Source organism: Sminthopsis crassicaudata, chromosome 5 (assembly GCF_048593235.1).
Source record: "Sminthopsis crassicaudata isolate SCR6 chromosome 5, ASM4859323v1, whole genome shotgun sequence".
NCBI classification, from domain to species: domain Eukaryota; kingdom Metazoa; phylum Chordata; class Mammalia; order Dasyuromorphia; family Dasyuridae; genus Sminthopsis; species Sminthopsis crassicaudata.
Window position 1 is genome coordinate 102,585,671 of NC_133621.1, and position 514,458 is coordinate 103,100,128.

The window sequence follows — 514,458 nt, forward strand, 5'->3', positions numbered from 1 at the left end:
CCCTCCCCCTTCCCTCTTTCCCCCCCCCCAACGCGGACCCACCTCGGGGGGGCCCCCGTGGCCGCCAGCCTCCCGTGGGCCTGCCCGTCGCCGCCGCCCGCCCGGCCGCCCCGGGCCTTTATTTATTGATTATTTATTCTGCTTTTCAAAGAGGGAGAGGAGAGGACGAGACTCCCCCACCCCCAGTCCAGCCCGACCCCCCTCCAGCTCCCGCCCCCCCCCTCCGGCCCGCGCCGCTTTGCATGGCCAGGATCAAGGGGGCGGCCGGCCTGCCCCCCGCCCCTCCCCCCCTCCCCGGAGAAGCAAGGCGGTGATGCGGGAGCGGGCGGCCCCGGCGGCGGCGGCGGCGGCGCGGAGAGCCCGAGCGGACAAGACCCAGGCTCAAGATGGCAGATTCCGACTGAGTTTGGGGGGGCCGACGTCTCGCTTCGCTTTCTCCTTTCCGTTGCCATGAATAACGGACATCCTGGCCCCGATGGCCCCCATGTACGAAGGTAAGCTGGCGCCCGCTCCGACCTCTCTCCCACCCCCTCACCATCCTTCCCTCACCATCCTTCCCTCCCCCTCCACTGGCCACCGGTCCTCAGACTCCTTCTCTCCTTCCTCAGCTCCCCCATCCCGGTCCTGGGATCACGCCCCCTCCCCCACCATGTTCTGTCCGAGCCCCCCCTTCAGTCCACTCCCCCTCTCTGTCCGAGAGTCCCCTTGATCTACTCACGTTCTCCATCTGTCCGAGCGCCCCCCTAATCTGCTCACGCGTCCCCATCTGTCCGAGCGCCCCCTGATCTGCCTACGCGCCCCCATCTGTCCGAGCGCCCCCCAATCTCACGAACCCCCATCTGTCCTAGCGCCCCCTTATCTGCCCACGCGCCCCCATCTACCCGCACGCCCCCCTTTACATCTCATTCAACTGCTCTACACCCCCGCTCCCCCAACACACGCCTCTTCACCTCCTTCGGTCCCTTTAATAGCTCTTCAACCCCTAACCCCAACGCACCGCCCCCCATCCCATCTCCCTCCCCCATCCCTTACCCAGATATGGACCAAAACCTGAAATTCAACCTGCTTTTATTTCCAAGGTGGTGGTGGTAGTGGGGGTGTTATGCTTCAAGGAAAAAGAGATACAGGGCTGTGTTTTTATTTATTATTTATAATAAATAAAGGTGATGTGGTTTGGCCCTCATCCCCCTAAATTTCCGTGAGAATCTTTTCACTTAATTCTTCTCTTACCCCCCCCCCCATTCAGTTCCCAACTACGCTTCGTCACCTCCTTCTGTCCCATTCCCCCCCCCCCCCCATTTTCCCCCTGCTCGCTGGAGTTTCACATTTTAGGCCGGGCTTGGGGGGGGGGGATTTGCTTACAGAGCTGGGTGGTGAAAGGGGGAGATAGGTGGAAAAAGTCCTGTTTCAGTTCCAGGCAGAACAATGAAATAGACCAGAATCTCCCTGCATTAGCGTGTGTAAGAGAAAATGTAGTTAGCATTTTCCAGCGGGGTGGGTGGTGAAGACCTATGTCTTAATCAGGTCTAAGTAAAACTGCATTGTGCACCTTCTCCAGCGCTGGGTCATTCACTGATTAACTGTTCGGAAGGGAAGAGAGGAGGTGGGGAAATGTAAATCGAAAAAAATATGTACCTTTTTTCCCATCCCTTTCTCTCCCCCCACCCCCCATCTTCAGTCCTGTCACCTTCCAGCCAGAAATTAGAGGAGAATCAACTTAGTTTTTCCCCACTTTCGAGTTGTATGTGTCTGTTTTAAAATATGTATAGAATGAATTAAATAAAACTAAAACTATGCTAGGTTCTAAACCATTTTATGGTGTTAATATTTTTTTTTTTCGTATGAAATTCTTGTGAAATTACAGCATTACAGATTTGGCAAAAATCCATTATGCTCTATTTCTCTTTCTTAAGATATAGTGGCAAATGAGGGGGTTAAATGGGTATTCGGGAGCCCGAGGAAAGACTAGAAAAGAAATTTTAATCCTTTATGTAAATCTAGGGAATAGTCATCGTGAGGGTAACTGGGAGAGCATTAATACTTTTATCTCTACTCTAAGAGGCTGATTAAAAAAAAAACAAACTTATCTGAAAAGAAAATCTGTTATTAGTTCTAGGACTCTAAATGAACTAGATTTCTGGATGGAATAAAGTTGCCAGTCAGGCTCTGGATAACAAGGCTGTAAATAACCTATGGACTGTAAATATTTTTTTTCAGACTCTCTTAGAAACAAAGGGGCTGTTTAGAAGGCAACACACAGAGAGATGTTATTCCAGGGGCTTTCCTCTTTGATTCTGAAGAACACAAGGTCCATTTAGTCCTTTGAAAAATAAAACAAAATTTCTGATCATGCTGTAAAACAGAATTGAATATCCTACGAGGATATGTGGACAATCTATGAAGATGCCACGTAGATTATTTATTGTTAATCTGTATTTATGGAAAAAGGGCCACAGTCAATGCTAGAACTGTCTGGAGTGTTAAAATGAAACAATTTTCTCTTTATTAAGTATCTCCTTGAGACTCCCTCTGCTGGACAGTCAGGGTGAACATTACAGAAGGGACTTGTCATTAAATTAAAATCCTAGAAAACAGATTGTGTATGTATGTTAGGATATGTTTAGTCAACTTCTCATTAAAAATAATTTTTGTGACAAAGGTGCTCAGGAAGTGGAGAAACTTTTAAGTTTTAAGTACAGTGGAAAGCTGGCTTCCTCATTTTTGCTAATGTACATATGAACCAACCCATATCTCTCTGCTATTCTCATGATATAGTTATATTCCTAGGACATTTGCCCCAGGATAAGAATCCCTCCTATATTACCTTTTCATGAGCCTCAAAGTGAGTCTGACTTTTTAATTTGGAGGGAAAGGTAGCTAGGTAGGAGAGAATTCCTTTACTCTCCCATGTGCCTACTTTCCCTTGTCCTGACTTAATGTCATCTTTTGTTTCAACCTAGTTTCCTAAAATCATATCTTTGCTCTACCTTCATTGTTAAGGTAATTCAGGTCTCCAATTGTAACTATTTAATTTTCATTCAAACCTCTTTTTTTCCCCCTCCTTTAACCTTCTATTAGTTTATCCTACTTCAGGATCCTTCTGCTAGAAAGTGCAGGGTTTGGTCTTTGTGAAAGAGGGTGTCAGTTGTGCTGGATTATGCAATGATTCTTTAATGGGGACAGATGTCCACTATAGTCAGGGATTATGTATCAATAGTACTTATATTTACTTAAGGCCTACTGCTTCCAGGTCTCCAAAGATGAATTGTAGCCTCCTCCTTTTTCCTCTGGATATATTGATTGGGGTCGTAACTTGATTATTATTCCTTCATAAAAAATATTACTTATGTCTGGGTCTTTAAAAGAAGTGTTTTTAAAATTTCTTTGTGTGTGTGTCTGTGTGGTATATGTATAATGAAAAGTGATTTCTAATGCTCTTGGATTGCATTAGGGATTGAGAGTTTGAATGAAGTATTCTGAGAAACAGTGAATTGGCATACATAGGCTTTTTAAGTAAGTATTCAACAGTGACTAACTTCTACTGGTTGGTCTTTTCATGTTTAAAATACAGTGAAGCTTGGTTTGAAAACAATGGGAAGGAAGGCTAGTTTGAATTAGTGAAAAGTCTGAGATGGTGAATGTTTAGAAAGAAATGAAATTATATTACTTTCTGTTATTTTCAATAATAGGAGCTAATAATGGCTAAAAAAGTGCTCCAAGTAGAAGTCTTATTGGATTTACTTTAAAGATAGATAAGATGCCTATAAATAGCACTATTTTGTGAATTAATGATGATAAAATGGTTAAAATATTTGAAAGCAGATTATATTCTTAAACTTTTTTCATCCTCTTTCTCCTTATTCATTCTCACCTACCTACCCCCATTTTGTTTACATATTTAATTTATTTATTCAACCTTTTGAAAACTATATGTAGTTCAAGTTGGGTAAACATCAGTAGAGCCCAGATCTGAATTATCATGAGTTCTGAATCGATGGGGTCCAAATTCCAAATTAATTAGGATTTAGTGTACTCTAAATATGACTTGCTTGCAAGCACAGACTTTTATGTTAAGGGAAATCTCTGAACAAAACTTCATGCTGAAATCTATTTGAAATTGAAGAAGTCTCAAGAATTAGTTTTAGATCCATTTTGCATTAAAGGAAACAGATAAGATATTTTTTCTATGTTTCAATTTTTTTTTTGTATTTGTATCAATTGTATCAATTATATTTTCTTGTATTACTAATATGCAAATATAAAAATGTTTTCCTTTTTAGCACTTTCCCTTTCATTTCATTCTCCTTAGGCAGTGAAATTATGTGTAAAAAATTCTGATTAGAAACCTGATCTAATTTTACTTTTGTTCTAAAACTTTTATATTCCACAAAATAAACATTTCTAAGTATTTTGAAATTAATAATACTTAAGTTATGAGTTATCTCTGAAAACTGCACCCACATAAAAGGCAAATACTTTTTTTGTATTACCTTTCCAGGTTCTCTTATTTGCATTGAGCTTATGCTGATCAGTATTTTTCAGAGAATCATTCCCCTATAGCAGCTGGCTTCAATAAAGTTTGGTGTTTTTTTTAGTGTTTTTTTTTTTTTTTTTTAAATGCCACCTTCAGAGTAGATTAGAACACATCAGGGTAGGAGTAGCATAATAAATAGCCAGGCTTCAAGTCAGAAGGGGCTAAGTCCTGACCAATTCGGTGTGATTCTGGACGAGTCACTTAACCCTTTAGTGTCCCAAACAATTTTCTTTCTTACATTTCTTCCTTTTTTTTTTTTTTTTTTTAATTAAAGGAGTTGAGGTTAAGGGACTTGTCCGGGTCACACAACTAGGAAGTGTCTGAGGCTGGATTCAAACTAAGGGCCTCCTGACTCCAGGGCCAGTGCTTTATCCATTGAATCAGCTAGCTGCTTTCGGATATTCCTTATCCCAATAAATCACACATCTGGTTATAATAAAAGGAAGAAAATCAATGAGCAGAATTTGGAAGTCTTAGAATCATCTGATTCTAGGACCTTGGAATTGAAGAGGACCCCAGAGGTCATCCAGTTTCCAGTTCCTCACAGCATGAAACTTGGCCTTCACATCTCCTTTAAATGATTATCTAATGACTTTTAGGAACATTACTACTTCTTTAGGCAGAGTTCATTTTTTAGGAAATTTTTCTTTTAATTAAATACTACCCATAGATGAAATCTGCTTCTCTTGGGAAAATACCTCTAATCATTACTTATGTTCAGGGCCTTTCACTTAAGCATGGCAGTAGGACCTACAAATGGTGACCAGTCATCATTGTTCCATCCTCCCTAGCACCAGTTCTTAGAGGACATCTGTATTTAGATTTAGACACATTTTCTCCCCGAACCATAGTCTAGAGAATCAGGTTTATTATATCTTAAATCTGAACTTTTCTACAGCACTAAGATTTAGTACTATATCTTGTTGCTTCTGAAGTCCTTTAATATATTGCTGGTTGTTGTTGTTGTTTTTTAATCTTTGCTCCAATAACAAAAATAAACATTATTTCATTTGATAGAATAACTTTACAATATAGGTATTGTTGTTATTTCCAGTTTACAGGTTAATAAACTGAGGCTTAGAAAGATTGTGACTGGCCTAGGGTCCAATAGCTATGAAATACCTAAAAGAGGATTTGAACTTGTCTGCTTAATTTTAAGTCCTGAATTCTATATATTATTCCATAATACTGCTTTCTCTTACTTTAGAAAGCTTGTTTTGTGTGAACATGAATAGGAATGATGGTAAAGAAGATTATATACATACAGTATTAGCTTTTCTAGACTAATATATAGATTTCAAATTTATTTTTCTTAGGTTAATATAAACCTTGCCTGTGGTGTTGGTATAGTTTTGCAATGAAATTTCAATATGTGTAGCTTATTGATTACTAGAGCAGGATGAATCTTAAAGCTAGCAGAGTGTTTCTGAATCCTTAAATAGTTCTGGAGCTAAAATTCTTTCATTTATTCACAAATCAACAATTTATTAAATGCCTCCTTTGTTCAAAACATTGCTAGATTCTGGAGTTTAAGAAATGCTTTAGAGATAATACCTTCCCTCACTGAGTTTGTCATCTAGCAGACCTCTCATCTGTGACATCAAATTTGTTCTGATAGGTGATTCCATAATGAAAACAAGAATCTAACACCTGTAGCATAAAGGATGAGGGACCAGGAGAATCTAGCCTCAAATACATAATTGGCAGGCAGAGTGACCGTGGAACTCTTCTGTAGTCCAGGAAACTCTCTAAGACTTTAAGTGGTAGAACAAGTGCCAGTTGGAATCGATAGATGTAATTTCCTTTACTGATGAAATCACGAGTCTAGACCAAAAAATTTTTTTTAAAAATTAAACCTAGGACTATTTTTATGCAAAAAAACCTAGAGTTATAGAATCTTTGAGTTGGAAATAGTACTATACTTTTATATAATTAATTAAGTTTTAAAAAAAAACATTTTTCTCACCATAAAAAAAATATTGTGTCTAGTATATGTAAAACACTTTGCTGGAGATAAGTTTAAGCTCCCAGGGAGTAAGGCAGGTAAGACACCCATGCCAGTGTATAATATTTCATGTTATAGTTAAGTGTGTTGAAGAATGCTGAGGAAAGTTCTTTTGAGGTTTGAAGGTCAGATTGATACCAATTGAGGAATGTGTAATGGATGAGTTGAGTTTTAAAGGATGAGTAGGAAAGGAAGGAAGGAGGTCATTCCCTCTGGGTTGTATAACTAGTACAAGTTTACCTTCATTAGGTGGTTGGTGTTTTGTTGTCTATCATAAACCTTTGATGTTTATGTCAAGAAAAGCCAGTTTTTGCAAAACATGCCCTTTGTAATTCTGATAGATGACTTTGGTCTGGCTAAAACTTGAATGTAATCTCGGTATAGTATATATGTGAATATGCTTCACATCATTTAAAATCAAAACATTTGTGTTATCTATATATTGCCAATGAGAATCTTTATCTTGTTTTCAGAACATAAACATCATGGTCTTAAATATAAATATCTCTTGGTAGAATGATCAATATGTTCAACTATGTAAATGTTTTAGAATAAGTTACATTGTCTTTAGACCATGCTGCTTGAGTATAAGCTTCAGGTGATTTTCTGCTATTTGTAGTGGTATAATTTAACGTTATCCAATAATATTAATTGGATATCTATTTACTGTATTCAGACCACTATTAGAATTTAAAAAGGACATTCAAAAGTCAATCCCTATCCCTAAATAGCATAGAAAATTACGGCTGGAAAAGGACTTCTGCCTGTCCTCTGCCTAATTAGGCAGGGACAATTCAATTAGCAATTTTTTTTTCTTTCTTGCTTTCTCTACCCCTCTTCCCCCCCCCCCCAGCATTTGGGGTTAAGTGACTTGCCCAGGGTCACACAGCTAAGAAGTGTTAAGTGCCTGAAATCAGATTTAACTCAGGTCCTCCTGACTTTAGGACTGGTGTTCTACCCACTATGCCACCTAGCTGCCCCCTAGCAGACAGTTTTTATGAATATTTAGATGGGCTATGACAGATCAGTTAGCGTTATCTTTTTTGGGGAAGATCTCCAGGAATGGAGATTCTTTAGACAGCCTAGGTCATCCATTTCAGTATTTTATTACATAGAAAAGAAATTCTTAGAGCCACCTGAAATATCACCTGCTAGATTTCAAACACATTTCTTCTTATTTAATCCCTTCTTTTAAAACCCCTAATAAGCCTTTTATCTTTGACTTCAGACTAAGCAACCCCATTTTCCTCAACCTTTTCTGACAGAATCTGTTTTCTAGCGTTTTAATCATTATTCACTATTTTTTGAATACTCTCTTTAGTTTCTCCATCTCCAATTTGAAATGGTGGTAGCCCAAACTGCAACAATTATACAATAATCTTTGCAGGACAGTTTACTCGGGAAGAATTATTTCCCAATGCTTGCACTTCAATTAAGGAGAGCATTTACTGTCTGATAATTCAGTTTGTGATGCTTATAACTCTGAGCCTTTTCCCTCCTACATCTAATTCTCTCATATTTTAGTTGTCTTATTGACTTATTTTCCTTAAGTGAGCTACTTTGTACTTAACCTTGTTGGTCATTTTGAATTTTAATTTTCCCTTTTCAAATATTAGTGATGTGGTTATTAGTAGTAATAGTAAGCCTGATTGGAGTTCAGTGACATGCCCAAGATCACACAGCTAGTAAATGTCAAGTGACCAAGGCTGGATTTGTGTCAGGTCTTCCTGATTCCAAGGTTGGTGCTCTATCCATTGCACCACCTAGAAATGTTATTAATATAGTACAATCAATCAATCTGATCAGTGTTACCCTGATAGCATCATCTCAGTTATCAGTACAACGATTTTATAGAATAAGCCCCCAAAATGTCTCCCTGTGTGATTTTTCTGTTTATGATAGCAATAATAACAATAATTTATGTGATTTTTTTTCACTTTAATATTTTTAGAGCACTTTCTTTACAAGGAAGGTTGTGTAAGGATCATTCACCTTTTACAGATAAGAAAACTGAATTCAAGATACTTGCCTAGGGTTACCCAACTAGAAAGTATCAGAACTAGGACTGGACTCCAGGTTTTCTGAATCTAAGATCAGTGCCCTTCCACCACACTGTGAAACTTTTCATGATTCTAAATTATTATAATGGGGCAGACGAGACAGAAAGGTATATATATAATAATAATAACAATGCCTCATAGATTATATTCCCTACATCCCTAATCTTCTGGAAAATGCTTAATAAAGAATTTTTTTAAATTGTGAGTTTTAAATGGGATAAAAATAGTTGAAGAACTGTGGTTTATTTATCAGAAGGAGAGGAAATCATATTAACTGGTGATAACTATAAAATCCAAGCTTCATTGTTTTAAAACCTGAGAACCATAGTAAGCAGCAATGAAAAAAGGTATGAAAGCTTTAACATAGAAGGAAAAAGAAAAGTGAAAAGAAAGCACAAGAGTGACAAACTGTAGAAACAGTGATGGATATTACAGTAAATAACAACTAACATTTTTGTAGTGCTTTAAGGTTTACAAAATGCTTTGCTTACATTTCCTTATTTCATTTTCACAATGATCCTGTGAAATAGTATCTAAGAATTTTATTTACATTTTACAAATGAGGAAATTTAGACCCAAGAGAGCTGAAATCATTTGCCCATAGATATATCTAGTAAGGAAAAGACCTGGGACTCAGAATATCTCATTAGACTCCAAATCTAGCAATCTCTTTTTTTTTCCCCCCATGCCACAATATCTTCAACATAGGACTTCCTTGCTATGTTATTACCTATTACTCAATTCTATCATTATTACTATTTCTGATCTAAGGGGTAGAAAGGGACCTTGGAACTCATCTAGTTAATTTCTCTAGATTAGAAATAATTATGATAGTATTGAATGACAACGATGGTGGTCAGGAAAGTCAATAGGGAAAACCTTTGGCCTCAAGACTATAACACCTCTCCAGCCTCAGAGGGCATCATTTCTGATATTTTGGTAAACTACATTGTGCTACCAACTGGTATATATAGTCCATATTTACTATAGAACAATGGGAAGCTATTTGATGTAGTAGCTTACAGTAATTTGTATAGTAGTGTTTAAAGAAGGAATGTAATTAAGCTAAATGTACTACAAAACTCATAGATTTCAAAAGGTTCAAGTCAGAAGCAAATTTTGTTAATTTTGAAAGAGCTGTATGTGACTTGAAAAGATGAGCATAGGAAAATGTGATGGCTTAATAAAGAGTTCATTTATATTCTATAAAAATTAAGCCTCAGGAGAGTTGGTAAACTTTTTGCAGATTTGAAATCAAGTAAAATTGATGAATAGTTCTGTGTATAATTAGTTCTAAAGAGATGATTTTGAGTAAAAGATTACAGAATTTCCATATTTCTGCCCAATACTAACTAAAAAGGCAAAAGATGTTTATAGTAAATGCCCATAGAGTCTTACAGATCTTTTGATTGCAGACTTTTGTATTTCCAAATAAGACCTTTAAAACTTAGAACCAGAAAAAACTACAGAACAGGAAAATGAGACCAGAGTCTACAAGTTAATTGTTGAAGACAGGGCAATAGAAAACTTAGGCAGAACTAGTGGAAGAAAAAAAAAAGCCAGACTACAGAGAGGTTTGTGACTTTTAATATTTCAGAAGGTAATCTATCCTTTGAATAGTTTTACAATGCAGATGAAACAGATCTACTGATGATAGTTGTTAAACTCTATCCTAGCAAGTGCTACTGAATCAAGTGTTGCCATATTTAAATAGGATAAAGACAGCTTGCCAGTTCCAATGCCCCAGGTTCCCGGAAAACAAAAGTCTTTAGGACCTGAACATTTAATCATTCTAGAGTGTTAAAAGTATTACACATTTACCTGTTATTTAAAATGTGAACTAATATATATATGGAAAATCTTTTTTTCCCCTAAACTAGCTTTTTCTTTCTTTAGAGAAGAATATTCTCAGCCATAGAAATAAATGTTGAAGGACAATAAAGCTATTTTGTTTCTAGAGAGATGTAGAGCTTATCCTGTGGAAGTTACTACCTGGTAACATTTTTACAATCTTCCTGATTTCCATTGTTACCTTGTTGATTTGATTTATAGCTAATTATCAGAATTTCAATGATTATTAGGGAAGAGACTTCAAGAAGAAACCGATGCCTTCTTAAACTTTTTCCCCTGGTGACGCCTATTCGCCCAAAAAATGTTTACACAACTCTGGGTAAGTGAATATATAAAATAAGTATAAAAATCAAAGATTTACTGATAATAAATCATAATTTTGTGAACTCCACATTCAGTTACAAGATCCCATGTAGGGTTTTAAAATACGGTTTAAAAAGCTGGGTCATAAAGTAGCATATGCAATTTTTTTTTTTTTAGCATTATAATATAAATGGAATTTGTAAATGTATTTGTGGCCTGAATTATATTCAAACACTGAGGAAGAGGACTTGGAAAAATTGTGGCCTATGGTGTGTAGATGTATTATCCTTTAATTTGTAGGTTTTTGAGAAAACTCTTCCTAAAATACCAGAACATAATTATTGAAATATACCATCCACAAACCATGAAAATGCCAAGAAGAATGAATTGGAGCTGATAAAGGAATGCATTGTGTTAATGATATAGAAGTAGTATTCTTAACAATTAATGTTTTGAATGTTGCTGAGAAGTTAAAAGAAGCTGTAAATAGAAATGAAGAATAAATAGAAAATCATTTCACATAAAAAGGTGAGAAACCTATTTGAAAAAAATTGTTTCAGACATTGATTTATAGAAAAAGTCGTATTTTGCTACCTAGAGGTCATATTCTCTTCACCTTTTTTGAGAGGGTGCAAAATCCCCAGAAGCAAAATGTAATCAAGAACTTTTTTTGAGAAAGTTCTAGACATGGGATGGTTCTTAGGAACTCATTCTTTGCCTCTATACCATCTACATTTAGGTATAGTCACATTAAACATGTTATGTCCATTTTATTCTTTACTGAGGTAAGATAGTATTTAATACATATTAGAAAAATTGTCATTAACTAAAACAACCAGCTATTTAAAAACCACCAAAGCATAAAGAATTAAACTTCAGGTCTCAGAAAAATTCATGTATATGGATGCTCAAAAAATGGGTTGTTAATGTGTATAGAAGTACAAATGATAGAAGTGAGCAGCTTAATTCTCTTGCTCTGGCTTGAAGGTGAGGGAAAGCCATATATACACACACATATATATATATATATAAAATAGTAAGTAGATTTACTTGAAAGTATAAACTAGAATGGAATTAGGAGATAAGAATAATTAAGTTACTTGAATCTCTTAGTAGAATGATCAAGAATTTTAATTTAAATCAAGAGGAATTTGTGTTTTAATTTTTTTTTTAAAGGAGACTGGCAAGATCAAAATGATATTTGAAGGTGATTGTGCTGCAGTATTCATCTGGGATAATGAGGTCAGAGATTTGAGAACCTAACAAAGCTTTAAGTAATATTAAGGAGTTTGGAACCTAAACATTGCCTCCATCAGGGTAATCTAGTTGTGTAGAAAATGCCATCATAGCAATTAATTTATAAAGACTTTTAAAAAAATGTATTTAAAAAGAATTAGAAAATTTTACATAAAGACAGTATGTGTGTCTGTGTGTTTGTATGCACTATGTTCTCCTAAATACAGTAAAAGCAGTAACTACCAGATGGAGCCACAGGCTAATGATTAACATGGGGCTTTCTTAAATAGCTCATTTTCCCCCTTTAACAATATGGAAAATGTATAGAAAAGACAGACAATAAAATTGAAACTAATCTCTAAAGTTCTGCATCCAAACAAGACACCACCTAACTTAATCTCCTGAATATTTTAAGGAAAGAGCCTACAAACCACCTCATTTCCAGTGTTTCAGAGTCTGTTAGGAAACTTACGGTTCATATTGTCAAAGTGCAATAGAGATCAGTTGTTAAGCACAGGAGAAGTATTTAGTTATTAAGTGAATGTTTTGAGAGGCTAATATTCCATAATCTACTTTTTATTCATAATTTTACTATTCATGTGAATGAGAAGAGCCACCATGATTCCCAGACTTAGCATGTTCTCTCTAAATATTTATAATATCATATTTGTGCAGTGCTTTTCTAAAGTCTCTTTGGAATAATCATATTAGGGATGACTGACCTTTTCTTTTAAAAGTACTGAAGTAATAGATAAAAACACAAGCTTTCAAATCGGTAAAGCAAAAATAAACAAGACAGTGGAGAAACTGGTGCAATGATGATTTGATCTCACTTCCTGTTATAAAATAACTAGCATCCTGTGGTTGTTTCACTGATCTCGATTCCTTTCCCTGTCCTCTGACCTTGTTTATATGACTATATAACATATGGATGAAACTGACTTATTTCCTACAGTTTGCTAGAATAGCTCAGTAAGCAGTAAGAATACCTTTTTCCATAAATTGACATAGATGGATTACAAGGAATCAAATTAGCTGATTAAAATTTTGTGGTACGACTCTCATAGGCACAATCTCTTTCTCTCTCTCCCTCTTCCCACACATACACACACACACACACGGAATAAGAATTATTTTTCTAGTAAATATATTTTTAATACACATTCCTTTAAGAATCATGTTGGGAGAGAAAAATGAGAGCAAAAGGAAAAACCAGAGGAGAGATAAAAAAGCAGAAAAAAAGAAGTGAACATAATATGTGTTAATTTACATTCAGTCTCCTTAATTCTTTCTCTGGATGCAGATGACATTTTTTGCCCAAAGCCTGTTGGAATTGTTTTGGATCACCGAACCACTGAGAAGAACCAAGTCTTCCACAGTTGATCATCGCACATTCTTGCTGTTACTGTGTACAAATGTATTCCTGGTTCTACTTGTTTTGCTCAGCTTCAGTTCATGTAAATCTTTCCAGGCCTTTCTATAATCAGTTTGTTCATCACGATGGACATTTTCCCTCCTTTCTGATTTCCTTGGAATACAGACCCAGTAATGGCACTAATGAGAATTTTTAAAAACAACTATCTCATTGGATCCTCACAAATCCTGGCAAATAGGTGCTATTATCCACACTTTACAATTGAGGAAAGTGAGGCAGAGATTAAGTGATCTGTGCTAATAAGCTAGTAAGATACTGGTAAGTACCTGAAACTGAATTTGTATTAAGATCTTCCTTATTCCAGGCCCAGCACTGTATCTTCTGTACCACTGGGTAGCTGCCTTCTTCCTGCCAATGCATTCAGAATGATTTCATTCCCTTAAAACTTACTAATCTTCTGACCTTTTCCACTCCTTTGTGCTTGTGTGCTGGCCTTCTGTATGCTGCTTATATGTATGTGAGAGTGTGGATGTGATGAAATTGATAGTGTTATCAATATCATTATATACACATTTGTAGGTTAAAAATACAAAATATTTTTATTTCTTTACAGAATGCTAATGCCTTTTAACAAGTTAGATTAAAACTAAGCCAATTTTTTGTTGTCAAAAATCCTACCTAAATCTAACTTACATTTTTGTGGTAGAAAAACTTAAGAAAACCACCACAAATTATATACATTTATAATATGTGTATGAATATCTGAATAAAGATATCATGAAATAGGAATGGCAGCTCCTAATCTAGGGCTTTTTAATCCAGGGTATGTAAACTACATTGATATAATTCTTTTTCCTTATAATATTGCATATTTTATTCAATTAAAAATATCATTCTGAGAAGAGGGCCATAGGCTTCACTGGCAAAGGGAAATAAAAAAAAATGTGACAGCCTCCAAAAAGGTCCAAGTTCCTGTTCATTTTAGTATTTGAGACAAAACTGAAAAAATCTTTACAATAAATGGGTCTAAACAAATCATGAATTTTATTTTGAGGGTTAATATTATTGAGTTTCCAGAGATTTATAGATTGTTCAGAAATATTAAGGACAGTGTCAGCTAATTAGAGAAGCAGAAGGAAATAGGGGAAAAGGGTTAGATCAGGGGTCAGAAAACTTGATTTCAAGTCCTGATTCTGCTCCTTATTATCTATATAACTTTGGGCAAATCATTTAACCTCTTTAAAATTCAGTTTCCTCATCTCTAAAATGAACTATATGATACTTAAGATCTTTTAAATGATACTATGTCTAAAAGAACACTAAATTTCAATAATAAACTTTGTTGAACTACTGATCATCTCCCAGTGATGTCAGAAAGTGTCTGGTTTAAATGACTTTAGTAAACTATTCAATTTTTAAAATGCAGCTACAAAAGTAATTTTTGAGAAGTTTTTCTGTAATGTTTCAGAATTTTAGTACCACCTAAAAATAAAAAATATATATTTTTGAATTGTGAAGTGTTTTAAGATTTGATCAAAAAAGATAATTTTCTTTGTAGAAAAATTGATTAAATTGAATTTTTATTTTAGTGATTTAAATATAATTCATCTCATATATATTCAGTTTTAACTATTTGTTGAGTATTTATTGTATAAAAGACACTGTGCTTTGGCATTTGAGATACAGACATGGGGGGGGGGGGTGAACAGTGGAGTACCTAGCCTTAGAGAACTTTAAACCCTAATGGAGGAATGGAACATGTCTTCATATAATTAAATTTTAGCTAAAGTGTAAAATTCTCTCTTATAAGTATATGAGAGATTAAATAGAGAAACATGAGACTTTAGACAGGGATGATTCAAGAATGGGGCAGTTTTATTGGGTTGGAGATGTGGAGGGAGTCTATTTTAGCTACGGGGGATAATGTGTGCATATATATTAAAACAAAAGAGGACAGAATGTGAGAGGGCAGAATGTTCTCTATAAGTTACAGTGCAGAAGTTAGTGGACTTGTCCAGGGTCATGGAACCTGTCTAAGCTCAGATTTTAAAAGTTTTTCTTTGGCTCACTACCTCTTCTAGCTTGGCATGAAGGGAATTTACATGTGGTAAGTTTGGAGCCAGATTACAGAAAAAGCTTGTATTTTACCTTATGAGGAGGAGGGAATAAATGAAGTTTTTTGAAAAGGAAAATGACATCGTCAGACATCTGCAGTAGGAAGATTTCTTTGGCAAGAGTGTAAGAGAAGCATTGGAGAAAGAATAGACTAGAAGCAGAGAGACTATTAAAACAATGTAGGCAGGATGTAATGGCCCAAAGTGGTGACTGGAAAGGAAGGGATGCTTGCAAGAGGTGTTATGGAAGAAGAAGGGATAATCTAAGGAGCTGATTGGATATGGGAAGTGAAGAAGAGGAAAGGTTCAAAGATGGAAGTATAAGAGATGGAGTAAATCAGTTTCATCCACAGAAAGGAAAGGAGTTGTTGGGAGTAGAATATAAGTTTAGTTTTGAACACACCAAGGTTGTCATACTAAGTATTATGTATAGGTAAAGTTGTTATGGAACTAAGAGGAGATAACAGTGCTATAGTTATAAATTCAGAAATCACCTGTAATGATGGTTCATGGTGAATGATGCCAAGGAAAGAAAGTAGCTTGGTAAAAAGGAAGAAGATAGATTGTAGAGGGAAGTCCAGCCTATGCCACGATTAGACACTTCAGCTTGACTATATGCAATCAGCTTCACCCTATTTGGAATTTTCTGCAAATTTCAACTTCAGATCATCGGTATCAAAATAATTTATATTTATCCACCAGAAGAATTGATCAAACTCCCAGAAATCCCATTCCCTTGAGAGAAAAGAATGAACAAAAATTTATTTTCTTGAAGAGAAACAAGATTGAGAGAGTACAATAGGAAAAGGTAGGTAATGTCCAGCATTGTGGAAACTCTGAGAGAAAGAGAGTATTAAATAGGAGATCAACCATCTCAGGCACTGCAGCAAGAACATGAATGAGTATTGAGAAGAAATCATTGAATTTATGGAAGGGGGAAGATTCGTTGATGTCCTGGGAGTAAATGACTTCAGTAGGATGGTGGGAAAAAAAAATAAAAAAGCTAGATTTCAGGTTTTTGATGAGCAAGTGAATAGTAAGGGACTGGAAACAGTGACTATAGACTACTTTCTTCAGGAATTTCACAGTGGGGAAGAAAAAGAATGATATATTGAAGGAGTAGCTGGATCAGGGAAGTTTTTTTTTTTTTTTTTTAAATGTGTCTTAAGACACTTTTAAATGAGTATTTTATATTTTTAGGCAAAGGTTAAGAAGCCAATAGAATGAAAAAGAAACCTTGAAGATAAAAGAGAGAAAGGAAAGGTGGTCCTAGGTGGGGAAAAAGAAATGGCATAGAGCACGGATGGAAGGTTTGAGGAATGAGGAAAGCAAGATAGCCTAACTGAAGCAGTAAGCCATCCTGAGGAAGAAAGCAAGAAGCAGTTAGAATCATCATTCAGATTTTAAAAATCACTCTCTGACCATATTCAAGAACTCTCACAATAATGATGCCTCCAAGACTGCTGACCCTGCAGCTGTCATTTGCAGAGGGATAGTTCCATTTGGGAAAGGGGCCAGGCATCTTCACCATCGACACAAGCTGCTGACCAGATGCCACTAAAGGGCAGGTAAGCGAAACAGTCTCAGAACTACATACACTTCTGGCCCTATTTCTAGCCCAGCTTCTGAAACCATCATGCAGGAAAAGAACTTATGGAAAAGGGAACAGCCATCCCTAGAAATACCCCAGTGGGGCAGACATATTAGCCTATTTGAAGTGCAAGGCATCCTAAAGCAGGGTCAGGAAGCAATACAATCCAGGAAAGTCAAACCACTGCCACCATCTTTCCCACTACCTCAATTACTGACCCACTTCCATCAACAAGCAGATATTCCAGCTCCTGCCTGCTTAGCAGCCACAGTTAATGAAAAACCTGGAAAAGAACATTCTTGAGGCCAGTCTTTGGTACTGTCAAATGGTTCTGTTTCCAAAACAGATGCGTTACCAACTGCTTTGCTGCTGTATCCTTAAGACCACAGGACCTTTCTATACAACTTGCAGCTGAATCCTTTAAAGTGTATGAGGTTTTCAAGGAGGACTAGCACTTCTGATGTGAGAATTTGCCAACTCAAAACACTTTTCAGGGCTGCTTGTCCACCTGTTCATCCACCTTTGGCATGTACCTGTCACCCAACTCTTATTTGTTTCTCCAAAAACTACCCCAGTAAAACTATCTTGGGAGACTGGCTAAACCAGGCTGAGTGTAAGTGACAGACCTCAAACTTGTTGGTGAGTTAGAAGAATAGCTGCTTCCAGTATGTGAAGACTTCTGGTGGAATAGGCAGATGAGAACAATTTGTTCCAACAGCCATGAAGACAGTTGAAGTAGGTGATGTGGAGCACTTAGAACTTGGTCAGACATTGATGATTTTAAGATCATCCACTGCACCCCAGGCCACTACCAGTTGTTCTGACTTGTCTTGCCACTGGACTTTGATAACTTTGGAAGAGAGAGTGAGGCTGAGGACTCTTCTTGACTTAAATCCAATTCACAAGCAAGTCTACATCCCCCTATGATGTCATTAACCTCTTCAAAAATGAAAGATCACAACAGCTGAATCCTCCTATATGTTGTTTCCTCTTTTAGAGTCATCTCTGGGATGATTTGGGAGCAAAGATTATCTCCACTTTATATTTTAATGCCCTGTTGTTAGTAATTTGCACACAGTAGGTACTTAATAAATGCCTTTCACTTATCGTTCATTAAATCATCTGTAAAATTGAGGGAGCTGAACCAGATGCATTCAATTATCCAACAAACATTTATTAAGTTTGTACAAGTTATTTGTTAGGTGCTAAGACAAAATGAAAACTAGTTACTGCCCTTAAAAAATAAAACTACCAAATTTTTTCTAAGGGGTATTCGAGCTCTATGAAAATTGATTTTGGTTTTGGTTTTGATTTATCTATATTGTTTGTATTCAAGGAAAAGAAAGTTTAGAAACAAATGACAGAACTTTCTGTAATGAAAGAGATTTATGGGAAGCATTAAATAAATACTGTATGTTAGGTACTGCACAAGGTGCTAGGGATACAAAAAAAATCATCTCAACTCCTGCTCTCAAGGACCTTTACAAGAGAGAGTTCAACATATATACAGTGGGGTGACAAGAGATCTGCAGTCCCTGATGCACCCAAAAGAATACAGAACGGTTTTAAAAGTTGTCAACAGACACAGATATAACAGTGTTGACATAGTTTCAAGGCAACACAAAAACATACAGAGATACCCACACAGATTTCCATTCTGCCAGAGAGATCTCACCTGGCTCTCTGATTTTTCCACTCTTCCAAAACACATAGTTCAACTACCATACTATTATTGGGTACTAACATTGGCCTAGAAGTCTAGGATCTTCTCCTTACTCTCTGCTGCCTATATGCAATCTTAGAGTGCTAGTGAGGACTTTTTGCTAGAGCAGCTGCCTCTTTGTCCACAGGCCAACTGCATTGTCCTGATTGGCATCAGTAAATAAGGTAGAATGGAATTAGGGCAAATGACAGAATCATGTAAGATGCTTTAACAACATCTAAAGAGAAAGTGATCACTTTCAGTCAGAAAAATCTGCAAAGGCTTTATGGAGGTAGAGCTGTTTCTTGATGAGAAGGATTTCATCAGGTGGAGTGGAGGAGATTATGTGTTACAGCCTGTGTGAATACATGAAAGTGGGAGTTTAGGATGATATCAGGGAAAAAGAATATGATAAATAGATATGCATGGACCAAAGCTCCATGTAACTGTGCAACATAAAATGTTAGATGTGTAGTTAAGGATAAAGGGAAATACTACTAAGGTTAGGTTGCCAGATTGCTGAGGTTCTTTTTAAAATTTATTTTTAATAAACATTGTTCTATGACTCATGTTGGGAGAGAAAAATCAAAGCAAAAAGGAAAAACCATGGGAGAGAAATGAACATAGTGTGTGTTGATTTATATTCATTTTCTATAGCTTTTTTTTCTGGATGCAGATGGCATTTTCTGTCCAAAGTTTATTGGGATTACTTTCAGTGACTGAAATACTAAGAAAAAGAACTAAGTCTTTCATAGTTGATCATCGCACATTCTTGCTGTTATTGTGTACAATGTATTCCTGATTCTGCTTGTTTCATTCAGCATCAATTCATGTAAATCTTTCCAGACCTTTCTAAAATCACCCTGTTCATCATTTTGTAGAACAATAATATCCCATTACCTTCATATACTACAACTTATTCATCCATTCCCCAATTGATGGGCATCTACTCATTTTCCAATTCTTTGTTCCCACAAAAAGAGTTGCTATAAACATTTTGCACATGTGGGTCCTATTCCCTCTTTTACGATTTCCTTGGGATACAGACACAGTGATGGCATTGCTGAATCAAAGGGTATGCAATTATAGCCCTTTGGAGGCTGAGAGTCTTAAATGCAAGGATATTATAATTATTAAGAACCTGAAATAAAGTGGTAGTAGTGTGAATAGAAATGAGAGAAATTATATATAGGCTATCTTGTGGAAGTGAAATTAATTGATAGAATTTGGTAACTGGCTGTGGTAATAAGATAATGGCTAGAGTTAATGTGACTATGATTTTAGTTTGACGGAGGGAAGTTATGGTATAAATAAAAATGGCCAAGTTTTTAGGAGTACATTTTGGGAGAATATGGCCTATATTTTGAACATTTAGAATTTGAGTTGCAAGTGGTCTTTTAAATGGCCAATTAGTATTTGAAAATTGGAGTTGCTGCTCCTAAGAGATGGGATGTATAGATTTGGGTGTTCTGTGTTTAAAGGTGATATCTGAAACATAGGAGTGGATGAGATAGCCAAGAGGGAATCAGAGAGGGAATAAACTTGATATATAGGTGAAAGATGATGAAAGAATTGGTAGGAAAACCAGGAATGAATAGTGTCATGCAAACCAGAGAAGGAAGGATTATTTGAAAATAGGGATAATCAGCAGTATGTGTTTTAGAACACTTTAAGAGGATGAGGGACTAAGACTTGTTGAATTTGGCTATTACGTGAGTATAAATAGCCACAAGCATTCAATTGCCTCTATTCTCAAGCTCATTAGCTACAATTATTAAACTTTTGGGGTTTTTTTTTGGGGGGAGAGGAAGTCATACATCTTAAGACAGAAAAAGGGGAGTAAAAGAGAAGAGCAATTGGGGGGGGCAAGAGATGTGAGAATGGGATTCATGATGTTAAAGAAGATGAATTTCTTTGTGGGAGGAAGAGATTGCTTGAGTTAGAGTTAATTGACTCGTAAGCAATGAAAATGGATATTACATATAGTTTTCTTGAAAGGGAAAAAAATGAGCTATACAGTTTCCACTATTAGTGACAAGGTGATCACATCAACCCAAGATATTGGAGAAGAGTCACTGCATAACTGCCATTTGTAGTTATGGGGTATTTATAAATTTAGAAGATTACCTCCATCAGGTTAGTTATTATTCCTTCATTCAATTTTTTGGTTGGATCTTTTAAATTTCATTCTAATGAAATAATAGATCTACTCTATCTTTTTAAGATTTAATCAGGAAACACAGATCTTTTATGTGGATACAAAAATGTTTCAGTAGGTATAAGGAACAGGAAAACCAAGCTTTAGAACCTAGTCTTGCTGCTTTTGTTTTGTGAATCTGAGAATTTTATCTCCTTGTATCTTAGTTTCTCACTCCTTAAAAAGGTAACCTTAAGGTCATAAAAGATTAATTCAGCAGTAGTGGTAAAATTTGTGTTAAGTTTTTTTAAAAGGCCCAGAAATGAACAATGTTATTTAGCTAGAAGTTTGTTCATTCTTCCTTCAGGATTGCTTATATCAACACTTTGTGCATATTTTAAAAAGAGAAGTTCCCACTATGGTTATTTTCTCTTAAAAATTTTTTTGTTCAGATCTTTGTTTCTCAACAATATACTTAATTTCCAAGCGTGAATAACACAAAATATGACTTGTTCTCCTCCCTCTTCTCCCTCAGCCCCTACCATTGGCCACTATGCAATAATAGAAGTTAGCAGTGAAGACTTCTTTGATGGAAATAATTGTGTCACCCAATTTCCTTCTTTTTAATGTTAATAATGTTTACTATTTACTCTGCTGAATTGATTTCTCCAAATTTCTGGAAAATCACCTTCTAATTGAAGAGACCTAATTTTGGTTAGTATACCACCTAGAATCATTCTGTGTGTTAATGGAATGATATTGTTCTGCCTACATGTAGCATTGTTTTTCTTGTTTGTCTTGGTTTTGACTTTTAATTATGTCTGAAATGTTTTACTTCATTACTGGGAGTTCTTCCCTGCGACCCTTACTAAAAAATAATGGGATACAAAATGTATGCAGTCTTATAGAACTCCAGCCCTACTACTATTCAACAAGCATTTATTAAATGCTTACTAAGTGCACTGTGCTAGGAACTAGAGAGACAAAGAAGAAAAAATAACAGCATCCTGTTCTCCTGGAGATTACAGGAGGAGATTAATAGAACTGAGCTGTACACAAATATGTATGATGCAAGGTAAATAAGGACAAAGGAGACAGGCAGAGTAATATGAGAAATTTGATGATTCAGAAATAACTCTCAGCTGGAGTGGTATGGGATAGAAATATCAGAGAAAACTTCATGAAAGAGATGACATCTGAGCTAAATCTTGAAGAAGAAGATCCATTAAATAGATGAATACCTAGAAAAGTTTTTTCCCAACTATGGGGCAAAGCCATGAAAATAGGAGAAAATGGGATGTGAACTAGTGGTGCACTGCTGTGCAGCTTGTCTAAAGATTGCATGTATTAAAGGAAATAGCATGAAATAAGACTGGAAAGGTAGTTTAGAGTCAGATTGCAGAATATCTTGATTGCAGAATCAGCAGGTTATAATGTATTTGGTAGGTAATGGAGAGTCACTGAAGATTTTTGAATAGAGGGAAAATAGGATCAGGGTGAAAGGTTAGGGGCAAAATTTGGAATAGGATTAAACTCTGGTTGGAAGATCAATTAGGAGGCTATTACAAAAGTCTAGATGAGAAGAAATAAGGGCCTTAAAGTAATAGAAGTATACAAGACTGGATGAGAAGATAGTACAAATTCAGAAATTGGAGGATAACTCATTGATAAGGTACATAGAATTGAAAGGAGGCTAATTAAGAAGTGTGTTGTGATTTAAGAATGAAAAAAGGAAGTGAAAGGGATTGGCACAATAGTCAATGTTGAAGACTATAGGAGAGGGTCAGTTTAAGTTTTGCTTATTGTTGCCTTTTGAAGACCAAGAAGCAGGGGAGAACAATTGATTTAGAATTCAGTGGTCCTCAAACTTTTTAAATAGGGGGCCAGTTCACTGTCCCTCAGACTGTGGGAGAGCTGGACTATAGTAAAAACAAAAGCTCACACTCTGTCTCCGCCCCTCAGCCCATTTGCCATAACTCTGCTGGCAGCGTAAACGTCCTCAGCCCGTCGCATATGGCCCACTGGCCATATGTTTGAGAACCTCTGATTTAAGATAGTACCTGAGAATGGGATATATGAATACTTGGACCATGCCTTAAAAAATATATATATATATATAATGAAATTAAACAAAAAGGACTGTGTCTTTTTAAAAAGACTTTTGGGGAAAAAAAATGATAAAAGGAGAAACTGCCTATGTATATCCACCAAGCTAGACAATTAAGGAAGAACAGTTGGAACATTCAGAAGTTTGTAGGAAACAAAATCCAAGAAAGAATTAAATAAGAAAGACTAGTTTCAAACATTTATATACAAGTGCCCAGATTTTAAGCAATAAGGAAGAGGAAGTAGAAATTCTAACACAATAAGGTAAATTTGACTTCATGAATGTCACTAAGCCATTACAGGATGAAACTTATCACTGGAATATATCTGTGGATAAATACCCCTTATTCAAAAGTAACAGGTTAAATAAGGGAGATGGGCAGAAGGGGTAAGTAGTATTGTGTATTAAGAAGTTATAATCATATAAAGAAATTGATGAAGCATAGTGGATAACATTAGATTAAAAATCAATGGAGATAAAAATAGAAATGATTTTATATCAGAATATACCGCAGATTCCTTGAAAAGAAAACAGTTCATAAGACTGGCACAAAGAGACATCATAGGAGACTTCAGTTATATAGACACCTGCTTGGGCTATCTCTGCCAGAAGCAGAGCAACTAATAAATAACTTTTTGACTTGCCTTAATGATTACTTTGTCCTTCAGAAGGAACCAATCGGGAGAAGTGCTATGCTTGATCTGATTTTTACTAACAGAACGGAACTGGTTGTTGGGTAGAAAATGATGGGAGTCTTAGGCGTGTAAGTGTTCATTCCCATTTAGAATTGTGATAGGGAAGGAAAGACATACCAGGAATAATCTAACATGGACCTTACATTTTGGGAAAGCAGATTTAAAGTGGTTTTGGAGGAAGACTAGGTATGTACTAAATGTGCTAAAAATCTTATACTATGTGAAAGATGACAAAATTCTTGAGAAATTCTCAAAAATAAAATTCTTGAGAAATTCTCAAAAATAAAATTCTTAAGACTTAGAGAAACAATTTCAATGATGTACATGCACATCAAACAGAAATAATTTCAAAGATGTATATGCACATCAATCAACTTAGATTTTTTTTAAAGCTACTTATTGTCCAAGCATGGTGCACATGTCTCTAGTCCTTTGCTGGCAAGGCTGAGGCTGGTGGATCCCGAGTTCAGGAGTTCTAAGCTGCAATAAGGCTAAAGTAAAATTAAAGGCTAGTGTCATCACTAAGTCTAGCACCAATGTATTGTCCCTGGAGAAGACCAGAGGTGAAGATCATCGGGGCTCAGGTTAATTTGTACTTTTTGTTGCCTAAAGAAGACTTAAGAAGCAGGTGAGCTACTGAGCAACCTAAGGAGAGGCTAGCTGGTCCAGCTGTAAAAATGTAGACCCTTAAAAGCTTCTATACCAATTAGCATTGAGATCAGACACATGAGTGGCTAGTATAGTTCCAGCCTGGAAGTGAGATAAAGAAACCTAATCTTAGAGAAAATGTGTGGAAGGTTAGGTCAGGTAACAGAGGAAGAACATAAGCACATGGATAACACAGCCTGGCAAACATAGTTCTAGGAGTGCTAAAGCACAGAATTAGATGAGTCTATGAGGGAAATTAAGGTTAACAAAAAGGGTTTGTGTTTTTTTTTAAAGCTATGTTGGTGGAAAAAGGAAGATCAAAGAAGGGATAAGACTGCCGCTTGGTGTGGATGGGATGATGACAACAGAGAGAAGGCAGAGCTACCACATTCTTATTTTGCTTTTGTCTGCCAAGGAGAATGACCTTTGCATTGGAAATGACAGAACAAAAATGATTAAGTGAGTTGAAACTCAAAGATAAGTAAGGAGAGAGTAAGAATGCACTTCATTGTCTTCTACAAATTCAGCTTGCTTGGCTCGATTGAACTACATCTTTGGGTACTGAAAGAAATGAGCCACAATCAGTGATACTTGAAAGATCATGTGTCAATTTTCATAAGAAGGGAAGAGAATATAGTCTGCAAACCCTAGGCCAGTAGTGTAACTTTGATTCAGTTTGTCAGCAAGCAATTAAGCACCTACTATGTCCTAGGCACTGTGCTAAGTTCTGAGGATAGTCTGCTTTCAAGGAGCTCACAATCTAATGGGGGTGGAGGTCAGAGACCCCATGGAAACAACCGTGTACAAATATATATGCATGATAGACTGGAGCAAATAGCCCGTGGGAAGGCACTAGCATTAAGAGGACTCGGAAAGACTTTTTGTAGATGGTTGGGGGATTTTGTCTGGGACTTGGAAGGAAGTAAGGGAAGCCAAGAAGTAGAGATGAGGAGGGAGAGCATTCTAGGCTTGGAGGACAGTCAGGAGAAATGGTGTTTTGTGCAAGGAAAAGCAAGGAGGCCAATATCACTGGATTACAGAATACAAGAGGGTGAGGGAAGAGAAGAATAAGGCATAAGAAAGCTGAAAAGGAAGGAAAGAGTATTAGGGATGTGAGATTAGAGATTTTTAAATGGGGGAGTAGAACATGGTAGATCCATACTTTAAGTATATCATTTTGACAACTGAGTGGAGAATGCATTATAGTGGGGAGAGACTTGAGGCAGACAGACTAACCAGCAAGCTATTGTGATAGTCCAGGTGTGAGGTGATAAAGGCCTACACCAATTTGCTGGCAGTGTCAGAGGCAAGAAAGGAATTTGTAAAAGAGATGTTACTAAAGTAAAACTGTCAGGATTTGGCAATAGATTGAATTTAGGGAGTGAGAGTAGAGTAGAGGATGACATTTCGATTGCAAGCCTGAGAAGTATCCTTGACAGTGATATGGAAGTTTCAAAGAGAGAAAGGTTTGGGAGATCATGAGTTCAGTTTAGGATATGCTGACTTTATTTTTGTTATTATTATTATTATTATAGCTTTTTATTTACAAAACATATGCATGGGTAATTTCTCAACATTGACCCTCACAAAATCTTTTGTTCCAAATTTTCCCCTCCTTCCCCCAACCCTTCCCCTAGATGGCAGGTAATCCAATACATGTTAAATATGTTAAAGGATATGTTAAATCCAATATCTATATCTATATATATATCTATATCTATATCTATATCTATATCTATATCTATATCTATATCTATCTATCTATCTATATACATACATATATATATATGCATATTTATATATATATATGCATATTTATATATATATATATATATATATATATATATATATATATACATATTTATACACTTACTTTGCTGCACAAGAAAAATTGGATCTAGAAAGAAAGAAAAAAACCCAAGAAGGAAAACAAAAATGCAAAGCAAACAATAACAGAGTAAAAATCTTATGTTGTGATCCACACTCAGTTCCATAGTTCTCTCTGCGGGTGTAGCTGGTTCTCTTCATTACTAAACAATTGGAACTGAATTGGATCTTCTCATTGTTGAAGAGAGCCACGTCCATCAGAATTGATCATTTCACTCAGCATCAGTTCACGTAAGTCTCTCCAGGCCTCCCTGAAATCATCCTGCTGGTTAGTTCTTACAGAACAATAATATTCCATAACATTCATATAACACAATTTACTCAGCCATTTTCCAACTGAGGGGCCTCTACTCAGTTTCCAGTTTCCTGCCACTACAAAAAGGGCTGCCACAAACATTTTGGTACATACAGGTCCCTTTCCCTTCTTTAGTATTTCTTTGGGACATAAGCCCAGTAGTAGCACTGCTGGATCAAAGGGTATGCACAGTTTGATAACTTTTTGAGTATAATTCCAGATTGCTCTCCAGAATGGTTGGATTCTTTCACAACTCCACCAACAATAAATCATTGTCCCAGTGTTCCTGCATCCCCTCCAACATTTGTCATTATCTTTTCCTGTCATCTTAGCCAATCTGACAGGAGTGTAGTGGTATTTCAGAGTTGTCTTAATTTGCATTTCTCTGATCAATAATGATTTTTGGAGCATGTTTTCATATGACTAGAAATAGTTTCAATTTCTTTGTCTGAGAATTGTCTGTTCATATCCTTTGACCATTTATCAATTGGAGAATGGCTTGAACTATTATAAATTAGAGTCAATTCTCTATATTTTGGAAATGAGGCCTTTATCAAAACCTTTAATTGTAAAAATGTTTTCCCAGTTTATTACTTTCCTTCTAATCTTGCCTGCATTAGTTTTGTTTGTACAAAAGCTTTTTAATTTGATATAATAAAAGTTTTCTATTTTTTGATCAATAATGATCTCTAGTTCTTCTTTGGTCACAAATTCCTTCCTCCTCCACAAATCTGAGAGGTAAACTATCCTATGTTCTTCTAATTTATTTATAATCTCATTCTTTATGCCTAAATCATGGACCCATTTTGATCTTATCTTGGTTATGATATTAAGTGTGGATCAATGCCTAGTTTCTGCCATACTAATTTCCAATTTTCCCAGCAGTTTTTGTTAAATAGTGAATTCTTAAGAAACTTGGGTGAGAGCAGTTTCAATTGAATAAGATTTGACTGCAGACTACAGAAAGTTAAAAGAGTAAGTGGAAAGGAAGTAGGGATAGGGACATTTGTGGTAGGTGGCCTTTTCAAGGAATGTAGTAAAAAAAAGGAAGAAGAGATCTAGGAAAAAGGTAATCAGCTCAAGTAAGGGGTTTTTTGAAATTGGGGGAAAATAAGTTGGAAGGCAGTAGGAAGCAGCCAGTAGATTAGACAGAGAAGATTGAAGATCTCTTGATTGAAGAAGATTGAAGATAAGTGAGAGTGGGTATGATAGTGAAGGGAATATGATGGAAGAGTTTGCCTGGGCAAGGTAAAAGGACCACTTCTTCATGTGAAATGGGTGAGAGGAGATCTAGGATTCAGATACAGACACCTGGGTGATGGAAGAGGAAAAGGAAAGAGGGGATTCTCAGTGAATGATCTCAGATTTTTTTGTTCAGTGAATGATCTGAGGGTCTTCCTTCCTTCCTTCATTCCTTCCTTCCTCCCTCCCTCCCTCCCTCCCTCCCTCCCTCCCTCCCTCCCTCTCTCCCTCCCTTTCTTTCTTTCTTTCTTTCTTCCTTCCTTCCTTCCTTCCTTCCTTCCTTCCTTCCTTCCTTCCTTCCTTCCTTCCTTCCTTCCTTCCTTCCTTCCTTCCTTCCTTCCTTCCTTCCTTCCTTCCTTCCTTCTTTCCTTCCTTCCTTCCTTCCTTCCTTCCTTCCTTCCTTCCTTCCTTCCTTCCATTTATGAAATACTTTGCAAACTTTAAAACACTATGTAAATGCTGACTATTATTATCATTTAATTTACTCAAAACACTTTATAATTATTATTATTTCCATTCTATTAGATATTCTTGTAACAAAGTTAACAATTAAGCAAACCTAATAATATTTCAATCTCATCTAATAGTGGATAAAATATTCTACATGTATAGTAACTTTTTTTTTTTTTTTGAGAGGCAATTGGGATTAAGTGATTTGTCCAGGGTCATTCAGCTAGTTAGTAGTAAGTGTTAAATGTCTGAGATCAGATTTGAACTCAGGTCCTCCTGACTCCAGGGCTGGTGCTTTATCCATTGTGCCATCTAGCCTCCTCTAACTTCCTATTTTTAAAAAAATTTTCTTTTAATTAATAGAAATCTATTTTCTCTTCTTCCTACCCTAACCCCATTGGAAAAACAAAAGAAAAAAGAAAAACAAATTCCTTGTAATAGATATTATGGTCAAGCAAAGCAAAATCACTCATTGGCTGTATATAAAAATAGACATCTCATTCTGACACCTCTTTGTTTGATATGTATCCCCTCTTTGTTAACAAACGTGTCATTGTATAAATTGTTCTCTTGGTTGTTTACTTCACTGTATCAGTTCATATAAATTTTTCCATATCTCATTGAAGGTAATTTAATTTCTTATTTCTTGGCATTTATATGCCATAATTCATCCAACTCTTCCTTATTTAGTAGGCATCTCTGTAGTCTCTCTCTCTCTCTCTATTTTTGCCACCACAAAAAGAGCTACTATGAGTAGTTTTATACAGAGAACCTTTTATTCAGAGAAACTTGCTGCTAAGATTTTCTCCTATTTTTGTTTCCTTTTTCATCTTAGCTTTATTGTATTTGTTTATTTTTAAAAATTGGATTTTATGAAATCAGTTATTTTGCTTTCTATGACTCTTTATTTTCCTTGTTTGGCCATGATCTTTTCTTGTATCTATAGATCTGGTAGGTAATTTTACCATTTTTTTAAAAATTGTTTCTCATTTGACTTTTAAAAAAATTAAATCATATATCTATTTGGAGCTTATCTTGGTATATATTTTTAACATGTTGGAAAATTTTAATTTCTTCCATATTGCTGTACAATTTTCCCAGCAGTTTTTATCAAATAGTAAGTTCTTATCCCCAAACCTGGGATGGTTATATTTATTAGATACATTATCTTCTGTATATTGTATACCTAATCAGTTCCACTGATTAATGCCTTTTTTGCTAAATCAGTACCAAATTGTTTTGAGGATTACTACTTTTTAATACAGTTTGGGATCAAGCACTATTAGGCCCCCTTTGTTCTCACTTTTTTTTTTTTTTTTCATTTTTCCCTTGAGATACTTGATTTTTTTTTTTTGTTTGTTTGTTTCCATGTTAATTTCAGTATTATTTATTTCTGATTTGCTAAGGTAATCATTTGGTAGCTTGATTGGTATGGCATTGAATAAATCATTCCTGTTGCATTTAATATTTTTATCAGTAATTCTGATAAAGGCACAGATGATGTGGTCATGAAATTTGTAGGTACATAATTTCCACAAAGATCTTGATAATCTAGTGAGTTCTGGCCTCATCAAAGAAAAATGCAATGGGTATAAATGCAGCTTTACACTTTTGCTTAAGAAACTAACTTTACAAATACAGTATCAAGATGGTATGATAAGAAGCAATTTGGAAAAAAATCTGAGGATTTTAGTGAACTGTGTGTTCAATGACTCTTCGTATGATGTGCAGCTAAAAAAGCTAATGGTGATATTGAGCTTCAGTAAGAGAGTCATAGTTTTCAGGAACAAGAACATCACCATGTCTGTACTCTGCTGTGGTTATGCCACTTTTGTTAGTACGATGTTCACTTCTATCACTACGACATTTTGAGGACATTAATGAGCTGAAGTTTATCCAGAGCAGAGCAACCCAAGTAGTGATGGACTTGGAGTCCATATCAGCAGGATAGTTTGAAATGACCTGGAGAAGAGAAAATTCAGGAAGGGATGATACATGTATTCAAGTATTTGAAAGGTCATCTTATGGAAGAGATTCATTCTGTCTGATTCCAGAAAGTAGAATTAAGAACAGTGAATGGAAGTTGAAAAAAAATATAAATTTAGATTTGATTTTAGAGGGGGAAAAATTTCTAACTTAGAGCTATGAAAAAATGGAATGGACCATGTAGAGAGGTGATGGGTTTCCTCTAATTGATAGTATCCAAAATGATCACTTTTCTGGACATGTTAAAATTAGGAATTCTTTTAGGATATGAATTGGACAAGATGACTACTAAGATCTGTTGCCAATTATAAAATTCTATGATTCCAAGTCAAATATGATTCCAGGGTTATAAATCTCAGTTACTATGAGATTGATGGTGGCATGGAGAAGAATAGCTAGGGCAGGTTTTTCCAGGAGAAGATAATATGCTTAATTTTGGAAATGCTGAATTTAAGATATTGTTGGGCCATTTAATCTATCTTCAAAGAGCTCACAGATTGGGAGGCAATGGGGGAAGACACTGTTTTAAAAAAAGCTGAAAGGTATGTAGGGTGGGGGGAATGGGGATGGGGAGATGTACCCAAGGCAAAGGCATGATGAAGTCCAAAAGAATGTGGCCCAAGTAGGAATGTAGGATGGCTGGCTTGGAGTATCTGGAGGAGTTCTCTGAGGTTCATCTTGTACTCATTCCAGTAAGTAGGAGGGAAGGGCTGCAGGTGCCAGGGATACCTGAGAAGGCATGGGGGTTAAGGCCGATTTGACAAATTTTGGAGACCTTAATGAAGTCCAAAATAAAGCAGTGGGACTAAATTCCAGAGCAAGGGGTTAACATGAGAATCTATTGCTTTCTAGTCTTACAGTTTAGATTTGAGAGTAGGTGGTACCATGATGCAGTAGGTAAAGCATTCTGGCACTCTAGGCACAGGACTTGGGCTCAAATTAGGCCTCTGATATTTACTACCTCTGTGACCATAGGCAAGTTATTTAACTTTCTTATCATTTATAAAATGAAAGGCTAAACTATATGACCTCTCAGGTCATTTCCAGCCCTCAGTTTCGGATTCTGTGATCCTAAATAGCTTTTGTTTCAGTTTTCAAAGAGAGCCTCTTAAAAGGATTTAGTTCTGAGGTAACTAAGACCTTATTCTTAATTTAGACATAGCAGATTTTGGTTCTTGAGATCTTTCCTTATATATTTCTACATGCCTGTGATATATCTAGCTGTACTTTGACATCTGTCTTTGAAGCAAGATAGGGAACACTAGAGACTGGATTGGCAACCCACATACTCCTGAATAGCCCTGCAGCTATTCAGTTCAACCTTTAATACAGGAAAGCAGCCAACCTTGTTTTCCCAGAATATTATCTCCCTGAATGGGGTAATCTGCTTTAAACACCTTCTCAGCTGGCATATTCATAATCTCACTGTTTGGGTATTTAAAGAGACAGGCTCCACTTACTCCTGGTCCTCAGCTTGGATCAGACCATTAGAGGACTGACTGAGATCCAAAGAACTTTTAAATTGATTTTAATGTATTAAACAGGTGCTGTCTCATTTATTGAGGACCTCCAAAGCTTCACAGTGACAATCTCCAAGAGTCTGAGTCTTGAAACACAAATAATTTTGAAATTTTGAAATTGTTAATCCTTCACCTTATAAAAATATTAACATCTCGTTTATCATAATTGATTACTGTAAATCTAAAAGCCTTTTCCCTCCAGATAAATTGATATTTGGTCTGGGAATTTTTTTTTCCTCCTAATATGTCAAAAAAATCAGAATTTATTTTAGAAAGCATTGAAATTTGATGTCTTTCTCTATATCATTCCCTTACCACAACTCTTTTGTATCTTTCCTTTTAGTTTCAAATGTAATATATAGTGTTTACATCTCTGAAGAATACTTTCTGGCTACATCCAGTAGCAGAATGTGACAGAAATCATATGAAATGGATTCCTTGCTTCATTATCAGGCTGTCCCATACATAGATAAAGCTCATTTAGGCCTGACTCAATTAGATACCTGCGATTTTCTTGCTGGTTTCTGGTCACAACGAAATTTATTCTACAGAGCATCCAATTATAACAGAACTGTTTATTTTTATTTAAAAAACTTTTATTGATATCTTTTGTTTTTACATCATTCTCATCTCCAAATAGATTTCTCCTTCTACCCTACTCAGAGAATCATCCCTTAAAGCAATTCAGCAAAATTGACTAAATGCATCAACCAAACCTGACATTATAGGTAATGTTCCACACCTAAAGTCTCTAAAAAGAAAAAAGAAAAATACATGTTCTATTTTCTTCTTTGGGAATAAGATTGTTCATAATTTTACATTGTGCATTTTCCTTTTGATTATTGTTTTTTCCATTATTCTCATTGTGTAGGTTGTATTTTTCTGTTTCTGCATCAGTTCACAGATGTCTTCCCTTGTTTCTTTAAATTCTTCATATTCATTGTTTCTCTTGACACAGTACTTACTATCTTACTGCAGTCATGTATGGCAATTTGTTCAGCCAGTCCCCAGCTGATGGGTGTCTACTTTTGCTTCCAGTTTCTTGCTACTATAATAAGTGCTGCTGTGAAATGAGGAGAATAAGGTTTGGGAGTCTGAGTACGGAGTTAGAAGCTCTCTAGACATAAAGGATCTATAAAAGTGAGAGGTAGTGCCAAAGGCACAGGAGTTAAGAAGCTGTGGTGGAGGAAAAGGAAATGATTAGGTGGAAACTGTAAATTCTAGCCAGCTCCAATTCCCTGCTGTGCTAAGGGCCTGCCTCCATGGGGATGTCACTCCCTTATATCTTTCTAGGCTTTCAACAGTCTTTAATGGATTTTTTTTCCCCATAAAAACATGTCTCAAAGCATTCCCTAGCTAAAAAACCATTCATGTTTTCTCATTGCTTACCAAATCATACTGAAACTCTGCAGTTAGACATTTAAAGTCTTCACAATGTAACCCCAGCATATTTTGCTCTATTCAGTCCATCCCTTCTTCAAACTTTCCTGTTTCTGGCAAAGGTACGAGTTCATGCCCTCGGCGTTTCTTTGACTTTTCATTCTCCTTTACCACATAAATCCACTCATTTGCCAAATCTTTCTACTTTTACAAGATCTCTCACTTGCCATTCCTCCTTTCTGCTCACACAGCTCTTGTCATATGCTCTTTCCTGGATTATTTCAGTGGTTTTGCCTCAAATATTTCCCCACACCAGTCCATTCTACATATTGCTGCCAAAGTGATTTTCCTTAAGCACAGTTCTGACTATTATAACATTATCCTACTCAGTAAACTCCAAGGGCTTCTTCTTGTACCTCAAATAAAATAAAAACTTCTCTGTTTCATTTTTAAAAACCTTCACAAGCTGATAGCAATCTCTCTTTCCAGTTCAGCGTATGTTATTTCTCTGATGTTCTCTACTATAGCCAAACTGTCCCTATCTTGGGTCCTCACATAAAACATTTCTTCCCTTTCTCCAAGATATGTATTCCCTTCGTGCCTTCAATGCACTCTCCTCATGTCCATCTTATAGAACCCCTTTCTTCCTTTAAGACTCAACTCAAACATCACTTTACATTTGCCTTTTGTAATACCCCTACCACTGCATCCAGGCCCATTTCCAGTCATCCTGATCTATATCTGGCATTGGAACCAGATGACTCTGGAGGGGAAAGTGAGGCAGGTGACCTTGTGCCATCCCCTTACTTTAATCCAATTCACTTGCATATTATGGCATCCCCTCTCTGATGTCATGGTCTCCTTTGAGAATGAAGCTTCACTTTCCTAACTAATTTGTGTACATTTGTATTTCTCTTTGTACTTAGAGACTGTGTGATATAGTGACTGGAGAGGTGGTATGGTAGGTAGACAGAAAGACCTAGGCAGGCCCCTTTTCTGAAAAATACTGGCTGAGGGAGCCTGGCAAGTACTTGACATCTAGATTGTCAGGCGGTAAGTTGCCAAGAATATGTTGATCCATATTGACAGAAGGAATTTCTTCCCTGTGGAGCTCCTTGTACCAATGAAATCACAGATTCAGTCCCTTTTCCCATCTCCTTTCTTTGTATTCATGCTGTCTGTTCTTCTACAGGGTGGGATGTTTCCTATATAGAATGGAAGTTTCTTGACTATAGGTGTTTTTTCCTTCTTTACATTTTTATCCTCAGTGTCTAGCACAGTGCTTGTCACATGGCAAGTGTTTAATAAATTAGTTGATTGATTATTTTTAACCCAATTTTTCTAATATAGCTTAATATTCTTGTATTTCAGACCAATTGAATTATTTCAATTTCCTAAACACACTTTGAACTTTTTTGTATCCTTATCTTTGTTCTTGCTTTTCTCTTTTGCTGAAAAAACAAAACAAAACAAAAAAACAAAAAAAACCAACCCAAAACTTTCATTCTGTCACAATCTTATCCATCCTTCGAGATATCGTTACCCTCAGAGTGAGGGCTCCAAACTTTTGCTCTTGTCAGTGTGCACTACTAGCTCTAGTGCCATTGTTTTCATGAAGCTTTTCCCAATTCTCCTCAAGTGCTCTTATGACATCATCATATTCTTTTTATTATAGTTACTTGTGTACTAGACTTGTTCTACCTGCTAGACTGTAAACTTTTTAAGGATAAAGATTATGTCTGCTTCATCATTTCTTCAATTGTGTATTATTACACACAGTAAGTATTTAGTGAATATTTGTTGAATTACATTGAATTGAATTATCATGTAGTCAATAAGCATTTATAAATTCCATTCAGCTAGGGTTTACAGGTGTAACTTGTTAGTACAAGTATAACATAGGAATCACAAAGAAAGTTTAAAAAAAAGTTCTTATTTTAAAAAGCTTACATTTTACTGGGAAGTAAAAAACATAAGCCAATCAATATAATAATTTCAGGAGGAAGAAATCACTAACAACCAGAGAAGTCAGGAAAGGCTACCTTTTGGAGGTAATGCCTAAGTTAAGCCTTGAAGCAAACACTTCTAAGAGAAAATGGTGATGGAGTGCATTATATAGGGGACATCTTGTACAAGGACATGAGGACAGGTCATGAAGTATGGTTTGTGAGGAACAGCAAGAAGACTAGTTTGGCTAGACATGAGGGCAGGAGAGTAACATAATAATGTTGGAAAAGTAAATTAGAGCTAGATTGTGAAGGACTTTAAACTCCAGACAGAAATTTGTACTTGATCTTAGAAGTAATAGGAAGTTATTGGAATTTATTGAGTGGAGTATCATGGTCAGACCTATACATTTAGGAATCTGACCAGCTACTGTGTAGAAGATAGACATTGGAGGAGGAAGAGACATGAGGCTGGGAGACTACTTAAGAAGATAGTACAGTAATCTAGCCATGAGAGGATAAAGGCTTGAATTAAGTTAGTATTTATGGAAAGATAGGGAAGGATTCAAGAGAAGATGTGGGGAAAGAATCTGTAAGACTTGGCATTTGGTTGAATATGTAAAGTGAGGGAGAGAAGTCCTGGAACCTGGGTGACTAGAAGGGTGACAGTGCCTTCCGAAGAAAAAGGGAAGTTTGTTTTCCTGAATATAGTTCTATTTCATTAGGTTGTTTGGATATCTGAATGTTTAGTGAGCTTGAGATTGTGGTAAGAGGGCTGACACTGGAAGGGACCCCTCTTACCCCCCATCCAGTTAGTTCAACATCCTCATTTTACAGTTAAGGAACTTGAGGCCTAAGAAGGGAAATAACTTGCCCAGGCTCATGTAGCTAATAAATGATGGGTGTGGGATCTGCTCCAAGGTTCTTTGCTTTGGGAGTTTGTTGCTTTTCACTGTGGAAGTAACTAATCCACACCTTTGCCTTGGAGGGAATTTCCAGGGCACCTGGGAAAGAGTAAGTGGAGGGTTCCCAGGAACTGGCACTATTGGAAGATGGAGAGCAAGGGCTGGAGTTGGCTGCTGAGGGCCACTGTTGACCTCAGAGCTGCTTCCATAGAGCAGGAGTGATGGAACGGTCATTTTTTTAAAACTTAGGATAAAGGACATATAAGATACAGTTATGGAACAGGCTAGTGTGCTTTTTTTGTTAATTTCTTTGTGTTTTTAAGGAATAGTAAGGACTTATGATATATAAGAAGAACATTATATTCTTCAGAGATGAACACATTTGGGCTCTACACTGTTCCAAAGAGGAACTTGGTATTATTGAGAAGTGGCCTAATGTGGTGGTGGTTGGTGATATTCCAAAGAGTTGCCCTGTCTATCAATCTGCTTGGTGTCCTGGGTATGTTTATTTACACAATCTGCTTCCCTGTATTTAGATATTTGGATATTCTGCTTCCTTGAATGTTCTACTTCCAGATGTTTTTGTCTAGAGAGCAGAAGGGATGAAACTTGAGATTCATGATGATTTGCACCAGTTAAGTATTTATTGAGTAGCTACTATGTGAGAGACCAGGTTCCTTCATTAGACTGATTATAATTTGTGCTATTTCTCTATTTATGCCACATGTGAACAGCCTTTACAAGTGGGAGTATTTCAGGACCTCTTTTTCTCTACTGCATTTCCATTCCCTCTAATATTACCTGTTTTCTAGTAGTGAGGAATTGTCACACAGGGAAATCAGTGCCTGTCATTTCCAGTTATAAATTTAAAATTTGTGAAATTCTTGGCTGCCAAGAGTTAGGATAGGGAAAGTAGAGAGGAATCATTTTGGTTTGCTTTTTTAGTAATTCTTTTTAGCCATTGAATGGTTCAGGAATTTTCTAAAGAAAAAAAAGAAGAAAACTTCCATTTCTGATAAGGCAGATTAAGTAAGGCCCTAATGTAGAACAGTGTTATTTATTTAGAGAATGCCATGTAGATAGATGACTTTGATAGTAGTCTTTAGTATCTAAAACAGGAATAAAATATCAGAAAAATTCAGTTCTTCAGGGCCTGATATTTGAATCGTAGAGGACTAAAAAAAATGCTCCCAGAAGTATTGAATGGCAGAACTAGAAAGGACCTTAAAAATTGTCTCATCTACCTCCTTTATTTTACAGATGAGGAAACTGAGTCCCAGAAAGGGGATGTGATCTGCCCAACATCACATAGTAGACTAGGAGAAGAGGCAAAACTGGGCTTGCCAGCTCCGCAGTCCCACGTTCTGTCCTCTGCACCATGATGTGGCTCGGATGGCTGCAGCGAGGCTAGCCACCACTGTGGAAGATGGAGGCCCTCCCTGCAATTCCCTTGACTCCTCTCAGCACATTCACACACTCCCCATGTGAATGGGACCCCAGAGAGCCATCTAAGGAGTTATTTAAAACCCTCTGTTCACTTTTTCAGTGTCCATTTCTTCTCAGCAAGAGTGATCTCAGCACTGAATCAGTATCTTCTGATTAAGAGAAGCTTTATGCATTCCTTGTGGAAGATCAGAAATGGAATTTGTGTGTGTGTAGGTCTGAGCCCCTAGCGAAGGACTTGAGTGGAATATCGTAGATGAAACAGGAGCGGAGGGAAAGTCTAAAGATCCGGGTTTGAATCTGGTCAGTCTTTATTTCATCATGTGACTTTGGGCAAGTCACTTAATATTTCTGAACCTCAGTTTCTTGTCTCTGAAATGGGGATATTAAAATTTTGCTGCCTGCTTCACAGGGAGGGAAATACTTTTTAAATTACAGAGCACTATGTAAATGCAAGCAGTTGCTAACCATATCTAACCAAAACAGACATTCAGGGGCAGTCGAGTAGTTACTTTCTCCAAGATCTTTTTTTTTTTTTTTTTTTTAATTATCATTGTCCCTCTTTCCATATGTTTCTTTCTTTCTGCTTTTCCCTAGAAGTCCTTTTCTTATAAGTATCTATTTTCCTTACACAGATTTTTTTGAGGCAAAGATTTAGCAAGTAAATATATGACCTGAATGCAGCAATTAAGAAAACGTTCATAATAATGGGAATCAAGAGGAATATAGCTATTTGTATTGACCTCTACAGTGTTGCTTTTTCTTTTCCCCATTGCCTGTCAAATAAAATTAAAAACTACTTCCTTGGCATTCAGTGCTCTTCATAATTCTATATCTGTGTAGCCCAGCAATCATATCTCATACCACTTTTTTTCTCTTCATTAGCTGAATTGGACTTCTTGCTATTCCATAAACATATTTTGCAGTTTACTGCTCTTGTTCCCTACATGTTTATATTCACTACAGCACTTAGCTCAGTCCCTGCACATAGTGGGTGCTTAGTGGATATTTAAGTTGAATTGAACAAAGCCAATTAGTCCATACAGAAATGAATGTTCTTATTAACACTAAAATCTAAGTAATTGAAAATGATACATATACCCAGAATGATGAGAAATAGATAAATGATAATCATGATTAAAAATAAAAATAGTACACTTTACATCTCTGTTTTAAAACTTTTTAAGATACTGTGTTCTAAAATGGTTAATGCTAGAAGAGCTTACTAGCCTTTTGGAAAGGAATGTAAGCTGAGATTTTATATTTCTAAATTATGTATCAGAGGCAGACTGTAAAAGGCAGGTATGCCCAAGCTCTACTTTTATCATTGTCTGCAAAATATCATATTATTAGTAAGAGAGGGAGAAGAAATGAGATCTTTTAAAAAATAGATAAAACAACTAAGAAATATCTTGACTAGAGAGTTAAAATGTTTATATTGGTTATGTACAGAAATAATATATGAGTTGTCTTTTTCCTTTCTACTTTGTTCAGTGGAAGGTAGAAAAGACAGAACAAGTTTGAGTTTCTTCGAAAAGGAACATTGTGTCTTCCTGAAACAGAAGAGAATATAAAGTTAGAAATTGGGATTTCTGAGCTCTAGTTCTCATGAGAGTTAAAAGATTGTTACTAAGAAACTGACAGCTAACAGCTATAAGAAATTATTGGGAAGAATCTTTGATGTCAAACTGGCTTAAATTTCTGAAATTTGTAAGTAATCCTTGAGAAACATCTGAAACAGATAATTCAGGAGAATTAGAAAGATACTTTTCAATAAATAACATAATATATTAATGATTGACAAAAGTTAGAAAGAATGAGAAAAAAATCCAAATTATATAGAGGTAGCATGGTTTGGTGGGCGGAGACCAGAACTTGAAGTCAAGTCTTGGCTCCTGCTGTGAAACTCTGTGTAATTCCCTTTACTTCTAAGTATTCTGGGCTAGCTCGCTTCTTAAAGTTGTTTCACTTTGACCCCTTTTTACCTGAGAAATCTTTACTCAAACTTGGGTATATAGTTATATAAAATAGGTATACAAATCAAATATTTGCTGATAATGAATTATAAAGAAATTTATTTTAAAACAATTCTTTGGTATATAGATAATTTTACTATTAAAAAAGCAAATTTGCCTACTTCTAAGATAAGTGTGCTTGTTTATTTTTACATAAAGAATTAAATTTTGATGGAATATTTTGATACCTTTTACTGCTGGCAAATTTTTCAGCATCCCTACATGGAGGTTGTGACCCACAGTTTAAGAAGTTTTGCTCTAGGCAACTCACTAAGACTAGAATATGTAGAGCTGGTATAAAGGGAATTGTTGATGTCAGTGAAATCTTAGGTTCAGTCTTTAGCCTTTTAAATGTGTTATTTAGAAAAATATTCCGTATTTTTGTTATGTAAACATATTTTTTAGGGAAAATTAAATGAGAAGGTAATGCTAATTTTTAAATTGAGTTAAACTCAGCAAACTTTTATTAAATATCTGCTGCATACAGACTACTTGTACTAGTTGCTAATGTAGACATGACACAGTTCCTTGCCTGTATGGAACATAAAAATTTTAACCAGAACATGACAGTTCATCTGGAGATAGGATGACTTATTTATAGGTAAATAACTTAAATCAGTGCCAAACAAATACAAAGAAGCTGCTGTAATATTACAGGCGGGTGCATTTTATGATAATGTGGGGAGGTAAGTGGGTGAGAGGTATGTAAGAAAGAGGGTTGAATGATCAATAAAGCAATTACAACCAAAAGTAGTGTGGGGATCTATTATGATGACAGTATGGGATGTCATTAGGAAATGGTGTGTGAACAGAGGTATTCTTTCTTATAACCAAAGAAATTTTATTTTTCCCTCCTCAAGCTTTTTAAATGGTAAACCATAACATAACGTATTTGTATTGCAATCTATGTACATATTTGGTTATTGGGTAAGGAGAAAGATTATACTAAATGAATCATGTAATCTTTTTTTTTTTATTATATATTTATATATATATATATATATATATATATATATATATATATATTTATAATATTATCCCTTGTATTCATTTTTCCAAATTATCCCCCTTCCTCCCTCTATTCCCTCCCCCCGATGACAGGCAATCCCATACATTTTACATGTATTAGAATATAACCTAGATACAATATATGTGTGTGAATATCATTTTCTTGTTGCACAATAAGCATTAGATTCCGAAGGTTCATGTATCCTGGGCAGACAGATATTAGTGCTAACAATTTACAATCACTTCCTAGTGTTTCTTCTCTGGGTGTAGCTACCTCTGTCCATCATTGATCAACTGGAAGTGAGTTGGATCTTCTTTATGTTGAAGATTTCCACTTCCATCAGAATACATCCTCATACAGTATTGTTGTTGAAGTGTATAGTGATCTTCTGGTTCTGTTCATTTCACTCAGCATCAGTTGATGTAAGTCTCTCCAGGCCTTTCTGTATTCCTCCTGCTGCTCATTTCTTACAGAACAATAATTGAATCATGTAATCTTAGGATATAAACTATGAGCAGTGATATATTGCTTGCTCATGACCCAAGTCAGGTTTTTATTAGAATATGCAATCTTTTGCTAGGATATTTTAGAGATTATCTTTTCTTTTTTCTCTCAAAGTTCTAAGTTTTTGCTGTTTTTGTGGGGTTTGGATTTTGTTTGTTTGTTTGTTTTTTTGGTTCCTTGGTCTGAAATGATTTGACTTGAAATGGAGACACATTTGTGGTGTAAGCATCTGTTTGTGGTCACCATCTGGTTACCACAAAGCCATGTAACATATAATTTTTAACATCCTTTTTCATTATTGATGGAATAATGAAATAGCTTACAGTGCCAAGACGAATTCTTTTCTCCTTGAGCCTTGGGTGAGGAAAAATAATAACTTTTGAACTGGGGCAGGAAAGTAGTATTGAGGGAGGAGACAGATAGCTCCATCTGCTAAGGACCTTTGCTGAGGAAGCAGGAGTCTTAAGGAAGTGAGGTATATCAGCTTTGTATAAGAAGAGGAAGATATTTCAGGCAGGTGTACCAATTGCCTGAAGAATGCAACTATTTGCAGAGCGACAGAAACGGTTCTGCTTTTTAGTAGAGATACCTTTCTGTGGCTAACATTTTGGCTTATTACGTATATTTTTAGGAGACCAACATAAATGATCACATTCAATAGAATGAAATTTTCTTGACCAAAGGATAGCACTTTAAGCAGAAAACAACACTATAACTTTTTTTCCTTATTGCAACTAAAATTAATTGTGGGGCAAAAAGATGATTGAAATTATTTAGATTTGTTGGAAAATAGGCTAAAACCAATAAAATTTAACAGGATTGATGTAAAGTCATAAAATCATAGGTTTAGAAGTTTTCAAGTCCAACTCCCTCAACCTATTAAATAAGGGAGGGGTTAAGTGGATTGGCCCAGCATTGACTATTTAGGAAATGTCCAAGGCAAGATTTGAATCAGGTTTTTATGTTGATGCTACTACTATTTACACTGTACAACTCTGGATCATAAGCCTTGAATTTAGGGTCAAAAATTCAAATTAAGCAATTAAAAGATAGGGGAAACTTTACCTTCTATCTGCTATTTTCTGTGTCTTGTATCTATGTACCCATTGCCTTGGACCTCTGGAGTTTGCTGTCCTTGAGGGCAAAAACTGTTTTTGTATTTTCTCTGTATCTCAGTACAGTTTTTGAAACATATATTAGGGCATTCTAGTATCTTTGTCAAGTAAACTTCATTAACACTATGATACATAGGGTTTTAAAGAGTCGAATATGACAGAATGACTGAACAACAATGCATTTAATAAATGCTGATTGATAGATAGTTCATTTGAAAAACTGTTTGGGGTTTTAGTTAACCACAAACTCAGTATAAGATAGCTGTATGACTGATGCAAAAATTAAAATGCAATTTTTGGGTTCTTTCACAGAAATTTAGTGTTCATATCAAGAGAAATAATAACCCCAGTGTGCTCTGCTCAGGTCATATTTGGAGAATTTTGTTCAGCTCTGAGCATCACATTTCTTTTTATTTATTTATTTACTCATTTATTTATTTATTTCATAATAATAACTTTTTTATTTTTTAAAAATACTTGCAAAGATAGTTTTTAAGATTCACCCTTGCAAAATCTTATGTTTCAGATTTTTGTCCCTTCCCACCTTTCCCCTCCCCTAGACAGCAAGTAATCCAGTGTACATTAAACATGTGTACTTAGTTCTTCCAAACATATTTCTACATTTACCATGAGCATCACATTTTAAGTGGACTGTCCAGAGTATATTCTGAAGTGTGTAACCAATATAGTGAGAGCTTTAGAGAAGTCCAAGTAGGTGGTCATGACAATGGTTTTCAAATATTTAAAAAGCTATTGTGTTAAAGAAGAATTAGATCTATTCCATGTAGATCTAGAAGGCAGCTCTTCTCAGCCATGAAAGAAGGGTATAGGCTTTAGCTCACTATAAAGAACATAAATTAGAATTTTCAACTTCTGGGTCACATGATGAAGTTCTCAAAGTTTTTCAAGCTTTTATAAAACAGAAATTATGTGACAAATATAAAGCAACTTCATCTATGTTCATGGTCTAGGATACCTACAAATCTAAAAAAAGTTATTTAAAAACAAGGAAAAAAGGCCTACTCGAATTCACTTAGCATCCCTTTCCAACTTCCCACACTACTTAGCCAGGCTGCATAACAGACACACAAGTTTATAATAAAACCTAACCCCACACTCCAGTCTCCCTTCCCTCTTTCCATTACTGTAGCTTCAGGCTGTACAAGCTATGATGGCACAGCAATAACCCTTCAAGAGCAGCAGCCTGGGAAGGGTAGGAATAGGAAGAATATGAAAGGCAACCAGTCCCTTAGCACCAGAAAACCCTCCAATACTAGCTCGTGCTCAACTGAGGAACAAGGGAGTGAGATGGGACACTGTGTATGCAGGAGGACTATGCCACACTCGGCACTGAGTCTGAAGAAAAAAAGGTCAGCATCCAGCTGGCATCAGTTCTACCTACCCAAGTCACTTGGGACAGACCTAGACAGGTGAATTGCCCAGTTGGGAAGAGACTGAGCTGCTTGGAGATACAGTCCCCAAGGAAATCGCCATCAAAGTGGGGACAGTGCTAGAAAGAGCAATAAAAGGAAATTAGGGGGAGAAAAACTGAAATGATCAAAGACCTCAGGAATGTGAACAAAAGATTGTGGACCTAAGCAGATAAATCAACAGGGAAAAGAGTAATAGCTGAAGGAAATATAGCTTCCAGATCTGAAAGAGAGGAAAAGTAATCCAAACATTTGATGAAACAGAGAACTCTGGAATGTGAAGAGAACATGGGACCAACTGTTATTTCTAATGGTTCAAAAGAGAAATGAGAATTATGAGAACAGAATTTATGATATGCATAGTAAAAAATAATGGTGAAAAGAAAAAAAAAAAACCTGATATCTGTAATGGTAAGTCTCACCAAAGAAACAAACAAACAAAAAAGAATAGCTTGGGAATACAAGTATCCAGAAATGAAGGAAAAACCAGAAGAAAAACAGTAACATTTAAAAATATACTTGCTAAGTAAATAGAACATGTTGATCTTAAAGACAGGATGCCTTAAGACAACCAAAGGATTATAAATCTCTCAGAAGAACACAACAGGACAAAATAACCTTAACATCACGATGCAGAAAATAAAAGAACTTCCCAGAACTTTTGAATAAAGAAATGAAATGGCTTGAAAGAATTTGTAGATTCCCTCCAGTTTGTAAGTCTGCAAACTCTTGAGATACATGGTGACTAATTTTAACAAGACAATTCAGAAACAATAAATTCTGTAAGCAATCAAGAGAAAGACTTTTAAATACACAGAAAAAAAATTTAAGTAACATAAGACTATTCTGTATCCACTAGAAAATGTAGGAGGAAATGGAATAATGTGTGAGCAATGTAGCCCAGGATTCAGTGAGCTAGTCTGCAAATCTGAATTTAATCATCAATGAAAAAAAAATAACTTTAATAATAATAATAAAAAAAATAGAACTGAATAGATTGTTTGCTTTTCAAATACCCCAAACAACAGAAATACAAGACAAATGAATAAATGTAGTCAAAGATAGCAAAAGCAACAGCGACAGCAGAAAGACCCATAAGACTTCTTTCTAAATATATAAGTGGAGTTAGGAGTGAAGGTGGAAGTCTGGTAAAGATAAATGAAGAAGCAGGCCTGAGGCATTATAGACAAAATCTGGAGAGACTTTGCCTATGGGTAAATCAGTTTTATTTATTTTTTTTTTGGTGCGACTACATTACAGAATGGAAGTGTAGATGAAAGGGAAGAAGGGGAGCATAGGGATAGAAAGGAATGGGTAATGTGCCAAATAAAACCAAGGGTAATGTCTGATCAAATAAAATGAAAAGGTAAACAACCCTTATGGCCTTACTAAAATAAACCTATAGGAGAGTGGATAAGGAGAGGTGAAGGATTAAAAAGGAGAGTGAAGAACAGAAGTCTTGTTTCAGTGATGGTGGGGGTTCCACTGATAAATGTGTTTGTGGCTGCAAAGAGACAGTCTGTGAAGGAGAAGAAGCATCTTGTGCTAAGTGTGGTCCGGCAGAGTTAATGCTTGAAAGATCCATTCATCCAACTTGAGGAGTGAGGGAATTAGAAGTCCTAGGGACAAGTGGCACCTGGGAAGCAGTAAGTTGGATATGGGCCCAGGAGATGATTTTTGAAGCAAATGGAGGAAGAAAAGATAACTAGGGGAGGATATAGATCAATGGTGGGTTGAATAACTGGGGACATGGTGTGGGAGGGGCTCTACCGTGGGGCAATGACCTAACATTTACAATAATTAACATTGTTTTGAAAGGGGGTACAATAGAAAAAGGGAAATTTGAAGACAAAAACTGCTTAGAGGGAGAGCCTAGAACGTATGCCTTGGAAATTTTGAATGTATGAGGAATACAGAGAATAAAGAGACACTATACAATTTCAGTGATCATGAATAAAAAGATGATGGTCCAGAATAGACAGAAAGAGAGGATGGATAGATAACAAAGAGCGAGACAAATCCTTTTTGGAAAGAGGAGCCAAAAGAAAGGACATTTTAAAAACAAATGAGCAGGACTAGTTAAGAGTGAGGGTGAGACATATAAAAGGGGAAAGGATTATATAACCAGATAAAAGCAAGTCAGAAAAAAGGAACTAATAAGCAAAATCCCAAAGGGAAAGGGGTAATGAATGAGAAGAGATTAGGGAGAGGGGAAAAAAATGAAAATAAAGTAGAAATAGATATTTTTTAAAAGATTAGGGTAAAATAACTGAAAGAACATAGTACTGTATTTACAGCAGAAGAAAGGAAGAATCATTTTTAAAAAAACTATTAGAGGAAGATTGAGGAAAATATAAGACTAATTCATAACTTTATTTTATTTGCTAAAGCAGAAAAATTTATATTCTTAAATCCTAAAATTCACTGTGAAAATTCAGGCATCTAGGTGAAACTGACTAATTCAGAAGTCAATAAATTCTATAGCATATAATGGATTTTATTTGGAAATCCTTTATAATTTTTAATTCCTTTGAAAGAAGAAAACAGTTCACAATACTCTATTGGCTTTTTTAAAAAATGATACTTCATATATCACTCAATGTTTTATTGAAACTGATACAGTTTCTTAAGTTGATACTATTTTCTTTAACTTCATTCAATAAATATTTCACATATGTGACTACACATGCATATAATGAACTTATATTCATATATTTGCATCCATGTTTAACACGGTCATGAACATATAAAAAACAAACCAAAAAAAAAACAAAACAATTAAAAAACTTGCCTTCAGAAATGTTAAATCATTACTTTTATTTCTTCTCTCCTATACATCCTGATGTTCTCTAGCTAGAAATTAGTCATCCACAAGGCGAGGAAAAACAAATAAGGGATATAACATAACTAGATTAGAGAAAGAGAGCATGTGATAACGAAAAGAGTGTTAGACATAGTAACTCAACTTTAAATGTGAATGGATTAAACAATCCAATAAAACAAAAAAAGTGACAGATTGGATAAAAAAAACAAAACCTTACAATCTGTTGCTTACAAGAAACACACTGAAAAAAATTAAGGCACATACAAAATAAAATTGAGGGAATAGAAAAAGGAAATTTACTACGTAGCAAGTGAATCCAAAAAAGTGTGAATTGTGCTATCTGACAAAACAAAAGCAAACATTAAAAAAATAATAAAAACAGATAAACACGAAAACTACATCATACAGGAGCAGCTAGATGGCACAGGGGATCAAATACTGGCCCTGAAGTCAGGAGGACCTAAGTTCAAATGTGGCCTCAGACACTTAATACTTGCTAGTTGTGTGACTCTGGGCAAGTCACTTAATCCTAATTGCCTCTGCAAACAAAACAAAACAAAACCAAAAAAAAAAACTACATCATACTGAAAGAAATTGTAAGATAGCAAAGCAACATCAGTAACAAACTTATATGTACTTAATGCCTTAGCATCCAAATTCATAAAAGAAAATAAATTGGAGCTTCAAGAAAATATGGACGGTAACACAATAGTGACAGGAGATTACTATATCCCTTTCTTAATATTGGCTAAATCTAACAAAGATACAAGGAGAACTATGGAACTAAACACGGTTTTGAAGAACCTTGGAGTTAAAACACTTATTAGAATCTTCTAGATGAAACAGCAAAAGAATATATATGTTTCTCAGAACTACATGGAACTTTTACAAAAATTGACCAAATAATAGGACAATGAAGTATTTCAAACAAAAGCAAAAATAGCTAATGCAACCTTTATAGACCAGTGAAGTAAAAATAGCAATTGGTTCATCGGCCACACATAAAATCTCAGACTGGAGATTTAATAATGAAATTACAAGTAATGAGTAGGTCAAACAACTAACCATAGAAACAATAATTATGTGTAAGAAAATAATGATGCAATACCATATGAGAGTTCCTGGAATTCAACTAAAACAGTTCAGGAGAAAAATCACATCCCTTCAAACATATAATAGAAAATGAGAGGACTAATAAACTGAACATGCATTTTAAATATTAGCCAAAAAATAAAACTAAAGTAAAGAAGGGAAATTAGAGGGGAAATATAAATTGGAAACAAAACAACATAGACATGATAAAAACTAAAAGCTGAAAGACCCACATGTGCAAAAATGTTTATAATGGCAAGGAAATGGAAATTGAGTGAATGTCCATCAGTTGGAGAATGGCTGAATAAGTTATGGTATGTGATGAATGTAATGGAATATTATTGTTCTATAAGAAATGATTAGCAGGATGATTTTAGAAAGGCTTGGAGAAACTTAGATGAACTGATGCTAAGTGAACTGAGTAGAACCAAGAGAACATTGTATTCAGCAACAATAAGATTGGGTGATGATCAATTCTGATGGATGTGGCTTTTTTCAATAATGAGGTGATTCACGCCAGTTTCATTGGTCTTGTGATAAAGAGAGCCAGCCATCTGCATGCAGAGAGAGGACTGTGGGGACTAAGTGTGGATCACAAAATAGTATTTTCCCTTTTTTTGTTGTTATTTTCTTGCTTTTTGTTTTCTTTTTTATTTTCCTTTTTGATTTTTCTTGAGCAGCATGATAATTGTGGAAACATGTATAGAAGAATTATATATGTTTAACATATATGTCTAGGGGATGGAGTGGGGAGAAAAGGAGGGAGAAAAGAAATTTGAAACAAGGTTTTGCAAGGGTGAATTTTGAAAACTATATATGTTTTGAAAACAAAAAGCTTTTAAAAAGATAAAACAAAACAAAAACTAAAAGCTAGTTAAAAACAAACCCAATACTGGCTAAGAATTTATCAACTTTACTAATCTAATTTTTTATAATGCAGATAATCACCTTTTTTTACTTTAATTTTATTTTTTGGCTAATATTTAAAGTGTATGTTCAATTTAAAATAGCACATGAAAGGAGGGGGAAATTACACTAGAAAAACTATAAGAAACAAAAAAAAATACATGTAAAGATGTTTTTCACCATTCATTTTTATAAGGTTTTGTGTTCTGATTTTTTTTCCTCCCTCTCTCCCTTACCTCCTCCCTTCCCAAAACATCAAATAATCCAATATAGGTTAAACACATAATCCATTTAAGAATATTTCCACATGTCATTTTATGCAAGAAAAATCAAAACAAAAGGGAGGAAAACAAGAAAGGAAAAGCAAATAAATAACAAAAAGTGAAAATCCTATTCTTCAATCCCATTAAGTCTCCTTAGTTCTTTCTCTGGATAGGGTTGGCACTTTCTATTCCAAGTCTCTTGGAATTATTTTGAATCACTGCATTGGTGAGAAGAGCCAAGTCCACCACAGTTGACCATCCCATGACCTTTGCCAACATTCACTTTTTTAAGATTTTGAGTTCCAATTTTTTTCTCTCTCCTTTACCTCCCTTCTCCCCAAGACAACAATCTGATATAAGTTGTATAATCTCTTAAACCTTTTCACATTGCTCATGTTATGAATGAAAAAATCAGAACTGAAGGGAAAAACCATGAGAAAAAAAATTAAGGGTGAAAATAGTGTGCTTCAATCCACATTCAGTCTTTTATAGTTCTCTTTGGATAGGGATGGCATTTTCTATCCTGGGTTCATGGAATTGTTTTGAATCACTATATTGCTGAGAAAAGCTATCATAGTTGATCATAACATAATCTTGCTGTTACTGCGTATAATGTTCTCCTGGTTCTGCTAAATTCACTCAAAATCATTTTTGAGACTTTTCTAAAATCAGCCTGAAATAGTCTTATTTTGGAAAAGGAAATAGATTTAGCTGTAAAGAACCTGCAAAAGAGGGAAAAGGAGAAATTCCTACTTTTGATGGATTCACAAGGGAATACTATTAAATAAAGAACAATTGGTATCAGTACTTAACAAATTATTCTCAAGAAGTGAGAAAAATATCATCCATTAGAATTCTTTAAAGAGACAGTCTCATAAAAGTCTCTCCTAAATGTTTGTTTGATATAGTTCTAGAAATGCTAGCACCAGCAATAAGACAAGAGGGAAAAAAAATTCACAAATATTGGTAAAGAGAATTTTTTTTAAAAAATACCTTTTTTTGCTGATGATATAAAATATACACTTGGAAAATACACAAAGATAATGATTGAGAACTTTTTCAGGCTAGAAAATAAATTTTTAAATATCAACAGTATACCTACATATTAGTTTAAAACAAAAACAAGCAGCAATAATAAGGAAAAATTATTCTAAATGACCACAAAATGCAGCAATCTCTAAGGATTGACATATCAAAGTACACAAAAGACTTAACTGATTTAATTACAAAGTGCTCTTCAAAGAAATAAAAGACAACTTAAATTTATCAGTGCTCATATACCATGCCAACATAATAAAAATGAAAATTCTACCCAAGTTAATTTATACTTTTAATACAATACCAATCAAATTATTGTTCTCAACCTCCCCCCTTCTCACACTCTTCTCTCCCAGTGTTTCTGCCTTCCCTTCTATCCAGTCACTCCCTTTTCTTTCCTCATTCTTCTCCTATTTCTTTATTAGGGTAAGACAAATTTCTGTTCCCAACTGAATGATTAAGTTATTCCCTTTTTGAGCCAAAACTGATGAGATCAAGCAGGGCTTCTCAAACCACAGCCTGCTGTGGGTTATGACAAATGGGCTGAGGGGCAGAGACAGAGTGTGAGGTTTTGTTTTTACTATAGTCCGGCCCTCCAACAGTCTGAGGGACAGTGAGCTGGCCCCTATTTAAAAAGTTTGAGGACCACTGAAGCTTCAGACAATGCTCATTCCCCTTCCTTCTTTCCCTGTATTGTAATAGGTCTTTTGTTCCTCTTCATGTGAAATAATTTGTCCCATTATAACTCCCCTTTTCTCTTATCCCAGCATGTCCATTTTCTACCCCTTAAGGTCTTTTTCTTTGACCTCATTACATCAGTCTATTCAGAATCACACCCTCCGTCTTTGATGTTCCCCTCTAATTGCCTCAGTCATAGATATAGATATCATTTTCCCATCTAGAGTTGTAAATAGTTAAATCTTTAAATAATATATATTTCCCCTGTGTACCTTTCTATAAATAGTTCTTCAGTGCTGTTTGAAAATCAAATTTTCTGTTTAGTTTTATTTTTTTTTCAAAAGAAATGATTGAAAGTCTCTTATTTCATTAAAGATCATCCCCTGAAAGATGATGCTCAGTCTATAAATTAACTATCCAGTTAATTCTTGGTTGTAACCCCAAGTCTTTTGCCTTCTGGAATATGGTGTTCCAGGCTATTTTCCCCTCTGTTTCTAGTATATCAGGGCAGTTTTTCTTGATAATCTTTTGAAGAATGCTATCTAGGCTCTTTTATTTGATTTTCCAAGATTTTTCAGTTGTTATCTCCTGGATCTATTTTCCAATGAGGTATTTTACATTTTCTTCCATTTTTTCATTCTTTTTAGTTTATTTGTTTGAATGATTCTTTGTCTCATTGTGGAAATATGTATTAGAAGAATTACACATGTTTAACATATATGTCTGGGGCAGGGAGGGGAGAAAGGAAAGGTAAAAAGAAATTTGGAACATAAAAGAGTGTTATTATTAGCTTCCATTTGCCCTGTTCTTGTTTTTAATGTGTGATTTTCTTCAGTTAGCTTTTATATCTCTTGTTCCATTTGACTAATTCTATTTTTCAAAGTGGATTTTCCTCAGTGGATTTTTTTGCACTGGGCCAATTGTGTTTTTTTAAGGAATTGCTTTCTTTTTCCAAGCTGTTGATTCTCTTGCATACTTATTATATATTTTCTCATTTTTTCCTTCTTTTTTAATTTGCCATTTAAAGTTTTTTATGAACACTTCCAAGAAGCCCCTTTGGGCTTGAGACCAATTCATATCACTCTGAGATTTTCTCTCTGGACGTTTTGTTCTTGTCTGAGTTGGTGTTGGTCTTCCCTGTTGCCATAGTAGCTTTCTATGTCAATATTCTTTTCTGTTTCTTGCACATTTTTTCCCTTTTCTTTTTGTATTTACTTTTTTTTTTTTTTTTTTTTTTTTTTTACTTTTATAGTCGAGCTCTGCTCCTGGGCACTATTCCAAGCTTTCTATGCAGCTCTGAACCTTGGCTGGCTTTGAGCACATGGGCTCCTTGTATTTGTTAAGGGAGCTTTGCCTGCTTTCTAAGAATTTGCCTTCAGATCTGGGACTGGAGACAGCCCCATTGATCTGCTCTTCTACTTAGCAGGACCAAGGGTCTCAGTTGTTGATCTACTGTGATTAAGACCTTATTATTGGCTTTCCCAGATTTTGTTTGAACTGTGCTGAATACTGTAAGATTAACCTTTTTTTTGAAGTTTTTTCAGTCTGTCTTGAGCTGGAGTGAGGTTTCATTCCATCAGATTCTGTCCAGAGGCTTGGTTTCATGTGGTTTTTGAGGGAAACTGGAAGAGCTTGAGCAACTTCCTGGCTTCACTCCACCATCTTGGCTTCCCCTACCAATTAAATTATTAATGAAATGCTTTATAAGACATAATAAAACAATAACATTTTATTTAGGAAAAAAAGATCTAGAATATCAAGGGAAATTATGAAAAGAAGTAGGGGTCAAGGGGGAATAACTCTTCCAGACCTCAAACTATAGCATAAAGCAGCAGTCATCAAAACCATCTGAGAGAAAGAGAGAAGTAAGGGGAGAGGGGAGAGGGTGTGGAGACAGAGAAAGAATTGGAGCTCAAGAGAGCAGTGAAATAAACTACAATAATTTATTATTTGATAAAGTGGAAAATTACCTAGGTAAAATCTCCTTGTTGGATAAAAACTACTGGGAAAACTAGAAAGTAATTGGTAGAAATTAGGCTTAAACCAACATCTTATGTCACATTCCATAATACTATGTGACCATAATACTAAAGATCATATTGTTAAAAAATTAGAAGAGAAACAGTTAATATGGTCTCATAGTAATGAGTAGATATATTCTTTGTCAAAGAAGAGATAGAGGCAATTTCAAAAGATAAATTTGATTTGATTACATGAAACTGAAAAGCTTTTTCACAAAATTAATGTCAGATTTCTCTGATAAGAGTTTGATATCTAAGATATATAAACAATAAATAAATATAAGATTAACAGCCATTCCTCAATAGGTAAATGGTCAAAGAATATGAACAAACAGTTCTCAAAAGAAGAACCACAAAGTATTCACAACCACATAAAAGAATGCTCCGAATCACTAATAATAAGAAACCACAAATCAAAAGAACACCAAAGTTTCATCTTATTCCTTGGCAAAAATGACAAAAAATGGCAAGTCAGTTGAAGAAGGATAGACACACTAATATATTGCTGGTGAAGCTGTGAAGTGGTACAATTATTTTGGAAAGCAATCTAAAATTATTTAAAGTAATTAAAATATCCATAACTGGATCTGAGACTCCATTATTGGTTTTATGCCCCAAGAAAGATAAGAAAAAAGTTCCCATATGCAGCAAAATATAACAAGATTGTTTGTGATAACAAAGAACAAAATAGATGTCCATTGGGATGTAGAATGAGTAAACAAATTGTGGTATATGAATGTAATGAAGTAGAAATGTACTATAAGAAATTATATGTGTAATGAATACAGAGAAGCATAGAAAAATCTGTTATTGACTGAGTTAGAGTAAAATAAGCAAAACTCCAAAAATGTATATACAAAATAACTTCAACAGGGAATCAATACCAAATAAGCAAAAGTAAATGTAACAACTTATCAAGCAAGACATAAATGAAGAGATGTCACAACATTCTTAACCCCTCCCTTTTATCAAAGTGTAAGGTCCATGGGTGTTAATACAATACATACGTTTTTGGACTTAAAAAAAAAAAATGTATCAGTTGTGTTTTGTTTTGTTTTTTCTCTCAAAAAATTGTTTTAAGAGAGAACTTTCTTAGAAGGCTAGAAAGAAAAATACTTGTGCTAACTAAAACCATGTTAAACAGAAGACTTCAATTAAAACTAATTTAAAAAGAAAACAAAAATACAATGAAAATAAGGTAAAAAATTAGAGCTTTCCAACAAGGGAATGAGCTCCTTCATGAAATCATAAATACTTCATTGTTAGAAGTATTGTAGTAGAGCCTGGATGACTGTTAGAAATGTTGTAGAGAGGAGTCTTGCTTTTGGATTGAATCTTGGGCTAGAAACAATGAAGGGAATTCCAGTCTGATGATTTTTCTGAGTGTTAACTGTGAGTTGGAAGATGGGAGAAGTGGGTTACCCTATTTAACATTTGCAGTGGGGTGGCTATTTGAATAAGCACTGGAGCAGAGAAATAATAGTAAATGACTTTTGTGCTCCTGAAAATTGGTTTATGCCTTGTGCTTAACATTAATTAATTAATTAATTCAGCTAAGTGTTTATTGAGGATCTTGTGTTTTTCACACTGTGCTAGGCACTCAGGAAAGGAAATCTCAGCTGTCTTATTCTTTAGTAATTAACAATATAATTGGTGAGATGGGACACAAGAGACAAAGAAGCAGAATAGAGTGCCAGAATAATTGATACAGTCAGTTAAATGTTATGGAAGTTTAGACAAAGGGATGATTTTTGTGAGCTAGAGTGGTAAAGTAAGATCCCATGGAAGAAGTAGGATTTTCGTTTCAAGGAATGTTTTTTTGTTTGTTTTGCTTTTAAAGAAAATACCTTTGAGACTAATGAATAGTCTAGTGATCCCACTCAAAATGAACTTGTTAGAAATTTGAGAGTTATTGCCAGCAATGATTACTCAGTATTTTCCCACTGAGAGGCAGTTGATCTATAACCGAGTAGGTGCCTTGATGAGGTATCCTTCCTTTTCATCCAATATCTAAATCACAGGCATTTTTGCTTTTTAGCCTTTGATAAAAATTAAATCCCATATAATAGTACTCCAAAGTGGTGGTGATAGAGAGGCAGAGAGAAAGAATATGCAGTCAAATAAACCCTTTATTGTAGGTAGGAAGGGTAATAAAAGTATCTAGATGTGCCAAGACTCAGTGTTGTATGGGATGGAAAACTCATTGTCATCATTGTAGAGGGGACTCTTTAGGTCCTGCATGAATTAGCTTGAATTGAGTATACCACAGACACAGCTTGTGACTTTGAAGCCAGGGATAGCAAATCTTTTGGGAAGATAGATTTTGCCAGTTGGTGCTGTAATAGATTCTGGTACCTCAGACATAAAACTAAGTGGCCAAACAGATATGTCTATAAAAGTAAGGGTTGGCCAGTGCTAGCAAGCCATCAAAGACTTCTTAGAGGTTCAGATTATGTTGGTTTGGTTACAGAGTTCAAAAGTTTGGGATAGGGAGGAAGGAGGAGTCTAATGGGAACAGCAAGTTTTGGAGTTTTAGAGGAATCAACACTGGCTGCTGGATATTAGTCACCCTGAACTTAGAGGTAATGTGGTTAAGATAAGCAGATGAAAATAAAATAATAAAATAATAAAAATTTTAAAATAAATCATATAATGGGAACTAGAGACTCAGGTACAACAGAACTGGGCAATGAGTTAGTTTATCAGTCAAGAAGCATTTATATTTTAATTATGTGTTAAATGCTGGGGAATAAGAGGGGAAGTGGAGGGGTTGAGCACATGGCTAAGTCCAGAGATGGCAGGTTTGGGATCCTATACCCAAAATGGAGGCCCAGGAAGAACTCAACAATAGGAGAGGGGCCCATGGAAGTAGTGTCAGGAATCACTGGAGGTAATAAATATTGGAAACCCTCGTCACAAAGAAGCCATAAGTATAAATTTAAAGTAGTAAGCAAAGGTGAGCAATAGGGATCAGAACCCAGATTCCAGAAAACTATGGCATAACACAGAAGTGCTGGATAATGGATTAGAACCTGGACATTGAAAGATTAGATAATTAGGAACACAAATAAAGAGCTAGGGGATGTAAGTTTAGGGACCTGGAGAGGAAGCATGCAATAAAGATTAAAAAAAAAAATCAAGTCTGACACTGTGAGACCCAGGGCAATGGAATAACAAGGGTTAGAGCCTAGTCACTGAGAAATAGTATAGCATGCAGTGGGCACTAGCAGCTGGACCAACTTGATGCTAAACTACAATTTATTAAAGAGCAAAAATTGAGATTTGGTCCCACTTTAGCCCAAAGTCAGGAATAATGCAAGTCTATAACTGGCTACAAAAGGATGAAGGGCAGGGAACAAGAATGTTTCCCCAGATTCTGGAGATTGAACTTTTCTCCTTTGTACAGAAGGGAACAGTTTATCACATACATACATGGACTGAAGCAGAGTGAGGCTTATTTGATAGAGAACTCCACTGGAAGTATCTTTCATACACATGCAATTCTGAGTGCAAAATACATTTCTCCAAGATCCAGACTTAGAATCTCTAGCACATCAGGAATTTCTTTTTGACCTTTACATAGGTAAATTCAGAGAGATGATTACAGTCATGGAGCTACACCTACGTTTATTCCTTCTACATCAAGACTTTCCCCATCATGGTTTCGATGTAACATGGGTCAGCATAAGAAATTAAATGGGAATTTTGGAGCACTTTTGCAATTAAAATGTGAAGGCCAGAAGCCAAAACAGGAAAAGTTAGAAACTCAAAAATGTATAAAATATGTGTATGATACTATAAATTCTTGATAAAAGAAAAAAAATTAAGATTTCTCTGCTATGAAGGGAGGACAAAAAACTGTTATGTAGATTTCTAGATCCTGGGAATGCTGTTCCCCTAACTTCTGAGAAGTAGAAAGTTGCAGAAGGGACCTCTCTTTAGGAAGGAAGTATGGTACAGAAGAAAGAGTTCTGGTGTTAATCCCCCTTCTCTTAATGGTTTTTGTGACTATGAGAAAGCCACTACAACTCTTTCAGTCTTAGTTTCCTTACCTGGAAAATGAAGGTAATAGAAGTTGTAGTACTTGCTTCATATAGTAGTAGTAGTAAGATATCATTAAGATCAATTGCTTTACAAATTTCAAGGTATGAATGACAGGTGGCATAGTAGATTGAATGCTTTGGCTAAATAAGATCTGAATTCAAATTCAGCCTCAACTACTTTATTGATGTGTGATCCTGTTCAAGCCATTTAACCCCCTCTTATCTACCCTCGGATTCTTTTTTTATAAAATAAGGATTAGTAGCCTCTGATTTTCAGAGTTATGAGATCAAATGAGAAAAAATTTAAAGCATTTTGCAAACTGTACAAATGCTGTCATTATTGTTAAATAAATGTTATATTTAATTGTTTTCAGAAATTCAGATTTAGAAGGGGCCTCAAAGGCGCCCATCCAACTTAATATTTGAACAAGAATCTCCTCTCCAGTAAATGTGACAGATGGTCATCCATTTAGATACACATAAATCACATGTTATGTTACACATATATATATGACATAAGTATTTATATTTGTATTTAAAACATAAATAATGAGGGATTGTAGTTTCTCTAGTACAAGGAATGATGAAAGCAGGAATTCTTATCCCTTCTTGTATCCTTTGATTTTTTTTTTTTGCACTCTTTTCTTTGATGATCAGATGAAGCCTATAGAGCTATTCTCAAAATAAAGGTTTAAAATGCATAAAATAAAAAACAAGATTACAAAAGAAACCAAATATACTGAAATAAAGATATCAAAATATTAAATAAAAAAATTCATGGATCCCAGGTTAAGAACTCCTGGATCTTATAAGAAATTTTATGTCACTGCAGATTTACAAAAATTCTCCATCTATGGATGAGTTAGAGATGGGACTAGAACCCAGAACCATCTGACTCCATGGTTACTGCTCTGTCCATCACACTGTTTCCATCCAGCCTTACAGAGCTCCACAGCCAGAGAAATTCACAAATTAACACAAGTTAAACATTTAAACAAAAATTTTCTCTATCATTGTAGATTTTAAAATCATTAAAATGGTAGGTGATCCAGTTTCTTCATTGAAAAAGAGCTTTAATTTCTAAATCTAATACAATTTTCCCACCCTCCAAAAATAGGGTCAGTCTCACTAATGAATTAGGTGACTTTTAGCAACCTCTACGCCCCTGTCTTTGTTGATGAAGGAGCATACATTTTCCCCTATTTTTCTTTCTTTCCTGCCTTAGCATCGCTAAAGTTGAAGGCCCCTTGAACTCTTTGGTCATAACATTTACTACATGGACAGTCAGTTTGTGGTTAAATGCAACATTTGTCTTAGTTGGGTAATAAAGAACAGCTTTCTTTGGAAATTGTGGAGCAGGTTTCATTTTGGTTGATAGAGTAAAGTTAGATTAGGTTATTACTTCACAGCCGTCCCTTTGGATACTAAGGCTTAAGAGCCGTGGGTAGCATCTTTACCTATGCTTAGCATTCAGTCTAATCCTTTTGTCACCAAACTAGTATATTTTTTTCCTACTGGCTTTGAAAGCCTGCGCCTGCGAGTGAACCCATCTTTAACCTACCAGTTTTTCCCTTTTGTTGCTCTGCTATGAGTTAGCAGGCATGTAGTCCTAAAGAACACACTTACTCCCCTGTTTATCTTCCTGGTTAGTTTCTGTGTCCTCTTCTTGTTCCGCCCCAGCTGTCTGCAGGCATTTTGGGGGATGTAAACTGTGGCTAATAGTAACTACTGTAGAATTCACCATTGTGACTAACAGCTTGCAGTTGCAGAGGGATAATTTGAGAGTGAGTGCCAGTTTGTGTACTTTCTGCAGCTGTCCTTTACACAGAGATTCTCTTTATCTAGTAGTGATGCCCGTTTTACCAGGCCTCCCTTGCCTGTGATGTTGCAAGGCTAAGCTTGTTGCTGACATATGCCCTTTCAGCTTCTCATTTATTTACTTAGCATCTGACAAAACTTAACTATGCTCTGACTTTTTGTTTTTTACAGAATGACACAGGTTAGTCACTTAACAGACTCTCAAGTCTTTAGAAGGCTTTAGAAGGGCCTCAGAGGTTGTGTAGTTCAATCTTTACCTGACAAAAATCCCCTCTGTAGCATAACTGGTAGGTGAAATAGGAATGGATATGGAATAAGACCTACCACTTCCTCAGGCAGGGCTAAAATGGGCTAACTGTTTAACACCATTTTATATGAATTTCACTTGACACTCTTATATTTAGTTATTTTAAATAGAGATCTAACAATCCAAGATAAACCCCAAGTTTCTTAGACACTTCTGTTGCATTTCCTTTTCTTTATAAATTCATAACTTGAGTCCTCCTGACTTCAAGGCTGGTGCTGTATCTATTGCACCATCTAGCTGCCCCATAAATTACTTTTAAATATCTATTTAAAGTTTTAAATAATGCCTTCCAGTTCAGTACATATGTGAATAAGGTCCTGTTTGGCATTCTATGCTTTCACAAATGAATCCTTTTAATCCTGTCACTTTGTGGGTAATAGGTCTTAATTTCTGTCTTCTCTATGAATGTGGAACATCATCTGAAGGGAAACCATATAAAGTTCCATCTTCAAATCCTTTCTTCATTTGAAAGCAGAATGTGAAATAAAGAATCTCAAGATTGTTTTTCCACAAACTTGAAATTTTGATACTTTCAGATACCCTCTTGTCACCTCTCATTTATAGTCTCTAGTTAGATCATGCTACTGTTATTTCTAGTAAAGTTAAACTGTTCCTAAATTACTTAGGAAAATTTCCATTTAGTCAAATGAAATTAAGTCTTTCCAGCAAAGAACCACTTTGAAAGTGAATAGGGCAGAAAGTGAGAAGAAGGTTCTTCTTAAATTTCTAATAAATATTAAAACGTAAACATGAGCTGATTTTTCTGCTTTGTTGATGAATTCTGATCACATAGTTTATGATTGTCTCACATGGCACAGTGCCAAAAAGAAGGGCAAGTAGGAACTTCCTCCCCTGAATGCTCAAAGATCAGAATCTAGGTGTGCATACACTATATTCTGAATTTGTGAGAACTGTTCAGTTTGACCTTTGATAGTTTGATTTCCTTTGGGATAAGAATTTTAACCATTTTCAAACATTACACATTTTGAGAGTAAAGGAAAAGCAAGTACAAAACAGAGTCATGCCTACTTTGTGAACAGGTTTTTTTTTTTTTTTTTTAATTTCAGTCTTTCAGTGAGGGCATGTGGGTGTTTAAATAAATAAGCATCTGTAACCTTATAGCATAAAAAGAAGTGAACAATTGATCCAGGGTTCATTTTTGTAGCAAAATAATAGTTTTCTTTCCGTTGCTGTTGTTTTTAAATAATCCTCAGAACTTTAAACAAAACTGTTAAGAAGTCAATTGATTTTATCTTTTTCAAAAAAAATTCCTGGTTAGCTTAGTTTGATTCTGATATTTTCTTTCACTTTTATCATGACTGGATAATATTTCTTAGAAGGAAGGAGATCCAGGATGATAGAGTTAATGAAGTACTCAGTGGACATTCAATCTAAGCCATATGTTTAACTCAGGAAGACACATGAACTTTGCAGAGAGTGGAAGCAGAATTTATATTTTGATAAATGGGAACAAAAAAGACTTCACTGGAGGGAAGTTCAGGTAGATAACAGGGACCTGTTTGGTGAAAGACAGGCAGTGCCATTTTTGTAGTTCAGAACATAAAAAATTTTTAGTTGGTCGTACATAAGACTTGAGTTCCTCTTAGCCTAAAAGGATAAGGGGTGGTTAGAGGGTTGGGTCAGGTCGACTTAAAATCACCTTAGGGAGTAAGCTGAATATATTGGATGTGGATGGAAGTGACAGATTAAGAGTGTTGACTGACTTTGGTAAACAGTAAAAAGACAAATTCTGATCTCTGCTTGTACTTGATAAAAAAAATCTAATTGTCCCAGTTGTCTATAATGAGCTAAAAACCTTTAGCACTACTGGTCTGTGCAGTTCAGTGTCTTTGTGCTGCAAATTTGAAAATGGTGTTCAATGTTCAATTATAACAGGTTTAGTTGGAAGGTAATGAACAGAGGAACTCCTGGTGCCCTGACTTCTTTTTTTTTCCAATGCTATCTAATTTCATCTTTATCTTAGTAATGGAAATGAATAGGAGGCCTAAAATAATTTTGAGAGTGATCTTCTCTCTCTCTCTCTCTCAGAATGAATCCTCTCTGTCTATTTCTTCTGTGTTCTTCTCCCTAGAGAATTACTCTCTACCAGGAATTCTTCCCTGGGAATCCACAGATCCCTGGGTAGATTTCAGGGTACCATAAACTTGAATGGGGGAAAAAATCTTTTATTTTCACTGTCCTAACAAAAATTTAGGTTTGCCTTTAGTTATTTAAATATGCTAAAGGTCTATAGTCTTCAACAAATTGCAACAAAGGTTGCCAAAGGCAATAAATTGCCCCCCAAAACTTAAGAACCTCTACTGTTCCTACTAATCACCTAAACAGTAGCCTTTAGGAGTAAGTATTATCAGAGCTCCTTCTATTGCTGTGCACAAATTTTTGTTGCTGGCAGTTAATTCTGCGTCCAGTATGCCTACTACTTCATGTGGCGGTAGCATGTGAGTGCTGTGGTATCATAGCCTAGGGACGGACCTCCACATTCCTCATTGAATAGACAGACTTGGGCTCAGCATGTGTTATTTGTAACCATTTGTGGAACTGGTGCTCTGAGCACATAAGAAATGGTGGACAGAGTAAAATGCAGCATTTATGAGTTCAGTACTGCATATTCTTGTGATTAAAAATAATGAATTTAATTCTCTAGCCAAGGGAAATTCTGAGCATGTTAGTGCAATGAGTGAAAAAAGTTAGGAAATGAATGAATGTCTTTTCCATTCCACTCCCCCCCCCCACCCCTCAGAATTTAGGAAGGCAAAGACTATTCACATCTCCAAGGGACTCTGCACTACAGAATAATGAATGATCTTCAAATGTTCACTGCCTCCTTTATACTTATGAAATATCAGAAGTGCCTATGAATTCATCATTTTTCTAGTTAAAAGAATCTCACAGACTGGAAAGGAAAGAGTTTTCCTCTCCCCAATATCTATTTCCTGGTGGTTGGGGAAGGGACAAAGAGGTCTATTAGATTGATGATTTTATTGACTTAGAACAAAAATTTCATGGGTGAGAAAACTTGAAAAGTAAAGATATTCTTGTTGCCAAAACTTAGATTCATAATTATGTCTGACAGACAGTAATTGTGTATTTTGATCTTGAAAGAAAAGTACTTAGGTTCAGGATTGAATAATCATAAAACTTGAAGGAACCTCAAAGGTCATAGAATCACTCTTCATTTTACATACAAGGAAACTGAGGCTCAAAGAAAGTGAAGGAATTTATACAAGGTCACATAGTTAAAAAGCAACAAATGCAGGATTCAAGCCTGACGTTCTCTCTCCAACAGCAGTGTTCTTTCCATTAAACTATACTAAAATAACCAGATATTGTTAAATCCAGTAATTATGTTTATTCAGGAGATTCCCGTGGAATACATTTTTTGTATTTCTCCTTAGTCATACCGAGATGATATGTCCTAAACTTTATTCTCAGAAAGAAGAAACCCCTTCTGCTATGCCTTTCTCTCTTTGGTTGTAGCAAATACTGCTACAATACTAATTGGAAAAATGAAAGGGGCAAATAATAAAGAATATTATTCCTGGCTTCCCCAAACCTTTCCTATTGTTTTTGATGAAAGGGCAAAGGTGACATCTTTTTTTTTTTTTTTTAATTGCACAGTGCAAAAATTAAAAACAAAAAACAAAAAACAACACAATCTTGCTTCTTGTTTGTTTAAAAAATAAACCTATCCCTCAAAACTTATCTCAAAGGATACCCTCTCTATGGAGACTTTTTTTTTTTTTTCTGATATAGTACTTTTCCCAACCTTAAAAGAAATTTACATTTTATACAAATTCTTATAGTGTTTTGTGTCTCTCATTCACTTACCATACTTATTTATATTTATTTGCTTATGTTTTGTTTTCTTTGACTGAACAGTTCTTAAGAACAGTGACTATCTTAAACTTTTCCTGCTACTATTTCCTCATATATAAAATAAGGGATCTCAGTCAGATTAGATTGTCTCTAAAGTCCCTTCCCAACCTAAGAAGCCATGATTTAGCAAAGTCTCCTCTTTGGAGAACAACCAAGCACCTGGTTTTACAGGTTAGTCAGCACGGGAAACTCTCTGGCCCAAGCCTGTTGCTGCTCACACCTTAGCCAGTGTTTTTTGGTTTGTTTTTTCCCCTTCTCATACACATACACATGTTTTCTTTAGTTCTTAAAGCTTTTGGTTCAGGAAGATCTCTCACTTTTTTACTCCTCTTTCACTTTTTATGAAACTGATTGGATTCATGGTATATCTTGTATTATGTTCTTGTTTTTCTCACACCAGCAAGTCTCTGGAAGTAATTTGATCAGGCTATCTACACTGTTTTTGCTGCCACTGCCTCTTGGAAAGCTTAGATTTCTGTCATTTCTGAAATAGGAATGAGCCCTCTAACTAGTCTTCGACTCTCTTATTGAAGAAACTTGTGCTTCAAACATGTTTCTACTAGCTCCTATTTCAGCTTCCCCAACTGGGTCATGTCTTGCCATCTTTCTGATAACCAACTAGTCTTCTGTTGCCTGGAATTTCATTCTTCTCTAATAGTGTTTCCTTTTTCTTGTGTTAGGTCTTTAGAGCAAGGGTGTCTAAATAGTTTGGCTCTTCTATTCTATCTTATATGTCCAGCTAGTAGGATTACAATAGGGTCTGGCAGTATAGCAGAATAGCTATGCCCCATTTGATTTTTTGCAATCAAATATGAGTAGTGCTTGTGCAATACAAGGGAAAGTCAATGATTTTCAAAGTGAAAATTGACATAATAAAGAATTACTGTTATTACACTCTACTGTGTCCTGAAGTTTCCTTTCCATAGAAGATCCTTTCATCTCCTTAAACCACTCTGAGTTCTACTTTTCCACAGCTTCCTGGTTTTTCGATGAATAAGAAATTTTTAAAAATACAATTTGTTTTAAAGAAAGCTTTAAAAAATGGCAGAAATCTCTTTTATAGTGATTTGTTGATACTTTTGTTAATTATAAGTGTAGAATAGTAGATTTGTTAAAACTGGAAGAACTCTCTTGAAGTTTTCATTAATATTACATTGTCCTGTTTTTCATTTGTAGATATATAGCATTTCAGGTTCATCAAATCATAAAATTTAGAGCTAGAAGGGTCTTAGAAGGTATCTAGTTTTGCAGATCAGATGAGAAAGCTACAGCTCATAGAGGTTGTAATATACACAAGGAATAAATGGAACACCTAGATCTAACCCAGGTAAACTGATTCCAAATCTAGTGTTCTTTCTACTACAACAAAGGATTATTCATAAACTCATTGAATGCCTCCTCTGTACAGTCCAAAGTACTGGACTTTTTGGAGAGATTCAGAACAATAAGATGCAGTCCCTGCCTCGTGGAGCTTAAAGTTTGGTAGAGGTTAAATAAGCTTTGATGGATTAGCCTTGGATCTTAATTTCAACTGCAGTCCTTGTTATAACATGAATAAATTCTGCTCTGTATTCTAAGACAATTAACATACATGTTAATCTTTGTAACCCATTTATAGTTAGGGAGGGATCATCTAAATCACAAAAGTAACATCTAGTATATACAGATAGGTTAATGTCAATTTTTCCTTAAAAGGACAGCACTTAAAGTTAAATGAGTTCTCAACAGCATCTGTGGAGAAGTAAACTTGACTTAGAAATATTATGATGAGGGAATAGGTGGCTTCCTTGCATGTTTTGAAAAAGACAACCATCTACATGTAAGCACTGTTGAGCAATATTCTTAGGTGTGATAAGATTGATTTAGAAATTCAAAATATCTTTTCAATAGACCAGAGAACAGACTACAATGGCACAACTTAGAAAAGACCATTGACCACAAGTTTATCTTCTCTAGAACATCCATACATGCTGATCATAATCTTCATCAAAATACAGCATACTAAAATTCATTTATTGCTCTGATGAAGGAATGTATAATTTTTCTTTCCTTTTTAATTTTTTTGGATTTTATTCTTTTTTCCTTTGCTTTTTGTCTTCTGCTTTCCTGCTATGTTGTCATTCCAAACCTTCTATCTTTTTTCATTTCTAAATTTTAGAAGCATAGTAGTTTTGTTTAGAAACAAAACAGTCACATTGCTTTTAGCTGTTCTTTACTCTCTTTAGTTATTTTTCCTTTTTTTTTAACCAAAGTTATAGGATTTTTAAGGTGTTTTAGGGCAAAACAGAATGAATCTTTTTTTAGGGAAGAAAAATGAAAAAAGAAAACTTTTCTTGGAATGTAACAGTTAACATTTATTAACTGTTTTGTGCCAAGTGGTATTCTAGATGTTGAAGTTGAAGACAAAAAAAAAAAGTCCCTACTATCAAATGGTTTACATTCTATTGGAAGGAAACAACACAAACACACACAAAAAATTTCTTTATTCCCTCTCTCCCTTCCCACCCCATATTAGAGAAGACCAAAATTTGACATGTATAAATGTATATAAGACCATAATGTCTATCTCTATGACTTCTTTCTCTGGCAGTGGATAGCATCTTCCTTCATAGGTCTTTTGTAGTTGATTTGTGTACTTATAGTACTCAGAATAACTTGGTTATTCGTAATTATTCTTTGAACAATATTGTTGTTACTATATACAATGTTCCCTTGGTTCTACCCACTTCAGTTTTCATTATTTCATGCATTTCTTTCCTTGTTTTTCTAAAATCAACCAGCTCATTTTATAGCACAATAGTATTTCATCACATGATTGTTTAGCTATTCCCCAAATGATAGGCATCCCTTAGATTTCTAATTCTTTGCCACCACAAAGAACACTATAAATATTTTAGAACATAGAACATATATTTCTTTTTTCTGATCACTTTGGAAAATAAGCCTATTACTGGGTCAAAAGATAAATACAATTCTATAATTCTTTAAGCAAAATTTCAAATTGCTATCCAGAATGGGCGGATCAGTTCACAAACCCTTCTAGTAATGTATTAGTACCCCAATTTTTCTACAGCTCTTTTAACATTTGTCATTTTCCTCCTCTATCAATCATTTTTAACTAATCTGATAGTTATGAGTTGATCTCAAAATTGTTTTTCACACTCAAGTAATGATAACTTTCTTAAGAGTTACAGATAATGTTTTCCAGTATAAGAAGATTTTGACCTTAGTAAGGTCTTTATAATTGTTCTTTAATGTTTACCTTCTTTTGTTCTTCTGAGTCTAGTAGGTCAAATTTTCTGATATTCTGTTTCCATAAATACTTGAAAATCCTTAGTTAACTAAATGTGCTTTTTTTTTTTTTTCTTTTTTCCTTTCAGGATAACACTCAACTTTGTTGGTTAAATTATTCTTCCCCCCCCCCTGAAACTGGGGTTAAGTGACTTACCCAGGATCACACAGCTAGGAAGTGTTAAGTGTCTGAGACCAGATTTGAACTCTGGTTCTTTCTCCTGAATTCAGGGCTGGTGATCTATCCACTGCACCACCTGGCTGCCCCTGGTTAAGTTATTCTTGATGGCAGATCTAGCTCCTTTGCTCTTCAGAATCTATTGTTCCATAGCCTTTGGTCTTTTAATGTAGGAGCTACTTACTAAGTCTTGTATCACTTCAGCTCTACTGTGTTTAAATTGTTTTTTCCCTAGTTGTTTGTAGTGTGTTCTCAACTTGGGAGCTTTGCAACTTTAGCTTTGATGTTTCTGTGAGTTTTTATCTTGGGATCTCTTTCAGATCATGATTGGTAAATGTTTTTCTACTTCTCTTTTATGCTCTTGTTCTAAAACTTCAAAGCAGTTTTCCTCAATAATCTCTTAAAAGTTAATATCTTAGTTCTTTTTTTTTTTAAATCATAATTTCCAGGTTGTCCAAAAATTCTTTATTTGTCTCTCCTAGATTTGTTCTGTAGGGCAATTTTTCTAATAAGATATTTCACATTCCCTTCTATTTTTTCATTCTTTTGATTTTGTTTTTATCGTTTCTTGGTGTCTTATAAAGTCATTAGCTTCCCCTTGCCCAATTCTAATTTTTAAGGGGTTATTTTCTTCTATAAATTGTTGGATCTCTTTTTCTAATTGGTTGACTTTGTTTTCATAATTTTCTTGATTTGATTGTATTACTTTTAATTTTTAAAAATTTTTCTCAATTTCTCTTTGATTTTTAAAGTCCTTTTTAAGTTCTTCCAAAAAATTTTTGGGCTTGTGATTTTTTTTTTTTTTCAGATAAAAGTAACTCTTTTAAGTTCATTATCTTATTCTGAGTTTGAACTTGGATTTTCTCTGTCACAATAGTAGTTATGTATGATTGGGTTCTTTGTCTTTTGCTTATTCATCATCATCATAATTTTTTTTTTTTTTTGCAGCTTATTTCTTATTGTTAAACTTTGTGTTGAAGTTGGGCTTTAATCCAATCCAAGGTGTGAGGAATAATATCTCAGGCTTCAAGTTTTTTGTGCTATTGTTTTCTGAGCTCTCATTGAAAGTGTTCTTGTTCTTGGCAATTCCTCCTGTAGCTGCAAGCTTCAGTTCATTCCTCTGCTTTGGAACCAAAAGCAAGGACTCTTTGAGTGCCCAGAGCCAGCAGGGTCCCTGCCCTCCCAAACTCACTAGCACGTGCAAACTCACCCCCAACTACATCTGGTCAGCATACCTGGACCCAGCATCCAGAGCCCCTTCAATCTTCCCCGATAAACTATTCTACCCACACGTTGTCAGTGAAGAGAAAGTTCCTGAAGCTAAGGCAGCAGTTGACATAGCTGTCCCTAAGGATTGTTGTTTATTGATTCAGCACTATCTGCCCACAGACATTTGCACTTTAGTCAGGTCAAACTACAACCTCTAGAGGTCAGGTCTTTCCTAAAATCCAGCCTTATCCCGATTTTTAATTATTTCTAACACTCAAGGTTCATTTTAAAGCTTGATTTTATATTGTTAGGAAATTTAGGAGAGCCAAGTAAGTTCCTGCCTTATTTAGTCATCTTCCCAGAATCTTCTCCTTGTCACTACTCTGGAAGAGGAAAAAAAAAAAGAAAAGAAAAGGAACTAACTGGGGGGGAAAGTAACATAAAGGAGATAAATGAATGGATCTCCAGTGACAACAATTTTTTAAAAAATACAGGAAAAAGGGAATATTATCCTGGATGCAAAAATGTGTATATTTAAATTTTCAGAGTTCAAGAAAGATGAAATAACATTATCTCCCAGTTATCTTTTTTCCTGCTTCTCCAAATCCCTGAGAGAAATGGGAATCACAGGCCTGTTTCTGGCCAGGCTTTGATAAATACTTTTCTGTTTTCATCTTCCTAGATGAAATCATTTATGTCTACTCTCTCTTCTTATCTCTGACTCCTTGTCTTTTTGAATTCTGGCTCATAATTTTTGATAACTATCTCTTTTGCTTCCTTCTCTTTCTGGAGCTAAGCTTCAAAAATTGATCTAATACTTTTGGTAGAAGTTTCTGTTTTCTTTTACTTGAAAAATACTTGTGTCTCAGGACTCCAACTTCCATCTTTGTCTATGACTACTAGAGCTCTATCTTTGGCCTTGACCTCTTACCCACTCTCTAGCCTATATTTCTATCTATATGGTGCCTCCAATTTAACTAAAATTAAACTTCTCAAAAATAGAGCTTGTTATCTTAAAGTAGGCTTTGGCCTCCTCCTATCACCATTGGCAACACCAGAATGTTACCTTGTAGCTATCTTTATTTCCTTCTCTCTCTCTCCTGTCATTTGATATTTCATTAAGTTGTGCAGATATTTAAATATTAGATCATTCCCTTTTTCTTCATCCTTATGTTTGAATCATTGCAGATTAGTTACTACTAGTCAGTCAATATCTATTGCCATAAAATCTCTGACCTTTTCAACTAATATTTTATAGATCTATTCCCTACCTTCCCCCCCCCATTGACCTTCATTCCCATTTCCAAAAAAATTTCAGTCTTCATCTCTAATTAGTTTTCAAATAATTTCTAGTTTCAAGTTCAAGTTAGTTTCAAGATGGCAGTGATTCTCTGCCAATCACTTTTTTATTTTGTCACTCTGATTTACTGGATATCTCCATTTATACAAATCAACAAACCCTGAAGTTTAAGAAGTTTTTAAAACTAAGATGATCCATTTTGTTCCCCAATTTACACTGTCACTTCCAAAGTAATCATCTTATTCCTGTTCCTTCAGATTAATAGCCTTAGACTAATATTCAGTTCACTTACTTTCTCTTCATTTTCCCTTTTCAATCTCCTTATCAACTGTTCCATCACCCATACCTGAGACCATGTCTTGGAGGAACCCCCCCCCCCCCACTCCCAGGAAATTTATTTATTTTTAATACATATTACTTTATGATTCATGTTGGGAGAAAATCAGATCAAAAGGGAAAAGCCATGGGCAAGAGGAAAAAAAAAACCAGAAAAAAGATGTGAATGATAGCATGTTGATTTATATTTAATCTCTAAAGTTCTTTTTCTGGATGCAGACGGCATTTTCTATCCATAGTTTATTGGTATTGCTTTGGTTCACTAAACTACTGAGAAGAACCAAGTCTTTCTTAGTTGATTATCCCTGCAGGAATTTTTGACCGGAAACCTATTTACCCCTCTTATAGAACACTTCATCTTTAGTCTTTTCTTCTGCCTTCTAGTTTTGGTACTATTAACCATGATCAAATTAACTGCCACTATTCCTGGGTGGGATATATCAATGCACTTTCCTCTAGTCCCACTCACAATTCCTATAAATTTGCAGACTAAAGTGACTCTCCTTGAGAACTATTCCCCTTTATGCTGTTTTCGCCATGTAAGCCACCAGGATAAGGACTGTTTTTTGTTTTGTTTTGTTTTTGTTTTCTCTTTTCTGTTTATATTCCCAGTGCTTGACATATGCCAAACACTATTAATAAGTGCTTGATTTATCCCATTTCTCTTTCTCCTTTTTTTCCTGTATCTCACCTGTTGATACATTTTCTATTTTCTTCCTTTCAAAAGTATTATGTATCTGACCCTTCTCAGTTCATTTCAATGAGTACTATTAAGCACCTGTGTGAGTAGGGAATGCCTTCATTACCTCCTTCCTGGGCTGCTAGAATAATCTCTTGTAAGGTTTCTTTTACTCTGTCAGCATGATGTGATGAGAGGCTATAAGTGTAAAAAGCATTGGTCTTGGTGTCAGAGTTTAGTTCTAGGCTTGAATGTGAAGCTGTGATTTATTTCCTTTGTGACCTTGAGCAAGTTATGTTCATTGGGCTTCAGGGTCCTTATCTGTCAAATGAGAGATTAGATGGATCAAATGGTTTAAATTCTATTATCTTCTTAAATCCATGTTACTCTACTAGAATAATTTTCTAATACTGTTATGAAAATCCACTATTATCCTAGATTGTCCTGTCTCTTGTCTTCTCTTCTTCTGCTACCATTTTTCTTGATTTCTACTCTGCTATAAACAGAAAAATCAGATAACTACATGTATTAAGAATTATATCAAAAGGCTCAAAATACATAGCTTTAGTACAAGGGTTTTATTGTACTTATTTTGGGTGTTCCAGATATCCATATCTTTAGGTAAAATAAGGACTATGACCATTGAGAGTTAAGACTGACTTGATTAGCCAAGTATTATTCTGTTATATTTATTTACACACATGTGTGCATGTACATGCATACATATATATCCAAATGCAGACTGGGGATTTGTTTTTAATAAGTAATTCATTATGACTTCAATTTTAAATATCTCAGGAGCTTAGATTTTTAGCTGGAAGGGATAGTAGTACCAATTAAACTCATATTAAAATTTTCACTAGCTAAAATGGCCTTTATTATACAGATAGCTAATAACACTCTTTGAACTTTATTTACCATGGTCTGTCCAATTCCTACTGTAGCAGTCTGATTTCCTTTTATGTGGTATGAGTCAATGTGTATACTGATCTTCTAGTTCTCTTTTCATTTCACATTATATTTATTTTTCTAGAATTTGCTTTTCCATAATTTATCATATGCTTTGTATTGAAAAACATAAGATTATAGATTTAGACCTGGAAGGGAACTCAGAAGTCAACTAATCTTAACTCTCTTGTCTTATAAATGAGATAGGTGCCTAAGACTTACAGAAGTTCACTTACTTTTCCAAACGAGGTAACAGCAGAATTGAGTTTAATTACCAACCCTGTGTCTCAAAATTCATTGCTCATTGCACAGTGCTTTAGTCTCTAATTAAACATCTATACAGCCAATTAAATTCACTTTGCAACTATTTACAAAGTAATTTTTGCATTTTATTTTTCATATATACTCTCCTAAGTCTTCTTTGAGAGGTTTTTTTCCCCTTTATTCCCGTTTCTTTTCATGTCATTTGTACCATATATGTTCCTTGTTCTGATCCTTTTTGTTGTTTTTTGCTTTTTACTTTGCAGTATTTCATCACGATTTATATTTCTTAATATTTATACTTTTAGATCCCACTTGTAATATAGTATTCCACTATATTATTTTACCATAATTTATTTAACCATTTCCCTACTGCTATACATTTAAATAGCTTCCACTTTTATACTTTTACAAATAATGTTATAAAAATCTTAGACTCTCCCCCTCCCATACACATACACTTCTTTTTGAGAATGTAGGTCTGAAAGATGGAAGTAGAGTCAAAGCAGACGAGTGTTTTAGTAACTTTTACTATATACTGCACAATTTTTCCAAGATTCCCTAGTTTGTAAGTCTTATCTTCAATGGATGACTACTTATTTCTTCATTCATTTACTATAATATTTAGTTTATCATGCCCACAAAAAGCTTACATTCTAACAAGGGAAGAAACACATTAAAGAAAGCTGAAAAATGAGTAAGAAGACAAAGGTACATGATGGGAAATCAGGCTTGGTAGAGAAAGATTGGGGAAGAAATGAAATATGGCTTGACTTGGTGACCTATTTAAATGGAAATTCTGGGAGAAGCAATTCAGTCCTTTCCTATTACAGATGTTTTTGTCCATGAGTCCTTTTCTCTTTCCTTTGATTTCTGGGATATAGTAGTAATATATCTGTATCAAAGGATATATAGTTTGGCAACTTTTTTCATCCTTTTCAATTGATACAGGTGTGAAATGAAACCTTAAGAGTTGCTCTAATTCCTATTTCTCTAATTACATGGAGTATTTTTATATGTCTATTGATAACTTAGATTTCTTCCTTTGAAAAATGTCTACTTATATTTTTGACCATTTATCAGTTGGGGAATGAATCTTATTCTTATAAGTTTGAATCAGATACTTATATATCTTGGAAATAAGATCTTTATCAGAAACATTTGCTGCAAAGATTTTTTCCACAATTAAGTTACATTTCTAATTTTAATCATCTTCAGTGTACATATTTTTAAAAACAATTTTATTTTTCTGTTAATGAATATTCATTTTCTGTTTCTTCCAACTCCCTTCCTCCCACTGAGGGGAAAAAAAAAAACCCTTGTTAATAAATATACATAGTTTGAGCTAAATGGTTTTCTGCACTGCTTATAGCCAAGCAGCGTCCTGAATTTGTCATTTCTCTTTTAGGAGGTAGATAGCATGTTTCATCATGAGTCTTTCAGAACTTTGTCATTGAGTTGATTAAGAGTTTCCCACACCCTTTTTATAAAGAAGAGGGTGGTAAGAGAGGAGCCTCCTAAATGTTCAGATGGTTAGTAATAATAATATATATTATTATAATAATAATCTATATATTATGCAAAAGAACTTTGTCATGAAATCCAAGTTTTTGATATTAACAGGAAGGAGATGATGTGCCAGCTAATTGGCAGAGATCCTTAACTGTAAAGGGTATAACATATAGTTTTATGAAGATCCAAGGGGTTCTTTTTTTTTTCTTTTTTTTTTTTCCCTCAAGAACCCTCAGTGGATACTGCTAACAAAACAGAGTGGTAAAAAGCAAGTGGTAGCAAAGACTTATGCTGATGGAAGCTATGGACAAGGTTTAGAAGATCTTTATGCCTGAAGTAGCCTAAGGATGGAAAAATGAGGTTTTCCTTAAAAGAGAAAAATGAATACCAAATTACTATAGGTAATACTTTAATATAGTTAAAATGTAGTGGTTGAAAAAGGCATTTCATTTGTACTTTCTATTTGATTTCTTTATATTTTACTCCAAATTGTATGTAAATAGAAAATAAAGACTAATCTTTATTTATGCTATTTTAATAGTTATGTTAAATTTTAACAAAAAAGAATAACCTAGATTATGTACTTTGATACATATCTGTGGGAAAAAAATAGCTTGTTAATTCATCTAGCTAAACCCAAGGGCTTCACCTAGTGACAGCAACCTAAATTCTTAGTCTGTAAGGAAGTCATTTTGTAAAATTTGTGAAACCAGTTTTCAAAATATTTAAATTATCAGAAAGGAAGGAAGTAGCTTTGAAACTGTTATTGTAAGAAGGTAGGTATCATAAAATGAAAAGTATGGAAATGTAAACTTTTCACTCTATGATACCTACCATCTTACAATTGTAGTTTCTTGGTTACACAAAAGAGATAAATTTACTGAGGGAAATTAATGTCTGTGGTTAAGGAAAACATCTGCTATGAAGCATAACATTTGACACATGATTACATTTTTTCATACTTCAAAAAAAGTGAGATTTTATTTGTGTAAATCCAACCAGCAATGCACATTGTACCTTCTTCATACTTAATTGACTCTTTCATTAGTTGTTGTAGTCCCTTCCCACTTCCACTCTATCCCCTCAAAAAAAAAAAATCACCTTAGGGCCAACTTTTTGATGGTAAACTTCTCTAGATGTAGCTAAACTAATTCTCAAATGATGTAGCCATTAGGGGGGTCTATACTCAGCATCTCTCATTTTGGTAGTATCTGTTAGAACTTGTGCCCTGTTGTCATAGTCTCAGAGAACTTAGGACCGCCTCCATATCATGGGTAGACATAAATTGGTGGGAAATGCAGAATTTAAATTTTTTCATTGTGAATCAGTTATTCATTAGAAGGGAAGAAGGCTTCTTAAAGATTAAGAAGCTGAGAAACTATAGAGAGCCTCCCATACCAGTAACATAGTCACCCAGGTAACCAAATCCTGATTGGAAGGTGAGGTCATGGGGAGAAACATAGCCTGCATTGGTTCCATGTTCTTTGGGGTCTTTCAGTTCTGACTGTAGAAGGTACAGGAACTGAGAGAAAGAAGCAGTTAGTAAAGAAAACGTGTGCAGTGAGCTAAGGTGCTGGATAGGTAATTAGAGAGCATCATCTCAATTAACACAGCAGGGAGAAAGCTGCTGGAAAGGCATTTGATTCCTTATTTTGATAAGATGAGCAGCTTGTTGATGTCTGTGGGCAGGCTCAGGTAGCTAAAGACAGACCATAGCTAGGACTTTTTGAAAGTTTTAAATGTTTCCAGAGAAGATAAAGAGGGAAATCAGAAGTAAGTTAACTATTTATGGCTTGACCTTCTAGTTATTAACAAAATTTAAGTTAGGCACTCCTACATAATTAGGGAATTTCAACAGAAGTACCCTTTTAATTGTCTTATTAATAATAATTATCAGTGTGATCTATCAGCCCTAATAAGTTATTCCACATTTACTTTGAAATATGCATATGCATTTTTAGATGGCATTTGGTTATTGTATTTATGTTGTGTGACTTGATTGTTATATATCCATGTTATTTGATTACATAAAATCTTATATTCTTTTTTGTTAGGAATACATCATTTGATGTACATGATGGATCAAAAAAAATCAGTTCTTTCATTTACACCAAGTAAAACTATATTCCTTGAATGTGGCTTAGATTCAGCTTTGTGAGAGGCACTACAGTGCACACGTGGTTAAATACTCCCTCTTGATTTTTAGCTTAACCTTGATCCTGATACAAGATCCTTCTATCTTCCTCATTATAAGTGAAAGAATTGTTAGAATCTTAATATTTTTCCCTTTATATTTTTGCAAAGCATTTTGCCTTCTCAATAAATCTTATATATTTTTATTTCAAATTTAGGAATGGAACTTTGCTTTAAGTTTTGAATAGATGTCATACATATGAAAAAGAGCTGAACACATTTATGGTTATAAAACTCAAGGCCATATCCCTGCCCCTCATCTCCGCCCCTCATCCCCCAAAAAAGAGCCTATAAATTAATATAATACTAAAAAAGAAATTTAAAAATATTTATGTATATAATAATAATAATAATAATAATAATAATAATAACAATAATAATCTTATATTTAGACATTTACTATGTATAGTGTTGGTTTAGTGGGGTGATTTTTCCTTTGTCTTTAGTGGCAGCCTTGTTGCTGAGGTTTGCGTTTGTCATTTGATAGGGTGGTAAGGAATCAGTTGTCATTAGGGATAAGTGAAGAGTGATTAAAAGAGAAGGAGTCAAACAAAACCAAACCTTGAAATTGAGGTGGGTGTGGTCAAGAAAAAATAGAAATTAATAGGTAACTGGTCTAAAAAAGTTAGAAATCTATGAGAAAATACAGCTGGAAAATGTGGCCTGAGGTTGGGAGCCAGATCAGAGAAGCTACAAGTCAAAAAGAACAAGGTACAATGAATGAGAAAGAGCCAAAGGAGAAGCAAAGGGAAAAAGGGTGACTAAAAGATGGAAAGAGAAAACTTTCTGGGCTCCAGTCTGGTTGTATGACTCCTAGCAAGTCACCTCACCTCTCTTTGCTGAAGTTATCTCATTTCCTTTCATGATAGTTATAAGGATAAAATGAGATAACATGTAAAGTACTTTGCAACTTTTAAAATACTATATACATGGTACGTAGGTTGAAGATAGATAAATAGATAGACACAAACATTTAATAAGCATTTATGTGCCAGTCACTAAGTCTTGGAGGTACAAATATCCACAAGCAAATTAGATCTTGTTCACAAGGAACTAGCATTCTTAGAAAGGAGCTGGAAGTGGGAGGGATAGCAGGAGTTCTAGGGACATGGTTTGGAAATGGTGGCCTTTGGAGGCCTCATTCTGGGTAAGATTATCATCAGTAAGTTATCCTTCACTTTTAAGAGAAGTTTGGAAAGTATTAGAGAGAACTTGATTTTCCTAAAAGCAGTCCAACCTTGTTCCTGTCCTCTTGTTCAATCCTTTTAAAAAAAAGCCTTTTTTATTCCATTTAATTTGGGAGGGAGAATTTGATTTGATTCATTCATTTGGGAGCTCTTGATGAGGAATTCAGATCAGCACCTGCTGCTCTGCAACTTAGAGGTTGATTTTTTTGTTTGTTTTTAGTTTCATTGCTATATTTTGTTTTCATTTTACAAACATTTACATATTGCCCTACTCCATGAGAGGTTTTTTGTAACAAAACCAACAAATTTGAAAGTTCATGTAACATTCTACATTTGTAAAGCTCCTATCACCCACTATTTTTTTTTTTTTAAATTAATAGCAAGCTGTTTTCTCTTCTTCTCCCTTCCTACTACATTGGGAGAAAAAAAGACAAAAGAAAAAAAGTTTCTTAGAACAAATAATATTGATATTATAAATTCTTGTGAGTTTGCTTTATTTACTCTATATCATTTCTTATCATTCTTTCAGTGTCTCTTTGAAATAATTTTATTCCCTCATTTCTTCAAGCACAACAATATTCCATCACATTCATAATTTATTCAGCCATTCCTCAATTGATGGGCATCTGTTTAGTTTTTCAGGTTTTTGCCATCACAAAAAGAACTACTAAAAATGTTTTTGTGCATATATAAGACCTTTCCTCTTTCTTTGTTCTTTTTTGAGTGTAGGACCTGCAGCATTTGTATAGCTGGGTTAAAGAATATGCACTTTTATTAACTTTTTAATGAATAATTATAAATTATTGTATGACTGATTATGCATTCATAGGCCCACCAATGGTGCATTAATGCACCTATTTTCCCCATGACTCTTCCAACATTTGTCATTTTCTCTTTTTGTCATCTTTGCATTTCCCTAATTAGTAGTGATTTAGAAAATATAGCTAAATAATTAAATATATATTTTAAAATATAGCTATTAGTAACCTGAGTTTTTTGCCTAGACAACCGACTGTTCATAGATCTTGATCATTTGTCAATAGAGCAATGGTTCTTATTCTTATAAATCTGAATTGTTCTTTGGAAATAAGACCCTTATTAGAGAAACCTGCTGCAAAGAATGTTTTCCCCAGTTAATTATAATCTTTTTATTCTTAACTTAACAATTAATTCTTAAAACTAAGTGGTACATTGAGTAGTGTTGAATCAAGAGTCAGGATTAATCAGTTCAAATGTGACCCCAGACTGTCTCAGTTTTCTTATTTTCAAAATGGGAATAATAATGTCTACATTCTAGAATTGTTGTGAGAATAAAATGAGGTTAAATACTTTGCAAACCTTAAAGCACTCTATAAATGTCACCTATTATTATTATTATTTGCTTTTGTAAAAACTTTTGTTTTGTGGAGTCACATTTTATTTTCCATTCATTATCTTCTGTATTTCTTGTTTGGTCATAATTTTTTCTTCTCAACAGATCAATTAGATGATTTTCCCATATTTCTCTAATTTGTTATGCAACCTTTTTCTATTTAAGTCATATATTCTTTTGGAGTTTATTTTGGTGTAAGTATAACTTTTCTTTCCTGCTGCCATCCAGTTGTTCCTATGACTGTTTTAACCAATACTGAGCTACTTGTGGTCCTAAAAGATTATGTGATTCCTACAGTCTGCCTCTCTCAGATTTAAGACTTGAACTTGGGTCTTCCTGCCTCTAAGACCAATTTTTTGTCCATGAGATTTCTTAGTTGCCAAACCCAATGGCCTTTTCTCCATCCTCCCCTTCTTTACCTCTCTACAGTGTTTGGTACCATTGATCAGCTTCTTCTTGGTACTCTTCCTTTTTCTAGGTTTTCTCTTAGTTTTCCTTCTACCTGTCTGACTCTTCCTTCTTTTCCTCCTTAGCTAAATCTTCATTTTCATCATGCCTGCTAATAGTGGATATTCCCTAAGATTCTGTCCTGAGCCCTTCTTTCTCTCTATCATTGGGTCCCATATGTTCATTAAAATCTCTATGCAGATTTACTTGTTCAGTCCTCATTTTTCACCTGAACAATAATCTCACATCTTTGATTGTCTTTCAGAGATTTAAAATTCAACATGTACAAAAGTGAATTTGTTATCTTTATTCCCCACATTTTTCCCTCTTCCTAACTTCTCTATTACTATGAAGGTAGCACTATTCTCCACTCACCAAGGCTCACAAATTAAGACTCATCCTTGACTCCTCACTCTCCTATACATCTATCTTCTGACAGTGCAACTTGGTTGCAATAGCCTGATAGTTGGTCTCTCTGCCTCAGGTCTCCCTCCATTTCAGTCCATCTTCTATCCAGCTATCAAACTGATCTTAAAGAAATGCAAGTCAGACCCTATCAATCCCTTTTTCAGTAAACTCTAGTGGTTTCCTAGTATCTCTGAAACCAAAGATACAATCTTCTCTTTGGCATCCAAAGATCTTCATAAGCTGGCCTTTTCTAACCATTCCTGTTTTTCTACACCTTTCTTCCCTTTGCACACTTGGTGATGCAATGACACTGTCCTCCTTGCAAAGGACATTCCATCTGCCAACTTTTCTCCATACTTGGAATGCTCTTTTTCTTCATCTCAGCCTCCAAGTTATGCAGTCTTTCATTGGTCTCTGATAGGTTTCTTATATTATGTGAAACTTTATTTTAAGTCTCCTTATTTTTAATGCCATTCCTCTGAGATTATTCCCAATTTATCCTGAATTTATCTTGTTTGTACACAATTGTTTACATCTTGCCTCCCCTGGTTTTTGTCTTTCTTTATATCTCCATTGCTTAGTACAGTGACTGGCAAACACCCAGTAGGCACTTCATAAAATGTTAGTTGATTGATTGGCACTATACCATGCTGCCTCTTTCCCATCTAGTATCTTTATTTGAAATGTTCTCAGTTATGAACTTTGTAGACTAATTTCATAAGAGATTTATATATATATATATATATATATATATATATATATATATATATATATATATGAAAATTTAGGTTGGTAGTTGATATTTTCTTGTTAGTCCTTTTTGGGTAAAAATTTATTAGTATGTTAATAACAGTTTTATGATGACGAAAAGTTAGTCAGCAGAGGTCAGGATTGTATTCTTGAAATACAAGGAAGAAGGAAGAAAGGAGTTAATCTAGTTATTTGTGGCAACCTTAATTACTAAATCAGATCTACTATACAGCTGACCTCACTGACCATAGAATTCTCTTAAATTCTATATAGAAGAGAAAAAATATGCAATTAAAAAGTATTAATTTGGGGGTTGTATATTAACGTGGCCTAATCAGAGCCATTTTTTCTAAAAACAATTTAACCTGTTAGTTATAACCCCACATTCCTAATCTCACTTTGCAACTGTGAGACTGACTTAATGATGAGGGTTTTCATTTGTGACAAACTGAAGAGACACTCTATTAGCACATTTTAAAACATGTACTTTATTGGAAAAGTCTTGGAGAACCTAAGGGTTACTTTCATGATATCATGAAGCATTGGAGTAAAACTTTAGTGGAAGAAAATTAAACACTGATTTATTCACTTTCTTCTATATTCATGTCCTGGCAGCTCCCTTTATGATTTAGCCCCTCTTACGATTTCTTAGTTCTTTTGGTGAGAGCAGATAAAAGCCATAAGTTCCTTATTTTTATCAGTGGTGAAAGATGTTTCATATGATTCAAACCACTAAAAGTAAGGTGGTTTACTTAAAATTACTTGTGGTACAGCAGATATAAATAGCTTTCATAATTTCTTCTCATGTTTCTTTTAGGTATGGCCTCACATGTGCAAGTTTTCTCCCCTCACACCCTTCAATCAAGTGCCTTCTGTAGTGTGAAGAAACTTAAAGTGGAACCAAGTTCCAACTGGGATATGACCGGGTACGGCACACACAGTAAAGTCTACAGCCAGAGCAAAAACGTTCAACCCTCACAACCAGCCGCCACTACCGTCAGCACCTCCCTGCAAATCCCCAATCCCAGCCTACCTTACGAACAGACCATCATTTTTCCAGGAAGCACTGGGCACATCGTAGTAACATCTGCAAATAGCACTTCTGTCTCTGGGCAAGCCCTTGGTGGACCACATAACCTGATGCGTCGAAGCACTGTGAGCCTTCTTGACACCTACCAAAAATGTGGACTCAAGCGTAAGAGTGAGGAGATTGAAAATACAAGTAGTGTGCAAATCATTGAAGAACACCCACCCATGATTCAGAATAATGCAAGTGGGGCCACTGTAGCCACTGCCACCACATCTACTGCCACCTCCAAAAATAGTGGCTCCAACAGTGAAGGTGATTATCAGCTAGTCCAGCATGAGGTTCTCTGCTCCATGACTAACACATATGAGGTCTTAGAGTTCCTTGGACGAGGGACATTTGGACAAGTGGTCAAGTGCTGGAAACGTGGCACCAATGAAATTGTTGCTATCAAAATCCTGAAGAACCATCCATCTTACGCTCGGCAAGGTCAGATTGAAGTGAGTATTCTGGCCCGGTTGAGTACTGAAAGTGCAGATGACTACAACTTTGTCCGAGCTTATGAGTGCTTCCAACATAAAAACCATACCTGCTTGGTCTTTGAAATGTTAGAACAGAACCTCTATGACTTCCTGAAGCAGAACAAGTTTAGTCCCTTGCCCCTCAAATACATCCGCCCTGTCCTCCAGCAGGTAGCCACAGCCCTAATGAAATTAAAGAGCTTGGGTCTCATCCATGCAGACCTCAAGCCAGAGAACATTATGCTGGTTGATCCATCCAGACAGCCATACAGGGTTAAGGTCATCGATTTTGGTTCAGCTAGCCACGTGTCAAAGGCTGTGTGTTCTACCTACCTTCAGTCCAGATATTACAGGTAAGAAAAAAACAAATAGCCAAGGAAAGTTTGTTTATTGAAGTACCTGTAATGATCAGGTCACAATCTAGATGCACTTAAAAGTCCATTTATTGTGAATGTCAAATAAATGTATAGACACCAAGTGTTACAGGCTTTCAGAGGAAAGAGAGATCTTTGTGGATGAAGAGTTTTGTCTTACATTGGCTCCTCAGAGTCAGTTAGCATTAAAAAAGGTAGACAGTGAGGGCTGTACTGTAATTGGAGGCAGTGGAGAGGCAGAATCACAAAGATGGCAAGTATACTTAGGAGATAATGAATAGATCAGTTTAAGATGGAAAGGGAAAGTTTGGGTTGGTGAATAATGGGAAATGAGTGGAAAGGAGAGTCTGGAATAGCCTAAGCCATTTTTACAGAAGAAAATGACATGATGAAAGTGATGTATTTCAGGAATAAATAAATTTGATAGTAATGTACAAAATGGATTAGAGCAGGGAGAGCTAAAGTCAGGGATTCCAATCAGGTAGCTAATAATAATAGCTAACATCTATCTAGTACCTCCTGTGCAGGAGGCACTGGGCCAAGAGCTTACCAGATATAATCTCAACCACTCTGAGAGAGAGGTGCTATTATTATGCTATATGAGGAAATTGAGGCAAATAGAAATTAAGCATCTTGTCTAAGGTCATACAGCTAATAAGTGTTGTTATAGTAATCGAAGAGTGAGCTAAAGAGAGCCTGGATTATAAGTAGTGGCAGAGGGAATGGAAAAGAAGGAATATGGCAGAGGTACTATTTGAAACCAAAAAAGAATTGAGTAGTTATATTAAGAAGGGGAAGGTATCAGCTACTTCTTAAAGTTTCATCTTAGGTAACTGGGAGAATGGCCATATTATTAATAGAAACAAAATCAGAACAGACTAGTTGTTTTATCAAGGAATATATTTAATCTTTTACATTTGAAATGTCTAGTAGACATCTGGTGATACTAGAGCTCAGGTCAGAGGATAATACTGGAGCTATAAATTTCCACATAAAGATAAGAGTTGAAAATATAAAAGTGAATAAGTGGAGAAAATAAAGAGAAGCTTTGAGAGAACTCTGTAAAAGAAAGAGTAGGAATAGTCAAAAAGAAGGACTAGAATAATAGTATGTTGTAGGAAGATAGATGGATAGTTAATTATGAAAAAGTCAAGAAAAATGAGATTCACCAAGGGGAAAAAAAAAATTCTGGTATGTTGATTACCATGACATTGGTGACTTTTGAAAGTATAATTTTGATAGAATTGTAGGGATGGAATGAAATTTCAGAGAGCTGGTGGGAAAGAAAATAGAGGGAAAGATACAGATCAGGAATCAGAAATAAGACAGTGGCTAGCAGGGGATGAACATATAGAGAGTATGTATGTGTTTTAAGATGATCTAGATCTGGGTACACTTGAAGGAAGCTGAAAAGATGCCCATGGACAGTGAAATATTGAAAATGCTAGAAAGAGGATAATTAAGGAAACAAAAATCTGGATGGAATGGGAAAGAAGAAAACAAAACTTTAAGCAAAGAATTTAATTTTGGAAAGGAGGAAAACAGATCTCTTCATCAAATGAGAGAAGCTGAAGAATAGACCCTAGCTAACATTTTCAAGCAAAAAGGAAGCTAGATAAGGAGGCTCACACTATCTTGACGTATAGAGAGTACAGCTACTGAGGTCCAAAGGAACTGGCAAGCCAGTCCTCAAAGACATATTTTACATTATTAACAAAATGGTTACATAAACCAAATACATTAGAGATGCTTTGTTTTCACTAACAGAAGAAACAGATCTTATATCTAGTACTTTTAAGTAGAAAGCAAAATAAATGGAGGGAGATCATATCAGATAGATTTAAACTCAGTAAAAAAAAGATGGGATCCTCTGTTGAGATTAGCCTGGGAAATGGAAGAAGGTTGAGGAAGTATAACCAAACCATCTTGGAAGGACAGGTATAAATAAATAGTATGAATTTGTAATGGGTTTTATTAATGTAGTTCATGAAATTCTTCAACAAAATTCTGAAGTCTTCAGAACAGGTATTGTGTAGATATATCCTTAATTGAGGTCTGGGCACAGAGGAAGGGCTAGGTTTTGAGGAATTTTATCAACCAAAATTAAAGGGATTGACTGTGAAGTCCGTAATGAATGGGAGCTCAAGCTTATTTAATTTTAGTATAGTCTGGGTAATATGGAAATAGTTGAGTTAGTAACTTAACAAATGAAAAGACTACATTTATTTGATAAATGTTAACAAATAAAGGAAATGTCACTAATTGGGAGATAAAATGGAAAAGATGTGGACTGGGATCATTGAGAACAATAATGTGTTTGGTTCTGTAATTGAGAGCCTCAAAAGTGTTTCTGTTCAGTCAGTTGATAAACATTTTTAAGCACCTACTATATTCCACAACTATGCTCAGCACAGAAGATACAAAGAAAGACAAAGAGCTCTCTGCTCTCTTGGAGCTCATGGATAAAAAGGAGAAACAACATACAAATAGCCATGGACAAATAAGTTCTATCCAGCATAAATGGGAAGTATTCAGCAGAGGGAAGGCATTAGCATGAAGTGATATTAATGAGGAAGGAAGGGGGGTGGATTTTGGCTGGAAGCCAAGGAACCCCAGAGATGCAGAGGAGGCAGGAGAGCACTGTAGGTGGAAGTGGGGAGACAGTAAATACCCAAAGCCGGGAGATGAGAGTGTTTTGATGAAGAATAGAAGTGAAGTCAATGGGATTGGATCTTAGTGTACAAGAGGATAGGGGTATAAAGGGGCATAAAGTGTAAGAAGGAACCAGGTTATGAAAGGCTTTGCATGCCAGAGAATTTCTTGGATACATAGTCAGACCTACTTTGATAAAGTGGAAGATGGACTAGCATGGGATGAGACTTTGTGGCAAGAGAACCTACTAGTAGGCTACTTTGATCTTGCAGATGTGAGAGGGTGAGGGCCTGTACCAAGGTGGTAGCAGTGTCAGAAAAGCAAAAGGGAAATATGGGAGAGATGTTACAAAGATAAAATCAACAGATTGGGTCATTATTTTGGCTATGGAGTGGGATGGAGTGTTGAGAGCAGGAAATTGAGGATGATTGTATCCTCAAAAATAATAGAGAAGTTAGAAAAAGGGAAGGATTTGATTAAAAAAATTTATTTCCATTTTGAGTATGTTGAAGTGAAGATGTCTACTTTTAACGTCTAGGGGGGAAAATTACCTGGTAGACGGTTGGAGTTTCTGTGTTATTTCAGATGAAGGAGGAGTAGAAGGGTGGTGGTTTCTCAGTGGCCTGACAGGGACATCAGGGCCTAGAAAGAGGCCAGTTTCCCTTTAGGGAGTAAGGAAATAAGAAACAGCGAGGCTAAACTAAGAAGAAGGCAATGAAGAAATGCAGTGTTTAGAAGACACCAAGTTTCCCAATAACAGGGAAATGTGAGAGAAAAGAAGTGACAAAAACATGGAAGGATAAAGAGGGGGCTCCCTCAGTGAAAGGAGCTAGGGAAGTGAAAGACAAAAATAGAAATGATGTTACAGTACATTGGAATAGACTGAAAGGAGAGAACATTGTGTAGGATATGTGCTGGGAAGAGTAGGAATAGAGAACAGTATGACTTAGGATATCTAGGAAATAGTCACTACAGTACAAATATATGGCTTCCATTTTGAAGCTATCTTGACACTTGCTTGAAAATAAGATGTACTATGTATTATCAGTGGGTTAGCACTCTTAAGAGAGTGAAAGCCTGAGGCTCACGTTAGCTACAAGTATGTTCTTAATGTTATTGTTTTATTTTTAGATTGTAAATTCAGCACTCAAAAAGCTGTTAATTCCTTTTGATTGTTTTGCTTGTAATCAAGGTACACTGTCAGAAGGTGAACAGTAATAGTAATGTCTTGGTTATGACCATTTTTGTTCATATAGTCAAACTTTATTTATATAGTCAAATATTATTAATTGAAAAAGAAATTAATGCTCTTTTCCATTCAGTTATCCTTTTAAACAAAACAAAGCAAAAATCAGTAAGCTTTAAAGAGTGGCAGCAAAACTAAAGAATACCATATTTAAGGGATGATACAACTTAGAATAAAATTTAAAGACATGAATACCTAAATATAATTTGGTACCTTAATCTACTTGATCCATGGTTTAGCATCATAGTTTCACCAGGAATTAAAGTCTATGTTTCCATAGTTTCTTTCGTAGCTACAATTATAACAGTTTCAGAACCTCTCTCTTATAAGCAGAAGAGTGGTGGTTGGGAGTTGAGCAGGCCTGGCAAAGAGGGGAGCCAGCCTGAATCTCTCCATAAATAAAACAAGAGATAAGATAAAACATGGGAGGGATTTGAGAAATGGAGAAAAAGACAAATTCATTTTTTTCTTTGACATATTCTTTTTAAAGACCTTCTAGTTTTTCTCTATACCAGTAGTCTTAGACCTTTTTGGTCATTCACTTAATTAGTAAAAAAATAAACAAACAAAACCATGTCTTCATCCCCAGTATACATTTATTTATTTATAAAAATATCTTGTACTATTATATTAGAAATTATGTACATTATAAAACTTACACACACACACACACACACACACACACACAGACACACACACAGACACAAAAGAATGAAGCAAATAAGTAAATATTTGGTCCTACAGTCAATTAGGAGCCACTAGAGTTTACTGTATAGGGAAGGAACATGGTTGACATGTGAGTCAGAAAAGTCCCTTTAGAAGCTCTATGGAGGATGGATTAAAATGATGAGAGGCTTGAAGTAGGAAGATCAAATAGGTAATTCAGGTAAGAAATAGCTATGTTTTCCCCTTCTGATTGATTGAACACCCTCCCTTTTGAGGTCAAGCCAGAACTCCCATTTTGAAGTCTACTATTCTTTGCCACAAGAAACAAAGAAAGAATATTATACTCAATCAAACATTTATTAAGTGCTTTCTATGTGTAGGTGATACAAAGATGAAAAATAAATTGCTACCCTCAAAGAATGTGGAAATTTAATCCATTCCAAATTGAGTGGCAACTAAGTATTCAAACTTAATACTTAATTAAAACTTGTCATGTTCTGGGTTGGAAGCAGCCTACCTCTGCACCCATTCCCTTAGCAGCTGGATTATAGGTTTATATCAAAGTTTATATTATATATTGTGCTGAAACATCACAAGATAGATTATTAGAGATGAAAATAAACATTCTTATCTAGCTCTGTGAAACATTCTTTATAAATCCTCATTAAACAACCCAGAAAAAAAAGTTTTGGGGGAGGCCTAAAAGCAGCCATCCATGGAGTAGCCACTGTTATGACAGCAGAAAATATAATGGCCTGATTCCTAGACTTTTATAAATAAAGTAAGAGGGTGTTTTTTGGAGTTATCACTTTTTTCTTGCTTGATCTCACTTTGGACTTGCTAGTATTTTAATTGGTGAGGAGACTAGGTGTTATCTAATGTTCCATTACCTAATTATACTTTTAAATTCTTGAGCCTTACAATTGATTGAGGAAATAAAGAAGGAAGAGTGGAAAAGGATGAGAATTGGGGATCTGGCATGTGCTGTGGGATGACTTTGCAAGTTTAACATTTCAGTGGGAACTGTTAATTACTTTGGGTTAAGATCTCAGAGACCTCTTTCTGTATATTTCCAGAGATAACAAACCTTTCTAAATTATGTGTCATTGTCCAATAAGTCATTGTTTCTTGAGATCCTAGCTTAGGCCTCACAATTTAAGAATGCAAGGTAGCAGAGATGAAAAAAACTAATTTGAGTTTAAACCAAAAAGGCGTTATGATAATATGGTGCAAAAGAATATGTATTCTTCATATGCATACATGTGTATGTGTTTTCATATAGGATTTTCCTTCTATTTGAATCATCTCATACAAAGGCATACAGGAGTTTGATTATGTAGTTGCTTCCAGGGAATTCTTTACTTATCTTAGCAGCTTTAAGACGAACACCTTCAGCCAAGCAGAGAAGTTAAGGGTTCTTGTTCAGTATTTCATTGCATTTGTGAGGAATGCCCCTGCAGACATAAGGCAAAGAATCAGAGAAAGCATCCATTCTACACATCATTGTAAAATCCTCTTGATAACATTTCCCCAAAAGTGACCCACCTCTGATTGAATTATCTCCATTGAAGGAGGAAAATAATTATCTCTCCCCCTACTCCCTCCAAATAGCTGATTCAGTTTTTTGAATGTTTTAATGTTCTTCCTTAATATAAAGCTGAAATCTGGCTCACTGCTTTCTGAAATGTTATTCTTTAAGCATGTAGAATAAATCTGATTGTTCATTTGGAAGACAGCTATCATGCTATATCATAATATGGTATACCATATCATATATCATATCAGCTATCATGGTATACCATAGAGTCATAGAATCACTGAATTTATGAATTGTACCAGTCTTTAGAGGATTTATTCCAATACTTCCATTCTATAGAATTATCACTACATGTTCATTCAGCCTCCAAAGAATTAGATGGCTCTAATTGTGAGGAAGTTTTTCCTTGTATCAAGCCTGTTGCCTTTTACTTATGTTTCTATTTTTGCCATCTAGGATCAAGCAAAGTACATTACTTTGCTTTAATTTGTCCATAAATTTTTCTATCCCATATCTATGCTTTCAGCACAGGCTATCTTCCAAGCATGGAATGCTGTCTCCTTCCTGCCCTCTCTTGGAACTTCTGGTTCATTTCAAGGCTGGGAAGTAAAATTTAACTCAGGCTTTTACATGTTACTGTTTCCAGTGCTTAACTCTTCATTTGGATCTAAGGACAGTTCCTGGTTTTTCCTATTAAGCTGCCATTTCCCCAGCTTAGACTGTCCCACCTCCCTTTTGCCCCAAATGATGGGGGTGGGAGGAAGGATAAGAAATAGGATTCCATACTCATAGGGGCATAGCAAGTATGGTTTAAAAAAAAAAAACAAAGAACAAAGCATACTAGGTAGTCTGTATTGACTTAATTTTGTGAAATGAGGGCCAGTATAAAATGGCCTTATTGAAATCTCTTCAGCACCTACTTTTATCCCAAAAGTTAAATCAAGCTTGGAGTAATAATGATGGCAAACATGTGACTATATAGTTTACAACAGCCAGTAGTTACTAGTACCACCTGTATATTACAGTATAACAGTATATTATAACAAGCTAAGTTCCCAACAATGGTGTACTCGAAGGCCAAAGCTGTCTTGTTTGATAAGTACTTGTCATGGCAGGCATACATCCTGCAATAATATCTAAGTTGGGGAAGCATAAGACCACACATAAAATTGTCACATTAGGAACCCAGGCCACAGATACCATAGCCTTTATTCTACTAATGAAGTAAATTGCTTCTGATAAAATAGGAAAGATTCAATCTATTCCCCTTCTCCGAATATTGAATTTCATGCATCATATAATATTCTGGAATTGTTCTCTTTCTTTGAGAGATTCCTTACTCTAGAGAAAATTCAGATATTGAATTGGCCCAAGAGATCACACTGATACTCAGGTTCCTGTTATACACATTCTACAGCTTTCTGGAACACACATCTTAGATATTTTATTTTTAGCTTAAAAGATGATAGACAATATTCAAGCTCTGCTCTTAGTCTCAGTGACAATGGGTATTTCCAGTCACTTCACAAATCTATAAATTTTACATTTTCATTTGGCTTAGGATAGAGGACACTCATTTAACTGACATTAGTGCCTGTAGAAATCTAGCCATAGTTATTCTTTAGAATTTCAATACTACATCATGCACTGCTTATTGGATCTCTCAATTTGGATGTTCTATAAACATGTCAAACTCAACAGATCTAAATCAGAACTTAATATCTTTCTTCCTAAACTCTTCTCTGTTTCTGTAGGGAGCACTAATATTCTTCCAGGAATCTAGTTTCTTCTTGGGTTTCATGTTATCCTCAAGCTCTCATTCCTCCTTACCTCATTTATTAGTTGTCCAATATTGCTATTTCTCTAGCATCTATCTATCCCTTTACTCCATCCCTTAGTTGAAAGTCTCATCATCTTTCTCACCTGACCTACTTGCTCCTTCCAGTACAGCCTTCTTATTTTGCTCAAGCTTAAATCTGACACACACTCTCCTACTCAATAAATTCCAGGGACTCCCTATTGCCTCTTAAGACAAAATATAAACTCCTTTTTGTCTTTGCAATTTGGTTCCAACCTATCATTCTAACTTTATTTTACTTCACTCTTACATCCTTCCTGCATGTTGTAGTCTAAACAAGTTGGCTTTCTCTCTGTACCTCAGTTTGGAAAACTGAGACTACTTGTTTGGAGCTGGCTTGAAAGGCCCTAAATATTTATGGCTCTCCCATCATCTCCCATGCCTGGAATGAACTCTTTCTTCATCTGTACTTTGTAGAATTCTTGTTGACCTTGGATAACCCACTTAATTTCCCTGGGCCTCAGTTTCCTTTACTGTAAAATGGCTTTGTGGAAATGATCCCACCATCTATGCAAACACTGGGCCTATAGTGGCTCCTATCAACTGGTATCTGGGACTAGCACATTTGTACCTCCTGTTTCCCCAATTCCAGAAATTTATTTACCTTCTCCTGGTGTGAAAACATTCTTATTCAGTATACCTGGATACATACTCTCTTTCCCGGTTACCTCAATCCTACTACTACTCTTCTTTCATCTCCTTTTTTTTCCTTTCCTTTTCATTGAGTTCTCTGAATTTAAGAGCATGAAATTATAAGACTACTGGCCTCAGAATAGTTTTATTTTATATAAGTTGAGCTTCATTTCATTAGCACCAAATTCTAACCAATTAAAGTGACCAACCCAGACTAGAATTCTATAGAGTTCTTATGCTAGAGCAGAAGCATCTTAGATAAAAAAGACTGCTAAAAGGCTAAAAATACAAATAGAGTCATGAAGGATTTTAGATATTCATGGATTAAAGATCTGTAAATGGTTATTAAGGGGTAATTAGGTATGGCTTTGAAGGGAGCTTTGACAGTCGTAGCATTGTAAGAGTTGGTTTTTACTCCTGATGGAGGCAGAAAAAGAGTGGCTGGTTTACCCTTCAGAAAAGGCTTATTAAATGAAATATTCCACCCACTGACAGCTTCAGACTCCTGGGGAGATGGCAGAAGTTATAAATATGTGAGAGCTTTTAGGCTTGCAATTACTTTGCTGGGTAGAAGCAATAAATAAATAAATATAAATAAGTAAATAAAAGTGTAATCTGGGCATTATGTTGTTAGGTTATCTGAGATTCTGCATTACATGTCTCCAGGGCCCAGAGCTACAAGATGAAAGAAGTCTAAATGAAAAATTTCATAGGAAAAAGTAATCAAAGCGGAAAGCTGTCAGTGTGGGTCTTTGAGTATGTGTATCTTTATAAATATATTCAAGTACACTCCCACAAAAAAATCTCACTGATCCTAGCAAATGAAAGCATGTATAAACAGAAACATATATAGATTCATACATTGTTCTATCTACTTACACATAGAAACAAATATATACATTACCTCATAGAAATATACCCCTATACAGTTATACAAACTTAAGTACACAGATACATATGTATACGCTTACATTTGTACTGAATATATGTATATCTACAAAACTTTATTGTAGCTTTAGAAGCATACCCACAGATTCTGTGAACTAATCAGAAAGCACCTAATTAGTAACAGGAGAGACATGTACCAGGAGATGCCTTGATATTCTCTTTCAAGTAGAATGCCATTTGCATTTCTGTTCTATACCCAGATTACGTTCCTAAAAACTTAAATCATTAACTCAAGAAGGTGCTAGAACTTCCGGACCTATGGACACATGCCTTTTTTTGGAGGGAATCTTCTTCCAACTTGTGGTCAGGTTCAGGAATACAGGCGCACTAGAGCCAGTCCATACTGGACTGATAGTTAAATTTTTTTTTTTTTTTTAAATTTTTATTTTATTTTATAATTATAACATTTTTTGACAGTACATATGCATGGGTAATTTTTTACAACATTATCCCTTGCACTTACTTCTATTCAGATTTTTTCCCTTCCTCCCCCAACCCCCTCCCCCAGATGGCAAGCAGTCTTATATATGTTAAATATATTACAGTATATTCTAGATACAATATATGTGTGTAGAACCGAATTTTTTGTTGCACAGGAAGAATTGGATTCAGAAGGTAAAAATAACAGTTTACATTCATTTCCCAGTGGATAGTTAAATTTTCATTAAAAATTTATATACTTTGGAGCATATATACTTTGGAAATTAAGAAACACTATAAGTCAGGGCTTGATTTATTGTCTTGTTGATAGACTAGAAATTAGGAAAGTGATGAAGATAATGCCAATAATGTAAATTGTGTATACATTATTTTTAATTCTGGAGATCAGGTCACTAAAATTTAGCAGCATAACAATGGGAGCAGACCAAATTGTAACTACCTGGCATTCAAATGTTTTTCAAATGGCACTCATTTTATTTTTGGTCACAGAAATTCATAGGTATATATGAGACCAAAAGAGTGCCAGCAAACTAAAGGGTATTTTACTGAGTGGGTAGATGATAGGAGCATCAGGGGCTCTAGGTTGATAGAAGGGAGAGACAAGTAAATAGTAGAGAAGAGGCATCATGAAAAAAGTGTGGTTTGGATTAGAAAACCTTGTTGTATGTTAAGATTCTTACAAGGTGCTAAGTCACTGGAATGGATATAATTATCTAATTTTAGCATTGATTTAATCCTACAACAAATAATGGTTTCCTAGTGATGAAATGATTGGTGTGTGCTCAGTGGGCAGCATATAAGCAAGAAACTCTCAGGGTCAAGGAGGACTTCGGGAGATTCAGAGTCAAGATTCATTACCACTTCCATCTTTGTGCTGGATGGAGACATTGGGAAGATGAGAGGCTGAAGCTGGCAGAGACAAAGGACTAGCAGCAAGAGCTCTTGGGAACCAAGGAGAGAGGAAGGCATCTAGAAAACTAGTTGAGCCCCAAGTGAAAGAGATAAGATTTGGAAGAGACAATAAAGGATTTGGACTTTAACTCCTGGCTGCATTTGAGGTGATTATTGAAACTGAACTGAAGCCAAGGCTTCCCAAGAGATCTGCTCCCAGAGAAGGATTATAATTTAGAGATGAGAACATTATATTTTGGCGCCCGAACAGGGACAGCCACAATCCTGATTTCAGTGGAAAAGCCTCTGATCCTGATTCAGTGGAAAAGTCTCTCTGACCCAGAAATTTGTGTGAGTACAACAAGGAAACTTTGTTAAAGAGCTAAAGTAGAATTTCAGCAAAATGGGGCAAATTTTTAGAAAACAGCCTTCTGTTCAAGGAAAATGTTTAGAGAGCATTGCCAAGGTTATGAAAAGCCAAGGATTGATTATAATTTTGGAGCAGATCACTGAACTTTTAGAAACTGTGTAGTACATATCTCCTTGGTTCTCTATGGAAAAAGAATTGGATCTGGAGGAATGGAAATTAGTAGGAGAGTAACTTTGTCAATACTATAACAAAAATGGACCTGACTCAATTTCCAAAGACAAACTTAGTACATACAATTTAATACAACTGGCTTTAGGAAATTATATAAGTTATAGAATAAGGAAAAGGAAGAAAGAGCAGGAAGGGGACATGCCAACTAAACTAGGTGAAAAAGATGAAGAATCAAATAAGAATTCACAGAAGGAGAAATTAGATAATTTCCAAGCCCTTGACTTACCTCCCTCAATTAAACTCTTCGTGGATGGAGGGAGAAGGAGGAGGGGGAGAGGCAGTAACACAATCAAAACCACCTATTAAGCAGCCTATGACAAGATTAGAAAAAGCATTGGTTAAAGCAAAAAATAAAGGAGATTTTATAGATGCATACCCTGTGATTGAAGAGCTTGACTCTTCAGGTCAAAAAAGGAGGAGATATACTCCTTTTGATTTGGATAAAATTAAGGATTTGAAAAAAGGTTGTACTCTTTATGGGGCTACATCATCTTATGTTAAAATGTTACTAGATAATTTGGCTTATAAAATCCTAACCCCTAATGACTGGAAATCCATAGCAAGGACATGTTTAGAACCTGGACAAAACTTATTGTGGCTTTCAGAATATCACAAATTATGTAGGATTCAAGTCAGATGCAATAGGCAAACAGGAGTTAACACACAAATAACTTTTGACCAACTAGCTGGTGAAGGTCAGTATGGAGAGAATTCAGAACAGATGAATTATCCCAGAGCAGTGTATGAGCAAATTTCTAAGGCTTCAGTAAAAGTTTGGGGTCCCTCCTGGAGGGAGAGGAAGCCTTCACAAAAATGGAGCAAGGTCCCAACGAACCTTTTGCGGATTTTGTGGGACATCTGCAAACAGCTGTAACAAGAACCATTGGAGAAAATGCAGCTACAGAAATAATGGCCAGATATCTGGCTATGGAAAACGTCAGTGAAATCTGCAGAAGAATTATCTGGGGCCTACACAAAGATGCTCCTTTAGAGGAGATCATAAGACACTGTGATACAGTGGGCACAAATGCTTATTACACCCAGACTATGATGAACATGGAAAGAGAGGGTCTCTCATGGCGAAGGACTTCTAGAGAAACTAGTTGATGTTTTCAATGTGGAAAAGTTGGACATCTAAGAGCTCAGTGTAGATATGGAGATAGAGTGAGAAGACAAGCTGAGAGAAGACCTAAAACCCCATTTCCAAAATGCCACAAGGGCTTCCACTGGGCCTCTGGATGTAGATGGACCCAGAGAAATGAGAGGTGGAGCCCAGCTCCAAGAACTCAATCAAAATACAGTGGGGCATGATGGCATCTGAGGTTACCCCCACAGAGTGTTTAGAAGGTCAGGACTCTGATATGATCAACAACAGAAAAGCAATCATATAGCAGAAGTGAATTGTGATTGGGGAGAATACAGGCCTTTTAAACCAACAGGACAGTGTCCAGTGCAAACAGCTCCAATGTAATTGCCAGATGAGGAGGAGAGAATTAGAAAGTGGTAAATAGAAGGAAATTAGATATGTTAACTGCCTGGGAGAGAAGGTTTTCATGTATCTCTTCAGATGGAGAAGGAATTTGCCTTGTCCATCAGAGAGAGACAGAAAAGAGAAAAACCTCAAAATAAAGGAGATCTAAGAAACATCTGACACTGAAAGAGCATGGCTAATGATAAAGACTGTTGCAGGACTGAAAACCAGCAGGGATCATTGGATTCCCTAACACAGTGGTCCTCAAACTTTTTAAATAGGGGGCCAGTTCACTGTCCCTCAGACTGTTGGAGCACCTCACACTCTGTCTCCTCCACCTCAGCCCAGTGACAGAAGTGTGCATTGCTAATGCAAGTTTAGGTCGAACGTCACTTCCAGTCTGATTTTGCCATAACCTGGTGGGCCGCATAAACATCCTCAGTGGGCTGCATCTGGTCCGCAGGCCATAATTTGAGGACCCCTTCCCTAACACAAGATGAGACTATTGCAGGACTTCAAAGCTTGCAGGAATTGCTGGATTCCTGGCACATGAACTAATGGACAATGGATTCCTTTTGAACTATTTCTAGGATGTATGGACATGTATAAATTCTCAATTTATGATTATTTGATCATGTTATTTGTTATATCACTTCTAGCCTGTGTTATATTGCTATGTACTTAAGTAATTTATGTAATTATGTGTGATACTTCCCATATTGATGGATTTATGTATACCTGTTTCAAGTGAGCCCCTTCAGAAACCCACTAATCTGATTTGATTTCCCATTTCCTTTGATGTTTTCATCTCCCTGAGAAGTCAGATGTGACCACCTCCTTTTTATGATGTTTTCACTTCTTTGAGCAGTCAGGGAAAGTGTGATCACCTTCTTTTTTGGGGTCCTCACCTTGAGAAGTCAGGAAGGTCATGACCACCCTATGTTCTAAATCAAAAGAAAGGGGGAGATGTTAGGATTCTTACAAGGTACTAAATCACTGGAATGGACTTTGTAAAGACAAAATCCCTCACAATTTCATTTTGTGTCTGTCTCTGCCTCTTTCATTCTTTCTCTTCCCTTCCCAACCTCATTCTTTGGTATACATGTTTATTTTGGCCCAAAGTTCTCAGCCTGCATTCTTAACTTAGGATTTATACACTTAATTTTTTTTTTTTTTTGATAACTGTATTCCAATAAAATTGTTTTCCTCTGTAATTCCATGAATATCATTTTATGCACTAAAAAAAAAAAAGGCTCAAGAATTTTTGCTCTAGGAAAAGTAGAAACTATCTATCCTCTCCTCTTATCTTTCATGGACCCAGAGATTTTTTTTTATTCAGAGAACAGAGGTATATCTGAGAGACAGCCAACCATTAAACTCTTTCTCATCCACTACTTGGATGGGAGCTCTGGGAACCATTTTTCCTCTATTTCCTATTGGCACTTGAAAGATGGCTTATGAAGTGCTGGAGAAAGAGAGATTGAGGTATAGTAAAGGAGAAAAAGTATAATTATTGCTGGCCTGCTAACTAGGTCTCTTGGATTTTTTCCTCCAGAGTAAGTAGGAATGTGGATGTAGTTTGGAAAGCTGTTGATAGAAAACACTGGTATCTACCTTCATCATTCCATACAAGGATTGCAATTCAGAGTGGAGGCTTTTCATCAGAATGACCAAGAGGCCACTGGCTCTTGTGCAGCCCTGACTTAAGAATTATGTTCTGATAGCTGCTGTATTGGGAACTGTAATCCTAGTTAATAGCTAAAGGTCAGGGTGTAATCATGTTTCAACCTTTTTCCTTTAATTTACTTGCCTGCAGGTTGGTAGTATGTTTATTCCAAGAATCGAACTTGAGATGGAAGATGTTAGTGAATGGGTGCAGGTGTATATGTGTACTTGAGTGTGTTTATAGGAACCTGAGCTAGAAGGTGAAAGTGGTAGATAGGAGTGTCAGTGGAAACTGTACTTTGAAAGGGAGATGAGGTAAGAGGTAAGATGGATAGAGAGATGGGTCATGAACTTCTTCTATTACAGCATACTTTCTATGTCTTTCATTTTGTTACTTTTCCTCTCTTTAGTCTTGTACAACAGGTACATGATACTAGATATACAGATACAGCATCTAAGTACTGCATTACTTTGTATCTTTTTCAGCTTTACCTACAATGTCACACACATACAAAAGCTTACATTGTCTTTTTAATTGTCCATTATTTCTATGTTATTCCAGGACAAACGTTATTCTATTATGGACAAAGTTTCCTAGGATGGAGTAGTTTTGTATTAAGTCCAGCAAGGGCATGTAAATTTATATGCCCTGGGTTTTGAAACTATGGTTCCTCTTATGTTGAATAAAACTGTTATAGGATTTCTAATATCACTTTTTCTTTCTATCAATTTAAAATAGAGCAGAACCTTAATGTTTGATGAGGTGATATAAAAATTCAAGGTTATTCACTTATAAAATCCAAGAAAGCTTCTTATTTATTGCACCAGGATAGTATACAAAGAGTATGAGGTTTGTTATTGTAGCACTGGCAATATACTCTTAAAAATACATACAGTTAAATACACACACATATTAATGTCAGCCAAAAAAAATTAACTCTTTAGCAAAGAGCATTGTTTTATTAATACAGAGACACTATAGGGCAAACCCAGAAACTTATAAATAGAGCTCTTAATCAATTGACTTCCCAATTTATCTGGAGAATTTACCTTGTGAAATTTCAGTGAGCCAAATATGTCACTGTGGTTTTCCCACCTAAAATGTGAAATGACCTAACATTTCCTAAGTGAGAAGTTGAAACATTTTTTATACTTGTGAAAGTCATGGCATGTTGGTTGGACCCCTTGTAGTGAATTTGTGGGAGGACATGGACAAGAGTGTATAGAACAGATGGGAACATACACATTTCAGTATGCATCCTTAGAAGAAACATCTATATCAATTAACAGCACTCCCCACCCAGAATTGTTGGGAGGCTAAAATGAGATAATATTTTTAAAGCCCTATATAAATGCTAACTGTTATTATTTCAAGTCTTAAGTTTTAAATGAAGTAAGATGGGAGAAAGAAAGGCTTTATTTGCCAAAGACATGTAAGTGAGTTGTTCTTATCATATAGACCGTACCTTAATTATTTTTTTCACCTGGTTACTTTTTATTTTATGTGAAGGGAATATTTTAAATTTCCATTATCAGGATATCCATACAAGAACAATCATGTTTAGATACAGCAGGGGAAAGAATAGCCTAAATAGATTTATAGCATGTAGATATTATTTATTTGATATGCTGTTTCATTTACAAGTCATAGGATTAGTTGTCCAAAAATAAAACTAGTGACCTATGACAAATTGTTTCCCCTGAAACACTGTCATTTGAAAATTCAGGAAGAATAATTTTATGGAAATTTGCAAATCATACTTAACTTTGCAAAAAAGCTTTGCCTGTAGTATTATAACTCTTTGTTCTTGTGTATTTAGGTCAATGGTGTACGCATTCAGGTGTCTGAAATCTTTGTCCATTGAAAACCATTAATAATAATTAACCTAAAACTAGCTCATCACCATAACAAAGTTTACTTATGATATTTTGTATGCTTGGAAAAAAACTTATTTTACACAAAAAGGTATATATATATATATATATATATATATATATATATATATATATATATACTTATCTCCCCAGAATGCCAGCTCACCTTTTCATTTCCTTTAAATGAGCTAAATGTCTTGGAAGGATTTGATGTATATTATCTACATCACAGTAGGTGTATTTCTAGGAGTACCTCTGGGCTTGATTCCGCATGAAGATGCATGTCTAGCTAAAAACTTGGAGTATAATTTACAATCACCAGGATATATATATAGCTTTAGCCACTTGTTTGGCATGCTTCCTCTTACCTCCTTGATCATAAGCACATTTCACTTGTCTTCTTAAAAGAAAGAGCAGGGCCTATGGTATGCAAATATTTCTTCCAATACCAAGCTTCCTTTTAAGTTTGTTAGCTTACAAATAATAATAATTATTATTACTACTGATGAAACCTGTCACAGTGAGAAGACAGTATGTAGAAAACCTGTTTAATGTAGGAAAGACAAAACACATAGCAGTTTGAGTCCTATTGCCAACCTACTCTTGCATATTATGTCATATCACACAAAGATCTTTCTCTGGGACTGCTCTGAAGTGTCAAATGCTTTATATTGGTTAGAAAAAGGGTGTTAAATGGAAATTGTCCTTGAGTTTGTAATTTCTTTGATGCAGAGGGAGCTTTCTCAGTGTAGAGAACTCAAAAGTTTTCCATGGCATTTGGACCTTTTTCTCTTGCTTCTCTGATTGCAACTAGATATGCAGATGACCTAAAGTCCAAATTTCTTAAGAAGAATTCTTAAAAAACCCTCCCAGTCAGTCTCTTCTTTCCAGAATTATCTTTAATTATTCTCCTATGTCATGAGTTCTTAACTTAGGGTGTTATGAACTTATTTCTAAAATATTTTGAAAACTCCTTTGTAATCCTATATTTATTTTATTAATTTAAAAACATGATTCCAAAAAGGGGACCACAAACTTCAGTAAATTGCCATGACACAAAAAGTGTTAAGAATCGCTTCTCTACATGAATTTTCAAATTCTATCTTCCAAATTGAACTGCTAATTATTCATACTTGCCATATGTTTTCCTACCTTCAGGCCTTTGTTTTTTTCTGTCCTATTCACCACAATTCTCTTGTCCTCTGACCTACTGTTCCCATCCACCCATTAAAACTCATCTCAAGTGCTGTTAACTTTATGAAAGGGAGATTGGGAGGGGGGGGAAGAGGATGAAACATTATTCCCTATAAAACAGAAAAGCATCCCTTCTTTGAAGTTTTACATTTATCTTTACAAATCACCTTAGTGATTATATACTGCCCTTTTCTAAGTTATTTTAATCTGTATACATCTTAATTGCTATCTCCAGATTTTTAGAGTTTATCTCATATTTCTTTGTAATCCCCTTGGGCCTGATATAATAGAGTATATGTGGCGTTTCTTAATTGACTAACTGATCTCTCACCCTGTCCTCTCTTATCAATTCATGGAACTAGTTGAATTTATCCTTTTTACTTCTTTATTCATTGGCTATTTTGATTCTTGCTTCTATGTTTGTCCCCTTACCCCCCCCCCAAAAAAAAAAAAAAGAGAGAGAGAAAAGGGAACTTCTAGACATAGCCCAAGGCAACCATTAGGGAAGACTATACTAAGAGTTATGGGGAAAATATAAAAGAAATATCAGAATTCTTAGAACAGAATTCCTTTAAAGAATTTACAGTCTCTTTAAGAAGATAGAACAATTTATGTACTCATGACATTTGCTGGAAACTCTCTTGGGGAGAAAATAGCAAGGGAATTAGTAAAAATCATTAAATTGACCTAAGCTTAAAGGAAGAGAAGGATACTGTGATATATCGTGGATAGGATGCTAAGCTTGGAGTCAGGAAGACAGGAAATCCTGTCTATGACACTATCTATGTAAGCCTGGTTAAATCTAATTTCTGTGTGTCTAAGGCAACTCTGGGATTGATCTGTTTTGGTGACATAATTTACATAGAAGGAATTCTCTATTGGCAGAAGGTAGATAATAAACAAAAAACAACCAAAAAAACAGGACTTTGAAAAGAAGGGCCTATGTAATATAGGAGGAAGCATATTGTAGGTAGAGAGTACAGACTCAGGAATGAGATCTAGAATCTGACTTACTTGTGTGCCTTGAAGCAAGCCAGTTAACTTCTGGCCCTCAGTTTTCTTATCCATAATATGAGATTTGGTGGATTCGATGGTTTCTGAGGTCCCTTCCAGCTTTAAAACTGATTGTATGATAAGAAATTGAGGGGGAAAAAGCTGATATTAAGGGTATGGGGAAAGCTTACCTTTGGAAATAAAAATTATATATATAATTTTTGTATATATATATATATATATATATACAAATTTGTATATATTTGTATATATATATACAAGGGGTTCCTATTTAAGGAAGAGTGGGTGACACGCAAGTTGGATGGACATTTAGGTCTAATAATAAAAATATCCATACTATATTACATTTGTATATGACTTGACAATTTCCAAAGTTCTTTCAGATATATTTTTATATTTTTAGGTTATATATGTACATTTATTTTTTAAATATTTCCATTTGAGTCACATTGGGAAAGAAAAATCAAAACAAAAATGAAAAAAACACAAAGAAAAAAAAAAGATGAAAATGGTATGCTTTGATCTTCATTCAATCTCCATAGTTCTTTCTCTGGATATGGATGGCATTTTCCATCTTAAGTTTTTTGGAATTGCTTTGGATTACTGAATTATTTAGAAGAGCCAAATCTATCATAGTTGATCATCATACAGTTTTGTTGATGTGTACAGTGTTTTCCTGATTCTGCTTGCTTCACTCATCATCAGTCTATCATGTATATTTTTTTTAATTTTTAGAACAATCCTATGAAATATTAAAGTCAGGCATTATCTGTGTTTTGTAGAAGAGGCAGATATAGAGCCAGGAAGTATTGGGATTGGGCTTAATGTCTTAGTTAAGTGGTGAAACTGAGATTAGAACACATCTCCTACCCCCAGAGAAGTGGGTAGGTGGAAGGTCAAATTGAAAGGTACAAATTGGCCTTAGGGTACCCCCCAAACTGGTCCTCACCCTGGTTGTTCTTATACTAGAGCACCCCCTTGACACTTGCCTCAGTTTGTGGGTTCCTGCATACTTCCAAACTAAGTTGAAAGAAATCTGTGAAATTCATCCTACTTCAAATTCCTTCTCTGTCCCTTCCAAGATTGGATTTGTGCCCGCTTGAGGTGATCTGTGATCCCAGGGCCTCCCAGAGTTGGAATATGGTCCCTCATGATATATAGCAGCTGTTAATGATTTATACCATGCTATATGCTTTCAAAACATTTTCATATGAATTATTCAATTTGATCTTTTTTTTTTTTTTTTTTTGAGGCAATTGAAGTTAAGTGACTTTCTCAGGGTCACACAGCTAGGAAGTATTGTGTCTGATGTTGAATTTGAATTCAAGTCCTTCAGACACCAGGGTGGTGCTTTATCCACTGTGCCATCCACCTGCCCTTCAATTTGATCCTCAAAACAATCCGAGGGAGCTAGGGTAGGTGGCCATTCTCATTTTTTTGGATGAGAAACAGACCTATTGAGATTTTAACCTGTTGCCCAAAGTTACTCAATTAGGTAGCAACTAAACTAGAAGTAGAACCAAGGATTCCTGACCCCCTAGTCCTGTATTCTAAATCCTGAACTGCTGAAAAGGTAATGAGTAATTGGGCACTCTCAGTTCACAGTATTATGGAGTGTTGATTAGTACAGACTCTGTATCTGTGATGTTGGTTCTCATATATTCTAGAGAATGTATTTGGATTTAAGCATCTTCTTCCCTTCCCCCAGCTTAACTTAGAGAATTGTTTTGTCCTCCAGAGAGAGGCTCTGAATTACTATTTGTTCTCTTGTTACATTGGGAATAACATGCTTTGTTTTGCAGAATTTATGTAGACTTGCACTCTTGTTTTGTTGTGACTGTTGCTTACCGCACCACTACTCCCCTCCCCCCCAATCTCCCATTAGGGGCAGCAGCACAGGCTCTGTCCAAGGATGTCATCATTCAGAGTCTGTCACCTGAAAATTCTATGAAATTCTGTTAGTGCATTCTAGACAAAGAAGAGGTGATTGTGTGCCTGCCAGTCTACAGTCATGCATACAGTACAACAGAAGTTGATCTGTGACAGTGGAAAGAGCTGTGGACTTAAGTGTCAAAAAACCTAGTCTCAAATCTATCATTTCATCTCTTCTCTTGGGCAAGTTTTTTACCTTCTCTAAAACTCAATTTCCTCATCTGTAAAATGTGAATAATGCTTTGAATTGTGAGGGGTAGATGAAGTAATCTATATAAATCTCTGTCAACCTTACTAGAAATTAAACTATTTTTATTATGTATGTTATATGAGGATTTTGAGCATAGATGAATCTTAGTCTTCTTGGAGAATGGATCGAGATCATAAATCTATAATGGAAAAGGACCTTGTAGTTCAACTGCTTGTTGAACCCCTTAATTCCAAAAGAATTAAGTGACATAGGTGACAGAACCAGGATTTGACCCCAAATGTTTAAAAGAAGTTAAAGTTACTTATTAAAGTGTTTTCTAAATTTTTGTAGAATTACCTCCTTCCCAAATTAGAACCAATTGCTAATACTCATTCATATGCTGGAGGCAGAAAAAAAAAAAACTTAAAAAACGAATTCCTTATCCTTTCTACCATTGAACTATTGAAGTGAGCTATAAAGCAATGAAAGAATATCTGCATTTCTTTGTTTGCCTGACTTAATTCAAATAGCGTAATGTGAAATTTTCTTTCCTTTCTACCCTCTGTCTTTAATCAAATGAATGTCATGTTGTGAAGTAGATTTGTAGATTTTTCATATCCTTTCTGTATTATCCTCCATTTACCTGGCTTAGTGTTAGGTCTGTAGCAAATTCTTTACTCTTTTTTCTTTCATTGAAAAATTCTGAAAAAAAAGCAACCAAAGTGATTTAAGGATGGAGGGACCACATACACAAAGACAAAATGACTCTGACTGAGAAGAGCTAGGAGATATGAATAGACTCTGCAAAAGCAGTTGATATGATGAGAAGGAATATATAGACTTGCTCACCAGAACCTGCAATACTAGTAAAAGGAAATGCTATATATGAAATAGCATTTCCTTTTACTAGTATTGTAGGTTCTGGGAATATAGGCGCATCATTGCTATATAAAGGTTGAAAATATCAATTAACAAGTATTTTATTAAATTGTGTCTATATCCCTTCCTTTATTGATACATATACATGCATACATATACATATGGATATATATATATATATATATATATATATATATATATAAAATACTTCACATTTGCATCTGAAAAATTTCATTTATAAAAATAACAATACTAATTTTTTATAGAGAGGCAGCATGGAATAATAGAGAGAAGACAGATCTTAGAGTCCTTCAGAGATAGGTTCACGTCTTCCTTCAGACATAGAAATTGTATGACTATGGCTAAGCTAAGTCACTTAATTTCTTAGTGCCCTTCTAAGATTGAGAGTTTTGGACAATTTACCGAGCTTCATCAGTGGAGTGAGGTGTGTTTTGTTTTTTTAATTCTGAATTTATTTAACACTCCTCCCCCGAAACCCAAACATTTTTATATGTTCATATATGAGCTCATTATATGTGAAACTATAAATATCAAGTATATAAACTTGCTTTTTAAAAATGTAAATGATAAATTCAACTTGTTGTTCTCAAAGCTGCTTTGCTTCTATCTCCTTCTGAATTTTTTTTTTTTTTTTCTCACAGCATTATAAAACATGCTTCAATATCCTTCCTAGACAAAAGAAGTGTTAAGTGACTTGGGACTGGGGGAGGAGAAGGCATAGGGAGGAGATATCAAAGAACGTAAGAGGCATCCTATCCTTTAAAGAGTTCAATATTTTATATCCACATAAAAATGTTTTTAAAATTCATAGAGGTTAAATCCACAAAAAGACTATGGAAATGCCTGGGATATTTCCCTTCCTCTTTCTTCACTTCCCTTGTCAATGATAAAAGACTGAGCAGGAACCTGTTTAAAGCCATTCTTCTTCAACCCCAAAACTCTTTTTTTTTTTTTTTTTTTTTTTTTGTTTAATATTTTTTTTTAATTTTTTATTTTATTTTATAATTATAACATTTTTTGACAGTACATATGCATGGGTAATTTTTTACAACATTATCCCTTGCATTTACTTCTATTCAGATTTTTTCCCTTCCTCCCCCAACCCCCTCCCCCAGATGGCAAGCAGTCTTATATATGTTAAATATGTTACAGTATATTCTAGATACAATATATGTGTGTAGAACCGAATTTTTTGTTGCACAGGAAGAATTGGATTCAGAAGGTAAAAATAACAGTTTACATTCATTTCCCAGTGTTCCTTTTCTGGATGTAGCTGGTTCTGTCCATCATTAATCAATTGGAATTGGATTAGTTCTTCTCTATGTTGAAGAAATCCACTTCCATCAGCATACATCCTCGTACAGTATCATTGTTGAAGTGTATAATGATCTTCTGGTTCTGCTCGTTTCACTCAGCATCAGTTGATGTAAGTCTCTCCAAGCCTCTCTGTATTTCTCCTGTTGGTCGTTTCTTATAGAACAATAATATTCCATAACATTCATATACCATAATTTACCCAACCATTCTCCAATTGATGGACATCCATTCATCTTCCAGCTTCTAGCCACTATGAAAAGGGCTGCCACAAACATTTTGGCACATACAGGACCCTTTCCCTTCTCTAGTAGTTCCTTGGGGTATAAGCCCAGTAGTAGTATGGCTGGGTCAAAGGGTATGCACATTTTGATAACTTTTTGGGCATAATTCCAGATTGCTCTCCAGAATGGTTGGATTCTTTCACAACTCCACCAACAATGCATCAGTGTCCCAGTTTTCCCACAGCCCCTCCAACATTCATCGTTATTTGTTCCTGTCATCTTAGCTAATCTGACAGGTGTGTAATGATACCTCAGAGTTGTCTTAATTTGCATTTCTCTGATCAATAGTGATTTGGAACACTCTTTCATATGAGTGGAAATAGTTTTAATTTCATCATCTGAAAATTGTCTGTTCATATCCTTTGACCATTTATCAATTGGAGAATGGCTTGATTTCTTATAAATTAAAGTCAATTCTCTGTATATTTTGGAGATGAGGCCTTTATCAGAACCTTTAACTGTAAAAATTTTTTCCCAATTTGTTACTTCCCTTCTAATCTTGTTTGCATTAGTTTTGTTTGTGCAGAAACTTTTTAATTTGGTGTAATCAAAATGTTCTATTTTGTGATCAATAATGGTCTCTAGTTCTCCCTTGGACACAAACTCCTTCCTCCTCCACAAGTCTGAGAGGTAAACCATCCCATGTTCCTCCAATTTATTTATGATTTCGTTCTTTATGCCTAAATCTTGGACCCATTTTGATCTAATCTTAGTATGTGGTGTTAAATGTGGGTCCATGCCTAGTTTCTGCCATACTAATTTCCAGTTTTCCCAGCAGTTTTTGTCAAATAATGAATTCTTATCCCAAAATTTGGGATCTTTGGGTTTGTCAAAGATTAGATTGCTATTTTTATTCACTATCTTGTCCTGTGAACCTAACCTATGCCACTGATCAACTAGTCTATTTCTTAGCCAATACCAAATGGTTTTGGTGACTGTTGCTTTATAATATAGCTTTAAATCAGGTACACTTAGACCACCTTCCTCTGACTTTTTTTTCATTAGTTCCCTTGCAATTCTCGACCTTTTATTCTTCCATATGAATTTTGTTGTTATTTTTTCTAGGTCATTAAAATAGTTTCTTGGGAGTCTGATTGGTATAGCACTAAATAAATAGATTAGTTTGGGGAGTATTGTCATCTTTATTATATTCGCTCGGCCTATCCAAGAACATTGAATGTCTTTCCAATTATTTAAATCTGACTTTATTTTTGTGGCAAGTGTTTTGTAATTTTGCTCATATAATTCCTGACTCTCCTTTGGTAGATATATTCCCAAATATTTGATACTATCGACTGTTATTTTGAATGGAATTTCTCTTTGTATCTCTTGCTGTTGGATTGTGTTGGTAATGTATAAAAATCCTGAAGATTTATGTGGATTTATTTTGTATCCTGCGACTTTGCTAAAATTCTGAATTATTTCTAATAGCTTTTTAGCAGAGTCTTTGGGGTTCTCTAAGTATACCATCATGTCATCTGCGAAAAGTGACAATTTGATTTCTTCATTTCCTACTCTAATTCCTTGGATCTCTTTCTCGGCTCTTATTGCCAAGGCTAGAGTTTCTAGTACTATATTGAATAGTAATGGTGATAGTGGGCAACCTTGTTTCACTCCTGATCTTACAGGGAAAGGTTCTAGTTTATCACCATTACATATGATGTTTACTGAAGGTTTTAAATATATGCTCGTTATTATTTTAAGGAATAGTCCATTTATTCCTATACTCTCAAGCGTTTTTAGTAGGAATGGATGTTGGATTTTATCAAATGCCTTTTCTGCATCTATTGAGATGATCATATGGTTTTTATTAATTTGATTATTAATATGGTCAATTATACTAATAGTTTTCCTAATATTAAACCAGCCCTGCATTCCTGGTATAAATCCCACTTGGTCATAGTGTATTATCCTGGGGAACCCCAAAACTCTTGATGAAGGAGAAGGAAAATGTCATCATACTGGAGCTCTAGACATATAGGAACCATTCTAGCTTCCTTTTTAAAATCTGCTCTTCCAAATTCTGTTTCCAGTCCTATCCCTCAGAAAATTAAGTATTTACCTCCCAGTTTGCCTAGTGGCAAGACTGACTTTCATTGCCAGTTGTTTCTGCATTACAAATAGGTATCATTTTCCCATCAATTTGGGAATAGCTGAATAATGGTGGTGTATATATATAACGTACTGGAATATTATTGTTCTATAAAAAATGATGAACAAACTGATTTTAGAAAGGCCTGGAAAGATTTACACGAACTGATGCTTAGTGAAACAGAGCCAGAAAAACATTGTACACAGCAATAGCAAGATTACCAATTATGATAGACCACACGATCCCAATAAACTTTGGATGGAAGACATCATCTATATCCAAAGAAAGAACTATGGAGACTGAATGTAGATCAACACATTCTATTTTCATCTTTTTTCTTCTGTTTTTCTTTTCTCATAGTTTTTTCCTTTGCTCTGATTTTTCTTCCCCAATTTTACATGGAAATATGGAAAAAAATGAATGTACCTGTATAACCTAAAAAGTTTGTTCTTCCAGAAATTTCATTCTTTGAGGCACATGGTTGCATTCAGTTTTTTAAAAATGAATTTTACTATTAAGTTGACAGCCCTAGACAACAGAAGCCTTATATATCTGAAAAACATGTACAGTTAGTGAAATTATAGGTCAGTTCTTCAACCTGAGCAGGTAATCAGGGGTTTTACTGAAATAGGTATATTTGTACTTAAGTTGAGTAATATTACAGATTTTGAATTAGGAGTAGCTTAGCTTCAGGAAAAGTCAGGTATGCCTACCATTCTCAGGTTTTTTACTTGTTTCCTGACTTTCTTTCTTGAGTTGTTGGTTTCTATACAATATGCCACCCCAAACTTCCCTCTATGCTGTTTCTTAAAGAAGGGGAAAGGTCAGGAAGAAACAGCTTTTACTAACTTTCTTATTTTGGAGAGCCTACCTAAAATTTATAAGTTTATAAGAACACTCCCTCTCCCATCACCTAAGCCAATTAATTTATTTATATACTCACATTTTAGACAGTTAGCAGCATTGTTGTTTAGCAAATAGAGAGTGAACCCCAAAGCCAGAATTCAAGAAGTCTCATCTTTGAAATCTAGAAAGTGTCTCTGCATAAGTCACTTAACAACTCTTTGCTTTAGAAAGAGCTCATCCCTTAAAATGTTTCAGAGAATGTACCAACCTGCAGTAGTACTGGAGAATAAAATCACAGGTCCAATAAGAATTGCTGACACATTTCCATTTTCTTCCACTATCAAACAAAACTAATAACATTTTTACAAACATTATCTCTTAATAGTTTTAAATTTTAATAGGCCTAAGCAATTGCTTTTCCTTTCTTGTTTTCATTCTCTTTCTTTTCCTAATATGCTTTACCTTCTGGCTAGTTTTTTTCCTGTCTTTTTTATATATTTATAGGATTGAGCATTTCGACTAAACCAAAGAGACCTTACTCTTGAGACCATAATTGTTTGTTCTTTCATTTTATTCTTTTCACTTAATAAGACTAATTTTTGTTATTGCAGAATATCTGCCCACCCCCAGGTCCCTCTGTATTTCTGGCTAACTAGCTCTGGAGGCCTACCCTGGCTTTGGCATATTCAGTGAGGGATGTACACCTTCCCACCCATCCATTTGCAGATGCAGTTTCTCCCACATTAGAACTTTGCATTGATTCTTTCTCTATTTGTCATATAAAAAATCCCATCTGACATCTGCTTGGTACCAATTCTGTTCCTTGATAATGGCCTGATGTCTTTCAGTATTTCATACTGAAATACATCAATGCCAATTTTATAAGTACATAATGTATTTTAGACACTAGGCAAATAAGGTTGGCATTATTATCCCCATTTCACAGCTAGGGAAGGAAGACCTATTAAGGTTAAGTGACTTTTTCAGTGTCTCAGTGGGTAAATGACAAATTGAAGACTAAAACTCTAGTTAAGATTATTATCCTTCATTGTTCTTTTCACTATATAATATCATCTGGAGAAAAGATAATTTGTGTCAATTCTTAAGTATGGATATAATGACCCTGTAAGTTGTTTATGTAATGCTTTGAGGCCTCTGAAAGTAAGTTCTCTCCCAATCAATCCTAGTATATGGTTTAGATTTTTGAGTTGGAGAATATTGTGATAGAAAATGGACATGCACCCAATGCTATATTCTTCTTAGTACAGGGATCTCAAATTTATCCTTTTACCATTAATTACATGCTGGTCTCAGTACTTAATCTAAAATTGCACATTAGGGTGATGACTCTTATGATAAAGATTCCTTTTCACTGAGATTGAAAACAAGTTCTTTTTCTCATAATATAGCATGTATAGCTCTTGCTAGTGGAAGACAGTATGAATATTAATAAACTATATTTCAATTTTATTATTTTTTCATTAGTTTTTCATAAAGATATGTGTGTGAGTAAACTCAGTGCCTTTGGCTATAGGCAAACATTTCATTTTCTTGACTAAATAATAAAACACCAAAGCTAGAAGGGGTTATCATATAGAGAACAGAAAACAGAGGTCAATGTTGGTAGATGGGTTTTTAGAAATTATAATCTCTGCCTTGGATTTCCTTTAAATCTGAAAATCAGAGAAGCAACAGTGTTATTCTAGTTTAACAGAATGTTCTTCATGTGACAGTTCCAATTTCTTTTTATTTTTAATAAATGTCTCTTTGATGTATTTTGAGATTTAATGCAACAATCAATTCACAGAGGAATTTCCTGTTGTATCTTTCCTTATTTTATTTTACTTTATTTTAACATCTTTTCATTGATATCTTTTGGTATCATCAACAATTTTCAAATTTCTCTTCTCCCTTGCCCAAAGAACTATCTATTTAATAAAGAATTAAAATAAAAGAGGAGTGGAAAGGAAGAATCAAAACTAATCAAAACACATTTTAAAAAGATATATATATATATATATATATATATATATATATAATATGCAGGATTCTACTTCCATAGTCCTCCACCTCTGAAAGGATATCTTCTCATCTCTTCTTTGGGGCCAAATAAGTCAGAATTCCATAGCATTCAGCTTTATTTGGTTGTCTAATTAATTGTTCTTTACGGTTTTGTAGTTATTGGGCATGCTATTTTGTGGTTCTGCTTACTTTACTTTGCATCAGTCCATATTAAATCTTCTCATTTCATATTCCTTATTTATTACAGGACAATAAAAGTCCATTATATTCATATGCTATAACAATTTATAACAATTGATGAATATGTACTTTGATTCTACTTTTTAGGTCACCCCTCTAAGGCAATTGGCATTAAGTGACTTACTCAGGGTCATACTTCTAGGGAGTATTAAGTATCTGAGGCCAGATCTAAGCTCAGGTTCTCCTGATTTCAGGACTAGTGCTCTATTCACTGTGCCATCTAGCTGCCCCTGATTCTAGTTCTTTACTGCTACAAAGAGTGCTGCTGTAAATATTTTGATGCATCTGTAGCTTTTTTATATTGTCTTCTTTATAACTTCCTTTTTTAACTATTACAACAGCTTTCTTTTTTTTATCTCTAGTCCTATTTTATTTTTAATAGCGTATTTTTTCAAATACATGCAAAGATGATTTTCATCATTCACTCGCAAAATCTTGTTTTCCAAATTTTTCTCCCTCCATCCCCCATTCCCCTCCCATTGATGGCAGGCAATCCAATATAAGTTAAATGTGCAATTCTTCTAAAGATATTCCTATATTTTTCATGCTACACAAGAAAAAACCGATCAAAAAGTAAAAAAAATTTTAAAAAGTGAAAATACTATGCTTTAATCCACATTCAATTCTCTTTCTGGATGGGCCTTTCCATCACAAGTCTATCAGAATTGTCTTCAATCACCTCATTGTTGAAGAGAATCAAGTCCATCATAGTTGATATTGACATAATCTTGTTGCTGTGTACAATGTTCTCTTGTTTTTACTCACTTCACTTAGCATCAATCCATGTAAATCTTTCCAGGTTTTTTAAAAATCAGCCTGCTTGTCATTTCTTATGGAACGACAATATTACATTATATTCATATACTATAATTTATTCAACAATTCCCCAATTGATGGGCATCCACTCAGTTTCCAGTTTCTTGCCACTACAAAAAGGGCTGCTACAAACATTTTTGCCCATGTGGGTCCCTTTCCCTTTTTTTATGATCTCTTTGGGATATAAGCCCAATAATAACACTGCTGGATCAAAGGTTTTGCAGAGTTTGATAGCCCTTTGGACAAAGTTCCAAACTGCTCTCCAGAATGGTAACCCTTCCTTTTAAAAACAAAAACAAATAATTATGCAAAACTGTCACATACAGGAGATATGATTCACATACTATGTATGCTTCAATCTTTCCCCAGACTCCAGGAAGAAGGCCTCTTTTATTTCCTTTTGTGTTAGAGTCTAAGTGTTATTATTAGGTAATGGTGACTAGTCCCCTATCTTTTTTTAATTAATAGCTTTTTATTTACAAGATACATGCATGGATAATTTTTTAGCATTGACCCTTGCAAAACCTTTTGTTCCAACTTTTCCTCTCCTTCCTCCCACCCCTTCTCTCAGATGGCAGGTAGACCAATACATGTTAAATATGTTAAAGTATATGTTAAATACAATATATGTATACATGTCCATACAGTTATTTTGCTGCACAAGAAGAATTGGACTTTGAAATAGTGTACAATTATCCTGTGAAGGAAATCAAAAATGCAAGTGGACAAAAATAGAGGGATTGGGAATTCTATATAGTGGTTCATACTCATTTCCCAGAGTTCTTTCACTGGGTATAGCTGGTTCAGTTCATTACTGCTCTATTGGAACTGATTTGTTTCATCTCATTGTTTGAGATGGCCACGTCCATCAGAATTGATCATCATATAGTATTGTTGTTAAAGTATGTAATGATCTTCTGGTTCTGCTCATTTCACTCAGCATCAGTTCATGTAAGTCTCTCCAGGCCTTTCTGAAATCATCCTGCTGGTCATTTCTTACAGAACAATAATATTCCATAACATTCATATACCACAATTTATTCAGCCATTCTCCAGTTGATGGGCATCCACTCAGTTTCCAGTTTCTTGCCACTACAAAGAGGGCTGCCACAAACATTCTTGCACATACAGGTCCCTTTCCCTTCTTTAAAATCTCTTTGGGATATAAACCCAGTAGTAGCACCGCTGGATTAAAGGGTATGCACAATTTGATAACTCTTTGAGCATAGTTCCAAATCTCTCTCCAGAATGGCTGGATGTATTCACAATTTCACCAACAATGTATCAGTGTCCCGGTTTTCCCACATCCCCTCCAACATTCTGCATTACCTTTCCCTGTCATTCTAGCCAATCTGACATGTGTGTAGTGGTATCTCAGAGTTGTCTTAATTTGCATTTCTCTGATTAATAATTAGTCCCCTATTTTATAAGTAAATTATAGGGACTTCCTTCCTATTGTCACTGTACTAAGCATCATCTCTCTTAACTACCCATCTGTTTCTACATTCCCCTAATAAACTATTTTCCAACCAGCTAAAATCTTGTTCTCTCTCACATATCTAATCCCTAATTCTTTTTTTAGTGTTTTTGTGACTATTGGTTCTATTTGGATATCTTGATCACTAATGATGTATTACAAGAAAATCTGATATCTTCTTTGCTCAGGTTTTTTTTTTTTTCCTATTTTCTGGCTATAACCTGAATATCTTTTTAACTTTCTCATATTGACATATATCAATTCCTAATTTTTTAAAGTATATTAGTATTTTAGATCTGTGAGTTAAGTAAAGTTGTCAGATTTATCTCCATTTCAGATTTAAGTAAGTTGAGGCTTATGAAGATTAAATAACTTGTCCAAGGTCACACAAGAACCTTGGATTCAAATTAATCTAATTTCTGAATCCTACAAATATAGCAAAAAGCTGTAGGTTTACTGAGAACCAATAAGCCAACAGCTGAAAAGGTCCATGGCAATTTAAGGATAACAAATAATTTTTACCAATAGCTTTATGTGGTACCATGTCATAAGAAATACCCTACAGTGTAGTTTAGGGTCTTATATTGTCAAGTTGCACAATCATCAGTCCTTGTGTATAGTAGAGGTAGATTGGGGGTGGGGGGCATAAGGAATAATCTATTCTTGTAGGAGAAACAATATTAGAGCTATGATATGAAATCCAAACTTAAGTTAATGTTAAGATTGCCTCAGTGTAAATAGAGTTTTATCCAAACCCTATTCTCCTTTGAATGACTGTGCAGAATCAGTTTGTGAAAGGAGAACAAAATAAATCGTCATAGAATACCTAATATAATTTAAAAGTAAATAGGAATGCTCAATAATTTGCAAAAATCAGGGTTCACTGAAATGAAGTGTGGGTTATCTTTCAGAGTGAGTTATTTTTCTGTGTGGGTTATATTTCTGGGACAATTACTAGTAATTTTTATATTAGCATTAATTAGTTCACTCATATTGCTTTCTTCCTAGTACTTAGTTGATAATTGAGAAATGAGAAAATATGATGAGAAAATTTTGGAGCCTGAAGCATTAAAAAGCAAGGAAGAGCTAGGAAAAAGGTCTTTGGATAGTCAGAAAATGAATCATTACTCCTCACGCTCTCTCAACCTCCATATTTGTTGACTCTACCTTGATGGCATCTCTAATATAGGCCTCCTCTACTGGTTCATTTCCTCCTTCCCACAAACATGCCTATGTTTCCATCATCCTCAATAATCCCTCACTTGATTGATCTTTCCTTCATCTCTTTTGCCTTTGAATCCTGACTTTTGCAATTATATGACAGAGGGAAATGAAGAACTTCAGCAGGGTGGAAGGAATATTTAGAAGAAAGTGAGTGGGCCTTGAGCATTCCTATTTGCTTTTAAATTATGTTAGGTATTCTATGAAGGTTTATTTTGTTCTTTCACAAACTGATTCTGCACAGTCACTTAGAAGAGAATAGAGCTTGGATAAAACTCCATTTATACTGAGCTAATCTTAACATTGACTTAAGTTTGGATTTCATATTATAGCTCTCATATAGTTTCTCCTAAAAGAGTCACTCTGAAAAGTTGAAAGAGTGGGAGTGAGAACAGAATAATTCAATTTATCTTAATATAGTGACAGTTCATGGAAGCAGAATTGGTATTAATGAACATGTGGGAGAAATAGTAAGGTCATTAAGGGTCCACTAAAAATATTTATTTTTTATTGGAACTTAAATGCCAACAGACATATATATATGTGTGTGTGTGTGTGTGTGTGTGTGTGTGTGTGTGTGTGTGTGTGTATTTATACCTTCTTTTCTTCTAGGTAATCTCTTGTAGAAAAATCTGTTTTACCCCTTTCATTCTCTACTTACAGATGTTAGGGAGTTATTCCCTCTTCCGGAGAGGGATTGTATGTTGATTTGCATGTTGATTGGTGTTTTCTTTGATTTACTCCTCTTTCCAACTTTAGTTTCTAAATGGGGGCTTTGTGTGAAACTGAAACTTTTCTTCTCTGAGAGCTTTTTGAGTGGGGTGGTTGGCCTTGTTTAGTCTTGCACTATTTCACTTTGGTTCCTGCATTGATCTTCACCTTCTCGGGTGATCTTTACAGATCTTTACACTTCAGATCACTGGATCTCAAAGCCCTATAAAGGAACTCAGAAGAGAGCATTAGAGACTTCACAACCCCTGACCTGGATGTCCTGGTCTGAGTGCATCACAGGACATAACATCTGCCCCCAGCACCTCAAGATTCCCACTCTGAGATTTTGGGAGTGGATGCAACTTGAAAGAGTCTTCCCTGACTCCCTCTCTTTCAGCTGGAAAGCCAGCTTTGCTGGTTACTGATGCTGGCCTTGCTAGTAGGGTACCCTTTCTTATGCTTCCAAGTTTCTAACTTCAGGCATTTCTGGAGTGAAAGAAGTCACTGCAGCTTCTCATTAGATTTCTTGACCATTATTTGGCCTTCTGTGAACATCAGGGTGGTTTGCCTCTTCTTGACGACGAAAAGTTGCCAAGGCTACATTAGTAGGATCGGGCTTTGTTGCCTTGATAAAAGAGCCTACAGGCTGACCTGAAAAGAAAGATCCATGTAGAATGGGTCTCTAGAGCCCTGTGCAAATGCCTTGGCACTTTTAAATAGTCAATCAGTCAACTTATCTACTCAAGCTCTCTATTAAACTTTCAAAAATTTAAAATGTGCAATGGAAAAACTAAATAATTTTATGCCTCTCACCATTCTTTTACTCAATAGTATCATTAATGCTGGTAGATTGCCAAAGCAGAGCTTTGTGAAGGTAATGAGGTCTAGGATTGGGGTACCTAAATGAAATTAGGTTTAATTGAGGTCTAGTGGCAGGTTTGGGATACAGGAAGTCAAATGGAGCTCCCCTGCAATCCCTTTGGATTTGGCACAAGGATATGGAGTTAAATGAGGTTTAGTAGCAGCTCAAGAGTCCCCTGTAAAGGAATTTACAGACCCGAAAACCTAGATTGATAAGAGGTCTATTATGGGATTTGGAAGTAAGGTTAAAAGGTGTTAGGTAAAGAGAGGAAGACGCCAGAGCCAGAATGGTTCCAGTGGACAGAAATCTTTTGACATGGCAGGCGTAAGGCTGCCATGTTTGGGATTTCTGCAAAGAGAGGACTTCAGCTTGGCTCTTTTATAATAGGGGGCTTTGGCTGCAAGCTGAAGGGGCTCAGGTGGGTGAAGACCCAGGTTGGCTCCTGGATGGGCTTCAGCCTGGGTTAAATTATATGAGTTTCGGGACTGAGCTAGATAACAAAGATGAAAACTGTTTGTGTGAGGCAGGGTCCTAGGAGGTTTTTTTTTTTTTTTTTTTTTTAAGAGTTTTGGGGTTTCCTCATCAAAGGAAAATGAAACTGCATTGCCAATAGCATCCATGTTCCATATTTATTAGAGCACCTAAGTCTGAGAAATTTTTCACCCTCAACTGTCCTTTCATATAGTAGCACCATGCTTTAACTTGCCTTACACATAACAGATTTTTAATAAATTTTGACTACGGCAACATATTAAACAATGATAAAAACCAATCCTAGTATGACACTTTTTTTTTTTGCAAAGAACTTTGCATATATTATTTCATTTGATCCTTACCTTGCCTTGTAAGGTAGGTAGCCACAATTATTCTTCTTTTTAAAAAGAAAGGGCTCAGGGATAAAGGGGCTCTCTCAGCATCATACAGTCAGTAAATTCTGAGGCAAGATTCACGCTCCGGTTTTCCAAATTCCATATGTAGCACTCAACTGAATCTGTTTAAATGACATATGAGACAATTCTATTGAGTAGTATTTAGAGACAATTTTCAAATTCAAATTGAAATTAATAGGTCTACTGGGATTAGATTTGTAAGAATAAGTCTTTACTACCAGCTATGTGGTCATAGGCAAGTCATTTAATCTCTGATCCTCAGTTTTCCTCAAATGCCAAATAGGGATCATCATTAACAATTTACCTTTTCTACCTTACATAAATGAGAGTTTATGCAAAAAAAGTGCTTTGTAACATAAAAGCTCATGCACATTCAAGATATTCTTCAAACTAATGAGGGAAAGGAAAGGGGGAACCCCATTTCTCCACACATAGATAGTAAGATAATCCCAGGAGGCTCAGTGTCCCCTATAAATGAATTTACAGGCCTGAAAACCTAGACTGATAAATAAAAGGTTTATTGTAGAAATTTTGAAGTAAAGCTCAGTTAGAAAGACGCCAGGGCCAGAGGTGGCCTCTGGGCGGGCAGGGTTCATGGCCAGGATACCATGTGTTGGCTGGGAGGGCTCCTGCAAAGAGGGGGTTCCGGCTTTTATACCTAGAAGATGGGCGATACCCAAGTTCTTGGTGGGCTTTTCAGTAAGCTCAGATCAGGTGAGGGCTGGGGGAAGCTGAGCTGATAGTGGGGCTGGGCCCGGATATTCAAAAGGGTTCTTTTGACCAGGATTTGTGAATCAAGTTCAGCCATGGGCAGTCAGAGAGGAATCATAAAGGGACCTCAACCCCCATCAAAACTGCACCAGGAAATTTACAGGCAAGAAAAAGAAAAAGAATAATGCTATGTAAAGCAGCTAATGTCTCATGACCAGTGTTCTTTGCATAGTGTTCAGTAGGGAAATAGCCACAAGGAAGGATTGAAAACAATAAAACTACCTTTCAGCTGTCTTTCAGCTTTGGTGTCTTGTTTATTTTGGGTCCCTCCGTTCTAAAACCAGATGTTATAAAATATAAAATCAATAGAACTTTCCCTCTTTATTTCCCCTCTGTGTGGGGTATTTGGGAAATTTAAATAAAATTAATTTTTTAAAAACTTGCAGGGAGAAATACAGTATTCAAGTTAATAAAATTAATCTTGATATGGCTAAAAGATGGTGTTCAATATTTTAAAGTATTTTAAGTGTTTCCTCAAATTAGTATATTTTAAAATTTTCATTAAAAAAAAAATATATATATATATATATATATATATATGTGTATACTTGAGAAGATTCTGTTCCTAAGCAATCCAGACTACTATTACTTCTTAAATTTTCCATTATCTGCAAATACTTCAGTCCCCAAATAAATCAAGAACAGTTGAATCCCATACCATTCTACTGGTGTCCTGACACAATCAAGTTAAATTCTGAATCTTCAACCAAATTTTGCAGTCCACTGGCCCCCCAAACTGTACTCCAAGTAATCAGAATAGCATTTATTTTTGAATAGCATTTATTTTTGAGGCTTGCAAAGGGGATTAAATATGTTCTCCATTTTACAGAAGAGAAACTTGAAGCTGAGAGAAAATGGCTTGCTCAATCAGGAAGTGTCTTTTAAAAAAATAAATTAGGGGGCAGCTAGGTGGCACAGTGGATAGAGCACCAGCCTTGAATTCAAGAGGACCCGAGTTCAAATCTGGTCTCAGACACTTAACACTTCCTAGCTGTATGACCCTGAGAAAGTCACTTAACCCCAGCCTTAGGGGGGGGGGCCGGGAAATTAGGGGCAACTTGGTGGCATAGCAAAGAGAGTACCAGACCTTTAGTCATGAGGACCTGAGTTCAAATCCAGCCTCAGACACTTAACACTTCCTAGTTATGTGACCCTGGGCAAGACAATTAAAAGTTTTATTTGTAAACATTAAAAAAAATTTTTTTTGACCTTGGTTTTCTTCTGTGGAGAAGTAGGCCAAACTCTTTGGTTGATTATAGGCTTCAGAAGGATCTGCAGTGTCTGGGACTTACTGTAATTGAAACAATGTCATCCTCTAACAGGAGCATCTGAGGACCTCACCTTGTAGAGAAAATACTCCACAGACCTCAATTCTGTGCTGAGTATTGTATATGACAATCACATTCAACTTCAGCATGCAAACATTGTCCTGATTTATGCTTCCCTTCCTTTTAGTTATTAGAGGGTGATTGAATAATGTCTTTCTGGTAGAAATTTTAGAGAATATTAAAAAAAACTTTTCAGCATTTTATTTTTTTCCCCAGTTACATGCAAAACCAAATTTTAATACTCATTTTTAAAACTTTTTAAGTTCCAGATTCTTTCTCTTCTTCTCTTCCCCTCTGCACTGAAAATGCTAGCAATTCAATATAAATCACACATTTGTAGTCATGCAAAACATTTCCATAATATTCACGTTGTTAAAGAAAACATAGATCAAATAAAACCCTCAAGAAAAATATAGTTTTTAAAAAATGGACGTCTCCATTGAGACACTATAAGTTTTTTCTCTGGCAATGGATGGCATTTTCCATCATAAGTCCTTCAGAGTTGTCTTGGATCATTGTATTGCTAAAATTCAGTTGTCATTCATGGCTAATCATCTTACAATATTGCTGTTACTTTGTACATAGAGCCAAGAATTGTGTACTTTGCATCAGCTCATGGAAGTCTTTTCATAGGATGCTTATCATTTCTTATAACAGTATTCCATCATAATTATATATTACAATTTATTCAGCCATTCTTCAGTTGATGGGCATCTCTCCATTTCCAATTCTTTGCCTCCCAGAAAAGAGCTGCTATAAATATTTTTGTACATGTGTGGAGTAAGATATGGTGAAGAACTTACAGATTAAGCACATATTGATCAGAGACTGCTAGCTAATGTAAACCAGACCTATAGGCTCCAGTCACGTGAAGGCCTAGGCTGTATTCCACTGCCCAAAGAAGAAGAGGTTATAAATCACCTTGTCGGGTTGCATTCCATTGACCAAATGGGGAAGCAGAATTGTATGACCAATCACAACATATGGAGGGTGGGATTTTGGAGGTTCTTTGTCTGAAATGTATAAAAGTTGTAAACATCTTCAAGGGAGTGGCTCTCTCCTGCTGTGAATCTGGCTCACAGACCAGGATGGGGTCCGCTTCTCGAAATTCTAATAAATTATTCTGCTTTTCTATGAGTCTTTTCTGAGTAGTCATTTTTGGATAGTATTTTCTATCCCTCACATACATATAAGTTCTTTGCCTTTTTGTTTTTTTCTTTTATGAGCTACAGACCTAGTGGTGCTATTGTTAAGAATGATTTATTTTTATAAATTTTACTCAATTCTCTATATATTTGAGAAATGAAGCCTTTATCAGAGAAACTTGCTTCAATTTTTTTTCACAATTACTCTCACTAACTGTATTTTCCCTCTGCTTATTCTAGTCTCTCTACTTTCATCTGTCCCTCCTCAAAAGTATTTTGTTTCTGACTAACCCTTCCCCCACGCTGTCTTTCCTTTTGTCACTACCAACACCTTTCTCTTATCCCCTTCCCTTCCCACTTTCCAGTAGGATAAAACCTATTTCCATGCCCAATTGAATGTTATTCCACTTTATGTCAATTCTGATGAATCTTAAATATTTTTATATGAATAGGAGCATCTTGTTGGAGCAAAACATTTTTCTCTGAATTCTTGTAGTACTTTCTGTCTGAATCATTCATTTTGGCACTTATTTACCACCTTACATAATTATCAATATTTTCATGTATATATCCAGGTTTTTTGTTGGGAAAAAAGGAATTTCGAATTTGGTTTAAAAAATTTTTTAAACACAAAAAGCATGGTAGAAGTTGTATCAATCATCTCAAGCAATCTGGATCTATATCAGGCATTTTGGTGCTGTAATTAGTGCTAACTTGTAAATAAATTGAATCACAAGACTGTCTGTGTGTGTGTGTGTGTGTGTGTGTGTGTGTGTGTGTAAATATGTATATGGATTCTGAGGTTAACACAAACTGAAATGAACACTTCTATATACAGATTAGAACAGTAATAAATTGTACATAAAACTGCAAATCTCTGTAATGTATAGCTGGATTTTCTTTTAAGCACATAATAAATTCAACGTGGTGAGGTTTCTTTTTTTTTAATCTGCCTTTTTGTGATTCCTTCTATAGCCTTCCTTTTCATATCTTTCATATATATATTTATATTTATATATTTATATACATATATATAAATGCGTCTCTTTTTCTTTTTTAGCAACTATTCCTCAACCTCTTTCTCCCTTCTGTTTCTCCCTCACATTGGGGGAAAAAAAGAAAACAAAACCTTTGTAACATTTGCATAATCAAGCAGAACAAGTTCCCACATTGGCTGTAACCCAAAGATCTATGTCTTATTCTGCAGTTTAAGTCCCCCACCTCCCTTGTCAAGAGCAATATGCAACATACTTTATTATCAGTTTTTATAATTGCATTGAACAGAATTCTTAAGTCTTTCAAAGTTGTTTGTCTTTACAATGTTATTATATGAATTGTTCTCTTGAATGCACATTACATTGTACACAGTCACACAAGTCTTCCAGGTTTCTCTGAAAACATCCTTTTCTTCATTTCTTTCAATTTACTAATATTCCATTACATTCATATCCCACAATTTGTTGAGCCGTTTCCCAACTGAAAAGCATTCCTTTTAATATTTAGATTTTTACCATTAAAAAAATTTTTTTTAAAGATTTTTAAAATATTTTAAATATTTTCAGTATTTATGTGGATCTTCTTCCTGATTGATATTTTTGTGCTATAAACTTCATAATGGTTTTACAGGGTCTAAACATATGCACAATGTAGTAACTTTTGAGGCATTGTTATATGTTGATTTGCACAATGATTGGACCAATTCAGAGATACACTAACAGTCCATTAAAGTTCCTGTTTTCTCTCAGTCCCTCAACAATTGCCATTTTCTTATTTTCAATCTTAGCCAATCAGTTGGGTGAGTGAAATTCATAATTGTTCTAATTTGCATTATTAGTAATATAGAACATTTTTATATGATTTTTGATAGCTTATCTTCTTTTGAGAACTGACTACTGATATGCTTTGATTTTTTTTTTTAAATCTACTGGGAAATAGTTCTTAGTCTTATAAAATAAAATCAATTCAATTCCTTACATCCTTTATCTGATAAACTGTTGTCAAGTTCTCTCTCTCCCTCCCAAGTTAGTTATATTTCCCTTCTAATTTTTACTTCATTGACACTATTTATAAAAAACCTTTTTAAATTTTATATAAAAATTCTAAATCTTTTATCTTGAGATCTTCTTTATGCCTAATTTGGCCAGGAAATCTTCCCCTATTCATAGTGTTGAATAGTATTTTCTTCTTTGCTCTTCTAATTTGTTTATGAAATGACTTTCAATATCGGTTATTTTTCCAGTTGGAGCTTATGAGAGAGAGAGAGAGAGAGAGAGAGAGAGAGAGAGAGAGAGAGAGAGAGAGAGAGAGAGAGAGAGAGAGAGAGAGAGAGATTGTGTATATGTGTGTGTGTGTGTGTGTGTGTGTAAGATGTTGGTCTATACCTAACTTTTGTCAGACTTTTTCAGTTTTCTCAGTAGGTTTTTGTCAAATAGTGAGTTAGAACCTTTGGACTTATCAGGTACTATATTTCTATGTATTATACATGTGACTAATTACCTCTCTTAACTTTTTAAAACCAATACTAAATAGTTGTGATGGTTACTACTGTTTGGTGTAGTTTGAAGATCTATTATTTTTAAGTCCTACTCCCTGCTACTTTTAAAAAAAATGTTTTTTACCTTTTTTTCCTCCAGATGAATTTTATTATTAATAAATATCATTAATGTGAGAACATAGCAAAACACTGTCATATATGAAATGTACTTTTATTCTTCATTTATATCTTTTTAATTCCCAGTATTCTCCCTTGTGCTTTTGCCACCTCTCCTATCTTAAGTATTCTCTTTATCTTTCCATAAATCCATCCATCAGCAATCAAGTATTTCCAGTGAGACATTATTGTAAGGCACTTGGGGACAAAAATATAGAAATCAGATCATCTGCTTGTATAATATTTCTTTTTAAATTTGGCTTAAACTTCACATTTGTCAAGAAGCATTAACTGATTAATTTCTATTTTATCTATACTCTGTAGAGCCATTTTGCAAATACTTTTTTGGGGTTCCCTCTTTTATTCTATCAAACACATTACAGCTATGGGTAGCCAGTGACACAATAGTACTTCATATAATAATGACTTTCTATCTGAATTGATTTGTTGATAAAAACTTTTTTGGTTTCATACTTAAGTGTCAGAATTTTAATTATCTTAGGCAGAACAGTTTGCTTTGTGACTTCAAGCACCCTATGATCTAGAAGTGGAAGGCCCTTAGAGACCATCTAGTCCAACTCCACTATTTTACAGATGAAGAAAGTAATCTGCCCAAGGTCATGGCAGAGTCAATGACCAAGCCTTGGTTCAAACCAAAGTCTTGACATCACAGCCAATAATGTTTTCCATAGAATCATGTACCATCACATCTAAATTACAGCATTGAGCTCCCAGGATTTTGGGTTGCTCATTTACTGAAAATTTCACCTATCCTATTTATTAAATTCCCATTGTACAGACAACACAACAAGCAAATGTATTCCTTCTCCTCACATATATGTTCTTAGATATTTCTTAATCAACTTTTGGTTTGCTAAGTCAAGTGTTTAGCAATATTTATGATATCTGGAATAGTTAATGGTAGGTACAGGGCAATCACTATTAATATTGGAGAAAATATAATTTTCTGGATTTTTTTCCTAAGAAAGTTCAATAACATCAAGGCATTAAGTTTACCACTATGTACTGTACTTTAAAAAAAAAAAAAAAAAAAAGGAAAAAGGAAAAGAAAAGAAAAAAAAAATCTATCTTGCATAGAACCAGTTTTTGATTTACTATAATTTGTCTAACATCGCTATTATAATCTTCCATTATTGTTTGACATGCCACTTGAACTCATTTCCTTCTCATTGTAAGACTTTGTTTAAGAATAAAAATTCTGTATTTTTAAAAAATGATATTTTAAGGCATTATTTCACTTGGTAAAGTTTCTCAAAAGTTCCTTGTTGATTTTCAGTTGTTAGAAATTCAGAAGCAGTACTCTTGATTTTTCAAGAAGTAATTCAAGAAATTGAATTCAAGAAAATTCAAACTGAATTTTCAAGAAGAAAATAAGAAACATAAATTTCTTATGTTATATCAATTAGCTGAATTATGGCATCAAAAATCATAACTTTCAGATTATGGACATAACAAAAACCATGTTCTGATTTTTCATATTCATTCTGTAGACATAGGGTGTAGGACCAAGGACAGATAAACATGACTGTATCTGAGGACCAGTCTAAGTTTGGAAAAGCTTGTCACCAGGTTTGTCAAGATCAAGAACTTTTAACTTCTCTCAAAGTTCACATGCTAAACCATAAAAAATTTGTGCTGGTAGAAAGAATAACCATCTCAATACAATCTATAGCTATTTAAAGTATTAAGTATATTCTGTGTCTATATTCAATGGCCAGATAATCTATAAAACAATTATTAAAACATTTAAGAAAGTTCCTCACAGTAACAACAACAAAAAAATACCAAAATGTTTTTGTTGGTTTTTCACAAACACAAGTGATCCATCTTAATATTATTGAAATTTTTATAAGGTATGTCTAGAGTATAATCCATATTTATACTGCATTATTTAGCAGTTTGTGAAACTACTAGTACGAATATTATTGAAAGCATCCTGAATACCTTTTGACAGATAATGAATTACTTTTCCAACTGAGTCAGTTATATTCATTTGTGATCTTGCCATTATTAGATTATAAGCCCCTAACAATTCAATAAAATCTAAGAATTCAATTGGATGAGACCCTGTAACCTTCTGTTCACTTCTAAATGTCAACTTTCATCCATCAAGAAATGACTCAACGGATAATTTTTTGAAGAATCTACTATAGTACCTTTTTCTCATATTGCAAAGTTTGATTTATTAACTTCTTTTCAAGATTTTCTTTCCCATTCCATGAATGTTAGACCTAAGAACATTTGTGTGCTTATTGAATTTTTTCTAAAATCAAAGGAATCAAAAAAATCAGGATCATAGAATAAGCACCAGCATGAGACTTTGAAGAATATCCAATTCCAAAATAACTAGAAATAGTTATAATTCAAATCCAATACTACTGACTTCCAATCCAATACTCTTTCCATATCTTTTTGTCCTATAACTCCTGGATAAAAGAAACAAATAATTGCTTTGGTACCCATGGATGACATTCATGAGCATTGACTTCTATTCTGTCCACAATAATTATCATAGCTTGAATTGCCTCACAATGCAGTGGGATGCCTTGTTCAATAAATAGTAAGCTCCTTACAACTGATGTGTTAAAAAAAAAAAAAAAAGCAGAGGCAGTATTTTCTCATTTGATGATTTTCTCATTAATAATAACAATAACTTATTTTCCCTCTAGATAGAGGCTGTGAAAGAGTTAAGATCCAAAAGGCCCTCAATGGGTGACATCCACGTGAATTCAGTCAACATTATGTCAACAAAGAAGCATTGAACAACTGAGTCATGCACATTTTTGTTTACAAAAACAGAAGAGTTTCTGATAAGGATATATGATCAGATCATTGCCACTACAAATTGCAGAAAAGTTATTTTTAATGAGCTTGAACTGACTGATCAGTGCTGACTATTCAATGAAACATTAAAAACTGCAGCATTGTATTATACATTATAATTTAGCATCCCACGTTATACATATAGATTCCCATGTATCTTTGAGAATTCAACAAATAAACTCTACTGGATTTAGGGCACTGCTGCAGGGGGAAAAAAAAGGCTGTTCATAATTGCCTATACATATTATTGATCCATTTAAATTTAAAAACATTGCTTTTAATCAGTACCATTATACCTCCAAACTGTATGAAATGAAAAACTTTCAAGACATAGAAGTCTAGCAAAAGAAAAAAAAACATTTGGGAGAAGAGAATAAAAATCATCCTTATTATCTTGTCTGCTACTATAGTTCTCCCCAAAATATTTTCAATAAGAGTATGTGTATAAATATATATCTAAATGCTTTTATCCAGTTGGATGAAATCTGTCTTTTATTCCATCTGTATAGCAATTTATAGAACATCTTCACATGAACTCCTATCGAAAAAGGATAAGGTAATAACAGTTAACATTTATAGAGTACTTAAATGTTTGCAAAATGTCTCACATATTATCTTAATTCTCACAATAATAATGTAGTTACTAATAGTAATACTTCCACTTTACAAATAAGGAAAATAAGGCACAGAAAAATTAAGTGACTTGCCCAGAATCAGAAAATCTAGTTAAGTATCAAAGCAGGATTTGGCTTCTTTACTCCAGCAGGATGGACTGATTAAAAAGTATCAACAAGCATGTAACCCATAACACTGCCTGAACTAGATTAAAATATAGTTTTTATCAGTTTATATTTTTGCTACATATATTTGTATTTGTCATTCAATTATATTATAAATTCACTACAAATAGGGACTATTTCATGAAGCCTTTATACTTCTATCCCAGTGCCTGCCACATAAAAAAGGACTTAATACTTGTTAAATTATGATCAATGTACTGTTTCAGTGTATACCTATACTTTTTTCTTTTAAAAGATTTAATTTTAGAAGTTCACCTATATTCATATACAATCTTTACTGCAAGTAATGCTTTGCTTTCCATATCTACCAGTAGATATGCCATAGTTAAGTTTTATTAGGCCTACATATATAGAATATAGATAGATAAATATACAGATTCTTGAAAGATATATTGAACTATTTTTTAAAATGCAAAAATTAAGCTTAAAAAGAACAGCCATTGACTATTTTAAAGCCTGTTTTATTTTTTATTACTTTGGTTATACATATCATTTATTAGCTAATTAAAATGATTTTTGGATCAGACCTACTTCTTACCAGGGGAACTCCCAGTGAGGATACTGCCTCTACTACTGCAGCTTTCACATTCTACAACTTACAAGTTGCCTAACGAACTAAGAAGTCAAATGATTCATGGCAGCATGTTAAATTTGGGACCTGAATTTAGGCCTTCTGAATTTTAAAAACCAGCTCTATCCTCTGTGTCATACTGTTTCTGATTATTAATTAACTTAAAAAGGATATTTATCTTTTTCAACTTGATAGAACTTCATGCTTTATAAAATAAAAATGTTATATTGAACAACAAAGATTGTCTGGCCAATTTTAATATAAGCCAGATAAGTTCAACAAATCTAAAATTGTAGAAAATCAGATATAATATTACAACATTTTATTCAATAAAACTCAGAAATTATAATTTGTTCATTTATGAGACATTTATTTTAGAGCTATCTTAGTGTTCATTTAAATTTTAACACACATTCTTGCCTTGTCTCAAAATTTGATAATATTTAGTTCTTACATTAAGGTTATTTGCATTAATTGTGGCAGAATTTGGAGTTTGGACTTAATATATGTACAAATAAGTTCTTTCCCCTTATTCATAAATGCCATTAGATCTAGATCATCATAGCTGTTTATTACACATAAAATCACATTATCCCTCTGTGTGTGTGTGTGTGTGTGTGTATAAATAGTATGAATTGCACATTTTACAATTCTTTTATCCTGGCTAGATTTGATAAGATGATTTTTTGAACAAAATTATCTCTGTGGTGGCATCTATTAAGGAATCTTGAATTGTCTTCTTGAATCTTATTCCTTTTAACTGGCATTTTGCTCTGCTGCTTTTTAATTATCCACAACAATAAATTACTTAACATGATGCCTCTACACCTTTTGAAAACTATATAAAAATCCTTTGTGATTGTCAGAAGCACACACACATACACACAATTCCTAATCTTCTCAATGTGTGTGTAAATCAGAGATGAGAAAGAAAGTAGGCATATTGGTAGTTACTGGTATTTTTTTTTTGAATGCCCTTTTTGTGGAAGTAATTGTATTATTTTATGTTTTTCCCTTCATTCAATATATTCCTATTTTCCAGAGATCTTGAAAAATAAACAATAGTAGAGTACTTTTTATTAGTTTAATTGACCCATGACATAATCAGTGTTGGTACTCTGTCCAACACCGAAGTTCACAACTCATACACACCTTACAATATGCAAGTCTTAATCATACTTCCCCCAAAATCCTCCATAGGTAGATCTTCCTAACATGTTAGAGTCCTTTCAACATTATGTGTTTGAAGAAAATGTTGTATTCCTTCATGTGGATACCAGGTGTTCAAGACTTGGGCTTGTCACTCCATATCTGGCCCATCTCCTGTTTTCTGATCTTACACTTTCTGGATGAGTCAGGTGTCTAGACCCAGATACAGTTAATATAACTACTTAGATTCAAGCAACCATTAGTAATATGCTACTAATAGTTTGTATCTAATATATCTCTCCATTGTCCTTTGGATTAGCCACAGTTTTGAGTTTGGGGTGATTATGGCATTCATGATTTGTAGCTTAGAATTGTAGAGGAAGTATTTACAATTTAATTTGCCAGATTAAATCTTGTCTGTTCTTCTTAATTTTAATTGAATAGAATGACACAACTTTAAAAATGTTGAACTTCAATGTATTAGAATTACTTTTAGTTTAGATTAATCCATTTTATATCACTATGAGACATTAGAGGTGCAGTTTCATAAGAAGAATATTACTGGAATTCCATTACTGTACATTGAGATTTTTGAATAATGATTTAACAATCTGAATGAAAAACAATACTATTATGAAATGACATCAGGATAACATAATTGGGATATACTTGTACATCCATTGCATCATTGTGTACAATGATGCAATGGATGTACAAGTATAACAACCTAAAAGAAGAGGAGCAACTTTCAGAAGTTCTCAACCTTACTGTGAGAAAGCTATTTATTCCCTAAGTCAGTTTGGTTCTGCTTCATCTAATATTTAACATGCTAGTAGTTTTCTCTAGTTGAAATTACTGACAGGAAGACAGTATTTGCCAATTATATAACCTCACATTTTTGCCAAATGCCCCCATACTTTTTTTCTCAATAATATTTTATTTTTCCAAATACACATAGAAAGTTTTCAACATTCATTGAGACCTTAATCCTCATAATGACATTTTCTGTCAAATGTAAGGCACAGGATCTTAAAGATCTTGTAGTCTAGGTAGGGAGAACAGAGGTAGTTGAAACAGGTAGCATGTACTGTAGAAGTCTCAAACATCCTGCAAGCACTCTGGGCAGAACCAGATAAAAAGGTAACAGGGAAAACTAAGTAAAGTAAATAAAAACACAATCAAATATGACTAACATGTCATTTTAAAATGTCGATGTGTGTGTGGCACCCAGGAATCTTTCTGTACCTGTTAGTGGCCCCTGTTTCTATATGAGTTTGATACAACTGGTAGTGCCAGTTTTGGTCAGAGTTTAACTCATCTCAGACACTTAGTAGCTACATGACTAGACAAGTCACTTAAAATCTCAGTCTCAGTTTCTTCATCTGTAAAACATAACACCTTCATAGAGATGTTGTGAACATTCATTGAGATACTTCACATAAATTACTTGGCAAACTTTTAAAGTCTGTATAATTATTGGTTGTTATTTTTTTTTAGTACAGTAATGCAAGCATAAGATGATACTATAGGTAATGACAGTAGGAATAAAAGGAAAATAATGAATTGAGTGAACTTTTCTAGAAAAAGTGAGTTTGATTTTTGCTTGTTTGAGTCAAGATGATTTTTAGGTATTCAAGTAGAGATGTCCTAGAATTATTCTGAATTATGGAACTGCAATACAAGTGAATGGGACTCAAGATGTTGATTTATGAATCAAATGTGTAGGTGTGATTTTGGCAAGGAAGACTATAAATTAAGAAAGGGAAAAAAAGAAAAAACAGTGGGGACAGGTTACAGTCTTTTCCCAAAGGGCTAGGACTATGTGTGAGGTAAAAGTCAAAATTGTGGATGCCAGATTATTAGGCAAGGAATTTAAGCCTGAATTGGGACCATGGGAAGATCAGGAAAGATTTAGAATAGATTTTCTTCCACAGTGAACAGATCACATGAATCATTCTAGGATCAGCACAGTTTCATAAAGATATTGCTCTAGGCTCATTGTAAATAAATGAACTTTTTGGGAAGTGAGGAAAGGGATCAGGAGAAAAGGAAAAGGCAATAACACAGGGCTACCTACCTGGTTCCTAATGAGATCCGGTTTGAATGAAAGCATACTTCGCATACTTATAAATTTGTAAAAAACAAAAAACTTGGATGGTAAACTAATGTGGAGATTAACAGAATATTCTAAAAATCACATTCTAAAATTCTGAGCCAATTCTAATAAAACTAAACACTTAAAAAAATTAAATGTAATATAGAATATAATTGAACTTTTAAAAATGAACTATACAAAGGATTGAGGTAGATGGCTAAATGAAGATTCCTATGAAGAATATTTGGTGGTTTAAATGGCTTGTAAGCTCAGTATGAGTCAAAAGTATAACACAGCAGCCAAAAATCAGATGAAGTCTTTGCAAAGTGATTAGCATAGTGCTTAACACAGAGTAGGCATTTAATAAATATTTGTTTCCCTTACTTTCCCTCCAAATGCTTTTGCAATGTTCAAGACTGAGTTAATAAAAAGTATCCAGCATTAGGAAGCTGATAGTCCTGCTGAACCTGTTTTGGTCAAATGATATTGGACTTATTATGTTCTGGTTCTGGATGATATATTTTAGGCCATGAACTGTTTTTGCCTTTTTTTATCCCCAGCACATAACATAGGGTCTGGCAAAATAGTAAATGTTCATACACAAATTAAAACAATATATATAGCTGAAATTTAACATTTAATAAATAGTAAATTTTTAATCACATTTGAATAAATTATACTTTTTTCAATAGTATTTTATTTTTTCAATTACATGTAAAGATAGTTTTCAACATTCACTTTTGTAAGATTTTCAGTTCCAAATGTTTTCTCCTTTGCTTCCTTACTTCCTCCCTTTCCAAGACAGCAAACAATCTGATATAGGTTATGTATGTACAATCATTTTAAAAATATTTCCATATTAGTCATATTGTGAAAGAAAATAAAGACAAAAGTGAGAAACAATGGGGAAAAAAGGCAACAAAGTAGAAACAGTATACTTCACTCATAGATCTCTCTCTGGACACAGATGACTATTTTCCATTCCCAAGTCTATTGGAATTGTTTGTCTTGGATCACTGTACTGCTGAGAGACCTAAGTCTATCATAGTTGATTATCACAGAATCTTGCTATTTCTATGTATAATGTTTTCCTGGTACTGTTCATCTCACTCAGCATCAGCTTATATATGTCTCTCTAGGATTTTCTGAAATCAGCCTGCTCATCATTTTTTTTCTTTTTTATTATAAATGTTGATTTATTTTTAGTAGTATTTTATTTTTTCAATTACATGTAAAGACAGTTTTCAACATTCATTTTTATTTTTCTTTTATATAAAGCTTTTTATTTTCAAATCACATGCATAGTTTTCAACATTCACCCTTGCAAAAACTTTGTTCCAGTTTTTTTTTCTCTTTCCCCTACCCCTTTTCTTAGAAGCAAGTAATCTATGTTAAATATGTGCGATTCTTCTATATATAATTCCATAATTATTAAGCTGCACAAGAAAAATCAGATTAAAAAGGAAAAAACAAGAAAGAAAATAAAATGCAAGCAAACAATAACGAAAAAAATTTAAACTACTATATTGGGATCCACACTCAGTCTCCATAGTCCTCTCTCTGGATACAGATGGTTTTCTCCATTACAAGACCATTGGAACTGGCCTGAATCACCTTCTTCTCGAAAAAAGCTATATCCATCAGAATTGATCATCGTATAATTTTGTTAACATTCATTTTTGTAAGATTTTGAGTTCCAAATTTTTATTCTCCCTTTTTCCCTTATCTCCCTCCTCCCTAAGACAGCAAGCAATTTGGAATAAGTTAAACATGTATAATTTTTAAAAACATATTTCAATATAATTCAATAATTCATGTTGTAAAAGAAAAATCTGAACAAATGGGAAAAACCAAGAGAAAAAAAAAAAAGCAAATAAACAAAAAAAAAGATGAAAATAATGTGCTTTGATCTTCATTCCATCTCCACAGTTCTCTCTGGATGCAGATGGCATTTTCTATCCCAAGTCTATCAAATTATCTTGGATCACTATTGCTGAGAAGAGCTGATCGTTGATCAGTCACATAATCTTGCTATTACTGTGAACAATGTTCTCCTGGTTCTGCTCCCTTTGCTCAGTATCAGTTTATGTACGTTTTTCCAAGCATTTCTGAAATCAATCAGTTCATTACTTCTTATAGAACAATATTCCATAACATTCATATACCACAATTTGTTTAGCCATTCTCAATTGATGGGCATCTACTAAGTTTCCAGTTCCTAGCCATTACAGAAAGGGCTGCCACAAACATTTTTGCACATGTGGGTCCCTTTCCCTCCTTTTGATCTCTTTGGGATACAGACCAGTAGAAACACTGCTGAGTCAAAGAGCATGCAATTTTATAGCCCTTTGGCCATAGTTCCAAATTGCTCTCCAAAATGACTAGATTAGTTCACAACTCCACCAACAATGCATTAGAGTCCTGGGTTTCCCACATCTCTTCCAACATTCATCATTATCTTTTCCTATCATTTGAGCCAATCTAAGAGGTATAAAGTGGTATCAGAATTATTTTAATTTGAATTTCTCTAATCGGTAGAAAAGTAGAATTTAGAATATTTTATATAACTATAGATGGCTTTGTAAATTGTGCTTTTAAATATACCAAACTATTTTATTTTATAAACAATGCAATTTACAAAAGCAGTAATACATTTTAATGTTTCTCAACTAAAAAGATACTTCAGGGGCAGCTAGATGATTCAATGGATAGAGTGCCAGCCATGAAGTCAAAAGGACCCGAGTTCAAATGTGGTCTCAGACACTTAACACTTCCTGGCTGTGCGACCCTGGGCAAGTCACTTAACCCAAATTGCCTCAGCAAAAAAAATAAAAATAAAAAGATACTTCAGATTGGTAGGTCCAAGAACAGTTCAAATGATGAAACAATTTCAATGGCAGTTTCCTGAGGGAGTTAAGAACTATTAGTTCATCTAAAGAACCATGAAATATACACATAAAGGAAATTATTTTGCTTTCTCACTCGGTGATTACCAATTACCAATCATTTGTCCCAATGCAAACTGTTCTTTTTGCCAGAGGATAAGGTGAAAGTATTCATATTATGATTTATTAAAGGGAATGTTAGGCTTTATATAAAAACAAACAAAAATATGCTGAGGAATATTGAAGTAAATCAGTATTAAGAATTAAATGTACATAAAGAAGATCCAACTCACTTCCAGTTGATCAATGATGGACAGAAATAACTACACCCAGAGAAGGAATACTGGGAAGTGAATGTAAATTGTTAGCACTACTGTCTACCCAGGTTACTTATACCTTTGGAATCTAATACTTAATGTGCAACAAAAAAATGGTATTTACACACTTATATTGTATTTAGGTTATATTGTAACACATGTAAAATGTATGGGATTGCCTGTCATCTAAGGGAGGGAATAGAGGGAGGGAGGGGAAAATTTGGAAAAATGATTACAAGGGATAATGTTATAAAAAAAATTACTCATGCATATATACTGTGAAAAAAATTCTAAATAAAAAAATAAATTTAAAAAAAGAATTAAATGTACAGAAAGTAACAAAATAAATAAAGAAGAGAAATTTCCATTAATATAGTACAGTACAAATGAAGATCCTCTCATGGAGGGTGATTGATTCTTGTCATTTAAAAGAAACATTGCTATATGGTTGCACGACAAAGGTTGCAGAGAAATTCTGTTCCTGATCCAAGAAAGAAGAAATGCTCCAATGTTCCTCAGCATATTTTTGTTTAGAGAAGAAAAATGTAATGAATATCTTAACATTCTGAAGTTTAGGTATGAAACAAAGCTTTGGAAGTAGGATTTTCACTTATTCTTCTAGTTGATCATAGCTATGGATGAAGAAAGGAGGATGTGGGAGAAGTCAATTTTTGCCTACACTGCTGGTTTAGTAGGTAAAGAACTGAATTTAGAATCATAAAATATGGCTTTAAAACCTGACTCTCCACTAGGAGTTGTTAATTTGGGGTCAATGAATTTGATTTTTACAAAACATTTTCATAACTATTATAATACGATTCATTTGTTTTGTTATCCTGTACATTTAAAAACATTATTCAGAGAAGGAATCACCTTCACTTGGTCACCAATGGGGATCCATGACAAAGAGAAGATTCAGAATGCCTGATCAAGATAAAAATGAAATAACACACGCTATAAAGGAAACTATGAGTAATGTTGAAATGCCCAGTAATTGTCAGATGAAAATAAAAGGAAAGCTGATAAGGAAAAAATATTTGTGACACCATATAGCTATAGATGAGTGTACTAAGATCATCATATAGGGGTTATAAGAATCAAAGAAAATGAATGGCTGAATAAGTTATGGAATGTGAAAGTAATGGAATATTATTGTTCTATAAAAAGTGATGAACAAGCTGATTTTAGAAAGGCCTGGAAAATTTTACATGAACTTAGGTTGAGCAAAACAAGTAAAATCAGGAATACATTGTATGCAGTAATAAGAAGACTGTACAATGATCAACTATGAAAGTCTTGGTTCTTCTTAGTAATTCAGTGATCCAAAACAATCCTAAAAAAATTTGGATAGAAAACATATCTGCATCCAAAGAGAGAACTCTGGAGAATGAATATAAATCAACACATGCCATGTTCACTTTTTTCCTCTTTTTCTTCTATTTTTTTTTCTATCATTGTTGTTCCCTTTTGTTCTGTCTTTACTCTTCCAACATAACTCAAAGAAATGTGAATTAAAAAATTAAGGTACATGTATAACCAGAAAAATAAAAACAATTTTTATTTTCAAAATATATGCACAGATGATTTGCCCCTGTAAAAAATCTTGTGTTCCAAATATTTTCTCTTCCCCAAAACACTAAGCAATAAACATGTGCTATTTTTCTATATATATAATATAATTTCCATAATTATCATGCTGCACAAGAAAAATCAGATTAAAAAGGAAAAAAAATGAGAAAGAAAACAAAAAGCAAACAAAACACCAACAAAAAAAAAAAAGATGAAAATACTATGTTGTGATCCATATTCAGTCTCCACAGTCCTCTCTCTCTGGGTGCAGATGGCTCACTCCATCACAAGACCATCAGAACAAGCCTGACTTACCTCACTGTTGAAAAGGGCCACTTCCATCAGAATTGATTATTGCATAATCTTGTTGTTACTGTGTACATTGTTCTCTTGGTTCTACTTACTTCACTTAGCATCAGTTCATGTAAATCTCTCCAGCCCTTTCTGAAATCATCCTGCTCATCATTTTTTTTAATAGAACAATAATATTCTATAACACTCATATATCATAACTTATTCAGCCATTCTCCAACTGATGAACAAACATCCACTCAGTTTCCAGTTCCCTGTCACTACGAAAATGGCTGCCACAAACATTTTTATACATCTGGGTCCTTTTCCCTTTTTAAACCTTTTTAAAAACCTGTCCCTCCTACTCCCATTTCTGCAATTGAAAATCTTTCCTTTCTCCCTCCCAGAACAAGCAGAAAGGTCTATAAAGAGCATTAACAAAAGAATTAAGTTTTTGAAATAGGTTTGGAAACACCTGGGCTATTGGGATATAAACCCGGTGGAGACACTGCTGGATCAAAGGGTATGCAATTTTATAACCCTTTGGGTATAGTTCCAAATTGCTCTCTGGAATTGTTGGATCAGTTCACAACTCAACCAACAATGTATTAGTGCCTCAGTTAAAAAAACTTATGGAAATGCTTTTAAAAACTGATATATATATATAAAAAGATTAGCTACTCTCATAGTATGCTTTGACATCAATGCAATTTGGTGGGGAAAAAACTCAACTGAAATGTTGCAAGGGAAGAATATATATTTTTCAGGAGAAACATCTAATAAAAAGAAGGGGGCAAAAAACATTGTACATAAAGAAGGCATATGAGTATATGTTAATCTAGATCCTTGAAAGGAAAAATATAGTTAAAAGCATTTTGGTTAGAATAGAAAAAAGAAACAGAAGAGATATTGTTGGGAAATATATTATAGAATTTTATGGTGAGTATGAAAGACACTTTCCTCATATAGAACACAAAACTAGTTGAGAAACAAATTCTTTTTTTTTTTTTTTTTGCATTTCCTAATTATTTTTAATTATAGCAAAAGATTTTTCTTAAATAAACCCAACTTGATATAAGAAAAAGAAGTTTAGATTTGTAGTCAGAGAATCTTAGTTTAAATCTTAGCTCTATGAACTCCTCAAACAAAATTCTTTTTTTTTTTTTTTTTAATAGTTTTTATTTACCAGATATATGTATGGGTAATTTTACAACATTGACAACTGCCAAACCATTTGTTCCAATTTTTCCCCTCCTTCCCCCTTCCCCCTGCCCCAATGGCAGGTCGACCAATACATGTTAAATATGTTAGAGTATAAATTAAATACAATATATGTATACGTGACAAGACAGTTGAAACAAATTCTTTTAATAATGAGGTACATCAAATTGTTAGCACTACTGTCTATCTACCCAGGTTGCTTATACCTTCGGAATCTAATACTTAATGTGCAACAAGAAAATTGGATTTACACACATATCTTGTATCTAGGTTATACTGTAACACATGTAAAATGTATGAGATTGCCTGTCATCGGGGGGAAGGAGTGGAGGGAGGGGGGGATAATTTGGAAAAATGAATACAAGGGATAGTATTTTTAAAAATTACTCATGCATATATACTGTGGAAAAAAATTTTATAATTATAAAATAAAGTCAAAAAAACAGGGAAAAATAATGAGGTACATCAACAATTGTATTTTTAGCAAAAATGGTCTTTAAGCTTGAGAGAATATAAAAGATGCAAATCATCTATTAGATAGTTTTGCCAACAATTTCATTTCTCAAGAACATAGAAAAGAGGACTACTCTCATGGACCTAATTCTAATAAGGAAAAACTGGTGCATGATGAGGAATTAGAGTAGGATTTCAGAAGAGGAGGAAAAGTGCTAAAGATAACAAGTCACTTAAAAATATTTTTCAAGCAAGAACAACAAAAGAGGACAATCTTACACTGGGGAAGATGGAATAATGTTAATGGTAACCTGAACGAAAGAAAACTCCTGGTATTGGGATAGGGACTGGATTTATGATCATCTTGACAAAAGACAGTTCAGTAAATATGACATCAATCTCTTGAACAGATTTCAATCAGATAAGTATCTACAAAAGCAATATTATGAACATTAAGAATAAGTTCACCAGGAATATTACCCCAAGCTATCTTCAGTGTCTTTTTGATAGGTTAGATCATGGTAAAGCTGTAAGAATAAGGCATTTTTTATTCGAATAAATTATTTGATGGTGTCCCATGATATGCTTGTAGATTAACTAGCAATTTGAAGGTTAGTTTTAGAGTAACTTAGTTGAATTTTCAGCAAAATCCCAAACTTTTTTATTATAACATCTATCAGTCTCAAAGTAAGCCTCTAGTATGGTGCAAGGCTCTATCCTTATCCTTTTTCTTGTTTAGCATCCATACTTAGATGATGATATATAAAGCTTACTGTTTAAAAGTTGATTATTTTTCAACTAATAAGTATTTAAAAACCTGTCCCTCCTACTCCCATTTCTACAATTGAAAAACCACTATCACCACTTTCTTCAAAATAAAATTGAATACATACCCTTGTAATATAGCAAAACAAACTTCAAAATTCTTGAAAATTTTAAGTCTCTGTCATGAAAGAGGATGTTAGAAAAATAGGAGAGTGAAAAACATAATTTTACATTAGCAGTATCCAAAATAGAGGTTATCTATTCCAAAATTTAACCTGTGTTATCCTTGGAATTTTCAGACACCTGTTTTACTTATCCTGGCTCTCCTTTAGCATTATTTTCTCTCATGCCAAAATCTGGAGCCCATGAGTTTTCCAGTTACCAGATCTGTTGAGGACCCTATTTGTCTTGTGTTATTTGAAATAATTCTTTCATTGTTATATATTTAGACTAATCATTCCTTTCTCCCTCCCAGAGCAAGCAGAAAGGTCTATAAAGAGCATTAACAAATGAATTAAGCTTTTGAAATAGGATTTGGAAACACCTGGGCTCTTGGGAACAAGTGATTACAGGCTAAGATCCTAGGCCTAGGTTTCTTAAATCTTGTGGTAATAATAGCACCAAAAGATGGGGCTGCTTTTGTTAGTCTCAGGAAAGTCTGTCCACATGCCATGTGGGTAGGACATATACAACAATTTAGTTCCATTTTTCTTAGTCTTCATTTTTTTTAATCAAGAATTTAAGTAAAATCTGAATCTTCATAAAATATAAATGTCTTTCAAAGAGGCAAATACTTAGTAATATAATCTGAGTTAGGGTAAACCAAATAATTCATTAACTTTTTGAAGGGATCTATTATGTTCTATTTAAAACCTCAAATATTCTTGATTTTCCCCCTCATTGTTTCTTACAGGAATGCTTATCCAAGAACAGGCAATAATGTCCACTAATATAGCCCAAGCTTAAACAGATCTGAACCCTGCTTATTGAACTTGCTCAATAGCTATTAACTATTAAGCACCGGACAATAATCCAGAAAGTTTGTATTTGGCAATGGATTTTATTTTGGGGAAAAGTATTTTCTTTTTATTAACAATTCAGAATTAAAGTGGAAGTTTTGAGTAATTAAAAAGAAAGAAATAATAGAAGTAGGTAGGGAGAAAATAATATGAATAAAAGATAGGAAGGAGTGGCAGAATTTGGTAGCATACTTGAGATGAGTGATAAAAGACAACATTTAATAACAGTTTAATAATAGTTTCTTACCTAAGGGATTAGAACAAAGGTGGTACCAATGACAGAAATAGAGTGGAAAGGAATGGAAGGAGATAGTATTATGAATTTTAGTCTTAGATATCCAAAGTTATATAAGTGGAATTTTATCTAGATAGGTGGAAATATAGGACTAGAGTGTAAATAGGAAGTTAAGACTTTAAAGTTGATGACTGGAACCATGAGAATAATTTATAGAGAGAGACAGGGAAGTATATGGTATATTCATAGTATGAGACTTATAGTATATTCATAGTAACAAGTAGATGAGGAATTAGCAAGGAAGAAAAGAATGTAATGTCACAGAATCCAGGAAAGAAAAGAATTTAAAATAGTTAATTGACAGTAATATGAGGTAGCAAACGAGACTGAGAAGCATATTTATTTTATACAAAAAGGACATATTTTGAACGAAATAGGGCTCATTGGTAGTAGTTTCAGTCATGATAGGGAAAGAAGATAGATTAAAAAGTAAGGTGTAGATAGCAGAGTCAATGAATTTGTCAATACTAGAAAGGATACTTAGAAGTAATTGGTGTCAATTCAGCTGAACTTTCATTTCAGTATGTATGAATTATGAATCTGAAAAGTATGAAAATTAGAAAAACAAAGAGATCAATTTTATTACTATCTTATTAAATTTAGTAATACTTTTATAAAATATATGTTGTTTCTTATACAGTACTTTCCTGATCTTTGTAAATTGAAATATTGTTTGATGATTGTTTTAAATTCATAATTAAAAGGAAAAGTAAAAATAGACAAAGGGCAATGATGGCATCAAGAAAACCTGGACTCAAATCTTATCTCTGACACATGCTGAATTTCAATGGACAAATCACTTAACATCCCATTGTGCCATATCCAGTCATTTACAAATGAGTTACCTGTTAAATTATTCAAGGAGTCTCCCACACTGATAAAATTACTGGTTCAGACTTGGAAAAGGGGATGATGAAAGAAGCTTATGGAAAGATTCAAATATGAAGAGGACGAAATAATTGCATGTTAGTAATATCTGTCTCCTTTTCATTCCCACTACAGCCATTCTAATTCATCTATACTACTGTGATAGCCTCCCAGTGATATTCTGTATTTTGTTATCACATGCTTTTTCATAATAAACAATACACAATAGATTTTGTATTAGGAGTACAATATTAGGATAGGGAGTTGGCCTTGAAGCCAAGAAGACCTGTGCTCAAGTTTGGATTTTAACATATACTGGTTGGGTGATCATAGACAAGATACTTAAACTGGGTTCTAGCACCTTTCTAAAACTATAAATTACTGAGAGGAGGCTGATGATTTACATTGGAAGAGAGATTCTTCGATTGAGATTTCAGTTGTGGAGTTTTGCAACAATATTCCTTGGGGTTTTCTTTTATGGATCTTTTTTCAGAAGTGATCGATACATCCTTTTTTTTTCCCTGAGGCAATTGAGGTTAAGTGATTTGCCTAGGATCACACAGCTAGGAAGTGTTGAGCTGGATTTGAACTCAAGTCCTTCTGACTTCAGAGTGCTCTATCCACTGCACATCTAGCTCTCCCTAATAGATTCTTTCAATGATTATTTCCCCCTTTGGTTCTAGGATATTAGGGCAGTTTTCCTTGATGATCTCTTGAAAAATGCTGTCCAAGCTCTTATTTTGGTCATGGCCTTCAGGTAGACCAATAATTTTAAAATTGTCTCTCTTGTATCTATTTTCCAGGTCAATTGTTTTTCCAATGAGGTTTTACATTTTCTTCTATCTTTTTCATTCTTTTTAATTTGTTTGACTGATTCTTGATGTCTCATAGTCATTAGCTTCCATTTGCTCTGTCCTAGTTTTTAATGTGTGATTTTCTTCAGTTAGTTTTTGTATCTCTTTTTTTCCATTTGATTAATTCTACTTTTCAAGGTGTTTTCTTCAGTGATTTTTTTTTTAATTTGGCCAATTGTATTTTTTAAGGAATTGTTTTCTTCAATTTTTTTCCCCTTCCTTACCAAGATGTTGACTCTCTTGCATACCTCTTTTCTTTTCTTATTTTTCTTCTATTTTGCTTTTTTTGCTTTTTAAGATCTTTTACAAGCACTTCCCTTCTGTGCCTTTTATAGTTGAGCTCTGTTCTTGGAGTAAAAGGGGTGCTGTTCCAAGTTTCCCATGCAGCTCTAAGCCTTGGCTTTGAGCACAGGGTTCCCTTGTGTTTGGTGTCTTATTCACCATAGGAGGTAGCCCTACCTGCTCTCTACAGGAAACAGCCTGATTTCTCAAGTTGGCAGTTTGTCTTCTGAGCTGGGACTAGAGGCTGTCCCAGTGGTCTGCTCTGTTGCTGAGACAGGACCAAGGGTCTCAGTTGCTGATTTGCTGTGATTAAGACCCACTCATGACTTTTCTGGACACATTTGAGCTAAGCTGAATGCTCCTTTCACCCCAATGAGCCTGATCTTTCTTGAAGTTTTTTCAGTCTATCTTGAGCTGGAAAGTGGTTTGATTCCATCAGACTGTTCAGAGGCTTTGTTTTCAAAGGAACTAAGGAGAGCTCAAGTAGCTTCCTGGCTTCATTCCACCATCTTGGCTCTACCCCTTGAAACTCTAATTGAGATTTCCCTATCCTAATGAAACTACAAGTCAAGTCCCCTATCCCTATCTTTTATTTAATTGTAAGATATTGAAGTTGTGGTTTATTGTGTATATTGTTAAGTGAAAGCCTATTTTTTCTTACTGTACTTAGTAAGGATCATTTCAATCTGTATAAATATGATTCATAAAGACAGATGTGCTGAAATTCTAGGAGAGAGAACAAGGAGAAACCCAGACATAGGCATGCAAGGAAAAATCAGGCAAAGGGGAATGGAGCCAAAGAACACTTACCCCAAAATAATGTATTTGACTTCCCACATGAAAAACTGCAAGGCAAAGCTTGTAATGCTCAAAAAAAAAAAAAAAAAAAGAATGGGAAGTCCTGTCTTTTAAGGGGAGTACTAAGGAGCTCTACCCTGCCAGCAAGAACAAGTAATAGCTGAATGTACAGCTCTTCTAGATCCTAGAGAAAGTAGAACAAACTCAAAAGGATGTCCTAAGCATATAGAAAATTAGCCCATAACACTGGCCAGTACAATATGGTCATAACCCAAATGAAGAAAAAATTGGCAGACACCCAGAAAGAACAGAAAAATCTATAAGCCCAGGAGGGGCAGTTTTGACCTGGAAACAGAATCCTGCTGGTGCATACATAAGAAAGTGACTTAAGTTTTAGTGTTGAAGTAAAGCTTCTAAGTTGGCACCTAAGTGTATTCTCTCACCCCCTTTCCCACAAGCGATTGGTGTGACCCAAGTCAAGGAGCCACTGTGTTGCCTCAACATACTCAAAAATGAAATCATTATCTTTTCCTAAAAATTCTTTTTTTTCTCTCTCTCTCTTTTAAAAAATTTCAATAGTATTTAATTTTTTTCAATTACATGTAAAGATAGTTTTCAATATTTATTTTTGTAAGAGTCTGACTCCCCAATTTTTTTCTGTCTCCCTTCCTTACCTCTTCCTTCCCCAATCATTTTAAATATATTTCCATATTATTCATGTTGTGAAAGAAAAATCAGAACAAAAGGGAAAAACTACAAGAGAAACCAAGCAATAAACAAAAACAAAGATGAAGAGTATGTTTCAATTCACATTCAGTCTTGAAAACAGAAATTGTCTTTTTTTTTCCAGGACTTAGCACATATATTGTATAGTCAGTGCTAACATTGACTAAATGGGGCAATAAGCATATTAGGTTAGTCTTTTGTAGTTTACAGAAAGCCTGTCCCAATCCCTTTTAATTCAAGTGTTTTCCTGTGAATTATTTCCTATTCTTGCTTTCTATGTTTATTTGCATATTGTCCGTCCCCCCCTCCCCATTAGATTGTAATTTCTAGAGAGCAGAGACTTGTCTTTTACATTTTTTTTTTTTTTTTTTTTGTATTCCAAGTGCTTACCACAGGACTTGGCAAATAGGTGCTTAATAAATGTCTATTGATTGATTGTTATTGAAGTTCTCTTTATTGCCTTTAAAAATATTAATAAAGTCCATGATTTTTTCTATACCTTTGGTATTTTTCTCTCCATCACATAGTTTGTATGTGAAGTCTCAATGCTTTCACAATTATGTCTAGAATTAAATTTCCTTTATATAAAATCATTCCATTCCAACTATTTTTCCCATTTTTATATCTTTAGTGTTATTTTAATTTACTACAGAAGCATGTCAGGGATAACGATGTTAGGTTCCAAATGTGATGGTTCTGACAAGGGAATCCTGAAACTCTAAAACTCCTTGAAGAACAGGTTCTCCTTGAATCCTGCCTCTGTAAAGACCCACCCAAGGACAAACAGCTTCATTCTATTATTAGGTGAGGCTAGTTGAGTCCTGAGTTGGAGAATTCCAACCCTATTGAACTGAAGATTTTCTATTCAATTCCAGCTCAAGCTGAAACTCCACCCACTAGATTTGGGGAGCAGACCTCAACTTGTAGCTAAGGCTTCTATTATAAAAAGAGCCCATTTTAAATCCTCTCCTTGGAGAGGACCTAACATGCCATGCTATACCTTGCCAAGGAAACCTCTGCCCACTGGAATGATATTCTCTTTCAGTGTTACCCTCTCTCTTTATCCTCACCTATTTCCCTAATGAGACTTTATATCTCTCAGTCAGGATCTCTCTACTAGAAACTTTGCTTCTCTGCCAGGACTCCTCCATTACTTTACTCCTGTTGGACTTTACCACTAAGGAATCCAGCCTTTCTATTCATGCATAGCAAAGGCTGACTTCCAAATGCCTATAATAAACTTCTTTTTATCAGTCTAGCTTTTTGGGTTCATAAATTCCTTTACAAAGGACTTCTGCGCCACCAGAAGGGGGTTCCACAACTTCCTCCCTTGCACGAATGCTAAAGGGGATTTAGGAGAGCCAGACCTCTTCATTTGGTTCCGTGAACCCCGAACCCACTACTAACCTCATTATTTAACTCCTTGACCACCAGGAACCCTAATCTTATCATTTTGGTACCCTCAATCTAATTTCATCAGTTCCACTATCCTTGAAATCAGTTTGTTAAAAAGTTTTTTGCAAATCTTTTCCAGTTTATAAGCCTATGCCCATTTTCATCTTTGAATGTCCTTGGAATAATTTTGTTTAGCTCATTATCAAACCAAACTTTCTTTAAATTAGTTTTACTTTCTCCTGCTTCTCCCTCTTTTGATTCAATAGTATTCATAATCACTCATCATCCTTTTTAAGTTTTTATAGTTAAGTTTATGTTCTAATCCAGTATTGCCTTTGGCATTCATCTCACTTGGCAAGTAAGTTAGATGTTTGTTTGCTGATTAAGATACTAGCTGTCCTTGTTTTCTTGTAGCATTTAAATTTCTGGATAAAAGGATTTTATTCAATGTCCATTGTCCAGTTTGGATTTTTGGTTTTCAATTACTTTTTTTTAACCTAGGATTAAATCATTTTAATTGCATCCCCTATCTTTTTACTCACTATTATTCTTATGTTGTTTTTGTTTGTTTTTTTTACAGACTGTTATTAGCTATGACAAGTTGATGGTCTGACTACACCAATAGCTAACTCAGAAATAAACAAGCCATGTTATACATTTCATGAATTTTAAATTTCTGTTAAACTGGATGTTTATTCTCCTTGTTTCCTTGACTTTGCTCAAACTGTCCCCAATGCTAAAAATAAATTCCTTCTGAGTCCCCCACCTGACTACCTGAAGTCTCTCCCTGTAAAGCTTAATTCAGATATCTCTGTCTCCATGAAGCTTTTCCTGATATTTCCTAAGTAAAAGCAATGTGTCTGATCACAATTTTTAATAGTAATTTATCCAGCAATCCCTTGCCCCTGTTCAAATTCTTTCTTTTATCATATCTATTTGTATCGATCTCTAACTCCCCATTAGAGAGTATAAGCTCCTTTTGAAGGCAGGGAATATGTCTTTTTTCCTTCATTTTTCCTTGGTACTTGGCACACATCTTTGGCAATGAAAACATTTTTAATTGAATAAAGGTCATGGAAAAAGAATAAAGCCAAGTCCAAACAGAAAAGATGGCTTAATAGGAAAGAATAAGAGTGTTTCTGAACTTGATACCTTATATCAGTGTTTTGTAAGGGGAAGAAAGGGAGGTAGAATCTATATTGCATTTATTATGTCAAGCACTATACTAAATTCTATACAAATATTTTTTCATTGAATCCTCAGTTATACTGCAAGATAGGTAATTTAAGATTTCCATTTTACAGTTGAGCAACTTGAGATAGAGATTAACTGACTTGCTTAGGGTCAAATAGCTAGTGAGACTATTCAGATCTTCCTGACTCTAGAGCCAGTGCTCTATGCACTGTGACCAAGTTGCCATAATGCCTTTGTATGCTGACAACTCCCTGTCTTCAAGATTCCCTACTATTAAATCTCGTGAACTTTACCCAAGAAGACTAGATAAGTTCCTTTCCTGCTTATTGATGCCTTTCCCAGCACCAAGAACTTGTCTCCTATCTCCTCCCCACCCCCTGAGGCTGGGGTTAAGTGACTTGCCCAGGGTCACACAGTTAGGAAGTATTAAGTGTCTGACACCAGATTTGGACTCAGGTCCTCCTGATTTCAGGCCTGGTGCTCTATCCACTGAGCCACCTAGCTGCTCCTCCTACTATTCTTGCTGGGTGTTAATAATAGTGAAAATACTTAAGATGCAATATGAATTTGATATAAAATGAGACCTTTTGGGAGGAAGGGTTGAAGAGGCCCTGATGTGAACTGTGTCCCCTTTAATGTCCCTGTGGGGAAAAGGTGATTGGGGTTTCAAACTCTCCTCTAGGATGGCTACAACTTTTCTGTCCATAAGAGAAACTCCCAATATAAGAAAAAGTCTCCTAGATTCAACTGGTATTAGGCACCCCACCCTTGGGGGCCAAAGATCAAAACATCCCCGATATGCTTAGTGCTGTATGCCCAGATATCTTTGCAGAAGTCCTAACAGGACCTTGCCCACTAGGAAGTTGTCTTCCTAGCAAGCTGTCTTCTTGGTGTAAATAAATCCCATTCCTTGCCACAAACCTCGTGCCTGTATTCATTGGGGTTTGGGAATTTTTTCACAAAGCCTGCCACTAGCCAAGGGGATCCCATACCCTCAATTCTTGCCCCTCATCAAATTTAATAGGCTCCATTATCTAAGATAATATACCCTAAGTCTAAAAATTCCTAAGTTTGAAGCTTTTTGCTCCTTATAAATGTATTATTACCCCAGTTTATCAGTGTTATGAATAATAAATTATTCAAATTAAATTAATTTAAAACTATTTAACCCTATTTAAGTTCTTTGAGGGCAGAAACTCTCTTTTGTATTTTGTTTTTGTTGCCTGGTGTTTTGTATATGTTGATTGCTTTAAAAATGTTCACTGAATTAAATGCATGTCACTTTGTTTCTATGCAGGGCCAAACAAAAAGCTTGTATTGGTTACCACCTGGTAGTTGCAAAGAGTTACAACATTGGCTCACACTGAAAGCCTCAGATTTTAATTCCCTACAGTGCCACATATATCTTAATGAAGGTCCAAAGGGATGATTCATGGATGCCTAAATATTAAAAATGGCTTCATTTGCTTTTGATTCATTTGTTTGCCTTCTCAGAACTGCTATGCATTATTTTCTTGTTTTGCATTAATAATGATTGTAGATTGTTGACCAAATGTGTTATTACCATTGAACTATCTAAGGTTACAAGGAAATCTTCTCAAGTATCTTCACAGCTAGTATATCAGTTCTTTGCTTATAAACTGCATTTAGCAATGACATATTATAGTCAAGCTAATTCTGTAATAGTATTTGACTATCCAGTATGAAAGTTTGGCTGACACTTATGACTTAGGGTTTAAGGCTGGGAGAGAAGAAAAGGAAAGAATGATTATATTCCTTTTGACAAGGGATTCTCAAAGTGGGCTCCAGGGAAGGTTATTAGTAGGCTAAACTTGATGCCAAATGGAAAACACACTGGTAACAGTAAAAGGAAAAAAATAATTCATTTTAGGGACTTCACTGCTGGTGATAACCAGTGAAAAGCATTGAGAGACAACATGGTAAAGCAGATAGGTTATAATTAGTTATGGGAAGAATGTTCTAACGCAAGTCACTTTAGTCTTGAACTTCACTTTCCTGTAAAATGAAGGGCTTCAAATTATATATTTAAGATCCTTTGCATATTTAAATAATATCATCTTTTATCCCAGTTTATAAAAGTATGTTCGTAATAGTAACCCTGTGAGGACAGTTACTATATTCTATTTTGCAGGTAAGGAAATCGAGACTAAGATGAAATAAATAAAAAAGAAAGATGAAATGTTTGCCTATGGCACCAAAACTCATAAATGTTGGGGCCCAGAGTTTAATCTAGGTCTTTCAACTGCAAATCCTTTATACCATGCTCCCTGTAAAAGATTCTTTAAATCTTTGGTGGACCATCTGTGGGTTTCTCTCAGACCTGTCTTGTCCCTGAAGTTTCCTGTGACTAAAGACTTCACAAAAAGCAACACTTTAAACAGCACCACACATTAGCCCAAGAACAAAGTTAGAAAAGAATAAAAGGAGTTAGTATTGATTATTAGTGTCTCTAATAAACTCTAAAGAATAAAAGCATAATTAAAAATAAAATTGATAATTTAGGTCCCCCAAAAAGCATTATCCTAGGAAATCCAAAAACTTCCCTCACAGAAGTGTCAGACAAGATAACTAGTAGGGAACACAGGAAGTTTGGGCACTTGACCATACAGGTGAGCTTGCACAGGTGTTAGATCTGATATCTGATATGAGTTCAATATAATTCATCAAACATTAACAGGTACCTACTATGTGTCAATGATTGTACTTGATGCTTAAGATACAAAGAAGAGATGACACATATCTGCCTTCATGATGCTTATGTCTCATGAAGGGGAGAAAGGGATATAACATATACACAAGGATTATATATAAATAAGATGATAATACAAACAAATGAGAATAAGGGAAAAAATATTTTAGAAATGTGTTGGGAAAGATCACTTGGGGAAGAGTTAATGGCACTGTCTGTCAATTTAGAAAAGTCTACTTTGTAGGGATAAAAGTAAAACAATTATATAGTGCTTTAAAATTTCCCAAGCATTTCCATTTCCATTGCTTCATTTGGATCCAATTTCAACTACAGAATCATAGAAACTGAGAATTGGAAGGGAATTAAAACAGTTGTCTATTCCAGCCTAAATACAGAATTTCCTTTTAAAATATAACTTGATTGCTTGAAGACCTTCAAGGAGAAAAATTCTACAGCCTCTTGACACAGTTTAAGCCATTTTCAGATGGCTCTAAATGTTAAATTTTTCCTGAAATCAAATCTAATTTGGCCCTTTTTTATTTCCACCCATTCCTCCTGATCTTGTTCTCTAAGGCTAAATAGAACAACCTGAATTCTCTTCCATATGACTTTCATATATTTGAAGACATTACCACATCCTTCCTAAATCTTATTTCTTCCAGGTCAAAATAATCTACTTACATGGAGGTCTAGCCATATCACTCCTCTACTCAAAAACATCCAGTGATTGTTGGCCTTATTTTCAATATTTCAGTGAATCTGTGATCTGCTCCATCTAAGCTCAGAAAAAAAAAATCATCCAGCCTTGTCCTTTCTATGCCATGTTAGAAATCCTCCACAGAGGGCCTTCCTCAGAATCTCTTCCTGTAGCTTTCCATCACATATATTCCAGTAGATATTATCCTTGATTCTTACTACATGAATGTCCCACCTTCTTATCTAGCTACATTCCTTAAAGTACTTGCTCTATGATAATGGTATAGTATTTTGTTGGTAATATGTCACAGCCAACTTTAAAATGCTGGTTTTTCTCTATTGCTTTTTGTGTGAGACCACATTATGATGTCCCGATAATGTGGGACGGTCATATAGCAAGAATCAAGGATAATATCTACTGGATATCAGATATCTGGTATCTATTTCAAATAAACTGTCTAATCTCATAGTATCCTTGAGCATTTTGTTTAGTCCTTTTTCATGATCCCATTGGGGTTTTCTTGGTGGATGCACTAGAATAGTATGCCACTTTCTTCTCCAGCTCATTTTGAAGATGAGCAAACTGAGACAGGGTTAAGTGACTTGTCCAGGATCACAGCTAATGTCTGAGACCAGATTTGAACTCAGGAAAATGAGCCTTCCTGACTTTAGGCCTGGCTTGCTATCCACTGTGCTACTTCGATGCCTCAACCTTAACCATAGTAGAGGCTTAATTAAATATCTTGAATTAAACCCTGAGGGCAAGTTCATTATAGGAAAATAAAGTATACCCAAGATTCATCATAGATTTGGGGAAAACAAATTTCAGAAGTTTAAGTGAAAGAATATGTAGGGTTCACCAACCTAATATTCTGTAGAAGCTTGAGACATGGAAACCTCAAGAACCAAAGTTATAGACACAGAACTATGATTCTGATAAGGAAAAAGTAAACATTTCTAAAGAAACCAATGTGTTTTCACAGAAAATTCATCAGCCAGCTTGGGATTTTTAGACATAATGTAGAATATGTATATAAAGGACTAGTGTAGCCCTGTAAGAATGTCAAGAATGCAGACACATATAATGAAGCTCTGAGGTTGACTATGCTAAACAGAAATGTTTAAATATTTTTTACAGGAATAGAGACAGACCTAAATAATTGGAGAGAGAGAGTAAGTATTCATAGTTTGGTTCTGCCATTATAATAAAACTAATTTTTGAATTCAGTAGCATATCAATCAGATGATTGATTATAAATAGGATTTAAAAAATAACCTTTTGTTCTTTCAGATGAATTTTGTTAAGAATCTCAAAGGAAATAATGAAGAGAGAGAGAAAGGGGGAAGAAACAGAGATAGAGACATTATAATAGAATGTTGAGACCTGTCTTTCTTTTTGTTTGTATTTTTATTTCCAGTACTTAGTACCTGGTACAAAGTAAGCATTTAATAAATGCCTGTTGACTTGATTTGGATTGACCTAGAAAGGGAAGGGGGCCTAGCAGTGCCAGGGCTCAAATTACACTACAAAGTAATAATCATAAAACTATTTGGTACTAGTTTAAAAATAGAAAAGCTAATCAGCAGAACAGATTAGATATATAACATCTAAAAACAATCAAAAAGTACAGAATTTGAAAAAACAGTCTGGTAGAAATTAAGTTTAAATATCAGATCATGTACCACATATGTACTATGTAACTTTCACATGGGAGCCACAATCTCGAAAGAAATGTTAAACCTACCTTTCACAATTATGGATAGAGATATGCTTTCCAACTAAACAAGGTGTGTACTAGCTAAAAATATAGACAGGTATATAGAAATCATAGGAGATAAACAGTTTGGGTTATATAAAGTTGAGTTCACACAAATTAGTTCAGTATAATTAGAATTAGGAAAAAAGTTAACTAAGACAGTAACTTTGTAGAAAATTTCTCTGATAAATGAATGCTATTAAGGATCTGTAGGGAATTGCTATAAATTTATAATAACAATAACCAATAGTCAAAGGATATGGGCAAAAATTTCTCAAAATAAGAACCGGTTATAACAGTCTTTTGGAAAAATACTCCAAGTCACTAATAAGAGAAATGCAAATTAAAGCCACTCAGTTTCTACCTCATAGCCATCAGATTGGCAAAATGAAGAAATTCAATTATAAGAGGCACTTTATAGGAAAATACGCATCCTTTGTAACACCAGCTTGGTGTTATGTTGTTAGTGAATTTCTGAAGTTTTCCAACCATTCCAGAAATTACTTTGAAACTATTTACACAAACTAACTAAAATGTACATATCTTTGACCCAGTGATATCACTATTTGGCTTATATCACCAAAAGGTCAAAAAAAGAGGGAAAGGACCCTCATGTGCAAAAATATTTATAGCAATGCGTTTTGTTAAGCAAAGAAGAAAAGAAAGTGAGTACCCATTGAAAGATAGCACCTAAGCTAAGCCTTAAATTAGATAAGGATTTTGAAAGGTAAGATAAGATGAAGTTCTTTTCTAGCACAGTAACAAACTATTCAGAGGATGAAAATGAAGTAGAATGCTGTTTTAGAGAACTATTCATAGGAGAGGATACTGGATTTCTTTAGGCCCGGGTTTGTTTAAAAAATCTTGAGGAAAGTAAGAAAAGTTGTTATTTTTATCAATCAGCAAATAAAGTTATCAATTAAATATTATATTCATTGGAATGAAGTTATTCCTTAGGAAGGAATGAAAATGGGGCTTATAAAATAAAATATTTCTCATAGTTCAGTTGAATGTTAATCAGGTTCTAGATAATGTTCCTCATATCCATTTTTAAGCAATGAAAATACCATATTATCTTCTCCAATTTCCAATCTTAGCTATTCCATGTGAATAGGAGTATCAGTAAACCATTGCAATGGTTTATTCAGTTTAGACAACCTTAGATAGTTTTAATTTTATTTTACTACTTTACTTGGAAATAGCCTTTAAAAAAAATTAAATATTCAGCAAATGATGAGAATACTTTAAAGAGGAATGAAATAGTTACACCTGAATTTCTGTGATGAGCAAACCCATGAAGTCCTTTAGGATAAAGGACTGTACAAAACTATAGTGAGCCTTCTAAGATTTGCCTTTAATCTGTAAGAATTCTTCCTGTTCTTTAGAGGGTGTTTGCTTCTTTTTGTGCTAGCTATAGCCTAGCATTCTACTGAGGCAGTTCACACTTTCCTAGAAGAGGCCCAGAGAGGTTAATTGAAGTACTGCCATACGTACATACAATTAGAATTACAGTTTATTCGTTTCAGTATTATGTCCTAACAATGGCATGTTTTGAAAGGATTTAATATTTCTAATTGATGTCAAATTCATAATTTTGGGAAGATCTCTCAAGGAATACTAGTTTTTTGGGGGAATTGTTACTCATGAGTTCATATAAACTCTTTTTAAGCTATTTATATATTCAAGAGATAGCATAGTTTAATGGAGAGCAAACTGACATTGGAGCCAAAAAAAAAAAAAAAAAAAATTGGGTTCAAGTCCAAGATATATCCACTGTGTGACTCAGAACAAATCACTTAACCTGTTGGCATTCTAAATAACTTTCTAAGACTGGACCATCAGTTAAAGAAAAAGTATTGATCTGCATGCATTGGTAGAGGGAGCTACATATATTAGTAAAATAATAGGTCCAACTCCCATCCCCATTCATCTTTATAACTCTCTGCTTTATTTACTTTTTTTTTTTTTTAAATACTGCCTGCCTTACACCAATAGTTCTCAAAATGTGAAGTCCAGGGACATCTTGGAGTCCCCAAGACTCCTTCAGAGATTTTGCCAAAATCAAAACTTTTCATAATAAAATGCAAAACCCTTTCCTAAATGAATCTCAAATTTTTTAAGTTGCCATCTTATCCCAAAAGGTTCCTGTTATGCAAAAGTTACTTAAAGTAAACTCTTACAACTGACCTTAAAATACAGCCCACATAGGCATAATATTCTGCTTTTAAACTATATTAACAGCCTCACTGAAAATTAATAGCACCCAAAGCATTCTTAGGTCCTGTAAATCCTATATTTTGAGAAATTCCGTGTAATAGATAATAAGCATCATGTTGTTATTATGTACATTAGCTCTTGGAGGCAGCATATGGAGAGAAGATACCTTTGCTTGATAGTCCTAAAAGACATGGAATTCAACTAGCCAAAATCTACATCTCTACCATCTCCAAGACAGAGATGGGACAACTTCTTTCTCCTTCTACATATTTCCTCCTCAGTATGCATGTCACCATATTGAGACTTTTTTTTTCCTTTTCAAAACAATTCAATAATTAATTTTTTAAAACTGTGATACTGGAAACTCCTTCTAATACCAAGAGCACAAAAGACTTGCATCTGTGGTCAAATAGCTGTGTGTCAGAGGTAGGACTTGAACCCACCAGGTCTTCCTGTCTCAGGATCAGTTTTGTTAAGCACAAATCTTAGGTTTATTCCTAATATAATTTTTTGTGATTTTTTTCCATAGCCCCTTACCCACAAAGCAACCTCCTGTGACTCCAGCTAATGTTGTATTCAGCAAACAAAAGATTAGATGGGAAATGGAAAGTCAGCACAAAGTAGAATCTACCAGGCTCCTCTCTGCTCTGGTCTTGTTACATTCACATCCAGATCTCAATATTGGCATCTCCCTGGGCCACACCCATGCTAGAACTCTTATTATATTATTGTGTGCTTTGTGTTTAACACCACGGTGGCTGTAGCAACCAAGTAGGAGTGTGGCCAAATGAGAAAGGAGTAATTCCAGAACTGAAAAATAAGGTTGCTTTGTAAGTAATCTTGTGAGGGTACAGACAGTTGTGCTAGACAGACTTCTTTGCCTTTCTTAGGGTCTTCCCTTTACAATAAAAACAGAAATATATCTTTGCCATTACCTATGTTGTTTGTGGATAATAACCTTCGAGGTCCAGATTTAAGTCTCTTATATTCTTGTGTTGTTGTCCTTTCCTAATACTTTGATATAGAAAAATCAAACTGTTTTTATCACCCATCAGATTTTATGTCTTGTCTAGGCTAATAAAGGAGATAGAAGACACATTTTCTGAACTAGAAATTACCTAAAAGAAAAATCTTAGACATATATCTAGTGGGAAACTCCTCTTATCAAACTAGGCATAAGGATTCTGAGAAAGTTCATCAATAATGGTGCATATATGGAAGAGGAAAATTACTTCTCACTAAGAAAGATATCTGACAAACTCTAATGGTTCAAACTCTATGGTTCAAAAGATAAAATTACAGAGTCAAAAACAAATAGGAATATTTTTCACCCTTAGCTAGGGCCAAAAACCTAATGACCTTTTTAAAGTCAACTATATGAAAAAAAAGTCAATGCAATCTAAAAGGGAAAAGAATGATTTTTGTTTGGTTTTTACAAAAACAAGAATTACCTTAAAAAGAAAAATAGCAAAAGGCTTTATGCTGTCTTTATTCTATCTACCAAATGTCATTGATCCCTTCCCTAAAATAAGGGTAAGGAAAGAGAAATGCACCAAGAATTAAGTGGTGTAAGTTTTCCATCTGGGCTTTGTATACTGGATGAAAGTACACAGTGGAAGTGAGGTTGCTCTGTTATCTGCAGTATTAGCAGATTATTCTTTATGTTTAAGTATTTTGTGTGTCAGAATAAAGTAAAGAAATGAATGTAGACATGATTGGAAAGCAAGAATTCAGCATTTCAATAACCCTGCTTCTGGGAACTACATTTTGATAGCTGTTTTTATGCCCCCTAATGTGAGGAAGGAAAGGTAGTAGACAATTGAGGCTTTTGTGTAGTTTGTTGCCTGGGAGCTTTGTGCATCCCTTTTCCTTAGGGATGATTGGGAATAGGGTGAGGTGCTATAATCAAAAGAAATACTCAAGTTCTTAGGCATAATGTAAAGACTGCTGGATTTGAGGTCATAGCACCTATGTTCAAAACTTTTCTCATTAACTAAGACCGTATCCTCTCCAAAAGTCATAGATCCAAGTCATCTGAGATCATAGGGATCTGAGGTTTCTCTTCAAAAATATTGATTTATCCTGTTTGAATTATGACTCTCAATTAGCTATACCCTTTCTGGCTGTGAATCCATTTGACTTTTAATGATCTTTTAAAAGTCAATGAAACACAGAAGGGAAAAGAAAAAATATTTGTTTTATTTCTACAAAAGTAAGGATTACTAAAAAGAGTAAAACCAGAATTGTTTAACTTCCCCTCAAAACTGAATCTACTCTTGAATAGGTAAAGTGTGTGAAGCAGTTTTTTTTTTTTTTTTTAATTTCCAAAACAAGTATTCATTGTGAGACTAGAGACATTGAAAAGCAAGAAAATCCTATATTTTTTTCTGGGAGGAAAAGGAACGAGAAAGAAAAGAAGCAGGAGAGAGAATGGGGAAGGAGGGAAAGAAAAAGGAAATTAAGTTCTAGGGAAAGAAAAGGAAGCAAAAAAGAAAGACAGCCTCTGTCTTCAATGAGTTTAAATTCCAGTGGAAGACCACCACACAGAGCTGAAAAGCTGGAGGTAGAAAGAGTGAAGGTTTTAAAGTCTGGGGAAAGTCAGGAATATGACTAAAGGGAAAGGAAGGTAGGCTAACCTAAGCCCTTCCACAAAATGGAGGATCTAGAAGGATTCACCATTGAAAGTAGGGGTAAAACTTACAGAAGGAGATTCATGGTGAATGGCACATGGGAGTAGTAAATTATTCCAGGGCAAGAAGAACCTATATGCTGGGGAAAGTCCAAAGATTAGCAGGAGAGATGCCGTGCTGTTGAAATGCAAAAAAAGCCGGAAACAGGTTCAAGATAGGAATAAACCTAGACTGGCCTGAATCTCTCCACAAAAACTTTAAAGTGTGTCTCAGATGATTTTGTCTCTCTTTATCCCTTCTCCCTCCAGCCACTTATTAAACTTTAAACATTTGCTAGCATATCCCTAGGTAAACCAGGATGAGTAGAATTTGAGTATGGGAGGTTGCTTACTATGAGGAGGTTTCAGGTGCCGAGGGAAGTTCCACACTGAGTCAGAACTAGAAAAGAAGGCATGGTTTTGAATTTCTGAGCCAAGAACTAGGTCTAGAGAGGAATGAAGGCAGACTGGCCTAGGCCCATACACAGAATAGTTTCCTGACTCCTTCTCAGCAGGGTTTAGCATTTGCTTACCATCATTTAGTCAGTAAACAGTGGCAGAATCAACATTTCCTCTAAATGGAGCACTTGAAGGTAGCTGCTCTGAAGCAGTCTTTCCCCATTTGGGATTTGCTTAACAAAGTCACTGGAGTGGTTCATCATTGAATTCATTTCTACAGATGAGGAAAGTGAGGCAGACAGGGCTAAGTGACTTGCCCAGGGTCACACAACTCAGTATCTGAGGCCAAATTAGAACTCGGGAATATGAGCTTTCCTGATCCCAGACCCTTCACTCTATCCACCAAGCTACCTAGCTGACACACAGTTACTGGGTGACAATGAGCAAATAGCTTAACTTCTCTTGCTACAGGCAGCTAAGCCTCAAACTAAAGATGGGCTGGTTCAGAGAAGAGATTCCCTACATAGGGAATTTTCCACATTGATGAAATTCCTACTCTGTCCATATCTAGCTAGATAGAAAGATAATATGTGTATATATGCATGTACATATATACACATACACACTCTCTACATCTTTATAGCACTTTAAGACTTTGAAAATACTTCCATCACAGCAATCTTGTCAAGAAATTCTGGCTAGTGTTATTATCCCCATTTTACACATGAGAAAATTAAGGTTCAGGTTAAGTAATTTGCCCAAAGTCACAGAACTAAAAAGTATTATTAGAATTCAAATTAGGAGCAGCATGGTGGCTCAATAGAAAGATTACTGGGCTCAGAGTCAGGAAGACCTGGGTTCAGTTGTGTTCTAATAATGAAGTGTGAGAATTGAGGATTGAGAGATTCCCCTGGTCAGTGTCAGGAAGTTTGTGGCAAAAGTGGTTTTTAATACACTAAGAAGATAGCTTTCTTAGTGGGCAAAATCCTGTTAGGATATTTCTGCAAAATGTCTGGGTATATAGCACTAGATATATTGGGGTTTCTTTGACTTTGGCCCTGAGACTATAGGGTCAATCTGGATAAATAGACCATGCCTCAGGTTGAGATTTCCAATTGAATAAAATTACTTATCTAGGAGTTTTCCTTATGGATCAAAGAGGCCCAGAGGGTTTGAGACCCCATCACCCTTTCCCCAAAGATTCCTTTCTGACCCTTCCCCCCCCAAAGATTAAAGGGGACACAGTTTACATCACTATTGGCTCAGTGACGCTCGGCTGGAGCTGTCGGCTTCAATTTCCTCAACTATAAAATGAGGATTACAATGGCAACTAAACCTTCAGGTTGTTGGAAGGATCAAATGAGATAATACTTCTAAACTACATGCTGTGCCTGGTACATTAGAGGCATAGACACTTAATATTTTCTTATTCCCTTCCATTCCAGATCTTTCTTGATTCCAAACCCAATATTCTTTCCACTATCTTTTACTACTATCAAGTATATACCACACTATTTCTCCCTCAATTATTAAAAATATATCTATCTGCTGCTACCATGAATAAAGTTCATTGTGGGGTGTATGTACATAGCCCTAAGGGCTTATCATCTATATAGGACAATACTATATACACAGAAATCTGACACTAGGAGACAGTGATGAGTGGTGATAATAATAAATGCTAAAGTAGCTCAGAGAGAGGAAAGATTGCTATGAGCTAGAAATGTAGCATCTGAGCTGGGTTTGAAGGGGTAGAATTCAGATCAGCATCCAGATAGGACTGGGAAGGGAGAGGTGGAAAGAAAGGTAAGTCATAAGCAAAAACATGGTTGGCCAGGAAGGTACAAGACATTTTTAGAGGGAAAAGAGTCAAATAGACCTCCAGGATCAGAAAATACCCTCAACAAACCTCTATAATATAGCAAATAAACTGGTCATAAAAGCTGACTTTAATGTTACAAATTAATTCAGTAGCAAGCCAGAGACCTTTTAATATGAGAATTGCAAAAATGAGTTTATAAGTAAATCTCCCTGAATGTCAGCTTAAAAAAAAATCTTCATGCAAATAGTGAGAAAAATGAAAGTCTAACAGTAATGCAGAAAATTGTCTTATATAATCAGTTGGGAAGAAGGAAATGGTTCAAGATAGGAGTTATGAAAATATTCACAATGAATATGGGCCCTCTGAAGCTGGCTGTCTAAGTAATAACAACAGTGCTAGCTTATATTCATAATAATGCTTGACAGTTTGCAAAACACTGGCATGTTTTAAAAAAAATTTTGTTCCACAACAACCTTGTAAGCTAGTTAAAGTATTAATCCCATTTTATAAATGAGAAAGTCAACTTTAGAAAGATTGAACAACTTCCCAAAGATAAATTACTGAATCAGAGATAAAACTCAGTGGATTTCACATCTACTACCTTCTCTACTCTATCATGTTGCCTTTCCAGAGAAAGTAGGTCTTAACAGATATATATATATATATCTGTTAAACTTGGAGACAACAGAAAGAAAACCGCAATAAATGATGCTTAGGAGGTATAGCTTTTTACTAAGCTTCAGTGAAGAGTACAGTCCAAAGTAAAGAAGGACATAAGAATAGTGGGGAAAGGGAAAATGAGAGGCAATTAGTATAAAAGCTGAAATTCCAGTATTAAGATATGTAACCAATTGGGAGTCACTGTTAGTGCCAAAAGAAAGAGACAACCAAAAATTGAATGCTGTTGCTTTGTGAAGGAAAGATTAAAGTAAGTAGAATCAGGGCATTTTTTTGTAGCAGTTTAAATTCTAAAAGTGAGATACAATTGTGGGGTCTGAAAGGAATAGACAGGTCTGGTAAATATCAAAGAAGAAAGGTCAGTAATATTGGTGGTAAACCAAACACATAGGGAGGAAAAAAGATTGCTCCAAGCACATGAACCTAGAGGCATGGTGATAATGCTAATAATACTTAAGGGAAATTCATGAAAGAAGAGATTGGGAGGAAAAAAAATAAATAAATAAATGAACAAACAAACAAACAAATAAATAAATAAAGAGGAGCTCTTTTGAGAATGATTCATTTTGGATGACAGTGTAACATCCAAAGAACATTGACTTTGGAATCAAAGACCTGGATTCTACCTATCTTGCCTTTGATCTTTAGTAGCTGTGTGATCATCAGCAAATTATTTCATTTTGGCCTCAATTTCCTCATCTGTGAAATGGGAATAAAATCTCTAGTACTTGCTTCACAAATTTAATATGAAATTAAGTAAGAACTTATAAAGCACTTTCTGAATTTTAACACACTATATATAATGTCAGAACACAATAGCTTGGTAACATCAGGGAAAGAGATAAGCAATATCGCATCTGTATTGAAATTATATTCGAAGTCATACCAAAAGGATTGTAGAGGAAGTATGGGGTGAAAAGAGTACATAGAATAGAATCCTGGGAGACAGAAATGAAAGAGTCAAATAAAGGGAACAAATACAAAGTCAGAAAAGCATGAGGAAAAAATAGGATCTAGAGTGTTCTTGAAAGCTGGATTAGCAAATGTTAGGAAGTGATTTGACTGTCAAATATGATCAAAAGTATTAAAAATTGAAATAATATAAAGATTTGGGGTAAAAACTTCTTTGGATTATTTTTTCTCTCCTTCTTCCTTCTCTCTTCTGTTTCACATACCCACAGCACTCATTCTCTAAACTCTTGTGTTCTCTGTTATAAACTTAGTTGGGGAGCAACTAGGTGGTATAGTGGATAGAGCCCCAGCCCTGAAGTCAGGAGGACCTGAGTTCAACTCTGGTCTAGGACATTTTGAACTTCATAGCTGTGTGACCCTAGGCAAGTCACTTAACCCCAATTGCCAGAAAAAGCAAAAAATAATAAAAATAAAAACTTAGTTGGATTGCTTTTAAAAAGGTTCAAAACAAGATTTCAGATTCATTTACAAAGCTGAGAGAATAAGATCATATTTAGAGCTGAAAGGGGCACACTCTCATTGTACAGTTAAGGAAAACTGAAGCCTCAAAGGGACTTGCCCAAAGACATCTCTGGCAAAAATCTCAGAAGCAGGATTTGAACCCAAGGTCCTCTGGTTCCACATTCTCCTCTGTCTCATAGGCAGTCAATCTTCATTTTCTCTTCGGTGCCTTTCCTCCCCTCTGCTCAGCAGATTAGGGTAGCACTAATGAGGCTAGGACCCAGGATTTTCTCTTTGGGCATTAACTATATCTCTCACAGCCTCACCCCAGTCAGTCATTGGGGAAAATCCACATCTTCTCCAGAGAAGACAGAAGGTGAATGAAGGCAAATCCATCTCAGCTATTAAAAAAAGCAACTGAAAGTTGATGCCCTCCTGAGGTTGGGGTGCTTAGAGTGTGTGCTTATGTGAGGTACAGCATATTAACCCTTGTAGAGATGAAAACAATGCACTCAGTATGCGCATTTAGAAAATGAGCCGCATTGTCCAACATCTATTCCCTGGACTGAGGACTCCAGTGCTCCAGTGCTGCAAGAACTTCTCCTCTCTCCAACAAAAGGGAGACAGAGCTCTGAAGAAGGGATTAGAGAACATTGCTCTAGGCTCATTGATTTTTGAACTAGGGACCTCAAAGGCCATCTAGTCCAATCCTTTCATTTTGCAGATGTGAAAAAACGGTACCAGGAAAATTTAGTGATTTGTCCACTAAAGGGAGGGTTGGAACCCAGAGCTTTTTCCCTCTGTACCATACTGCCTTCTAAGGATGAGAGGAGGAAATATTCCCCCCCCTTAGTCTTCGAAGAATCTCTTGCCTTCTAGTTTCCCAGACTTGTAGCACCCCCATATCCCCAGGGCCGATTAAGCATTCTGCTATGGGCTTGAGAATTACAGCTTTAGGAATATGAACCTACAAACGTCCCTGAAACTGTGGTTGGCCCCCCAAAGAGTACCAAGTTGGAAAGAATCTACAGAGTAAGTACTCCATCTGAAGTAACAAGGAATTTCCTGAGGTAAATTGGGCCCACCTTCATAATGTATGGCCATTCAGACTGACCAGTTCTTAGAAGAGAAACCTAGACAGGAAAAATTGCTATTGTTCTTCTGCCCAGAAATTGTTAAAGGGAGCAGCATTTGCAATCCTCTGTATCATTTGGAAGATAAAGAAGAAAATTTTACAAGGAACATCAACTCTTGCTTACTTTTCCTTAGAAGAGGTCGAGAGTACTTGTAATTCATCTCCTTAAAAGACCTCTATCTTTAAGCCTTCTCTGCTACTGCCAGGCATTTCAGACCACATGCTAGATGCCCCCAGGTCAAACCACTTAATGTTTCTAACCAGCAGCTTTCACACTTATAAAAAAACAAAAAAAAAAACAAAACGAGGATAATAGTATCTTAAATACCTGCCTCACAGGATTGTGAGATTCAAATTAAATGCTCCATGTAGACTGATGTGTAGACTTTAATTTACTATAAAAATATTAGATATTATTATTTCCTCTCACAAGAGGTCTTTAAAAGAAAGCTGGATGACCACTTGGAAAAGGGATTTTCAAGCACAACTTGAATTCAGTGGCCTCTGAGGCCCCATTTCTAAATCTTTAGTATAAATTTTTCATTTCCCAGAGCCCCTCTGATCCAGACAATAATCTTTATCCTAATCACACCATTTGCCCCCCCCCCCATGTTTTGAGGGACATATACCCTTCTCTTCCACGGACAGGACACCATTTCATATTCCAAACCAGAATCATAAGCACTGTCTACCTGCCCCATAATCTTGGAACAGTGTTCTTCTAGCTGAAACTTAGAACAGCCTATTATGTAATTTAGAGTTGAAAAACACCTCATCTCTCTTGTTGTACACATGAAGAAACTAAGGCTTAGAGCAGGGGTGGGGAACATTTAGCCTGCAGGCTGTATAAGGTCCAAGAAATTATTTTCTAAGGCAACCTCAGGAGATGATGAGCTAAAAGCTGGATAAAACAACCTACCACTGCTTGAGTTCTATTAATTGATAACTTTGTTTGGCCTGAAAATGATGTTCTAAATATCCAAAAGGCCCTTGGCAGAAAAAGGTTCTTCACACCTGGCTTAGAAAGGCTAAATGATATCCCAAAGGTCACAGAAACATTAAGTAGAAAAGCAGGAATTTGACTGCAAAAGTCAGTGCTCTTTTCACTGTCATGGCTATTCCTGAATAGCAATAACTTTGTAAATGTTTGCTAAATTAAATTTAATTAATTCAATAAATTAATTCAATAAATTTAATGTCTGGCAAACTCAGTGGTCAGGGAAAATAGAGGAAATGACTTGAGCAAAAAAAAATGTAAGAAGAAAATTCTTCCCTTATTAGAAGGTTCTAGTATCCTATATGAATCTAAGATTTTTTTGCAATAATTATTATTTTTATAGCTTTTTATATACAAAACATATGTATAAGTAATTTTTCAACATTGACTCTTGCAAAAACTTGTTTCAACTTTTTCCCTCCTCTCTTCCATCCCCTCACCTAGATGGTAGGTAGTCCCATACATGTTAAATATGTTAAAGTATACATATTTATACAGTTATCTTGTTACACAGGAAAGATCAGATTTAGAAAGAAGGTAAAAATAACCTGAGAAGAAAAAACAAAAATGCAAGCAAACAATAACAGAAAAAGTGGAAATGTTATGTTGTGATCCATATTCATTTCCCAGTGTTCTTTCTCTGAGTATAGATGCTTCTGTTCATTACTGATCAATTGGAACTGATTTGGATCCTCTCATTGTTGGAAAGAGCCACGTCCATGAGAATACATCCTCATACAGTATTGTTGTTGAAGTGTATAGTGTTCTCCTGGTTCTGCTTATTTCGCTCAGCATCAGTTCATTTAGTCTCTCCAAGCCTCTCTGCATTCATCCTGCTGGTCATTTCTTATAGAACAATAATATTCCATAACAGTGATTCTAAGGTTGACCTTTTTGGCTTACAGGTTCTTTTCCCAACATACAAGGCTCCCTTCTTAGGCATTCCATCTAGTTCTGTTACTTGTTGGTGGCACATAGTAAATCCTATTTACAGAGAAAAGGTTACTTACCTATAAAACCATTTCTCTGAATGTAAATATAGTATATGACAGGTAGGCAGCTCAGTGGACAGAGTGTGAGGCTTAGAGTAAGAAAGCCTCATCTTCCTGAGTTTAAACGCAATCTCAGACATTTACTAACTGTATGATTCTGGGTAAGTCACTTAATCCTGTTTGCCTCAATTTCCTCATCTATAAATAAGTAGAGGAGGAAATAGCAAGCCAGTCTAGTGTCTTAGTCAAGGTCCCAAGAGGAATATAAAGAGTTGAATATGACTGAAAAAATGTCTGAACAACAACAAAAATGTAGTATATATGGCCAATATCCATCTTCCAGAGGCTTTTCGTAGATGAAACAAACTTATGCAGAGCAATTTAGTTACACAGTGTGCAAGAGGTAAATTAAAAATGGACTTCGTGCCAAGTAAATAAATTAACCTTGTCATAGCTTTGTCTTTTTTTTTTTTTTTTGCCCAGCCTTTCTTTATGAGCCATTTTGCCTTTATGGTTATTACTACTCTTAATAAGTTGTATTATGTTAATTGCCTGTGATTTTATATACTGGGGTCACTCTTTAGTTCCCATAGTGTACAAGAGCAAAAATCAACTGAATCTTCAGTTTCATTTTGATGGATAGAGCTGCGGAATCCATTGAGAAAGAAGCACTGAATATCTTCCATTTCAAAGAAAGGGGCTTATGAGTGATCTCCCCTTCTAAGTAATATTTGTATGTGAAGCTAGGGAAGAGAAATTTCAAAAGAATGTCTTAGAAGGATGGGATCAATATTTACCTTGTTCTTTGACCATATTTCAGAGACATCCTTTTATAAATACTTTACATGTCAATTGAGATTCCACTTCCCCTCATCTCAGGGCAAAAGAGAGTGACCAAAAAAGTCTGTATTATTTGGTTACCAAGGCTTAACGGAACAGTAATAATAACTGTAAATTCCCAGGACTGACAGACTTCTGAGAAATGCTTTTAATAATCCTAATTCCAGTTCTCAGTTTTAGAAAGAGAACTTACAAAGAAGACAGAAAGCCAACAAAGAAAGCTAGAGAAAATTCCCCTCTGAAGTTTGTTTCCCAGCATAACTCAAGGCTTTTTTTTTTTTTTTTTTTAAGTTCTTCTCTCAAGGTAAGCAGAACTTGCTTCTAGCTCAACCCGTTCAAGCACTTACCAAAGCAGGCAGTATAGCATAACATGACTCAAGCTTTGTTTTTAGAACTCATGTGTGCACACTAGTATTGATCCATCTTTATTTTCATAAATAGAAGGTATGGCCAGCTGACTCTGAGCAAGTCACTTTCCTTCTCAGGAAAACCTGAGTTCAAATGTGACCTCAAACACATAATAATTGCAAGTAAGTCCCTTAACTTGTTTTGCCTCAATTTCCTGCATGAGGATGAATATGTCAGACTAAATCTCTCTCTCCTAACCTTTGCCAAGAGGCAAGTTCTCTCTTCCCCTTTCTGACAGATACAGAGAAGAGAGAATGGGAGTAAATTTCCCCTTTTCTAATTGCCTCCCAAACATACTTCCACTAAGAATCCCATTCAGCAAGTCAGTGTGTCAACAATCACTTACTAAGCACTTACTTACTCTATGTTGGGCACTTTGCTAAATATTGGGAATATAACTACAAAGAAGAAAAACAATCTTTGCCCTTGAGCTTATAATCTAATGAAGAAGATATAAAAAGAGGGTACTGGAAGTAGATGGGATCAAGGAGAAGGCTCTGAGCTGTGGCAGGAGGGAGAATTTCAGAGGAATGTATCCTGGCAGCAAATAGGTGATACAGTAGATACAGCATCACGCCTGGAGTCAGGAAGGCTCAACTTTGGAATTCACATCTCAGACTTCAGACACTCACTAGCTGTGTGACTTTGGAAAAGTCACTTAATCCTCTTTGCCTCAGTTCTTTATCTGCAAAATGAGCTGCAGAAGCAAATGGCAAACCACTCCTGTATCTTTGCTAAGAAAACCCCAAATGAGTCATTGTAATGTTCTCTCTAATGTAATGTTCTCTATTGAGGTTTTCTTGGGGTCTCTGGAGGCAACCTTCCTTTCATTTCAGCAATCACCACACGTACCGTCAGGGATTAAAGTCCAAATTCTTTATTGTCTCCTTCAAAGTCCTATCTCCTTCACTTAGGGCTTGGCTGGTTTTCTGGAGGCCTTCTGGATCTTGGTTTCAGTGGAGAAGTAAAGGAAGAGAGCCTGCCACCACTTCTCTCTCTTCTCTAATTCTAATTCTGGCTGAGTTTGCCCAAGCTTATATGCTCTCTTATCAAAGGTGTGAATCTTGTAGAACTATAGTAAGTACTAAGTATATGGACTGAACTAGAGAACTATTAATCACCATGCTAAATTAGATAACCATTGTATCTATCAATTCCACTGACTTAGTACCTTGTAAGAATCCTTTGTTTCAAGTTCAGAGTTCTGGCCCATCAAGTCATGACATAACTGAAAAACTAACTGTACAGCAAGTAGTCTGGGGTTGGGCACCCTCTTTTAAATAAAAATTTTGAAAGAACCCCTCCAATCTCACTAGAGGGAGAGAAGGGTGGAGTTAGGAGCAGAATACTTCTGAGGTATGAGTTCCAAGGCTGAAGTAATCTTCTACAATGAAAAGGTTTCTGGGGCACAGTGAATAATTCCAGAGGAGTATAGACTGCTGGGAAATTAACAGACCCACATAGATTCAGATATATGATTTTCCCTTACCCATCAGGCCCAGATGAGTCTGATCATTCAAGGGATTAATCTGATGGGGGATGTATATAGGATTGATTAGGCAAGGAGCTTACATTCTAATATGAGAAGACAAAACAAAAGGGTATTAGGATAGCTGATGGGGATCTGAAACAGACTATCATATGAACTGGAGATAAAGTGATCTTAACAAGGGCAATGGAGAGAAAAAGACAGATAGCTGAAACATTTTGAAGAAAATGCCCTGATATGTTGACTAAGGCAGCAGGAAACATTAAAAAGAGATTAGAACTTGGAAGTCAAAAGACTTGGGTTCAAATCTCTGCTCTGCCTTGAACTAGCTATGTGGTCTTGAACAAGTCACTCCTTCAAACTACAGCTTACTCATTTATCAACTATTGAGTTAGGTGGTCTCTAAACTGTACAATCAGAGATTCTACATTCTGAAATAAAGAGATTTTAAAATCTAAATTATTAAAGATAGTAAGTAGGACTTCTAACAAAAATTAGGATATGGGAAGAAAAAACCCTATTTAGTGGTTGAGAATGATGGTTTCCTGTTTAGTGTGTGTCAAGTTTGAGATAACAGTAGGACTTCCAGGTAGGCAGCTGAAGAAGTGCCTAGAGCTCTAGTGTAGAAGTTTGAGCTAAAGAGCATGCGCTAAAGAAGATGACCAATTCACCAAAGGAAAGACTTCAACAAAACAAGAGCAGGAGTAAAGTACTGAGACTTAAAGAAACCCCCAGTTCCTCAAAACCACAATAAGTGTGAAAAATGTGAAAGAGAAAGGAGGATTCTGGTCATAATGATGCCAGAGGTATGGGACATGATTCAAGTAACAAAATGGTACTAGGAAATAACAGAACTCTGTTTTATAATCACTAAGCTATGAAATTGCTGAGGAAGTCTACTCTAAGGCAGATATGAAGTCATTGTTGTTTTCCCACTTATTTTTCCACTTTGTATATTTCTTGTACACTCACAGTTTGAGAAGACAAATTGAGAATTCCTTCTTATTCTTCACAGTTCCATGTATTTTTTCTACTTTGAAATGGGTTGGTTTTTTCCCCTCAACAGAATATACTTTGTCTTTGCCAGAAGAGCAAACAAGGGTTCTCTCCAAAGATGCACATGCCTGTAAGGTTTAAAACCTTTCCCCTTTATTCTGTTCCCTCCCCTACAATGTTCAGAGTACATCATCTGATCTTCATTCAAAAAACATTTTGACACTATATATACTGTGTTGAAAGAAGTAGCTACAAACTTATTAATAAGTTAGGTAACTCTAAGTACAGTATCAGTATTCACTTAATCTTAGCAGAGATTAACAGACCAATGAGTCAACATGGTGCAACAGGGAAGAACAATGGACTTGGAATCAAAGGCTGGATTCTAGTCCTTACTCTCTAACTTAGTAGCTGTGTGACAGTGGACAAATCGTGTTAGTACTGGAAGCTTCAATTTTCTCATCCATGCTATGCAAATGTGCATTGCCTATTTATAAAAGCATTTTATAAGCTTTTCAGTGCCACTGTTGCTGGTACCATGAATCAGTATCATATCTTTTCAGGATGTTCAGCACATCCTTTTTAGCTCACCTTGCCCTTTCTCATTAAGTCAATCCTCAATTATTTCTTTTCTTTCTTTTTTCCTTTTTTTTCCTCTTTCTTTCTTTCTTTCTTTCTTTCTTTCTTTCTTTCTTTCTTTCTTTCTTTCTTTCTTTCTTTCTTTCTTTCTTTCTTTCTTTCTTTCTTTCTTTCTTTCTTTTTGCTAAGGCAATGGGGTTAAGTGACTTGCCCAGGGTCACACAGCTAGGAAGTGTTAAGTATCTGAGATCAGATTTGAACTCAGGTCCTCCTCACTTCAGGGCTGGTGCTCTATTCACTGCACCACCTAGCTACCTGAATCCTCAATTATTTCTAGAATTTTCAAGTTAGAAAAATATTTCTCTCAATATGCATGGTTTGTGAAAAATAAGGCTCTTTCTATCTCTTGGTCATCATGCTTCATATACAGTTCTTTTTTATTTCTTTTTCTAAGCTATATATCTAAATAGCTTTTTTATTCTTCATATCCTTACTGTTTCTCATGGTTCTATATTACTTCATTTAATGTCCTGCATACCTCTCCAGGTCACTGGCATGTGGAGGTGGCATATCCATGGGGTGAGGGTTTCTCTGACTTTGTAATACAAACAACAGACTAAATATTGATATAACTAAAACCTACTTTTGCAATTTGACTACTTCTGCCAATGCAAATTGGAATTTTTTTTCAGTCATCTCTATTTTGGGGGAGGGATTTCATACCACAGTTCAATCCCAGGATTCCTACTAATGATGACAAACTATTGTTAAGATGATAGAGTATGTTTTCTTTTTACAAGGTTCAAATTCCCTCATTCAAGTGACCTTCTTTAATTTAACTTCCTAGTCTCCTAGTAAAATGGAACAAAAAAAAAATTACTAAATTTTGGAACCGTTAAATAATGTTATCCTGAATACACTGTCACAGTAAATTCAAGAATTTTCATTAATCCTCCAGATATGTTACCAAGTTAAAGATTGTAGCTAAATCTTATACTACTTTTATTAAAATAATACAAAAGGGAATAGGATAGTTACTCAGATCTCATTATTGGTCAGGGAGTTCTAGTATGAATGAGAATTTCAGCATGAGTCCTGCAATCCAGACTGCTTTATTACCTTCGTTGCTATGATCAGGTAGATTAACAACTAGGAGTATTATGTCTAATTGCTTTCACTCAATAAATCGTTCCCAGGTGGAGCTGCTATTTTACAAGACAGAACTATACCCAATAGGTAGAAATTAGAGAGGGACAAATTTTAGCTTTAAAGAGGGAAGACTTTTTTTTTTTTTTTTCTGAGCTATCTAGCAATGAGACTAGCTCTCATGCCAAAGAGCAAGCTGTTACTGGAAAGTATCAGAGTAGCCTGGATAACTTGTAAGCTTCTAATTCTAAAATATACAATGAAGTAAAGAAAGCAGGAGCAGTGTAAAGAGTTCCTTAGGATCTAGTTCCAATATTTCCTCCACCTCCATGCAGACCTTCCTAATTACCTCCTTAAAAGAGATTTCTCTGTCTAGTCTCAGCACACTGTATATACTTAGGCATTTATATTCTAAAACTTTACATTGTGTGAATGTGTGTGAGTCTATATATATATATCTATATCTATATCTCTCTCTCTCTCTCTCTCTCTCTATATATATATATATATATATATATATTTATTTATTTATTTATGTAGACTCACACACATATGGCACTCCACCTAGATGGCAAAGTCCTTGAAAGCAAGAGTATGTTATTTATTTCTGTCTGCAGGATATTATACCATTGAGTGAACATTAAGTCATAAAACAGATTTGGATACTATAGCTCAAATCGTGTCCTTGAAACAACAAAAACACACTATAAAAAACTCATTCCAGTGGGATTATCTTAAAAGGCAATTGTTAGTTTCCAAACATCTGTTGTGAAAGTATTCCATCTAGTTACTCTATGAACTGCATGTATGAGAGCTGTCAACATATCCAGCATAGATAAATGCTTCAGCCTTAACGTATTGAGAGGTGACATTTATTTGTTCTCTATAGAGCAGTGTGGTATTTCAGTATCATGCTGTGTGTATATAACAAACCTAAAGAAACAAACGTCTTCATCCTTTGGTGTCAATGTATGTTTAAAATAGTTTTGGTGTTATGAAACTGAAGATAAGATTTTTGGAGACCTGTGGATGCCTGTGTTGTAAGCCAGAGAGAAAATATAGGATCATACATTTAGAACTTGAAAGGATCTTGAGAAGTAGAGGAGAACATAGAGATCCAAAGGTTGAGTGAATTAAGGAAGGTTTCTATTAGGAAGAAAGATAAAAGGCAACTTCCAGTTATTTGAGGACTGAAGTAATACAAAAAAATCAATGTCCATTCTCCAATCCACATGGATGCTGAGGAGACTAGACCCAAATTTATAGTATTATACTGTATTTAAAGAAGCCAAGCTTTTCCAAAGGATAATATTGGCCTCATGAACTAGTTAGAGAATGTGTTTGCCTATTTTAGAATAGAAATTTGAGCAGGCGAATCATGCACAGTTCTAGGTATGTAATTTATACTTCTGTTTATTCCCCCTTTCCTTACTTCTATCTATACTTAGAGAACTTACTAGTCATTAAGGATCCAACTTAATCTCTACCTCCTCCTTGAACCAACTCAGCCAACAGCAATCTCCTCCCTTCCCTGATACAAAGAGAGAGTTGAATAATAACATAACAGAAAACACTGGGTTGTAGAATAGGAAGATTTTTGTCGATCCTGACTGCTATGCTAAATAAATGTGTGGCCTTGGACATATCATTTAATCTTTCAGTGTCTTTCCTTATAAAACATAAATAAATATTGCAAAATAGAAATAACATTGTATAAGCTAGATCAAAGGATACTGTGAGAAAAATATTTTGGAAACTTTTTAAAAATGGTATATAAATTAGTTAATATTACTACTACTACTATGTAAATATTTACTGAATGTATTTCATCTCCTCAGATCAGAATATATATATATATATGTATATATATATACACACACACACACACACACACACACACACACATATATTCTGTATATACATCTCTTCAAGTCAGTTATATTCAGAACTGCCCTGAGAGTTTAGTTAAGTAGGAAAAGGTCTGCCAAATATCATAAATCACAGGTGGGGAGTGGGGGGGAGGGGGGAGGGAGAGAAAAGTTCTGCAGAGAAGTCAACAAAAACCCAAGAGGTGGAAGGTGACAAACGTTTAGGGAGATAAAGAATTAAGTTCAGGAAAGTCACCTGGACTAGTTAAAAAAAAAAAAAAAAAAAAAAGCTCAGATTCCTGTAAGACAAACAGGAAAAAAATCAACAACTTAAGAATAACCAACTAGGGAACAGAGGGGTCAGTAGCCCAGGCAAAGGGTCTGGACAACACCAATAATAGCTGTCTTTCAGTAAGTTTTTAGGTTTGCAAAGTATTTTCATTTCATTTAATCCTTATTCCAAGACTGAGTGGTTGTCAGTTTTATTAATATCTTCTAAGGTTGTGGTGGGAAGAAGATGAGCTTAATGGAAGGCAGGCAGCGTAGAAATATAGATGCCTGGGAAATGGTGTGGAGACCTAATTTGAGACAAGATGGGGCAAAAGCTCACCTATTAGAATAGGATTCAAACTCAGATTCTTCCAGTCTTCAAATCCAGCCTTTTCTGCTAAGCCATATGGTTTTGGGTCTGAGGACCTAGGGAGAGAATGGAACTAGTTAAAGATTGTTAAAGGCAGTTGTTTCTTCTTCATTCCATGCCCTAGAACTGTTCTCTCAGTGTGAGAAGCCCAATTCTGCAAGTAGGAATGTAACAAGTACAGAAAAAATTTGACATAAGTTTACAAAATTAATGTTTTTTTGGCTTAAGTGGTATAAAAGATCAGCTTTGTAAACAATTAAAACTTTTGTACTAAATTAGTCGAGGACAAACTTAGTTAAGAATTTTTGCATGATTATCCTAAGCCATTATATCTTTATATCAAATGGTACAGTGCAACTATCTACATAAATTACTGTTATATCTTTTGGGGTACTTATTCTGCAAAACTAGTGAATCACAAAAATGATAGATTATTTTTATTTTTGTAATTTAATCTTCTAGAGTTCAGTAATAGGAGATAATCTACTCAGGAATATTTGGAGAGGGAAATTTTAAATGGGGGGAAAAAATCAAGAAATGAAAGCTGAGGTTATGATTATCTTATTTTATTATTTTAAAGAAGACAGAGAATGAGAAAACAAAAAAATCTTTTTTAATTAAACACTTTTTATAAGATTTGAAAATTTATTTTTAATAGTATTTTACTTTTTCCAATTATACATAAAAACAAGTTTTAGCATTTTTTATAAAATATTGAGTTCCATATTTTCTCACTCCTTAAAATAGTAAGCAATTTTATTTAGATTACATACATTCTAGAATTTAAAAGATGAGAAGTATATGAAGAAGACAAAGCATAGGTTAGTGAATTTCATGATAATAAAGTTACCCGGATCACCTTTTAAGAGACTTTAGGCAAGTGATTTTTCATTTTTTGAAATTCAACATAATTAAAAGCAAGTTTTAGTTTTTTATTTGGGTTTTGGTTTTTCCCCCTCAATCATGCTAATACTTTTAGGCCTATCTCTACACTCTAAATAAATTGAGGAGAGCTCATTATAAGAAACTTGGCTACCAATCAGCAAATATTTATTAAGTGCCACACTGTCCTAAGAATACATGCATTAGGAATACAAAAAGGGGGGGGGGGAAACCCAGCTATTACAGAACAAATCTTTTTTGGCTACAGCAATTCCAAAAGTCCATCTATTACAATATAAAAGTATTGGAGTTTATAGTGGTGAAAGGGATACCTATACTAAAAGAACCAGTAATAGAACTAGAAAATATTTGCCTGAATGTATCTGACAGTTAACTCATTTGAGTTATTACTAGTAAATTTGAGGTTACAGGTTTTATCCAAACTATATGCACTCTTCTTACAAATGTGTCCTACTGGCTACGGAACAAAACCAGTCTGCATTTCATGGTATTCTTTTGGACCAATCTTCATATATAAAGTGAATCCATTAAAAAAATACACTCATTAGTAAGATGGGCATAAAACTACCTGCAATACCTACATCATGAAGTTATTTTAAGGATCAATAACTTAATATGATCAATATATGTTATAAGGATAAAAGGACATAAATACATACAATCACAATTGTCATTTTTTACAGATTATGCATAGTTCAGTCATGAATATACACTTATGTATTAAATCTGCTAAGTAGTTTATTCTATTTTTTTTTTTTCAGAGCCCCTGAAATTATTCTTGGTTTACCTTTTTGTGAGGCAATTGACATGTGGTCCTTGGGTTGTGTCATTGCAGAGCTATTTTTGGGTTGGCCTTTATACCCAGGAGCATCAGAGTATGATCAGGTAAGTCAAGATAGTCCCAGTTATTCTTCACAAGTCTCCATTTATTTTTCTTTATTCCCTCTTTTGGAAAATATGATAGATTAGAATTTTATATTTTATATAACATACATAAGCATTTTTGTTGTTGTTTTTAATATCTGCTTAACCCTCAACTTTTCAGAATTCAAACATTATTCCTCTAAATTTTTCCATTTTCTTTCCTACTCTTTCTCCTTCTTTATTTCTTTTCTTTTTGTTTTTATGTATAAAATTGTAATTTTTTTATCCTCAAATCCCCTTAAGTCACCAACCCAACAGAAGGTCAGTAATACCCTGACCTTATTCTCTCTTCTTTCACAGATTCGATATATTTCACAAACACAAGGATTGCCAGCAGAATATTTATTAAGTGCAGGAACAAAGACAACAAGGTTTTTCAACCGTGATACAGACTCACCATATCCTTTGTGGAGGCTAAAGGTAAGAAGTTCCTCTTCATCTGTCAGATTAGCCTTGGAAAGAGGGAACAGTCTGATCAGTAGAGATCATTTTGAAACCTAGAGGCTTTTCACTGGGTAAGGTTTTGAGGAAGTTTGAAAAATTGAAAGCCTTTGAAAGGTTTCCTTTGAAATAAAGGGAAGGGATCATAGACTAGAATTGCTAAGTGTGCTACTCATGCTAATCTAGGAGGAATTCAGATAATCAGTAAGCTCTTACGTATTTTGACCAGACACCAGACGATCATGAAGCAGAGACAGGGATTAAGTCGAAGGAAGCAAGGAAGTACATTTTTAACTGTTTGGATGACATGGCACAGGTAAGCTTTATGGGTAAGTGGAACCTTTTGATTACCCAGGTACCAAAGGACTTAATGAATGCCAAGATCTTTGACAGATGAAATGAAGAATGACTGGTGGAAATCCACAAGCCACCCAGTCATGTATGTTATTTGGCCCTGATACTTTGAACATGGGTATAAGATATACATAAGCCCTAATTAGCTTTGGTAAGGTTACCATATTTGGGCTTGTGAAATATCTTAAAAGTATGATATTTTGGGCACTAGACTTATCCGTAAAGGAATTCATTTTGCAAGACAAATAATTATCTATTCTGCTGATATTTCTTTTAGGAGAATTTAGTAATATCAGTAAACTTAAATAATGAACTATTTTTATAATAAGCATAAGTTACTAGCTTAAGTGTGAAAAATTAGTATAGAATCATGCCAAAATAAAACTCTTTAATAGGAACAAAAGTTTACACTGAAACCTTGTAGAGCTGGGGATATAACACTCTGAAAACCTTTTCCTATAACTAGGATCAGCAAAGATTTTGATGAAACTGCTATGGTTTTTTACTTTAAAGTAATGTTATAATGGAGCAACAGAAAATAGTCTGCAGAAAGCATCTTAGAAAAACAGAGCAAGACATGGAGAATAAGAATCTTAGCAGAAATGTAAGCTACAAACATTGAACTGACCCCTCTTATCCATGTTGATCAGAGATCATTCCAGGGAAGGCATTTTAAAAATAGAAAAAGAATTCTGGCTGTGAAATAAATTTTGTTGCAACTTTAAAAAAAAAAATTAGAGGTGGCATTCAGTATCTGATTTCTTCCATGGGGTGATAATATTTAGATTAGAAAAGATTATTCATAAACTAACTTTTTCCTAATTTATTATTGCTCAATTGACATTAAATTTTTTTTACAAAGAAGAATAACAAATAATTTTGCTTCACTTTAAGGGATCAAAATATTGATAAGATCACAGCTTGTTCTTTAGTAGGCTTATATCTGAAGGTCCTTTTGCTTCCTTCCCCTTTTTGCTCTCATGCCTCTACTACAGAGTTCTAAACCATATCATGAGCAGTCAAATTAGCTAAGCAGTGCTGTGAGGAGTTGTTACCTAGCCCCTTGATTGCAAGATGCAGAGACTATTGGATTGTAGTGTGGGCTAGGGGTGAGCTAAAGCAGAACAAGCAGAGAGGGTCAAGGGAAGGATCCACCCTGACTTGACTTGATCTCTCCCTAGGTGAATATGACCACAGATCTGGAAGGAAGCGACATGTTAGTGGAAAAAGCTGACCGACGAGAGTTTATAGACCTATTGAAGAAGATGCTGACCATCGATGCAGATAAGAGGGTCACGCCAATCGAAACCCTGAACCATCCTTTTGTCACCATGACACATTTGCTTGATTTTCCCCATAGCACGCAGTAAGCCTACTTCTTGGTATTTTATAACAACTAAAAAATAAATAAATAAAGAAAGAAAGAAAGAAAGAAAGAACAGTGGGAAAATAGGAAACAGCCAAGACTAGGGGGATCATCAGGCCCTTCTAAACACTGGTGAACCATATACAGATGGTTGTGCTAATGATGACAATAATCCTAAAGTACAATCATTTTATTTTTTTATTTTTTTTTGAGTCTGGGGTTAAGTGACTTGCCCAGGGTCACACAGCTAGGAAGTGTTAAGTGTCTGAGACCAGATTTGAACTTGGGTCCTCCTGAATTCAGGGCTGGTGCTCTATCCACTAGACCACCTAGCTGCCCCAGTACAATTATTTTAAATATTAAATGGTAGAATTATTTTTAGCCCACCCTAAAATGGATCCAGTCTCAGCAGTGCCTGACACATTATAGGTGCTTAATAAATACTTATATATTGATTGATCTCCATTAGCACTACCATGACTATAAACTAGCTAGGCCTGAATTTTCAGTGTTGACCCTGATCCCTAGCTAGCCTTGATTGATATTGGATATATGCAGTATATTTGTACATCAGAATATAAAGAAGACATGAGTCTTTAAACAGCTGGCTAGGCATTTTTCTGTTTTCATACAAGATTAACACAAATGGACTTAAATTAAAACCAAAAAGACTTTGATGGTCAGAAAGGAAGATTTTTTTAATTGTCATGGTGATAGGATGGTGGGATGAATTATTGGAAAGGTTTGTCATGTCTCTATGTCAAGAAAATATCAAGAAACCATGTATCCTGGAAAATTTATAAATTCACCTGCCTGAAGGCAGAAATCTGGGCCACATGACCCCAGAGTCCCTTTTAGTTCTGTTCTAAAGTTTGAGAAGAAAACTGTTATATAATCCTATACTCAGTATTACTTATTAACTTGAGGAAAATCCTGTAACTGTCCTGGGGCCTCAGTCTCTTCATCTGTAAAATGAAGAGATTAGAGCAGATGTTGTCTTAAACCTTTCCAACACAAATTTTATAGATGCTGTCAATTTTATTAGATGTTGTCAATATAAATACAATATGGAAAATATGAAGAAAAGTAGATTTAATTAAGAGGACACCAAGAAGGCAGTTCTGAAGGAGATCTCTGGGTACTTATGGGGCTTTATACTCTGGTATATTTTTCTTTAATATATATGCCACTCGCATCATTCTTAGCAATCATTAAACCTTTCTTAGGTCCCTAGTATTACGCCAGGCACTGTGCTGAATATTAGAGAAGCAAAAACAAAGAATGAAACATTCTTTACTCTCAAAGAGCTTCTACTCTATGAGGGAAGAAAACTAATAGATAACTACACAGAGATAAAGAGAATAAATACACATGATTACACAATAGGAGGGCAGGGCGTCAGGAAAGGCATCATATAGAAGATGGTACTTATACTTCAATTTGTCAAAAATGAGGAGAATGAAAGCCAGACATTGGGGGAAAGGCCATTTCAGAGGCACAGAGATAAAAGATAGAGTACTGGGTGTGAAGAAGAGAAAGAAAGCCAGTTTGACTGAATCATAAATTCAAGAAGGAAAATAATGTTGAAGACTAAAAAAGTAGGTTAAGCCTAGGCTGTGAAGGATTTTTAAAGCCAATAAGTTTGTATTTTATTCTGTAAATAGTAGGAAACCATTGGAGTTTACTGGTTAAACTAGTCATTCCATTTCATCTAAGCTTATGGAAAATCTCTTTGGCTTTTATGTGGAAAATGGATTGGAATGAATAGAAACATGAGGCCAAAAGCCAATTAGGAAGGCACTGCATTAATTCAGATGAAGTGATAAGGGCCTGCACTAAGTCATTAGCTACATGATTTAAAGACTAAGGGTTAGGTACAAAAAATATTGTAGAGATAGATAAACCTAGATTTGATAACTGCTTGAATTTACAAGGTAAAGGAGAATAAAGAGTTGAAAATATTGCTTAAGTAAGACACTTGAGAGACTAGAAGGATTTTGTTGCCTTCAATAGGAAAAAGGAATTCTGAAAGAGATCTGGGTATGGGAAGCAACAATAACGAACGAGTTGTAAAGTTTTGGTTATGTTGAGTTTGAGATGTCCCTAGAATCTCCCCTTTGAAATGTCCATAGTGATATGGAACTGAGTCAACAAGGGGCAGCCTGAGGATATACAGATAAAGAGATATAGATCCATATAGACATGATAAAGCCAAGGGATAATGTCAACAAGATATAGGATATATGAATAAGGAGAAAAGAGAAGGCTTAGAACACAGCCTTGAGTACACTTACAGTTAGGGGGTATTATAAGTAAAAGAAGAACTAGGAAATGGCAAAATCACAAAAGCCTAAAGAAAAAAGGAGAGGAAATAATCCATAACATCGAAACATAGAGGTCAAGAAGGATAAGCACTAAGGAAACCAATAGATTTGGCCTTTCAAGCTAAGTGGTCATTTTGGAGAAAGCAGTTTGTTGAATTATGAGGTTCAATTGTCAAGTTATGAGGAGCCAAACTGTTAAGGATTGGAGTGTGAAAGCATGTTCAGGCAACAAGTGTAAATAGCATATTATAGGAATTTAACTGAAAAAGGAAAGATACAATGATAACTTGAGAATAGAGTAAGGTCTAAGATAGAGGGTTTGTTTGAAGGCTAAAAGAGAGGAGACATGATTGGTAAAGTTGAAGAGAGGAGATGATTAAGCGACATGTGCTAGAGAAGACAGGAGAGGGTGATTTAAAAGACCTCTGGAAAGAAGTTGGCTTCGGCAAAGAGAAACATCACCTCATTATCAAAGCATGGAAGAAAGGAGCCAAAGTAGAGGAAGGTGTCTAGAAGGTTTGTGAAGTGAAGAAGGAGCTCATGAATAAGAGTCTCAATTTACTCAATAAAGAAGTAAAGTCCTCTGTCCAGATATTATCTTGAATAGGCTTTTTTTTTTCCTTTTTAACTTATAATTAATGAAGAGAAAAAGAGGGAGGGGGGGAAGAGAAGTTAAAAACTGATATTTATGCATAAGGAAGCATGTACCTGACTGGTATGTGAACGAACACAATACCACTGAGAGGAAATAAAGGATGTAGTAGAGAAAAGGAAAGTTGCTGGGTCAAGCAATTATATCTGGGGCAACCTTCAGATGATAGTCATCCTCAGGACCTCTAGCTCATCTGGAATTAGAGTGAAAAACAAGAGAATGGCCTCAGGAACAGAGTGGAAGTTGGAGCCAAACAGCCATTTGTATCAAAGTGTTGACAAATCAGGAAGTTTCCATAATGTACTAGACATGGTGGGATATACAAAAGAAGGAGAAAATGTGGTTTCTACTACTAAAGGCCTTAAAATTATGTTTATGTGCATAAAAACATTTTAAGGATTAAAATTGAGAACAGAAATATGAGCTAGAACATGGGATCTTAAACTGGAGTTAGTGAACTTTTTTTTTAATATTTCAATAATTAGTTTTTTCCTTATAATCTACATATTTTATTTTATCATTTAAAATCATTCAGACTGCCAAAAAAAAGGTTAAGAATCTTTTGACTAGAGGATTGTTAAAAATATAAAGAATATAAGATTCTAACTAGATCCACTAAGTAGCTGTATGTGCTATGTATTTCCTTTACCAATGGGTGGTAGGAATTTTTTTTTTCCTTTCCTTTCTTTAAAGAATTTCAACTATTGCTAATACATAGTCTTTGCTTAGACAGAGAAGCAGGAAATTTTAACTTTAAATTTGAAATTTTGTTGTTGATTTTATTAAGTTCATTTTAACACTTTCTATTCTCTACCTCCTTCCCATCCACATCTCCTTTTGCCCCAATTCTTTTGTCTCCCTTCATCTTTTCCTTCTCTTTTTTTTTTCCCCTTTCCTTCTTGATGAAAAGTGTCAAGTCTTGCTTCCAGAACATGGAGATTTGTAAACGCCGGGTGAATATGTATGATACAGTGAACCAGAGTAAAACACCTTTCATCACCCATGTGGCCCCCAGCACATCTACCAACCTAACCATGAGCTTTAACAACCAGCTGAACACTGTCCACAACCAGGTAAGGCAAGAGCCAAGGGTGGGAGGAAAAGAAAGAACATGCCATTGATATCATTAGCTGCAATAAGAGGGCCTCTGCTCTCTGTATTTTATAGAACATTTTGGGGATTGGGTGTCAACTTCTACCAAACTTGTTTCAAAGCCAGAATTCAGCACAATTAAATATGAAACTAGACAGATAAATTAATAGTGTTTGTTTCTGGTCATATTTTCCTTGAGAGATTAAATTCCTTTTGTGTTGGACATTAGTTTAGTTTTCTCAAATGAGCCACATGCTAAGCATTTTGTAGTTCTTTCTCTCTTCCATTGTGGGACTGATGACAAGGAGATGCTAGCTTTTATCTTTGACATTTATTCAGCACTGAATATTAAAATTTGTTAGTACTCATGTTCTAGAAAACAATCACCCAATCATTTCCTTTTGCATATGGGGAAATCAAGATAACTAGTTTACGGTCACAGGACTGATTAATGGCACAATCAAGACCAGAAACTATAGCTTTAGAGCTTCGCCAAATTAAAATTCAGCAACCCATAATAGTTAGTAGTCTTTGTATATTGAAGAATTTTTAAAGTATTTTTTCATGTTCTGGATGGAAAAAACCAATGTGGAAGGAAGGGCATTTTGAAGACAAAAGAAAGGTTTTATACCTAAGGATGGGGAGATATTAGAGGCTGAGATAAGTGAGATAAAAAAATACTAAGGAAAGGAGAATGTGCATTTAGATATCCTCTACTTTTTTCTCCTCCTCCATCCAATTCAGTCACCATTTCTACTCTCCCAATAAGTTGCACAAATATGTACCTTCTCTCCTCCAAAAGACAAACATATACTTCATTATCAGGCAAGACAAGACACTGTGACTAAATAGATGGAGAATTATAAGACAATGTTCTCAAGGAGCTTAAAGTTTAAGAAAAAAAAATTAGCCTTCTACATAAAAAATATCACCAAAAACAGAGCATTCACTAAGTACCAAATATGATTAATGCACACAATCAATGCAATAGTAGTTTAAAAAGTGAGAAATGACTTTAAGCTCCATCAGAGGTTTCATGGAATCACTAGGACATTGGTTACACTTAAAAAAAAAAAAAGACAGGACTTAAATATATGTAGAAAGCTGGGGAAGTTTAGCAGTATTTGAGAAATAAAAACGTGCCAGCTATGTTTGGGAACTAGAAATAAATTCATTTGGATGGAACAGAAGGCTCTCAATCAGCAATCACATGTTCAATACTTATTATGTGCCAGACATATGTTGAGCAATGATGATAGAGATGAAAGAGCAATTCCCATGCTCAGAGAATATATGTTCAAATTGAAGACAGTATGTATAAATAAGATGTGAAATGTATACAAAATAGTTTTGGGAGTGAATACACTTAGCAGCTGGGGGGAGAAGGGAAGGGGAAAGAAACCAGCAAAGGCTTACTGGAGAAGGTGGCTCTTGAGCAGTTTTATAGTAAATCATGATGTATGTATGTATGCAGACAGAAGTGTACTTTCTAAACTTTTCTTTATTTTTCCTGTTTTTTTTTTTAAGCTGTGTTTTCTTTTGCAACAAGGCTAATATGGAAATGTTTTGCATGATTGCTTATCTATATCAAGGTGCTTGCCTTCTCAATAAGGGAAAAGAAAGGCAGAGAAGGAAGGAATTTAGAACCCAAAAATTATAAAAAGCAAATGTTAACAATTGTTTTTACATGTAAGTAGGGAAAGAAAATAAAAATATTCTTAAAAAAAAAATGGAGGACAAAAAGAAGGTTGTTGATCATTCCTTTCTTTCTAAACAATCGTAGTAATCTGAAAAGTAATTCCTAGATGGTTTCTGAATAAACACTAAAAAGCTTGAATAATTTTTTAAATGCAAAGCAAAAATAAATAAAAAATAAAATAAGCTGTGTCTTCCAAGCAAGGGAGATGAGAAAGGAATCCATTCCAAGCAGGAGAGATAGCTGTTGCAAAAGCAAAGATGGGAAATGGAATACTACATACACAATACAGTGAGAGACCAATAGATCTGAGCCACAAAATATGAAGAAAATAATGTGTAAGAAGACTGGAAAGATACAAAGGGCCAAGTTGTTTAGAACTTTAAATGTCAAACACAGGACTTCAAAGTATATTTGATTGTATTTTATTTTAGAGGTAATAAGGAACGACTGAGTTTTTTTTTTCTTTTTTAGTTGGGGTGCTGGCTATTGTAATAATCCAATTGGATATAATGAGGGCCTAAATTAGGGTAGTAGATATGAAAGTGGGGGGGGGGGGAGTATCCAAAATTATAATGAGACTGCCTCAAGAGGCAATAAATTCTCTCTAGTGATAATTTTCAATCAGTGGTTGGATAACCAATTGTCAGGTATGATATGAAGGAGAATCTTGTTCAGTTTCCAAGTCCTTTCTAACTCTTGAGAGTCTGATTCATTAATTCTACATTTTTGCTCTTGGTCTTTTCTTCTAATCAAATTTTACACATCCTTCAAAAGTCCCAGCTTAAGTCACCTCTGCTTGAAGGATTCTTTGATTATTCTAGACTTCACTGATATTCTTCTCAATTCTGACAGGATTTGTAATATATATTAAGAAACATGTTTTTGCATCTATTTACATATTCATTTTTTACTCATTTTTCACATAGTTGTTCTATCTAGATTTTAAGCAGGGACTACTTTGAGTTCTTCAGCTTCTTCCACAGTATCAACACTGTATATGCTTACGTAATGAACATGTAAATGCTTCTTGATTGGTTCAATTAACACAGCTTGGTCAAAAAAAAGCACAAAGCCTCACAGGCAATGTTATTAAAGAACAAACAAACATTACTCTGTTTACTCTCTAAAAGAACAGAGGAAAAACCTGATATGGAGTGTGAGAAGTAGAACTTAATTTCCTTCCGAATTTTTTGCCTACTACTTAGACATAATTCTAAAAAAATGTTTTTGAAATGAGAGGAAGTGAGGTGACAATTTCAGTGACCTATGGTGAGATGTTAGTTAAATTCTTTTGACCATTTGTTCTCATCTTTACTGTTCATAAACTTTAACAGTTAAACACAATACCAAGAGAAAAGAGACCTAAAATAATAAGCCTAATTGTAATAAGAATTTATTTCTTCCTGTTAAATAAATATAACCTCTTTGCAGAGGGAACTGACACTCTAGCTATTAGAGGAGTATATGTAATCACAGGAAAGTGTTGTGGATCCTTAGTTGGCTACAGTTACCTATGTTTCTTTGATATCTTTTAAGTCTATTTTCCACTCCCCTCTGTCTTTGCTTTTGCTCTTGATTTTTGTTTGTGCTTTGTGTTCGTTTATTTGCTTTAGCTTTGTGTCTTCCAACATATCACCTCCCTCATTTTTTATTTTTATTTATTTTTGTTTAATTCCCATCATTCCTTTAGGCCACCAACCTGGCTCCCACCTCCACCAGTGCCACTATTTCCTTAGCCAATCCCGAAGTCTCCATACTAAACTACCAATCTACACTCTACCAGCCCTCAGCGGCATCCATGGCTGCAGTGGCCCAGCGGAGTATGCCCCTGCAGACAGGAACAGCGCAGATTTGTGCCCGGCCTGACCCCTTCCAGCAAGCCCTTATCGTGTGTCCCCCAGGCTTCCAAGGTAAGGAAGAAGAGATCCTTATAGAGTGATGGCTACTTCCCATACTATGCATGTTCTTGTCTACTAGTTCATTTAAAAAGCTTCAATTTTCTGACATCCAAAAAATTCTTCCATAGGTGATATTGGTGTCATTACGCTTTTCTTTCAAGTTCTGGAGGTAGAAGAGTATGTGAGCATTCTAATGAGAATATTAGTGTTTTTCCATAATGGTTAGGACTGGTATAATACATGTTCTTGGCTTAATTAGATTCTACCTCCTGGTTTTTTGTTTTTTTTTAATCAACTTAGAAATAATATCACATGTCTGGATAAAATTAATTTGGTAGTCAGGCTCACTATTTGAATGTTGCTGCCACCACTAGGATAAGGTAATACTAAAAAAAAAATTATACTGTTTTGTACTACTATTATATTAATGAGTCAATTTCTTGATTCGTTAAGTGTCAGAAGCAGATCAGATAACTACTCTCTAACTTCCCACATATAACACTGCTTCTCCATTAATATAGCTTTATTATAGAATTTTTGTTTTCATATAAATAAATGTAAATATGACCCCCAACCAAAAATTAAACTCGAAATACAAAAATTAAAAGGAGAAATCAATAAAATTGAAAGTAAAAAAACTATTGAATTAATAAATAAAACCAAGAGTTGGTTTTATGAAAAAGCCAATAAAATAGATAAACCTTTGGTAAATTTGATCAAAAAAAAGAAAGAGGAAAATCAAATTGATAGTCTTACAAATGAAAAGGGGGATCTTTCCACCAATGAAGAGGAAATTAGAGAAATAATAAGGAGTTACTTTGCCCAACTTTATGCCAATAAATTTGATAACTTAAGTGAAATGGATGACTTCCTCCAAAAATATAGGCTCCCTAGATTAACAGAGGAGGAGATAAATTGCTTAAATAGTCCCATTTCAGAAAAAGAAATAGAACAAGCTATTAATCAACTCCCCAGGAAAAAATCCCCAGGGCCAGATGGATTCACATGTGAATTCTACCAAACATTTAAAGAACAATTAGCCCCAATGTTATATAAATTATTTGAAAAAATAGGGGATGAAGGAGTCCTACCAAATTCCTTTTATGACACAGACATGGTACTGATACCTAAACCTGGTAGATCGAAAACTGAGAAAGAAAATTATAGACCAATCTCCTTAATGAATATTGATGCTAAAATCTTAAATAAGATATTAGCAAAAAGACTTCAGAAAATCATCTCCAAGATAATACACTATGATCAAGTAGGATTTATTCCAGGAATGCAGGGCTGGTTTAATATTAGGAAAACTATTAATATAATTGACCATATTAATAATCAAATTAATAAGAACCATATGATCATCTCAATAGATGCAGAAAAAGCATTTGACAAAATCCAACATCCATTCCTACTAAAAACTCTTGAGAGTATAGGAATAAACGGATTATTCCTTAGAATAATCAGGAGTATATATTTAAGACCGTCAGTAAGCATAATATGCAATAGAAATAAACTGCAACCTTTCCCAGTAAGATCAGGAGTGAAACAAGGTTGCCCACTATCACCATTACTATTCAATATAGTACTAGAAACGCTAGCCTCGGCAATAAGAGCCGAGAAAGAGATTCAAGGAATTAGAGTAGGAAATGAGGAAATTAAACTATCACTTTTTGCAGATGACATGATGGTATACTTAGAGAACCCCAAAGACTCTGCTAAAAAGCTACTAGAAATAATTCAAAATTTCAGCAAAGTGGCAGGATACAAAATAAATCCACATAAATCCTCGGCATTTTTATATATCACTAACAAAATGCAACAGCAAGAGATACAAAGAGAAATTCCATTCCAAACAAATGTTGATAGTATAAAATATTTGGGAATCCATCTACCAAAGAAAAGTCAGGAATTATATGAGAAAAATTACAAAACACTTGCCACAAAAATAAAATCAGATTTAAATAATTGGAAAGACATTCAGTGCTCTTGGATAGGCCGAGCGAATATAATAAAGATGACAATACTCCCCAAACTAATCTATTTATTTAGTGCTATACCAATCAGACTCCCAAGAAACTATTTTAATGACCTAGAAAAAATAACAACAAAATTCATATGGAAGAATAAAAGGTCAAGAATTGCAAGGGAACTAATGAAAAAAAAACTCAGAGGAAGGTGGTCTAAGTGTACCTGATCTAAAGCTATATTATATAGCAGCAGTCACCAAAACCATTTGGTATTGGCTAAGAAATAGACCGGTAGATCAGTGGAACAGATTAGATACAAAGGACAAAAAAGGGTACATCTATAGCAATCTAATCTTTGACAAACCCAAAGATTCCAACATTGGGGATAAAAATTCATTATTCGGAAAAAACTGTTGGGAAAACTGGAAATTAGTATGGCAGAAATTAGATATGGATCCACACTTAACACCATATACCAAGATAAGATCAAAATGGGTCCATGATTTAGGCATAAAGAGGGAGATAATAAATAGATTAGAGGAACAGAGGATAATCTACCTCTCAGACTTGTGGAGGAGGAAGGAATTTATGACCAGAGGAGAACTAGAGATCATTATTGATCACAAAATAGAAGATTTTGATTACATCAAACTAAAAAGTTTCTGTACAAATAATACTAATGCAAACAAGATTAGGAGGGAAGTAACGAATTGGGAAAATATTTTTAAAAACAAAGGTTCTGACAAAGGTCTCATTTCCAAAATATATAGAGAACTGACCATAATTTATAAGAAACCAAACCATTCTCCAATTGATAAATGGTCAAAGGATATGAACAGACAATTCTCAGAGGAAGAAATTGAAACTATATCCACTCACATGAAAGAGTGTTCCAAATCACTACTGATCAGAGAAATGCAAATTAAGACCACTCTGAGATACCACTACACACCTGTCAGATTGGCTAAGATGACAGGAACAAATAATGACAAATGTTGGAGGGGATGTGGGGAAATTGGGACACTGATACATTGCTGGTGGAGTTGTGAAAGAATCCAGCCATTCTGGAGAGCAATCTGGAATTATGCCCAAAAAGTTATCAAACTGTGCATACCCTTTGACCCAGCAGCGCTACTACTGGGATTATATCCCAAAGAAATACTAAAGAGCGGAAAGAGACATATATGTGCCAAAATGTTTGTGGCAGCTCTTTTTGTTGTAGCTAGAAACTGGAAGATGAATGGATGTCCATCAGTTGGAGAATGGTTGGGTAAATTGTGGTATATGAAAGTTATGGAATATTATTGCTCAGTAAGAAATGACCAGCAGGAGGAATACAGAGAGGGTTGGAGAGACTTAAATCAACTGATGCTGAGTGAAATGAGCAGAACCAGAAGATCACTGTATACTTCAACAACGATACTGTATGAGGATGTATTCTGATGGAAGTGGAAATCTTCAACATAAAGAAGATCCAACTCACTTCCAGTTGATCAATGATGGACAGAGGTAGATACACCCAGAGAAGAAACACTGGGAGGGGAATGTAAATTGTTAGCACTAATATCTGTCTGCCCAGGTTGCATATACCTTCGGATTCTAATGTTTATTGTGCAACAAGAAAATGATATTCACACACATGTATTGTACTTAGACTATATTGTAACACATGTAAAATGTATGGTATTGCCTGTCGTCGGGGGGAGGGAATAAGGGAGGGGGGGTAATTTGGAAAAATGAATACAAGGGATAATATTATAAAATATATATATATATATAATAAAAAAAATTAAAAAAAAAAAAAAAAAAAAAAAAAAACAAACAAACATAAAATTAAAATGAGAGTGAAGTGACCACACATTGACTTTATGCATAACAAAAGTTCATAGAATTTAAAAAAAATAGAAGATGATTTTGAGATCAACTAGTTCATCTTCATCATTTTACACATGATGAAACAAATTAATGAATAAAATGACTCATCCAAGTTCATATAAATAAATTGTGGAATGAAAAAAAAAAAAATAAAAAAAAATAAATGTAAATATGAAAAATCAGTCTGTTAGCTAAAAAGATTTTAAAACCATGTAAATAAATTTAATTATGAAAACTCAGTCTGTTAGATAATAAGATTTTAAAGCCAAATGAGTTTTGGATTGCCTAATTAATATCCAGCCTAATCCTACCTCTCATAGACACAAATGATCAAAAACTGACTATATGTCCCTATATATTTAGAAATCTCAAATATTGTTTCTCTTAACCCTCATGAGATAAATATGATAAACAATATGACACTTGCTTATAAGTCAGGAAACAGGTCTAAAAGGAAAACTAGCATTAAAGTTAGTAGAATCCAGGATTTAGGGTATTTAGTCTTTATTTCCTGGAAGCATACATTACTTTGAAAGGGAGCTACTTGAAGATCTTTCTAATAGTTTCCTTAGTAGCAGCTGACTCTAATCTAAATATGTTGCTTATTTTCACAAAATCATAAATTATAATTCCCTGATAACATGCATCATTTTTTTTTCAAAGTTGGCTTCAGTATTTTCCATGTAGTGAGGTGGCACAGTTGATAGCATGCCAGGTTTGGAGTGAAGATTCATCTTCTTAAGTTCAAATCAAGCCTCAGACACTTACTAGCTGTGTGACCCTGAGTAAGTCACTTAACTTTCCCCCCTCAATTTCTTCACCTGTAAAATGAGCTGAAGAAGTAAATGGTGAACCACTCCAGTATCTTTGTTAAGAAAACCTTAAATGGGGTCATGAAGAATCAAGACATGACTGAACAACAATTAAGCATCTCTTTGAAAAAGTACCTTTTTTCAGCTAAAATTGCAGCCAAATTAAGAAAAGTTTCTGCTAACTAATAACTTGCTAACAGGTATTTTTATTCATTTCTTGATAAAGGGTTACAAGCCTCCCCTTCAAAGCATGCTGGTTATTCTGTGCGGATGGAGAATGCAGTTCCAATTGTCACTCAGGCTCCAGGAGCTCAGCCTCTCCAGATCCAACCAGGTCTGCTTGCACAGGTAATTTTTTTTTTTTTGTCTGTTATAACTTTCAGATCTAGTAAAGTCAAGTGACCATCATAGAGTGTTATGTAGCAGTTGTAGAATACCTATATCTAAAAGCACAGAACTAAAAAAGGGGGAAATGTTGACAAAATCCTCATGCATTAACACTGACAAAATTCAATCCTTAATTCACTTATTCAGCCCTTTTCCCTCTAACTTCCCTATTCTTACAAGAGGAATACTTCTTGTAGGATAACAACTGACCTAAAGGTTTGTGCTTGGGGTATGCTGAGGAATTTATGCACTCCATTGGCAGAGATTTTGCTAAGAATATTCTTCTTTTGGTATCCCACAACCAATGGCATAAACTAACCCTTCTCAGCCTGGTAAGGAGGAAGGAGAAGAAATGAAATGTGCTGCCTTCTGAATGGGACCTGACTCTAGGTTAGGGATTCTACAAGGTTTTAGAGAGTCTACCTTAATAATACTCTTTATTCAGCAAAAAGTAGCAGTTTATGATTTGGGCTAGAAATGAAAAAAGAAGTAAGAGAGCCAAGAGAGGAACTAGGGGAAGAGCAACAAAGCCAACAATTATGGTTATACCAAATCTATAGGAAAGGGGACTGAAACCCAGTCCTATCCCTTTAGAGAATAACTTGGGAATAACTAGGGATCCAGGCTGGTAAACCCATTATCTCCCAATTCAGGGAACACTGAGGTAGCTATGAACCTCAGCTTTGGAGAGTGTACCCATTAACAAAGGTAGAAGAAGCCAGAAAGTGAGTGTTAGAAGGACATATCTTTCAAAAGGCTTAAACACCAAAGATAGAATAGAAAAATCTTCAATAAAAGTTCAGAACACTAGTATATAAATCAGTCCTAAAATCAAGAGAAAGAATGAGTACTAAATCTTCAAAGAGAATACAAAGTTTTCTTAACAAATATACAAGACAAAGAAAAGTGAACCAATGATTTATGAAATATTGAATCCTGTGGACTTCCAAGAGAAACTACAGCAGCCAGACACTTCAGAATGTTTTATAAGTTAAATGAAATTCATGAAAGGAGAGACTAGGAATGTAGTCAGAATTTAGAGCACTCAATGCAGAATTTTAAAATTCAACTAGGAAAAAAAATTGAGTCCACAATGGAAGGTATCTTAAAGAAGTGAAGGAGGTTAGCAGATTTGGAACACAAAAATAATGAGGAAGGGGAAAAATTTTCAGAAGAGAAATGGCTACAACATTGTATATAGCCAATGGCTATATGTGCCAAAGCCATTGACCTAAAATATAGGATATATCAAAGTAATTTAAAACTCATAGATTCCCCCAAAAGAATATGAAAAATATTTTTTGGGGAAAACACAAATGGCATGTACAGGAAATAATAGGTGAAAACTGCCCATAACTTCTAAGTAGATACAACAAAGTACCAATTGAAAAAATATATAAGATTTCCTCCAGAAGAAAATTCCAGGTTCCAACTTTTAAGGTATAAATGTGGTAAATCAAACAATTTAAATGAAAAACAACAAACTTTTTAAGCAGCCAGGAGAAAAATCTTTAAGTATAAAGTAAGCTTGAATAACATAAGATGATGTAGCCATGAGAAGTCACAGAAGGAAGTGGAATAATATGTTCTGAGAATAAAGGAACACAAACAGCAAACCAAACTGACCCATTCTGTAAATTTAAGACTTAAAAGAAATGAAGATAGATATTCAATAAGAGGCATTTTTACAACAAAACTAATTTTTAGATGTGAACAAAATATTAAAATAAACATGAGGTAAAAATAATGAAATTACCCCATGTTTAGAGAGATTAAAGCCTGTGCTGTTGAAGAAAAAAAAGGAATCAAAGAGATTTTTTTCAAAAGGGATACATGAAGATAAAGATACAAGCAGAATTTAATTAAACAAGAAAAGTGAATACAAAGAACAGATTTAAATACCACCAAGTAAACCTCATAACACCTATTTTTGTGGGACAGAATAGTAGAGAAAGAAAACTTATGAACAGGGAGAGGAAAAGTGAGCAAACATAAGGAAATAGATTATGAATCCTACCAAGTCCAAAGATGAATATGGGGAAACATTCTATTCATCCACTACACGTCAGTGAAAAGGCCAACTGCCAGAAAAGAGTCAGAGATCTCATAATAGATTTAATTTGTGGAGAATACATCTTTTCAGATAAGTATTGTTCATACAAGGGGAATAGCAGCTTAGTCCAGATTAAGGGATATTTTAGCTCTTAAGGGCAGCTGGTATCCATAATGGTGGAGTAAAAAAGAGAGAGATTTGGACCCAAAGAAAAAAGTCTCTGGGAAATGAAATTATTATGAAAAAGACTTACCAACTTGTTTAATGAGCAAAACTTCACTAACAAATGATCATGAAGCTTCTGCTCAGACCTACTCTACTTTGGGACCACTGTGTTAAAAAGTTTTTCTTTGCCTGTGTAGTTTTCCTCCACTGATGCCATTTAAACCCTATAGTGCCAAGCAGAGTTAAATCTAATCCTCTTCTGTCTGAGAGCCCTTCAGATATTAAAGACAGCTATTTCCCTTCTTCACCTACCTTAAATTTCATCACAACAGCCCATTTCCCTATTTTTGCCAGGTTGGTTCTTTTTTTTAAATCCATTCATTTTATCCATTTATTTAATCCTCTTGTCTTTTTTAACCATTCCTTCTCCTAAGGGACTTTCATGACTCTTCTCCCTTTCCTATATTAACCTCATTCTGTTCTTTCTCTTCCCTAAGATTATTATACTGGATTATTCCAAAGATAGCCACATACAGCTGCATGCAGGCCACCTTATATTTTTACAGATCTTCCCTTAATGGTTACATAACACATATTTGCAAATTCAAAAGAATTTTTGGAATTTATGGAATTTAAAAACTTCTGCTCAATTCTCCTTTCTACATGTTCACATACATATCAGCTGTAAGATTTCTCTCCAAAAGTCCAAGATAACATTTTAAAGAAATGAGTATTTTAAATACACAGCCACAAATTCAGGAAGCATTTACCTCCAGAGTGTTCCCCACCATGTGTCTACTGCATAAAGTGTAAGATGACCTAAATTAGGCTTACCCTCGTTAGGGAGGAAGAATCCACCATGTGTTATCCTGACTCTGATACTTAATAACTATTATGTAGTCACTTTCATACTCTGGGCTTTATTTCTCTTGTCTGTCAAACCAAGAGACTACATGAATTATTATTAAAATATCTTCCAGCCCGAAATGAACACTTTTGGAAAGGACAATGGAGCCTGGACAGATGCTTCAACCCTCCAGCTCTCTTGCCAACTGCAGGATTTGGCCTAAGTCCCTTCCTTAGGGCCTGCCTACATGCTTTCTAAAGGTCCTTTCAAGTTCTAAAGATCTGCTTAGAAGATAAAAAGAAAGCACCATTAGAACGAGTGTAGAAAAGGGGAAAAGAAGGTTAAAATATATATGTATAAATTGAAATGCCTAAATTGCCTTAGATGACTATAGACAGAGTGGCTATAACCACTAACCCCTTCTTTAGTTGTAGAAACCAAGACCACCCTTCTAAAAGGCAAAGCAACACAAAAGATTAAGACCAAAGTTATCAAAGTATTTTTTAAAGAATCTGTCATCAGAAGATCCAACTCACTTCCAGTTGATCAATGATGGACAGAAATAACTACACCCAGAGAAGGAACACTGGGAAGCGAATGTAAATTGTTAGCACTACTGTCTATCTACCCAGGTTACTTATACCTTCAGAAGCTAATAATTAATGTGCAACAAGAAAATGGTATTTACACACATATATTGTATCTAGGTTATATTGTAACACATGTAAAATGTATGGGATTTCCTGTCATGGGGGGAGGGAGTGGAGGGAGGGAGGGGATAATTTGGAAAAATGAATAATAAAAAAAAAATAAATTAAAAAAAAAAAAATCTGTCATCCACTGTATATTAATAATGGCCCGTTGGGGATCCAGGATTAACTAACACTTTGGGGCCTAGTTTTGTACATGTGACAAATATGGTGGAAAGCATTTTTTAAGATAGTGCAACATCCCAATCAAAATTTAAGTTAAGGCTTAGCGTTTCAATTTTTGAGTCAGGAAGGGGAGTAGAGGCATTAAAAATTGCCCAAATCTACTTTTTCAAGCCTGAAACAACCTTAGGAACAAACTGGTGAAATAAACAGTATATTTGTCATTTAAAATCATATATATATATATATGGGGGGGGGGTGTATATGTGTGTGTGTATATATATACACACACATATACACATGATATATATATACACACACATACACATATACACATGTATACACATACATACATATATATGTGAGTATTGATGTGGGGGGGTATATATAGATATATGATTGGGGGTGGGGAGGTGTATACCCTAAGCATATAAAGTACTTTGCTGCTGAAGTAGAAGAGTCAGGTCAAACTACAAGGCATCAAAACTAGATCATTTATGGGCAGGTTATAAGATACTAACATTGCAATTGTATTAATTCATCAGGATCACACAGAAAAAGTACATTACAGATTATTAATTTGAAGATATAATTGAAATGCATCTTTTATCTTTAAGGAACCTTGATTACATATATGTTAATATCCATGCACAAAACAGATCTATTTACAAATAGATCAGCCCACTTTCTCTGGCATAGAGAACAGTATATATCCTGGGCTTCAAGATAAAATCTAATGGAAAAATCAGAATCAGTTTTTTAATTGATTTAATCATTTTCAAGCTCATTTATGAATTTACTCTCCTCCCCCCCCCCATTTAATTTCATTACTTAAGCCTTGAATCAGTTATATAGATGGCCAATCCATTTAGAAATAGTCTGCTTTCTTCAGTTTGAATAATTTTCTTCAGAATCGAAAATAATACTTGCAGCATATAGAACATAATATTGAATATATTGCTCTAAAGGACATAATACCATATTAAAGATCTAGATGGGATCTGGGAGGCCATCTAGTCCAACTAGATAAATCTGCAGATTGACTGCTGGGCTTGAAATTTGACCCCAGCCACTTACTGGTTATGTGATCCTAGGCAAGTCACTCAATCTGTCTTAGTTTTATCAAATGTAAAATGGGGATAATTACACCTACCTCTTGGGGTATCATGAGGATCAAATGAGATATTTGTAAAACACTTAAACACCCACTTTGTAATCCTACAATATTTATGATTCTTTACACACATTTTGTACTTAATTAAATCCTGAATTTTATTTGCAAATTGTTTCACATTTGTTCCTCTACTAAACTCTTATTATGATGCCTCATCAGAGCATTGTAACCACTCTGTTCTCAAAAGCTATAGGATACAAATTATAGTAGACTAAACAAACTTGGAAAAGCTCCAAGTCTAGGCCATGGATGAGCTCTATATTTCATGTAGGGACCAGCAAAGAATAAGTTTTGAAGAGTTAAATCATTATTTTAGTTACATGGATACAAATTTGTTTTCTTTTTTTCCTTTTTTTTTTTAAATTCTTACCATGGCAACTCTCAAACTACCAATACCCACAATAATGAAATTATAAATGAGATCCTGAATAATGGGTGCATTAGACAAAAAGAAACTGAAGAATTTATCCCTGAAAAAGGCAGGAAAGAAGACTTGGAGAGATTAGTTTAGTTCCTTGGTCCCACCCTCTGGGGAGGTCATCTAGTCTGAAATCCAAATTATAGCAAACCTGAGGCCCACCCTCAGTAAGGGTCTTGAACAGCCTCACCTTGCCATGCCCTGTCCAAAATACAAGTTAATTATTAAAACTTTCTTTCTATGCTCTCCCAACTATTTCATATTTACCATTCTGATGTTGTATCCTTCATTTTATCTGTAATCTATTCCCTAAATAAATCTACCTTTTGCCAAAAAGAATTGCCATTGTAAATTCTTCACATGACTGAACCCCAACTTTTGCCGTCTACTATCATCTGGTGTCTATATTTACATTATATTTATTCATCTTGTATCTCCTGCTAGGTCATAAGCTAGGTCATGAGCCAAAACTTATACTTTTATTTTATTCCCCTTTAATACCCACAGCATCCAATTGCATATATTATTTAGTTAATACAGAGTCGCAAAAAAAGAAATTAATCATTTTTTTATTAAAAAGAAATGTATTAAACCTCCAAGAAAGAAAAAAGGAGAAGGAAACTGAAAGAACAGAATGGGTCTTGATCAGTCCTCGGAGCCCCATGCTGCATAACAAAGATTTTGGACTGCGGCCTGGTTTTCTCATCTGCAAAATAAGGGTGCTGAACTAGATTACTTCTGAGGTCCCTTTCAGATATAAATCTATGATCCTATATGGCCAACAAATCAGATTAATAGGTATATATATATACATATACATATATATATATAATGTTCTCAACCAAACACTCCTCCTCATCTCAAATTATTAAAAGTTAAAAAAAAAAAAAAAAAAAAAAGCCCTCAACTTCAGTGTTTTCAGCTTCAGAAAAAGTGATTAATGTGTGGTTTTCTTAGTCCATCTGTGTGAGCCCCTAATTTGTTTATAATGGCAGAAATTACACATTCCATGAGGTCAGCATAGCTTTGAAAATAGTTCTGAATGTCATCTTGGGGGATAGTTGCCCTCTGGTATCCTGCTTTGGTAAAGATATCTGAAATTCTGTCCAATTAGTATTTAAATACAAACAGAAAAAAAAACTGTGATTATATAGAGAGATTTTTAAAAAATGCAAATTAGAGAGAAATAAATTGAAATTTTAAGTTGAAAAAATTTAGGTCTTTAATAAAATAATCACAGCTAAAATTGCAGCTTAAGCTCTTTCTTTTTAGAAAGTTCACCACAAATTCTTAACAAATCTTTTAAAATTGTAGCTTAAAATAAAATAAAATAAAATAAAATTGTAGCTAAGAATTTTATCTTAGCCCTCACTCATGTTTTACTGTTACTAGGTACGCTTGCAGTAATTTAACAATATCAGAATTATGTAACAAATTCAGAGATGACACAAATAGGAATTCTTGATCTTAGCAAAAAACAAAATGAACTAAACTATGAAATAATATTTCTAAGTATCATTAAAGCATATTACAAAGGATCGGCAAGGCCCTACTTAGGAATGAAACTTACTATACATAAAGATCCCTCCTCCCCAAAACATTACTCTCTGGTTCTCTGCCTACACTCTTTTTTCTTTCTCCATTCCTTCCACGAGAATAGTGGGGTGACAGCTCTGCTACCATTTCTCACTTTCTTCCTTTCTTACCCCAACTATCATTGTCAACCTCAGGGAAGGGAAAGGGAAGAAGCAGTTAAAGCAAACCATCATCTCTTCAGCCTTTTCTGTCACAGTGAAGAAAAAAGGGTTAAGAGGGAAAAAATCTACCACAAATACCACTTCTTCCTTGCCCCATCCCTGACCCAAGGACCCCCAGATCCCACTACCCCTCTTTATTATGAAAGCCTTATGAAAGCCTTAGATGTAAACTCTATCATAGATAGTTAAGTTCTGAACTATTCTCCATGATTTACTGCATGAAAAGCATCCTGTGGGGTAACTAGCTAAGGGATCAAAAATCTATATTTGAGTGCCTGGTATCTATTTTGTACATGAAACTCTGCTACAGTCTAAAGGAGATCAAAGTAGTGTGAGGGAAGGAAGATTGGAAAGTCCATCTGTGGTATCTCCTTTCCCCCCCAAGACCTTACAATCTAATTGAGACAATAAGACAGGTCTGTAAAATGTTAAATTTAAATAAACACTGAATCAGAACAATGTCCCAAAGGACACTTAATGTCAAATGACCATATAAACAAATGTTACAAGGAATGGTTTTTTTAAATTGTGATACATAAATATAAGTATTGATACATAGTAAAAAAAAAAAAATTAGAATCAGAATCACAATATATTATTTTCACCTTTTTTGTTGCTGTTTGCTTGCTTGCTTTTTTTCTCTCATTTTTTCCCCTTTTTGATCTGATTTTTCTTGTGCAGCATGATAAATGTGGAAATGTTTAGAAAAATACACGTTTAATTAACCAATATTGGAGTCCTTGTTATCTGGAGGAGGTCTGTAAGGAGAGAGGGAGAAAAATTTCCAATACAGGGTCTTGCAAGGATGATATTGAAAACTATCTGCACATATTTTGAAAATAAAAGGCTATTATTAAAAAAAAACTTTTTATAGAATCAGGAAAACAACATACACAATAAATGCAATGACATAAGTAGAACAAATATTAAAAACAAAACTGAATGTTTTCTAATTAACATGACCAGTCTTGGCATCAGAAAAGAGATGAGACTGTGGATGTGGAATGATGCTTCTGTCAGATGTAGAGATTTTATTGGTTGATTTTACTGAATTGCTTTTCTTTGTTAATCTTTGTTCTAAGAGAAAACTCACTGGCAGAAGTAAGTGTGACATAAGAACAAAAGACACCAATAAAACTTTGGGGGGAAGGGGCAAAGTTTTATTCTGGAGTGTCAGTTATTCAGAAATGTCTGTCTGTCTGTCTGTCTGTCTCTCTCTCTTTCTCTCTCTCTCTCTGTCTCTCTCTCTGTCTTTCTGTGTGTGTGTGTGTGTGTCTCTCTCTCTCTCATTCCATTTTTATGAGCTCTCCAGGGCTATGCATATAAGAGATACTCAGTAAAAATTTGTGAATATAAATAGTAGTTCTAATCTCCCATGTTGGAAATCTTGGAATCTGCCATATTTCTTTGGGTTTCTTTATGTCCCATATAGGAAGCAGCATGGCATTCATAAAAAGAGCACTGGATTAGAATTGTTAACCCTTAATTCTGGTTCTGGATCTTCCACAAGTCTAACTATAGAGTAATTAGATATGTCATTAAGCCCTCATTGGGCCTCTGTGTTCTCCAATTATTATAAATGTGGAAATGTTTAGAAAAATACACATGTTTAATTAACCAATATGGATTCCTTGTTATCTGTTATTCTTCTCTGTCATTGACCTATTGTTGTCCCTCCTACTCCAAGCTCATTCTGCTTTAGCTATGTTAAATGTCTTTCTTTGCCTTTCTCTATTCTAGACAGATGGGGTAGTACAATGAATAGATTGTGAGACCTGAGAATTAGGAAGACCTGAGTTTGAATCCTGTCTTAGATACTTACCTAAATGGCTGTCCCTAGACAAATCACTTAACTCCCCTACCTTGTCTTTTTCATCTGTATAGTAATGATAAAATAGCATTTACCTCATAAGATTGTTGTCAGGATCAAATAAGATCACACATGTTAAAGTGCTTTCTAAACTTTAAAGTGCTGTATAAATGCTAGTTATAATTATTATCCAAATATTATTCATTAATCAAAGCCTAATTCAAATTATTCCTTCTTTACAAAACCTTCTCTACCTTTTTTTAGCTCATACTGTTATATCCTGTTTTTTCAAATTCTCCCAGGATATAATATCTCGTGGTATGTATTAGTTTCATCAACCCCAACTAGATAATAAGCCCCATTAGGATTCAGACCAGTACTAGTCAGCTGATAAAGACAAGTAATAATTGAACATCTTTTCTGTTCCATAGCAGGCCTGGCCGAGTGGGACCCAACAAATTCTGCTTCCCCCAGCCTGGCAGCAGTTGACTGGAGTGGCCACACATACCTCAGTGCAGCATGCAACTGTAATTCCTGAGACTATGGCAGGGACCCAGCAGTTGGCAGACTGGAGGTAAGGAGGCAATTCTGAATGTTAAGAATTAAGGATATTAAGGGGGTATTTGTCTAAAGAGTTATTAAGCTCTTCCCTGCCTGAATTCACTATTTGCAAAGAGACTTGTTAGGCAGAAGCACAAAATACTGCATGATCAGATGGATTTTTTTTTTTTGTCAGCCTACTATAACATTCATTTTAGTGCCATCCTTCAAAATAGTCACCTTGTCAAACTGTATACTTAATCTAGTTCCATTTTTGGAATTCCCCTTTAGAAATTGTTTTCAAAGCCAACTTAATACCTAACAAGTCCCTTTGCTTTATGGTCACACCTCTTTTTTTTTTTTGCAAGGGGGGGGGAACCAAAAATAGGAGAGCCAGCATCTATCTTACTCATGTTTTATAAATGATTGTTTACTGTGAAAAGACAAAGATTTGACCCATTAAAAGTAATTCCAAAAGAGGAATTCCAAAATCATTTTTGAACCATTGCACATCATTAGACAACACACACACACACACACACACACACACACACACATTTTGCCTGCCAGGTCCTTCTGGAATGTTTAATGTGTTAAGTCTCATTATAGTCATGCCTTTACAATTAAGCCACATTTACTACATTCCAACCACATTAGATCTGATAATACATAATTCCCCTAATCCAAGAACAGTTTCTAATTTGGTATTTCATTGACTTTAAGAATACTGAGCCAATTATTTCTAACTCCCTTCACCTTCTCTTCCCTGCCCATTTTAGTCTTTTTTCTCCCTCCTTCCTTCAAAGCATGTTCTCCAAACTTTACCAGGATTACATTGCTTCTTAGCAGCCTTCTTCCTTGTACAGCTGATTTTGTTCCCACCCCACAGAAAGCCACATACTAGATAGCTGGAGAGATCTTTGCATTGTTTGAGAAGTGGAAAGTATGATCTCTAAAGTCTATTCCAGCTCTAAAATTATTTATTTATTTTATCTAAGGGTTTGTTTTTTTTTGTTTGTTTGTTTTTTACAAAATATATGTATGTAATTTTTCAACATTGACCCTTGCAAAACTTTCTGTTCCAATTTTACCCTCCTTCCTCCCCACCTCCTCTCCTAGATAGCAGGTAGTCTAATACATGTTAAATATATTAAAATATGTGTTAAATCCAATATGCACATGCATACTTATAGTTATCTTGCTGCACAAAAAAAATCGGACTAAGAAGGAAAAAAAAACCTGAGAAAGAAAACAGAATCCAAAATACATCAACAAAAAGTAAAAATGCTATGTTGTGGTCCACACGCAGCTCTCACAGTTCTCTCTCTGGGTGTTTATGGCTCTCTTCATCACTGAACAACTGGAACTGGTTTGAATCATCTCATTGTTGAAGAAAGCCACATCCATCAGAATTGATCATCACATAGTCTTCTTGTTGCCATATATAATGATCTCCTGGTTCTGCTTGTTTCACTTAGCATCAGATCATATAAGTCTCTTTAAGCCTACTGAAATAATTTTTTCAAGCCTATCTGAAATCATTCTGCTGGTGGTTTCTTACAGAGCAGTAATATTCCATAACATTCATATACCATAATTTATTCAACCATTTTCCAACTGATGAGCATCAACTCAGTTTCCGGTTTCTGGCCACTACAAAAAGGGCTGCCACAAATATTTTTGCACATACAGGTCCCTTTCCCCTCTTTAAGACCTCTTTGGGATATAAGCCCAGTAGAAACACTGCTGGGTCAAAGGATATGCACAGTTTGATAACTTTTTGCCAGCTCTAAAATTTTATGATTCTTACCTCAGAGAGAGTTCATTCTTTTGTTTTATATATTAAAGTCTCTTCCTAGTCTCTCCATAACTACTGAGCCAACTAGAAGGCCAAAAAGTAAACCATTCTCCATTCCTTGTATCCTTTCTCAAGTTTCTCTCCCCATTTCCCTTCCTCCCAACCTCTAACATCTTCCTAGAGCCCCTCTTCTATCTCAAGTCAAATGCAAATAATTAGAGAAAAAAAGGATAAGTACATCTATTCCCTGAAAAGCCATTGTCAAATTCTCCTCTTGATATTACTCATGTCAAGGCACACAGGTACTTTTTACTCTAATCTCATTCACCTCATGCCAATTCCCAGAGAAAGAATGTGTATTATTAAATGTGTATTAACATAATAATATACACAGCTTCATAAGAAATATAAATGCAGTTACACATGCTCACTGCAGGCCAGCCCCAGACAGATTTTTAAAACAGCTAAAGTTTTATCTGTTCTCACATTAGGCTCCCAATGCTCACATTCCTAAATTCCTGATAGTGGATGTCAGTAGTTCATTATCTGTGAGACACATGAACGAACTGAGAGAAAGAGTTCCTAAGTAGTCAATAATCAACTTATTAGACTGCCTAATAATCAACAAATTGATGATCAGTGATTTTTCTCAATTACCAAAAATATTTTTTTGAAAGAGAATGTCCCTGACAGGAGAAATCAACCTGGACTGGTCAGCAATTGAGGGCTGGGGAAGGATCTAAATCTTCAGCTCCTCTGCTGAAAATGGGGCTCGATCCTGTTTTCCACCAGTTTTGGCAATGTGGCCAGAGGAATCCATCTCCAAAAAGACCTCTTAGGTTCGGTTTTCTCCTTCATTTACTGGGTCACCCTAAATAGCCATGGAGGCATCCAAAAATGTGGGCTTAATGCTTTGGGCTGAAATTTCACTTAGAATAGATTCCATTTACACTCTGAAAAGAAATTCTAGCTGGGAGACAGAAGAACATGTTCACTGGGCAATCTCCATTTATCAGCTGTGCCACTTTGAGACTGGCTGACTAATCTACAGGGTATAGTTCCTGAATAAAAAAAAATTAAAAATCTGGATCCAAATGACAAATAGGTTTTTAATATAATAGAATAACTATTTCTCTCATCTAGTATAAGAACCTCATATCCTATCTCCTGAACACATTTGTATATTCTGAAGGCGTTCTTCAGTAGGCTAATGTTTAATCTATTTTTTTTCCCTTGTGGCAATTGGGGTTAAGTGATTTATCCAGGATCACACAGTAGGAAGTGTTAAGTGTCTGAGGAAGCCAAATCTGAACTCAGGTCTTCCTGACTTCAGGGCTGATGCTTTAGTCACTGCACCACCTAGCTGTCCCATCAACTCAACTATGATTAGTGTGAAGCAAAATAAATCTGGCTCACCTGGTTTTTTTACAGCCCCAACCCAGCATGATAAGCTTTACAGCCACGGTCTAAGTCCTGAACAAAGAAATTCAACTACCGCAATTCACCTCTCCCAACTTTTCTATGTTGCCTCTAGTAGCTCTAGAGAGGGAGAAAGGTCAGTCCCTTCTTGATGTTATTGGAAATCCCTGCTACTTTATTGTTCCCATAATTCAGTTACCCTGTTTCCACAACTATAACTCTGGATTAAATTAGTTACGTTACTACTATTAAGTATTTGATGAGGGTAATTGTAGCTGTCAGAGAAGTAATAAAGTAGAAAGCAAAACTAAAAATACTTTGGTTTTGTGAAAGCCATCTTACTTGCACGGACTCCTTAGCATTTAATGCCTTTCACTCACAGCTTCCAGCCTCTACATATTAGTCAGGCACAATGCAGGAAGCCCCAAGATTTGGTCCTGACTGGGCTTTTGAGACAGACTTGACTCTCTCCCATCCATGCCCTGGGCAAATCCCTTAAATTCTCTGTTAGTTTCTTTTGCATCATGAAGGAAGAAATAAATGTTCTCTAATCTCACTTCCAACTCTAAATCTACTCTTAAGAGTCCATGAAAGGTTAAACTTAAGAGAGTTTTAACTGGTAATTAATATAAAATGTTTAAAAAAATCCCAAAACCTTGTTTACTTTTTTAATTGTCTATGAATTTCAAAGTAACAGAATAATGGCTAATAAGCTTAATGTTTTTATTATACTTTAACATGTTTAACATGAAAAAAGTGTATCTTAAATACAATATATGTGTACATATTATACAGTTTTCTTGTTGCACAAGAAAAATCGGATTTAGAAAGAAGGTAAAAATAACCTGGGAAGAAAAACAAAAATGTAAGCAATGGCTAATAAGCTTTATCATGTTTGTGATGTACCTATATCAAGGAAAAGGAAAACCCTTAAGTTTCAAGTGAAAAGCAAAATAAAGTAAAACCACCAACCCTACAAAGCTTTTGAAAGCATCTAAATCTTCTCAATATCTCCCTAAATATCTGTCTACTCATCTTCCAGCCAATCAAACCTTATTTTCAAACACCAACTTTCACAATAAATAAAAACTACTATAAATCACTCATTTTATAACGTAATTACTAGTACTGAAAACATGTTCTATTTTTAACCTACAAATATGTGGCATGTTTAGATATTTTACATTAAAAAAAAAAAAAAGAGGTTGACGTGGCTAGACTAGGAATCCATCCACTCCTTTGTCAAACAGCTGGCTTTTAAAAAATGTTGGGACATAATTAATTTGTAGGCTAGTGATTGATTAATTTCAATTTAAGTTAATTTACCAAATTGTGATCATGGGTATTTTATTTTTAATTTTTTAAAAAAAATTTGGCGAAAAAGTTTATTGGGTTGTGTCCTTTGGGCATACCACTATATTAACTAGTCATATAGAAAAATAAATGACTTCCCGAAGTTTACTATCTCCAGTTTTCATAGTTTATTGTTCAGGAACGAAAAACACAAATTTAGAAGTAACCTTCATCTTCACCTCAACTCACTTAATTCGCCAGAGCCCTGACACGTTAGGACCGCCCTGGTAGCAAAACATAGTCCTCTTTCTCCTTAGAAACAAAACTTCTCCCTCCTCTTTCACACAATTAACTCCATCGGGCTGCCGCGCCCTCCTCCGAGCGGCAGTTCCGTCGAACGAGGGGACAACCTTTTCCGTCTTTCGTTCCTTTAAATGTTTATTAAACGCCTCCTACCCGCCAGGAACGGTGCGGAGCGCTGGGGACACCACGCCAAAAAGCCCACAAGGCCCGTCCTGCCTTCCAGGAGCTCGCAAGCCTTGGAGAGGGCAACTTGCCCACACGGCAAAGAGCTCAAAGGGGGGGCTCCGCAGCTGAGACACGCGAGGACGGCTCGCTGTAGAAGGAGGGTTTAGTCTGGCACTGACGGGACTCCAGAACGGTCTGACTTTGGAGCAGAAGAGGGAGGCCGGGGTCCGGGACAAAGGGCGCCGGGGCCCCGAGGAGGCTGCGCTGGGAGCAATCTGTAGTTAATCCCGCAAGCTTTAGAAAGCCCCTAGAGTTAAGCGAGTGGTGGAAGGATGAGGTCCCGTCGTGAGGGGAGAAAGCTGGGCCAGGGAGCCGCCAGCGGACGGGTAGGGAGCCTGGGAAGCCTCCTGCTAGGCGGTGCCTGGCGCCCGGGTAACCTACCTGGCTCCTTGCAGCAAGAGCTGGGGCAGCGCCACTCCTCCGGGCCGCGCTCTCCCAGCTGTCTGCTCGTGGGCTTGGAGCGGACGCCATCTCCATCTATTACCTTCGAGTAGTTTATTAGAAAACTGCCTAGAAGACGCTGTGGCAACTAGACCCAAGCAGGGCACTTTTAACAATGGAAAATATAAAGTGGGGCTGCTTTCTCTCTGCTCCCTTAGGAACACGCACGCTCACGGAAGCCACTACAACCCCATCATGCAGCAGCCCGCGCTTTTGACTGGCCACGTGACCCTCCCGGCGGCCCAGCCCTTGAATGTGGGCGTGGCCCACGTGATGAGGCAGCAGCCCACCAGCACGACGACCTCGCGGAAGAATAAGCAGCACCAGACGGCCGCCAGGTGCGTGTGAAGGTGGGAGGGGGTAGCGGAGTTCTCCGCCTCCATCTGAGGCGCTGAGCGAGGCCATGTGGGCGATTGTCCGTAGCGCGCGACGCGGCCCACGCGAGCCTGGTAAATGCGAGTGGCCTCCCTCGGGAGGATCCCGCGCGGGGGGTCAGAACGCTTTCGAGATCCCGCACCAACCAATGTCCATCTTTGCTTGGAAACGTCTAGGGAGGGAGCTTCCACCGTCTCTGCAGCCAGCCTAATCCAATTTTCTCTTTGGGAGCAGTAGCAATAGCCACAATTTTGATTGCCTTTTTTGTTGTTCGGTAGTGTTCGACCTGGGAAAACATTTTATGGGTTATCCATTTTGCATTTCAAAATACCAAACCAAATCAGAAACCTATCTGGCTATTGTGGATAAAGCGAGGATTTTCGGTGACTGGCCAGGACCTTCCTGCCTATTTCACGCCCTCGGACTGCCGTCCAGCCCCAGTTAGCTACTCTACTAATGCCGTTTGCCTCTACGTCATTTTCATCCATTATTCCTAATTCTGCTTTCAGGGGTAAAAGTCAGCTTTCTTCCTGACAAATCTAAGCCGTTTTCCACATAATATTTCTTAATTAATATTTTAATTAATTAGTTTGATAATAAATAATTTAATAATAATTAATTAATGATTCAATTCATTAATTTTTCATAATATTTGAAGACAAGTTATCAGATTCCTTCTCCCCCACTAAGTTTTCCGCTAAATATTGCTAGTATTTTGAATTTGCAGGTGTAACTCTCTGGAAAGAACTGCTTGGGGAGGGCAAAATCAAAAAACCTATTCCTTGCCCTCAGAGTTTTCCTATCTTTTGAGAATAAGTCATTACACAATACTTTGTGAAGGAAGAGGAAAAACAGCATTAATAACTAGGGAGATCAGGAAAATACTTCCAAATGAAATAATACAGAAGCGGAGTCTTGAGTAGTCTTGGAATTCTAAGAGGCTGGGGGAAGGAGGAAATGGGCACGCACTCCAGGTATAGACATGTACAAAAGCATGGAAAAGGAAGATGGAATGCCAAGTTGGGGAACAACAAGTATGACAGTTTGGGTAAAACAAGAAATTTCTCATTGTGATGGGAAATAGACCTGGAAAGGAAGATTAGAGCCAGATTGTGAAGAGCTTTAAGTGCCGAGCTGTGGAGTTTACTTTTTCCCCCCAAACTGTTGTCTAGACATAACTATAATATCTTGTACTTATGAGGTTGATTTTTTTAAATCGAGTGTAAGAATGTTTCAACAAATCTGTCCCTTTTATATTAGATTTGAATGCTTGTTCCTAGACTAACAGGATCTTTTAATTGATTTCTTCAATATTCAAGCCTTTATTTTTCTCCCACTCTGCCCCATTCTACCCCCTAAAAAGCAAAACAACTCTTGATAAATATACATGGTCAAACAAAACATTTTCACATTAGCCACATCTATAAAATGGGTGTCCCATCTTCATATTTAGTCCAGCATCTTTCTGTCAGGAAGCCAGCAGCATTCTCCATCATTGGTCCTTTCTAGTCATGGTTGAATATTGCATTGATCTTAATCTTAAGTATTCTTAAGTATTTCCAAATTATTCATTTTCATAATGTTGGTATTATAGTATAATTGTTCTTCTAGATCATCTCTCTTCCTTCTGCAACTTTTCATACAAGTATTCCCAGATTTTTTGTGGAAATCATCTTTTTTATTACTTTTTAAAGCTAAATAGCATTCAATTACATTGGTATGTCATTATCTGCCCAGCCATTCCTCAGTTGATGAGCATTCCTTTTGTTTCTTTGACACCATAAAAAGAGCTCTATCAAAATATTTTTGAATCCTTATTTCCAATTTTGTTTCATGTGAAAATTTGATATGCATGCGTCTACCTACACCTTTATCCAAGTCATTGATAAAAATGTTGAAAGTATAACAGTAAGGGCAAATCCCTACTACTCTCCCTTAGGATCCTCCTTCCAAGTTAATATTAAACCATTAGTCACTACTTTTTGGGTCCTGGAATTTAACCAGATCTGACTCTACCAACCTGATTGCCATCAAATCATACCTCTCTTCTTCTCTATAAGGATTATATTAAAGAGATTTTTTTTCAAATGCAGCCCTAAAACCTAAGTAAATTTACAGGATTCCTTTGATTACTATGAGGAATCCCAAAAGAAAAAGAAATAAGCTTAGTGTGAGAAGACCTGTTCTTGATGAAGGCATACTCACTCTTAATGATATCACTTCCACTTCAACTCTTTTAACTAGTTTTGTTCTCTCCTAATCCAAAGATCATTCTCTTTGACAGAGAAAGCAGAAATAGAATGAGTTGAGTAATAATAATGGCATGTCTAGTTTTTAAGGTTTACAAAATGCTTTACGTTTAAAATCCAATTTGACAATTACCCAATAAAGCAGTTCTCCTTTTGTCTTCCATCACCATTGACTTTCTACCCTGAACAACAGTTCTCTCCTTTCTTTCATCCTATTTTCTCCAATATAGCTTTAAAGAAAAAAAGTCTTTTTGTCCTTATTATACATATCCAACTTCAGGTCATTCTGAACTGCCATGCTTCACATTATTCTTACAGAACTTTTGTATTCATCTTCTGTTATCTGATTTTGTTTCTGTCTTCATATACCTTTAAAAAATTTAAACGAGTTGATGAACTCTCTTTTCCTCTGTATTTGTGTCTTCACATAACTCCCTCTTCAGATAGCTTGGATTCAAAAAGTCATCTGTACAAGGGTAACTATGGGAAAGACATAATTTGACAGACTTCCCAGAAAAACATCTGACAATATTAGTAGAATTACAAACCCAAGAGAAGTTGATGTAAGTTGTAGTCCCTTTGAGAAACTACTCCTTTCAGATGGATGTATTCCTTTTCTGATTCCCAGCCCCTCCTAGCTGATGCATTATCAATTCAAGAAGCTAGGACCTTTGATTCACAAATACTGGTCAAAAGCACCCTTTTGAATTTGAATAGATGATGGGCTCTCACTACCCCCATCGGATCTGAGCCAACTTGGGCTGTCCCAGCCCCCATTCTAGTGATCTGCTCAGGTTTCCCAACCTCTACCAAGCAAATTCTAGCCCTCAATGAAACCCATCCAGGAGCCAACATGGGACTACACAGGTCCCTTTAGCTAAATCTTTCATTATAAAAGAGCCAAATTGAAGTCCTCTCTTTGCAGAGGTTCCAAACATGGCAGCCTTATGCCTAGCATGCCAAGGATCTCTGCCTACTGGAATCCTGTTTCCAGTGCCCTCTTATCTCTACCTTCACCTCTTACTAACTAGACTTTAAATTTACTTCCAAACCCCATAATAAGCCTCTTTTATCAACCTAGCTTTTCAGGTCTGTAAATTCCTTTACAGGGGACTCTTGCACCACTACTAGACCTCATTTAACTCCTTATCCTTGTGCCGAATCCAAAGGGGTTGCAGGGGAGCTCTATTTGACTCCCTGTACCCTGAACCTGCCACTAGACCTCAATTAAACCCTAATTTCATTTAGGTATCCCAATTATAAACCTCATCAAAGTCACTATTGATAGCCAAAATTGCTTAGCTTGCACTAATGGATAAAAGTTACTAAAAAATGAGGAAGGTGATAGTCTCATTGTATTCTGCCCTGACCTCTTCACATCTGAGCATTGTATTTAATTCTGAGTATTACCTTTTAAGGGCATGGATTAACTTGATTGTATCTAGAGGAGAGTGATTAGGGTAGGAACTAAAATGGAGATGATACTATATGAGGATTAACTAAGTAACTGGGAATGTTTAGCCTGGAGAAGACTTAGAAGGAGATTTGACACCTGTTTTCAAGTATTTGAGAGGCTCTTACATGGAAGAGAAATTAAACTAATTTTTCTTTTTTGAATTATATTTTATATATATATACATATATGTATATATATATATATATGAAATTAAAGATTTTTTATTTTTAAAACATATACATGGATAATTTTTTAACACTGACCCTTGCAAAACCTTGGATTCCAGTTTTTCCCCCCCTTCCTTTGACCTCCTCCCCTAGATGGCAAGTAATCCAATATATGTTAAACATGGAAAAAATATATATTAAATCCAGTATAGGCATACATATTTATATAATTATCTTGCTGCACAAGAAAGATCAGATAAAAAAAGAAAAAAAATGAGAAAGAAAATAAAATGCAAGCAAACAACAAAAAGAGTGAGAATGCTATTCAGTTCCTACAGTCCTCTCTCTGGGTGTAGATGGCTCTCTTCATCACAAGATCATTGTAACTGATTTAAATCATCTCATTGTTGAAGAGAGCCAAGTCCATCAGAATTGATCATCATATAGTATTGTTGTTGAAGTATATAATGATCTCCTGGTTCTGCTCATTTCACTCAGCATCAGTTTATGTAAGTCTCTCCAGGCCTTTCTGAAATCATTCTGCTGGTCATTTCTTACAGAACAATAATATTCCATAATATTCATATAATAACTTAGTAAGCCATTCTCCAGCTGATAGGCATCCACTGAGTTTCCAGTTTCTTGCCACTACAAAAAGGGCCTCCACAAACATTTTGGCATATGTGAGACTCTTTCCCTTCTTTAAGATCTCTTTGGGATATAAGTCCAGTAGAAACATTACTGGATTAAAGGACAAGCACATTTTGATAGCCCAGAGGGCATTGTTTTTTATATTGCTCTCCAAAATGATTGAATCAGTTCACAACTCCATTAACAATATATTAGTGTTAGCATGTCAGTATGAAAGAAACTATCCCAATAATTAGAATTGCCCAAAATTGTAATGAGCTGCATGACCTCTTTTCAAGGACTATAAACAGTATTCCTGTTCAGGGAAATATTGAACCCAGTGATCACCAAGTTCCCTTTTTGTGTGATTCTGTGATAAGCCTGAGCAGACTTTGCTGCCTTTCTCTTCTGTCACAATACTCTTCTTGGCTAATTTGTAATCTTGTTAAATTTAGGTGTGATGGGATTTCAGGGTAGAGTATGTGGTTGAGGTGAATTACAGTCTGATATTACTCCTAATATAGGTTAAACCCTCTGTGCAGTGCCATATACATATATATATATATATATATATATATATATATATATATATATATATATGCTTTTCTTCCTCCCTCTTTTTTATTGGGTATTCATTTAGTCCCTTGAGATTAGGATCATGTGTTCCTCAACTCTTCTTTTCCACCTTCTGTTCCAAGGAGGAAATACGTTCTTTAGCCTGACCCTGTTTTGACATGTGGAAGAACAGCATCATTTTCCATTTGGGTCAGGTTAACTCCTTCTCTTAGAAGCCATTTTCCCAGTAATATTGTCAGTGCTCCCCTAAGCTTTACCACAAGAATATGTTTTCATTCAGTTCCTTCCTCCTGCTCTTGGGCTCTCTTGGTAGCTTTTAACTTCTTCATTCTCTATTACAGCTGTTCTTATTCTGGATTGTTTTTATCCTTTGGCTAAATGGGAAGGCCAGTTTCCCCCTTAGATTTGTATCCCCTTTACCTTATCTTTTCATGTGAGAATGGATAGCATTTTGGTGTTACTTTATTGTTCTTTTTAGTATGTAAGCCCATTGTTGTTTTTAGTATGTAAGATGCCATATTTATTAACAATTAGCAGAAATCTCCCACTTCAGATCTGTGTCCCCTCTTTACAGAGGGCAAGATTTTAGCTCTGTGGGGCCATCCAGTGATCATAGGTATTTTTAAATTGTATTTATTTTTGAGACTTACAAAAATTTTGATTTCCATTTTTCTCTCCCTTACTTCTTGGGATGTTTGTGCAGCTGACATTTTACAATTATCTCTGCCTAGAATAACCAGGAGCCCAGATATGTGATCTTTATTTAATACTGGTTTTATCACTGTCAGTATAAGCCTATGAAAAGTGACTTAACTTTTCTGTCTCAGTTTCTTCACTTCTCTATGAAGAACTAACTCTACCCTGTCCTCTTGTAAAGGATCAAATAGTTTAATGTTTGTGAAAGTGCTTTCAAAAAGAGAAAAGTGCTGCAGAAGGATGGGGTCTGGTTAATAACAAGACTTATGTACTTTATTCCCAGTACCTTTCCACACCATACTATCAGATGGTGTCACCTTCTTAGGGATCTTGTAATCATTATTCCTAGTGTCATGTAGCATTCATATTACTTTTCTCAAAATTAAATTTACTATCAGAAAAAAGTAGAAGACAGTGTCAATGCTTTCTGAATCTAAGACAGTGGTGTGTTTTGTTCATAATTGAAACCAGACTTGATCTGAAGACTACCTCACCTTTGCTGTTCTTAAAAAGCAAGTGTTATATTTTTATATCACTCATCTAATACTTCATTTATCATGAGATTTAGCCCATTCATAATTGGAAACCAAGCAGTCAAAGCACCAGTGGAATATGATCACAACATAACCCATTTCTTTGTCCCAAAGCTCAAGAAAATAGACCTGAACTAGAAAAGAAAACAGAGGGGTAAATGGGTTGTGGCTGACCCAGCTAAATCATCTCTAAGCTAAAGGGGGAAAGATCAGCCATCCAGAGCTTCAGATTTTAAGCAGTCCAGGGGCTCAGCATATAAGATCCCTCACACATGGGCTGAAGTTCGGTACCAATTTTTTTTTTTTTAACTTGTGATTTCAGTAGTATAAGGAACTTCCAGCATGAAAAGTTTCTTCACCAGTGTAGAGAGATCATTTATTATTGGTCTTAAGAAAGTTACTTGGGTCTTGCCTCTAGGTAGTATATATCAGAGAACTTGCACCCAGGTTTTCCAAACTCCGAAGGCAGCTCTCTTAACACTACACCATGCTATCTATTTGATGCTAAGAGTTATCTAATTTGACTGGAGTGTAATTACAGAAGTATTCATTCCTTATGTGAGGCCTAGAAAGAGGACATTTAATAAATGGGGATTCCAGGACAAGTCACTTAGCCATTGTCTACCTCAATTTCCCCAAATATAAAATGGGGATGATAACATTTCCTTCCTAGGGTTATTATGACTATCAAATGAGATTATATTTGTAAAGCACTTAGCACATAACACCTAACATATAACAGGTACTTAATAAATGCTTTCTGGCTTTCTTCTTTCCTTTATTAAATCCAAAGCATAGTGAATAGAATACTATAAACTGGAATCAAGAGACTTGGGTTTGAATGCCACCACTGACATTTTCTGGCTGCCAAACCCTGAGTAAGTCATATAACTTCTCAGAGGCTCATTGTCATCATTTGTGAAATGAAATGAAAGACTGAGACCTGAACTCTGAGCTCCCTTCTACCTCTGAATCTTTGAACTATGAATTCCTCACTTTGTGGCTTCATGACCACATAACCACCCATCTGTCTGATTGGTCACAGAGGGAACTAACCCTTCCTCTGTATCCTTGTTTCATAACCTGCTGGCTGTTCATACAAAATATCTGCTTAAAGTCCAATGAGCCTCACTAGGCAGAGGAGACTCATCAAGCAAAATTTTGCCAGTGGATCATCTTTTCCACTGAACTGCTTTTACTGCAGAATATCCATTACCAGGAAATTCTTTAAAATTTTGTAAAAGTATTGACAAATGAAGTTTTTGTGCTGATTCTTTTTTTTTATTTTAAGATTTTTAAAAAATTTTTATTTTAATTTACAATGTATATTTTGACAATTTTTAATCTATTGTATATATTTTGACAATGCAGTGTTTTTTTTTTTTTTTTTGCTTTCATAGGTATTTTTAAATTGTATTTATTTTTGAGACTTACAAAAATTTTGATTTCCATTTTTCTCTCCCTTACTCCTTTTGTTGCTTCCAAGACGGCAATCTGTTATAGGTTAAACATGTACAATCATATTAAACATATTTCCACATTAGTTATGTTGTAAAAGAAGAATCAAAACAAAAGGGAAAAACAAGAAAGAAAAAAAATAACAAGTGAAAATAGTATGCTTTAATCAGCATTCAGTTCTTTTCTCTAGATGTAGATAACTTTTCCCTCATGAGTTTCTTAGAATTGTCTTAGATTATTGTATTGCTGAAAAGAGCAAAGTCTATAAAGTTGATCATCCCACACAATGTTGCTGTTACTGTGCACAAAGTTGTACTGATTCTGCTCACTTCTTTCAGCATCAGTTCATGTAAGTCTTTGCAGGTATTTTTGAAATCTGCCTGCTCATCATTTCTTATAGAACAGTAATATTCCATTACATTCATATACTTTAATTTATTTAGCCATTCTCCAACTGATGGATATTCCTTTGATTTCTAATTTTTTGCCACCACAAAGAAAGCTGCTATAAACACATTTGTATATGTGGATCCTTTTCTATTTTTTATCTCTTTGGAATACAGACCTAGTAGAGGTATTGCTGGGTCAAAGGATATACTTAAAGTCCTTTGGGTATAGTTCCAAATTGCTCTCCAGAATGGTTGGATCAGTTTATAATTCCACCAACAATGCATTAGTGTCCCAATGTTTTACTTCTTCTCCAGCATTTATTATTTCCCTTTTCTCTCTTGTTAGCCAATCTGATAAGTGTGAAGTGGTACTTCAGAGTTGTTTTAATTTGCATTTCTCTAATCAATAGAGCTTTAGAAAATTTTTTCATATAATTATTTTTTCATCTAAAAACTGCTTGTTCATATTCTTGACCATTTATCAGTTGGGAAATAACTTGTATTCTTATCAATTTGACTTAGTTCCCTATTTATTTTGGAAATGAGTCATTTGCCAATCCTTAAGATCAATGCTTTAAATTAGATTGAAAGTCAGAATTATACTTTGGCTCTCGTTATCATAGCTTTTAGATAATACAATTTAAATCTGGAAGGAGTCAGAAGAAACTAAATAAAGTAATTCTTCACAATGCTAGTGGACATGATTACACCTCCCAGGCTAATTAGAACATTTTAAAACAATAATTTTTATTATGCATTTCTCAGTTCAAAAACATAAGTGATTTCAATGTGAGACTCCTTTTCCTAATGCAAGCAGATGGCCATCACCTTAATCACCTCATGCCCAACTTAGTAGTGAAGAATCTTTGCAAATTTAGCCAAGCAGAACTTTAGACAAATGAAATATGGCATCATGCTGGAGCAAGAACCCTTTTCAGCTTGGTAGAATCTGCCAAAACTTGCACCTTCCCAGCACAGCCTTCCAAAACACAGGGATCACTTCCACAGAAAAGGGCTAAGAAACAAAAAGAAGATATGTATTATTTACATGAACAAAAAATACCTTAACATGCTAATAAGTAATAACATATCTATAATTTCCTCCATACCCTCTCCCAATCTATTTTTATTTGCATTCTCTATGTTAAACTTAATGACACTCTCAACAAAAGCAAACAAAAAAGGAAATAACCTCCTCCTGCAACTATGCAACTAACTCCCCCGAAAGAGCTATGCAATCAAAATTATTTACAATAAAAAGTACTGTATAGCAAATTAATTACCATAATAACCATCTCCTTTGTAACTCCTGCCTAATTTTTTAATGATTGTCTTTTCATATGTTTTGGTATATGTAGATTTTATATAGACACAATAAATGAATATGCTATTCTAGTTCTGTTCACCTTATGCTATTTCATATGTCTTTCCATATTTATTTGTATTTTTCACAGTTGTCATTTTGTGACACAATAGTATGCCACTGCATTGATAGATTATATCTTTTTTTGAAACATTTCCCAACCATTGAATTTCCAGTTTTTCATATTAGAAATAATTATAAATGTTTTTTAAAATGCACTTTTTATTTTTAGTTACTTCCTTAGGAAATAGTCCCAGCAGTGGGATCACTTGAATAAAGGGAATGATCAGTTTTGTAGTTCATATTGTGTACTGCCAAATTGCTTACCAAAAAAAATTACATTCGTTTGTAAATTCTGCCAACATTAGTATGAGTATACCTGTGTTTCTGCCAGCACCAGCACTTATTTTTGACAATTTAATAGATGTGAGGTAGAACCTCAAAACTGTTTTAACTTTAATTTCTTTAATTATTAGTAAGTTTAGATACTTTGAGATTATTTACATTTTGTTTTTCCAGTTATTTTAAACATAATATATGCTTTGACCATTAATCTACTGGGGACTGAGTCTTGTCTTATAAAGTTATGTCAGTTCATTATAGATTGTGAATGTTAGGCTTTTATCTTATAAATTTACCACAAAGATTTATTCTTATTGTTTTTATTCTTATCTTTATTTTAATGATTTATTTCATTTTTATATAATCAAATCCATGTACTTTGCTCCCAATAATCACTTCCATTTAGTCAGTAGAAAAGATGCTGCTCCCCTACAATTAACATCATTATGTTAATCATTTTCTTTTTTTTTTTTTTTAACTCCTAGACCAGCAGGAATTTATTATATATTGTTGAGGTATGAGATTAAACTCATGTTTTACCATATTGCTTCTCAATTTCCAAGCAATATTTGTTAAACAATGATTCCTTTCCTCATTATGTAATATCTCTAAATCCATTATGTCTTATACATACATCTTATGTAAATTTAGTTCTATTTCTGGGATCTCTATTTGGTCCTCTTTCTGTGATCTGTATTCTGCTCCATTTATCTGTTTTTCTTAGTATTACATAGGTATTATAATTACCATTTTTTGGATATGTTTAAAAGTCTTAACAAGACAACAAGTTCTCTTTCATCACTTTTCCTGCCAGAGTTCCATAGATTTTTTTCCCTTTGTTTTTCCATATAAATGTTGTAATTTTATCTGATTCTATAAAATTAAAAATTGGTATCCAATTAGTTTTGCAATGAAAGTATAAATTAATTTGAAAAGTATTAATATTTTTATTATATTGTCCTATACAATGTGCTGTGTTGAAGAGAGATCCTTCAGTTTAACTCTTCCATTATTTTGGCAAAACTATTTGATAATTTTATTTTTATGTGTCTTGGTAAGTTAATATCCAAATACTTAAAACTTATTGTAAATAATATTTCCTATTCTATTAGTTTTTCTTGGTCTTTATTGATAGCATACAAGAGTTCTGATAATGTTTGTGAGTTTTATCCTATATCTTGCTACCATGGCTCAATTTGTTATCTCACTTAAATTTTTTTGTCCAGGCTCTCATATTTCCTAGACATGTTAATTAAAATAATAATATAGGGCCTCCAATATTTATTTGGCATAGGACCTGACACATAGTTCTTCAGCATTGCTAGTGGGCTGATAAATGAACAATGTTAAATATAGAGCTGTGGGCAGTGTGCTGGGCCTGGAGTCAGGAAGACTGCTCTTCCTGAGTTCAATCTGGCCTTACATACTTTCCATCTATATGACCCTGGACAAGCCACTTAACCCTCTTTGCCTCAGCTTCTTCATTTTTAAAATAAACTGAAAAGGGCATGGCAAACCATTTCAATAACTTTTTCCATAAAACCTCAAATGGGCTCACAGAAAGTCAAAACATAACTAAAAAACGACTGAACAATGACAAATATAGAGTTACATACTGGGACATTAACTGAGTATTGCTAAAAAGTAACACACTCATTAGTGAAAGAAAGGAAAACATAGCATAGCCAGTGACTGCTGAATAGAAAATTAACGACATTTTACTGATTATCCTGTTCTTTGGCTTCTCTTTCCTGGGTGGCTCTTCAGTAATATGCTGATAGACTCTCTAAAGACAGAGTAGGTTCGGGACTAGATGGTTGTTTTAGCCTGAATCTTCCTTCTTGGTTGGCACAGGTATGCCTGTACATAGCAAAGAGCAGTGTGGGGAAAGCAGGAAAGAAGTTTGTTTGTTTTTTTTTTTTTTTCTTAAATGTGAAAAAAATCAAAACAAAACACAACACCTTACTCTTTTCTTCCCCTTACTTTAAGCAAGGAAGATGTGCTTAGGTGTTTCTTGTCATAAATAGTTGATCACATCAAGTCCAGATGTTTCCAATTCAGATTGGAAAGGAGCAAACTGAATTGCTAGTAGGAATCCACTTGTGATTGCATGCCACCAACTACATACAGTGATAGAGAGAGCACTAGATCTAAAGTCAGGGTGACCTGCATTGAAAACGCACTTCAGAAATTTGACAGCTGTGTGATTCTGCATGAGTGATAAAACATCTCTGTACCTCTGTTTCATTTCTGTAAATAAGGAGATTGGCTTCTATAGTCTCTAAAATTCTTTCTTAGAGATTAAATCTGTGAACCTCAGATCCTGAGAAATAAGCCTGAAATAACTCTAGCTTTAAGACCAAAGGCAATGAATTCCAAATCCATTCCAATAAAACCAAGAAAAGCCTTTTTAAGGGGTACCTAGACGGCTCACTGGCTAAAGGATCAGCCTTGGAGTCAAGATGACACAAATTCAAATCCAATGTCAGATACTTAATCCTTCCTAGCTGTATGACCCTGGGCAAGTCACTTAACTCCAATTGCCTCGTGTCCCGCCCTGCTCCCCCCCCAAAAAAAAAAAAAAAAAAAGTCTTTTTAAGGAAGAAGTGAAGTAGAAATTTTAAGATCACATCCCTTTCCTGGGAGAAATAAGGGCTTACTTAAAATCATCAGATTTGGGCCTTTAAATATAAAGTCCCAAAATTCAACAATTATTTTGCTAAGCTCTCAAAGGAATTTACAAACCTGAGTGTGAGAGGGAATCAAGCTAAGTGCCCTAAAAGACTCTCATGAGTATATAAGCAAGATGTAGAGGCAGTATAGCTTAGAGGACAGAGTGCCACCCTCAGAGTCAGGAAGATCTGAATTAAGTTCTTTTTCTAATAACCAAGTGTATATTAAATAATTAGGATAAACCTTTTATGTTGGTAGAGAGAGTAACACACTGGTCATCATCTATGTTAATGAGCATTTTAGGAAAGTATCACAAAATAGTAGGCAAATTTCAAGAAACAAGTGAACATTTATGACTTGGAAAGTCAAATAGAGGTAATCCCCAAAGGCTTTATGGAAGAGGTGAAATTTGAATGATTTTGAAGAATGGAGTAGGAATTTATCAGGTGGAGGTGGAAAAAAAGAACAGGATGAACACAGGCACATACAAGAAATAGGCATTGTAATATTCTGGGAAGATGACAGAGAAGGTCAGAAAATTTCAAGCTCTCCAGATTTCCTACACAAGTAAAACAAAATTGCTACTGGGAGTAGAACAGGAGTTTAGTTAGTGCAGAATAGTGGGCCAGGGAAGCTGCTGAGTGCTGGCACTTGCAGGAGGGTGGAAATCCTGATTTGGAATTCCAGGCCAAAGGGGAAAACTGAAGTGGAACCAGAAGCATCATCCCCACACCCAAGAGTAGAGGTGGTTACACTAATAAATTCTCATTTAACAACAACAAAAAGAGCAGGCAAAGGAGCAGGCACCCAATCATAGAAATTTATTATGGAAATAGGGAAGACCAGGGTTTTATCTTCAGAGGAAGACACTGAAGTAAAAAAAAAAAAATCCCCCAAAGAGTAACATTAAATGTCCATTACCAAGAAAGAATTTATAGAACTCAAAAAAGACTTCAAGAACTAAATGAGATTGAGGAAAAAACTTAAAAAAAAAAAAAAAAAGAATCATCCAAGAAAAACAAAAAGATTACGAAAAGAGAATCAACCAACTAGAAAAGGAGATTCAGAGATTTAAAGAAAATGATTGTTTGAAAATTAGAATTGGGCTTGGAGAAGCCAGTCAAGCTGTAAGATACCAAGAATAACAAACCAAAATAAAAAGAATGAAAAAAAAAATTAGAAAACAGTGTGTGAAACACAATAAATCTGAAGAATAGATCAAGAAAAGAAATACAAAAATAATTCTACTACCTGAAAGCTGTGACCAAAAGAAAGAACCTTAACATAACTATACAAGAAATAATCAAAGAAAATTGTTCCAAAGTGATAGAACAGGAAGGGAGGGGGAAAGTAGAAATAGAAAAAAAAAAAAATCCATCAATCACCTCCTCAAAGACATTCTGGGTTCAATTAAATTCATTTATGCTGGAGACACAATTAGAATTATATGGGATCGGGGTGGCTAGGTTGCGCAGTGGATAGAGCACCAGCCCTGAATTCAGGAGGATCCGAGTTCAAATCTGATCTTAGACACTTAACACTTCCTAGCTGTGTGACCCTGGGCAAGTCACTTCACCCTGGCCTCAGGGGGGTAAAAAAAAAAAAAAAGAATTATATGGGATCAATCAGCAGCTACAATAAAAGAATATTAATATGCTGGAATATTATACATCAACAATTAAAAGAACTAGTCCTACAGCCAAAAATATATCCAGCAAAATTGGGCATAATAATGAATGAAAAAAATGAACATTCAATGAACTCACAGACTCATAGGATTTTGTTTTAACTAAATCTGATCTCAATTTAACCTATAAGGGTTAACATCAAATTCCAAGGCACTCTTTAGCAACAAACTCTTTATTTTATAATGGAAACATCAACCATTAGTAACTGGGTAGTCCAAAAGAAAGATTGGAGCAGAGCTGAGTATGATTTGACTCTGAAAAGCACAACTGATTAGGAAATAGTAAAAATCCATTTTACCATTTTTACCATTTATCAAAAATCTATAAAGAGATACAGGGGTTGGGAGGGAAGGGACAGAATAAGATGGGGTAAAAAAAGGTGGTATAAATTTAAATCAGTTGAATATGGTGCATGTAGATTATTGGGAAAGGTATAAAGAGAGAGGGAAAGGGTGACATGAGATAAGTCCAGAAGGTATTAATGGGAGTGGAATAATGTGTACAATTAATGGAACAGACAGGATAAAGAGGGAGGAAAAGGGTGAGAGGAGAAAATAAAGGAGGCATCCATAGATGATGAGAGGTTAAATAATAATGAGGCAAGTTAAAGAGTTGGAACTAAAGCAGAAGAATTTGCAGGGATAAGAAATGAGATACACACAAACCCAAAAACAAGGATCAGGAGAAGAATTAAGAAAAAAAAGTAGGGCTAGTAATCATTGATCTCAGATTTAAAGGAGAGATCTATATTATGTCAGTCATATTAATATTGTTTTAGATGCATGTATATATACTTATAAATGTGTGTGTATATGTAAAAGTGTAGGCTTGCAAATATGTATATGTGTATATAGAAATCTGTATTGTGAGGGTGTATATATATATATATATATATGTATATATACATACGTATATACATATAAATATATCTGTGCTTAACTGTATCCTGTTTGGGGGAGGTAGGGGGTGAACGGGGAAAAAAGAATGAAGTAAAAAGTACAAAGCAGAGAAAAGGATACCCTACAAGGAAGCAAAGAAAAGATGGACAGTCATGAATATAATATCTTCCATTATTATATATGTTTTTTTCCAGAAAATTGATTGTTATATATTTTGAATCTTTCTTGATGTTCTGTTGGGCACATGACAATGTTTTGTTTTGTTGTGTTTTTCCTTTTTTTTCTTTTTCTATTTGTTTTTTTTCTTATTTTGTATTTAGTTTTAAATAAATACATTAAAAAAGAAAGAGAAAAAAAGCAGGTAATCTGGTACAATTGTGCATTTACTGCTTGTATGGATTTGGGCAAGTCATTGCCTCAGCTTCCTTGTCTTTAAAATGAGAGTTGTGATTCCAGAAGCCTGCACGGTTTCTCCCTGGAATAGAAAGGAGTGAAGTGTGACCGGAGGAGTTAGTATAAGATAGGACCAAAAAGAATATGACTAGAAGATCGCCAGGTCATTTCCAATATTACAATTCTTTAAGATACTTAGCATGAGGCTTCTGTACTATCTTGATTCATCCTCTCTGATAAGCCAAATTTTATACTTCTTTCAAAGCTTAGTTCAGAATTTACCACATCAAAAAAAAGCATTCTCTGATGTTATTTTTTAAAATGAACTTTGAACTTTATAGGCATTTGAAAGTTACTGAAGGATTTTGCGTGATAAAATAATCTTATTAAATTTGTACATAAGTTTTTCTTGTAGCACTGTGAGGGATGGAATTGGATTGGAGTAAGATTGGACATGGAAAGATTAAGTTAATGCAATGGTTGAGACCAAAGATTATGAGGGCTTGGATAGGGATGAATGCTGTGGTAATGGAAAGGAAGAGACAGAAGGAAAAAATATTATAGAGGAGACTGAACAGAACTTGGCAGCTCTTTGAAGGTGGAATGTAACAGAGGAAAAGAGACAAAAGTGGCATTAAGCATTAGATTTTGAACTTTTGACTATAACATTGAAATTCAGGAAAAGATGCTCTGCCCCTGCCTTGTCTCTGAGGGTTCGTGTCTGTGTCATTCCAGAAATGTGTCAGCCTATGAGGTTCCTCCTCCCAGACCATCACTTCTCCTCAGCGGTCCAAGCGAGTCAAAGAGAATACACCTCCCCGTTGTGCAATGGTGCACAACAGCCCTGCCTGCAGCACCTCTGTCACATGTGGCTGGGGCGATGTGGCTTCCAGCACCACCAAGGAGCGCCAGCGGCAGACGATTGTCATCCCTGACACCCCCAGTCCCACAGTCAGCGTCATCACCATCAGCAGTGACACAGATGATGAAGAAGAACAGAAGCACGCCCCCACCAGGTAAGGGGGATAGTGTGTAATGGGTCCAAGGAGATCACCCGAGCATGTGCATTTGCATGTGTGAGGAGAGTTAGGTTCAAACAAAATCTCTGGGATCATCTGGACCAATCCCCCATATTCAAGTAGTCTGCAAGCCTTTATTAAATGCTTCCTACATTCTACCCACTATACTGACTGGCTCTGGGGATACAGCATCAGAAGGAAACAGACCTTGTCCTTGAGACAGTGTACACATTAGAAGTCAACCAAAGGCTGGGTGGAGAAAGGAGACCTCGCCTCCTGCTGAGGAATGGAAGGGCCTCATGCAAAAGCTAATTCTTAAGCTGAACTTTGAAGGAAACTAGGGATTCTATGAAAAAATGGGAACAATGGCACCAAGGCAGGAGATGGGAAATCACTTATGAGTGGCAGCAAAACAACCAAATGTGTCACTGTGAAGCACACAAAGGAGCCAGTGATTGACACCCACTCCAGTGTTGTTCATAGGATTGAGGGAATGTCACAAATGTTAGCTAAAAAATTCTGATAGCAAATTAATTTTCCTATAGTGTAACACTATAGATATGATTGGTACAGAATATTGTTTTAGCTCCAAATGATTCTGAATCTGTGCCTCACTCCACATCAGAATAGTATAGGATTTTCTTTTACTACTGTTTCAGGTTCTTTGAAATCTTATATATATATATATATATATATATATATATATATATATATATATATATATATATATATGTGTGTGTGTGTGTGTGTCTAATGAAGCACAAATTTAGTGTCTTGGATGGTCAGACTCTGACCAGATTTTTACAAACTTCAAATTGCCTCTTCATCCAGTGTCTGAAACACTTTATTCCAGGGAAGTTATAATTCATTGTACTACTTGTTCTTCCTGGAAAAAGGGAGAGCTTAAATCTGCAAGGTTTAATTAACACCACTATCAAAGCCCTTTCTCCCAGATTTTGCTGTTGTGCAGCAGGAAATTACAGTTTCTGTCTGGGCTGGTGCACTTAAGTAGTTATTAGATGGTGCTAATGAGGTTACTAAGGTTCGCTAAATTCCAGTCACCTTTCTCCAGTTTAAGGTCTCCCCTCTCCCCACACACACACACTTTTAGGTATTGCATATGGATTCTCCTTAAAGCCTAGCCATCAGGATTTATTATGCCTATTTGTTATATGTTGTGAAGTGGGAATAAGCCTCAAGAGAGGTGTGCACTCCTCTCTTAAACCACAAAGCCAGTAAATTAACAATCAAGCACACATCTTATGAGTGAATATAAAACATTAACATCTGTAGTCATACTCAAAATATTAATTTATTATCAGATACAACATTATAATCATGCTCCATTAGTAGTCACATCATTTTGATTGGATAATAAAGGCTCACTCTTGTAATTCATCCATCATTACAAAATATCACAGTGATTGGTTAAAATGTACTTGCACTTTAGCAGCCCCTCCATGGGAACCTACCAATTATCTGTCACTCATAAAACCAAGCTAAGCATGTTTATTTATGACCACACTTCCCTTGCCATGATTTAGCTCATCCTAAAGTTCCCTTTTTTTCTTCAGTTCTGATCTTAACAAAGGTACTGTCTGTCCCTCAGATTATTCCATGTGTTTCCTATACACTGATTCTAGACCTTTTTGTCTCTTTTTTTTCCCCTCGGGCTCCTACCTACTGCCAAGTCTTTTACTGATTAATCTCTGGAGCACACCAACCAAGTTAGAGGTTCATTTCCAAGTTGAAAGATTGCATTCCTAAATCTTGATTAGCTTTGTCACAGATGTGCATTGTTGTTTACAGTGGGCACCACAAAACTCAGTGTAATCCAGTGGTCCTCAAACTTTTTAAATAGGGGGCCAGTTCACTGCCCCTCAGACTGTGGGAGGGCCGGACTATAGTAAAAACAAAAGCTCACACTCTGTCTCCACCCCTCTGCCCAGTTGCTATAACCCAGCGGCCCCATAAACGTCCTCAACGGGCCGAATCTGGCCAGTGGGCCGTAGTTTGAGAACCCCTGGTGTAATCCATCTGCACAAGTACCAAGTAAGAAAATGGACAGGATCGGTTTTTTTTGTTTTTCTGGAAGGGACTTAAGAAGTCATTTAGTCTAATGCTTTATTTTACAGATGAAGAGACTAAGGCCTAGAAAGTAACATGACATATCCAAGTTTTCCCAGGAGTGAGAGTGCACGAACCAAGACTCCCAATCTGAGGTCAAAGGATATTTACATTCCACACTTGGCATTGTTTCTCCTCCAGCTGGTAATCAGGGTAGAACTAATCTACCTGCCATATGCTGCCAGCAGGATTTAGATCAAGATTTGCAATCAGGAATTGGTGGTAGAGAGAGGTAAAGAGAAAATGGGCCAGTTCAAAAGAAAGCTGTTAGAAGCAGGAAAAAGTTACCTTCTGGTTCAAGTCTGAATCAAGAATTAAACCAAAGAGTCAAGAGAATAGTGTTACCAAACTGTAAAAGGCAGAAAGTTTAGGGCTACATCACTTGTTTGGGAGGTAGAGACTAGAACAGGAGTAGGGAATTCAGTGTAAGGATGAACTAGAAGGGCATCAAGAACAGCCAACACATCACACAGACTCTCATCCAACAAATAAAGGACAATTTGTTTTGACCAATATGTGCTTTAGCAGAGCATCCTCCTTGCCCTGTGCCATGCTTCTGTTTAAGGTGTGTGTATCCTACCCCCAATCAGGTAGTTGACAAGTATGAGAAGTAACTAGAACCAAAAGTCAAAGTTTGTATATTCTTCAATATTAATATTAAAAATAGTAATCAATTAAAATGATTGTAACCTTTCTATTGCTTCCACTATTATTTTCTTAATTATCCAACCATAAAATCTTGTATTTTCCGCTCTTCTACCTTGCTCCCCCCCACATCCTATTAATTGCCAAGTTGCCTTTGTTCATAATATCCCTTGCAGCCATATCATGCTCTCCAATCACACTTCATCACCTCTCTAACTGATCCTTTTACATCTGTAAAAATAATCTTCTTTCTCCTGTTCAAAACCCTTCATTATTGCCTTATTATCTATAGGACAAAATAGAAACTCCTTATATTTAAGATTCTTTACAATCTAACTTCTTAGTCATATCTTACTCCCAATTTATATTGCAACCGAATTCACTGCTCTTTGATCTCATCCTGTTCTCCAATTCTTGCACTTGTAGAATCAATCTATTGCCAGGCCTGATGACACACACTAGTGATCCCTGCTACTGGGGAATCTGAGGCTCATGGAACATTTGAATAAGAAATTCTGAGCTATGGTAGGGATAAAGCTATTCTTTTATCTATACTAAGTATGGCACTGATACAATAAACCTCTGGTATTGGGAAGCTACCAGGCTGCCTATGGAGTGACAACCCAGCCCAACTTAGAAATGGAGCAGGTCAAAACTTCCGTGCCAGTCAGTAATGAAATTAAGCCTATAAGTGGCTATTAAATTTTCAGCCTAGGCGAAAACCCAGTTTCTCCCCCTCCCTCCACTTCCCAGCAAAAATTGTAATAATCATCATCATCATCATCATCATCATCATCATCATCTCACCATTTATGGAAAGTAACCTTCTTCTTCATCTTGCCTGTTGAAAATTTTTTATTTTCTTCATGGTTTGATTCAGGGGCTATCTCCTCCATGAACCTTACTGGATCTTCCTATTTAAAAATGGTCCCTCCCCCATCAGAATTTCCTAAGATTATCCTGTCTGGTTCTGGTTCTTTTTTTTTTTTTTTAAACCTCTATCACATTTTATCTTATATTATTTTGATGTGTATTTATGTCATGTCTACCCATCAGCATATAAACTCCCTGAGAGCAAAAATTGTATTGGATTTGGGGGTTGTTTTTTAATTTTTATATTTCCAGAGTCTTGCATTCATAAATATGCAAACTAAATATTTGTTGAATGTAGTTGAAGTTGGAATGCTTAGCAACCTGTAAGAATGCTGATATATTGGGCAATTGAAACACTTTTGGAAAGATAACTAATGAAATACAGTATTTTTACAGAATGTCTGTAAATAGAAGTTCCATACTTAATTAATAGTGATTATGAACAATGACCAAAGGAGGTCAGAGCAAGCCATAGATGCTGGTGTCCGCATATTATCCAGGCTAATGAAAACAAACTGGAAAGAATTAAGGTTGCAGAAGCTACAGAATTTAGCCTGGTGATAATAATGGAGGACATTTCAGCTGTCCACAGATTAACTAGTAAAACAAAATATCAAGAGAAGATATGGTAAGATTTTTAGAGAATACTTCCCTAAGAAAGTAATTTTAAAACCCATGACAAAAACAATAATATTATACTTGATTCTTTATGAGAGACAGATAATAGTTCAAGAGCTATCCATGGGTGAAAACTAAGTAATAGTGATACTAACTTGACTAAGTTTAGCATTCTGATGAGAAGGAAAGGCAAAGAATATAATTATTCTGCTGATCAACTTAGAAAAAGGCATTGCAAAAAATGTGACCATTTAGTGGAGTAAATGAAAGGAAAAAGTTAGAAATTATTAGATTACTCATATAATGCCAAGAGTGGTTAAAAATTCTTTCTTAGAAAGACAGAGTGAATGTGTGCCTCCCCATCGGGAAGCCCTGTGTGGCTGATTAGAAAAAATAAGAAGCCAGTGCACTGACCAGGTGGGTGACTGCCTATGGAAGGATAAGAAAGTTCACAAAAATACTGACTGATGGTGTAAAATGGGGAACTAGGTAAGCCAAAAAGAGTTTGAATAAGAATGCTTATTTTTTTTAATAGTTTTTATTTACCAAATATATGCATGGGCAATTTTACAACATTGACAATTGCTAAACCTTTTGTTCTAATTTTTCCCCTCCTTCCCCCCCACCCAGATGGCTGGTTGACCAATACATGTTCAATATGTTAAAGTATAAATTAAATACAATATATGTATACATGTCCAGACAGTTGTTTTGCTGCACAAAAAGAATCAGACTTTGAAATACTATACAATTAGCCTGTGAAGGAAATCCAAAATGCAGGCAGACAAAATTAGAGGGATTGGGAATTCTATATAGTGGTTCATAGTCATCTCCCAGAGTTCTTTTGCTGGATGTAGCTGGTTCAGTTCATTACTGCTCTATTGGAACTGATTTGGTTCATCTCATTGTTGAAAATGGCAACATCCATTAGAATTGATCATCATATAGTATTGTTGTTGACGTATATAATGATCTCCTGGTCCTGCTCATTTCACTCAGCATCAGTTCATGTAAGTTTCTCCAGGCCTTTCTGAAATAATCATGTTGGTCATTTCTTACATTTCTTAATAATATTCCATAATATTCACATACCACAATTTAGAAGGCTTATTCTTTAAATAAAACAGAAGCCAAATGGCTGTTAGTATCAGGATTTGGGACATGACAGTTAAGCCAAGTGTATCCAAAAGGAAGAGGAGCCACAGCTATTGAGGACTCTTAACTTTGCTCTTCCTGTAAACTCCAACCAGTGTACCCCTCTTACATCCAGTTCTAATGATTGGTATTCCTGATCTCAGCTTAGCTAGCCTGACTATAGGATCATTATTTTAGAAGAGATCTTCGAGGCCATTGAGTGCAAGCCCTTCATTTTATAGGTGAGGAAACTTGAGACTCAAAGCAGTTGAGTTACTTGCCCAGTTTCACATGGTTTTAACAAGTGACTAAGATTTGAACTTGGGTCTTCCTAACTTCTTACTAGTGTCAAGCTACACTAGTACACTATGTTATTGACTTTGCTTGATCATTTAATTCTAAGCTCTTCTGTCACCCTATTTCTTATTTCTATATCTGCTTTACCCATTCTAGTGTGTTCTCATCCTAGTAATTTAACTTCTGATTTCAGGAGTACCTTCTGTGGCATATCAGTGAGAAGAGCCTGAGCTACTAGCCCTGACAGATTTTCCAGTCAACTATTTGTGCTTTTCCCCAAGCCACATAGTCTTCACAGATGCCTTCTCTTCACTGACAGATCTTCCAGACAAGTACAAGACTTCAGAAAACAAAAAAGAGACTGAAAGATGTCTCTGACATGCATATACTACATCACTCTTTTATGTGTGAGACTGAAAAGTTTCTTGCACTATCTAGTCTTCTAAACCCAGTCTCAAGCTCATTATTCAAATAGGGTGCAAGTAACTTCTATTAGAAATTACAATCACTTTTTGATGATAACTCCCTTTGGGGGAGCTTACAGAATTTCTAGTAACCAGTAAGTTCATGTGATTACATAATATACATATATAAAGAGATGTTGTGAGTGCCATTTTGAAGATTTTCTGAGGGACACTCAGTTTCTCCACGTTTTAGAATTCTAACTCCTTGTGCCAGCTCTCAGTTGCTCTGGCTGTATGGTCCCAGATATACTTTCAACAGGAACTTGACAATGTTTAAAATTAGAAAAATTTCAAATCTGATCAAGGCCAACCCCCAAATATACATGTACTAAATAGTAAACTCAGCATTTGAACTCAGATCAAATCAAGGATTTTTTTTTCCATGCTACCTTCAACTCTCACTGTCCTCTTCTTTTGAATCCCTTAGCCCCTTAGCATATATCACCAAAGTTGTCCTGCTAAGCCTCAGCCGTAGATCACTCTCAGCCTTCATCATGCTTTGACTCCTAATTTGCTGCTGACTTCATCATGCAACCCTCTGAAGCGACTACTAATATTTGCCAAATTTAATGGTCTTTTCTCAATCTTTCCTTGACTTCTCTCTAGCCTTGGACTTGTCAGTCACTCTTTTTCTTCCCCTTTATAGGGGACTCTTTATAGGTTTTAATGACTTTACTCTTGACTACTCCTTCCCAGTCTCCTTTGCTAAGTTTTCATCCAGGTCACATCCTCTAACTGGGGATGTCTTATGGGTTCTCTCTTGGGCCCTCTATCTTTTCTCCCTCGATACTATTTTTACTTGGTAATCTCATCTGCTCTATGTATTCAGTATGCTATACTGAATACATATATATATATATATATATATATCCATATATTCAGTGTCTATCTTTATGCTAATGATTCACAAATCTACTGAGCTAACTCTCTGCTAACTTCAGTTTCACATCTTCAACTGCCTATTAGACATCTTGCATTGGATATACTATAGACACCTTAAACTCAAAATATCCAATAAATTTGAGCTCATTATTTTTCCCCAACTTCTCTGTTACTGTTGAATGTACCACAGTCCTCCTAATCTCCCAGGCTTTCCTTGATTGTAAAGTGTAAATTTTACCTCTATAAGATCTCTCTCATGTCCTACTTCTCTACCCTAACATTGCCATCCTCAGAGCAGCCTCAGGCATAGATTTCTAGCTAGAAGGGACTTTTGAGACCATCTTTTCAATATGGACCATTATTTTGACTCCCTATCCCTCACCCCCCTGAAAAAAAAAAGTTTTTGAATTAAGAAAAACATTTGATTATGGAAAGTTTTGTGAATTTATGAGAACACAATGATTGTCTTCATAGACAAGACTATCCAAAAGTAGTAAAAAAAAAAAAAAAAAAGTTTGACCCAAACATATCTCCTCTCAATTTATGCTGATTATAAAAGGAGAAGTAAGCTACTTTTTGATTGAAAGGGGAGTTACTGAGTTATTGACTACCAATCTGAATCCTTTGAACTAAACAAAATATGCCTTCATAGGACATAGACAGATATTTGGAACAAAAGTAGACACAATAGGGGAACTAATTCTCACATTGAAACATTTCCATCCACAGCTATATGACTCCTTTAATTCCTATAATTTGATTATAAACTTCTTGGAGATGAGGAAGATTGCCTGCTTGCACAATATACAAAGTTATGCCCAGAGTAGAAATTCAGTAAATGCTTATTAAATGAATAAATTAATATTTGTTATTATATAACCACTAAACATTGGTCAAACTTTCATTATGTTTTAGTTTGAAGAAATAGTATGTTCCCAAGGTTATTAGAAGTAGTAATAATATATCTAACTTTCATCCAAACAAATAAGACAGTTTTGTTTGGCTAACTCAAATGTATTATCATTATTGGGAATTTGTTGTGTGATGAGTTGATTAGAACTGTCAAAAGCCATGTTATAATGAGGAGCTAGTCTAAGTTACTGTTTCCTAGCCAATGTCATGACACTTTAGCAAGTTACAAAGACATCTTTGATGTGCTGCAGTGCTCTGGATTTCTTTACTCCCTATTGTTACTTTCTGACCAGAAAAGTGGTTGATTTAGGGATGAGCAGGAGGAGGAAGGGGAAGAGTAATTATCATAGGAGAAGGAAAATAATGTGTGTGTATGTGAATTGTGTTATCAGCAAAGGAGATTTCTTGGCCTGGATAAGAGACACCAAGAAGGGAAAATAGCTGAGGAATGTGTCACAAACTGAAAGATTAGAAAATGTTGTTTCATGTAATGGCTTAGTTGTTACCCTAACAAAGGGCTGGCGAGTCAAAACTACATGACCTCTCACAGTTCCTTCCAATCCAACAATTCTATTATTCCCAAGGAAGTAACTGAATTTAAAGAATTGTTTTTGTTGGCTAGAGGTTATGAAAAAATCACTGATTAGAAAATTTTTGGCTAAATATATACATTGTTTCTAAGCTAAAATTTAAAAGCCAGTCTCAAATAGAGGTTTCCAGTGTTGCTATCAGTGTCAAAAGCTGATCATTTCTAGGTCTATGGGTTTTACCAAAATATACAGTAGAGCTAAAAAGATGCAACTCCCTTTCGAGGGACTGTCTGAAGTACTTGTTCCTACAACATAGTATAATTCATAAAACTAGTGGCCCCTATCACTTCATATTGCCTCCATATGAACCAAGTCAAAGAACTTAGGTTCATTCAAGATATTATTTATTAAGCTGTGTGCATCACACTAAAATCATCATAATTCTCATTTATAAAGCATTTAGCTTTGCTTTTACACCCATCATTTTACCGGCAACCCCATGAAATAGGTAGTATTTAGTACATATCACTGTGCTAGATTCTGTATTATGTAATATAAATGTATATTCATTTCATAAGTGAAGAAACTGAGACTGAGAAGTCACTTAGTCAATGAAAACTGAAAAAAATTCAGCTGAATGCCATGTTTTCACATTACAAACATGGTGCTCTTTTTCTTTATACTACTCTAGCTCTGAGAGACAAAATATAGAAGAAACAATTAAAGAATACAAGCTAGTAGTGGATAATACAGTATAAATTTACATCTGTGTCATGAATTAGAAAGTGAGAGAATAATTAAAATAATGTAAGGATGGTCAGGGAAGGTTTCTTTATGCAAAACAGTTTGCCTATTGTTTAAAGAATGTGGTGGATAGAGATTGGCAAAAAAAGGTCAAGGAGCGCAAGATGAAGAAAGACTTGTCTTATGAACCGGAATGCTTGCTGGGTATAGAGTTAGACAAGGGAGACAAGAATATAGTTTTTACAAAAGGTTAGGAAGATGAAGAATTGGGATTTTAAAGGGACTAGGCCCCCTTCCTGGTTAGAATGAGCTGCTTTTTTTTCTAAATTATGTATTTGTTCATATTGGAGTTGTTTCCAGTATTGAGTCTGATTTCTTTACTCATTGCTATCCATTTCCTTTTTATCATGCTGGAATCATCGATTGCCATGACAACATAATGCAATCAGTGAACTGTAGCAGCTATATTTTCTATATTCGGGAGTGGTGTGACATCAAGGCCATTTAAACAAACCTCTCTGCTACCCTCTCTCTACCTCTGTCTTGCTTTTATTAAACTAACTCATACTGAAATTGATAAACCATCAATAATAATTAGACATAGTGGTAGAGTGAATCTCCCAAGAATGTCAACATACATAAACCTAACGAACTCTCAGTTGTAGTCTCAAATATTTAATGCTTTTTAAAAATCAGTTCTTTAATGTCTTCATATTTGACTTATGTTTAAATGCCAGTAAAGTATAAATAGGAATTCTTGGATTTAAAATGGACAGAAAAGGCTACGAAACAGATTCACTGTGAATTTTCCTAAACTCTGAACACTTATATGTTTCATGCAAATCTGGAAATATGTGGAATATACTCATGCTTGAGTATTCTAAATATTCAAATTAAGTCAAAACATATATATGTAAATATATATATGAGAATATATGTGATATAACATATATATAAATAAATAGATAAATTACAATTTGCCTCACTAAATTTGTTAATTCTTGCTTTGATTATTTTCTGGCTCTGTGATCTCATTGATGTGGGTACTCCTTCCAGCAGGATAGCTTACTTCCATGTATGACTCTTCTTCATGATCTCTCAAGTCCAGTGTAAGGGGATTTTACCCAATATCCTGGGGGCCAGCTCTTGATGTCTTTTCACTTTAGGTAGGTACCAATAAAGCGTTCAGGATATCCATCAGGTGGTATCTTTTGCTTTTTTCTAGACCATTAGACTACATCATTTTTCAGTTGTACATCTTTCTGATAACCTTTAGGGCATTTTTGTAGCTTCTCATTGGTAACATGCTGTAACTTATTCTCATATACCCTCTTTGTGTCTATGGATAATCTGCTACTTTAATTTCTCAGAGCCTGTGATATGCCATATCTCATAGCTTTAAGATACTAACAATGTTGCTTTTGCTATAGGCAAACAACTGCCCCTTTAGTTTGGGGGACACTTCCACTTCAAACAGAAAGAGAATTTCAGGAATTTGAGGTTATTGGGTATATTCCTTAACAGGTTATAACAACAAACTGATTTTACTTTAATCTATACCAGACCCCATGCAAGTCATTTCTTTTAAAAAGTTCTTAGCATTGAAAGTGACTTTATCTAGTCCATCTTCTGACCCCATGTACAAATCGGCTCATCTGTGTTCAAATTCATATTCAGTAAGCATTCTACTGAGAAATTGAATATGTTCACAATTAAATAAATTCAAAACAGACAAAAGGGAGGAGAGATCAGAAAAAGGCCCGGAAAAGTGATTACTTGAGTGGAACTTTGCAAGAATTCCAAACATTTTACTGTAACACATGTAAAATGTATGGGATTGCCTGTCATCTAGGGGAGGGAGTAGAGGGAGGGAGGGGAAAATTTGGAAAAATGAATACAAGGGATAATGTTATTTTAAAAAAATTACTCATGCATATATACTGTCATAAAAAAAAATTTAAATAAATAAAAAAAAAGAATTCCAAACATTTCAAGTAGCTATGAGAAGGAAAAGTGCTTGAGACACAGAGGCACTGAGGCCACAGGTGGCACATCCTCTAGAGAGAATTGAAACTGGCCACTTTAATTGGTAATATATAGCATGTGAAATCAGTCTGGAAAGATAAATTGAAGCCAGATTTCAAAGTGTCTTGAATCCCAAATAATGGTTTGCATTTCATCTGAAGGCAGCAGGGAGCCACTGAAATGATTTGATCAGAGGTGAGCATGGTTAGAACTGTGCTTTAGAAATATCACTTGGGCAAGTTGTATGGAGGATGGGTTGGAGAAGGAAGAGGCCAATTAGGAATATTTTGCAGGAATTCAGGTAAGAGATGAATGAGAAACTAAATTCAGCTGAAAAGAGTAGTGAAGAGAGCATGGAAATGAGAAATGTTTTCAAGGCCTGGCAATCGATTGGGCATGGGAGTCAAGGGAAGGGTGAAGAATCAAGAATGACTCTGAGGTTGTGACCCAGGGTTACAATCTGGGTGCCCAGAAGGAATGGCCTTTGTCAGAAATAAGAAAGTTAGGAAGGCCCTCACCTTTCGCTGGAATAGAGTTATGTGGGACCTCACTTTTATTCCAATGTCAGATAAAGAAAAGTTTTTCTTTATATTGAATTGGCATCTGTCTCTCTATATTTACAAATTTAGATGGGTGATATCAGATATGCCTAATTTGAATGCCATTTACAATCTGTACAATTACTGTGTTCCGTGTTAGGCTTTGTCTGCAGTGTGTACATATTTTACTATAGTAATCAAAACAACAAAAAAGTTAACCTTTTTTCTCTATCTACAGGTGATATGTTCCTTAAAAGTTTGAGGTCAGAGGATGTGGGTTCAAATCCCATCTCTGCTAATACTCTGTATGCCTTTGGGGAAGTCACCTTACCAACCAGGGTCTAAGTTTACTCATCTGTAAAATGAAAGGATTGGAGTGGATGGGTATCTTCCAGCGCTGAAGTTACAGTCCTATAAGTTATATTGTAATCATGCTTTAAATGCACTAAAGTCATTTTTAAAGAAAACTTACTGTGAAACTCTTTGTAAATGTGAATTACAACCCCCCCATACACACACAGTTTTACATATGACTATTCAAGAAAGATAGCTTATGCGTATCAAACAGAATATATTTTTATTTTGTTTCATTTCAGTGTGAAGCAATATGCTTTTGTGTGTGCTTCAGGTAATTATCAAAGGATTTTGTGACTTTATTGGGGTCCTGCAAACTCTGATGGACATATCCTTTCCCTGACACAGATACCTAAGAGATAGCTCAGAAGATAATTGTCCAAGACACAGCTATCACTGACTTTATGGCCTAGCCCATTTAAAATCTCTTGGTTCCTTGCTGGAGGAGGCAGTCTTCAGCTTAACCATATATACAAGAATTTTCCAGGGAAAATAGACCCAAGAAATCTGTCCAGGAATAGAAGATGCCCCACAGTTCTGGAGCCTCACTCCTCCTCACGAAAGAGACCTCACCAGGTTTTCTACTTCCCCTCCTGTTAAATCATTAATCAGCTCTGCAGCCAATGTAGAAAGCCCATTCTAAGGACACAAACTGAGAAGTTCTGATTCTTCCTCCTTTTTTCTATTGCCTGGAAAGGGGCTTTTGGCTATGGTGACTGCCTTCCTGCTCTCTCAGTCCTGCCCCACTAATTGTGGTCATGAGTACAAGGGTGGGGGCATCCCAGGTATACCTGTGTCTACAGAGGAACCACAGAATCACACATCTCGCCCTTCTTTTGTAGTAGTCAACACAAAATTAGCTCTTCTTTCCTGGAAGCCCTTGAAACTTGGTGGTTTTTCATTTCATAAATTACTTCCCAGAGAATCTCATTGTGTACTGTGGATGAACTTTTGGGGAGAGAACTCCTATGCTATGCTCAGCCTCTGCCATTTTCAGTTCTACTTTCCCTTTTTCATGCCCACACTAGAGTGTTTAGTGGGCCAAACTCCATTTCTTACACAATGCTTTCATGCAAGGAAGATCTCTGTCCTCTCCTCTAACCCCAGATCCTTTGAAGGCCCAGATTGAACACCTTTCTTTGGGCATTCTGCATATACATAAATGGCCATTTGAAAACGCAGCATGATTTCTAGTAGGCTTCAAGGTATATGGTGAGTTGCATAAAGCTGAGGTGCAATCTTGTGGCCATTGTTACCCTGAATCTCTTGCTAACTTCCCCACTACCCTCAACAGTAAAAATGTCATGTTCTTTCTGAGCTGAAGGCTCCACCCATCATCTCAATTCCTGAATCTATGGTCATTTTTCATTCCTCTTTTTCCAAACCTCCTCTCCTCACTCTGGGTACACACTTGGTCAGCAACTGGTCTTGCTGATTATTTGCTCTACATCCTCTTTCATGGGAAGCAGCCCAGCATAAAGAGGAGAGCTGCCTCCATCTCTGAGGTTTGGTTCAAGTCCTGCTTGGACACATCCTAGCTGGGAAGCAAATCACTTAGCCTCTCATTGCTCCAAGCAACTCCCCGGGACCATTGTGCAGAAACGATGAGAATCTGCTTTGGTTGAGGGAATTCATTCTCTGGCTCCTTCCTATCAGTTCCATGAAAACCTATCATCTCCCAGCCAGACGGCCTCCAGCTCTGGCTCAAGTCAGAGTGGGGGAGGGGGGCATTAGAGGCTATCTGGTCAAGAAGCCAAGAATTCCCTCTACCAAATAGCCCACTTGTCATCAAGCCTTTCTCTGAAGAGCTCCAAAGGCAGGTGACTGGTGATCTCCCAAGATGCTCCGTGCTACTTCTGGATATCCTTACATCCAAATTAAAGTCTTTCCATTCATCGGCCTTAGGTCTTCCCTCCTTTCCCATGCAACGACCCTTTGGATACCTGTAGACTGATTTATTTCCCTTAAATTTTATCTTGTCCAAACTAAATAGCCTCAGCGCCGTCAGCCTTTCTTTACTGTCCTGGCTGTACTCCTTCCTGAATCCTGTTAGCCAAATCTAAACTTAATGACACTCCGGACGTCTTCAGACCGGGGCAAAAAACACTGCGCTTCTCTGAATGAGCTGTAAGACTGCATTAGCTCTTTGGCCATCAGTCATCCCCCTGCAGATTCACGTTGAGCTTACAGGCCAGTAAAACCTCCGAGCATTTTCAGAGAAACCCTTCGGTTCAGCCCCACTTGCCTTCCCCTCCCCCACGGTGTAGAGGTCCACATTTATCTCTGCAAACGTTCGCCTTGCTGACCCCCTTTCTGCTTTGGGTAGGAGTGTGCCTCCTCCTCGTTTGTGCTCCCCTTCCTCGGGCCCGCCCGGGGGAGCTGCCCCGCCCCTGCTGAGGGAGTTGTATTCCGCAGCCCGCTCACGGTGTCTATTCTTTTCCTCCTTGTTTTCAGCACTCTCTCCAAACAAAGAAAAAATGTCATCAGCTGTGTCACGGTTCATGATTCTCCTTACTCTGATTCCTCCAGCAACAACAGCCCCTACACCCTGCAGCACCGGGCGGGCCACAATGCAAACACCTATGACCCCAAGGGGGCGCTGGAGAGCCACTGCAGCGGGAATCCCCGAACTATTATTGTGCCGCCCCTGAAAACCCAGGCCAGCGAAGTGTTGGTGGAGTGTGATAGCCTAGTACCAGGTAACGTGGGGCGGCCGGGCGCGCGCGCTCCCCAGCTCAGCTCTCCCGGCCGGGCGGGGGTCAGGCCTGGGGCGCGGGGCCGGCCCCGGGGGGAGTGGCAGAGGGCGGGCGGGAGCGGAGGCCCTGCGCTCCCGGGTGAGGGAGGGGAACCGTTTGGGAGCTTCCGCCGAAGTTTTCTCTGGAAGCCCCTGAGAAAAGAGGCTCGCTAGGGAAATTCGTGGTGTCGGCGAGATGGTGGGGGCGTGGTTCGGTTCTGAAAAACACTTGGGGTTCGGGCCGCTTCCGGAAGGCAGCGCTCTGTCCCAAAGGCGAGAGCGCGCAGCGGCCGGGGGCGGGGCGGGGGCGGTGAAGTGTCCGCCACCGTCAGCTTTGTTCCTGGGGGAGGGCCGCGTCAGCCAGCGAGGGAGAGGGGAGGGTTAGAGACAGGTCTTCGAGGCAAGGTAAGTGAAGGCAAAATAGAGCCAAAAGAAAGACGTCCCCTTGTTCTCGTGTCACGCTCTAAATGGGGGCTCTGCTGTGTCTTGAAACAGATAAAAAATGGTGCCTGGAGAAAGTAAAGCCAAGGGACAAGGTCCGTGTTCCCTGTTCAGTCTCCAGGCACCGCCAGTGCCGCGGTTCTGTCAGTGTCGCTGGCGCTCTCCTCCCGCCCCGAGGAGGCCGAGCCAGACGGCGACACTTCGGAGCGGGCGGGCGCTGGAGCCCCGTTACCTCCCCCCGGACACAGTTTCCGAGGCTGCCGCTCTGAGGGGAATAGTGACCAGTAGATCTTCATGTGGTAGAGTCGGAAGCGGCCATTGAGACCAATTACTTTGAGTTCTACCCCGTCATTTTATAGATGAGGGGAATGAGGCTCAGAGGAAGGTTAGTAGGAACGGTTGTAAGTTAGAGGAAGGATTTCATTCACACAGGAAGAGTAACTAGAATAACAAAGAATGTTCTCCGGGGTGACCGACACACTGCTCTGGGAGGTGTGCAGTCCGCGGGATCGCCAGCGATCCGGACACCGCGCTCCGAGGGACGGACAAGCGGAGAAGTGCTCATCACCCACCTGGGAAGGCCCGGGGCGGTGGGGCGGTTGTTGCTGTTTCCCCGGCCCACAGATTGTCCAAGTCTACAACCGACCAGGCTCCTTTTTGAGAGGAAGCATGCACTTCCGCCCTCTGTCCACACGGTGCGCTGCCTCTCCTACATAACCAGGCTTATCTTTCACCCATCTCAGCCTGCCCATTCCTGAGCTCCCATTTTTTTCTTTTTTTTTGCTAAGACAATTGGGGTTAAGTGCCTTGCCCAGGGTCTAAGAAGATAGCTTCCATGTTTTATCTCTGAAGGCGGTGACACTTTGTTTTGGGCCCGGGAGTACGCTGTGGTAGAAAAAGGTGTAAATTTGGAGTCAGAGCATCTGGGTTCAAATCGTGACTCTGCCACTTCGCGTCTATATTGGTGTTTGGCAAGTTATTTAATATCAGAAGAGGAGGGAGTAAACTCGATAACCTCTGTGGTTCCTTCCAATCCCCACTCATGGTCTTCTGTGTGTTTTTCCCATACTCTGGTTAAATATAATTGCAGGCCCATAACTCTAAGCTATGACCGATATCCACAGCCCATTTAAAAACCCTGTTGTCTAGCCTTTGGAATGGAGCTGATAATTAGCTCAGCTCAGAGGGTTTCTCTGGTATCAGTGACACAAATTTTGGTTTTGCTTCCTCATCTAAGGTCATTTTACAAAAATATCTATAAATCTGAGGTTAAAACGATTTTTTTTCCCCTAGTCCCAGCATATCTTAAGGTCATGCATTTATTGCTGAGAAGGATCTTGGAGGGAATTTGATCTTATCCCCTCATTTTAGAAGTGAGGAAACTGGGGCCTAGAGGAGTTGAATGATTTGCAGATTACATGAGTAGTAAGTTATTTTACTTAAGGTTGTTTATTTATTTGTTGTTTTTTTTTTTAAAGCAATAAATTTGCTTTATAACATTCCAGTTATAACCTATCCACATTCTAATGAAACCTGGTTTGGGGACACATCTTGTCAATCTTAGGTTTAACATCTCCTCTTCCTTTTTTGATGTTCTTCTAATAAACTGATCCTTTTTATCTTACCTGACATTTATATGAATTTTTAAGATTTTCTTGATATTTAAGTAGTTACATAAATAACTCCATGATTATGATTAAATCACTTTACTTGCTACTTATTCTTTAATCATATAGGGATCCACTTCCATATTTTTTTTTGGCAGTACATATGCATAGGTAATTTTTTTACAACATTATCCCTTATACTCCTTCTGTTCTGAATTTTCCTCCTCTTTCTCTCCACCCCCTCCCCTAGATGGCAGGCATTCCCATACATATTAAATATGTTATAGTATATCCTAGGTACAATATATATGTGTAGAACCGAATTTTGTTGTTGTTGTTGTTGTTGCAAAGGAAGAATTGGATTCAGAAGGTAAAAATAATCTGGAAAGAAAAACAAAAATGCAGTTTACACTCATTTCCCAGTGTTCATTCTCTGGGTGTAGTTGTTTCTGTCCATCATTGATCAACTGGAACTGAATTAGCTCTTCTCTATGTTGAAGAAATCCACTTCCATCAGAATACATCCTCATACAGTATCATTGTTGAAGTGTATAGTGATCTTCTGGTTCTGCTCATTTCACTCAGCATCAGTTGATATGAGTCTCTCCAAGCCTCTCTGTATTCCTCCTGTTGGTCATTTCTTACAGAACAATAATATTCCATAACCTTCATATACCATAATTTACCCAACCATTCTCCAATTGATGGACATCCATTCATCTTCCAGCTTCTAGCCACTACAAAAAGAGCTGCCACAAACATTTTGGCACAGACAGGTCCCTTTCCCTTCTTTAGTATTTCTTTGGGATATAAGCCTAGTAGTAGTACAGCTGGGTCAAAGGGTATACACCTTTTGATAACTTTTGGGGCATAATTCCAGATTGCTCTCCAGAATGGCTGGATTCTTTCGCAACTCCACCAGCAATGTATTAGTGTCCCAATTTCCCCACATCCCCTCCAACATTCATCGTTATTTGTTCCTGTCATCTTAGCCAATCTGACAGGTGTGTAGTGGTATCTCAGAGTTGTCTTAATTTGCATTTCTCTGATCAGTAGTGATTTGGAACACTCTTTCATGTGAGTGGATATAGTTTCAATTTCATCATCTGAAAATTGTCTGTTCATATCCTTTGACCATTTATCAAGTGGAGAATTCCATATAGTCTTTAATTTACTCTTGACCTGGGACAAGAACATCATTGCCATGACTCCCATTCAGAGAGCTTTAAATTTTAATTCTTTATCTGAAATAATTTCTGAAAGAAGGCAATTGCCAAAAGAAATTGGCTTAAAAGGCTATTATTTACCAAATAGATATGAAATTAAATCAGACAATCTCCATGAAAAAGACGAGACATAAAGGCTACCCCAACCCATTCTCTACTTTAGCCCCAAAGATTTAGAACATCATGTCTTGATACAGGCAAAGATAGGATTTCATGTCCTCTGAAGAAGAAAACTCTCACAACAAGAAGCTAAGAGAGACAAGAAGAAACCTCAACTAATTCCTTCCATTTCATTGGTTTAGAAACAATCAGAATCCTTTTCAGTGTGGAGAAGAAAAATTGAATTTTGGAGAGCCAAACAGAAGTGATTAGAGGGAGATTTTAATTCCAAATTAAGACTGAAATTATAAAGGTTATCATTTCCATCAGTTTGAATATGAGGGGGAACAAAAAGAAACTTATAAAAATTGAAACAAAATGTAAATACAATAGTCACTTAGTTATTATTCGGGGTTTTCCACTGCTCTCAAGTAAATGTTTAAATTTAGCTGTTTTGATATTTTATGCTAAAAGGTATAGAAATTCCTGGCTGTGAATGAGCAAAGTAGTCACAAGGAAAGTATGCCACTTGTAGGTGAAGCCGTGAGAAGGTGAAATGAAACATAAAAGCATGAAAATATTCCTGCAGCTAAAGCTGAAGAAGCTCTGACCCAGAGAGCACTCCCTAAAAAGTTCACTTCTTTTTCCTCAGGAGACCATCCTTAATTCATTGTGCCTCTTTACTTTAAAATAGCAGCCCAGAGGGTGAGATACTTAGGACCATGATCGCATGATTTAATTTAATTTAAGTGGCAGACAGGTATAAAACTACTTTAGAAGGGGTCATGTTTCTTGTTTTATATTAAAAACTGGATTGGGGCCTGATCAGTGTTCCTGCTAGTTTGTTTTGTTTGTTTTTCTAAGTTGTGGATAGATGGCACCATGCTACATAAGCAAAAAATTTAAAATTTGATATATGTGAGCATTTAGTTTGTTAAAGGCTTAGTTTGTCCAAATGAATCTCTTAAGTGGTAAAAGTGCTAACAGTATGATAGAAATTTAGTACAAAGGACCATACATTAATTAATCAGTTTTAAGGCTCACTCTAGAAGAAGATAAGAGATTCATTTATAACTTGCCATTCTCTCCAACAAGATTTCTAAAGGCAGCCTGACACTTGGGGTGTCCTTCCTCCCCAGTTTTAGACAATACAGAAAGAACTGGGAAATTTTCATCAGAGAGAGGGCAGAGGAGAGGGCCTACCTTCTTTAGATCCTATATATTCTAGAACTATTTGTACCAGCCCTACCTCAGCTCTCAATACTGAATGAGAAGAGGGGGCAGCTAGGTGGCGCAGTGGATAGAGCATGAGCCTTGAATTCAGGAGGACCCGAGTTCAAAATCTGGTCTCAGACACTTAACACTTCCTAGCTGTGTGACCCTGGGCAAGTCACTTAACCCCAGCCTGGGGGTGAGGGGGGAATACTGAATGAGGAGTAAACCTGGCAGCTAGAAGCTAAGCCATAGGTGTTCCTTGCTTAAGAAACTAGAAAATGCAGGCATCCTGGAGCACCTGGATTGAGACTCCAGGGATATGCAGAGGGGCTTCTAAGGAACCTTCTATTTTCTCTAGTTGCTATCTTCTCTCACCAGAAAAAAGTAGAAATACTGTCTAGATCTTAGTGCCTGTCAATGCTCCTCAGCACCTTTCCCAGCTCCAGTCTTCACTCTGTTTGTTGTTCAGTACTTTTTCAGTCATGTCTGATCCTTTGTTGACTCCTTTTGGACTTTTCTTGGCAAAGACACAGGACCAGTCTGCCATTTGCTTTTCCAACTCATTTTACTAATGAGGAAACTGAGGCAAACAGGGTTAAGTGACTTACCTATAGTAACATACCTAGTAAATGTCTGAAGCCAGGTTTGAACTCAGGAAGTTGAATTTTCCTGACTTCAGGCTTAGCACTCTACTCACTATGCCCCCTAATTGCCTCTTCCACATGGTTGCTTTAACCTCTAAAGCAATAGTGTCTCTCTCACACATACACACACAAAAATGTAGGGGCATTCCTGCAGCCACATATTAACATTATCTGTGTTTTGTATTTGATTGCATTTTTATCTTATGAAATTTAGCTTATGAAATATTTCCCAGTGACATATTAATCTAGTTCAGCTGCACTTGGGAAGTTTTCATGAACACTAATGTTTTAAGGAATTGAGCCAAGCCGTGACTCACTAGGGTACTTTTAGCCTTATTACAATTTTGGCAAGATACTGTCCTACCTGAGAGATGGTCCCAACCTTGAAAAGCTTGCATCAGCCACATGCCTGCCTCCAGGTAAACTCAACTAGAACAAATGGGTTAGGAATTAAAAAGGGGAAGAAAATGGTTGTACAATCTAAAGAAGCAAGAGGATTCTCTTTGTTGAGAAATTTGGGAAGAAAAAAAATCCCTAAGTAATTCTTCCCAAATTTAAGTAGGAAACTTTTTACCTTTGTAGAGAAGCCAAACATCTGAAGTGATAATACAATTGTTAAACCTGTTCAGCCTTTTGCAGGTTCTCAAAGAAATTCTAATAGCTACTGTACCAAAAAAGGCCAAGTAATCATTTGTGATTACTAGTAGTAATAATTATAATAAAAGATTTTATGTAATGCTTTTATTTCTGCAAATCCCAGTAGAAAACTGAATTAAGTCCTCAAAATAATCATGTGAAAATTTTATATTATCCCTATTTTACAAATAAGCAAACAGAGGCTCAAGGAGGTTGTAACTTCTTCTAATCAAAAGTAAGTTACCAACAAATATAAAGAATCTGCAATAGAAAAAGATAAGATCCTGCTGAATATTAGCTACTAGAACTTATTTCCTTGATGTGTGTTCAAACCTAATTTTTTTTTCTATGAGTCTATGTAGCAAGAACAATGAAAAGCCCATGTACAAATATACACATAAAAATAAGAGATCTAGAGGAAAGTAAAAGTCTCAATGTTTTGGAGGAAGAATTTATAGGAGAATACAAACAAAAATGTCAGAAGATAAGGAGACAAAAGATATGAGTGGTTTATAACCTGTGCCATTGTGGAGAGAGTCCACATAGATGAGATCACAGGTCCACTGAATTATATTAACTGGTATTTTGGTGGCTGCCTCAAGTGGGAGTAAGGCAATGAAAGAGGGACCTGCAGGAATATCAAGGGTAATGATTATGGGTACACAGGAAGAAGAAATCCCACAGCTTCTCTCATTGTCTGCCATGGCAAATGGAGTGAAGGAGCATTAACAGATAAGAGTAGTGTATCCTATTCTGTTAAAAAAAAAAAATCTGAAGAACAGGAGGCAAAATGTTTTATGTTCGAGAGGATTCTTTCAGTTTTCAGCTAATTGAGTTGAGTCTCTAAATAGTTCAAACAAAAAGTCTTAAGGATACAGAATTAGATTAGGAAGTTAGTACTCTGGGTACTTTTACTGAACAGGAGAAGGAAAAAACAGGAAAAATGGGTTGCTAAAGATATACTTTATCTTTAAAGTTCAATCTTTAAAGATTCAAAAAATCCTATGGTACATCATAAATAACTTGTAGTTCCACAAAAACATAGGCTAAGATTGCAGGCATTGAGTCATAGTTTACCTTGTGTAAGTCACTCACGCTTTGGCAGAAATAGAAGACACAAGTTGCTCAGTTTCTTCTGGTCAGCCTTGACATGGTAGTCTTCAGAATATTTTAAGACTTTTGAAATAAATCATAGGCACTAAAGTTCAAATGCATTACCACAGGAGTTTTCCAAAGAGTGAGTGAGACAGGTCCAAGTCTGAATCCTGAAACTAGAGCACTTCTATGATCTCATGATGGCTTTCTAAAACTGCTATAAAAGTTACAGAGATTGAGGCACAAGTGCTGCAAGAATGCTTATCAGAAAGTATTGCCTTCTAACAAGGAGATAAATAAGATTAATCTGTTCTTTCTGGTTGGCTTTCCATCAATTAATCTGTTCTTTCTGGTTGGCTTTCCATCATTAGCTCTTGTGGAGTGGCTTATGCTGAAAGGATATTGGAGTTTTTTTTGCAGGGCTTTAGGAAAGAAATGTGTTATTTTGATTCTATGGAAAACTTTTCCAATTATGAACTGGAGCCTGGTATTCCTGGTTTTGTCATATGTTATTAGCTTTGTTATTCGAGACCAACAAAAAATTAGAAAAAAAAAAAAGCATCTCTTCTTACTAATTTGCAGATGAGCTTCACAAGATAGTTAATAATTTCCAGTGACCTTGACCTATGTTTCTGTTGAGCAATCAATTACTTGTGTTCAATAAAGCTACTTTTTTTCTGGCCGATCCTGGATCTTTGAAGATGACTTCTTGAGAAGACACTTACAAAAGACTTCTGGAAAGAAATTTTCTAGGTTCTCATTGTGTTCATCTTCTTTGGTTTTCAGGCACTATATTCTTCTGGGGCCCAATTCCCTCCACTAAACATTCTGTAATTTAGTAGATCAAAGTAATAGGGAATTGTCGAAGCCAGAGAGGCACTTAAGAGAGGAAGAAATAGGATTTGAAGCCCACCTCAGCTTGTGACTCCAAGGCCCTGTACATCACAATGTGTTGCTTTTCTGGCCCTACATTCAGTGTAAATCTCTTCATATAAAGCTTTCCATCTTCCCATTCAAAATGTTTTGGTTTTTTTGTGTGTGTGTGTGTGTGTGTGGATTCTTTAGTTAACTTCTTGCTTAATATATAATTGTAAGACCAAAACAGAATTCTTTCTTGGGTACTATAACTAGTCTGTAGGGTGGAAGGATACATCGATTCCATATCGACTAGGACTAGGCAGCCATGAAGCTTTGTGCTTCAGAGTACGACCCCCTTAATTAATTTTGCCCCCTCACAGAAGTAACCATTTTCTTAACTTTCAAAAAGGCTACTTACCTTAGAAATTTCCTTTAATTTGGCTCCAGAAATAAACCTTCCAGATTGAAATCTCAGTCTGGGGCTTATATAATTGACATTCATATGTGATAGCTTTTTCCTGTTTGAACCAGAGAAAGATAAGCATGTAGTGTGGGGTACTGGAAAAAGTAGCATCAGGCTGGGAGTTAAAGGAACTTTGTTCAGAGCTTGACTGTTATTTAATTGTGTGACCTTGCACAAACCACTTTCTTGGTCTCTCTAGAACTCCATTTTCTCCTTGTAAAATGAGACACTTAGATTTGTATACCCTCTAAAGTCCCTTTCAGCTCTGAATCTGGAATGCTGGAGTCCTAGTATGATTGCAACCTCCCTTATTTCCTCCCTCTCTTTGTGAACTGTGTGTGGATCTTTGATGTCACACTGTTCTCTGTTCATCAGCAGTCAATCAGCATTCTTGACTAGTAAGGCCATAGAAGACTTCCTAATCTTGCCTATTGGTTCAATATTATTGGAAAGATGGTAACAGATTTGGGCCCATCCAACTAAAATCAAGTACTCAATCTTTTATTATTCATCTTAGCACCTCTGTCCACTGAGTTATCAAAACTATCAATCAGTTCTCTACCAACCAATCTGGACCTGACCTACATACATTTTATTTCCTTCAATTGAGTTTAAAAATTATCTCTTTTGAGCTAATTGTTCTTTCTATATGTCTGCTAGTTTGTTTCTACTTAAAATACAAACTTTACAAACCTCCTTAAAGAGATCAACGAAACAATACTTGTAGACTGTTGCAAGTGCTGTCAGATTTGATCCATATATTGGTTTGCTTAACATTTTCTTTTTTTACAAGATTCAGAGGGAAAAAAAAACTACTTCAGAAATGACATAAAAACGAATGAGATCAAAACTTTTGTAAAAATAGAAATTTCATCTCATTTACCTCCTTGACACCCCTACTTTTGAATTATTTCAAAGGTGGTCAGGAAAGCTTCCACAATGGAAGCTAGCTGTATATATAACCTTTTCAAATGACTTTAAATGGCTTTTAATTTTTCATCTGTAGTCTTTATGTTTTCAATTGGTAACGCCTCAATTTTTACCTCTTCTAGACATTATTTGTGGAGAGCAAGTTAATGGTGGAAACCTATAAAAATGAGAGTAAAAGTGAAGAGGCCCCCTAATTCTTCAGCCTTCTTGCTATCCCCATGTCCTCAGCTTGGCAGGGTTCCAAGAGCAGATGCTCTTATTCCCTTTGTGTGTTTCAGGCCTCTTTGTCAGGTGAAAGCCCATGGCTACCATGATGTTTATAAATGCATAGAATAAAATACATACTATTAGAACCCAGAGATTACTTTTAAAAATGATTGGCAAAAATATAATAAAACTTTAAAATCTAAGCTAAAATCTTTAAAATGATAAATTAAAAATGGCTTTTTTCCCATCTAAGCTCCTGGACCCCTTGAAATTTGTACTTGGATCCCAACTGTTAATTGAGACAAACTGACATTGAGAATTCACATTTCTCATCAAGCCAAACTTTAGAAAATCTTTGCTTTGAAGGTGCCTCTTCACATTCTTGATGTTTGGTTTGGTTTGCTTGTTGACTCAGATATTTACTCCCTGTAATTTTGTTCAGTGCACTGTAATTCAGCAGATAGCTTTTGAGCACCCACTTTGTGTAAAAAAAAGGCCTCATACTGAAACCCTGCTGAGTACAACTCTCAGGGAACCAGTTTCCTTTTAATTCTTCCACCACCTGGCTCTGTACACCAGCTACAATCCATGGTTGTAGTTAGAATTAGAGTTTTCATTCTTCTGTTTTGTCGTCATTCTTCCAGTATTTTTCACATCCACTAGATGGTGATAAGAAAGTTTAACAGGGCTTGCAAAGTACAAAAATACTATGAAGGTTTAAAAAGTAAGATATATTTATAATATAATCGGAAAATGTAATTATTAGGTGAACAAAATTACAAATCACAAAAAACAATAGATCCAAAATAAACAAATGCAAGTGAAATGAGATAATCCTTTATTCAGCTCTCTCTAAGATTTGTATTTTTCATTTTTTTTCTACCCTCCCTCAACTTTATTCTCAGACTGATATAATAGGTCTTTTAAAATTTGCTCTCACAATTCATTCTGACAAATTATTTTTTCCTCACAGAAAACCTGTGACAACCACTTATATCATTCAGGCTCTACTTTCCCTGTGCTACCGGAGCAGATTCAGCTGATCTCAGAGCCTGCCCCCCCTTTCACCTCTCATTGCCTAAGAGTCCTGTCCACTCCATTTTTAGCCTCAATTCTCCTTGGGAAGGACAAGTTCCTCCCTTGAATTTTTGGCTTTTTAATTAGCTTGTGATTTCTTTGAATAAGGAGTTTGAGGAACTTCTAGAACCCTTTCTGACATTTCACAGTATTACAGAGAAGCCCAAACCACAAAGAGGTTAGATAAATTATCCAAAAAAGTGGACGAGACAGAACTTAAATCTAGTTTGTCTCAGCACCAGAAGCAATTCTTTAGTCACTATATCATACCCATGTGATCTACAAGTATTTATAAGTCCAATATAACAAAGAATGCAATAATTATAAAAACATGAAAAGTTAGATATGACTGAAAAACAATTATACAAGTATAAACAAGTCTGCCATGACCTACCATATTTGGTAGAGTTTCTTTCTTTGTGATTTTTGCCTATTAATCAGGTATTTATTTAAGAAATTAAATATCAAGTGCCTTTTATTTGGAAAGTCCCAGTGCTGGGTCTATAATGAAGAACTATGATAAAAGAACCTCCAAGCTTTGTGGAACTTTCTTCATCGCCTAGGAATTAGTTCATTTTTAATTTTTCAAATTCTCCTCCTGATTTGAAGCAGAGAGAAAAGTCTCTGCCCTAAGAAAAAAGCTTCCCTACATGTCTTCTGTCTACTGGTGCCATTTCTGATTATTCTCAGACCTCCTGGATTCTAGACCACACCTGCCTATCTAAACATTTCTGCCTATTGACCTCTTTAATTACCTCGTTTGACTTGAGCTATTGCCTCCCAGAACTTCAATTCCCATCTGCTCTTTCCAGCCTTGCCTACCCACCTTGTTTTGACTGGTATACCGGTCAAATGCCTCCTTCTAAGCTAGACACTTAAATATGGCCCCATTTAGCCACCTCAGCCTTGTTGCCAATGAAGACCTAGCCAAGTCCTGTGGAAGTTGGCACTCACTTGGGCTGGAAAAGTGGTGTATAATTTGAGGCGGGGCCCTCCTTGTGAAGCTCAATTTGGTTACTGTTTCTCTTCTGATTGCTTCATGCTCACAAATTTCTAGTGCTGGAATATTGCTAGTATCTTGCCACCATTTCATATCTCCAACCCTCCATCTGAGTATCTCTATACCACTGTTTGACAACATAGAACTTTACAGTTTTCAGTGCATTTTGACTTTTGCTATTCCATTCAGTTCATATAGTATCCATTTCAGAAGACTTAAGTGGGGGATTTTTTAAAAACCCTCAACTTTGAAACAATAAAAATTTAGTAGCCAAGAAATGAGGTGAACTTGATGAAGAGTATAGATGGTAAATGGCAGAACTTTTTTTAAAACTGTCTGGCCCTTTAACATTTGATAATGTGTGAAGTATGTGGTATAGTAAAGAAAGAGCCCTGGAGGTTTAAATCCTGCTTCCAACACTCACTAGCTCTGCAACCATGGACTTGTCCCTGAGCCCAGTAACCTCCTTTGTAATACTGTTGTGCCTGTCTGCCTTGTTTGGAGGAAGAAAACAAGAGTATGTATCTAAAGCACTTTACAAACCTTCTTAACTTCAAGAATCTGTCCTTTCCTTGATATGAGTACTTCTACCAAGAAAGATCATGGCTACCACTTAGGAGATTGCTGTGGTAAAAAAAAAAATCACACGCACAAGCCCCCACCTTCTGGTTAACTTGATGCTTTTTCAAACTTAGTTTGGTTGGTTCTAGCCTATATAATAGATATGTGACCTATCCCTAGACCCTGAATGTCAACTGTTGTGATAGCTGTCAACTCTTCTCCCAAACCATGCAACAAATATGTACAAACAAGCTTTTTATAGGGTATATAGGAAATAATTTGTCCTTTAACTTCCACTGAAATTACCTCACTTGTATTCAATACCTAATTCTATCCAAAAGAGGAATAAAGGTTGGAATTCAAATAAAGCAATGCTAGTAATTCTATCAATGAGGGGATAAGACTGTGTGTGAATGGAAAGTTTTAAGACTAAGATACTACACATACTTGAAGGTGTCTTTTTTATCATTTTATCAGCTTTTTTGGAGGGGACTTTGAGCCTTGGTGATTTGATTTAACATGTAACCATGTTTCCTCTTCCTGACAGTCAATACCAGTCACCACTCATCCTCCTACAAGTCTAAGTCCTCCAGCATCGTGACCTCTACTAGTGGTCACTCTTCAGGGAACTCGTCTGGAGCCATCGCCTATAGGCAGCCGAGGCCAGGACCACATTTCCAGCAACAGCAGCCTCTTAATCTCAGCCAGGTAAGCCAACATCTTAAAGAGAGCCCAACTAAATGTTGAGTTTGCTGTCTTGCCTTACAACTGGCTTCTAGGTGGTGCAATGGATTGAATACTATTAACTTGCAGCTAAGAAGATCTGAGTTATAATCCAGCCTCAGATACTTAACTAGCTATGTGATCCTGGGCAAGGTTGTTAACCTCTATTTGCTTTCATTTCCTTATATGTATAGTGAGGTTAACTGACTATCTCACAGGGTTATTGTGAGGATAAAATGAGATAAAACTTGTAAAATACTTTAACTTAGTACCTAGAACATAGAAAGTGCTATGTATATGTTAGCAGTTGTTGAGTTATTTTGTGATCCCCTTTAGGATTTCTGGAAGGGATGCAGGTCTGGTTTGCCATTTCCTTCTCCACTTCATTTTACAGGTGAGGAAACTGAGGCCGACAGGGTCACACAGTTACTAGATATATGAGGCCAGTTTTGAAGTCTTCCTGACTCCAAATGTGGTGCCCTCTTCCCACTGCACCACCTGATTGTCTGGAAAAATTATCTTAGAGCTTAAGCCTTCAGTTACCTTATCTTAAATATTAAAAAGATAGCATGCTCAGCCCTTACCCATATCACAGAACTACTGCAGAGATGAATTAGTTCTAATCCTACCTGCCTGGGGGCAATTTGTAACAACAAATAAGCTTCCTATAGGAAAAATAGGAAAAGATGAAAAGAGAAGGTACTAGAATTTAGAGAGATTGGGGAAGACTTTTTATAGAAAATGGCATTTCACCTGAGGCCTGACTGAAGTCAGGGAGGCCAGGAGGTGAACTTGAGGAGGAAAAGCTTATTCGTGTGTGTGGGACAACTGGGAAAAACAGCCAAAGTCAGGAGATGGGAGAGTGTTATTTAAAGAACAGCAAGGAGCCACTGGCTGGAAGAGAATGAAGATCAGAAAGTTTAGTGAGACAGGCGGGAAGGACTTTGAAGGCTGAACAAGATTTTCTGTTTGATCCTGGAGGTGATGGGGCCTGGAATGGGGGGGGAGAGAAGAGGGTCAGATTTGTGCTTCAGAGAAAGCACCTTGATGACTGAATGGAGGATGGGCTGGAAGAATTGTGACAGACACATCAGCCAAGAGCTTTTTACACTAGTCTGAGGGCAAAGAGATGATGGGGTCTTGTGAACAGAAGAGAGAAGGGATATGTTTGAAAAATGTTCCAAAGGTGAATCAGGAGACTGGATCTACATGCAGTGCCAAGCTGTGGATGACCTTGGAGGTGCAAGTCTGGGAGATGTAGTGTGAAGGAGGCTGCAGCAAGGGAACAGGATGTAGCTCAGGTGACAGTCCTAGAGGCTGATGGTTGTCTTGAATTATAGGAGAGTCCTCTAGCTAATGAACCCCAGAGGGTTCACCTGTTCTCCCCGAGCCTCATCTCCTACCTAATAGAATCTAACCCAGCATCTTGGTGCTTGTCTTTTTTAGGCCCAGCAGCACATCACCACGGATCGTGCTGGACCTCACCGGCGCCAACAAGCCTACATCACTCCTACAATTGCTCAGGCTCCGTACTCCTTTCCGCACAACAGCCCCAGTCATGGCACAGTCCACCCTCACCTGGCTGCTGCTGCTGCCCACCTCCCGACCCAGCCTCACCTCTACACCTATACCACCCCTGCAGCTCTGGGCTCCACTGGCACTGTGGCCCACCTTGTGGCCTCCCAGGGCTCTGCTCGCCACACCGTGCAGCACGCTGCCTACCCAGCAAGCATTGTTCACCAAGTCCCTGTTAGCATGGGGCCTCGAGTCCTGCCCTCACCCACCATCCACCCAAGTCAATATCAAGCTCAGTTTGCTCACCAGACCTACATCAGCGCCTCTCCTGCCTCCACCGTCTACACTGGATACCCATTGAGCCCTGCCAAGGTCAACCAGTACCCTTACATATAAACACTGGAGTATGGGAGGAGAGTGAAGAGAGGGAGGTTTAAAAGAAGGGAGGGGAAGAAAGGAGAAGGAGAGAGAAAGGGAGCACCTTGGATTGAAATGGGAGCGAGGCTGCTTTTTATATAGGAGGATGCAGCTCACAAACAATGCAAATGGGGCCGAGAGACGGAGGAGAAAGGTAAGGAAGTGAGAGTTAGGGGCTGTCAGTGAAACTTGAACAAGGAAGTGGAAGGAGAGACAGAGGAAAGACATTTTGAAAAAAGGAAGGGACTGAGGAGGGGAAATTATTCTATGCGTTTTATTTTTAAAAACAAAAAAGAAAAAAAAAAAAGAAAACAATAACAACAGCAACAAAAAACCCACAGAATCATGTATCCATTCTGCACCAAACTGGAGAGAAGAAGAGAGCACCAGGAAGATCCCAGAATTTGGGGGCCCCAGTTTTTTAAGAACTTTATCTATAGACTTTTGAAAAATTATTTTCATATGACAGCAAGTGACATTTATGAAGTTGCTGTCAGGGATACCTGAAACCGAAATCCAATAGGTTTTTAATCAATTGAACATAATAAGAAAAAGGGATTTTTCCAGAACTCTGAAGGGCCCATAGCCCTCCTGTGCATCTGGCTGTGATCCAAGGGCATTGATATGTTGTCGTTACTTTGGGGATGGAGAGAACAGGGTGAGGATGAGAGTGAGGCAAGATATAAGAGAGGGGCAGGCCAGACTCCTCGTTGCCTTGGAGTCAAATTCACATCCTTGTGTTTGGCCAACTGGTAGATGATCTGGAGAGGGTTTAATTTTCCCTTCCGGGCATTCTGGATCAATCCCTAAGCAATGTTATTCCTAAAATGTCATTAATAATGTATGTTGAGATTCTGAGTTTTTTTTTTTTCTGTTGTTTTCTTTTCACTTTGAATCCCTAGCCGTGTAGGAGGTAGCAGAAGTTTTAGCCGCCCCCCCTCCCTCCCCACCTCCACATAGGATGTAGCACTGTAGACCTTTTTTTCTTACTTTGTGTTCAACTTCAGTGATACCAATAGATTTATCTTCAATGTGATTGCACAAAAAAGTGATATAACATAGGCATGTAACAAATGTGATTGTCTAGGTTCGTGTGTGTGAGCGTGTGTGAGTGTGTGTGAACGTGTGTGAGCGAGAGACCAGAGAGCTGGTGCTGCCTTCTCTCTGTGATGCGTTCCTCGGCACAGCCATTACAACTGTCACAGTCTTAGTTTTACATCATTCCCTCCTAGTGCCTTACCAAATTACAGATGTGCTGTAAGGGTTTACTTCCACTGGTACTCCTAGAAACTGCCTGAGGCTAGTCAGACTAGAATCCCAGCCCTCCTCCTTTTGCTGTAATCTGGCTCGGGCTTTTTCTTCTTTTACTCCTAATCCTTATTTTCTTGTGGCCAGTTGTCCTGCCCACTTTCCGTGTCAAGGAGGCTTTGCAGGGGCTGCAGGATGTTGTCCATGTGGCGTTGGAGGATTGAGTAGGAGCAGCAGGCGACTCAGAATGGGACTTTGGGCCAAGTTCTCATGTGTTGGCCCGGTGAATGAGGCATTCCCACCTTCCCAGGGACTACTTTGGGCCAAGTTCTCATGTGTTGGCCCGGTGAATGAGGCATTCCCACCTTCCCAGGAACTCTAGCCCCTTTAGAAGTGAGGATCTTTGGGAGCTTACTGTCAGCAAAGGGGGAAAATGGAGCCACTCATTGAGAGAGTAGGAATATCTCACCAGAAGTCAGGCCAGCCTAGGGATGAGAGCAAACTCTACAAATTCTGGGTGCTCTTGGTTCCTCCCTTCATTCCTCCTTTTTCTGTGCTTGCCCTGGGAATTCAAGAGTCCGGACTGAGAGTCACACGGTCCAGATTCTCCTCCTGATTTTTCTACTACGCACTCTGTGACTTTGGCTGGGTGGGCTGCCCCTTTGGGTCTCAGTTTTCTGGCTAGATGGTTCCCAAGGCCCCTCCCAGTTCTCCTGAGATTCAGTCTCTTGGCCCCTTTGCAGTTCCCACACCCAGCTTTCCTGCTGTCATCACTTTACCCTTGCACTATTCCCAGACCCTGTTTGTCTGTCTTCTCCCCTCCTCACCTCCATGGAAAACCACCAGCCTAGACATTTTGCTGCTAAATTCTTTCCTCCAATTCCCTAATTTTCTTTGAGCCCCTGGTTTGCAGGAAGTTTATTGGAGGAAGAAGAGTTCCATAGAAACATCCCAACCTCATTGTTGTCAGAAAGTCCTTTGCACTGCTGCATTGTTGCTTCAAGCAATATCTAGTAGGCACTGATAAATGTACTGGAAGTGTCTTGAGGGGCTGGGAATCCAAGTTAAGAAAGCATCCTCCTCAAGCAGAGAGAGCCCCTCAGAATTTGATTAATGGAGACAAAAAGCAATATCCTGCTACTGATAGGACCTTTCAAAATTCTTTCCAGACCTTTGATTGAAGGTGACCCTGAATTCAAGTTTCAAAAGAAAAAGTTAATTCAAAGAAATCCCAGATTTTACTTTGGGGATATAGTGGGAACCTGGACTTGGAAGTCAGGGAGGTCTGAATTCAAATCCTGCCTCAGATTTTACCTGTGACTTGAACAAGTCACTTTACTTCTTCCTGCTTGCGTTTCCTCCTTATCTGTAAAATGAGGTTGGATTCAATGGCTTTCAAGGTCCCTTCCAGCTCTAAATATATGATCCTTTGACCTCTATGTCATATTTTCTTAATCCCCCTCTGCTCTCACCTCTACATCCCTCCCCAGCTCTGCAACTCTAGACTTGCCCAGATAATCTTCTGCAAATAGTGTTTTCTTAATGACGACTTAGTTTCATCTCAGTAAAGTTGTTAATTTAGCTCGTAATTGCAAAGGAACTCTGGAAACTTCCCTCACTCCTTCCCCACACGTCTTAGAAATTTTACAAAGAACAGTCTCTCCCAATGGAGGAGTAAACAGCCCTGACACAAATGAGTATAAGATTAGACCACATTCCCCAGGGGCATATCGGAGAGAACATTTCTACCCCTTTGAGGCCCTGTACACCATCTGAGCCCAAGCAATATTTGTTGTCTGACTGAAGCAATAGGCAGAATGTGAAATAGGATGGGAAAGTTCTTGCAGCAGGGATCAGATTTACTCTCCCTCATACCACAGTACCACTCGCCCTCATTTAGGACAAAGGGATTGTCACACAGCCTCAGTGAAGAAGGGAGGTCTCCCACAGTCACCTGACCTTGAAAGATCAGTCTGCAGTGGCACATATGTGAGATATCCAACAGTAACATTCCCCCAGGTGCAAAAGTGTCCGGCAACTAGCAAATGAAACTCAACTTGGCCATGTTAGTTTCTTGGGAATCTCCAGAAGAAATCATTCCAACACCGACTTCGCTGAAATCAAATCCTGGAGACAAAAGCGCCTTTAACATTAAAGAGAAAAAAAAAAAAAAAAAAGGAAACTGTTCATATCCAAAATTCCCCATTTTTCCCATTTCCTCTCTGTTTTTTCTCCCTCTCTTGTCACACTTCCCCTTCAGGTCAGCATTGAAAATTTAGTGCGATTTATACACCCGAGGAGGATCACCATTATTTTATTGTAATTGTGACTACTATAATAATGCTGATATTTAGCTTGAGTTTTAATTTCCTCCATTCCAGCATCTTAATGAATGTTTTCTTCTTTATATTTAACTGTCTCATATTTATGGTATTTGAATGGAATGAAGGCTATCAGAGTATTTAATTATGTGAAACAAAAAAGAACCAAATACAGAAAGTTGACTAGGAACAACAGGTAGGATTTTCATTTTCTTTTCATCTCTGTTATTCTAGAATCTTCCAGTAATATCTGTATTAAACAGGACAGGAATGGAGTATAGAAAACATAGAAGGCTGTATTCCATATTTTGCACAGAACTTCCATTGGTTTGGAAACCAATTTTTTTGAGTTGATATTTCATTGGTTGGACCTGAATCTTGATATAATTCTCACCACCTTCCCTGCTCTTACTTCCATCTCCAAACCTCACTGCCCCTGTCAGTTCTTTCCTAGCCTCCTAATTGCCCTGAAAGCCCTATTTAACTTTCAGACTAAAGTACCCTTGCCCTGAAAATTATTGTGTATTATAAATTGCTGTGATGGTCAGGTAATCGTAACCACTATAAGCTCCTAGAGGGATGAGAAGAAAAAATGGGAAATAGACCTTTTCCCAGGGGAACTGGGAGTCCCCTTCTCTCTCTGTCCTCCTTCACTTTACATACACTTATACAAACCCTTCTTCAACCACTTATTCCTCTTTAGGTACACAGTCCCAGAGATGTCCCACTTAGGATACAGGCACACATGTGAAGAGTTAGCCATTTAAATAACCACAGATAATACCTGAGCCCAAAAGCCTTTGAAGAGCCAAAAGTTATTTAGATGTAATGGGTCAGAATCCATGTGAAATCACTGAATAGGACTATAATAATGTTTCCTACAATCATCGGCATCATCACAAATATTTATTGAGCAACCTAATCTCAATATACCATATATACTCCTTTTAAAAAAATAGTAATAATGTTTTAGGTGCCACATATTCCATATTCTTGGGTAAGGATAAAGGATTTAAATATCAGGTATCTATTATTAGCCTGATAATGCCTCCTATGAGACCTTTAATCCAGAATCCAAAATAAAAAAATTCTGAATCAAACCCAATATAGCAATAGTCATGTTTCCAATTCAGCATCCTCCCCTCACAATCTCTAGCACTGAACTACTTTGGCAATTTGAAAAAGGTAGTCTTCTCTCTCCCTAAGAACAGGATCTTCGAGTACAGAACTTCTTGCATGGTATGTCCCTTATCTGTTTCACAAAATTGTTGGTTTACCTAGAACAACATAGCGATCTTTAGCAGAATTTTTCCTTCCTGTTTGGTAGAAACATGTAAAGAACAAGGCAAGAAGGGGAGAAAAATGAATAGCGTAAGTCGTCTTCTGCAGGTGAATTTACTTCTGGTTGATTGGTTTCTTTTGGCCCATGTGGATGATTACACCTGTCTCTGTGACTAGATCCTCTTTTGTAATATGACAGCTGTTTCCAGGAAAGGCAGGAAGGGTAAGCAGACTGATGTGATGGTGGTGGAATCTGAGGCACAGTGTCAATTAAGGTTGTAAAGTGGAGCGTTGTGGTACTTCTAATTCTGAGGGGAAAGAAAGGCCGGACCAAATTGGTGTTTGTGATAGTGACAGGCAATCAGTATGGACTCTATTTGCTTTTCTAGCCTTACTGGAGAGAAGGATTTTTTAAGGGTAGGGAAAAGATCTGGGCTTTCTCCTCTTTTCAGGGAAAAACCCAAGCTGTTAAAAATGCAGAACCATTGGCCATAACGAAGGGACAGTTGTGGTAGTAGCAAAAAAAGATGGCTATATCTTGAATTGACCTCTGGAGTTGAAAATTGAAAACATTATTGAATAAGATTATGTTAGATATTTCGGGGTGTGTGACTGTGTGTGTGTTAGTGTGCATGGAGCAGGCTTTACTTGAAAACTGGAGGGAAGGAGATGAAGAGATTTAAGGAAGTATTCTTGGTGGTCCATGTTGGATATAGACTGGAAGCATCCCTTGTCCCCATCCTTTGCTTCCTGGTAGCAAGGAGAAAGAAGGGATGTGTGCAAACATAGCTTCTCTTACTGGCCTGTCAGACAGCTGTTGTGAAAGAAAAAGACAGAAAGGCAAGAAGGAGCTAGATAGGTGGCCTCTGCTCCAGAAGGGAATTCGGCGGAAGAACAGAAGTTTGTTCTGTAACTGGAATTTGGGACTTCATTACCCCATCACACTCGTGATTTTGCCATGAAACATTCCAGCACAGGGACACTTTCAGTGCTTGATTTTGTTTGTTTCTTTCCTTTTCTTTGTGATAAATTTCAGAAGGCATAGCCTCAAAACCGGGCACGGCAGAAATCCCATTACCAAACTTGAAAGGAAGATGAAAATCTTCATTTCCTTAGCCAAAGAAACCTTTGCAGAACCATCATCATGTGCAGACAGAATAATGTTCCTGTCTTTCTTTTACAGGCAATAATAACATCGTTAAAGACCAAATTCCTTTTTTTTTCCTCTTTCTGTCCCTCCCCTGATTTGTAAGATGTTTTGTTGTGGGAATTTTTGTCACATTCATTTCAAAACCACACTCACCTAATAAAGAAATATGAAGATTAGCAACACTAAATACTGCTGCTATCCCAAACTGTGAGCATACTGTAATAATACTGGGGCTGAAGCTTTTCTCAAGATTATATCCAACATGAATTTAAATAAGCATTCCCAGTGGTTGGAAACCAATATTAGGAGCATCAAATGAAACTGGAAACTGTTTGGCATAATTCATCCTTGCTAGTCCACTTGGATGCCTTAGAACTCACATTTAGTCTCTACAGAAGAGTTCCAGTAATAATATCTCAGTCAGGGACCTATGGAATTGGAAGAACATGCAAGAGTGTGGTGACTCAAAGGAAGCACTTTAAAGTCTTAGTTCTCCACTAAATTGATAACCATTGAGAGTGGGGGTGGGGGGTCTAAATGTTTCCTACTACTCCTAGGTGTCTAAGAAAGAGATGCCTCTTACAGATGTAAAGAGATGTGCAGGGAAGTGAATGGGGAAGCTGTGTCCTTGGAAGAAGGCACAGCTAGATTTTGCCTCCGTGGTCATGGTCTTTCTACCTCCCCTTGCATCATTCCTCCATGAATTTTTGACAGCCTCTGCTCTCAGGCCACCACTTTGGAGAACTAACTTTAATAACCTCTATTAAAAAAAAAAAAAAAGTCCTCCATATCCCCCAAGCAGTGACCTTGTATATGTATAGTCACAGAATATGGTGAAGAAAAACAGAATGTAGCTTTCTACACATAATTGACCCAAGGTCCTTGAGTTGATGGAGCAGAGCTGTTGTAAATCAGGACATTGGGATGTGGGGGTGAGGGTGGGGATGGGGGAGGGAGTTGCTTTGTTTTCAAATTCAAGGTCATGGCTCTCATCACCATCAGAATCCCCCAGGGGTCATCAGCTTCTCTGGAGAACCAGATGTTAGGCCATTCAGAATCATCACCCTCAATCCCCACCCCATTCCCATATGGTGACCTCCTTAAAAAGGAGGCAAATAATGCTATGTGCTATAGGATTCAATCAGAATAAGAATCCTAAGGGCACTCTAAACTGGGCTTTTTGAAAGAGGAAAAACGGGAAAAGACCTTGAATTTGACTGCAACTAGAGTGGGCAGAATCAGCTTGATCTGTGGAAAAATTGGGGGAGGGGGTTAGCTAAGGTTATTTTGAGGCCATGTTCAGTGGTTTTTAGAAAATAACAAAATTGAAATGTATTTCTTGTATATGGACTAGCTTTATCCTTCAGTCTTAGCAGTGCTGCTATAACAAACTTAAGTGTGAAGAAAAAAAATGTTTTTTTCTTTTTAAAAAGTATCTTTTGCTTGCTTATAGTTAATCCAAGAAAGGCAATACTAAAGGTATATTTTTTTCAGAATGCTATTTTTTACTGCACTGATAAATATTATGACAACTCTGATCTCCGTAACAGATCAACTGTTCAGCTGTGGGTGGAACCATATGAAGGATTCACACCAATCTTGTAAATACCACGTGTAGGTCTATCATCCAGAGGCTCCTTTTTCTTTATTTAAAAAAAAAGTAAATACAAAAAACCTTCAAAAACAGAAACAAAAAGGTTTCCTTTCTGAGACAGATGGGCAACCCTCTCAAAAGAGACTGGAGAGCAGCAGCCCTGAGGAAGCCCAGCCAGGTTTGAGGACCCAGTTGCCAGTCTCAAGAGCCCAGGAGAGGGAATCATTAATGCGGAGGCATTTTGATTTGAGTTGAAAGGTTACATGAAGTTAGAAACGTTTGAGGGCCAAAATTCTGTCAGATATCTATTAAACTGCTGTGGAACATCATTTGAATATTTTTTTCCATTTGTTTTTCTTTTTAAGAATGATTTCCCTGGCTCCAGGGTGGTTTGCCTCAGTTCTTGGGTAGTTTACATGAATTCCAGAATCTTCAAGAACTCTGCCTCCATTGGAAGCCAACCCAGCTGATCAGAATGCAGGATCCTGGGTTGTTTTGGTAGGTGTTCTGGAATTCTGAGGATTTTTTTAGAAGGTTTTAGATACATTTATCTTACACAAACTGTGACCTAGTGGCAATAAATTACCTCAAATGTGGGCATTCATCCTGGTTTTAGCCTTTTTGAAAACATGTAGCCAGCTTGAACTTGGGATTTAAAAAAAAAAAAAAAAAAAGACGACAACGACTACGGGCTCTGTATGGGCTGGAAATAATGATAAATGCCCACCCTGGTCATTGTTGCTTGAGTGAATTCTGAAGATAGTGATTCTTTACAATAAAAATTAAACCAAGGAATAGATTACTGTGTGTGTTGTACTCAAATGTGATGTTAAAATGCACATATACGTATATATGTTCATAGCTACTGTAACATACTTTAGCCTTCTAGAAGATATTTAAAGAGTCACATTTTAATTAGCATAAACTAAATCATCGACTGTGGATAGTTACAGGTACCTGGCTACATTTTATAGTTAAGGTGTTTTCTAGTTTACATTTAAACTGGTACTTTTAAAGAGAAATTTTTGTTTGTTAGATGACATCTTCAAGCCCCCCGTGGTTTGTTTGCCTCTTTACTTTGAGGCCGTGTCCACATGAGGCAAGCTTTTATTAACCATGCTGTGTTCCTTGGCCAAACATAAGTTTCCCCTTCTGTATTCTTGGATTCCGTGGGTTTTAGAGAAGGTATCCAAAAGAAAGTCTTAGGGAAAATGAAGGGGAAGAAGGTCCAAGAGCCCGGGTCTCAAGTTTTATACCCGATTTTTAGCTTTAACATCCTGTATTAAAACTCTTCTCTGATGAGGAGAGCAAACTGGCTCAGTGAGTTTTGTCTTCAGTGGAATTCTTTGTCATCACAAGTGTGGCCATCAGCAGCCAGGCAGAAATGAGATCTGTGGACACTTATTTCCCAGTTACCCTGCTGTAATATTGCAGAGCACAGGGGCTTGAAACAAATATTGAACAAAGGTTTTGTAAAAGGGGAGCATCCTTTCCCCAGATAGAAACTGACATCCACTCCCATGTTCACTGGCTAATTCTTTCCCAAAGGTATATTGCTTGTCCTGTATACCCAGCCCTTCATTTTGTCCTTTGAAAACAGGCAAGAAGTGTCAAAGTAGCTCTTTTTGTTTTGCTTTCGTTGTCTAACTTAGTATTTAAAAAGCATAAAACCCTGTTTAGCCAAGAAACCCCTAGTGAAGACTGGGGGTTTTGTAGAGACCTGAGTGAGCAAATAGGAACAGATAACAAGGAGAAAACTTGGAGGATTTTAGGAGCTTTTAGTAAATCTGTGATACTACTAGTAAGGAAAGATATTTATAATGAAACTAAAGACCCTTCAAAGGGAGGGATAGAATGTATAATTCATAACTCATCTATGAGTCAGATTACTAGAACTCTGGATTCCCTCTCTTAATTAATCCCTCCTAGAAGATTTTGATGATTTTTCTTTGTCTTTTATTCCTTGTTGACAGTCATTCTGGAAAGAAAGTGCTGTGATTTAAATCTTATCCCTTAGCAGGTAATACCTATTTAAAATTTTTAAAAAGTTTTTATCCAGACCTAGGGAACTGAAAAGAAGAAAAATGCATTTACTGTTTCCTGGTAAGCTGCATTTGATTATATATTTTTATTACTATTTGCTTGCTATGAATTCTGATGTAAAAACATCACTTTCCCTCTTGATCGTACCCCTGGTTTGGTTTTGATTTGTTTTCCTTTTAGTAACCAAATGAATTTTATGTCAATGGCTTTGGGGCTCAGTCATGTTCTTGAGACTAAAAATACAGAAAGTGGTATAGCTCTTCTCCCCTGCCGTTTTAAAACAAAGTCCTTTGAAGGAAGGGCTCTGCCATACATCTTTGGGCACTTGCAGCTAAACTTTTTGTTAGCTGTTCATTACTGGCATTGCTATCCCCAGTGACTCCAGCTGCTAACTGAATTCCTGGGAAGTTATCAATAATACCGGGCAGTTTGCCATCCCATAAGTAAACTGGAAATAGGACCATTCCAGTTTCAGCTCCTGCCTCATCCTGTGCCAGGTTGACACAATTAATTGCCCCAGATGCAGATCAAAGGCTCAAAGAAGCCTTTACAACCCATCATTCTTTATATCCAATCAAAATCTTGGATAAACTCACCCACTTGTCCTTAAAATGAGTGGGCTTGCCTAGCTGTTAGCTATACAAAGAATTTCTTTTTAAATTACTGTTTAAATAGCTTGGCTCAGGTTATAGGAAGGATTTGCAAAATGAAAAGGAATTTGATTCAAATGTTAACCATATTCATCCTTGAGAGCTTTCCTTAACTTCCAATGGTTACATGAAGTATCCCAGCTCTTCAAAAGCAAATGACTTTCTTTTCAAAGTTTCTAATTTTAGTAATTACCCACAACATCCCAACCTTTATATTATATTGCTCATTTCAAGGATTCTTCATGGATTATCCAGGGCACAATCACATTAGGCCCCAAAGCATCTCCTTATCCTCCGCATGTTTTGTTTTATTTTGTTTTTAACCAAATAAAGTAGAAAAGGAAGTTACACTTTGGGGCAGCAGAATTTCTAGTTTGGTAGAATCACTGTATAGCCTTTATATCTCCATATATGTCTGTATGTTTGCATATAGATATAGATGTTGATATATATATATGTGTGTGTGTGTGTGTGTGTATATATATATAAATATATATCAAACCAAATTCTGATAGGAGAAAAGTATAGCTTTATGACTAAGGAGAAAGAGGCATTTTTAAAGTTAGAATTAGACTTGGACTATTTAAAGGAAAAAAAAAAACATCACCATGAAATATGTTACAGGCTGCATCAATAACACATGTAAGTAGACCAGACATGACTGACAGTTTGCCCCACTTTTTCAAGTGGTCCTAAAGGGTAGGAATGGTGTTTCCAGATCCCCAGCACTCAAGGGGATATGTAGATGGGCAGCAGCCAATCATAATAACTGATCTTCCATTACATCTCTTTTGATCTGGTGATTAGCCTCTTACATAGTATCATGTTTCCAAAAATGGAATCTATTAGGAGGAAAAGAGGAAGGGCCTAGAAAAATGCTTACCTTTCAACTGCCCATGAATCCAAGCTACTCTGGAAAGATTCACTCCCCAGAATGGTAACAGGGAAGAGGAGAAATTGATGTTCTATCACCAAATCAAGAAGAATGACTCCCTCCCCATTGCTATCTCACATAGATCTTTCTCTACAGTGTCATCTCAGCTCAGTAACCCTATAAAAGCCCTGGTCTATTGTGTTCCTTCACTGTATGGTTTCTGTAATAAAAGTGTTAATCCATGTTAATCTTTGTGAAAAATTATTGCGTGCAACAGTATTTTCTTGTGTACCTCTTTTTCCTATGTGAATTGTCCTTTTTTCTTTATTTATAAATGTCTACTTTTTTTTTTAAAGACAAACCAATGTGTTGTAGACCTATATGTAACCTATTCCTTAGTCTCATATTATAGGTATAAGAATGGATATTTTACTTGGCTTTAGAATGTTTTACAAGAAAATTAATTCTTAACTGATCAAGTTCTTGCTACTAAAAAATGCTTGTGTTTTTCATCATGACGTTGTGTGCTTCTAAATTAATAATCATTTTCGTTGTAGAAAAATGGAGTGAATTTATATTAGTCTTGGAAACTAATAATAGCATTGTAAATTTATGAGATGATTTTAACAGAAAAAAATTATAGAAAAATATAGTTATTTTAATTGTAATATTACTAACTGTAGGGTGAGAAAGGGGGTCCCATTGTGGTGAACTATGTTATAGCTTGTTACTCACAGTTTCTTTTTGATCATTTTTTCGGTCTCTGAGGTGAAACGAGTTATTAATTGAAATTTGTAAACTCACATATGCATATTGTATATGTGTAGAAATGTAATCACACTTTGTCTTGGAATTACATTAAACTGTTTGAAATCACTGCACACTCTGCTTGGTCCTATCATTCATGTAACTAGGCAAATTATGATCCTGAAAGAATTCATCTGAGAAATCATATCTCATGGAGTCCCATGGCCCCTTAGCAGTGGCTAAATATCATTTAAAATGGTAACAACGCCATTCTCTGCATTAAGGAAGCTGTACTCCACCTGGGCAATGGAGAAAACCCATTATTCTTAGTTGTAGTACAGAGCCAAATAACAATTATTTAAGAAACTTTGAGATTCCTCTAGACTTGAGCTGCCTTGGATGCCCACTGTTCTCATGTCATTCATCCTGGTGATAGGAGAGTAGAACAATCTCAAGCCCCTTGTCTATGTCTCAATAAAATCTGTCTCGGCAAGGTCACACTGACCGGCATTGCTGGCTAGTAAAAGTGTTCCCTTGCCGAGTCCATGTCTTCTGCTCCCCACCAACAGCCAGCTCCAAACTTCTGTTCCAAGGAGTCAGAGGACCCACACTTGAGGCTTAAAACGGTCTTCTGCTCTGGCCAACCCATGAAGTAAAAGAGATAGTCTTTTATAAACTTTGGCGATAAAGTGGGCATCAGGTTGAATTATTTTTTGATTTATTGGGAATTGAATTTATGGGGGAAGGGAAGGAATAACACAGCTAAAATATCTTTTATCAAGATAATCTCTCCTTGGGGAGCATGAAGAAGTAATTACTGATGATTCCATAGTCAGTCAACAACCATTTTATTAATCTGTGAAACCACAGGCTTACTGATTTCTGAGATCTCTTAAGTTTAAGATTCAAATTCAAATAATGAACTTAGTCCAGGGCACTCTGGGAGGTGACCCTAGATCAGTAGCTGATGATTTGTGAGAAAGATGATTTTTATTTTGAACCCAGGAGGGAGTTAGGTATTTTTCCATGGGCTCCTGGCCTACGGAGAGTCCATAATCTAAGCTGGACCTACTATAGCATCAGTCCCAAAGGATGAGATAGTGAGGGGAAAGTGAGCAGATCTCTGAGCCCAAAGAACGAAACAGGTTTGCCAAAAGACCCAGAAGTCCAGTGGATCTCAGTATCAAAATCTCCATGCTAGCCCTAGAAGAGACATTGTTTTAGGAAGCCACGGTGGTCAGAGGCCAGAGGTAATCCTCATACCCACACGATTTTGTTTGCTTTTTCTATCTCCTCAACCCTGAAGTAGTCTACAGGTTATTTCTGAGATTTCCAGTAATAGAGCACTTTTGAGGTTTGCCAAATATTTTCCTCCTAACAACCCTGTGAGATTTAGAATGAATACTGAGGGAGGATGTGGAGGGGGAAATCTGGATGTGTAATTTCATCAGTGTGAAGAATTCCCAGAATATAAACACCCTCCCCAGATTTAGATCAGCAGCGTTTCTGGAATATATTGTTAGACAGTTGTCTTAAAGTCACACAAGTCATATATGAATCAGTCAGGACTTGAACTCAGACCTTGCTGGCACCAAGAATGATCCTCTCTCCACTCCAGACACCAGGCTGCCTCTCAACCAGAAGTCATTATCCACATTTCTCCATTGAGGAAACAGGCTAGAAGATGTTAAGGCACTTGCCCAATTGACATATCTCCGAAGTGATCTCTTGTGTTTCATTCAGTCTAATGACCAATGGACTGGCTCATGGGGTTCAGACTCCCTGCCTGTGAACTGTGGGGGGAAATCCCAGCTTCTTCTTAACTCACAAAATTCCATAAAAGAAAAGAAATGTTTATCCTAGTAAAAATCTATAAAGATAAAATGAGCTAATAAAAACTTAGCAGACATTTCCGTCATCCCCAAAGTAAAGTGCTTTGAAAATGGCAGGTGTTTGTGAGTTGTAGTTAATTTGGTTAGAATAATTTGTAGAACAATTTGGTTAGTGGTTAGAATAAACCAGTGATCTTGGGACAGAGACAAACTATTGCATAGTCACAGGCATAATCATCTTGCAAATGTATGTAGTTGGTAAATACTTAACCACTAACACTAGGGGTGGAGTGGGGGATGGCATGTTAAGGGAACAAGCTTTTGAGTTTAAATTGTATTAACATTTTTTCCATTATTTTCTTCAGTCTAGACAATAAATAAAATAAGCCTTGATTTGTAGTATTTGCCAACTTCCAAGGTATAAATGGGCAACAAGGTGGTGCAGTAGAGTATTGGGCTTGAAATCAGGAAGACTAATTTTGCTGAGTTTAAATCCAGGCTCAGGCATTTGCTGACTGTGGGACCCCAGGCAAGTCACTTAACCAATAGGGTTAGTAGTAGCTTTGCCCCGAATTTCCTCATCTGTAAAATAACCAGGTTAAGGAAGTAACAACTCCAGAATGTTTGCCAGGAACACCCCCAAAGGTGATCATAGGGAGTGGGACTGGAACTGAACTTTAATAAGGTGCTGGGGCTTGCTCACGTTGAAAATTTAACACCTGGCTTTTAGGGACCCATCAGAACTGCTCTGGGTGGGTCCAGAAGGAAACAACTCAGTACTCAACCTCCAAATTTCTAAGCATAACTTAAGACATCTTTTCCTGCCAATTGGGACATTTGGGAGTGAACGATGAGGGGTTCTGAGGAAGAAAGGTAGTGTCCACAGAATTATTGGAATACTAGAAACAATATTGGACAAAAAAAAATTGGACTAGAATTTGGGTTTTTTCCAGCATTACCATTGACTGACTAGCAATGTGACCTTGGACAAGAAATTTTTATCTTTATATTAAAACAAAGGGATTAGTTTCTATTATCTCTAAGGTCACTTAGAAATCTAGGATTTACTAGTAATCCTCAACTGCCCCCTCGTGGCCTTGGGGAGCCAAAGCGCCAAAGGAGAATACCAAAAGGAGCTCCTATTGATCTTTCTTTGGACTAGATGTTGTGGTCCATTTATAGAGTATTGGCTGATTTGCATATGGGAAGGGAATGAGCATTTATGAACTGCCTATTATGTGCCTGGCACTGTGCTAATCACTTAAGATGGCTAGAAACTTAGGAGCAAATTAACTGTGTAGCAGAATTTCTGCTGGATCAATATTAAGACAGAATGGTTGAGTTGCTTTTGTGAATTTTTGGAAAGATTTTCAAACTTTTTGAAAAGTCTTGATTTTTTTTTAATTTCCATTTCCTTGGGAATTTAATGAGTACTCTGGGCAAATGGGGAAGAGGGAATTAAACACTATTAAGCCTTCAGACTGGGTATTTTCTTTGCTAGACTTCAATTTTTGTTTTGTTTTTATCTTGTAATAGTAGGCAGAAAAGGGTGAGAAATTCAGTATGAGTTATAGGAAGATTACCTGCTAGTTTTCTGCCATAGGGACATCCTCATGCTCCCATTTTGAAACTCTTGTGATGTCAGTTTGAATTCTGAGAAATTAAAAAGGAGATGCTTTGGTTTGGTTTGGTTTGGTTTGGTTTTTCAGGAAATCCACTAAAATGGGTAAAATTATAGTTGTGTGAATTAAGGATTTTATGTTTCAACCCCTTGCCCACAGTCTTCCTCCCCACTTCTTACTATCCAATTTGAAGGAGAAATGAACCTTTCAATATTTCAACCTGAGCTTTCTCATTGTACCAGTGAGAACCCTGCTTATTAAATGGGAATGAAGGAGAGGAAAACATATTACCCAGTTACAAACTTTCTTAATTAGAAAGACACTGATGTCTTTCTAATGACCTTCCAATTCTATAGTGAGGATTCACATAAATCTTTGGGACCAGAAAGGCTCTTCTTGTCCAAGGAAGTATTTATAGACATTGTAGAATAGGACTTTTTTTTTTTAAACTGAAAATTTAAAGGAAAAAAAAAAAAGTCCTGGAAAGAAGACAGAAGTGGGAAGAAAGGAGATTGGCTAGCTAGACAAAGGCTCCCATATGCTGCATCGCTTTCAAGCCTAAGGATTTGGTTCTGCTACCCAGCATGGTTCACCCCATTCCATCTATAATGGGAGAAGCAACAATTGATTCTTGATCTGTAAGCCTTCATTGAGGCACATAGCACTGGCAACTCTGACACTGAGAGGGAGCTTCCTCTGTATTCACAAGAAAGACAAGTTGTCACCCTAAGGTGTATAGCTTCTCTAGACTGAATTTTGGGGCCCAATCCATGCTGGACTCCCAAACTTCCATCTTTGAGGGGGTTGAGAGGAAATAGCAAAGTATGCTTAAAGTAATGGACCTTAGAAAGAACTTGTGTTTAATGTATTTTCTTGATGCCACAATGTTTCCTATTAGAGTTAAATATTCTTGCACTTGCTACTATAATTTGAGGTCATGTGATAAATCTTGATTGGTCTAAAAGAAGGAGATTCATTGGGTAGGAGGTTCTGTTAGTACTGTTACTGTTAGTAATTTTGGGTCCCTTGCCCCAATATTTGAGACATCATGATATAGTAGAAAGAGATTTGTGGCTATAGGATATGGGTTCAAACCCTACTTCTACCACTTCTACCACTTACTATTTCTGAGACTGTGGACAAATTATTTAACCTCAATTTCTTCATCTCTACAATGAGGAGGTTGGATTAAGTGACCTAAAGTCCCTTCTAACTCTAAATTTATTAATTCTGTTTATGATCCTGATCAGCTACATAAATCATATTTCAACACTTAATTCCCTTAACCACATCATCATTCTATTACACAGTACCCTACAGACAAAATAATTTTTGAAAAGGAAAAAAAAACAAACCCTACTATCTATAAAATGTTTTTGCTAAAAAAAAAAACAAAAATTCTTTACCAGTATAAGAGCAATTTCAGCTTAATTTTGACCCAGTAAATGTTCTGACAGGGAGACAAGGATCTAGTTTGTAGCTGGGCACAATCTCTGAAAATGAGCTTTGGGCTATATATAACCACAGGCCATGCAGGCTGTCCCACATCCCTACGTTCACCCCTCTTGTGTGAAGATGAGAAGTCAAAATTACTAGCTCTTCTCATTGTTCCATGGTCTGTGAGGAAGGTGTGGGATACAGCAATATCCCTTTAAGACCTAGTTTTCCTTATCTGTAAAGTGAAGGTTTGGAACTGCTTGCTTTCTAATGATCCTACAATAAAGGTAAATTTCTCCAGGATCATCCAAGTAAATGGTGGAAAGGCTTCCTCAAGTTTTCTGATTCCCCAGATGAATACCCTACCTTCTGTGACCAATACAAATTTCTCCCCATAGGCTGCTTATATAAAAGTATAATGATGGGGCTTCATTGATCATCCCATTATACTTAAAAGATTACTTTTGTTAGGTAAAAACATGTATTGACTGATTAAAACAATTTATCACAACTGAGTGTAAGTAGGATCTTTAAACTTCAATCAATCAAAGCCATTGCATGAAATACTTGATCATACCTCTGGGAACTATGTATAAAAAGGTAGAGTTATTTTAGAACCAGATAGAGGTTGAGAAGGTCTGGAAGCAGAGAAAAAGGAACAGGGGTACAGAACTTAAATGGAAAGAGCCAACAATATGGGGCAGCCAACAAAAGGAGAAAAAAGATAGGGCTAAGTTGGGGGAAAGAAAAAAATTATTGAGGAACGCCATCAGCCCTCTGGGAATTTCAGAGCAAACGATTCAGCTTGAATCTGCTACCGGAAATAGCAGAAGGACCAGTTTCATCCCCCTGTTAAAGGATGGAGGGAAATGCCAAGAAAAAGGTTTGTTCTATCCCCAATTTCTCTACTAGAACCTATCTATCCACAAACACTATTATAAAATCGATTGCTTTGTTACTCAGACATTTCTGGCAACCTGAATTTTGTCTCAACTACAGAACTAGTAAATAGAGCTTAGATATAAGTATAAATTAAGGATAATTCCAATAGCATCCAGAAAGAGCTCTATGAGAATTGAATATGAAAATATAGCATTTTCACCTTTTTTGTTGTTGTTTGCTGGATTTTTTTTCTTTCTCATTTTCCCCCTTTTTGATCTGATTTTTCTTGTACAGCATGATAAATGTGGAAATAGTTTAAAAGAATTTTATTGCAATTGATATTGGATTACTTGTCATTTAGGGAAGGAAGGTGCAAGAAAGGGAGGGAGAAAATTTTAGAACAAAGAATTTGCAAGGGCGAATGTTGAAAACTATTGTTGCATGAAAAATAAAAAGCTATTATTTAAAAATTTTAAATTAAAATTAATTAAGGCAGAGATCTATGTCTCTGCTTAAATATTAGGAATCTTCCTAACTGAAAGCTTATAACAACTGTGATTGTACCTTTTGTCTAAAATTTATTGGTTTCGTTATTCAGTCCCATCCGACTCTTCATGACCCCAGTTGAGATTTTCTTGGCAAAGATACTGGAGTGGTTTGCTATTTCTTTCTCCAGCCCATTGTACAGATGAGGAAACTGAGGCAAACAGGGTGAAGTGACCTTGCCCAGTCACACAGCTAGTAAATGCCTAGGTCCCAAGAAGATTCTCAGGGAGTCTTCCTGACCTCATTCCAGCATTTAAAATAGACCATTTAAAATAAACCCCTAAGTCCCTAGAGGGGGGCACCACATAGAGATCAGGAATATTGTATTTCCCCTAAGCTTAAAACAAGCTAGAATAAAGGGTTACACATGTCAATAAGGAACTAGGCTTCCAAGGAGTCTTTGGAGTGAATTTGAGTACCCACAAATCTAAAGCAGAAACGCAAGATAGACACAAATGTTTTCTCTAGGGGAGTTTGTGGTCTTTATTCCTTTAGTAATCAGTACACCATTCACAGATACAATCAGGGAGCCTGCCAGAGGAGCAGTAAGGAAGCAGAAGGGGAGGCGAAGCAAGGGACTGGGAGATCAGGAGAATGGACCTCCCCTATACCACAGGGGGGCTTTTTCTACATGATGGGTAGGAACCTTCCCTCTCATTATGATGAGACAGAAATAGTTGGAGTAGGAAAGTGGGTTGTGACTCGGGGAAGGCTGGTGTGTTCCCCATTGTATTGTTATTTTTGACAATTGTTATTTTTCTATAAGCACCAGTACTACTGTGTTGTGCAATAAAAACACTCCAAAGCAAGTGTCAGGACAGTGTCACTGGACAAATGCAGCTTGCTCTGAGTCCTCTGAGGCAAATCTCGAAGCCAACATTGGAAAGAGCAACCTGGGAGATCAAAGTCTGAGCACAACCAGAAAGTGCAAAAATCCAGGGGGTTGGGGGGATGGGAAGACAGTGACTATAATCAGCAAGAGGAGGGATTAAGTATTTCCAAAGAATAATATCAATACTTCAAGTTTAAAAAAAAAAAAAAAAAAAAAAAAAAAAAAAAAAAAAGACGTTAAAAACCAGTGGGAATAAGGTAAAATTCAGTGATTCCAAAATGTCAGAAAGGTTTGATCAAACAAAATAAATAGATTTCCAGTGAAGAGGAACTACCTGATTTCATGAGACTACAGTTAATGTAGGAGCTGCTTATGTGGAGGGGATGTTGATGTTGATGGTAAATTTGCTTTGTTATCCCTCACTACCGGCAACAGTCATACATGGTGCCCATGTGAGGGAGGCATGTTGTGTGCTAGTTAGCCAAAGGGGAGGGCAGAGGCAGCCAGGCTACACAGCCCCTCTAGGATGGCACAGCGAGTTGATGGGATATGTGCAGAGGAAGGAACCAGGAGCCCAGAACTGAGACCTGGGGATAACATACTATTATCTCACAGCTGCGCGGCTGGCGGAGAAAATTTCCAGCGTCCGTGGCTCAGAGAGAGAGCTGGGCCAAGGGGAGGGAGAGGCCCGTGCTGGCCGGCTTCTCGTGCCCCTGCCTCACGTGTAAGCCATCTTACTGCACACCCAGGGCCGAGTCATCAGGCAATCTGATGTGACAAGTCTCGTGGGTTCCACAAAGACACACTCCCCGTGACCCGAGACTGAGAATCTGTGGTAGGAAAGAAAGAAACTCAACGGATCTTAAACATATAATAATTGGAACACAGGCTTTTGAAAAAATTATCCTTGCATATGTTTTGAAATTTAAAAATTCAATAAATTAAAAAAGAATAAATTAGTGCTAAAAAATAAAACAAAAAATAATAATCAGAAATGCCACCAAAAAAAGAATAAGTTAGTGCTTAAAAGCAAACAAAAAATATATAATAAACATCAGAAATTCCACCAAAAAAAGAATGTTAGTGCTAAAAAATAAAAAAAATATATAATAAACATTAGAAATGCCACCAAAAAAGAATAAGTTAGTGCTAAAAAACAAACCAAAAAAATACATATCAGAAATGCCACCATAGATACGGTGCTGGATAAATAGTGTGCACTAAATAAATGCTCTATCTATCTATCCATCATCTACCAGGTCATAATATAATAATTTATCTCTGAAGGGGACACTTGTTTTGTAGGAAAACAAAGTAGTTTCCATTCAGAATCAGAGTCGGGGTGTGTAGGGTATGATAAGGTAGGGAAGGAAAATGAAAGGGACAACATTTATTAAAAGCCACTTGCATAACTTATATTTTAACATGTTTAGCATATATTGGATTACTTGCCATCTAAGAAAGAGAGTGGGGGAAGGAGGGAAAATTTGGAACATAGGGTTTTTCAGGGATCAGTGCTAAAAAATTATCCATGCATATGTTTTGAGAATTAAAAACGTTAATAATTTTTTTTTAAAGCCACTTGCATGCTAGGCATTGTGCTAAGCACTTTGGAAGTAATGTCTTATTTGATCCTTACAACAACTTTTGTAAGGGAGGTGCTATTATCATAATCCCCAATTTACAGTTGAAGAAACTGAAGCAGAAGGACTAAATAATTCACCCAAGTTACACAGCTAATTAGTATCGGAGGTGAGATTTTGTACTCAGGTCTTCCTGAGGGTAAGCAACTGCCCAAGATATAACATGGGGGAGAAGGGGAAGAAATACATAGGAAAATTGACATATATATTGGATTACATGCCATCTAAAGGATTTGGAGGGAATGGGGGGAAAATTGCAACACAAGGTTTTTCAAGGGTCAATGTTGAAAACATTATCCTCGGGGCGGAGCCAAGATGGCGGAGAGGAAACACACGACTCAGTGAACGTCCTCACTCCCTCACAACCAATTAGATAAATTAAGTCTCAAAATTAGCTCAGGATTGATAGATACCACAAGGACTGGAAGCACGACTTACCAGCTGAAGAGAATCTGGAGTTTCAACAGGAAAGGTCAGTTCTCAGGGGAGGAATAAGAGACCAGCACAGACGGTGGGGTAGGGGCACACTGCGCCCATTGCGCTGGGAAGGGCTCTGGGATCAGAGAAGCCACTGAGGTAAAGGAACCTGGCACAGGCTGTTAGCTCTTCTCTGCTAATTATTTAGCAGTTCAGAAGAGAAAGCCAAAATATTTTAAAACTCAGATTAGATTCCCCCCCCCCCACCACCCTGGGGGTGACTCAGCAGACGGCACCAGGGGGTGTGGCCTCAGCTACCTCCTGAGAATAGTTAAGAGACTGACAAGTGGGTGGATACGGCCCAAGGCAACACACACTGCCTAACTTAGCTGGAGGGAGTGGAACTCAGCTCCAGGAAGTCCCAGAGAAGCGGAACCTTTGAACTAGGGACCGCGGTTTCTGGCAGACACTTCCAGTTTGAGCGCAGGGGCTTCTTACGTCACCTGCTGCAGACACCCACTCCCCACCCGGACACATAGCCTGGGCTTCCTGCAGTCTTCACTATTCTACGCCCTCGAAGCACAGCAGTGCTAATCACCTCTGAGGCACTCCCAGGGAGAGGGTGGGGAACTCTCTCCCAGAGCTCTCTCTTAGCTCAGGCGCAGGGCCACTGCATCCATCCAGTCTGGGAGGAAGCTGGTAAAGAAGTAAATAATTTCCTACCCCAGAGACAGACCCCAAAAGATTTTTTTTAAGTATGAGCAAAAAAGCTAGAAAAACCATAGATTCCTTCTATACAGAGAAAGAACGGGTGTCCAACCCCGAGGAAGTTGACAGCAGAGAATCAGATAACAACCTAAAGGGGAACGATTCCTGCCCCCCATCACATAACTCTCTCCTAGAAGAAGCTCTTAAGAAATTGAGGGAGATCGAAGAAAAATGGGGCAAGGAAAGGGAAGTTATGATAGAGAATAACAATGTCCTGAAATTGGAGTTGGAAAAAATAAAGAATTCACAGGAGATGCAGGGAAACAAAATTAGTGAATTAGAAAAGGTTAAAAAAACACAGGAAAGTAGGATATCTGAATTGGAAAAGATAAAAAAGTCTCAAGAAAATAGAATTTCTGAATTGGAAAAAGAAAATAATTCTCAAAAAAAAAAAATTAGGGAAATGGAAAAAAACTCAATAGAGCAAAATAATTCATTTAAAAACGAAATTGGGCATTTACAAAAAGAACTAAAAACTGTGAAAGAAGAAAATAACTCCTTAAAAGTCAGGATGGAACAAATAGAAATGAATGATTCACAGAGAACCCAAGAATCAGTCAAACAAAACAAAAAAAATGAGAAGCTGGAGAACAACGTCAAATACTTACTGGGAAAATCTATAGACCTGGAAAATAGATCTAGGAGAGATAATCTGCGGATTATTGGACTTCCAGAAAACTATGACCAAAAAAAGAGCCTAGATTCTATTTTACAGGAAATTATCAAAGAGAACTGTCCAGAGATAATAGAAACAGAAGGGAAAGTAGATGTGGAAAGAATTCATCGAACTCCTTCTGAAATAGACCCTAAAAAAAGAACACCACGGAATATTGTGGCTAAGCTGCAGAATTACCACACAAAGGAGAAAATCCTGCAAGCAGCTAGAAAAAAACAATTTAAATACCAAGGTGCCACAATAAGGGTCACCCAAGATCTGGCTGCCTCCACATTAAAAGATAGAAGGGCCTGGAACCTGATATTCCGAAAGGCAAAAGATCAAGGACTGCAACCAAGAATGAACTACCCAGCTAAGTTTAGCATCTTTTTCCATGGAAGAAGATGGTCATTCAATGAAACAGAGGAATTCTATATGTTTCTAAGAAAAAAACCAGACTTAAACAAAAAATTTGATCTACATCCACAAGACTGAAGAGAAACAGAAAAAGGTACACAGAATCCTTGAGAACTGTAACTTTGTTGTGGGTATATAAAAAATACTCAAGGATAATTTGATTTTACTGATATAAAAGAAAAAAAGGGGGGTGTGGTAAAGGGAAGGAGGTCGGTTCAGAAAAAGGGGAAGGAGTGATAAAAAGAGGGAAACTACATCCCAGGAAGAGACATAGAAAATACACCATATCTGAGGGAACTTAGTGAGGGGGAGAATCATTGTGTGAATCTTACTCTCATCAGAAGAGGCTCAAAGAGTAAATAATTAACATATTTGTTTTTCAGAGAATTTTCTCTCACCTCATTAAAAGGGGGGAGAGGAAAAGGGGAAAGGAAAAGGAGAATAAGTGAAGGGACTTGGAGGGAGGGGGGAGGGATCCTAAAAAAAAAAAAAAAAAAAAAGAGGGAGGGTTGCGCGTCACAAGGGGGGTCTGTAAATTAAATATCGGGGAGGGGGATCAGGGGGGTCAAGGGAAAAAAGTATAATCTGGGGATAATACGATGGCAGGAAATACAGAATTAGTAATTTTAACTGTAAATGTAAATGGGATGAACGATCCCATCAAACGGAGACGGATTGCAGATTGGATCAAAAAGCAGAACCCTACAATATGTTGTCTACAGGAAACACACTTAAAGCAGGGAGATACATACAGAGTAAAGGTAAAAGGTTGGAACAGAGCTTATTATGCTTCAGGTAAAGCCAAAAAAGCAGGGGTAGCTATCCTTATCTCAGATCAAGCAAAAGCAGAAGTAGATCTCGTTAAAAAAGATAAGGAAGGAAACTATATCCTGCTGAAAGGTAGCATAAATAATGAAGCCATATCAATACTAAACATATATGCACCAAGTGGTATAGCATCTAACTTTCTAAAGGAGAAGTTAAGAGAACTGCAAGAAGAAATAGACAGTAAAACTATAATAGTGGGAGATCTCAACCTTGCACTCTCAGATTTAGACAAATCAAACCACAAAACAAACAAGAAAGAAATTAAAAAAGTAAATAGAACATTAGAAAAACTAGGTATGATAGACCTTTGGAGAAAACTGAATGGCAATAGGAAGGAATATACTTTCTTCTCAGCAGTTCATGGATCCTATACAAAAATTGACCATATATTAGGACATAAAGATCTCAAAATTAAATGTAGGAAGGCAGAAATAATAAATGCCTTCTTCTCAGATCACAATGCAATAAAAGCTACATTCAGTAAAAAGTTAGGGGTAAATAGACCAAAAAGTAATTGGAAACTGAATAATCTCATCTTAAAGAATGACTGGGTGAAAGAGCAAATTATAGAAACAATTAACAATTTCACCCAAGATAATGATAATGATGAGACATCATATCAAAATCTTTGGGATGCAGCTAAAGCAGTAATAAGGGGAAATTTTATATCTTTAGAGGCTTATTTGAAGAAAATTGAGAAAGAGAAGATTAACGAAAACATTATCCTCGCATGTGTTTTGAAAATAAAAAACTTCAAGAAAAAAAATAAGAAAAAAGAAATACACAGGAGAGATGCTTTGTTAATATTTTTCTTTTGGTTCCAGAAATATTTCATCTATGTGGAAGAATCCCAACTGTAGAAACTACTCCATGATGAAGATGGGCAACTTAGTTGCTATTGACATCTCTTAGAGAATTGCCCCGGATAAAAAAAGGATAAGTAAATGAATTTTCCTAGGTTATATTGCCAATACATGTCAAAAACAAGATTTGAATCCAAGTCTTCCTGATTACCCAACTGGCCTTCTATCCACTGTGTATCACTGCTTCTTTTTTAAGCATTCCTTTTTGTAAATGTATGCATTTGTAATGCTAGAAAATTCCATTTTCCATGGCTCATTTATTTGGTCATGAATAAATGAATGAATGAATGCACACATGAATGAGTGCATGAAGGAATGAGTGAGTGAAAAAACATGTATTAAAATGCTTACTTTGTGCTAAGTGTTGGAAATATAAATGCAAAAGCAAAGATAATCCTTGCCTTCAAAAAGCTAACATCCTACTGGGGGAACCAACACAAATAGAGAAATAGTGGCTAAGGAAGGGCACTTTGGGCCCAATGTTGAAGGGGCCAAAAGGAAGTAGACTGATTCACCCCATCCAGGAACAATTGTTGATTTGGATCAATGTCCATGGTTCTAGAACTATCTCTATTTGTGTCTTTATTTGTATTTGTATCCCCAAAACTAATCAGTGTCTGGACATAGGAAGCTCCTAATAAATGATAAGTCAAATGTATCCTAGTGAAAACTCAAAGCCTCCCATGGACATTGAGGTGCCATTTTGAAAATTTACCAAGAAAGTGCAAATATTTTATTTCCCCTTGTGACATTGCTTTCATGCATCAGAGATGGGCCTGAAGCAACCTTGACTTCCCTTTAGAAATTGTTAAGTCTGTCACCAAAGAATTTACCTAAATCCTCAAGCTTATTTGTCAACTTGTTCCAACAGAGAAAGACCTCTAGCATATTGGGTGACTCCTCAGAAGGTTTATAAGACACAAAGGATAGGGATGGATAGAGAAGATCACAGTCCCATCATTATATTGGGGGGGATTGAAATGGAAAGACACCCCTCTAGACCATGAGAAACATAATCTTGAAACCCTGTAGTCAGAAGTTTGTTACTAGCTCTTCACTCCCTAATGCAGATGGTATTTTTACCCCCAAAAAGCCTAAGACCTTGACAACTTGATAAACATAAATACTGTGTATTATTGCCTGTCTGGGAATGTCACCCTTAGTGTGATAACCTTTGCTCCTGTCTAAGATGGAAATTCCTTTTAGTATGACAAATGTACCATAGAACTTGTGATGTCTCTTTTTCTTTTTCTATGAATATGTGGCCCTAAAACTGCTCATCACTGATCCTTGGTCCTGACGGGGCTCAATTCTGGCCAGTGACAATAAACACTCTTAAATTTTCATTATTTTGGCTGTCCTGTATTTTCTCCCATGTGGGCACTTCAGAATAAAAAGTTCTATAACCTTCCTACTGAGCAAATACAAGAATATGGTACCTTTCAAGACAAAAAATCCCCCAATTGCTAGTACACTGAACCTCCTCAAATTATCATGTATTTACTTTTATGTTCTCATGTATATTATTCATGGGTTGTTCTCACCTAGGAGAATATCATCTCCCTGAGGGTAGCTATTTTTTTCACTTTTTCTTTTGTATTCCCAGCCTACCATCATGCCTTGCCCTAGCAGGCAGCCAATAAATATTTTAATCAAATTATTTTTAATAAAGATGTTTAATTGAATGAAAGGAAGCAAGAATCTATTAAAAACCCTCTTTGTGTTAAGTAGTGAGCTATCCTCTCCTTTGAACTTAGAACCTGGGAGTTAATTGTTATTATTATCCTCATTTTACAGATAAACTGAGACAGAGATTAAGTAACCAATATCACATAACTAATAAGCATTGAGATCATGATTCACACTCACCTCTTCCTGAGTCCAGGCACAGTACTCTATCCACTGGGCTATCTAGCTGCCTCAATTTATATCATCTCTAAAATAGGGCTACACAGGGTTGTTATGAATCCAAATGATATAATGTATGCAATGTACTTTGTAAACTATTAAGTCTTTTGTAAACCTTGACTCTATGTAAATATTCTCTGTTATTGGTTTCCTATTAGAAGCAACTGATCTCTAGGTGTTCAGATTATTGCATTCAAAGAAAATATAAGATTCTTAAGGGCAGGTAAACTGTTGTTGTTAATTTTAATTTGTAATCACCTAGTCCAGTGCCTGCACATGGGAGACTCTTAGCAAATGTTTCCTTGAATCATATTGAATAGAATTGAATAATCTGACCCTAGCCTGGAGTCTGGAAGAAGATCTTCCAGGATTTTCCATTAGTATGACTGATGATTTTGAATCACTTGGCAAAGGTTAGCCTTAGAATGTCAGATGTGAAACTAGCCTTTTGTGTGTATAGGTATATTTATAGTGTGAACAGTGTATAGTGAAGTGGGCCGATGATAGAAACATAGATTGTGAGCTTTCCAGAGCTTTCCTAGAGAAAAAATGGGAGTTGTTAAAGGAAGGTGCCCAAATTGCCTAATGTGGGTGGAAGTTCCAAGGTTCCTTAAGTAGAAGTGCTGATAATCCAATTCCAGTTGATCAATGATGGACAGAATCAGCTACACCCAGAAAAGGAACACTGGGAAATGAGTGTAAACTGTGAGCATTTTTTGTTTTTCTTCCCAGATTATTTTTACCTTCCGAATCAAATTCTTCCTTTGTAACAATAACAACAACAACAAAATTTGGTTCTGCACATATATATTGTACCTAGGATATACTATAAGATATTTAATATGTATGGGAATGCCTGCCATCTAGGGGAGGGGGTGGAGGGAAGAAGGGGAAAAATCTGGAACAGAAGGGAGTACAAGGGATAATGTTGTAAAAAATTACCTATGCATATGTACTGTCAAAAATGTTATAATTATAAAATTAATTTTAAAAAGTAGAAGTACTGAAGATGATAAATGTGGGAATACATTATTTAGAAGAATTGCACATGTTTAACTTATGTTGGATTACTTGCAGTCTAAGGGAAGGGAATGGGAAAAAGGGAGGGAGAAAAATTGGAACACAAGGTTTTACAAGGGTGAATGATGAAAACTATCTGCATATCTTTGGAAAATAAAAAGTTATTATTATAAAAAAGAAGAGATATTGAGAACAAAGATGGGCAATACAATGCCTAGAACAAAGTAGGTGCATTATGACTGTGTTGTTAGATAGATTGAATAGATAGATGGTAGAGAAACATAATCTTTGATTTAGAGCTAAGAGATCATCTGGTTCACGTCCCTCATTTTCTAGATGAATGCTTATGTCCTCCCCAAACCAGCCAAGTAGCAAGTGGCAGAGGCAGGGATGTGTCCCCCAGTCCAAAGTTTGCACTACTATTATGACAATACATTGGCAAAGAAGAGAAAAAAGGAGCAGGGAAGAAAAGAACCTGAAAAAGAAAAAGCTGATGACTATGCAGATAGAGCCAGTGGGAAAAGGTAGAGGAAGATAAAGAGAGGTGACTTAGCTGAAGGTCAGCTGGAAAAGCATTCCTGCTAGGAGGCAGGTCTAGGAGAGGCAACCCAGCCAGGAATTAAGGGATTTAATGGAACCCTGAGATCCTTTCCCTCTTTTGATCATCCTCCCACCTCCTGATTGGCAACACCTACACAATTTTTGCCATAACAAGGCTTAATGCCTTAATTTCTCCCATGTCCATTATCTCCTGTTTTTATAGTCTAATGATCTGAAGGTAAAATTGTCACCAGATGGCTTCCTAAATATAGTTCATAGGAACATAGGATAAAAGCTGCAAGGGACCTTAGAGTCTATCCCTCATTTTAAGATGAGGAAATGGAGACACAGTGAGGTTAAGTGACTTGTCCAGGTTACACAGTTACTTAATATGACATAGTTTGGGATGTTGGACCTAGAGTCAAGAAGACTTGAATTCAAATCCAGATACTACCAGCTGTGTAATGCTGGACAAATCATTTAATCTCTGTTGTAGTTTCTTCAACTATAAATTTGGGATAATAATACCATCTACCTCCCAGTTTTCTTGTGTCAAATCAAATGAGTTAAAATTTATAAATTGCTTAAGCACAATGCCTGGCATATAGTAGGCACTTAATAAATGCTTGTTCCCTTCCCACTTCCTATTTCCAATTTGTGTCCACACCTCATGCCTTACATTCTTATCCCCACCTCCCTTGTCTCCAAAGGCCAAACTTTCTTTCCCTAGAAACAGGGAATTCTGGTTATTAACAGAGGATTATAAAGAAAGCATCTGTCCCAATATCTGCCATCAACAATCAGAAGATTGAAAGTCAGCTTACTCATTCCGGGTGAAATGGATCTCCATTGACCCAGTGGAATTCGTCGCCTACTCTCCTCAGGCCAATCCAGGGTTCCTTCCTGGTGAATTTGAACATAAATTCCTATATCGAGAAAATAGGTAGAAACTTGAGATCCAGTATTTCCATATGATATTATCATGTGTCTCAGAACAAATCATAATCTCTGAGCCAAGATAGGATCGCTACTGGCTCCTTTCCCTAGTAAAGTGAAGATTCTGAGATGAAAGTTTCAAGCTGGATCTTTTTACTATATGGGACAAATTTTAAATCTTAGACTCCCCCCAGAATGCTCTTGTCTTGGCCGTCTTCTCCTGTGCTCAATGTCATGTTGTTGTTCATTTATTTCAATCATGTCTAAATCTCTGTGACTTCATTTGGGGTTTTCTTGGCAGAGATACTGGAGTGTTTTCCATTTCCTTCTCCAGCTCATTTTACAGATGAGGAAACTGAGGCAAATAAGGCATTATATGCCTTATATATATATATATATATATATATATATATATATATATATATATATATATATATATATATATATATATATATATATGCCAAAGACCAAGAAAAAAAAAAAAGATTTGAGGAACATCTGTTATTTTGAACCAAATAACACATTTTGTCAAACAATTTTTAAATCCTCAGATTTTGTCTATAAAATGGAAATAAATATGCTTGTATTGCCTACTTCACAGGGCGGTTGTAAGGAAAAGGCTTCACAGAACAATCAATAAGTATTTCTAAAGCACCTACTATGTTCTCAGTACTATGCTAGGTAAACACAGGAGCTCAGAAAGACACATGATATTAATAATAATAATAATAATAATAATAATAATAATAATCTTTGCTTCCAGGGAATTTACACGTAAATTATTATTGTTAGTGTTTATTCTGTTTGTACCTTTTCCATATATGGTTTAAATTCATGGGTCTTTCATTTCAAACTAGGAAGCCTATGTTATCAAATTCTGTCCTGTGCTAACACTATTGACCAAGGCCAAGACTTTATTAAAGCAATTAGTTTTACAATAAAAAGCATTAAGAGAGGGTTGATTCCTGAATTTTCTTACTCCCTGTACTTCTCTGACCACATACAGAGAGGATTCCTATGGATCTGAGTAAGCTTAAATAGGTTTTATGAACTCTTCTCCCTACTTGTCATTTAAATGACAAGTACTTGGTTGCTAGGTTCCTACCCTGGATAGAATCTAGATTTCAGCGATTGGGACAAATGTCTCATTCAGGTGGGTCATACTCACCAACTCCTTCTGGCTCTGGATCACAGTGAGGGACGCTTCATGAGTATGACAGTACTGGCGCCCTGTGTTCCAATCCCTGGGTTCTTCAGAAAAGAAATAGCATTTTCTTCCATAAAGTAACCAATCTTCTGGGCATGGAGCATCACACTTGATACACCCTTTGGAAGCTGGTGGGAAAGAAAAGAGAGCCACTATAGGTTGTGCATGGATTTTGGGAGGGGTACAGCGAGTCTCCCATCCTAACTTAGTTCAGGGTTCCTCCTTTAGTTTTAGGGAAGAACAAATGGGCTGTGACAGGTTGACATCTTACAGGTTTCTCAAAGAAATTTGGTCCCCAATAAAAAACTGACTCTAACAGAAGCAACCCCAGTCTAAGCATCAGGTTGTTCAGTTATTTTAGTCATATCTAACTCTTTGTGACCTCATTTGGGGTTTTTTTGGCAAAGATCTTCAGTAGTTTGTCATTTCCTTCTCCAGCTCATTTTACAGATGAGTAAGTAAACTGAGGTGGACAAGATGAAGTGACTTACTCAGGACCACACAGCTAGGAAGTATCTGAGGCCAGATTTTAATTCAAGAAGATGAGTGTTCCTGACTTCAGACCTGGCACTTTATCTACTGCATCACTGCCCAGAGTCTCTAAAAATAGGAAAGTTCCTTAATAGTAATTTTAAAATGATGATGGTGGTGGTGATGGTGATGATATATGATGATTTATATAACGATGTTAAAGTTTGCAAAGCACTTTACAAATATCTCATTTTTATCTTCTCAACAACCCTGTGGGATAGATAATATTACAATCACAATTTGAAAATGAGGAAACTGAGGCAGATAGAAGTTTAGTAATTTGCTTAGGGTCACACTGAGGCAGGATTAGCAGTCAGGTCTTCTTGCTTCCTGGTCCTGGTCCTGCTCTAATTTACTTTTATACTTAGCTGTTTATGTGTCCTTCAGTAAAACCTCCTTTCCCATGAAGCACCCCTCACAGATGGGGACCAAGCTTCTGTTTTAATACTCCCAGTGATTGGGAGTGTTTCTGTCTCTTCATGCAGCCATTGTCATGCTATGTATATTTGGACAGCTGTGATTGTTTTTAAAAAAAATCCCTTCTTACCCTCAGCCACAGTGAGTTGCCCTTTAATTTCCACCCACTGGTTCTAATTTGCCTAATTCTCTCACAATTCTGACATCTGGGGCATCATAAAGAAATGATTCTTCTATATCAGGGCTTTTAAAACTTTTTTTTACTCACAACCCCTTTTTACCTGAGAAATTTTTACATGACCCCAAGTATATAGACATATAAAATACCTATTTACCATAGGTATAAAGGTGAATAAAATAAGTACAAGTATATAAATTTACAAATCAAACATTTACTGATAATCATAAAAATTATTTTTCAAATAATTCTTTGGTATAGATATAATTTTCTATTTATTACAGTTGAAAGCAATTTGTATATTAATGAGGTAGAAGTGCTTGCTTATTTTTACATAAAGAATTAAATCTTGGAATATTTGACATCTTTTACTGTTGCCAAATTTTTCACAACCCCCATATTCAGTTACGTGACCCATAGTTTAAGAAAGTTTACTGTGTATGATAGTCTTTCTGATATACAAAGACAGCCCTAAGATGCTTCTCCTTAAATCAAAATGACAAGGCATACAAACAAAAAGCCCATTTGTCCAACTGGTGAACTAAGGGAAGAAATTGTAAGGTAGAAGGGGTTTAAATGCTGGCATAGTTTGGTTTTCCCTGAGAGAAAAGTTGTACAAGAGGAGAAAAAAGAGGCAATTGGTATAAGGAAAAGAACAATGGGCAGGGAGTGGAGAGCTAGAGGTTCTGATCCTGGTTCTCTTGGGGCTCATTTCTTTCATGTATGAAATAAGGGTAAGAAACCGAATTATATTTCTAGTCTCTTCTAGTATCATTAGATTCTGTAAATCTAGTCATCTCTCTAAGCTAAAAATACTCATTTCTTTCCAACATCCTTTATTATTACAATTTCTGCAATCCTCTCCATCCTTAACGTCTCAACTTTTCCTCCTGAGTAAAATAATTAGTAATAACCAATAATTTGAGAGAGATCCAGAGTTTCCTCTTTTTCTATAGTCCTTATTTCAAAATTCAGTCTCTTGAAGGGCATTACTGATAATGAAACTGAATTAACTCTACTCAATCTTGATCAGACCTTATCCAACCTTACAAGGAATTTAAGATGAAACTCCCAGTTCTGCTCAGGCTTGAGTGTTCTTTCAATAAATTGCCCAAGGCTGAAGACAGTTTAGAAGTAAAATAATCAAAGTTCATTAGGATAGGTCCAGCCTTTCACTGTAATATTCATTCTCTCATTAATTGTTAACCAATTAGAATTGATTGCCACCCTCAGGAAAATTCCTCTTCCAATGGTCACATAAGTCTAAAAGAGAAATGACCAAATGACCATCCCTTAATTAAAATGCTAGCATTATAAATATAAATAAACATAATGCATAATTATAGCATAAGTGCTATAATTATCCAGCAATTATGTTTCTTGAATTTTTAAATGCCACAATCCCCCAAAACTCTCTCGGCACACTTCTATTTCCCATAATAAGTATGTTGATTAAGATAGTCAAGTGAGGGGCAGCTAGGTGGCACAGTGGATAGAGCACCAGCCTTGAATTCAGGAGGACCCGAGTTCAAATCTGGTCTCAGACACTTAAGACTTCCTAGCTGTGTGACCCCAGAGTCACAAGTCACTTAACCCCAGCCTCAGGGGGAAAAAAAAAAAAGATAGTCAAGTGAGATACAAGAATATGTATAGAAACTGGACAACTATTTGGCATATTGTACAACTATTCATCATTTAAGGATTCACTATGATCCTGTCAACTGGCTCAAAAGTAGCATTGTCCCAGGATATGAGTGAATTCTATAAAAAGTCCTCTGTAAATCATTAAGAAGAATGTGAATTGCCTAGAAAACAATATGGATTTTGTATATGTGGTTTAACAGGAGGATTAATCAAAGATAATCAAAGTATCAGTATTACTCAGGCAGTTATACTATTCCCAAAAGAAATAGATGGGAAGATAGGTAGGTCAGTGGATAGAGCTCTGGGGCTTAGAATCAGGATCACACATTTTCCTGAGTTCAAATCTGACCTCAGATGTTTACTAGGTATGTGACTCTAAGAAAGTCATTTAACCTTGTTTGCCTCAGTTTTCATCTCTGTAAGATGAACTAGAGAAAGAAATGGCAAATCAATCTGGTATCTCTGCCAAGAAAACCCTAAATGAACTCAAAAAGAGTTGGATAGGACTAAAATGAGTGAATAATAATATATATGTAAAAGAAATGTGTTCATCATAACACTGTAGGACAAGAACTTGCCAAACACTTTCAAGATTGAGCATATTTTTCAAGTCACAACTCAGCCAACATCAAATAGCTCTGACTAAAGATTTTACTAAAATTTAAGATGTTGAAGAAGAAAATCACATAAAATTTCAGATTATGAAGAAGTGTCACCTTGCAAAAATTAGGCATTTGGAAATCCTTGAAGAAATGACTTAAAGAAAACAAGCTCAATTCATCTTTTGACACTGAAAGAATTGAAAGTCACTCTGATCAGGTAATTAAGTGATGTAAGTGAATGAAATGAAATGAAAGTTCAGGCTAAAAAGTGAAAGCTATTTCAAGAATTTACAGAAAAGGTGTGAAATTGAGACAGTTAAAAGTGTAAAGATATGTCTCTTCATGAAATGAAAACTCTTGAACAGGAAAAAAAAAATACCAGCTTCAATAACTGATAAAGTTAATGCATACGTTTGTGAGACTTTAATGGTTCTAGTTGACTGGATTGCACACCGAGACCAAAAAAAATCTGAAACAGATGATCCAAAGCAGCCAGCCTAACTTTCCACTCCTAAAAGCTAAATTTAAAAGAAGCATGCAAAGCTTTGACCTCTCATTGGCAAGCAGCTACAGTGACTGCTGTTTTATGATGAAAAGGATTGATTCAGAGAAACTTGGGAAGATTTACATTAATAAATATAAAGTAAAATGAGCAGAACCAGGAGAACAATCTATACAATAATTACAACATTGTAACTAATCTGGGTCAATTTTGATTTGGATCAAACTTTATTTGCCTCAATTTCCTCATCTGGATAAATAAATATCAAACCACTTCAGTATCTTTACCAAGAAGACTCCAAAAGGGGTTATGAAAAATTGAGTATGGCTGAAAAATAACTGAAACACACACTGATGATAGACAGATTACTAAATCTCTTTTAACCTCAGATTTTTCATTTATAAAATGGAAATAATAATACCTTTAGCATGTACTTCAGAAGAATCATCTTCATGTCCTCATGCTATAAAATAAGATTATATGCAAAGTGCTTTGCAAACCTCAAAGTACTGTTTAAATATTGTTGTTGTTGTTATCTGGTTCGCAATGTTCACAGTGAATTTGTGGCCAACTCCACATATTTCGTTTTTGTGTTTTTTGGTTTGTTTTGGGGTTTTTTTTTTTTTTTGGCTGAGGCAATTAGGGCTAAGTGACTTGCCCAGGAAGTGTTAAGTTTCTGAGGCTAGATTTGAACTCAGATTCCCCTGATTTCAGGGCTGGTGCTCTATCCACTGCGCCACCTAGCTGCCCCCAACTCCACATATTTCTCATATGAATTCCTGTCAGAACAGGTCTACTCCATTCTATACATAAGCAATTTTTTCTTTCCAGATGTTCCAGATTGTTATGTTTATCTCTATGAAAGGTAATTGTATTGGTTTCAGCCCATTATCACAGTCTAACAAGGCTATATTGCATTTGGGTTCTTTGGTGTATCATTGTAGACATACCTACTTTGTATTCATCCACTGAATACTGAACAGAATAAGAAAAGGACTGAGTCCTTTGGTGCCCTACTACCAATCTTTTTCCAGGTTGACTGACATATCAAACAATAATTTTTTATATTCAGAGAGCAAGGAATGCACTTAACTGGACTATATCATTTGTTGTTCTGTTGTAATGCTCCATGACCCCATTTAAGGTTTTCTTAATAAAGTAGTTTGTCATTTCCTTCTCCAGTTCATTTTACAGATGAGAAAACTGAGGCAAAGGGATAAGTGACTTACCCAAGGGCACACCGCTAGTAAGTATCTAATGATGATGAATCTTCCTGATTCCAAGCCAAGTGCTCTATCCACAGTACCACTGTGCTGCCTGGGCTATATCATTGTCTGTTCCCATTTCACCATCTGGATAGACTTTGTCTATCAGATTCTTTGCTGAACTTAAGGTAACTATGACACCCACCAATCTAGCAACTCTTATGTACAATATAAATGAGGTTAATTTGGTATGACTTATTGCTGCTGAATATCCTGTGATCCCTCTCTCCTTTATTACAAGTTTGTGAATAACCAACTGCTCAATGACCAACCTTAGGTTCTTTCTTTGATCAATGCTGACTACCAATCTGTCATTTTGGCAGCTCTATGGGGAAGTGACCAAGTCGCCGTTTTGAAAACAAAAGCAGTGTACCAGTTGGGATGCCATCTTAGGACTGTGGGTACTACAGGAAGGAGAATTTATTCTCCCACTGATGACCCCAACACTGGACTACTTCTCACACTGGAACTATCTTCAGCCCTTATGGCCTCTCCCTCTGAGAAAGATGGAATTTTTTCCAAGTTCATGGACTTGAAATCTATCTATCTTTGGAGGTCTGCAAACTCCAGGCTAAGAACCCTTGAGCTACATAGTCAGTAATGTCCTTCCAACTCTAAATATACAATTAGATTTTTGTATTTGGGGCTTTCTGAAAGGTAGTATACTGGTCTACTTCTGGGTGCACAATAGCAGCTAGCACTTGCTGTGCTTCTAGCAGATAGAAGTCTGATAAAAACCTACTCACCTAGAATACTCATCACAACAAGGATGGCAAAAAGCAGGACGGCAATGGCTCCCAACAACAGGCGAGTCGTTGTGTCTAGAATGGAGAAGGGAAAAGGGATTTAGCTCCTGCCCCTGGATAGCACAAGAAAAACTCAGAAATCCGATGGATTTGTCCCAACACTCAGAACCCTGCTCTTCCTTCTCTCAGACTTCCAGAGAAGGGTAGTCAGTGCAGATGACCCCCATGTATTCCAAAGGGAGAGATCCGGATCTGAGCCAGTTTGGGCTATACCCAGCCCCCATTCTAATGATCTGCTCAGGTAGCCCAACCCCCATCTGGTGGGTTCTGGCTATCGATGAATCAACCTGGGCTCCACCCTAGGCCCCTTCAAACAAATAAAAGAGCCAAGATGGAATCATCCCTTGGCAGAGAGTTGAAAGATGCCAGCAACCATGCTTTACATCACAGACTCTCCGTTCCACTGCTTTTGGTGTATTTCTTCCTCTATCTAATACCTTTTACTAACCAGACTTTAACCTTACTTCCAAACCCTGCAATAAACCTCTTTTTATCAATCTAGGTTTTCAAGCCTGTAAATTCATTTATAGGGGACTCTCACCGCTGCTAGACCTCATTTAATTGTATATTCTTACGCCGAATCCAAAGGGGTTGCAGAGGAGCTCTATTTGACTCCCTGTACCCCAAACCTGCCACTAGACCTCGATTAATCCTAATTTTATTGAGGTATAAAACTCATCATTAGGTATATACCTCACCATGATTACTTAGGTACAAACTGAACCAAAAATTGTTTTTGAATCCTTTACCAAAAAAAAAAAAAAAAAAAAAAAAAAAATCACTATATAAATTAATAGTAAGATAAAAGAAAAGAAGAAATATTTGACTTGGTGAAAAAATAAAATTATTTCCAAGTAATTTTTATATTTATTTGCATTTCAATTAATGTGCTAATTCCAAATGATTTTTATTTATTCATTAGAGTACAGGTTCTGAGGTTCTAGTTACTTAACCACAAAATCTGGGAGTTGTAAGAGACCTGAGAATTCACCTAATTCAACCTCCCACCCCAGAAATCCATTCTGCCATCCACCATTCTGAATATTTTTCTGGATGGGGAGTTACTTCCTATCAATTCAATGATAAATGTCTGAATTTTTCTTCTATGAAGTCAAATCTATTTCCTTATAATTTTTACCACTTTCTTCTACCCTAATCAATTGATATAGTAAAATATGACTATATAAAATGTGCTTGGGCATTCCTTTCACTTGCTTAGGGCTTGTTTGAATCAGACATGGTACTTTGGATAGAGAAGTGACTGAGTATGCGCTCCAGAGATCCTCTCTATCCAAGCCCCCCCCCCTTTTTTTTTCTGCTGAGGCAATTGGGATTAAGTGACTTGCCCAGGGTCACACAGCCAAGAAGTGTTAAGTGTCTGGGGCCAAATTTGAACTCAGGTCCTCCTGATGTCAGGGCTGGTGCTCTATCTACTATATCAACTAGCTTCCCCCCATTTTCTAAATGAGAAAACTGAACTCCCCAAAAAGTGAAGTCACTTACTAACTATATTGCTGTCCAACTCTTTGTGACCTCATTTGGGAGTTTCTTAGTTTGACTGGAATAGTTTGACATTTCCTACTCCAGCTTATTTTACAAATGAGAAAACTGAAGCAAATGAATAAGTGATTTTCCTAAACTGATAAATATCTGTTGTCATCTTTGAGCTCTGATCCTTCTAAGTGTGCTTTCCACTGCATTCCTTGCTGTCCCGTGCTTACAACATTAGGGCAAAAGAAATAGAATTCATTTATTATCAATCATTTATCTGACATTTAACCATATCTTATAACTCAACCACAATAGATTTGATAACATATAGACAACACTTTACAAAGCACTTTACATACTTCATATCTGGCAAGCCCCTTTGAAGGAGGCACTGGGGAGAGTACCATTTTCTCCATTTTACAGCTCCCTCACCTGAGAATGGAAGAAGTGACTTCCCTATCCTCACATAGCTAAAGTGTCAGAGTTGAAATTTGAATCCAGGTCTCTTCTGAACTTTATTCTTCCTCATGTACAGTAACTGACTGTCCTTTGTTATAACCTAAAATTTGCAAGCTAGGAAATCAATGTATAATCTAAGGAATAGGATGAAATGAGAAGTGATATGGATGATGGGCAGCTAAATGGCACAGCAGAAGGAGCACTGGGTCTGGAGGCAGGAGGAACTGAGTTAACTTGAGCCTCAAACACTTAAAGGGTAAGTTATGTAACTGTTTGCTTCAATTTCTTCAGCTATGAATGGCATTTCACTTCAGTTCTCTTTTTTTTTTCCCCCAGTCTGTATTCACAATATTAAGCACAGGTCTTGTATATCATTAATACTTAATAAATGCTAAATTAAACTGAAATCAAGAACTTTACAAACCTCTCATTAGATCCTCACAACCCATTTCTTTTTTTATCCCCATTTTATAGTTGGGGAAACTGAGGCAAATTGGTTAAATGACTAGCCTAAGATTGCCCGACTATTATTTGTCTCAGGCTGGATTTGAATTCAGGCCTAGAGCTCTATCCACCGCACACCTGGCTGCCCCAGAGAAAATAAATTCTTTGATTGTTCAGAGGCAGACAGAGAAAAGTTTAACTTCAAGACCAATTTAAAACCAAGTACGCAAGGTTTGATTTCCCTGTTTTTGTTTTGTTTTGTTTTTGTTTTTTCCGGAAGGCTCAGAGAAAGTTGTCTCGATGGTATCAGTCCCTCGGGCCAGGAACCTTCAGCTGGGCGGGGGGAGGGGGATGAAAGGTAGTGGAGATGGAGGGGTATCAGAGTGGGGAGGGAGATGAAAGGCAGCGAGGCGGGGAGGAACATCTGGGAGGGAAGGAGGGACGAAAGGCAGCGGAGGGGGAGGAACTCCAAGGAGGGGAGGAGGGATGAAAGGCAGCGGAGGGGGGAGGAACTCCAAGGAGGGGAGGAGGGATGAAAGGTAGTGGAAGAGGGAGGAACGTCTGGGAGGAGAGGATGGTAAGGAAAAAGCAAGAACAAACTGCAGGCCCTGCAGAGAATTATCATCTTGAAGAGACTTAGCCGAATGTACATGTGCGGCTTCAGTCAGGAAGTTGCGGGTTTATATTAATGCGAGAAGTTTTAAACATTAAAAGGATTGGGTTAAGTAACAAACTGGAGCTCTCCGGCCAAGGCTGTGCATACTCACTTTGTCCTTTCTCTTTCCTCCACCTTCACCTTCCCTGACCGCAGGCTGTCTCTCCCCCCTCCTCCCCGTCTCCCCCGGTCACCTCCAGCCTTCCCACGGATCACGACTGGAAGACTAAACAACTTCCCCCCTGGGAAATCTTTGCGGGCTCTCTTTCACTAAATTGCCCCGATATTATCTGAGGCTGGGAAAAACAGAGAGAGGGTCGCAATAGCAGTGTGGAAGGAGAAGCTTAGTCCCCTAGGTTTTTGCTTCCAAGTCTTTCTGTGACAACATATAAATATATGTGAATTTATGAGTGAATAAATTAAATTATGAATATATTCATATATAGGAATAGATGCCAGACCTGGAGTCAGGAATATTCATCATCCTGAGTTCAAATCTGGCCTCAGATACTGTGTGACCCTGAGCAAGTCACTATATTCTGTTCAACTGTTTCCAGAGTGAGCTGGAGGAGGAAATGGCAAAGTTCTCCAATATCTCTGTATCTAAGCAAGTAGAACCTAATAAAACCTTAAATGGGGTTTTAGTAGGACAGAGTAGGACATGACTGAAAAATGATTCAACAATAATGACAGTACATAAATATGTCTGTTATATTGTTATATAAGATACATATACAAAATAATACATAGCATACCCATATGTATATATGTAAATATACATATGCATATACATACGTGTATATGCCTACTAAGTGTATACATTTACGCAGCATGTATAAATACACATGTATATACATACATATACACACAGACATACACCTAGATATGCAGTGTCCCAAAAAACTTTTGAAATTTAACTAAACTGATGTTTAATATGTTGGATTACTTGCCATCTAAGGGAGGAGTGAGGGGAAGGGGGGGGAAATTTAGAACACAAGATTTTGTAAGGGTGAATTTTGAAAATTGTCTGTGTGTGTGTGTGTGTGTGTGTGTGTGTGTGTGTGTGTGTGTGTGTGTGTGTTGCTGAGGCAATTGGGGTTAAGTGACTTGCCCAGGATCACACAAATAGGAAGTATTAGGTGTCTGAGGTCACATTTGAACTCAGGCCCTTCTGACTTCTGGGCTGGTGCTCTATCCACTGCACCAACTAGCTGTCCCTCCATGTGTAAATTTTGAAAATAAAAAGCTTTAATTTTAAAAAAAATTGGAGCTATTCAAAGCAGTAAACAAAATTTTAAAACTGACACTTACAAGCATTATTGCTTGGAAGGAGATTCAAACAGTAAAATTGACTGTGTTATTTGAAATTTTCCCTCCCTAAGTAGGTCTTCCTAACAAAAACAAAATTCTTCTGTCCAAATTGAGCAAATCTATGGAGTATATTTATCCAACAAAATAGTAGTAATGTTACTGTAGGGAGGACCATTCTTGAAGGTGATCTCTTCCTCAAAATTCAAGGGTCTGGTCCAAAACATTACAAAAATTAAGGGATATATCCTTTGGTTAATAAAAAAAAAAAAAAGTTCCATGCATTTAATTTTAATATTAGGGACTCCCCAATACTTCCTAGCTGTGTGACCCTGGGCAAGTCACTTAACCCCAACCTCAGAAAAAGAGAAAAAAATATATTAGGGGACTCCCTCTGTCTCCCAAAACAATTGGATGGCACAGTAGATAGAGCTCTGGCCCAGGAGTCAGGAGGTACTATTGAGTTCAAATTCTGTCTCAGACACTTAATACTTATTAGTTGTGTGACCCTGGACAAGTCCTTAACTCTAATTGCCTCTCCCCCTCCCCCCCAAAAAAAATAAAGAAAAGAAAAAGGAAGATCATTGAGGCTTTAAATAAGAATAATGGAACAACAGTTTCAGTGTAAGACAGTCATGCTTATGTTAAGTCCAGGCAAGGTCTGGGCTTTAACCCAGAAACTGCATTAATATGCAATTAATATCTAAAGTTAAGAGAGAGGTAAACTTTGTTGGGGCTGTTGTTCAATCATTTCAGTCATATATGACTCTTCATGACCAATTTGGGGTTTTCTTGGCAAAGATCATAGAGTGCTTGGCTATTTCCTTCTCCAGCTCATGATGAAGGAACTGCAGCAACAGGATTAAGTGACTTGCTTGGGGTCATTCAGCTCTTCCAGGCTCTAGGCTGGATTATAGATTGGGCCACTCTGGCCCACTTAAATCCAGTTCTTGCACAAGCCCTCACCCCGGGAACATTATGGAAAGACAAATAACAATGGTGAAGGTAGACCAGAGACAGAAACAGTGGGAGTGGGAGGCTGAGGAAGAGGAGTACTGAAGAAGAATACTTTGGGGTTGGGAAGGTTGTGAGCTAGTCACTTACTGAAGAGGAAGGGGACTGGCCATAAGGGGCCATGAACAGCACAACCGTGAGCAATAACTAGATCTAATAGTTACAGAGCACCCTGTAAATATTGTAGCGTTTTATCCTCCAGCAACCTGGAGAAGTGGGAGCAGTATTTATTGCCCTCTTTTCATAGGGAAGAGAGGTGGAAAGTGGCTTGCCCAAGGTCCCACAGATGCTAAGTATCTGAGGCAATATTTGAACTTGGGTCTCCCAGACTCCATAATCCCCTTTGCTTCCTTCTATCCCTTTACTGATCCTTCACTAATCATAGCATCAAGTATTTTGAGCTGAAAGATCTTATATGCCATTTGGTCCAACACACGCTAGGAGTTCCACATGGCGCTGGCCCTCAGGAGAATCCCCCAGTGCCAGGTGGACCCTGCTAACCTAAGGTGCTGGGAGGAAGGGGGAGAGGGAAGGAGGGAGTATGTCAGAGCTCTTTCACTTCCTGAGGCCTGCTTGTGACCCCAAATGGGTCTTGCCATCTGCTCTCTTCAAAGAGTTTTCCAACTTTTTTAGCCCTTGACATCCTGGATAAGCTCTCTGAAATCAAATCCCCAAGTAGCCATCATGGCTCAGCTTAAAGTAATGAATTTTCCAAATACTTTTGTTTAGTCATTAAGCCACAATAGCATTATCCTAAAAGAACACAAGATGGGGATGTTGCCCCAGGAAAAATTTCCCTCCCTCCCTCCCTCCCTTCTTTCCTTCCTCTCTCCCTCGCCCTACTTTCTCCCTCCTTTCCTCTCTCTCTGTCTCTCTCTGTCTCTCTCTCTCTCTGTCTCTCCCCTCCATCCTTTCTCCCTCCTTCCTCTCTATATCTCTGTCTCTGTCTCTCTCTTTCTATCTGTTTCTGTCTCTTTCTCACTCTGTTTCTTTCTGCCTATCTGTGTGTTATCTGTTATCTCTCTTTGTCTCTGTGTGTGTCTGTCTCTCAGTGTCTTTCTTTCTTTCTTTCTTTCTTTCTTTCTTTCTTTCTTTCTTTCTTTCTTTCTTTCTTTCTTTCTTTCTTTCTTTCTTTCTTTCTTTCTTTCTTTCTTTCTTTCTTTCTTTCTTTCTTTCTTTCTTTCTTTCTTTCTTTCTTTCTTTCTGTCTCTCTCTATCTCAGTCTCGCTTTCTCCTCCATTCTTTCTCCCTCCTCCTCCTCTACATCTCTCTGCCTCTTTCTATTTCTCTCTCTGTGTCCCTCTCTCCCCCTCCCTCTCCCTCTCCCCCTTCTTCTCTCCTTCTTTCCCTCTTTGTCTCTCCCTCCATTTCTCTAACTCTGTCTTTCTAGTCTCTCTCTGTTTGCCTCTCTGTGTCCCTCTCTCTTTGTTTCTATCTGTTTCTCCCTCTCTCTCTCTCTCCCTCCCCCCTCCCTCCTCTCTCTTTCTGTTTTTCTGGTTCTCTGTGTGTGTCTCTCTCTGCCTCTGTCTTTCTCTGTTTCTGTCTCTGTCTCTCTCTTAGTGTGTGTGTTTCTGTTTCTCTTTGTTTCTCGTCTTCCTCCCTCCTTCCCCACTATATCTCTGTCTCTTTCTATCTCTATCTCTCTCCCCTCCCTTGCACAAACGTTTCTCTTGCATGTTTGTACTTCCCTTTCTATATCTTGCCATGTTCACTATAATAGCTAGCATTTATATATCACTTGGGCAACCAAGTGGCATGGTGGACAGGATGCCAGTCCCGAAGGCAGGAAGACTCATTTTCCTAAATTCAAATCCAGCCTCACATACTTAATAACTGTGTGAACCTGGGCAAGTCATGTAATTCGTTTTTTCTCAAGTTTTCTCATTAGTAAAATGAGCTATAAATTTCGGGAAATTAACAACAATATATTCCAGACTTTGTACTAGACATTTTAAAAATAGTATCTAATTTTATCCTCAATAATCCTGTGGGATAGGTGCTATTATTATCCCATTTTACAGATGGGGAAACTGAGGCAAACAAAGGTTTTAATGCCCAAAGACACATAGCTCAAGGTCAAATATCTGAGACTGGATTTGAAATAGGTCTAACATAAACATATATATATATGTTTGTATATAACATATACAAACATATATATATATGTATATTTGTATGTATGTATATTTTTGTTGTATTTGTTGAAATACTCCCTTACACTGATATAAAAAAATATATAAGATACTTTTATAGATTTAGAAAATACAACTAAATTGAGTATGTGGGCCACAGATAGTTTTTCTGGTGGTCTTTTATAAAAAATGGTTCTTCCTATCTCCTTGTTCTACAGCAAATGTCATTATAACAAAACAATGTGCTAAATAGAAAGATAGCCAAGATGCATCTGAGGACCCACTTACATATTGGAACAGCATTCCACATAGAAAGCAGTATTGTATCGTAGATAGAAATCTGATTTTGGAATTAGGAAGATTTGAATTCAAATTCTGACTTTGATAAACACTAACTATGTGAACACAAGCAAAGTATTTAAGGTCTCTGTGCCCTCAGACCACTCTTCAAGATTAAGGTGCAGGACAGATGCTGGTACTGGAATAAGATTTCCTTATTCCAATGAAGGCATAAGTTTGGCCTTCCACTCCCACCACTCCTACCACTCCCACCAAATCAGGATGCAATAAAAAGCATACTGGATAGGGCAGCAATCAGACTACCTGGTTTTAAGGCTCGGTTCCACTCTTAATAAACAATTAACAAGCATTTAACAAGCCTTAAATCAAGTAGACAAGTCTCATCTGTAACATGAAGAGGATGAAATAGAGAGTTTGTAAATTCCCTTTCCTTTCCTTTCTTGAATCTAAGAATCCAAAAGAATATGGCAGACTCATGGACTTCAGAGTCACAAGACCTGCTCTAATTTTTCATTTCTACAAGCTCTATAGAGATCCATGTGCCTCCTCCCTCTCTTCCTAGCTACACACAAAATAGACAAAAGAGGTTTAAACTCTGGTATAACTCAGGGCAAGTTGCTAAATTCTCCTCTTTAGAAAAGCTCTCTTTTTAGAATATTTTTGTCATATGTTTCTAACTCCCTCTTACTCTTCACTAACAACACTATATTAAGTGAGAAACCAGAGTGGGGTGCCTCCTTCAGGAGACAACTGTCCTAATAAATTCATCTACTGGAATGTTAAACTCAAAAATAACATGGCCCAGGAAACATGGGGCAGACCTGATGCATTCATCCTTATTTGATTTGTCCCCTGGGGCTAGTACCCTTCTCCAGAGCACTCTAGATCCTGAATGATAACAATAATGGTAATGATAACAATAGCTAGCATTTATATAACATTTTAAAGTTAGCAAAGTGCTTTCCAATATCTCATTTTATCCTCATAACAATTTAATCCCACTTTATAGATGAGAAAACTGAGGCAGATAATAGTTAAATGATTTACCTAGGGTTACACAGTCAGTAAAAGCATCTGGGATTAAATTTACATTTAGGTTTTCCTGACTCCAGGTACAGTGCGCTGCCTATTGAGCCATATAGCATCTTTGGGAATGGTAAGAGAAGAAGGATACTCACCACATCTGACTGGCAGGAGAATCATCAGCCAGGACCCATATAAAGCCTTGAGCTAAGTATGTTATAATAATAATAATAATAATTAATACTTACATAGCACTTTAAAATTTACAAAGCAATACCCTGTGAGGTATATACTATTGGTATCATTATCTCCATGTTTCTGATGACAAAACTGAGTCTCAGAGAAGTTAAATCACTTTTATGATAGGGCTATCGTGACCTCAGTTACAGCAGTAGGACTTGAACCCTTGAAGTCTTCCTGACTTCAGGTACAACATTCTGTCCACTTTGCCACATTGCCTCCATAAAATATGGACAAAGGAAGATAAAGGAAGAGGCACTTGGGAGTGGAAAAGAGAAAATAAATGTCTCTTACACTTTTTCCTTGTAGCCTACTCAAAGTGAGACACAGGTTATGTGTCTGAAAAATACTGAATCAAATGTAAGGGGTTAGAGGAAAAGGGAATCGTGGCACAACATGGACCTTCCAGTTTGTTGTCATGGAGAGTAGTGTGGATAGTGATAGTAAGAGTCCTCCAATGAAAGGTTCTTCCAAAGAAAATGGAGAGAGCAGAGCATAGATATTTAAAAATAAGTCCTATACCAAACTGAGGGTTCTCAAATACTCAAACAGACCTGTGATCTCATCAACTAAAATAATACAAATCAAAAAGCATTCAAGCCTGCCCATGTTGGGCAACTAGTGACATGTTCTCCCAGCGTTTGACACACAAGAACATCCAGTTTGCTGGAGGCCAAATTCCTTGCTTTCTTCCAACATCACAGAGGAACCATGGACTCTGGCTATCCACCCATCATCCCTAGCTCTTGTCATGTAACCGCCCATTTTCTCCTCTTGTCATATAATTCTTTAGTCTTGTTCTCCTCTGAGTTCCTCATTTGTTGCTTGTTGCAGCTTATACATGCCCACAATGCTCTTCAAGAAACAAACCAAGTATGGAAATTTGAAATAATTTTGTCTAACTTGCCACTTTTTCTTTGCCCATACTGAACAATATAGCTTGAACGCCAGACCTCTTTTAGACATCATTGTGATTCCTGACTTTGACCCTCTTTGTAGTTAAGACACTACCAGTCCCACCTTGGATTCTATCAGATAATTATTATTGATCTCTCTGGTTCTTTATCTTAAGAGTAGTCTAATGATAATACCTGTGCTTTAATCCTTTTTCCCTTTCCTTTCTAACTTTCCATGTCTATCCAAACAAGGAATAATTTATGGTTCTGAACAAGAACACAAAGAAAATGGTAGGTATTAGGCTGAAAGGTATAATCTAAGGGGAAAAAAGAGAGAAGTCAGAGTTGAATCCAGTGCACAAAAAGGAGGCTAGCCAGGGAATAGTTTGGTATCTTTACCACAGCTTATAAGAGAGTGGATCAGTGATGTGATTGGGAGTATAAGGCACCTCATTCTAAAGTAAGGCATAAGGTCAAATGGCTCCCAGCTTGTCATGATGTCCAACACATGATAACAAAAAGAAAAAGACCTCAAAAGGAGGTCAATTGTGCTTCAGATGGGAAACCTTTCTTCTTGAGAAGATAATTCCAAGGTAAGATCAGACCGTGACCTTCTTCCAATAGGAAGAGAGCAATAATTGGCTAGTTAACTTGTTTGGAATGGTAAGAGAAAAGATCAGACTCTGATAGAATTCTTCTCTTTCCCACTTGAGAATATCACAATAATGCTGTAGGGACTGGTCAAAATAGAACTGGTACAAGATCCAGCCATGAGCCAGCCCCGTCTATGGATTCACAAGGCTGGCCATCAGGACCATAACTCTTGCAATCCCCAAAAGAGTAGTAATGATCCCTTTCTTTCTTATCACACAGGATCTTCAAGGGCCTAGGCAAGCTCAGGTGGAAATGAGGAAGTGGGAAAGGCTATGAAACCAGGAAATGATTTTTGAAATGAATTAAATAGCTCTTCAGGGTAGCTAGAAGTGATCACTTATATGCAATTGAAATAATACTAGAGAATGGGAAGGATTCTTAGTGCTGAAAGGCAGTAACTTATTTGGTTCAGTGGTAGTCCATGAAAACACAAACAACATTACCTAAAAAAAGAGTTGGATTCCTTCTAGCATCAATAATTTCCCTATTCTTTTTATTCACATTGGCCTTGCCCAAGCGTTGGATAAGTCACTTCTAAGTTATATAGAGGTATGTTTGCTTGATCACTGGTAGGGCAAAGCATAGAACTGCTATTAATGGGTAGAAGTTACAGGGATGTAAATGTTAATTAAATATTAAGAAAAGCCCCACACAATAGAATAGACTGCTTTGTAAAATGGTGACCACTGGGTCAAGGAATATAAGACAGAGGATGATTTGTCAGGGAGGTTATAGAGGGAAGCTAACATTAGAAAACCTGTTTTGAAATTTCTTCAAACTCTAAGATTGTGTGGATCTCTGACAGATAGCAAGGAAAGCTCAGTAGAATATGTTTATGAATGTTGTCCATAATTCATGCAGAATACATACAGAGAAAAGGATGTATGCTGCACATTAGCATATAAAAATTTGACCATGAACAAAAATGGCCCCTATGAATATCAGAAAACACCATGGCTTGATGACATGCTTTATTCTTTCTACTTCTCCATTGGACTGTGGTTTACAGAGAAAGGCTGTGGTTGGATGCAGAAATATGACAGAAGTGCCTGCCAGAATCAGGAGATAAATTTAGAGTCACAATCAGAGGTAATGCTTTTGGAAAAGCTATCAAAGTGAAACATACGGTCCAAGGCCAGTTGGACTCTCTGAGTGGCACCAAGTAAACTTTGGATGGGGATAAAGTAAACCATCTTAGTTAGAGTAGCTATTATTTTTTCCCTCTGAAGGGAAAAGAAAGGGGCATGATGAAAATCAGTGAAATGTTGGCTCACGAGCCATGATGAAGTTCAGCAAGAGCTGAAGTGGACCTTACCGTGATGTATTTGATGTGAGCAAGGGTCAACAGGAATCCTCCTCTGTTTTCTCAGCACTGGGTAGCATATTCTGTTGTGACAAGACATGTGTTTTACCATCCTAGGAACCCAGAAGGTAGATTGAATGAGGTGAAAGTCCATGGGGAAGAAGAATAGCCGCAAGGCATTAGTGGGCTTTGAGAGAACTCATGGACCAGAAATAACTCCATTTTTTCCACTTTCCTTTTGGCTAAGGTAAGCCTGCTGGAAGTCAGTCAACTGTCAATCAATGAATATTTCTGATCACCCCTGGATGTAGATTACTATGGTCTGGGGAATATGATAGTGGAAAGGAAACATCATAAACTAGTGAGGAAAGGGCTAAGGTGCAGATAACTTGTGATTAAATCAATCCACCTAGCTGGTTTACACTAGAATGTGGACTTTTAGATAAGGCAGAGCCTGACAGTAACCCAGTATATGCATTCTCCACTTTCTCTTGCTTAGTTCTTTCTTCTCTCCTGATGTTTCCATTAGTCTGTTTTCTCACCCACAAGTCTTCTGAAACAGCCGCCATACTTTTCTTCATCTTCAACGCCTGTCTCTGCAAAGTCACCACCCAGGCTTCTAATTTCCAGTCTTACATCACCACCATCCTTTCAGGAAGTCCCCTCTACCACTTCAGTATTGACATGAGCACTGTCTAAAGCCAGATTTGTTAAGACAATGTGGTGGTGTGGATAGGGTGCTATCTTTAGAGCAAGGATGACTAAGGTTCAAGTCTTCCCTCAGCTACATATTGATTATGGCACCTGGGCAAATCACTTACCTCTCCATGTCCCAAGTAACTTTGACTGTAAGATGTGGAGCTGCACTGGGAAGAGTTACTTATATAAATTGCACTAAAGGTCTAACAACCTCTCTAAACCCACTGTGGTGGGTTGATTTCTCTCCTCTGAGTCATGTGGGATACTCAGAAGTAGGTTAAGGCTTTGAGGAAAGCTAGCTCTAGAAAGTATAAAACGTTTATCAAGGGAGAGATGTATGTGTATACTCATTTCCTTTTTTCTGTCCAAATCATGACTTTATCTTCATTTTTACCAGGTGAGGATGATTCATTTCAGAAAGCTACTCAGTTATGTCATGTTTTGTTAACTTATTTTCCCCAAGTGTGCTTGTATCTCCAATCTCAGTTTGTCTCCCCAACATCCCTGTGAGTTGGTAGGCAGTACAATATGCTCCAGCTTATGTATGGGGAAAGCCATAGCCCAAAGCATTAAGTTACTCATGCAAGGTCACATTGTGAGTTAACATTCAAGGCCAAGGTGAGAATCTAGGTCTTTTGAATCCCAGCACGGGGTTCTTTTCTACCAAATGGCATTTGATCTATTCTAAATCTGAATTTTTTCCCACCTCCAAGCCCCAACCTCTAGGGATAAAAGATCAAGGTAACTCTGCTAACGGTGTCTCTGGCAGGAATGAGAAGCGCCAGACCCTCACCCTCACTGCCCAGGCTGATCAGATCTTACCCGGGAGACCCGGTGAAGAGTGGGGGTGGGGTACCGGATAAGGTAGTAAGAGTATGATGGAGTCAGACGGCGCTCGGAAAGGATAGGACCTCAGCCGAGGCTTGCCCTAGCTAGGGACCCTGAGAAGAGGACAGGATTCTCTGGGGAGGCAGCAACCATGGAGGAGGAAGGAGGATGTTACTTGCTTACCCTCCAAGGCCGCCTTCCAGCTGGTACTGCCCTCGTACCCGGATCCTGATCTTCTCAGCAGCACCTCCTGGCCCCGGCCCTCCCCGTCCCCAGGGGAGAGTACTCTCGGCAAAGGAGCCGCCGCCGCCGCCGCGGCTGGAGCGGGGGGCGGAGGGGGCCGACTCCTCCTGGGGGGCTCCCGGACAGGCTCCATGCCCCCCTCCCACTCCGGTGCCCCCGCCCCTCTGCTAAAGGGCGCCTGGCACTTCCGTTACCAGGCTGGGGGGAAACCGAGCCCGAACTGGCCAGAGACCCTCCCTTTGTCCCTCCCTCCCTCCGGGTGGGAGCAGGAGCTGAGGATGGGAGGGATGCAGACAAGAGCTTCTGCAGCTCAGGGACAGTAGCGCTCCGCTCCTCTCCAGGACCAGGATTCTCAGCAACGTCCCTTCCTGCTTCCCCAGCCGCAGCATCTGCCTCTAGAGTTTCTCGGTTTGGGAAGGGGGCGGGGGGAGGGAGAGAAGAATGAGGGAGGAGAGAAAGAAGAGGAGGGTGGGGAGAAGAGGCGCCAAGGCGACGGGGGTGGCAGCCGGGCGGGAGGACCCGAGGAGAAGTGCAATGAGGCTGGAGTGCTGGGGGAGAGGGGGCGGGGAAGATGTGAGCAATGGAAGGCTGCAGGGGTCGGCGAACCTAGAATCCCGAGGAAGATCAGAATAGGGAGGGAGCACTGAGGGAGGAGGGTGGGGGGAGCAGCGGGGACCCCGAGAACACAAGCGGCCAAAGAAAGCTGTTAGCATCCAGGAGCTTGGGGATTGGGGGGGGGGGGAGCGGAAGGATAGAGAGACTTGAGAGTCTATGGGGAGTTTGGGAAAGGGAGGCCACGGGAGTGGGGTGGGGTTTGAGGAAGGGGGATCCGGGGATCTCCTTTCTCGCCTCCACCCCAGATTCCCTGGCTCCCCTTCAGCCTGGAGCCAAGGGGCGAGGGAAGAAAACGCATCCCCCAAGTGTGGAGGGGCCGCTTAGAGGTCACAGAACGGGCCATGGGGAAGGGGGAGCGTGCGGGAGCTTGGTTAGACACCTGCCCAGCGGGACCTTGGACAGAGAAGAGCTCTGCAGAAACATAGTCCTCTGCGCGCCTTAGGATCCTGGGGACGTGGTGTGATGCCGGCGTCTGGCACCTCGGGGAGAGCAAACACATTTTCTTTGTTATTATAGGGGCTTAGCCAGGCTATGATTAATTACCAAGAGAACTCCTTTCGGACTTATAATTAGAGCTGGGATTCTTCAGCTGAAGTCTATAGGTAGATTTCAGGGTATCCATGAATTTGTCACACACACAAAATTACATCTTTATTTTCACTAATCTTTGATTTCCTGTATCTTGTTTTGCACATTTTATAAATCATCAGTCCAATACGGTTCCATGAGTTTCACCAAACTGCCAGAGGTTCAAGACGTCCTGCCCCCACCCCCGCCAAGAAGAAGAATGGCTGGACTGTACCCGTACTGTACAATGGATAGAGCTAAAGATGGACTTTGAATCAAGATCTGAGATTCAAACTTGTTTCCTTTCATACTTATTAGCTATATGATCTTGGGCAAGTCATTTTACATCTCTAAATAATATATAAATGTTACTTATAATTTTTAGTCGGAAGGAGTCTATTCCTTCACCCCAAGGTTTAATATTCTTATGGATTCTGAGAGGAGTAAGTCCATTCTACCACTAATATATAGGTTACAGAATCTTAAAATGAAGAGCGGTGCTTAGAGATAATCTAGCTCAGGCAGAAATAGTAAATGCATCTTTTTGAGATCATGATGCAATAAGAAACACATGTAATAAAAGGCCAGGGGAAAATAGACCAAAAATTAATTAGAAACTAATGTGATCCTAAAGAATGAGTGGATAAAACAACAACTCATAGACACAATCGATAATTTTATCCAAGAGAATGACAACAATGAGACAACATACCAAAACTGATGGGATGCAGCCAAAGCAGTTCTTAAGGGAAATTTTATATCTTGAGATAATCTAGCTCAGTTTCTTCCTTTTACAGCTCAAGATAAAGTGATTTCCTCAAGGTCAATTAAACACTCCAAAGAGAGAAACAAAGCAAGACCACAGCTCACCCTCAAGAATCATGCCTGGAACCCACTTAGTCTGTTTTCTTCATCTCTAAAACCAAGGTAACAATAGCATCTACAGAGTTGTGGTGAAAATCAATCAAAAAATATGTGGGAAGCCTTTTGCAAACCTTAAATTATTATTATTCTGACCTACTTTACTTAAAAGCAATGTTTCAAATGTAAGTCACTATTTAATAGCAGAGGTGGGTAATATAAAAGGTCCAAGGAGACCTAAAGTAGAGGAATAAACAAGTTTAGGTGGTAAGTATTACCTCCATTATTGTGGTTCTGTAGTCAATTTTCAGTCACATCTGACTTTCTATAACCCCATTTGGGGTTTTCTTGGCAAGAATACTGGAGTGGTTTACTATTTCCTTCTCCAGCTCATTTTACAGATGAGAAAACTGAGGCAAACAGGGTTAAATGACTTGCCCTGGGTCACACTATTAGTAAGTACCTAAGTTTGAATGTGAACTCAGGCCTTCCTGACTTGGGCAGAGCTCTATCCACTGCCACCAGCTGCCCTATTACCTCCATTAGGAAACATTTTTTAGAGGAAATGAGTTTGAAAAAAAGATAAAGGAGGTAAAAGACATGTATTGGTAGAAAGGTAAATATTTCTACCAGAGGAGATGACGTATGTAAAGATGATTCAGTGAAAATAAATGTCACACGTGGAACATGACAAGAAATAGCTTGACTGGGAAAGGAATATATTAGGGAGAAAGGAGAGATGAGGGAAGAGCCTTTGAGACCAGATTTTTCATGCAACCTTAGAAATCAGAGAAAATTGTTTTAGGTTCTAAATTAAGAAAATGCTATGCTAATGAAGAATCATAAATTTTATTTTATTTTATTTATGGAGTAAAACAAGCATTTCCATAACATAGTATAATTTTTTTAAAAAGATGATTGTACACAAAACCACTATGCATAATTTCCTATTCCTTTCAAATGTACAACACAATTATCATGTAATTTTATTTTCCCCTTTTTCTTCTACTCTCAGAGATGGCTACCATTAGACATAAATAGACTCTGTGTGTGTGTGTGTGTGTGTGTGTGTGTGTGTGTGTGTGTGTGTGTAAAACTATTCTACAGATAATTCTATTTATCAGTTCTTTCTCTGGATACTGATAATGCCTTCCTCATAAGAAGCATAAAATTTTTAATGCTGCTTCCTCATTATAAAGATAGAAATGATAGAGCACCAGCCCTGAAGTCAGGAAGACCAAGTTTAAATCTGACCTCAGACACTTAACACTTCCTAACTGTGTGATCCTGGGTAAATTATTTAACCCCAATTGCTTCAGAAAAAGAAAAAAGAAAAAAAAATTAGAAAATTGAGGGCCAGAGAAGTTAACATTTTCATCCAGGCTATTAAGAAAACTTTAAATGAAGATGAGACTGAAACACTAAATGCCTGAAGAAAACAAACAAACAAACAACAACAAAAAAAACCATTCACTCACACTATAAAAATCTAACTAGATTTTAAAATATTGCTTCACTGTCTAATTGTTTCTCTAGAGATTCTATCTTATTTCAGAAGTCATTTAAGATCATAACAATGTAAATGAAATAAATAGTATTGAATGCTATGTAATTATGATGAACAAGTTTGGCCCCTGAGAAGAGATGAGGAAATGCAACTCTTTCCTTTGGTTGGAGAAATGGGGGATTTGGATTACAGAAGGCTGCAGATACTATCAGATAGTCAATATATGTTGATCGATGGTTTTCTCCCTGCCCTCTCCTCCTCTCCCCTCCCCATCCACTTTTTTTAAAAGGGAAGGCTCATTGGACTGAGGTGGAGGATGAGGAAAGGCCTTATTCAGAAATGATTGTGTTAAAAAAAAAAAAAAAAAAAAAAAAAAAAAAAAAAAAACTTTAAAAAATTAAATAGTTTATGTCAGAAATCACTTTGGGACTGAGTTTTCCTCCCCCTATTATTTCTTACCTGAGAGGTAATTGAGTACCTTTTTTCCCTGAAAAGATTTTTAAAATTCTTGTTCAGTGCAAAAGATTTTTAAAAAACATTTCAGTTACTAAGACGTTGAGTCAGATCTGAATATAATTACAGTGAGAATGAAAGCAAATAATATAATGTAGAAAAGAATAAATTGTTCAAAATTACTCTTAGAAAATATTCATAACCAAATATCTTTAGGATTATCTATTATATGCATTTTTCTTCAAAAGAAAGCTTCTTGCTTTATTGAAATATTTTCCAGAGACTATTATAATGAAATTCATTGCTCCAACATCTCAAAAATGCCATAGAAATGTAGAATATAAATCAGTTTCTGTATACCCTTTGGAAAATGAAACTACTAGATATTTTATTAAGGTGGAAGAATTGATACTTTCAAATGAAATTTTCTTTATTGTACATTAATGCTCCCTCACTCAAATTTCTCCCTTACAAGTTTAGAATTTATTAATCTTTAGTCTTGAGCCTGAGCTAACATAGGGTGACTGAGGCTGTGCCCCAGGTGGCAACATGAGAATATCAATTTTTTTTTTTTTTTACCCTGAGCTGTTCTTTCCTATATTCTCATGGAGTCCTCCCCAAGGAATGCTTCTGAAGCTCTTTCATAGCATTCTGGCCTGGGGCCTTGATGCCCAGAATCTTCACAGGAACAGAATGAGAAAAAATCAGGGAGCTGGGAGATTGGCAGTACCTACTATATACAGTAGTCACAGACTCTCCCCCCATACAGACCCACCCATTTGCAAAATAGGGTTAATATCTACTATTTTTCTGAGAGGATTGTTGTGGGGAAAAGGAGAAATGCTTTGCAAAGCATTATCCAAAGTGGTATTTAAAAGTGAATTTACTGTGACATGCCCTAGGCTGGTGCCCAAAGTCCTATTATAGTCCTAGGGAAATATAATAATTATTGCTTTTGTTGTTTGCTAACATATAGTGCTTTAAGATTTACAAAGTGCTCTTTCTATATATTATCTCATATGATCCTGATAACAACCCTATGAGGTTGATACTATTATCCGCATTTTGCAAATTAGAGCGATTGAGTAACTTACCCAGAGCTATTTAAGGCAAAATTGAAATTTCCAGACTACAAGTCCAGCACTTTAGGCACCAGGATGCTTAGCTATCTTGGATAAAAAAAAATGCATACTTTGAGGAGCTGGGGGTGGGGAAAGGCATTAGAAAAGACTCCCTCCATAAGATTATAAACTCTTTAAGGGCAAGAATTGTCTTTTACCTCTTTTTGCATCCCTCCCACTTAGCACAGTGCCTGACACCTTGTAGATACTTAATGTTTATTGGCTGATTGACATGTGATTGCAAGGGGCAGCTAGGCAGCACAGTGGATAGTTAGGAGTTCCTCTTTGTGAGTTCAAATCCAGCCTCAGACTAGCTATATGACTATGGTCAAGTCATTTTAACTCTGGTTGTCCAGTTATTCGTGAGAAGGAGAATGAGCTGGAGAAGGAAATGATAATCTTTGCCAAGAAAACCATAAATGGGGTCATAGTCAGGTATGACTGAAAAACAAATCAGCAACAAGAAGTGATTGCAAAGATCTTTGCAATTTATAGAGAGATCTTAGAGATCAAAAACTGAGTCTTGGATTGTCATTTTCACTACCCCAAATATTACATGACTTATAATGTCATTGGACACCCAGGTCTCAACCTATATCTTCTAATTATCCTAGTTCTAAACTAATGTCCTCAAGAGGCACTTATCACAGAATGTTTTTAAATCTATCGTCTTTCCTAGTGGACCATATATCCAGGAGTATAATTTGTATATATTAGTGCTCAATGAATATTCATCTAATTAACAAAAATGGACAAAGAATCAAATATTTCACAGGGAGATTGTGATGTTTAGAATGTTTGTAAGGAACCCAGAATCAAGAATTTCATCTCATTATTGTTAGGAGAAAGACAGGGTTGTTGACAAAGTTGACAGAGACAAGTGATTAGTTCTAACCATCCATGTTATAGTTCATGGTGGCTCTTTATGGTTTCTTTTATGTAACTTATCAAAAAATTAATCTCCTTGTGAGAGTTTGCCTCAAAAAAGGCAGAACATCTAGGACTAAGGACTACATTCTATCTTGGACCACATTTGAATTGTTGAGTTCAGTTTGGGGTACCAGTGACTTTCAGAAAATTCTTCTCAATTTATTATGAAACTTAAGGGAATGTTTCTTCTTTTTTGTTGCTGCCACCAACAGAAAACAATAGTTTTCCAGCTTGTTGACTGGGTTGTGGGTTTGGGTGCTGCTTCCTCTGAAAGAACAAACAGGTTAGACTTGGTGTACTTTCTGGATCCCTTTTCATATCCTGCACATCCACAGAGGCTGTCAGCATTGTGTGTTTCTTGAGAATGCATTCACTGCCATGAACATGTGACTGGGGAGTGGTCACAATAAAATAAATGATCACATTGTTTTAGCCTTTTTTATTTCAAGGACCAGTTATTTTGACAGTATTAAAAAAAATTTTTTTTAAAGAAAACAATCAAAAATTTTATTGTGAAAGCCTTGTTCAAGTAAAGGGGATAGCAAAGAGGTTGCCAAAAATAATTATTTATGTTCATGTTATCCATTGATTCTAATGTTGACTTCACACTGATCACAGTCATTTAAAAAAGAGATAGAGGTAACTACAAATCCTCTATGCTTTCTTTAAAATATATATATTTTAGCCAAAACCTCGTTCCCATGGAGTTAATTGTGAGGAGGGAATACTAATAATTAAAATAGGTAAGAGGATAGAGATACATGGTAGAGTCCAACTTGAGCACACGTTTACTAAGATAACAATAAACCCAGGTGTAGAGAATTAGACAAGTGCTAAAAAGGAAATAATAAAAATAAAAGGGAAACTTGTGACTCATTTCAGTTATGTCTGACTTTTTGTGACTTCAATTGGGGTTTTCTTGGCAAGGATACTGGAATGATTTGTCGTTTTCTTCTTCAGTTCATTTTATAGATGAGGAATAGAATTATGTAAATTGTCCATAGTCATACAGCTAATAAATATTTGAGGCAGAATTTGAACTCGGCTCCTCCTGACTCAAGGGTCCATACTCAATTCATTATATCACCTAGTTCCCAAAGAAGAAACTTACACTTAAATAAATTGTGGGATCATAAGAAACATAAATATGATGAATTCAGAGAAACATGAGAAGATTTTTATGAATTGATGCAAAATAAGGACAATGAAGCTAGGGAACAGTGTGTACAATGATCATAATAGTGAAGTGAAAGCAACACTAGAATGCTGCCTTGGCCACAAGGAAAACCGAAAATGTTTTTTTTGTTTTTGTTTTTGTTTTTGTTTTTTTAACCTCAGAGAGATACTGAAGTATTGTCAAAGTCTTTTTTTTTTTAAGTTGTTTTTGTTCAAAATTTTATTTGCTTCAAGGGAAGTCATAGGGTTCCAGAGGTGGGAGATGTAATGATAAAACAATATTGTTTTTATTTTAAGGAATCAATAAATGTTGTTAATGGGGGAGGGAGGATCAAATGAATGGATGGGTTAAAAAAGAAAAAAAAAAGGAGAGCTATTTTGGCTCATTGATTAAGATGCCGTAGACTTCTAAGGAATTCTCCAAGTCTATGAGGTAAATTCTAAGAAGAAGAAAACATTTTCTAGTGGAAAAATATATATACAAATGTAAAAAATGCTCAATACCAATTTCCTCTGTGGAAGGAACACCTTACTTTTAAAGCTGACATGTGCATAAAACTCTTATATGCAAAATCTCCTTTATATAAAACAGTCTCAAGTCTTGACAGGAGAGAACATTTGCGGTGGAAAAGTGAGGAAATAATATTGTTAAAAATCTTCGAAGAAATATGTTTCTTCTCTTTAAGGCAAAATCTATCTCATAAGAAAGCCTCCATTCTATGAAACTGACAGAAAACATATTTATGGTAAATTACTTGAGTTACTTCTTGTGACATCTACTCTCTAGAAAATGGATGCTTGGAAAAGTTGCTTCAAACAAAATCTATTCTATAAGCCTCAGGTCATTAAGACCAAAGAAATAAGAACATTTTTTAAATGGATCAAAAGATTGCTTTATTCAAAATTTCCTATAACTTGTGGAAATATTCTATCTTTTCTCACTATTGACCAACTCTATTATCCAGTGTGGAAGAGGGAACACTGGACACTGTTGGTTCTAGGTACAAGGTGGCAACATTTTGTCAAAGCAATATTCCCCAACCCCTTTTAGTATAACAGAAATTAAGAGATTAGAATCAGAGGAATGGGGGATTTGGAACTATACAGGTTTTTCTCATATGAGTCAGTTTTTCCCTAAAATATCAGGGATCACTTTGTGTTAGCATTTTGATTGATGAATAGCATAAAACCTTTAATATATATTCCAAAAAAATATTGTGATTCCTAGAAAAGTGGTAAAGAAAAGAAACAAGAAAGTCAGTTCTGTTCATATGCACACAGACACAAAGAAACATTGAATCTCCTGTGGAAAGGGGAAATGAGAGGGAGGAGAATTGGGAGAGAAAGGAGAGGAGAGAGAGAGAGAGGAATGAGACACAGAGAGAAAAACAGAGAAATAGAGAGACAAAAAGACAGAGACAGAGTCACAGAGAGACAGAAAAAAAACAGATATGTGAGAGAGATATGAAAGAGGAGGAGGAAGAGGGGGAGGATGAAGAGGGGAGAAGAGGAGGAGGAGGGAAGAGGAGGAGAAGGAGAAAAGGAGGAGGAGGAGAGGAAAGGAGGAAAGAAAGGGAATGAGAAAAAGGGATGAAAGGAGAGGGGTAAGAGGGGAGGGAAAGGGATGAAGGAAAGAAATGAGGGATGAGGGAAAGAAAGAATGAGGGAGAGAGGAAGAGAGGAGGAGAGAGAAGAAAGGAAGAGAAGGGGAATGAGTGAGAAGGGTTGGGGAAGAGGGAAAGAATAAAAAAGTAAGAGGAAGAGAAGGACAGAGGAAGAAAGAAGAGAAAGAAGAAAGAGAAAAAGGAAAGAAGGGAGAAAGGACAAAAGGATGAAAGGGAGAAAGGAAAAAAGTATGGGAGAGGGAGAAAGGGAAAGGAAGGAAGGGAGGGAGGAAGGAAGGGAGGAAGGGAGGAAGGAAGGAAGGAAGGAAGGAAGGAAGGAAGGAAGGAAGGAAGGAAGGAAGGAAGGGAAGGAGGGAGGGAGGGAGGGAGGGAGGGAGGGAGGGAGGGAGGGAGGAAGGAAGGAAGGAAGGAAGGAAGGAAGGAAGGAAGGAAGGAAGGAAGGAAGGAAGGAAGGAAGGAAGGAAGGAAGGGAGAGAGGAAGGAAGGGAGGGAGGGAGGAAGGGAGGGAGGGAGGAAGGAAGGAAAAGAGGGTTACAAAAATTTCCTGAAAAGGGAGACAATTCAGCTATGCCTGCTTCTGATTTTATTTGCCACTCTCACAGATCCTGGTCCCACTGCTGCTATGACCCTAAAGCCTTCACCGAACAATCACCTCTATCAGTCTTTGCCTCTGTACCTCAGTCAAAGCCATTCTCCCACCTCCCATCACCCCCTGGGTTTATGTCAAAGCCACAGAAAGACTGCTGTTACTGACCCCGTCTAGTTTGGCTCAACTTGGGCCTCAGAACAGAGCCCTTCCTTCTTATCTTTGGCTGACTTTGGCCAAAATTTCAGTAGCCCCGTATTGCTCTTTCTTACTCTCCCTCCTCCCTCATACTCAGACCATGCAGTAGGGCTCCCCTACTCAACTTCTCCCCTAGCAAATGACCCTACCAAACCCACCTCCCTTTCCCGTATCTTCTTGACTTGGACTCTCTTCCTGGGGAATCACCATAGAGAAGTCTTCTTTTCATACCTTACCTTCCCATCCCCGCCCTAGGATAAATGGGACCCAACTGTGTTCCCAGTTTTTCCATGACTTCCTCATTCATCTTTCTCCTGTGGGCCATGTAAGGGTAGGGAAATCACTTGGTCTGGCCCTGATGAAGTAACTGCCAGAGGGACTCAAAATTCAATAAATCTAGCAGCTTTTTTCATAGCAACATAAACTTATACTAAGTAGATCATAATAATGTGAGTTTTGAGGGACAAGTAAGGAACGTCCATCATGGGGTGGACAGGACACATATAGTACATAATGGGACAGACATGTGCTTCTCGTTGGCTGCCCGTGGTCTGTCTGATTGTATAGTGGTGACTTAATTCAGTCAGTGCTGGGAAGGCTGAGACTGTACACACTACAAAAGTGTTAGACCACTGTGGTGAAACTTTGGCGACCTGGTGATGAGGAGGTAGAAAAGAATTGGATCGTCTTGGTCCTCATCCAAGTGATTCAATGATATGCCATTGCATCATATGCCAAGGAAGTCTATGCCCATGATGTCGCCAGTAGTGACAGAGGCAGAAGGTTTGACAGCTGTCAGGGCAAGGAGTTACTGAGGAATCTTGACTGAGCGTGGTGATCTTGTTCATCACTGTGAGTCACAGGAACATGCTCATGAGGCTTTCGGAACTACAGGATGAAGATAAAATTCATGAAGGTGATGGGAAAACCTCAGGGATGGACGTTACCAACTGTCTCTGAGCTGCTTGTCAAGATGCCAGGTTCCAATCAACTTCTCAGCTTCCGGATTTCAAATGTGAAATCATCTGAAGCTAAATTAAGGCTATGCAAAGTGCAACTTGGAAGGAATAACAGTGCATTTCCCCATTCTGGAAGGACAAAAACCTTCCGTGACGCTTGAATATGCTGGTCAATGTGCAAAACTAATTGAAAGATTCAAGTATGTAAAAAGTGAACAAATGGAATGGAACATCCAAAGCTAAGGCATGCAATGGTTCCAAACGATGTGTTTGATAACTTACAACATGAAATTGTTCAGCTGCAAAGCGATGAGAAGTTCAAAGTGAGATACAACAACCTTCCACTGCTTGAGGTCTATAAACATTACATAAGCGATGGTGAATTTTCCATTTTGAGGAGACATGCATTGAAATATGCATCTGTGTTTGGAACAACTTACTGTTACAAGCAGTTATTTTCAAAACTTACCATTGAAAAAGTCGATTATGCTCCAGACTGACCAACACAAAGGAGTTGTTAGCGGCAACATCATCGATACTTGCCAACAACATATCTCACCAAAGAGAACTAGGCTGTTCCAGCCAACACATTAAAGGTGAGTTAATTAAATGTTTGAACAAATATATAGCATGCTAATTTTTAAGTTGGTGATTTTGTATGGTCCAGGAATGAGGTTATAAATATCTCAATGGTTCGTGGCAAAAATGAGATTTCCCACTCCTGCTCTAACACAAAGACTCCTAAAACAAAAAATATTTAATGACACAAAGCTTGAGAAGGTAGCTAATTCACTAGATAACAGATATCCAGATCCCAAAAAGATCTTGGCAGGCTAGAACACTGAATTTAATAGAATGAGGCAAATTAAGTATATAGATAGCACATTTAGTAAGCATTTATTATGTGTGAAGCACTGTGCTAAGTAATTAATGAGCATAAATGTAAATTGTACACATGGGTTCCAAAAAATCATTTTCACAACTGTGACATCAGGGAGGCATATTGAGATAAGTTTGTATGATAAGGTTCTGAAAAATTTGCTGGGAATCAAGATCATTATGAGTCAACAATGATACAACAATTTTAAAATCTAATCCAAAATATGTAGGATTGGGGCACCGATAATACTGCCATCTTTTCACATGACCAGGCTGTTTCCCTGTACTACATTTTAGGAAAGCCATTGAGAAGATGGATAATGTCCAAAACATAAGAAGATCATTTGGGGAAAAAATTTAAGGATTCATTTTAAGAAAATCATCTTTTCTTTCTTTTGGGAAGTTCTGTTTTTTGTGTGTGTGTTTGTTTGTTTGTTTTTGTTATTTTTTAAATAATAACTTTTTCTTGGGGCAGCTAGGAAACCAAGAAAAAAAAATAACTTTTTCTTTTCAAAATATATGCAAAGATTGTTTTCAATATTCACCCTTGCAAAATCTTGTGTTCCAAATTTTTCTCCCTCCTTGTCCTCACCCCCTTCCCTTAGACAGCAAATAATTAAGGAAATCACTTTTTAAAAAACATTTAAGCAAAACATTTCACCTGGAGAAGGGAAGACTGAGGTGGGGGGAACATAATAGCTGGTTTTTAGTATTTAAAGAGAGGTCACATGGAAGAACAAATTGTTTTATTCTTCTTAGTCCCAGAGGGAAGAAACAGGAGCAAGCAAAAGAAAAAACTTCCTAATAATTAGAGCTGTCCAAAAGTGGAAAGAACTGCCTTGAGAAACAGCAGTTTCCATCTTGATGGGAAATCTTCAAGCCCAGACTGGATGATGACTTGTCAATTTGTAGAAGGGACTCTTGTTAAACAAATGGCCACTGTAATTCCTTCTAACTTGGAAATTTCATAATGCTGTGAACATGAGTAAAAGTTATAAAACTTATAGCAACTAAAAATAATCTATTATGCAATAATTGGGTTTTAAGAGACATTAAAAATTAAGTGACAATATTTAGAAGACAATAAAATGAAAAAAATAATTAAATCAGTAAAAAGAAATATATCAATTAATAAAACTACAAACCTTTATGAAAAGACAAATAAAATTCATAAAACATTAATGTAATCAGAAAAAAGAAAAATCAACAAAATGAAAAATTAAAAGAAAAGATAATAGCAAATATAAAAATTAAGAATATCAGTAAATATTATAGCTAGAGGATTTCAAGTTAGGAAATGTAAACAAAATAGATTATTTACAATTAGAAGATATAGGGAATAGAGTACCAAGATCTTTGAAAATTCAAATCTGATCTCAGATGCTTACTAGTTATATGATCCTGGACAAATCATTTAACCATGATTTCCTCAGTTCCTTATCTGTAAAATAAGCTAAAGAAGGAAATGGCAAACCTTCCAGTGTCTTTGCCAAGAATACCCCAAGTGAGGTTTCCGAGAGTCAGACATCGCTGAAATAACTGAACAACAAATCAAAGTATCAGTGAATTCTTCATAAAGTAGACAGAATGAAAATGAAATATATATGGGAAAACAAAGAACAAAGAATACCGAGAAACACCATATTTAAAAGTTATTGATGATGGACTTACCTTCTCATTTTAAAACTTATTTTAATTTTATTTTCATCAAAGCTGTCTAGCACTGAAAAAAATAATAGGGATATAGAATAATACAATAGAATAGATTGCAGACATTTCATCATATATATATGTATATACACACACATGAAAGATTCATGTTTAATAAAACTGAAGGAAATAAAAAGTAGGGTAAATTATTTATATCTCAGCATATACCACAATGAATTCTATCTGGATCAGAGATTCAAACATTTTCAACTCTAGAATTCACAAATGACAGCACAATAATGTATTTATTCCAATATTGTAGGGGAGATTACTTTTTAATCTTCTCAACATATAGAAGAAATAACTAAGAGAAAAATCAATGTGCTTAAATGAAAACAAAAAACCTTCTGTACAACAAAAGAACAGATTGGGAAAATTGTGACAAATATGACAGAAATAATCTTGATATCTAAAATTTATAAGGCACTGTTAAAAATATCTAAAAGTAACACAAATGGATGATGGCCAAAAGATGTGAATAGACAGTTTACAAAATTAGAAACAAATTGTTTTTAACAGTTTTTTTTAAAAGCTCAGCCTCACCAAAAATACACATCAGGAACTACAAACTTAACTTTGAAGTATCAAATTCATGGAATTGCCAAAAATAATTTTGAAAGACTCAAGACTTAGCCAGTCTATAGATAAACTGGTATGCTCACTCATTATTAGTAGAATCCTTTTGGAAAGCAATCTGTCAATTCTTTTGCAAAAGTTATAAAACTAATATTTTTGAGTCAATTATTTAATTATTGAAAATATATATTGAGAGTAACTGATATCTATATATACACATGTATATATATGTAAATATACATGTAGATATAAATATATATCTATATATGTCAGCTATTAAATCTATTCAGAATTCTCCACTTTAAAAAATATATGTTGTATTTATAGCAGCATTGTTTATAATTGCAAAAATAACCCTGGAAATAACCTAAATGTCTAACAATAAGAGAATGGTTAAAGAAATTGCAGTACATTAATGTAATAGAATACTATAATGCAATTAAAATCAATAAGCATGAGGATTATGAAGAAATCTGAAAAGTCCTTTATGAAGTGACGCAGGATGAGGGAAAAGAAGAAACAGAATATTACCTGTGACCATATAAAAGAGTAAGTTTCTAGACACTGATAACTCAGAGGAAATGACTGACAAATTGTAATGAATGTTTTAAGGCTAAGATGTGGATCAAGGATTTCACTGGTATAGAAAGCTCTTGATAGGGAACTCCTTCTGTCAGTGCAATTCAGCACCTATTCTTGGAGACCTGCCTAAAATGCTGAGAAAATATGGTCACATAGCCAGGATTTATCAAAGGTGGAATTTGAACCCACTTCTTCCTGAGTCCATGACCAACTATCCATCTACTCTGTCATAGTGCTTTGTAAAGATATTTTATGTATTGAATTTCGTTCACCCAAATACAAATAGCTGCAGAATGAATTCACTTGGTTTTTATTGATATTTAATATAATTCATCACGGCAAATATTTATAATGAGTTTTCAATTAAACATTGTTTACTAAGTTTATGGTAAATTTATAATAAAGTGAAAAGGGAAAAAAAAACCAACTTTCTTCATGAGGGTCTTTTTTGCTATATCATGATCCTAGTAATGCATGAGATCATATTCTTATTATTTCTGTGCTGCTAATGGAAATAATCCCATCAAATTTTGTTTTCCCCTCCAAGGAGAATTTTTTAGTTATCCTTGTATTTAGTTGTAATATCCCCTTCCCTTTTGGTTTTGTTTACCACAAGAATGTCAATACTGATTTGGTTTAATTCTTATGTCAATTGACTGGCTATTGGAATTATCACCTATAGTCTTCTCTAACATATAATTAGTCATTAGAGTATGTCTTTGCCGAAGACTATGCAACAGCTCTTGACAAATGAGTTCTATTAAAATCTTAATAAGATAATATTTATAAAATATTTTGCAGAGTGCCTAGTACATAATAAATGTTTCTTACCTTTCCCCAAATGCCTCCAAAATGAGTCAACATATGATTTCAAACTCAATGATTAATAGATTTAGAGCCGGAAGGGACATTCAGAGCTATCAAGTCCAGTCCCTTCATCTTACAGATGAAACCGCTGAAGCACAGAATGTTTAAATAGCTTCTTCAGAGGTATATAGTATATGAAAGTCTGAAGCAAAATTTGAATTTACAAGATTTGAATACAGGCACAGGGGATTATGGCAAAGTAGAGTCTTTGGAAAGTATAATTCAGATTTAAGAAACAAAAAAAAAATCAAAGTTTTATAGAATGGTTGGAACACCATGTCTACGTGTCATATTTATTTTATATCTTTATATAGAATATTCATTTTATATTTTATTTTCTAAGATGCAATAAATTTCCCTGACAAAGGTCTCAGTCCCAAGATACATAAGTATCAATTTAAATTTGTAAGAATAATTACCATTTTCTAGTTAATAAAGGATTTAAGGATATGAATTGACAGTTCTCGAGGAATTCAAGCTATTTGTAGCCATATGAAAAAAAAATTCCCCAAATCACTACTAATTAGAGAAATTGAATTTAAACAATTCTGAGATTATCAGAATTTGATCATCAGATTGTAAAAAAAAAATAATAACAAAAAAGGAAAATGATATGGAGGGGCTTTGGAAAAACAGGTACATTTATGCCTTGTTATTGAATGGTCTGGGAAGAAATTAAAAGTTATACACAAAAAAGTTGTTAATGTTACATCTGCCCTTTTACCCAGCTGCACCACTTAGTTCCCTTAAATACAGAAATATTTATAACAATTCTTTTTTTGTGGTGACAAAAAAAAAATGGAAATAAAGGGAATACCCATCAAGGGCTAAACAAGGTATGGATATATGAATGTGATGGAAAACTATTGATTGTATGAAATAAGGGAATAGATTATTTTAAAGGAACATTAGAAAGATTAATATGAACTGATACAGTTGAAGCAAGCAGAACCAGAAGAAAAATTTGTATTATAACATCAATATCAAAAAAATGACCAATTTTTAAGATTTAAAAATTGATGAAATAAAAAGAATGAAAAGAATAATTCATACAATAATGACAACACTATAAAGATTTTTAAAAAATAAACAAAAACTTTGGAAGCAGTGACCATCCTGATTTTAAAGAGTTGATGATAGGATGATAGGAATTCTGGGAGTGGAGCCAATGTGGCAGAGTAAAGTCAAGAAGCTACTTGAGCTCTCCCAGTTTCCCTCAAAAACCACATGAAATCAAGCCTCTGGACAGAGTCTGATGGAATGAAACCTCTCTCCATTTCAAAATAGACTGGAAAAACTTCAAGAAAGGACAGTCTCACTGGGGTGAAAAGGGTCTCCTAAGTCAGATAGACTCTGGGAAAGCCAGTGAGAAGGGCTTAATCATAGCAAATCAGCAACAAAGACCTTCAATCCTGGCTCAGTGAGGAGCAGATCAGGGGGCAGCTTCCAGTTCCATTTCAGAAGGCAAACTCCAGAAAACCAGGCTGTTTCCTGAAAAGAACAGGCAAAGCTACTCCCTGCAAATACAAGGCGCCCTTGGGCTCAGAGCTTCACAGGAAGCTTGGGACAGCACCACCTTAAGATAGGAGGAGAGTTCCACCTTAAAAGTAAAAAAAGAGGAAATACCAAAAGAAAAGGAAAGAAAATGAGTAAGAAGCAGAAAAGAACCTTGATCAAAGAAAGTTTCTATGGTTACAGGACAGACAAAACAAACTCAGAAGAGGACAGAATGTCCACAAAAGAACTCTCAAAGAATGAGATAAATTGGTCCCAAGCCAAAGAAGCTTCTTGGAAATGCTCATAAAAGACTTCAAAAGACAAATAAGAGAGGTAGACGAAAAATGAGAAAAGTAGTGAGATGTATGCATGAGAGAGAGAGTCAACAGTTTGGAAAAGGAAGGAAAAAATTGTCTGAAGAAAACAATTCTTTAAACAGTAGAATAAACCAAATGGAAAAAGAGATACAAAAGCTAACTGAAGAAAATCACACATTAAAAATCAGAACAGGGCAAATGGAAGTTAATGAATTTGTGAGACAGCAAGAATTAGTCAAACAAACTAAAAAGAATGAAAAAAATGGAAGAAAATGTGAAATATGTCATAGACAAAACAGCTGACCTGGAAGACAGATCCAGAAGAGACAATTTAAAAATTATAGGCCTACCTGAAGGTCATGACCAAAAAAGAGCCTGGATAGCATTCTACAAGAGATCATTAAGGAAAACTGCCCCAATATTCTAGAAACAGCAGGGGAAATACTCATTGAACTAATCCATTGGTCACTTTCGGAAAGAGATCCCACAAGAAAAACCCCAAGGAACATTGTTGCAAAACTCCAAAACTATAATCTCAAGGAAAAAATTCTGCAAGCTGCCAAATAAAAACAATTCAAATATCAAGGAGCAACCATGAGGATTACTCAGGATTTACCATTAACTACCCATTGAAATTCAGTACCATTTTTCAGGGAATCAGATGGAGCTTCAATAAAGTAAGAGACTTTCAATCATTTCTATTGAAAGAACTAGAACTAAACAGAAAATTTAATCTACAAATACAGAACTCAAGAGAACTATAGAAAGGTAAATGGAAAAATATATATTTAAAGCTTAAACTGTTTACATCCCTAGATGGGAAAACAAAAGCTGTAAGTCTTTTTTAATTAAACTTTTTTTATTTAGAAAGCATGGGTAATTTTTCAATATTGACCCTTGCGAAACCACCTGTTCCAAAATTTCCCTTCTTTTCCCCCACCCCTTCCCCTAGCTGGCAGGGAGTCCAATACATGTTAAATATGTTGAAATACATGTTAAATCCAATATATGTATACATATTTATACAATTATCTTGCTGTGCAAGAAAAATCAGATCAAGAAGAAAAAGAAAAACTAAGAAAGAAAACAAAAAATGCAAGCAAATAACAAGAGAGTGAGAATGCTATGTTGTGTTCCATACTCTCTTTCCATGATTCTCTCTCTGAGTGTAGATGGTTCTCTTCATCACTGAACAAGTGGAACTGTTTGAATCATCTCAATGTTGAAGAGGGCCACACCCATCAGAATTGATCCTCATATAGTCTTGTTGTTGCTGTGTATCTTCAGGTCCTGCTCTCCAGAATGGTTGGATCCATTCAAAGTTCCACCAAAAATGTATTCTCACATCCCCTCCAACATTTGTCATTATCTTTTCCTATAATCTTAACCAATCTGAGAGATGTTTAGTAGTATCTCAGAGTAGTCTTAATTTTCATTTCTCTGACCAATAATAATTTAGAGCACCTTTTCATGTAGCTACAAATAGTTTCAATTTCTTCATCTAAAAATTGTCTGTTCATATCCTTTGACCATTTATCAATTGGAAAATAGCTTGAACTATTATAAATTTGAGTCAATTCTCTATATGTTTTAGAAATGAGGCCTTTATCAGATTCTTTGGATATAAAAATGTTTTCCCAGTTTATTGCTTCTCTTCTAATCTTGTCTGCATTAGTTTTGTTTGTACAAAAACTTTTTAACTTAATATAATCAAAATTTTCTATTTTGTGATCAATAATGATCTCTAGTTCTTCTTTGGTCACAAATTCCTTTGTCTTCCACAGATCTAAGAGGTAAACTATCCTATGTTGTTTATAATATCATTCTTCATGTCTAGATCATGAACCCATTTTGACCTTATTTTGGTATACAGTGTTAGGTGTGGGTCTATGCATACTTTCTGCCATACTACTTTCCAATTTTCCCAGCAGTTTTTGTCAAATAGCGAATTCTTATCCCAAAACCTGGGGCCTTTGGATTTGGATTAAGAACTATATCTGTCACGGGGACAGACAAAGGGGGGGCATCACATGAACTGAGGTGTGGTTGTGAATGGACTCTGATGTGATAACATCAAAGAAAAAGATATTAAGGGGTAAAAAAAAAAAAAAAAAGGTCTGTCCTGGAAAAAGAGGAAGGGAAGGTATAATGGGACAATTAGTTCACTCCAAGAGGCTCAAAAGACTTATTACAATTGAGGGGGGGGAAGGGAGGGGGAATGAGCATTTCTGAAGCTTGATCTCATCAATTTTGGCTCTAAGAGGGAATAAATTAATGATTCATTGGATATGGAAATCTATTTAATCCTGTAAAGAAGTAAGAGGAAAAAGAGGAAAAGAAAAGGAAGGGACAGGATAGAGGGGAAGGTAGAAACACTAGGAAAAAAGGTAAGGGGGTGGGGCAGAGAAGGGTTGATAGAAGATAAGGTAGTGGGTAGAGTAGGTTAAAAAAAAAAACTTTACCAAGAGGAGAGAATAAGGGTGGTAAGAGATAAGGAGATAGGGTGGGTAAAAAAAAAAACAAAAAACAAAAAACACCACACAACTGAGGACAGGATGGAAAGAGAGAACAAAAGTATATACAGTGGAGAAAATAGGATGGAGGGAAATATAAATATGGTAATCATAACTGTTAATGTGAATGGAATGAAATCTCCCATAAATGGAAGCAAATAACAGACTGAATTAAAAAACTGAATCCTACAATATGTTGTTTACAAGAAACACATTTGACACAGAGACACACATACAGGGTAAAGGTTAAAAAAAATGGATAAAATATGCTATTCACATTCTAAAAGAGAAGTGACAGATTCAGGATAAAGAATGAGATACAGATTTTTGTACACAATAAAAGAATTTTGTTTTGTTTGAAGATGAATATATGTTACAAGGAATTTGTTTTTCTTCTCTTCTTCCCTCTTTTTCCCTTCCTCCCTCCCTCCCTCCCTGTCTTTTTATCTTTCTCTCTCTCTCCCTCTCTCTTTCTCTCTTCCTTTCCTCCCCCTTTCTCCTCTAACTCTTCCTCTTTTTCTCTTTCTCTATCTCTCCCTCTTTCTTCCTCTTTCCCTTTCCTTCTCCCTCTTTCTCTCTCTCTCCCTCTCTTATCTTTTCTCTCCCCCCCTTTCCATCTCTGTCTCTTTGTCTCTATTTTGCAATGGGGTGTGAGACAGAAATAGATTTCTGCTCATTAAAAAAAATTAATAGAATTAATTTGTTGCAGAATGCATTTTAAAGTCATTATATTGTTAATTTTGCTTAAATGTTTTACTTTATCACAAGAGCTCTTTTATAGAATTAGGGCAATTTATAAGTTTGTAATATAAAAACAAAATGCATCAATAAATTTTCAAGTATCTATATCAAATAAAAAACTCAGCATTATATATAATAGGGATAATCTAAAAACTAAGAAGGTATCCATCATTTCAGGTATAATTGAATAAGTTATTATCTATGAATATAATGGAATATCATTGTCTATAAGAAATCATGATGGAGGACATTTCCGAGAAACTTTAGAGGACTTATATGAATTGATAAATAGTATAACAAAGAGAACCAAGAGAATAATTCATACAATAACAACAATATTGCAAAGACAAACAACTTTAGAAGATTTAAGAACTTTAATAAATACAAGATTCACCCAAAGGATGGACTCAGGGTACAAAATGTGAGATATTTTTTTGATATGGTCAATGAAGGGATTTGTTATGATTGCATATCTATTACAAGGGTTTTGTTGTCCTTTTTTTTTTTTTTTCGATAGTAGAAAAGAGGTGGAAAGGGAAGAAAGTAAAAAAAAAAAAAAAGATGCAACTTCCTTGCAAATGGAGATTTCATTTGTTCTATCTATATCTTTAATGTCTGGTACACTGCAGGTGCTTAATAAATACTTGTGGACTGATTAGTGAATATTTTCTTCTAGAAGAGAGTCAGAAAATATTAGACAAGGTGAACACCAAAAATCATACCAAAATAAGAGAAATGGATTATATGCTGACTGACAAAAAACAACTGGTTATTCATGTGAGAAGAATTTCAGTTGACTGTGTGGCATCTGACCAGGAATCAGCCAAAATCAACATCACATTAGAAAAAAAAATAAAGATAACAGGAGAAGACTGCATACAATTATGTTCTCATACATATTGTAAAAAGAAAAAAAAGTGAAAAAAATCTATGCATCAATCTGCATATTAGACCATCAATTTTCTCTCTAAATATAGATAGCATTTTTCCTCATAAGTTCTTCAGAACTATTTTTGATTGATCAGAATATGTAAGTCATTCACAGTTGCTCATCATACAATATTGTTATAACTGTGCACAATGTTCTCCTGATTCTGTTCACTCCACTTTGGCTCAGTTAAGATAAGTCTTCCTTCCCAGGTTTATTCCCCTCACTATATCTTATAGCACAGTAATATCCATCATAATCATATACATGTTTAATCATTCCCCAATTGGTGGACATCCTTTCAATTTCCAATTCTTTGCCACTACAAAGAATTTGCTAGGTCAAGAAATATGTGCAACTTTATAGCCCTTTGGGTATAATTCCAAATTGTTCTACTGAATGATTGAGCTATTTCACAACTCTACCAACAGTACCTTAGTTTCCTAATGGGGCTCTTATTAACTAATCACTATCCTGAAGCCAGAATACCAATCACAGCCCCAAGGTGATTTGAGGCTGTGGAGATGGTCACTGTGCTTTCCTAATGGCTCCTGCAGAGTTACTGTTGTAAGTGCCCATAACTATTGCAGTTAAATTATAATTGGGTTATGACGGCCTTGAGGAGCCACAAATGAGAGCAGAGAAAGGAAATATTTGGTGAAATTTTGCAGAATGGAGAAAAGAGATGAGTATTAGGAGAACTGGAGGGTAAGAATAGGCATATTGTGGTCACAGTTGGAGAGGGAGAATATTCCAGGGACTGGGGACAGCCAGAGAAACTATCTAGAATATAGAGGTAGAGAGTCTTGTTCATGAATCAGACAAGAGGCCAGTGTCCTTGTAGTGAAGAGTATGTGGGGGGATAAGATGGAAGAAGATTGAAAAGGTAGGAGGGCCTAGGTTGGGAAAGATTGTGAATGAGTCAAACAGCATTGTGCTTTTACAGGTGATAGGAAACCACTAGAATTTCCTGAGCTGAATTTATTTACTCGGGTGTATGTGACATGATCAGACTTGTGTCATAGGAAAATTATTTTAGTGACTGAAGGAGAATGTATTTGAATGGGGAGAGACTTGAGGCAGGTAGACCCACCTATAGGCTATTACAGTAATCAAGGTGTGAGGTGATGAGGGCCTGGACCAGACAGGTGGCAGTGGCAAAGGAGAAAAGGGGACTTTTTGAGAGAAGTTTCACAGGAAAAATCAATAGACCTTGGCAACAGCTTAGATATGGGAGGTGAGAGATAGTGAGGGGTAGAAGATGACTTCTGGGCTATAATCCCAAGGGACTGGGAGGATGGTATTGCCCTCTGCAGTAACAAGGAAGATCAGAATAAGGAAGGATCTAAAAGGGAGAAAGATAATTCTGTTTTGAGCATATTGGACATGTCTATTGTCTATTGGACATTCAATTTGAAACGTCTAAAAGGCTATATTGGAGACATAAGATTGGAGGTCAGCAGAGATATTGGGGCAGAAAAAGCAGATTTAAAAATCACCAGCATAAATATAGTAATTAAGTCCATGGGAGCTAATAAGATCACCAAATAAAACAGTATATTAGGAGAAAAGAAAGGGGCTCAAGACAAAATCCTAAAGGACATCTAAAGTTTGAGGGCAAGATCTAGAGGAGGATCTAGCAAAGGAGACAGAGAAGGAACAGTGAGGTGTGTGTGTTGGGGGGGGAACCAGGAGAAAGAGGTGTCCCAAAAACCTAGAGAGAAGTGAGGGATCTAGGAGCAGAGTGAGTGCCAAAGAGAGGGCCAGAAGAATGAGAACTGAGAAAAGCCCATTGAATTTGGTAACTAAAAGACCAGTAGTGACTTTGGAAAGAGCAATAATCAGTGGGAAGATAAGGTCAGAAGTGAGATGGTAAGGAGTTTAGAATATAGTGAAAGGAGAGAAAGCGGAGGTATCTATTGTAGTTTCCAGTTTAGCTATAAAGGGCAGAAGAGGAACAGGACAATAAAGAGAAGGATTGAGTGAGGACTTTTCCAAGGTAGGGGAGTTTGTAGACAGTAGGAAATAAGCAAGCAAACAAGGTAAAATGAGTGTAAGAAGGGAAATGACAGAGGGGACAATCTATTGGAGGAAATGGGATGAAAGGGGTTTACCTGAACAAGTAGAGGAGTTAGTCTTGGTAAGGAGTAAGCCCCCTTTATCATGTGAGACGGGTGAAGGAAGAGACAGTGGGAAGGCACCTGAGTGATGGATGAGGAAGTGGGAAGAAAATGGCTTGAACTTTTTCTGTAAAATATTAGACAAAGTCCTCAGCTGAGAGAGTGGCAGGAGGAAGAGCTGATTGAGATTTCAGGAGGAGTAAGTCTCTTTGAAAGAGACATTATGGAGAATGGGAGAGTGAGCTGAGGAGGGATATAGTAAGATTGCCTGGCAGCAGTGAGGGCCCAGTTGAGATGATGTAATATAAGTTTATAGTGGACCCAGTCAGAATGGTTGCCTGGTTCTCTACCTTCTTTCAGTGATTCAAGGTTGAAAGCGCCTTATCCAAGCCCACATGTAGCTGTTGAGAGAATGGGATGCAATCCACTTCCCACTCTTTTGATTAATTGACCACACACCCTTTGGAATCATGCCATGGTTCCCCAAGGAGTCCCAGCTTCCACTTTGGAGACCATTGATTTAAAATAGAAATATTAATAAAATATTATGGAGGAGTATGAAGATGATCATGAACAGTATTGATTCATAAAGCAGTGAAAAGTAGTAGAAGAGAAAACAAGTATGCAGAAAGCTTGGGACAAAGCCTACCGCAGTATCATCCCACAAATTTAAGAATACAACTGGCAAAAAGTTCAGTGTTTTTATAAGCCATAAATCTAAGGTTCTAATACCCCAAAGACATAAATCTAATAGAGGCTAATTTGAGAAGGTTAGATTCTTTCTTTGGCCCCAACCTTATGAGCCATCAAATTTTGGGGCTGCTAAACAAGCAACATCTCTTCCCATTTTATTTGTATTTTTTAAAAAATTGTAATCCCCAAGGATAACATGATTTAGATCACCTACTTCGCCCTATTGATTGGACTTTAGTCTTCCAGCTATAGGAGTCTTATTTGTGATCCTTTTATTTCTCTAAGATTGAAAATTGTTCAAGAATTGTGAGAGCACAATCTTTTGAAAAAAGAAACTAATTATTTGACCAAAATTGCTGGGAAAACTGGAAAACTGTATTAATGATAGATCAACATTTCATATTATATGCCAAGATAAAGTCAAAATGGGTATTATGTATGATACCATAAGAAAATTAGGAGAACATGAAATAGTTTATCTGTCAGATTTATGGACAAGAGAAGAATTAGGATCAAAAAATAGAGAATTAAAAATGTAAAATAGATAATTTTAATTAAACAAAATAAAGTTTTTGCACAAAGCCAATTCAACCAAAATTAATTTTTAAAAAAGCAGAAAACTAGGAGGGGGCTGCAACAAGTATCTCTGATAAAGGCCTCATTTCTCAAATATATAGAACTGAGTCAAATTTATAAAAATGCACATCATTCCCCAATTGATAAATGGTCAAAGGATATGAACAGGCAATTTTCAGAGAAAGAAATCAAAGTTATCTATAGTCATATAAAAATGCTCTACCTCACTATTGATTAGAGAAATACAAATCAAAACAACTCTGAAGTACCACCTCATACTGATCAGATTAATATGACAAGTAAAATGATGAATGTTGAAGGGGATATGGTAAAGTGGGACATTAATGAACTGATGAAAATGTGAACTGATCTAACCATTCTGGAGAGCAAAAACTGAATAAACATTGATTTAGCAATACCATTGCTAAGAATATATCATAAAGACATCAAAAGAAAAGGAAAAAGGACCTATTTGTACAAAAATATTTATAGCAGCTCTTTTTAGGATGGTTAAGAATTGGAAATGGAAGGGGATGGCCATCAAAGAATGGCTAAACAAAATGTGGTATATGGTTATAATGGAATATTATTGTGTTATTGGAAATGACAAGCAGGATGATTTCAGAAAACTTACATGAATTGATACAAAGTGAACAGAATCAGCAGAACATTATATACAATAACAATAAGATTGTTTGATTTTAAGAATTGTTAATGACTTCAACATTCTCAGCAATACAATTATCCACAACAATCCCAAAGGACTAAGGAATCATACTATCCACCTCCAGAGAATGAACTGATATTGTTGAATTCTGATTGAAGCTTGCTATTTTTTATTTTCTTACATTCTTTCTCTTTTGATCTTCTTATACAAAATGACTAATATGGGAATGTTTTACATAATTGTTCACATATAACCTATATCTGATTGCTTATCTCAGAAAGAAGGGCGGGCAGCAAAGGAAGGAAAGATAGAATTTGAAACAGAACTGTTTTTAAAAATCAAATGTTAAAAAATTATTTTAATATGTAATTGGGAAGAAATAAAGTATATACTAAAAAAATTTAAGGGAGCAAACCTCTTTTTTCTTTATTAGCTAAGGTACCTAGAAAATCTCCCTTCTCAGTCTGGGTGGTTAAATTCTAGGATCACATTAGCTAGAGACTTAAAACATCCAATCTTTTACATAGGAGGCTGGGGTTCACTAGTATTGTCCATAAACTCTGGGACTGAATAAGTACAGCCAGCTAGTGCAATCTTTTGGATTAATCTAAGTCAAGCTTTTGAGGTCCTCTGTGGAAGAGGAGATGGAAATTTTTATAGCCCCTCCCTCTACTCTGCTGTCAGAGAAAAGGTGAACAGACAAAAGGGCCAAGAGACAAAAGGGCTTTGGGTCTCACTCCCTTAGATGATTGCCAAAAAGAGTAGTTTCTATTATAAGAGTCCATCTTCGGAGTCCCAAATTGCTAGTCATCCTGGAGGCAGCCCTGGAATTCAACCAAGATCCCAATCACTAGAGAGCAAATGGTTTTCAGTAATCCTCAACAAGAATATTTTCAGGAAAATTGAGTAAAAATCATTGAAGAATTGCATGTATCTTTAATTATCTTTGTTTTATTTGAATACTTCTGGTTTTAAAATTATACTTTTAGTGTCAGTGAAGCTATTCCTTATTAGGTTATTCAGCTGTGGTCTGGACACCTCCCTGTAGTCCTTCCTTTCCCCTTCCCAAAGTCCTCCCACAGAGTGTCGAAAGACCCTCAGGATTGGAGTCTGAAAAGATTTGGATATGCAGAGACCCAACTGCAATAAGAAATTATTCCAATTGGACCTCATTCTTAGTCAAATGATGTTTGCTGAACAAGAACTACATTTTAACTACCTTAAAAATAAAATTAGATCTGCCTTTTACATATTTGCTAAGATTTGGGAGAACATAGAGAGATGGAAGAGAAGGGAATGATGTAAAGAAATGAAGAAGAAACTCCTGTGGTGGCTCATTCCAGGTGGCTATACAACCAGCAAGAGGAGGTCTAGGCTCTAAGGTCTGGTCTTTTATTGGTCAGTCCTGTCCTCCCCTCCCCTCTCATCACTACCTTAAGTCTTGTTTTTCCATTCTCTGCTTTGCTTTATCAACAGACATGACTTGAAGAATGGAAGGTGACCATGATGCATGTGTCAGTGACACAGACAAGAAACCCCCATAGTCATCTCTCTTCTCCATTTACCTCTAAAATGAAAATATGATAAATATCCCTTATATACATATGTCACCAAAACAAACATTTTCTTGGCATGCTAAGGTAAGCATTGCGTTAGAGGGCACTTTGCCAGCTCTTACATTGGAACAGGAGACATTTGAAAAACAAAACAAACTCCCATAAAAACTTGAGCTTTTTCTTAAGGTCTGCCCCAAGGCTACATCAGCCAAATGTCCAACAAAGGTGTGACAGGTGCAGAGTGAAGTGGAGAGAAAGCTTGCAGTGTCCAAAGCCACCTCTTGGGATTTCCCTCCAAACAGGCCAATGGGGGAGCTTTCTCAGACCAATGAGAAGCTGGTGGTTTGATGACCTGCTATCGACACAAAACCTGGGAGCTTCAACCTCTTGGTACTCCAAAAAATCCAGCAGAAAATTGTCCAAGAAGATCTTTTGCAGAGCAGCAAGCCAAAGATGGTTATAAAGAAACTCATAACTGCTCTAGTTTTATTTTGTTTTGGTTTTTCTCATTCCCCTTCTTCTTAATGTTCTACAAGGAGTTATCGTTTTTGAAAACGTAATGTAGACAAGAAATCCTAGGAAAAGCAACAACAAACAATCATTAAAGGAAGGGAAATACAGGAGGGGATAATACAGGAGAGGGTTATTTATAGGATCATAGCTTGAGAGCTAGAAGGGACTCTCTGGGTTCTCCAGTCTCACCCCCTCATTTTATAGCTAAGGAAACTGAGGCATAAAGAGATTGTGATGTCTTCAAAGGGTGATAAATAACAGAGTTGGGATTTGAATCCAGGTCCCCTGATACTGACTCAAAAATGCTGTCTATTTATTTTAGACATATTGCAATTTATTCTTTTTTCCCCAATTTAGAGCATTTTTCCAATTACATGTAAATATAGTTTTCAACATTCATTTTTATAAAACTTTGCATTCCAAAATTCTCTCTCCTTCCTTTACCTCCCCTCCCCAAGAGAGCAAGCAATCTGATATAGCTTATACATGCACAATCATTTTAAACTTATTTCCAGATTAGTCATATTGCAAAAGAAGAATCAGAACAAAAGGGGAAAAAAAACACATGAAAGAAAAAAAGTAGTGAAAATAGTATGATTTCATCTGCAGTCATTCTCTATAGTTCTTTCTCTGGGATGGCATTTTCCATACCAAGTCTATCAGAATTATCGTGGATTACAGTATTGTTAAGAAGAGCTAAGTCTGTCCATGTTTATCATCACACAAACTTGCTGTTACCATGTGCAATTTCTTCTGGTTCTGCTTATTTCATTCAGCATCCATTCATGTAAGGCTTTCCAAGCTTCTCTGAAACCAGTCTATTCATTAGTTCTTAAAGAACAATGATATTTCATTAATTCATATGCCATAACTTATTCAGCCATTTCCCAACTGATGGGCATCCTCTCAATTTCCAATTTCTTGCCACCACAAAAAGCTGCTACAAACATTTTTGCATATATGAGTCCTTTTTCCTTTCTTATGATCTCTTTGGAATAAAGACATAGCAGTGGCATTTCTGGATTAAAAAGTATCAACAATTTTATATCTTTATAGTCTACTTCCAAATTACTCTCCAAAAATTGTTGGATCAGTTCACAACTCTATCTATAATGCATCAGTGTCCCAGTTTTCCCACCTCTCTGCCAACATTTACCATTTTCTTTTCTTGTCATTTTAGCCACTCTGAGAGGTGTGAGGTGGGACCTCAGAGTTCTTTTAATCTGCATTTCTCAAATTATGATTTAGAGCATTTTTTCATATGGGTATAGATGGCTGAACAATTTATTCTTAGCATTTCGTTGCTGGTGTCCAGCAGGACAGAAAGTCCTATAACTCTGATTCTGATCAAAACAAACAAAAAGATATTCCATAACATAGTGGAAAGAGCACTGGTCATACTTCCTTCCCCTCAGTGGAGAAGTGGGCATAAACATTGTCTCACACACACACACAAACATTGTGTTGGCTATAACAATTCTTATTAAAAGGAAGAGTTCTCTGATGGAGGAGAAGCATATCAGGAGATAAGTATCATTATAATTTTTTAAAATAAGCTATCAATAAAAATAAAAAAAAGAAATAATCACTTGTCAAAGACAGAAGATATGAGTTCAACATTGCTATTTGTGTGGCCCCCAGACAGGTTATTTAACTCCTATACCCTCAGATTCCTCATCTATAAGGTGGGGGAATTGTAGAGTAGCTGTACCAGCCTATTTCACTGGATTGTTGAGAAAAGGGTTTTATAAATACGCTATAGAGTGTCTTTAAATGCTATATAACTGTGAAGTATTATTAGGGGAATAATACACAATGGAGGAAGAAGAAGTGGGGGGAGGGGGAAAAGTAAAGTTCAACTCTTTTCTCCAACTTAAGAGTCATGGGAAAATTGCTTAGAACACTGAGCAGTTAACTTGCCTGGGGGTGGTCACACAAGTCAGTATATATCAGGGGTGAGACTTGAATTCAGATCATCCTGTAATGTGGCAGAGTACAATTAAAGTTAGGCAGGCAGGTATGGTCATTGCATGTCAAATGAGTCTCTCTCTGCTGGTCCCAGCCCTTGCAGCTAACAAGCTACTGCTCCAGAAACATGGTCTCCCATCATGCAGAAGGAGACTGATTTGGCTTTTTTATCAGTCAGTGGTCTGGGTTCTCTATTCATTACCCCACAGTTTCTCAAACTATTGAGATTTCCAAAAGATGAATCCAAAATCAAGCTTGCCAAAGCCCAGAAAATTTCCTTTTAAAGAATGTCTTTCAAAATAGTCTTTGCCGCAGCTTCATTCTCCCAAGCACAATTGACAAGAATTCTGTCCCCAGATTTTTGCCCTATCTTTTGCCCTTCTTCATGCCGGGTGTATAGTAGGGACTTAATTAACAAGGGGATGCCATCTGACTGAACTGTAAAACTAGGCCTAGTCAAGGAGGTACTTCATACCCGCTGAGTCCGAGCTCTGTTGAGGTCAGAGCTCAAAGACCGACTTAGCTCCTTGGTCATGAGTTGGATGTCTCTGGCCGCTTTCACTGCTTGGCATAAGGACCCATAGACATCGTCCAGGTCGTTGATGTTTAGCCCGCGGTGTCCTGTCACTTGAGGGGAATACCGGCCCCTCTCTTCCTGGCATTGGCAGGATTCCTTGATGGAGTCCTGGACAGGGGCACCTGCCAGAGCAGAACAGGGTGAGGAATGGGCTGTGGATAAGTAGAACCTGGAAAGAGAGAAAATGAATTCATTGTATAGACCATGAACACACTATCAAGGGTAGAGAAGGCTGGATTTCCTTGGGGTCAGAAGCCCTAAGCTTCCAGGTTCTGTCTGTGACCTAAAACAATTCACGCCTCCTCAGATTCTGCCCGTGATCCATATCCCTACAGCAAGACACCCAACTTCATAATGTCCTGGGTGGTTCTGTTAGACACAGTTACAGGAAAGCAGCTGATACCCAGTGATGAAAGGAGTTTTTATACTGGAAGTTTCCAAGGCAGTAGTCACAGGACTGGACTAAAAGCCCAGACCACTGACTGATAAACAAGCCAAATCAGTCTCCTTTTGCATGATGGGAGACCATGTTTCTGGAGCAGTAGCTTGTTAGCTGCAAGGGCTGGGACCAGCAGAGAGAGACTCATTTGACATGCAATGACCATACCTGCCTGCCTAACTTTAATTGTACTCTGCCACATTACAAGCAAGTGAAGAGTTAATATATACCACAATCAACTTCCTACCAACGGCTCATTTGACTTTCCTGGTTTCATCCTAGACTTTGGGCAGTTCTTTGCACATTATCCTCCTACAAGAGTGGACAAAAGAAAGAAAAAAAGGCCAGCCTCAACTTCCCCTTTTTACAGACTGATAGCATTTTAGAGTTGAGAGAATTCATAGGACTGGGTTTGTTAGACAACTATATCACTTGGTCTCCCGATATCATTTTATATCATTGTTATTGTAAAAAAAAATATATACTCACCTTCTAGAATACTAGCCATGTCCTAGACTTGAAATAAGAACAAGTCGGGCTTGAATCTCATCCCTGACAAAGTTATATATAATTTGACAAGTCACTTCACCTCTTCTAACCTCAGTTTTCTCCTTCTTTAAAATGGGATAATAATAGCATCTACCTCAAAGTGTTATGAGAAGCAACTGAAATAATGTATACAAAAAATTGTGTTTACATTATTACATAATAATAAAAGAACAATATATTATAATAAATAAAAATAGGGACTGTCCCTATGAGATGATTACTATAGGAAGTGCCTTTACAATCTGCCTTCTCTGCAAATTATCATTTTAAAGAATTGTGCAATAGAATTTTCACTTTTTTGTTGCTTGCTTGCATTTAGTTTTCTTTCTCATTTATTCTCTTTTTAATCTGATTTTTTCTTGTGCAGCATGATAACTGTAGAATTATGTATAGAAAAATTGCACATGTGTAATGTACATTGGATTACTTGCTGTGTAGGGGAGGAGGTAAGGGGAAGGGAGGGAAAAATTTGGAATACAAGGTTTTGCAAGGGTCAATGTTGAAAATTATCTATGCATATGTTTTGAAAATAAAAAGCTTTAATAAAAAATAAAAATAAACAGAAAAAAGAGTTGGAGCAGAAATGTCAAACTGAAATCGAAATGGGAATCACTAAGCCATACACATAGAAAATCACATGTTAAGTAAGATTATTTAGTAAATAATCTTACTTAACAAACATTATATTCAACAAATAGTACTTAATAATGACAATAAGTAGTACTTATTTAAAATAGTAAATATATTATAATATTATTAATACTACTAAACAGATTATTAAATAATGCATAGTGTTAAAACTATCTTTACATATATTTGGAAAAACAAAATACTATTGGAAAAATCAATGAAAATATCAGAAAATCAGTAGTTCTTACCATCCAGGGTATGAAAAAGGCAGTAGAGGAACGAAAGGACCATAAACAATGTTAAGGTTTGGGGCGGCAGGATCCGAGGGTACAGGAGTCAGGTACCACACTCCAGGTTGGGGTAGAGACAGTTGTTTCTGATTCTGCTGTTCCTTGGGACGATCAGAAATCCAGGCTGAGTCAGATCTGGGAATTGGCATTTTCCTGATGGCCCTTTCTTTCACTGTGAGGACAACCAAGACAGACAGAATAAATACCTGCCGGAAAAGAAAAGGGAAACAGGAGCCGGGAGCGATGGCTCCTATTTGAATGGAAAGTCTGGCTTTACGCTATTCTAAGGTCCCTCCAGTAGTTGTAGCATCCTATTCGTCTGTGATGGACAGAAAGACAGCACAGGCTTTATTCTTCTCACTCAGAGAATGAACTGTCTCAAAGGAGCAGGTACTCTATGCTAAATGGACAGAGTTTGGGTTCTAGGGGTGGGGCTCGGGTGAACATTTGCATTAGGCATTCCCCCAAATCTCACTTACTCTCCTTTGTTCCGTCTCACTTTCCCCTCCTCTTTCGAGCATTCTTTGATCCAGCCAAACTGGTGTTCTTACTGTTCTTCACAGAGGACACCTTCCATTTTCCTATCTTCCTGCCTTTGTGCTGGCTATGCCCCAAGCCTGGAATGCCCTCCCTCCTCACCTCTGCCTCTGAGAATACCACATTTCCTTTGAGATTCAGCTGGTTAACAATTGCTTGTTGATTGGTAATTGATAGATCTTCCCTTTCCCCCTCCCTTCTGGGAATATCCTCTAGAAGCTAGATGCTCTGACTTCTGGTCCAGTATTTTGGACAGCATATTGTTTAGTAGTGTGTGACCTTGGGAAGTAATTTCTAAGCTTCCTTATCTATGAAGGGATTGAACTAGAAGGTCCCTTCTAGCCATGTTCCTATTATTCAAATCCATATCCTCTAACCTGAATTCTGGGATTCACTTTCCCTTTTATCTCCTATCTGGAAAAGGAGATTCAGCTCAAAGGTATGGAAAAGGGTTGGGGAAGAAGATATGTAAGAAAGAGTAAAATTATAAAACAAATATAAAACAAACAGTAAAAACTAGAAAAATAAAATATAAAATATAAAAAATATAAAACAAAGGTATGTGACAACTATTTTAACTTGAAAATTAACACAACAACCAAATTTAGTCAACATAGATGTATAGGTTCTATGTCTCCTCTTTATTTCACCTATTGAATTGTAGCAAAAAGGGGAGTGTGATAGAGGAAAGATAAGAGGCTTTGGAACCAAGAAGATCAGGATTCAAATTCTGCCCATGATACATACAAGTTACATGTCCCTTAGCCTCTCTTCACTCCCAGATAATCCTTTTAAAAATTTTTTTTATTTTCAAAACATATGCATAGATCATTTTTCAACATTGATCCTTGCATAGCCTTGTATTCCATATTTTCTCCTCCTTTCCCCTATCCCCTCCCTTAGATGGCAAGTAAAGCAATGTTATACATGTTAAAATATATGTTAAATCCAATATATGTAAACATATTTGTACAACTACCAGATAACCCTTTAATGCCAAAAGTCACAGAAAAAGACCTGATCAAGATGTTTCCATTTTGGAAATCCCCTCTTAAAAGTGAAACCATAAATATAGTGCATGAGATTCTGGTGGAAAAGAGGCTGATGACTTTGCACAGCTCTGCCTCATTTAAATCCAATTCACTTGAAAGTTGAGACATCATCCTCCTGGTGTCAAGAATGAAGGACAAACAATAAGTTATAGTGTATGTGTGTGTACACAGTTTGTGCATGCATGTATATGTATATAAATATGAAACACATGTACATATACATATGTGTGCACATATGTTAAAAGTTCTAGAAATTGAGTCTCTGGAACTACCCCAACAATATCTCCTATTTTCTACAATTGGAGGATACACTCAGCCCCCCAGAAGAAATCAAACTTCTGCCTTACCAGTAGCCTCGTTGTCTTTAGGGTGCCTGCATTTGTGATCTTTGTTCTTCATGGAAGTTTCAAGGAAGAAAGATGACCCTGGATCCCTGGATGGAACTCTGTCTGAAAAAAGAAGGACAATTAGTCAAAAAAGGTTTTGCTGTGCTGGGGAGTGGGCTGGGTTTCTGACATACAGAGATGCCTTTTGAGAACAGAGGGATGGAAGGATGGAAAGAATAGAAGGAGGAATTGGGAGATAGGGAATTTATAGTCTAGTCATTGGACCATTCATATCCATTCTTCATGCACAGCATGGTTAAAAGACACCATATAGAGTAGGAACATATTTGGAAAAAGTAGCACAAGTCCCCAAAAGCATAAGATCTTTAGGTAATTCTTTCGTATTCTGTCTCTCCATCTATGTCCTCGACCTGCTATTTCTCTACGATGGGTCTCTACATAGACCTGGACAACTCCTTCAGGACCACTAAGCCTCAGCCTAAGCTCAGTCCAGTTAGGTTTTAATATCAGTTCTTAGCCATGAAGCTGCATCTTGCCTTCCTGGCAACAGGGACAGGAAGCTGAGTTACTATATGTCTGAAGGGACATCGGGGATGTGCTTTGATGCTCATGCCAGTGGGAGGAAATCAGCTGGACACTGTCACTGTCAATCCTGGAGTGGATGTGAAGTCATCTGCAAAATGGAATCCCTCTTCACCTCCTCCTTTTAGAAACTCTAGTTTTCTTCAAAACTTAGCTCAGACAACATCTCCTTCAGGAGCCTTTCCTAACTCCCACCTACCCCAACTTCTAGTAACCTCCCTTCCCTCTCCAAAAAAGTTACCTTTTTTTGTATATGTATTACATATGTAATATATATATATACACACATATACCTGTATGTATATAAACCTATTTTGAAAGTATTTACATGTGTTGTGTATCCCTCCCCCCCCCCCAGTAAACAAAGTATTATCAGCTTGAAAATAGACGCTTTTTAAAAATCTTTGTGTCTCACTGTCTAGAACAATTCCTGGCACATAGTAGACAATTTAATACAAACAATTCATTAATTGTTTGGAGAAACTCAAAAGTCAATTTCAAATCCTAGAAGAGGCAATATGATAAAGTAGAAAGAGCTTTGGATTTAGTGGTCAAATGACTTGCTTTCAAGTGCTAGCTAGGTGACCCTAAACAAGTCATTTTATTTCTTTGAGCTCCAAGGTATCATCGTCTCAAAAACGAGAATTTATTACAATACCTGTTCTGACCTACAACAGAAGGCAGTTAGGATTCATTGAAATGTTTTATATAAAAGTATTCTTGATATTTAATCAATTGGGGGTCAAGACACCTAGGCTTTAACCCAAGTTGAGTTGCTTTTGTTCTTTGTCCCTCATACTGGAAGAGGACCATGATATCAGAAAGGTTTAGCCATGATATGCAAGTGAATTGGATTTAAGTGAGGGAGGACTGTGCAAGGTCACCTGCCTCACTTTCCCTTCCAGAGCCATCTGGGTCCAAGGACCAGAATAGATCAGGATGACTGGAGATGACCCTGGATGCAATCAGAAATCTTGGCCTTTTCAAGCTAAGGTCTTTAACAGGTCTTACTTTATCTGAAGCAATCTCCCTTCAGTGATTAAAGTTATGTAAGAAAGAAATGAGACAAAGAATACCTAGTCAAAAAAGGGGGATATCTAGGTAAGGAAGACCCTCAGATTTCTGAGAATTTGAGCAAGATACTTGTCATGCATGGTGGAAAAAAATTATGGCAAATGAACATAATAGGATGTTAATCAGAGCAAAGAGAACACAATCAAGAGAAAATTTTATGACCCCCCCATTCAACAATGAAAGCAAACCCTCATCTTTAGTTACTGGGTATCTTCTTGTGGGTGCTAGAGAGTTCTGAATGTTAAGTAACAGTCTAGCATATCTCTAAAGTTTGCTGAGTTGAACTTAATAGAAATCCATCCTATAAATAGTTTTGTGGTCATATTACTGCTCTATAAGATCTCACAAATGACCTAATAAAACTAAAGGGTTTTTTTTTTTTAAGTCAAACTCAAAACATGGTTTATATTATTACTAAACCCAGTATCAGACATTCTTTGCATCTTATATGAAAATGATGTTTTATAAACTAAAAAAAAAAATAGCATTTTCTAAAATATCAATAGCCACATAAAAGTGCTCATGGCTGTGTGTGAAGACAATAATGATGGGTCATTTCCTCAATTCTCTAGATCTAAAAATGTATTCAGTGGGGTTTAGTCCAGTGGGATCCTTAGCTCTTTCTTTTTAATTCCACTAATGATCAATTCAATTCCACAAGCAAAGCCTCCCAGTCCATTTCCAGGAATTATCTTTCTATTTCCAGAAGACTCTCAAAAGCATAGGGATAAGGAACACTTTGTGCATTGCTAGGATTCACATGAAAGGAGCAAGGAATACTGGAGGCAGGGAGAAATGAAATTTTTCTTTAGTGTCATAGCCTGGAACACTGTGAAAATTAAGGGCACAGACAAGGGTAGCCAGTAGCATAGGTGTTCCCTATGTCAAATGGGCATGGCTCTATTCATCTATCTTGAGTTTTTTAATAAGAGTTCCCCATCATTTTCTGGAATCACTCCCTTAAGTACAAATGAGACTGCAGGCTGTGAGATAATATGAGCTGGAAGAGGCTCCTTTCCTTTACCTCTGAAGTGGTTCCAGGTGATCCCATCTGACTGTTTCCCTTTTGTCCTTCCTCTTATTCCATCCAGTGAACTATGGGATCTCTGTTCCACAGCTTTGTTCCTTCCAACCTGAAGTCTAGACTGGGTTCTTTCCCATTTAGAACCTGGAATAAACAGACAATAAAGCCAGCTATAAATAAATAAATAAAGTCTGCTAGCAAATCCCCATCCTTCAAGTAGGGATATGTAAATTGAGGGAATCACAACCAGCTCTTCTTTGCTTCTACAGTCAGACCTAATGTCTCAATTCCTCCTGACCAATGGAACTGGGAGATGCTGGTCAAACTCTCTGGAGAAGGATTTTTCAGGAAAATGGGGAATGACAATGGATTCTCTTTTGTTTCCTTATGTTCTGAGTCTTATCTCTCTAAGAAAACTAAATGCTCTCTGAGGTCAGGGACCTCCAAATCAGTGACCTTCAGAGAACGTAGCACAGTGCTGGCACTTAAATTAAAAATACTTATTAAATTGACTTGGATTTTACTCAATAATATAGGAGGGGAAAAAGCTATATGTGTGTCTCAAGTGCTGATAGATGAAGGAGAGTCTCTGTGTAAAACTCCTTTACTGCCTACCAATAGATATCTATTTGGTCAGCCCTGTCTCTTCTCCCATTTAGTCATTCTTTGTTTTCTGTGTTTTTACTGTCCCTTATCCCTTCTGCTCTTGTAAATATGACTTTTTTTTTTATCCCAATGCAAGAGTTTTTGCATTTATCCCAATTTCAACTTATTAAATTCCGCCCAAGGTGCTAGCCTGTCAATTTTCTATTCTTTTGCAGCTTGACTTTTTTATCCACCATTTTTCTCTCTCTTCCAGCTTTATTTCATTTATGTATTGGATGAGCGTAACAGCTTTGCCTTTATCTAAGGCATTAATAAAAATGTCTTACATGGCCAAGAGCATTCACTAGAGATTTTCTGCAATGTAAACATTAGATCCTTAAAAATGACTCTAAACCCTCCATCCTCAATATCTCACCCACATCTCCCCCTCCATTCTTCTGTCTCTTTTTTTTCTACAAGTCACCACCCTTATTTTGTTAGCATCCATCATTAAAAAAGAAATATGGGCAGAAATCATCCTCTGGTCAGTTTGAGATAGCCCCCTTGTTTTTTGTTTCCTAGGATCATTGGAAGAATGGCTACCAACTCCTATAGTTAGAGCAGGAAAGCTGACGTCAATCAGTTAGTAAGCATTATTAATCATCTCCCTTGTGCCAGCTATAGGGATACAAAAAAAAGTGAAATCATCCATTATCCAGAAAGTTACATTCTAAGGTCCTAATGAAGGAAGGTTTTAGTATGCAGGTGAACCAGGTGTTTTTCATTCTATGTGACCTGTATTTTCCACCGAGGCTAGCATTTCCCAAATATATTTGGTTACTCGGGGACCAAACAAAAAAAGTATTTTAATTATAGTAACCAAAATTTAAGCTTTGCATAGCACTTCCTGGAAGTATTATTATACCCCATTTTATAGGTGAGAACATGCAAGGTGAGAAAAGCACACAGCTCTGACCTAGTCTCTGTTTGTCATTCAGCTCAGGTCCCACCTCCCACTTGGGGTTTTTCTCAAACTTCAGAATGGTCCTTCCCATGTCCTACCCCAAAGATATATAGATAGATTTATGTATGTATATAGATATCCTTTATATATATACATATAGATATATATAAAGGATAGGATATTTAAATAATATAATATTTATATAATATATATAAATAATATAATAATAAAAGATAAAGAATATCTAAATAAATGATAACTAAGATATATAGCTATAGCTAGCTAGCTATATATACATATAACTCTATAGATAATCTAATCTATATAAATATCTATCTCCACATGCACATATTCACACAGAGACATATTTGTGTATAAAGTGAATCATCATCATCAGGAATTGCAAGATAGGAAGACAAGTTAGGCTGGTCACATGTCAGTAGATGGCCAAGGTACTCCAAGAGGTTACCTGGAAACAATCAGAAGCAAACGAGGAAGGTTCCCAGAATATTGAGGAAGATATGGACAAGAATCAGAGGCACCAGTGTGGGTTACGATGTGTATTTCTGGAGAGAACTTCCAAATTGATCAGATTACCAATTTATTTGAGTATATTTGTATTTGAATATATTTTCATATTTTGGGCAGCTAAGTGGCAAGGAGGCTAGAGCATGGAGCCTACAGTCAGGAAGATCTGAGTTTAAATCCATATTCTGACACTGTATAATCCTGTATGATCTACCTGCATGATCTTAGGCAAGTCATGTAACCTCTGTCTACCTCAGTTTTCCCAATTATAAAATGGGAATAATATTAGTACCTACCCCTCAGGATTATTGTGAGGATCAATTGTAAAGCTCTTAGCACAATATCTGGCACATGATAAGTGCTATATAAATGTTAGCTCTTGTTATTGTTGTTATTTTTATTATTTACTTATATGGGTAATAGTTTTTTTTTTTTCCTTAATAAAATGAAAGTTCTTTTAGGACAGCCTGTTTCTGGTTTTGTTTTTATAGTTCACTGCCCCCTAAGGTACCTGCACATAAGCATTTGATAAATCTTGTTATTGTTGTTATTTTTATTATTTACTTATATGGGTAATAGTTTTTTTTTTTCCTTAATAAAATGAAAGTTCTTTTAGGACAGCCTGTTTCTGGTTTTGTTTTTATAGTTCACTGCCCCCTAAGATACCTGCACATAAGCATTTGATAAATCCTTGAATATTCAACTGTCATTTAATAATTGGGGAAACAGAGGCTTTGAGGGTAAAATAAATTTGCTATTATCTCATAAGCAGGATCTGAACCCAGAACTCCAGACTCCAAGTCTGGAGTATGCCAGTATGAACAATTCAGTAAAGGGTAAGGTGCAGGACAGGGTGGCATTTCATCCTTTGGAAGAAAAACCTGTCATAGTCAATATTTCCACCTTTCAAGTGGCAAAGGAAAGAATCTGGACCATTCACATGGTTCTCTTCCTATTTTATTCATTTGTTATGCTCCTCTTACCCCTTAACTATGCATGTCCCACAAGGTTTTATGCTTACTTGCTCCCTTTCTCTTTCTCTGATTGCTGTTCTCTCATGACTTCAACCATCACCAATATCTCAAATAAGTATTTCTACCCCCAACTTTCTCCAGAGCTTCAGTCTCTTATTTCCACTTACTTGAGAAATCTTGATTTCAACATATTCAGCACCTAGACTCATTTTCCCTCTGCCACAAAACCCTGCTCCTCATATCCAAAGATTACTTTTATCTATAATGGGCTGCTACCTTTGGATTCCCACTGTCTTACTCCTACTGAGTGTTTAATAAATATTGTTGAACTGAATTTAAATGGAATCAAGGATGATACATTATGAGTCATTCAAGAATGCAGGCTCATCTAGTGTTTTGGGGATGAATGATAACAAGGTATTTTTAAAAATGTTTTCATTCTAAATTTAACAAATACGCACACAAAAATCCATATACAAATGTCTAGTACATACAACCTGTTTTAATATACACACACTAAATTTATCACATGAATTTCAGAACTATCCTAATTGTGGACTTACCTCTAAACTTTCAGTTCTGTTCTAGGCATTTTTCTTTATTCTATTTTTGACAGTGCTATGACCAGTTTCCCTCTTTCTTCATCCCACACATACTCCCATGCCTTATAGGCATTTCTAAAATAAAGGTGCATTATGTGAAAATGGTTATAGAGCCAAGTTCTCTCCCTTTTTAAACTGCTCCCTGAGGGAAAATCATAAGATCATAGGTTGAGTTGGAAGGGACAGTCATTTATAAAAATCTTTTTATTTTACAGATAAGGAAACTGAGGTACAGACAAGGTAATTTTCTTGTCCAAGTTCACATAGGTAGGAAAATTTAGTGGAACACATGTTTTCTAGCTCCAAATCCAGAGTAATTTCAACTGTAACATTTTTCTCTCTCAGAAGCTGTCTGTGCTGGTTCTTCCGAGAAAGGAATAACAATTTTTAATAAATGGGACACTCAGTGACTCCTTGAGATCTGAACACATTTTATTCACAAAAAGCTTTCTCCAAGAATGAAGCTCTTGTGAGCTGAAGACCTGGCTAGCCTGGCTCAGTTTCTGAGTGGGATTCTAATCTTGATAATATTAGCCTGGTCCAGAGGTCACTTACTCAGAGATGCTCTGGATGTCTGCTGGAGCACTGAAGAGGATCTTGTCTGCCGCTCTGCTGTTGTTTTGATTGGTTCTCTCTGATCACCACAAAATAACTCTACAGATTTACTGGCAAAAAGAAGACCAAGACTGTAAAACAGCTGATGCTTCACCCCCGGAGACTAGCACTTTAATTAGTATGTGGTGTTGGCTGTTAGATGCTCACATACAGGAATGGAGAATAGGTCAATGGGAGGGATGACCTACAAACAAAATCCTTATCCCTATTTCAGGCTGATTTTATTCCCTACATTGGGCCCCTATAGAAGTCCTAGTGGTAAGAACCTGCAGTACCTGCAGCAAGGTGACTTTCCAGGAGTTGAGTTTTTTGCAATCCTTCCCCTATTCCTGGCCAGGTGTTTAAAAGCCATCTTCTCTGGACTGCCCAGAAAAACATCTCTGCAGGTTTCCCAACCTCAATCAGAGCCAGGTTAATCCCCTCCCGGATTGCCTGGCTGTGATGGAAAGAAAGAGCATAATTGTGACTTCAGAGGATTCATGGTAAGCCATGTCTCCCATCTCCCATCACCAGAGAAATGGTGAAGAATGAAACCTGCATTTATAGACATTTGACTACATGTAATTGTTACTATTGAGAATCATTGATAAATGAGAATATCAATAAAAAACACAAAGAAAACAAAAGAATAATTGGGGATGGGAGGAAGGCAAGGAACAGAGAGCACTATAGAAAATAGACCCTAAAGAAACAGATGTCTCTGAGGATCTTACCAGGAGCACAAGAACAAGATGTAACTGTAATTGGAAGAGATCTTTGTAGTTTCTGGGGGAATCCTGAGAAGATTAGGGGTGGCTGAAGGTATTTTAATTGCGAGAAATAAACTATATATATATATATATATATATATATATATATATATATATATATATATATATATATATATATATATATATATATATATGTTTTTTTTTTAAGGGCGAGCCCACAAATAATAAAGGTGGTTTAGTAGAAAACAGAGTACAGGTAGGTCCTAAATCAGGTGATTTAAGGTAGATTTTTTGGATAATACGCCACTGACAGGCACACTTTCTCACTCAGCAAAATCAGATCCTTCTCTTCATCAGTGATCAGCCTGCCCTTTCTCGTTTTCTATAACTGCTGTCAGAGTTCTCTTAAGTCTTGAGTGGTTGTGTCAATTAAACAAGAATTGAGGAAACCGTTGGTGAAGTCGAAGTCAAAAGAAGAATCATCCATAGATCATAGAATCACAGAATCATAAAGTAAAAGAAAAGAATCTTGGAGGTGGGAGGGTTCCAACAAGTCATCCCTCTAGTCAAGAGAGTTGCCAAACACGTGGTTAACACTCCCCTTGCCCCCAAACAGATTAAAATGTAATGGGAAATAGTTAACAAAAGAAATAAAAAATATATATACAATAGAACATAGATAATATTAATAAATGGTTTTCTAAGTCAATATACAGCTGCAGGGATTCTTATATAGAGGGACTTCTGTTTCTACTTGAAGTTGACACTTGCTCTAGTACAACCCTCACCTGAAGAACTTCTCTCTGACTTTATTAGTGAGTGGTCTTCTAGCCTTTATCTGAGCATCTCCAGGGATGGACAACTCACTATTCTCCCTCATCTAAGGCATTGTTTTAAAAGTCTCTTCCTCAGATATATTCTGATGGAAGTGGATATCTTCAACATAAAGAAGATCCAACCCACTTCCAGTTGATCAATGATGGACAGAAACAACTACACCCAGAGAAGGAACACTGGGAAGTGAATGTAAATTGTTAGCACTACTGTCTATCTACCCAGGTTACTTATACCTTCGGAATCTAATACTTAATGGGCAACAAGAAAATGGGATTTACACACATATATTGTATCTAGGTTTTATTGTAACATATGTAAAATGTATGGGATTGCCTGTCATCAAGGGGAGGGAATGGAGGGAGGGGGGGATAATTTGGAAAAATGAATACAAGGGATAATATTATAAAAAAAATTACTCATGCATATATACTGTGAAAAAAATTCTAAATAAAAAAAAATCAAAAAAAAAGTCTCTTCCTCATATCCTAAATATGTGTCTCTATGACAGTTACTCATTCATCCTAGTTCTAGTCCTTGAAAATTGCTTACAAAATGTCGAATTTCACTTCCACAGAAAATATTCAATCAGTTAACATTTTTGTTTGTTTATTTTTGTTGTTTTTGGCAAAAGATAGGAGAAAGTAGGTTTATTCAGGGAAAGAGGTTACAGACAAAATAAGAACAGTAGACCCCAGGAATGGTAAATATAAAATAGGATTGGGAGAACATAGAAAGGGGGTTTAATAATTAATGATGGAAAGGGAGTACCTTATGAGGTTGGGCCATGCCCTTAGCACCTTAAAAGAATTAGTTAGCTATAATGAGGAAAAGTGGAGTCAGGAGAGGAGAGACACCATAAGGCACGGTAGGATTAGGAGATGCCACATGACATGGGAGAGGGGTAAAGGGGAAGATACCAAGTGGAGGAATACAGTGGCTGACTGACCCAAAAGAGTGCAAAATTCAACCTCAAAGACTTGACATAACTTGGATTTCTGACTGGATTACCTCCGTGGAGGATGGCACCAGGAAACTGAATTGATCTTGATTATCAGAGACCTCTTCCTGCCTGCTTGTTTTATCAATGTTAACATTTATTAAATGTCTAGTATATGCCAGGCCAATCAATCAGCAAACATTTATTAAGCACCCACTATGTTCCAAGTAGTATATTAGGTACTGGATTTGCAAAGGGAAGAATGAAAAAATGGTTCCAGAATTCAAGGAGCTTATGTGTATGTTGCTCAATCATTTTAGTCATGTCTGACTCTTCATGACCCCATTTGGGGTTTTCTTGGCAAAGATCCTGAAGTGGTTTGTATATCCTTCTCCAGCTCATTTTACAGATAAGCAAACTGAGGCAAACTGAGTTAAATGACTTGCCCAGAGTTATACAGCTAGTGATTTGCCAGTGTTCTATTCACTGAACCACCTCACTGCTCTTCTGTGCATCCCATTGTTGTCTTTTATCAAAATCAACAATCTATTAAAAATCTCAAATCCCTACATGAACTGATGCTGAGTGAAATGAGCAGGACCAGGAGATCATTATGTACTTCAACAACAATACTGTATGATGATCAATTCTGATGGACGAGGCCCTCTCCAACAATGAGATGAACCAAATAAGTTCCAATAGAGCAGTAATGAATTGAACCAGTTACACCCAGTGAAAGAACTCTGGGAGATGACTATGAACTGCTACATAGAATTCCCAATCCCTCTAATTTTGTCTGCCTGCATTTTGGATTTCCTTCATAGGCTAATTGTATACTATTTCAAAGTCCGATTCTTTTTGTTCAGCAAAACAACTGCTTGGTCATGTATACATATATTATATTTAATTTATACTCTAACATATTTAACATGTATTGGTCAACCTGCCATCGGGGGGGAGGGGAAAAATTGGAACAAATGGTTTGGCAATTGCCAATGTTGTAAAATTACCCATGCAAATATCTGGTAAATAAAAACTATTAAATATGAAAAAAAAATCTCAACTCTTTCTTACACAAATTGATGTATCATTCCGTCACTCCCATCCTGTATTCTTTGTACAATTGATCTTTTTCTTTTTATTGTAAAGTGCTATCTTTTACATCTATCCCTATCAACTCTCATTTTGTTTGTTAGGTTCTGACTATTGTTTGCATTTTTGTTGAAGTATTTTAGGATTCTGATTTTGTCATTCAGAATATTTTTGATCCTTCCTCCTTTGGTGTCAACCACAATTTTTTTTTTCTGAGACAATTGGGGTTAAGTGCCTTGCCCAGGGTCACACAGCTAGGAAGTATTAAGTGTCTGAGATCAGATTTGAACTCAGGTCCTCCTGACTTCAGGGCTGGTACTTTATCCACTGAGCCACCTAGCTGCCCTAACCACAAATCTAATAATAATAATAGCTGGCATTTACATAGCACTTAGGATGTACCAGGCATTGTGCAAAGTGCTTCACAATTGATATCTCATCTGATCCTTATAAGATCTCTGGGAGGTATGTATTATTACCCCCATTTGGGATAATAAAAGTTGAGTAAACTGAGGCAAATAGGGTTAAGTGACTTGCTCAGAGTCACACAGCTAGTATCTGGGGCCAGATTTGAACTCAGGGCTTTCTGACAAGCCCCAAATTCTATCTATTGTGCTACCTCATTTTAATTAATTGATTCTCCTCTTTAGAGTCTTGATTTCCAGACTTCCAAGTCTGACATTTTATTCCTGCTTAACTTTTTCCATTGGCTCCTTGTTGAGTCTGAATTTGCTTGTTGGTTTTGGCTTAGTTCTACTGACTTCTTAGAGAGGAATTACATCTCCCAAATCAAAGGACCATCACTCAGTTGCTCAGATGTCCTCCATGATGTTCCTCTTCCTTAACCTTACTGTTCAGATTTTGTTATAAGATGTTCCAAAAGTTTGGAGCAGCTAGGTTGCACCATAATAGAATAGAAAGATCTGACTTCAGATGCAGCCTCAGACACTGTGTGACCCTAGGCAAGTACTTAACAGCCTCAGTTTCCTCATCTGTAAAATGATCTAGAGAGGTAAATGGCAAATGATTCCGGCATTTCTGCCAAAAAAAAAATCCTAAATGAAATCATGAAGGATCAGATAAGTATCATTGCAATTTTACATGCAATATATATGTACACACTTATGGTATCATATCATATATTATGGTATCATATGCTGGCCACATGTTTGTATATATGGAATATATTGTGTAAATGTTACATATAAACATATACACATGTTCGCATGTATGGAATATATTGAGTGCATGTTGCATAAACATACATGTACATATAGCATGTGTAAAATAGGTGATTTTTAAAAAATACACAGTGCTTCTCTATCACTACTTCTATGTGATCTGTTAATTCTCAGTAAGAGAATGAGAAGCAACAGCACTGACTGTGCTTCAAGAAAGTATAGGTTCAAATCCTGCCTTTGACACATACAAGAAGTATGAGCTTAGAAAATCACTTAACTCCTCCGATGTACCAGAAAACTCTTTAAGTCTGCAAGCTGAGAACAACTGCTGATTTGCATTGGGAGAGAAGATATTTCCTTGAATCAATAATATCACAGATGTAGACCCTCTTCCCCAGGGGAAAAAAAAATTACTCTTCAGGAGTCATAAGTCAGTCATTGCCATCTTAGTAATACCTAAAGACCCTATGGGGTCAGTGGGATGATTCAGTCAAGAGAATCTTAGTTCAAGTATGGCCTCAGATGCTAAACACTTACTAGCTGTTCATGGTTAAGTCACTTAATCCCAATTGCATTGCAAAAATAAATTAAGAAATAAGACATGCAACATCAAAGCCTATTTTCACTGTCTGATCTTTCTTAAAAAAGGGTTTGCCTGAAAACAGTAAAAAAAAAAAATAAAATCACAACTTGTTGAATTTTTAAAACAAACAAACAAAGCTCTGGATTTGGACTCAGAAGAGTTGGTTCTGGAATCCTGTCTTTGAGTGGGTAATTTGGAGAATCCCTTAATCCTTCCAAAGTGTCTACTATCTGAGCTGTTGTGAAGAAATCACTTATTAAACTAGAATTTAGCAAGAAATTGGCCTTTTATATCTTTCCTGTGCAAGCAATTGGCCAGGGTTATCACAATGGTTGACTTTATCTAATTTTTAGGATAAAGTAGACTTCTTTGATCTGGCCAATAACTAACCACTAAATAGAAATATGAAGAGAAAAGCAGTGAGTTTGGTGGGGTCTTAAGCATCCCATTTACCTGAAATATTCTAAATGATCATGACTAGTCATATGTTACTGGACTTATAACTTGGGACCACCCCAAATATGTACAGGGACTATTTATGTCTGACCTGTGGCAGAGCATTCCAAGCTCATATTGGTCTGATCAGTCACAGTTGGATATAGTAACTTGACTCTAACACCGTGATGTCGTTTTAATCCCCTAATGAAAATGGAGAGCCACCAACCAACCAACTCAATTAGAACTGGGGAAGATAAGCAGTAGATATAAAGTCTCTGAGGGTAGGGACCTTCTCACTTACTATTTTTCCCCCTGGCACACTTCCTGGAACATAATAGGCAATTAATAAATTCATGATTGATTGATAAATTAACATAGTATATAAAGTGCTTAGGAAATGCCAAGAGACTTTTTTGAGACACTCCATCTCTTGGCTCTGGTCACTATCTGGCTGTCCCCCCATTCCTGGAAGTTTCTCATTCATCCACTCTGACTACTCTCCCAGGATGCAGTGGATGACCTTAGCATCTTCAATCACCAACCAAGCTCTAAGATCCACAGTAAATGTTTCATAAACGCTGTTGACGGAGAATGACCGTGCCTTTTGAGCAACTAATCATTGGCCAGCTTGCATACTGAGGACAATGAACTTCTCCTGCTCAATCTGAACAAACTCATCCTTTATTGGGATAATCCTCACTTTTTCCTGCTTACATTTTGCTAATCTGACTCTCTTCTGACCCACTGATAAAAATCATCATTTCTCTTTCTGCAGTGAGGACTCACTCTATTTCTAATAGGTTTCTCAGAAACCTGTTAAATGCAAGTTTAGTCAGCACTTTATCTTACTAAGGATGCTGGTCCTTCATCTAGTGGAGCAAAAAGTAATTCCAGTTCTCTAACTTGCAAAAAGCCTTTCTAGTTAGTTGACAGTGTGGGGGGAATCCTAGAACAACAGGGCACTTAGAGATCACCAGTCTCCTCTCCTTGTTTTCTAGATAAGGATACTGAGAAAGGGCTGCTTCCAAATTGTGTGTGTGTGTGTGTGTGTGTGTGTGTGTGTGTGTGTGTGTGTGTAAATATACTATTAAGCTGCAAGATTTGATCAGGTAGCATGATGAGGGGTTTTGGAGGGAGAAAGAGAGAGAGAGAGAGAGAGAGAGAGAGAGAGAGAGAGAGAGAGAGAGAGAGAGAGAGAGAGAGAGAAAAGGAAGGTGGAAAGGAGGGGAAAGGGAGGGAGAGAGAAGACTTAAGAGGTATGATAGCTATCTTCAAATGCCAGCTAGAAGAGGGATTACATTTAGGAACACAAATATAAAATTGAAATGAAATTTGACAGAAAAATTTAGTGAGAAATTCCCCCCAACTGGTGGCAGAACCCTAAATACTAAGTCTCTATTTTATGAAGCCTGCATCTAGACAGTGGATAGAGCATCAGCCTCAGAATTAGGAGGACCTGAGTTCAAATCCAGCCTCAGAGTAATTATATTATCCTGGGCAAGTCACTATTTGCTTCAGTTTCCTTATCTACAAAATGAGCTGGAGAAGAAAATGGCAAACCACTTCAATATCTTTGCCAAGAAAACTCCAAATGGGATCCTGAAGAATCCGACATAAGTGAATAATGACTGAACAGGGAGCATCTAGATAGAATGGCTTCTTAATTCCTGCATCTTTATTGACACTTTTCAGTGTCTCTCGATTTTATATCCAAATGTTCTAGCTTGTCTTGTGATGAAAGTACATCAGAGATTCTCAACTTTGTTTTCTTATAAAACTGCACTCAGTTTATTTGTACTGTGCCCTCCCAAGGCTTTGCACAGCCCTTTAGCTCATGTATGCTATGCACATCAACACATAATATGCATTCATATACACACACGTGCACACACATATCTATATCAGGCTAAGACAGGGAAGACAAAGCAAGTGCAAAGCAGGTCTAGACACAGATTTGGGACATAGGATAGAGAGACAATGCATTTAGTAAGTGCCTACTGTGTTCGAGGAACATCACAGAATTAGCAAATCGGTACTAATCAGCAGGGATAATGTCTGATTTTTTTTCTCAGTCATATTTTTTACACCCTACTGGGTATCAGTGTCCACAGTCCCACAATCATCAAAGAAATTATTAACTCTAACTCTATAAGACATAATGCTGACTTGGAACTGTGCCCAAAGAGCCATCAAACTGTGCATACCCAGCAGTTTTACTACTGGTCTATATCCCAAAGAGATCTTAAAGAAGGGAAAGGGACTCGTGTGGGCAAAAATGTTTGTGGCAGCCCTCTTGTAGTGGCAAGAAACTGGAAACTGAGTGGATACCCATCAGTTGGAGAATGGCTGAATAAATTATGGTCTATGAATGTAATGGAATATTATTGTTCTATAAGAAATAACCAGCAGGATGATCATCAGGAGAGACTTACATGAACTGATGCTTAGTGAAATGAGCAGAACCAGGAGATCATTATACACGGCAACAACAAGACTATATGAGGATCAATTCTGATGGACTTGGCTCTTTTCAAAAATAAGATAATTCAGGCCAGTTGTGATGGTCTTGTGATGAAGAGAGCCATCTGCACCCAGAGAGAGGACTGTGGGAACTGAGTGTGGATCACAACATAGCATTTACACTCTTTTTGTTTGCTTGCATTTTTTCTTTCTCATTTTTTTCCTTTTTGATTTGATTTTTCTTGGGCAGCGAGATAATTGTATAAAAATGTATGCATACATTGGATTTAACATATTTCGTTTACCATGTTTAACATATATTGGATTATTTGCCATCTAGGGGAAGGGGTGGGAAGGATGAAAAATTGGGACACAAGGTTTTGCAAGGATTAATGTTGAAAAATTATCCATGCATATGTTTTGAAAAATAAAAACCTTTAATAAAAAGAAAAAGAAAACTCAAAAAAAAAAAAAAAGTAAAAAACAACAACAATGCTGGAAGGGGGAGGAAGCAGAAATTCTTGGATCTCATGAATAAATACACAAATACTTTCACTACCCCCAAATTTGAAATGAATCATGAACATTAGACTTTAGGAAAATCAAGAAAGCCAGGAAAAGTTGCCTTTCCTCCATCTTCCAGGTGTATGCCCGGGAACCTTGGAATGATGAGCGTGCCAAAAATGAGATGACATCATCTGGGAAACATGGGTGGATAAGTTCTTTTACCTGCAGTTCAATGAAGCATGTTTTAATTTTATGCTCTAAAAAGCTTTCAGAATGTTCTGATTAGAGAGATAAACAACCATATCCTACCGTCCCCCTCTCCCTGCCCAGGGAGTAGCCTGGCATTTTGGTTAGGAGGGAGGGAGAAGACGTAAAGGTAGGCAGCAGGAAAGAGGCAGGGATATGCTGGTCAATTTTTTCTTTCCTGAAGAAAAATGTAATCAAAATATGCTTTCAAATTTAAACAGCATTTCTATCATTTTCTCCATCTCTTTGTTAAGGCTGGACAATCAACAAAACAATAAATCAAGCAGGTGCTAATGTCTAAAGTGGAATACACAATGAAAATCCGATAATTGGTTCTGTAAACCAGTTCTAGAACTGGCCATTGACCAATGCTTCCTGTTCTGTCTGCTGTTGCTGGGATTGGCCTGCGACCTGGAATTGACAAACAGAAGGAAACTTGGCGAAGCTCGAAAGGGCCACACTCTCTGCTCCGAATTTTCTCTTGAGTCTAAGAGGGGAAAACTCTTTTCTCTGCCCATAGAATTATAGGGGGACAGATTTTGTACTTCATTACTCACATTGCTTGAAGTAATATTTAAAGTCATTGTTGTTTCTTGTGTGTCTGTCTTATGTCCCCAATAAAATAGCTGGAATTAGAATCATAGAATGATAGACCTAGAAGACCTCAGGGACTAACCTTAATCTCATTCCCTTAATTTGTTTTATTGTTTAATGTTTTCCACCAATGATCCAGAGAACTCCTGATTTGCTGGATTGGCACCCAATCATTAGAGACAATTTGAAATTCCCAGGTGCCTTTTGTTTTTTACTTGAAATAATTTCCCAATATTCATTGCCTATATCTTCCCCAATCCCCAACCTTGTCCTCTGCCTGGCAACAACAACAACAAAAATTAAGCAAAACTGACTATTACAAAGACCATCTGAAAATATATGCAAAGTTTTGCTCCTCGTCCTTTGACATTATTACTTAAAAAATTATTTCGCCATCTCTTCTTTGGGACCCATAGAGGTCACTATAATTGACCAGTTGACCAATAATGCAGTTGCCAGTTCAGTTCTCTTTTTGCAGTTTTATTTATTCCAGTATTCCAGTCACTGGGCAAATTGTTCTCCTGGATTTGCTCTCTTAAGTCTGCATAAGTTCATATGAGCCTTTGGATGCTTCTCATTTCATTATAGTGAATTTTTCTTGCAGCCCAATAATACTCTAGTACATTCATCTACCATAATTTGTTCTGCCATTCCTCAGTAGACAGGTACACATTTCCAATCTTTTTGTTACTGTAAAAATTTCTGAAGAATTGGAAGGAAAAGAAGGGCTCACTGCTTGGGGACAAGATGAACAATTGTGGTGTATGAACATAACAGATTATTATTGTACTATAAGAAAGTATGAATATGGGGGCAGCTAGTTGGTACAGTGGCTAGAGTACCAGCCCTGAAGTCAGGAGGACCTGAGTTCAAATTTGACCTCAGACACTTAACACTTCCTAGCTGTGTGACCCTGGGCAAGTCACTTAACCCCAACTGCCCCACCCCACCCCCCAAAAAAAAGAAAGAAAGAAAAGAAATGGGAAAAAAAAGAAAGCATGAATATTGAAGAATTCAGAAAAAAATTGGGAAGATTTTATGAAATGATATATAGCAAAATAATTAGAACCAGAAGAATAATCTCCTTATTGATCCCAATGATATAAAAGAAAGGAACATTGAAAAATTTCAGAATTATGATCAAGGAAGTGGCCAATCATGACTTCAAAAAGATTCAATGGTAAAACATGGCTCCCACCTCTCAAAAGAGTGGTATTCAATAGATATAGAATGAGACATATGTTTTCAGAGATGGTCAATGTGTTAATTTGATTTGCTTCAATTGTCTTATTTGATGCGATGAAGAGTTCTTTTGGAGGAGAGGGAAAAGGAACATTTGGTCTGTCAGTAATGTCAAAAAATATTAAAACAAAACAAAGGGATTTTTTTTCTGTCTTTAACTTCCTTGAGGTCCAACAGCACAATGTCCTCATTTTATATATGGAAAAACTAAGATAGAATGACTTCCCAAGCTAGATGATGACAGGACCTGTGTCCCCAATATTCCAATAATGTTCTTTGTCAGGGCAGAACCATTGCTTTCATTTTGTTGGAATGCTCCCATGAGATCTGTAGAGCATGAGGCACACAATGTATCAACTAACCAAATATACTTTACTTTTGGGATGATTGTTTACCTTATTAAAGAGAAACAAACTTTCATTCCTCAGGTAAGATACTATCCATCTCAACACGTGTTCATATATCATAATTGTTCATACAGTCCCCATTTATTAAGCACCTACTATGCACCAGTCATTATGTTAATGAATGGGAGTAACAAAGATAAAACAGCTTATGATATAGGGAGGAATAACCTAACCAGAACTTACAAAGACTGGAAAATATGGTTGGCCATCATCCATGACAACCTCTGATCATTCTCTCATCTTTGTATTTTATGTTTGTATGTTATATCCATGAGCTTCTGTATCCTTTTTATACATGTCTCTGTCATTGAATTATAGACCTATAAAAGATTTAAGCTCCAACTCCCTAACTGAGACATAGACTTCCGCTAAAATATCCCTGGTAAGTGGTTATCCAGTCTCTTGAGCACTTCCAATGACTGGGGAATTTTCTTTCAAAACAGGGGGCTGGCCAATGAAAGCACAATCTTAGAAACATGTGCCAGGGATACAAATGATGTGGGTGATGTGGACACTAGATGAAGGTAGGTACCAAAAATTGGGGTTTGGTCATGTGAAGAATTCCCAATGGCCATTCTCTTTGGCAAAAGGTAGACTTATTTAGGGAAGTGGTTTCTGACAAAATGAAGGGATACAGTAGACACTGGGAAAGTTAAATATGAAATGGAGTGGGAGAGCATAGAAAGACAAATTCCTCAGTGGAACACACAATTACCCAGCAGAAAGTGAGCACCCCATGAGGTTGGAGCATGCTTTTAGTTGGCAAGCTAAATCCTGCAAGGAACTTAGCTAAAAGAGTTAGTTCTAGCTATAAGGAGGAGAAGCAGGGTTGGGAAGCATAGTGGAGTTAGGAGAGATATCAGATGGATGGAGAAGGGGAAGGGGAAAGATATCATGAGGCAGAGTGCTGTGAGACTTACCCAAAGGAAGAGAGCAGCCATGGGATGGCCCATAAGAAGATTTTATAGGGAAAACTTAACCTCAAGGACATGACTGGAATTTCTCTCTTCCATATATGTCCCTTGGCTACATAGATAGCCCACTAATGGCTGGGAATCTGTGAGGAAAAATCCCTGTGTGTGTGTGCGTGTGTGTGTGCATGTGCGTGTGTGTGTGTGTGAAGGAATTTTCCTTGTTATTTGACATGTTATTCTGTTCCAATTAAATATTTTTTAATTGAATAAATGAATCAATGTATCCTCTCATCTAATAAAAGACAGACATTGGTGGAAGGCATGTTTTTTTAATTGTTCTTTATTGTTTGTTCTGTAGTTTTGAAGAGAATCTTGACAACAGGAAGATGATGTCATGACCTGCAAGTGAATTGTATTTAAATAGAGTAGTCTGTGTGCAAAGTCACCAGTCTCATTCTCTTTTCCAGAGCCATCTGGGTCCAGTGGCAAGATATAGAACAGACCAACTAGAAATGGCCCTCAATGATTTCTAATAGATGCTATGGGAACCCAAGAATAATTTTTAGAGACCAATATATGAACTATATATGAAGGCTTTCTTGGAATCCTCTAAGAGAATACTCTAACATTGAAGAAATTCATTGATTTTTCCCTTTTATATTTTTTTCCTAAGCTATTTTTGTACACCAGGATTTTCTGATATATTTTTTAGAGATCAGTTAATTTAAAAATATTATGCTATTACATGTCAAGGTATTGTTAAAATTTTGTTGTTTATTGTTGAATTGACATTGTGAAATTGTTGATGATATGGCATAACTATGGATGCTTTAGTTGTTAGAGAACAGGTACTTTGTGGTGGGAATTAGTTTTCACTGATTATTATTTTTGAGGGAAATGACTATGATAATGACAGAATTTTGTATGTACACTAATCCAGGGCTTCTTAAACTTTTTCCACTCACAATCCTTTTTTTAATCCAAGAAATTTTTACTTGATCCCGGGTATAGAGGTGCATAAAATAGGTATACAAACCAAACATTTCCTGATAATTAAGTCATAATTTTGCAAACCTACATTCAGTTACATGAACCCACCTGGAATTGCAATCCACTATTTAAGAAGCTTTGCACTAAACCACACTACAGACAATTTAGGAGAATGTAAAGTAAAGAACATTCTCTACCTAAGGTAGACCAGGTTGGGGGAAAAAGTAGCAATTGTTACTTTAACAACTAACTTTCTGAAGTATTAATACCTTCCATCATTCCCCAAACAATAATTGTCAATTGGTAACTAGTTATATAGATCACTCAACTGTTAATCAGGAAATAATTGAAAGCTTATTTTTTTATTTCAATAGTGTTTTATTTTTCCAATTGCATATAAAGATAATATTCAACATTCTTTTTTTTTTTTTTTTGATTTTGAAAGCACTATATTGGTCAAACTACATATGCTAAGTAAAGCTGGTTTTAAACAAAAACATGTACACATTTTATTTTATCTGTAATTCATTGAATCTGCAGGAATAGAAACAAATTATCTCCAACAATCTGTGACTTGGTACACCCCCCAAGAGCAAATGATCCTAGAGGAGTGATTCTGCAGGTCAATTGTTCTCCTCAGACCCTCCAGTCTGCAATTATGAAGATGGATCTTTATGGCTGAGTGGTGTAGAATCTTCAAAAGAACACTGTAATTCCCAAATACAGGTTAGTCTGATCTTTTCTTTCTATTAATTTCTGTCCCCACTAGATAAAGTTTATCTGCGGCATCTGTGCAAGATATGGGTAATGGAAGGATTGATTCAATGGACCAATCTTCTAACTACCATCTCAGTATCTGGGTCCCAGATTTGTTGTATTCAAAAGAGTATTAAATAAAAATCTCCACTATATTTGTTGCTTATTGATTAAAACACACACACACACACACACACACACACACACACACACACACACACACTTGATCACTTGATTTAGAGCAAAACAGACTCCAGGGTCTTTCTCCAGAGGTCTCTCTTTGGGAACTTTCCAAGAAGTTCTTCAGATGATTTTTACTCCAGATCATTGACTGCTCTCAGATCTAGCTCTGCCAGAAATGGAGGCAGTTTCCCAGAGAGCTCAGGCTATATCCAAGCCCAAAGTAAGGTCTTACTAACATGCTCATTATATGCTAAGATCCTTGAAAGGTGCAACCATTCCTTGAGCTACAACCGCAATAATAATTTGTTCTACAATTTTCTTTGATTGCCATTATCTACTTGCCATAAAGCAAGTAGAGAATCTTCACAAAAGATAATCCCCATGTCATGGAGGATGTCCAGAGTTCAAATAGAAAAGGGATTTTTCTATAGAAAAACTAGTCCTCTGGATGTTTCTGTATATAGGTGACAGTGGGCTAATTTCAAGTTCTAGGATACTACAGGGCATTCTAAAAAAACTGAACACCCTAGTAATCCACACAGGAAAAACCAAAGGGATGAAAAACGGCTGTTGCTCAGACTTTATAACACAAATTAGTTCTGTGTTTTACGAAGCCTACTATCTGATTTTCTTTGGGTCTATTACCTGATTTCCCTCGGTTCTCACCCTAATCTAATAAGGAGGGCTACCTCACCTTTAAAGTTGCTTCCAACAGTTCATTAACTCTTAAATTGCAAGTCTCTTAAGGAAACATTTGAGACGGCCAAAGGGCTAAACTGCAACTCTGGGTTTCCCAACTCTAACACAAAGGGCAGGAGGGCAGTCTTTGAAGAGCTCCAAGCTCCTGGTTTTCCTGCCCACACCCCATCTTTTTGGTCCCGGAGTGATCTGAATCTCCCAAATCTACCAGCCCACACTTGTAGGCTGTAGCCAAGTATCTGCCCCACCTCATTCCAGCCTCGAGGTCTGGGTGTCGAGGGGTCTGAGAAGTTGTGACAGGGGGTGTAACCACTGGAACGCAGCCCCAGCAAATAGCAGCACCACGTCGGGGGCGGGCCAACGACGTGAGCAAATGCTCCCTTTCGTTCCGCCAATCAGGACCGTCCGCGGGGCGGAGCTGAGGTCTACCTGGATGCAGGTGAGGAGGTCTCCCTCCTCTCTGGCAGCCTGGAGTTCTAGATATGGTTCGGAACCAGGCGGCCCCAGGGGAAGAAATGGCTGGGGCCGCGCTCCCGATGGAACCGCTCCAGCATCAGGCCCAGGAGCCGGAGAAGCTGAGCTCCCCGGAGCCGCAGGTCGCCGGGGAACAGCGGCAGGAGCCCCTGGAGAAGCCTGTTGGGGATCCCCAGGGACCAAAGGACTCGGCAGCTGCGCCGAGCCTGCCTCGAACCCGAGATCCCTCGGCCGAGAAGACGCTGTCCCTGCGCCCCACCTTCCTCCGGGTGCCCCAGCCGAGCTTGGGTTACGGCTCTTTCCGCTGTCGGGGATCTGCGAGCTCTGAGCAGCTCCAGGGCCGCGGGGATCGGGAGGGGGCCCTGGCCCTGGTCCCGGTCTCGGTCCCGGTCTCGGTCCCGGTCTCGGTCCCGGTCTCGGCCCCGGCAGAAGCGCAACCCCGGGAGGGCGAGACGTCCACCGTGGGCGCCGCGCGGGAGCCGGGCGAGGCGGGCTCGGGGGCCTGGGCGCCCGTGGAGCTGCAGGTAGACGTGCGAGTGAAACCCGTGGGTGCGGCGGTTTCGGGGCTCTCTCCCTCTCCGGTGCCCGCCACCCGCTTTTTCTCGGTCTCCGTGCCCGATTCCCCCGCCTTCTCGCGCCATTCCTCCTTCTCTCGCTCCGGGGTGCCCCGGACCCCTTCCCCTGGGAGCACGTGGGGGGGAAGTCCGCACCCCCTTGCCGGCTGGGCCGATCGGTATCGGGAGCAGGAGGGGCGGGCAAGCCCGGGACCCGCGCGGTCCGGGGAATCTCCGTCGGGACTTCCCCGATGTAGGTGCCAGGAGCTGGGGCTGGAGGACAAGGAATGGGAGAAGCTCCTGCCGGGATCCGGGGCCGACGCAGACCAGCTACACCAAGTGATCGCACGCATAGGTAAGAGAGCGCATCCTGCTGAGGTCCCCCCGCCCGGGAGCCGGCACTTTCTGGCTGGGTTGGGGAGGGAAAAGCCCCCATGTCCCATCAGATGGACACGCCTGCCTTTCCCGGCGTGGGAGAAGGGAGAAGAGGGAGGTGGCCACCAGAGAGAGGGAAATCCAGCCTTTGCTCGCCGCTGGACCCAGCTGGCCTGTTATGCAGGGGAATTAACTCTGAAAATGCTGGAGACCACTCCCCCCTGAATGCCAGCCCCTGCATCTTTCCTTTCAGTGCCCTTCCTCAGCCATGTGACGTTTTCTGTTTTTATGAACATTGGTATTTTGACATAAATTAATTCTACCAGTACATATTATGATATGTCTGACTCTTCTAAGAGAAAAATAAAAACTAAACTGTAATGGTGGATTTCCATTGGACTTTTCAAAGGCATCTTCCCCAACGCACTTATTCCCTCCAGATCCAGGGAGGGAACTCTCATCTCTGCTTTGCACCACGTCTTGCTTATCTGCCAGGGTTCTAACCAGTAAGGGGAAGCCGGGCTTCCATTCTAGGGCTGAATTTACTGACCCATGCCAACCTTTTCTAAGCCAGTCTGATTTCTCTTTGGGCTCATTCCTTTCACATATGCACCTGCTAAATGAACTCTCTAAATTACATGGAATGTTCCTTTTCTAATAATTTGTGGGAGAGCTGGAGAGAAGGGAAATGAGTAATAAATGGGAATGCTGGAAATCCGAGTAGATCCAGGATTGGGGAGATAAAGCACAAGATTGTTCAGTCCTTGAGGTTCTCAGTAAGCAAGATGGGGAAATTGAATCCTTTCTGAAAGGAGAGGTAGAGCCGAGTCTGTCCCTGCACCATCTTTGTCATCCCTCCAGCCCATCGTTAACATAGTATTTTATACACAACTGTCATTTAATAACATTTCTTGAATGAATGAATGTAAGATTATCAATCCAACTTTGAAGGGCAGTGGTATTGCTGGTAATCAATCTGGGCTAAAGCTCCCTCTTGGTCTCCCCAACAGAGTATGTTTCTGTCATAACAAGAGAGAAGAGGGACCCAGGATGTATGGATCAGAGGCTTTATAGAAAGAAGAGCCCAAGTCCAAAACTTTCCTCTAATTTAAGATTAGCTGTGTGGTAAACTCATTTAACCTCTTAGGGCATGTTCCAAAGCAACTCTTTAAGAAGGGTGTATTAACTTTTCCAACTGATGAAATAGTAAGTCTAGTTTATTTGTTTTTTTCAAGAGAGGTACTGAGGTACAGAACAGCTCAGTTACAACTCAAAATCACATAATTCCATAATAAATCCCTTAGTGTCCCAGTCCCCATGCCCTTCTCTCAAATCCCAGATTTAAGTTGTTCCTTCCTTATCTCTGTGTATTAGAATAGGCTATAATTAAGACGGACCTCCTTTTCTCCCTCCTGCCCTTCTAAAATAAAGTTCCAGGCAGGGAAGAGACCCATAGGGAAGGTTCTTGAACTAACCTTTTGCTTGGACTTTTGCAATAGCCTTCTAATTGTTCTCTGGGACAAGTCTTGCCCCTCTCTAATCTATCTTCACACAGCTGAAGAGATTTTCATGAAGTGCATATCTCACCATAGCAAATCCTTACTTAACAAATTCCAGTGGCTCCTTATTTCCTCTACCACCAAGTCTAAGCTCCTCTACTTGGCTTTGAAAGCTCTTTACACCGTGGCTGCATCTACTTAGTCCGCTTTTATTAGTCTTTTCATAGTTTACATTCAACCAAATTTGCCCTCTTGCTGTTCTTTATGCACAATACTCCATCTCTTCTCTTCCCATGAGTGGCTATCCCTCAAGTCTGGAATGTACCACCTCAATTCTTCTCATTCTTAGAATCCCTACTTTTCATCAGAGCTTCCTTAAATCTTTTACACAAGCCTTTCTTGATTCCCTTGATCTGTTTGTGCTCCTCCACACCAAATTATTTCAGTTGTCTTTGACTTTTTCTGACCTCATTGAGGATTTTCTTGGCAGAGATAGATATTAAAGTAGTTTGCCCTTTCCCTCTCCAGTTCATTTTTACAGAAGAGGAAACTGAGGTAAATGTGCTCAGGGTCACAATCAGCTAGTACCTGTCTGAAATCATATTTAAACTCAGAAAGATGAGTTTTCCTGACTTCAGCCTTAGTACTCTACCTAGCAGGGCTACAACAAATTACCTTGAATATATGTAGACCTATATGTAGATGCCTATATTTTCTCCCTTCCCAGTAAAATGTAAGTTCTTTTGGCTTTAAGGTATTGTTTAACTTTTCTCTTTGTATTCCTAATGTTTAACATAGTACCTGGCACATAATAGGCATTTAATAAATACTTTTGGTTTATTGATTGGAGAACCAGGAATGTGGTATAATGAGTAGAGAATTAATAGAAGTTTCCTAAAATAAGAGTATACAGGTGAAAGATCTAAACTAAAAAAGATGAAGGGTAGTTGGCTTTGAGCAGGACCAGAATTCACTGTATTTAGACTGAGTGAAATTTAATTTCTAAAATTCTTAGTCCTAGACTCTGATCTGGAAGGGAAATAATTGTTTTACTGACAAATCATTTATTATATACATTGCAGTTTTCCAGGTTCTGAAAAGGAGCCAAAAGTTGATCTTGCCTTCTAAAAACATACAATCTAATTAGGGGGTAGAAAGGACAAAAATGTACCTGGGAACTATTAAGTCATAGTGGAGAACATTTTTTTTCCCCTGCCAAAAGCCATTTGGGTATTTATAACATCATTCTCAAGCCATATAAAATTATCAATTTATAGAACTCAAGCAGTGAGAAGTTGTTCTACCTAGCTTTCAGCTCATCTTCCTCTGCTGATTGATTATGCAAATTATTTTGAAGGCCTTATACAACCTGTGGGCTGTATGACCTGGAGGTTCCCTGCATTAAGTAATAGTGGAAGGGGAGGTGCTATGTTAAAATGAGAGAAAGACCGACACACAAGTGAAGAGAAAGTGTGTGTGTGTGTGTGTGTGTGAGTGAGAGAGAGGGGGGGGGGGGAGAAGAAGAAGGACACAATAGAGAGAGAGAGAGAGTATGAATGAGAATGAGAATATGGCACTGGGGTCAATAGGATCAAGTTCAGCTGGAAGAGAAAAAAGGCAATTAGTTGGATTTGGCCAAAAGAGTTTATCAAGAAAATACTTTCAGCAGATTCACAGGAGATTACAGGAGTTTAAGGGTGTGGATGAATAATAAGAAACCAAGTAGGGAGTGTATCTCATACTTTGAGAAACTTGAAAGTAAAAGGAAAGAAAGAAAAGAGGCTAAAAATTGAGACATCAGGGCGCAAGATTATTCCCTCCATGTGGCTCTGTAAGGATGAGAAAATTACAGAATTTTAGAGCTGACAGTGATCTAAGTCCTCTAGGCCAACTAGTCTTTTTTTGTCATGGATCCCAATGGCAGTCTGGTAAAAACTCCTCAGAGTGACACTTTTAAATGCTTAAAGGATTACAAAGGAAACCACTTGCATTTAAATGCAGTTATTAAAATATATTTTAAAACCAGGTCAAGGACCCCAGTCTGAGCTTCCACAAGTCTAATACAACCTCTTTACTTCACAGATGAAGAAACCAAAGCTCTAAAAGTTTCATCAGCTTGTACATTCTGTGGGTAGCAAAAGGACCCATCGAGGATTCAGGCTTAGCCCTCATACTCCAAGTCCACTTTCCACTCTGCTATGCTGCTTCTCTTATGGAACTCAGCCAAAACAAATGAATGAGTCATCACCTCTATGTTGAATCATCACATTAACCTGCTTCATGCCCTCTGAACAATGATGATCTAGCCTTAAAGGCTGACTAGTGCTAGTGCAACCCCAAGACCCCACTGGGGTGTCATCTTTGTTATCACTTTGTGGTTGTTGCCCCCATTCAGCAACAACACCAGTCCCACACCTATCTGCCCATCTACCTATTGAGAGCTGGTTAACAGTCAGGCTTCTCTCCTACTTTGGCCTCCTGACAATTAGCTAATAATATCAAGAATGTGCTCATGGGAGAAAGCTTCTACTAATTGAGTTCTTCCAGGCTCACTGACTAATTCTTAGATTACTAATGTACATTATACAATGGGCTTCCAAAGACCATAATGATTAATCTTTCAGTTGTATTCAATTAATTTTTATATTTTCAAAAGAAATCATTTTTTTCTAATTATTTAGAAACAATTTTAACTTAAATTTTTAAAAATGTTGAGTTCCAAATACTCTTCTTCCCTTCCTGAGAAGGCAAGAAATTTGATATAGGTCACATATGTGCAATCACATAAAACATATTTTATATTATATTGTGAAAGAAAACAGATCAACCCTTCCTTCCCCCCCCCCCAAAAAAAAAAAAAAAAACAAAACTATGCTTCAATCTGCATTCAGACTTCACTGGTTCTTTTTTTGGAAGTAGATAGAATTTTTCATCATAAGTCCTTTAGAACTATCTTGCATCATTATATTCTAAGAACAGCTGAGCCAATTATAATTGATCATAGTGACATTGTTGTCACTGTGTACAATGTAGTCCTGGTTCTGCTCACTTCACTTTTATCAGTTCATATAAATTTTTCTGAATTTCTTCTGCTCATTTTTTTAATAGCACAATAGTATTCTAACACAATCATATACCACAACTTGTTCGGTCAATCCCTAAGTAATAGGCATCCCCTCCATTTCCAGTTCTTTATCACCACAAAGAGTTTTTTTGTGTGTGTGTGTGTGTGTGTATGGTATGTATATGTATATATACATATATATACACACACACATATATATGTTTTATTTCCATTTTCTTTGATTTCTTTGGGATACAGACCAAATAGGGCTATTGATTTTCCAGATGAATTGTTGGGGCGGGAAAGAAAGAGGAGAGAGGAAGGATAAATCTTGCTGATGGTCTTGGATACTACTGTGACTCCATGGAATTTGAACTGTTTCTTTCTGGTTACTTGTAATGTTTTCTCCTTAATTTGGACTTTGGAATTTGGCTATTATAATCTGGGAATTCTTCATTTTGGTTTCAGGAAGTGATCAATGGACTCTTTCAATTTCTATTTTACCCTCTGGTTCTAAGATATTGGAGTTTTCTTTGGTAATTTCTTAAAATAAAATTCTAGGCTCTCTCTCTCTTTTTTTTTTATCACGACTTTCAGGTAGTCTAATAATTCTTAAGTTATGTCTTCTGGGCCTATTTTTTCAGGTCAATTGTTTTTCCAATAAGATATTTTGCATATCTATTTTTTTTCATTCTTTTGACTTTGTTAAATTGTTTCTTGATGTCTCATGGGAGTTACTAACTTCTACTATCTCATCTTGACCAAGATCCCACCTACAAGGCAGTCCTGATATCCACAGAGATTACTTCTGGGCCTCAATCTCCCGATGCGCTGTGGAGCCGCCCATTTAAAGGGCCCTTACATATATGTGCCTTATTTACAAAGATGCTGAATATTTTTTTTTTTTTTTTTTGCATCATTCTCATTTCTTTCTCCAATTTTACCTCTACCTTTCTTATTTGATTTTTAAAATCCTTTTTAAACTCTACCAGGAATTCTTTTTTTGAGTTTGTGACCAATTTACATTTTTTTTTCCTTTGAAGTTTTACATGTAGCTGTTTTAATTTTTTTTTGTCTAATGTTAGGTTTATGTCTTGAGCTTCCCTATCATCATAGAACTTTCCATGGTCAGATTCTTTTGTTGTTTGCCAATTATTCCAGCCTGTTTCTTAACTTATAACTTTGCATTAAACTTGAGCTCTCCTTCCATGGTGGAGGAGACCCCTGTCCCAAGCTTTAGCTTGTTGCTCTTTTCAGACTTAGCTCTGGGAGTCTGTAGGTTTTGGTTCTTTCAAGGTAGTGTGATCTAAGGAGAGGTGTAGTCCCTGCTTTCCTGGCCTGTGCTCTGGCCTGTGAATGACCACAAACACTCTTTTTCCACCCAAGAACTGTGATCGGGGTTCATAGACACCTGTGGTAGCAAATACTAGTGAGTGAGGATTCCTCTTAGCTCTGGGATTGTGACCTGGAATCACATAGGGCAACTCAGTGCCAGCAAAAGGTTCCTGTCATTTCCAACTGACCAGCTGGAAGGAACCTTGTCTGAAGGTGATCTTATTGTCTGTGAGACAGAAGTAGCCACTACACCTCCAAGACCTGCTAGCTCCCCAATACTTCCCACACTGCTCTGTCTGCACCGGAGTCTAAGTCCAACTAGTACCCCACTGAGATGGACTTTCCCACTGACTTCCTCTGTTGTCCTGGCCTGGGAAATTGTTTCGCCTCAATGTTTTGTTAGTTCTGATGCCCAAGATTTTTATTTGAAGAATTATTTAAAATTGTTTTGAGGGGGATCTGAGTGATCTCCCCTGCCTCTTGCTCAGCTAGTTCTGCCTCAATTACATTAAGTTGTAAAAATAGGCACAGGGACTTGACTTATGATTGCTTTATTATAGGGAACTCACCAGAAAAGATATTCACTCTTATCTAAGCAGTTTGACTTCTACCGTCATTCAGAATTTTAGAGGGTTGGTCAGAGCTTTGAGAAATGATATGAGTGGCTTAGAGTCATTTCACCCTCAAGAGGAACTTGACCCCAGGTCTTCCTGGCTTCAAGACAAGAATAAATTTTAAATATAATTTTTAAAATAAATCAATAAAATCCAACACAGTTAAGGTTAGTGTAAAATCTTTTATCACTCAAAGAAAAAAAAAAATACAGTTCAAAGGAAATATATCCTGATCAGAACTTTGTCCCTTAAAAGGTTATCTAGAATTTAAGAATTATAATATGGCTTTTGCAGCAATATTGAATTCAAGATACACATTCATTGAATACCTTCTATCCTGAGATCAAAGATACATATGATAACTAGAATGAACCAACCCATAGTCTAGATTCAGGTGATCTTAGTTCAAAGCCTACATCTGATACACTCTCTGTAATCCTGAAAAAGTCAGTTCTTTTTCCTAGACCTGTTTCCTCAACTATAATATGAGGGGTTTGTATGAGGCAGTCCCCAAAGTCTCTTCCAGCCTTAGGTCTATGTTGACTATAAATAAATGGAGATACAAAGAACATCTGTGTTTCTAAACCTTAGGTGAAAAATGAAAATATTAAAATTCTGAAAAGCTCTCTACTTTGTAAAATATAATTTTTTTTAGAAATCCAAAGTGCTTTCCCTCTCTCTCCAATATGGGAAATATTAATGAGCAAGTTGGATCTTTGTGCCCCAGAGTCTGGCAAATATTCCAGTTTATTTCCACAACCATCACATTGCCTAGATGGTGCTTTGGGGCAAGAGGAAATTGGTCTTATTGGTGTACTTCTGAAATGAAGTTACAGAAGTGTGGAAGAGATGTTTTTTCTTTGATTTTTATATTTTGGTTTTAGAAAAGCAATTGCATTCAAAAATATTCAGTTATCTTGGGTAGATGATGCATTCCAGGCTAATAGTTATGCAAAACTAAAAATAGATGTGAATAACATTTCAGAGACCTTCAAAGGTGACTGTAAAGAATTGCTTATCATTATTATTTCTTTTGTCTAAGGATTCTGTTAAGTTTTTTGGGGGTGCAGCTTGTGAGAACTATAGTAATGAGTTAAAAATAATCTTGCAAGGAGTTATCATATAATTAGAGGGTAATTCTAACAGAACAAGATTGTATTTGCAAAAACATTTCTCCAATCAACAATAAACATCTATTAATCTCCTCCTATCTGCCAGGCACAGTAATAAGTTCTAGACATACAAAAAGAGGCAAAAAACAGTCCCTGGAAGAGCTTACAATCAAATACTGGAGACAACATGAAAACAAATATATACAACTATATGCACACAGGATAGATAGAAAAAGAATTAAAAGGGCTTGAGAAAGGCTTCCTGTAAGAAATGGAATTATACTTGGGGCTTAAAGGAAGTAAATCAGTAGGAGTGACTGAGTCCATTCAAGGCATGGGGGAAAGCCATAGAAAGTATCAGGAACCAAGAGATGTAATCTTTTTTTTATAAATTTTAGCCTTTTGATCTCTGGAAGAGATGTTAGAAACAATCTAGCTCAACTCCTGTTTTATAGGAGAGGAAAACTGAAGCCTAGAAAGGGGAAATGATTTTAGGAAAACAGTTTCCAAAGTGTCCAAAGGATCAGTAGAAACCAATCCATGGACTAAAATTTGATGGGAAAATCCCTAAGTGGTCAAGAGTAAAACTCAGAAGACCCCAAAAAATAACTCCAATGAAGAGGAAAAAGAAAGTTTTGTTTTATTTTTCTAATTGTTTTTAGGGGACATTTTTAATTTTTAACCTTTTTTTTTTTTTTTACATGTTGACTTCCAAAATCTCATTCCTTTCTACCCTTCTCACACCCATTAAGAGGGCAAGAAATATGCTATCAGTTATTCGTGTGAAATCATGGAAAATAATTTTTTCATATTGGTCATATTGAAAAAAAAAAAAAAAAAGCAAGAAAATGAAAGGATTATGCTTCAATCTACATTTATACTCCACCAGCTTTTCCCCTGGAGATAGATTGCATTTTTCATTGTAAGTTCTTTGGAAAAATCTTGGATCGTTGCATTCATCAGACCAGAACAGCTCAGCCTTTTACATGTGATTATCCTACAATATTCCTTTTACTGTGTTCTACTCTCTAAAAGGAAGCCTTCTAAATAAACTTTTGAGGATAGAAAAGGAGCTCACCAACTGATTTAAATTAGCTTAAGAGATGTGTACAGATGTAAGCAAGAAAAAAATAACATCAGAATCACAGCACAACCTGGAAAATAAGGTCAGAAATGCTAATGAACTGATGACAAGAAGGATAAGTAGCTTCATTCTGTTATCCTGAGAGACCAGCACCGCCCCTATTGATAACACTCACTACTAATTATGCTCTCTATTGAGTTGAAAATTATTCTCGGACCCCTCATTCAATTGAAAAATTCTGTATTCAAATAAAAGATTCTGGTCTGATTTCCACTGTCCCAAGCCCTAGGCCAGGTTCTGCCCATAAAACTAAGTACCATCAATAAACCTTCATTAAAAAAAAAACAAAACAAACAAACAAAAAAACCTGATTGAATTAGGGATTTCTGAGTGAAAAAAGAAATAAACTTTCCTATTTTTTGCCATAGGTACTCAGGTTCATGAGTCACGTGGAATCGCCTCTGTCTCTTTGTCTCTCTTTCTTTCTTTTCCTCTTTCTCTGAACCCAGCTTCATACCTCATCATCCTCACTCTCTGATTTCCTCTTTGCTGCTACATTTTCAGGACCATAGGATGTTTCCATCTGGCTTGGAACTGAAAGCTTCCACATCCATATATATAGTCTCCCCTATTAGAACTTGAACTCCTTAAGAGCTAATTCTATTTTCCCATTCATAATCCCAGTGTTTAGCACACAATTCTTTCTTTGCACATAACAAATGATTAATAAATGCTTTTTCATTCATTGCAATTTCTGTGACTTCATGACTTGTCCAAGGTCACATAGGTAGCAAATAGTTTAGAGGGAAGAATCAAATCCAAGCCTTTTGTCTTCTAATTCAATGTTCTCTTTTCAATATACTGTAGTTTTTTTTCTGTGTCCTAGGAAAGGAAAAAAATATACAAGGACAGAGAATTTATTCAAGAGCAAAATTTAGATGTAAATGAGTTAATCCATTTATTTATTCCTTAAGTGGATCCATCACTATTGTTTGGGGAAGAAGGGAGGGGGCTCCTAACAGGCTCCAATAAAAGAAAATGTTATTTTAAAAAAACTGATCCCATTGAGCTAACGGAAAAGTGAAGGCTCAGTGATTTTTTTGGAAAGGTTTAAAATTCTTATTCTGTGTCACTTTGAAATGAGGCCACAGGGGCATCTGTAAAGAATAAAGAATGGTTCTTGTATGTATCAAAGGGACTTTCAGACTTAGGCAATAAATTGATATTTAAGTTTCAAAAGCAAAATTTCAAGGCTAAAAACTGTTCCTTCCCACTCATACAAAACCTTTAGAATTCCACAGGAAACAAATTATAAAGCTCAAAATACAAAACAGAAGTAGCTGCATCTCTGAACCTCAATGTTGGGCACCTTTTTTATTTTCTCTTGACATCTCCTGCTGGTTATACCTTGTTATCACCATGTGATGAGCCTGTCTTCTTTGTGGATCACACATTTCTTTGATGGCAGTCTTTATTCTGGCTTTTCTTTGGTGTTCCTTTTTTGTTATATGATGTAGTATGTTCAGGCCCATCCTCCTCCTCCACCACACTTCTCCATTCACTGTTATTCTCTTAAGTGGCTTACCCAACTGTAGCCACTCAATATTGATATATCAGGAACCCACAACAAAACCCACTGAATCTCTTTATCTCTCAGTTGGGTTTCTCCATTTTTCTATTTCTCCTGCTTGTCCCCTCTCCTGTTCTTTCTTTCTTTCCCTTCTCCTCTTTTTCTCCAATTCCTTACTCTTTCTCTCTGGATGGCTTTGTCTGCTGCCAGTTCATTCCACATCTCTCCCTTGAAATCCTTCCTCCTTCTCCCAGTTCCTTATCTCTCCCTACTTCCAAGCCAATTTCTCTTTTTCCTCCTTCAGTGATTTTGATGAGAACTAGATAAGGAGTATCTAAATGAAATTAGGGTTAATTGAGGTCTAATGGCAGGTTGGGGTACGGGGAGTCAAATAGAGCTCACCTGCAACCCCTTTGGATTCGGCGCAAAGATACAGTTAATTGAGGTCTAGTAGCAGCACAAGAATCCTCTGTAAAGGAATTTATAGACCCGAAAACCTAGATTGATAAAAGAGGTTTATTATGGGGTTTGGAAGTAAGTTTAGTTAGTAAAGTTGAGGATAGAGATAAAAGGGTATCAGAACTACAGGTTTGGTGGGAAGAAACCTTTGAATGACCCGTGTAAGGATGCCATGTTTGGGATCTCTGCAAAGAATGGATTCCAGTTTGGCCCTTTCTATAATCTGAAGGGACTTTTGGGTGGGGTCCCAGGTTGGCTTCGGGCTTGAGTTCTAGCCAGAGTTAGAATTTGCTAGGTGGAGGTTGGGAAACCTGAGCAGATCATTAGAATGGGGGCTGGGACAGCTCAGGTTTGGCTCAGATCCCATGGGAGCTGGAAGAGCCTGGATATCTCCCATTGGAATTCAAAAGAGTGCTTTTGACCAGGATTTGTGAATCAAAGGTCCTAGCTGCTTCAGCCTTGGAGGGGTCGGGAATCAGAAAGGAATCTTAAAGGGACCACAGCCCACATCAATTTCATTGTTATAATAAACTCTGTGGGAAAACTCTTTGCTTTGATACAGATCAGCAATTCTTTGTAGTTACTGCATTTGACAGCTGCCTGGAACATTTAAAAATTGTTGCTGTTTTGTCATTTTTCACTCAGTTTCAACCCTTTGTGATCCCCCTTTAGGGTTTTCTTGGCAAAGATACTGGAGCGTTCACCATTTCCTTCTTCAGTTTATTTTACAGAAGAGTAAATTGAGAAAAACTGGGGTTAAGGGACTTGTTCAGGGTCACAGAGCTAGTTAAGTGTCTGAAGCCAGATTTGAACTTGAGAAGATGAATTTTTTGTGAGAGGATGATTCACTTTCATTAGCTAGGGGAGGTCAGAAGCAACTTATGGAGCTTTCTGCCTTGAACGGGGGTACCTGGATGTTTGGGAGCCAGCTCCAACCCAACCCATAGAAATCTGTTGTTAACTTTTCTGTGTGAGCATTTACAACTCGGCATTTGGCAAAGGCTACAGATCTGAGTTAGGTTTATTATTTTCTTAATTGCCCAGATACAAGAAGGTGTTAACAATGCAGGTTAAATGTAAGAGTATGCGTGGACATACCTTTTTTCCTTCCAGAGAGACGGGTTGGTAAATATTTACCAGCATATCCCCTTATTCCTCTATAAATAGGGTTTGAGGTCAAGAGAGTGCAAGAAGGCTCAAGGAATGAAATCATCATTGCCAGACTGGAGACCTGGTGTCTATAGGTTAAAAATAGTAATTATAATAATTGGAATGTGTGTGGCCCTATAACTTTGCCATCTGCAGCTGGTAGCACAGTGGATGGAGCCGGAGTTGGGAAGACCTGTATTCAAATCCTATCTTGGGCTTAACTGTGCTTAACTATTAACTGTCTCTGGACAAGTCACTTAATCTTGTTTGCCTCAGTTTCCTCATCTGTAAAATGAGCTGAAGAAGGAAATGGCAAAGCACTCCAGTGTCTTTGCCAAGAAAACTCCAAATGGAATCATGAAGAGCTAGACACAACTAAAATGACTGAACAACCAAAAAATATACTTTTTTTAAAAACTCACATAGTTCTTCATTGATTCTTTCCCCTTGCCTCACTCCTGTGGGTCATGGGACCTCTACCCATTCTGAAATCAATACAGGATAAGCCAGGATTAGGTGCTGTGCTATTCCCATCTTCCCCACAAACAATTTGGCTTTCTCCTGGTTTTTGCCTATTCTGCCTGTGTCTATCCACCTTCTAGGCCTGCCAACATACATGAAATCCCTGCGCTGGGCTCTGGCTGTTCTGGCAGTGCTGCTGGCAGTGGCTGTGGTCACCATTGTGGCCCTGGCTTCTCGAATAGGTAATGCATCTTCTTTACATTTCCCCCTCCATCCCTTCAGCAACGTCCACTTCCCTTCTTCCCCTGTCTCCATCCCTTCACTATCCCCCTCCTGAGTCCTCCTCCATCAATCCCTGCAGCCCCAGCCCCACCGTTCCCCCCACTCCCCTCATCACTTCAGACCAGAATTCCCTCTTTGTTCTTCCAGGTTTTTCCCAATGTCCAAACTGGTTATTCTGTCCCTGTGTCCACAGGAGCAAAGTGCCGACCTTGTCCAGAAGGCTGGATATGGTCCAAAGAACACTGTTACTACCATTCCTTGGAGGTTCAAAGTTGGGAAGACAGCAAAGCTTTCTGCTCAGCCCACCAAGCATCTCTCCCAGTATTAAGCCAAAAACAGGTGAGAGGGAGATAAAATATAAATTTTATTTATATATATATTTTTAAACCATAAAACCAAGACTGATCTGGAGGCAGCGCCTCCATTTGCAGCCTTCCATTGACCAGGTTTATGGGTAGAGGTGGGTCCCCATTCTTGCTAACAATATAATCTAGATGAAGAAATAGATCTCACAGCAAATGGGGCAAAAATGATGGTGAACTTCCCCCCATATGACAGACCTAATTCTTGCTTTAATTACTCCCACTTGTCAGGCAAGTACTAAAAACTGACATGGATGATGATAATAATAATTGCTAACATTTGTTTAACACTATGTATCAGACACTGTGTAAATTGCTTTGCAATTATTATCTCATTTGATCCTTACAACAACCATAGGAAGTGGAGGCTATTATTATCCCCATTTTACAGATGAGGAAACTGAGGCAAACAGATTAAGTGACTTGATTGGGATGACATAGTAAATTTCTGAGGCACATTTGAATCGGGGCTTCCAGACTCTAGACCCACATCTCTATCCACTATTACTCAGAACTGGTAGTAAGGCATCTCCTTTAATGTCATTTCTGCTGATAAAACTATATCCATTTTTAGTGGATACTGTTTGACAGTACAAAGGGCTCATAGTTATAGTTGGAATTTACTTTTCCTGATCTTCAGTGGCTGTGTGTCCTTTGATTTGCCTGGCACACACGGCTAAATTTGAACTTAGATCTTCCTGACTTCTCTATCTGCTGCACTACCTGATGCCTGTGGTTATGAAAATGCCAACTGATATCTTAAAAAGCGCACGACAGGAATGATACTCTTCAGAATAGATAGAATACCTTTATCCCTCTGGTACAGTAAGGTAGAACTTTTTCTCCATTTTCAGTAGAGAAAAGAGAGCCTCAAAATCCATGCATCCAAAACACTAGGTGGAAATTTTATCTTTTTTAAAATCAAGAAGTCTGTGTTGTGTATTTCTATTCTCTACACCTCAATAGGGATTCATTTGAAAGTACATTATGCATTTATTTCTCTGAATTTTGGTAAATACCAGCACAGTTGCATTTTTACAACTATGGACAGTCTGAATAAAGCAAACTGTTTTTTCAGTTGTTGAGGTCTGGGGAAGGTGGGTGCCAGCACCTGAGGAAGCAATCTTTCTGTGCACTTCTAAAGTCCCTTGAGATGAAATTCTAGGCAGGGATCCAGGTAAGGTAATTTCTTTTCTTGGAGAATGTGAATTCACACTTATGTTAAGTACACTACTATAGAAGGATATAGAAGGGACCTAGTCTGACTTCTTGTCTGCTGCAGGGATCTCATCTACACCATCTACATTTCTCCATCGTCTACACCTCTACACCATCTATACCTCTACCATCCCTCCCAAACCACACCTTACAAGCCAGCCCCATCCCATTTTTAGATAGCTTTAATTCTTAGAAAGCTTTTCTATTGAGCTTCTGAAATCTGCCTCCTGGTCATTTCTATCTACAAATCCTAATTTTGATATTTGACATTTACTTCCTCTTGTATCACAGCTTTTAATTTAGTTGTTTTTTTTTTTTTTTTTTTTTTTTTTTTTAAATCCAAGTCCTGGACCCTGTAGGGAAACTTATGAAACTTTACTAAAAAATGTTTGAATTATATAAAATCAAATACACAGGATTTTAGAGGAACCAATTATATTGAAGTATACTTATCAAAATATACTTTTTAAAATTCATAGACTCCAGGCTAAAAACACCCTACATCTTGTGTGATAATTCTTCAAAGGGTGGACAATAGCTTTTGTGTCTTCTTTATTAGTCTTTTTTTCTCCAGACTAAACATTCTTTTAACCAAAAATACCAAAACAAAACAAAAACATTCCTTCAACCTTTCCTCATAGGACCTACTTTCAAGACACTATCCCCACCCCATCCTGCTTGCCCTCCTGTACATATATATTCAGTACTCCCTTAAATTTCAATACCAAGAGTTGATTTGAGTATGGGAGTGCCCATGTACTCCACAGCAGGACTGTTTCCTCCAAGAACAAACAGCCATAGCAACAACAAAAAACAATAACACTCAATTGTTTTACGTACTACTTTAGACACCCTATCTCATCTTACAACGTGAGAGTTTTATTAGGTAATTAGTAGTAGTTTGTATAAGTCCAATTGCACCTATTAAGGAACTTAAGCTCAGATATGTTAAACAACAGGATTTGTAACCAAGTATTCTGACTCCAAATCCAATGCACTTTCCACTATGGTAGCTTAAGAAATCATTTGATATTTATTTTGGCAGCTACATCACCTTGTTCACTCATTGAGCTACTAGTCAATTAAAATCCCTATTTCTTTTTTACATACACTGCCTTCCCTAATCACGAACTTGTGTAGTAGTATTTTTTTAACTGATCTCTATTAAGTGTCATCTTTTTAGTTTTAGTCTATTGTTTCAATTCATGAAGACTTTTGAATCTTGGATCTATCATTTGATCATTTTTCACATTTTTTCAATCATGCCCAACTCTCTGTGAGCCCATTTGGGGTTTTCTTGGCAAACATACTGGAGTGGTTTGCCATTTCCTTCTCTAGCTTATATGTCACAGATGAGGAAACTGAGGCAAGCTTGCTCAATGTCACAGAGCTAGTAAGTATCTGAGGCCAGATGTGAACTGAGGAAGATGAGTCTTACTGACGCCCCCTGGTCACTGTGCTGGAGTCACTTCTTAACAGCTACTGTGAGTATTTACACCTCAGAAACTGGCAGATGCTACAATCAGGGCTTAAGTTATTGTTTTATTGATCTCTAAACTTCAGAAAGAAGAAAATGTTAATGGAGATTAAACTTTAAAGAGTGTTATGTCTAAATTTTTTCCCAGATTACTGGTTATTAAACACTTACTAGCATGCAAATGTATACAAAACATTATGTTTCTTGCCCTCAAAGAGCTTTCAAACTCATAGCAAGTGAACTGAGATGAAGATAATACAAATTAGAGTATGTCATCTTTGTACCATCTTGTAAACCTACCTTTTGGGTTTTTTGGTAATAATTGTCTTTTTTTTAATTATTATAACTTTTTATTGACAGAACATATGCCTGGGTAATTTTTTACAACATTATCCCTTGCACTCACTCCTGTTCTGACTTTTCCCTTCTCTCCTTCCCCTAGATGGCAGGCAGTCCCATACATGTTAAATATGTTATAGTATATCCTAGATACAATATATATGTGCAAAACCGAACAGTTCTCGTGTTGCACAGGGAGAATTGGATTCAGAAGGTAAAAATGACCTGGGAAGAAAAACAAAATTGCAAACAATTCATACTCATTTCCCAGTGTTTCTTCTCTAGGGGTGACTGATTCTGTCCATCATTGATCAATTGGAATTACATTTTCTCTTTGTCGAAGATATCCACTTCTATCAGAATTATGTCTTTTGTTTTTTGGATTATAGTACTGATTTTAAAAGAAGCTGCTAGGTCTTATATGACCCTGACTATAGTTCCCTGCTTTGTGAACTGCTTCTTTCAGTATGTTTGTGGTATCTTTTCTTTGATGTGGAAGCTTTAGATTAGGACTGTGACATTCCTGGGACTATTGCTTTTGGGGTTCCTTCCAGGAAACAATCGGTAGATTCTTTAATTACTTTGCTTTGTGGTTTTAATAAATCTGGGTAGTTTTCATTTATTATCTTGAAATATAGTATCTGGGTTTTTCTTGTTTTTTAATCATGCTTTTCAAGGAGTCCAATGATTCTTAAATTATACTTCTCTAAATTGTTTTCCTATTCAGTTGGTTTTTTATTATCAAATATATTATGATTTTGCCATCTCAATATTTTGGCTTTTTTTCTAATATTTCTTGCAGTTATATAGAGTCATTCATTTCTATTTTCTGGGAGTTCATTTCTTGGCTAAGCCTTGCCTCTTCCAAGCTAATTATTCTCCCTCTAGTACTTTCTTCCAGAGAGTTTATTTTGCTTAATTTCTTTTAGACACTTATATAGTCTTTGTAGAAAGCCCTTTTTTTTATGCTTTGAATTTCTCCTTGCAGTTGTGGAGTTACTTGCTTCTTTTTTGGCAAGAATTGGGGGAGAGTGGTAATCTCTAGATTTACAATACCTTTTCTCTCTTAGTATTTTCTATGGTTTATTCAGCTCTCCAGCTTTACTTCCTGAATTAAGACTTTGTGCCAGGGTCAGAGTCAATATTTTGCTGTGCTTTGGGGTAGTGAGGTAGTTGACCCTTCATGGTCTTGTTCTGGGTTTTCTGGACCTCCATCATCTGACAATAGCATTCTTCCCCCTGGATCTTTGAAGTTTGGAGTACTGGATCTTCAGGGCTTTTTATGGCCTTTCAGGACTGAAAGCTAGGGATTTCAGAGCCTCTGAGCCTGGTTCTTGTAAGGTCTCCAACTTAGGGGCTTTCTAGCTATGATAGGACTTTTACAACAAAGCCCTCCACTCTTGCTGACACAGAATCTTACAGGCCACAGGTGTCCATATCACTCACTTTGCTGGAGGGGCCCCCTTGCTGAATACCTGCCTGTGAGCTTCTGGCTGGCTTTTGAAGTGAAAGATGTCTCTGTAGGATTCTTGGTCAGGGTTTTGTTGGAGTTGGTATGGGAGCTGGGTGGCCAGCCTGCCATGTCAGCAGCCATATGGTCTGGTAGTTAGCTTTGTGTCATCTGAAAATTGATAAAGTATCACATATCTTCATCCAAATATTTTATGAAACCATGGAACTCAAAATGCTTAAAGGCAGTAAGATTGTGTTCATGTATTTTACTTACCTAGAACAAATGAGGCATTTTAGTCTCATAATCACCAATAGCTAAGAAGAAAGACTGGAAACCTTCTTACATGAATGTAAAAGCTTTTATTCTTTTGTCAGAAAACTCTGTGAGACTATATAGTGGAAGAAATTTTGGAAATGACATAAGAAAAGATGTGTCCCACTGCTTCAAGCACCCCAGGACATTATCCAAGGGATGCTATTATTCCTAAAATGATTCTTTATTGAATTTTTGCAATTGTTGCTCTTAATCAGCTATTAACACAACTAATATCAAATTAGATTTTGTAAAGTCATAACTTTATTTTACAGATAGAGAAATTGAGGCCCAGAGAGGTCAGTTAGTGGCAGAGCTAGGCCTAGAAGCCAAGTCTCTTGACCATTTTATACTTGACCAGATCATAGATCTATTCTCTTGGGCCCCCTTTGAGCCCTCCCTGCCATGACCTAGCTATAACACATTTTAAGGTTTCCAAAGCACAATACATTAGCTCTCATTTGAGCCTTACAACTCTGTGAGATCTGTACTATAAGTATTATAATTTCATTTTAGAAATAAGAAAACAGACTATCAGAAAAATTAAGTGATTTGCCCAGGGCATCCAGGCACCCAGGCCTGAGTTAGAAAAACCTGAGTTCAAGAGTGGCTTCAGACACTTAATAACTGTGTAATCTTTGGCAAGTCATGCAGCCATATAAGCCACTCTAGTCAGTCTTCCATCAGTATTTTCACAGTTCCTTAGTACTTTTTTTTTTTTTCATTTATACTTATATAATTATTTTTAGTGTCCTAGAATTACACTAAATTGAGAAACTTTTTCTTCCTATCAAGGTTCAGTAACTACCCAACTCAAACTCTTCAGGGGGAACAAATCAATTGAGAACAACATAAAGATAAATAGTATCTAGATTTAGTTTAGATTGCAATTTTTGTAGAGAGAGAAATACAAAATGTTCCACTTTTTAAAATTAAGAACTGGGAACACAAAATTCTCTTCAGTATCTCAAATACTTAAAAGAAACTCCACAAACTCCAGTTCCAGTGGATTGTCAAGCAAAGGAAAAGATAGACCAAGAAAGGAGATAAAAGGATAAAGACCTAGAGGGATCCTAAGACTAGACCATCTCAGAGAGAGACTGAATCAAGGAGAAAAGGAAGAGGAAGTGCTTTTTAAAATTCTATTTTAATGGATAGCTTTTGCCTTTTATATTACCTTCCTTCCCAAATATAGCCTTTCCCTAATCAGCATGCCATCCTTCCTGGTTTCTACTCTTTTTTTTTGCCAGCTTTTGGCTCTGCCACATCCATCCTCACTCCCACTTTACAATTTGCTTCCTGTAATTCCTAATTTCCTTTGGGAAAAATTATGTTGTATGGGAGCAATTGCTATGGGAGTTTTTAATAGAAACTCTAGGGATCCAAAGGCTCTTGGGTAAGGTAATTGTCTGCTTTAAGATTATCAGCTATAGGAAGATAGGTCAATGTTGTTTTGGTCTTTGTAGCCCCCAAAAGACCAGGTCAATACCTTCACTATAGTTGGCACTTATTAAGTATTTGGTGAACAAAATTTGTCTTACTTGTCATGTAAGACGGAGGGAAATTAGATTTAAAAAAGAGGAAAGAGTGATATTATTATATTAGGGTCCTTTTTTTAGGCCAGGAGCAGAAGAGAGAAGCCCACACACATGTCCTAGGAAAAGAGCACATGCTACTCCTTTGTCAGTCCTTGAGAGCCCTATGGAAGTGGGCCTATTAGTTCATTCTTTTTTGATTTTAAAAGATTAGAGTTCAAAGGTAATTCCAGCAAGAAAACTATCTCTGAAACTGAAGGAATTGGATTTACCTCTTTTGATTTATGTCTTCTACTTGTGTGATCTTGTGGAACTCTTTCATTTCTCCTTCTCTAGAATTTATTAGTGAATGAACTTTTAATTTAAAAATTGTGGGTTAAATTCCAGAGATTTGGGCAGCTATGTGGCGCAGTGGATAGAGCACCAGCCCTGAATTCAGGAGGACCCGAGTTCAAATCTGATCCCAGACACTTAACACTTCCTAGCTGTGTGACCCTGGGCAAGTCACTTAACCCCAGCCTCTGGAAAAAAAAAAGAGAGAGAGAGAGAGATTTACACTCTTCCCCATGTGTTTCTGGTAAAAAACAAAATGAAACCAAAAACTCTCTTGGCAATTACTTGGATAAAACTAACTTTCCCCTAAGGATAAGGAAGGAAGGAGTCTGAACTGCAGCTAACAAAAGAGAAGGATGGATGGAGGAAGAAGGGAATGGGAGTGGATATGGATACAGATGGGGCTAGCTGACAGAAGCAGCTAGAGGTTATAATTTGGAGGGAGACAATAATGAAACAATGGTGGTGGGTAGGTGAGCTGGGATAAAAGCATATGTGACATAAGTTCAAGAGACACTTGTTTCTGGATAAAATAATTTTATTTATCATGCTAGAAATAATAAAAGAGGGCAGTGACACTCTCAAATATGAAAAATACTTCATATGCCCTTAAAAGAGTGAGTGTTCCTGAGAGTGGCAAGTGACTTTTTGATTAACAATTAATGAGAGAATTAATTTTATGATGAGAGGTGGATCTCTATTAACAAGGAGCTGAGAGACATGATTGATCTCTCAGGCTTGGGCAAAGACTTATTTCTTATCTAGATTAGAGCAATTTAGACAAAAGAGGGTCTATCTCTGTTGATATTTGGCTAAGTGGAACAAGGGGCTGGAATTCACCTTAGATTAAATTCTTTTTAAGTTTCTCTAGTTGGATAACCAACTCTCACCTAGGACCCAGGATTCAAACAATCTCATCCATTAACATCTTTCAGATGTTGGCTTGGTCTTGTGGAGAATGAAGATCTAGGAAAGGAAAAAAAATCCTAAGTCTCTCCAATATTAACAATTAGTCATTTAATAATCATTTCTTTAATGGGGAGAGAAGTTACTCAAGTAAAAATTTTCTCCCGGGACTGCCTAAACTCTTGATTACTGATCTAAATAAGTTCCTCATGTAAGCTCCTAAGGCAGAATAAGTGGCTGATCTGAATGAAGAACTAGGTTTCTTGGGGGCTTTCTGAACTGCCATGGTGTTATTTTTCATCCTTTGTTCTGGAAGAGGACCAGTGACATCATGAGGGGAATAACTTGGGTTGAGCATGAATTGGATTTAAGCGCAGTAGAATTATATAAAGCTGTCAGCTTTCCTGTCCCCTCTAGAATCATCATTATGTGGCAAGACAGAAGGCAAGTGGCAATGTCCAAGGAAGCAGTAGATGACCTTGAGTTTTCTAAATTAAGATCTTTCCCAATTCTGTTTGTCTGTGGCAAGGCCTGTTCAATGACTAAGGACTAGGTAAAAATGGTGACAAAAGAAGGTCCAGTTTACCATCGCAAAAATATCAATCTGGGAGCCAGAAGACCCTTAGGATTTCTGGCCAGAACAGAAAACAATTTCTATTTACACTCATTCTAAGCCATCAATACCTTAGCAATGAATTATAAAAGGTATGGTGGACAAATCTCCTTCCCCCTATCATTGGTTATTCAATGAAAGCCAGATTTGGCTGAACTACATTCTCAAAGAGAGTCAAAATGACATCACTATGTTTGAGTTGAGTTACAGTGTGTCCAACTGGCTGATCAGACTAACATGAGCTCCGAATACTCTGCCACAAGTTGGACACAAATGATCCCTATGAACATTTGGGGTGGATTGTCTAACTTTATACATTTCGCATTTCTTCCTAGCTATTCCAATTCTGCTTTGCTCATAGAGCATAGCACTTTCTCTGACACAAATGATCCCTATGAACATTTGGGGTGGATTCTCTAACTTTATGCATCTTGAATTTCTTCCTATTTCAGTTCTGCTTTGCTCACAGAGCACAGCAACTTCTCTGATGAGGGCATGCCATGCTGGGTGATCCAGTGTCAGAGTCTCCCATATTATACAGTCAATTTTAGTTTTTTAAAAGAGACCTTGAGAGAGTGTTTGTATCGCTTTTTCTGACCACATTGTGAGCATTTGCTTGGTGTGAGTTCCCCATAAAATAATCTTTTTGGCTTGCTTATTACATTTGTCATTTGAACAATGTGGTTAAGGAGTTGTGCTCGCTGTTACTGGAGTTGGAATTCTTGGCAGTTTAGTTCAAGAAAGGACCTCAGTGTCTGGTAAGTTATCCTGCCAGGTGATCTTCAGAGTCTTCATAAGACAATTGAAATGGGAACGATTCAGTTTCCTGGCACAGTGCTGGTATCCTGTCCAGGTTTCACAGGCACACACCCAAGTGATTAGGGCTTTAAAGTATAGTCAAGTAGTTCCATTTGAAATAATGGGCTTTTTAAAAGCATGTTTTTTCAGAGCTATATTTCAAGAAATCACAAATGAAACTAGAAGATGACAAGTAAATTATTTTTGAAAATAAATTAAAAGATAAACAGATAAAGATTTTTAAAAATCGAAGCTCCAAATCCCAAAATATAAGCAAGCAAAAGTTAATATAGTCTCTGCTTAGTTGTCTTGACAGTGGACTTGAATTACTCTGGAGGGGATAGTGAGTTTGAGAACTTCTCTCAGTTCTACCTCACCTTGGTAATGTCATTGGTCCTCTTGGAGAAAAAAGGATGAGCCATAACATAGGGTTCTGCTTAAGGTCTCTTTAAAGAGAGAAGGAAAAAAACAAAACTATTGAATTAATTAATAAAACTAAGAGTTGCTTCTATAAAAAAAACAACAAAATAGACAAACCCTTAGTATTAATAAAATTGAAAGTAAAAAAAAACAAACGAATTAATTAAAGAGAGAAGGACTTCCAGAAAAGAGGTAAGCCTCTGTCACACGTTACCAAATGGCTATTGATACTTATTAACAGATCACACATTTTTGGCACAGATGCCTCACGGCTATCTTGGTCCAAGTTTAAGTTTATTCCTCCTGTGGATGCTAGAGGGGTTGCCTAAGGGGCAAGAAAACAATGGAGCTGACTGCTCTTCTGGGAAAGGGGTTGGAACTGGGAGAGCCAGGTGGGTCTTTGGTTCTGAGGAAGAAAGAGCTTTCTGTTTCTTTTGGTAATCACATCTTGGCCATTCATTGCCTCCCAAAGAGCACATTGATCTATGTTCTCAATGTTCTTTCTCCTTAGACACATCCAGTGCTCCCCAGTTATCTCACCAACATCACATCCAGAAGTTCCCATCCCCCTAGGAAAATACAGTGCAAAGGGAATACTAGAGAGGGGCCAAAAGGAGTTAAAGTCCTATTCTGGCTTTTGGTTCTGCTGGCTTATTTCTTTTAAGTCAGCAGCCATTTCATTTTTCCAGACTCCTTTGGGGGATCTTGCCTTTGGGAAAAGAGCTAACAAAATGTTTAGCTCCCCTATAAAAGTAGCATAGACTAACAGGACAGCTTGAAAGTTCCAGGCTGAAGTTTTTATATACTTAAAATGAAGAGCAAACTGTACTTACTAGAGACCCTAAGTCTCACATACAATCCCCTTTTCTCTATACTCTAGTACATATATGGAAACATCTAATTTGTTTGGTAATTAAGTATAGAATAATTTTTTGAATTCAACTGTTTAGCTTCTTATTTGCCCTGTGTGGCTGGTAAATAACTGGATACTGTCTATAAATTGTTCCAATTAATAGAAATGTTAAGTTCTGCTTTTAATTGAGTGATGTTACCTAATGGCTATTGATACTTATCTGTCCTGTTGACCCAGGCAAAGTTACAGTTTGCTAATTTAGCCCCAAAGTTACCTATATTACAGCTAGGTGGTGCAGTGAATAGAGTTCTAGGTCTGGAGTCAGGAAAGCTCATCTTTCAGAGTCCAAATCCAGCCATAGATACTTACCAGCCTTGTAATCCTGGACAAGTCATATAATCCTATTTGCCTCAGTTTCTTCATCTGTAAAATGAATTGGAGAAGGAAATAGCAAACCACTCTAATATCTTTGCCAGGAAACATCATGAAGAGTTGAACACAACTGGAAAACAACTGAACAACAGTTGGGAGTTTTGTTATTGCTTTTTAAACATCCTATTATGATGCTGTAGATTCCAGAAGAAAAAAAAAATCTTAAACTGATGGCAGATAAACCAAAGGTGTAAATATTTTGCAGTATTAACTGGATATAGAATCTTAGGTTCTATCTTAGTCCCCATATTTATAAAAATAGCCAATGTAGTGACTCAGAAGCCTTTCAGAAAGTGGACTTGAATAATGATAATATCAATGGCTGACATGCCTGTAATGCTTTCAGGTTTGCAAAGCCCATATCAACACTGTTAGAGCTGAATCTCTTCTCTTGATCTGAACCAGCCTCTTCCTTGGCAGTAGCTTTAGGGAGGCCTTGTAGTAGTGGAAATGTGGCACCAGTCTAGTTCTGAAGCTTTATAGCAGTATATATAGAGTATATACTCTTATTTTATGTCACATATAAAATAGAGATAAGAACATGTAGACCTCTTACCTCATAGGTTTGCTGAAAAGGGAAGGATTTATAAAGATCTACATAAATGGGACATTTTGAAATCTTCTTGTGAAAGCTTTTTATGCCCATGCATCCAGGGTTTCTGAGAGTTGGCACAGTATATTGTGGGGGGGAGGGGAAGAGGGGAAAGACAGTCAAAAGTTCTGGGTTCTAATTCTACTTTGTGACTGGAGGACTTGTGCAACTTTGGGCAAATTATTTCATCTTTAGAGTTTTGTTTCCTCATCTGCAAAAATGGGCAGGATAGTTTCCCCCAGCTCTAGCATACTATCCCATTTCCCATGTGGAAACTCAGACTTTGGAAAGGGCAGTTTGAGGAAGGCATGGTCCTCCAAACACATGCAATATAGAAAAAAACTTGATATCTGATAAAACAAACTAAACTTGCTTATGGGAAGAAGTTGGAGAAAAAGTAGTTTGTCATTAGTCTTGTTGCCCTTCAGTAATGCAAGATGAAGGGATAAAGGGGAATATATAGTTAGGGAAAGACTATGAGTCAGAAGAAGCATCCTAGAAGGGTTTTTCTTTATTTTGCATTTATATATATATATATATATATGTACTTATTTTTTTCCCAGTTACATTCAAAACAATTTTTTTACATTTTTTTTAACTTTTTGAGTTCTAGGTTCTCTTCCTTATCCCCATCCACAATTAAGAAACTACATGCAAAGTTATATAAGAACTTTCCATAAAAGTTATGAAAGAAATAGATCTCCTATCCTAAATGAAAATAAGAACCCTCAAGAAAAAAGTTTTTAAAAAAGAGATAAAGAGAGAATGAATGCTTCAACCTCTATTCAGATACAATCAGTTCCTTCTCTGGGTATGGATAGTAGTTTTCATAATATGTCCTTCAGAATAGTCATGGATGGTCATACTACTGAGAATAGCAAAATCATTTACAGCTAGTCATCCTAGAATATTGCTATTACTTTATCTATAATTCATTTCACTTTGATTGAGTTCATGGAGGACTTTCTAGGTTTTTTTTTTGTTTTGTTTTGGTTTTTTTTCTGAGAGCATCCTGCATTTCCCATAGAACAATAATATTCCATCACAAACACCTATTTTATTGAGTTTATTGAGACATCTGGAAGGATTTTCTTTGGGCATAGGAAGGTCCAGAAGGATTCTGTTCTTGGTTTTCTTTCCTTTTCTCCTTAAGTTATGTTCTTGAGTTATCTTCTCTAATCCACTTTACACCGGCCACCAGAGGGATCCTTCCTAAATACTATTTATCTTTTCACTCCTTTGCTCAAAAGCCTGATGAACTTTCATTTCCTACTGGAGAAAGTCCAAGCTTCTAAGGCCAAGATGCTGTAATTAACCCAAATTGCTGTGCTTCAATATGCTCCCCTTGCCTTTCTTTAGGCCATTCACTCCTGTGACACATGGTGAAAAGAGCTCTAAGCTTAGTCCCAGAGAACCTGTATTCAACATTTACTGGCTGTGTGATTTTAAGCAAGCCATTTATCTGAGTCTTAGCTTCATCTGTAAAATAGGGATAATATTGCCTGACCTCCAAGCCTTGAGAAAAGCATTCTGTATTTTAAAAAAAATGTGATATAGGAATGATTATCATTGCTCCCACTCTTATAGATTGCTCTTGTCTACACACGTGCCTTCATATCGCCTATCCAAATCCTTTGTGGTTGTTCAGTTATTTCAGGAGTGCCAAACTTACATGACTCACTTTGGGGTTTTCTTGGCAAAGATTATTAGAGGGGTTTACCACTGCCTTCCCCAGCTCATTTTACAGAGAAGGTAACTGAGGCAAACAGGTTAAGTGACTTGTCCTGGGTCACGCAGCTAGGAAGTGTCAAGTCCAGATTTGAAATCAGGAAGATGAAGACCCAGCATTTTCTCCACTATTCATCCTATACTTCTGTCAAATACCATCTCCTCCATGAAACCTTTCCTGGTCACCCCCCTCCCCAGAAATGCTGTCTCCCTTCTGATACCCTCTCCTATCCCCATGACAACTGGCATATTTTACCTTGCCTTATGACTACGTCTCTACCCTAAGTGCCCTCCATCTCTACCATTTTATAGTTTAATTAGATTAGCAGTTATGGGGACCATGTTTTAATCCTTCCCCCTCAGTACCCAGCAGAGCACCTTGCACACAGTCATTAAATTTCCCTCATTAAACTGAGTGAAGGGGAAAATGTCTAGGAACCTGGAAGAACCTGGAAGAACCATGAGCTTCTTGCCTGGGGCTTTGGAGGATGTAGAGGAGTTTTTAGATAAGGGATACTGGAGTGTCTCTTGGGCCACAAAGTGAAACATTTGTATTTTTTTCCTCCCTAGGACTTCCTAAGCAGATACCCGATCCAGAGATTATATTGGGTGGGTCTACATCGAGGCCCTGAAGGGTGGCAATGGATCAATGGGGCTCCGTTGCCCCCCCAGCTGTGAGTGACTGCATTGGATCCGGATGGCATGTGTGGGTGGGACAGCTCTCAGCTGCTGCTAGCGGTCTTCGGTGTACCCCATTCATGGCATGAAGGGCTATGGACACAGTGGAACTTGGTGTCTTGTTCCCCTGCCCTGGGTAGGTTACACTGATCCTACCATCACTGTTTCCAGAGTAACTGGGGAGAGGGAGAGATCATAAGAGATCTCTCTCCCCCTCACCAGATTTAGCACTCATTCTCTGATGGAGCCTATTGGGATCCCACACCTCTGAAATGAGGGAATACCATATACAAAGCAACACACAGACCGGCCCTGTTTAGAAAGAGTACTTGGATGCTATGGGATAAAGGGTGAATGAGTGCCTGGATTTTATTGGAGGTGGGATATTAAGATTTAACTGTTAGAGTTAATGTGTCAAAGGGAAGGAAAGGGGCATCCATCTTCATCTCTTTATCCTCTTTTATTCTTCCTCTTTCCCAGGCTCCTAAATGAAGAGGAAGACAACCCTCAGAACCAGAACTGTGGGGGCTTGGAAGAAGGGAAGCTCAAAGCTTTAGAATGTGCCTCCTCTCAACCCTGGATCTGTGTCAGGGAGGCCAAATGATCTGCTCACTCTTCAAGTCCAAATCCACAAGAAGTGGGCCAGGAATGTATCATGGTATTACATGGACAAGGTCAGATCCTGTGCTGAGGGGGTTACGGTTTCTCAATATAAATATTTCTGTGAAACCTTGGCCTAGGGCCCAGAGACAAACCCTGAAAAACACAAATTATTCATAGAAAACTCAGGTAGTAGACCTCCAATCCTCAGCCAAGGAGACCCTATTTTGTGGGGTGAAAGAAAGAAAACTAGTTTGTAGCCTATGGAATCTTAACTCTAATTTCAATCCAGCTTCTGAACTTTGCTCACCCAGGGGCCACTTAGCATTTCTGGGTCTGGCTCCTGTTCCCCTTGTTTCCAGCATCATATATGTACATAGTTGCTTTATTTTACTTATCAGGGGATAAAGAGAATTAAGAAGCCAAATTCCTATGCTGATTGAACTGCCAGTTTTCATTACAGTACACTGAACAACAGATAATGTCTAAATTACTTTGTTACAGTGACCTTTAGCTATAATGGCTGGCTACAATGTTAGACATATTTCAAGTCTGCAGAGGTTACAGATGAATTCTAAACCCGGGTGGGAAAGAGAATACAACTTCAGGTGGGCTATAGAAAAGGATGAAATGAGTACATAAATGGGTTATCAGAAATCACAATAACCATGGAGAGTAGATGGTGCAGTGGATAAAAGCACCAGCACTGGAATCCAGAGGACCAGAGTTCAAATCCAACTTCAGACCCTAGACATTTACTGTGGGACTCCAGGCAAATCATTTAATCCTATTTGTCTTGCCCCTTCCCTTTCTTTCCTCTTTCTTCTTCCCCACCCCAAGAAAAGAAACCAAGGTAACCAGGAAGACCACCAGGATTGCTAAGTAGGGGCAGGAGGCAATCTCTAAAGCAGTGATTCTTATCATAGGAAAAATTTTGTCATCTTGTAAAACTTGCTATTATAAGTCCTTACTTCTTAAAACCATTAAAGATATACTTCAAAAAACCTCCTTTTTCCTCTGTTTCCTGTTCTTTCCACTAAAATGTGTTTTTTTTTCTCTTCTAATTCTGCATCTGAAAGCCAAAACATGTAATAGTTAAAATTAATATAATAGTTGACTTTAATAATAAAGTTGGGTTCAAGCCCTGGATTTTATTGGCTCAGTGGCAAGTTGATTGACTTCTCCAGGGCTGTTTCCTACTCTACTGGAAAAAAAAAAAAAAAAAAAAAAGATGGAAAGAGGTGGGTGGGTAGACTACATGACATTTGGGGTCCCTTATACCTCTGTAAATTCATGAATTAGTGCTAACACCAATTACTTTGACTAGAAATTCATTCCTGTGTCATGGGCTAATCCAGATTCTGCTTAAATTGCTCGGGGTTTTCTTTCAAGATTAACTTCTATACATCAGCTTGTATATATTGTATTGCATTGTTGTTCAAGATGCTGTAAAGAAGTGGGACAGGAGGATCCGAGTTAAAATCTGCCCTCAGACACTTAACGCTTCCTATCTGTGTGATCCTGGGCAAGTCACTTAATCCCAATTGCCTCAGCAAAAAAATATCAATAAGTAGACAACCTTCACTTGAGGACATCCAAGGTGGCTCATTACATCATTACAAACCTCTAATTATCAGGAAAATTTTCCTTATGATGAGCTAGAATCCCACCTTTTGATATTTTTGGGCCTAGCAGTGTAGGTTGGGTTCAAAAGCCAAAGGCTAGCGAGAAGACATGAAGACAAATCAGTATTCTAAGGGCACCTGTTGAATTTGTGATAGGGTGATTTCAAAGTCAGTATATTATTTTCTGCCACCTTGGTAGAAAGGGTGTAGCCAGGACCCCTCAACAAAGGAATGTTGAGACAAAGTGGGGATTAAAGGTATTAGTTCCACCTAGAGTGGATGTAATCAGAAAAACCATAACTCAGAGACCAGTGGCCCTCACTGATAACAAGCGAATTATTTAGGGCTTTCTTAGCTTTTGAAAACTAATCAAGTGAAACTGCTTTCATGACTTCTGCTGCTGGAGATGTGATATTAAAGGAAGGTGGTTAGTTTCTACCAGCCACACATGAAAATCTGATCCTTATTTAAGAGGTGCACCTCAATTTTGTGTTCTGAAATCCCTTTACACCACAGAAGAGTTATTGAGTTGAACCTACTTTGTAGTAGACTCACTACTTTGTCATGTCTTGGGATGAGAGAAAGGAGCTTGAGAATCTTTTCATGGAACAGAAATAGATCCACTTTTAGAGATAGTAGCAAACATCACAGGGTCATAAATAAGACTTGCAGATAGAATTATTATTAGTTATCAAATGTGATCCAAAGCTGGCATTCTTAATTTGGGCTCCATGGATTTAAAAAGTATTTTGATGGAATTGATTTCTTTTGTAATTCCATGTATTTTGTGTATTTAAAAACATAATCCTGAGGTATCCATTAGGCTTCATCAGGCTGTCAAAAGGTTTAGAACCCATGGTCTAGAAACAATTACAGACTCAAAGAGCTAGAAGGTGTCTTAGACACTATTCAGTTCAGCCATTTGATTTTATAAACAAAAATGGAGCTTCACACAGAAAAGCAACTTACTTGTCCTGGGTTACAAGTGTCTGTATCAACTTCTCTGGGGCTCAGTTTCCTCAATTGTGAAATCATGTGGTTGGAGTGGATAGTGACCAAGCCTCTTTTGCTCTATGGGCTAACAATTCTCTCCCCCTGCTCCATCTGTCTCCCCACTCCCCTCTTCATTCTTCCTCTTTCTCTGTCTCTTTCCTCCCTCATGTGGAAGCCCTGGCTGAGGCCCTTGGTCCCTGTTAGGTTGTACCTCGCTATACTTACTTTTTTGTATTAGGTTTTCCTATCACTGTTTTCACGGCAATGAACAGCAGCATTTGTATACTAAATTTTGGGATGTGGCTGGCTGGAGCCAAATCAGAGGTATGGATTTTATTTTTGACTTTTGCCTCATTATCAGCAACCCCAACAACAATAATGATAATTTCAGATTAAATGACAGGCAGAGAGGAGGGGAAAACCAGACTTCTTGAGAGGTATTTTAATGACCCCTACTTCCCCAATATAGTGGTGTTAAACTCAAATGCAAACAGATCCTTGTAGGTGGCATATTGACTCAGAAAACTACAAATTAATATTACCTATGAGGCATTTTATTTATTTTGCTAAACAGGTCAAGATCACCCACTGGGGGATCACCAGTGACCCTGCCTTTTTGTCTTGCCACTGCATTTGGATGGCTCAGGAGGCAAGAGTGAGACTGATGACTTTTGGAAGCTTTCAAGAACCTCACTTAAATCCAATATGGGTGCAAGTCAAGCAAGACATCAACTCCAGGATGTCATTGGTCCTTTCTGAGAACAAAGGATGAATACCAAACATTTCCCAATTACATTTTAATCTGGTTGGAGTCCGCACTGGGGGATTTTGCCATGAGTTTTGACACCTCTGTCCCAACACTCCCGAGAGACTGGGAGGCAGTCCCAAATATATGGGCATTACCCAAATATATGGTATAATGGATTGACATCCCTTTTTTGGTAGGGATGCTTTAAAGTCTATGTGTCATTTCATTCATATGGGTTGTTCTAGTATTGGTGGCTGAAATAATCCGACACCCAATTAAATGACGAGCCACAGACAATGTGTCAGTAGGTTCATATGCTAAACCAGTGGTCCTCAAACTTTTTAAATAGGGGGCCAGTTCACTGTCCCTCAGACTGGGAGGACCAGACTATAGTAAAAACAAAACCTCACACTCTGTCTCCGCCCCTCAGCCCATCTGCCATAACCCAGCGGGGCCACATAAACGTCCTCAGTGGCTGCATCTGGCCTGCGGGCCATAGTTTGAGAAACCCTTGTGCTAAACCTTTCTAGTTTGGTTGTATCTGTTAGAACATGGGTATTACCCAATGGCTTTGGGGGAGCCAAGGCTGCATCCGTGACATGAGACATATCCAGAAAGATTTCAAAGTAGTAGTGTTCTGAAGTTCAGGCTCCCCTAGTTTATTTTGTCCAGAACCACCTCTTCCTTTCTCTTCTCTGCAATAAGATACAATGTAGCCCTGAGAAAACATCATTATTGAGCTAAAATTAGTGAATTGCAAAATACTTTTTATTGAATTAGAGTTAAAACCTGAAGTTAATGCTAAAATATTTGCAATTTAAAGCAATGTTACTAATTTGTTTGTGAACTTAGTGTCTTGAGAGTTTTTTTCCTTAAGTCCAGATTTTTATTTTTCTCTAAACTGGAATAAGTCCCCTCCAATTCACTATGTACAAGCAAATGAGAGAGAGAGAGAGAGAAAGAGAGAGAGAGAGAGAGAGAGAGAGAGAGAGAGAGAGAGAGAGAGAGAGAGAGAGAGAGAGAGAGAGAGAGAAAGTATATAGAATAATCAATTGTTTTGATCTCATGTAGACATAGTTGATATCTCCTCTCTCTGGGTCTCATCTTCTGAGTGATAAATTAGGGAATTCATCACCAAGGCGCCTTCAAACTATTTGGGAAAATGACAACCTCTTCCTCACGACTTTGGCATTTAGTGCACAGACGTTCCCTTCTTGTCTGAGGTGATTGGCCAACTGATTCTGCCAGGAATCATTTGCATTATTTTAGTCAGCTAAAGTCTCAGGACAGAGGATAGGGTAGAGGGATAAATCAGTAGTCATTCTGTTCTCAAGGACAGGAAAGACCAGGCTAAATTTCTCTCTCTCCCGAAATATTGTTAGTCTAGAAAAACTTGACTTCCTCCTAATCAAATGCAGTTCCATATACGCACACATGTGCACAGACTCACAGCATATAGTAAATAAATGCCATTTATTCAATCCAGTAGCAAATAGAAACTAGAGAAGATATACAGATGAGAATATGCTAGACAATACACAGACTGAATAAGCTCTCCCACTGGGAGCCAGCTATCTCAGCTTAACCAATAAGATCCCAGATCTCATCCAAGGAGAAATTCCCCAAGCCTCTAGTGCAGATAAGTTGAGAACAGAGACCTGATAAAGGTCCTCTATAGGTTGATATCTTCCAGAGGTCTTTCTCCCCATTTAGGGACCAAAGAAACTCCCATCATCTTCTTTCTTGAAACTTGAAGTCAAATCATCAGGGTCTCCATGCTCCCTCACAGAGGCATAAAGCATGGCATAATCAATCTCCATCAATGAGGAAAGTCTTATGTAAAATGGATTTGAGCCAAGTTATACCACCATATAACTAGGCAAGTCAATTTATGTTTGCCTCAGTTTCCTCATCTATAAAATTGTAATAATGACTGCACCAACCTCACAGGGTGGTTGTGATGGCCAGACGAGATAACATATGCAAAGGACTATATAAATGCTATTATTACCTCACGTCACCATGAGGACACTTTCCACATGGTGGAAGGGCGAGAAAAGAGGGGGTGTTATGCTTTTTCCAAGAGGGATTGTAAATTTCTGATGATTCATCAGAAAAGATCTATGGTTATTTGTGAAATGTAGAGGCCAAAAGACATTACTATTAAAATGTAAATGTGTATTATGAACCCATGTATGAGATCCTGTACAATGACTGGGATACGTCACTGGGTCAGGTGAATTTAGAAGAGTAATTCAGGGACCCTTAAAAGAGGGCTGGGACAGAGAGGAGAAATAGCAGGGAAGAGTATTCTCAATATGGATCAGGGGATGAAGGATGTTATTGAGACCAGTAAGAGGAAAGGGAAGAGGAAGAAGCAGAGGAGGCTGAGACTATGAAAAGGAAAAAGAGAAAGGGTAGAGCAGGACAGACAACCCACCCACACTGAATGGTGGCAATATGGAAAGATTTTGATGGGATATAGCACAGGTTGGGGAATAGCTCACATAGACTGAGACAAAAAAGCTCTCTAGGACCCATTCAAGAAAAAATGAGTAATATCACAAAGTACAAATAGTGGGAAGCACAGAAATAGGAATGTGCAGTCACAAAGGACATACACCTTAAGGCAGAGGTTCCAAATATCCAGATGAAAATAAACATGATTGGTCCTTGGCAAAATTATGAAGTCAATAATCATTTATTAAATCTTTATAATGTGCCTGATATTGTGATACGAGCTGGGGACAAAAAGAAAGGGAAAAGAATTCCCTGCCTTCAAGGAGTTTATATTTTAATGGAAGAAGCAAAAAATAAATCCATAATATGTATAGAGGTGGTGGAAAGTAATCTCAAAGGAAGAGACACTAGCAGTAGGTGGAGGGGGAATAGACCAAGACAAATCTGTTGAAAGTAGAAGTTAGGGATGGGGAATGGAAAGGTAAAGATGCAGATATGAAATGCAGTTATCATGTGTGAAGGGTGTCAAGTAGACAAATGTAACTTGACTCTAGAATAAAGACTAGAAAAGAGAAAAGAAAAAAAAAGGCCATATTAAAGAGTTTTAAATTTTAACCAACTGAGATCCTGGCAGTAATAGGGAGCTAGACATCATTGGGCAGGTAGGTGAACATGAGACCTAAGCTTTAGGAAAATCACCGCTGGCTGCTGAGGATTGGAATAGGGAGAGATAAGGCAGGGAGATGTTAGAAGACTACTGCTATATTGCAGGTGAGAAGCCTTGAGAATCCCAACAAGGGTAGGAGACATATGAATGGAAAAGAAATGCCAGAGACCTTGTAATAACAAACAAGTTTTGGCAACAGACTGGCTACTTGGGGTAAGGGAGAAGAGTTGAGGGTGACATGTTGCATGCCTAGGTGATGTGGATAGCAATGCCCTGAGCCACAATGGAGGAAGATTTAGGACAGTCCTATTTAGGTAATTTGAGTTGGAGAGGAGTAAGGGACCTGCAGGGTGAGATGTTCAAAAGGCGGTTGGTCTGTGACTTATAGCTCAGGAGACTTCTCAGTGTTCAGTCATGTCTGACCCTTCATGATTCCGTTTCAGTTTTCTTGGCAAATATACTACAGTGGTTTGCCATTTGCTCCAGCTCAGAGAAGAAACCTAAGGCCACAGTATTAAGTCAAGACTTGCCCAGGGTCACCCAGCTGTAATATTTGAGACCACATTTGAACTCAGGAAGAGCCTTTCTGGCTTCAGGCCAGTGTTCTATCTACTGTGCCAAGGCCATCTGGCTGCCCAGTTAATCTCCCATGGATTCAATATTCTGGAGGCTTTGGGTTATACTAATAAGATGGAATTTAAGAACAAATATAGTCTTACACTTAGGTTTTTTAAAAATCAACTTCCAGTAGATCATAGTACTTTCACCTTGTTTGCTTTTTGTTTTGTTTTCCTTTCTTGTGGTTTTTCACCTTTTTGAGCTTTTTTTCCCCTTGCACATGACAAATATGGAAATATGTTTGTAAAAATTACATATTTAACCTATAAGAGTTTGTTTGCTGTCTAGGGGAGGAGGGAGAAGTGGAGAAAAATTTGGACACAAGGTTTTGCAAAGGTGAATGTTGAAAACATTTTAGAAAAATAAAATTAAGTTTGAAAAAAATTAACTTTGTAACTACAAAACTAAGGGAGGAGGTATAGCTAGCCAGCAATTCGTAATTTAAAAATTGAAGACAATTGAATCCATGGGAGATGACAATATATCACTGAGAAAATATAAATCAAAAACAGAAGAGATCCTAATAGGAAAATTGTTTTCTTGCTTTTTTCTACTTTTCTGATTACTTTGAGAAATCATTTACGCTACTGAAAGTCATTCAATACTGTATTTCAAGTATATCTGTATGTTTTAACTTAACCTTTAACAAATTCAGACATGACTTAGGGAAAACTTCCTAACAAGTAGTGCCATCCCAACATGAAACAATTGGCTTCCAGAAGCTGAGAGCTCCCCTCTCCTTTAGAAGTCTTCAAGAAAAAATAGGGTGATCAATTCAACATTTGTTAGTACTCAATTACTTGTCAAGTAGATTGGTCACTGATGTTTCTTCCAACTCTGATATCAAAGTTGAACTTCTATTCTAGCCCTCCTTTTTAACTTGTAACCACAGACAATTCATTATTAGGTGGGGCTCCAATTTCTGCATTTGTGAAATAAGGTGGTGCTATAATTCATTGAGTGGAGACCTGGAGTCAGAAATACTCTTCTTCCAAATCTCACCACAGATATCAGCTGTGTGACCCTGGGCAAGTCATTTTATTGTTTGCCTCAGTTTCTTCCTCTGTAAGAGGCAAACTGCTCTAGCATCTTTGCCAAGAAAACCCGAATAGGGTCACCAAGTATCAGATGTTGGGTTTTGGAACCTCAAGTTTCTTCTGGCTCTTTCATCTCACACTGGCCTTTTCTCTCCTGTAAAAATTAAGCTTCTTCCCACCTGAAATTCTATTACAATTAGAGCTGGCAATGAAAGTAACTCTGCTTTCATTAACCTACTTTTAATTCCTTTTCCTCTCCAATAATTGCCACCAGGCTAACAAATGCCATAAAAAGAATGTCCTATGTCTTCTTACCTATTCGGACTTGAGTAAATGTAAATGATTGGGTAACAGAGAGGCTATTAATAGTTTTTTATCAACTTGCAAAGAATCAATCAATAAGCATTTATTAAGCACCTACTATGTGCCAGGCACTGTGCTAAGCACTGGGAATACAAAAAAAAAAAAAAAAATGATAAAAGGAAAAAAAGTCGCTGCTCTCATGGAGCTCACAGTCTAATGGGGAGACAAGCAAATACATACAAACAAAGTATATAAATAAGAAATAGAAAAAAGGCACAAGAATGAAGAAGGGATTGGGAAAGATGTGTAGAAGATGGAATTTGTTGGCTTGTAGGAAGTCTATAAATGAGATAAGGAGACAAGGGGAACAGCGAGATGACGACCAGATGAGATGTGGAACAACAAAGGAGGTATCACTGGGTTAAAGAGTACACAGTACAATTAGACTGAAAAGGTGTGTGTGGGGGAATCTAGGCTTTGAATGCCAAAAAGATAACTTGTATTTGATCCTGGAATATACTGCGTTTATTTGGTGGGGAAGATGGCATATCCGACATTGTGAGCTCTGCACTTTAGGAACATCACTTTGGCCACTAGAGGACAGAGTGGGGCGAGAAGTCCGGAAGCAGGCCAGCTTGTCTGCAGAGGAAAGGAGGCTTCCTGGAGTTATGCTGCAAAAGTGAAAAGAACAGGCTGGGCCATAGTCAGGAATTCAGCCCAACTCCTAGACTGTGACTGAAGGACTGGGAAGATGGTGTCCCTGACAATACCTTGGTTCTGTGCTGTTTCATAGTTTTTATCAAGGATTCTGATAAAGGCATAGATGGTAAAGAAGGCAAACAACTGGGGGTGTTCATAGCTAAGGTGTCTTTTAAGAATCCAGTTACAAAAATACCTAGAGGTTTTGGGTCAAACTAGTAAGACAGTCTAATAGGGATAAATGTAGTCTTACATTTAGGTTAAAAAAAAAAAAAAAAAAAAAAAAAAAGACCCTACACAAACCAGGAAACACAGCTAGACGATTCACTTAAAAAAAAAAAAAAAAAAGGCATTTTTGGGTTAGGCAAAAATGAGAATGCAATTTTAGATTTCATTGTGAGGCACAGCTTCCAGGAAAGGGGGAGTAATGCTCTTTCTGTAACTTTCTGTCATCTGCCTTTAGAGCAATGGACAGAGCACAGGACCTGGAGTCACAAAGAACAAAGTTCAAATTAGGCCTCAGGCACTTACTAGCTGTGGTAACCCTGGGCAAGTCACTAAGCCTGTTTGTACTTTTGCCAAGAAACCTCATTTAAAAATATGGTCCATGAGGTCACTAAGAGTCAGACACAACTGAACAACAAAATCTGCCTTGACTAGACCACATCTGGAATACCATATTCATCTCTGGGAAGACTTTGACAGGGGACAGGAATGCTATCTTCAGACACTCAAAAGGCTTCATGTGGAAGATGGATTTACCTTATTTTGGCTTGATCCTGGAAGTCAAAACCAGGAGCATTGAGGAATGAAACTTGCTACAAATACAAAGACTTATTAATTACAGCTAGCCAAGAATGGAATGAATGGCCTCAGAAAACACTGAATTTTCCTTTACTTAGAAGTCTTCTGGGAAAGCCAGCTAATAATTGTTGCTCAGATTCAAGCTGCAAGGAAAAGGTCTTCGTGTTTGTTTTAACTTTGATTTTGTGAAGTGCTACTATCCTTGAATTAGACTTTCCCATATCCCAGTCCAAAGAATCATCATACTTTCAGTTTCCAATATGACAATCCACAGATTGATGGCTTAAAATTCCCATTGTAACTAGCCCTAGACAGGAGAGTAAGGCACTACTCAAAAAATCCCTCAATTGATCATGTATGTGGGGGATAATTGTTGGCATGGAAACCGAACACAGGAACCCTCAGCCCTTGAGTGGGGAACAACATAATCTCTGACAAGCTGCTGAGTCTCTTGAGGCCTCTTGGAATACATAAGGTCCTCACCTATAGAAACATTATATCTTAAGGCTAATTTATTATAATTTTATTGGATTTTAAATTCCATACATGGTATGGTTGATTTTCATAGTTGATTATGTGACAATCATCTCAAAAAAAAAATCCAAACAAACAAACAAAAAAAACCCACAAACTTTAAAAACTAGTGAAATTTTAATTCTAGCTCTTCCATTGTCACTTGCGCTGAATTGAATACCTTTACTGGGCTTCAGTTTCCTCCTCAAGATCTATCCTTCTAAACAGATTAATTTTCACATCTGTATAATGAAAGGATCATGGAAGTTGGGACCAAAAAGACCATATTTATTTTAACCCTCTCATTTAGCAAATGAGAAAACTAGATCTAGTAATTTGTTAACTGGTTTGGGGTCTCATGAAATCATGTTTTATTATTTTATATATTTGTGTCTCTACATATCCAGGGCCACATAAAAATTTCTAGGGGAAAAAGGGTTCTCAAGTGGAAAAAATTTAAGAAGTCCTAGTCTAGATGATTTCTATAAAATTTTTATTTTCCTTCCGCTAGGAACCTGGCTATATTGTAGGGGAAAATGCTATCTGTCACTCCAAAAATCAAACATGCTTGAGGAATCTTGACTTCTAGGAAAGCCTCTTGTAATGACTGAAGATTAAATCTAGTATTCTGGGAAATGTGGAAATAATCACAAAAAGGAAACTCCTTGAGTCAGAGTCCAGTGCCCAACTGAACAACTCTTGTTCCAGGGGTGATTTTTAAAACTCACTTCAGAAGTTACAGAGAACTATTTTGGGGGTAGACATTGTTGGATTGGGACAAATGAGGAAGGTGCTATTTCCCCCTTCACCAACTATAGCAAATCCAAGAGGCTCTCATGAGCATACCCCAGCTGGAGTAGTCTGTGTGGAGATTCCAAGTGAGATGGGCCGAGGGAAACAAGACAGACTCTAATCTTAGTAGTTATCCAACACTTATATAAAAGGGAAAGGAAAATCCCCAAATCTCTTTTCCTCTTCCATTTGGTATAATTGCCCTAGGAGAGTGTTTCTCTTCCCCTTTGTACCATGCAAAATTGACATTCCCTTTCCAAAATTCCAAAGAATATGTTACAGGATAGGTTAATAAACTCATGAAGTTACAACTGGAGCTTTAGAGGAATACAGAAAAAAAACAAGGTCCAAAAAGAGTGGTAGCCATGGTAATAAAAGTACTAAAAATATACACACAACAGGCTTGGCATTTGGATCAGTCTACCTTGTTATCAGATGTGGAAAGCCCAGAGGATGTAACTGTCCCTGCAGTCCAACCTCCATCCTCTTTTGATGACTGATGTTTGCACCCAAGGGAAACTTTTCAGATGAGTAGTTGTCCCCATGTATGTTAGCTGCTTTTTATGAGCGTTTTAGTGACCAGTTCTGGTCAAAAAAAAATTGGGTTATAAATCTTCCCCCTTCTTTAAATCAGGGAAAAGAAATGCTCTATTTCTAGCTTCAATGTAGTGAAGCAAGTCTGGGTCCCCTGCCAGACATTCATTGCTCTATTCAGGACTTCCTTGCTTGGTACTGTCCTGAATAGCAAACACAGACCCGTTTAAATCAAGTTCAACTCAGCTCAAATTCAAAAGTCTTTCTGTGGCCTTACCTATTCTCCCAATGGTAATCTGCTTTCTTGGGGTCTTAATTCCTATTCTCCTCTGTTTTTCGCTTATATCTACTAGCTAGTATTATGGGGTCTAATTTCTGTATGTATTAATTCTGTATTAAGTTTCTAGCCATGGTAGCCTGGGTTTCAAATTCTGTGTGGCTCTATCAATCCTTTAAGGAGTTAAGAAAAGTTCCCTAGATGTCTAACATCTTTTACATTAACCTCTACCTGCTTGTACTGATTGACTACATTACCAATGACTACATTATTCACTACCTCAATTCCAAACTTGCCTCACTGAACACCAACTATATAACTGCTTTCTACTCCCTGGAATTCCTGGACTCAGCTTCAGATTTGTTTACATTATAAGTAGTTTACATACAATACTAATGCTAGACAGATGTCAGAATTAGAATCCAAAAAATGTTGTGGCAGGCTGGAATGATGGACTGAAGAATGGAACTTAAGAGTGAAAGTCAATCACACAACTATATCATAGCAAAGACCAAGCTCTCATACTGTTTAACCCAGATCATGTTATTGGATTTACTATATTTCATATAGATATCCTTTAATTCATATTATTCTCTAATCTGAGTTACTACTGAAGTCTAAGCTATCTGGTAATTTGTTATTTGATTTCCTGATGTTGTAAGACTTAATGTCCTTTTCAAAATGCCTAAAGCTACTATGAATTGGTTAGCACAGTGGTCTATTATTTTTAACAGTAAGAATTCATATGAATCACTTTAGGTTGTTCTTCTGTATTCACTGAAGGACTTAAAACAATGTATTTAAATTGATACAGGTGAAATTTCAGTTTAACATAGTACCAAGAATGTTCACTAATATTGGTTACGAAATTTATATTTTTAAAAACTAGTCAGGGATTAAAAACAGATTTTGCTGACAAGGAAGCTGTAGGATCTTTGACCTCAAGAAGAGGTGAGTGATTAAGAATGTCCTGGGTGACTGAATCACTCACCCACCTGGGTAGGAATCAGGCATCTCTTCCACATCACTTCCACTGAAAATATTTGGATTCTAATTCCCAGGAAGCAACTTCCTCAATGAAAGAGAACTCTTGGATGTTGATCTACTTCCCTAGTCTATGTTCTCTCTCAACTTGATATTTTTTCTGCTCTATGCTCTAGATCTGTATCTTGTACCATAAGTGTCTCGATCATTTTGCTTTTCAGATATTAGCAAAGGATACTGGCAAAACAGAGGCCCTTCAGCAAACAGGATTTAAGACAAGGATTTAGATATGAGTTTCTTTTAGAGCTAAACTTATTCAATTTAAACATTACTAATTTCCGTACACTTTTAAAGACCTTATTAGGTGTAAAATCAACTTTTAGTAATCAAATACTATTCCTCTCAATGCTGTTTTTATCCTGTTGTGTTTTTTTTTGTTTTGTTTTTTTGTTTTTAAATTTCATTTTGTGCTGCTGAATAAAAGGAGAATCAGAATTCTTTTTGAAGGTCCAAGCCCCTCCCGGTGGCAGGTGTTATAAATCTGGGTAAATGAATATAAACAGTACAGATGGCCTGGGTTAAACAGTTATGCCCATAGTTCAGAATTTATGAAAGTGTCTCCTTATATCTTTTGTATCTTATATAGAAAGGAATTATCAATGACAGGAAAAGGTAAGGAATGTCCACAGGAGAAAGTGCTATGTGACAAGTTACTTAACAATGCAGGTTTGTTTAATGGTGATGGTGGTAGTGGTAGTGGTGGTAATGACTGCTGCTTTCATTTTATTATCTTTTTTTTTTTTTAAACAATTAAGAGGTGTAGCCTTTACACTCCACAAGGAAAAAAAACAAACACAAGAAGTGCTTAAGAAAGATCCCCCCCCCCAACAACCTAAACATAGCAATTCAATGGTAACAGAAAAATCAAGACAAGGTTTGATTTCAAAATTTCAATAAAAATGCAAAAGGTGTAATGCAACAGCTGTTCAACTTCCAAATCTAAATAGGCACTGTTTAAAAAAAAAAAAAAAAAAAGGGGGGGGGGGGAGGAACCAAACATTTCCATTTTCTCCAGAACACACACTCTAGCAACAAATGCAACCAACTAGTAATTAATCAATGGGAACAGAAATTTCTAACCCAAGTTATATGGCCTCTCCAATTCCTGCCCCACTTTGCAATTTGGGGTGACAGGTGGGAGGGTAGAACAGAAGGATAGAGGAAGAAATCAAAACAAGACTCCCAAAGCTGCTGCTGACTAGAAAAAAAGAATTTTACAAATGTTCAAGAAAGCCCAAGGCAAGTAACACAATTTGTTCACTCTAACTTCTACTGAAAATAAAACATTGAGATCTGCAATTTACTACATAAAACTGCACTTGTGAACAGAATAACCTTTCAGAATTGAATTAGGGTTCATCAGAAACTATGGATGCAATTTTAGACTTCATCCAGGAAAAGACGTTCAGTTCAGAATGAGTTAAAGCCAAACTTTAGATACTGTACATCTAGCCTAGTTGGATCGGTGTCTGGAACTGCTGGGTTGCCTTGAACAGCTGTAAACTAAACAATTGTATGTAACTCCATAGGAAGCTTAAGGATTGAGGAAATGTACAGCCTGTTAGATCTCCCCAGCTTCACGCTCTTCTGAGCTCCTCCTGTCTTCTGAACGACCATTAGCACTCTCATAAGAACGTTTCTTATCTTTCCTCTCTCGGTCCCTAGGAGACCGCTCTCTGGAACTCCCATCTTTGTCACGTGATGCTAGGTCTTGGTCTCTTAATGACCGCTCTTTATCTCCAGAAGACCTTTCTTTTGAGGATCTGAAAAACATTAAAAAGCCAAATTTGATTAAATAGAAGAAGCCCAGAATCACAAATAAAAGACTAAGAATATGTACAAAGTAATTAGCATGAGAATGAATATAGAGGGAAAGCACAGAATTCTGCTGTGGATAATGTAACACAGGATGATTTAAGGATGAACCAGGAAAACAAGTCTGCAAATATAAGTAAGGTTTGAGTTAAACAAAAAATTTAAGTTGAACAATTCAACACACTTTAGTTTCACAGTAACATATAATTTTACAAATTAATAAACAAAATGAAATTTTAATTTTAATTTCTGTATAGAACATGTTATTAAGCACTGTAATGGTACAACTAAAAGTCCATCAAAGAATGCCACTAGATTAAAACGAATAATAAAATGAGTCAACTCCAAAGAAGTGGATTATTGACTAGAATAAGATACACTTTGAGGACAGGAAAAGAAGCTACTTTAATAGGTGGGAGGGTTTAAATAACAAATGTTTCTAATAAGAAGAAAACTATTTTTTCTGACTTAGCTAAATGAGTAATGATCTTAAGTAAATGTAAGACATATTTTTCAGAATATCAGTTAAGAAGCACCTCAAAAGCCACCCATCTAGCTCAAAAGAGATATGAATCAGGAATACACTCTTTCCACCCTCCCTCACTCTCATCTAGCTCCCATATTTGATAAGTGGTTTTCCAGCTTTTACTTAAATAATGGGGGGCAGGGGAGAAGAATCCTCTATTCCCTAAAGCAGCACATTTCAATTCTGTAGTAGTAATTACTGATTACTAAAAATCATTAGTAACTCCTTATATCAAGCCTAAATTTAAATTTGCCTCAACTTCTACTCATTATAGCTATTCCTGCCCTGTAAGGGATAATCCTTCTTCACATAAATCCTTCAAATACTTAAAATAGGTATCTTGATTCCCTCTAGATCTTTTCTACTTCAAGATATACACCCCAGTTCTTGAACTCAAAGTCTTTACCATCCTAATTATTATCATCCTGGTTTCCTGCCTCTGGAAATTCTCTTTAAAAATAAATAAATAAATAGATAGATAGATAGATAGATAGATAGATAGATAGATAGATAGATAGATAGATAGATAGACAGATAAATAAATAAATAAATAAATAGATAAATAAATAAATAAATAAGTAAGTAAATAAATAAATAAATATGTATGTATGTATGTATGTGTGTGTGTGTGTGTGTATACAGAGAGAGAGAGAGAGAGAGAGAGAGCACAACATAAAAAGAAACCTTAAAGTAAATTAAAAATTTAAAAAAAAAAAAAAATTGTCATTCACCCTATCACCCTATCCATTGTCTTTAAAATTCGAAAGAAAGGGTAAGGAAAAAGAAACTAGGATCAAATGTTATAGAGATTTAAAGAAAAGTAAAAACAAGACTGTAATGCTGGTGAAACTGAACAAGATAGAGAGAGATTAGAGAGTACTCAATAATACAGAATTAAATGGAGAGATTTACTGGGCCCAAAAAGATCCATGGTTGGCCCCAGGGCTAAACGAATATCTTGCGTGTGTGTGTGTGTGTGTGTGTGTGTGTGTGTGTGTGTCTCTCTCTCTCTCTCTCTCTCTCTCTCTTTTTTTTTTTTTTCCTGAGGCTGGGGTTAAGTGATTTGCCCAGGGTCACACAGCTAGGAAGGAGACTATCGTCTCAAAGAACCAACCCAACACTGAATGTGGGATACAAGATTCTTTTATAGGGTTACAAGACTGATGACATAATGGGGAAGGTACCTGGATGGGGATGACCTAATGAGGGGAAGAACCTAATGAAGGCAGGCACCTAGGATGACATTAATGGGAGGTACTGAGGCTCCTGATATATTCTAATGATGTCTAAAATGGATAAAGACCTTTATCCCATCAAACATTAAGAGGGAATGGTTATAACCTGAGGCAGAATAACTGAATAGAACAATTAGGGAAACTGGGTCAGGACATTAAAAGAACTATAGCACAACAAGACAAATGCAAAAACAAATCATACAGCTAATAAGTGGCAAAGCTGGGATTCATAATCCCAATACCTATACTACAGGATAAGTATACAGAATGATAATACTAAGGTGTTATTAAGATTTTATATTAAAGATTAAAGAGAATTATAAATTATGTTTAATATCTTTTTACTAAAACATAAAAATACTAGTGAATTTTTTGAAAGCCATTCAATTCAGTGATTAAAAAAAAATTTAAATTTTATCTGAAAGGGAATCCTTGAAAAGTACAATTAATCATACATTAGTTTATTTAAAGATTTTTGAATTCCCTTCTGTTACTGATTAAACTCATTCCAGTTATTTGGGAGATTACACAGAAAAATAAACAGAACCTTTCAAGGCCTCTATGGCTTGGCCTGTGTGTGTGTGTGTGTAAAAATTTTTACTATTCTTCAACATGAGACCTCTAACAGATGCCATACATACAAAAGTTTGAGAAATGGAGTAACCAGGCATAACTTCAGAATACTGATGATGGTACATGCCTATAGATCTCAGCAGAATGGAGTAGAAATCAGGAAGGAGTTATTTAGATAAGCTCCATATACTGATTTGTGTTTTTTAATTACTGATCTATTAGGACAGGGAAGGATGGGGAAGAAGGTAAGAAAGTCATGGATGACAGAGATTTTTTTTTTTTTTAAAAGCATCAGTTTTTACTCTCCACCCCCTTCTCAGAACCATAAAAAATCCATTAGTTAATCAGGCATATCTACACATGGTCCTCTAGAAATGCAACTAATGCTCATTTTTACTTGTTTATGTGCATGCAATTTTGTTTCTCTCTTTTCCTTTTTCTCCTCCCCCCACCCAAGAATGGCTTTTGCCTTCTCCATACTTATGGCACTCTTAAGCTATCTTAACTCATGTTCAACTTTGCAAATGATAATTTCTTTTAAAGGGAAGAAGACACACACAGAATTAAGTTTGTGTGGTTGTCATAATTAAAAATTTCATGTGTTAGCTTTTCTTAAGTAATTTGAAGAGAATTACACTTCCTATTTCTCTTATATATCAATTATAAACTGACTATACTGTAAGCAAATAAATATGTAGCTTTATGTGTAGTTCTAAGAAGTGAAATAGGATAAAAGTCAAAATCAAATGGAAAAATTTCCAAAGTCTTGTATATAAAAACTTTTTCTATATGGGAAACTTCTTTTTTAGACACTTGGACAGATCTCCCTACAAGAATAAGTTGTAAAAGTATTGATTGATTAGATGGGTTGTTTTTTTTTAGTGTTGGCTCCATGAAACAAAGTCTGATTTTGTTCCAGGATCCAGGCAGCAACTACATGGCCCTTAAAATCATTGAGAGCATGGCCAATGAGTGCTAAGTATCTAAGTCTTACTGTTACCTCACATCCTAACCACTTAGTCTGGTACTCAAAATTCTTTTAAAAGAACAAACATCAAACTGTGATATCACCCTAAAGAGAGATTCTTAAGATTCTTTTTGTATTATAGACCATTCTGATAATTTGTTTAAACCTATACCTTTTCAAAAATGTTTTTAAATGCAGAGAAGAAAATGAAATAATAGGACTATAAAGGAAACCAATCATATTAAAATGTTTATCACAGTATTAACAAATTCATAATTACTATGTGTCTAATAAATGTTTCTCTCTTATTTTCCCTGCTCTTCAGGGTTTTCTTGTAATCCTAAGGTGCTAACTCTATCCTGTCAAGTCTGTACCTAAAAATCAACAAGTTTTTATCCTGTACTTCTTCATTACTTCAAGAATCTTGTTATTTTTTCAATTTGGACAATGACTACCTTTTTATAAAAGGTAAAAGATTTGCCATTTTCCAATTACAGAGGGAAACCTCTCCTTAGAAAACTGATGCACAACAAATGCAACACTGGGACCATACTCACTCATGCAGCCTCTCTCCAATTGAGTAGGATTACAAGAATTTGTATCCCACTAGCAATAACCTTCAAGAATCCAAAGATATCTATAGAAGATTTTGGTTGAGGCTATTCTTAAAACTTCACCATCCTTTAAAAGGGGGCAAATGAGGGAAAGAGAAAATCCAATTTATAATTTTGATTTATGACCAAGAACTTATGCAGTTTTCTTCTCATAGTGTTCTATATGAGCCTAAGAATTCCTTTGTTTCATTATAAATTGGGAGAGGGTTGTCTTTTTTCTCTCAAATTATAAGAAATTTTTTACTTTTTTTATCTGTGCCCAGCCCAATGACTGAATATCTTTCATGAGATGAAGCAAAATTGGAGAAAAATGGTTACTATACAGAGAATTTAAAAAATTTTGTCCAAAATAAAAATCCCCCCCTAATCTGCTATTAATCTTAATGATTTTCTGAAGGTGTAACCCCTAAATATGGTTTGGGTTTTTTTTGGTTCAAATTCTGACACTATTTCTGCTCATATTTTCTGTTGTCTTCATGGCATCTTAAATAGACTGATAAACTGAAATGCAAGACCCTTATAGACAATCCTCCTAAAATTTCCTTTTATCATCAATAATACTGTGCTCATTTCCCAGGCTCAAAAGATTCAACTTCTGCTCTCCATTCCTTTCCATCCTCTGCCACCCCCTTTCAGTAGTTAATTCCTATTTATTTATTCCCCATATTCTTTCAAATATGCTTTTATTTCTTTCTTTTCTTGCAGAGTTATATCCTAATCTAGGTCCCCATCCAAAACAACTGCTTCCTAGCTGGTTTTTGTCACTCACTCACTCACTATTCTAATACATCCTAATTATAATTAAAGCATTAATTAAAAACTAACTTCCAATGTACTAACACATTCAGAAATATATACACATACCACACATATACATATAAAATTATGTGTGGTATATTTATATGCATTCATGCAAGCATGAACAGATGATGGATGCTGAGCCCTTACTGCTTCTATAATACCAATTTCAAAATCTTCAGTCTGGCCCACAACCACTTTCTCTTGCTTTATCATTTTTAACTACTCAACTCAAACTGACTCACTTAATTCAGCTCCTTTTCCTTTTTGCTAATTCATTTCTCTCATCATCTTCAAAAGTGGTCTCAAAAATCATTTCCTCTGAACAAATCATTTTCTGATTAACCAAAAGCTTTTAATTATTCTCTAGTTATGTCCCTTAAGCACACACACAATGCAAGTAATATTAAATATTTGTACCTACTAATCTTACAGGATCTATTCCTCCCATTGTGTTTCTCCTGGAGTATAGGGATTGTGTCTTTTTTCTTTTGCATCCCTTATAATATTTTACAGTGTTGCTTTACACAATAAAGTATTTTCAGTAATAATAATAATGGAAATGTTATTATTATAAAGAATGTACACCCACTTACAAGTAACATTTTATCCAGAAAATAAATGTTTTATGATCAGAAAATAACAGCAAATAATTGCCCTCAGTTTATATCGAGGTAATTTTAATCCAAATGATTTGTCTTATGATTTAAAGAAAAAAATGTAACTATATTTGAAATATATTCTTTAATCTCCATTTTTTACTAAATTAATAAAATTCTAACCCCACACAGAGTATAAGGTAGCCCCATGAACTGGAATTTCAGTGTTAGAAAGACTAATACCTTCTTTTGGATCGCTCTCTGCTCCGGTCTCTGGAGCTGTGCCGGCTTCTCTGGTGGCTGCGACTGCGGCTACGGCTGCTAGAGCGTGATCTGTGACGATGGCGTTTCTCCCGGGACTTGGATCTAGTTCTTCTCTTTCGTTCTCGTGAAGTAGAACGAGATCGATGTCTACGATGCTCTCGGGACCTAGATCTGTAAATAAATAAGATGAAATTTGAGGTATCCTTATGAAATATTGTTATTGCTTCATTAAATCTGTTCATGGATAGAGAAACTTGAAAATACTAATAATATGAGGTAAAATTTTCTATTTTTTTCCTAAAGAACTATGACTTTAAAAAAATCCTTCCTTTGAATCTTTGAGCAAAGTGCTAGGAGAAAGTGGCACGAAAAAAAATGGGTTAAGTAAACAGCAAATAGATAGAAAAGTACAAGAGAGCATAGTGGATAGAATACAGAAATTCTAAAACTTTTGTTCATATCCTGCTTCAGACTCTTGCTAGTTGTATGACACTCCCGGGTAAGTCATTTAAACTCTTTACAAAATGGGAGTAACAGCATCTTCCTCATAGGGTTATTTTGAGGATTAAATAAGATTAATATATGTAAAGTTCTTGGACAACTTTAAAGTACTATGTAGTATTAGTTATTACTATTATCATTATTAATCTAAAAGGCAGAGATAAAGTAAAATAGAATCACAGAATCTCAAAATCAAAGAACATAAGTAAACATCTACTCCAATGTACATCTAAAAAATCTTTTCCACCACACACTAAACTCAGGATCACCTAACTTTTCCCTGAAGACATCTAGTGAGAGAAAACTCAGTCCATGTTATTTAAGATGGCCCCTTTCACTTTGAGTTAGTTATACCTCTTCTTAATCTTTCATTATATCAAGCCTAAACTTCATCCTCTGTAACTTCTTTCCATTGCTTCTAAGCCTTCCTTCTAGAGTCAATTAAAACAAAGCCAACTCCTCTTCCATGTGACAGCTTATCAGCACTGCCAATCTCCATCTTCCACCTCAATCCTTCTAGGTTGCTTTTTACAGGTTAAATGCCTCATCCTTCAATTCTCAGTGACATGAGCTCAAGATCTTCTATCACTCTAGTTGTCCTTCTCTGAACACTCTCCAATCTTATGACTTTCTTAAAATTTGGCACCCAAAATTGTATACTATCAAACACATACTGTAAAACCATGTAAGTACAGCAGACCATCACCTTCCTAGTCCTAGGCACTATTTTTTTTTTCTTAATGCAGCCAAGACTCATATTTAAGATTGCAGTTCATTAAGATTTCCAGATTTCTTTCAGACAAACTACACTCCAGCCACATTTCCATCAATTTGAGATCCCTATAGGAACTGCTTAGAGTACTCTTATCTTGCATGATTCGGAGGCAGAAAAGCCATGGTGGTAGGTTTTTAGTGAACTTTCCCAATATTGTATCTGACCTTCTTCAGATTTACACAATGGGTACAGAAATACCTTACTTGCTCTAGGGCTATCGAAAGAGAAAAACAAAACAAACATTTGCTTTGTCTGATTTGACCCACTAAAATGGGTCTCAATTACAAAAAGTTGCTAAGCTTTGTATTAGCAAAAAGGGAAGAATAAAACTTGAGTTGCTTTCTGATTGCCTTTTTGGTGTTTAGATAGCGGGCCTGTGGATAGATATTTCCCCTGAGCAGGTTTGGGAGTATGATGTGTTTGGATGATGGAAAAGGAATGTACTGTGTTTAATTGCCTTATACACCTTAGGAAATTTTTGAAGATTAACCTTTTGAATTTGGTGCATTTGTATTTAAGCATCTCTTCATTAAAACAGAAGACAAAATATCTTTTGTGACATCTTTTCAAGCCATAAATAAGCTTAATCTTCCAATATAAGTGAATAGTATATTATTTTACATAATAAAAGATAAAAAACATTTTGTAAAAGCTATGAAAATGGGTATATAATTTAAGTGGTTTCAATGTTCTATGGATCACATTGGGGATATGGAAGTGTGAGGAGATGATTTTAGTCATAATTTATTATTTTTCCTTTCCCTGAAATACATTAGATGATCATCTTTTCAACACAAATGTTCTTCTAAGAATCCTTTATGTTCAGAATCTTGAAATACCGTGATCTCTGAAGAATCAAAGTTTTCTAGTAACCAGTAGGGCAAATGAGAGCTAGTAGTACCCACTACTAGCCCAATTCCACTAGTATGCCCAATTCCAATGATGACCTATGTGTAAGAAATGGTAAAGGGAAAACTATGATAGATCTATGTAGCACCACCAAGGAGTAAACAGAAGACAGTTTCAGTGATGCATTTAGTCCCCACAAAATGCCTCTAGTATACTAAGTTGTATTGTGGAGAATTTGAGAGACCAAGGGAAAGAAAATGAGTTATCATTATCACCTAGAGAGAGAGTGTGTCCTCATGGATAACTTCATGAATTGAAGTTTTAAGAAAATAGCAAAACACTATTCAATACCAATAACAAAAAGTTAAGGAATCAAAGCCATATTACCAACAGTTGGCCAAAAGAAACAGCTCATCTTAAAATTTTAACATGTCATTTCCAAAACAAATTTGCTATTTATGTTAAACCTATTTCTTGATTTCCTAATAAAATAATTTTTTCTCAAAGACAGAGATAATAGGAATTGCTTCATTCTTTAAATTTGTAACCCCGATGTCTAGTATAGTAAATGGAACAAAGTACGTATTTAATAAAATACGTTATTAACTATGCATGGGACCACAATTTTTCGAACACAAACAAATGTAAGATTTACATTTGTCTTTATTAAATAAATTTCTTCTTATTCAGTTCAAACATTTTTGACTATCAGGATCCTTTTAAATACTGATTGTCAACCAGTTATAACTTTTACCTTTGAGTCATCTACAAATCTAAGTTACATGACAACATGTTAAAACGAACAGGGATTAATACAATTATGGAGTTCTCTAAAATTAATCATTTACACTCTAATATAGCTCATCTATAGATACAATATAAAATCCAAAAGAAGTTCAAATACTAATTTCAAAAGAGAAACTACTGGTCCATTATTAATTTATCCTTATCTGATAAGAGGAAGATTATGAAAGACAAGGACAACACAGGATCATGTGCAGTATTTTATATATATAGATGAAAAATTTAAAAAAAACTTTCGCATCACAAAAAAGTAAAAAAATTATTAAGAGAAATTAAATGCAAATATGTCAGGGTCAACTTTGAGGCATTTATAAATGTAACTAAAAAGATAATCTGCAACTGGATACATGCATTAGATATACAGAATTTTCAAGGCACATAAGAACTGAATTTTTTTTCCCTCTAAATTTCTTTTTTTCTCCTATTCTGAACAAATATCAAATGATATGCTGTTAGTAAACTGAAAAAAAAAAAGCTACATATGAAATTGTGAATTTTGTGAAAGTTAGTAAACTGAAAAAAAAAAAAAAAGCTACATATGAAATTGTGAATTTTGTGAAAGTTGTTCTGCACTGAAAAGATCAAACGAGATAGCATTTGCTCTCAATAAAAGATTGTTTTCATCCTTCCCTGAGCCTACACATTGAGGTCTCCTGTTTGTAGAAAGCATTGTTCTGATTGCACTCAGCTCTAGAGAATAACTAAAATCTATAGCTATTATAGACAAAAGACGCAAGAAAAATTAAATCATAGTGCCTGAATTATACAGAAAATCTCTTCAATTAGCCCATTACTACATATCTCTTGGTAAATACTCCAAAGAGATAAAGAGCTATTGGGAACTTAATAAATGTTTATTGTTTGAAGATGACTTGGATGACAGGAGTGTGGGAAGGACCACAGGGAAATGAGAAGGGTTTACTTCCTTAGCCTGTAAGAAGAAAAAGATTTGAAGAAAAGCAAAAGTATCTACATGAATAAAATGATCATTTAAGAACAGTACTGCATGCAACAAACCATAAAATTTGAATTCAGAAAAGATTTTAGAAATACAGCAAGTACTTGCTTGCTGAATTGAACTAAATCAACATCAACGATCTCCTGCTGATTTTCCTCAAAGTAACTGTGGTACTTGTGACCAGAATACTAAATACTAAGCAGAGGAATCTCCAAAAGAACCAGAGTAAAAAATGTCATCAAAAAACTATATGACAGAAAAAGATAGACTGGTCATTTGGGAAGAATAAAGGATGATGAGAAAGCTAGAGTGCTCCACTGGCAGTAATCTGATGTTAGGAGAAAGTGAGACAGACCTCCTGCACTGTTGGATCAAATTTGCAAATTTTTAAGATATGGACAAGAGTAGTAGAGAGGAGGCTGGCATGAATGGGTTTCTATCTGCATCATAAGAGAGAATTCTCAAATCAATAACTCTTCATAGTCTATCAGAGTAGGTTCTATGACAATAAATTGTGTATCTTCACAAACAGTATAGTAGAAAGTAGTAACACACGCTGCACTTAAAAGATGTCAACATTATTACCAATGATAACTTGAGTACAAATAGTGGTGAAAAACAATAAGGGCAAGTATAACTGAAAATCTGAGAGATTTAAGTCTAGTAATGTAGCAGTAATAAAAGATAACATCTTCCATCTATTAGGCCAGTAGAGCATAAGAGAGGGATGGATAGTACTAAATTCAAAGCTTTTAAATCTCCTATGAATATTATCTGAACGGTGAATGAGCCATCATTCTAGCAGAAGAATTAAATTCTAAGAATGTTGACCTCATATTATATGAATAAAATCAATAACAGAAGTTGAAAGTAAACAGAGGGAGGGTTCAAAGGCGCTCACTGTAGATACAAATAAGGGAGCTGAAAGAAAAAAATTTTATTATATATTTAAACATAATTAACAACATTTCATGGAATACTTGGCTTTCTCACATTTCAGTGCTCATAAAAAACATAAAATATATCTATCAGCCATGAATCTGAACTACAAAAATGAATCAGAGATTCACAGAATCTCACAGTTGGAAGGACCCAAAAGGCCATCTAATCCAATCTGAACCTGAACTCCTCTACAACATACCCAACAAGTAGACACCCAGTCTCTATATGAAGACTTCCAATGAGTAGAGAAACCCATTACCTCCGGAGGCACCCTGAAAGTAGAAAGAATACCATTTTTGGATAGCTCTAATCATTAAGCAATTTTTCTTGAAATAAAGTATAAATCTCCCTCTTTCTAATTTCCCACTTGTTTCTGAATCTGTCTTCATGGGACAAACAGAATAAATGTAATCCCACCTCCACATAAGAACCCTTTACATACTTTTATATCTTAGGTTTTCTCTTCATTGAGCTAAACAACTCACATTCTTTCATCTGTCACATGACATAAATTTGAGATATTTCACCATCTTGGCTATCTAACATTAGATGTTATCTAGCTTATCCACAAGATACTCAGAAATGAACACAATAAGGCAGATGTAGTCTAAGGCAGAGTACAAAGGGTCTTAGCTTTTCTTTTACCTAGAAATTATGCTTCTCTTAATGCAGGCCCGTATTCCACAAGCTTTTGTCACTGCCATTTCATATCAATGGCCTATACTATCCTTTAAGTCCCTAAAACCCACTATATCTATTTCAAACAAAGAATGTCTAACATGCCACATTATCCTATAATTATGAAGTTGATATTTGGAATTCAAGTGTAAAAGTTTGCATTCATTTCAAATGAATTTCATATGAACTCAATGTCCTAGCTTGTCCAGATCAATTTGGATTCTAAATCTGTCAATCAGACATAACTAGGAGTCATGTGTAAATTTGACAAGTATGCCCCAAGTCTGATAAAATGTTAACATGGATATCTAAAGCATTCCACTGAAAACCTCTAGCCAAGATAATATATTACACCGAGTCTAGCCAAGTAACCAGTTCTGATTCCATCTAATTATATAATTATCTAGCCACTCTCTTTCCATGTTTTCTGCAAGAAGAGTTTGAGACATTTTATCACATGCTTTGTTAAGTAGCTAAATGTCTAATAATGATAATAATAACAACTAGCATTTATGTAGCACCTTAAGATTTATAAAGCACTTTACAAATATTGTATCATTTGATCCTCACAACAATCCCAATAAGGCAGGTTCTACTATTACCTGAATTTTCAAATGAGGAAACTAAGCCTGAGAGGTTAAATAACTTGTCCAAAGTTTGTCTGAGGCAGGATTTGAACTCAGAGTCTTTCTGATTCCAAGTCCAGCCCTCTATTATCACCTGGGAGCTTAGCATTCTCTTATTTTACCAATTAAATAATGCTTATCAGAAAAGGAAATGTGATTATACTAGTATGAACTGTTTTACATGAATCTAGATGACTTTTTCAAGATATTCATTAACCATTTCTTTAAAAAGGTAATGTTGGGGCAGCTAGATGGCACAGTAGATAGAGCACCAGCCCTGAAGTCAGAAGGACCTGAGTTCCAATCTGGTCTCAGACACTTAACATGTCCTAGCGGTGTGACCCTGAGCAAGTCACTTAACCCCAAATGCCCTGGGGGGTGGGGGGGAAGATAATGTTATAAAAAATTTTCCCTAGAAACTGAAAACAGGTTCATTGGATTATTAATTTATAGATCCTATTGACTTCCTCTTTATTTGAAAATTGTACATTTTGCCCTTTTCTACTCCTGCAGTATCTCTTCTGTCCATGATTTTTCAAATATCACTGACAATAACTTGAGGATCTCAACTATCAAATTCTTCAGTATCCTAAAACTATTAACTCTTCTGGGGCAGATAACCTGAAATCACCCCAAGACTATATGAACCCTTACCATATTCTTATTTATCTTGAACATCAACCCACGGCTAGCCACTTTTGTTATGTCGTTTCTACTGTAAAGACCATCCATTCTCCTTGGCAGAAAAAAGAGAAGCAAAATCAGAACCAAGTAGCAACTCTACTCATTTTCTCCTGTCAAATTGTCATCACTTCTAAGGTGACAAAGATCCCCATATCAGTGAGCAAAGGTACATACAAGGGAGCTCAATGGAAAATGTACTGCAAAATGTGTTTCAGTATTAAAGAGATGAAAGAAGCAATAGGTTTACAACTTACCCTGAAAGAAGTCTCACATCTAGGCCATGAAAGTATTTTTCAATAAGAGAACTACACAACTAACAAAGATATGTTTCCTCTCATCAGAAAGGGAACAGAATAAGGTGGTTTAGGCAATACACTACCAGCCATGCCCAAAGAGCTGATTTTGCAGACCAAGACATCCTTCTCACAGGGGAAGTTTCTACTGGGAAGGGAAAAGGAAAGTCATTTGGCAGTGACAGCAATGTTTAAAAAAAAAAAAAAAAAAAAAAAAAAAGGAGAGCATTAAGGAATTACATATGAAGAACTCCAAATAACTTCATAAGTAACATGAAATTTGATATAAATTAAAGAGCATCAATAAGAAAGACATCAGAGAAATGTATGACCAAAAAAGTAGATGGGCCAATCATGAATAAAGGAGGAACAAGGGACATGTGCTTGTGATAGTATAACAGATGCAGCATAAAGCACTGAAACATAATGACCAAGATCTTTACCACATACATGGTCTTCATGTATAGGATTTAACACAGGATAATGTGCAAATAGACTGTACAAAAAGTTGCCATACCAATGAAATCAGAGATTCAACACATCAAAAAATTCAAGACTCAAGTACATGTTAAATAAATAGTATTTCAACCTTTATGCTGAAAAAGCAACAGAGAGTATGAAACAAGGTAATGATTCTCCTTTGAATAAAAAATTCCAACATTATAGGATTGTCAGGCAAATTAATTAAAGAAGTATATACAGAGTACCTCCTTTGTGACAGATGTAATAGAGGATATAAACAATTTAACTGAGAAGAGAATATACAATCAACACAAATAATAAAAGAATAGTCATGTGTGACATGATGTAATGACTATACACAAAAGATAGGGAAAATATCAGTATTATAGGAGAAAATTTTCACTCTCTCCATTTTCTTCTGGGAAGTTTTAGAAATGTTGGAAGAAAAAGAAACAGAACGTGTAATTTCTTTAAAACTTGAAAGCAAAAGAAGTCATCAATATTTAATTATAACAATATGAGCAAGATTTCATTTTCTAGGCTTGAGTTTTTCCACTGTCAAAACAGAGAATACATTATTTAAAAAAAAAAAAAAAAAATCAGATGGAAAAAAACCCACTTCAAAAACAATTTTTTTTCCCCCAACATGGAAATCTAATTCATTTCAATTACCTAGGCTATATGGCTAAAATTAATTTTTTGCTTCAGATAATTCAGTTTTAATTTTTTAAAAGTTAAGAGATTTTTGAAAAGAAAAAGAAACTTTTAAGATAAACTTCTCTACTCTTTTACATTTTAGATTATTTCCTAATTTGGTAAAGTTACAATAAGAGCAATTTTTTTTCACAAACTGAGCAAGACAGAAGAAACTGAAGCAGGGAAGAATTAAAAGTAAGAGCATGCGTCATTAATGATCTTGATACCATGATTTAAAAAAAAAAAAACTTTTTTAAAATTTCAGTTCAATAAGCATTTATTAAATGGCTATTCCTTGAAAGGAATAAGCTTTGCAGAATTAGGCTGGGACCAAATTCTTGAAAATACTGCTTATTGGGGCAGCTAGTTGGTGTAGCAGATATAGAGCATTAGTCCTGAAGTCGGGAGGACCCAAGTTCAAATCTGGCCTTAGACACATAACACTTCCTGACTGTATGATCTTGGCCAAGTAACTTAAACTCAACTACCTCAGCAAAAAAGAAAAAAAGAAAAAGAAAAAGGAAAAAGAAAGAAAGAAAAGAAAATATTGCTTATTTTAACATATTTAAAATGTTTTCTAAAATCTGATCCTAAATGTGTAGGAGTAACAATTACATTTCTGCAATGAGTTTGGACCTAGATTTTTAGCAATTTCTAAATAATTTTCATCTTCCCCCTTATTTCTTCCGAACTGATAATTTAAGAAATACAATCTCAAAAATTAAAAAGAATATCTGACAAAAGAACACTCTATTTTATTCAAACTTAGTAAATGATCCAGAAAAAGACTCTAACATTTTCATGGAGTTCTACAATGGAAGTCATGATACCCCCCCCCAGATTTTAAGATACACTATTTGTATCTTGAAGAACTTTTTAAATTCTTTATTAGGTTCTCAAAAAGCCATTAATCTAATTGAATGAAGCATTTGTTAAGTATTTACTATGTGCAAAGTACTATGTAGAAATACAGACAGAAAAATAAAGACAATCCCTGCACTCCCAAGAGTTTACATTCTAATAGGGAAGAGCACATATATGAAAAAGTATTATTAAGATAGACAAGTTCTATAATACTCAGGATTCTGCAGCAAATCAGATAATCTTCAAGTTATTTCTATTAATAGAAATAGCATGGCTCATGCCTCTTTAATGTTCATTCCAAAAAATTTTTATTAGTTTCAGCATTTGACATTGTCTAGGACTTTGGTGGCAAAATCTTTAATTATCCACTCACAATGAATTTTCACTGATGCTATTTTTTACTTCTCGTCTTCCCATCTCTAGAACAAAAGTTTCCCTAGAGTTTTTATAGGTGTTTAGAGCTATGAGAATGTTTCCCACAGAGGTAGAACTTTAAAGAATGGGTACAATTTAAATATGAAGGACAAAGGGCATTCTTGATGAGAAACTAAATGAGAATGAATATTATGTATTAAGTAGGACATATTTTCTGTCACTTTCTGGGGCAAAAGGAATAGACAGAGAAAACAGATTTTAAAAGGGTCTCTCTCTTAGGAAAGAGATAAAAAACATTGCAAAACAACTAGATCTTTTAACTGGACTAATGAGAAAAAAGTGATACAATGACACCAATACAACTGCAACTACTACTCTTATGACTACAGATGTTACTAGCTAGAAGTGGTATAGTGATTTAAGTCTTGCTGAATGTTTCTATTCCTCCCTACAACTCTTGGAAAGAAATGCTGTTATCATATTCACGTATTCTTGACTCCAGAGCCAGCTCTTTATCCACTAAATTAAGACATAAAAATTTTAAATGCATGAATCTGTGTATGTGTTTTATAACTTTTCTATTTTTGTAGCCTTCAGGGTAGTGGATGGTTTTCATCAAAGAACAATAAAGCAGGATAGAAAAGTATAGTACACGTGTCTTAGTGGTCCTCCTCATATATTCAATACTGGTTATGTATTAGACTCCACTGAAGGAGTCTATAATAAACTTTTAAAAAGATTCTTAGGTTCTTTTTCTCTACTTTAGTTTTTTTACCCATTCAAACCAAAAGCAATCTACTTATGCCAAGAGAAAACCTCAGCCCAGAAATAGCATTTTCAACCATTTCCAAATCTATCATAAGACACAGAACTCAACCATATCCAAAACTATCCTCCCCACTTTCTAGCACATTCTAACTCTGTTCTCTTTCACACTGAACTTAATTTAAGGGCTGACAATTTCTTTGTCCAATAGTAATTTACAGCCCTACTATTCCTGAAATATTCTCCGCTAGTCTTAAAAATTAATACTCAGAATACCCAACTCTATAGTGTAAGAAATATATCTCATAGAACAATTCCTTTCTATCCAACATTCTACCTGCTATCCTTTTTGTGTGTGTGTGTGTGCGTACAACCAAGGAACAAAGGAGAGTTAACAATGAGTACTAAAAGACGATGCAGGGATCTACAAAACAGCAAATAATGGTGAACTACATAGTACATAGAAGGAAAAAAAAAAAAAAAAAGCTAAACCAAAGGGCAAAGGCAGGAAAAAAATCTATTGAATGCTTCCAACTCTACTATTTAAGTGTTTATTAGAAAAATAAGCAAATTGAAGTAAATAATCTCTAAGGTTTCTTCTGGTTGCAATAAACTTCTCAGGTAAGGAATCCCAGTTTATATTGATAATATAGCAATCAATATATTCACAATCAGAGAAGATATAAGAGAAAGTAATGTACTCCTTTTTGGAGATTTTATATACCCCTGTATAAAGCAGTTAATGCCAGCTAAAAATAATTCCATCCTCTACCCTTGAAGAGCTTATAATTTTAGATAAAAAAAAACAAGAAGTATATACATTTAACAAAATGATTAAGATAAGAGAGGGATCAAATAAAATGACAAGAGGGATTCTAAGGTGGAGGAATTATTCTTACTGAAAGGATCAAAGCTTCATTGAAAAGGTGATACCTGACTTGGGTTCTGAAGGAATACAAGGGTTTTAACATGCAGAGAGAGATAACTACATAGAATTTGATGCTTCTAGGATATCTGCACTCAGAACTACTGGTAGTCAGGAGATCTGAATTCAAGACCTAACCCCAACTAGTGGCATGGTCTTAAGAAAGTCTCTATGCTCTTAGCACCTCAGTTTCCTCAAACTGTAAAATGAGGCTCTTTATAAGATGATCTGTAAAAAGTCTCTTCCAGCTCTAAAATTTTATAAAATTAGCAGTGAAGGGATTCTCCGAACATAAAATATCCATCAAGATATGCTTATTTCTTTTTCATTTTTTTTTTTGGTGGGGGGGGGAGAACATTTTTATAAATTATTTTGTTTTTTTAAAATCCAATAAAAGGTTTAATCCTAAAAGAAATAAAAAAGATATATGCATTCTTCTTCCTCTTTCAATGGGGAATAATGTAAAATAATACTGGGAAGGTGGTCAGTGTTACAGTAAAGATTTAGTGGCACTAAATTTCAAGATAAGGACTTTAGGCAATAGAAAATCACTCAGTTTGGGGTTGGGTTTTTTTTTTGGATAGGTATAAAAGGCTTGCTGATATAACATAAGACCACATTGTATCCCAAAGAGATCATTAAAAAAGGAAAAATGATCAAAGATTCACATGTGCAAAAATGTTTGTAGCATTCCTTTTTTTTTTTATCAGCAAGGAATTGGAAACTGAGTGGATGCCCATCAGTTGGGTAAGGGATGAATAAATTATAGTTATGACTGTTAATGTAATATTACTGTTCTATAGGAACCATCGAGCATGATGATTTCAGAGAGATCTGGAGAGACTCACATGAATTGATGGTGAGTGAAGTGAGCAGAACCAGAAGATCATTGTACATTGTACCAGCAAGATTATGTGATGATCAATTGTGATAGACTTGGCTCTTTTCAACAATAAGGTGATTCAAGTCAATTTCAATAGCCTTGGGGTAAAGAGACCTGCACCTAGAGAGAGAGGACTGTAAGAACTGAAAGTGGATCATTTTTTCCTCTTTTTTTTTTCTTTTTCACCTGACTTCTCTTGTGCAGCATGATAAATGTGGAAATATGCTTAGAGATGTGCACATGTTTAACCTATAGTAGATTACTTGCTAGGAAAAGGGAGAGAAGAGGAGGAGGAAGAGTGGTTTTGTAAGGGTGAATGTTGATAACTATCTTTGCATGTATATTGAAAAATAAAGCTATCATAAAAAATTAAAATAAAATAAAAAACAAAAATAAACATTTTGGAGCATGTAGAGCTCCAAATGTAGAGCTGTTTTATGACTGTATGCAATAGTAATTAGATTTAACAGAATTTGTAGATAAACATTGGAATTAGCATCATATATCTAAGAAGCAAGAGATTCAAGAACATGTAATGAGGGACATTACAAACAAAACAGCCATGGAAAATTGTAAAGAGCTAGAAGCAAAGTTAGGAGAAGGTTTTGAAATGTCACACACAGAGAGATTAAGGAACTAGAAGTTTATGAGGACAGCAAAGAGTAGAGAAAGTATGGTAAAAGAGGAAGGGAAAAAACTAAGGGTCAAAAGAGAGAAATCAAGAGTTGGTACTTTTGGAAACTAAATTGAAAACTGAATAAGTTATGAACACCTTTAAGTTATCTTAAATGAGTAAAGTAACTCAAGAAGAAAAGGTTTTTAAAAGTTGCAGAAATGTGGATTTTTAACAGTCTCTCAAGACTTAAGAGAATGGGAATAGGGATCACTAAAACACAAATGCCAACATCACTGAATAAGGTGGTAGAGTGTCTTGAAGATCAGTAGATGAATAAGATAAGGATAGGAAGAAAGGTAATAGGTAATCAATAATTGGGTAAACTGAAAGAGGGTGAGATTCCTGAAGCTGGCAGATTAAGATTTTAGAGGTTACTTTGAAATTGAAGACTATGTTGACTATTCATCCTAATTCTGGGTTTAAGCATGGTCTAAAAAAGTTACCTTTTTAAAACTGTGAATTTACAATCAACCATAACTAACTGTATGCTACACCTACCTTTTAGGATTCTTGCTATGTGATCGGGACCTGGAAAAAAAGAAAAAACTTTTTTTTAGGTAAAAGACCCACAAATAAAGATAAATAATAAAATATGACATCACAATGATTTTAACAATTACTTTTTTTCTTTGTCTAGATACAAAAGTGACTCTTAAGGACACATTTTGATGACAACACAGCAGCTTTTCATTGTAATAGAAGTATATATTTTTAAATGGCTGTCACTACATCTTAACAACAATGGAAGTGCAAGGACTACACACAGGCCCATTACCTGAGAGGCAGTGAATGCTTTGACTAGAGCTGGTTACTTTCTCCTGAGGCAAGCTGCTGCCCTCAACTCCCACATTAATGTTCACTGTAACAGATCAGCTCAGCCCACAATAGGTCAAAACTCCTAAGCTCAAAAGATACACCAGCCTCAGACTCAAACAGTAGGCATTATAAAAGTATTTACTACCACATCCAACTCAAACTCATGCTTTACAGAAACAGAAAAAGTAAACTTAGTAGTAACCAAATTAAAATATTTAGCCCTTCATGCAGATTCTATACCTTCTCAATTTCTCCCTTTCTTCTCTCTCTCTTTCTTCTCTACGTTTCAGGCGTTCCTGATTTCTTTTCTCTTGCTTCTCAGCTACAACTCTCTACAAAAATAAACACTTGATTAAGTAATGATGACTGCAAACCAACTGTAGTACAATGCATTTCCCCAAATAAAATTTTATTACTTTTTATTTTGTTTTAACTTCACCAACATTTCTTATTACATATTCCTTCCTCCACCTCCTCCCAGAGACCTATCTCCTTGCAAAAATCAAAGAATATAAGAGTCAGCAAAATTAACCAATATGCCAAAAAGATTTGACATCACATACAGTACAAGAATTTATTCTTAACCTGCTCCATTAAATTGTGTATTGGTTTTTATTTCCAATGCAAAGCAAACACTAGAGAAATGAATTCTAACACTATCCAAATATTTACATTAGAATTTGGTTCTAAAAATTATTTTACATTTTTTGAATGTGATCAATGTAAGAATTTGTAATGCTGGACTGGGATTTAATAAGAGTTTTGAGTTTTTCTCTTTGTTTTTGAAAAGAGGAGAGGGAAGAAAAATAAATCCTTGATGAAAGAATGTTTAATTTAAAAAAATATTCTTCTAAATAAATGACACAGTAATAGATGAAATTTGTTTGCAAAATATCACCTTTTCAAATACATCATTTTAAACTTATTACAAACCTGGGAAGTGGTACTGTGTTATACCTATGAAGAAGTAAGGCTAACAATGGTTAAGTGATTTGTCCAGGATTATATACAGCTATTCATGTTTGAGGTGGGATTCACCTATCTCTCTCTATATCATCTACTGAAGATTAGAAATCTTTTTCATAAATCAATCAGAATTAAGTTAGTCATTAAGAAATTGCCCATACTAAGTTTCAAATGAATGGAAAAGTGTCTTCAATAATTCAAGTGCCCTTTATATACATGGCCAGTTTAGGCACTGGACATATAAATTCCTAGTTTCCCTGACTTTCTTCAGGTTCTAGTTAAAAGCCTACCTTATATAGGAAGTCTTTACTGATTATCTGTAATTTTAGGGTCTTTCCTCTGATGATTATCTCCAATTTATCCTGTATATAGCTTGTTTGCATGAAGTCTTTTTTTCATTTTTGTCTCCCACATTAAACTGTAAACACCTCAAAAGCAGGGACTGTCTTTTGCCTTTCTTTGTATCCCCAGTGTTTAACACAGCTCCTGCTACACGGTAGGCAATTAATATATGTTTATGGATTGACCTTCTATTGACTCAGACACTTTAGAAAGGAGAAAAAAGAAAAACTAGATATAAAGATTGCTATAATCAAAGTACCTTTAACTCTTCAAGTTTCTCTCTTATTTCAATAAATCCCAGGTGTAGTTTACCCCCAAAATGATCAGCTAGTCGCCTGTCATTGTCATGAAGACCCAAATAAGCAGAGCATACTTCACAGACCCGAAGTTTCTGTTGTTGGAAGCTGGAGGCTGGCATAGAATTCCGGTAGACTTCCTGAATGATGATATAAAATAAGCATTCATGAAAATATCAACAGGAAAAGTATTGAAAATATCAACAGGAAAAGTATTAACCATGTCCCCTCCATTACTGTCAAACAAAAATATTTTCAAAACTCTCATGTTTTACACGATTACACATATATAACATATCAGATTATTTGTCTCAGGGAAGAGGGGGCAGAAGGAAAGAAGAATCAAATTTGGAATTCAAAACTTATTTTTTTAAATGTTAAAAATTGATACATGTAATTGAGGAAAAAAATATTTTAAAAAAACACCTAATTCATAGATTTCATGTTAAGAATCCCAATCAAATTAGAATAATAGAATCTTAGATTAGAAATTGATTTTTGAGGTTCTACATTCCAATCTCCTTTCTGAAAACTATGCATATTCTCTAAGAAATCACTGGCAACTGGTTAAGCTGATATAAGTTATATATGTGCAATCATATAAAACATTTCCATTTTAGTCATTTTGCAGGAGAAAATGAAAGAGCAAGAACACGCGCGTGAGAGAAGACAGACAAGACAAAAAGCACCATTCTACATTAAGTCTTTTGGGCTTGTCCTGAATCATTGTAATGCTGAGAACTAGCCAAGTCATTTATAGTTATTCATCATATAATATTGTTGTTACTATGTACAGTGTTCTCCTGGTTCTGTTCACTTCACTCTGCACAAGAATTAGTTTTTAAAAAATACTTTCATAACTATATTTAATAATAGACTTGCTTTGTAATACTATGTATTTTATCTTATGCATTAAAAACATTATTCTAATTCTAAGGAGGTCCATCCATAGGTTTCATCAGAATGCCAAAGACGTCCATGGCACAAAAAACGTAAAACAATCCTTATCTAAATGACGTCTAAGGCTCCTTTTAAGCTACAAAAATTCAATGAGCCTATTCTATTCACAGATATTTTAGCCAGAATATTGTCTTGGGTCCCTTGAAAACTCCCTAAAATCTTTTCATGGGGTTCATTGATGGCAAAACTATTATAATAAAACTAAAATATTTCTACAGATATGATTCTCATTTTAAAAGTTGTTTGGATGCAGGGGATGATTTCAGAAAAATCTGGTAAGATCTATATGAATTAATGCAAAGTGAAATGAGCAAAACTAGATCATTATACACATAAAAGCAATATTATAAAAATGATCAACTATGAGAGACTGATTCAATAACCCAAAACAATTCTGAAGTGGACTCATGATAAAGAATACTGCAGAGAAAATTGATGAACTGAGTGTAAAAGTATAATTTTCTCACCTTTTTATTACCTATTTTTCTGGGGTGGGGGAAGGGGGAGATAGCATGGTTAATATGGAAACATGTTTTACATTTACATGATATCTGAAGGCTTACTTTATTAATGAGTAGGGGATGTAAGAAAATAGAGAATTTAGAATTCAAGGGGCAGGGGAAGAGTCCTCAATAATTTTTAAGGATAATCCTAAGATCAAAAAATTTGAGAATACAGGCCTATCCTATTAAAAAAAAAAAAAAAAAAAAAAAAAAGGATCATTAAACTCTAAGATATTAATATAGAAAGAAGAATTTACTGACCTACAGGACGTTTTTCTTTAAATATACATTGTATGAACATGAAACTATGTAGCTTGATAATGACCATGGTACATTGGTAATTTTTTTAGTCTTATAAAGATCCATTTTTCAATTATCAAATAGAAAAGGACTTAATGAAGCAATTAAGTGGCTAGTAGATAGAGCATTAGGCCCAGAGCTTAAGTTTGACGGAAGTCATTTATTAGGTGTGTAATCCTGGGCAACTTAATACCTCTGTTTGCATTAATCCACTGGAGATGGAAATAGCAAACTCCTCCAGTATCTTGGCAAAGAAAACCCCATGATCAGTATTGGCATGTTATGGTCTATGAGGTCATGAAGAATTGGACCTGATTGAACAATTGAACAATAACAAAAGGATGCTGATTTACCTCCTAAGAGAATAAATTGATCACAAATGATTTTGCAATTTAAAATTTCTGATGTGTTTTTTTTTTTTTAAAGGAGAAATTCTCACACAGAAATAGATATTCTCAAGAATGGCTATAAAACATTTTGAATAACTGAATTTTTCTTTTTGTTAAAAATCATTTTAATATGTATTATATACTTCACTATTCCAGAGCAAACTGATTTAAAAAACAAAAAAACAAAAAAAACCTTCTGTGAGGTAAAATGATTGATCTTGATCATCCAAATTTTAAGAAAGAAAGCTTTTACATAAACAAAACCAAAGAAGTTTAAATTAGAAGAGAAGCAAGTAAATAAGAGGGGAAAGTGAAGGGAATCTTTGTAAAAATTTCTTTGATAAAGATCTAATTTTTAAGATATGTTGGGGGGATTGATCCAAGTTTTATAACAAGAGACTGATAAATTATGAAAAGGCTATATAATAGGCAGTTTTCACTGGAAGAAATATAAGCTATTAATGAAAATAGAAAAAGTATTTTAAATCACTAAATAGAAAATGTGAATTAAAATAATCCAGAGAGTCCACTTTATAGCTCAATAGAGTTGACAAAAATGAAAAATGGCAAATGCCAGAGCGGCTGTGGGAAAACAGAGCGGCACTGGTTGTGAAGCTGTGAATGTCCAGCTATTCTGCCAAATGATCTGAAACCATGTTCAAAAAGCAGAGTTAAGAAGGTTCAAAAAAAAGGAAAAGGACACATTTGTGAAAAAATTATTTATAGCAGTTTTTCTGTGTTAGGAAAGAATTAGAAACTGAGGAGCTGCCCATCAACTTGGGAATGACTGAACAAGGTATATTATATGTATGATAGAATAGTATTGCGATACAATATAGGAAATGATGGTTTCAGAGAACCATGGGAAGATTTGTATATCCTGATACAAAAGGAGGTAAACATAACCAGAAGAATATATTATTTATAAAATAATAGCAATATTATAAAGAAAAACAACTTAACTTTTAGGGACAACACCATTACCAAACAATTCCAGAGGACTCAAAAGATAAAATATGCTATTCATATCATACTCACCAAGTTGAGGGACTCGCAAGAGTACAAACCAAAATATTTATTTTTGAGATGGACGGGGGGAAACATGGCCAGTGTAGTCATTTGTTTTGTTTGATTCCATTTAACAGTGATTTTATTTTTCCTGCTTTCACAATGTGGGGGTAGAAGATAGAAGGAAGAGGAAGAAAATGTGGATTTGAAAATAAAATGTAATTTTTAAAAAAACTTCAAGATCATTATGCTCAATCATTATGTTATGCTATAATTATTATAGGGCACTAGGTTAAATTTTTCAGTGAACAAGACAAATCTTACCATCTAAGTAATAAAATTCCAAGACCTTTTTGGTTTGGCACTTTTCACCCTCACTACATTACACAGTGTTTGGTACAAAATAATTGCTGAATAAATACTTGTTGACTGACTGACAAAAGTGGAATTCATATTGAAGCAAATACCTCTTAGGCATTATAAATGGGCAACCTTTATATTAAACTAACTGTTTAAGAAAAATTTAAGAGGAATTTATGGCCAGAGAAGAATGTGAGAACGTTATGAAATGCAAAAGGAAGAATTTTCATTATAGTTAATTTAAATGTTTTTGTTCAAACAAAGCCAATGCAGACAAGATTAGAAGGGAAGCAGAAAACTGGGGGGAAAATGGAGAATTGACTCCAATTTATAAGAATTCAAGCCATTCAATGGTCAAAGGATAGGAACAATTTTCAGATAAAGAAATTAAAACTACTTCTAATCATATGAGAAGGTGCTCTGAATCACTATTAATCAGAGAAGTGAAAATTAAAACAACTCTAAGGTACCACTACATACCTCTCAGATTGGCTAAGATGACAGGAAAAAATAATGACAGATGCTAGAGGGGATGTGGGAAAACTGGGACACTTGGTACATTGTTGGTGGAGTTGTGAACTGATCCAACCATTCTAGAGAGCAATCTGAAACTATGACCAAAGGGCTATCGAATTCTGAATACTCTTTGATCCAGCAGTGTTTGTACTGAGCTTGTATCCCAAAGAAATCATAAAAAAAGGAAAAGGATCCATGTGTGCAAAACTATTTGTAGCATCCTTTTTTATAGTGGCAAGGAACTGGAAAATGAGTGGGTACCCATCAGTTGGGGAATGATTAAACAAGTTAGGGTACATGAATATTATGGAATATTATTGTTCTATAAGAAATGGTCAAGAGGATGACTTTAGAAAGGCCTGGAGAGACTTGAATGAACTGATGCTAAGGGAAATGAGTAGAACCAAGAGAACATAGACAGCAACAAGATTATGTGATAACCAATTTTGATGTGCCTCTTTTCTACAATGAGGTAATTCAGGCCCAATAGACTTGTGCTGGAGAGCAAAAAAAACTATCTTTGCATGTATTTTGAAAAATAAAAAGCTATTATTTTAAAAAGAGAGATTCAAACAAATAATTTTCTCTTACATTGCCTTACCTTCAAAAAGAGAAAAAAAGAATGTTTCCCTTTCTGATCAATGTTTTGACTTCTGAGAAATATTCAAAACTTTATGATTTCAGAATCATAAATCTCCTCGCTGATTCTAGTCCATTTTCACATTGTCATCAATTTCCTGCTTTGCTAAATAAGGAGTATTATCATTACCTTTTATATATCCCATCAAACACTAATCTTCTTTCAAGGAAAATGACTGCCATTTTCTTAATTTTAGGCTACTGCCAATAATAAGCACTAAGTATGATTATTTTCACCATGTTTCTAACAATTCCCACGGTTACATGTAATGAGGGAAAGGAATAGACTGCCATGTTTCAAGTGCAATCATTCTCCTTTCTAGTTTTGCACAGAAACAAATGGTGCCCAAAAACCTATTAGATTAAAAAATAACCTGAACTGTCATAGAGCCTAAGTAAGTACCAAATGTAACATTGTCACCAGAAAAATATACTTAAGTTCCAATGAAATAGCCAGCAAAGTACTTTTTTTGTGTGCAAGTCTTTCTAAGGAAAACAAGGACTCCCTTGGCTAAAGGGCATTTAAAGTAGTTAAGATGAGAAGGGACTAAGAGGGGCAGGGACAGGAATGAAGGAAGGGAACTTAATTCCTGATGCACAACTCTCTTACACATGAACAGGCATAAAAACAAGAACTTTTTTCTACTTTTTCCCCATTATCACACAACTACTTATTGACAATATCCCAGACCCCACCAGCCAAGGACAAATTGCACATGGTAAGGGAATGTGGAAGAGTATTAAGTGTATAAGGACAAAGGGAAGGAAAAGCAAAACAAGGAAATCCTTGGCAAGAAGTGAAGGAAAAGGGAATTACAGTAATGATGGGTTGACTGTTAACATTTTTATTTAAGCTCACTATTTTAAACACTGTTGCTATGAAAAAATGGATTAAAAGTTTTAAAAGAATTTAACCTATTTGTACGCTAGGGACTATTCAGTCAATTCTAAGTCACTGGAGTTATATTTTGTTCTATTTATGTCCATATAGGTTATTTGAGTTTAATAAACTCCTTGGGAATATAATCCCCAACAGTGAATATGTGAGATGAAGAGAATGAACAATGCAATTAACTTCTTGTGTAGTTCCAAACAGTGTTCCAGGATGGTTCACAACACCACTATTGATGAAGTAATGGCCAATTTTCATGATCCTTGAGACATGAAACTGCTTCCTTAACATCTTTCCTAATTTGATAAACATAATGCAAATGCACCAGGATTTTTTAAACTATGGTCTCTATGATTATTAGTGATTTTGAACAGTTTTTCAAAAAGGTGTTCACACTTTTTATTTTTGTTTGCTGAGGCAACTGAGGTTAAGTGACTTGCCCAGGATCATACAGCAAAGAACTATTAAGTATCTGAGACCAGATTTGAACTCAAGTCATCCAAGTTCAAGGCTGGTGCTCTATCCACTGCTCCACAATTTGCATTTCTTTTAAACATATTTCATGTCTTTTGATTATGTGCCTATTAGGTAAAAGTTCTCATTCTTAAGAAGCTATATCAATTCTCATTACACTTTTGATATCAGCCTTTTATCAAGGATTTTAATGCAAATTCTTTTTCCTTACTCCATACATTTTCTTCTAATTCCAACTTAAAAAATTTTAGTATTCTAATGTAATGTAATGTTGCTCAGACCATAAGAAATGGAAACAGATACAAAAGGCTTAATAAATACAATGACTACAACAATGTAAATAACATACTGCAAGGCAAACAGGACAGACAATATTGATACTATATTATCAAAATTTGAATGTACATTTGTTTCTGTTAATCACTAAACCATAAAGTTACACAGCTAAAAGACTAACATACTTTGTAAGGGAGACAAGGTTGCTACATGAGTAGTTGGTAGGAAATGTCTGTTGATACAAAAGTATCAATATAAAATTAAGTATCTTTTTAAAAATCATAATCGGCTAAAAACAATGAACTACTAACTTATGTTAGCTTAAAAGTAAAACTGTCAAACATTTTTAAGAGTAAAAGGAAGAATGTTTGAGTCAGTATTTACAGCCGGATATTAGGCATTCAACAGGAAATACAAATACTAACATACATACTTTTAAAAATATTTAGACTGAAAAACAGCACCATCATCATACAACAATGTTCTTAAGTTACCTCTGCCTCTCTTTTTTTTGCTCGGGCTTTCTCCACTTCATCCATTACTTTCTGAGACTCCTCCACATTACCTTCAGCTCCTAGTTGTTCCACTTTAGCTAGTAATTTACCAATTTCCTCATTCAATTCATGAACACGTTCTGCCTAGTAAGAAACAGAAGATAATGAATAAAACTATTCACAAGAACATGTAAAAGTTACAAATTTCAAATTTCTTCTAGAAAAATCTTTAACATTATTCCAGTTGTCTAAACTTATACAGGCAAGGTAATAACTTGTTTTACTATACTTTAGAGAAATTGCTGTTTTTGTTTTTTAAAAAAATTTGAAGGTTTGTGTCAATCCTGGTTTATCAAGTTTAGCAGTACCATTTTTTCAGCAACATACTGTGTCCGTGTACCATTTTGGTAATTCTCACAATATTTCAAACTTTTTCATTATTATTGTTATTATTTTGTCTGTTATGATAATTTCCTTTGTAATCTATTTTAATTGTTTTGTTACTATTTTAATTGTTTTGGGGCACCATAAACCATATCCATATAAGACAGTAAAATTTAATCAATAAATATTGTGTATATTCTGACAGCTTCATTAACCCAACCATTCCACAATCTTTTCTCCTTCTCCTCAGGTCTCCCTATACTGAGTTACAACAATATTGAAATAAGGTCAATTAATAATCCTACAATGACTACTAGGTGTTCAAGTGAAAAGAAGAGTCAATGTGGCAAACTTCATTGTTATCTACTTCAAGAAACTGCCACAGTACCAACCTTCTAGTGACTACCACACCCTGTTCAATCAACAGCTATCAAAACCCAAGACGACCCTCCTCCAGAAAAAAAGATTATGATGCTGAAAGCTCAGATGATGGTTATCATTTAATCACAGTATGTACATTTTTTTAGATGTAACTGTTATATACTAAATGGACTACAGAATAGTAAAAACATAACTTTTATATGTAGCAGGAAAATCAAATTATACATGTGACTTGCTTTATTGTGACATTCACTTTACTGTGGTAGTCTAGAACCACAAATGCAATATCCTAAAATATGCCTGGATAGAGATATTTTCAGACATGGCAAATATGTTGACTATCTGTTCTTATGTAATTCAAGGAAGGGTGAGTGGACAGGATTGCCTACTTGTTAACTGAGAAGCAGTTTTACAGTAGGAAGTGAGGTGAAAGGATTAAAAACCCAATCTTCCTATATTAAGAGCAAAAATTATTTTCCCCCATCAAGAAGAACTTTTCAAATGAATACCTTTCTCAAAAGCAAAAATTAAAAAAATAAAAAAATACAGAAGAGGCATTACTATATTTCAGAGTCCCATGAAATTTTATTAACCCATGGACTAAGATTTATACCACCATCTAATTGGGGAATAGAATATCCTAATTTAAAAGTATCTCACTCTCTTTTCACTTTTATGAAAAGATGAGAAATGCAGAGAAAGCTATATAAGTTTTGTACTTTGCACATATTTTCAGAATCTCTTGCTCTACTGATCAGCTTTTTTTGATCTTTTTCTTTTTTTCTTTTGTCTTAAGTGACACTAATTTTATCTAAATCGCTTGAATTCCTATTGGTTTTATCCAGCATCTCTGGAAGAAAACACCTATTCCCATTAGCAGCAACCCTGGGGAATCAAGACTGGGGTCATAACTATTCTGCTGTGCATACCACTATGCTTCTTAGTCAAAGAGATTCAAATGCTAAAGTAATTTCTGACTTCACTAAATACTTCACCTCTTCCACTGCCATTCAGGTACCAAGCTTTATCAGTTGTGTTACCTTAATATCTTTAACCTCTATAACTTATTCTCTTCAACTCTTATTACTTTTTGCTTGGACTACTATCTCTACTCCATATGCAATCCATTCTCTTTATACTTTAGAATCTGGTACTCTGACTTAGATAGCTCAACAAAAAACCAAAATCACACTATCTGGAATTCGAAGTCAATCACAACTGACTCATGCATTATCTTTTCAGGTTTATTACATTTAAAAAAAATCTTTATACTCTTTATTTATATTCTCAATCTAATCAAACCATTCCTCAGAAACAACATTCCATCTCCTATCTATCGACATAAATTACATCTGGTTTATAGGATTCCTAACTCTTTCCAAAGCTATGTTCAAATAGTGTTCCAACCTTGGAAATTTTCCTGATTCCCCTCTTGCTGGTACTCAACCCTAATAAATGTGTATTTTCCCTTTTACACTTTGTGTATACTTATATGAGTATGTTATTTCCAAACAGAATTTAAGGTGTTTTATTAGCTGTCTGATGATAGGCAAGTTGTGAAAATAAAATGCTATAACACTCTTCAAGTGCTTTGGAATTATGTGAATATCAAGTATTTACTCTCTCAACTTCTACTTTCAGGAAATTTCATCATATCAAGATATCATTTTTCCCCTAAAGTGACTGCCAATTCTGTTAAGAATTTTCTTACCATCTGAAAAAATGGACAACTTTCCTTAAAGATTTCTCTATTTTTCTATTTTATATAGAGAGCAATATTTGAAATTACAGTAAATTCCCTAAGATATTAGATTTCAATCAGCAAACATAAACAAAGCACCTAAAAAGTAAGGTATTGTGTTAGTTGCTGGGAAAATAAAACAAAAGTCAGGCCCTAAATTCAAGGCAGTTATTACAATTTAATAGGGAGGATATAGATGAAATATCTATACAAATGTGTTTAACACTAGATAGAAGCCAGACCATACAGAGTCTTTAAATGCTAGGCGAGGAATTTATATTTCACACTACAAATGATTATAGGAAAAATACAATAATAATTTAGTTAAATGTAATCCTATATCCCGGGAAGATTAATGAGGATGAAGATTGGAAACAGAAGAGAATTTTCAGAAGAACATGGAATTCATGATTCACTTTAGAAATCATCCAGACTGGACATTATATAAGTAGAATGATCCCTTGTAGTTCACACAGTAATACATTATCGAGATTTATTCAGAGAATCTTCAAAACACTTAGTAAACAAAATTCTTTTTTTTTAATTTTATTTTAATAGTTTATTTACCAGATATATGCATGGTCAATTTTACAACATTGACAATTGTTCAAACCTTTTGTTCTAATTTTTCTCCCCCCCCCCCCCCAGATGGCAGGTTGACCAATACATGTTAAATTTGTTAAAGTATAAATTAAATTAAATATATGTATACATGTCCAAACAGTTGTTTTGCTGTATAAAAAGAATTGGACTTTGAAATAGTGTACAATTAACCTGTGAAGGAAATCCAAAATGCAGGTGGACAAAATTAGAGGGATTGGGAATTCTATGTAGTGATTCATAGTCATCTCCTAGAGTTCTTTTGCTGGGTGTAGCTGGTACAGTTCATTACTGTTCTATTGGAGCTTATTTGTTTCTCATTGTAAACAAAATTCTTACCACTAAAGTCTACTTAGCACTATCAAATGGTTCAACATCAAATACAAATACTTTAAGATGCATTAGTATCCATCTTATTGCTCTATCCTAAGGAGGGTTCAATGGATTTATCTAAGTTACAATTTCCTCCTTTTAGGATGCAATCTCCTTGAAAGTAAAGACTATCTTGCTTCAGTATTTGTATCCTTAGCACTTAAGACAGTGCATTTTCATTTGTTCATGTACTCAAAACATTCTCTCCAATCAAGATCTTTTCTTCTTAAAAAAAAAAAAAAAAAAAAAAAAGTTAACATCTAACTAATAATTTGAGTTTTTAATTCACATTCAGGACATCCCTTAAAAGTTGTCAACAGACACTATGTAGGTCTCTTGATGGCATTTTACTGCATTTGAACACATAATCATAGTGAAAGACAAAAAACTAAAGTCGTCTGCTCTGAATTTGAAACTTTTGAAATTCTTACTTTAGCTGCCACTTCAGCACTAATTTCTTCCTGAGTTTCTGCTAATCTTTTCTTGGCCACTTCTGTTCTCCGATCACAGTCTGCAATGAAAGACTGCAGATGATCCATTGCCTAAGATACAAATGAAAATGCAATTATTTTAAGTAAAAGCAAATATTTACCATTGGAAAGAACAATCCAATCACATTTTAAGCAATTAAAAAAAAAATCAGTTCAAACCAAACTATTCAAAAATAAGGAAGGATCAATTAAGAAGGTAAATTATCTAAGTATATCCAAAATACTATAATAATCACTAAAAAAAGATAATATTATTTAACTGAGTGGCATCAGATATGCTGTTGGTAATAATAAGTTGATTAAAAAACATGAGATGCTATTCTACCTTTGACAATTGTGTCAAAAGTACAATCAATCTGAAACATATGCATTTAATTTGAAGCATTTATTTTTAAAAGAAAATTTCAAGCTCAACTATTTACTTCAAAAAAAAAAAAAAGAAAGAAAGAAAGAAAAAGAAAGAAAAGAAAAACAAGCCATTCTAATAATAGCAGAAAGAAGATTTAAAAAGTGTAAAACAAAAGTGTAAACAAAATCATCTGAAGATTTTTTCTTACAGTTAGAAGGGATGAGTCATTTGACATTCTCAGTCTGAACGCTCCTTTAACATACCCCAAACATAAATTTATTACAATGCTGTCCTTTATACTATTGATTCAATAAATATATCAAGCATACCACCAAGAAGATGGACTAAAAGAAAAATTCTCTAGACTAAAGTTCAAGTTAAAAAAATCAGGTAATCTTTAAGTATTGGTATCTCAGGATACTATCTAAGGACCATTTTATTGTGATACATAACACAAGAACAAGTATCTCCACTTTATAAAATGGTTATGTTATTCATTTCTAAATTATAAGGAGCAAATAGTAGGTATTGAAGTTGGGAAATGAGGGGAGAAGAGGTAAGGGAAGAAAAAGGAAATTCAATGAACATCTATCTAGGTGGCCATTTAACATATGAAATACTGGGACTTACTATACTTTAAATCTCCCTTCTGGCTAAATTCAACAAGTTATAATATACCTTTCTTATTTACCTTTTTTATTTTTTCTATCTGTCATCAAAACTGAAGAAGTTTCTATAAATTAAAATTTCAAAATGACAAAATTTTTAGACTTTCTCTGAAACTATATAAAACACTACCATTGCAGCAATAGCAACCATGATGAAACCCACACAGGTTGATGCCATTTTTGTCTATTTTTAACTCTACAAAAAGGAAAATTATAATACACTAGATTATGTTTTTCAATTTGCTATATAAAAAGCTTTGAATGATTTATTATAAACTCAAGTACTAATCCTTAGAAATCCTACCTTCAAAATCTCACAACTGGAATGTATTTGTCACTTCCATTAGCCTTCATATAAAATGTTTTGGTAACATAAATATGCATATCGTATGCATATATGTATACAAATATTAAAACTGAATGAGTTAAATGGAAACATTAGATATTTATATACTTTTTTATCTTAAATATTTAAGTTACAGGCTCTTCAGTCACTAAAACGTGTTTGGTAAGTGATTATCCACATGAATGTATGAATTGTACAATCTAAAATGTCCCTGAAATAGTCATGGAATATAGTCCAGAGGAACCCTCTTAATTTGGGATCTATAGATAGATTGGGGTGGAGGTTTGGGGAAATAATACATGAACTTAAGAGTAGAAAAAATTTTATTTTTATTTCAACATCATTAGTTTCCTATATAACCTATATATTTAATTTAAAAATTTAAAGAACATTTTGAGAAGGGGTCCATACATTCACCAAAGTGACAAATGGGGTCCATGAAACAAAAAGGAAAAAGAGCACATGTTTTAATATAACAAATGATTACAAAAGTAACTCTAAATAACTCGATACCAGTTATTTTCTATTTAGAAAAACCATTGGCCTAAATGCAAAATATATAAATTCATTCCAAAAGAGTCAATTTGAAAAAGAGCACACATTACATACATCAAGCTCAAAGAAAAAGTCTTGTTCTTTGGATGCGATTTCATAATCTGCTCTTAAAGCCAGATCATGAACCTTCAGACATTCTCCAAGATCCATCCTCTGAAAAAAAAAGAAAAAGAAAAAAAAATTTAAAAAGTAATTTGTAAAAGCTATAAAATAAAATGTATTTTAATCCCTATCAAGCACAATTCCTGCACAAATGTATGCACTCAACATATTTTATTGTAAACTAATATCTTGGAGGCAGCTAGGTAGTACAGTAGATAGAGCACTAGCTCTGAAGTCAGGAGGACCTGAGTTCAAATCTGATCTCAGACAGTTAACACTTCCTAGCTGTGTGACCCTGGGCAAGTCACTTAACTCCAATTGCTTCAGTTAAAAACAAATAAATAAATAATAAAATAAACTAATATAAGCATTATAATACATAAGTATATGTATTATTAATAACAATATGTAGGAAGGTAGTAGTACTGATAAATGAGAAGGCTGAATAGAAATTTTGGTTGCTTGATAATATTTTCCTATTTATATATCAAACTTGGAGAAAACAAATTTTTTTTTAAATTTTAAAAGGAAACAATGGTAATGGTGAAAATAAACGAGGAACCATAGAGTGATTGAACTTAAGAACTTTTTGCTGGCACCAAAAGTGAGGAGTCTATGTACACACTTCTATTTCCTATAATCTATTTCCTAGCTCTAACTATTCTATACATAGAATAGTTAATAAATATTTGATAGCTAATTGAATATTTTCTTTCTACTTCAATAATGACCTTTCCTTTCTCCTTTCCCCCCCTAATTCTAATAAGAAATTTAAAATTTAAAAGTATAAACTCTTAACTTTTTTAAAAAATTGCTTTTCAAAGAGTTCCTCTATATTTATGGAAATAATTTATGTTAGTTTCTTTGGAATCAATAGTGATTAATCTGACAAAAGAACTAAATTATTCAAATAAGCACCTTTCTCAGCTCTTGGATACTTTCATGAAAAGCTACCACAGAAGGAAAATTAATAATACCATAGAAATATTTCAAGATTAGCTCCCTTTTAAGAGTCTCCTCTACTCTGAAATGGATGCCGAGAAAAAACCTAAGAGGAGATTGGGATAAACACTTCTCTTAATTATAATGGGAAGATAAAATTATTTATTAAACAAATAGAAGACGCCACTAGAATGGAAAGAATTGTGTAGTCAGAGGATCTGGGCTCAAAATACTTTCTTACTTAATCCCTGTGTAATTTTGTCAAGTTACTTAATGTTCTAAAGCTGGACTAGGAAACTTCCAAAGTCCCTCACAAGTCTAAATCTATGATCTTATTAATTTGTTTCCACAAAAATTTCTAAAAGAACAAAAATACAAAAAGCAGATTAGGGAACATTTGGGAAAATATCACAGATGAAGATGAAACCAAAACTAAGGTGACTTAGAATACAAAAGGATAGCACTGTCTTTTAAGAACTGTGTTTGGAATGCTGAAGTTGAAGTAAAACTCAAGTTGATCAATGTTTAGCTATACTGAGTAGACAACTGTCATACACACGGAACAGAGGAAACAACTTTACTCTTATTTTGCTTCTGTTTTATTTCTATCAAGAAGCATGAGATTTCTGGTGGGAAAAGAACAGAAAGCTTTTAGTAACTAAGGGTATGATAATTGCATATTTAATTGCCCTAAGAAATTCAAATCACTAAGACTAGATGAATTATAATCCAGAGTACTGAACTGGAACTGACTCCTGTAATAATATAATTCAACTCACTTTCTAGATAAGGAAATTGAGGCACAGAGAGGTAAAGGATTTGCCCAAGCTCACAAAGATAATATGTAATAGAGTCGGGATTCAAACCTATGACCTCCGAGTCCAAATCCCATACTCCTGCCATAAAACCATGTTGCTAGATGACCATGAAGGATAGAAGGAACATAGACATGTATCATCCCAAGATGTAAGAAGATAGATACTTTAAGTTTATAGATGACTGTAGACCCTAATCCCCATTAAAATCTTGTTCATGGACAAAGGAGCTAGTAATCATTAAAAGTCAGCATGGTTCATTAAGGTGAAAAGAAAATATATTTTTATAACTAATCAGTCATTCAGGTTCAATTTCACCAATATAAGCTAAAAACAGTTTTGAAGAATTATTTTGCAATCAACCTGCAAAAAATAATTAAGAGTGATAAAATTCATGGTTGGCAGGATTCTGAAGAGGTACTCTAATACAAAGCTGCTGGAATTACAAATCATAACCTTTGTACCTCAATGATCATTATTCACCATCATCAAAAAGTGAGGGAAAATATGTTCAAAATCTTAATGCAGTGTTACTTCTAATCAGAAAAAATTGGAACTTAAATGTTCAACAATTAAAGAATAGCCACACAAATAGTCATTTATCAGTGTAACTGAATAATATGAATAAAAATATGTATATTCACGAAATAAAATGAAGAGCCATAAGAACACATCATCAAACAACTATATAGTAAAGGAAATATATAAACATAAATATAGAAGTGAATAAACTAGAAAATGGAAGATGATACATAAGGAATAACTAATAAATTGTTTGCAATATTTAATGGACTGAAACCAATATTATGAATACAATAATTATGAAACGTAAAATAATTGCAAATATGTTCAATTGGTTTTAGAGATGTTTCAGTTAAACTTATGCTATACTACTTGTTTTTTGCCACCTTTGATATAAATATTTCCTATACAGTGAATATTCTTTTTAAAACTCATTTGAAAAGTTGTATATAACTGATGACTGGGTTAGGCTCTCATTTAAATATTCTTATAGAATTAAAATTATAATATTACAAGTAACTTTAGAGTTACTTTTCTTTTTAAATGACAGCAAAGAAAATCAAATTTAAAATGTAACAAGTAGTTTAATTTCTTCCAAAAAATTTTTCTTGCTCAAAGAACCTGGCTCTTCATTTCATATACATTTACAGGTCTAGGTTAAAAAAACTTAAATCAACTAAAACTGTAAAAAAAAAAAAAAAAAAAAATTAAGCCCTCTTCACAATTAGGTTAACTCTAAATTTCTTCTTCCCTTCATCCGATCATCTTTTGCCACCTTCCAAAACAGACTTTCCTCACTAACTTCACTCGATTCTTAACATTTAATATTTTACAAATTAAACATACTACTTCCAGTTGTTTTGGTCATTTTAATGTAGCATTCCCAAATGGACTCTATCTTCCTTGAGGAAAAGATTTCATTTATTTCTTTTGTTTGAGCCTCCTGCACAGCACCTAGTAGAGTTTTCTGCACAAAGTAGGTGTACAACAAATGCTTCTTGAGTTAATGAATTTAGGCTAATAGCAGGTAAATACAAGCAATGATTATCCCAGACCACAGATAATCCATATACTATGCAAATGATAAGTCACAATAAGCAAATTAAGATTACTACAAAAAAAAAAAAACAAAAAAAAAAGGTAACAACAAACATTTATTAACCACTTACAGTGTGTAGAGAACTGTGCTAGGCCCTGGAGAGATAAAGTTTAAATAAGAAAGTTTAGATAAAATAGGAATTACAGTAAATCAGTTGACAAGTGCTAAATTATTATATTAATCCTGCTTCACATTTCTGAGGATAAGGGAATAATTGCTTAAAACAGAAGAGTCTAAATCAAAGGAAATTAACCAGTATAACAGGATATGCAAGATACATCCTTCAGAAATATAAATAACAAAGCACTGTAAGAACTGCCCAATTTTATAGAAATACAGATTGATGTGAAATCATATTAAGTGCCAACTACTGTGAATAGAATTGTGGTTTTATGATAGGCAGAATCTAAGATGAAGTACAAGAGACAGCCTTGAAGAGCAGATGTTAACCATTTCTAATGAGGACTTCAGTAACAAAATAAAAGATCTGACATCAGTTCTGGTTCTAGTTCTAACAATCACTAGTTATGTACCTCACATTTCTATAGCTGGTTTACAAAATGCTTTACATACATTATTTTATTTGATCCTCACAGTTTTACAAGGCAAGCAAATATTACAAAATTATTATTCTCATTTTATAGAGGAGGAAACTGAGGCTGAGATCGGTCACACAACTACTTTCAGATTGTAGTATTTCTTGATTCGAAACTCAGTATTATTTTCATGTAAGTAATACAATCTCTGAGCATCAGTTTTCTCAGCCATAAAAAAAGGGGAAATACCAATGTTTTTCGCTTACCATTATGAGCTAAAAAATTAAAGAATTTTGGAGTTGAAAGGGACCACATAAGTCATCTAGCAATACTCGACAAAGGAGCAATACTCCTTTTTAATAAGATATCCAACATGTTGGTCATCCAGTTTCCTGAGTAAAAAGGTTAACTACTGTGTCCTGAGTTAGCCCATTCCATTTCCAGATAGCTCTGTTGAGATGTTTTTCCTTTCATTAAACTTATCTAATGTCCCATCCACATAATAGCCTCTCAAATACTTTAAGAAAAATACATTCTCACCTCTCTATTCTCCCTTCATCCCCATATTCTGTAAGCTACATATTCATGGTTCCTTCAACAATTGATTTTCATAATGCAAGGTCTAAGTCCCTTTACTATCCTGGATGACTTTTAGTCACTGTTCACCATACCAATTTCCTTTCTAAAATATGGTTCCTAGAACTGAATATAATACTCTTCAATACTCTAATCCTGAGCATTATGACTCTTAAATCAGATGACTGACTCCATCTGCTTTCTTGGCTGATAAATTACATTAGAGATAAAATGATTTCAAAAATAGTTAAGAACTATATTAGGTTATCAACCATAAAATATTAACAAAAGACAATGTACAATGAAATAAAAAAATAAGTAGTACAATCTTTAAAGGTTTATATAAAAGTCATTACAGAAAATTGTATAAGCTGGAGTTGTCTCAGAAGACTTTAGGGAAGAAATAAGACTTGAACCAATTTTGAAGAAAGCAAAGAATTTGAACAGATAGAGATAAAGGAAAAAAGCTATTTCAAATAGAACAACATGAATAAGGGTCTTGTAGAGGACCGCAGATATTGGGGAACTCTGAGAAAAGTATACTTGAAGCAAAGATACTTACAGCAGGGTGTTAACTCAGTGTGATTGAAGAGAGGATTGTTCTCTAGTTCACATATACTTAGTATGATGATGTAATGGTTCTACAGTTGGCACATGCTCATTCTGCTGTAGTGATGTAATTGTACTAAGGTATATAAAGGCTGAGAGGACTTGAAATAAGCAGACTAGAGAGACTTGAGTGAGAGTGGGCTTGAGCTCAATCTCAGACTCTAGATTCCAGAGATGCTCGAGAAAGCTAGCTCGGACATTATAGGGTCTAATGGTTAGGATGAATGTGAAATGTTGTAAGCTTAATGAGAAGCTTGAATAAATCAAAGGTCACCTATTCTGTAAATATTTTATAAAGATTAAATAAAAGATTAGCTTTGCAGAAATATCTGAAAAACAGGCATGTGAGAATAGACAGTAAGGAACTTAACTAAAGCTTTCCTGAATGCTGGAATGACAAAAGGTAGTAATTTATAAAGTTTAATATGGCAATGTTATACAAAATAAGTCAGAGGATGAGGATAGGGAAAAGGACACAAAGGCAGGCAAACCAATCAGGACTCTGTTGCAATAAAAGTGGAAGGAGTAGCAAGGACTTGGGCTGAGATAGTGGTAGAACTGAAAAGATAACATAAAAGTTGAGCGATAGGGCTGTATAATAATAGGAAGGTTGTGTGATAAGGCATGATGTATAACACAATGGAAAGAAATTGGCTCTTCAATTAAAGGACCCAGGTACAAATCTTCTATCTAACCACGTACTCACATAATTTATCTACTATATAGTGGATAAATCACACTTGATTAGAGATAAAATGATTTCAAAAATAGTAAAGAACTATATTAGGTTATCAACAGTAAAATAGTAACAAAAGGCAATGTATAATGAAATATCAAGTCATTTAATCTTTCTGGATCTCAATTTCCTAACTTACAATATAAAAGAGTTGGAATGGATGGCCTGAGGATCCTTTTAGCTCTAGATCTATGAACTTATTCAAAGAGAGTAAGAACTTAGATCTAATCAAGTCATAAATTAAAAACGGAAAAGGACTCTAGTCCAAACCCTTCATTTTACATGCAAGGAAACTGAGCAGTTAGATGCTAAAATAATAATTAGTGCTGACTTGGGTGTGAGAAGACAGAAAAATAATTAAGTGACTAGGTGGTTTGATACTTTTCTAAAGCAATATGAAATTATAAAAGTAACAAAAACATTTAATTATTTGACCAAATAATTTATGGAGACTATTGACAAACAAGGCCTATCTGTACAAAAATGTACAAAAACATTACTAGCAACATTGTCTATAAAAGCAAAAAATTAGAAATAAACTCTATGTCAAACAACTAGAGAATGATTAAACAAACATATTAATGTAATGGAATATTAACATAAGAAATTACAAATATAATATTATGAACCATGAAATATGATAAAGTGATGTAAAACATAAAAAGCAGAAGAAAATATAAATTACAATCATATAAATTAAAACAAATTAAATATAATGAGCAACAATAGTAAAATCTTGTAAAACCCAGCTTTCTAATAATAAACAAAAATATCACTACATATATAATTCTTTATGGCACATTTGTTTTTGTATGTTTTGAGGGATTTTAATTCAAGGGTAAAGGAATGTTCTCACCTTTTTTTAAAGAACAGTTTTCTTACTGTCATATTTCAACTGTTTGAATACCTCAAACATGTCAATAGAAATCAAAATAAAATTTTTAACAAAATTCATCCTTGCTTTCACAAAATATGTACATGTATCCAAAATTAAGCCCATAAGCTTGATCTAGACCAAGATTGCAGACCACATTGTCTCTGGATTATTCAAAACCCTCTGGAAGCAGAATTTAAATCTGTGACAGAGATAAATTCAGATATTTTTAGTCCAGACTAAATCACATGTAAAATCTTCAGTGAGAGATTTCAAAAAGGCTCAACCACACTTTAGATCACAGTATGTTATTACAGGTTCACAAATAAGCTAAAATAACTTTGGCTTATTCAAAAGATGAATTTTCTTTTTAGTAAATTTACTGTCACAAAAGCAGCTTAAGGGAATTTATTAGTAATACTTGCTTGGGGTAGCTGCTTCATGAAGCAAGAATCCTATATTTTATTACTAATTCAATACCTAAAGCTATATTCAAGACTTGAAGATTATTTATAAATTTTATTATTGTATTTATTATATTTATTATTATTTTATTTATAAATACTGATAAATCAATTCATGACTAATTTTAAATACAGGCAGGTATGGACAAGACTTAGCAACCAATCATGTTTCTGGACCATTCAGAAATGGGGATTATCACCATGCAACAGGAAGTTTGGTTTTGCACACATGTATTGTTATACTGTAGCACAGTTGATATGTATGGGATTATCTGTCATCTGGGGGAGGGGGTGGAAGGAGGGAGGAGAAAATCTGGAAAAATGAATACAAGGGATAATGTTGTAAAAAAAATTACTCATGCATATATACAAAATTAAAAAAAAAAACAAACAAACAAACCCAGAAGTGGGGATTAAAGCTATCATCAATTAACTTGCTGTCTTGAAAAAAGAATCACATAGTAGACTTAAAAGTCAAGTTTAGTAAAAACGTATCTTACCTGGCATTTAAAAAATAAAGAAAAATCAAACCAGATAATAACCTCTGATCATTATCAGCAGGCTTCAAGAAAGTTATAATGTCAAAATGAAACTTCATAGGCCACAAATTTAAAAACAACAAAGCAAAGAATTCACAACTGACTGGTAAACTCGAGCAGTTTATCCAAATAATCTTAAATTAAAAGAACAGAGATGGGTAAGTTTGGGCACACATTACAGGGAACAGAAAATCAGTGCCAAAACAATTTGAAATTCATGTCAAGATAGGTAAATAATAAACACTAATATACTTAGATTTATGCTCTGGAAATTGAATAATAAATGTTATCATTTCTATATATTTAACTGCTGGTATCAGTTTCAAGAAGCATGTAAAAGAGAGCATTTTATATAGCATTAGCTCTCTAGGATGTAAAATTTAGTGACACTGCTATTTTAAGAAAGTGCTTATATTTAAAAATCAAACCTCATTTTGGAATTTCACAAGAGCTTTATTTTTCCATGTAATCTTGTTCTGGCTGGCTAAGAATATTTTCAAATATTGGAATTTCATATCAGAACCATGGAAATAGTGGGGTTTTTTCCTATTGAAAGCTCTCTCATCTCCTTACTACTACTTTTGTTCTCCCTTACACATTTTTATTGTACATGGAACAGGCAGCCTAAGACTTCAATAATTCATATTTGGGTGACAACAACCAAAGCATTCTAAGTTGAATACATGTCTTTGTGATGAGTAAGTTGTGAAAGAGAAGATTATCAGCATGTTGACCGTGGTCAATTCTTTGTAAAAGAGCTTCTTTACAGTCTGCTTGTTTGGCCGTTGTCATTTGGCAATGCCATTCACTGTATAATAGTACGTGGGGTAAAAACCTTCATTACCTGGGTGACCTTAGGCAAGTTACCCAGCCTCCTGGGGCAGCTACAGTTCTAGCTGTAGAATCCTGGGCCAGACAGAATCATGTTTAAGGCCATTCCAGTTCTAAGTGTAACATCTTTTGAGAGTTATCAGATTCTGGGGAAACAATGTCAGAATGGTGAATCAAGTTTATTCATCCTAGGCCCAATATCCTAAGGATACTTCAGCTGCCTATGAAGCTGTAATAGCGTGAGTAACTAGGAAGTGAGGGCTATTTGGATTCTTACTTTTTATGATCATAGACAACTTTTAACATTGTACTTATGAGCCTTTGGCTTGGCTTCTGTGTGAGAAAGGGATATAGGATGACTTCCCTCTGTTTCTAGTATCATGTTGGGAGGAAAATCCCTTCTAATTTTGATGTCCCTTTCCCTTATACTTTGTCCTTTACAGATTTTTTAATCTTTAATCTTTTTTAATTATTTCAGGGAAGAAGAAAAGAAGATAAGGGGCACTCTAGGCTTTAGGAGAAAGAACAATGAAGCTATTAAAAGGAAAACTATCTGGGAAATTATATTAGCTCTTAGTTAAAACAAACCTCTTCCACAAAGCAGATAAACTTTTACTCTAGTAATAACTCAGGAACCATTAATGCAACTATTCTCTTTCTAAAAAGTGAGAAACCTTAGAATTCTTTCTAAAGACTAAAAGTAAGATATATATATTTTGCCCATAACCATGAAAGTTATACTCATAAACCCTCAGGCAAGTTGTAAAGAGGGAGATCACATAACCTTGCACTTTGGTTGTATTTGAAAAAAATGTGATCTAACCTGGCTGTTTAAGAGATGAGAAAGAAAATGATCATTTTCACAAGTGTGCAAGAAGTGAAAAACTTAAAAGTGTCTTCAAAACAGGACTCTAAACTGTGCCTTAAATGTGCGAGGTGATATAAATTCTCTGGGCATGAGTCACTCATTTTAAATAGAAAAACAAAAGGCAATGGTAAAGGCAAAATATAAATGAAATTTTAAAAAATACTCTTTCAAAGGCTCTAACAAAAATTTATCAGCACAAGTAAACGTTAATTCTACAACAAAATTATGTGAAGTTTAAAAGAATAGTAAACTCTATTATGTTGAATTCCATAGGATAAGAAAGTAATTTGCTTAAAACAGAATCTAAGAAATATACTGCTAAAATTTATGTTGGAAATCTACATTAGCTTGAGATAAAATTCAAAATTCAACTCTATTAGAGATGACTGAGCCTTATGCAGTGAGACAGAAACCAAGACAAAGGTCTAATGAGTTCAAGAAATACAGTTCCATCTCCTGGAATATTTGAATTTTTACTCTTCATAGTTGTATACAACCTCCTGATTACTTAGGGTGCAGGATTCTATACAAAGTGTCATTATGAGAAGTATGAGGAAAGAGAAATAATTTTCAACTGGAAATAAAAAGGAAATCAGGAAAGTTATCATAAGAGAAGTGGTACCTATTGTGAAACTGGAAAGCTTTCAACAAGTGATACAGAAGAATACATGAAAAAAAAAATTTTTTTTAATTAAAAAATATATGATGGCAGAGAGAAGGCCACTTTAAATAGAACCTAGAGTATGTGAAATAAATTTGAAAATTATGTTGGACTAAGACTGTATAGGGACTTAAATCACAAGCAAAGGAGTTTGTGTTCAGGAGAAGCTACTGAAGGTTTCTCATCAAAGACGACACATCTTACAATATATGCATTATGAAACTATTTCAGAAGAATATATTAGAGAGGGGAAACACTGGTGGCAAGAAGTCCAGCTAAAGGACATAATCCTGGCTAGGATTTATAGAAGTGCAAATAAAAAGACAAAAATGTGACAGATCTCAAGAGTAGCTGTCAGGCAGCTCTTTCTCTGATAGCAAAGACTTGGATATTGAAGGGATGCTCATCAATTTGGGAATGACTGAATAAGTTGTGGTACGTGATTTTGATGGAATACTACTGTGCTATAAGAAATGATAGGGGGAAGGGCCAAGATGATGGAGATGGTCAGTCTTTGAGTCTTCTTGGCTTCCCTCAGATCAACACCAGATCAAGCCTCTGAATGAGTTTTGGAGCAACAGAATATATTTAAAAGGTAACAAATTTCCAGCAGAAGATATTTTGGATGAACTTCAGGAAAAGTTCGAATGGGAGGGGGGTGGGCAGAGCAGTGCAGTCAGAGGTTGAGACCCAGGGTGACCACTTGCTGGAGAAATCTAGTTAGAGTCTCGTAGAAAAAATATAGCATCATTTGTTACTCTGTCTTGGTTCAGAAGCCAGTGGAACAGCAGACTAGCTTGAGACTTCCAACATAACTACAGAAGGCAAATAGGGGAATCTTTCACCCCAGCATTAACACGGATTTCGCCAAGCCCACAAAGCACAGAAAAGAAGCCACAAGCTCCTGAGCAGCACAAAAGCCCACCTGACACAATTTCCTCTTTGTCTTAAGAGCAGATTTCCACCTTTAAAAATGAGCAAAAAACCAAAAACAGCTCTGATCAGATAGTTTTTATGGAGACAGGAAAGAACAGATCTCAAACCCTGAGGACACTAAAGGCAAAAACAAAACAAAAGACAACAAAAAGAAATGAATAGGCAGATTTCAGAAAAAACTGGAAAGACCTATGTGAAAAATGCCAAGTGAAGTTGGCAGAACCAGAAGAACCTTGAATGATGCAATAGTAATATTGTAATGACAATCAAATATGAAAGACTTAGCTACTCATATCAACAATCCATGACAGTTCATTCCAAAGGACTTATGAAAAATGCTATTCATTGCAGAGAAAGATCTGACTGGGGCAGCTAGGTGGCGCAGTGGATTGAGCACCAGCCTTGAATTCAGGAGGACAGGAGTTCAAATCTGTCTCAGACACTTAACACTTCCTAGCTGTGTGACCCTGGGCAAGTCACCTAACCCCAGCCTAAAAAAAAAAAAAAAAAAAAAAAAAAATCTGACTGTATTTGAAGCATATTGCTTTTATATACTTTCTATGTGCTCTTTAATCTCAATATGTCCAACACAGACATAAATATAAATAAATTTTTGAAAAGAGTGGCTGCTACATGCCTCTTGTCAAAGGGGTGGCATATTATATGTATACAATCAGACATTTTGAGATACACTGATGTTTGTTTTGCTATACTGATTTGTTAAAAGAAATAATTGTCTACAAAGGATAGTAAAGAGTACCAGGGAGAGATAAAAGTAATTAAAAAATGACAGTAATATTTTTAAAAGAGCATCAACTTAAGACACTTTTAAAAAGTAACTGCTACATGAAAGACAATACAGCAGAATTGTAAAAACCTCAGTTACAGCTCAGTTCTCTCAGCATTAAAATATGAATAGCTCACAAAACTCTGCTTTTATTACAGAAAATTAACTCCACAGATCCTGATCAGTGAAAGGATTTTTAAGAGCACCACAGCACAGTTAATATATATGGGATATCCCTGACAGAAGTGCTGAATGAAGATTCTGAATACTATTTCTTAGTCATATCATTGTAGGCAAATCATCTAACTGCTTAATCGGTTATCATGATGCCTGCTTCTCTTATCTACAGATTATCATAAGAACTAATAATTTGTGTTAAAACCTTTTGCAAAGTGCTAAATAGATTATCAGGTTAAAATCATAATATTATTTCCTTGACATTGCCCTGAACATTCTTTTTATTTGGACAATGGTAAGTAGGCAAGAAACTAAGAATACGTGTTCAAGTAGGGTCAGCTAGCAACCCTTCTTGGCATACTCTGCCTTAAAATTATTTTTCTATTTAAAAATAATCAAATTAATTTACAGCAGCCTTTTTGTATTCTCTGAATGGACACTAACAATGTAAATATTTAAAGTCCATGATTTTATAATGTCAGAAAGGAATTTTTATGATAAAAGTCTGGTAAGCATCACCACAAAGTGTATTTATTGATTATCTCCCCAAAAACCAGTTCATTTTCAATTCCACCACAATTTCCCAGGCTTGAATCTTTTGGAGTTACCTTTGTCCTCTCTTTTGTAATCAATATACAATACTTGCCCAGGATTTTTGATGGTGTTTTAGCTTGTAATAAATTTTCTTTAAATATTGAATGCTAAGCCAAGAACACTTGATTCTACTTCTTATTCTGTCACTGACTAGATTTTGTACCTTGGAGTTTGAGTTTTAAATTTCTAACTTTGTAGAACATTTATCAAATATTTCCATAATGACTTATTAAAACCATGGTGCCAATTGGTTGTAATTAATTATTTTGTATATGTGTCTTTTCACTGTCAAGTCAACACTGAACTTTTGGATCTTTCACCAACCTAATTGTATATCCGTGAGCAAGTCACTAAATCTCTCTGGGTCTCATTTTCTTCATCTATAAACCTGAGGATTTTAGACCAAATGACCTTTCAAGTCCTTTCCACATTATACTCTACAACCTGTAATAAACAAGTGTTGAATGCTTAAATCTCATAAGCCTTAATCATGGAATGTTCACAGAGAAAGTAAACTAGAACTCAAGTCAGAAGACCTATTTTCTTTTCCTCAGACCCACCAATTACTAGCTCCAAGATACTGAGTAAACTTCTATGAGCCTTGATTTTGTAAATTACAGAATGAGGATAATATCTCCCTGGTGAGGATTAAATGAAAATATGTATGTAAAAATGCTTTGTAAACTATAAAATATTATGGAAATGTAGGTAATTTTTATGACAATACTATGCTTCAGTAGAATTAACCAATTCTTATATAAAATTAAGACTTGATATGGATGTCTATGAAATAGAGAATTAAAACCAAGATATGTAATTTAGCAATTTTTAAAATTAAAATCTAAATTATTGATGTTTATGTAATTGTAAATGAAGAAAAAGCTTTATTAAAGCCTCTGAAGTAGAAGAGAATATTACTTATTATAATTCTAAATGTAAAACGAAAGTGAATAGATTATATGCCTTATTAAAAAAAAAATAACAAGACCTCACAATGAACAATATTATTTTAAAAACTTATATAAGAAATACAAGCTTTCTTTTAAAAAAAAATCAGTTTGTCCTCTGTTAGAGGAAAATTAGAGCCTCTGCTTAAGGGACACATTTCCAATATCCATGTTTGTTTGTTTTTTTTAATCCTTTTCCTTTGAACTTTCCTAAGTGAGAGCTGACCACTGTAACAGCTTAAAGTAAAAATTGAAGAAGATAATAAATCTCTTCATTCCTGCTTCAAAAAATTTCAAGTTTATGTGTACTGAAAATCATACACAATCAAATGTAGCATGTAAATTAGAAGTTTTTCCCCATAACATCAAGATAGGAATAAGCCTAAGTAGTCATCTCTACAATGCCTCTTTTAAAAAGTTAGTTTAACATCAATTGATCTACCACAAATAATTAAAATAGTAGGCACTTAATAAATATTTATTGAGCTAAATTGGATAATTAATTGGAACCACCCCAAATCACACCAGCATTATATAATAAGCAAAAATTAATTATTGGAACCATACACATTAATTTCAATTAAAGAAATAGGAGCAGCATAAATTAAGATATGTATTAATCTGTTTTCCTCACTGTGCCATTGTGATTAAACCATCTAAGTGTATCATTCTTAAATGAGACACACATTTTTATTATAAAGTTCAAAAAGATTGCAATACCAAGGAAACTACTATAAACTCCCATTTATACTTCTGAATTAAAATGCAATGCTTATATAATATTTTAATAATTAGTTCTATTAACCAAATAAATTTATTTGTTTGGTCAATAAGGGAAAAATAACTATAAATTTTAGAAATTATAAAATTGAATATAGTAGGAATCTATTTCAATAGAGTTATTACAAATTTAGAAATATGTAACAGTCATACACACACTGAAATTTAGCTATGTAAAATACAAGAATGACAAAGTGTATAAAAAGTATTAATTCTGCTCTTATCTAGAAGGTTATTACTATATATATATTGCTATATAGGCTATATATACACTATAGTAATAGTATATACTATTACTATAGTTGAAGGTTTAGTTTCTATACAGTGGTTTATTTTTTATCATCATTAAATAATCAAGCTCTGTTAGAGTTAAGAAATACATACAGTTCCAGAGAGAACATCATGAGGACAGCAGTTGAGAAGATGACTCTTGCACACTCTGTCATCACTGAATTTGATTCGCTGGCGGGTAGTGTCTCCTGTAATATAGGAAGTAACAACTAAGGTTAGATAACTGGAAAACTTTTATTTTCTGATAACTCTATTTTTGCTAGCCTTCTTTGTGCATGTACACATATAATAGATAACAACTAGCCTTTCATAAGCTGATTTATATAATGTCCTATGCCAGAAATGAAGTATGCAAAATATAATGGACAACATGCAGTTCCAATAAAAATTAATGAATATGTTAATTCAAAAAGTCAAAGTTGGAAAAACAATGCAGTATAATAAATAGGGTGTACTTGACAGAATCAGAATTTAGAGCTGGAAGGGACCTTAAGAGATCATTAATCCAACATCATCATTTTGCAGATGAGGTAACTGAGGCCAAGAAATGTTAAATGACTTGCCCAAGGTCACAAAGTGAGCGGCAAAGTCACTAGAATAGCTTTTATCTATTGGTCTTCTCAACACTAAACACTGATTTCTAAAATCTTGTACATTAAAATTGCAAAACATAAAAAAAGAATCTTGTAAACACTGCATACACACTGCGAATCCCCACTGAACCCCAGCCGCCATTTCTTCAAGTATTTTGTTCCAGTTGCAGTCTCTCCCTTTTGCTGTTGGGGAGAGGGGGGTTTAGAGAAGGTAGAATAATGTGTTTAAGAGTGTACAAACCTGGAAGAAGTACTTACACACCAAACAAAGGAACATCGCCTAAATTCAACATCATTTTAAAAGCCTCCAAAAGCCCCATAATACTGAATTTATGTACTCTTGTGCTTTACAATGCCAAGCTGGAAACATTTAAATTCATTCTGTCTTCTTGTTGACAAGCTGCACTTCCTACAGCAGCAGAAGCATCACCTGCTTACCAAATATGGATGTCCAATTGTAAGTTTAATAATCCATCTAAGAATCAGGTGGGCAACTTAGTTTTAATAATATAAAGTGCAGATGTTAGTTACTGATTTAAAGAAACTTATCTCCTTGAAAAAGAAAAAAAATCATAATGGAATTTTCAGTACGGCATTCCATTTTAGGAAATGAGATCATTCCTAAGGCATTTTTCTCTGAAGATACAGAGTGATTAGCCCTGAGAAATTTAAACCTTAAATTTTAATAATCTGGGGAGTATCACTGATAAGTGAAAACCTACTGGTGAATTACTGAAGCAAAAGCAACTGTTGGTACCAAACCATCCAAACTCAGTTTGCTATTCTTCTCAGTCTCCTAAAGCTTTTAAAGTATTTTAAAGAAGGTGGATAAATGTTATGATTATAAACATAAATACCTATCCACTTCACATAAAGCCTGGACCATTCTAATAACATTCATCTATGAAATGATTCAATGATCCCAATTATTATATTTTCACATCTAAATAACAAAATAAGATTCAATTCATTGCCTTGATCCCCATTATATAATCTAAGTTTGATAGTAACAACTGTTTATTTGGAGGCAACTAAACATTTGTCATTTCAGATGGGCTAGATTTTGTTCAAATTGTTTTTAACTTGGTTAACCAAACTTTTAACAAAATACTTATTTGCAAACAGTTTATACCAATATCAAGACCAGTAATTCACAGGCTAATGTGATGGCTTCAGAGCAGTTCAACAATAGGTTTTCTAGAGGCTAGTCTCTGGTTTTAATAGATTATTTTTAATCCCCACAATTTGGATTAATCCCTTTAGTGTTCACGCCTGCTACTACAATAATGGTTATTTTGGGGGGGGGTCCTCTTTTTTTTTTTTCTCCTTTTAAACACAACTGGTTTGTTCCACATTCATTAACACATCTGAAAAGTTAGTGATAACTCACGGCTCGGCGATTGCGGGGCCTTTCTGATACTCCCTTGCAGATTGAAGTAGGCAGGCATAGATACATTGAACCTTTATAAATAAAACAAGGGGCCAGATTGTTCAGTTTGTATAGAATAAATAGATTCTGCCAGCAATTTCAATACAGCATCTAGAAGTACATGTTGACTGTAAAGATTGTCGTATATGAAAACAGAAGTGAACAAAATCAAGTTTTTAAAAAGATATCCTGATTTAATCACCAAAAGCCCCAAATAATAATACTGCTGACCAAAGACAGAAGTCCCAGGTTGGAGCCCAGAGATTCTTGCTTTTTAGGCAAATGGGGATGAAAAATCATGTGCATAATTATTTCACCCTCCAGTGATAAAAAGCCTAAAAGCTTAAGTTGGAATTGTACTACAATAAATTCACAATGGAACGCCACTTCTTTCATGCAGGCATTTTACAGCTAAGCAAACACACATTAGTATTCCAAAACTATACTCAAATATATAGATATGTTAGGAAGAAAACAATGGTTCTTTTATAGATTATCTTTAAGATTGTTTTATTATTTTAAGTTTCTTTCAGTGCTTTTTGTTGACCTAAAATTTTAGGGTATTTACAGGCCAGGGTGTATGAATTAAAATTTACTAGTTTCACTAACAAGAAAAACATTTAAATATGTTGATGTTTGTTTAAGCTGCATGAACATTAAATTTAATTTATTTGTACTTGGCTTAAAAATCCATAAAATCACAATTATGAATTAAAGCTATCACATCCAAATGAGGATTTTAAAAAGATCTACTGCCATAAAATATCAAAAAGTATTTTAAAGGTAACTTCTTGTCTTGTCTAGCACTAGATAGATATACATGGGTACCCTATAAATCTTAATTGCTCAGGTAACTGGAACTAACATATTGAATCTAGATAATTAACCTCTCCTGTAAGGATACGAAAAGTTTTATATAGCTACAAAATAAAACTTGTAGCAGTATGAGATAGAGACAAAGTTTATTGGGACTAGCAAAGAGCATCAGTTTACTGCTATTTGAAGGTATCTTTAAGTTGTTTTAAAGTTTACTTATTACAGTATAATTTAGCTACACTATCATGAAATGGAGTATTTGAGAATTTATTATGGGTTAAGCACTGAAAGTAGTTATGCTGAAATGATTAAGATACTTTTAAAAAGAATTTTAAAATACTGGTAATAGATTCAGTTTCAATCAAGTTATCTGGCCCAAACCATGTTTTTCAAAAGGGCTAAATAAAATAGCCTCCATTTTTTTTAAAAGAGGGAAGAAAAAAGGACATTTAGAGCCCTCTTAAGCATTTGTGCCCCCAAGGCAATATTTGAAAAATTGTGCCTTCAAGGTTTCCCCCGAGGAGGAAAGCTTTGAGACTGAACTCTTACTACATGACTTACTATAATAACACAAATACCACAGAATCAAATTTACTAGCATTAAAAATGTATTTTTTAAAAAATTAATTAAGCTTTCTTTTTGGCAGAACTACTCTAACTAAACTTCTATGAGTGTAAGCCTAGTTATGTCTTCCCTTTCCACTTTATACTTTTTCCTTGATGATATGTTCCTATCAAAGGGTCTATAATTCCCAGAACTTGGCACTCCATTCCTCCCATTCTCCACCCCCACACTACTGGTCCAAAGCAGGAATATCCTCTTCTTCACTCTTGGAATCCTTAGCTTGATTCAAAGATCCAGCTCAGGTACTATACTCAGTAATCTTTTCCACTTTCTTTCTTCCTCCTCAAATATCTTTGTTTTTCTAGATACATGCTGAATTCTTTAAACAAAAAAAGAAAATCTTTGAGGACAGAGGTTTGGTTTTGTTTTTTCATTTTTCTTTATAACTCGAGAACTTAGCACACTGTTATATAGAAGATGTTTAATAATTGATTGTTAACCCTGGTTCCACTGCAACCAAGAAGAAACAACAGCAACCTAACTTGAAACTTCAGAGTATACAGATATTATTTCCATTAATAGACTGAGTTTTCTAAGCAAAAGTCGATAATACCACCATAAACTAAGTAAAAAAAAAAAATCCTTTTAAATAAAGTTGTGTATAAATTGTCATTAAGTCATTATGTGATGTGGCCTAGCATACAAAGAAATATGATAGACTTTATCTATGAGTTTACAACCTAGCTGAAAAAACAGGGCAAATAACTAAGAATACAAGGGAAGATAGATAAAAAGAATGGTGGAAACAATAGTTACTACAAGATTTATGAGAAATGAAAATTCACCAAAAATCAGGTGATTCAGAAAAGATTTCATGGAGGATATAGAATATGATTGGTGTTTTGAAAAAAACTTTAAAAAGACAAGAAAAGAATATATGCAGGGAATAAATATATTAAACTAAAGCAGAGAGCTCCCTTAGAAGAAGAGTGGAAGATAAGGCAGAAGAAATATTGACCAGATAATAGAGGGCCAATTAAAAATTAAATTAAAAAAAAAAAAAGGCACATTTTATTCAGATACATTTATACACTATTTTACATTATATATAAACAAACATCTGGTGCAGGATGATATCAGAAAAGCCTGGAAAGACTTATACGAATTGATGCTGAGTGAAATGAGCAAACCAGGAGAACACTGTACACAGTAACAGCAAGATTATGTGATGTGCTTCTCAGCAATACAGTGATATAAGACAATTCCCATAGACTTGGGATAGAAAATACCATCTTCAGAGAACTATGGAGACTGAATGCGGATATAAGCATAGTATTTTCACCTTTTTTTTTTTTTTTTTTTGGCTTGCTTTTTTTCCCCTCTTAGGGTTTTTCCTTTTTGATTTTTCTTCCATAACATGGCTAATATGGAAACATGTTTAAAGTTACTTTACATGTATAACCTTAAATCAAATTGCCTTCTGTCTTGGAGAGAGGGAAAAAAAGTTAGAATTAAAAATCTTACAAAAATGAGTATTGATATACTGCACTGCTTGCCATCTAGGGGAGGGAGTGGAGAGGGAAGGCCGAGGAAAATTGGAACACAAGGTTTTACAAGAGTTAATGTTGAAAAATTACCTACGCATATGTTCTGAAAATTAAAAAGTTTGAATTTTTAAAAAATGAATGTTGAAAACTATATCTGTAATTGGAAAAATAAAATACTACCGAAATAAACATCTGCTTTGATTCAAATTTTTCCAACTGTTTAATGGTTTATAGATACTGTTAAGTGAAGACAGTAGAAAATTTCAGGACAAAGGCCAGACAGATCAAGTTATTTCAGAAAAAAAAAAAAATCCTTTAGCCCATTCTAGACTAGAAAAACAACTCTCCCACCTATTGCTATGGGATAATTATGGATTATACAAACACTTCACAAGGCTCAGCACACATGCCACACCAGTACCTGTTAACTATTCAAGCAATTCAACAAAACTTGTGTTGGCATTCATATAACAATACTACTTTGAGGAGGTTATTCTATATAGGCAGGACTACAAAGGGTAGGAAAGTCTGGTTAGGTTTGCCTAATCAGATCCTGAATTTAGGCTCAAAGGTTCAGAAATTTAAAGCTGGAACAGACTACCTTTGATATATCACTCAACCTCTTCATTTTATAGAAAGAAAAAAAAAATGATTATATTTATAGTCATGGAGGTAAGAATATATAACATAACCAGAATCTGAACTCTGGGTACTCTGGCTAGAGATTTAGCACAGTTCCACATAATACTAAGGTTTCTCTGGCACAAGACAACCACACTGTAAGCTTTTCTGGGACTAGAATCCCATCAACTTTCTTTTCCCTTTCCTCTTCCGGAGGCTCACCAACAAACTGTTGTACCACCTATCCTGAGGTGACCATTTTTAAAAATATTTCTGCCAACTCACCTAAAATTCTTCAAGAAATTAACAAAGAAAGAAAATCCTGCTAAGCTCTAATTTTTGCCTATAGCTTACATAAGAATATGGACAGCAGACCAGAATCATATAACTCAATTATTCTAATTAAAAAAAAAAAAAAAAAAAAAAAAAGTGAGCATATATAACCACTTTCACATTCCAAAAAAAAAAAAAAAAAAAAAATACAATTGTGGAGAACTTCCCTCTTACTATTCATCTTTTCCAATAGGCAACTGACTATGACCTAAGAGCTCCCCATTAAAGTCTCTAATTAATTTCTACAATTTTACTTGAGTAACTAGACTGGAAAAGACTTTGAAAGAATGTAGTACAGTCTTTTGTCTGTAGTAGAACTACAGCTAGCTACTAGAGATGATTTATAAAAGTGTTATACTACAATTAACCAACCAACCTCACCTAATTTCTATATTCCACTTTGCTAAGTATTCTTCGATCCTTCTTCAATTCTGGCTTGCCTAGAACAAAATTCAAATGATTAATTATCTACATATCCTACCTTTCCCCTACCCACCTTGATTTCTTCAAAGCCTGGTCAATTATTTTTTCTGGTAACTCTGTTGTAGGAAGTCACCAATAAAAGCACAACTATTCTGCAACTTATATTACAGAGTTGCTTGGGGCATTAGAAGATTAACTGGCTTGCTCTGGGTCATAGAAGCAGTTGGTGTCAAAGACAAAAATTGAACCCAGGTCAACTTTACCACTATACCACCAGCTTACTCAAAATTAACTCCATCTAACTCCAAATCACTCCACTGCCATGAATGTCTTGTTCTTGTTCATAACTTATTCTTAACTAATTGGTAAGTGATTATTTACTTTCAAAAGGGGTCTATTGTGGAATTTTTTCAAACTGCTGCTTCTGCTATGAAAGCTGCAAAACATTGTAACAATAGCTTTAAAACCACTTATAATTAATAAAGATTAATTAATATTAGCTAGGAATGTTATTTATTTAAATATATATGCTTTTATTAAATATTATTTTAGTCTCATTTTTAGGAATACATTGCAGAAAACTATGTATGTATTTGTATGTGTGTGTGTGTGTGTCAGATATGAAGAGAGGATTTGTGTGTGTGTATATATAGCCACACATTATAACTAGGAAAAAATAACAGGTGAAGAATCATAAACCATAAAGGATTAGTTCACTTTTTGAAAGATTCAATGGGTCATAAATTCTGATTGGAAAGGATCTAAAATAGTATTTAAGCCAATTCCCTCATTTTAAAGATGAGGAAAGTGTCACTGAAGAACAGAGCAATGACTTGTCCAAGATTAAAAAAAAAAAAAAAAAAAGTTAACAGGCATGATTTAAACTCAGACTTTCTCATTCAAAATACAAAACTCAAACTCTTAGAAGCTCAATTATTTTTCCTTCAAAGAGAAGTACAAAATATCAGACAGTTCAGTTAATTTTATCCTCTGTATATTCAGTGATTCAAGGTCATAAAAATTATATTCACAGTCTAAGCATTTAGCACAATTATTGTCACATACACAGTGGCTTAATACTTTTTGATTAATAAACATATGTACTATCACTTCATGCTATTTTTAGTCAACCATGGGGAGTGTGGGGGTATGGATTAGATAATCCATGATTTTATAGCAGGCATACTTGCCTGGGACAAACAATTCCTGTCATGCTATGTTCACAGCTTCAGTTAAGACTTCTATCTTCCCTATTTCTCCTCATGGCATCCTTGTATAGTTCATTTTCTAGACGTTACTGAGTCAAAGCTTTTTAATACTTAGGGACCTTCTCACAACCAGAACTCACTGCCTTTTAGGGGTTTGTATTCCCCCAAGGCTAATGATGTACAGGCTTTACACATCACTAACTCACAAGAAAGAGGCAAGAATACCATGGATAAAAAACAATGAAAACAAAATAAACTCTTGAGAAATCTGATCTTCTCAAGAAATCTTAAAGTCATATACGTATCTCAATTATTCAGTCATACTTAAAGGCTAGCATTTATATTAGTGAACAGGGTGTATAAATTTCCTCAGTTGCACAAATACATATCCTTTATGATTAGGCTTGGTATTCTATATAGTCCAGTACTATAGCAGAATAGAAAAGGAATCAAACAAAGCTACATATCATTAAATAGTCAACAATGATTCCTAAATTCAATAAAAGGCAAAAAGGTTTGAAGCACAAGAAAGTTGTGCTAACTTTAAAAGAGAAAAGTAACTGTCAATTATTATTTCATTTATTTTTTGAAATCAAAGAGCAGTTAACGAAATTATTTTATTTTAGGAAGGAAAAAAAAAAGCTACTGAGCACTACTTGACACTGCTTACAACTGAACAAAACTGAAACCACTATTAGTAGTTTCTAACAAAAATATCATACAATGACTCTATTATGGTGAGTTTGGCTCAATGCTAAATGAGAAATCAAAATTTTTTTGAGCAGAATCAATTCACTAAAACAAATGGTTTTAGCTTTTGGGGGGAAGCTTATCAGTCTGCTTTGACTACTTTTATGATTTATTTTTTAAAATGATTTCTTCCACAATCATTTTACTCATTATCTCCCCCCCCAATAAAATATCTTAATTCTAGCTTCATTTTTCCCCCCTGTCCTCTTTTATCTTTCTTCTCCATAATTTTTCATTGACAATTCCTCAGGCCTAAAATGAAGTTCTTCCACCTCATAGAGTCCCTCATTCAAGAAACAATTTAATTTCTCATTAGATAAATGAAGAGAGCATACAAGGAGATAGTTCTCATAAAAATAAATAAATAAATAAAACTCATTAATTACATAAATAGAAGTTTAAACAACTCAAATGTTTTACCTCATACCCATTCAAGAATGGCAAAGATACTAAAAGAGGAAAACAGATTTTTGCAAGGCTTATGGGATGGCTGGCAAACTACTGAATTGCTAATTAAGTTGTAAATTGGTTCAATCATTTTGGAAAACAATTTGGAACTATATCCTAAACACTAAAACCGATATACCTTCTGACCAAAGTACCATTAGATAATTACTCCCAATGAATTTAAGGACAGAGGGAAAGGACTTACAAGAATATTTGTAACTAAACAAAAGATATCTATTAATTGGAGAAGAGTCAAATAAATTATGTTATATAAATGTAATGGTTTTGTACTGAAAGAAAAAACAAATATGGATAGACTAGATGAACTGATAGAAATGAGAAAAGAGACCCAAGAGAATAATTTACAATAAGACAATAAAGGACCAAAGAAGCAACCAATCATGAATATAAAGGACTGATGCTGAAATAAAATTCCCATTTCTTGGCAGAGGTGAGGGACCTAGGTGAAGAATCTGACATGAATTCTCAGGGATGGCCAATGTGTTGATTTCTTTTGATTAACTATGTGTATTTCTTACAAGAGAGGCCTGAGGAGGTGGGATGACTAAGAGCCCTTTTTTAAATTCGCAGAGGAAAAAAGTACAGAAAGGAACACAGAGGAATCTTGTTATGGACCTCATTAAGCTTTATGTATTTCATTTTTAAAAAACTGCTTTATTTTTCTTATAATAATCTTCCTTATTATTTGCACTTTGAAACGTTTGTGTTCACTGTTCATTTATTGATAGAAAAGATGAAGCTCAAGCACTGTCTTTCACAGAGCCTTTTCTGACATTCCCATCTGCAGGTGTGTTCCTTATCTCAATTACCTTGTATTTATTTTGCATAAATTTATGTATGTGTTCCCCCCCCAAAAAAAGTCCTTAAGAATAAATATTTCCTTTCTTTTTGGGGAGAGATAGGTTGAGGATGGTGGTGATGAAGTTACACCCACAGTTACTAGCACTATGCCTGGGACATGGCAAGGACTACACAAATGTTTTTTTATTTATTTCTTCTATTTTTTGTTTTATTTAAATTTATGATTTTCTTGCTAATACCAATTCTTACTCATTTTAAAAACTACTCTTCTATTTGAAAAAGTTTTAGTAAATATGTTATATAGTTTCTTAATTCCATCTCTATTAAATTAAATATGTTCATTGATGTAACTGCTCCACAAAATTTATTTTAGTTTACTGTAACTATTTTACCCATTGTTATTTTCCTATGTGGTTTTAGTCATATTTGTTCTCTTTAGTATTTCCAATTTTTGAAGGGAATAGAAAGTAAGAAAACGTGTTAAGGAGATTGTCTTTCTTCCATCTCCTCACTTGTAGATACTTCTAAATAGCTTAGGCCAGTCTGGTAAACTATAGTCTTTCCAAGTAAAACATAAAAACAGCATGTAAAGCTCTGTGTCAGTTTTGTAGTTTTTTCCAAGAACTCATTTTTTATTAGTTTTACACTACTGAAGACAGTTGTCTACAGCATACAAGATTTAACTGTACCAGCTGTTGTTAATATAAAGTGATTCCAAAATATTCCCCATTAAAAAATTAATCTACCAGTTATTTCAATTGACAATTCATATTCTAGGACCTAAATTTTATTGCCTTTTTTAAATATTCTCTTCACTTACATGGTTAGTCACTGTGTATAAGGTTTTCCCTCCCCATTTTTGCAACAGTTCATGCAATTCTTCCCAATTTCCCTGAGAGAACAATATTCCAGCTATTCCCAGTTTAAGTAGATTAAAATTAGAATGACTAAATCTTACCTGGTCTGTGCTAGTGTTACAGGTTCCAGTCAGCAATAGTCACAAACTTTACCCCATCTTCAGCCAGAGCTGCCAATGGTTGAATTTGTTCCTGCCTCCATAGGAACTACATAAAATCCTTGGATTTTTAAAAGATTTTCCTCTGGTTCAGTATAATGCTCTTAAGGCCCACTTTTTTGTCCCTCCAATTCCCAAAACCACTGGTGGTTCCAATCAACTATTTTTTTTTTCCCCTTTTGTTCATTTTTGTTGACAAGCCAGTTGTGAATCTTCTACTAAGTTTCTTCTGTCTGCTTAAATCCTTCAATAGTATTGGTTCTTGATGTTTTGAATGAATGGTTGCATGTACACTAATCCAGGCTAAATGCCTATTTCTACCAACCTGCCTCTCTTAGTCCTGACTAATCCCCCACCCAGCCCATATTTATACTATCACCCATAAATCGGAGCATTATAACTTCTCTAAGACTTGATTAGAATAAACATCAATACTCCAGGAGCTTAAAAAAAAAAAAATTCATTGTCTATTCTTTATACTATGTAAAGGGATGACCCCCCCCCAAAAAAAAGTTTTCTGATGGGCTCACAATCTTTTGGTATTTACTCTAAAAGAACTTCTCAGGACAGCTAGATAGTGCAGTGGATAGAGCACTAGCCCTGAAGTCAGGAGGGAGGACCTGAATTCAAATTTTGTCTCAGACACTTAACACTTCCTAGCTGTGTGACCCTGGGCTAGTCACTTAATCCAATTGCCTCAGCCCCCAAAATAAAAAAAAAAAAAGAGAGAGAGAGAACTTCTCAAAACCAATGGTTTATCTGAAGCAAGTAAAACTTTTTTTATTTTAGATAACCACCGTGCTACCTCAAAGAAAAATGCAGTTATTATCAGGCTGTGGGGTTTTTTGGACATTTCTTCTACATATTCATTAATTCGACTTATGGACCAAGATACTAATTCAAAATATGAAATATTACTGACCAGTTTTATGAGAAAGTTGATTAATCATGCAACTTATATAAGGATTTCAAAGTCATAACATCAGAAATAAATTTAAATATGGTCTAAGCTTGTAATTCTTAAAAGACATTAAGAAAGCATTTACAAAAAGATATGTTCTAGAGCCATGTTTATGAAAATGACTAATTTTCAAAAATGTTTATGTCTGTTAGTGAAGCATCCCTTAAAAAAAGTAATGAAAGACAATCCTTCACATACCACAATCTGGTAGGACATTAGGAAGTTGAAACTGATGAAGAGTCTAACACAGGCAATTGTGTTAGTGATTAAAAACAATAACAACGAAACCACTAATAGATCATGTTTTCAAATTCTAATAAATTAAAAACCACTGATAATAAAAACAAAGATGATTTTTTTGGGATGGTATTTATCTAAAATGTAATAAGTGAATCTATATAAAAGCAGCCATGTTATATAAAAATGGCTATTATTTATTTTTGAAAATTATGCAAATAACTAAAAGCAAGGTCAAAATAACACTATTTTATCGTGTTTATTTAACTGAATACCTGTGAATTTCTATCTATCTCTATAGAACAAGCAATAAATGATGCTCCTGAATGATCAAAGGATTGCAGTATTACAAAGACAGGAGAGTATACAAGACATTTTAGAAAGATTTCCCTTAAAAGGGGAAGAGGGGGAAGTGTTTAAATAAAAATAAACTGTTGGGAATTAAAAGTTAACTTTCAGTTCTCTATAGGTGTTGGCTGTTTGCCAAGGTTATTTAAAAAATCATCAAGAGATTTAGACCCTTCAGTGAGGTCCACTAAGACCAACCTTGTCTCCTCCCAACAAGATTTAATTTTTATAAGGTTTAGCTGAAGCCAGGCACAGACCTCTTGGCAAGCCCTCCAGAGGACATTTCAGTATATACACCCTCAGACTGTTATTTGTTCATACTTCCTAAGACCTCCCTGGATTAAGAACCAAGGATACCTCAATTTCTTCTCTTTGGCACAGGAGCTTTAACCTAATGAAATCTCTAGGCAAACCTATCTAGAAACTATTGTTTATGGAATAGCTGATAGATGCTTCAAGCTTTTATAGCTATTACTTCATTTAATACAACAACCATGTTAACTGCTGTCATTCAATTGTGCCTGACTCTTCATGGCCTCATTTCGGATTTTCTTAGTGAAAATAATGGAGTAAAGAAACTGAGGCAAACAGGGTTAAATGACTTGCCCAGGATATAACAGTTAGCAAGTGTCTTGAAGTCACATTTGAAATCAAGGCTTTCTGACTCCAGACCCAGTGCTCTATCCACTATGTCACCTAGTTGCCTCTCCTTGCAAAGTAGGCAAATCTGTATGCACAGATGAGGAAACCATCTCTCAGAGCAAACCTGACAAATGTTAAAATTAAATGGAAAAACTCAAAACTCTAGTTTTCTAAGTTTAGTGCTCTTTCCTTTATATCCTGTATACTAATGCACAAATGTTAAAACCCTTTAGAGGATATTCAACTGTTCTATAGATAACTGTATAGAATCTGTTTTTTTTTTTTCCTTTTTCTGAGGCTGGGGTTAAGTGACTTGCCAGGGTCACAAAGCTAGGAAGTGTTAAGTGTCTGAGACCAGGGCTGGTGGTCTATCCACTGCACTACCTAGCTGCCCTGACTGTATAGAATCTGCATTTTTTAATCTTCATATTTTCATATCTTGCCATTCTATTGTTACCTAGAAATTTCCCACCAAGAAGTGGGAACACTAATATTTTAAATAAGAATGCAAGCAGAATGTATTTAGAAAGCAAATCTCCTGGGACAAAAATCATAATCAACCTCTCTTATTTAGTTCTGGAATACTATCGACAACTCCTCTTTTCCTTTAATATAAGTAGCCTTGCACAAAATAACAAAATCTTACAACAAGGACTTGCAAAAGTTATGTTGTGTACCGAAGGAAAAAATATTAACAATAATATATAAAACCTCTCTTCCAAAGAACTCCGAATATACAAGTTACATGTATCATTCAATATTCGAATATATTATTTTCCCCCATTTTAGATTTTTTTAAATCATCAGTAGAAAGGTTAAACTTACCCAAGGTCACAATTAGGGGTCAAGCCTAGACTAGATAATCAGATCTTCTGATTCTCAGGCCAGTGCTCTTTTCTCTAGCCCACAAGGCCTTATCAAAACAAGCAAATAAATAAATAAATCCAAACAGAGCTGGACCCCCAGTTACACTGGTGTATATAAACCCACTTTATATAGTGACCAATGTTTCAACTCACGCGGTACCCTGCTTTTCGTTTATGCGGTATGCCAGGCATCGTAACCTAGGAACCAAGATGATTTTCAGTGGCACACAGGCAGTTGCCACCACCAGGGCCCTAGGCAAAATTGCAAAGAAGGCAGTTTGTCTTTGGCCCTCTTAACTTTTTGGTAAGAAATCACTTTACTGTTTCTCCCTTTCCCTCATTCCAGATACCCAATATGTTCCTATTCCCCACAAAACTAGACTTGTCCTCTTGAAGTGATCCAAACTCCAGAGTGCTTTTACTTTCTTTCTCCCAAATCAAAATCTTTTTTTTTTTTCTTTCTAGAAAAGCTCAAATAGTTTTTTTGGAATTTGATAACTATATTTAATGATTTCAGAGTAAAGTGTAAAGAACACACTTAAGAATCTGTGTGTGTGTGTGTGTGTTTGTGTGCCTGTGTGTGTGTGTGCGCGCGCGTGTGCCTACGCATACACACATGCTTTACAGGGCTAGAGTAATAACTCAAATTAAACTGGTAGATCCTGGTAAGGAAACAAAGTACACTTTACAATGCCTATAACCCAATCTGGGTTCCTACCCTGCAGACCTTATTAGGAGATTGGTTTACCAAAGTAGAATATGATAGAATTCTCATCCTTCTTGGGCCCCATTTCTCCAAGGTAGAGTAGAAACTGCTTCACAGCTAATTTCTATGTTCAAAGAGAACAGATTTCACCTAGGTGCCCACCTGTTCTGCAGCCCTTTCTCTATTAGTACTTTTGTATTTCTCATTCCCATCTCAGAGGGACCCAGTAATAGTCCTAGTAAATTGCATTTGTTTTCTCCACTACCAATTAAGTTCATAAACTTAATGCTTCCTGATACAAGGTTTCAAGTTATATGGTGTTTTTCAGGAATGTATCTAATATTAACTTCATTTTAACTGCTATAAAAGAACAGTTCCAATAATAATAAGGAAGGGAGGAAGTTTTTTCATTTAAAATTTGCACGAACAAAAGAAAAACTTAAAGCAAAAATATTTTACTTTTCTGAAAAGGCCTATGTTTCTATTTATGGCCTAGATGCATAGTTGATTTTAAAGATATGTACAAAGTCAAAATTTTCAAATAAGGGATAAAAATAATAAAGATATAACAAAAAAGGAAACACATTCAAATTGAAATAGGGTTGAAGACAATTACATTTCTGCAGAACAAGCCACAGATATATTAAATTAGTTCAGAATTAAACTTGGGACTTTTTTGTGTGTATAATATCTTTTTATATTCTTCCTTGTCACAGTAACTTTTGCAAGACGAAAGTAGTGACTTTGATACTCCTCTTCTCCTTAGAAATGTACAGTTAGGAAATTCTAACTATGAAAGATCCATTGCCTTGTCAGTGCACAGCAAATGCTTAATAAATGTTTGCTAAATTGAATTAAGATTTGCTGTGCTTAAGTGAACTTTAAGACTTCATTTATTTCTATAAGTGTACATATTGAGTATTACTTCTATTATATATTTCCTTTAAAATAAGAATGTTCAAAAAGCTAAGAATCTTTCCCATATCTTCAACTAAAAAGTAAGTCACAAGTTTCCCTATATTTCCATAAACTATCAACAAGATGATAATTACTACCTAATATCTATATAAGTATTTTGCATATATAAAACATGAGCAAAATATGACATATTTTAACCTGACACATAAAACTTGACAAAGAAAAAAAAAAACTTCATATATAACATAAATAGAACTCATTTCCTTCTCCAGTTTCTCCCTCCACAGCATACTCCTCCGAAAATAATCTGATAGAATACTGTTATATAAGGCCTAAGAAGTGTTTTAATGCCTTCCCTTAAACATAGTTTGCAAAGTTATGGATTTTTGAGACTTAAAAAATAAGAATAAATACTGAACTCGTAAAATTGGGCAATGTTCTTTTAAAATAAATGAAAGAAAAAAGCTGTTCTAAAAAAATTAGTTTCCAGTAGTTTTACTACAGACAATGAGAAAATACATTATTTAATTTCAAATTAATTTAATTATTTAATGGAACTTTGTGTTTTGGTATTGAGATGAAGCAGGGTCAAAGACTGTACACTATACTCAAGATGCCTTTCTCTTGAATTTGATTTTAAAAAACGAATACGAATTCAGCAAACATTGATCACATTCGAAAAAACTATCGTAAATCAAGCTAGATTATAAGCTAGATTTCAGTATTTAGATTATCTTTGTACAAATGTTTTTCTAACTAAAAATTCCCCTCCTTCCACCAAGTTCTGTCATTTTGGCACCAAGTTTTCAAATTGCTTCAATTTGGGGCACGTGCAGAATGTTAACATTAGCTGAATAGAGTAGTACAGCTACTGTTGTCACTAATTGGTCCGTCAACAAAATGGAGGTCCCTTTGAAAAATTGACCTCAACAATCGGTCACAAAATGGGACCAAACCCACCCACTTCACGAAACCATGGTTTGGGTCAGATTTTTCTCTAAAAACTGATACTGTCCGGGACAGAGGGGGAAGGGCCTGGCCAGCGCTAATCTGATTAGGGCTTCGTCCTACACCTGAGTAAGAGTCGCTTTTCTTGGGACTAGGGAGGAATGAAATTTCTCTCCCAATCAACGTCCAGGAGGGCGGCGGCGAAGAATTACTGGGTTCCCTGTTGGGGAACTTGTTCTTCACCCTAGGGGCCAGAACCTGTACGAATGAGACAGCCAGAGCGCTCCATAAAGCGCTTAGCCTCTAGGGAACCTGGGCGGCAAGGCAAAGGTCTTTTGGGTAGAGCTCGAGAACGCCAAGATTCCCTTCCCTCTCTAGCGTAAATCAACAAAAATGCCCGATGCCTCACAGTCTTTCTACCTGCCGGGCCCGACCCCGCCTTGTCCCATTGGTGGCAGCTCCCGCCAATCGTCGGAAACATCACCCTCAGGCCCGCCCCCCAGCCTCCGATTGGTGGGAAAGGAAGAGCGGGGGAGCTCGGGCTACCAATCTGCGGCTCCCCTTCGGCCGTCTAGCACCCTAAGCAGGTCGAGGGCAAGATACCGCTTACTAGCTCTCCTTCCCTCCCCTCTCCCTGTCTCACATACTTCCCACCTTCGCCCCGTCCCTTGTCCCCGACCCCGGGGCTCTGGCTGTGGCTTACCGTCCCGAGAAGTGCCCATCAGCTGGTCCAGCATAGCACGCATCTGGGCCTGCGCCGACATGGCGGCGGCGGCAGCAGCGGCGGCGTAGTGAGCGAGCGATCGGGCGGGGTGAGGAAAGAATTGGGGCGCAAGCCGGACGTCGCAGGGCTAGGGGGCGGGGAGGGGGGAGGGGAAGTTGAGGTGAGATGAAGTCGCTGCCGCCGCTTCGGGCGTGCGGTGAGGGGGCGGAGGAAGGGGAAAAATAAGAGTCCGGGCTGCGGCTTCTCACTTCGATGTACCGGAGAAGGCAGCGACCCCTTCTCCCGACCCTCGTTCAGTCACAACCAGTTCGGCTCCAGCAACAGAAACGGTACTGGCCAAACGGGAAGGCGCCACCGCCGCTGCCGCCACCCTACAAAAGCCGTCAACCCTTCCCCCCCCCTCCAGGAGCTGACGCCGCCGCTCGCCGCCACCGTCGCCGTCTACATGAGCGCGCACGCTCCTCGCGCTCACTCGTTTCCCGCGGGGACTCCACCAACTGGCGCTCAACCGCAGTACCTCCGCCCGCCCCCGCCGGGGAGGCGTTCCACCCTAACGGCTCTGGGGCGCGTGCTCGTGACCTCCCCCTTTGGAGCTCTCGCGAGGCTTGTTTTAGATGACTAGTGCAGGAACTATCCTTAGGGTTCGTATTTTAGCTTACCGGGTGGGGCTTCGTAGTTTTGTGGCCGTGAGCTCCGGGTTATGCAGTCAGCTTTTTTCTTAACAAAGTAGTGCGTCCTGGGGCTTAGCCCGAGGAAAGTAAGTTTATTTAAAAGAAAAACAAAACAAAACAAAACTCTCCTGCTTGGAGTCGGTTTAGTTAGTGCTTCGGGTCTAAGACAGTTTGACTCCTCACTCCTTCCGGAGTAAAAGCTACTTCGGGAGTGCGGGGGCGGGGATGGAGAAGCCCCCAGATCCCTTCTTAAGGCCTTAGGAGAAGCAGAGGCTTCCTTGGTGCAAACCGGGGGCTGAAAGGGGTTTGAGGGCGCTCGCTGAAGGCCACACACCGTGCCTTGGTTAGGAGGCATTTTAACCCCCCTCCCTTGGCCTCGGGCGAACCACTAGGAAGCCTCACCGCTTGCTGCGTTCGCAGACCTGTCTTGTACCAGCTGCTGCCCCCCGGAGTTTCTCGTCTCTAAGAGGTGGATAATTGTGAGCCCCAAGTGAGAAGTTAGACTATCGACGCCAGTCAGTTCAGTCAGCATTTTACTAAATTGGACCTTCCAGGTGGGTTTGGTGCTGGGAAGCCGCTAAAAGCAAACCAGTAGCTGCTCCGTGAGCCTTCGGGAATATCCCCCATCTGTGGAGAAGTGCAGCCGAAGAGATAATCTCTAAATACGGAAAATTAGCACCTACTTTTTCCCCTGGTAGTTGTATCACAGGAATGAACGACATATAAAAATGAAAAACTTTGCGTGGCATTTTGTATTGAGATGTATAGGATTAAAATCTTGTTAAAAGATAGATATACACACATTCGGGTATATATACATATGTTGAAAATAATTTTAAAATAATTTTTAAAAAACTTGTATATTGTGTGTTATTTGACCTTTAAAATCTTTTTTTTTTTTTTTTTTTTTTTTTAATTCTCACTGCTCTTTTCATCTTTGTCACATTTATTGTTCTCCAAGCCAGACTTGGGGAGTGTGGCTAGTACATGATCCAATAAGTCACACAATAGCCCCATTGTCTGCTTCTTTTGCAACTCAGACCCTCCTCCTGGCTGTTCTCCTATAGTCGGTTCCCTCTGACAACTTCTGGCATTACTGTCAAATATAGGAAATTACAGAGTTTACACATTTGAGTAAGATTAACATAGGTAAAGTAAGAAAAATAGTTCTTTGAAAAAGGGGACTCTCTACAATGTCTTTGTATTCCTAATACCTAGCTCAGTGCTGTGCGCATAGCAGACTCAAACATTTGTCGGTCTTAATTGAAACTAAAACCGGCTCTTATCAGAGGTGGCCAGTGGTACAGTGGCCTCTGGACCTGCGGTCTGGAAGACTGTGACTTCAAATGCAGCCTTAGATACCAGCTGTGTGACTGCCTAATATGTAAAATTAGCACCTACTTAATCTGGTTGTTGTATCACACGAAATACTTGTAGTTTGCTATATAAATGTTAGACCATCAGAAGATAGAATTTGAGAATGCCTATACAAAACTGATAATGAATAGGCGGAGTATTTAATAGATCCTTGAGCTAAACAAAGTATAAAATGTATTGGGAGGGCAGTGAATTCCAGAAGACAAAATATCCTAGAATGATGAGTATAAGTATCACCTATGGATTTATTATATTAACTTTATTATATTTATTATTTATTATATTAACTGGTAGGCCTCCTTGACTACAGATGTCTCCTAATAGTAGGGAAAGGTGAAGATAGGTTGATTCTTGACAAGATGGAGAAAGGGACAACTGAAGCTCTTTGCAGAAGAATGTTATGGTGAAAAGGAGTGAATGTAGACCTGGGACCAAAAAAGAATTGACCCAACCATACTGGAGAACAATATGGAACTATGCCCAAAGAGCTATCAAACTCTGCACACCCTTTGATCCAGCAGTGTTTCTAAAGGACTTATATCCCAAAGAGATCTTAAAAAAGGGAAAGGGACCTGTATGTGCAAGAATGTTTGTGGCAGCCCTCTTCATAGTGGCCAGAAACTGGAAACTGAATAGATGCCCATCAATTGGAAAATGACTGAATAAGTTATGGTATATGAATGTTATGGAATATTATTGTTTTATAAGAAATGACCAGCAGGATGATTTCAGAAAGGCCTGGAGAGACTTACATGAAGTGATGCTGAGTAAAATGAGTAGAACCAGGAGATCTTTGTATACAACATCGAGGTTACGTGATCATCAATTCTGATGGATGTAGCTCTTTTCAGCAAAGAGGTGATTCAGGCCAGTTCCAACTGTCTTAAGATCCATCTGCACCCAGAGAGAAGACTGTCGGGAATGAATGTAGATCACAACATAGTATTTTCCCTTTTTTGTTGTTTATTTGCAATTTGTTTTGTTTCTCTTTTTTTTTTTTTCTCTTTTGATCTGATTTTTCTTGTACAGCGTGATAATTGTGGAAGTATGTATAGGCCAATTAATTGTATGTTTTAATATATATATATGTATATATTGGATTACTTGTCTAGGGGAGGGGATGGGAAGAAGGGAGGGAGAAAAAAATTGAAATACAAGGTTTTGCAAGGGTGAATGTTGAAAACTATGCATATATCTTGAAAATAAAAAACTTTTTTAAAAGATAAGTTCATTAGAGAAAACAAAACAAGACTATAAGGAAACTCAAAAGGGAAAAGATCTCTTCAAATAAAAACATAATTTTAAATTTTTGAAAAAAAAAAACTTGTAGGAAAAAAAAAATTAAGACAGAGATAAGTGACTTTTTCAAGGTCACAGCAAGTAATTATCTGAAGGTAGATTTGAAGTCAGATCTTGACTCAAACTCACTAGTCTCTTTACATAAACTTATTGAAGGTGGGGACAGCTTCTATTTTGCCTTGTCCTAACATCTGGCACACAAAACTAATAAATGCTTCCTTGATTGCATTACCACCTTGAATCCTGGAATGAACCATCTGGGTTTTCTATTTTTTAATAGCCAGAAACATCCCAGAAGCCAGGGTGCTCAACATATTAATTTTAAGCAACAAGTAGATCTATTTTCTGTTTCTACAAGCGTCTATTTGCAAGCTAATAATCATGAAAGCAGGTCATTTTTTTTAAACTCTAATTTCTTCATCTTGTAATTTAACCAGTAATATTTTTTTGTTGTTGTTGATTCTTCCTTTTATGAAGGATAATACAGAAACATAAATTTAGAACTAGAACGAGCCCCAGAGATCACCTAATCCAATACTTTCATTTTACAGATGAGCAAACTGCTGTTCAAAAAAGATGATTTGCCCAGAGCCAAATAGATTAATATTTGAATCCAGATTTTTTGATTCCAAGTCCTGTGCTGTTCTCCCTGAATCATACTGCCTATTGAGCTCAGATGTGTTGGCAAGGACTTCATAGTAAACTATATAAAACTTTGTGGATCACCTTTGTGAAACTCTTATTTCCAAAGGAATGGGCTCCTTTTCAGAAATGATGTAGGTTCTTGTCCTTAGTTTAGAGTTTGTCTTTATTCTTTTCAAAGTTTTTCTGATCTTTATCTTTAAACATTAGCTAGAAGCATAATGCCTCCAGACCCCCCTGGTCTCTAAAGCATTTTTTTTAAGCTCCTTGGATTGAGAAACAGGCTAAAGATCACTGATTTCTTTTCTTCAGGCTCAAGCCACCAATCTCCCTGCAGTTTTAGTATTTGCTTTCTCTCTTCTGTTGTCATCAAATACTGCAGAACAAAAGTATGTCCTTTGTAAAGCTTAGTATAAATAGGATTGCTTGTTTAAAATGTACATGAGAAAAAATGCAACAGGAGGTGTTATCAGCTATTCTCTTAATAAAGTTTTATAGTACTACTTAGTTCTAATTTCTAAGCTTCAAACTTACACTCTAGTATGCTTCCCATTTGCCCATAAACAAAATTCATGTATATCATAATGCCACACCACTGTTTTGGATTTTACCAACCAAATTATGCTCTAGATTAAATTTAGTCTCAAAATCAGAGAAATGAAGAAACTGTTGATGGGCTATGTCCAGGTACCTTATTGTGGCATTTATATAATATGTTCCTTGGAATGGAAAATGTTATCCGCATCCAGAGTCTGAATATGGATCAAAGCATAGTATTTTCACCTTTGTTTGCTTTAAAAAAACAAAAACCAAACCAAAACAAAACAAAAAAAAACCCTTTTCCCTTTTTGGTTATTTTTCTTGTACAACATTACACCAACAATGTATAAGTGTTACAATTTTCCCACGTCCCCTCCAACATTGATTACTATTTTTTCCTGTCATCTGAGAGGTGTGTAGTGGTACTTCAGAATTGTCTTAATTTACATTTTTCTGATCAAAAATTATTTAGACCATTTTTTATATGACTGGAAATGGTTTTAATTTCTTCATTTGAAAATTGTTCATGATCTCTGACCATTTATCAGCTGGTGAATTCTGCCTCAGTTTTTAACTGTAAAATAGGGATAATATCACCTACTTTCCAGGATTATTGTAAGGACCAAATGACATTTGATATGTTTGTAAAGCACTTCGCTTAATATCTGGAACATAGTAGTTATTATTATTATTATATGCTAGTTATTATTTTTGAGCATATATAAAATAGATCAAGGTAATTTTAGGAAATTGGAGGCATAAGCATTTAGGGAGATCAGGAAGGAAGGTAGGGATTGTAAGAAATGGAAATAAGTGCATTCCAGGAATGGGGGACACATGTTAAAAACACAGAAATGATCGTTTTGTTTAAAAAATAGCAACAAGGTTAGTTTGGCTGGCCTAGTGTGTTTAAAGCATAATAATGTGCAATAAGACTGGAAAGTGAGTTGGAACTTAGCTTTAAATGTCAAAGGAGTTAGGTTTTTATCCCAGGGTTAATGGAATTTATTGTTTAGGAGAGTGATATGTTAGGGTTATCCTTTAGAAATATCACTTTGGCAACTATGTAGAGGATGGTTGGAGAGGGAAGAGACTTGAGTGTACCATAGTCCAGGGCAGAGGTATGAAGGCTAAATGTGGGTTCCTATAGATGAAGAAAATGGATTGAGATGAGAAATGTTGATATAGAGTCAAAATCATTCTTGAATTGTAAATCTGATTGAAAGTATGATATTATATTTAGTAGAAATTGGGAAATTCAGAAGAGGGAAAGGACTTTTATAGGAAAGGAATGATTTGTATATTCATCAATCCAGAAATGTGTAAAAGCAGGCACACAGGCCTTCACACCTAAGAACAGAAACTAAATTTGTCTTTTTTTTTTTTCTTTCACTGAAAAAAGTTTGTTTTCTCATCATCTTAATACTGCAAGTATTATTAATCGTCATTAGACATTAAGTGATTTGGGGGCAGCTAGGTGGCACAGTGGATAGAGCACCATTCTTAAATTCAGGAAGACCCGGGTTCAAATCTGGTCTCAGACACTTAACACTTCCTAGCTGTGTGACCCTGGGCAAGTCACTTAACCCCAGCCTCAAAAAAAAAAAAAAAAAAGACATTAACTGATTTGGTGAAAGCGTGCATTGAATATAATGGTGTGATGCGCTATAACCTATGCAAAACTTGTTAAATATATTGCCTTTTTTTTAGATTTCATATGCCAAAATAGACATACTAATCCATGTGGAACATTTAAAGTGTTTTTATTCCTTTCAAGAATAAAATTTAATAATATTAAAATTTGTGTATTCTACTTATTTACAGATTTTTGTATTAATCATTTGAGTTGAAAGCTGGTAAATTGATTACTCTAGCTGGAAATCATGGGCGTGAATGAGAACATTGTTTCAGTTTTAAAGATGATGTGAGCATTTTGGCTTCAGTCCTTTCCATTACCTCTGCTCCCAGCCACATCTCTTCTGCTTTCCATAATAGCCCTAACCAGCATTTAAAGGTTTAAAACTTAGAATAGTTAAGGAGTGCTAGAGAATGTCTCTTTTTCTAGTTTATTTTTAAACCCAGGTTCCTTTTTAAACCCAGTGAGTTTACATGCCCCAAACCTGATATGTAAATTGATAATTAGTAGAAAATCTTAATATTTACTTATTTATTTTACAATTACCTAACATTTAGACAGACTATCTCATTACAGTTGAATAAAACCCCAAAATGTCTGATTTAATATATACTATTTTATATTTTGTTATAGTGGTTTTATTATTATATGTGGTTCCTTTTATCTCTCCAAGTCAGTAATAACCCCCTTAAAGCCAAGAATCAAGTCATATATGTCATTGTAGTTTTCATTATACTGATAAGAGTACTTTATATTTTTGACCCAGTATTTCTCTCCTTATGATACTAATGGTTTATGTCATACATTTTACCAATTGGTTTACCAGTTGGTTAAAATAGCAGTGTGAGGTGGTAAAAAAAACACTATGCGAGGAAGAAGAATTCATTTCAATTAGACAATAATAAATCATTGAACATTTATTCAGCAAGCAATATAAGTGCAATATAATGCATTAGTAGGTATGGAGATAGAGAATTTTGTCTTGGCTTTCTACTTGTTAATTTAGGAAGTAAAATAGTCTATAATCTCTGTAATTCCATTTTTTTCATGTGTCAAATGAGGATAATATCTCTATTGGCTATCTTACAGAACTGACTTAAAGATCAAATTAAATATTGCATATAAAAGAACTTTAACTATAAAGTGTGAATGGTATTAATATTATGTTTACTTTCAAAGCTTATTTTCTTTTATTCAAATTTTCTAGTTATTTATTTTATGTATTGGCTTTTTTTCTCTTAAAAACGGCAAAAGCTCTGGGAAAAAGTAATTTTTGCTTCCTGTATCCTTCTCGTTTTACCTAATGAGTAGAACAAAAGAATCATAGAACTTTAGAATCAGAAGGTACTTGAAAAGTTTTCTTGTCTAGTCTAAACTGAAGCAGGAATCCCCTCTAACATTCTCAGCAAGTCATCAGTCTCGCCTTATAAAGAAAAGTTCCTTGCCTTATGGGTAACCCATTTCACTTTGGAGGAAACCCATTCTGTTTTTGAACAGTACTAATAGCTTAAGTCTTTATTATGAATTAAAATCTGCCTTGCTCTTATTTCCAATCCATTGATCATTCTTTTCAGAGCAAAAAAAAAGGAGTCTAAGTTATCCTTTGTAGCATTTCAAATAAAGTATTTCAATATAGTGATTATGTTCCTGCCTTCCACCTTTTTTTTTTTTTTTTTTTCCCCCAGCTTTACCTATCCAGTTCCTTCAGATATCCCTGAATGGTTTTAAGTATCCTTGCTCTGGACAAGATTATCAATGTGATTCCTAAAATATAATACCTAGAACTCTTTTGCTACAAGATCTGGCAGTTTGGCTTTTATTTTATAATTATAAAATTAATTTGGCATTCCAGTTTTACTTGTAGAAGGAAAGAGGAAATGAAACTCAAAGAGAATTGCAAATGAAAGCACCTGGGGGAGAGAGAAAATAGAAAAGGTGGGAGGGTAGTATACTTTACTAAAAAATACAGTTAAACAAAAATTTATGAGAGTTCTTGAAGTAACAGCATTGTGGAAAGGTGTGAAATGTAAAAAAATTCACAAGAAGTGTTATATTGGATGCCCTTTATTGGCATGAAAAGACTCATGGACAAAATAAGTGATATAGCAGTGGGCTGAATGAAGTGAGCTTTTTAAAGGTTGAGAAGTAATTATGGGGCATAGAATTAGGGAGGAGCTGGGAAGGATCCTAGTGGAGACAAATTCCATGCACTATGTCTATAACTGCAACTGCATGACAAAATTGTAGGAGTAGAGTATACCTGTAGTTATACTAACAAGACAGCCTCAGGAATTTGGTCTACCTCTGTGTGTGACAATGGGAACAGGATTGGCTTGATTAAAGTTCTGCATTATGGAACTTCAACAAAGAGAAGATCTAATTCAGTTCCAAATGATGAACAGACTCAGCTACACCCAGAGAAGGAACACTGGGAAATGAGTGTAAACTGTTTGTACTTTTGTTTTTCTTCCCAGGTTATTTTTTACCTTCTGAATCCAATTCTTCCTGTGCAACAAGAAATTCAGTTCTACACATATATAATGTATCTAGGATATACATACTATTTATGTATGTATACATTTAACATGTATGAGACTGCCTGCCATCTAGGGGAGGGGGTAGAAGGAAGGAGGGAAAATTCAGAATAGATGTAAGTGCAAGGGATAATGTAAAAAATTACCTATGCTTATGTACTGTCAAAAAAAGGTTATTATTATAAAATTTATTTTAAAAATAAAGTTCTGTTGGGATTACTAGGTGACAACTCAGGTTGTCTGGATAGTGACAAGGTGAGAATTCAGGTTGGACAATTACAAGGTGAGAACTCAGGTTGACTTGATAGAGGGGGCAAGCTCATTGGCTGGGGTGGTTCTTCCCAGAAGCCCTTGCATTATCCCACGCCCATTCTCTGGGAGGATAAAAGAGACAGCACTGGGCCCAGAGAGCAGATCGGCCTGGAGAAGGATAAGAGCTGGAGGAGATTCAGAGCCAGGATTCAAGAAGAAGACTCTGAATTGCATCAGGCTTGACGGGGCTCTCTGCAGGAAGGGAAGTCATTTCTCTGGACAAGAGTTAACAGCAACTGCCTGGAGACAACGGTTTGTTACAGGAAGAAGAATCTGTCGGAGAGATTTGAGTAGAAGACACAGCAGATCTCTTCCCAGAGAGTGATCCGGCAGCTTCTAGAGACGACAGCTCGTTACAAAGTTCTACATTATTCTGGACAATGAAGGCAGGAATGGACTTATTAAAATTCCTGCTCTATATCAGTTTTTGGTTAGCATTGGTGATCTTGCTGATTTTGTTATCCCAGACCCAAAGCACCACTTTCCTGCTTTCTTTCACTTGATCAGAGACCACATGTTTACATCCCACCAGAGTCTCAGAAGTACAAGAGAAAAGCTACTGAGGCATTTGTGTGGGACAAAGTGAATGAACCTGTGTGTACTTAAGAATGAAGTTCCATGTTTTCCCCTAAAATGGACTTTCTACCAGTGCAATTGATGTGGGTTGTGGTCTCTTTAAGACTCAGGTTGATTTATTCCTTTCTGATTCCCAACCCCTCATAGCTAAAGAAGCTAGGACCTTTGATTCAAAGATCCTGGTCAAAAGCACCCTTTTGAATTCCAATAGGAGATACCCGGGCTCTCCCAGCCCCCATCAGATCTGAGCCAACTTGGGCTGTCCCAGCCTCCATTCTAATGATCTGCTCAGGTTTCCCAACCCCCACCTAGTAAATTCTAGCCCTTGCTGAAGCCCAGCCAGGAGCCAACATGGGACTGCACCCGTAGGCCCCTTTAGCTAAATCTCTCCTCTTTTGGCAGAGGGTGGAAACATGCTAGCACCATGCTTGGTACCACAGATTCTCAGTCCACCGGAACTTCTGGTTCTGATGCTCTCTTCTCTTTATCTAACACCTTTTACTAACCAGACTTTAACCTTACTTCCAAACCCTACAATAAACCTCTTTTATCAATCTAGGTTTTCAAGCCTGTAAATTCCTTTACTAGACCTCATTTTACTCTGTATCCTTGGCCGAATCAAAAGGGGTTGCAAGTGGAGCTCCATTTGACTTCCTGTATCCCAAATCTGGTATTAGACTTCAACCTTAATTTCATATAATTACCCCTTATCTAGATCTCATCACAATTACAGCCCTCCTGTGACTGGCACATTAAACCTAAGAAAGATTCTATGAAAGCTAAAGTCCTTGTAACAAAACATTAAGAACATTTAAATTTCCTGCTGCTTTTGAAATTTTGTCAGCAAAGAAAAAAAGTGACAAAGCCAAGGGGCAAGGTGACAAGAGTTGGGCCATGGATATAAAGAATGAGATCATAAATAGATTAGAGGAACAGAGAATAGTCTACCTATCAGACCTGTGGAGGAGGAAGGAATTTATGACCAGAGGAGAACTAGAGATCATTATTGATCACAAAATAGATTTTGATTACATCAAACTAAAAAGTTTCTGTATAAACAATACTAATGCAAACAAGATTAGAAGGGAAATAACAAATTGGGAAAATATTTTTACAGTTAAAGGTTCTGATAAAGGTCTCATTTCCAAAATATATAGAGAACTGACCCTAATTTATAAGAAATCAAACCATTCTCCAATTGATAAATGGTCAAAGGATATGAACAGACAATTCTCAGATGATGAAATTGAAATTATATCCACTCATATGAAAGAGTGTTTCAAATCACTACTGATCAGAGAAATGCAAATTAAGACAACTCTGAGATACCACTACATACCTGTCAGATTGGCTAAGATGACAGGAACAAATAATGATGAATATTGGAGGGGATGTGGGAAAACTGGGACACTAATACATTGTTGGTGGAGTTGTGAAAGAATCCAACCATTCTGGAGAGCAATCTGGAACTATGCCCCAAAAGTTATCAAACTGTGCATACCCTTTGATCCAGCATTGCTGCTATTGGGCTTATATCCCAAAGAGATAATAAAGAGGGGAAAGGGACCTGTATGTGCCAAAATGTTTGTGGCAGCCCTTTTTGTGGTAGCTAGAAACTGGAAGATGAATGGATGTCCATCAATTGGAGAATGGTTGGGTAAATTATGGTATATGAAGGTTATGGAATATTATTGCTCTGTAAGAAATGACCAGCAGGAGGAATACAGAGAGGCTTGGAGAGACATGAACTGATGTTGAGTGAAATGAATAGAACTAGAAGATCGCTGTACACTTCAATGATGTATGAAGATGTATTCTGATGGAAGTGGATATCTTCAACATAAAGAAGATCCAACTCACTTCCAGTTGATCAATGATGGACAGAAACAACTACACCCAGAGAAGGAATCTAATACTTAATGTGCAACAAAAAAATGGGATTTACACACATATATTGTATCTAGGTTATATTGTAACACATGTAAAATGTAGGGGATTGCCTGTCATCTAGGGGAGGGAGTAGAGGGAGGGAGGGGATAATTTGGAAGAATGAATACAAGGGATAATGTTATTAAAAAAAAAAAATCACTCATGCATATATACTGTCAAGAAAAATTTATAATTATAAAATAAAAAAAAAATTAAAAAATAAAGAGTTGGGCCATGGATAGAAATAGGTTGTTCGGAGAACAGCAATAACTATTAATGAGGACCTGGGTCACTACTTGCTGAGGCAAGCTGGAAAGGGCTCTGCTGGGGATGAGTTTAATCTCAGAGTCCCAATTTCTGAGGAGATTTAAATTTCCTCAATAATCTGTCCATGACTTGCATCATCTTTCCTTAAAAGGATCATAGCCTGCCATAATTCTGCCTTATGGTATCTTTCTCCTCATCCCTCTCCCATTCTTCAAGGTATTTTTCCTCATTGCAGCTAACTCTTTTAGGGTGCTAAATCTCTTTTAAATTTAGCCTATCAGTCAATTGCATATTTCCTTTCTCCTGGTTAACTGTGAGTTCCAATATGGAACTTTTTTTCCCCCCTGTTAATTGTTATATGCTCTCCCAAATCTATTTCATATTTACTATTCCAAGTGTCTACTGCATCTCTTCATTTTGTCTGTAACCTCTTCTCATAAATAAACTTACCTTTTGTCAAAGAGAAAACCTCTGTGAATTCTTCACATGATTGAACCCCAACATTTGGTGCTAATTACTCTCCTCAAACTCATCATTTGGTACCTATATCAATCTCATGATTTGGTGTTGTACCTCAAACAAACACATCAACTATTGCCTCCTTTATTCTGGACATTATACAAAAGTATCAGTGCAACCAAAGATCAACTGTCATATCACACTGCTGGCAATCTTTGAACATTTAATCTCATAAGTATTAAGTACTTACAGGATTTATAGCTGGAAGGAACTTTTAAGATCACTGGGCCATTTCACATCAGAGATTAAAAAAACAACAACAAAAAACCTGAAACCCAGACACAAGAAGTGGCTTGCCCAATGTCATACATACTATGTAGCAGAGCTAGGATTTGGACACAGGTCCTCTACTGTCAAACCCAGGGCTCATTCCATAAAATGAATATTAGTTTCTCTTCTAAACATTAAGTTGTTATATCTAGATCCATTCTTTCCCTCTTATTTTACATCTGAGTGTATGCTCCTTGAAGGTAAGGGACCCTTATTAACTTACTCATTAGTGCTAAATTAAATAAAATTATTTAATGCAACTTACTTTGGTAACTCTTATACTTATCCTTTCTCCACCCTAGCAGTACTTTTTCCTCTCTTTTATCTTCTGATCCTTTACACCAGCTTCAAAAATAAGATTTGTCTCTCGGCACTAACCTTAACCTTGTCAATTATATTCTTTTTTTTTTTTTTTTTGGAGGCTGGGGTTAAATGACTTGCCCAAGGTCACACAGCTAGGAAGTGTTAAGTGTCTGAGACCAGATTTGAACTCGGGTCCTCCTGAATTCAAGGCTGGTGCTCTATCCACTGCACCACCTAGCTGCCCCCGTCAATTATATTCTTAAGTCCATCCTTCACCATTTCTATAGTTTTATTTCCAAAATTAATTCTTTCTTGAAGAACCCTTGTATTAATCCTCCCCTTTCCACAGACTCTTTCCTTCCATCCTTCAAACTCAGATCTTCCCATCTTATAAAAAACACATACACAAACACCTTTCCTTAGAGCCAGTTACTTTTTCTATGCTTTCCAGTTGCTCTTTCTGTTGCTAAACTCCTCAAATGTTTTGTCCCTATTTCTTAATTTCTTGCCATCCAGATTCTACTATCATAATTATATAGAAACTGTACTCTTGAAACCCTGGAAAACTTTTCTATTATTAAGTTCAACAGAATTTGTTCATTCTTCATTTTCTTTATTCTCTAATAATAGCCTTTGTTTATAGATTGCTTTCTTTGTGCCAGGCACTGTGCTGAGCACTTTACATATTATTTCTTTTGATCCTCACAACACTGGGAGGCAAATGCTATTTTTTTCAATTTACAAATGGAGAAACTAAGGCAAACCACTTAAGTAACTTGTCCAGGGTCATACAACTAATAGTGTCTGAAGCTGGATTTAAATTTGTATTCCTTATTTCAGGGCTAGCATTCTAGATAACCATTTCTGTCTAGATAACCTAGCACGTATTTTGTAATTGGGGTATTCTTTTCCCTAAAACACTGACAAATTTTTGCTCTCCAGCTTCCTTTTGCCTAGACCACAGGTAGATCAATTTCATTATATACCATTGATGATGTACAGGGGTGCAGAATAAAGAAATATTGGGGTTCCAGGACTCTCCCACTATGGCCCACCAAATATTGGCGGCTGGAAGTTGTGATGAAATCCTGGATTCAATTGGCAGAAAAAGAATGAAATATTAATGGAATTGCTCCCTGAGATAACACACTGATAAGGATCAGTTTAGCATAGTAGTTTCCCCCGGTAGAATACAAAGAAGCATGTTGGGGGGGAGGGGAAGGGGCTATAGGAATTAGCAGCAAGTACACATATCTTTTCTAAAATAATAGTATTTTCTAAAAAAATTCCCTTTATTGGTTGAAATTAAGTACTTCTGATACATATAGACAAAAATGACATCTACATATTGCTTTTTAAAAACATATTCCTTCAGATAATTGACCTCCCCCCCCCCCAAAAAAAAAGCTATTCCTTTACATGGAAATATTTATAACAATATTTTTTTGTAGTAGCAAAAAAATGAAAACAAAGTAGATGTACATTAGCTGGAGTGGATAAACAAATTGTGATACATGAATACAGTGTAATTTTACTGTGTTTAAAGAAATAAAAATATGATAGCTACAAAGAAGCCAAAAATTATTCTATGAACTGATGCAAATTGAAATAAGCAACAGAGCCACAAAAATAACATACAAAATGACTACAACAATGTAAATGGGAAGAACAATAAACAATTGAATATTTCAAAGAACTTTGGTCCTAAAAGCAGAGATATTAGAAGTCACCCCTTTAAAAAAAAATCTTTGTTAAAAGGGTTGACTTTCTGGGAAGGCTGAGTAGGAATGTAAAAATGATGTAAAAACAAAAGATATAGCAATAAGAACCTTAAATATTTTATGCTTTCACACAGGCTTCACTATCTTATTTCAAAACCCTTAGGTCATTCCAGTGTACTTCATTTGCTTCCCTAAAATGACAAAAACCTAATTTTAAACTTAGCATTCTTTGAGTCAAAGGACACCAATGCTGTAGTTGACAATTATAAATGTTGGGCATTTGAAATTTACTAAGTTGTGTTCCCACTCATTGGGAACACCCATGTGTGGATTATAATTTATTGTATTTTATGTTTATTATTGATTCATGAAGACACCTGACGGGAAAAGTGCATTGGTCTCAGGGACACATTAAAATCATCTAATATGGCAGATTACTTCCTTCATACCTCACATCTATCAGGAAATGTCTAACTGTGAACTGATCTAACCATTTTTTAAAAATTAATTTTATAATTATAACTTTTTTTTTTTTTTACATTATCCCTTGTACTCCCTTCTGTTCCGAATTTTCCCCCTCCTTCCCTCCACCCTCTCCCCTAGATGGCAGGCATTCCCATATATATTAAATATGTTATAGTATATCCTAGGTAGAATATATATGTGCAGAACTGGATTTTGTTGTTGTTTGTTGTTGTTGCATAGGAAGAATTGGATTCGGAAGGTAAAAATAATCTGGGGAGAAAAACAAAAAATACTAACAGTTTACACTCATTTCCTAGTGTTCCTTCTCTGGGTGTAGCTAATTCTGTCCATCATTGATCAATTGGAATTGGATTAGCTCTTCTCTATGTTGAAGATATCCACTTCCATCAGAATACATCTTCATACAGTATCATTGTTGAAGTGTATAATGATCTCCTAGTTCTGCTCGTTTCACTCAGCATCAGTTGATGTCTCTCCAAGCCTCTCTGTATTCCTCCTGCTGGTCATTTCTTACAGAGCAATAATATTCCATAACCTTCATATACCATAATTTACCCAACCATTCTCCAATTGATGGACATCCATTCATCTTCCAGTTTCTAGCTACCACAAAAAGGGCTGCCACAAACATTTTGGCACATACAGGTCCCTTTCCCCTCTTTATTATCTCTTTGGGATATAAGCCCAATAGCAGCAATGCTGGATCAAAGGGTATGCACAGTTTGATAACTTTTGGGGCATAGTTCCAGATTGCTCTCCAGAATGGTTGGATTCTTTCACAACTCCACCAACAATGTATTAGTGTCCCAGTTTTCCCACATCCCCTCCAATATTCATCATTATTTGTTCCTGTCATCTTAGCCAATCTGACAGGTATGTAGTGGTATCTCAGAGTTGTCTTAATTTGCATTTCTCTGATCAGTAGTGATTTGAAACACTCTTTCATATGAGTGGATATAATTTCAATTTCATCATCTGAGAACTGTCTGTTCATATCCTTTGACCATTTATCAATTGGAGAATGGTTTGATTTCTTATAAATTAAAGTCAATTCTCTGTATATTTTGGAGATGAGGCCTTTATCAGAACCTTTAACTGTAAAAATGTTTTTCCAATTTGTTACTTCTCTTCTAATCTTGTTTGCATTAGTTTTGTTTATACAAAAGCTTTTTAATTTGATGTAATCAAAATTTTCTATTTTGTGATCAATAATGATCTCTAGTTCTCCTTTGGTCACAAATTCCTTCCTCCTCCACAAGTCTGAGAAGTAAACTATCTTATGTTCCTCTAATTTATTTATGATCTCGTTCTTTATGCCTAAATCTTGGACCCATTTTGATCTTATCTTAGTATGTGGTGTTAAATGTGGATCCACGCCTAGTTTCTGCCATACTAATTTCCAGTTTTCCCAGCAGTTTTTGTCAAATAATGAATTCTTATCCTAAAAGTTGGGATCTTTGGGTTTGTCAAACACTAGATTGCTATTTTTATTCACTATCTTGCCCTGTGAACCAAACCTATTCCACTGATCAACTAGTCTATTTCTTAGCCAATACCAAATGGTTTTGGTGACTGCTGCTTTATAATATAGTTCTAGATCAGGTACAGCTAGGCCACCTTCATTTAATTTTTTTTTTTCATTACTTCCCTTGCAATTCTCGACCTTTTATTCTTCCATATGAATTTTGTTGTTATTTTTTCTAGGTCATTAAAATAGTTTCTTGGGAGTCTGATTGGTATAGCACTAAATAAATAGATTAGTTTAGGGAGTATTGTCATCTTGATTATATTCGCTAGGCCTATCCAAGAGCACTTAATGTCTTTCCAATTATTTAAATCTGACTTTATTTTTGTAGCAAGTGTTTTGTAATTTTGCTCACATAATTCCTGACTTTCCTTTGGCATATATATTCCCAAATATTTTATACTATCGACCATTATTTTGAATGGAATTTCTCTTTGTATCTCTTGCTGTTGGATTGTATTGGTAATGTATAAAAATGCTGAGGATTTATGTGGAATTATTTTGTATCCTGAATTATTTCTAATAGCTTTTTAGCAAAGTCTTTGGGGTTCTCTAAGTATACCATCATGTCATCTGCAAAGAGCCATAGTTTGATTTCCTCATTACCTACTCTAATTCCTTGAATCTCTTTCTCGGCTCTTATTGCCGAGGCTAGCATTTCTAGTACAATATTAAATAATAATGGTGATAGTGGACAACCTTGTTTCACTCCTGATCTTACTGGGAAAGGTTCCAGTTTATCGCCATTACATATGATGTTTACTGAAGGCTTTAAAAATATGCTCCTCATTATTTTAAGGAATAGTCCATTTATTCCTATACTCTTGAGTGTTTTTAGTAGGAATGGATGTTGGATTTTATCAAATGCTTTTTCTTCATCTATTGAGATTGATCCAACCATTCTTGAGAGCAATTTGAAACTATGCCCAAAAGGCTATCAAGATGTGCATACCCTTTGACCCAGCAGTGTTTCTACTGGGATTATATCCCAGAGATCTTAGAGGTGGGGAAATGGGACCCACATGTGCAAAAATGTTTGTGGCAGCCCACAAGAAACTGGAAACTAAGTGGATGCTCATCAGTTGGAAAATGCCTGAATAAGTTATGGTCTATGAATGTTATGGAATGTTATTGTTGTATAATAAATGATCATCAGGATGATTTCACAGAAGCCTAGAGAGACTTACATGAACTGATGCCGAGTGAAGTGAGTACAACCAAGAGAACATTTTACATAACAAAATATGTGAAGATCAATTCTGATGGACGTGGTTCTTTTCAACAATGAGATAATTCAGACCAATTCCAATGATCTTGTGATGAAGAGAACCATCTACACCCAAAGAGCACTGTGGGAACTGAGTGTGGTTCACAACATGGCATTTTCACTCTTTTTGTTGTTGTTTGCTTGCATTTTATTTTTTCTCATTTTTTTCTTGTGCAGCAAGATAATTGTATAAATATGTATACATATATTGGATTTAACATATATTTTTATCATCTTTAACATATATTGGATTACTTGCCATATAGGAGAGGGAGTGAGAGGAAGGGAAGGGAATTGAAATACAAGATTTTGCAAGAGTCAATGTTGAAAAATTATCCATGCATACATTTTGAAAATAAAAGTTTTAATAAAAAATGTTCCAGCTATAAAAGGAATAAAAATATGATTAAAATGTTCCTTTATTTGAAAGACATAATAAAATATAATAATCACTGAATAAGCATTAGTTTTTCAGCATGATTTATATTTTGTGCTTTTATCTGATTATAGACATTCCCCGCACATACATCAAAATTCAACAAAAAGAATTTTGTGATTTTTACTCCAAAGAAATTTTCAGTGTAATTTCTTTTACTCCATATAGTTCTGCCTCAAACTCCAATATTCTATTTGATTTTTGAAATATTAGTTGTATTTTTATGAGAGTGGAAAGAAAACTTATGTAGTTAGATAATGGAGTATAGGAAGGTGATTCATATATATGCCAAATATAGAAAGGTAAGAGAGGCCAGATTGTGAAGTGAAATAAACAGATAAGTCATAGTTCATCTCAGAGTCAATAGTGAACCAGTGAAGTTCATTGAGGAGATGGTGATATGATCAGATTTTCATTTTTAGAAATTCATTTTGATAGATATCTGGAGGATGTATTTTAGCTACGGAGACCAATTAGAGAGTTAGTTTAGCATTCAAGGAAAAAGTGATCTGAATTAGAATGGATATTGTATAAATGGAATGAGAAGGAGGGATATGAGAAATTATCAGAAGTAGAAATGACAAGGTTTTCCAACTGCATGGGTTGATGTGAGAATGAAAAGTGAGGCATCATGAACTTAAGGGAACAGGTGGACAGTGATAGTTTTGAAAGAAATAGGTAAGCTTTCAAAAAGGGTGAGTTGTGGGTGAAAACATAAGGTGTGTGATGAAAATTGAAGTTAAGCAGAGTTAGTTATTTTCTGTTACATGTTCTGTTCCATTCAAAAGAAAAAGCCATTTAATGGTCACAATCCTGGAGCAAACATCTTTTAATACATATTTGATATAGTCATCAGGAGTTGATCTGGAAGCAAGGTTTGGGTATAATCATAGAAAAAAGAGCAGTGTGAAATGAGGTTTTCCCAAATGGCTTTTAGTTTCATTCCTAAATAAAACTTAATTGTAACTAACTTGAATGCTTAAAGTGTGTGTGTGTGTGTGTGTGTGTGTGTGTGTGTGTGTGTGTGTGTAAATCAAATTTTCTATCAGCTGTGGTTTTTCATCACAATGCTTGAAAATTCTTTTCCCTGAATAGTCTCCTTTTTCTCTGAAGGATTATACTCAATTTTGCTGTTTAGGTGATTCTTGGTTATAATCCTAGCTCCATTGCCCTCCAGAATATATATTCCAAGCCCTCCAGTCCTTTAATGTAGAAGCTGCTAAATCTTGTGTTATCCTGACTGTGGCTCCACTACATTTAAATTATTTCTTTTTTGGACACTTACAATATTTTCTCCTTGACTTGGCGTTCTGGAATTTGGCTATAATATTCCTGGGAATTCTTACTTTGGGATATTTTTCAGGAGGTTATAGGTGGATTTTTTCAATTTCTATTTTGCACTCTGGTTTTAGAATATCAGGGCAGTTTTCCTTTAATTTCTTGAAAGATGATGTCCAGGCTTCTTCTTATTATTATTTTTATTTATTTATTTATTTATTTTAATCTTGACTTTCAAGTATGCCAGTTACTTTTTTAAACTAATCTCTCCTGAATCTATTTTCCAGGTTAGTTATTTTTCCAATGAGATATTTTACATTTCTTTCTATTTTTCTTTTTTCTTTTTTTCTTTTTTTTTGGTTTTGCTTTATTGTAGCTTGATTTTTCATAAAATCATTAGCTTCTATTTGCTTAATTCTAATTTTTAATGAATTAATTTCCTCAGTGAGCTTTCTTTATTAAAACTTTTTATTTTTCAAAACATATGTGTGGACAATTATTCTACATTCTTCCTTGCAAAACCTTGTGTTCCAATTTTCCCCTCTTTTCCCCACCCCTTCCCCTAGATGGCAAGTAGTCCAACATATATTAAAAATAGTAGAAATATGTTAAATCCAATATGTGCATACATATTTATACAATTATCTTGCTGAACAAGAAAAATTAAATCAAACCAGAAAAAATGAGAAGCAAAATAAAATGCAAGCAAACAACAAAAAAGAGTGAAAATGCTATGTTGTGAACCACAGTCAGTTCCCACAGTCCTCTTTGGGTGTAGATGGCTCTCTTCTCTAAACAACTGGAATTGGTTTGAATCATCTCATTGTTGAAAAGAGCCACATCCATCAGAATTGATCATCGTATAATCTTGCTGCTGCCGTGTACAATGGTTTCCTGGCTCTATTCACTTCTCTTGGCACCAGTTCACATAAGTCTCTCCAGCCCTTTCTGAAATCATCCTGTTGGTTGTTTCAGAACAATAATATTCCAAAGCATTCGTTTCTCAGTGAGCTTTTATACCTTCTTCCTCAATTGACCCATTTTGCTGTTTAAGACATTCTTTTCCTCATTAATTTTTTGCATTTTTTTGCACCACTATCAATTCTTTTTCTAATTTTTCCTCTATCTCTCTTACTTGATTTTCAAAATCCCTTTTGAGCTTTTCTATAACTTGAGCCCCATTCTTATTTTTCTTGGAGGCTTTTGATATAGGAGCTTTGACTTTATCTTCTGTGTATTTTGATCTTCTTTGTCACCATAATAATTTCCTGTGGTCAGAAACTTGTTTTCTGCTCATTTTCCTAGCTTATCACTTGGCTTTAACTCTTTAAATTTTGTTAAAGTAAGGCTCTGTTTCCAGGGTGAAGAGTGCACTAACTATCCCAAACTTTAGGGGTTTTGTGTAGTTGTTTTCACAGATTCTTCCAGGAATCTAATCACAAGCCCTTTTCTCTCCTGGAGATGTTAAGAATGTCCTCACCTCACTGTAGCTGTAAGAAATAGTGTTTTAAAGTAACAGAATCCTTCCTCAGTCCTAATGAAGAGATCTTTTGTGAGCTGAGGCTTCAGGAAGTTTTCATTTTGTCACTGACACCACTGCCTATGGCTACTCTTGGTTTGCTGGTTTCCCAAAGCACTCACCCTCCTGGTAAACCTTTTCTGCCAATCTTCCAAGTTTCCTTTGGTGTCTGAGCTGAGAAGTTTAGAAACTGCCAGTACTCCTGCTAATTCAGAGGTCCTGCTTTGCTGACTCTGGGGCTGAGCCTCCACTGGGATTGTATGCTGTTGCCACAAACTTTTTCTGCTGACATTCCACGTTCTCTTTGGTGTCTGTGCACTGAAGTGTGGAAGCCACCAGTACTATCACTGATTCAGGTCCTTAGATGGATTCCTGCTTTGCTGGTGTGGGGCCAGGCCAGAGCTGGTACAGCCTGTATCAGGACTGCATCTGACATCAGACCTTTTCTAATGGCCTTCTAAGTTGTCTATGGCTAGAAAATATTCTACATCATCCATCTTTTTAGATGTTTTAGGTGTTTTAAAATTTGTTTAGAGTCATTATTTAAAGAAATTTGGAACAATTTGGGGGAGAAGTTGGGCGAGTTCCTGCCTTTACTCCACCATCTGGACTCCACCTCTTCAAGTTCAAATTTTGACAAGTAACCTTATTCAAGCCTCATTTTCATCATTTGAGAAACAGGGCTAATGTCACTTTTTACAGAGCCATTATGAAAATCAAATGAGAAGGCAAATTCAGAACTTTTGCAAACCTTAAAGCACTCCATAAATACTCATTACTATTATTCTCTAGAGGATGCTGGTTAATGGAGAGTGAAACAAGACAATATAAGAAAGAAAAATGAACTTGATACGGCATGAGCTGAAGTTCAGAACAGGAGTGAAGAGAGAAATAGTACATCTTGGAAGTAGTAAAGGGAGAAGACATCAGAGAGGCAGCAGAGCTCAAACTAGGGTCAACTTCTCTAAGATACTCTTGGTCTTTGAAGCTTCCCTTTTTCTCCTTCAGAAGCTAGATTTTTTTTTTAATAATAGCTTTTAATTTTCAAAATATATGCAAAGATAGTTTTTAACATTCACCCTTGCAAAATCTTGTGTTCCAAATTTTTTCTTCCTCCCTTCCCTCCCTTTTACCTCCTCTCTTAGACAGCAAGTAATTCAATATATGCAGAACCGAGATTCTTTAAAGGCTTCCTTTAAAGCTTTTAAAGGCTTTAAAGGAGAGGTTCCTAAATAAATTCCCAAATATTTTATACTATTGACAGCTATTTTAAATGGAATTTCTCTTTGTATCTCTTGCTGTTGGATTTTGTAAATGACATATAAAAATCCTTTATGTGGATTTATTTTGTATTCTGTATCCTGCAACTTTGCTAAGTTGATTCTCTAGGGAATTCTTTCATTTTATAAATGAGAAATCTGAAACTCAGAGCAGTGAGTGACTTATCAAATATTACATGGGAATTACAAGACGAGATTTCACATGGCTTAGACAAATCACTGAATTTGGAGTCAAAGGAACTGTGTTCTATTCCCAGATCTATTCTTATTGCTACTTGTATGAACTTGGGATAATTACTTAACATGCCTGAACCACAGTTTCTTCATCTGTAAAATGAAAGAGGCGAGATTAACTGATCTCTGAGGGCTCTTCCAGTTTGGAATATCGCAATCCTAGAAGTCTAATTCTTTTGACTTAAATTTCAGTGGTCTTTGTGCCTCTTAAATTGGAAAATATTCATATGTAAAATCAGCTTAACTTTTTCAAATCATCAATCCACTAGTCACTTTTTATATTTGCAAAGGTCATCTGTGTTATCATCTGTATACAGTAAAGAAAAGCATCAAAGTCTAAAAATGTACCTTACTAGAAATGGTGGTGAGGAGAGAACCCAGTATTAGAACTTTGGAATCCCCAAGTTGCGTGACTTATGTTTTACATTTTAATAATGATATAGGCTTCTGAGACTCAATAGTTCTTTTACCACAGTGCGCAGCAATTCTTAATTATGTGATTATATTAAAGTGTGAATATGCAAATTACATGGTAAGTAAAAACAAATATCACTTAAGCGATAAAGAAATAATTTTCATAAATTTTGGCAAGTTCTCTGTATATTTTCCTCTGGTATTAGAAAGAGTAAAACTAGAAAACTCACTCATTTTTCAACCCAGAAAGAGAGAAAGATAACAAATAAGTGAAGAAAAAAGAAAAATATAATAATAAGATTCTGCTTTTTAAGTCACCATGCTCTTCAAATTATCTCTTCTTTCTGAGTTTATACTGAAGAAGTCTCCTGATGATTGCCTATGTGAAGAGGCACTATAAAATGACACTCCTTTGACTCCAAATTCAGAGTCACTCTGTAAAATGCATCTCTAATAGTACCCTAAATTTTCCTCTCTCAGGAAAGGTGCAATGAACTTAAATATCTTAGAAAAGAGGTAAGGAGAGGTATTTGGCAACTGATGTAATTTCAAATTAATGACTCATAATTCAGGCTGGATCCACACCTGAATTTCAAGCAATAAGATATGTAACAATATTGAAATCTGTAACAGACTTCTAAATAAGTGATTTACGAGGATTCTAGGACCAGTCAAAGTTGAATTTATAAAGTAATGACAAAAATGATGATTTCCCCATTTTAGGCATCATCTCTCAAGACAAATTTTTAGAAAAACCTTATACATTCCATTTTTAAAGGAAAAAAATCTTTTCAGGCCTCCCCTTTAGTATTTCTAATTCACTTCAAATACCAAGTAAAAAAACAAAAATCATAATAAGGGATCAAAACAGGTATTTCCTCTTATGTTTTGTCTCTATATTTTGCATGTGAATGAATATTCTATGTCCATCTTCATGATTGGCATCTCAAATTATTTGGAAGACAGAGATCATATTTTATAATTTTGTTTTTAAATCAGGACTCTTTAACATATATATATATATATATATATATATATATATATTTTTTTTTTGTACTGTGGAAATCTAGTGAAACCTATGAATCCTAAGGATAATATTTTTAAATGTACAAAATTAAATACATAACAAGGGAAATAAATTAAAATGTAGACATCAAAAAACATTTTTTAAACCAAGTTCTAAGATCCCAAATTAAGGACTTCTTCTAAATAGTGTCAATGGTTAAGGATACAAGAGGACCAAGTCAGAATGTATTACTTCCAAAACATCAAGAATTTATAATTACCGTAGCAGATTATACTAGTTGGACAATTACTTAAGAAAGGTACACAGATCTCTATACAAAGTATATCAAATATGAAAAGCCTCTGTTCTTTACAATGTGAACTCAAAAATACCAACTTTACATATGCAAAATGCCTAATACTATCAAATGTTAAATACTGTCCAATGTAAAAAATTCTGGAATTTTCTGGGTTTATTTTTACCTTCCAATTGGAAGGTCTTAATTCTGCTAAAGCCAAGATATGATTTCTGTGTGGTCTGATAAGTTTGCATCTTTTACCCTAGGCAGCAGTTTCAAAAACTGCTAAAAGTAAGCTTTGTACAGTGAGATGATGATAAATGTATATAAATTTTTATCCCTATTATTTGCTAAAACTACTTAAAGACAGGAAGCATCACATTAGGACAAGAGTAGAACCTTCATTGATTTGATAATGGAATAGAAAACTTCCCAATGATCTGAGAATCATTCAGAAAATAAAACTACATATAACTAATTTTTGTGAACAACTATTTTTAAATTTAATCATCAATACAAGTTGAAAAACAGAGATAACTGTTAAGATCTTGTAAGAAAGCAGCATCCGGTGAATCTTTCCATTCTCAAGACTCCCAGCCCTTCCCTCCAGGCTGTTGAGGCAACTTGAGACCCACTGCACCAGCAGTCTCTTCCACGGAACGCTCACCCTTGCTGTGAAACTCCTGGTGAAGGGCCACATGATTCCGAGTACTTCGAAGGAGACAAAGATATGTAGCAGCTTGGAAATGTAACTCATGTTGAGCTCTGCAGAGCTTCTCACTGGTGACCTAGGAAAAATGGCACAGTGAATTATCAGAAAACTCCATAGGAAACAATACAACTTAATTTAATGTAAATAAACTTATAATTTGGGAACAAAGACAACTGTGGAGTTGGACAGAAAAAAAAGGATTTAAGGCAAATTTTCAATATAACATTCATGAAATGTATCCATAACATTTTATATCTTCACTGTCTGAAATATAACTCATAGCTTTTAAAAAATATGTTAACAATACATATCCATGTTTCTAAGATAAAAACATTTTGAAGATATGCTTAAATTCATTATTATGATTTCTGAGGTTTTTAAAATTTTTTTTTGCTGAGGCAATTGGGGTTAAGTGACTTGCCCAGGGTCACACAATTAGGAAGTGTTAAGTGTCTAAAGCCATTATTTGAACTCAGATCCTCCTGACTTCAGGGCTGGTGCTCTATCCACTGCCATCTAGCTGCCCCACAATGACACATTTTTACACAATCTAACATAGATACTAACATGGTACTAGAGGGATACTCAATACTGAAGTTTATGTTTACCATAATATTAGGATGATTCCTAATTTTAAATTTTAATATATACTAGAAATAAAAGCAAAATTTTGGTGCCAGTTACATAGAATTTTAGGTTTGAAGGCATCTCATAAAATCATTTAATCTGCATTTGTCATTTTTACAAATGTAGAAACTAAGGCTTAAATTTCTTTAAATAACTTGTCCAAGGTCAAAAAATGTAATTTTGGGGCAAAATGAAGTTCTGTTGATTGAAAATTTAAAGCTGTTGCTCTTATTCTATGCTGCCTCTTAAAAGATACCAATTAAAAATAGTAACAACAAAAATCCATCCCCACTTTAAAGAACATACTTTTCCTTAATTGACTATTTCCAAAGATTTTTAGTGTTATATATGTCATAAATGCTCTTATGATTTTTCAATATTAAACAAAGTAATCTTTTTAACCTGGAAACACAAATTGAAGTCTATTTCTCCAAAGACACAATGAGAAAAAAAATACTCCAAAAAAGGTGCTCTCAGATCCTATATTTTGATACTCTCAGATTTTACTGATACACCAGCAGGATTTTGACTTTAAGCTTTCCAGAAATTAGGAAAATTCTTTTGAAAACCTGTCAGCAAAACTTCCTTTCTTTGAGAAGGTAAGTATGGGTGAAGAATATCAAATACACTAACAGACACAATAAATACATTGGTCTGTTACTAAATTGCCCCCCCCCCTTTTATTTTTTTGGGATTAAGTTACTTGCCAGGATCACACAACTAGTAAGTATTAAGTGTCCAAGACTACATTTGAACTCAGGCCCTCCTGACTTAAGGTCCAGTACTACACCATCTAGTGGCTCCCTCTCTTTAATTCTTGTAAGAAATGGCTCCTGAGGTAGGAGAAGAGATGGGTATGAAAACAAACAATGTAAAAGATGTAAATAAAAATTAAGAGAAAAGAAAATTCACCAGCACAGATTACAGCTTGGATTTTCATTATATTTTATGTAACTCATTATGTCATCCATCTGAGTGACTAAAGTTTTAGGGCATGGTTAAGACAAGAAATGAAGATTATTGTTCCCTTTGTGTCCCTCCGTCAATTTAAGGGGTATTTTTTGGACACTACTGTCAAATATCTCTTTCACTAATAACTTTTCCTTTCTAAAAATGAGGTAATTAGGTAAAGCAGAAATGGTAGCTGTTATTACCAGTTATTGTTTGAAATTTTATTTGGAATTAAGAATTAGGAGTCCGACACAACAGTCAGTGACTATACTAATCTAATGTTTGATAAGCCCAAAGACTCCACCTTCTGGGATAAGAACTTACTATCTGACAAAAATTGCTGAGAAAACTGGAAAAGTATGGCAGAAACTAGGCAGAGACCAACATTTTACATCCTATACCAAAATAAGGTCAAAGAAATAAACATAAAGGATGATACTTAAGCAAATTAGGAGATCAGGGATAGTTTGCCAGTCAGATCTTTGTCCTACTCCACCCTCTGATCTCCCTTCCCTTTCTCTGTCTATACCCATAGATCAAGCCAGCACAGAGTTGAGTAGGGTCATCCTCTAAGTATATGTTAATAGAGAATTGTCCACTTGGTAATTAGCCTCAAGTGCTAGGTTATCTTGCGTTAAGTGCATCTGCTCAGTTCTAGCCCTTTACAGGATATGAACGTGTTTCAGATCAAAAAATTAAAGCCATCTATGGTCATATGAAAAAATGCTCTAAATCACAATTGATCAGAGAAATAAAAAATTAAAACAACTTTGAGGTACCACTTCACATTTATCAAATTGGCTAAGATGACAGGAAAATATAATAATAAATGTGGAAGGGAAGTGTGGGAAAACTGGAACACTTTTGTAGATGGAGTTGTGAACTGATCCAACCATTCTGGAGAATAGTATGGAACTATCTCCAAAGGGCTATCAAACTGTGCATACCTTTTAATCCAGCAGATAGATTTATATCCCAAAGAGATCATAAAAGAGGAGAAAGGACTCCCATGTGCAAAAATATTTGTAACAGCTTTTTGTGGTGGCAAAGAATTAGAAACTGAGAGATGCCCATCAATTGGAGAATGGCTGAATTAACTTATGATATGTAAATGTAATGGAATATTATTGTTCTTTAAGAAATGATAAGCAGGTTGATTCCAGAAAAGCCTGGAAACATTTGCGTGAGCTAATACTGAGAGAAGTGAGCAGAAGGAGAACATTGTGATTATGTGATGACCAACTCTGACAGGCATAGCTCTTTTTAGTAATACAGTGATCCAAGACAATTCCAATAGGATTGGGATAGAAAATGCCATCCTCATCCAGAGAGAACTATGGAGGCTAAATGTGGATTGAAGCATATTATTTTCACCCTTTTTTGGTTTGTTTTTTCTTTCTCATGATTTTCCCCTTTTGTTGTGGTTTTTCTTTTCCAATATAATATGGAAATATGTTAAACATGATTATACATCTATAACCTATATCAGATTGTTTGCTATCTTGGGGAAAGGGAAAATAAAGGAGGGAAGAGGAAAAAATTTTGGAACTCAAAGTCTTACAAAAATGAATGCTGAAAGATTATATGATGATCAACTGTAATGGATTTGGGTCTTTTCAATAATGAGGTGATTCAAGGTAACAGATTTAGGATGCAAACTATCAACTGAATCCAGAGAAAACTATGGAGACTGAATGTGGATGAAAGCATAGTATTTTCATCTTTGGTTGTTGTTGTTTGTTTGCTAGCTTTTTTCCCCCTTTCTCTTCCCTTTTCAGCTGATGTTTCTTGCATAACATGACAAATATGCAAATATATTTAAAAGAATTGCACATATTTAACTTATATCAGATTGCTTGCTATTAGGGGGAGGAAGGAGGGAAGGGAGGGAAGGAGAAAAATTTGGAACACAAAATTTTATAAAAATGAATGTTGAAAACTATCTTTTACATGTATTTGGAAAAATAAAATACTATTGAGTTAAAAAAGAAAAGAAAAGAAAAGAAATTAGGAGTCAGAATCCAGAACATGAGGTCAGAAGATGCTCAAGCGTCCCAAACCTTTTTTTTTGTGTGTGTGTCATGATGCTCTTGGGCAGTGTGGTGAAGGCTATGAAAGAGTTGCCAAAATAATTTAAAGAAAAGACCCCCATGCTAGACTGAGCTTTCTGCACTATAGCCGCACCAAATATGCTAAAATATAGAAACTTACTTCCAAAAGACTGCTTTCAGGGCTTTGTTTCTGGTTAACAAGGAGTAATATAATATTTGGAGTACAGTATGAATTTCATCTCAATAATCAATTAAATTTTGATGATTTGGTATTTATAAACATTTATATATAAATATGCACACAGAAAAAAATAATTAAGATAAAATGACAGGAGGTAAAGTACTAAGCATTCTATTTTACAGTAAAATAAGAAAGCACAAATCTTACTTTTAAACTTGCCATCTTGCAGGGGGAAAAGGACAAAAGAGATTAGTAATAGGATGAGAAACAAGGCTCAACATAGTCCAAAAGAACCTAATAGAAAAAATAAATTTCATAAAAACTAAAGGAAAGGTAAGAATTCCTAACTAAACCAATTCTAGTAGAAGGTACAAGAGAAAAGGGAAATATAAGAGACATTTTAACTATCTGTTAACATTTTGCTCTAATTCGATCCAGTTCAGTCCAATTAACATTTTTCAGTTCCTCTTTGGGTCAAGATGACCTTGTACTCAATAGGGAGGATAGAAAGGCCAACGGAAAGATAGTCCCCTAACTTCAAGCTTAGTCAGCTGGTGACTTCTTCTGTGATTACAGATCATCACTTTCACCTGCCCACGTCTGTTAAGGTGCTCTAAGTTCATCACATGGGGTCTACATAAGGAGGAGGGGGAGGGGGACTTCTTTGGGATTTCTCGACATTATACAGGATATTAAAGAAACCTGGAGATTGATTATTTCCCTCGGAATAAGCTGTGCGCTTTAGCTGACTAAGAGTTGCAAATTCTTTCTTGGTAATTCCCAGTTCCCCAGCTCCTGGAATTTTTTGCATCATCACGCAGACTATTTCCATAAATGAAAAATAAATATTGCCTCGTATAGCCAAAACGGCAGTAATAGTACCCATTCCTACCCTCACCATATGTTTGGACAGCGTGCTCCGCAATAATGACCACCCAGCCCTGGACTGTGACGCTTCTGGTAGATCTACGGCAGAAGCCCTAAACTTCTTGGACCCATCTCTCTGCAATGACATCTGCACAGAAGGTTCATGCTAAACATCCCACTCCCGTTTCAGGGATACACTGTGAACCTCTGTCTTAGAAGGCTTCTCCCAGGTGCTCCAGCAAGGTCATATGTGACATCCCCACTCTGGCCTCAGTTTATTCACCTGTTACATGACATCATCTAGCAGAGGTCACGACCCCACAGGGCTAGGAAGGGATGTGGCGTCGATGGGCAAATTTCAAAGCTCCATTCGTGGAATCCCGAGTCGGGGCCCATCCCGACCCTGCCAATGCCGCGAGTGCCAATAATTAGCATCCCGACATAGGTCGGCGGCGGCGTTCGCGGGCCTGGAGTCCGCTCTCTCCCCGGCCGCTTCCCCTACCCGCCTCGCTCGCTCTTCCCCCCACAAACAGTCCCGCCCCTCTCACTGCGGTCGCGGGGGTCCTTACCCGGTGCGCCCGGAAGGCCTCCACGAGGTACCGATAGGCTGCCGTGTCTCTATAGGACCGGCCTGTGGCCGCGCTCAAGTACCGCAGTTCCTGCAGGAGGGCCCGCAGCGTGCGGGCCGGCGGGCCCAGGGCCACCATCTTAGGATCTGCGCTGAACTCGGAGAAGGCCCCGGCCGAGGACGGAGGCCGACGAGGAGTGGCGTTAGCGCCCTCTGCCGGCGACAAGCCTGAATACTCTTCCTAGCTCCACAACTCCCAGCAGAAATGGGACCCGCCCTCCACCCCCTCACCTTCAAGCCCCGGCACTCAGGCTATGCAATCGAGCTCAGAAAGAAAAAGCAAACGAAAGCTGAGGGCTTGCGGGCCTCCAGCGTTTCTTTGACCTCCACCTCGATAGGACTGCACTTCTGAGAGAAGGCACGGCTGAGCTTTCCCCCAGCCGCTTCTCACCTACGTCCTCATCTTTATCAGAGAAGACGCTGAGAAGGCGGAGCCTGCTTGTTATCATCGATTAAGCAAAATTTCGGCGCCCATTAACGTAGATGCAGAGCCTGCGTCTGGAATCAGATCTTTCCGCTAGATGCTAAGAATGAGCGTCCTTGCCTTCCAGGAGTTTACATTCTAGCAGAGAAGAAAGCATGCACATTTTACATAAGTATATGCGGGAGATGATGAGACGGGAGTGGGGGCGTGGGCAAGAGCAAGGCGAGGTGGCGATTGAGGTGGGCTTTGAAGGAAGCCAGGAATCCCAAGACCCCGGGGTGAAAAGGGAGGGCACGGCAAGCACGACAGAGGTTCTGGGTCATGGAAAGAAGGGCACGCACGCAGAAGGTGGACTGACCAGTATGGGATAAATATAGGTAAATGCCTGCTTGGAAGAGTACATGAGGGAAATAATGCTTAAGAGAGAAAAGGTCGAAACGACTCCCAATGACAATTTTTATATATGGCCAGAAAGTTCTTCAAGAATGTACCCCTTCAGGATTGGAAACTGGTACGTGCTAAATTGCGAGGCGGTGTTGTTGGGTTCGAATCCATGTTGTTTCTTCCCGCAAGAAAACGAGTCATTTGTGAGATTTAACACAAAATTGTTCACCCCAGATGGGACTCGAACCCACAATCCCTGGCTTAGGAGGCCAATGCCTTATCCATTAGGCCACTGGGGCTTCTGGTAAAGCCGTTCTTCAATGATATATTCATTGGGTTTTTTTCATTGGCGCGTCATTACTGACGCCATCACTACTTTTAACCTATCCCGTATATCTATTCTAATAATTGGCAGCTACATTAGACACAGAGACTGGCTGGGAGGTTCCTGTAGAATTCTGGGAGTTGTAGTTTAAACATCAACTGAGACAACCTATTTGCCATTTACCCTTTCCACGCTTGATTGCGTGTATGCACACATTCATACGTGGAACAAGGTACAATTCTGACATAGTCCAGTCCATACGGGAAAGTTCTTTAAGGTGTCTTGCCTTCCCCCGTTTGGCCCAAGATGTCTCACAGGTTTGCTCCGATTCCCCTCCTCCTCCGCCCTGAAGGCGCATGCGGAAGTCTCCGGTGGCACGTGCACAGGACCCGGGCCTTCTGCCGGGTCGGGCGGATCCTCGAGCGCTCTACCTCGGGAGCCCGAGCTGCGCTTCTGGGCCAGGCTACGGACCGGAGCCGCCCTGGCGTCCCGTGATCGGCCTATTAAGCCCGAGCTGCCTCGGCCCGATTCCTCCTTTTATTATAATCACTTCCCCGCGACCGTTCCTTACCTAGGCTGGCTAACTCAGAGCCTCCAAGAACCGCTGGCACCATTCGCGCTCTCCTGCTTGCCCCGGGTGACGTGGTGTAAAGAGGACCCCTCGGGCGTGAGCCTGCGAACTGCGGGTTCGAATCCCAGACCTTCTGCTGAAAGGCAGTGACCTTGAGCAGTGAGAGTGATACAGAAACATGCAGCTCGTTATTCCTACATTTGACCCTTCCTGCGACCCCGAAGGGGATGGAATAGAAGTAGGAGGTGGGAATCCTATTCTCATCCTCCCTGTTTTACCTGTGGGAAATGAGACTGAGCGAGTTAGTCACTTGCCTTACCAAATAATCAGTGGGGAGTATCTTACTCGACTCCTTTAGCAATCTTGAGAGGCTGGGACTATCATCCCCATTTTACAAGTGGGGAATCTTTAGCTGAGAGGTGCAATCACTTGCTCAGAAGCTGACATTAAATGAGGACTTCCCAATGACGGGATCTGTGCTGCCAGGCCTGCTTTGCTGGGTTTCCTCATTCATGGAAGCACAGGGTTGAAAGAGGTGATTTACCCAAGATCTCTTCTAGCTCTTTCATGGGGTGAATTCTCATTCCATCCTAGTGCTTCTCCTTGTTTAGTGGGATCTTGAGGACCACTACCAAGCGCACTCTGCATTCATTTTCCCCAAAATGTGTTCACTTCCACATTATGACTTCAGTCTCTGGGAGCGACTACATAAAGGGCATATGCCTCTAAACTCTGGATCAACTGAGAATTCTTACTTCAAAATGAAAATATTTATTTTTCATAACTCTAAGAACATGGTCATTGCATCCTTCCTTATATGTACATACATACACACACCTAACAATGGCCTCTACTTACTCTTCAATCCCACACTGATTCTTAGCCCTGCATTCACTGTATTTTCGGGACCTACTTTATTCATGATGTTCCCAGTTGTACAATTTTACACCTCACTGAACCAAATTTCTAAACACAGCATAAAAATATGGGAAGTAAATAGCTAAGGTAAGAAAAGTTATTCAATTTACTTTTGTAGGTGACATTAAGAAATCTAAGAGCTTGAGTACATAAAGCTTGGTTCTATATCCAGCTCTGAATTTTCAACTTTTCCCCAAAAATGTGTTCACTTCCACATTAGTTAAGAGCACCCAAATCTAATTTTCACCTACAAATACTATATCAGGGCAAAACGTGATAGTTGGATCCTCTGGGAAATACTCAGATTCCTCCATGGCAAAAATCTAGGAGAGTCACTGAAAGGAGCACAGTAACAGCATGTTTCTGTGTGAACTAGTTCCTGTTTAATTGTTGAAATGCCTATAATCAACAGCTGCTTCTGGAAAATTTAGAATAAACTTTGCTTGACTGAATCAATCAACAGGCATCTGTTAAAAGCCAGGAGTGCCCGGGATACAAGTACAAACCCGAGACAGTATCTTGCAATCCAATATATTTTCCATATCTAAGGATAAACCAGTTTTTGCCAATCCCTACTACACATATTCATATCTCCAATTCACAGCCTAGACCTGGCCCTTTATTTTCTGCCTGAATTACTTTTTAACACTTTACCACTATCTTCACCTCCTTTACTAGTTCCTGTCTCCTGGCTTCCAAAATCCTTTCCCTAGATTCCTGCCTTTCCTTGAAAGTCACTCAATATTCCCCAATACTCAATCTTTAGATTTCTTTAGTTCAGTTACCTTTCCAAACAATGACCCCTATCACCTATAAAACTGAAGGAGGCTGAGGAAACAGTCTTGCTGAATTCTAATTTGCCTTGCCATGAAAAACTATAAATGTTATATTTGAATTTGCCACAAAAATTGTCTAAGAGATGTTCTTCATATGAGAAAATAGTTCTATTTACAAAAAGATTCCCCATGGGGCTCCGCCAGTTCTCTACAAATAAGGGCTTGGTTTATTATTTTGTTGATTATCTAGATTTTTAAATTTTAATGATGTGGATTAAACATAAGTGTGCACATATATGTTTTATTTTCTGGAGAGCAAATTTTTTTTTTCCTTCCTACAGTATAATTCTATAAATATTGCTTTGAGCAGGTAACCTTATGAGTTCAAGAAGGATGAAATGACAATGTGGCAACCAAATGAATATGTGGAGGTAAATGAGAGGGTAACTTGAAGGATTATGTCCTTGAGAGGAAAAAGTTCATGGTTTTTTGTTTTTTTTTTTTGAGGAAGATTAGTTGAATTTTATACATGTCAAGTTTGACTTATATCCAGTTTGAAATATTTAAAAAGGCAACTGAGAGATAAATGCCTTAAGTTCAGAAGAGATAAAAGAGCTTCATATACATATTTGGGAGTCATCTGTAAAGAGATTATAGCCTAATTTTCTCCAGTCTTTGCAAGAAATGGACAAAACCTTGATTATCTCAAAGGCAGAATTAAGAATACAACCTTAAAACAACAAATTTTGACAGCTTCATTTCTTTGATAGACACTTCATTTCTTAAGACATGTTTCTTTGATATAATTCCCACAAAAGTCCAGGGAAAGCGCTCTCTATAGAAAATTTATTTCTTCAGTGTGAATGCTGGATATTTGTGGTTCTCATTTCATCAGAGGGAAAGGACCTGGGGTAAAAAATGCTGCTACCATAGTTCTGCTTCACTTATGGATTGGTGTTTTTCATTTTGTGACTTTAGCCTTTATCTCCCATGATTTTCTTACTGATTTAGGACCTTAGTAACAAAAAAATAATGAACCATTAATCATAGTGGGACATCCCACTACCAACCAGATACTTTTTTTTTTTTTATTTAACGAAAGCTTTTTTATTTTCAAAACATAAGCATGGATAATTTTTCAATATTAACCCTTCCAAAACCTTGTTTTCTAATTCCTCCTCTTCCCTCATCCCCTCCCCTAGATGGCAAGTAATCCAATATATGTTAAACATGGTAGAAATATGTTAAATCCAATATAGGCATACATATTTATACAATTATCTTGCTGCACAAGAAAAAATCAAATCAAAAAGAAAAAAGAAAATAAAAAATGCAAACAGAGTATGAAAATGCTATGTTGTGATCCACTCAGTTTCCACAGTCCTCTCCAGTCCAGATAGATTCTTCACAATTTAGGACAAGGGCTTGAGATTCTCCTATTAGAGCCTCTATTGTGTGCTGGGAAATTGCCTTAATGAGATGATGAAATTTAAATCTTAGATTTAGAACCAAAAAAGACCTTACAAGTCTATTAGTATATTTCTCCATGTTACATATATATATATATACACATATATAAATTGTTATATGTTACGTATATTGTATTATATGTAATATGTAATTATTATTATATATTTGTAAAAGAAAACTGAGGCCCAGAGAGATAAAATAACCTGAGCAATGTCATCAGGGTTAAGACACTTCTTTGATTCCAAATGATGTGCTACTTTCCTCTTCTTACCACATTCGTTCAATGGAGCCTCAAAAGAGGGGGACATGGGTAGTTGATATTACAACTGGACTTTGTTGACTCTGGAACTTCCTAGTATTTACCAATATTTATTAAATTCTCCAGTCATGTAGTTGTTCAAATCAATAAGGCATCGAATTAAGAGAATCAGCAAAGTTATTAATAAGCTTAAAGAAGGTACTCAATTCACTGACATGAAACAGTATATATCTGTGTGTTATAAGAGATATCTATATGTATACACATATCTACAGGTGTGTATATATGTATGTGTCCTCTTCTCAGAACATATAAAAACTTCATATTCGGGACTTGACAATTCCCTAAATTCACTTCAATAACCATGATTTTTAAAAAATATATTTTATTGATACTGAATGTCTTCCAGTACTTCTCCCAAGGAGTCATCTTATAGAAGAAATGATTTTTTAAAAAAGAAAAATAAAAGGAAAAACAAGTCATTAAAAGCAATCAACACAACAAAAAAATATATGCAGTGTTCCACACCTGTAGACTTCCCATCTCTGCAATGGAAGCAAGAAGTATCTTGTCATATCTCTTCGTTGGGGTCATGTTTGTTTGTTGTAATTCTGCAATATTCACTTTTCATTGTTTGGTTCTTTCCATTTACATTACTGTAGTCATTGCATATGTTGTTTTCTTAGCTCTGCTTACTTCACTTTCATACTATCATATATCTCTGTACTGACCATTTCTGTTGTTTCTTGCAGCACAGAAATTATTCTATTATATTCACATCATGTTTAGCCATTCCTAAATTGATGAAAATCTAACTTATTTCTAGTTTTTTTACAAAAAAGAGCCAATAAAAAGATTTCAGAGTTCATGGAGACTTCTTACATCACTGACCTTCTTAGGGAACAGGGTACATGCTTATTAATGGAATTTCTGGAATAGATATTAGTCTCTATTCTTGTAATTCCAAATTGCATTCCAAAATAAATATATATGTTTTATCTTTTCTAGGATTATATTTTCCCAAAAATATATCAATGAAGGTATGGTAGTATGCCAAATACTGGATCATTAGACTCAGAAGTATTAAGAATTCAGAATTTGCCACTCTTTAGGCATATGAACTCACCTTTAAGGGTACTCATTCCCCTCATATCTTACCACTTTCTTCAGAGAAGTAGAACTAGATGACCAAAAAGGGGGAAAATGAAAGAAGAATGCAACACAGCAGAAAGAACACTGGACTGGGGATCCAAATATTGAAGATTCAATCCAATTTTAGCCACTTGATAGCGAGATGACTTTAGGGAAGTTAGTCAATCTCTTTGCCACCTCTTCACGATGAACTGAATTCCTGGACTGGCTTTTTCATCAGCTCTACTCTACTTACTTTTCTGATTTCTGATGTTTCTTGGAGCTAGTAGATTGAAACAAAGAGATTTCCTGCCATGTTAAGTCTTGAATGATGATATATCCTGAAAGGCATCAAAGAGCTACTCTGTCTATGGGATCTATTATAGTTGAGATTTTTTTTTTTTTTTTTTGCAATGCTCAGTCTTTGAGATTTCTCTCTCTCTCTCTTGGGAATGATTAGAAGGCACACCTTCCCTCCCCCATAAAATATCAGTTTCCTCACCTCTAAAGAAAATATCACCACTTCTCTTGCCTATCATAATAACATATTAAATAACAGAAAATGAGAACTCTAAATCTAAGTACAAAGTAAAAATTTCTATCATTGGTTTTTAGGCACTAACTTGGAATCATATCTAATTACCAACATTTAAAGTAGGATTCTCTAATGAAAGGAAAAATTTTTCTGTTGAGGGATCATCCCCAGATGGAGAGTATATTAATTATGAAGTTTTTAATTTTGAGAGTAAAAATGCTTTCAAAATAGGAAATTAAAAAATTAATAATAGAAAACATGAAATTATTAAATGAAATAAAAGTGTCACAGTTGCAGTACTCTATCAGGACCAATTAAAGGGAAGAAGTAGGAAGGTGGAGGAAAAAATTATGTGCCAGGTACTGATATCATTTGATCCTCACAACACCCTATGAAGTAGGTCACTTCCACTTTATAGGCAAGGAAACTGGGGCAAATGGAGGTATAAAGGATAAGGTTCAGTGCCCAGGCTCACAAGCCTATTAAATGGCTGAGGGAAGATTTGATCTAAGGTTTTCCTGACTCCAGGCCCATGAATCTACCCCCTGTGTCACTCACTTGAAGCCTAGAGAAGGAGAGAAAGGGGCATAAGAATGGGAAAAGAAAAAAAGGAAAGGAGGGGAACTATAAAGTCACTAAACACTAGAAAATAAGAAATATGAGACTGATATGGAAAAAGATAGAAATATGGAAACGGATGAAGAATCTTAATTGTTTTTATTTTGGAGATTCTAATGATAAATACAATTGTTCATTTTGACAGAGCAAGTTATACCTTAACTCTTAAGTGCTAATGAGTTTCATAGTAATTTAAAACAAGAAAATTTAGAAACTTCTTGCAGGCAAATTTGTTTTTTGACTTTATTATGCAAAAAAGGGCTAATTTCATTGTTCTGAGTCTTTTCTTTCCAAAATCAAAGACTTAATTAAAAAACAGCCTAGCTCCTGAAGCCTACTGAGAACAGATATGATCAAGTATAGAATCTGATACTTAAAAAAAAAAAAAAAGTCTTTGGCAAAAGTCTCTCACAGCAGGTTCCTGCATGTTGCCTTTTCTCAACTGCAGACATAAATGTTTATCACTATTGATTGTGCTCTGGCCATGGATCAGATGAACTATTATCAAATACAGCATAAAGTTTGTTAGATGTTCTCCATGACTATTGTCTTGAAGAGGGAAATTTCCCTGCATCTCTACATTCTTGCAATACCTGTTCTCCCAGTCTTGTAGGCCTCAGCTGATGTATAACTGTAAGGAAAGTCCCAGGCCTACATTGTACTACCAAACTCTAGACTGAGGTACATAGAGCAAAGGGATTATTAGTAGGTCTTCTAAGGTAGAAAAAAAGAATTAGGAGAAGAATAAGAATCTGTCCTTTGTCACCTCTTCAGGAGGAACTGAATTTCTGGACTCACTTTTTGATTGGCTCTATCTACTTTTCTGATTTCTGATGTTTCTTGGAACTAGTAGATGGAAACAAGAGATTTCATGACATGTTAAGTCTTGATTGGTAGTGTATCCTGACAGGCATCAGAAAGCTACTCTGTCTATGGAATCTATTATAGTTGAGGGTTTTTTTTTTGCAACCCTACAAATGCTCAATCTTTGAGATTTCTTTCTCTGTCTCTTGGGAATGATTAGAAGGCCAACCCCCCTCCCCCATTCAATATGATTCCTATTTAAAATGCAATTATGTAAGTCCTTCAATCCTTCAAATATTGTCAGTTTCATTAGTGCAAATCCCTCTACTGATACACATGGCAATACTTTTAACTCAGCATAAAAAAAAATAACAGCTAATATTTATATAGTGCTTACTACATGCTAGGCACTTTGCTAAGTTACAGCTTTTATCTCATTTGATCTTTACAATTCTGGGAAAAAAGGATAAAAATTAAGTGACTTGTCCAGGCTCATAAAACTTATGTGTGAAAGATAGGATTAGAATTCAGATCTTCCCAACTCCAAATCCAGCATTTTTATCTACCTTCAGAGGGTTATTGTGAAAATCAAATAAAGTAACATATATAAAGTGCTTTGCAAACCTTAAAGTACCATCAGTATTATCAGGAACACTGGGCAGAAATTAAGAAGCTGGTTCAGATTTCTAAGTGTAAAAAAGGAATCACAGAAGAAAAAAGAATATGATGATTCTAGATTATGTTGAAAATAAAATCAAGTTCTAGAAGCTGGTTTTCCTTAAATTGCACTTTGTGTGTATCTCATGTCACGAATCCTCAATTCCAGAGTAAAATTAATTTGCTTACTGCTTTGCATTTTGTAGATAAAAATGAAGGAAAAAAAGGGAAGAGAGGTAACTTTTAAACATGAACGCTTTTGGATAGGGTCAGCTTTTGTCTTCCAAGAGGCCCAATCCTGCATATCTAACTATACCTGTCATTTGATGCTTGTTAAAACTTCCATTCCCTTAGTGTAGGTTAGCTATGTGACACACCTGTTGACCTTGTGGTTGGGTGACCAATGCACTGGGCTTAGAAGCAAAAATGTGGACTTGTATTCCACTTCAGCACCAAGCAACACTGACCAAGTAATTTAAGTGCTATATCAATAATAACAGCACAATGTGCCAGTAACTTTGCTAAGTGCTATTTTATTCCCATTTTACAGATGAGGAAATTGAAATAGAAGTGAAGTGACTTGCCCTGAATCATGAAATTGAGATGAGATTTAAACTCCAGTCTTCCTGAAATAGTTAGGTAGCAGAGTGGATATGTAAAACTCACCTTCCAGAATTCAAATCTGGCCTCTGATACTTACTAGCTGTGTGACTCTGGACAAGCCATTTAGCCCTGTTGCCTTAGTTTCCTCACCTGTAAAATAAGCTGAGAAGGAAATGAAAACCACTCCAATTGCTCTTGGAAGAAAGTTGGTTAAGCCCAGAAGAACTGAACAACTTTCTGAAGTAGGTTATTCTACTTGAATTATCTGCCTTATTGTGGGAATAAAATATGATGCATGTAAAGTATTTTGTAAAGAGCTATCCAAACATTATCTATTCTTATTCTAAAGAAATTATCACTATTCTAGGCAGAACAGGATCATGAGCAACTTCCTATCTCTTTATTTTGTGTTCCTTTTCTGTGACTTGTCAACCAGCAGCTTTATTATTATTCTGAATTAACTTGAATTAACTTATCATTATTATTATTCTGAATTAACTTGAATTAACACAGTATAGGGAGGGCCAGAATACTCATCTTTCATTAGCTTCAGTGAGCTGGCTCCATGACACAGAAGCTTGTGGGAGGTTTTATAAACAGGTATTTACATCATATGTTGACATATACACATACACCTTAGCAGGAAGTATACTGGCATATAGAGGTGGCAGTCAAAGGCAAACCTTTAACCTTCATAATTTCAGGTAGTTTAGTTTATGGTCCAATCCTTTAGATTGAGGAATTATCATCAGCTTTCTTCTAAAAGTTGGTATCCAAAAAACAAACAAACAAAAACCGTCAGAAAACCAAAAAAATCCAGTTGACTGGAAATAATTGATTTATTCATTTAAAACACTTTCTTGAAGCACCTGCTTTGTTTCAAGTACGGAATTATGTGATAGGATCAAAAATAAAAACTTAACATTATTTGCCCTCAGAGTTCACATCCTATTTCATGGGTAAAAAATAAATAAACATGCACACTAACAACAAGTACATTTAAAACACAAAGTAAATAGATATTTCCAAGGGAAGGCCACTAGCAAGTAAAAGAGATCAAGGTAAGCTTCCCATAGAAGGAGGCACTTTGATCAGAATCCTGAAGGATAGCTAAGGAATTATATGAGTTAGATAAGTGGATGCATCTCAGCCATGATGGAAAGCCACGGATTCCAGTTTGGTTTTAATATAGCGTATACATATTGTATAGTAATGTACATTAAACCACAAAAGTTAGGAGCCTGAACTGTGGAAGGCTGTAAATTACATTTTGTTCCTAAAATGAAGAGGAAATTGAGAGTTTTTTTTTTTGTTTGTTTGTTTTTTTGTTTTTAGCAGGGAAATGACATGATGTCTGTATAGTTTAGGAATACCAAGTTGTCAGCTGTGTGAAGGATGAATTGAAGAGAGATAAGAGTAGAAGCAGAGAAAAGCATTAGGACACTTTTTTCATAGTCCAGGTGACCTTAAGGTAGTGGCAACATGAAGAGAAAGGGATATGAGAGATGCTATGGAAAGAAAGTTCATAAGACTTAGCAACTGACTGCCTAGAATGACTGAAGGAAAATGAAGAGTTGAGGATGACTCCTAAAATGAGAAAACTGTAAGATGGATGGATCATGTTCTCTTGACAGAAATAAGGAAGTTGGGAGAAGGGCGGGTTGTGGGGAAATATGACACCTGTTTTGGACACTTTGAGTTTGAGGTGCTTAGGGAACATACAATTGTAATATTCAATAAGAACCTGCTGATGCTAGCAGACTAGCACTAAGGAGAGGGATTATAGTTAGATATAGTGATATGTAAATAGTCAATAAAAATCAATGAGTTGAATCCTTAGATCATCAAAATAAAATGAATACTGAGAAAAGAAACTCCAGGACAGATTGCTGGGGCACATCAACACAAAAAGGATGGGACACCAATAATGATCCAGCAAAGGTGACTAAGGAGTAGCTAACATGATTTCCTCAAGAACAGATCATGCCAGATTGATCTTTTCCCCTATTTTATAAAATTACTAAATTAGAATCTAAAGTTTAGCTTTGGCAAAGCATTTGATTAAGTATCTACTCCCATTCTTTTAGGGAAAAATGAATATGGACAAGCTAATAATACAAAGAAACAAATTCATAACTAGTTGAATGGCAGACAAGGCCTACTGTTAATGGTTCAATGTCAGTTTTGAAAATTTCCAGTAGAATGCCCCAGCAATCTGTACTTGGGCCTTTGTTAACATTTTTATAAATGTCTAAATAAAGGTAAAAAGATCTTGAGAGGTTAGAATATTGGGCTGAATTTTATAAGATGAAGTTCAATAGAGATAAAAAATTAAGTCTTATGTTCACAAGTAATGATGAGAGAGGCATGATTAACAGTCTGGAAAAGATCTGAGTATGTAGTAAATTACAAGCTAAATATGTGTCATCAAGTGTGAAGGGATATCAAAAACCTAAAACACCAAAGAACCAACTAAACAGTCTTGTTTGTATTAAGAGAATCTCTAGGACTCGCTTAGAAATTACTAGTTTCTAGGAATAGATATTATATACTTTTGAACTCTGTCCTATGCAGATTATACCTGGAGTTTTGTATTCAATTTTGGAGGTCCCATTTTGAGAAGGTACAATAACAGGCTAGGAAGCATTCAGAGAAGAGCACATAGAATGATGAAGGGTCCTTGTCCCAGAAGATATTGGGAAAGAAGTCAAAAGAGATATAGCTCCGTTGAGCTGTCAAGATAATTACAGTGCTTAACTTATTCTGTGCCAGACACTGTATTAAGCACTGACAATTACTATCACATTTGAATGTCACAACAACTCTAAAATGCAGATGATATTATCCCCTTTTTACATTTGAAGAAACTGAGGTAAAAAGTGGTTAAGTGACTTGCTTAAGATCACATAGTTAATAAGTATCTGGAGCCGAAAATGAACTCAGGTTTTTCTGTATTTAGGCCTAGCACTCTTTTCATGACGCCACCTAGAAGTATCAGATTTGTTTTGTTTTTGATCCCAGATCATAGAACCAAGAGCAAAGGGGAAAATTTAGGACTGGTATTCCAAACAATTAGAGCTGTTCAAGACTAGAGCAGGCTATCTCTAGAGACATGATACCAAAATGTGTGGGATACAGCCAAAGCAGTAATAAGGGGAAGTTTTATATCTCTACAGGCCTACTTGCATAAAATAGAGAAAGAGAGGGCCAACGAATTGGGCTTACAACTAAAATTGCTGGAAAAGGAACAAATTAAAAACCCCCAGACAAACACAAAACTTGAAATTCAAAAAAATAAAAGGTGAGATTAATAAAATTGAAAGTAAAAAAACTATTGAATTAATAAAACTCAGAGTTCGTTCTATGAAAAAACCAACAAAATAGACAAACCCTTAGTAAACCTGATTAAAAAAAGGAAAGAGAAAAAGCAAATTGTTAGTCTTGAAAATGAAAAGGGAGAATTCACCACTAATGAAGAGGAAATTAGAACAATAGTTATCTAGAGATAATGGATTATTCTTCATAGATGTGTGAGCAGATATTGGGTAACTGTTATCAGATATTATGCTGGGTTTTTGGTATAGTTTTTAGAAATGGATTGAACTAAATGGTGGTTTACATCTCATTTAACTCTAAATTGTAATTCTGATAGATGATAGCAGAGAAAAGAAGAGTTAAGAGATCAATGAGGAATGGAAGGATTGAAGGTCACAATAAGGATGAAAACTAGTTTTAGGAAGAGGCATGAGGAAGAAGGGAATGTTAATGATCAGATATAGGAGCTTCAGAGGTTTGGTCATAGAGGTGGAACATTAATGGGTGATATCATCAAAGGTATTTTTGTATGCACTGGGAGATGAAAAATCAACACATACATTGAAATCTTTAAATATAAGGGCGAAATTCAGGGTGAAGAAGTCTTAGCCAGATATCGAATTCCTTAAGAGGAAGGAGGAGGAAGATGATTTAGGAGTAAAATAACACCACTGGAGATGAATCAGGTGGATGGGCCAAACATCAAAAAAAGCAGACATTGTGACAGAGGGATTTGAAAATGGAAGTGGGGAACAAGACCTTCTATTGATCCAATATGTGTTATGGAAACAGATGCATGTAGTACTGGAGAGAATGGGCAAAATGTACTGCTTTCAAAGGGAAGCCAAGTCTCATTAATGTCAAAAGATGTAGCGCAGAAGGAAAAAGTCAGACAAGCCAATTTGTTATCAATAAGGGGATTTTAGAGGGTTGATAGATGGAGTACAAAACTGGATAGACTGGGGAGGGGCAAGACTGAAATGCATGGGGAAGAGAGAAAAGAGACAGCAATAAAGGGTAAGGAGCATGGTTTTCAGTGGTTTTTATCACTGGAATTAAGAGGGAAAGAGGTGAGAGTTTGCTAGACATAGGATGGAGATATTAAACCTCTTACCTGGGGATTAACTAAAGAGAACTGTAAAAGACAAAAGATTAAATAAGTTCCCTTCCCCTTTTAAATTTTTATTTCAATAAGCAAAAATCCATCTCTCTCTCCTCTCCCCCATGGAAAGAAAAAAAAAAAAACAACTTTTTTTTTTTTTAAAATAAATTTATATAGTCAAATAAAATAAATTCTACATTGGGCATATCTGAAAAATTTCTGCATTCATTCTGGACTGATTTGTCAGGAGCAAGCTTCCAAATGTTCTTTTGACTCATGGTCACTGATTGATCAGAGTTCTTTCAGGAATTTTTCAAAGTTGTTTTTACAGTGTTGTTACTATATAAATTGTTCTCCTGGTTTTACTTGATCCAACAGCTCATGTACCTTCTCAGATTTCACTGAAACTATCATTTTCATAATTTTTTCAAAAGGATAATATTCCATTACATTCATATATCGCAGTTAGATGAATTATTCCCAATTGATAGGGTACCTCCTTAGTTTCCAATTCATTGCCACTACAAAGCCTCAGAATCCCTGAAAATTATTTCTCAGATGCCTGATAACTCACAAGAGCTACACTAGGTTTATTTGCTCTAGATAGAAACTCCCCTTTATTCTTCTTGTATTTTCTCTCCAATGCTTTATGGAAAACATACTGTAAAGATACAAATATTTTACTGAATGACATTAGACTTAGTTGTAGAGGCTTCTTCAGTAGGCTGACATCTGAATTTACATATCTGTGCCATAGGCTAGAAAGTAGACCCTTCTCCTCTCTCCCAACAAATTAAAAGTTATTAAAAATTAAGTATTCAACTTCATGGGACTAGCAGAATCTATGATAAATTTGACTCTATTTCCAAAATCCAACCAGATGAAATCACTAGAACTACTGAAGGCTTTAGACATAATTAGAACTAAGCTTCATTTAATTCTATATACATCCCTTCCAGTTTATTTTGGATACATAACTGAGAACATAGATGAATAGTAAACATTACTATATTACCATGGGCAAGGAGAAGTTGACCTACCTCTCTAAATCCCAGTGTAGCATTTCCACTCTGCCTCCTATTCCATAGGAGGTAGGTAGGCTCCTGTTATCACCTGGCCTGCATGGAAGGGGGAAATGAGATGTGTTTATTAGCATTCTCTCTTCCTAATAACTCTAGTGGATTAAGAAGCCTTCTTAGCTGTTTTGACTTCTCTATAAAAGGGGGATAAAAAGTCAGTTATTCCCTGAGTTACTCAAAGGATACTAGTTAGGTTGAATGTATAAAAAAAGGCAAGTGTGAGTGTGTGAAAATAGATTAAAAATAGATCAAAAGAACTTTTCCTTGTTTCCTAAACTTATCTCAAATAGGTATTCCACTTAAATAAGATACTTTTACATCAATTAAGCTCTTTACATACATTATTATACATATTTAATTCTTATAACAACCTCTTGAGGTAAGATTGGCTTATTATTATGGGCAAGGATGGGGTTAATTCCCCATGTTACAGATGAAGCAATGATAGCTAAGAAGACATCCTTTATTTGCCAGTATTATACAGTTATCATGATTCAAAGTCAGGTCTTCTGATTCAAGTCCAAAGCTCTTATTATAAAATAAAAAAGTCTTAATGCCCCAGGGGGAAAGTTTGGCAGCACTTTTCTAAGAAAAAAAAAAGATAGGGTACTACTGTTCCTTATCTGTGTCTGTGTGTGAAGCTTGAAAGGAAAAATGATGGTCAATAATTCTTGATCATCTTTGGTAATAAAAGGGCTGAAGGGGTAGGGACAACTTCAGTACATTTGGGATTATTGGCATCAGGCTCCAAGAGTTGCAATTGCTCTCTGAATGTTTTTTTGAATACTGTAAGCATATTCCCCTTCCCTTAAGACTCATATGCTAGGTAGCAAGTTGTAGAGGGAAGGAAAGCAAATAGCTTTAACCCTAGGTTGGGCTTGCTTAGGTGTGTTTTACATAATCATACCTTACGTTTGAATGACCACCTTTTAGAATCTTAATCTTTGATTCACTTAACTCTAAAGACCTGTTCTACCTCATTTCTCCAAATTTCTTGGCTCTGTTCCTTATTCTTACATTATCTAAATTCTTTGGGACTTAATTTCTACATCTGTGAAATGAAAATAATGGTATTTATACTGTCTAATGAACAAGATTGTAAAGTTTACACAAGAATATTCATGTTGTAAACCATAAAGCACTGAATCATTCTTGACTGGTAAACCATTTTCACCAAACCAGTTAATCTCTTTGTTTTTTAGACTGTTGGCTTATACCAAACCTTTTAAATCAGATTAGTTTCAGTCTAGCACTTTTTTAATCTCTTTTTTTCCTCTTATGTCATAGCCTTCCTCCTTGAAATTCTATAGCTTTGGATCCTTGGACTGTGTTGCTTCTATTTCTTCAACTACTCATTGCACATCTTGTTCCTTCTTCCATTTTGGTGGTAGATGCTCCTTACAGCTCAGCTTTCTGCCCTTGTCTTTTTATGTACTCTCCTAAAGATTCATCCAATTTCATAACTTCAAATGTCACCTATATATGAATTAATTCCCATGTCTACATTTTTGGCTGATTTTAAATTCCAGTTTCATATCCCTAGTATAGATTTCTGATCACCTTAAACTCAAACATATATAAAATATAGCCTCATCTTCCCTCAAAACTGCTTTCCCTTCCTGATTTTTCTATTTCTGTCAAAAGGTATCATTCAGAAAGATAGTCAGCCAGGCAAAATCTTTGAGAGGCGTCTTTAAATCTTCATTCTCTCTCTTTCTTCTTTCCCTCACCAAGTCAAATCAATTTTATCTTCAAATTCAGATCCATTGTCATTATAGTAAATTAGTCATGTAACTGAGTTTCAACTACTGTAGTCTGCCATATCTCTCAACCTAAATCAGCTTTTTATTCTACTCCATTTTGTATACACTGATAAATCTACATTCTTACCATTTTCACATTCCTATTCAAAGATCTTTGGTTTCTCATATCTATTAGTGAAAATTCAAACTGTCTAGCCAGGCAATTGAATTCCTCCACAATTTAGGCCCCACCTATTTTCTCCTATGTCTCTCCTTACCTAGTAATTCAGCCAGATTGATTTAAATACTCTCCCCAGTACAGGCCATAAACATTTCAGCCACCATGAATTTACCAATTCCACTTTCCCTACTTGAAATACTCTTCCCACCTATTCACATACTATTCAGTAAGGTCTAGGTGGAGTCCTACTTCCAGTTCAGTTCACATTGACTTCTCCATCATGGATTATTAGAGAAGGAATTTATGAGATCTAATTCAATCCCCTCATTTTACAGATCTGATTCTGAATTCAAAGTTTTTTCTTTCTCTCTGGTCATATAATAAAAAGTTGTGATCTTTATGTTTATATCTTTTAGTCTCCCAAAATAGTCACATGGGCTATTCTCCATTTTCAAAGATCTACTTTTTAAAACTTTTCAGAATTCTATAAGAAATGCTTAACGCAGTTTTATTTTACAAAACTGTGGAGGAATTCAATTGCCTAGCTAAGCAGTTTGAATTTTCTTTTTCTTTTTTTTTGCTAAAAGCAAATGGGGTTAAGTGACTTGCCCAGGATCACACAGTTAGGAAGTGTTATGTGTCAGAGACCATATTTGAACTCGGGTCCTCCTGACTTCAGGATTGCTGCTCTATCCACTGCACCATCTACCTGACCCAGCAGTTTGAATTTTCACTAATAAGTATGGGAAGGCAAAAGTCTTTGAATAGGAATAATATGAGTGGTAAGAAGGCAGATTTATCAATGTATATAAAATGGGCTAGAATGAAAAGTTGTGAAGTTCGAGAGATGTGGTCTGCTGCAGTAGTTGAAACTCAATTACATGATTAGTTTACTGTGGTCGCAACAGATCTGAACAATGGATATGGAAATTATGAGATATATATAATTTGTCGACCAAAGGGCCCATTGCTGTATTTCTAAGTTGCCCACAATATCAATATAACAGTAGATGTCCAAAAAACAGTGATTAAAATAATGACTCAAAAAGGCTTCCAAAACTGAAAATGACTTATAACATACCTTAAAGGTTGTAAAAGCCTTTCAGGATTTCCTCCCAACAACCTTATGTGAGATGGTTTATTCAAGTATTACTATCTTCAATTTACAGATGAAGTAAGAAACTGAAGTTATTTTCCTCCCATATTTTAAGTAATTTGTTCAGGGTAAACTCTTCAGTATTTGAGTTAGAATTTGAACTTAATAAAAGCCTTTTGAGTATCCACTATGCCATCTTGCCCCAAATCAATAAGAGCACAACAGACAGGAATAATATGTACATTCCTTTTTATTTAATACAACACAGACACGTGACACATATAAAAGAAAAAAGGAACACTCATGTAAAAGGGCCCTGCCACAAATGAAGGACAGGAAACATCTACAGCTGAATCAAATAAGGCTCCTGTTTTAAAACAGAGAACTGCTAGCTATGTCTGGAATATGAGCAAGGCTGTTGCAAAAAATAAAACAAAATAAAATAAAAAACAAAATCCCTGCACTGTTTAGGGCATATCCACTGAGTTAATTTGCTACTTTCACAGATTTGCATTTAGGAATGTTCAAGCCCTCTTGTCCCACTAAAAGACACTAGAATGTTACAGGATGACTAATGTTTTATAAAATAAAAGTGCTTTAAGAATTTCTTATATAGCTCTGAAGAGTTCTTAAAAGTAGATCTTTGAAAATGGACAACAGTCCATGTGATTTATTTTGTAAGAGTAGAAGAATCTTTAATTAAAATAGACCTTTAATATTAAGTTTCCCAAGGTTTAGGTTCTATCCTGCACAACTAAGAATGCAGGTGGCAGTGGGAAGAGGAGGTTTAACTTCCTACTAGTAATCTGATAGCTAACATCCAATCAATTATCAGAAAGAATAAAATGGAAATACCTATGCTCAGTGCAGGGTTTTAATAGCAGCAGTTTGTTCATATTCCCACTCTAACAAGAGCTGGAAATTAAGCAAGCACCAGGTTGTCTTGAAAAGAGCCTTATACACACATATATGCACACGCACTCACACGCACATACACCCGCGCGCGCGCACGCACACGCACACACACACACACACACACACACCCACACACACACACCCATACAAATACACAAATCATCACCACCCCCCTTTATTTAATTTTTTTTTTTTTTTTTACTAAAATAATACAAAAAAGGGAGACAGGTATATTTACAAAAATCCATGGCTGGTACAGTACATAATTTTTAAGACACACTAAATGCTACAATCTTTCAGGTCCTGAGATTATTACAAAAATCAAATCAAAGCTTGTGTTCAGGTCCAGTTTTTAAAGGAGAGAAAAAAATAAAAACAATATTAAGTCACACACTTGTTTAGAATTACAGTATCCCTTCAACTTAGCAAAATGCATCTCTCTAATAAATAAGCACAATATAGTAATTAGTGCCTATCAACAAGAGCAGCTGCAATAGATTATTCAGGCCCCTTCCTTCAAGATTGTTTTTGAAGCATGCTGGTATCATATACAAATGTGGCTGGAGAAAGAGGAAAATGTATTTTGAAGGTAAGTTTCTCTGGAGGAGGGAAGGAAGAGGGTATCTGAGGTGGAGGAAAAGAGATCAAGAAGTTACATCTTGCTTTTCTTTCATAAGCAAAGGTTTCTTCCCCACATCAATATTCACATGCCTGAGGGGTAAGGATGTTAGATGATCCTGAATAAAAAGCTTAGCAGGATAATTAAAAGAAATTATAATATATTTTTTACAATTTTTACAAATGTGTATTACCCTTTGCTAATAAGAAGTTATGGATGCATCCTGTGTGTGTGTGTGTGTTGGGAGTGGGGTAAGATGAATAGTGATTTTTTTAGGTCCTCAGGAAGGTTTTAAGAAACATTTGTAATTTGGGACAAAAAAACTGTTCAGCAGCCAGATTTCATTTCCTCAGCCTTACAGCTAAACTTGACAACTATAAGCAGGCAAAACACTCTAGGAAAGCCTTCCAGCTTTGTATATTCTCATTTATTAGAGAATAATTTGCTACTTTTGCTCCAACAGACAGCTAAATTTTTTTGGGGAAAAAAAAAGTGGTGGTAAATACAGGATACTGCAGTTTAAACCCTTTCACTGGGAAGCTGGCCAGTGCGTAATGGACCTAAGTTACATTCTCTAATTTTGAAAGTCTGTTAGCTCTATTGTTGCAAAGATTATATGCTAAACCAATGAAGTTCATTGAGGTATACTGAAATTATGTAGGTATATCCAGCTTAAAAATAATGTATCAAAAAGCTAGTGGTCAAATACCCAGCTAGTCAATTACATTAAGTAATAATTGCTAAGAGAAGCAGTTCCCATCCACCAATGTCATCCCTATTTTGTACAGAAGAAGTTATCAATGTCTTAGATAGTTATCTAAGACAAAACCTGTAGAATTAAAAAGAAATTAGGAACTCTAAGGGACACATTAAATGCCAAAGCTGAAGTACAGTAGATTGGGCAAATGGAGATAACATATATTTTATTTTATTTTTCCTGAGGCTGGGGTTAAGTGACTTGCCCAGGGTCACACAGCTAGGAAGTGTTAAGTGTCTGAGACCAGATTTGGTCCTCCTGAATTCAGGGCTGGTGTTCTATTCACTGCGCCACCTAGCTGCCCCTGGAGATAACATATAGAAAAAACATGGCTAGCCTGCTTCATGTAGTTGCAGACTTCAAAATATTCTTTGAAGATGTTAACAGTTTAATAAATTTATAGACTTTTAAAAAGAAAATTCTTTTCAATCTGCCCTGGAGTAATGATATCTTATCCTTCTATTCATTAGGTTGTAATTTTTTTTTAAACAAATTAGTGTAACTTGTAAAAAGTTGACTGAAATCAGTATAATTCAACATTTATGTCACCACTATACCTAGGAAATTGGGGGTGTCTGAGAGCAAAGAAAAAATCAGTATTCCCAAAGGTAGTTCTGGGAACTCCACAAGTCTGTTGTAACCAGTTCTCCAAAAAACAGAGATTGAGCAATTCTATCCATTTCCAAGAAGGACTGGATATGAAAGAGGCAAAACTTTAAAAGCTTTAAGAGTCTCCAGGAAAAACTGCACCTCAACTTCTGAGAAAAGAAGAAAGCTGCCAATTGCTTTCTCAAAGATATAAGATGTCATCATCATTACCTTATAACAGTTGAGAAATCTGTTATTCTGCATTATAATAGTAGAAAAGAAAAAAAAAATCTTAGTCACTAAGACCAAGTAATTTCTTTAAATCCTGGACACAGATACCTACATAATTACACCTCTCTTCTCAAAGGCGTACTTCATATGTTTAGCTAACAGCTTGGAAAAATGCTAGAAATTCTGATAAATGAAATGGAAATCCAGTGAAAGTGGAGAAGGTAAAAGCAGTAGGACATGAGATAAAAAACAAAGGTAGATGTTTCTATCTATCACTAAAATTTACTTTTCAACAATAGTTTTTCAGGACATGTGAAAGAATATAATTTAACTGTAGGACATATGAATCTAGTGATTTACTAAAACCATTTTAAATAAACTTGTAAGAAAAACAGTGCTTTAGCAAGGTACAAAGAATCTTTATAAATTCCTCAACTAAGATGTGAATATTACTTTTCTGGATTACATTTTGGACCATAGTCTTTGCTTTGGAATCAAATAGAAAGAGAGTAGGTTGTTAAAATTTCATTCTGGAGAGCCAATGTGCCAGTTGAATTGATGGGACTATTTAATTACAACGAAGATTAGAAAATATGAAAATATAGATTAATGGGAGAATAGGAAGGACAAGAATTATGGAATCAGTTTCCATATTTTCATATGTTATACAGAAACAACATTCTGGCTTTTTGATTCAGTTTTGCAGAAAATATGCCTCATTATTTGAAACATTCTCAGCATTAAGCATTCTACTGAAATAATTTTAGTTTAACAACCCAAAGTCATTCTGTGATATTAACTACACTCTGGCACCAGTGAAAGGGTTTGCATTTTGTTTTTTAATACAAAGTTCACATTTCAAGGTTAAACAAAGCAGAATTTCTCTCTTTTTCCCTTGAAAAACACATTCAACAAAACCTTTTGCCTTAAATCTTTGGGTAGAAGTCTAACATGTTATTTGAGGAATGGGAAAAGAGAAAGAAGTTATATAATACTGGGAAACAAAGAATACACTTATCTGCATAGTTGATATTAGTGAAAACTAAGGCTTTATCTGGAAAAAAAAAAAAAGGCAACAAAAGAGCAACCAAAAAAGATCGGTTTTTAATTGCTAGAGCCAAACTAACTGGTCCTTGGAAAACTTTGCAAGCTAAACTAGATGCTTTGCTTGACTTGGGCCTGGGTGCTCTCCTGATTTATTCTGGCTAGATGGCCTATATTCATCTCCTTCACTCTCTTGACTGACCCTGATCATAGGCTACAGTCTGACCTCTACAAACATGCCCTAATGGCAATTACTCAGCATTTTTACTGTTCCTCAAATCTGTACTTCCTACTGAGGTTTTATGATGATTAGAAATATATACTTGCTACTTAACAAATAAGGATGAAGAAAAAAGAAAAACATGATTTGATTTTCTCCTTTAAGGTGGGAAAAACATACTTATATTCCCTATTCATGAATGAGAAGAATACCTATATTCTACCTCTCTTTCATATTCCTGTGTCCCACATAGCCAAATACATAGCAATACATTTTGGGCTTTTCTGAGAACAGAGAAGCAGAACCTTGTCACCAATGGAGATGGGAGTATATAGAGCTGGCTATGCACCTGACAAAGTTACAAGATCGAAGTGCCTGTCACTTCAGTGTAAAGCTGGCTAGGCACTCTACCCACCAAAATGAAACTGTGTTACAGGTGAGCCTGTTTGCCTGTGTAGAATGAAGACTCATTATGTTCATTTCTAGAAAGATCCATTACAAATTGTCTCCCAAATTCTTCTCATCTTTAAAGCTAAAATCCTACCAATCTCTTAAAAAAAAAAAAAAAAAAAAAAAAAAAAAAAAGTAGTTTGTTCTGACAAAATTAGCTCTAGAAGAAGAAAATAGCTACCTTTCAAGACTATTATTAACGCCCCCAAAATTAGTCAATTATAGATAATTCATTTGCCATGTCTCAGCCCAACAGTTATAGCCATCTTGTTGATGGCAATGTTAACTTGTTGAATTGACAATTCAGTTACAGGAAGCAATAGAGTATGGTGCTACTGTTGCACATTCTATTTTTTAAAAGAAAGTTTTAATTTTTAGAAAAT

General features: G+C 36.1%; 6 protein-coding genes and 1 non-coding gene across 13 annotated transcripts; 2 read left to right on the plus strand and 5 right to left on the minus strand.

The window, feature by feature from the left end:
• The first annotated feature begins 235 nt into the window (after positions 1–235).
• On the plus strand, positions 236–258,940 carry HIPK2 (homeodomain interacting protein kinase 2). Its single transcript, XM_074267771.1, is given in 16 exon segments — positions 236–494; positions 79,261–80,344; positions 170,253–170,376; positions 170,716–170,835; positions 171,086–171,172; positions 172,392–172,576; positions 176,463–176,625; positions 180,034–180,253; positions 185,125–185,246; positions 194,813–194,955; positions 200,559–200,738; positions 217,023–217,039; positions 217,042–217,303; positions 231,905–232,149; positions 244,791–244,951; positions 246,413–258,940. Coding segments are annotated over 16 exon segments (3,597 nt in total). The 5' UTR covers positions 236–475; the 3' UTR covers positions 246,878–258,940.
• A 6,641-nt stretch (positions 258,941–265,581) lies between these two features.
• Positions 265,582–297,194, minus strand: CLEC2L (C-type lectin domain family 2 member L). The gene is made up of 5 exons (XM_074267773.1): positions 296,734–297,194; positions 283,045–283,119; positions 277,121–277,287; positions 275,846–275,942; positions 265,582–266,791 (listed from the first exon to the last, which is right to left on the minus strand). The coding sequence occupies exons 1-5, from the start codon at positions 296,924–296,926 to the stop codon at positions 266,676–266,678; spliced, it is 648 nt and encodes a 215-aa protein (XP_074123874.1). The 5' UTR covers positions 296,927–297,194; the 3' UTR covers positions 265,582–266,675.
• Positions 297,195–323,679: 26,485 nt separating this feature from the next.
• On the minus strand, positions 323,680–337,877 carry LOC141542999 (microtubule organization protein AKNA-like). Of its 3 annotated transcripts, none has more exons than XM_074267775.1 (7): positions 337,739–337,877; positions 337,404–337,513; positions 333,196–333,339; positions 330,516–330,617; positions 328,538–328,751; positions 326,570–326,840; positions 323,680–324,188 (listed from the first exon to the last, which is right to left on the minus strand). In XM_074267775.1, the coding sequence occupies exons 1-7, from the start codon at positions 337,813–337,815 to the stop codon at positions 324,153–324,155; spliced, it is 954 nt and encodes a 317-aa protein (XP_074123876.1). In that variant the 5' UTR covers positions 337,816–337,877; the 3' UTR covers positions 323,680–324,152. The 3 variants fall into 3 exon arrangements, with proteins under 3 accessions (XP_074123876.1, XP_074123877.1, XP_074123875.1); XM_074267776.1 differs by having other exon boundaries at positions 330,516–330,613; positions 337,739–337,872; XM_074267774.1 differs by lacking the exon at positions 323,680–324,188 and adding an exon at positions 326,046–326,104.
• Positions 337,878–352,646: 14,769 nt separating this feature from the next.
• KLRG2 (killer cell lectin like receptor G2) lies at positions 352,647–382,070 on the plus strand. Its single transcript, XM_074267777.1, has 5 exons — positions 352,647–353,622; positions 366,131–366,232; positions 366,466–366,611; positions 380,214–380,317; positions 380,802–382,070. The coding sequence occupies exons 1-5, from the start codon at positions 352,722–352,724 to the stop codon at positions 380,923–380,925; spliced, it is 1,377 nt and encodes a 458-aa protein (XP_074123878.1). The 5' UTR covers positions 352,647–352,721; the 3' UTR covers positions 380,926–382,070.
• Positions 382,071–385,741: 3,671 nt separating this feature from the next.
• Positions 385,742–461,372, minus strand: LUC7L2 (LUC7 like 2, pre-mRNA splicing factor). 5 transcript variants are annotated; one of them, XM_074267783.1, is made up of 12 exons: positions 460,885–461,024; positions 457,763–457,861; positions 444,080–444,174; positions 432,851–432,875; positions 429,355–429,453; positions 427,323–427,433; positions 423,414–423,557; positions 416,566–416,742; positions 415,239–415,330; positions 414,681–414,710; positions 401,406–401,597; positions 385,742–395,798 (listed from the first exon to the last, which is right to left on the minus strand). In XM_074267783.1, exons 5-12 carry the CDS (start codon positions 429,448–429,450, stop codon positions 395,597–395,599), a joined length of 1,044 nt encoding a protein of 347 aa, XP_074123884.1. In that variant the 5' UTR covers positions 429,451–429,453; positions 432,851–432,875; positions 444,080–444,174; positions 457,763–457,861; positions 460,885–461,024; the 3' UTR covers positions 385,742–395,596. The 5 variants fall into 5 exon arrangements, with proteins under 5 accessions (XP_074123884.1, XP_074123882.1, XP_074123883.1 ...); XM_074267781.1 differs by lacking the exon at positions 432,851–432,875 and having other exon boundaries at positions 460,885–461,296; XM_074267782.1 differs by lacking the exon at positions 457,763–457,861.
• Positions 461,373–484,210: 22,838 nt separating this feature from the next.
• On the minus strand, positions 484,211–491,463 carry FMC1 (formation of mitochondrial complex V assembly factor 1 homolog). Its single transcript, XM_074267791.1, has 2 exons — positions 491,203–491,463; positions 484,211–486,032 (listed from the first exon to the last, which is right to left on the minus strand). Exons 1-2 carry the CDS (start codon positions 491,338–491,340, stop codon positions 485,829–485,831), a joined length of 342 nt encoding a protein of 113 aa, XP_074123892.1. The 5' UTR covers positions 491,341–491,463; the 3' UTR covers positions 484,211–485,828.
• An 832-nt stretch (positions 491,464–492,295) lies between these two features.
• Positions 492,296–492,368, minus strand: TRNAR-CCU (transfer RNA arginine (anticodon CCU)). The gene has a single exon. It is a non-coding gene; the product is annotated as a tRNA-Arg (tRNA).
• Between the last annotated feature and the right edge of the window lie 22,090 nt (positions 492,369–514,458).

Excerpts from the sequence above, each read along its gene's own strand:
- CLEC2L (XM_074267773.1), bottom strand. The coding sequence starts at position 296,926 with ATGGAGCCTGTCCGGGAGCCCCCCAGGAGGAGTCGGCCCCCTCCGCCC. Across the intron at positions 275,943-277,120 it reads TCCAGAGCCAGAAGGAGTTG|GAATTTATGTTCAAATTCAC; the intron begins GTGAGTATGACC and ends TTCTCGATATAG. Across the intron at positions 266,792-275,845 it reads TGGAGATCCATTTCACCCGG|ACAGATTCTCAGTCTCGGGT; the intron begins AATGAGTAAGCT and ends TTCTTTCCTACC.
- LUC7L2 (XM_074267779.1), bottom strand. The coding sequence starts at position 460,945 with ATGTCGGCGCAGGCCCAGATGCGTGCTATGCTGGACCAGCTGATGGGC. Across the intron at positions 427,434-429,354 it reads ACTTTTTCTTTGAGCTTGAT|GCAATGGATCATCTGCAGTC; the intron begins GTATGTAATGTG and ends TTTGTATCTTAG. Across the intron at positions 414,711-415,238 it reads GAAAGGGAGAAATTGAGAAG|GTCCCGATCACATAGCAAGA; the intron begins GTATAGAATCTG and ends CTTTTTTTCCAG.
- FMC1 (XM_074267791.1), bottom strand. The coding sequence starts at position 491,340 with ATGGTGGCCCTGGGCCCGCCGGCCCGCACGCTGCGGGCCCTCCTGCAG. Across the intron at positions 486,033-491,202 it reads AGGCCTTCCGGGCGCACCGG|GTCACCAGTGAGAAGCTCTG; the intron begins GTAAGGACCCCC and ends CATTTTTCCTAG.
- KLRG2 (XM_074267777.1), top strand. The coding sequence starts at position 352,722 with ATGGTTCGGAACCAGGCGGCCCCAGGGGAAGAAATGGCTGGGGCCGCG. Across the intron at positions 353,623-366,130 it reads CCAAGTGATCGCACGCATAG|GCCTGCCAACATACATGAAA; the intron begins GTAAGAGAGCGC and ends TCCACCTTCTAG. Across the intron at positions 380,318-380,801 it reads GCTCCGTTGCCCCCCCAGCT|GCTCCTAAATGAAGAGGAAG; the intron begins GTGAGTGACTGC and ends CCTCTTTCCCAG.
- LOC141542999 (XM_074267774.1), bottom strand. The coding sequence starts at position 337,815 with ATGGCTTTTAAACACCTGGCCAGGAATAGGGGAAGGATTGCAAAAAAC. Across the intron at positions 337,514-337,738 it reads GGAAAGTCACCTTGCTGCAG|TAAATCTGTAGAGTTATTTT; the intron begins GTACTGCAGGTT and ends TCTTTTTGCCAG. Across the intron at positions 326,105-326,569 it reads ACAGAGCTCGGACTCAGCGG|GATGATCTGAATTCAAGTCT; the intron begins GTATGAAGTACC and ends GCCACATTACAG.